The sequence below is a fragment of the Hylobates moloch genome, unplaced genomic scaffold, assembly GCF_009828535.3.
Source record: "Hylobates moloch isolate HMO894 unplaced genomic scaffold, HMol_V3 SCAFFOLD_24, whole genome shotgun sequence".
In the NCBI taxonomy this organism is placed as follows: Eukaryota; Metazoa; Chordata; class Mammalia; order Primates; family Hylobatidae; genus Hylobates; species Hylobates moloch.
The window spans coordinates 17,167,344-17,693,260 of NW_026652299.1; the positions used below are offsets into that span (position 1 = coordinate 17,167,344).

A 525,917-nucleotide genomic window follows, 5' to 3' on the forward strand; every position below is an offset into this window, starting at 1 on the left:
AGCAAAGCAGACAAACTCCTGCTCTCAAGGAACTTGCTTTACAATGGGAGCAACACTAGAATTGCTTAGGTAACACTTTCAATTGTGAGGTTCTTGATGACTCTAGATGTGTGTAGGGTGTGTGTGTGTATATGTGTGTGTAAGTAAACACATCTACACACAGAAATTGTCTTAGCCAGTGCTATTAGGACCAAGTGTTTTTGGTTAATGAAAAAGTAGAATAGGATGGGTGGGTGTGGTGGCTTATGCCTGTAATCTCAACACTCTGGGAGGCCAAGGCAGGTGGATTGCTTGAGCCCAGGAGTTCGAGACCAGCCCAGGCAACATGGCAAAAATCCTGTCTCTCTTAAAAAAAAAAAAAAAGATAAAGTTGGAAACATAGCTATCTTCAGTGTTTGTTTTAAGTTTGTGTCTCGGGTCTTGGTCAGCTGGGCTGCTGTAAAACATTACCATAGACTGGGTGGCTTATAAACAATAGAACTTTGTTTCTTATAGTCCTGGAGACTGGAAGTCCTAGATGAGGGTGTACCATCAGGTTCTGCTGAGGGCCCTCCTTCGGGTGCAGACTGCCATCTTCGCATTGTATCCTCCCATGGTGGAAAGTGAGCATGAGAGACCCCTGGGCACTAATCCCATTCATGAGGGCCCCACCCTTATGACCTAATCACCTCCCAAAGTCCCCACCTCCTAACACTATAGCCTTGGGGGTCAGGATTTCCACATATGAATTTTGGAGAGGCATAAACATTTAGTCCCTACTCTTTACATGTTTAAAGTTTACATGGCTACACCTAAAACATGTAAACCCTTTCCTGGGATTCCATGGCAGGAGCTATGAATTGAACTTCTTGTCACGAACCATATGCAGAGTGTGTAGCCTCCAATTCCAGTTTGCTTGGGGTTACAGTCCTTTCATAATTATCTTGCCCACAGCTGGTGTGAAGTCCATTTTTTTTTTAACAGAATGGCTTTAGTGGGTCCTTTCTTTTTTTTTTTTTTTTTTTTCTGTCACCCAGGCTGGAGTGCAGTGGCACAGTCTCGGCTCACTGCAAGCTCCGCCTCCCGGGTTCACGCCATTCTCCTGCCTCAGCCTCTCCGAGTAGCTGGGACTACAGGCGCCCGCCACCACGCCCAGCTAATTTTTTGTATTTTTAGTGGGTCCTTTCAAAGCATTTAATCCAATCCATAGAAATGGCGACGCGTTCTTTTCTTTCTTTCTTTTTTTTTTTTTTGAGATAGAGTCTCACTGTCACCCAGGCTGGAGTGTAGTGGCACTATCTAGGCTCACTGCAACCCCCACCTCCCAGGTTCAAGCAGTTATCCTGATTCAGCCTCCCAAGTAGCTGGGACTTCAGGCATGAGCCACCACACCTGGCTAATTTTTTTGTATTTTTTAGTAGAGACAGGGTTTTACCATGTTGGCCAGGCTGGTCTCCAACTCCTGAGCTCAAGTGATTCTCCACCCACCTTGGCCTCCCAAAGTGCTGGGATTACAGGCATGAGCCACCACGCCCAGCCTGCAACGTTTTCTTTTTGCCCTCTTGTGTATCAGTTTGTGTCACATTTACACAGCAAAGCCTAGTGGCTAAAAGCACCAGCCATGGAGCAGGCTGCCTAGGTTCTTATCTGAGCTCTGCCAATAGCTGGCTTAAGGGACAGCTGTGGCCTCTATTTTTTCATTGGTAAATTAAGGCTAATGATCATATATACCTCACACGATGGCTGTGATAATTATATCAAATAATACAAATAAAGTTCTTAGAACAATGTCTAGTACATAGTGCTAGCTACTATTATTACCATAAATATTTAGTGTTTGTAAGTGTGTTAACAAATACAACTGACATAAGCAGGTTTGGAAGCAGGTGACACCATTTCTTGGCTAAAAGCTGGTGAAATGAAGGAAGGACCAAGTGAGTACCCGAAGACATAGTCTAGATCAGTTAGGGCATTTTACACAGGGAAGGGACTGTCAGCTACTCTGGCACATGAGTAAGTGGAGGTCAGTTTAAAAATTTATGCATTGTGAGCAGAACTGAAGGAGGTAGAGACACAAAAAAACCCTTCAAAAAATTAATGAATCCAGGAGCTGGTTTTTTGAAAAGATCAACAAAATTGATAGACCACTAGCAAGACTAATAAAGAAGAAAAGAGAGAAGAATCAAATAGACGCAATAAAAAATGATAAAGGAAGTATCACCACCGATCCCACAGAAATACAAACTACCATCAGAGAATACTATAAACACCACTACGCAAATAAACTAGAAAATCTAGAAAAAATGGATAAATCCCTCGACACATACACCCAAGACTAAACCAGGAAGAAATTGAATCTCTGAGTAGACCAAAAACAGGCTCTGAAATTGAGGCAATAATTAATAGCTTACCAACCAAAAAAAGTCCAGGACCAGATGGATTCACAGCTGAATTCTACCAGAGGTACAAGGAGGAGCTGGTACCATTCCTTCTGAAACTATTCCAATCAATAGAAAAAGAGGGAATCCTCCCTAACTCATTTTATGAGGGCAGCATCATCCTGATACCAAAGTCTGGCAGAGACACAACAAAAAAGGAGAATTTTAGACCAATATCCCTGATGAACATGGATGCAAAAATCCTCAATAAAATACTGGCAAATCGAATCCAGCAGCAGATCAAAAAGCTTGTCCACCATGATCAAGTGGGCTTCATCCCTGGGATGCAAGGCTGGTTCAATATACACAAATCGATAAACATAATCCAGCATATAAGTAGAACCAAAGACAAAAACCACATGATTATCTCAATAGATGCAGAAAAGGCCTTTGACAAAATTCAACAGCCCTTCATGCTAAAAACTCTCAATAAATTAGGTATTGATGGGACGTATCTCAAAATAATAAGAGCTGTCTATGACAAACCCATAGCCAATATCATACTGAATGGGCAAAAACTGGAAGCATTCCTCTTGAAAACTGGCACAAGACAGGGATGTCCTCTCTCACCACTCCTATTCAACATAGTGTTGGAAGTTCTGGCCAGGGCAATCAGGCAGGAGAAAGAAATAAGGGATATTCAGTTAGGAAAAGAGGAAGTCAAATTGTCCCTGTTTGCAGATGACATGATTGTATATTTAGAAAACCCCATCGTCTCAGTCCAAAATCTCCTTAAGCTGATTAGCAACTTCAGCAAAGTCTCAGGATACAAAATCAATGTGCAAAAATCACAAGCATTCTTATATACCAATCACAGACAAACAGAGAGCCAAATCATGAGTGAACTCCCATTCACAATTGCTTCAAAGAGAATAAAATACCTAGGAATCCAACTTAAAGGGATGTGAAGGACCTCTTCAAGGAGAACTACAAACCACTGCTCAACAAAATAAAAGAGATACAAACAAATGGAAGAACATTCCATGCTCATGGATAGGAAGAATCAATATCGTGAAAATGGCCATACTGCCCAAGGTAATTTATAGATTCAGTGCCATCCCCATCAAGCTACCAATGACTTTCTTCACAGAATTGGAAAAAACTACTCTAAAGTTCATATGGTACCAAAAAAGAGCCCGCATTGCCAAGTCAATCCTAAGCCAAAAGAACAAAGCTGGAGGCATCATGCTACCTGACTTCAAACTATACTACAAGGCTACAGTAACGAAAACAGCATGGTACTGGTACCAAAACAGAGATACAGACCAATGGAACAGAACAGAGCCCTCAGAAATAATACCACACAGCTACAACTATCTGATGTTTGACAAACCTGGAAAAAACAAGAAATGGGGAAAGGATTCCCTATTTAACAAATGGTCCTGGGAAAACTGGCTAGCCATATGTAGAAAGCTGAAACTGGATCCCTTCCTTACACCTTATAAAACACTAATTCAAGATGGATTAAAGATTTAAATGTTAGGCCTAAAACCATAAAAACCCTAGAAGAAAACCTAGGCAATACCATTCAAGACATAGGCATGGGCAAAGACTTCATGTCTAAAACACCAAAAGCAATGGCAACAAAAGCCAAAATTGACAAATGGGATGTAATTAAACTAAAGAGCTTCTGCGCAGCAAAAGAAACTACCATCAGAGTGAACAGGCAACCTACAGAATGGGAGAAAATTTTTGCAATCCATTCATCTGACAAAGGGCTAATATCCACAATCTACAATGAAGTTAAACAAATTTACAAGAAAAAAACAACCCCATCAAAAAGTGGGTGAAGGATATGAACAGACACTTCTCAAAAGAAGACATTTATGCAGCCAAAAAACACATGCAAAAATGCTCATCATCACTGGCCATCAGAGAAGTGCAAATCAAAACCACAATGAGATACCATCTCACACCAGTTAGAACGGCGATCATTTAAAAAGTCAGGAAACAACAGGTGCTAGAGAGGATGTGGAGACACTCCCATCCTCTCTGTTGGTGGGACTGTAAAGTAATTCAACCATTGTGGAAGTCGGTGTGGCGATTCCTCAGGGATCTAGAACTAGAAATGCCATTTGACCCAGCCATCCCATTACTGGGTATATACCCAAACGATTATAAATCATACTGCTATAAAGACACATGCACACATATGTTTATTGCGGCACTATTCACAATAGCAAAGACTTGGAACCAACCCACATGTCCAACAATGATAGACTGGATTAAGAAAATGTGGCACATATACACCATGGAATACTATGTAGCCATAAAAAATGATGAGCTCATGTCCTTTGTAGGGACATGGGTGAGGCTGGAAACCAGCATTGTCAGCAAACTATCGCAAGGACAAAAAACCAAACATTGCATCTTCTCTCTCATAGGTGGGAATTGAACAGTGAGAACACTTGGACACAGGAAGGGGAACATCACACACAGGGGCCTGTTGTGGGGTGGGGGGAGCGGGGAGGGATAGTATTAGGAGATATACCTAATGTTAAATGACGAGTTAATGGGTGCAGCACACCAACATGGCACATGTATACATATGTAACCTGCACGTTGTGCACACGTATCCTAGAACTTAAAGTATAATAAAAATATATATATACAAAAATGAATAAAAATAAAAATTTATGCTTTGCATATAATTGATCATACACTTGCACATAATCTCGTTCAGAATATGCACCAAGCTGCCTGGAAATAGATTTTCCATCTTTTTTTGTTGTTGTTTTTCAGTAATCTGTTATCTTGCTATATTGCTTCTGTGCCAAAACCTTTACTTGTCATTCTTTTTTCTTCTGAGAGAGAGGAGAGAGAGAGAGAAGTAGAGAGAGAGAAAGAGAGAGAGAGATTCAAGGTCTCTTGCGTCCATGTAGCATATTGTTGTACCTTGAAGTTTATATTCTGCAGATTCTATGGGATTCAGAGAATTGGGCACCAAGCTTCCTTTTGAAGTTGGCACATTTGCGTGTTTGATGAAATGATATTTATTTGCTGATCATCTAAAGCAGTAGATCGAAATGGACCTAAAGGAACAAACTAAGCAAGCAGGCTTTCTGCCAATGGGCGTGCCTCCCTGATCTACAGTTCTGCTGCATCCTGGGCTCTCAGGGAACTGGAGAGTCACTTTTTGTGCCACATATGTCTTTGTTTTTATCCTGCTGTGTGTGTGAGAGGGCACAGTGACAGGCGGCATATAAATAGCTAGCTCCTGTTTTTATTTTTAGTGGTAATGACTTTTTTTTTGAAATGGGATTTCTTATTTAATAAGTTATGGGATGTAATTACCACCTAGCAGAAGGCAGACTGCATCACACTCATTGGAAACTAACAGTAAAGTACACATAGAATGGAATAAAATAAGTCTGGTGATGACATAGTGAACCTTTAGATTGCATTAATGTTCAACATTTCCCTCCCCCTCTCTCTGTCCCCGCTTCTATCTTTCTCCCCCTTTCTCTCCCCCGTCTCTCCCTCCCTCTTTCCAGGCCCATCCTCCTTTCTGTCTTATAGCGCATCTTCTTCGGCCATCTCTTTCAAATCAAACTGCAGACAGCAACGGGGCCATGTGCCTTTTTAAGTGTTGTCATGACAAGTCCTGCTTCCTTCCTGGTGCATGTTAGTGACAGAGGGAGAGGGGACTGTCTGTTTGGCCTGCTCTTTTCTGCAGTCTCCTCAGGGGATGGTGTGGTGTTTTGTCTGGGGTCCCTGTAGCTGTCAGGCTGTGCTCTACAGAAAGGGGCTTCCTAATGCAATCTTAAGTGAATGCAGTTAGAATCACAGTAGAACTTTTAGGAAACTTGCATATTTTCCAAGAAGCTGAAAGTGCCGTCTCCCCCTTCCCACCCTGTCTAAATTCTGCCCTCTCCTTTCCAGGCCAGCTCAAGTTCTGGTCCACCTCTGAAGCTAGGTCTTATCAGTTCACATGGATTTCTCTCATCTCAGAGCTCTTAATCAGCACCACATAACCCAGGTATTGATCACTTACTATCCTGTCTTTTTAAAAATGCCTTATCTTGTATTCCGAATAAAACAGAAGCTCCTGGAGCTTGAGGCTGCTTAGGAAACTTTGGAAAAAAGCTGAGTAGAGCACTGTATGAGAATAGATGGTACTCGTGACATTGCTTTTCTAACTCTCTCATTTCCAAGGATATATGGTCTATCTATCTATCTATCGATCTATCTATCTATATCTATATTAATATCTGTATCTTTATATACACGTGTATATATGCATACAGGGAGAGATAGTTATCTGTTCTAAACCAAAACCAAAATAAAATCCTGAGCCCTCACAACCAACTGAACAACCCCCTCCCCAACCCCTTGGGCTAAGGGGACCCCAGAGAAATCTGAAAACAGACTTCCTGCCCATGATGAGAAGGGAGGACACGCCTTGTTATACCCCCTCCCTTTTGGAGCTTAGGCATAGCTGACCAGCATTAGCATTAAAATAGAGATGCTAACACTGACAAAACAGATTCTTTGTGGCCATAAGATACTAAATTCCAACCTGACTCTGGTATAGCATCGCTTGACAGATAGCAGGCCCTGAAGGAAATAAAAATATTTTAACCCAAAATATATTTCCTTGACATATTTTGAAATGGCCTTGCAAAGCTATCTTTTGTGGGGAAATTTGCATCTGTAAAGGATCTTTATTAATGCAGCCAGGCTTTTCATGGATCTAGGAGAGATTCACTAAGAGTCTGACATCCTTAAAGGTCCAAAAGGAGACTTTTACCATCCATTCTCTCTGAAGGCTGCTACGAAGGGACATCATCTATATAAGAAGAACCTTGGCTTCCACAACCCTCCCACCCCCTTATCTTAACTCAAGTTTTAATTTTTACTGACTTCAAGTCTTAAGACAAACTTAACTTTTTAAACCAGTTGCCAATCCAAAAATCTTTGAATCCACTTATGGCCTATAACACTCTCCTTCTCCCTCCCTGCCTGTTTCAAAATATCCTGCCTTTCCAGGCCGAACCAATTCTCGGGACTTCTTGAGACTGTTCCCTGGGCCATGTCACTCATAGTAGCTCAGAGTAAACCTCTTTACATATTTTACAGGTTTGTTTTCTTTTTTTAATCAACACTGTCTGTGTGTCTGAATGTCTTACATGTGCGCATTCATGGGCTGTGATTGCTACAGGAAAACATAAGATTGTGTTGCTTCTGAGAGCTAAATGGGAGGTAGTAGCATATTTAAGTGACGGCATTTGACAGGTGGTTGGAGTCCCTGAATGTTAGTCTTGGAATGTCAGCTTTATTTGGCAGACATTGGGGAGCCAGGAACATTTGTAAATGGAACAGTGTTGTGATGCAAACCTGGCTTTGGGCAGATTTATCTGGAAGCATTGAGTGAGAACTGGGAGAAACAGATTTGGAGGTGTGACTGTCAGAGGCATTTGAACCAGAGCACCTCCATCTTTAATAGGGACTGGGTAAAATGAGGCTGAAACCTACGGGGCTGCATTCCGAGATGGTTAGGTGTTCTAAGTCACAGGATGAGATAGGAGATCGGCACAAGATACAGGTCATAAAGACCTGGCTATTGAAACAGGTTGCAGTAAAGAAGCCAGCCAAATCTCACCCAACCGAGATGGTGACAAGAGTGACCTCTGGTTGTCCTCACTGCTACACTCCCACTAGCATCACTGTTACAGTCTTCCCAATGCACCACAATGCAGCAGTCTCTCATTGTGAGAGACTCATAACTGAGAGAATTAAGGAACATGGACACAAAGGGTGAGGTTGGAATGAAAGTTTAATAAGTGAAAGAAGAAAGCTCTCCACTGCGGAGAGGGGAACTGGAAGAGGGCTGTCACTTTTACAGTTGAATGCAAAGGCTTTTATAAGAAATTGATGAGGGGTGGGTGTCTGATTTGCATAAGGCACGGATTTCTGGTAGCTCGACCCCATCCTTCTAATGAACATGTAGGCCCTTAGCTTGAGTTACTCCATATTGCTTTGTTCCCCTTACTGCACATGTGTCAGGGAATGGATCTTTCCATTGCAGGCACGTCTGGGCAAGTCACCTGTGTAGGCTTTCTTATCTTTGCAGCTGTGGGCATGTCTTAGGCAAGGCCCTCTTTATAAGTTCCCCCATCTGTGCCTACAGGCTGTTCTTTTTTTGTTTGAAAGAATTCATCTGAGGACCTATCCTAGCTGCCTGCCTGACAGGTTTCTTCCTTTCTCGTCTCTCACCATGACAGCTTACAAATGCCATGGAAATGTCAGGAGTTACCCTATATGGTCTAAAAAAGGGAGGCATGAATAATTCACCCCTTGTTTAGCATATAATTAAGAAATAACCATAAAAAGGGACTACCAGCAGCCCTCAGGGCTGTTCTGCCTATGTCATACATAGGCAGATGGCTCTGTCATAGCCATTCTTTTATTCCTTTACTTTCTTAATAAACTTGCTTTCACTTTACTATATGGACTTATCCTGAATTCTTTCTTGCACAAGATCCAAGAACCCTCTCTTGAGGTCTGGATCTGGACCCCCTTTCCAGTAACATCTTTCTAGTGACTACGGAAGGAATAATACTGACCCAAAGGGTAACTTTGAGTAAGTGGTGGGGTCCAGTAACATGACTGGGGCAGCCACAGTAGCTCAGATGCTGAGTGACAGTGGTCAGGCTGAGCTGGGGTCTCTGAGAGTGGGAAGAGGGGTTGCGTAGAAGATTTCATGGAGGGGAGGCCAGGAGGAACACAGGGCTAGAGACAGACAAGCTAACTTGCCCTAGATCACCGACTAGCTTCATGATCTAGGGCAAGTTACTTAACCTTTCTGTTTCTCTACTAGATCCTTGTCTGAAATTGGGGACCCCAACCTTAAATTTCATAGAATTAGCTTGGGTATACTTGTCAATGACTCTTATAGAAAAAAAAAAAAAAGAATCAGTTGGGCTTGGGCCTGGAGGGTGGGAGAAGGCATGAAGGATGATGGAAATTTTATGAGTGACTGATGAATAAGAGCAAGTCTATTTATTAAAACTCAGATCATATAGCTGTTGTCATTAGTACTGTGGCTGTTGATTCCCTGTCTCACCCAGGTTTCTTGAGGACTGGATGGGAGGAGTCTTATTCATGTTTGTATTACCAGTGTGCCGTTCACAATAGGCACTCAACGAGTGCTGAATGGGTCATTCTGTTACGGGAAAGGAGTCCTAATCCAGACCCCAAGAGAGGGTTCTTGGATCTCATGCAAGAAAGAATTCAGGGCGAGTCCATGAAATGAAAGCAAGTTTATTTGGAAAGTAAAGGAATAAAGAATGGCTACTCCATTGGCAGAACAGCCCTGAGGGCTGCTGGTTGGCTATTTTTACGGTTATTTCTTGATTATATGCTAAACAATGGGTAGACTCTTCATGAGTTTTCCAGGCAAAGGGAGAGCAATTCCCAGAACTGAGGGTTCCTTCTCTTTTTAGACCTTATAGGGTAACTTCCTGACATTGCCATGGCATTTGTAAACTGTCATGGTGCTGGTGGGAGTGTCTTTTAGCATACCAAAGCATTATAATTAGTGTATAATGAGCAGTGAGGATGACCAGAGGTCAATTTCATCGCCTTCTTGGTTTTGGTAGGTTCTGGCTGGCTTCTTTACTGCATCCTGTTTTATCAGCAAGGTCTTTGTGACCTGTATCTTGTGCCGACCTCCCATCTCATCCTATGACTAAGAATGCCTAACCTCCTGGGGATGCAGCCCAGTGGGTCTCAGCCTTATTTTACCCAGCCCCTATTCAAGATGGAGTCACTCTGGTTCAAATGCCTCTAACAATTCTTCTTTGAATTTTGGCCTCTTTCTTGATCACTGCCTTCTCTCATGCCCTTTTCAGTGCCTGGGTCCTGTGTATTCTACCTGTACTTCAGAGCTTACCTCGGTCTCTTCTTTCTGCTGCCTCTCACTTCTGGATGTCATGACCTTGTGCATGGACTATTGCAGTAGCCTCATAGTTATACTCTCTGCCTTTGACCTTTGTCTCTTCCAATTTATCTTTGGCATTGCTGGATAATAAACTTCTTGAGAGGTATCTCATATTCCCTCTAACATGAAATGTCCCCCATTTCCTACTAAAGAAAGCCCCTACTCCTTTGTTTGCTGCACTTCATGAACTCTACACTTTGGTCTAACTGGTCCTCTTCCTCCCCACCAAATGGCCTCTTCCCCTCCCAATGTTTTGCCTGTTTACTTGCCATCCTTCCATGTAGCCCTTCTTGATTCTGACATCATCAAAGAATAAATCCTATGGCCCTTGTACTCCTGTGAGAGGCAAACCTTTCATTGTGTACATTGCCTTACTGGAATGAGTTTGTAGGGGTCAGGGTCCATGTATACCTCCTGTTAGTTTCCTCTTACCCCATCTAGCATATGATTTTTGTATACAGCAGGCATCTAATAAAAGTGTGAATGCAAGGCTGTCCCTCTGGAGAGAGTCTCAAGGCACATGAGAGAGCATGTGCCTTGGTTAATGGCACATACTGGTTCAGTGCCCTCTCCTTGTCCCCAGGGATGACCTTGTCTTCTCTCTCACTGCCCATGCCACTCTAGTTTAGAGCGGCTTAGGGGTTAGGAACTGCTGATTGGACCCCAAGGTGATAATTGTCTTTTCTATTTGACTTTACTTCTCTGTCATGAATGATGATGTGACAAGCTGTGATTGGCATAGCTTAGCAGTGGTGGACGATGCCTTTATTGCAGAATCATTCATCTCTTTCCCCTTTCCCTCCTTTCTTATTGTCTGACTCACTGTTTTCTTTTGGAGCTGCAAGAGAATGGTTAATTCCATTAACAACTTAGCAGCTTTCCAGGACCGTGGCCTGGCTGATTCTCCAGGATCTGCTCACAGCTCTACCAGGAGTGGGATTTTTGGAACGATACCAATAGTTCCCACATTCACGTGGTGAATTCTCTTGGTTCCAAAAATGACAATTGTAGGACCACAGGGTAAGTAGACTTTGGCTTATGGAGATGTTACAAGTTGGGTAGGAACTTGGCTGATGTTGAAAGGACTCGCGTTTACATTTTTTCTGGACTTCTGTAACATTTTCCTTCCCTTTGGATGTGGTGATTTATAGAGAGGTTGTAACTGCCTGGATTATTTTTCATACTACACAACAGGGAGCACTGTGAAGTTGCTTTCCTCCTAAAAGTAAATTAAATATAAACACTCTGCAGTAATTGGATTTGAAGTGCATCCCTTCTTGTTATTTGTTTGAATACCTTCTTGTCAGTGCCTAGGAGGATATCTCTGGAGCCTTCCAGGTTTTTGACGCTGTGTAGATAAACTGCATTTTTGTCACCTACAAAAGGAATCCCATCAGCCAGAAGCCTTTGGGCCTCTTTGGTTAAGGAACTGCTTTCTTATTGAGAGTCTTAGAGTCTTAGTTTTAGAACAGTTAGGAGACAGAGTTTCTTGATGCCCTGACTGTGTGATTGAATCACATGTCTGGGTTCTCTTGTGTCTTCTTTGGCCTTTGACCTGGACGTGCAGGAAGACAGGCACAAAGGCTGGCCTCGGGGACTGAGGCCTGCTGTGTTCAGGTTTTCTGTGGATGGTGTTCTCAGCCTAGCTTCTCACATGGGGTTGATACTTTGTTTTTTTTTTCTTTGTTTGTTTTGACAGAGTCTTGCTCTGTCACCCAGGCTGGAGTGCAGTGGCGTCATTTCGGCTCACTGCAACCTCTGCCTCCCAGGTTCAAGCAATTCTCCTGCCTCAGCCTCCCAAGTAGCCAGGATTACAGGCGTGTGCCACAATGCCTAGCTAATTTTTTATATTTTTAGTAGAGGCAGGGCTTCACCATGTTGGCCAGGTTGGTCTCGAACTCCTGACCTCAGGTGATCCTCCTGCCTCGGCCTCCCAAATTGCTGGGATTACAGGCGTCAGCCACCACGCCCTGCCAGGGGGTGGTACTTTGGTTCAAAGTTGAGGGTAGACCTTTTATTTAAGCCATTTTTTTTTCAGGACTTTAAAGGCCATGGCTTCTCAGGACTCATAGATGAGATCTTAAGTCCAAGATTTACCCTAATTAGACCCCTGTTTCCCCACCTTCTCATTTTGCATGGGTTTCATGGGAAAGGAAGTGTACTCTGTCTACAGCTTACTGGTGTGGAAAGGATAATAGGAGCCTTTGAGGTTTTTCTGGTGGATTGAATTACCAAATATAGGTGATGCTTGACTTAAGATGGCTTGCTCTAATAACCTCTGCCACTTGCTACATTTCTGTGGTTAATTACAGATGTCAATAACAGCCCACACTGGTGCTTCCTGCCATCTCCTGACTGGGCCAGGAGTTCTGCTGCTGCTGCACCAATCCCACTGCAGCCCTGGCTGACCAGGCCTGGATTCTGTCAACAGCTCTGTCATGGGTTGAGTTGTGTCCCTCCAAAATTCACATGTTGAAGTCCTAACTCCCGGTATCTCAGAATGTGACTTCCTTTGGAAATAAGATTGTCGCAGATGTAATTAATGAGTTAAGATGAGGTCATGCTGGAGTATGGTGGGATCTAATGCAACATGACTAGCGTCCTTATGAGAAGGGGAAATGTGGACACAGATATGCACGCAAAGAGAATGCCATGTGAAAATGGAGGCGGTGGTCAGAGTGATGCATCAGAAGCCAAGGAACGCCAAAGTTTGCCAGCAAACCACCAGCAGCTAGAGAGAGGCCTGGGGCCAATTCCCTCTGCAGCCTGTAGAAGGAACCAGTGGTGCTCACACCTTGATTTTAGACTTCTAGCCTCTAGAACTCAGACAATAAAGTTCTCCTGGTTAAGCCACCTAGTTTGTGTTACTTTGTTTTGGCAGCCCTTGCCAACTAATACAAGCTTGGCCTGAGATTAAGGGATCACTAAAGAAAAGGAAGTTGCCCTGGAAACAGCCATTTCTCCAACAGGTGCCATCTGAAGAATTTCAGTGTCATATGTGTATCTTGACTCAACTGTAAAACATCTTAGAATTGATGACCCAAACTTTGAACACTGTTTTGTGGTCCTTAGAGCCTTGCTTGCTCTTCATTCCAGACTTTGTTGAGCTCTTCTTTCAAAAAGTCTTAAGTCCATGCACAAAAACCTTCCCTGGGAGGAACATTTACTAAAAGGCATTTATACTAAAATGTTGGCTTTTATATTTAATAAATATCTGAAGAAGCAACTAGTTCTTCACATGACTATTTGTTAATTAAATATTCCAATTTTGCTTTATGTTTATAAGAAATATTGATAATAACAGTTGACATTCATTGAGCATGGACTCTGTGCCGGGCACTGTTCCAGGTTTTTTTTTTTTTTTTTTTTTTTTGAGACGGAGTCGCGTTCTGTCTCCCAGGCTGGAGTGCAGTGGCGGGATCTCGACTCACTGCAAGCTCCGCCCCCCAGGTTCACGTCATTCTCCTGCTTCAGCCTCCCTAGTAGCTGGGACTAAAGGCGCCCGCCACTGCGCCCGGCTAATTTTTCGTATTTTTAGTAGAGACGGGGTTTCACCGTGGTAGCCAGGATTGTCTCGATCTCCTGACCTTGTGATCCACCCGCCTCGACCTCCCAAAGTGCTGGATTACAGGCGTGAGCCACTGCGCCCAGCCATTCCAGGTATTTTTTAATGTATTAACTCATTTGATTCTCACAACAACCCTCTAAGAGGAAATGGAGCAACAGAGAGATTAAATAACTTGCCTAAAGGTTTTACTAGATGGTTCTATTTGTAGCCATCACTTGAGAATCTATTAGGTCCAGAGTGTGAGGTAGCCAGACTCTGTGCCTGTACTCTCATAGTCCCAGCTACTCAGGAGGCTGAGGTGGGAGGATCACTTGAGCCCAGGAGTTTGAATCTGGCTTGGACAACACAGTGAGACCCTGTCTCTAAAAAAGAAAAAAGAGGATGAGGTTGCCATCTCTTTCTGTCCCTGTTTCCAGGTGGGGTTGAAATGTGGTGGTTAGATTTAATAAAGATCTCTACATGTGATGTAGTTATAAGAGAATGAAATGTCTGCAGGCAGAGCTTACAGTTTAGGGGCCTCTCAAGTTCTATATGAAGAATACCCAGGCATCCATGAAGTGTCCTGTCCCTGAAGTGTCTGTGGAGTAGTTGGCAGGTCACTGGTGCTGGGTCTGGAGCTGGGCATTGGACTCTGCTGCTTACCAGCTCTTTGATTCTGGACAAGTCGTTGCCTTTGGTGAGCCTCATGTTCCTTAGCTAGAAATGGAAATACTACTCTAAGTTTACATGCTAAGCTTAGTACCTGGCACATTGTGGGTACTTTCACATTATAGATAATTCGAATGAACATTTGTGTCTGAATCCAGTAAAAGTTGCCACCCAGACTCTCTTATTTCTTTAGCAAGAGTCTCGAGCCTTTACCACATGCCATTGTCCTTTTTTTTTTTTTTTTTTAACTAGAAATTTCAGAGATGTCTTCCAAAATGCAATGGTCAAGAAACTCACGTTTCTGGGTACTTTATCTTCCAAACAAACATTGAGGATTGTGCCTTGCCTGGAACTTAGTTAATGGGGAGGGGTTTTTCACCTGTGATTTTTCACGTGGGTGACCATAGAGCAGGCATATAGGCCACCTGGCTATCCTACATAATGATCTCTGGACATTCATCCCATGATCTCTGCCTTGTAGGATCTTAATGCACACATGCTTTTGTGGATGTTGCTTCAGACACCATGGCTGGGCAGTGAGTCTGTGGTTTTTGCTAGAGGCTGATGCCCTTCCCTAATGCAGCCTTCTCTTGGCAGCGTGCTCTGTTTATGTTCTTCATTTCAAGGTTTTTCATTGTTCCTTAGTTCTGCTGCTGGCAGCAGTTGAGAAATTATACTTGGATATCAATTAGGGTATCCAAAATATGACTTTATCCTGGAGCAGGGCAAGGAGAGTTTAATGATGTGCTTGCTTTATCATTTAACCTTTACATTTGCTAAGCAATAGTCTGCATTTCCTGTGCAGAGATTTTGTAGCCCATCTATTCAGCACTACTATGAGCCAGGTGCTGCTCTAGGCCCTGGAGATGGAGCAGTGAACAAATGGTCAGAAATTCCTGCCTCAGGGAGTGAGAAATAAAATACATATTAGATTGTGAGGGATGCTATGGAGAAAAATGAAGCCAGAAAGGGGATGGGGGAGGACAGGAATAGCAGTTACGTGTTCAGTAATGTGGTCGGAAAAAGCCTCCCTGAGAAAGCTACAAAGATGGGAGGGATTGAGGGAGTGGAGAGCAAGCCATGGGCCTGAGAGCAGGTGGCATCTCATAGGGGGCAGGAGGACAGTGTGGCTGGAGCAGATGTAGGGGATGGGAGGGGACCATGAGGTCACTGGGAGTGATGGTGCATGAGTGCTAGGCTATGAAAGATCTGTTAGTGGTTTTACAGCATGGCTGACAGTAGCTGCATGGATGTGGTGAACCCCTTTTCTGAGAACTCCATTGCCTTCAGTTTCGTTATTGGCCCTTGAGTTCTTTCTCGATTGCAGATCAAACGGCCTCCCATTTCTAGGGGTCGTGGGCTTCTCCATGGGGTTTGAGTGAGAAGTGTCATGGTGCTGAACTTGGTTTTATTGCTTTTGTTTCTTCAAACTCTAGGAGCTTCTTCTTAGATTGTTGTCTGAAATTTTTATCACTCTAAGTGACAAATACAAAGCGTCCAGAAGGTAATAATGATGAGAACTATTTATTAGAAACTTACATGCCAGTAAGCACTTGCTGTGGGTCTAAATGTGTCCATGTGTCAGCTCTCTTGATACAGAGCAACTCCATTAGCCAGAACTCCCATTTTGTGGGGAAGGAAACCAAGGTACAAAGACATTAAATAAATTGTCCAATTTTATGTGGCTTGCCAGTGTGGGATGAGGATTCGAATCTGGGTAGCTGGATTCCAAAGTTGGTGCTGTGACTGCTGTGCTGAGAGGAGCTTTCTGGTGAAGCTCCACAGTTCTCTGTCCACAGGACTAAGCAGAAATGAAGTTATTCTCATATTTTTTAAAATCCAAATTATCATTGCACAGAGATGCCTGTTAAAATAGAGAAATATGTTTTAGTGCCATTTTTATAGGAAGAATGGTCCCAGAGTAGAGATCTCTTAGCAGATGGGTGGAGTGTGTTCAAGCCAGTGGATTCTTCTCTGCTTTTGCAGGTAGGAGGGAATTTAGGCCCTTTGGACCCAGAAGCCATTTTTCTGCCCCCTACCTTTCCTCCTCTCAGGGTAGAGGCTACCCCCCACCCCCACATGAGACATCACCACTTCCCCTTCCTCACCTGCCAGTGACTCATTGTTGCCAAAAATAAAGCATCGACTTGAGACATGATTATTTTTTTCTTCGTTGTTTCAGAGACAGCATTTATGATGACTGAGTGGTTGTATGCAAATCATGAGAATCACATGGCAGGACCTAGCACCACCATGTACCAGCTTGGGCTTGGGTTTCTGATTAGTCTGAGTGAAGCTTTGACATGAATTTTTGTCTTGTCAGACTCCTGTTAACTTCAACAGGGACGGCACTAGGTTCAAGAGTCCAAAGAAGAGACCCAGAGCCAGCAAAGGAGATATGGGGTTTAATTCGTGAGAACTGACATGCAGGAACAGTCCAGTGGTGGCAGGCTGGACAGGAGAACTGCAACCTCTTGCAAAAAGCATGCAGTTTATAGAGCACTTTCACTTAGCAGCAGCCCCCACATGGCAGCTCTCATTTCTTAAGTTATTGCTATTAGGTGCATCTACCATACTGACCTTCCCCCACCTACAGGAGCTGGGAACATTCTTTATGCTCTCTGGGGGATGGGGGGTTGCCTTTTTTGAAGTTGATGAGAGAACAATTTTGCAAAACTTACTCCTCTTCCCAGCCTTTGTCCTCTCTTTAGTTCCTTTCTAATTAGGCATCTTCTTATAGCACATGGCGATCTTCTTGTCTTCCCTTTTTGACATGACTGTGGTTTCTAGGAAACTCTGAAAGTTTTAAGCTCTTGCGTACCTTGTGCTCTCTCATGGTTTCCTGCCGTGTGTGTGAACCCAAGCAGTTCTGGTTGCAGTGCTGTTGATACTTCTACCTACACTCATGGTGACAAGGAAACCCTTCAGCTTCATGACACCGTTAGGAAGGACAAAGTCTTCAATATATGTAGCCATATTTTGAACGATGGAATATTTAGCATGGAGAATCAGTGGTTCAAGGGCAGGAGGGAGATGGAAGGGTAGTTGCCTTTTTGGTTCTGCTGCTTCTTGTAAAGTTGTGTTCTTTGGTCACTCTGGTATAATTATTGTACATGTGTATATGCATACACTGACATGGGCAAGGGGAAAGTTTGGGGAAGCTAAAGGTAGGAGATCCTCCCCTCAGAATGAGCTGACTTGACTCTTGAACTTGTTTTCTCATCAACTTCATAAAAGGCATCTCCCCCGCCCCCCACAAAGAGCATGAAGAATGTTCCCAGATCCTGTAAGTTGGGGAATTCCTGGTTGTTTGGTTGGGGGGAGGTCAGTGCAGCAATGCAGCCAGAGTGGGATGGCAGCTGCTATTTTACATTTGGAAGGAAGTGGACCCAGTTCTGGAATGAACATAAATGTTGACATTCAATTTCTCTCACCAAAGTAAAGTGGAGAATTTTAGATATATTCTGAAAGAGATAAGCATGATGTGTTGCTAAGGCTATTTGCATGTAGACACTTATGAAGAAGGTGTGAAAATTGTTTCTGTGGTATGTATATTCTAGTTAATTTAAAAAAAATTAATTGGCCTTTTAAGGGAAAGGAGCTTGTTGAGTTATTCATCAAATAGCTACTTTGGGTGATAGAAGCTTGGTTTAAAAAAGAAAAAAAGGAAAATCAGGGTCAACCAGAAATGGTGCCTCAGGATGCAAATGTACATACTGGACTACAAATCCTTTTCCATCGGATTTGCCCCATGTGTCTCTGACTCTCCCTTCAGTGCCCTCCCGCCCTGATTCTGTTGTTCTTAGCACCTGCGTCTGCGATGGTCAGGAAGTTTAGGTCTTCATTAGAGGGTCCAGGGACTGAATTGAGCCCCAGAGGTTATCTCATGAAGCCCCTGCCTGGAGAGATTGGTTAGTCAAACCCAGAACCACCATCCACATCTTGCTCCTGTCCTAGGATTGTTTTTTTTTTTGAGGCAGAGTCTCGCTCTGTCACCCAGGCTGGAGTGCAGTGGAGCCATCTTGGCTCACTGCAACCTCCACCTCTGGGGTTCAAGCAATTCTCCTGCTTCAGCCTCCTGAGTAGCTGGGATTACAGGCATGTACCACTACGCTTAGCTAATTTTTGTATTTTTTGGTAGAGATGGGGTTTCACCATGTTGGCCAGGCTGATCTTGAACTGCTGACCTCAAGTGATCCACCTGGCTCGGCCTCCCAAAGTGCTAGGATTACAGGTGGGACCCACTGCACCCAGCCTCTAGGGTTGTTTGACTAATTAATTTCTTGTTGTCTCAAAGACTGACATCCTTTGCACAATAAATGAAGGAATTTTATTCCATATGTACTTACTACAGTGTATAGTATGTGGGGAAGCCAGTGAGCTCTTGAACAAGGATTTTATTTTATGCTTCTTTTGCAAAAGGAACACTTTATAGCACCACATAGTATGTTCCATCAGCCTGCTTAATTGGGCTTGACAATTGGGTTTTGGTTCTTAAATGGTTTTGTAACCCTCCTAATTAAAATCCAGTGTATGCTGTTATGTCTCTTAAATTGATGGCTGTGACTCATGGGGTCGAGTTGCCTAATTAATTTTCAGCCCTTAATGAATTCTAACTCTCTTCACCTTTGTTTCCCTCAGTACAAAAGTCATTGAGGTGCAGACAGCTAGCATTTAATGTGCTGTGAAAATACATCGTCTCAATTTAAGAAAATTCCTTTATTACTATGTAATTGGACAGGTAAAATACTTCTGCTTTGTTTATTGAAGTGCTTGATGAAAGCCTGGGATTGAGATTTTTTCTTAAGTCTCAAATCTTACTGAGTACTGTGGTTTGATAATTGATCTTTGGTACATAAGGTACTTTTTGTTTCTTGTCATCATTTTATTTTTTTTAAGACTAGATCTCTCAATTTGGTATCATGTGAGGTCTTTCATGCCCTGTATAAGAGAACAAATCATTACCATTACGCAGGGGCCAAGTTGTCAGAAATACCCATGCAGTAAATTGTTTACTACGTGACTGATATTTTACATAGATTTCTTTTAATTTTCACAACTTTGTGAGTATCTCACTTTTCAGATGAAATAACTGAGGTTTGGAAACATTAAACAATCTGCCCTGTCTTTATGGCTGGTGTAGAGCAGGACTGGATTCCAATCCAGGTGTATCTCTTCCGAAGCCCTGTGGAACCAATTTAGTTCCCTACCCCTAGGAGAGCATTCACCCTGTTCATTAGCTCCTTTGTTAAGGGAGAAAACAGGAAAAAAAAAAAAAGATGGGTTTGTTTAGGTGATGACAGCAAGAACATTCAGAACGTAGGTGAATCCAGAACTTTTAAATTCAGTGAGTGTGTTCATTTGGACAGTGAGTCTGTCCAAAAAGCTTCTTAGTGTTAGAAACTTCATATTTGTTTTAAAAAAATCATGGAAGAATCGTCCTAAAACATTATGTCACTTACAGCTTTAGAGTTATACTTGTAGATGGATAGATTATGGTGATGTGATTTTAAATCCATTTTATTTTGTAGTGTGAGAAAAACAAATGAACTTTGTGACAGAATTCTGTGCCCCACACTATAAATGCTTTGATAAACTGGAAAGTTTACCAGTAATCCTTGCGTCAAAAGTTCTAATGGGAATAGTTGCCCCTTTGTAGATATAAAAGTGTCTTCTTGGATTGAATTGGGGATTTGGGGGAAGCCATTCACAGGACAGCCTTTTGTAAAAAATCAGGTGGGACATGATAGGTCCAATGCATCCTCCCACCCTGGAGGGCCTGACGCCATCCAGCCTGGGGTGCTGGAAACTTCACCTTTGAAGTTTCTCTCTCTCATGCAGGAATAACTGAACCATCTATTTTCTTTTGTGATTGCTCCCTCCATTCAAATACTGGATGCACCCAGGATGGAAGTTTGTATCTCTGTGGTAGGGAATTTGGGGTGGAGGGAATCTAGTGAAATTGTTGGTGAATAGAGCAGTCTCTTTTTACCTCCCTTCTGAAAATGCAGTTAGGCTCCACTTGGAAAATTGTTGCTTTGTATGCACAAACATGCACACACACACACTCAAACCAGTTATTTATCACTTAGGCCATGAGATTTTACATGATCTGAATTACTGAGTCTAGGCCCTGTGTCAGATTACTGGACACGCAGAGAAGGGAATAATCACAGCTGCTTGTTAGTATTACTTTGATTGTGCATAGTATTTTTCATACTAATTGTACCGTGGGGGAAGCGTTGTCCAATGCCTTTTGCTCTTCGTTATCAAGTCGATCTTTCCAAATGGCTGCATGCAACATTACACATACAGATGCTAACCGCGATGGGAAATGCTTCCCTGTTCATGGGCATGACAAGCTGCAAATACAACTGGCTGACAGGAACGTCATGCATTACATTTCTGGTTCTAGAAAGGCGAGACCAGTGCAGTGGAGGCATTGGCATATGCAAAATATCCTGCTCTTCCCTTAGTTGGGTATGTCTGGGTGCTTCTGTTTGGCTTTGGTGAGAGTAATCCTTTTGAAATGGGGCACACCCAGAACAGGAAATAGTATGAGCAGAATCTGTAAGTGGACTTTTCTTTTTTGAGCAAAATCTTGTGATTAAGACTTTCATTGAAAGCCTGCCAGAATATTGCACAGCTCCTCTAAAACTACCCTTTCTCTTCCTCTTATTTTTAAATTATGGAACTAATATAACTGTATTATCAAAAATAGGAAAATTGGAGTATTAAAAGATTTCAAAATTTCTTTTTTTATGATAGAAGTAGAGTCATTCCTCCACACCTGAGAGAGGTTGGTTCCAGGACCTCCCCATACAAAAATTCCTGGATGTCCAAGAGCCTGATGTGAAATGGGATAGTATTTTGCATGTAACCTACACACATCCTCCCATATACTTTAAATCATCTCTAGATGTACTTACAATACCAAATACAATGTGAATGCTATGTAAATAGTTGTTATGCTGTGTTTTTATTTGTATTATTGATTGTTTTATTTTTTTCCTCCCACATGTTTTCGATCTATGGTTGATTGAATCCACAGATAAAGAACCCACAGAGAAGGGCTGACTGTAAATATCTGGTGGGCACGGAGGCTCCCAAGGGTGGGTGGGGAGGGCTGGGGAAATGCCTCCCAGCTGAGATAGATGTGTCTGGAGTACCTGGGAACACCTGCGGAGACCTGCAGTGTGAAAAGGAGAGAGGCTGGTCCCTTCCCTGCCCTCCCTCTTCTGGCCCTGCGCCTCTGGCTGTAGCCCCTCTGGACTAGCTTCTTTCTCGGTCAGCGCCTCGTGCAGGGCTATAGCTTGCTCTGGGGACGCGGCCTCCTCCTCTCACTGCAGCCCTCAGTGAGGAACTGGCTTCTGACCCTTGTGCATTTCTGGTGCCTCAGCGTCCCAGCTCTGCCTCCTCTAACCCTGAGAGTAAGTTACAATCTCTTCATTTTCGCCATCTAAGGTGACTTCTGGTCCCTGCCGGGACCTTGGCTGATATAGGTGATTCTTGAGGGAAGGAACAAGACCATATGAAGAGCCACGATGTGTGCTACAGAGAAAGAACACAGATTTGGCCTTTCAAAAGGTATCAAATTAGAGTTGACGCCATCCTTATCTTTATGCGTGTGCATGTATACGTGTGTGTATATGACATGTAAATGTCTATCAAAAAAGGCTCAAAACATGGCAGGTACCCTAATTAAGTTCAGGAAAAGTCTGTTGGGTGTCGTTTTGTGCTGGTCTCAGCCTCATACTGGGGTAAGGTTGGAGCAGGAATTCACAGATAGGAATAAGATAGTTGCAGCTCCTGGAGCTTGCAGAGGAATCGGAACGTGGCAAACAATAGTTGGGATGGAATGTGATCATGCATAAAGGCGTTTATGAGGTTTAGAAAGAGTTGGCTCTGCAGCATATCAGCAGTGAGTAAATATTAGTGTCTGTGTTTAAATAGTTCAGTTTAGGAGGTAAAAGGGTTATTCCCCACCTCCCATCCTGAGATAGTGTTTTCCTTCTGGGAAAGGAAGGAACTCCTGTGCATCAGAGGAACTTAGGTAGACCTGTCTACAAGGTGCCAAGTTTGTCCTTTCTTTTCAGGACTTGTAAATACTTCAGATGCCTTAGATTTTAAGAAAGGTATGACCCCTGCTGGCCCCAAAACCTTCAGCTTTGTAACAGAGACTCGGGAGAGGCCAGGCCATTATCTGTCTCTCCTCCTGGTTCCTTTTTGTGTGGGAGACCTTTCTCTCCTAAAAAGAAAATCGTGGCGTCTGAGAGGCATTCTGTGTGATTGGGGAGGAGTCCTGCTGGGCCATTTGTTCAAGGTTAAAGTTGTTATTGCCACTTAATGAGTGGCCCTTTTATGTTAGGGGAGCTTAATTCTGTCAGCTAAAATTAGGCCTATATGGGATTAAACCGTCAGCATTGGGGATGCAGTTTTCCCTTAGGTGTGGCCTCACCAGGCTCTTGTGGCGTTTTTTTCTGGTTTCGGGTTTGGTGAGAAATGCAACAGTCACAGGCTTGTCTCACAACTGAAACCACTTTATAGAATTTCACAGGCAAGTCACAGTCCATAACCTAATTCTTAGCTCTTTCCCCCTAAGATCTCCAGGACTTTTCAGAATCCTCACGTCCCCTCAATTCTTCCTCTGTATCCCCTGGTCTCACCCCACCCCGCTCCAGCTGACCGGTCAAATGCCTTTTCCTCAGGGGTTATTCTTGGACACATCTGTGGCCACCACCCTGAAAACCCTTCCTTGACCGCACAGCCCTAGCACCTTCAAATCCACATCTTACTGCGCCCATGGGTGTCATTTGTTTCTTTCACTGGCTCTCCCATCTTTGCCCAGTTTCTTAAGCACAGGTGTTCCCTGAGGTCCTTCTGCATCCTGAGCTCACCTCTGTGTGGTTGGGTCCCCAGGAGTCTCACTCTTCCTGGGGTCTGTCCTTTTTGGAGACCTGCCTCCCCCAGCCATGCCTTGTTTTGACTTAGGATGTTCTCTCACAAATGCCACCTGCTCCCATGCACCTGCTGAAATCTGCCTAACTTAAATCAAACTAGGCTCATCTGTGCAGTCTTTTGTGTTCTCTCTCCACCAAACCAGATCCTCTTTAGGGATTGCACTCTCTTATGGTCCGATTTGGTAGGGAGCTAAAGCTAAGGACCCTCATAGCTGCTTAGCTTTCTTCTACCTTCCCAGGGCGCTGGGCATTCACTCCGTGTGGCGAGTGACATATCTCATGAAAGCGTGATCCAGAGGGATGGCATGGAGCTAGGAAAAGCATGAGAACCCTGTGTGTGTGACTCTCTGCCCTACCAAACTGAACTAAGAGGCAGAGATTTTGAGCCACATCTATACACACTGCAGGCCCCCAGCATTGAAGGCAAGTGTGAGTATGACATCAGGGTGTCTGACAGCTGAGGGGGTGATTCTCGGCCTGGCTCTTGGCTGACAGCAGCAGGAATGGTGGGCACTGGGGGTGGGGTAGGGGCCTGACCGTGGTTCAGATGGCAAGTGGATTTGCTTCCAGAATGGCTTAATCAGGGTCCATTCTGTAGATGAAAAATCAAGGCCAACCATCTTTATAAGGTTATTCCCAGCTCTCAGTACCTGTGGTTTGTGGTCACTTACTTCCTCTCGATTCTTCTCACTCAAGCTGTGCGGAAGAAGAACCCTACAGTGCCAAGAAGGTCATTGCGTTCCCCTTCCTCCCTCTGGCCTCCCATTTTGCGTGCTCAGGACCGCCACATGCTCCCCTTCCCCCACCCCCCCACAGAGCCCCACATGTCTGGGCTGGCCTTGCTTGGCAAATGGACCATGGCTTCTCTACCATACAGTCACAGCCCTGCTACACCACGGGGACCTTAGTGCATATTAGAAAAAGCCCTCTTCTAATGTAGATGCAGCCCCATGCCAAGGTGCTCAGTCCAGCAAGCCTAACAGCCTGGGTTTCAGCATCCACTCCATCCCTCACCTGGGAGCCCTTGGGCAGCAAATCTCCTGCACAGCTGCATCAAATCGAGCCATCCGGCAATCTGCTCCTTACTTGCAGCTGGGAAACCTGAAAGCATGCTGGATCCTGTTAATGAGCTAACCTTCCCATTTGGTCTTCAGATGGACGTTTTCTTGGTGCAAATTTGAGGAACACTGAAAGACCCCGACAAGTACTAAATAATTTTGGAAAAGATGACATTTGAACACATCTTCCTAGAATTTTTTTTGTTTTGAGACAGGGTTTCTCTCTTGTTGCCCAGACTGGAGTGCAGTGGCATGATCTTGGCTCACTGCAACCTGCACCTCCTGGGCTCAAGCGATTCTCCTGCCTTAGCCTTCTGAGTAGCTGGGACTACAGGCACATGCTACCGTACCTGGCTAATTTTTGTGTTTTTTGTAGAGATGGGATTTTGCCATGTTGCCCAGGCTGGTCTCGAACTACTGGACTCAGGCGTTCTGCCTGGCTCGGCCTCCCAAAGTGCTGGGATTAGAGGCATGGGCCACTGTACCTAGCCATGTCTTCCTAGATTTTGAATGGAGCCTATGTCCTAGCTCTTTTAATGCTTGGCTATCTTTTTTCTATAAACACAATTTGCAAATCTTATTTTTATAGTATGCACCTGCTCTGTCGACTAGATTATAAGGATGTGCTACTACGGTGTTTGGTAGTATGAGTTTTCTTATTCCTAATTGCTGTCTTGATTTCCCAGTGTTTTCACATGGTTTCTAAAATTTGGCTGTAAATGCTTAGAAACATAATTAAAAACAAACTTCTGGGCAGTAGCCAGAGGCTCTGGAACACAGGCCACGTAATAGCTGATGGCTGTCTGGGCAAGCTCTGTTCTGTGGGTCCCTCTGGAAGTTCACCCTGAGAGTTCTTTACTCCCTGGGTTCCTGGGCTCTAGAAATGGAGGCAGCATTGCTACTGCATCCCAAGCAGAATGGCCCAATTGGAAACAAAAGGCATTTGAAGTGTTGCAGAATGCAGGGACACAAAGCCCAAAACAGTGAAATAAACTAAAATTCAGTCTAAAATTTATGGGACCTGGAATCCTGGTTAACTGTTTTTAAATTCTGTTTTCTCATTTTTATTATACGTCACTGCACTTAACACTGAAACAGCACAGAACTGTCAGCATCACATCTGTCTCCACCCTCTCAAGAACTGTGAATTGGCCTGTATCTGTTTAGAAGCGAGTTTCTCAGCCTGGGTGCTATTGGTATTTGGGGCCCTGATTCTTTGCTGTGGGGTTGTCCTGTACCTTGTAGGCTGTTCAGCAGCATCCCTGGCCTCTACCCGTTAGAAGCCAGTGGTGATGACCTCTCTTCCAGCTGTGACAACCAACAATGTCTCACTGCCAAATATCCACTGGTGGCTAAAAGTGCCCCCATTTGAGAAACACTGGCTTATACCTTTCTGATACATTTAAATACTGCTTTCTAGACTGAGCCCCTTCTATCCGTCAGCTTTTATGATTTGACAGATAGTTCAGGTTAGAATAGGCAAGCATTCTCAGCACTTGGGTTCTTCTAGTTGCTGGATGATGCACAATGAGAATCTGTTCTGGAGAGAAATGACTGCTCTTCTGTGTTCATGCCTTTGTGGCTCCTTTGTGCAGTGTGATAATAACATGTGGGGAAGACTGAATCTCTGTTTCCTTGGGCATGTAAATAAGCCCCTTAATTTTCTTTCAGGCCAGTTGAGCCTGAAAGAATCACAGATTGCTCAGGAACTAGACAGGGTGTGGGAGATCCCTTGGTAGCCAGTAAAGCAGCTTTGGTTGTAGGGCAAGATGTCCCAGGCATGTTGATTCTTTCCAGATTCAACAGTGTGTTGTACTTCTGGGTAACTGCATATATTTAAGAGGATGCATATAAATAGCATCTAAATGTCATGTGAGATCGTTGCCACTGCAGCAATCATTTTTATTCTCTAATTTCAGGAATATTGGCTCTTTGCAGGGCTGTACAGGCCTCCTTGCAGAGGTCATGAAGCGGAGCTCATTTCAGATCATTAAGCGCTGAAGGGTCTATAATAAGCACACTGTCTTCCGAATTCTGAGAGTCTGGCTTGGTAGGAGAGCAAGAGGCAGCAGGAAGGGCACGTGACATCAAGCCAAGCGGGGAGGACTCTGGTCCTGGCATTTAGACCTGTTGATGATGGAGGCCCAGTCAAATTGTTTCCTCTCTGAACCACAGTACTGCTTCTGTGAAATAAAGACGTTGGAATAGACCATCTCTAAGGACTCTTCCAGCTTTAAATGAAAATGTATGATTTTAATTAAGGTGGTAATGAACTGGATATTTTCAGATACGATTAAATAGGATTGGAGAGGTATCTTTGTCTAAGAGGAGGGATAGTGGTAGAATATTAAAAATTCCATCAGTGAAACTTTCAAGTGAGGGATGTAATTAATGTTGCCATGGCGAATTTGTGGACTGAGAACAGAGCTATCTTCACATCAATTTGCAGTCTCTGCTCTGAAGTGGACAGACACAGACAAAGAGACACAGGCATCTTTGGAAGATGTTGGGGGTGTGGCTGATGACATCTTCTCTCTGCAATCCTGGAGACCTGGGTGCTGGTTCTAGCTTTGCTGTGTGATTTTGTGCAAGGTGCTCCATGTCTCAGGGCTCAGTTCTCTTTTTCATGTGTGGAATTCAACTTTGGTCTTGTGTAGAGAAGGTTAATAGAGCTGTTTTGGGATTGCCTATCCTTAGAAAAGCCTGCTTGCAAAGTTGGCCCTTGGGTACTGTTTGGCAATATAGCTAGTAAGTAGTTCCCTATGTGAATATTAAACTTTCCATAAAGAAGTATGGCTCAGTGTGCCCAAACCATTTGTACAAACCATGTGGTTTATGCTGAATACCTGCTTTCCTTCCAGAAGTCTGGAATTCTGGTACATGCCAGGCAGTATACGACCTATGCAACAAGCCCTCAGTAAAATCCCTGGGCACCAAGTCTCTAACAGGCTTCCCTGGACACAACACTTTGCACCTGTTGTCCCAACTTGATGCTAGAGGAATTAAATATGTCCTCTGTGACTCCACTGGGACAGGACTCTGGGAAGCTTATGCCTAGTTTCCTCCAGACTTTGTTCCATGCACCTTTTCCTTCTGCCGATTTAGCTTTATATCCTTTTGCTGTCATAAATCTTAGCCATGGGTGTGACTATATGCTGAGTCCTGTGAGTCCCTCTTGTGAGTCACCAAAGCTAGGATTAGTCTTGGGGGAACCCCTAATATAGGTACTCTAAAGCCCTCTGAAAACGTATTTCATAAGTAGAATTCTTTGGATTTTTTTTTTTTCGGAGTAAAAATTATTTCTGTATTTCAGGTGTTTGTTCCCCTTAAATTGGTTGTGAGAAAAATGTCACGGCAGAGGCAAGTGGGGATGAGCCAGCAGAAGCTCCCCTGTTCTGTGGTCAAACCATAGCCTTGTTGGCCGTTAGATAAATGCCTTTGATTGTGGGAAAATACACACAAGCAAGAAAGGGTCAATGCAAAGCGAGACAGTATATGGGCAATGCCATTTCAGCCATTATTCTGTTCACTGTATTTACCATACTGGTGTGTCCTTCTGTGTTTTTGAATTAGATATAATTGGATTCTTAAGACTGAGGCTATCTATAATTTGAAGGGAACTTGTTGAAGAAATCCCTTGTGTGAATCGGTTCCTAATTTGTCTTTGAGGTGATGCCAAGATGAGTGGGGGAGTACTATGAGCTTTAGCATCAAGCATTTTGATTAAAAGAGACATATGTATGTGGTAGCAGCTGAGAGCATCACAGTTACAAGCAATGGAAATCCTCATGTTAGTTTAAGCAAAATAAATGAGAATGCTTTTCAGAATGTAACTGGCCAGATTTATGGGGTCGAATGATGTCAGAATCCTGTTTCACTCCCTCCATTCTCCTTTCTCTCTCCTCTCCTCTCTTCCATGTCAGCTTCATTCTTGGGCTGCTTCTCTACACAAGAGGCCTTGAATTGACCCCAAAGGGTCCTAGCCCTTACAGTATCAGGGGAGGAAGACCTTTTCTGTCCCACCATTTATCTCAGTCCCTGAGAAAGGATTCCGATTGTCCTATCACTGTGTCCAGGGAATGGGACACTCTGCAGTCTGGTCACTTGCTTTCCTCTGACGCAGGATAGGATCATATTACTGTCAACGGCTCCACTAAAAAGGAACAGCCCCTCCTTAGAAAAAAAGAGGCTTTCTTTTATTATAAGAAGTAAGGAGGGCAGAATGAGCAAAAATGACTATGTTGTATATGTATATGTATATGTATATGTATATGTATATGTATATGTATATGTATATGTATATGTATATGTATATGTATATGTATATGTATATGTATATGTATATGTATATGTAGTAGTACCCCCTTATCTGTGGGGACTATGTTCCAAGGCCGGCAGTGGATGCCTGTAAGCTTGGATAGTGCTGAACCTGATTGTCATCTAATGGAATACGTTTCTGTTCTGCCTTGTACCCACAAATTAATGCCTTTTCCATCTTAACTAAGCGCTTATCATGCACTGTGACACTTTTGCATTTTGAGGTGCAACAACAAATCTAGCACAAGTTTCTTTTTTCCTTCTTCACAACTCCACAGATAGAAGATTCATTCTTACCATAGATCTTAGCAACATCAGCATGTGATTTTTTTTTTTCTTTCCTTATTAACAACTTTCACCTTTTCACTTAAAGGAAGCACTTTACAGCATACCTTTGACATACCTGGATTGCCAGCATCAACTACTCTTGTCTTTGGGGCCATTATGAAGTAAATTAAGGATTCCTTGAACACAAGCACTGAGATTCCATGATGGTTGACCTGATTACCCAGGGGCTAATAAGTGACCAGTGGGCAGGGAGTGTCTATGGTGTGGATTTGTTGGACAAAAGGATAATTTGTGTCTAGAGAATAATGGAGTGGAGTAGTATGAGATTTTATCACACTACTCAGAACAGCTTGCAATTTAAAACCTATGGAACGTTTACTTCTTGAATTTTCTATTTAATATTTTCATACTATAGTTGACTGTGAGTAACAAACTGCAGACAGTGGAATCATGGACAAAGGGGACTACTGTATGTGGATCCCAGGAAAAGGTTACATGGCTTCCATGAAGTTGAGTATTGGTTGGAGGTAGTGGATGAATGTCTCCGAGAACCATCTCTGAGGACTGAAACAGAATACGACCTTATTTTCCTGGTGGGTAATAATTATATTAAAGTTTTGATCTGGGCCAGGGACTGGGGATGTGACTATGGCTAGAATTCCAGTCCTAACTACAAGGATGAATGTGGCTAGGGGGTCTTCATTTCATATGTGTTTCATTTATATGTGTTTTCCAAGTGTTCTTTTTAGCTAAATCTTTGCAGGTAAATCTTTGCTATAACTCTCACTCCTAATGGAGATTATAAAGAAGTCATTCTGATTGAAATGATATGGGGGTGGGATGACGGGCCCACTGTGGTCCCTTAAGGCTTAAACCTACAGGGTCTAAGGAACTTGTTTTGAAAAACTCTAAGGGTGGTGATCCAACCGTGGCAGTGTTCAGTTCACTGCCCTGATACCTGGTTATGAGTTATTTATTAGCACTGAGTAGAAGTAAAGCTGATGCTGTCAGGGAAGAATTACTGTCATTGGATCAAGAAAAACTATGACCCCTATTTTTATTTTCTTTTGAAGCATCAACACTGATTCATTTTTGATTTATAGCTCAATATCACTGGGAAATTGTTCTGGTTCGTGTAAAATGTCAAAAACACATCTCTCCATCTATAAAATCCTATCAGAGCTCAGTCCAGGCTATTTGTAACTGGTAACCAGTGTCACTGTGGGTCTTTGGCATAGTGATTTCATGGAGTGTCTGAATCTCACTTTTGAGAGTTGTATCTTTCATGTTTGTTCTTGAGAAACCCTATCTCTAATGAAATTGTGTTGATTGGTTGATGGATCTGATGATGTCTTTGTGGTTGTACTCCTTACTTTAGAATGCTCACAGGGCTCATGGATAGCTAATACATTTGTTAATTCAGAAGCCAGACCTAAGATTTCTTTCCTTCAATCTTTTCTCTTTTTTTCTTTTTCTTTCCTTTTTTCTTTCTTTTTTCTTTCCTTCTTTCTTTCCTCTTTTCTTTCCTCTTTTTTCTTTCCTTTCCTTTCTTATTTCTTTCCTTCTTTCTTTCCTTCCTTCTTTTTTCTCCTTTTCTTTTTCTTTTCCTTTTTTCCTTTTCTTTTCTTTTTCTTTTCCTTTTTTCTTTTCTTTCTTTTCTCTTTCTTTTGGTTCAAGCGATCCTCCTGCCTCAGCCTCCCAAGTAGCTGGGATTACAGGCACCTGCCACCATGTCTGGGTAATTTTTTTGTATTTTTATTAGAGATAGGGTTTCACCATGTTGGCCAGGCTTGTTTCAAACTCCTAACCTCAAGTGACCCGCCTGCCTCTGCCTCCCTAAGTGCTGGGATCATAGGCGTGAGCCACCATGCGCTGCTTTCTTTCCTTTATTCTTGTTTCTCTATGTAGCCTGTACACTTACACTCAAAGTTAATGAAAGCTGGTGATGCCCTACTGGAACATAATAGATCTGGGGCACCCCAAAATATATCAGTTACCACACACTTTCAAATAAAGGGAGTCATATTTGTTGAGTAAATTACCTTATTCTATTACAAATCTTACTTGAGTCTAGTTTTAAGTTAGAAGAATGCTAAGACTATGCAGTTGCCTGGGATATGATGGCAACCTTTAAAAAGGAGAACACGTAGGTTTTCAGCCTCTAACAGAGGAGACGATGTAGCCAAGTGGACCTTTTTTAGCCACTGCAGAATGTGTTCTCTGACCTTTGTATCTGCCCAGGGCTTGTCCAGGAGAGTTACATCATTGCAAAGACTTGCATCTATTCCTCGTCCTGTTGATTCCCCATTAACATCATCCACAACTAGGAAGGAAAGGTTTTGTTGCAAATGGAGAAAGGTGCTATCTTGGGGACTTAAATTTTGGGAAGTCCCTGACTCTTTATTATTATTATTATTATTATTTGAGATGGAGTTTTGCTCTTTTTGCTTAGGTGGAGTTTGGCAATGGTATGATCTAGGCTCACTGCAACCTCTGCCTCCCGGGTTCAAGCAATTCTCCTGCCTCAGCCTCCTGAGTAGCTGGGATTACAGGCTTGTGCCACCACACTCAGCTAATTTTGTATTTTTAGTAGAGACGGGGTTTCACCATGTTGGTCAGGCTGGTCTAGAACTCCTGACCTCAGGTGATCCTCCCGCCTCGGCCTCCCAAAGTGCTGGAATTACTGGTGTGAGTCACCACGCCCAGCCCCTGACTCTTTATTTTATTTTGTGAATATTGGCAAATCAGGATCTATTTGCTTTGTAACTATGTAAGTGGTGAGTACACCTAGGTAGTTTAAAATATCAGTAACTTAAATCTCTCACTGCACAAGCTCTTTTTGGCCAAATCCCATTTAAGTCAGTGATGGCAAGGAACCACATAATGACTGATTCTCAGTGGCTATGTGGAAAGTGGTTTGGCTGCTTTCTTTGGTTGTGGAGCATGAACCCCTATCTCCCGCCTCGGAAATACGTGCAGATATTATACATACACAGAGTAAGAAAACCGAAGTATATGGAGGGATGTACGGTGAAATGAGAGCTGCCTTTCAACTTTGTGCTCCCAGTGCCGTTCTAATGAGGTAATCTTCTGGAATTTCTTGTGTAGCTTCTCTGAAATTGTATCTGCATATATAAAAAAAATTCTGTACACACCCACGCACACACACAAGCTTTGATAATCTATTAATTACCTCACTTTATTCTTTCACTACATTTTGCAGCATTACACATCTATCTTTTTCAAGAGCTTAATGATGTGGTATGCATGTGTGATGATTTATTAAACAACTCTTATTAATGGATGCCTAAGTAGTTAATATTTTGTTGTTATACATCTGTAATAAACACTCTTGTGTGTATTCTTTCTGCATGTGTGCCAGTATAAATGTAGAATATATTTCTCAAAGTAGAACTGGTTGGATGCAAATAATGAGTATCTTACATTTTGATAAACATCTCCAAGCTGCACCTCTAAGAGGTTTCCCCATGGACACCGAATGAGACATTTGTCCTCATGCCCTCACCAGCACTCAGAATTTGCAAAAAAAATTTTTTTTTTTTTTTGTGATGGAGTCTCACCCTGCTGCCCAGGCTGGAGTACAGTGGTGTGATCTCAGCTTACTACAAGCTCTGCCTCCCTGGTTCAAGCGATTCTCCTGCCTCAGCCTCCCAAGTAGCTGGGACTACAGGCACATGCTACTACACCTGGCTAATTTTTGTGTTTTTTAGTAGAGATGGGGTTTCACCATATTGGCTGGGCTGGTCTCGAACTCCTGACCTCGTGATCCGCCCACCTCGGGCTCCCAAAATGCTGAGATTACAGGCGTGAGCAAAATCCTTTTATATCTGCCATTGTAAAAGGTAGAAATGGGACTGATCTTCATTTTCTTATTTATTCAGTTTTGCTGCCTTATGTTTATCGGTTATTTTAAATTCCTTTTCTCAAATTGCATGTTCATGGTGCTTTCTTGCCTTATCTTTTAGGCTCTTGAGCTTTTAAAAAATTTACTGATTTGCAAGTATTCTTTTAAAAATTGAAGTATAATAGACATACAGAAGCATCATTGATGAAAATCCCATAGCCTAATGAAGTTTCAGAAAATGAACATAGCTGTGTAGCCACCACTCACGCTCATCTTCCCACCTGAGAAGACCTGTTCATGCCCCCTCTTCGTCACCGTTCCCTGCCTGGGAGGTGACCACCAGCCTGAATTCTACCACTGTGGATTTGCTTTGTTTTTGAACTTTATATAAACCAAATCATACATAGATTATTCAGTGAGTGCTTTTGTGTTTGCCTTTGCTGAGATGCATACGTGTAGTTGTGATTAGCTGTAATTCATGTATTGTCATCATTGTATAGTATTTCATTGGGTGAATATACCACCAGTTTATCCATTTCTACTGTTGACCAATGTTTGTGCTGTTTCCAGTTTTGGCAATTAGGAATAACGCTGCTGTAAACATTTTGTAAGCATCTTCAAGTATCCATATGTATGTATGGTTTTTTTTTTCTTTGTGGAGGCAGAGTCTTGCCCTCAGTCACTCAGGCTGGAGTGCAGTGGTGCAGTCTTGGCTCACTGCAACCTCTGCCTCCCAGGTTGAAGTGATTCTCCTGCCTCAGCCTCCCTAGTAGCTGGGATTACAGGTTCCTGCCACCATGCCTGGCTAATTTTTGTATTTTCAGTAGAGATGAGGTTTCACCATGTTGGCCAGGCTGGTCTCGAACTCCTGACCTCAGGTGATCCACCTGCCTCCGCCTCCCAAAGTTCTGGGATTACAGGTGTGAGCCACTGCACCCAGCCATATGTATGTATTTCTGTTGAGTTTACATCTAGGGATGGAATGGCTGAGTCGTGGAGTAAGATCGCTTTTGTTTTTGTTTTTGAGACAGTCTTGCTCTGTCACCCAGGCTGGAGTGCAGTGTCCTGATCTCAGATCACTATAGCCTCTGCCTCCTGGGTTCAGTCGATTCGTGTGCCTCAGCCACCTGACTAGCTGGGATTACAAGCACGTGCCACCACACCTGGCTAAATTTTGTACTTTTAGTAGAGATCGGGTTTCACTGTGTTGCCCAGGCTGGTCGGTCTCGAACTCCTGGCCTCATGTGATCTGCCTGCCTCAGCCTCCCAAAGTGCTAGGATTACAGACATGAACCACCGCATCTGACCTGATCAGCTTTTATAGAGACGGGCAGCCAGTTTTTAAAAGTATTTGTACCGTTTTACACTTCCACCAACAGTTCAAGGGTTCAGTTGTATTGCATCCTTACCAATGTTTGAAACTGTCAGCTTTTTTACTTTTTAGCCATACTTTGAGTATGTAGTGGCATCTGTGGTTTTAGTTTTATTGTCCCTGGTTACTGATAAGTAGAGTATATTTTCATGTGTTTATTGGCCATTTGTGTATCATCTTTCATGAAGCTTGTTAAGTCTTTCACCCATTTTCCTATTGGGTTGTTTTCTCTTTCTTAGTGATTTATAAGTCTATATATTCTGGATACAAGTCCCCTGGTAGTTAGGTTTTATAAATATCTTCTCAATAAACTCGATGGCTTGCTGTTTTGCTCTTTGAAGGAGGTCTTTAATGTAGTTCAGTTTACGAGTCCTTTCCCTTATGATGAATGCATTTATGTCTTGTTTAAAAAACCTTTACCTTTTCCCAAGATTATGAAAGTCCCCAATATTCTATTTCAGACCTGTCCTATGTTAACCTTACACTTTTATATCTACAGCTCATCCACAGGTTTCTCTATATGGAGTAAGGTAGGGTCATAATTCAGTCATTTCATATGGATGTCCAACTGGCTCAGCACCATTTATTGAAAAGAACTTTCTTTCCACTGTGTATTTTAGGGGTACTTTTGAAATATATAAATCAAGTAACCATATATGTGTGGGTCTTCTTTTGTTCTGTGGTCTCTTTGTTTATCCTTGTGCCAATATCATTTTATTTACTGTAGCTTTGAAGTCTTCATATCTGGTAGTGACTGTCTTCCAGGTTTTTTTGGTTGTGGTTGTTAACGATTGTCTTGGCTATTCTCCCTGTCCACCCCACCCACCCCACTGCCAAAGTGGAGTCTCGCTTTGTCACCCAGTCTGGAGTGTAGTGGCGTGATCTCGGCTCACTGCAACCTCCGCCTCCGGGTTCAAGCGATTCTCCTGCCTCAGCCTCCCGAGTAGCTGGGACTACAGACACCCGCCACCACGCATGACTAAGTTTTTTGTATTTTTAGTAGAGACAGGCTTTCTCCATGTTGGTCAGGCTGGTCTCAAACTCCTGACCTCAGGTGATCCACCTGCCTTGGCCTCCCAAAGTGCTGGGACTATAGGCGTGAGCCACCGTGCCTGGCCTGTCTTGGCTATTCCTGGTTCTTTTCACTTTCCACATGAACTCTGGCTTCATCTTATCAATTCTCTCACCACCTGCTATGATTTTGATTGGCCATAGTGAGGCTTCCAATCCACAAACATGGTATGTTTCTTCATATATTTAGTAGTTGTCTTTAATTTCTCCTAAAATAGTTCATTGCTTTTCTAGGTAGAAGTCTTCCATATTTTTTTAGTTTCATTAGTTTTTTTCCTAGGTATTTGATAATTTTGTTGTTTCGAATAGAGCCTTTTAAAAATTACATTTCCTTCCTGTTTGTGGCTAATATAGAAATAACTGGAATTTGTGTATTCACTTAATGTGTGGTGGCCTTTCTGAATTCACTTCTTAATTCTTTCTAGTTCCCCTGTTCTGTCTGCCAGTTTGCCAGTGCCTCACTGCTCTAATAATTATGACTTTGCGGAGAACCAGGCGTGAAGGGAGCAGCAGGCAGCTTTAATTTGAGTACTTATTCTCAGGGCACCTGATCTCAGTGATCTACGTTGGGGAACATCTTCCTGCCTTGAATGTAAGAGAAGACTGCCTGGCTGGCAGTGGAGCCTTGGCTCCCCTCGTTGATGGAATGGTGGTGTCTGATTCTTGTATCAGTGTCTGTCTGAGCAAGCACACCTTTGGTTCACGCCTTTGCTCTCTAGTGTGTAGAATATCAGGAAAGGGTCCAGGGGTGGATGCTGGAGCTCAGCGCCAAGCTTGCCATTGCATATAAGGGACAATTGTTTTGGTTACTGATGACTGTGCCATCTAATTGTGGAAAAGTCTAAGCTATGCCCAAGATTTGATTGAGATATATTATCAGCTGTCAGCATCTTCTCCTAGCATGGTCTAAATTTTGATGTATTTTGTAGATTCCCTTTATAACTTAGGTTATTGGGGGTTGGCCATTTTCTGGGTCTTTGATCATTTTATTCTTTTTCTAGTTTTTTCATGTTTCTTGTTGCTTTGGGTTTTATGGAGCAGGGTGGTGAGGAGAGAGGACATAAGGGTTGTGTTCCACCATGTTTAACTTGTATTCTCTGAGTGATGACGTTAATCTTCAAATGACTTTGATTCAGATCAAATGAGTTGGTGTTTGTTCAGCATAGTTTCTTTAAGCCAAATCTCTGGACCCTTATTCAGTGTATTTTTCTTCTTCATAGTATGTTCCATTCTTTAAAATGTTTCTTAAGCGACGTTTCAAACCAAAGAGGTTCAATGTGTTTGGAATCAGCAGTGCAGACCAAGGGCCATCTCAGTGGCCTGGAAAGGATGACCTTGGGTGACAATATCCATGCCCTTGCTAACTCTTCTTTCCCGTAGTGTTAGCTTTTGGTTCTGGTCTGAATTAACTCACACATTAAATAAAAACCAGAAATTGTAATTGGGGGTTAGAGATTCTTCCAGTCTTGTTCAGTTTAACAAGGATTTTTTGAGCACCGACAATGCACTTGTGTTTGAGCACACAGGCCCTGAGGATAGAGACAAATATGATACAACCCTTGACTTCAGGCTTTTATATGCTGCTTGGGAGAAGGCAAGGAGCATTTCTGTGTTTTATAAAAGAAAGGCAGCTAGGGGCAGGGAGCTTTGGGGCCCCAAAAGACACCAAGCCAAAGTAAAAAGAATGGACTGAAAATGAGTTTACCTAGAAACAAGCTTCAGACTCCCAGCAACCTCACAGGTATTTAACATAGAAGACAAGAGAAGATAAAATGCGAAAGTTCTGTTCTATAAATTTTATCCCCATCTCTGTTTATCTAATGAATGCTTTACTTACTGGGCTAAAGGAGCTGCATTCTATGATTAAGGGAAACATAGGGCTTTAAAATGTGTTTTATCAAATTGTTGGGCAAGCAACTGCTGTATCCCCAGCTCAGCAGAATAGTGTTGGACACATAGTAGGTGCTCAATAAGCACTTGTTGAATGAATGAAAGAGTGATTGGTTTAGCATGGCTACTCATGTTAATCTGGCAGTGTGGGTTGCAGGACATGCATTGAGTGTGGTCTGAGGATACCTGACCAGGCCTGCCTCCCACAGGCTTACTTGATAGCTCTGCTGGCATTGTGGGCAACCTTGGCACAAGGAGGTGTAAGAGCAAGTGTTAGGAAAGTGTGAGTGACATTCAGCAAGAACCTTGCTGCTCACTTTGGGAGGCCAAGGTGGACGGATCACGAGGTCAGGAGATCGAGACCATCCTGGCTAACATGGTGAAACCCCGTCTCCACTAAAAAATACAAAAAAATTAGCCGGGCATGGTGGTGGGTTCCTGTAGTCCCAGCTACTCAGGAGGCTGAGGCTGGAGAATGGCGTGAACCCAGAAAGCAGAGCTTGCAATGAGCCAAGATCGCGTCACTGCACTCCAGCCTGGGCGACACAGTGAGACTCTGTCTCAACAACAACAACAACAAAAATAATAATAAAAGAACTTTGCTGCTACTCTTAGCTCTGGCGCATGAGGTCTGTGGAGCAAATGTGCTAACAAGTTGAGGGGCTGTGTACTCCATCAGAGACGGCCCATAAATGCTCATAAAAGTTAGGTAACTGTGGCTTCAAGGGATCTTCCTCCTCCTTATTCCCAGACTGAAGAAGAAGCAAAGTGAAAGTGTGCTGTGGTGTTGAGGAAGTTTTGCCACTAAAAGCTGGGGTCTTGTCTTTTTATCTCTGAGCTGGTGACTCCTGTGTGTGAGACCTCTGAGAGCTTCTTGAAACCCAGGTCTCTCCCTGTTGAGTGGCAGGCATCCTGCCCATGTCCCAGGAATGCCAATCCCTGCTTCGGAATGGGGGTCATGTGCATTTCATGTTATGCTAACTGGAGCAGAGCTAGCCTGGTGGTGTGTGGTAGCGGGAACGAGGGTGCCCTGGTCCATGCTAGAGCTTTTCCTTGGGTTGTTTTTATTTGGATTTTTTTTCCTGTTGTACTATTCTGTGTTGGCTCTTGGCTTTCTGGGTCGGGGGCTATCTTTACTCTTTCCTTAGTCCTAGATCTTTGCCATTTGCGAATGCTTCAAGCTCTCCCTAAAGGAGTGGTCCATTTAGAAGCTGGTTTCTCCATTATGCCCCAGAAAGTGCCGGCTGCGGCTTCATTTGCTCAGGGAAGGGCTTCCGGGTAGCATGGCTGGGCCTCCCGGTGTTTTGAGCCCTTGGTTCTGTCTGCCTTCTTCCTGAGGGCTCTGTTTGCTGCATGCTGGAGCTAAGGGGAAGGTGTTGATGAATCCATCTGAAAGTTTTCTATGTGTTCAGGCACTGATCTTGGCATTTGGGATACATCAGGGAACAAACATTCAAAGCTTTTGCCTTTGTGGTGTTTATATTCTAATAGGTGGGAGTAGGGTGGGGCAGATGAGACATACATAAGTACATAAGATAATGTGGTAGATGTGCTTCAGATAAAGAAAGTGTAGAGGTGGGTGACAGAGAGCTCAGATTGGGAGTGAGGGCAGGTTTCATCATTAAATGTGGTGGCCAGGACAGCCCTAACCTGAAGGAGGGGAGGGAGCAGGCCATGCAGATCCCTGGAGTAAGCTTGTTCCTGGCAGAATGAAGAGCTGTGGCCTGGCTGTGGGGAGGTCACCGAGGAGCCCCATGTGGCCGGAGTGCAGTGACCAAGTGTGGCCCACAGAAGAAAAGATCGGAGAACAGAGGCTTCCTCCATCCTAAGGACCATGGCCTTTCCACGGAGGCGGATGTGTACAAGCACCAGGGGCATGGAGGGATGAATGATAGTGGCTGCTTCCTGTTAGAAATTGGAGTGCAAGTGACCTTTCATTGCAAAGTGGCCCAGAACACTAGCAAATGGCACTCCCTACCCCCATAGCAGCAGCTCGAGGGCAATGTTTTCTAACCTCTTCAAGCCCGTTCTTGTGGGTTTTATAGGTTGTTGTGGGTGTGGGATTAGGGGAGGGGTTGTATAGTCCCTTTTGGTATATAGCCACCCCTTGGTCATGTGAGAGAGAGAGAGACCCATGATCATCCCTGAGGTCTTGGCAAGGGTTTGCCTGAGACAAACACTTGCTTTCCTAACAAACACTTGTTCTCCAGACAGGCAGAGCCCCGGAGGGTGGCAGCGCAGTGCCCATGGCCTACCTAAGGCTAATAATCGTTCTCAGGGTTGTCTGTAGAAGTCAAAGAGCTCTCAAAGAATGGTTTGGGCTTTGAGAACCTGGCCATAGTACAGCTTTTTGTAATTTGCTGAGTGCCAGACCTTCCAGTAGAAAACATTGGAAACCACAGTCCATACAGCAAAATGAATATTTAGCAGGCACTTTGCTGGACATTGCTGGACATAGCAGGTTGCTCATGCCCTACATGTGAGGTCCCATACTCAAGACTTATGGGACCAACCAGATGCCACAGGGGCCAGGCAGGTGGAAGAGGTGAGTGAGGCAGGCTGGCTGTGATGTTGCAGGAGAGGTGCGTACCCCAGAGCATATGCCTCATCCGAATGCAGCATTGGCACCACTGGGAGAAAGGGACAGCCCAGGGTGGGCAGATCTCAGTGTTTTGAGAGAATCCAAAGATCCAGATTGGTGTTTTCATTATTATGTTTTCTTGTTAGGCAGCAGAAGAGGTGAAACTAAGAGGGGTCCAAATTTATGTATGTGTGTATATATTTATGGTGAATGATGGAAAGATGGTTCTCCATTTGAGTTAATTACATGGCTGGAGGTGAGGTTTTTGCCAGGCCTCTATGTAATAGAGGCTGTCCAATTAAAGTAGGATTGATTTATTAACGAAACTTACAGTCACATAATTTTGCAACTTGGAGGTGTTATGGGGCCTGGGGGCATTGCTAAAGAGTGCTAAGACTCAGGATAATTATTGCGTGACTTTGGAGAGATTGGCAGATGGGTCCTCATTTTTGCTACAAATCTAGCCAGCGATTGAAACGGCATTCTTTGTTTAAGGTTGTGGAGGGGCTGTCTGCACTGATCCTCTGTTGCCTTGCTGGCATCCTTACCTCTTTGTGCATTTCCGAGGTATTTTGTCTCTACTATCCAGTACCGTCCCTCAAAGCCTGCTGCTGATTCAGCTGCACGATTTAGCTTTGCCCTAACAATGGGTTGCCTGGGTCCTGTCCATTTTCCAGCTGTCTTTCTATTTGAATTTGAATTTCCAGCTGATACGCTTTCTGGCCTGGTGTGTGACTTAGTTAAAGAAGGTCTGGTCTTTTAACCAGACTTGTATAAATATTTATTTAAGACTTCTGGTGTGTGTGTGCTTCTGGGAGAGTAGCTGTTATTACCCCTTTGACACGTAAATGAAAGTAGTGTGTGTGACATGCAGCATCCCGGGAGGCAGGAGGTCCCTCAGACTGCGAGTGACATTGTGCTCGTGCTCCACATGCTGGCTTTCTTGGTCCACCACTGCACTTCCATGAACTTTTTGCAAACCACTCATGTAGGTGATTTGACCTAGAAAGGTGGATTCAGAAACTTAGATGTAATAAAGACACATACAGTCATGTGCTGCCCTGTTAGAGCATTTGTGAACTCACAGTGCAGCCTCGTCCCAGATGGGTATCACAGATCTGGTTTCTCTTGACTCCATTTTAGACCTTTGCTGATATTTTTGTGAGTTGGATATCTTTTTCCCCACATAGATTTCTTTTTCTGATTTAAGTGATATCGTGGTTGTAGAAGATGTAGAAAATAAATCTCAGGACCCCAAATCCCTAATCTAAAGGGAAAAGTCAAGCTGGCAACAGTCTGGCAAACCTGCCTCGCATTTTATTCCTAAATAAGATAGCTACAAAGATGGAGAAGCTACATACCTCCCTCACAATTTGCCCACAAGGAAATTCTTTGTGCACAAAAGACAGACCTCAAGTCCTCCCTCAGGATGTTCACCTGAGACAGATGTATGTAAAATTGCTTCCTCTGCCCTGTTGTTTCACCAAGCTGGGCAAAGGTGTGACTGTTCCTGTACCCTCCGCTCACATAGAAATTGTGTATTCTGTGAAAGGCTAATCAAAGGCTTAAAAAAAATACAACAATTTGTCTGTTATCTACCTGTGACCTGGAAGCCCCCTCCCCACCTCGAGTTGTCCTGCTTTCCGGACAGAACCAATGTGTATCTTACACATGTTGATTGATGCCTCATGTCTCCCTAAAATGTATAAAACCAAGCTGTGCCTGGACCACCTTGGGCACATGCGGTCAGGACCTCCTGAGGCTGTGTCACGGACATGTCCTTAACAGTGGTAAAATAAACTTTCTAAATTGATTGATCTCTGTCTCAGATACTTTTGGATTCACAGTAGAAAGGAAAGAAACCCACTCAAATATTCCCACCCTTCAAAGATTAACCACTGTTATCATTTGAGGGAATTTTTTTCTGGTTGTTTTCAATGCAGCCTGTAAAGCTAGTTGTTGTAGCACATACTTCATCTTGTATCTTGCCCGAATTATCTCTCGTAACTCTCCTCCTGCTTCCTTTGGCTTTAGCCAGAATGGCCTCAGACATGCCAAGTGTTCCACCTCAGAGTGTTTTACTGACTCTTCTTCTGTGGAAGGTTCTTCCCCAGTTAACAGCATGGTTTACTCCCCCATCTCCTTAAGTCTTTGCTTAAATGTCCCCTTGTCAATGAAGCCTCTTCTGATCTTCCCATTCAGTTTGTACCCCTGCTGGCTAGAACTCCCCCTGTTCCAGACCCATCCTTTCCTGTGGCACCCAATGCAGAACCCAACATACAACCTATCTGTTTATTATCAATGCCATTGTTCTTTCTAATATGCTAATAGAAACATTAAACAGTAGTAATTTTTCTAAAAAATATTTTGAGACAGGATCTCCCTCTGTTGCCTAGGCTGGCTTATGGTGGTGTGATCTTGGCTCATTGCAACCTCTACCTCCTGGGCTCAAGCAATCCTCCCACCTCAGCCTCCTGAGTAGCTGGGGCTACAGGTGTCTGCTACCACACTCAGCTAATTTTAAAATTTTTTGTAGAGGCCGGGCGCGGTGGCTCACGCCTGTAATCCCAGCACTTTGGGAGGCCAAGGCAGGTGGATCACAAGGTTAGGAGATTGAGACCATCCTGGCCAACATGGTGAAACCCCGTCTCTACTAAAAATACAAAAAAAATTAGCCGGGCATGGTGGCGGGCGTCTGTAGTCCCAGCTACGCGGGAGTCTGAGGCAGGAGAATGGCGTGAACCCGGGAGGCGGAGCTTGCAGTGAGCCGAGATTGCGCCACTGCACTCCAGCCTGGGAGACAGAGCGAGACTCTGTCTCAAAAAAAAAAAAAAAAAAAAATTTTTTTGTAGAGATGAGGTCTCACTATATTGCCCAGTCTGGTCTCAAACTCCTGGCCTCAAGTGATCCTCCTGCCTTGGCCTTGCAAAGTGCTGGGATTATAGGTGTGAGCCACCACTCCGAGCCAGCAACAGTACTCTTTGCAAAGGCTTTAAAATATCTACCTATAGCCTATTCTTTAAATAAATCATACCTCAATCATCACCCTACCATGGAACATTTAGTCACATCTAATGTTTTGCTGTTATAAATCACATGAACCTATTATGAACCTTTTGTGCTTAAAGTGTTTTTCCATTTCTTAGGCATTAAAATTCTTGGGCATGGGATTACTGGGTCAACATATCTTGTATTAAGACTCGTGGCTGAAAGTGATAGAAACTCAACTCCAACTGGCTTAAGCAAATCAAAGGAAATTGTTGGCTAATGTATTTGAGGAGTAGAGGGATAGATCAGGCAGGACTGATTTAAGAGGTTCAGTCTGTCTTCAGGAGTCCGATCTGTGTTTAATATCTACTGTCTTCTTGTGTTGGCTTCATTCTCAGGCAGTCTCCTCCCACTTATGTCAAAATCACTACCTGTAGCTCCTGTATTCATCCTCCTATCTCTAAAATCCCCTCTAAGGAAGACATTCCCTTTCCAATATTTTCAGCAAAAAACTTGGCACAGGTTCTCATCAGCTCAAATTGAATTGTGCCATTTTCCAATCATTAACTCTGGACATGGGACAAGTTAATGGGACGTACTAGCATGGGAATAGCATCATCCCACCCAAATCACTTAGTCTGAGGGTAGGGCAGGTGCCATTCCCAGAGGAGAATCAGGATGCTCTTATGGGATGGGGACTGCATGCTGGGCTGGCCCCAAATGACACATCTTCATTTTACCTGTGAACATCTTAGGGACTCTGTGTCTTAAAATAAATTAATAAAAAAGCCAACAGAGAAAGAGATAGGAGCCCAGCTGCAACCTAAGCATGCATTTTTTTGGATGTGTAACTGCTGCCTAATCAGATAGCAATGTGTGTCTACTCTGACCACACGGGGCCAAGAGCAGCCTTCATAGGAGAGCTCTGCCCCATGGCTGCCTGGTCGCCCATCTTTTTGTGGATGTGTTGCCAGTTTGCAACATAATTGTCCGAGTTCAGAAGGGCCCTTGTTTCTTGTCCACTGTTGAATAAGCACCTGCCTTGACGGCCCTGAGGCCTTTGTTGGCCCTGTGGTGGCTTTCCACTACACTCATCCACATGTGCATGGAGCTCCAGGTGCGCATACCACGTAATCTCTCCCTTGTAATCATCCTGGCTCAGGCCTGCCATTCTCCAAGCCAACCTCATTCTTAGCATGAGGGAAGTTGGAAACGTCCTGGTGAAAACCCCATGGAAGTTGGGGGGTGGGTGCTGTGTAAACCATTCTGACCCTTCCATTGAGTTTGTTCTTTTCTCAAAATTGGGATGTGTCATGGTGAGTTATGAGACAAAGTGAAATTATTACTTGACACTCTTCAGAAATTCCTGAAAGGCCACCTGAACTCTTTCATTGGGATCCTGTGCTAATGACTATTTGCTGTTATTTAGTAGCAAAAGCTGGGGAGTTGGCCACAAAAGGAAGCTGTCAGAGCTAAGGCTGTGTGGAGGGCCCTTCAGAGTAGTCTCAATTCCCCGTGCAATTTTTGGCATTTCTCCCTTTCTGTCTCATCAAGGAAATTAGATGGAGCCAATTTATAAGTAAATGATACATCTCTGTGAAGGACTGTGGGTTAACTTGGAGCCATCTTGCTCATATTTTCCTTGGTGCAGGTGGGATAGAGAGTATTAATATTCCACTTGTGCTCTAGGTCATCCATTCTCTGGGAAGGCTTAATTCTCACAAGTGGATCTTTCCTGCATAATTTTGAGGGTGTTGGAAATCATGGACACAACACTCCAATTGAGTCGGGGACACCCCACCCACCATTTAGTGGCCATCTCCTTTGTTTGATTCCAGATTCCTGAGACAGTTTTCCTTGTCTTTCTCAATATAATCACGTGAATGTCCACTTGAAATCTGTTTTGAAGCCATGGTTCACTGCTGGAGAGTCAGGTGCTCTTCTGCCATGGCGAGTCTGGGGGGAGTGATTTTCTAGCTGTGCCTTTTCCATGGTGCTCAGCCCTAGGAGCACAGGTGGAGACTGATTAGGAGCCCGGCGGCAGCTCTTCTGTTTTTTTTGTTTGTTTGTTTTGCTTTTTTTTTTTTGAGATGAGGTCTCACTCTGTCGCCAAGCTGTAGTGCAGCGGCATGATCTAGGTTCACTGCAACCTCCACCTCCTGGGTTCAAGTGATTCTCCTGCCTCAGCCTCCCAAGTAGCTGGGACTGCAGGCACGCACCACCACGCCCGGCTCATTTTTTTATGTTTTTAGTAGAGATGGGATTTCTTCATGTTGGCCAGGATGGTCTCGATCTCTTGACCTTGTGATCCCCCCCCCCCACCCGCCTTGGCCTCCAAAAGTACTGAGATTACAGGAGTGGGCCACTGTGCCTGGCTCTTCTTTTATCTGTTGTAGATCTGGAGCATCTGTGCAAGATGTTAGTTGGAATTAAAAGGTTTCCACTGCTGATACAGAAGCAACCCACAAAAAGCACACAGCTAAGATATTCTAAAAACAGGTTGTAAAGGGAAAGAAAAGATATCCTCCTTGACTTATTTCTGTGAAATTTTGTTACGCTTAGTTAACAGTTATGGAGCACGTGCTGCGAGCCAAGCTGTGTTTTCTAGGCTGCCTCGGTGCTTGCAGCAGTCCCGCCAGGGATCAGCTGCCTTTTTTGCACATGTCAGCATGGCTGGCAAGTTGTTCTCTGGGAAGGGCCAGTGCCCCTTTACAGCACCATACCTGTGTGTCCCATGAAAGCTCCAGCTGGTCACCATGCACAGCTGGCTCTGCCCTTCTCCCTGTGCCAGTAAGAGCAATAGCAGGGACTGCTGGAACAGCAGCTCATGTCAAAAACAAAGATGGTTGGGGATTTAATGGGTTGTATTCTGCCTCACACAGTTTGAGGACCTGAATATGGCAGAGTTTCAGGAAGGGCCTGGAAACGCTCGGACACGACCAGTGGTTCACTCTCCCCAGTGCTGTGGCTTTCCCATGTTTGCCTTCCTGCTCCTCAGTCTTTATGGCAAACGGTGGCCGATGGCAACTCCAGCATTTACAAGTTGCTGTTCTAACCACATAGATTGACCAACTAGACTCTCTCAGTCTCAAGTCCTAAATCACAGAAAATGAACTCTGTTTGGTTCACAGTGGATCAGGTGCCCTCCTTATAGCTGGAGGGCATAAGGCACAACACAGTTGTGCGGGAACTGTCCCTGGACCTTGTGGAGAGGACAAGGAGCAGGTCCTAGAGAAGGGACATTGTGATGAGCTGATGGAAGTCCATGTAGGCGCTGGCCTCTGTGCCTCCCACCCATGCTTCTCCTACTGCGCCATTGACTACTTGTAGAACGTAGGCCTGGGAACAAGCCACTGCTGGCTTTGCTGACCCTTAGTGTAGGGCTTTAGTCATGGTTGGAGGTGCATTTATTCTTGTTAAATATGGCTTTCTTCTGGAGATCTGCCTTTGTTATGTCAAATCGAGAAGTCTTTGAAGCTGTCATTGCTTTAGCACAAAACAATTAGGAAAAAGTGCTACCCAATTGACGTTCTCCAATTTAAAAATATGGATCAAGGCTGGGTGTGGTGGCTCACACCTGTAATCCCAGCACTTTGGGAGGCTGAGGCAGGTAGGTCACCTGAGGTCAGGAGTAGGAAACTAGCCTGGCCAACATGGCAAAACCCTGTCTCTACTAAAAACACAAAAATTAGCTGGGCATGGTGGTACATGCCTGTAGTCTCAACTACTTGGGAGGCTGAGGCAGGAGAATCACTTGAACCCGGGAGATAGAGGTTGCAGTGAGCCGAGATAGCACCATTGTACTCCAGCCTGAGTGACAGAGCAAGACTCTGTCTCAAAAAAAAAAAAAAGATCAAAATGTGTCGTAATTAGAATTGTGGCATTGACATTTGTAGACATCTCTATTTGTAGACATCTGTTGTTTAAGATCATTTGTCACTCTTTTCTAAACAACTCTTACTGGTGTCTACATTGGATTTTAAACTCTGGTGCCCACAGATTTTTTTCATCTATCTTAGCAATGGTGTATGCCTTACTTAGACACACCACCTTATTATGGGAACAGTTTGGGTGGTTGGAGTTTTACTTTGAAAGTTTGATATAGTTCCCAGTTGCTAAATTCCCAAAGTATCAGAAGTCATTTGATTGACAGCTGTTGAAGCAATTTTATTTGGAAATTGGCCCTCAGGTGCTTCAGAACACTGTGAGGGGAAGTTGTTGCAGGTGGAGTCTGGGAATCTTTTCAGTTCACTCTTCATTTTTAAAAATTCTTAGATTTTACAAGTACAGTTAATTTTTAGTTTTATTCTCTTGGAACTTCCCCAGTGATGTTTAAATGGCCATGTAATGTATTAATATACTCAAAAATGAGAGAGGTTTTAAAATATTCTGAATAATATTTTCTTTCTTTTTAGCTGTCTCCGTTATGAGGTACAGCGCCTCTGCTTTTGGGTTTGCAGTAAGTAACCTGAAATGTACTTTCATCAAGTTTTGCACGTTTTTTCATAAGCCCATAAACCTCACCCTGAGCCCTCAAATGAGGGTGGTTAGTGTATGAGAGCTTAGCATGAGAAACATATTTTATGGAAACTCACTTCTATTAAAAAATGAGAATTTAACAGAATTAAGCTGCAACGAGGACTGTGTAATTCTCAAGCACAGATTCGGGGGAACCACATTTCCCACAGTGTGGTTGGGTGAGAGGATGTTTTGGGCATTTTAGCCCTTTTTTGCCTTCCAGGTTGTATGTGGACCTGGCATGCACTGGAGCAAAGCATTTTCTGGTGTAGGCAGAGTTGTTGCGAGTGAAGGAAGATTGGGGCTACTTGTGCTAGGATTAGTCAGTGTAGCCAGCTAGGGGTAACCTGGCTTCCCAGCCGGCCTCCTGATCGAAGGTAGTTGGAGAAAGCGGGTCTCTGCTTCACAGGCTAGGTCTGTTGAGAAATTGGGTGAAGCTTCCCCAGGCCCCTCGGAGAGGATGCTAGTGCTTGTGATTTTCCAGCTGAGAAGTGTGGTGTGGTGTAGTGACCCATAAAGAGAGCTCTTCTCAACACCCCCGCCGTGTAGCTTTAGGGTTTCCTGTACCCAAGGGTCGGTATGCCTGTTCCCAAACCCACTTCTGCCTTTTGTTGTGAGAAGTTGATATTGTAGGGACATTGCAGATTCTTTTCAGAACCTTATGAAAGATGTGGACCATCCAGGAAAAAGGCACACCACCACACACACACACCCAGACATACACATATACATACATGTACACACACACATGCATACACACACCCAGAAACACACAAACACGCACATACATTTTTCTCTGTCATTCTCTCTAGCTTGCTTGTGCATTCACACTTTCTCATTCAAACAAAAGCATTGAATTTTGTATGCAACTTTAATGTGCTGGCAGACTTATCGCAGGTCCTGGTGACCCCCACCCTCACCCCTGGACCCCAGGTAGAATAGTCCCATTGAGAGTCAAAAATAAGAGATTCGGGTGAGAATTCTATCTGGGATGTGCAGGAAACTACTGCAATTATCTTGACTGTCATGGAGAAACCAATTCCATGTGTTTCAGAACAGTAAACTCTCCCACCTTCTGCCCTATGTCTTCAGAGTGCTGGGAGCCAGGGGCCCTGGGAGCAGAGCCCCCCACATGTCACGCTGGGTGTCTGAGCTCCAGCCGCCCCAGGCATGAGGGCAGTAAGTGGCTGCGTCGTAATGATGGGAGGCCTCTTTGCTGAGTTTACTCGTGCAGATGTTCTGAGTCACAGCACAGTTGTCCTGTGTCTTCACATTTGTGTGCTGTTAACTCTGGAAAGCCTCTAATGCCATGTCTGCTTCTCCTAGTTTGATGCCATCCTGGACGTCCTGTCATCGGCGATTGTCCTGTGGCGTTACAGCAATGCGGCCGCTGTGCACTCTGCCCATAGGGAGTACATGTAAGTAGATTCTTGTCTTTCTTCAGGCTGCAGAACCCGTGCAGATGAAGGCCACGGAATGAGGCCCTCAACACAGCTTGCCCTGCAGCTTTTGTCGCAGTGATGAGAAGAAGGTCCCCAGGTTGCTTCTGAGAGTGACCAGTGCAATGCCAGCCATGTGACAGGGTCCTCTTGGGATGGTCAGAGAGAGAGGATGTACCTTTATAATATTCTGTATTCTCAGATTTTGAGAATATTTGTTTGCTGGTCTATCCATCTACTCATCCATCCATCCTTTCACTTTTTCTTATTGAAATCTTTGTTCTGTTGGATTTTTATGCTGTTTTTCTTCTAAGTAAGATGAATTCTCCACTGTTATTTACAGAAGACACCTTAAGGGCATTCTAAATTATTCTATTTGCCATCCACCCCTCTCTGTATTAGGGGATGTTGCTCGCCCCAGTCTTCACATCCCATGGGTGAAGATTTTGACTTTGAAGGACTTATATTTATGACTCTAAAACGTATGTCTTTTCCAACTTCCATCTCTTTCTGTCATTTGTAAACCCCAGGGTAATAAGAACACAGGTTCCGTAATCAGATTTGCTAACTCTGTGATTATGGAAGCCAGTAACTGCTCTGTGCCTCATTCCCTCATCTAGAAAAGCAAGAAAAAGACAATTCCTCCTTCGTAGGATGATTGCAATGAGTACGCACACACACACAGACACACACATACAGACAATTTTTGTGCATATACCTATACACTAATATGTGTATATATATATATATATGTGTGCATGTAGTTATATGTATATATGTGCGTGTATACGTGTATGTGTGGGTATCAGGGCAACAGTTTTCTCTGTCTCTGCAGCTTTTGGACAGTTGAACACAAATGAGTAGATGCCCCTTTCTGTGGATTGTGGTGGTACTCAGAGGGAAAGTACTCTTGAGGCTGGGTGTGGTGGCTCACACTTGTAGTTCCAGCACTTTGGGAGGCTGAGGCAGGTGGATCACTTGAGGCCAGGAGTTCAAGACCAGCCTGGCCAACATGGTGAAACCCCATCTCTACGAAAGCAAAAATTAGCTGCGTGTGGTGCTGTGTGCCTGTAGCTCACCTACTCGGGAGGCTGAGGTGGGATAATTGCTTGAACCCAGGAGATGGAGGCTGTAGTGAGCCGAGATTGTGCCACTGCAATGCAGCCTGGGTGAGAGAGCGAGACTTTGTCTCAAACAAGAAAGTACTCTTGAACGGGATGTTAGGCCATATTCCAACATACAAGTGTTGCAATACCTCTTTGAGGCCAAGTGATTCAGACAGTAACATATCTGAGATTGAATATGCCAGATGGAAAACTTTTAAAAGATGACACCATAACTGACTCACTAATGACAGCAAATTTTAGCTCATGTCATTATTCGCTTTAGTGTACAAACTTATTTTAAATGTTAAATGTCTATTTTAATGGGCATTAGTTTTTTTTTTTTTAACAAATTAAGTATCAAACTTGTGATATTACAGATGATATCATTTAGGATAAAGTTAATTTTTAAAAGTGAATTTGTGGTTGAAAAAAACTAGAAAATAGTAGTAAACTGACTTTTAAAAACTTCAAATGATGATCGAGCATCTCTAATCTAAAAATCCAAAACTTGAAATACTCCCTAATTCAAAGATTTTTAAGCACCAACCTGATGTCGCAAGTGGAAAATTCCACACCTGACCTCATGTGACTGGTCACAGTCAAAACTTCATGCACAAAATTACTTAAAATATTGTATAAGATTACCTTCAGGCTATGTGTACAAGGTATATATGAAACAAATGAATTTCATGTTTAGATTTGGGTTCCATCCCCAATATATCTCATTATGTATATGCAGCCATCCCAAAATCCAAAAAAATCTGAAACCTGAAACCCTTCTGGTCCTAAGCATTCTGGATAAAGGATACTTAACCTGCACCGTGATGATCAACCTTGACTTAACGCTGATCTAGCCAAAGGAGCAACTAATGCACCCAACCCAAGCTGTTCTGGGTATTTGAGGAATTCAATAAGAAGTCTAGAGAGTGTAATGTAGAGATATACTTGGATTTCAGGAGCTAGCCACTGTCGTGTTAGAAGAACATGTCATCTTTGGTTCTATAGCTGCGCTGTCCAATATGGTTGCCACTAATGCAATATTTTAGCACTTGATATGTGGCTTGTCTGAACTGAGATGTGTTGTAAGTATAAAATACACACTAAATTCTAAAGACTTAATGAGAAAAAATATTAATAGTTAAAAATGTTCATTACATGTTGATATTAGAATATTTTGGATATATTGGTTAAACTTAAATTTTTTTTTTTTGCTTTAGCTTTTAAAATGTCTTTTAGAAATTTTAAATTACATATGTGGCTTATATTGGCCAGTGCCCTCAAAGGAGAAAGTTTTTCCCTCTGCTTTGTCTTTCTTATTTTAGAGCTAATAATACATAATTTGATTTGCAATTCCAGAAGGAATTGAATTCAGAGTTTTCCAATTTCATTATTCTAATTTGCTTTTTAATCTGATTTCCTTTCTGCTGAAATGAGTTTCGTACATGTTAGTCAGAAAGCCATGAATAATTGTGGCTTTTCTATAGTGTTGAGATCTGTGTGAACATTTGTTAGGTCTGGAGGTTTTCCAAGATCAAAATTGATGATGAGAAATGTCTTTGGTTTCACTGTTTTTAATAATCTCCCAAACAGGTACTGTTTTTAAAAAGTATATATCATTGCCCAAAAGGCAAAAACTCAAAGAGGAGTTGCTTTGATTAGTTCCCAGGTAATTGTTCACGTGACAATGCCAATGAATTCACTTGGAGATTCCTAATCTAGGGATTTCAGTGATACTCACAATCCTCTATATTGTTGGCTTTGGTTTAAAGTTTTAATCCCTGGCTTACCCCATGTAAGTTTAAAATTAATGAAATCACTGCCAGCTGAGAAGCTGATATTTGCCTATTAATAAGCATAAATGAGTTATGAGGGGCACAGCTAGAAAAGCCATTGGTTTTCAGCTAGTTGCTGGAGAGTAATATTAGAGGAAATTGGAAAATATGCAACTGGCCCTTAGCTAATTCCCTTTATTTTTTTTGAACTGGACCCAAAACCTTGGGATGAATCTTGAGCTTGAATTAGTCATGCAAAGCAACTGGAAACCTTCCTTAGCCTTGCCACCTGGTGACTGTGTATCCCTACTGTGGATATGATGGGGTATTTCATACTCAGGGAAAGAGTTTGGTTTCAGCACCACCAGAGCATACCTAGCCCTGATAGTTTTTGTTTTGCATTTTAAAAATTTTTATTGTAAATTTTTATTTTATTTTATTTTGTTAAAACACATAACATAAAATGCATTAGCCTAAGCGTTTTTAAGTATATGGTTCAGTAGTGTTAAGCTTATTTCACGTTGTTGTGAAACAGATCTCCAGAACTTTTTGCATTCTGCAAAATTGAAACGCTACCCATTAAACAACTCCTCATTTTCCCCTGTCCCCTAGTCCCTAGCAATCACCATTGTACTTTCTGTTTCTATGAATTTGACTACTTTAGATACCTCATATAAATGAAATTATACAGTATTTGTCTTTTTTGTGACGGGTTTATTTCAGTTAGCATAATGTCCTCAAGGATCCTCCATCTTTTGTAGCATGTGACACAATTTTCTTCCTTTTAAAGGCGAATAATCTTTTTTATTTATTTTATTTATTTTTTTGAGATGGAGCCTTGCTCTGTTGCCCAGGCTGGAGTGTGGTGGCACGATCTTGGCTCACTGCAGTCTCAGCCTCCCAGGTTCAGGCAATTCTCACCTCCCAAGTAGCTGGGACTACAGGCATGCACCATCACACCTGGCTAATTTTTTTTTTTTTTTTTTGAGACGGAGTCTCGCTCTGTCGCCCAGGCTGGAGTACAGTGGCGCAATCTCAGCTCACTGCAAGCTCTGCCTCCCGGGTTTACGCCATTCTCCTGCCTCAGCCTCCTGAGTAGCTGGGACTACAAGCGCCCGCCATGGCACCCGGCTAAGTTTTTTTATTTCTAGTAGAGATGGAGTTTTGCCATGTCGGCCAGGCTGGTCTTGAACTCCTGGCCTCAGAGATCTTGCCTGCCTTGACCTCCCAAAGTGCTGGTATTACAGGTGTGAGCCACCATGCCCTGCCTAAAGGCTGAATAATATTCTATTGTAAATATATGCCACATTTTGTTTATCCATTCATCCATTGGTGGACATTTGGCTATTGTGAATAATGCTGCTATGAACATGAGTGTGCAAATATCTCTTTGAGACCCTGCTTCCAATTCTTTAGGATAAATGCCCAGAAGTGGGATTGCTGGATCCTATGGCAGTTCTCTCTTAAAATTTTTGAGGAACCTCTATACTGTTTTACATAGGTGTTATATCATTTTATAATTCTACCAACTAGTTTTTTTAAGTTCCAAATTTGGTTACTTTCCTGTGGTAGGAAATAAAGGTATGGAGAAGGTGGACTGTCAGATTTAGTCATGGCCAGGATTTTCATCAGGTAAGACAGAAGGAGGGGCAAGGGAATGTTATGTTTATAAGCAAGGGATTCTAAGAGGAAGAGAATAAACTAGCCAAGGAGAGGTGGAAGGATAATGGCAAAGTTAATGAATAGTCACCATGGATTAGAAGTCTTGATTAGAAGACTAGAAGTCTTGATAGGTCAGTAATTGTTGGCGTGGGGTACTAATCTCGGAGTAAGCTGCTAAAAACCAAGATTCCATAGGCGTTTCATTTATTGGCACAGACTTAGGGTAGAGGGAGTGGCTGAGGCAGGGTGGGGACAAAAAGTCAGGGACATGGGTGAGGCCAGGTGTTGGCCATATGATCCATTTGAGATTGAAGTTACCAGGAATGTGTGTAGAATTTGGGGAGGAGGTGAAGGCCATGAAGCAGGTCATCATCAGTGAGTCGTCAGTGAGTGTAGGGAAGGGGCCAGGAGGTGAAGGGGCAGCGCCAGGAAGGAGGTGCGGTGGGTGCTTTAGTCTGATGGCAACTGGCAGTGTTGAGGGAGGAAGCTGGGGGCAGCCACCAGGAAGAAAGAGGCTTGGAGAATGTGGGATCGGAGAGGAAAAGTGGCCTCTACTGCAAAGGCAGGGAAAGCAGCTTCGTCAGAGAACAGCTACATTTTTATTAGGGCAAGAAAGGTAAAGGGAAGAGTCAGAAAAGAGTTTGAGGATGTGGAGACTGGGAGGGTAGGATGAGAGTGTTTGGGAGAGAAGGGAGCCAGCCTCACAGTGGGTGACAGAGGAGCCTGGGGGTGCGGGGGGGGTTGGTGACACTGGCCTGGTGACAGTGGATTGCTATGTAGCCACTCTAAAGAATGAAGCACTATCTGTTTACTTAACTTCGTGACCTCCAAGCTGCATTAAGTGAAGAAAGCGTGACACAAAATAGCGTGTGTGGTCTTTTCTCATTTGTTTTAACAAAAGAGGTTTGCATCCACACACACTTGTGCAGGCATATAAAGCATACAAAGGAGACTGGCAGCAGGGTCGCCTCCCCTCCAGGAGGGGGCTGGGGACAGAGGAAGGAGGGGACACATTTTATGACAACCAGAGCTGTCCAATAGATGCTTGGCGGCGATGGCTGTGTTCTGTATCTGTGCTGTGCGATATGGTAGTCACTAGCCACATGTGGTCATTGGGTACTTGGTATGTGGATAGAGTCACTGAGGAACTGGATATTTATTTATTTATTTATTTATTGAGACAGTCTTATTCTGTGGCCCAGGCTGGAGTGCAGTGGCATGATCTCGGCTCACTGCAACCTCTGCCTCCCCGGTTCAAGCATTTCTCCTGCCTCAGCCTCCCAAGTAGCTGAGATCACAGGCATGTGCCACTACACGCGCCTAATTTTTTGTATTTTTAGTAGAGATGGGGTTTCACCACGTTGGCCAGGCTGGTCTCAAACTCCTGACCCCAGGTGATCCGCCCGCCTTGGCCTCCCAGAATGTTGGGATTATAGGCACGAGCCACCGCTGTGCCCAGCCAGAACTGGATTTTTAACTTGATTTAAAGAATTTAAATAGGCCCATGCAGCTAGTGGCTACTATATTGGACAATGTCTCTTCAGTTGGGTCATTTTTAACCTGTTTTCAAAAAACAGGTGAAAGTTCTTTAAAAATGAAGATTGAGATTTGGAAATGAGAAGAGTGATACTGAGGAAAGGAAGGAGGTGCTGGAGATGGAGGACGTGGGGAAATGAGTGCAGGAGGAACTTGGCAGGGCCGAATGACATGGAATTTGGTGTCTGTCCTGCCATTCTCTGCCCTGTGTACTGTGTAAGGCCCCAGGAAGAACAGCCTCCTGCCATCATCAGCTGCAAGGGCCGTGGGATGCTTGCCACAGAAGGTCCATGCTTGACGCTCACTGGGGGTCTCTGACATTTTGCATATGATTGCAGCACAGGCGGGGCTGTGTGGAGGGGCCCCAGGCCCAGCTGTCTCCTGGGCTGTCAGTCAGATTGCTGAGATGGAAGTGAAGGCAGATGGGAGATGCTGTTCACCTGGACAGCCTTCTAATTCTACAACACAGCGTCACAATGCAGCCGGAGAGGTGGTTCTCCTGTTCCAATGTACCTCCCAATGGTGTTCTGCTCAGCAGCACATTGGGGTGGGAATTGGAGGGCCCCGCAGTGGATGTCCTGAGAGAGGCGTAAGTCCTTTATGTGTCTTCTCATGTGAAATAGACAGGTCCACCGGTTCTCACCCAGGCTGCTTGCTGTGCGTTCTTTTCCAATTTGCTGAGCCAAATGCGTCGGCCTGAAAACCACCAGTCGACAGGATAGCTTGATAGCCTTTTGAAGACTGACTCCACCAGCACCCTCGCTGCTTTTGGAAACAACTCTAGAAATTTAAAAAGAAAATTGAGTCAAGAAGTGATGGATTGGTAATTTGCTTTTGGTGCCTGAGCTGGACTGTGAAGGCAATGAGTTATACCAAGAACATATTGAAATAGTATCATGTCTCCCCCTGCTTCTTCCCGTAGGGTGTTTGATCTGGCCCTAAATCAGGCTCTGAGAAAGTGAATCCTATTTATTCCACATTTGTCTAGTGCTCTTAACTTGACAAAGCTCTTGAATGTGTTTTAACTCAAGAGCAGAACCTGAACTAGAAGAATAAATAACTTCAGAGATGCCCTCCATGGCTGATGAGAGTCAAGGCAGAAGGTGGAGCCATTTCAGCAGGACGGGAGCTCCTCTGCCTTGAGTAGTGTGAATTCAGACTCACCTGGAGGCAGAAGGGAGTGGCCCTCCACTGTCCTGAACAGGACAGATGAAACCAGGCATGACACAGACATGACACTACTGGGTTATGGTGCTGCAAGTAAGATGCACCAGAGGAAGGAGTGTAGACTTGTTCCCTGTTATGGGCTAAATTGTGTCCCCGTAAAAGATATGTTGAAGTCCTTGCCCCCCAGTACGGAAGAATGTGACCTTATTTGGAAACAGGGTCTTTGCAGATGTAAACAAGTGAAGATCAGGTTGTTTGATTAGGGTGGGACCTAATCCGATATTACTAGTGTCCTTATAAGAAGAGAAAGCAGAGACACAATCAGACATGGGGAGTAGACTCCCATGGGACAAGGAGGCAGAGATTGTAGTAATGCATCTACAGGCCAAAGAATGCCAAAGATTGCAGCAAAGACCAGAGGCTAGAAGAGGGAGCTTCCCTGTAAGTTTAACAGGGAGTGTGGCCCTGCAGACACCTTGATTTCAGACTTGTAGCCTCCAGAACTGTGGGACAATACATTTCTGTTGCTTAAGCCAGTGGTCCCCAACCCTTTTGTCACCAGCGACTGATTTCATGGAAGAAAATTTTTCCACGGACTGGGATTGGGTGGGGGATGGTTTGGGGATGATTCAAGCACATTACATTTATTGTACACTTTTAGGGTTTGTGCTCCTATGAGAATCTAATGCCATTGCCGATCTGACAGGAGGTAGAGCTCAGGCGGTAATGCGAGTGATGGGGAGTGGCTGTAAATACAGATAAAGCAGGTGACAGTCTGTGGCCTGGGGATTGTGGACCCCTGGTTTAAGGCGCTTGGTTTGAAGTGCTGTATTGTGGCAGCCGTACGAAGCTAATGTAGTCCGGAGAAGAGTCCTCCATCATAGCTCCACTCTGCTGCTTACCTGCTCTGTGACTCCACGTGATGTATTCATCTTTCAGAACCCCAGTTTTCTCATCCATGAAAGGGAGGGAGGGTCACGACAGCTGCCAAGTGGCGTCATGGTGAAGATCAAACATGGCATTGAATAACTTACTTTCCATCCCTAAAATTTTGAATATTTTTATTTGTCATCCTGGAAGAGTTTGAAATTGTCTACCCTCGCATTTTGTTTTGCTTTTCAAGAACATGGAACAAAAGAATTTGTAAGTAAAATTGTAAGAAAACCCAGACATACACTTTAGCATATTTAGAAAGTTGCTTTTGACTTAGCAACAAGGGATAGTCATGTAGTGAGGGGATAAAAAGATCGTTTCTTGATGCCTCAATTTCATTCCCACCCCCGCCCATGGTCTGCAGTAAGAAAGGTGTGTGGCAAGGCAAAGTAATATATGTTTATTGTAAAGAGTTGAGTTAATTCATAAAGGTGCAGAGAATACAGTGAAATTCGCTTATTATGGGGCCTTCCAGGGATAACCGGAACTAACATTTTAATGTATGCTCCGTGTGTGTGTGTGTGCGTGCACGTGCATGCACACACGTATATCCATTTAGCTTTTTTAAAACATAGAGATGATCTACATATAGTTTTTTTGAAAACTGTTTTTTCTGTATTTAACACCATAGTTTAAACATCTTTCCATCCATGGATAAATAGAGGTTTGTTATTTTTTGATAGCTATGCAGTATTCTATGTATGGGTTTAGCCTATTTTAGCAATTTTATGCTGAAGACATGGGTTATTTCCAATGTCTTGAGGTTAGAAAAAATCCAGAATAACTGTCCTTAAACGTGTGTTTTAATGCGTGTCTTCTTATTTCTTTAGGATAAATTACTAGAAGTCTGGGAAAAAGAAAACGCTCACATAATTTTGACGACCAGTGTCAAGCCGTGCTCCAGAAAGGCCATATTAATTTACCACTAGCAGGGGGTGAAAATGTTTATTCTCCTTTGCCAGCACTAAGTGTTATAATTCTTTTTATCAGCAATGCTAATCTCCATGTTAACGTGCATTTCTTTAGTTAGCAGCCTAGCTGAACATAATCTCATATGCTTTGGGAGCATTTGCATTTCTTTTGGGAAATGGGTTGCCAGAATTTCAGATGGGAGTGAAAAGCCTTTTATTTCCATCTTGGGACAGTTCCCAGACTGTGCAACCTAGGCAACTAAGGAAGCACAACTTACTAATTGACCAGGTAGTTCCTGCTTTGCCTTCACCACTCATATTCTTTTTCTGCAATGCCATGGGTGTTTTTTGTTTAAAGATCTAATTACCTGCATTTAATTAATGTATTGGTCTATTGACTTGTCCATCTCCCTCACAAGCCTTTAAGCTCACCGAGGCAACAGTATTCCTTAACTGTCTTCTTTTTATCCCTAACCCCTAGACTCATGCCTGGCATTTAGTAGGTGCTCATTAAGAATTGCAGAAGGAAAGACTTAACTATGGAATTTCTTCATCTTATGTAAGGTTTGGATGACCCTTATTAAGATGATAGTAATAACCATGTACTGAGCACCTGATTTGTGTGATGTATTATGCTGGACTCTGTTATTTAACACCTGGTGGAGAAGGTAAATCTTGTTCCTGAAGGCTCCTGGTTAGTGATGGATAGAACTGGAGTTTAAACAGGGGCCTTGCTTCCTCTGAAATTTGCTCATAACCACTATGCAATGCTATCTCTCCAAATGGTCATCTGCATGATTCAGTTTCACCAGTCTGACATTCCACCTTCTCTCTCCTTCCTGCTGGAAATGCATCTTCCTAGCAATTAGCTACAACCCAAAATTAACTAGAGGGAGAGAGAAAGTGGTTATGGATCCAGAAAAATGAAGAACTATAAAATTCTCCAACTTGAAATGCAGTCCTGGGCTTTGGTTCTAACTGCAAGGTGGGGAAATGGCTGGCTGTTGGCCAGACACAGATAAACTGCCTGGGCCACTGCAGGGCAGTCTAGGGGCCAGGTTGGTGTTCCCAAGAGCTAGTGTTCATTTCCTGGGTCCCCTGGCAGATGGCAGCCAGTGACAAGGAACTGGGCTGGAGCCCTGTGGCTTTGCCATCAAGGAGTCATAACTGGCCTTCATCTGCAGCTGTAGCCTGTCCTCTGGCACCTGCTGCCAGGAAGCATTTGCCAAAAGGAGAGTGTTCTATCCCTGGAGCGCCAGGGCCTAGCGCTGTGGATGGGGCCCCTGTTTCACCCTGAGGATGGTTACCCTTTGGACACTTGCACCTGGAAGTCATAGTGTTTGGCATCCTTCCATCTTCTGCTCCCTGCTGCCCTTGGTCAGCTGCTGCCTGTGCATGGAGGTGAGCGGGCTGAGTTCAGGAGCCCTCCTTGATGGTGAGATTTCAGGACGACAGGCATGAGGGTGAGGTCCTTCTCCCTTTGTGACCACCTTTGTCAGTGGGGATTTGGGCAAGCTCCTTCCCTTCTGAGATGTCCTGTGTTCAGAAGAAATCTCTGTGGGCTTGTTTTCCCCACAGCTGTCTCTGAAGTTTTAGGCTCAGAGCATGACATGTTTTTTCTCATTTCTGTCTCCACATTTTGTCCAGTGTGTTTGCTACTGGACATTTAAAATTCGATTTGATTTTGCGTAGGTCCTGCCATTGACTACAAATCAATACCAAAATGTTGATGTTAGGTTATAGCTGATGCTTACTTTCTCCTTAGACTTTTTAAATTTTCTGAAAAGAATTTTATAAGATACACATACAGTTTTTGTAATCATATCAAGCACACTTTTTCCCTTTAGTGGGGTACAGGGGGAAGCAAGCCAATGTGAGAACAAAGACTAAAGCTCTCATTTCCTCTATGCTGGCATTGCTTTCCTGTGATTAGCCCACTGGGTGCTATTGTGCATACGCCGTCAGCACTGCTGGGTGCATTTACCTCCCTTATGAAGGGCCCCACCACAGTGCATGTCGCCTTCCTTGGGTGTCCATGAAATTGCATCAAATGGAATTCTGGTGATTTTTTTTTTTTCTCCCTATCTCTTGCCTTTCTCTAAGTAGTTGCACCCTTTGAGCTCTCAGTCAGCGTGTGTTTTACCAGCATCTTTCTGTAGCATGATTCAGCTTGTTCCTATCGCTAAATAGGAGGCATTTAAATAAATCCTTAAGTGGTTTTTCATCGTTCCTACCCAGTTTGTAAGATCGTTATGAGAAACACATGAGATAATAAAGGAAAGTTGCTTGGTACAGTGTTTGACCTAAAGTAGGTACTCAATACATGGGGGTTATTTTTAGCAGGCTTTCCAGGCAAAATAGAGATAGGTGGTTTTAATAAAGTAGCTTTATTAAGACACAATTCACATAGCATACTATCACCCCATTAAAGAGTGCAGTTCAATGGCTTTTAGTATAGTCAGTCGTGCCTCCATCACCACAATCTATTTCAGAACATTTTCATTACCACAAAAAGTCCCACTCCCTGTAGCCTTCACCACCCAGCCCCTCCCAGCTCTCCTTCCCCACCCCCAGCCCCACGCAGCCACTGTCTATTTCCTGTCCTTAGAGATTTGCCTGTGTTGGACATTTCATATACGTGGAATCAGGTACTCTTGGTCCTTTGTGGCCTAGCATATCTTTTCTTTCTTCCAGGAGTGGAATTGCTTTGTGTCATTGTTTGGGCTGCTGTAATGAAATACCATAGACTGGGTGGCTTATAAACAACAGACATTTATATCTCACAGTACTGGAGCCTGGGAAGTCTGAGATGAAGGCGGATTCAGTGTCTGGAGAGGGCCTGGTTTCATAGATGGCATTTTCTTGAGGTGTCCTCATATGGCCCAAGAGGCAAGGCAGCTCTCTGGGGCCTCTTTTATGAGGACACTAATCCCGTTCATGAGGGCTCTGGCCCCGTGACCTAGTCACCTCCCAAAGGTTCCAGCTCCTAACACCATAGCCCTGGAGGTAATGATTTTAACATATAAATTTTGGAAACATGTAGCCCCTGGTACTGGGTTATATGCTTAACATTTGAGGAATTGCCAAAATGTTTTCCAAAGTGGCAATGTCATTTTACATTCCCACCAGCAGGGTATGAAGGCTCCACCTTCTCATCCTTGCCAACTCTTGTTATCATCTGTCTTTTTGGTTCCAGCCGTTCTAGCGGGTGTCAGTGGTATCTCAGTGTGGTTTTGAATTGTACTTGAGTGTTATTAAAGTCCTATTGAAGTAGTGGGTTATTGTTCTGGAGGAAACTTCCAGGAGGCCCTGCACCTCACTGACGTTTGTTCTACTGGCCTCTTTACCACTCTGCACAGTCTGGCTTGTGGGCGCTGAAGCTTGATTTAATGGCACAAAGTCAGGGGACTCAGATGAATCAAGCTCAAAGAACTGACATGCAAACGTGGATAGGACTGCAGTTTATTAGTGGATGCAAAGTATCTCCGTTAGAAGACCTTGTCTGGGTGTCTACTATGGACTGGGTGTTTATGTCTTCCCCGAAATTGATGTATTGAAGCCCTAATTCCCAGTGTGATGGTTTTAGGAGGTATGCGTGCTTTGGGAAGTAACTAGGGTTAGATGAGGTCATGAGGTTGGGGCCCCCATGGTGGGATTAGTGCCATGATGAGAAGAGGGAGAGAGGCCAGCACTTGCTCCCTCTGTCTTGTAAGGACACAGTCTGTGAGCCAGGAGGAGGGCCCTCACCAGAATCTGACCGTGCTGGCACCCTGATCTCAGAACTTCAGCCTCTAGAACTGTGAGAAAGTCACTGTTGCTTAAGCTGCCCAGTCAGTCTGTGGTATTTTGCTGTAGCAGCCTGAGATCTGACAGTGTCCATGTGGTTTCTTCCCCTTTCCTCCCTGCAGGTAGACCCACGTAGGGATCCTGGGCCTTGGGACAAGCAGGAAGTAGGTGAATACAATATTTAGGGCCATCATCCTCTGATTGCCTGATCTGTCAGTCTGTGTATTAGAGATGTGGTTTGGGTCTAAATGAGACTACCTTTGAGACCAGAACAGTGGTGAAGGTCTTTCCCTGTGGGCAACATACTTTGCAGTGATCTGCCCTATTTTCCCTTATAACTATCTTTTTTGTGTTTTCCTAGCAGACCAACCCCCTTCCTGATTAATAAGCCTTTTCTTTGGTTATGTTGATACTGTGATCATCTGCTGATAATTGAGGCTTTCTGTTCTTTCTTAATTGCACATTTTCTAAGTGCCTGTAGGCCCTAGACCTAGAGCTATGGATCTTACAGCCTGGCAGGGAACCATGGCCTGGGAGCCAAGGGGTTTTTGTATAGTTCCTTTTCTAATCTGACAGGTTTTTGACCTAAAAGTTTAACTCTGAAGATAGTTTTTTGTTTCTTTTTTTTGAGACGGAGTCTTGCTCTGTTGCCCAGGCTGGAGTGCAGTGGCGCAATTTCGGCTCACTGCAAGCTCCGCCTCCCGGGTTCACGCCATTCTCCTGCCTCAGCCTCTCCGAGTAGCTGGGACTATAGGTGCCCGCCACCACGCCCGGCTAATTTTTTTTGTATTTTTAGTAGGGACGGGGTTTCACCGTGGTCTCGATCTCCTGACCTCGTGATCCGCCCGCCTCGGCCTCCCAAAGTGCTGGGATTACAAGTGTGAGCCACCGCGCCCGGCCTGAAGATAGTTTTATTACTGACTTTCTTAGTATGCTTCGGGCACTGTACTAAGTATATTCTGTATTCTGTCTCATTTAATCCTTAGAAAAATCCTATGAGATACAATTTTCGCTCTTCCAGTTTTATAGGTGGCAGATGGAGGTTTAGAGGCTCTCAGTGGTGGACAGAGGCCCAGAGCTGGGATCCAGCTGGAGGGGTGAGGATTCATGCCCTGCGCTGCTGGCCTCCAGAGCCCGTGGCTGCCTTCACTTCAAGGCAGCAGCGCATGTCCTGCTCAGGTGGGAGGCCCCAGGGAGTTATCGCGTGCTGTGGACTCAGGAGGAAAAAGGAGGAAGAGAACCGCTGTGAACAGCCCCAACCTCAGTCACTGCCACCGGGCACAGATTTCCAGCAAGCTGGACAGGGGAGCCCACAAGGGGTTTTTGGGCAGAGTCTCCTTTCATTTTCCCTGCAGCCCAGAAGGAAGTTGTTTTCCCAATTTGAGAGGCAAAAAAATGGTGGTGTAGGTTTGTTTGTGCTATACATAATGCAGTACACTTTGCTTCCATTTCCTCATCTGTTAGGTTAAGGTTGAAACTTATCTTACCTGCCTTAAGAAAAGGATTAAAAGACATTGCTGTGAGACTTGAAAAGTGCATGTATGCACATGGGCGCCCTCCGTCTAAATATATATACACACACAATGTAAAATATACAAACAAGGCTGGGCGCGGTGGCTCATGCCTGTAATCCCAGCACTTTGGGAGGCCGAGGCAGGCAGATCACTGGAGGTCAAGAGTTCGAGATCAGCCTGGCCAACAGGGCGAAACCCTGTCTCTACTAAAAATACAAAAGTAAGCCAGGCGTCGTGGTGCACATCTGTAGTCCCAGCTACTCAGGCAGCTGAGGCAAGAGAAGTGCTTGAACTGGGAGGTGGGGGTTGTGGTGAGCCTAGATCTAGCCTGGGCAATAGAGTGAGACTCGGCCTCAAAAAAAAAAAATAAAATCGTACAAATAAGTAAATGTATAAAATATTTATACATATAAAAGTAATATATATTAACATGAAATCTATCTTTTAAATTAAGTGTGCAATACTGTATTGTTAACTATAGGCAGGTCTCCAGAACTTATTCGTCTCATATAATTGAAACTTTATGCCCTTTGATCGGTAATTCCCATTTGCTACTCTCCCCTTAGATTCTTAAATACAAACCACTAGAGGGGGAAATCTCTGAAAGGACTTTAGTATTTGGACAGGAAGATTGCTCCAGGCTTACATGGAAGAGTTAATAAAAACCCTCTTTCCATAGCTTTCTTAGGGCGACAGAACAAGCAAATTGCTGTGTCTCTATTTGCTTTTGTGTTTGTTGCTACATGGGTGTTAGCACCCACCAAAATTTGTTCCTTGGCATTTTCAGCCAAGACAGTGCTTGCTCTTTGTGTGTGTGTGTGTTTTTAGTGAGAAAAGCAATGTGCATGATACGTCAGTGGCCTGGAAGTCACCTGTGAACAATTAGGACATGAATCTTGCCTGCTTTTAAAATCCAAGTTCAAATTCTCCTCCTCTTGCAAGGTGACTGAGGCTAAGATTATGGAAAAACCAGGTTTCTATAGATGTAATTCTTCCAGAATATGAGGACATGTGTTAGAATCTGAAATTGAGTACTTTTCCAAAATAGTAGTGGTGTGAGGTGTCTGTTGACAAGTCTTGTCTGGGAAAGCAGATGGAAGTTTGGGAAATGAGACATTCAGGCCCCTGTATCTCAGTGCTCCCCTTACCCCGACTTTGAGCAAGGTACTTTGTTGGCTTCATCAAGACCAATCTGGCTCAATATCTGTTCTTCCTCAAGGATTCACTCGGTTGTGTGGGTTGACAACTCAGGAAAGGTGGTCACAGAGAGACTTTTTATGGCCTTTTCTAAGTAGAATAAAGATTAATTTTTTTTTTTTTTTTTTTTTTTTTTTTGTGATGGAGTCTTGCTCTGTTGCCCAGGCTGGAGTGCAGTGGTGCGATCTCGGCTCACTGCAACCTCCACCTCCTGGGTTCAAGCGATTTTCCTGCCTCAGCCTCTCAAGCAGCTGGGATTGCAGGGGTGCGCCACCACACTTGGCTAATTTTTTTGTATTTTTAGTAGAGACAGGGTTTCACCATGTTGGCCAGGCTGGTTTCAAAATCCTGACCTCAAGTGATCCACCCACCTTGGCCTCCCAAAGTATTAGAATTACAGGCGTGAGCCACTACACCTGGCCAATGTTAATTTATAAATCAATCTTGAGGAACTTCCATGACAGGTTAGTGAATGTAACCTCTATTCTTGTTTGAAATTTCAGGTCATCGTCTGCATCTGTGGAATGGTGGGGTGGTGGTTTGGTTTGTGGTTGGATAGCTGTTCTGTCGGTGTAGCCTGCATTTTCTTTCCTATGTGAGAAGGTAACTTTTTTTTTTTTTTTAAAGTCCAGTTTTATTAGAGTCCTATCAGCTGCACTTTCTAAAAACTGACCCTGATATTTACTCATTTAATGAGTAAAATATTCAGTTCAATTCAGCCCACCCTGTGCTGCCTGCTTTTTGAGGCACCAAACCAGCTCTGCTCTCCTGGACCTAAAGAAGGAGATGGGCAGGGAAGTGACTGCAGAGAGTAGGCAGAGCTGTGAAGGAAACAGAGCAGGGTGATGTGACAGCATGTGAGGAGAACCACTGTGAAGTTGGGGCCAAGGAAGGTCACTGAGTAGGTGACACTTCAACCTTTGGTGACACTTCAACAAAGGAGACTTGAGAAAAAGCATCCCTGGACAGAGGGATTGCTGCAAACAAAGGGCCTGAGGTGAGACCAGCGTGGTGTGTTTAAAAGTCAGAAAAAGAGGCTCCTGTGGCGGGACCCAATTAGTGGAGGGCAAAGGTGAGATGCAGCTGAGCCTCAGGAGCCTGGGGAGGAAGTTTTGATTATAGGAGCAGTAGGAGGCCACGGGTGCATTATTAAGCCTTGGGGTGATGTGATCTGCTTATGTAATTAACCTTGGAGAGCTCAGATGGTTTATTACAAGAGAACCCTGACATTCTTGTGAATATGGAAGGCCCTGTGTTTCTTTAAAAATGAACATATTTTCATTCATCTCACTGATTTGTAACAGTGGCGCGTATTTGTGGAACCAATATGTTTCAATTAATAGGAATTTTAAAGTGAGTGTTTTCCTGTCCTCCATTCCCCGTAAAAGATCATCACGGTGAACAGTTTGGTGCATGTGCTTCCAGAATACTTACTTTGCAAATAAAGTGTGATGCACGCCCATATGCTTTACATGCGCGCGCGCGCACACACACATACACACACACACACACACAACTAGGTGTAATGAAAATAGGATCTCTCTGTTCATATTGTTTTGGAGCCTGGTGCTTTCTCCTAACATAAAACCAAGGACATTAAAAAACTCCCTATATATGTAACCCATTCTTTTTAATGACCTCATGGAGTTCTTCTGTTGGCTATACCATAATTTATTTAACAGTCTATTAGGAAATCTGAGTTGTTTCAGTTCTTGATCTTTTATGTTGCGATGACATTTATGGCTGGTGCATGAATCTGTGCACGCCTCTTTATTTCTTTAGGCCCGCCCTGTGCTTGAGATGTGGGTACTTTTTAATAAGAAACAACTAAACTGAGTTTAAACGTCCATAGTGTGTCCTAGCCCAACGCTTATTCTGAATGAGAATGAAGCCTGGTTTGTTGGTAAGGGTGTGCATTATACTCTCGAGACCTGTCACTCCCAAAGTATGGTGGGCTTGCAGTTTGCCACTGATCTGTAATTTTGATTGTTCGTGGAGTGGCTGCTGTGATTGGAAACACTGCCAGCCACAAATGCACAGAACAATGAGGAACATATGTGGGGAATGCTAAGCTCACCTATTTGATATGCACATGAAGCCAGCAGTATTCCCCAAGCGGCCTTCACTGTGTGGGCACAGCTGCAGGTCTGTATTAGGTTGCTTTTCCCAATATCATGAGTAACTAAAGCCAGGGACAGGCTTATAAACAATAGACTACAGAAAGCTGGGTCTGCCCTTTGCATAATTAACCTGCAGTTCTGCATTTCAAGAAATGTGATTGTTTGAGGCAGTAGCAAGCATGTTCGGGATAAAATACATGTTTCCTTATTATTGGATCCACATTCTGCAAATATCATATCCTATCAAAAGCAAAGGAGCTTAGAGAGCAGGATTTGGCTGATGAAAGGTCTTGGGAGAAAGAAATGATTCCAGAGTAATTTTTCCGCATCTGTTGTTATATCCAATCCCTAAGACAGTCCAAGAAGATACGCTTTACTGAGATGTTTGGGAGGAATTGCACAGCACTTGGGGCTTGTTGTGTTATCTCAACAGGAGGCCTTGTGTGCAGATTTTGGAGAACAATTTCTTTACTCGTGGTGCATCCAGCTTTAATAGCTGGGCCAGGATTTAGGCACAGATTGGTATCTCTGCCGAGATGGCTGACTCCCAGACACAGATGTGCTAGACCTTTCACTTCTGGCGTGTCAAGGATACAAGATTGTGGTCTCGTGCTGAATGCACATACCTGAACTTTGTTTTGAAACCAGCTGAGTCCATCCTACCTGTGATATTATGAAATACATATTTGGTCGTCTTCCTGGTTTCCTGGCATAACAACTCCTAAAATTCGTAGAATCTTCAAAATTGTGTCCTAGTGAATGCTAATGAGTTCACTGATGGCTGGCAGCTCCTGGGTAGCTTCAGGATGGGGTTGGTCACCTGAAAGACCAAGGCAGAATTTAGAGGGTTGGGACTTCAGCCCTACCCCCCAGCCTCTGGCAAGGAGAGAGGGACTGAAAGTTAAGTTGATGTGCCCAGTGGTTGAATCAATTATGCCTACACAAGGAAGCCTCCATAAAAACCCATAATGACAGGGTTCAAAAAGCTCCAGATACCTGAACATGTGGAGGGTGGTGCACCCCTTCCATACAGGGCATGGAAGCACTGTACCCCCTTCTCCTGTGCCTTGCTGCATGCATCCCTTCTTCCGTATCCTCTGTAATCCTTTATAATAAACCAGTCAATGTAAGTTAAGTGTGTCCCTGAGTTCTTTGAACCCAAACAGAATGGGTCATGGGAACCCTAATTCCTAGCCAGTGGGTCAGAAACACAGGTTAAAACACCCTGGGGCTTGGGGTTGGCCTTCGAAGTGGGGCAGTCTGGTGGGACTGATGCCTCACCTTGTGGGATCTGACACCATCACCGAGTGGGTAGAGTCAGAATTGAACTGGAGGACACCCAGCTGCTGTCTGCTGCAGAATTGCTTGCTTAGTGTGTGGGGAAAATCTCAATATGTTTTGGTGTTCAGCAGTCACGGAAGTCTGTCACGGTTGCTGTTGAGTGAGAGAATAGGAAAATAACTTGAGTTTGGTTTTCTCATACCCACACACCACCTCGCCTTAGTCGGCCTCTGTCCACTGCCTCTTTCTGCCCATTGCTAGCAAGGGAGGTGGGTACTGGCATGAAAAAATCCTTGGGGACACGTTTAGGATGTTAGTCACAGTACATATGTCAGTGGCCTTTTAAAAGGGGGCAAAGTAAAACAAAACTGTTAGCCCCCTTACTCCCTACTCTGCATCAAAACCAGATTGATATAAGCTGATAGAAGTTGGAGCTCAGGCCAGAAAGAATCAAACCACAGTTGAGGAAATGTAGAAAAGGATATGTCAGTTTCTTCTTGGATCCTAAGCTTGATAATGTTAGACTGGCTCGTTTCAAAGGAAGGGCGTGTGTTGTGTGTGCGTGCGCTTGTCTGTGCACATGGGTATGTGTTGAGGAATTTTACTGTGGGCGAAAATATATTTGCACATTAGCTACTTTCCAGAAATAATTACTTTGATTTATTCCTCATCCAACCCCAGAGGGAAGCCCAGGTTATTAAATTTAGTTCCAAAGAAGGCATATGTTACTGAGTTAAAGAAAAAGCCTTAACCTAGTCATTAGTTTTGTTTTTTCTTCTATAAAATAAAAATGGTTTGGGTAGATTTGTTGAGGAAGCCTTCTTTGAATTTCTCTGGGGCCCATTTTATATTGGGAAGTAGGCCTGGCAAGGTAACTTACGCCTGTAACCCCAGCACTTTGGGAGGGCAAGGTGGGAGTATCACTTGAGCCTAGCAGTTTGAGATCAGTCTGGGCAACATAGTGAGACCCTGTCCCTATAAAAAATGAAATAAATTAGCTGGGCATGGTGTTGCACCCCTGTAGTCCCAGGTACTCAGGAGGCTGAGGTAGAAGGATCTATTGAGGCTAGGAGGTTGATTGAGGTTACGGTGAGCCTTAATCACACCACTGAACTCCAGCCTGGGCAACAGAGTGAGACCGTGTCTCAATGTATATATTAAACACACACATCAATCAAGGGGGCATTTTTTTTTCTCTAACTGCCTTCTCGATAGTAGAATCAGAGGGAATCCACAGTGAAAGATGGGTTGTTTCTGGGGCATTTCTAGCATGAACTTTTAGGGAGAAGGGCTTGAAGGAAGAGCAGATGTGTCCCCTTCCCTGGCCTCTACATATCTCTTGCTTCTGGTTTGAGACTCAGATGGGGACATGGGCTTCCTACCTGTGTGTCTAATCTTCCTGTGAAGGCCTGGACTGGCTGCGAGGTGGGAAGTGGCCTTGTCGGGCACTGATGCCAGCCCTTTCCTTCCAGCATAAGAATCCTCCTGACTGCATTCCTACCACAGCCCTGATGGTAGACTTTCACGCCTCCAGCTTCTGCTTCGTTACTCGAAACTTTCCTTTCATGGTTTTTGAAAACCAATTGTAAAAATACATAGTCTAACATTTCATGATTTTAAAATGAGTATGTACTCATTATTTAAAAACTGGACAATTTTTTTTTTTTTTTTTTGAGGGAGGGTCTTGCTCTGTCACCTAGGCTAGAGTACAATAGTGTGATCGCCGGCGCGATCTTGGCTCACTGCAGCCTCTGCCTCCCAGGTTCAAGTGATTCTCTTGCCTCAGCCTCCCAAGTAGCTGGGACTATAGGCGCGTACCACCATGCCTGGACAATTTTTGTACTTTTTTTTATAGAGATAGGGGTTTCGCCATGTTGGCCAGGCTGGTCTTGAACTCCTGACCTCAAGTCATCCACCTGCCTTGGCCCCCCAAAGTGCAGGATTACAGGTGTGAGCCACCACGCCTGACCAAAAACTGGACAATTTAATGTATGAAGAGTCACCCCTCATCCTACCACCCAGAGAATGGTTAGCTTTTGGAGATTTTTTTCTTTCCGTTTCTTTTATGCATGTGCACAGGTTTATATACATTTTGTTTTTGTTTTTGAGACAGTCTCGCTCTGTCACCCAGGCTGGAGTACAGTGGTGTGATCTCAGCTCACTGCAACCTCTGCCTCACGGGCGCAAGTGATCCTCCTGCTTCAGCCTCCTGAGTAGCTGGGATTACAGACATGCACCACCAGGCCCAGCTAATTTTTGTATTTTTAGTAGAGACGGAGTTTCACCATGTTGGCCAGGCTGGTCTTGAACTCCTGGCCTTGGCTTCTCAAGTGCTGGGATTACAGGTGTGAGCCATAGCAACCGGCTGGGTTGATATACATTTTTATAAAGCTGAGTTAATGGTATGTGTTCTGTTGTGCATCCTGCTTTCTCCGCCACTTTCTAAAGTGAGCGTTTCTTTGTTATTGAAAATCTTGGTGTACTTCCCTTTAAGTGTCAATGTTGCATCTTATTGATGCACCGTTATTAACCATTCCCCTTCAATACCCAAGTATGGTTTTTCTTCTCCTATTATAACATAGCAGTGAAGGGCTTTGTACAATCTTGTGTCTGATTATTTCCTTAGGAAGAATATTTCCTAAAATGGAATTTCTAATCAGAAGTGTGAGACATATTACTAAATTGTCCTCTGAGATTGACACTTTGTATTCCAACCAGCACTGGCCGTTTTCATTTTTAAAAATGGACAATTGAAGAGGCAAAGTTGTATCATTACAACTTTTTTTCACTTTTCAAATGGCTTAAGAATTGACCCTAGAGATGTTACTCCAAATTGATTGTTTGGCTGATCAAGATTTTCCAGAATGTTTGTCTAACCAGAGTTTAGTTCACCTCACCATACCCTAACTTTTCTATCTCATTCATAACAACGTTATAAGAAACTCCTATCAAATGGCTTGTTAAAATCAAAGTGTATCATCTGAGGCATTCTCCTGGTTTATTAGGTTAGGGAAGCCATCTCTAAAGGAAATGCAGTTAGGCCAGTTAGATTTATTCCTGGTGAGCCTAGGTGAGCTGGTGAGCTGAACAAAGCTGAAAAAAAAAATAACCTAGGTGAGCTGAACAAAATCTTTTTCGTCTTAGAATTGTTAGAATAAATCTGTTGAGTAAGCCATCTAATAATTGAAGTAAGCCTTTCATCAGTCTTGAATTTCTAAGATCTGCTTACAAACACCAAGACCCGTTTCCCAACTTCTAGAATAGTTTCCTGTTTGCCCTGATTCTTTTTAAAGACTAGTGGCAGTTTTTCCATAACAACATATAATGATCTTTCACCATTTGGGATAATGTGGTTTAGGATCTGGATGGTGTTAGAAGGACCAGGTGTTTCTTTTTGGGTCTGTCTTGTTGGACTTCTGTGTCCTCTTAATGAGTTTTATTTTCTGTTCCTTGCCCAGTTGAAAGGACAGACGTGGCGCTATTCTGTCTTTTGTCTCATGTAAACATTGACCATTCTTCTTGGGTTGTAGTTAACCTGAGGATTTTGTTCTGAATGGCACTTGGAAATATTTTTTCCAAGACTTAGCCCATTTTGGAACTATATCTAATATACATGTTGACGCTACTCTTTTGATTGTGTCTTTGGCTAATTATTTTCCTATGTTCCTCTTAAATATCACCTCATCAGAGGGCTTTCCATGCCATATAGTGATTTATTTATGGGCATCCCATCTCAATCCTGTTATTTTCCCAGTCAGTGTTTGTGATTTCAGCCAGGACCGGAATGATTCCCAAGGCTAGGACAGGTCATTCCTATAGCCTTGCTCAGGATCCTGGGAGAGCGGGAAGTGGAGAGCCCTGTGGTGTTGGGCTCACTGTCACATACTTTTCTGGAAACCGTAAAGCCCCTTAGACCTTCAACTTCCTACCACAGCTGCTCCTCCCCTTCACTCCTCAACCCTCAGCGATAGTAGCGGGATTTGGGGATCTGGGACTGTTTTTTTGGCAAGTGTCTTTTGCACATGTTAAGGATTTGTTGTATTTTTTTTCTGAAGGTTTTTCTTTTTCTTGACATTCTAAAATTTCTTTATAATATACTTTCTAAGGTTTCCTCCCCTTCCTCCCTTCCTTCCTCTCTCTCTCTATAGTAAGTGTATATACACACAAGCATGCACATAAACACATATGCATGTATGTATAGATGCATACATGTATGTAAGCATGTACACTGTATAGATTTGCAGAGGAGTCAGGGCAAGTGAAAGGAGATGGAAGAGACATATCATAATCACCAAGAAGATGAGATTTGATCCTAGTTATAGCTAATAGCCATGACTGACCAATAGTCTGTTATCATGGGAAAGAAAATGAGAAATATGGGAGATTTTATTACCAGAATTAATTGATAACTCTAGAAAACTATTTGTGGTGAGGCATTTTTATAGGGACTTATAGTTCAGCGGTTACAGCTTAGACTGGATGATGGGAGACTTCATCTGTTTATCTGAACCTTGCTGTTTTTTAGACATACTTAAGTTTTCATTATTAGGTTTTGTTAGTGAACACTTATAGGGGGTTGGTAAAAGACACAAGGCTTGGAGGATGAGCATTTACCATGTTCTTCTTAAAATATAATGGCCCAGTTAGGGCAAAAGCTGACATAAAACTTTTATGATGCTTTGCCAGTGGTTCTGTAAGAGGACCGTCAGCCCACTGCATTGCCGGGCTGTTTTCCCTGCTGGGTGTAAAGTAGCTTTCACTCTGATTTTAGAAGTTGCTAATCTAGTTGGAGAGACTTTATTAATTACATAAAAGCTCATTTCACATAGTCGATTTGTCTAGCATAATTGTGGAGGAGATTTTAATTCAGCCCCTTCCTGAGAGACTTCTGATGTGGAAGTCTCATAAAGTATATGCATAATGGCATATGCTTTATTGTTAAGTGTTCTTTTGGTTATAGGGTTTGTAGGTTTTTCTTCGAAACCTTCTCCGATTTATGGGGGTCTAGGGATAATTATTAGTGGTGCTGTAGGATGTGGAATTGGGTTGAATTTTGGTGGGGCTTTTGTGGGGTGTTAATAGTCTGAGAGACTTCTGATGTGGAACACTAGTTTACTTAAAATATTTTACTTACCTTGGGTGGTTGTATAACATTGTGTTGTCCTGCTAAATGTGTCCTGAAGTGTACGCTCCCTTTTCTTTTATTAAAAAGAGGGAAAAACTCCTTTTCTTCTCCCATCGGCTTCCCAAGAGCAAGTGTGAAATGCGAAGGTAAAAGTAGCCATGTGTTTGGACCTACTGTGTGCTGAGCAAATCTAGCTTTGCACCAGCTCTGAAAGGTCTAGTGCCCAGCACCATGGTTGGCACTAGAAGCAGCAACACCTGGGGCATACCCGAGGCCTGGCCTGAGCCAGTTCTCCAGCCGTGTTCTCTGCACCCTCTGCTGAAATCCCTTCCAACAGCCTGATGAACAAATTTGCTGTGTGAATGCCCGCAGCATCCCTGCCTTCTCCTTTGCAAACAGTTCTCCTTGTTGCCTTCCATCTACTTATCTTAATCCAACTGCCCAGAAACATTCTGGAAAGCTTTTCTGGACTACTGGACACCCAAGGTCTGGGAGACTGATGCAGGAGAGATGCCCTCAGGTTCAGCCAGGTGTCAGAGGCAGGCTTCTGAGGCTGTCTGCAGGGGGTGCCTGCCTTGGTCTTGGGAGTGTTAGACAGGGAAGGAGGCAGATTCTGTTTTTAGTGGGTTCTTCCCTAAACACAAACTTGGAGGTCAAAGTTCCAATGAGTGGTTCCAAACTATAGTAAACTTGTCACCTTAGCCCAGATGGTAGTCTCAAAAGCAAAATGTCTACTTCATTAGGCTCTATCTTCACCCAACACTTATAATGTCACAACAAAGGGGGCAAGTGCCCTTCCAGTGCTCCCCAGCGATTGATTTTGTAGTTGAATTCCTGCAAAATGGGGGCTTCTTTAATCTAGAGGCGATTGTGATACCCATCTGATGGAGAACACAATAATCTAATTGCAAATGATCAGAAATTCCAAGGAAGCTAAGGCTTATTTAATGCGGTGCTGCTCAGACTCCAGGGGCCTCAGAATCTGCTGAGGGCTTGTTAAAGGGCATGCTGCCAGGCCCACCCCAGAGCCTCTGATCAGGAGGGATGGGGTGAAGCCGAGAATTTGCATTGCTGACAGGCTCCCAGGTGATGCAGATGTTGCAAGTCTGGGGAACCACACTCTGAGTAGCGCTAATTTATCCTTTTGAAGATGGTGCTTCTTATACTTCACTACACACAGGAATCACCTGGGGAGCTTTTCAAACTCTTGCATTAAATTAAAACCACAATGAAATACCACCTGACGCCAATCAGAATGGCGATTATTAAAAAGTCAAGAAACAACAGATGTTGGCGAGGCTGTGGAGAAATAGGAACGCTATTACGCTGTTGGTAGGAACGTAGATTAGTTGAACCATTATGGAAGGCAATGTGGTGATTCCTCAAAGACCTAGAACCAGAAATACCATTTGACACAGCAATCCCATTACTGGGTATATACCCAAAGAAATAGAAATCATTCTATTATAAAGATACATGCATGAGTATGTTCATTCCAGCACTATTCACAATAGCAAAGACATGGAATCAACCCAAATGCCCATCAGTGATAGACTGGATAAAGAAAATGTGGTACATATACACCATGGAATACTATGCAGCCATAAAAAGGAATGAGATCATGTCCTTTGCAGGGACATGGATGGAACTGGAAGCCATTATCCTCAGCAAACTGACATAGGAACAAAACCAAACACCACATGTTCTCACTTATAAGTGGGAGCTGAACAGTGAGAACACACACTGGGGCCTATGGGTAGGGGGTGAAAGGGGGAGGGCATCAGGATAAATAGCTAATGCATGTGGGGCTTAATACCTAGGTGATGTGTTGATGGGTGCAGCAAACCACCATGGCACCTGTTACCTATGTAACAAACTTGCACGTCCTGTGCATGTATCCCAGAACTTAAAATTTAAGAAACCCAAGCTCTCAATTACAGCATTAAATATTATCAATATTAAAAAACAAAAACTCTTGCATTTCCCCTAGGCTGCTTCCCAGACCGATTACACGTGTATGGCTGAGTGTGGGACCCAAGCGTTAAGCCACCTAGGTAATTCTCATGTGTAACCAACTTTGACAACCATCGTCCTAAGACTGCAGCTGATTTTAATGCAATTACAAATCAATCTGGGATATTCAAATGCAGGCTGTAGTTCGGGAAGTCTGGGGAAGGTCCTGGGATTCTGAGATCCTGGGTTATGTCGCTGCTGCTGGTCCAAGAACCACACTTGGGGTTGCAAGGCTCTAAAATATTGGAGTAGAACAGGGTTTCCTCAGTCTCAGCTCTGTGGACACTTTGGGCTGGATAATTATTTGTTGTGTATTGTAGAATGTTTAGCAGCATCCCTGGTCTCTACCCACTAGATGCTGTCAACACTCCACCCACTTGGTTTTGACAACCAAAAATGTCTACAGAAAGTGCCAAGTATCCCCTGTGGGAGGGAGTTGGGGGCGACACGGGGTGGAGGTGGGGGGCAAAAATTTCCCCAGGTGAGAACCACTGGAGTAGTGTTACTTACCAAGGCTGGGTTTCAGGACCCCTCCCCACTTCACGTTTCTCTGTTTAATGGAAGCTTTATTTCTTTGACCAGGAGACAAACCATTTATCCACCTCTAGACTGATCCTAAATGCCTGAAAGAGGCCTCATCATGATCAGAGTAATTCCTACCAAGATGAATTAAATATCAGCTCCTTTGCTGAGAAAGGTGGTGTAATGGTGTCAGTGAGCAGTTGAGGGGGGATTGGGGGAGAGGCACGAGTGCTTTTCTAGGTTTTCTCAGTAATGGATTTTGAAAGACATCAGTAATAGCTTTTTAGGCATTTTTTCTAAATGAAATTTGGCTTGTCCTCATTTCCAATCATCTCTGAGTTTTAAAAGCAACAAAACAACTGAGTACCATACCTCAGTTCTTTCCTATTACATGAAGTTTTTGGCATGTGACCTTTTAACAAGCTCATGAATAATTCCCTTAATTGACTGGCTGGTGATGTTTTTATTCTGTGGTGTTGTCGCAGTTCAGTGATAGCACATAGACGCTCCGACCCCCACCTGCAGACCCACCCCCAGGCTATTAAATCAGTGAAGGTTGCAAATTGCATGTCTCTTTCACTGTTTTGAACTGGAAGCCCTTTTTACCCAAAGCATGTTCATGGTTAGTAAAATTACTGTGTACACACGTATCAGTCTTATCTGCAAGACCCTAATTCTCTAATTTGGTTGAACCACCTCTGGCATTAATGGGGCAGATTGAATGTGGAGTCGTGATTACCAGCGCCTCATTATATAAGTGCTGTATGGGGCGGTGTGGTTCTATCCCATCTGTCAGAAAGCCAGCAGGCTGGTAATTAGGAAGGGAAAGGGCATTACAACGTCTGCTCAAAGCCACACGGCATTTTTCTTTGAACATGCAAGGGATTCGATCTTTTTTTTCCCCCTTGTTTAAAATCAGCATGTGATTTTAATTCAAGATCATTGGGCAGACAAATGAGAGAAAAACGGGGTTCTTGTAACAGTAGGGAAAATTGGGATGAGCCTTAGATATGCCAGTAGAGTAATCATGGCAGGAATAATAAATGACTTTTCTCTTTACTGTTCCCACACTCATTCGCCCTGTGTGGCTGGCTACCTGGCCTTACAAGGCTGCTTCTGTTGGCAAAATAAAGGCCATGGTTGGTGAAGCCACTGTGGGATCTGTGGCCTCTAACACAAGCACTGTGGGTTATTTACAAATGTGCCCTCTAATTTCTGGTTGTGGGACTTTGGGGAGCAAATTATCCAGTCCACGAATCCGCAGGCCTTAAAGTGCTGGGACTTCGGATGCCATCAGTGCCAAGATGGTTTAGTTTCTGGGACTAACCTGCTTAGTTCCCTTTTAGGTGCTTTCTTAGCAGCTGGCTTCTCTCAAATAAAGGGAAGCAAATTCAGATGCATTCCTTCTCTGTGATGAATTCAGCTAGTGTGTTTTGTGCTGTTTTCTTTCCTCTTGAGGGAAATCAGATAGTGGGCAGTGCCAGTCTCTCCCTCTGGTGGAAAACAAGCCCCTAGTTGGCCTGGCAGTAATTGTGCCTGGGCAGACAAAGGCTGTCACAGTGACTGTCTTGTTCTTAGACTTCTGGGTGCTCTAGAGCCATCAGTGGAGCTTATAAAGACTCCTGAGTCTAAGCCCACCCCCTCTAGAAATTCTCCATGGATCTAGGATGGGGCAGTATAACAGGTGCCTCAGGGCATGCTTGGGAGAAACAGAGACAGAAGGAGATGAGAAACAGGATGGTGAGTGTCTGGAGTGGAAGCTTTGAGCCTTATGCGCAGACAAGTCCACAGCTCAGCTTGGCAACCTTACATGTTTCTTATACCCTTGGAACTTGGGCTTCCTCGACTGCTTAAATATCTGTCTTCTCAGGTGTAAGGAGTGATGGGAGATAGTGTAGGCAGAGTGTCTCCCCAGTGCCTGCCTCCTAGGAGGGGTTATGCAGGTGCAGCTCTGCATCTGACATGTCTCTGATCCTGGGATTATAGGATGCTCTTCAGCGAAGTTGATGTTCACCCTGTGTGCACAGAGGCTGTGGTAGCCTTTCTGTGAATTCACCATTGCTCCTTCAAAATGCTTCCCGTTAGCTGGCAGTCCGCATGTTACCCAGTTTGGTTCTGTTGGATTTGTGGGTTGGCCCCAGTTGATGGCCTTGGGAATCTTATCCCTGGTACCACCAAGTCAAAGGCATACCCTAAAATGACTTAGAGCAGGGTTTCCCAAAATTAGCATGGTTGACATTTTGGACCAGATAATTCTTTGTTGTCAGAAGGCTCTCCTGTGTGTCGCAACATCCCTGAGCTCTACTCACCAGAGGCCAGTAGCACCCTTGCCCAAATTATGACAATGGAAAATGCCTCCAGACATTGCTAAATGACCCCTTGTTCTCTAGGGTGCAAAATTGCCCCTGATTGAGAGCCACTGACATAGAGCCATGCCTAAGCCTTAGAAAAAAAGTTCCTGGCTGGGCGCGGTGGCTCATGCCTGTAATCACAGCACTTTGGGAGGCCGAGGCAGGTGGATCACGAGGTCAGGAGATCAAGACCATCCTGGCTAACTCGGTGAAACCCCATCTCTACTAAAGATACAAAAATTAACTGGGCATGGTGGCATGCACCTGTAGTCCCAGCTACTCAGGAGGCTGAGGCAGGAGAATTGCTTGAACTTGGGAGGTGGAGGTTGTAGTGAGCCGAGATTGTGCCACTGCACTCTAGCCTGGGTGACAGAGTTGAGACTGCCTCTCAAAAAAAAAAAAACAGTTCCCAAGGCCCTTGCTTCATAAGGAACACCTGGAGAGCTTTGTAAATACAAAAACTAACACCTTCCCGGACCCTAATGCAAAACTATGGAAGAAGAAACTTCGAGGGGGAGTCCAGGAATCAGAATTCTTTACGAGCCTCACAGAAGCCTCTGCTCAGCAGCCAGTTTGGGGATCAAGAGACTTACCCTGTCATGATCCCCCTTCCAGTAGCTTTGGGTGAACTTGGCTGCTACAGTCTCATTCTAAAGATGAGTTTAATATCTGCCCATGCTGTGTCAGAGGTTAGTAATGGGGAAGTCAGTTTGTAGACAAGAACACATTTGGACCTTATGGGGTGAGCTATAGACCCTGTCATAGGAAGATGGGAGTGTAAACAAGAAGTGTTGGTGTGTTTGAATCAGTTACATTTATGCATCATCTAAAAAGGTCACATGCACAAAACTGTGCCAGACACTGTGCTAATAAGACCTGCATGTAAATTAACTCACAACAGTAGTACTACAATCATACAGACAATGAAATCGTGGCATAGAGAAGTGACATAGCTTACCTGAGGTCATACCCTGCTAGGTTGCTGGTGCTGTAAGTAGCCAGACACAGGTTCCGGGGACTGTGCTTTGTGGAGTACTCTACTGCCTTTTCTCATAGCAAGCATGAAGGGACAGCCAGAACTTCCACTCTTATTGCCAGACATTAGGGCATTGCGGTGGACTTCATGGAAATGTTCATGCATGATACTTCCTTATTAGAGGTGTCTATATCATTAATGAATGGACACATCAGTCATTTTTAGGACATTGATTGGATTCTGTCTTTGGGGGAATGTGTGGACCTATCAAATGCACAATGACAGGTTGTCTTACTATAAGGGCCTCTCCCTCCCTTGCTTCTCTAAGGTGGTGGTATGTAGAGTTATGTAAATGAGAAGGAGGTTTTCTTCTTCCACGCCCCTTCATCTTTATATTGGCATGAGAGCTCAGGTGGTGCTAACTGTCTTTGTCTTTTTTTACATCTGGCCCATAATCATCCACATTTGCCTCCCTCCCCCACATTCACCTGCTCAGTCTTCAGAGGATGTTTGTGTGTGGGATTTTTTTTTTTTGAGGTGGGGTCTTGCTCTGTCACCCAGGCTAGAGTGCAGTGGCGCAATCTCGGCTCACTGCAGCCTTCACCTCCCAGGTTCAGGCGATTCTCCTGCCTCAGCGTCTTGAGTAGTCGGACTACAGGCCTATACCACCACGCCTGGTGGATTTTTGTATTTTTTTTTTTTTTTTTTAAATTTTTGACACGGAGTCTCGCTCTGTTGCCCAGGCTGGAGCGCAGTGGCATGATCTTGGCTCACTGCAAACTCTGTCTCCCGGGTTCTGGCCATTCTCCTGCCTCAGCCTCCCGAGTAACTGCCACTACAGGCACCCTCCACCATGCCTGGCTAATTTTTTTTTTTTTTTTTTGAGACGGAGTCTCGCTCTGTCACCCAGGCTGGAGTGGAGTGGCACGATCTCGGCTCACTGCAAGCTCCGCCTCCTGGGTTCACGCCATTCTCCTGCCTCAGCCTCTCCAAGTAGCTGGGACTACAGGCGCCTGCCACCGCGCCCGGCTAATTTTTTGTATTTTTAGTAGAGATGGGGTTTCACCGTGGTCTCGATCTCCTGACCTCGTGATCTGCCCGCCCCGGCCTCCCAAAGTGCTGGGATTACAAGCGTGAGCCACTGCACCCGGCCTAATTTTTTTTGTATTTTTAATAGAGATGGCGTTTCACCGTGTTAGCCAGGATGGTCTCGATCTCCTGACCTCGTGATCTGCCTGCCTCGGCCTCCCAAAGTGCTGGGATTACAGGCGTGAGCCATTGCTCTGGCCTCATTTGTGTTTTAAAGCTTGCTCACATCCCTGATGCCACCTTTGTCCACTGTGCTCATTTGAGGCCGACACAAACCTCAGGACAGACTTATCAAGGCTGCCTCGTATGGAGCCGTAGAAGGTTTTAAAGACTGCCCCAAGAGAGGGGAACATCAACAGAGTTCATGGCAAAATATGTAGTGATTTGAAGGAGGGAAGTCTTGCTTTTTGAGGCTCTCTAATCTGATTTATTTGGCTTGGTCTAGTGATAGCCTTGCCTTTAAGTCTGTGAGTATCTTAAATGGTAACACGGAATTGTGGGCTCTACTACAACACTTGTGCCAAGGACTGTCACTTTTGGTTGGACGTTTGAGTCCAGGAGAATGTCCTGATCCTGGGGTCCTGAATAGATTTAATTTGCAAAGCCAGGAGAATGTTGAAGTTCTAGATCTGCACTTGGTTTGTTCACATGGATGTTTGTGGTTAGACTCTGAGTTTGTCTGTGTTATCTCCCAATTGTTTTGCTTTCTTTTTATTGTGACAATATGATATACTATAACTCTCCCGGCTCTAAGTTCTTCCTGGAACACCCCCTGCCTGGGATTGGGGCCTGAGACAAGGAAGGCAGCAGATTGGACAGTGATTCCAGGTGTGATCTAGGAAGTGGGAGTGAAGTAGGGGGCGAGTTAGACAGGAAAAGAGGAAAAGTCAATTGAGGTGATATCGTGGTCACTTCTGTAGGCAGAGGCGGCTGCATTCTGCCTCTGAGAAGTCTATACTGTGCTGAATTGGGACCGTCCTAGAAAGTACAGGGTGTTGAAAGGAAATCTGAGCTGGCCAAGAAGACGTGATGTGGCACCAAAAGTCTTTTTATGCGACCCCCAGTGGTTAAAGGACCATCCTCCCTACCTGTCTTGACTCTGGGATGGCCTTGTATTTAGTCAGCACTGTGGCGCATTACATTTAGATTCCTTAATTTCCCATTCCTAGGACAGGCAGGATGATAATGGGTGTGGAAACACAAGCACTTATCTCTTGAGATGGTGTGATCGTGATCTTTCTACTTGTACTAGTGATTGAGGGACAAACCAATAGCCTATTTATGGGCAGATCTGTATTTTGTAGGGAAGCCAGCATTTTGTGAATCTGATAATCTGATAACACATTTCAATGTAACTTGATATTCCAGAATTTTCAGAAACTCGCCCTTCTAGGTGAAAGCTCTAAGATGAATCATTAGTGTGCTTTTCCCAATATAGTGGGGCTCTGGTGTATTGGTATTCTTCACATAATTAAATACCATTGTTCTGTTTAGAAGACCAGCTTCCCAACGCAAAGGATGAATAACATTTTCTCTTACTCTGGGAAATGTCAGCCTTTCAAAATAGTAGAGTGTATAGGTCACAGAGAAGTTGCAGAAATAAGTAAGATCAGCCAAAAACATGGTGCATTTTTTTTTTCCATCTGACAACTCTGTAGTGATATATGAAAGGAAGCCCACAATTTGCAGATCACTCAGTGGGAAACTCATACTTTTTCTCCTAACTAGCCAGTGGGTAAATAATACCAATGGTTCAGTTCTTACATTTTGGTTATGCAAATAAATCTGAGCCTTAAACCTATTGATTTAAAATAAAAATCTTTAATGAGCCAGAATTCCCATTGCTCCATCTAGATTGGAGTTTTAGTATGTCAGGATCTTGGCAGTTAAGTCAAAGTGGCTAACTTGCAACGTGAGGAAACTGAGGTCTAGAGATATTTTCCTATTTTGTTTCCAAGTTAATGACAAGAACTCCTGGGCTCTGCTTCCAGCTTAGTGAATCCAGCAATGTTGCTGTTCCAGTTAGAAAAAATTAAACACAAAGCTGTGTGCGAAAATTTTGTGTATGTATTTAGGTTGACAAACACCCAGATAAAGAAAATTCCGGCTTGTCTACGTTGCAAGCCTCAAATTTGGCTTTGAGTCCCAGCTCAGTTGACTAGCTTCATAACACCGGGTAGCTCATAGACTTCTCCCAGACTGTCTCCAGCTCTCTATTTCTCCCTAATTCCCCATCTCCCCATCAACCTCTGACTTGTCAGAGGGGAGAGGTAATGTATACTCCATTTGGCAGTGTCAGGGAAAAGCATGCGAGAAGTCCACGAGAGTTCGCTGTAAGCCTCACTTACCCCCGTGCCATGGGGTGTTTGCCTCAGGGAATTCATGTCCACAGGACTTGGCCAGCTTGATCAGCTTCCCAAAGGGCACGGTATAGTGAGTTTTACCAGAGGTCCCAATGATGGAAGATGATGCCACAGGATTAGATTAGAAATGTTATTTTTTGGGGGGAGGGGGTGGGTGGGGGTAAAGCAAGTCAGCATGATAAGCAGTTGTGAAGTTACAAACTAATGACAGAAAAATCCATGTAAACAAATCCACTAAACACATAATCATTAATTACAGCTCACAACCTCCTTTCATGTTTGCCCCTGTTCTCTAATTTGGGGTGCTTGGTAAATCTCTAGTCTAGAGTAGCATTTTGGTTTTGCAGTCCTTGGCTGTAGGAAAAGTTTGGCCTCTTCTCCACTTACCTGGGAGCCTTACCTTTCTAATATATATATAATATATATCTATATAATATAAATATATATTATATATATTTATTTTTATTTTTTATTTTTTTGAGACAGGGTCTTGCTCTGTTGCCCAGGCTGGAGTGCAGTGGCGCAATCTCAGCTCATTGCAACCTCCGCCTCCTGAGTTCAAGTGATTCTGCTGTCTCAGCTTCCCGAGTAGCTGGGATTACAGGCACCCACCACCACGCCTGACTAATCTTTGTACTTTTAGTAGAGGTGGGGTTTCACCATGTTGGCCAGGCTGGTCTCGAACTGCTGACCTCAAGTGATCTGCCTGTCTCAGCCTCCCAAAGTGCTGGGGTTACAGGTGTGAGCCACTGTGCCTGGCCTGAGCCTCCGCACATGGCCCATATTTTATATATGCTTAATATCATCTTGGATGACCTGTGCCTACCCATGTCATTTATGTTTGCTACAGTTTTGGGAGGGAAGTGGTCTTTTTATCGTTCCCATTTTTCTTCTGAGGAAACTGAGCCTTGGAGAAGGAGCTATGAACAGTTGAGCTTGGGTAGCAGCTTTCTATGTTGCCCCAGAAGCAGTGCAGAAACTCGCCAAAACCGCACCTTGCACACCTGAGCCCCAGCGCCCCGCAGGACACGCAGTACACGCTCATGAAAACATGGTTGATTTACGTGTCAAGTCTGAGACTTGATAGAGACCAGCATTTCATGTCTTGTGAAGATACAAATACAGGTCAATGTTAGAAGTGATGTAGCTGAAGAAGACATTTCTAGAAATTTTGTTTTTGTTACAAAAGTACAGCACAGAAAAGTAGAAGGGAACAAAGTCTGTCTTCTTACTATTATTACTTTACTGTGTGTTTCCTTCCAAAAATTTCCCGCTGGGTTTAGATTTATTTTTATGTATTTCTAATCTGTGTATGTATATTTTTATATCTGTTTTTCATTTATCTTTTGGATACTTTTTTGTTGATCCACAAAAAAAATTTTAAAGGCATCTGATAGTCAACTGAATTGATGTATCACAGTTACTTAAACACTGCCTTTGTGGCACATTTAAATTTCCCAGTTTTAAATATAAATAACACTGCTGTGAACATTCTTCTGCGAAAAGCCTTTTCTTTTAGGGATTGATTCCTAGAAGTGGATCAAAGTGAATGAATAATTTAAGTCAATTACTTGAAACACTGTAATCAAGGTTAGAAACCTTGGAAAATAGGTTACTAAGGAAATGATGGGGTATTTTTATAGGAATCAAAATAAATAAAAGATTTAGTTAACCATGTTACGCTGAGAAGCCTGTGTTCAGAAGGTGCTGAGCTTGTCATTTCCCACAGAGACAGAGCAGAAGAGTGGCTGGATGCTTCACACCCCGTGTGAGAGTTCAGAGACCACGGGGGGCTTCCATTCTCATCTTTTTGATTCAGTAAGATTATTCACTCAGGTGGTTTTCTGTACATCCCGTGTCAGTGGGATTGCCTGGTTTTCAGGATGGACTAAGGCTTGAGATAACTCATCTGTTATCATCGGACAGGCAACTTCTTCCCCTGGTTCCAAGTATCGCGTTGCTGAGACAGCCTTTTGCTGCCACTGCCATGAGATGCATCCCTTTGAAGAATCTTCTATCTGTCAGCTTTGCTGCAATAGCAGCACGCAAAGTCTCAGTAACTTATGCTGCAAACATGCATTTCTTAATCATTTCCATGTAAGCCAAGGTTTGGTGGTGGCCTTTTCCACATGAGTTCTCATTCCAGGTTTTAGGCAGAAGGAATAGCTCCTCTCCTAGGACCACTGGGCAGAAATGAGGCCAAACCAACTGTGCACGTGGAAAGTTTCTGCGCAGGTACAGTGATGTCATCTCCACTCACTGTTGACCAGAGCAAGTCACACGGCCAAGCCCCATAGTGGGGAGGATGTATATGTCCCCTACACAAAGGTGCTGTCAATCGCACAGCAAAGGTAGGGGTGTGAGGTTGAGAGCAATTGATGTGAGCAATGATACACACTTCTGCAGGCCTACTAGGAATTGGCCTCCTTGTTTTCTTTTGACAACCACCCATCCCCTTCTTTATCATAGCACAGAAGCCTCAGAATCTGGCTCTGTGCTTGAATTGCATTGACCATGTAGCCCAGGATGGCTTTCAGTGCATGGGCCATGGGTTGGTCAAGCTTGGTTAAAGTAGTTTATGCACAGAGCCCAACACAAATTTGTAAACTTTCTTAAAATAATGTAAGATTGATGCACAGACCTCTTTTTGTAAAAAAAAAAAAAAAAAAAAAAAAAAAGCTCATCAGTATCCTTAGTGTATTTTATCTGTGGCCCAAGACAATTCTTTTTATTCCAGTGTAGCCCAGGGAAGCCAAAAGATGGGACACCCCTGACTTTGAACCCAGCACGAGAGAATTTCTGGAAACAAAGGGTTATGCTAACACAGTACATGATCAACCTGGTCTTGGGCCTCTTCATTCTTGTGACAGGTGGTATTTCCTGAAGATAACCACAACCATAGCCCCCCTCCACATGTTGTTCTACCATGCTACCTTGTCACTCCTCCATCAAGAGGTGGCGTCTTGTCCCCTTCTTCTTTAACCTCAGCAAGCCTATGGCTTACTTAAGGACTGCAGAATGCCCAGGAAGGACTTGGCATGCTTCCAAGGCCTTGTAGCTTCTGCCTGGCTTCAGTGGAGTACTGGCTTGGGGGAAGACAGCCCCCCTGCTACAGGAAGCCTGGCTACACCCGGGGGTGTTGGTTCAGCACTCTGGTTGACGGTCTCAGCTGAGCATGGCCTTCCAGCCATCCCTGCTCGGGGACGAATCACTTTGGCTTTCAGTCCTTGTTATCATTCCTCTTGGATTGAAAGTCCAGGGAGAGTGTCTGATGGGCCCAGCTTGGGTCAGGGGCCTGGGTTCCAGGTGGGGTGCAGTGACTGTCAGTCCTCCCCTCGCGGAGAATGGAGCCTGGAAGGAGCATTGAGGCCCATTACCCATGAAGAGGGGATGAATGCAGGTCAGGCCCTGCAAGTGTGCAGCACAGACAGTGCCTGAGTCAGCGTTGAAAAATGCGGATCTAATCATCTTCATCTTTTTCAAAGCTGTCAGGGGCTCTGCATGGTTTTTCACAAGAACATTTATGCAGCTTACCTTATAGCACGTGAGTCTCCACAGGGTTGGGTCTCACTCTCCCTGCTACTCAGCTTCCCAGCTGGATCCCTCGTGGAACCTTCACTCCAGCTTTTCTAGGGCATTTGTAATATCTCGAGGGGGAAAAGAATCTCCTTCACTTTGAAAGATTTTAGTGTAATCCATGTGCTGATGATTCCTGAGTCAGGTTTGAATCTAAACTCCTATTCCAGCTCCCTTCTCAACACCACCACTTGGATGTCTAACGCACACATCCCACACTTACTGCATCCACAGCTGCACTCCTGATCTTTTCTGCTCCCAGACCTGCTTCTCCTACTGTCTTCCCTGTCTCCGGAAATGGCAACTCTATCTTTTGCTTTTCTCAGGTTCAAAGCTTCAAATCTTTCTTGGCTCCTTTGTTTCCTACTATACATTAATAAGACTTGGCAGCTGTGCCTTCAGAATATATCCCTGAACAGACCAAAACTCAGAATCAGAAAATGTCCAGAGACTCATGCTTCAGTGCTACATCCTGATCCATGACATCATTTGCCACATCCTCACCTGCCTGGATATCCATGACATCATTTGCCACACCCTCACCTGCCTGGATATCCATGACATCATTTGCCACACCCTCACCTGCCTGGAGAGTCATGACATCATTTGCCACATCCTCACCTGCCTGGATATCCATGACATCATTTGCCACACCCTCACCTGCCTGGATATCCATGACATCATTTGCCACACCCTCACCTGCCTGGAGAGTCATGACATCATTTGCCACACCCTCACCTGCCTGGATATCCATGACATCATTTGCTACGCCCTCACCTGCCTGGATATCCATGACATCATTTGCCACGCCCTCACCTGCCTGGATATCCATGACATCATTTGCCACACCCTCACCTGCCTGGATATCCATGACATCATTTGCTACGCCCTCACCTGCCTGGATATCCATGACATCATTTGCTACGCCCTCACCTGCCTGGATATCCATGACATCATTTGCCACACCCTCACCTGCCTGGATATCCATGACATCATTTGCCACACCCTCACCTGCCTGGATATCCATGACATCATTTGCCACACCCTCACCTGCCTGGAGAGTCATGACATCATTTGCCACACCCTCACCTGCCTGGATATCCATGACATCATTTGCTACGCCCTCACCTGCCTGGATATCCATGACATCATTTGCCACGCCCTCACCTGCCTGGATATCCATGACATCATTTGCCATGCCCTCACCTGCCTGGATATCCATGACATCATTTGCCACACCCTCACCTGCCTGGAGATCCATGACATCATTTGCCACACCCTCACCTGCCTGGATATCCATGACATCATTTGCCATGCCCTCACCTGGCCTGGAGAGTCATGATATTGTTTGTCACACCCTCATCTGGCCTGGATATCACCACAGCCTGCACACTGCTCTCCCTGTTTCTGCCCTTGGTGAACAATGGTCCTGTTAAAACATGCCACATCGTGTCGTTTCCAAGTTCGTGCGCCCTGTGGCTTCCCATCTTTGTAAATGCCTAAATCCTGACAACAGCTCTAAGACCTTATATGATCTGCCTTCACCATTCTCCCTCTTTCTCACTCCCCTTTGGAGTTAGGAGGGTTCCACCTCAGAGCCTGAAGCTTCTTCTCCCTATACCTGCATGGCTTGCCCCCTAAAACAGTGCCTGGCACAAGGTGCAGTGGAAATGTGCAGGATGAATGAATTCTGGCATGCCTTTGAACTTGCCTTCCTTTTCCCCGGAACATACTTTTCACTCCTCTTTATCAAGTTAATTTCTTTGGTTTGTTCAAAGTCAGCTCAATTCTCAGCTTCTCTAGGAATATATATTTTTTTGAGACAGAGCCTTGCTCTGTTGCCCAGGCTAGAGTGCAGGGGTACAGTCTCAGCTCACAGCAACCTCCACCTCCCAGGCTCGAGTGATTCTCCTGCCTCAGCTTCCTGAGTAGCTGGGACCACAGATGTGCACCACCATATCTGGCTAATTATTGTATTTTTATTAGAGATGGGGTTTCACCATGTTGGCCAGGCTAGTCTCGACCTCCTGACCTCAGGTGATCTGCCCACCTTTGCCTCCCAAAGTGCTGGGATTACAGGCATGAGACGCTGCGCTTGGGCCTCTAGGAATATTTGTGTGTGATTTAAATGCCCCCTTTCTCTACTTGGAGGAAGAGGGCCATGTTTTGTCCTTGTAGCTAATGCACAGCAGGTTTCTTCGCAAATAGTAGACATTCAGTGTTTCTTCATGTTTCATAGGTCGTATCTGCACACACACAACTACAAAAACCATGATCAGCTTCTCTAGGAATATTTTTTCCTAAAGCAGGCCTCTATTCCCCATCCGTATTCAGCAAAACTGTTGTCACTCTCTTTGGGTATCTGCCTGGATATATTCCATGCATAGACAAGCAGTTGTACCTTCAGCAGATATTTAAGAAAAAATTGGAATTGGTGCAGCTAATTGCCCTGACATTGAAATACTCGCATGGTTTACTTGAAATAACCAGTTGGCTAAAGTACCAAGGTTTTTAGATGTCCATATTCTCCTGAGAAGCAGGTTTACCCTGAGAGTACCTTTAAAATCTTTCAAAAAAGCCACTGCTTCCTTTATTCCCTCAGCAGCTGGAATGCACTGAATTCCGGCCAGTCTGCCTTGTATCTCATGGGAGCCTGTAGGACCCATGTTCCCTGCACTGCCGCTTCTCCTGCCTTGCTCTAGCATCACCTCTTCCAGCATCCCTGCAGGTGCCTTCTCCTGGTCTCCCCACCTCCACCCACGTCCCTCTTTGGTCTTTTCTCAAAAGAGCAGCCCGAGTGATCCTTTTTGAATGTGAGTCAGGTTGCGTCATTTCTTTGCGGAGTCCTTCCGTGGTGCCCTGCCATCCTTAGTGGAAAAACACAAGTCCTTATGGTAATGGCAAGGCCCCTGGGTTCCAGCCATGCCGGCCTCGTTGCCGTAGGTTGAGCATGCTGGGTTCCCTCCTGCCAGGAGCCTTTGCACTCACTGTCCCTCTGCCTGGAGTGCTCGTCCCCAGGTGGCTGTAGAGCTGACTCTCCCATCTGGTAGGTCTTTGTTCAGATGTACCCTCATTAGAAAGAAGTGTGAGTACTGGATATAAAGTAACAGCGCCCCCCCACCCCGCCTTGTTCTCCCCTTTTTTCTGCTTTGTCTCTGTATATAATGTACTTACTTGTTCATGTGTTCATTGCCTATCCCCATGTGAGCTCCACAAGAGCAGGCAATTGCTGTCCTGTTCATGCCAAATCCTTGCCCTAGAACACAAGAATCACTGTTTTACTAATTAATTGGAAGACCTTGGGCCACGAGTCTCCGCGTGCATTCCCTGTGCAGTGTATACTGGAAGCAGAGATCTTGGGTAGGGTTTGGCAACCTTTAGACGGGCTGTTCCCTGTTCCTTTCTTTCTGTCCATTCCCCTCCACCCTGGAAATGTGAGACCTGGAAGCCCCAGGAAAATGGCCCTGGGAGCCTAGGCTGGGAAGAGGCCTCTCAGGCTCAGGTCAGTGTATCTCACTGTCCAGACCTTCCTTAAGCTTGGCAAGCCCCAAACAGACTCACTACTGGCTCCTCACTTCCTGTTCTTGGATGCGCCACCACCTCTTCCTTTGTGACCAGTCTCAAAATTGGGGTTGTCCTTGCACCCTTCTCCTCCTCTGCCTGTGTCCAGTCAGTCACCGAGTTCTGCCATTTCCATCTTCTTGGTGTCTTTCCATCTTGATTCTTTTCAGCTGTCATGGCCGGTGTGTAGAGTCATCAGTTTGCTTTCGTGCCCACTGACATTGTCTTCCAGTCTATTCCCCTCCCTCTAGTTCCTTTCCCTTCAACCCTCCCAACCCCAGCTGCAGTCAGGAGGGTCTTTGCAAAGCCCAGATCACATTATGGGTCTCCTTTGCTTAAAATGCTGCAGCAACTTCCTGTCGCCGCAAAGGTTTCCCCAACCTCAGACCTGTGTGTTCCAACTTGGTGATCCTGACCTATCTATGTACTATCTATCCTATCCTTTTATGAACTTAATATTTATCTAAATATAATCGTATTCATTTTTTCCCTAAGCAACAATATCTTTGTAGTCATGGAGCAATGATCATTTTTTTCTAAGGTACATTAAAATATGTAACTATTAAATACAAGAGGTGTTGGTCCATATGCCATCTAAGATCTGTTGTGTGTACCATGGGTGATGCACCCACCATCTTGAGGGAGCTTCCAGGATACACAGGGCCTCTTTGTGGCTATTGCTTTGCTGTTCCCCTGGGGCCAAATGCTCCAGGAACAGCATCTCCATTTTGAACTCCCACTGAAATAGGGCCCCACAGTGCTGTGTCTTTATGCTTCTGTCCATAAAGTTTCCTCTGTCTGGAGTAACTTCCAAAGCCTTCTAGTTTTTCCGCTTCATGATTCCTGTCCATTGTACACCCAGCTTAGATGTCACACTACAGAGCCATCTCTTCTTCCTGTTCCATCCCCCTAGGTTGTGTTTTATCACTCTGAGTTCTTTCTTCATTTTATTCCTCGTCCATTGCCTATTTTCACATTCACAAGTGATGGACTGTCTTGTAGTGATTTCCAGGTTTCCTATCCTAGATTCATGCTCTCTGGAGGCTGGGTATAGATTTTGTTTGCCTTAGCCTCAGGGCTTGACGCGTAGAACTTAAAATGTGAGTGACTGAATTTTCAAGTCCCTTTCTAAAATGCAGATAACTTGGTGAAGCAGTCACTGTGGCTGGAGATAGGTTGACGTTAGATGAAAACGAGAGAGACTGGCACGCAGACCTGGGGCTTGGGTGGAGGTATCAAAGGACTGATGTGCCTTCTCATAGTTTCCTAGAGCAGTCCCTGTTAGCCCACATAAATTGACCCCATCTTGAGGAGTGGCTTGGGGGATGGCCCCTTTGGTGAACCTGTGTATTTTCAGCCCAACCTTCAGAGCTGTACTGTCTAGTATGGTTGTCACCAACTACATGTGGCTATTTGATTTTTAATGAAAAGAAATTAAAATTTCATTTCTTCAGTTGCAGTAACCACATTTGCAATACTCAATAGATACCCGTGGCGAGTGGCTACCGTATAGAATAGCATCCATCATCGCAGAAAATGCCCTGGGTCTGCTCTGCTCTAGAGACTAATCGTTCAACAAGTTCCTCATGTTGACTTTTGTCCCTAAAGTAGATGCCAGAAATAAAGTCCTATCTAAGTGGGATTTCAGTTGGTCAGGTTCTCTTCAGCTTGTGTATTATTACAGATGTAAACCAAAGGTCATTTGTTGAGGAAGGAGAGGTTTTAATGGTTGCAACTTGAGGAAGTGGAGGCTCTTACCATGGAGAGGGTAGGGAACGCTTGCATGGAAAGCTGTGGTCTGAGTGACTGTCCCTGGTCCAAGTCAGTCTCACCTGCTCCACAAACACAGCAGGTAGAGGAAGATAGAGGAGAGAGATGGGAAATGGATGGAGAGAGAGGATGAGGGGCTGGAGCTCAGGAGAGTTGAGGGAAGAAACGAGGTGAAGATGAGTACAAACATGAAGGGAAGTGGGGGAGTTCCAGAAGGAGTAGAGGAGGGAGGCATTGATAGTGAGGGATCGAGGGAGGGGTGGAGTCTTAACCAGATGGTGCCGGTTTGGCTTCTCCATGATCGAGAGGAGAGAATGGCTTACAGCCATTCCTTGCTCACTTTCTCCTTTTATCCTGCCTCCAAGATGAGCTTCCTCTGTGGCTTTGTTTGAAATGTCAGAACACACGGAGAGAAAGAGGGCTTAGCTCGAGAAAACCAGCATTAGGAATCGTGCAGCCATAAATACCGTGTTATATGCTCACACCACTTAACTTCATTATTTGCTTCACATTTGAGCACTGTCTCAGATTACAAATGCTTTGGAGACCAGAGTGACAGATGATACGTGAAACAATTACAGGTTAAACTGTGGGATGAATTGGTTAATCACCAGGGCTACTTTGTGTTTAGATCTGTCGTAAACTAGAGGGTGATTGGAGAAGCTTCCCTTGTTTGGCTCTTTTGATCTGATAGGAAGTAACCTAGAATTGGTAGGCTAGGACTCAGGCGATTTTAATGTGAGCCACAGGCCTTTAAACCTACAATTGACAAGGGGCCAAACTTTCGATCCAACAACATTTTGTGTATGAGTGTCTGTCAGTAGGTTTTGCCCTTATAATTTCAGAATCAAACACTGATGCTTCTGGAGATTTACAGTACTGTGCACAGTTAGCAATTTGGAGCCCTTAGCAGAATAGAAAAAAAAAAAAAAAGGGGGCTTTAACTACCTTTAATCATTTCTTTGAAGTGGCTTGTTAACCGTTGCTTCCTTTCAGACATTAAGTGTGTCTTTGTGTGTGTGTGTGTGTGAGACAGGGTCTTTCTCCATCACCCAGACTGGAGTGCAGTGGCACGATCATGGCTCACTATAGCTATAACCTCCTGGGCTTAAGCAATCCTCCTGCCTCAGCCTCCTGAATAGCTGGGACTACAGGCACACACCACCATGCCCAGCTAATTTATTTTTTGTGGAGGTGCAGTCTCTGTATTGCCCAGGCTGGTCTCAAACTCCTGGCCTCAAGCAGATCTGCCTGGGCCTCTCAAAGTGCTGGGATTACAGGTGTGAGCCACCACACCCGGCCTATTCAGTGGTTCTTAAACTTGAGCGTACATCAGAATCACCTGAAGGGCTTGTTAAAACACAGATTGAGGGGCCACATCCCCAGAGTTTCTGATTCGGTAGGTCTGGGGTGGACTCACTCAGAATTTGCTTTTCCACCAAGTTCTTATGTGACGCGGGTGCTGCTGATTCGTGGACCACACTGTGACAACCATTGATCCGGTGGGTATTTATTTATTTAGAGGTGGAGTTTCGCTCTTGTTGCCCAGGCTGGAGTGCAGTGGTGTGATCTCAGTTTACTGCAACCACCTCCTCCCAGGTTCAAGTGATTCTCCTGCCTCTGCCTCCCAAGTAGCTGGGATTACAGGCATGCACCACCATGCCCAGCTAATTTTGGATTTTTAGTAGAGACGGGGTTTTTCCATGTTGGGCAGGCTGCTCTTGACCTCCTGACCTCAGGTGAGCCACCCACCTCGGCCTCCCAAAGTGCTGGGATTACAGGCGCACCTACGCTGCGCCCGGCCGGGAATTTAAATTTGGTTTCAGTCTGGGTTGACTGGGGGATTATGCTGAAGGGGTACAGCTCATTTGCCTCTTTCTGATCCATGAAGTTCTCCCCCAGAGTTGGGGCGGGAGGGAGGAGTCTGTGTTCTTTTTAGTGACCTGGTTCCTCAATGCCCTTGTTACTGGCCAGGCCAGCCTTTCTGGGTTGAGGCCAGGGATTGCGGATGGAGCAATTACCCTTTGCCCCCCACCCGTCTCTGGTCCCCCAAGCCTGGAAGCAGCTCATACTTGCAGATGCAGAAGCAGTCGTATTTGCGCTGTTTGCTCCTGACTCAATCTTCACAGCATCCTGGAGACCACTAGTCCCAGGGCAGTGGTGGTGTGAGCACGTGATGTGGCTGCCCAGAGCTTTCGTGTGGCTGGATGGTTGACCAGGGCTGGCTGCTAGGAGGGAGGCAGTTGAATGGGATTCTATTTCTGGGTGGACTTCACAAACTCCTTGAGTGACCTTAGGCAAGCCGGCTAATCCTTGACTCCTCCATTTTTAAACACTAGTGTTTATAAAACACCTCTCTCCCCACCCCTCATCCATAAAATAGCAGAAAAACAAAACCCTGGGTCTGGTGAGTGGCCTCCAGGGGACTGATGAGCTGATGTGTGGAGCTCTGAGTGCTAGAGGAGAAAGCTGCTGTGTAAACACAATAAATATTAATAAATGGTTAAAAAAATAGCACCGTGCCCTCTGCTAATAATAGCTGCTTTGGGCTGTTGGAGACACTCTGACACACAGGCTCCCAGCAGTGTGGAAGGAGGGGTGACTGTGGGTTTTGAATCTGTAACACATTTAAAAGATGCAAATGAGTTTTTGAAACATTTTGGAGTATATTCATGAGTATATTGGTGAAGAAAATAGGATTACAATTCTGTGAAATTCAACTTTAATAAACCAAATCACAAATTTCTTTTGATTTTCATTATATTTCAGGGTTGCCTTTACCATGTGGGCCATTCCACAGGCATTTGGCTGACGTGTTGGGAGCCTCTTTCCTCCTCCCATCCCCAGTGGTAAATGGTTGATGCTTCCTTAGACTCCATGGGGGGAGCTTATGATCAGTCAGGGATGAATCCATTGATGTTTGATCCACTCTACTGCATGAGGAGCACCTGCTACATGCTATGTAGTTCTTGCCCTTACAGAATGTCTAGTGTAATTTTGAGTAAAGATAAGCAATAAATTATGTATGAGGCCCTTCCTTGCATCCTTCACACTCATCTCCTTAGGTAAATGTAAACAGAATCCATATCCGCCTTTTGTGCGATGGGGGCGTGGCTGCAGTGAGCTGGTGAGAGGCAGTTCCTGCATTATCACCACTGTTCCCTGTCAGAAAGAAGCAGGCATTTGTTCCTTCCTTCCCCCGGAGGAGTATGGAGATGGAAGCTCCCTTGGGGATATGGTGACAAATTACGTGTAGAGTATAGCACACGAGTTATGGCTGCCCTACTTGATTTTCAGGGAGTGAAAGCTGGTTGACAAACAAATGCACTACAAGGCCTATTAGGTCCCACGAGACCCCCTTCCTTCCTCCCCAGCTTGGATGTCGCTTCTATCTCAGCCTCTGTTCCAGGGAGTCCTGTGTTGTCACCTCACAGTGGAAGCTTCCTAGGGACAGGGCCCCACCTGACTCTAGGCTGCACATTCTCAGTCCTGTGTACACAAGAATTGCCTGGGGAGCTTTTAAACAAATGCAGAGGCTTAGGCTTACACCTGGAAATTCTGATAAAATTGAACTGGAGTGGTGTCCAGGAAACTTTAAAAAAAAAAAAAAAAAAGAATTCCCTCGGTGAGTACAATGTGCTCTCAGTGCTGGGAAGTGCTGAGTTGATGACTGAAGTTACCTGAAAGGGTTAATTAAAGAGCGAGTCTGTGAGTCACTCAGGAGTTTTGTGAATGGAGGGAAGAACCACATTGTGAAACTTTCCTTGGAGGCCTTTCCTGATTTTAGGCTCTTCTCCTGTAATGGGACCTCTGATGCACATGTGCTCACAGGGAGGAATGGTTACTCCAGGTCTCTAGCACAGCTGGTCCAGAACTGTCTTCCAAACAGGAGGCAAGTGCTTTGGGAGTGATGGTCCCCAAGCCCTAGGAATCCCTGCTCTTGCTACAGTACATAGTCATTAAAGGGCCCTCCAGTAGGTTCATTCACCTCATTCCTCCAGGACTCTATCATGGCTCCCTTTGTCCCTGATTCCAGTGTTAGGACTGTGGTTCCCAGCCCCAGGTGCACTGTCACACACAGGAAGCACATTAGCACCTACTTAATGCCTGAATTGTCGCTTCTGCCCCTGGTGGATCATGGGGCCACGTTGCTCACAGCATTCATGTAGGGTCTGTAGGATGGCAACTTCTTTCCCCTGTTGACTTTGGTGATCAAACCCTGAACTGTATTCTCCTAGAGGTGACTTACTGTCAGTCCTTGGTCTAGGGGTGGTCACCCTGGGGGTGTGGCAAGTTACAGTCGAGTCCATTCCCAGGTTGTGTCCTTGTCACTATCAATTGTGCAGACTCTTCAGCAGCGTGGAGTTCTCCCAGTTAAGATCCTCAATGTTTTTTTTTTTTTTTTTTTTTTTTTTGCAGAGCCTGTGTCCCTTGGGGGGTGATGTTCCTTCCATCATCCGTGTGTATATTCATTTGCTCAAGTCTGTGCTGATTCCTAACCCACTCATTCCTTTTCCTTCCATCTCTGTTCTTTTCTGTGTTTTGCTCCAACCTGTGATGACTCCGTCTTTGCTTTTGAAGGAATAAAACCTACACCACAGTGTGACTTAGAAGCCGACTGAGTGGACTCCAAACAGCCTCGCTTACCTGCTTTTATTCCTCACTCCTAAATGTGGAGGATGGAGTCTGTTCACAGGTTTACTGGGATTATAAGTAGGTGCCACCTCAAAATTAGGTGAGCAATTTGGGGCCATGCTGTTAGTCTAGAGAAGGGACTCCAAGGTGGATAATAAAACATGATTTTGTTTGATAGTTGGGGCAAGATTGCTCAGGAGGCTGCCAAATGGTGGAGACATCAAGCTGGGACAGGAATGATCTCAACCTCACTGTAGTCACTCTTGTATTTTTTATCTTTTCTCTCCCTCTTCATGTTCATTTGATCTTTTAACCCTTGTAATGGTATCATTTCCTCGTGCCTACCTTCATCTTCCGTCACTCTTCATTTTTCCATCCTGAGATTTGTTGTGTCTGGGTTGTCAGAGACTTTTCCTATGTCCTGAGTCCCATAGCCTTCTTTGCCAGTCCCCACGTTACACCCCCAGCTGTGTGTCCTCTGGCTTCACCCTTGGCCTCACTGCGCACCTGCTCCTGCCTCCGCCTGTACTGAGTGTCTTGGTTGACCGTCTCCTTTCTTACCCCTCATTTCTGCCTTTTAGAGTTTCTATCTTACCACAAACTCCTGTCTTGTCATTACCAAATCATTTCTCCTTTTCATCATTAGGAAAATGCAAAGGTGTCTATCACGTCATATCCAAAAGTGACAGAGTAGACTTTCCTTTGCTTAAGCTAACAGTAATGGCTTCCCATTTTATGTTTGGTACATTGTCTCATTTCCTCTTTAGGTAGGGAATATATTCTCATTTGAAAGATGAGGAAATCAAGGCTAAGAGAGACAATAATCAAGATCACACAAGTTAAGTAAATGGTAGAGCTTGGCATGTCTCATGCCAGAGCCTCCATTCTGCTGTTAAACCATGTGCCTTCCTGTTTGAGCAGGAATGAAACATCACATTTGCCAGGCAAGGGAGAAAGATTTCATGGCCTTGAAGACCCTTCCATGCCAGCATTCATGGGATGCTGTGAGCTTCTGTAGGATGGTGACCGCTTTTCCCTGCGGTTGACTTTGGTGATCAAACTGAACTGTATTCTCCTAGAGGTGACTTAGTGTTGATGCGTGGACTGTGGGTGGTCACCCTGGGGGTGTGGCAAGTTACAAGTGAGTTCATTCCCAGATTGTGTCTTTGTCACTGTCAATTGTGTGGACTCTTCAGCAGCGTGAGTTCTCCCAGTTAAGATTCTCAATGTTTTGTTTTTTTGCAGAGCCTGTGTCATCTTGGGGGTGATATTCCTTCTGTCATCCATATGTATAGTGGTCAAAGCCATCCATGACCTCTCAACTAGGCTGCTCCCAGAAGTGGTAAGGTCCTTCTTCTTCCTTAACAATCCTTCCTGCCAGTGCTGGCCCCCTGGGCTGCCTCTCATCGCAGGGTTCCTGGGTGGAGTCGGGCATGTTGAGAGGGAACAGACAACATTCTGGGGGATTAGAAGAACTTGTTGCAGGGATGCAAATAACCTGGTGGAGAGAAACACTGGGCAAGGTGAAGAGACTCCAGATAGGTGAGCTAGGACTGGGTTCTGTGTGCCTTTCCTTAGCTATTTTCACTATTTTTAAAGCAAGATTTTTGTGTGTGTGTAAAGAGAAATTGGGTTATTTTTGTGAAGCAGAGTGATTCAATCTGTGTTGTTTGCATCTGTTGTTCTGTGTTCATTCAATGATCGTTGTATTAAGAATTATTTTTTTCCTTTGCACCTCAATTCAATACATAAAGCTACCCATGTTAGGTTTTCTGGCACAATTGACACTGGGATATTGAAACTGGAGGACACAAATTCATATTAAAATGGGTCTTTGACTGCTTTGTCCTCTGGGTGAGAGTCATTACCGGCACTCTGATTCTTTTTCCCTCCCTCCCCTTATGAGTGCTGAGAAAAGAAATATTTTTACAGCCTCCTGTCATGCAGTCTTCATGGCAGGCAGCTGATTTGGTTACCAGGAGATGAGGATGCTGCCATTACAATGATTCCCTGTGTACAAGTTGCAATGGAAATTTGAATGCAAAATCTGGTCTCCTCTTAGGATGTGATTTGATGTGAGCTTGGCTACATGCACCATCTGATGTAAGACCAAAATGATTAGACCTTTAATTTTTCTTTCGAAAAAAGATATTAATCCTTGTTGGGGTGATGTATTGCACATATGTGTGTTTGTGTGTGTATGTGTGTTTTTATAGGGAAGATGAAAATGAGGTGAGACATTCTCCTGCATTTAGCAGAGGCATGGAAGTGGCTGCTTTAAGTTGTTTTCCTCACTCCCTCGTAAATGATTAGCGCCATCCCTTTAATGATCTACCAGGATTTTAACTGTTATTATCACCGCAATTGGCCAGCGCTTACTCTCTAACATCTCAGTGACAGGGAGGAAGAATGGATACGGGGATAGGAATGTACCTGTTTGTGGTATTTAGTCTTTTTCAGAAGCAGAGATAGCCCAAACAAATATTATGATTTATTACAGTCCTGTGCTCTTCATCTCCTACTTACCAATCTCCCTGGTTGCCTGGCATATGGGACTCTCGCGTCCTCCTCCTCCATCAGACTTGCTAGCCTGCATTTCATTCAGTCAGAATCTGAACCTTAGGTAAGATATGAGGGCGCCAAGTGTGATTATACATGTTAGATGTCAGTCAGGTAACATCTACATTTTATAGGCGTTGCAAATATGCCTCAACTCTGAGAAATGTTTATTGGTGGGAATTTTCTGCACTATGCCAGTTGACACATTCATTTATTTAGGCATTAAAAATTAATTTCCAGCAGGGCTCACGTGATAGGGGATGGATGGCTGTGCTCACAGTCCTTGCAGTGGCTCTCCTTGTTATTCTCCCGATAGCTGAACCACTTTTAACTGGGAGCAATCTCTTATTATCCCACAGTGCAAATACTCTTAAGAGAAGCAGCTGACTGACTTACATTCCCCCTCAAGGTGTACGTGTCCAACACCCAGCCTCACCTGGGGTTCAGAGAAGCTGAAGATTCCATGGTTGCGCCTGTCCTTACAGAACCCATACCATCTGCACCTTTGATGAATTGTGCTATGGGATTGTAAACATTTAATTTACTTACTTTTTTAAATTGACAATAATGATATATATTTATGGGGTACATAGTGATGTTTTGATACATATCATGTATAGTGACCAGATTAGGGTAATTAGTGAATTAGCATATCCATTATCTCAAATATTTATTATTTCTGTGTTGGGAACATTCAATACCTAGCTATATAATATGTTATATATTATACAATTATAACCTATATAATATATGATTGTTCACTCTAGTCATCCTATAATTGTTGAGAACACTAGAACTTATTCCTCCTATCTAGCTGTAATTTTGTATCCTTTAACAAGTCCCTCCCTTCCCCCTCCCCTCGTCAGTCTCTAGTATCCTCTGTTTTACTTTTTACTTTCACACCATCACCTTTTTCTAGCTCGCTCATGAGTGAGAACATATGATGCTTGTCTTTGTGTGTCTGGCTTATCTCACCTAATGTAATGACCTCCAGTTCCATCCGTGTTGTAGCGAATGACAGGATTTCACTTTTTTTTTTTTTTAATGGCAGAATCGTATTCCATTGTGTATATAGGACACATTTTCTTTATCCTTTCATCCATTGTTGGTGTGGGATTTAAAAATCACACCCATTTATGGTCGTCTCATCAGAACTCTGAAGAAGCGATGCCAGATGGTTTTGCTGGTGGTTTTGTTTAAGCTTCAGAGTTGTTAACTAAGGAGCTTTCAAGCTGTGTGAGCTCCCGTCTCCAGAGGGGAAGGCCTCCTCCTCGGCTGAGGGCTGAGTGGCCCACGGGGCCAGGTAAATGCTGCCGGGTGGCAGCTGACCGTGTCTCCATCCTGGGTCTTCTGGTTCCCTTGGCTAGAGGTTTATAGAAGCCAACAGGTGACAGCCAGGCCCCTGACCTCTGGCCTGCAGTAATCCAAAATGTGCATTTATTCACAATACTTCATCTCAATTAGGAGTCACAAACTCGAATGCTCGTAGAAGCCAGTTCTGAAGCAAAAATAGGAGAAATGACCAGGTCTGTGGCAACTGGGGTGTGCACGCCTGGATGAAGGGCCTGGCCGCTTCTGGAGATGTCATACTGGAATGTGGGCTGTACAGAAGACTCATCATCATCATCACCGTCTTCTGAGTGTTAAAAAGGAAGTGGAAATCTATGTTTAATGTGAGATAAATTGGCAACTAATTAAACATTTTTGAAAACTGTGGTTGAGAGTAGGTGGATAATTTCATGCAGGTTAAATAAAGCATGCCTCCTGGCTGCACACAGAGAGTTTGCTGCTTCTGCAGAAACCAGGCTGTGAGGGTAGGATCTGGGCAAAACCAGGGAGACCAGTGTTTAGGGCCTCTGTGTCACAGACTTAGCTCTGTGTGACACTTCCCCCTTAGTCTCAGTTGCAGAACTGCGTTTTACATGGGATTTCTGTCCAGCTGTGACTGTAGGTTCTGTCAGAAACAGCGTCTTCCCTTCCCCAGCCCTGTCGCTTGGCAGCCTTCTTTTTAGTTTCGCCGCACAGTTCTCAGAGTGGGAATAATTGCAGGAATGGGTAAGTCTGAGTAAGAGAGCTGTGCAACTGGAATTTCCCAGCTGTAAAGTTGGTTGACTCTGAGCCTCGGTGGTGTTGCCTGCCCCTCAGGGTTTTGCTGGAGCAGTCAGGCCAGCCGGCTCTCTGGGGACCTGGAACAGGACCTGGGGACTCTGCTCCAGGGCTCTGTGGGCAAATGGCTACAGGCTGCTGCCTCCCAACTTGCAGGTGGTTCATGAAACAGGTTCCACAGAGCCGTCTCTGAAACTGCAGTTCTGGAAGCCGGGACGTGTGTGGCCTGTGCCACAATGGTAGTAATAGTGCTTTCCTTTTACCAATAGGCTGCTTTATTTTTGTTTTATTTTAGCATGAAGGGATAGTTTTAATCAAAATAAGCAGGTTCCAGAAACCCATGACACTACTGACCCTCTGCCTCCCCGACTGCATCTTTTTAATTTAGTTATTGTTATATTTTTTTAATTAACAAGTAAAAATAGTATATCTTTATGATGTCTTAACCATTCCACAGTGATGCGTTTATTAATATGGGTTGTTTTAAAAGAATTATCTCGCGCTCCCCGTTTTTACCCCACCAGCCACGCCTGGCTTTGGTAAGAAGGGGCAGGTGGCGAGTTTCTTCTTTCTTCGGACCCAGGGGCTCTGAAAGCTGAAGTGATCTTCCTGAGGTTGTCAGCTGGGTGGTGGCAGAGCCTGGATTTGAACCTGGTCTCCTCGTCCAGGACTATCTTGGCCCTGGCACATGGGGCCTTTAGGATCCTGCTGCCCATTGGCTTTTTGGCTCCGGCCTCCTGTCTATCTTCTCCCCACGCTCCTGAGGGCAGTGCTGCCGAGGGCTGTCCCAAAGCAGGAGGATGTGCAGACCCTCAGCTGGCCCTGCCTGTCCCTGGCCTTTCTGGCTACTCCTGCCACCTACGCCCCTTTCCACATGGGCCCCTTCACTCTGTGCTGCTGACCAGGGTGTGCCTCCACTGCCTTGTCTCTTGAAAGCCCACATGCCGGCCGGGCGCGGTGGCTCACGCCTATAATTCCAGCACTTTGGGAGGCCGAGGCAGGCGGATCACCTAAGGCCAGGAGTTTGAGACCAGCCTGGCTAACATGGTGAAACCCCATCTCTACTAAAAATACCAAAAAAAAAAAAAAAAAATTAGCCAGGTGTGGTGGTGAATGCCTGTAATCCCAGCTACTCTGGAGGCTGAGGTGGAAGAATCGCTTGAACCAGATTGCACTCCAGCCTGGGCGACAGTGCAAGACTCTGTCTCAAAAAAAAAAAAAAAAAAAAGCCCACATGCAAGTACACCAAGCATCGGTGGAGACTGCATCAGGACAGTGTGGGATGAGGGGGGAGGGTGGGATGCGTGGAGCACGTGGAGGGTGGCGCTGGAGTGAAGCTGCCGAGCGTGGTGGAAGGGTTGGGCGTGGGTGCATCTGTCCAAGGTGTGGCGCTCTCTACCTTTTCTTACCTGTGTGACCGCAGGCAAGTCACGCGGTCGCCCTGACCCTGGGTCCCCTCTTAGGTAAAATGGACATGGCACCTCCATCCGAGGCTTATGATAAGGATCAAATGAACAGTTAGGAGAATCGGCAGTAGAGGACAGCCCTGCTGTGGTGGCTGCAGCTCTTCTGCCTTTTGAAGCTTCTGAATTGCTAATCAAGGTTGCCCCAAATAGTGGCCGGAGGTGATTTCAGACTCGGCTCGTGAGCACCATCTAAACATGTCCAGTTGTGGCTTCTCTGATGCTTGGCCTTGTGGGGTCCCTGGATGGAGCTTGTATTGCTGTCTTGGGCTTCAGTCAGATGTAGCTGTCTTTGGGCCAGTGTCCTGGGGAACGCTGAACATGCCATTGGAAGACCTGACCTCTAGGCCTAACCCACCCCTAACTGGCTGAGTAACTTTTAGCAAATCACGCTTCCTCTCTGAGCAAGTTTCTTCATGACAAAAATGGATGCAGTACCTACTACTCGACAACAGAATTGTGAGAAGTAAATGATGTAATAATGAATGTAGAAATGCTTTATAAGGACTCGCACGCTTTACAAAGGAAGATGATGATATTGTTTCTGAAGTTAAAGTTCTAGAAGTCCCGTCCTTGCCCTTGAGCTTTCTCTGTGTCCTGATCAATGACCAGCTCATTAGTGGCCTCTGCCTTGCATGGACCATGAGCTCTTCACCTTGCGCTCTTGGCCAGTGTCTGGGCCCAGGCTCCTTAAGTGGTCATGCGGCAATAATGCTGATTATCATTATAATTAGAGTAATAAACAGTCACATGTTGGCAATAAATAACACATGAACATATATGAACATATGCTGATACTAATAGTAATGGCTACCATTTGATTGCTCATGTCCAGACCAACCCTCTGTCTAGGCACTTGGGATTCAGAGTCAAATAGCAATAATGGCTAGAGTTTTTGCATTGCACTGCAAAGCCTTTTACTTAGAGGACTTGGCTTTTGCTCCCAAGGAGCACAGTTGGGGAGAGACTCATTAGCTGCTACATTAAATATGTAGTGATAACAGCTATAATAGACACGATCACATGAGAACACAGGAGCTTTTTTTGTCAAGCCTGGAGTAGGGGGAGGTATGTGGGGACCTTCCCCAGTAAGCAGACACTCCATGCGACATCTGAAGGAGGGATGGTTGTGGGCAAGGCAGGCGATGAGTGGGAGGAGGCGTGGGAAGAGGAGGTACTTCCAGGCGGAGCTGCAGAGGGGGCCACAGGTTCTGTGTGCACCTGTGGTCTCTGTCATACTTTTGTGTCCTGTTTACAGGAGAGTCTCTGGGTAGAAGGAGGAAGGAATAGGGAGAGCAAAGGAGGAGGGAAAAGGAAGAAAGGGAAAATGACTTTGTGTTGTAAGTCAGAAATGATGCTTGGCAAAATTTTGTTTTCTCTGTCTTAATTAGTAAGGTTCCCCTTCCAAGCTCTCCTTGTCTGTCTCCTCCCTGAGTTTTTGCCTAAAATTCCTTCCCATTCACTAGAACCAAGCAGTTTCCCTCCAGCGATAAAAGGGAGCCCCTCTCAGTTATTCATTTCCCTGCAGTCATTAGCGTCATTTGGTCTCCAGACCCCGTGGATTGTGGCTCTGGCGAGGTGGCCATCTCTCTTCCCTGGTGCATCCGCCTGCTCTTGAGGCCAGGCTGGCTCTGCAGGCCCTGTAGAGGCCGGTGGTGCTCCTGCAGGAGCCTCAGATGGGACTCCATGCTCCTGAGCAAAACTGGAAACAGAATTCTCGTCAAAGATACGTTAGGTTTGGGGCCGGGCGCGGTGGCTCACACCTGTAATCCCAGCAATTTGGGAGGCCGAGGCGGGCGGATCAGTTGAGGTCAGGAGTTCGAGACCAGCCTGGCCAATATGGTGAAACCCCGTCTCTCCTAAAAATACAAAAATTAGCTGGGCGTGGTCGCGGGCACCTGTAATCCCAGCTGCTTGAGAGGCTGAGGCAGGAGAATTGGTTGAACCCCGGAGGTGGAGGTTGCAGTGAGCCAAGATTGTGCCACTGCACTCCAGCTTGACTGACAGAGCGGGACTCTGTCTCAAAGAAAAAGAAAAAATTAAGCCTTGGATTTTGTGAAATTACAACAAATTTTGTTATAGATCTAACTGACTTCTGTTCATGGTGGATGAATTGGAGCATCCTCCATTCTGTAACATAGGAGGGGAGCTTCCAGGGGGCAATGGCAGAATAGTGGGCTTCATGAGGTGGGAACAAGGAAACAGAAATAGAAGAAAAGCAGAATGGTTAACATTGGGTTACTTTAAATTACTTTTTTTGTATGGATTAAAGCAGAGGGGACTTCTTGTGACACTGACTTAGACTGGAATCTTCTGTTTTCAGGAAAAAATAGCCTGTTTTGGGATCTGTCTGCTTCTTGAAAGTTTCAGTTTGGTTATGTGGCATTTAGCATGAATGACTCCATTCTTGTTTGGTCTGGTCTGTTGGGGCCTAGTGCAGGAGCTCAGGCCAAAGCAATGGCCTCTCAGAGTTTTGTGTAATGATTTGGAAGCCCCCAGCCAAGAACTTTTCCCAGAGATGTCCCACCTGCGGAGGTGACTGTGATTCTTCCATCATAGGCTTCTGTGTATGCACCATGCTCAGTATTCAACCTGTAGCTTGGGGTGTCAGGAGTGATTGATATGTTCTTCAGCCATTTATTATCTCGCTCTCAGTGAGTTTTGCCTTGAGGAGGATCGAGACAGCCTCGCCTGCCTTCTCCCCACACCCTTGTCTTCAGTACAACTTGGCATTTGTCCTCTCACTCATCCTTCCCTCCCACTAAGGGCCTCTCCCCTCCACCCAGGCTGGAGTGCCAACCTGAACTCTGTGAGCTCCCCTCCTGCTTTCCTCCTTGGAAATGTGGCTTCTACACACATGCCTTCTTTTTTGGGTGTCTCCTAGCCACTTGTGGCCAAGCCACCTTCCCAGGCATTGACTTCCAGCCCCTTCCCTGACTTTGCCACTCGTGAAAGTGCTGTCTGAAGACACTCATCCTTTCCTTTGCCTCCCTTTTGACACATCCAAGTTCAATCCCCGCCTCCCCTCAGCCTGTCCTGGCAGTAGATTCTTCATGGCATCCCTTTGGAGGCAGGAAACATTTGACAGAGGGAGGGAGAACCTGAGAGGCAGCAGTAAAGGGTGAATGGTTTCCCAGGATTGCTGCCCATGCAGTCAGTATGTCTGCCGGGGGTCTTCTGAAGCAAGTGCCTCACCCATGGGAATGAGTTCCTGAGGGTTCTCTTGGCACCAGTGAGTGCCTGGGGGACCCGGAGCATAGGGGTTAAGGATGCCCAGGAGACAGCCCAACCCTGCCACGCCCTAACTGGCTGTTTAATCTCTCTCTGCTTCAGTTTCCTTGTAACATGGAAATAATAATGGTAAATTCTTTATAGGATTGTTAAGAAAATAAAAAGATGTAGGGGATGTGCTTAGCATATAACTATGAAAGGAATGTTGGCTTACATGATGGCCGTTGGAGTGGAGGAGAGGCTTCCAAGCAAGTTGGTGGGCCTTTTGGCGCCTCTAGTTCTAGAAGATTAAGCCGTATTGGACAGTCCATGAAATGCTTTCAGGGACGCTCTTCTCAGCTCAGGATGGGTAATGCCGTAGGTTCCTTCTTGAGCGTAACCTATAATTCCAAGATCTGCCATCAGCAATAGAAAGATTCATCCTCTAGTATGACATGCTGTCAAGTGTAACTCTGAATTTAATTGGGGAGTTTTATTAATTAATAGTTTTAAAAACAATTATATGTGGTCAAAGTCCTCAACATCTGCCCATCACCATCTTCTCAGCACTGCACAGAGAAGCAGAAATCATTGTGTCAGACTGTCAGTGCCATCTTACTCTTGTTACTCAGGACAAAATAGTTTCATTTCCTCAGCAAGATTGACCTCTTCATTCATCCTAGAGCAAGAACCTACCAACTTCTAAACAGAATAGAACTGGGCGCTGATGAAAGTGGATTATTAACAGATGGAAGGGAGAGAGAATGTGTGTGTGTGGAGGGCGGCACTCTCCCTCCCTTCTGTCTGTTAACAACCCTCTTTCATCAGTGCCCAGTTCCGGTGGGGGGATATGTGTAGGTCTATTTCTGGACTTGATACTTTCTTTGTACTCCTAAGGAGGTACTCATACAAGGAGAATATCAGATCCAGAAATAGACCTGCACATATCTAGTCAAGTGGTTTTTGACAGAGGTTCCAAGGTAATTCAACGGGGGAAAGGAAAGTCTCCTCAACAAATGGTACTGGATCACCCAGGGGTGCCATAGGGACAGAAAGGGCCATCAACCCTTATTCAAGAGCTAACTCAAAATGGATCATAAGCCTCAATGTAAAACCTGAAACTATACAACTTCTAGGAGAAAACAAAAGAGAAAATTGTTGCAACCTTGGGATAGGCAAAATTTTCTTAGATATGGCACCAAAAGGCCGGGCGCAGTGGCTCACGCCTGTAATCCCAGCACTTTGGGAGGCCGAGGCGGGCAGATCGCCTGAGGTCAGGCGTTCAAGACTCCTGGCCAACGTGGTGAAACCCTGCCTCTACTAAAAGTGAAAAAATTAGCTGGGCATGGTGGCAGATGCCTGCAATCTCAGCTACTTGGGAGGCTGAGGTAGGAGAATTGCTTGAACCACGGAGACAGAGGTTGCAGTGAGCTGAGATCACGCCACTGTACTCCAGACTGGGCAACAGAGTGAGACTCCATCTCAAAAAAAAAAAAAAAAAAAAGACACCAAAAGCTTGAACCATAAGTCAAAAAATTGAAAATTGGACTTCATCAAAATAAAAAAACTTTTGCTCTTCCAAGACACCATTAAGAAAATGACAAGATAGCACAGACAGCATGCATATATATATATCAGACAAAGGCTTAGTATCCAGAAGGTGTAAAGAATAGCTTAAGAAGGCAAACAACTCAATAAGAAAATGGACTTACATGATTTATATAGATAATTTGCAAGAGAAGATAAAAATGGCCAAGAAGCACATGAAAAGATACTCAACATTACCCTAGTCATTGAGGGATAACAAATTAAACCACTACATATCCATTACAATATCTAAAATTAGAAAACAAATGAAAACCCCCCAAAACCAAAATTTGTGTGAAGCATCTGGAACTCTTATGCTCTGATGGTGAGAAAGTAAAATGTTACAACCGCTTTGGAAAACAATCCAGAGTTTCCTTAAAAAGTCAAATATCCATTTACTGTAGGACCTAGCCATCCATCCTTAGGTATTTACCCAAGGGAAATGAAAATACATGTCTGCACAAAGACTCTTACTCCAATGTTTATTGCAGTTTCATTTCTAATGTCAAAAACTAGAAACAACCTATATGTGTGTTAACAGGTGAATGGATAAAGAAATCATGGTGCATTCACACAATGGAAGACTGCTCGGTGGTAGAAAGACACTATTGACCCATGCAATGATGTGGGTGGGTCTCAAAATAGTGAAGGTGGGTACCAGAACCAAGGCAAAAAGGAGTATGTATTTAATACTATATGACTCTATTTACTTAAATTTTTACGTACAAACTAGTGAGAGAAAGCACACAGTGGTTGCCTGAGGCTAGAGGTGGAGGGAGGGAGGAATTATTAAAGAATCATGGGAAAACTTTTGGGGGTGACGGAAATAGTCTCTGGCTTTTGGTAACAGTTAGAGATATGTTAGTCTGTTAATTATATTAATCATAATTAAGATATGTTAATGCTGATCAAGGTGTATACTTTAAGTATTTGCAGTTCAGGTGCACCCAGGGACTGTGTTTGGCCACAGACCATCTCCCGTTGCTAAGCCAAATAGGAATTCTGCTCAGATCCATGTAGGATAAATATTGTAAGGTGCTGTGAAGTGAGGTTTTATTTTCCTGATTGTGATACATACACTCAGTATCTGAGATATTGACCTCACTGCTAAAATTAATGCTGTAAATAGACAATAAGAAGAAGACAAAGTGTATGATAAGAGGGGAAAGTGTAAATAGTAGGCTAAATATAACAGCTGTTGCCAGAGGCAGATAGCAAGAGGAGCCTTTGCTGAACCACGGCCGATCTAATGCAGTTGCCAGAAACATCCATGAAGTGCCAGCAGGTGGCACGGGCTGGAGGGTGCTAACCACGTAACCCTCTGGAAGCACGGGCAGCTTATCCTTTCCATCTCCTGCTTACAGTAGGATTTGTTTGTCAGTTCAAGTGTTACCTAGGAAATGACTGTACAAGAGTCTCTGATTGGTCCTCTTTTCCTCACTCTGGAAACCTGGGATTTTAAGCAGGATGTGATATGTCTGTGAGCCGTCTGCCATGTGACTCTATTTTGTCTATTAAGCCTCTTTGTGTAAAAAGCAAAACAGAGCTTTTTAGCTTGATATCTCATTAGACCTTCCAGGTGTTTCTGAAGTAGGCAGAGGCGTTAGACACATTGCCATTTAATAACAAGGAAACAGATCCTCAGATAAATAAAACCACTCCTTCCAGACTACATCATGTCAGTGTCAGAGACACAGGGCGAGTGGAACCGGGTCTTTTAAAGGGTGGAGGGCGCTTTCTGGTCCACGGAGTATCTCCTGAAGTACCATAGAATTTGGGATCTGAAAGCCTCCATGAAAAGCTAATACAACTGGCCAAGTTCCCTGATAGAGGAAATACGGCCCTGAGACTCAGTCTCTCAGAAGATTCTGAGAAAACTCCAAGTCTAGGACTTTTCCACACTCTCCTGAATGGGGTGAACTCCCCACCCCCATCTTCCCAGTGGCCTTGGAGACTTATCCTAGGGGGTGCTGGGTTAGGGAAAGAAAAATAGAGAAGAGAGCGAGGCGAGGGAGACATGCTCATCTCTCCAGCCCCCAGCCTGCTCTAGAGGCATCTGTGTATTTCAGGACACTGGTGTTCGTCAGAGATGGGTATGGGAGTATCAAGGCTGAGTGCTTTGCTCTTCACATGCCTCTCCACTTGACCTTGGGACACTGAGTGAATCTTTTGCTTTTCATTTTTCCATCTGGAATGTGAGAACAAACTAACTTAGCTCTTCTTTCTTTCTGTAAGGTTTTGAGAACACCTTCCTATCTTTTGAAGAAAGAAGATGTTTTAAAAGGTGTTTAACAGTTTAAGGAAAGTCTTTTTTTTCATCGAGTTTCCTAAGTATAATATGAACAACCTGATCCTCGGAACATTTCTGGCTGTTTTGTTGATTGTCTAGCTAATGGAGAGATTCATACTGAATGCTTTTTTTATTTCCCAAGCTCTGAAATATCCCTGATTATGTGGTGTACACAATACACCCTAGCACAGCAAAGCGGCGTCTATGAGCTCTGGCAGTGATGAGGGCCCCCTCTACATGACATGTGTTCCAGCCTCCATCTATCCTAGGAGCCATGCGGTCACTTGGGAGTTTTCTGCCTGTGACCAGCATGTGAGTATTTGTTACCAAAGTTGTTAGGGAAACACTTGATGCTTTTTTGGGAAGTAATTTTGGAAAACTGAGTAAAAATTCTTAACCCTTCAGTAATCTTATTAAAATGGGCTATCTGATCATCCCAGGCGCTTGTGGGAGTTGAGAGATTCTGAGACCAAGATGAGCTAAACACAGGACCTTTTCTCTAAAGAACTTTCCAGGGAGAGTCAGAACATGGAAGCCAGGCTGACTGTGGGTGCTTGTGAAGGTCAGTTGTGTTCAGGAGGGATCCCTGGATCTGCTCCTTGAGTATCTGTAATGTCGGCTGTTCGGAAGAGAGAGGCTGTATTCAGACAGGGTTGTTAAGAGGTAACAGCCATGAAGTGCTGTGGTCCTTGACACTTCCCCACTACCGCTGGTGAGAGATAGTGTTGCCACTGGCTTCTGCCTGCTAGCCATCAAGTTTAGCTAACCCTGCCCCCCACCCCATTTTGAATGCCCCAAACATCACTCAGCTGGTGGCGCTCCAATGACACCTCATGCAGATTGTTGGAGTAGCTCAGCACACCGCATTCTAATTCTTTGTCTACTTGTCTCTCAAAGGAGACTGTAAACTCTTGGAGGACTAGACTTGCTGTTCAGCAAAGCACCTAATGTAGGACCTGGCATGGGGTAGGAACTCAATAAATGTTGGCTGAATGAGTGAATTCATGTGTGCACATGGCCATTGACTGTAGCAGGCGGTAAGCTAGTACCGCACTTAGGAAAGGGGTATAACCAGGAGGAGTTCATCTTTTGGGGAATCCCCATCAGAGGCTGCCTGGGACCTTGCTGTGGACATTTTTATACCACTTTGGAAGAGAAAGACAGCAAAAGGGGCTTGTCCCAAATTATTTGCCCTGGTTCATGGTCTGAACTTCATATCCTCTCTGTGCTGTGGGGGTGATGAATGTGAACAGATGATGTGTAGGTGAGGCAGCCCATGTGCATAAATATGGCCCCTTTCACTATCACCCCCAATTATTGTATGATACATAATCATATCATAGGAACTATAACATTGTTGTGGGTTATTCCACGGGTGGATATTGCACATAACACACTGCAACTTTTTTTTTTTTTTTGAGAGGGAGTCTTGCTCTGTCGCCAGGCTGGAGTGCAGTGGTGTGATCTCGGCTCACTGCAACCTCTGCCTCCCGGGTTCAAATGATTCTCCTGCCTCAGCCTCCCGAGTAGCTGGGACTACAGTGCCCGCCACCATGCCCTGCTAATTTTGGTATTTTTAGTAGAGACGGGGTTTCACCATGTGGCCAGGATGGTCTTGATTTCTTAACCTCGTGATCCACCCGCCTTGGCCTCCCAAAGTGCTGGGATTACAGGTGTGAGCCATCGCACCTGGCCCACACTGCAACTTTTTTACTCAACGTAGTCTTAATATCTAGAATATTTATAATGTGAATTGTTCATCATATAAATGTATGTGCTTTAGGCATTCCCCGGTTGATGGACATTTGGGTAGTTTCTAGTTTTTTATTATTACAGTGTTGTTTGAACATTGTCATACTCTCATGGTAGTGTGTACCATGTGTGGATGGTGTTTCTCTAGGGTAAACATGGATTTTGGATCGTAGAGTAGGCCCATGTTTCATTTTATAGATCTTCCCAAGTGCCCTTTAGTGTGGCTGCCCTAGTTCATGTTCTCAGAATGTTACCACACTTTATATTTTCAAACTTATCACAATTTTCCAGACTAATGGGTGGAAAATGGTATCTCATTTTAATTTGCTCTCCCCTGGTTATTGGTGAAGTTGATTATATTTTTATGCGTCTGCTGACTTTTTATGTTTCCTCTTTTATAAATTGCCGCTTTATGTTTTTTGCCCATTTATCTATTGTTATCTTTTTCTCACAGGTTTTTAGGAGTTATTTATCTATGTTCCAGGTACCAGTCTTGTTCTGTGTTGTATTAGTCAGGGTTCTCTAGAGGGACAGAACTAATAGGATATGTGTGTATATGAAAATGAGTTTATTAAGGAGTATTGACTCACATGATCACAAGCTAAAGCCCCACAATAGGCCATCTGCAAGCTGAGGAGCAAGGAAGCCAGTCTGAGTCCCAAAACCTCAAAAGTAGGGAAGCCGATGGTGCAGCCTTCAGTCTGTGGCCAAAGGCCCGAGACCTCCTGGCAGTTCACTGGTGTAAGTCCAGGAGTCCAAAAGCTGAAGAACTTGGAGTCTGATGTTTGAGGGCAGGAAGCACCCAGCATGGGAGAAAGATGAAGGCTGGAAGACTCAGCAAGTTCTCTCCTTCCACATTCTTCTGCCTGCTTTATTCCAGCCATGCTGGCAGCTGATTAGGTCTGCTGCTCCCAGTCCACTGACTCAAATGTTCATCTCTTTGTACTTTGGGAGGCCGAGGCAAGGGGATCATCTGAGATCAGGAGTTCAAGATAAAATGTTAATCTCCTTTGTGAACACCCTCACAGACACACCCAGGAATAATACTTTGCATCCTTCAGTCTAATCAAGTTGGCACTCAATATTAACCATCACATATGTGCTTTGCAAATAATTTCTCCTAATATTTAGTTTTTCTTTTAATATTGTCTATCTGTTGCTATTAGAAATCTTCCCACCCTTTCCATTTTGGTGTGATCAAATTTATCAGTTTTTTTTTTTTAATGGAGATTGTGGTGGTTTGTTTTTGTTTGGCAAGGGAGGACATAGAGGTTTAAGAAGATCTATTGCCCTGATGCCATGAAGATATATACTTATATTATCTTTTAAAAGATATTAAAGGTTAGACTTTAAAATTAGATCTTTAATTCATCTAGAATTTGTATTTGGTATGAGGTAGGGATCCAATTCGGTTTTTCTTTTTCTCAGATGAATATACAACTTACCCAAGATGATTTCAAAGGCCACCTCCATCATGTGCCATGTTCTCATAGGTGCACAGTTGTCCCTGGACTTGCCGTTCCATTCTGTGGATGCGTGGGTCCATTTTGTTCTAGAGTCATACTCTAAAATTCCTGTAATTACAATGAGTCTTAATGTTTGCTCACCATCTTTTCTTGGATTTTCAAAGTGGTTTTGACTAACATTGCATTTGTAATATTCCATACCAATTTCAAAACTGGTTTGCCAAGTTTAATGAAAAATCCTGTCGGGGTGTTGTGTGAAGTTGCATTGAATTTATTAATTCTGAGAGAATTGGCTTGTTTTAGCAATGGAATCGTCCCTTCCATTTCATCCTTCTCTGTTAAGGTTTTCTTTTATGTCCTTTGGTGAAATTTTTATGAGGGCAATTCCTTTATATTTTGTGAGTTTTATTGCTGTTAAGTGTTTGTATTTAATTTTCTCAATTATTACTGCATAAGAAAGCTAATGACATTTGAATATTGTTCTCATTAACCTGCAACCTTGCTGACTTTTTAAAAATTAGTTTTATTTTTATCAATGGATTATTTTGGATATGTTTTATAATGCCACTTTGTTTCTCTTTTCAAATTCTATATTTTTTCCTTTTTTGTTTCTTATTAGCCAAGATTTTCAATATAGTGTTGGTGGTAAGGGTGCTATCCTATACCCTTCTGTTGGTTCTTACTGTAACAGAAGGGCTTCTCAATTTCATTACCAAAAGTGGTTTGTTGCTGTTTGCTAAGAGGTTTGCTTGTTTGGTTAGTTTTATATATATAGGTATTGAATTTTCAATACTTTTTCTGTTTATACTGAGATTTTCTTTTCCTTTAAGATGTGAATATTTCAAATTAGTTGATATTCTAATAAGGCATCTTTGAATTCTTGGGATAAACCCTCTTTGGTCAAAGAGTATTATTCTTTCAGTCTATTGCTGGACTCAACCTGCTATTTTTTTTTTTTAGAGTTTTGCATCTGTGCTTTTAAGTAACATTGGTCTAAAGTTCTTGTTCTTTGTACCACATGTCATGAACTAGGCAGCTTTTCTACTTTTCTGTGCTCTGGTATACTGATTTTAATGTAAGAACTATCTGTTCCTTTGAGTTTTAGTAGAATTTATCTGTAAAACTGGGCCTGTTACTTTTTGAAGATCCAATATATTTTATAGTTCATGTTTTTGTAAGAATTTTCAAATTTTGTTTTGGTAGCAATACCCATTTTATTTAGTTTTTCAAATTTTATTGCATTAAAGTTGCTCATATTACTTGTGATTTGTAAAATCTCGAATCCATCTGTATTTAGATGCCCTGTTTTGTTGCTAATGATGTTTACTTGTGCTCTTGCTTTCTCTCTCAAGCAACCTTGCCCAAAGTTTGTATGTCCTCATCTTTTTGAAGAAGTTTTTGAAGTGTTTGATTCTGTGGATCAGACCTGTTGATTTGCTTTCTGGATCTAAGCTGTCATCTTTAGTAGTGCCTTCCTTGTATTTTGTTCACATTCGGTTTTGGGGGCGTGTAAATGAGCTTTATGTTTGTTTATCTTTTTGGTTTTAGCTGTTGGCACTGAATTCTTTTTTCTGTTTTATTTTTAAATGAAAGGAGATGAAATATTCAATTATGTCAGGAGCTGGCAGAGGTATTTTGCATGAAGGGTGTTATGCATAGAGCTTCTCCATATTGTATTTTTAGGTGTTAGGCGTGGTTTTCAGATTCTGGCCTAACTTACACCCTGCCACGTGAATACCTCTGGTGGAGCCTTGATAGTTACAAATTTGAGAGTTCAGATGATTCTTCAGGCCTGATGGCCAATGAGTGCTTTCAAGGGGACTTTCTCATGGAGCAGGCCACAGGTGTGCTACCCAGTGTGAGGGGCATGTATCCCTGGTTATTCACTCCAACACTCAGCTGGATGTTGCTTTGAAGGTTTACTTGTTTACTTGTGCTCTTGCTTTCTCTCTCAAGCAATCCTTGCCCAAAGTTTGTATGTCCTAGTCTTTTTGAAGAAGTGTTTGAAGTGTTTGATTCTGTGGATCAGACCTGTTGATTTGCTTTCAAATCAACCTTCAATATATAGGTATTCAATATATAGGTGTTTTGTAGGTGTGACAAACATCTATAATCAGTTGCCTTTAAGTAAAGGAGATTATCCTTGATAATCTGGGTGAGCCTGATGCAGTCAGTTGAAAGCCCTAAGAACAGAACGAGGTTTCCTGGAGGAAGAAGAAATTGTGCCTTGGGCAGCAGCTTCAGCTTGTACCTGAGAACCCCTGCCTGCCCTTCTTGCTGGTTGGGCCTGTGGACTTCAGACTCACCTACCCAGTTCCTTAATCACACAAGCCGACTCCTTTTAATATGTTTCTAAATCTACTAATGGTCCCCAACTTATGATGGTTCCGCTTAGGATTTTTCAGCTTTACAAGGATGTGGAAGTGATATACATTCAGCAGAAACATACTTCAAGGACCCATGTAACCATTCTGTTTTTCACATTCAGTACAGTATTCAATGCATTACATGAGATATTCTATATTTGATTATAAAACAGGCTTTGTGTTAGATGATTTTGACCAACTGTTGGCTAATGTAAGTGTTCTGGATACGTTTAGGCTAGGCTAAGCCAGGATGTTCAGTAGATTAGGTGTATTAAGTGCATTTTTAATGTGCAGTATTTTCAAATTATGATGGGTTTATCAGGACATCACCCCACTGTAAGTCAAGGAGCACCTGTGTATCTCTCACTGGTTCTCTTTCTCTGATTGAACTGATTGATACAGCTGGAAATTACTGTCCTAAAATATTTTCCAAGTTTTTGTTTTTATCCAAGTTAGTCATATATATAATTTGAATAGCCATTTGTTCTACAAGGCTTATTATAAAAAGTAACTCCCTCCCTAGAGCAACCATTTATAACTCCATTCAACCTCCACACCTCTAAGTAACATGTGCAGGTTGCTGCTGCTTGATTTTTTGTTATCAGCATGATTTATGAACTTCCTACTCTGGTTGGCCCTTTAACCATTCCCGCATTGTCCAGTTACCCCTCTTCCCAGCATAGTTACATGTTATTTTGGTTATATCAAGATTTAACATTGTTGTTATTGTTGTAAATGTTATTCATAGCTGAGCTCTGTAGTCTCGAGTGATTTGTCTTTTCCTTTCTTGCATTAGGTTTTTTGTTCCCTGTTCCTAATACATGAATATATACGTCAGTTACACACACAGGGGCTTCAGCCTCCTGAGTAGCTGGGACTACAGGCACATGCCACCATGCCTGGCTAATTTTCTAAAAATTTTTCCTAGAGATGGGGTCTTGCAGTGTTGCTCAGGCTGGTTTTGAGCTCAAGTAATCCTCCCTCTTCAACCTCCCAAAGTGCTGGAATTATGGGTGTAAGCCACCGTGCTCAGCCTGTCTTCTCGTTTCTAATGTTTTTGAGATGACTAATGCCATTCTAATGATCCTTTGTTTAAAAGAGAAAAAAAAAAAAACTTGTATTTTCTCTCTGGAGCTTGTAAGATCTTCTGTTTGTCTTCAGTGTTCTGAGAATTTCGTTATTCGCCTTGGTTAGGGTGTTTTTTTTTCCTCCATGCGTCATGCTAGGCACTCAGACCCTGAGTGGAACTCATGTCCTTCAGTCCTGGTTTTGCCAAAAAAACAAATTTTTCTTTTGAGATGGAGTCTCACCCTGTCACCCAGGCTGGAGTGCAGTGGCTTGATCTCACTCACTGCAACCTTTGTTTTCCGGGTTCAAGTGATTCTCCTGCCTCAAGCTCTCCTGAGTAGCTGGGATTACAGGCGCCCGCCACCATGCCCGGCTAATTTTTTTGTATTGTAGAGATGAGGTTTTGCCATGTTGGCCAGGCTGGTCTCGAACTCCTGACCTCAGATGATCCACTCACCTTGGCCTCCCAAAGTGCTGGGATTGCAGGTATGAGCCACTGTGCCTGGCCAAAAATTGTTAATACTCTCAGAAATTGTGTTTTCTCTGATCTACCATTTTGGGCTTCCTGTTGTTCAAATGCAGGGCCATCAGAAAACGTTTTAAAAAAAGAGCATCATACATGTCTTTTTGGGTGTAAAGGGCAGTGGACTTTAGGTCAGACAGATGGGGGCTTGAATGCCTCCAGCATCTCTGACTAGCTGGGTGACCTTAAGGCCGGGGGCGGGAGTGTTATTTAAGTTTTCTAGGGTTGGAATTTCCACCTCGCAGGGATCTTGTGACAGTTATGTTTCAAATAAAATTGAATCATTTATTAAGCATTTGGAAAAGAGCCTCCTCTAATGGGCATTAAATAAATAGTATAGGCTTGTGTTGTTATTACTGTTACTTAAGGAACTCTAGTTTGATACTGGGGTGTGGGTGTGGTGTTATACCAATGCAGGGAGCAAAAGCAGGCAGCCAGAGGTCCTGCTTCTGTCACTGAGCAGAGCTCCTCAGGAATGGCAGTGCCTCTGTGTTGCGAGGGGCTCCATGAGGGGATGTTGTGCTTGGTCCTTTAAATGCCCAACGGCCACCAGGGGAGGGAGGTGTGTGAGCCCAGCCAGGGTGGCTCATCTCAGATTCCATGGCAACCTTCAGGGGTTGGAGGGCTTGTCCCCAAGACTCTGATTCCTTCTCTTGTATCAGAAAACAGCAAACTGACGGTGCTTCCTTGACTGGAAGCTGGGCTGTGTCTTGGAGAGGCAGCCAAGTGCCTCAGAGTGCGCTCATTGTCATGGCGGTGGTCGTAGCCCTCGGCTGCTGCTGCCTTACCTTTTGCTGTGGCTTCCTGTGATGCCGCCAGCCTCAGCTTCGTGGTGCCCCTGGAGCTAGGCGTCTGCTCCCTTCTTGGTTCTTGCTCTGCAGTGCCTCACTTGGCAGGTTGGCCAGCCAGCCAGAAAATGCCGGGGACCAGGGCACCCCAGTCTGCTGGGAAGCCCACTGACAACCCTGATGTCTCTTGGCTGGGGAACTTTCTGGCTGCTCACCTGCTTGTCTAAACATCAACTCTTGACCCTCCAGACATCAAAATGGTCTGATGCTAATTTAAAAATTGTGAAGCCATTGAATGTGAATCCACGGTAATTTGTCAATATAATTTAATAACCAGGGGAAATGGAGGGCTCAGGCTTGGTGCAATTTCTTCTACATCTGCCAGCTTTTCTCATCTGCTGGTTGGGGGCGGGGAAAGTGGTGATGAAAAGTTCTCAAGACAAGAGTGACTGTTTCAATTTCACCTGGGGCCATAAATCAATACTCATTTACTATTCAGCCAGCATTAGCATTTCCCTGGGTCATACTCTTAACACATGTAGTGTCAGGATGGCTTGAATTTGTCCTCATTAGGAAGGCAGAGGACACCTTTTTGCAGGCGTAAGCAAGTGAGCCTCCTATTCCGCTTGCTGGCTCACATCTCATGAAAAAGGAAAGTGTTGGTCTTTGGGGGAAGGGGTGGGTTGGGATTTCAGACATGGTCTCTGCTCAGTGTCAGTGGCCACAGTTCATTGTGACCTGGGTTTATGACTGCTGGTGTCACCCTTGATGAGGAATAAGCTTAAAGTGGGAGGTGACAACTGACCCTGCAGAGAAACATTTTATTTCTACACGAGGTTTTTCTGTGAGCAACACCATTAATAAAAACTCATCCTTGTCTTGTCTTTGTGATGAGACTGTATGGGAAAATGGGGGTGGTGGCGAGGACAGAGAAACTTGGTGTCACAGTGTTGGAAACTGCTGTTGGCTGATGACCAGCTAGAAACATTTTCTTTGAAGATGAGAATTAATCAGGAGGTGGAATTTTATTTACGGATGCTCACTCTCACCACCACCTCCATTTTGGTGTATGGAGTATCAGGTGGGAGTGACGGGGAGAGACGGTGGGGTTCATTCCTGCTGAGCACGTTGGAGGAGGTGGAAGGTTGCCTTGAGACATCCTGACCCCCGAGGTCTTGCTTTGTGAGTGGACCAGCCATCTTCAAGGCTGCTTGTAGACTTTGACGGGAGAAATGGTTGTCACAGCACTTTCATCTCAGCTCGTGTCACTCTGATATTTTGACCTGAATGTGCAGATGTCATGAAGGGAGATGGTCTCCTACATAATGGGGGAGCATTAGACCCCATCAGCTTCCCTCCTATTCCTTCCCCCGTCCTTGCATCAACAACTGCCCAACTCCATTGGGAACTGAAATAAAAAAGCCTAGTATATTAGTCCATTTTCATGCTGCTGATAAAGACATACCTGAGACTGGGTAATTTACAAGGAAAAAGAGGTTTAATGGACTCACAGTTCCACGTGGCTGGGGAGGCCTCACAATCATGGTGGAAGGTGAAAGGCACGTCTCACATTGCAGCAGATAAGAGAGCTTGTGCAGGAAAACTCCCTTTTATAAAACCATCAGATCTCTTGAGACTTGTTCACTATCGGGAGAATAGCACAGGAAAGGCTCTCCCCCATGATTCAGTTACCTTCCACTAGGTCTGTCCCACAACACATGGGAATTGTGGTAGTTACAGTTCACGATGAGATGTGGGTGGAAATACAGCCAAACCATACCACCTGGTGTCGATGGGAAGCATTTAGATGGAATTATAATAAACCTGTCAGGGGGAGGGCGATGAAACAAATAGCTAGAGTAAGACTCCAGGATGATACACGATCAACAGCTGATAACTGCAACAAGATGGATGAATCTCAAAAACATTATGTTGACGAAGGAAGTCTAAGTCGCCCCCTTCCCCCTGACCAAATTCATACTGTGTGATTCCACTTATATAAAATCCAAGAGTAGAAGAAATTAATCCATGGTGATTGTAGTCAGAATGTGGTTGCAGGGGGCTGAGAAAGGGACGTGAAGGAACTTCGGGGATCATGGAAATATTCTGTTTTGTTTTGGGGATGGTTAAGTGGGTATTACCATTGACAGAATTTATCAAATTCAGCATTTAAAATCTGTACCTTTATTGTATGCTAATTACACCTCAATAAAAAAATATATAATAATTAAAAAACTCTTAATCCCTAGGTACATTTTGGAGGTAGGGTGTTAGTCGAGCACAATGAGTTTTATTCCCATGACTTGCCAAATCCCAGGTCCCCTCTCTTTGCCTAACTCCTTTTTGACTATTTGCCAGGTCACTATCTCCCACAGCACTCACTCAATTGTCTGCACCACTTTCTAGCCACTGACTGCTTTATCCCAAGGTCAGAGGGAAAAACCAACTTGTTCGTAAATCGGTGTCATCTAATAAAACTTTCTGTGGTCATGGGAATGTTCTATGTCTACACTCTTGAGTGTGATAGCCTGTAGCCATATTGAGCACTTAACTGTGGCTAATCAAATGAGGAACTGAGTGCTCAATTTTATTAATTTTAAATTTAAGCACATGTGTATAAATGTGAAAAGTGCTATTAAAAAAAAGAAAAAAGATTGGGGGTGAGGAGTGATTACAGTCAGGGACCACCTCACTGAGAAGCTGACATTTGAGCAGAGAGATGACGCAGTGAGCCCTGTGGCTGTGTGGAACCTCCGGGCAGAGAGAGTGGCATGTGCAAAGGCCCTGGGATAGGAGCCTGCCAATCATGCTTGAGGAACAGAGAGGAGGCAGGGCAGTTGGAACAGAGTGAGAAAAGGGGGGAGTGTTAGGAGGTGAGGGCAGAGAAGTCCCCTTTATCTAGCTGGTTTGGTTGGGGTTGGCTTTTCTGCAAGGAGCTGGAAAAGACTGTGTCTCATAATGTACACCAGGTCATGGGGACACTTACCCACCAACTTGCAAGACGGCGTATGGGGCAGTGCAGGGGCTGTGTGTGTCTTCCAGGTGAAAAGCTGACCTGGTCTGGCTGACCAAGGTCTCCTGAGCTAGTGTACGATAACCCACATCACAGGTCAGCACGAGAATCCTCACCCAGATCAGATTTTGTCAGCTCTCCCCTAATTGCCTTTGAATCCCAAAATTAGGCCTGTGGCTTTCACCACATTCCAGCCTGGCTGAGAGAAGTGGAAGTGGCGGGGTGGGTAGCATCAGGCCTCCTAGGCAGAGCTGGAGGATGGTTGGGAGCCCTGAGCTTGGGACACAGCTCTGTCAGTATCTCTCTGCTGTCTCTGGGGGAGTTACCCCATTTTTACGAGCCTGAATGTGCCTCAGTTTCATCACCTGTGGCATGAATTAGGTGCCCCCTAAGCCCTTTTATCCTTTCAATACTGTATGATTTTAAGATCACCTCATGTTTGTACAGAAGGGATGCTCACCCTTGTCTGTGGGGTCAGATTTGGGGCCCTAGGGATGTGTGTTTCCACAACTTGTTCTCTGAGATGACAGGATTAGTATTAGTATAAACCAAAACATTTGGGATGTAATGCTTTTTATACCCCAAGGGTCTGTCAGGTTCTTGGAATCTCTGTATAAGCATTTTGTTCAATAGGGTAAAGGTGTTGTTTTTCACACTTTGGTGCAATGAAATTGGAAAATTCAAATCTGAGTATTACTAGCTTTTGGAAAAGACATTCCACTCTGATGGACTGGCCATTGGCTTTTGTGTCACACAGTCTGGAATGCAGGGGGCATGTTGGGAGAAGGGTGAGGTGGCATTTTCTATGCTTCCCTGAAGTTTGGGCTGCAGGACTGCCTTAGTTCATTCAGGCTGCTATCACCGAATGCCATAGACTGGGCAGCTTGCAAACAACAGAAAAGGATCTTTCATGGTTCTGGAGGTCGGGAGGTTCAAGATCCAGTCACCAGCAGATTTGGTGTCTTGTGAGGGCCTGCCTCCTGGTTCATCGATGGCTGTCTTCTCACTGTGTTCTCACATGGGGAAGAAGCAAGGAAGTCCTTTGGGGTCTCTCTTATGAGGAAGGGCACTAATCCCCAGGATGAGGGGAGCAGTATCCCAAGGTTGCATAAGGCAGCAAGAGCCCCGGGCCTGGATCCTGAAATGATTCCTTCCTCTGAGGCCTCTGGGGCTGTGATGAGAAGGGCTGACTTGAAGATTTCTCAAGTGCCTTCAAGGCCTTTTTCCCCATTGTCTTGCGTATTAACACCTGGTTCCCTTTCAGTCCTGCTAATCTCTCTAGCAAGTAGTTGCTCCACAGGCTACTTGGATTCCTTCTCTACCATGGGGCCAGGCTGCAAATTTTCCAAATTTTTAACATTGTGCTTCCCTTTTAATTTTAAGTTCAACTGTAACTATTTTGCTTTCACATCTGATGGTAGGTTGTTAGATGCAGCCACACCACCTCTTGAATGCTTTGCTGCTTAGAAGTTTCTTCAACCACATACCCTGAGTCATCACTCTTAAGTTCAAACTTCCACAGATTCCTAGGGCACAAACACAAAGCAGCTAAGTTCTCTGCTAAGGCATACGTAGGCGATCTTCACTCCAGTTCCCAATGACTTCCTTGTTTCCATCTGAGACCTCTTCAGCCTGGCCTCACTGTCCATATTTTTATCAGCATTTTGGTCACAATTATTTAACAGTCTCTAAGAAATTCAAAACTTTCCCTTATCTTCAGTCTTCTCCTGAGCCCTCCAAATTCTTCCAACCTCTGCCCATTACCCAATTCCAAAGCTGCTTCCACATTTTCAGGTATCTTTAAAGAAATACCTGATGCTAGGTAATTTATAAAGAAAACAGGTTTAATTGACTCATGGTTCTGCAGGCTGTATAATCATGGCACCAACATCTGCTGGACTTCTAGTGAGGGCCTAAAGATGCTTACAATCATGGTAGAAGGTAAAGGGCAAAGCCAAGGAATCACGGTGAGAGCAGTAGCAAGAGTGGGAACAAGGAGGTTCCAGACTTTTAAACAATCAGATCTCGCATGAAATAACTTGGTAATAATCCCATTATCAAGAGGATGGTGCCAAACCATTCATTAGGGATCTGCCCCCATGATCAAGTCACCTCCCACCAGGCCCCACCTCCAACATTTGGAATCATATTTCAACACGAGATTTGGAGAGGACAAACATCCAAACCATATCAACAAACCTGTCCATTCCACATCTTGTACAGCTTCACCACTCTGTGGGATGGGATGGACAGAAAAGTGCTATGAGGTCCATGTTCTTCCATTTCAATAGGTATGACCTTGGGTTGATAATTCATCACAGACTTCCTTATTGGTGCTTATCCAATATTTTCTTTCTTGCTCTCTTTGAAAAAAATCTTACTTTCTAGGCCTTCGTGGTATATTTTCTTATCTGAAGGTTACTATCTTAAAAGCAAAAGCTGTGCTTACTCTTTGCTTCTTGTAAAACACTTCAGCCTATACACTGGTGCTCAGTGAGTCTTTATTGATGTCATTGATTGAAGTATTTGGATTGTCCAGAAATTTGCCATTCCCCATGGCTATGATAGATACTACACACTCTCATGAAGTCCAGGTTAGCAAACTGACGGTTCCTGAAAGGTGGGACTTACCAAATTCCACCCTGCACATCATGTATATACCATGCACTTATTCACTCCAACATGGCACATTTCTCTGCCACAGCTTTTAAACAAACAGATCGCACTATGTTAGTTAGTGGCTTGTGTGTCTATCTCCCTAACTAGGTTGTAAGTTCCTTGAGAGTAAAATGGCATCGCATTTATGGCGATCTCCCTAGAAATTCACCCAGTGCCTCCTGCATAGTGGTTCCCAAGTGCTCTGTCAGAGCCAGCAGTGCGACTGACACTGGACACGCGCTGGACAACAAATGAGCAACACAACGTTCTCCCTGACATAGAGCTCACAGGCAGATAAGAAAGAGGGGCGGGTGAGCCAAAGACTACGAGATGCTGCAGCAAGTGCTAAACGTAGGTGTGGTGTACAGTCTTCAGTGGGCAGAGGGTTCCTACTCAGCCTGGAGGAGTCAGACAAGGTTTTCCACAGAAATTGATGATAAAGAGGAAACTTGTTGAAGGAGTAAACAGAAGGCACTCAACTGGGGTTCACTAAGTTGAATTGAACATGAGGCATGGCAGTGATGATAATCATGTAGAACCCAGGCTTCTGCAGGCCACACTACAGGGTCAGTAAGTACACTGATGGGCTGTCAGGAAAAGCTTAATAGAGGATAAAACACTTGAGATGTCTGGAAAAAGGAGTGTTTACCCACATCCATAGGAAGCTCCTGAGACTTAAAGCCAGCCCTCCAGGTCCATGTTCCACCACTGACCTCTAAGCCTCTGATTTAATCTTTACAACGACTGTAGTTTGATCTGTGTCCTTTACTGTACATTCCAATAATGGACATTAGGAACATTATGAACATTAGGATGCACATGATCATATCAGCTTATGTGTATAAGCTGAATTATGTAAATGTCAGTAATTATCACCAAAGAATCCCTGAGATAAATAGTATTTTTTAAAACAATAAGTTTTATTGAGATATAATGTACATACAATAAAATTCACCCCTTAAGTATACAACTTGATGAGTTTTGACAGATGTGTGTTGTCACAGAACTACCACCACAATGAAGATATAGAATATTTCCATCATCCTCAAAACGATCCCTCCTGCCCCTTTGCTGTCATTAATCGCCTCCTCTCCCCAGCTAATCTGCTTTCTGTTACTGTAAGTTCCCTTTTCTGCAGTCATATAAATGAAATAATTCAGTATTTAGTCTCTTGTGTCTATCTTCTTTTAGTTAGCATAATGCTTTTGAAATGCAGCCCTATTCTTGCTGAACATATCTGTGGTTCATTCTTATTTATTGCTGAGTAATATTCTGTTGTCTGGACAGATGACAGTTTGTTATTCCATTCACCAGTGGTTGGACTTTTAGGTTATTTCCAGTTTTTGACTACTATGAAATTAGCAGCTCAGAACATTGGTGTGCAAGTCTTCGTGTGGACATATGCCTTCATTTCTCTTGGAGTAGAATTGCTGAATCCTGTGGTAAATCTATATTTAATTTTATAAGGAATGGCCAATCTCTTTTACAAAATGACTGTACCATTTTATATTCTCACCAGCAACATATGAGAGTTCCAGTTGCTGTACATCCTCATGTACTTGGTATTATGTGTTTTTTTTTTTAATTTTGGTGATTCTAATGAGTATGCAGTGGTCACTTACAGTGGTTTTCATGTACTTTTCCTTGTTGACCAATAATGTTGATTATCTTTACTTGTGCTTATTTGCTGTTCTTACATCTTATTTGGTAAAGTGTTCACATTTTTGCCTTCTGTTTTAATTGAGTCATCTGTTTTCTTCTTATTGAGTGTAGAAGTTATTAAATATTCTGGATACCAGTTCTGTATCAGATATGTTTTATAATTTTGTTCTCTGTATCATGGCTTGCCTTCATTTTCTTAATAGTCTTTCCAGGAGCAAAAGTTTTAATTTTGATAAAGTCTAATTAATCACACTTTTCTTAATGGTTAGTGCTTGTTTTTTGTCATAGGAAACACTTTGCCTAACCCAAGGTCATACATAATGCAGTTTTACAGTTTTAGCTTCACTTTGAGATCTGCAGTCCATCTCAAATTAAAGTTTATATATAGTGTGAAATAAGGATCAGGATTTATTTCTTTCCGTACACGTATCCAATTGTTCTAGTGCCGTTAGTTATAAAGAGTTTACATTTCCCACTGGATTGCTTTTGTGCTTTTGTCTAAAACTAAATGACTATATCTGAGAGTGGGCTGATTTCTAGGCTTTCTGTTTTGTTCTGTTGATCTGTATGTTTGGCTTTATGACAGTATCACTTCTTGATTACAGTAGCTTTATAGTAAATCAGTTTGGAAATGACTTATTTCATAAATAAGGAAAGGCCTTGTGTAAACCTTTGAAACTTGTTCTTTTTCAAAATCACTTTGCTTATTGTAAGCCCTTTCATTTACACATAAATTTTAAAGTCAACTTGTCCATTTTTATTTCTTTAAAAAAGCCTGCTGGGATTTGGCTTAGGGTGGCTTTTGCATCCAGATCAGTTTGGGGAGAACTAACGTTTTAATAATAATTGAACACAGTGTATCTTTCCATGTACTAAAATCTTTTAATTTATCTCCATCATATCTTATAGTTTTCAGTGCACAGGTCTTACATGTAAAATTTATCACTGAGTTTTTAGTATTTTTATGCTACTTTAGTGTTTCCAAAAACTCCATATTTCTAGCTAGTGTACAGAAATACAATTGAGTTTTACTTATTAACTTGGTATGTGGTCTTATTAAACCCACTTACAGTTCTAATAAGTATGTTTTGTGTGTGGGAGGGGTGGTAAATTAGTGAGGGTTTTCAAAATAGAAAATTATGTAGTCTGTAAATAAAAATGGTTTTACTTCTTTCTTTTCTATCTGTATACTGGCTAGTCCCTCCTCATCAGTGTCAAATAGAAGTAATGAAGGTAGATGTGCTTGCCTTTTTCCTGATCGTAGGAGTAACATTCATTTTTTTCACCATTGGTTGGTATTAGTTGTAGGTTTTTCCTAGATACCATTTATCAGGTTGAGGAAATTCCTTTCTATTCCTGGAGTGCTGAGAAGTCTTTGGCTTCCTCCCTTTCTCCTTCCCTTCTCCATGAGTGGGTAGTGACACATTTGACACATCAAATGCTTTTTCTGCATCTATTGAGATGATTATATGGGCTTTCTTTTTGTTCTGTCAATATGGGAAATTGCTTTGATTGATATTTGAATGTTTAATCGATATTGTTTCCCCAGGATAAACCCTGTTTGGTCATGTTGTATTATCCTTTTTATATATTGCTGAATTTGTGTTGCTGATACTTTGTTGAGGACTTTTAAGTCTGATTCATGAGAGCTATTGGTCTGTAGTTTTCTTGTGATGCTTTTGCTTTTAGTGTCATGATAATGCTGGCCTCAGAAATAAATTGGGAAGGGTTTCTTTATCTTTTTTTCTGAAATATGTTTTAGAATTGGTTATTTCTCCTTTAAATGATTAAATGTTTGGCAGAATTTGCCAGTAAAAGCATTGGGGCCTAAAGTTTTGTGAGAAGGATTTTCACTACAATTTCAAGGTCTTCGGTCGATGCAGGGTTCTTCAGGTTATCTACTTCTTGGATGACCTTTGATTTGTCTATTTCTTCTAAGTTGTCAAATTTATTGGCATCAAGTTGGTTATGTTTCCTTGTTATCTTCTTAATAGATCCTGTTGGATCTGTAGTGATGTACCTTCTCTCATTCCTGGTATTGGTAACATGTGTCCTCTTTTTTCTAGATGAGTCCTGGAGGTTTATCCTATGTTACTGATCTTTATCAAGGTCTTTGGTTTTATTGATTCTTCTCTACTGTTTATCCATTTTCTGTCTCATTGGTTTCTTTTTCTTTTATTTTGAGGTGGAGTTTCACTCTTGTTGCCCAGGCTAGAGTGCAATGGTGTGATCTTGGGTCACTGCAAACTCTGCCTCCCTGGTTCAAGCGATTCTCCTGCCTCAGCCTCTCACGTAGCTGGGATTACAGGCGTGTGCCACCACACCCAGCTAATTTTGTATTTTTAGTAGAGACAGGGTTTCACCATGTTGGTCAGGCTGGTCTCGAACTCCTGACCTCAATTGATCCACCTGCCTCGGACTCCCAAAGTGCTGGGATTACAGGTGTGAGCCCACCACGCCTGGTCTGTCTCATTGATTTCTGCTCATAAGTTTATTATTTCTTTCCTTCTTACTTTGGGATTAATTTGATTTTCTTTTAATTTTTTCTTAAAGGCAAAGCTCAGATCATTGATATTAGGCCTTTTGAACATTTTTAAGTACATTATTTACTATAAATTTTCCTCTGAGCACTGCTTTTGCTGCATGCCACTAATTTCAGTATACTGTTGTTCTACTTCATTTCACTTCAAAATATATTGTAATTTCCCTGGCGACTTATTCTTTGATTCATGAGTTTTTGAAGAAGTTGGGTTGTTTTATTGTTTAGTTTCCAAGTACTAGAATATTCTAGATATCATCCTGTTACTGATTTCTAGTTTAATCCCATTGTTAGAGAATATGCCTTGTATGATTTCAGTTTTTTAATTGGTTGACATCTTTTTAATGGCATTGAATGTGATCTACATTAATATTACATTTAAAAAGAATGTGTGTCCTGCCTTTGTAGGGTAGATGTTCCATAAATGTCAGGCAAAGCTGGTTGATCGTGTTGTTGAAGTCTTCTGTTTACTGACTTTCTGTTAGTTTGTTCTGTCAGTTATGTAAAAGTGTTATGATCTTCATCTTTAATTTTGGATTTGTCTGTTTTCATTGCTGTAATGAATGGTCCATATGTGCCGTCATTTGCTTACACGTACAGGTATAGCAGTAAGATAAATTCACATAAGTGGGTAGCTTGCTCAAAGGGTAGATTTGTACTTTTCAGAGAAATTGTCAAACTGTTCTCTGTACAGGTTGGACCATTTTGCACTGCCACCAGAATTGTATGAGAGACTGTTTCTCATAGCCTTGTAATATTTTTGGTTAGATAAAAAGGATCTTACTATAGTTTTGGCTTTCATTTCTTTTATGAGCATTTGAGCCTTTTTCATATGTTTAAAATTTGTTATTTTTAACTGTCTCTCACATATATCTTTGTCCATTTTCTCTTTGTTGGTCTTTTTCTTCTAGATTTCCATGAGCCCTTTCTATAGTAAGGAGATTAACCCTTTGTGATAACCCTTTTCCTGGTTTGTATTTGATCTTTCCCCTGAATATATTTTAACTTCTGTCTTGTCAAGTATATCAATCTTTTATGGCTTTGCTACTACAAGATGTTGAAGGAGCTTGCCAGCGTGGACAAAATTTATGTGGAGTTTACCTTTAATGTACATTTATACTTGGCTTTGAATGCCGTGGCTAATTTCCTTAAACCTTTTTGTCATAATCTTCCATCATTCAGTGAAGATTCAGCTGTGAGAAATTATAGAGACACAGTGCTGGCAACAGCAGGAACTGAATGCCTAGCAAGGAAATCGCTGTCGCTGTTTTCACGGAGTCCACTGTTTAGGGACTTGAGAGATGATGGTGAGGCCTTAGATGAGGCAACCTGGTAGAGTTTACAGCTGGGAACAATTCCAGGTCCTGCCACTGCAGAGTGACCCTGGGGAAGTCATTTAGCCTCTCTCCAACTGTTTATGCATCTGTCAGACGCCCACTCTGACAGTGCTGAGAGTTCAGTAGCATGGTAGGTGTGGCTGCACCTTGAGAGGAGTCAGTGGTGGAACAGCCTACGCGTGTTATGGTTTCTCATCATCAGCCATGTCTCCATGTCTGCCGTGGCTTCCTGACTCTCTGAAAGGAATCTTCTCAGAAACTTTCTTTTATTAAACTTAGAGACTGTCTTAGCTTGGGGTGCCAAAGACAAATGTCGTAGACTAGGTGGCTTAAAGAACAGGAATTTCTTCTTCACAGTTCTGGAGACTGAAGTCCATAATGAATGTGCCAGCAGAGTCAGCATCTGGTGAGGGATCCTTCCTTGGGTTACAGATGCTGCCTTCTCACTGTGTCCTCACGTGTCCTCATGTGGCCTTTCCTTGGTGCACGTGGGTGGTGGGGAAAAAGATCTTCTGTTTTCTTATAAGGGTACTAGTCTCATTATGAGGTACCCCCACATGACCTAATCTAACCCTAATTATCTTTCAAAGGCCCCCTCTCCAAATACTATCACACTGGGGTTAGGGCTTCAACATATGAATTTTGTAGGAATACAGACATCTAGTCCATAACAGGGACTGATGTCTTTTTAAACATAGTTTTATAGGCAGAGTCTCACTCTGTTGCCCAGGCTAGAGTGCGGTGGCACTACTATAGCTCACTGCAGTCTCAACCTCCTGGCCTCAAGTGATCCACTTGCTTCAGCCTCCTGAGTAGCTGGGGCTACAAGCATGTGCCACCGTGCCTGGCTAATATTTATATTTTTTGTAGAGACCAGGTCTCGCTATGTTGCCCAGGCTGGTCTTGAACTCCTGGCTTCAAGTGATCTTCCTGTCTCGGCCTCCCAAAGCACTGGGATTCCAGGCATGAGCCACCACACCCAGCCAGGTACTGTTGTCTCGAGCAGGCTGCTGACTGCATCTCTGTGACATTCTGTTCATGCCAATAGTCAACATGGCAGCCGTGTGGAGAGAGGAGTACGTGCACCGCAGGAGAGCCATCTGGGCCTGGGTAGGGTAATCACAGAGCTTTTAGGACATTGAAAGCTGGTTTTGGGAGAGGGGCTTTGGCAGGCCTGTGCCAGCCTGGATCCTCCTTGGGTTCCTCTGCAGGGTTCATCTGTTTCTGAGGCAGATCCACTCAGCAGTGGTGAGCTACAGGCCGCAGCTTTGGGTGACACTCAAGAGATGGCTCCAGACTCTGTTCTCCTAGAGGGAAAGGTAGTTGCTCTCTCAGAGCCAGTCCTAGGAGCAAAGGGTGGCTGGTAGAAATAACCCATGCTCAGGAAAAGACTGCCTTTTGCATCTCGGCTTCTCTACATTAAAAAACTTAGCTTCCCAATACTAATACAGCATTCACTCTGTGCTGGGCCCTGTTTGACCCCATGACACATCCGTATGAAGTTTTTTTTTTTTTTTTTTTGAGACGGAGTCTCACTGTGTCACCCAGGCTGGAGTGCAGTGGGGCTATCTCAGCTCACTGCAAGCTCTGCCTCCCGGGTTCACGCCATTCTCCTGCCTCAGCCTCCCAAGTAGCTGGGACTACAGGCGCCCGCCACCACGCCCGGCTAATTTTTTGTATTTTTAGTAGAGACGGGATTTCACTGTGTTAGCCAGGATGGTCTCGATCTCCTGACCTTGTGATCCACCCGCCTCGGCCTCCCAAAGTGCTGGGATTACAGGCGTGAGCCACCGCGCCCGGCCCCGTATAAAGTTTTATGGTAGGGTTCAGGCAGGGAAGCAAACCCCTCTAAGTGATGCAGAATAGGGGTTTGTGGCAGGGGTGAGACTTGCCACATGGTGGTTGCTGGTGCTGACGTCCTGGTAAGGCGGTTGCCTCTGAGTGTGGTGTTGGTCTGAAGTCAGCCGCCATGCAGTCAGGAAAGAAGGCTGGGCAAGGAGGAAGGGGCAAGGACAAACTGGCGCCCTTGAAGATGGCCTGGACCTGTATGTGACTCTTACTGTCTCAGCCTCCATGACATTGGGCATCCACTCAGCGAAGCTGGAGCGGGGGGATGCAGCAGGAGCGGAGAATCCATGGGCTCGGTGCTGCCCCCCTCTCCCCTGGGCGAGCCCGTGGAGCCACAGAACGTGCCTGGCTGAGCTGCGGCAGCACCGGAACCACTTCACCTCCACCTTTCAGGGCTCATGCAGATGTCTCTGGGAGTCAACTTCAACTGGGAACCACGTAGGAAGGAAATTCTGGGCAATGTAGTTCCAGGTGAGCTGTGCATGCAGTATATGCAGCCACCGTGAGGGGGTCTGTGATTTTTTTCCACTTTATAGGTAGGACAGTGGAGGGAGGGAGAGGTTAAGTGACCTGCCCAGAGTCACACAGCTAGTAAGTGGGGCTCCTGCTTCGATGCCTTTGAAGCTACCACCCAGTGCTTCTACTTTTTCGCCCCAGGAAGCCCACCCCAGTCCTCCAGGAGCTGGACCTCGGGGCCCTGCGGTCCATCGAGAGCGCCCCCGAGATGAAGCCTCCCAGGTACAGGAAGCTTCCCGCACAGCCCCTGGGTAGGCCGAGGTGGAGCTCAGTCCTGGTCTCTTGGAAGTTGAAGTTTCTTTATGTTTCACCACGCATACTTATTTCTCGGTGACAAGCTTCCTGTGTCTCTCTCACAAGAATGCTGACCAGGCTTGGCTGCGGCTCACCGTGAGCCCCCGATGCGGCTGGCAGGTGGGGGATGTTTGTGTGTGGATCATGTGTTTGGGCCCCTTAACAACAACTCCTACCTTTTATTGCCAGCTGCTGCCAGGGGCTGTAGGCATCCCACTGCCGCTTACAGAGGAGGAACTGAGATCCAAGTGTTTGTTTCCCAGTAAGCCATGGAGTTTAGAGTTGAGCAAAGGCCTGCCTGGCAATAGCACTGCCACCGGGTCGGCTGAGCCCTGGGTCTGCAGCTCCCTTTAGGAGTTGGAGGAAGGGCCACCAAAGCCATGGGTGGCGTTTCTCGAGCTGCATCTCAGGGTGGGGCAGCACATCCCAGCCCCTGTGCCCCAGGGGCCTAGATGGGGTAAGCACAGACTTTCTCTGCCTCTGGAAAGTTAGGGAGGGAGGGCTTCGCAAACAGACTGAATGGAGCCAGAGGGGATTCAGGCATGGGGTAAGCAAAGTGAGTATTCAGTCTCCAAATCTGAGGCCTCAAAGTTCTTGACTTTCCTGACTGCCTCAGTCTCCCGGCCTGTGCTTCCTGAGTCCTGTTAGCACCTGGGGCTGTTGACATGCAATTTTTTGGTCAGTTCTAGCTGTTATAACAAAACACCACAGACTGGGTGGCTCATAAACCACAGACACTTCCATCTCATAGTTCTGGAGGCTGGGAGTCCAAGACAAGATGCCAGCAGATTCAGTGCCTGGTGGGGGCCCTTTTCCTGGTTCATAAGATGGTGGCTTCTTCTGTGTCCTCACATGTGGAGGGGCAAGCTGGCGCTCTGGCCTCTTTTATAAGGGCACTCATTCCATTCGTGAGGGCTCTGTCCTTGCAGCCTAATCGCCTCCCAGAGGCCCCACGTCCTCATACCATCACCCTGGCAATTAGGTTTCCATGTGTGAATTTTGGGGGGACACATACTCAGATTGTAGCATCATGTTCACCTTATTTTCTGTGGGTGCTGTCTCCTGGACTTATTCTGAGTCCCTGCACAAAGAGAGCTTCCATCTGGGGCTTCTGACCGCCTGCTGTGTCCCCTGCTGTGTGACCTCTGCATAGGAGGGACTGAAGAGTTGTCAAGAGGCCTGGTTTGGGGCGGTCCTTACTGGTTATTTGAGGAGGTGAAACTTCAGTGAGGTGATTACTTTAAATAAGCTTTTAAATGTGAAACAATTTGAGATGAATAGAAGAGTTTTACAGATAGTACAGAGTGTTCCCATATCCCCTCCATCCAGCCTGCCCTACTGTTAACGTCGCACACGGCCGCGGCAAATTCATCTCTACCATGAGATGACGGTGCTGTTCACAGAACTCTAGACTCTCTTCTCATATCCCCAGTTTTCCCACCGATGACCTTTTTCTGTTCCAGGATCCAGTCTGGATGCCATGTTGCATTTAGTTGTCACATCTCCCTAAGTCTCCAGCGTCTGACAGTCTCTCAGTCGTTCCTCGTGTTTCATGACCTTGACACCTGAGGAGTAGTGGTCGGGTATTTTGTAGACGGTCCTTCCGTTTGGGTTTGTTTGATGTTGTTTTGCAGTTAAAATGAGGTTATGGATTTGGGGATGGAACACCGTGGAGGTAAAGTGCCCTTCTTGTCACATCGTATCAGGGGCCACATGTTACCAACACAACTTAATAACGGTGATGTGAACCTTGATCACTTGGCTAAGGTGGTGTCTGCTTGGTTTCTCCATTGGTAAGCTACTGTTTTTCCCTTTCTGTACTCTGTGTTAGATTTGAGTCTCTAAGTCCAGCCCAAACTCAAGGGCAGGGGATGGGGTGGGGAGAGGAATCTCTAACTCTTGGAGGATGGAGTAGCAAAGAATTTGTGAACATAGGTTGCCAAAACCACCACCACCATTGACCCATGTTTTTGGGGACCCATGCTTTGACCCTATACAGATACCCTGTTTCCATCGAAGTGGTTTTTCAAATAGCTTTGTTCAGTTTTGAACATGAAGCAGGCTGTCTCCCTCTTCCCAGGTTCTGACATGAAGTTTTTGAATAGTGGTGCGTACTTATTGCATACGGGACTCACTTGTTTGCTTGCGAAGGTAAGGTAACAGCTTAGAGGAAGTGTTAAGATAACGTCAGTAGCAGACAGTATTTTTAGATGCTATTTTCTATACCTATGTCTGTGAACTCTCAATTGCCCTGTGTGAATTTAAGGGGAAAAAATACGGTTTTAAGTAGCTCTGGCCGTAACTGACCCTGTGGCAAATTCAGTTGGCTCTGATGAAGGATTGTTAGGCCGGTGGTGTGTTTACGTGTTCCAGAATTCTCAGTCAACTGCTTGGTGAGTTATCTGTGGAAAATTCTATTTAGAAGATGCTGTTCTTAGCGTTCTGACCAACTCTGTTATTGATCTATGACTGCTACTCATTTTAGCAGAATAGTGGGAAGGTGAATCTCCTACAGGAAAATAAATACATAATGGTTTTCTAAGTAAATATAAATTGGGATTATCTGTTTTTCAGCATCTTTTCCAATTCCTGGTGACACTTAACTGAGATATGAAAGCATGCAGTATACCCCCCACCTGGTGGCAGCACACATGACCGACTATTTGTACTTTGAACAAAGCTGATCTGTAAGGCAAGTGGGTTGCAGATGATCTGCTCCAGTAGGAGGTGAACTGTTGAAATCTGGAACTTTCTCTTGCAGGACGATTTCCTGTTCAGTGTCTCCATTTTAAGTGGGATTCTTTGCAGCATCCTGGCCGTGTTGAAGTTCATGCTGGGGAAGGTTCTGACCAGTAGAGCACTCATCACAGATGGTGAGTAAGGCCAGGGTGCCTAATCTCTGGGCGCTGGGCTCACAGTGGAGGAAGATGCTGTTTGGGTCTCTTTAGTTGTTGCCCTTGCTGGAGAACTCAATAATTTGGAATCCATTTCTCACTCTCCTACCTGCCTCAAGTTGTTTAATGATTCTCAGAGCTCCCATATCCGGGCAGATATCTTGTGCCCTGGGAATTTAGTAAACCCTTCATAAATCACCTCCACTCTGACCTCCTAGCAGGGAGGCTTGGGGTTCCCCAGCCTCTTAATCATGAAGCACAAAGGGCTTCCTGGAGTCTTGGGTTTTATGTGCATTGCTCCCTATAAAAAGTAAATGCCTTTTCTGGGTTCTGTAGATGTTTGCTTTGTGAATTCTCCATGCTTGCTTTTCCTTCCAGCTAGTGGGGCGCTCACGTGGGAGTTCGGGCTGCAGTTACCAGGTGCCTGCTCTGGGGAAATGACCTGTGTGTTCTCTGCTTAGAATCTCAACCAGCTAGAAAAGTCTGTGTGTGTCCCTGTGGGACAGGAGGAACTCGCTTTGTGACCTTTGGGATGAGAGAGAGAGGAGTGTGTGAGTGCAGGAAAAATACGTTTCAGGCCCCAGACTCGCTGATATCACTGATGTATAGATGAGAAACTTGACAAGCAGTGCCTCCTGGACCTGTTGCTTTTATTTATTCCTGGGCATGTGCGGAGCCCAGGGGTCAGGTCAAAGGGCAAAAGTCTTGTGGGTTGGTGGGGGCGTGTGCACAAAATAGAGCAGAAATATGTGGATTCTGTTTTAAAAAGTTTATATATGTGTGTCTGTGTATGTATATATGTACACACAAACATAAAAATGTTTTATATGTTATACACGTGTGTGTGTGTGTGTGTGTGTGTGTGTGTGTGTATATATATATATATTTTTTTTTTAATTTAAAGATGGGGACTCGCCATGTTGTTGCCCAGGCTGGTCTCAAACTCCTGAGCTCAGGCAGTCCTCCCACCTCGGCCTCCCAAAGTGCTGGGATTATAGGTGTGAGCCACCGTGCCCGGGTAGTTTATTTTTTTTAAGAAACAATTCCTTGTCCCAAACTCTCAAGGCTCTTTTGTGTGTGAAGTGTGGAGTGCAGACGTGCATGGTGACAGTGACAGTTGTGGGGCCCTTCTCACCCGCAGGATGGAGCATGGTGACATGGCGTGGACTCCTTGTCTTAGCCGAGGTTGAGGACCTGCTGGGTGCAGAGCTGGGCTTTGCACAGTGGGCAGGGGCACGGGAAGCCAAAGTGATATTTCCACCCTGGGACGGAGCTCTGGCCCAAGAATCCATCTGCAGAGGTGGCGGGACTGTTGGCAGATGTGTCGGCAGTTCTGGGGGCTGAGGGTGGGGGTGTGGGCTGATTGTCCTTGTTGGGGAGCCAGGAGTCCCTGTGCCCACCGCCTGCCCCCACTCCTCCTGCGTCTGCAACACGGTCTCTTGGGAAGGCAAGAGGAGGCCCCCAGCTTTTCACTCATGGCTACCCTCGGAAGAGCATCACCCGTATGCATGGATGTGCATGGGGTTCCTTTGAACAGGCCTGAAGATGCTGGGGGTTACAGGACCTGACATCCTGACTGCAAAATCCCAGACCCCCGATACTCATCAGTTGACCACTACCAGCCTGGCAGCACTGAAATTTCTTGGGGTGTTTGCTGAAAACACAGATTCCTGGGTCCACCCCGAAGATTCTGATTCCAGGGGATTGAGTTGGGGCCCGGGAACTGGTGTTTTATGCCAGCGCCCCAGTCTATGTGGTGCACACCAGGGTTTGGTGCTGCCCCTGTGCCTGCCCCAGGGGCCAAGTACAGCATCTCCCCAGGGAAGGTGGCCCCTGCTGTGTCCAGCACTCCTGCATGCCATGTGACCAGCAGCTCAGTCCTTCCTCAAGTCGCCCTGCCCAGCAGGGCCTGTCGTTGGTTTCTGCCCTTGTGAGATGCCACCTTGCTCCTTGGGCTGAGGAAGCCTTTAGTCCATATGAAACGAAAGCTGTTTAGATGGTAAAAGCGGTTTAAAATGGTGAGAGGATTGACTACCTTGACTGCCTGGGTTAAGACTGCCTCTTTCCTGTGCAGCTTTAAGCAGCGCTAAGGCGCCTCATGTGCAACAGGCAGGCAGGACCCCTTCCCCAAGCTCCAGATGAAGCCCTGGGTTGCTGCCTCCTCCCAGGCTGGGGGAAGTTGGGATCCTGCTGCCATAAGGTCCCAGGTTTCATGCTGTTGGAGCGTGAAGTTGCAGTAACACCGGATCAGCAGGGTTTTACACTCTGTTAGGTGGCGCGCTGGCTGGGGAAACCAGCTCCAAAGCAGAGCCTCCCTTTCCAGTTTCTGCCTTATTGCTGTGTGGCATCCTGCCCTGATCCCCAAAACGTGGTTGCAGCTCAGCCAAGCAACCCCTCTGCTATAAATAGGTCTTTCTAGCACAGCCGGATCTAAAGAACTTGGAGTTCAGCCTCCTGAGAATGACACAGCATACTGAGGCCACAGCCTGGGCTTCTGGGGTCTCTGTCACCCACTGAGACATCGTAGAATTATAGGCAGCTTGCATCAAGTTGACCCTAACATATTGTCCTGCAAGACCCGGGTTCATCTGCATGGCCTTCCCTGTCTGGGGCAGACCTGGGATTTGGGGTAGGGAGTTCACCCACCGTGATTTTTGTAGTCTGCAAAATCAAATGCCTTCCTTGGCCCATGGAGCCCTTCTTTCCTTAGGGATGACTGTAGCCAGGACACCGGGTGGGTTCTGTGCTGAGAGCCGAGGCATGAGTGGGCCGTGGCCAGGGGTTTGGGTTGGGATCTCCAGCTGCCTTAGAGGTCCCTTTATGTGGTTCTGAGGGCCACACTCTGGCCCAGCCCTGTAGGGATGCAGAGTGGACGCCTGGCTGGCCTTGGCTTCCCTCAGCTGTGTGTGCTGCCCACCTGCCCCCCAGTGTCTCCTCACCTGGAACAGGAGGGAAGGGCAGGAACACCTGGGGTAGGCAGTGTGGGTCTGAACAGCTTTCTGGGCTCCCAGTGGTGAGTCCACAGCAGGAAGCACCTTGGCTGGTTCCCAGGCAGGCTGTCAAGTCCCTCTGGCTTGCAGATCTGTGGGATCTTTATTCACCTCACTGACCGCAGTTGGGGTACAGGGAACCTCACTTGCCGGACACCTGGCTGTGGATCCAGCAGTCAGAGCCCCAGCAGGAGTCCCTGGCCCCACCCTGCCCATGACCATGGGGCTTGACCCCCCTCCTCGGAACACTGGCCCTGTGACTTGGTTGGTGCTGTTTCCTAACATTATAGATATTCCAGATACACGATCTCGGTCCAGGCTTCACTCTTCTGGCTTCCACCATGTTATATGGTGTACAGAGGAGAACAACAATAAGGCTGCTTTTCTAATGAAACAACTTCTGCCTCTGGTTTGCGCACATGAATCCATCACACACAAAAGCAGTATTTCCATCATACTTGTGAACCAGGGAGGAGGTCATTACAAAGAAAAGTGGGGGGTTTGGGTGAAAACAGTCTCAATCAGGTGAAGAGTGGGGAAGAACCGTCCTCCAGGCAGAGGGAGTCCGAGTGAGGAAGGGGCATGGGGTAGTCCCTTCCTTACTCGGAAGTAGGGGGACAGAGCATGGCAGGGCTTGAGGTCTAGGGTGGGATTTGGAATATTTTGCCAAATGTTGAAACAGGTAGCGTGACATGAGTGCTGTTTTCTACAGAGCCCTCTGGTCATTGGTGGTGGGGAGCAGAGTCGAGGGAGCTGGGAGCTGAGCAGAGGGAGGCCTGGGGAGAGGAGGGGGAGGGGATGGCAGCTCGGATGGGGTGAAGGAGAGGGTATGGGAAGTGGTGGGGTAGGTATAGAACATTCACCGTGGGGATGAATCGGCTGAATGGGTTTAATGAGAGAGAGACAGAGAGCAGAGGCAATGCCCCCCGCCCCTGAGCCTGTTCCCAGGGGGCCCCGTGCTCTGTGGCCCTGCGATCCCCTGCTAGGTGGGTGCGTTGCCGGCAAAACATGCAGCAGTAATTACAGCCTCCTGCTAATTGTACTATCTGGGATCTGGGCTTCTTCCATTCATTGATTAGCAGAACTAGGGAGTGATCTGTAATTATCTTCTCTCTGTTCTTTCCTCACTTTGGAAGGTGGGCGGGCAGGACGGGGTCAGGGAGCCATGGCTGTCATGAATGTTGGGGGTTCCCTGAGGCTGCCAGCCAGGCTGCGGCAGAGCCAAGCATCCCCTCTGTGGGAGAGGGCCGGCTTCCCCTTGTCACCTGGCGGCGGCTGGGTCCCAAGCCGGAACCAGGCTGAAGTGGGCCAGGCTGACGCTGCCAGCTCCCTTGTCGCTGGGGTGTCCTTACAGCTGGGAGGCAGATCTTCAGGGAAAGGGACAGCAGTGTGTGGCCGATGGAGATGATGGGGAAATTCCAGACTTCCCCACTTCACCCTGTGCGGTGCAGTGAATCTGGTCTGATCTGGTTTGTGGCTTTGGACGTGTTGTCATCATGGGTTTGTTGCTATTGGGACTGGGCTGAAGCTTGCTTTGTACTAGGGTAATGTCATTTTGTACAACAAACACACACTACAAATCAGAGAAAGAGCATGAGAGGGCCCCGAGGGAGCGCTCTGGACGAGGGGCACAGCTTCAGTCCTAAGGGAACAGCTGGGGCAAATCTGGAAGCCCCCTGACACAGGGGCCTGCTCTCTTCTGCTCACATCCAATTCTCAAATACTCCATCTATGACGATCTTTCAAGCACACGAGAAACTTTTAAATTAGAATGTTCTGCATACAATGAATGTGTTTAACTACACAGATCCTGATCCAGTTGGCAAAGCCAGACTGGTGGAGCCCTAATCAGGATGGCCTCAGCCATCATTTTGTGCCATTGTTTGCTCCTAAACTGATAACATTTCTGTGTTAGAGCAGATCTGTGGTTGCAAATGTGGGGACAGGGCCAAGCTCGTGGGGCTGGCACTGCAGAGGGGAGAGATGGCAGGGCCTGCCTGCTGCGATGGTGGGGGCTAGGGGCTCGGGGCTTTTCATGTGGAATGATGGATTGGGAAGGCCCTGACATTTGGAGCAAAGTGGCAGGTGGCCACAGACTCGGTCCCTAGTCCCTGTGTGCTTGATCCAGCATCCTCAGGCAGACTCTCGAGAAGTGGAGCTGAAATGAGTCAGGCTCTGTCATCACAAAAGGTGAGCCGAGCCGAGCAAGGCAGAGCCGGCTCCTAGAAGAAGCAGCGAACAGGTGACCCTGGCACCAGCCTCTCAGCTGTGGGGCGTCGGGGAGCACCTGGCGGACCTGTTGTCAGGAATGGCAAGCTGGGCCGGCATTGGTGCTGGCTGGCAGAGTGGGTGACTTGGTGGAGCTAAGTGGACATCTAGTGGCTGTCTGGGGAACCTCATGCTTTTGCCTCTTTTCTGAGCAGCACCTGGCTTGGGCTTCCTTCTCCTGGGGTGACTGACTGCGGGAGCCAGGCAGGGGTGGCGCTCAGGCTGGGCCCGTGCCTGCCTGCCTACTTCCTCCTTCGTGTGGTCACTCGTTAATGCAGCGGTCATTTGCACCCCTGATGAATGCCGGGCCCTGTCCTGAGACTTCGAATACTGCAAGGAGAGACAAAGTTCCTGTCCTTAAGCTTCGGTTTCCAGTGAAAGGAGGGGGGCGGTTAAAATGGTAAAGCTCGCCTGTTAGCTGGAGGCAGGAGGGAATGGTGGGTGGAGGGGAGGAAGTTTAGGGGCTGAGGGCTGAGGGCTGAGGACAGGGCTGGGAGGGAGGCCCTGGGTGACGGTGACAAGCCCACTGGCCCTGAGGGGAGGGGCCGGGTGGCTGTTGCAGGGTTGTGTGGCTGGATGTGAGGGGTCTGGTGGGATTTGAGCCCGTGACGGGGGCTTTCCTGCGGGAGAGTCTGGCTGCTGCTGTCAGAGGGTCCCTCTGGCTGTGGCGGGGTACAGGGAGGGCCACAGGTGGCTGGGACAGAGCAGGGATCAGCGGGGAGAGTGAGAATGAGTCGGGGGGGATAACATCTGGCAAGGGGCTCGAGGGGCAGGTCGGTGGTGTATAGGAAGACGGGCTCCTAGAATCTTGGCCTCTGCAGCTGGTGGCCCCATCCACAGAGCATGCAGCGGAGGGCAAGGCGGCGCCCAGGGCTTTGTCATGGCTGTGGTCAGTCTGAGATGCTTCCATGAGGAGCCTGTGCCTGAGGTCAAAGTTCAGGACAAAAGCTGGGAATTGAGGGGAGCAGGGCTTATGGATTGGCAGAGGGCCAGCTCAGAGGACAGAGCCTGGGACACTCAGGTGGGGATGCAGGGGAGGACCCAGCAAAGGGGACAGGAGGAGCCTCAGGGGGGTGTGAGGCTGGGGATGTGACCCCTACCGAAAAGGGGCCTGTCACCACTGCAGGTAGCAGGATGAGGATGACTTTGACTTTGGGAAGGGCTGGGGGAGGAGGGAACCTGGGCAGAAGGGAGGTGTGAGTGTGGAGGCAGCAGGCAGACTCTTCTGCGGGTTTGGTGAAGGCCAGTAGGAGATGGAGGCGTGGGGTCCAAGAAGAGTTCATTGGGGATGGGAAGGTGGGTTAATCCCAGTAGGAACGATCCGATCCAATCTGGGAAGGAGGGAGGGAGGAGCATCTCAAGAACCAGCCCTTGTTCCTGTTACAGGAACAGTTACAGGTGGGTGGTGGATGTGGTGTGGGGAATATGAGGTATCCTCGACCAAACCTAGTGTCCTGAGCACAGGGGAGAAGAGGGCGTGCTGCCAAGTGCATTGCAGGGCACAGGCCGGTCCCTGGGGTGCCCTTGCAGGCCCGCGGTTCATCTTCTATTCCTGTGAGCCGCCACTGCATCCCTGCCTTGGATCCTGAGTAGGTTTGCTTAGGTCACCCCTGCCTGGCAAACTTCCTCTGCCCCAGGGGAAGCCGGGCCTGGTGTGGGAGGTTACGGGCCTACACAAACCTACTGGCAGGGCCTCCCTGGGCAGCATGGACCTGGAGCTTCTCTTGGGGCCACCAGTGTGTTGGGGCAGGGGAGGAGCTGGTGTCCTTCACAGGGAGACCCCAGAAGCTACCTTAAGCCATTCCCTTCCCATGTGGCCTTTGACAGCTCTGGTAAAGTAGAAGTATCACATGTAAGCTGGGAGCCCCAGTGGGCTGCTGTGTGAAAGGAGATGGCAGTCACTATCTAGTAGCTCCAGTTCTGTTTTTATGGCCATTTCTCCAACCATGTAGCCAATACTTTGCAAAAAACTTAGCATAATAGACTTTACATTTCTCTTCTGGAGGGAAAGGAAAAAACCTCAGGTTACTCAGAGGAGACTCGGGGTGGGGGGGGGGGGAGGGGAAGGATGCAGGTTCGGGTAGAATCCCAGCCCTTTCAATGTGGATAACCTCCATCAATGTATTTAACCTCATTCTTAGTTTTCTCATCGGAAAATAGGGATGATGATAATGTGACGTCACAGGATTGAGAAGGTTTATAGGTAACCGCACATCCTGAACACCCAACTCGGAATCTGGCCCAGCAGACACTCAGATATGAGTCCCCAAGTATTTGAATGTCTACTGTGAGCCTGAAACTATCCTGGGGACTGTGGACTCAACAGAAAACCACACCCCTGCCTCTAGAAGGTTTGCATTCTAGCGGGCACGGGCGAGACCAGCTATAAACCACACATGGCATCAGTTCCCAGAAGAGAAATAAAGCAGGTACACGATGATGGTGGGGATGACGGCTCTATTCTGGGAGGTATCTGGTGACATTTGAGCAGAGACTTGATGGGCCCAGGTGGTGGCTATCACTCGTGAGAGCTTTGGGCACCGTTCCTTCCAGCACATGCTCCAGTTAGGTGGAGGCAGGACTGGCATTTGGGTGATTTTCTTGGATTGTTTGGCACTGCCATCTAGCCTCTTTCCACTTCCTTTGCAGGGTTTAACTCCCTCGTGGGTGGCGTGATGGGCTTCTCCATTCTTCTGAGTGCGGAAGTGTTCAAGCATGACTCGGCGGTCTGGTACCTGGACGGCAGCATAGGCGTTCTGATCGGCCTCACCATATTTGCCTATGGGGTCAAGTAGGTTCTTGTGCTTTCCTGTTTGCTTTCCTGGCAGCTAGGAGTGTCCCTTTTCCACCGCCTTCCCCAGTCAGGAAATGACAGGCTTCTGAAGGTCGCATTTTGTACCTGTGCCCCTCCTGAGCCTGACCAGTGTCAGGTGACTGGAAAAGCAACCAGCAGGGGTCAGATATCCTTGGGGCTGGCACAGAAGTGAGGCAGGGACAAGAGGTATCAGGCCTTTAAGCCACAAAGGCACTCCTTAACTTCTGTCTGATGCCTTTAGGACCCTTCGTGTCCTGACATCTATGCTCCTTCCTCTCTGACAGTCTTCATGATGCCCCAGGGAAGCGCCTTTGTGTGGTTTCCTCACAAGTGGAGCCCCTCCTGCCACAAACGGGGGATGCAACAGTGTCCTGGCCAGAGGCCGCCTCCCTAGCCTTAGGGGACTTCTTGCAAAACGGGACTAGCCAGTGCAGAAAGGCCGTGCTGGCATCACTGACGCGGACTTCAGCACCCAGGCTGGAGCTGGCCTTTCAGAGAACCATTTCTAAAGGGTGCTGTGCTTTTAAATGATAAAATGCTTCCGTTGCTCAAGGAAAGGTAGGATGGCTATCATCAAAAAGAGGGACAACCGCCAGCGTCGGTGAGGACGCAGCGGAAGTGGAACCCTCATCCATGGCTGTGGGAATGGACGATGGTGCTGCCATGGACGCAGAGTTACCATTTGCCCCGGCACTTCCAATCCTTGGTATACGCTGCAGGAGGATGGAAACAAACCTCCACACCAAAAGTTGTCCATGAAATTCACAGCAGAGTTATTCACAATAGGCAAAATGCAGAAACAACCCAACTGTCCATTAACAGATGAATGGATAAATGCGGTAGATCTGTGCAGTGGACTCTTATTCAGCCCCCCAAAGGGAATGAAGTGCTAATACTCCCTCCAACATAGATGGACCTCAAATATTATGAAGGAAGTCACAGAAGGCCACTTGTTATGTGATTTTGTTTATATAAAATATCAATAGGCAAATCCATAGAGGCCAGAAGGAGGGTACTTCTCGTCAGGCGTGGGGAGGATGGGGAGTGAATGGTACAGTAGACATGGGGTTTCTGAGATAACACAAATGGATGAATATACTAAAAGCCACCGAGTCACATAGGGTGAATTTTATATGGTATGTGAATTATCTCAGAAAAAAAAAATGAAAATATGCTTCCCCAAGCTCTCCAGCCCCATGCCGTGGAGGTGACCTTGTCTGTCTTCGTCTTTGCAGACTCCTCATCGACATGGTGCCGAGGGTGAGGCAGACGCGTCACTACGAGATGTTTGAGTGAAGGGGGCCAGCGTCCGCATGAGACCATCGAGATGAGGAGTTTCCACATAGGCAAAGGGTGCCAATATTTAACTGAACATCTGGTTTCTTTTTGGAAGTTTTCTTTCACATGGTTTGTCATTACAAGACAAGGTCTGCCCAGCCAGGTGGATCTACCTTGCCCCCATCACCTGCTGCCCCCATCAAACATGTTAGGACAGTGCCCATAGGAATGGACCTGCTTCCCCGTCTCCAGCTGGGACTGGCGTTTTCCATTCTCTGGAGTATGATGGTTCTCAGGGGTAGGATGAGATCTTGGGCAGAAAGGTCTTCGGTGGTGCTCTAAGCCTGCGCTGCGTAGGACTGAGCAGACCCCCCTCCTCCAGCTAGGGTGGCCCTGCCACTCCTGGTTCCAAGTCTCTCTTCTCCCTGCAGGTCTTAAGGGAAGATTGTACCCCTCACCCTTTACATGCCCAGAATCAGTATGTCACTTCCTAATTTCTATCGGTGTATCTCATTAGTTTCATACTGTTTTACTAATCCTAAATCTAAACAGATTTGCTCAAAAGGAGACCATTCTATTTTTTAAAGTACTTAGTGATATACGTATAAGCTTTGCATGGACGAATTAAATAAGCACATGACCTTTTCTTGTACATTCAGAACCTGAACATCCATGTGAAAACTGGGTCCATTTTGAGAGATGTGAAACTACAGTTTATTTGTAATAAATAATCTATCCGTATATGCATATATCTATATGCTGTGTTAAGTGGTAATGGTACATTACAGTCTGTGAGAGATGGTTCGCTCCCTCTGTAAGGAACATGACGTTCTCAGCTGATGTCACGGTAGGTTTAGATTCTGTAGAGTGTTCCCCAACCCGCACCGTTCTGTACCTCTCACACCACTGCTTGCCCGGGCAGTAGGGGCTGACCAATAAAGACCTTTACCTGTTTTGTATGGCATGGGAAGGCAATATCTTTGGGAGTCGTCACCGTGCGGCACCAACACATGGGGGAGACCCGTCACGGGCAGGTTTTCTGCTGTGGCTGAAGGACGACCTGGGAGGGGAAGCTTGTGCCTAGGGGTACCGAGCGTGGAGACCCTGAAGGACTGTGGCGCAGGCTGCCCTCTCTGACCGCTCAGGTAGGGGCCGCACACTCACCTGGCACCTGAGCTGAGGGACAGCTGCGCCCAGGCCTTGCTCCAGCTTTGGGGCCGTCTCCCCTCCACGCTGGTGAAGGGAGTTTGTCCTGTGAGGTCATGGAACCTTGGTTCAGTACCATGCTTTCAGGTTGCTTCCCCAGCAGTACTGAGGAATACGTCAGGGGATGTTAATAAATATGTAACAAACAAACATGAACTAAAGATTGGGAAGTGTAGGATCCTGTAGGTTTCTCTTCTGGTTTTCTCATTGTGTCTAATATACATCATGGAAGCTCAGGGATGGGAAGCGACAGTGGTAGCGTTGCCCAAGACGCAGGCCCTTGGCTTTCCCTTGTGTTCTAACACACACGCTTTGTGAACTGCGTGGGGTCTCCATTTTGGGCAGTAGTCAGGAGGCCTGCCAGCTTCAGAGAGGCCATGCAGATGAGGGCCAGTGTCACCTGCAGACAAACTGTTGGGTGTGGCATGGACTAGACCTTCCCTGTCTCCAGGGCATTTGCCTAACCAGCTGCTCCTGGCTCAACAGCTGCTCTGGAGAGGGAGAAATCTATTATTCTAGGTCCAATGGTCACTGGTGCTCAGCCCCTTATAGGGCTATTTTTATTAGCTCATTCTTAAAGATTTTTCTCAAAATCTAGCAGTTCACTTTCTAATTGAATTTCCTTCTAGGGGAAGGCAGCACAAGGAGAGTGCTCTAACATGAGTAGTGGTGGATGTGATATAAGGGAAAGAATACACAGTAGTAAAACCTTCCCCTCTCCACTCCTTAAATACACCTTCCTGTCTTCCTACCAGCAGTTTCAACAGTGTGCTGCAAACCGTGAAATGCAGCTGGGGGAAGTTGTGTGCTGGGGCTGCGCCTAGGCAGCAGCTCAGCTTTGTTCTGGAGGTGACCCTGCATGCACCCGCCCCCCAAAAATCACTTCCACCTGTCACACAAGAAAAGTTTATTGAAAAATAAAGTTCTCCCTAGTTTTCTCTACAACAGTGGAAAACAAAGCAGTGCTCTCTATGCCAGGACAGTACATTTGGACAGCGACACCTTGTTTGCAAAATCCTGCATTACTTAACCCCAGAAGTGAACCACAGAAAATGGCTGTAACCAGGATCTGTTTGAAGACACAGATGCAAACGGCCATTAGCTTAAAGACGTCAAGGTTGTGACAGCAACTACAGTGGAAGGGACATCACCATCTCCTTTGGCATCAACTATTATGCTATTAATACTTGGGTAGGACAGTGAGCAAAATGCTTCCCAAGTTCGCTCCCTCTCAGCTTTGGCAGACGTGAAGCTGCTCTGAGGTTCCTGACATGCTGTCCTGAGAGGCGTTTAGACCTCCAGCACCACAGATCCTTTGAGCACCACCCCGCCCCCGCCATCCTCCATCAACAATGGCCCTGCCCACCATATAAGCACAGGGTTCTCCAGCTGTGGGGTCAGGGTGGCAGTGAGGGAGTGTCTTAAGGCTCCACAAAATCTGGGCTAGAGAGAGATGCTTTGCAGATGGGAAATTCCAATCACTGCATCCACAGGACGAGACTGCCGATTTGGCGGAACAGAATCCAAAGGAATTTGAAAAAGACACCAAACTCCAGCCAATTCCACACCTGCAATCTATCTAGAGTTGTGCCAAGACAGGGCAGGAGATAAGGAGATAAAACTTTGAATCCACCAGGGAAGTAAGAGGCTAAATCCTCTCCCCCAGAACAAAAAGCAAACTGATATTTAGGTGATTTGGGAAAACAATCATGAGCAGCCTCTAGGAGCTGTTCTGAGAGGCCAAAATCCCTGCCCTATTGCCCCCAGCTGGCCGGGTGGGGTTGGTTTTCTCTGGGATCAGGCCAGGGAATAACCTTTAATTTGATGGAAACATGCAGAGCTAACCAGCCTGGGACTCCCATCCCTGAGGACAGGAGGGGCCACCCCAGCCTGTAGGGGGCGGCAAAGGGAGCTGCCTGGGGAATGTAAGTTCAGTTGGTCATTCCTTCCCCCTTAACGCAGAAAAGCCTCTATTATTGCATTCAAAGGAATACTGTTAACTTTGACTCAAGGGGTGCAGTCTGCCAGAGAACCCATTTTAATTTCTAGCTCAAAAATATTCCTTGAGGAAAACCCTTGGAATGTTCTGAAAGACATCAGTGGGGTAAGGTCCAGTATGTGGCTAGCCAAAGGTCACCTTTACCCTTTCCAGCTGGAGTTCATAAATTCTTGCAGCCTTGTTTCCTTGGGGGCTGAAGTCTGGCATATTTTCAAACCAGTGCATTCAAGAATACAGTAAGATCCCAACCAGCAGGGTAGGCCGAGAACTGGGCTACTCTAAACCAGTAATTCCTACAACATTCAATCAACTTGCAATCATGTTTTCATGTAGGTATTATTTTTGAATCAACAGGAAGGGAATGAGCTCAGCTCTTTATTTCTCAAGTTTTACGAAACACTAATAACAATATTTAACATTTACTAGGGCTTACTATGTGCCAAGCACTGTGCTAAACATTGAATCCTCACAAAACCCTAAGTGCTAAGAAAGCTAGGGTAATTTTTTTCTGCATTCGAGACTCTACAGCTAATTTGGTCTTTTGCTATAAAAACTTGGTCTCCCACTTTTTGTTGAAGCCAACAAGAATCACAGGAACTCACCCTCAGCTTCACGAAACTCCCAGCTTCCTAAATGAGCATGAATCTATTTATGTCTCTCCGTCTACTCACATGAAGATGCTCTGCAGCCCCACAGGGATGGATGGGATTAGAATAAAGCCAATATGGAAATTAAAATACTTTTAAATAAATAAAATAATCCAGGCTTGGGATAGTAACACATACAACAGAGCCTGTCGTTAACAAAATAGACTTTTTTTTTTTTTTTAAATCAAGAATTTTTGGCCAGAGGTGAGGGTGGCAATGTCTAATTATATACACAAGCTAGGTAAACCACCTTGGAGAAATGGGGTGGCCACCATGGTCTGCCCTAAAAGGCACACACCTACCTACAGACATACAGTTTCAGTCCAACACGTCATACCGATGTCAACCCTGCCAGTGAGCTGAACTGGGCTCCACTCCCAAAAGGGAAGCTCATTATTCACTTTCATTAAATCTTGCATTCACTAAAGAAACAAAAAAGGGGTGCACGTTCTTTCCCTTTCATGATGCTAAAGTATTTCTTCTCCAAGCAGGGCCCTGAACTCCTTGGATGCACCCGCTCACATGATTCTGCCTCAGCCACACCTCAGCAAGTGCATGGGTGGCAGGGAACACAGGCCGGTTGACACACTGGCAACCAGCAGTCCCAAGGTAGACCCAAAGGTATGGCAGAATCCAGCCCTTTCTTGAGGTTCTCAAGGCTTCACACCCTCCTCTGCGGGTGGAAGTGCACATGCATACACGCTATGGCCTGGCGCGGGGGTTGTAGGGAGCTTCTGGTGTCCAGCCTGAACAGCTACAGTGGCTCAAGAACATGTCCTGTCTCTTAGCTGGAGGAGTCTGCTATTGCCCTTCAACAGCATCCGGATTCCAAAAACCCCAAAGAAAAGCGAAAAGGCACATCAAGGAAACGAATCTCACCAAAGAAACTGACTAATATCTCCAAACGCACAGCAAACACACAAAAAAGCAAACTGTAATGAGCAATGACACAAACCCAGTCCAAGCAAAAATGAAAAGCATCTCCATTTATACATGTGCAAATCAAACTGCATACACAAAACAAATGAGGTGTTTACCAGCATTCAAAGAAGTCTTTTTACTCCTCAAAGTATTTACCTTTCAATGGAAAGCTTTCTCTTTTAGTAAATTAGATAAATGTTTTCCCTCAAGTTTTTTAAGAGCTTAGGATCACAATGGGGAAAATAATCCAAAAAAACAGGCAAGATATTATAGCGGGGAAAAACATTAATCATAACTTAGGATTTCTCTCCCCATGGAACTGTTATCAGCTATAAATTGGTTTAGGATTCTATCAGGATCAGCAATGGCAAAACCTCCGCAGGCTCCCAGCCCACACAGGGGCACCCTCCTCTCCTCTTCCATGCAGGGCAGTTGGAAGCCCCCTCCCCCGTTTCCTCTCCAGATCACTGACTAGACCTGGGCCAAGCCTGAGGAGGCCTGGGAGCCAGTATACATTCAGGGGTCACTGACTCTTCAGATAATGCCCTAAACAACTGGAGTGTGAGCCTGTTTGCTCCAAGAGCAGCTGCCCTGCCAGTGTAACTCCGGCGCACTTCCAGCCAATACTGCACTAGGAGGGGACCGAAGAGGGATTTTTAAATGGCAGAAAAGTGCTCTTCTGGGCTGTCTGGCCCGGGGGGGGGCGGGTCGTAACTTGGAAAAGAAGGGGAAGGTAGGGAGGCCCTGAACTTAGGGACAGACAGCAAATGACCCTTGCAGCTTTTGGAACACAAGGCAGGGCTAAGGTTACTTTTCAGCTTCCTTGCTTAAGTAGCAGTGGCTAAGTGGGTTAAACTTTGCTCGGCCTGCAGGCTCCCCCTGCTGGTCAGATGCTTGAATTGACAACCTCAGTGTTCAATGCTCCTGGAAGAGCCCAGGAGAGGGCGGCACTGGCCCAGGGATTGCAGGTCAGGGAACTCCAGCAAATTCCCACACCCTAGGGTACAGCCAAGAGGCCCATTCACAAGGAAAAAGCTCTTCCTTACAGCAAGGATGCCAGTCATCTGCCCTCCTACTGCAGGAAACTGCCCTTGCTTTAAGCTTAAAGAAATGCACAGGCTCCTACACACACACACTCTCTCTCTCTCTCTCACCAAGGTTTCCTTTGGACTTCTGCCCTTCTTCCTAGGCCCAAGCAGAGGCTATTCTCAGCCAGGTCTGGAGGCACCCCTGTGATGATTCTCAGGGCAGAGGCCTCCTCATGGTACTCTCCCTGGCAGATGTGCTCAGGGGCCACCTAAGGAGTGGAGGAGGCCCCGGGTGCCCCCCACCCTCCTCTTAGACTGGAGGTACAATTGAGACCCACTGAGCAGGGATCTCAGTGGACCTAAGTAAAAAGGCTGGCTGCACATTTGTGTAGCAACTGAGAAAGAAACAGAATGTAACTTCCCAGACTTGAAGGCCCCACACTAACTCTAGTCCCCATGAAGCAGAATTCTTCCTTTCCCTCACATTCTGAAAGCTACCAGCCATTAAGCCTTGCCCATCAGTTCTGCCTAGCAGAGGCTCCACTGGGCAGCCCTCTGGTAGCAGGAAGGGTACTTGGAAGCCCCGGCGCAGAGCACATCATTAAGCGACTGAGGCGCCCAGCAGGGGCCAAGTGGATGACGCCAACCGCTCACATTAGGCAGAAGGGGGCTCACTCGCATCAGCATGGAGATGTCAGGGGCTTTCCAGAAACTTACAAACTTGTACAGAGCATGGCAGCTATGATTCGGTGGGGTGGGAACTTATACAAAGGCAGAGCATGGGGGGTCCAGGGTTTGGAAGGTGGGATCCAGTGTTTCTGACCAGGCCAACCTGATGACTCATTAAACAAATCAGAGTGATCCTGCCTGAAGGAAAAGCCAGCACCAGATTCCCACCTTTGCGAGCTACACCCTCAGGTGAGCAGCTAGGACAGGGCACTGCATTCATCCTGAGCTGCCCCCACTCGCCCAGCAGACATCAAGAGCCCCCCACCCCCGCTTCCCTGGACCTTGGTGCCATCAGAAGGGACACAACACAAACCCACCTGTCAGGAGCCCAGCTCCGGTCGTGCCACAAGTTCTTAAGGACCGACTTCACTCCTGTCCAAATCTTGGCTCAAAGACAATCCTCTCCAAGTCCATGAGCAGCGTGAGTCCTTCATCTCTACTTTCCTCCTCATAGCAGGGCTGGAGGGAGGGTGAGTTTACCAGAAACTCCAAAATCCCTCAATTCTGTATTTCTTCTAAAAGAAATTATGGCCAAGCTATGTGTCTGGGCATGGGGACATGGAGGAAAGGGGCCTCATCTCCTTTTTCGTCCCTGGCTGGGCTCTCTGGACAACACAGGCACGTCCCCCCGACTGAGGCAGCCCATGCTCTAGGTGCCATCTATGACAATGCCCTGGGGAGTTTGGCTGTGCTTCCAAAGAAAAAGTTTCTTTTGCTCTGCTGCCATCCGTTTTGAGCTGCCAGGTCCCCATGGCTGTCCCTGAGCAGGCCACCAGCCCCACGGCACATGGTATCTCTCCTGCACCCTGCCCAAAGCAGACAGAATAACAGTATAGTGAAGGTGGATGATTAACAGTGGAAATAAAAGAAGCCTGTGATCAATCCCTCCTCTCCCTCCCACCTTCCCCTCCCTCCCACCCGAATAAATAAGTTAATGGGTTTAGGAATGTTCCCATTCAAAGTTCTTTCCCATCAGCTCAATTCCTCCTGTTTTGTTTTAAAGGACTCTTGAGACTTTCTTTTGCCCTGGAGCAGCTGCAGTGACAGTCTTCCCACAGTTGCTCCTTGAGAAACAGAAATGATGTTGTGCTAGGGACAAGCCAGGCTCCCAGCCTGATATACGCTCTTGTTTTGTTTTGGTGAAGACTCCACTGGGTTGCTCGGAGTGCAGCAAGGGCAATGCCAAATCAGAACCTTCTACCAAAAAGTTCAGCTCTTGCCACAGTCCCTGCATGACTTCTGTCCCTGGCCCTGCCTGATGGGCTGGGGCCACTGTCTTCCCCAGCAGCATGGTGCAGGGCTAAGCAGGTAGCTGCTATAGGCAGTCTTTGCAGAGAGCCACCTGGCCCTTGATGAAGTCCCGGCAGGGGCAGACCCTCTGGTGCCTGGGGTGGGCGCCTGCACAGCTGAAGAGCAGAAGGTCACCTTGAAACACACAGTGCTTATTCTTGGGGTCAAAGGAGGGCACCAGGATGTCTTTGGCCAGCTCTGAGCTTTGGCAGGTCACCTTGTACCTGAAGAGGAAGAGAAAGGCACAAGGGTTGGTGATGAAGAGACAGAGCCTGTCCTCGTCATTGGCCCTGTGAGCCCCCATCCTGAAGCATGGGGGGATGTTGAGTTGTCTTGTCCTACCCTCTGCATCTGCAATCCTCCACCTCTAGGCATCTAGACTCAGGAAGGCACGTGTGCACCAGGGAGTGTGTTTAGGGGTGTGTGTTTGAGGCTGCCCAGTGAAGCTTTGCCTGCAATGGAGAAAAACTGGAAACAACCCAAATACTCACCAAGCAGGGAATGGCCAAATAAATCATCGCCCTTCTGTGCTTTTAGAGTTCTCTGCAGCCGTTGAAAAAGAATGAGGGAGAAGAGAGGAGCCGGAGAGTCATCGTGGGGAAGGGTGAGTCCCAGAATGGGAAGCACAGAGCAATCAGCCCGCAGTGTGCACACGGGAGGTGAAGGCTGCAAGTCGAGATGGCTACATGCTAATGCCTTAGCAATGGCTGCTTCCAAGAAGTGAGAGTGGGGCAAAGCTAAGCATTATTTACATGTTTTTTTTTTTTTTAAGTATGTTTAACTTTTTAATTAAAGGCTTTAAAAAAATTCCTGTTATATGGCCTTAGCCTCTTGCTGGAAAGCAATCAGACAGAAGGTGCTGTCCCAGGGCATCGCCTCCCTGGGTCTTTGCAGCCACCCTTCAGCCACAGCAATGGTAATCTCAGTTAGAGGCAGGTGAACTGAGGCTTCAGGATGTGCAGAGAAGGCCTGAATCCAGGCCCTCTCTCCCCAGCCCTGCGCTCTTCCTCCTCTGCCATCTTCTCCCAACAGCTGAGTGGTCTCAGGCTGTGGAGCCTGGTGGCTTTGCTTCCTTTGGCTGGGACCACTGCTTGGGGGGCCAAGGATATTCTGATGTTTCCATTCCCAACAGTTTTGGCCTCTTATCTCGTATCTTTCCCTCCCACTTGGGATGACTGCTCCCATCCACCTTGGTTCCCAAAGGAGGCAGCGGCCTCCCCTGGTGTCCTGCATGAATGCTAGGTGGGAACCCATGCTGTACCTGATATCAGAGAAGGTGGTGTCAGGGGGCCAGGCAGACCTGGGTTTGAGTCCTGGCTTCGTCTTTTAGGAGCTGTGTGGCCCTGGACAAATGAGTGAGCCACTTTGTGGCTCAGATTCCCTTCCATAGAATGGGGATAAATAATCCTTTACTGCAGGAATTAAGTTAGTGCTTCTACAGCATGTGACAGAGTCAAGCTCTAAGTAAGTGGATAAATGGCAACCATCATTGTTGTCAAGATCGTGGTCACTGTCGTCATCACGCTGCCTTGGCAGACACCGGATGGGCTATACCACCTCCCCCCTTGCTTGTCCAGCGGTATGAATTTACACACCAACCATTTCTGTTTCACTTGGTTCATGGAAGTCTCATTTTTCTGCTGACACGGAGGGGATGAGGATGGGGAGCTTGAGGTTTCTCGTTGCCTCTGGGAAGCTTCCAAATGGGCTTGTACGTGTATGTATGCATAAGTGTGTGTACATGAGCATGTGTGTAGAGCATGTTTATGTACCTGCATTTGTGTGCGTGCATGCGTATGCATATGTGTATGTGTTTGTAAAGCATCATTTTCTCTCCTACTCCTGCCCTGTCTTTCTCTAGCTAATCAACTGCCGGGGGGCCTTCCTCCCCTTGCCAACATTAATCCTGTGATTCCCCGCACATCTGCTGGGGCTTCTGGTGAGATCTCCCAGGCTGTCAGCCTGGCTTCTGCTCAGTTGCAGCTGAAGCCCCAACTGCTGCTGGAACTCAGCATGTCACTGGTGTTCGGGCCTCCCTCCCCAAGAGCGTGCGGTGCCTCCTGCACGTGTGAACTGCACCAGGAGCCCAGGCCTGCTCAGGAGAGTGGGACTCTCTCCTCTTGCTCCCATAGTCACCAGGAGAGCGCTGCAACCACCCTCAATACCCCACCACCCCTGCTCTTGATGCCAGCTGGGAGATGGGGATGCCCAGGGAGTTAAGGTCATGAATCATGAAGGGAGAGGGCAGGAAGCCGATTTTTATGGATTTCCTAAAAGGAAAAATGAGTCAGAGACTTGCAGACCAGGTCCTTCACAGAATACCTCAACTGGACAACAAAGAGAAAAATATCCGAAACTCAATTCTGAATGACAAGTTTACATATGGAACATGGCCTTGGGATACAGGTTTATACTTATGACCTTTTTTTTTTTAGGTGAATTACAGCAGCTGCTGTGGCTTTACTTAAACCATCTGCTGGCACACTGCTAACCAGAGCATAGAAATCTCTACGGTGACTCTCAGACCCCATGGCGAGGAGTGTCATTGTCAGGAGCCATGAAAAACCCTCCTGCCCGCTCCCTGGGTCACCTGGACTCAGGCTCTAGGCCACCATCTCCCAGGGTAGAAGCACACATGAGTGTGTGTCTGGGAGCAGGATTCAGCTAAGGCTGCAGCAGCAGAAGCCTGCCTGGGGTGATGCACAGAGACCACCGCAGAGTACGCAAGCAGCAGATGCTTCACCAGGCCACAGGTAAGACCTGACACCAGGCAGCTCCTCGAGGGTTTAACGGATGGATCTGGCTGTGGAATGCAGGGCTCTAACCAACTCCCTGGCGCCAGTGTCTTCTAAGCCCCCAGGGAGCTCTCCCTTTTACTGGCGTGCATATGCCCATCCCGCAGCCTGAGCAGTCAGGAAGGTGACTCCATTATCCTTGTGAGCAAAGGTCATCAGTGAGGCAACGCAGCTTTCCCCAGTCGCTAGAGCACATGGAGACCAGAGAGCCTCTGCAGCCCAGCATCCTCAATCCCTGGGCGGTCCCTGCCTTTCCAGGGGGTGCACGGTGCTGTGTCTGCCTCTCTGTCCCTGCCTTGTCTGTCTCACAAACACCCACATCCTCCTGCTCAGAGACCCCACCGCAGTGTGCCATCTTCCTTTCTTCCTAGTTTCTTACAAGACGGGAGTTAAAGTTTCTGGGCCCATCAGGTCTCAGTTTACAATTTATAGCTCTTGAAGAATAAATAAAAAGAGGCAAAGCCCCCTCCAATGGGGCTGGCCACACTTCCTCACCTGAAGTCACAGGCACTGGGCTGAGAAGCCACCAGTCCCTTCCTGACACAGACCTATAATGCACAGGACAGGATGCGCTGGACAGGAGGTGAGTGCTGCTGTCTCACCTGCTGCTCCTGCCCCTCCCTCCTGCCCCTTCCCTGGAGTGCCTTCCCTCCCTCAGCCCCTTCTCTTGAGGGCTCTGTTCATTCCAGCTCTGCCTCACCAGGTCCCACCTGGCGAAGACTCCACTGGGCTGCTCTGAGTGCAGCAGGAGTATTACCAAATCAGAACCTTCTACCAAAAAGTTCAGGGTCTTGCCAGAGTCCCTGGATGACTTCTGCCCTTGGCCCTGCCTGATGGGGCTGGGGCCACTGTCTTCCCCAGCAACATGGTGTGGGGCTGAGCAGGTGGCCTACTAAGGGTCACCTTCCCTCTCTCAGGTACCAAAGCACTCACAGTCTAGACTGTACTGCTTAGAATTCTTCGCACAGAGCAACCCCAGTTGCCAATAATTTAACATTTTAGAAGAAAGAATTTTAAGAGGTAGCAAAATTACAAACTGGGCAGGAACACATGCTCCTGTGTATGGAACTGAGCTCCTCTCCACTGGGCCCCACTGGAATGGACCCTGGCACTTCCCGGAGCCTCCATCTTCCAGTCTCCACCCCAGTCTGGGAGAAGACTTGTCCGGACGATGTGAGTCGCACCTGCATCATGCGTGCTCTGTGGTGGCCTCCTCAGTGCTTAACTGCACCCTTGCACCCTGCATGCACAAGAACTCGAGGCTGGTTTCCTGAATGGCCCTGATTCAAGACAACACAGGACACTCCAAAGGGTTCCCCTGATGTGATATACTAAAGTCATACTATAGAGTGAGGACAGCTGGTTCTTAAACGCTATGGATACCCAAAGACTGAAAAAGGAACTTAAACTTAGCTCAAAGCAGGCTCCAAGTTGGAGATGCAAAGGCAGCACTGGCTTACAGGAACTGCTAATTGCTAACTGGCTATGAATATGGATGGGCCAGGATCACCTCCACACTGAGGAGGCACTCAATAGACTGCCAGATAGCTGGGGTTTTACAACATTATCAGTATTTACAAATGCATGAACAAGTTATTCAGCAGGGTTCTTATGTTCAGAGAATTAATTGCAGACGGCTTTATTGCAAAATCAGCATTATTCCAGCCTCCTGCTAAGAAAGCTCGCATCTCTACAGTGGGGTAGGGGGTGGGGGTGGGGTCAAGCGATCCCATGGCACAGGGCCTGGCCTCAGGACAACCCCATGTTAAATCCTTTTGCTCTCGTGAACTCTGCATGGATACGGACGTGGGGAGGGGCCAGGGCTGGGGCTGGCTTATCCGTTTTGGCTCAGTGGCCTCAGGCCTACTCCACTGCCCAAAGCTCTCTGGAAGAAAGGAGTGTTCTACTCTGTCTTTGGCAAGGGCTGTTCATTATCTTACCCATCACCTAGGATATCCCCATTTTACAGATGAGAAAACTGGCAGAACCGAGGCAAGTGGCCATTTGCTCTTTCTCCTTCCTGCCTTCCTTGACCTGGACCCTGGCCTGGAGGTGGCCTGCCTTTGTAGGGCCCCATGCTAGCTCTGAGCCAGACCCTGATCACAGTCCCTGGGCCAACAGCCCTGACTCCTGCCTGGCCAGGAAGGAAGCCGTGCTGTGCAGGAGTCCCATTTGGTCCCATTCCCAGGATACGGCTTCTGGTATCTCTTATTCCATAAGTGGGCTTATGCAGACAGTCCCTAGTCTGTAACTAGTGAATTCTGACTTCCGAGGCAGACTCAGGGTTCTCAAGAAGCCACCTTACTCCAAGAGCTATATGCAAAAGGAGCGCGTGGAAAGCCCCTCACAGAACCCTACAATTCAGGATTTGCGCTGTGGAACTGGAAGCTTCTGGTACCATCACAGGCTTTCCAGACATCCCGGACCACCATCCCCTCCTAAAGCTTGTCTGGTGGCAGAGCAGGGTGCCGGCCCAGGCCCCCACTTTTGGCCTGTGCTTTTGTTTTCATGATGGAATCAGGGCAGCTTCTGTGCCTGGGTCTTCTCATAAAAAGAACAGGAAAAAAATAGCATCACCAGGGCCGGGCATGGTGGCTCATGCCTGTAATCCCAGCACTTTGGGAGGCCTAGGTGGGCAGATCACCTGAGGCCAGGAGTGTGAGACCAGCCTGGCCAACAAGGTAAAACCCTGTCTCTACTAAAAATATAAAAGTTAGCTGGGCATGGTGGCATGCAGTTATAGTCCCAGCTATTTGTCCCAGGCTGAGGCATGAGAATCGCTTGAACCTAGGAGGTGGAGGTTACAGTAAGCCAAGATTGTGCCACTGCACTCCAGCCTAGGCAAAAGAGCGAGACCCTGTCTCAAAAAAAAAAAAAAAAAAGAAAAAAAAAAAAGGCATAGCTCACACCCCTATTCATGAGAGCTTCCCTGCATCAGGCAGGACACAAGAGGCCACACACTCTCCCTACAAAGGGTTTTACACCACACTTAAGGATAAGACGACTCACAGGAAACAGGCCAACTCAGACCACAGTGCACGCAAATAACAACAGTGGCCAACAGCACTAACAGGGCGTGAAGCCAGAACAGGGACAGGTGAGCCCTGAGCCCCAGGTCCACTCCACTTCCTAAACATCCTCTTCAAGCCTGGAATGGTACACCTGCTACATCGAATATCTGGAGTTGGGACAGCAGGGTCTTATTATTTGTAGGCTAGTCTCTTGGAGAAAACACCTATCAGAGCTAAGGTGGTGGGTGGGTGGGGAGGCTAGATAATTATGCAATATGTGGACCATGGTGGGGTGTGATACATATTGAGAGAATGGATTCAGGCCTGTCAAAGGTCATAGGTGAGAGGCCAGAAGAAACCTCACATGGAAATTTGGGAACTGCAAATGCCCAACTCAAAATGCCAATGCAAAGGTAAAGGACAGGTGCCACCAAGTAATGCAAGCACAAGGTAAGAAATTCAAGGAAGGTGCCTCCCCCGTGCAGCCCTGGGCCAGCATTCCCAGTGCCACACTTACCTCACTACCAAGGGACCCCGCAGACTCAGGTCTGCTGGGGCCTGAGATGCACCATGTGTCAGTGACCTAGAAGAAAGTGCAAAGGGAATAGGCCACAGGAGAAGGCTGCTCTTGGAAATTGCTGTGGGCAGTTTTGTGCCAGCTCCTTCTCCATGTTTCTCATTCCTTTCTGACTCCAGGGTTGAACACTGTCACTCGCCACCAGCCCCTTGCACTGCTCAGACTCTGCTGGGGGCCTGGCTGCCAGCAGTGGTCTGAGGAGCTGGTCCATCTATACCTGTGGCTCTGTGCCCACCTCTACTCCCACTGTTCTTGGAGTCAACATTAGCAAGCTGAACACCTCCCACAATCTTCAAACCCAGATACAGCTTTATTTATGCAAATACAACGGCCCCATTCAAATTCTAAACACATCATCATGCCAGGTGGCTTCATCTCACGCAACAGAAACAGTAACAACACTGGGCTAACTCTCTGGGGGGATCCTGCTGCAACCTACTCCCCTCCCACACCTTATCCCCAGTGCCCAGCAGCTTGCAAGCGGAAACCTGTACCTCTCACCTGACTACCCCACAAGGCCAGCTGGAGTCTAGGGGCTGAGTCCCCACCTCCACCCCAGGGCACTTACTTCAGCATGTCCTTGTCCTTGTTGAGGTGCTGGAAGAAAGAAGGCTCGCAGATGAGCTGGCTCTCCTGGCACACCTGCTTGCAGGACTGCCCGGGCTCAGCGAGCTTGACCTGCAGGGCACTGAGGGGTGGCCACATCACTTGCCCATGGCAGAAGTCCTAGAACGACAATGAGGCCATCAGCCACAGGTCCAAGGATACAGCTGGGGATCCCCAGCCCTGCCAACCACCCTGGCAATGGAGGCGGCACATTGGGAGAGCACAGGGACGGGGAAAGAGTGGGGAGCCACACAGACGGGCTGGATTGGGGCTCAGCTGGATTATGCCTTCAGGCCAGGTCTTGACCTCCCTAACCACCAGCTTACTCAACCTCAAGACGGGGACCAACAGCAGTGCCTTCCACAAAGGGCTCCAGGATGAGAGGTCATACTTGTGATGAGCTTGGCACCATGCCTGCCTGTGAAGGGTGGCTATTCTCAATCATCACCATCAACACTTATGCAGCCAGGCTATTTAGAGCTTCTGCTCTTCAAGGCCCTTCTTCAGACCAGCCTCCACCAGCTGGTCTGTTCTCTTCTCTGATTCCAAAGGCACTGTGTCTACCCTATCTTGGCAGTTACCTAATAAGACACTGTTTCACGAGTGCTACTTTTATCTCAATGGCAAGGTTCTGACGCTGTGAGGTGAAGATCATGCCAAGGAGACTGCAGACACTTCTGATACCACCTCATATGGTGCTGTGTCCTTGGTAGGGACTCAGTGCTGGTTGGTTGAAAACAAATACAGTAAGTCCTCACTTAGTGTTGTCAATAGTCTCTCAGAAACTGCAACGTTAAGTGAAATGACAATATAAAGAAACCAGTTTTACAACAGGCTAATTGATATTAACAAAAGTTAAGTTCCTATGGCACATTTCTTGTCAAAAACATCACCAAACTTCTAAATAAAGACCCCAAACACTTCTAATATTAAACACTGAAACAAATGTGAGCTATACACACATTTAAGAAAGATGAACAAATACAAGTAACATAAATTATTTACGCAGGGAACATCACACACCAGGGACTGTTGTGGGGAGGGGGGAGGGGGGAGGGACAGCATTAGGAGATATACCTAATGCTAAATGATGAGTTAATGGGTGCAGCACACCAACACGACACATGTATACATATGTAACAAACCTGCACATTGTGCACATGTACCCTAAAACTTAAAGTATAATAATAATAAAATAAAAAAATAAAAGGGGGGAAAATTGTGAATGTAATTAATGTCATTGAACTGTACAATTAAAATGGGTTAGAGTGTCCAATTATAGGTTCCGTATGCTATGCTAATTTTTAAAAAGTAACATACACTAAGATCACTGAATTTTAAGTGTTAGATTTTCTAGTGTGCAAATTATATTTTAGGAAAGCTGTTTTTTTTTTTTTTTTTTTTTTTTTAGCAAAAGTGATCTGTATGGGCTATTCAGTTTTAGTAGAAGAGTAAAGGTAAATAAGATATGTAAAATTGCATCAACATTAAACTCAACTTTATCAAAGCCCAGGAAACAAGTGCCTGGACTGATCTACCCACAGGAGTAACTGCTTCAAGCTGCCACCATGGGAATGGACTGCTGCTCCTCTGCCTTTCTTGGCCTAAACCCTGAACCAGGAAACATCCAGCAACAAAACATGGATTTGCTTTATTACAATGTGGCACCCAAAACTGAACTGAGTCTTTTCGAAATGGTGATGTAACCAGTCCAAAGTCTGACTCATTCCCACTCTCATTCATTGATCCAACCAGTGGGTATTTATTGGGCATCAACTGGCACAGTCCTCTGCTTCATGCCACGGGAAGCAAAGGACATAGCAGCTGAGATACCACCTTCCAGGAGTCTTTGCTGGAGATGTCTAAGTAGCAAATGAATGGGAAACATCTGTTTTAATAAATCTTGACAATCACACACACACACACACACACACACACACAAAATTATTTACTCAATTTTTGGTGAATCAGTGAGTGATCGCAGTTGTAGTCGTGGTGGGTTCAATCAAGGAATACACGTTTGTGAAGTGAAAATCGTAAGGAGTGCCTCCTCCCACCTCGTAATTCATTATCAATCAATCACTAACATGGCACTGCAATCAGGCCTGCCTCCACCAGCTGGTCTGTTCCCTTCTCTCTTGATTTCTTGCATGTGTATGATTATCGTAGACTTTATGAAGTTTTATTGTATAATAATTTGTATTGATTCACTTGTTTTCGAACCCTCTTATTCCAGCTCAGGGTTGAGGGTGGCTGGAGCCTATCCTAGCAGCTCAGGGTGCCAGGCGGGAAGCAGCCCTGGATAGGACACGGTTCCATCGTGGGGTGCATTCACACACACACCCACTCACTCATGGTGGGACCATGTAGACACGCCAATTCACCTCAGGTGCCCAGCTTTGGAATGTGGGAGAAAACCAGAGTCCCTGGAGAAAACCCATGAAGACACAGGGAGAATGGGCTGACTCCATACAGACAGTGGGCCCGGCCAGGAATCGACTTTCTTCATTCTCAACATTATAGCAAAATGACATTATTTGAGGATCTTCTGTACAACATTTCGTATATTCAAGAACTGGAGAAATAGAAGTCTACGTAGCATGTGATAGGATGAGCAGGAATATGGCACCCCCTACCAAGAATGTGTGTTAAGTGCTCCGAGTGGGGCAGAGCCAGTTGACCCTGGGATCTAGAGGGAAGAGAGGAAACCAGCAGGTCTAAGGAGGACTCGGGGGTGTAGAGAGGGTTGGAGGACTGCCCCTGAGAAGTAACATGGAGTACCAGCACGAGGAGTGGTAAGGAGATGTACTTTTCAATGTGTGTCCTTCTAGAGTATCCTACTTTTCCTCACATTTCCTTTCCAGATCTGTGTGGAGGAGGAGTTGATCAGCAATCTCAGAGCCCAAGGCTCCTAGCACTGACGCAGGCCGAGGAAATGTTTCTATCCTTCCCTTGTCTGTCATGTGGAATGCCACCACAGGGATATGAGGGTCTCATGCTGCCCGGTGGGTCCCTTGGCATGGAGGTGGGTGTAGCACCAGAACAGAGGCTGGCCCTGAGCTGCATCCATGGGGCATACTGTTGCCATTTTTCTTTTCTTTTTTTTTTTTTTAACCTTGTGCTTGTATATATATATTTTTGAGATGAAGTCTTGTTCTGTTGCCCAGGCTGGAGTACAGTGGTGCAATCTCAGTCCCCTGCCTCCTGGATTCACACAATTCTCCTGCCTCAGCTTCCTGAGTAGCTGGAACTACAGGTGTGCATCCCCACACCCAGCTAATTTTTGTATTTTTAGTAGAGACGAGGTTTCGCCATGTTGGCCAGGCTGGTCTCGAACTCCTGACCTCAGATGATCTGCCCACCTCAACCTCCCAAAGTGCCGGGATTACAGGTGTGAGCCACCGCACCTGGCCCTGTGTTACTTTTAATGAGCCAAAAGACAGTAAGAAAGAGCAAAGCAAAACCCACCGAAGGCTCTGTGGGCAGCTGGCCCTGAGAGCACATCCTGCCTCTTGCTTTTACCAGCTATGTGAGCCTTTGGGCAAAATACCTAACAGTCTGAAGCCTTAGTTTCCTCATCAGAAAAATGAGGATGATGATACTGATGATTTCTTAGGGTTATTGCTTCTTCCCATCTCCTTGGAGGAAATGCTGAGAAAGGCATTGCCTGTTGAGAAAGGCAACTGTAGGTTACTACCAGGTTACTTGGTGCTAGCTTCTCTTAGAGTCTCCTTAAATCAAGGATCCTGATTCCAACAAGGCAGGCAAACCCACTGCTGCCCTCCACTCATGTGTTCCTATGATGAGGGGATTCGACTACTCTAGCCCGAGTGAGTTTTGGTGGTTAATAAGCAAAATGCTTCACCGAAGAGTCAGCAGGAAACCTAGAACTTGGATTCCTATCAGCTGCAAACAGAATTCCAAGAAGGTCTAATAATTCAGAGATGAAAAGAAACACATTGGATTATTGAGGGATATTAGGATGCAGCTTACTCTTCTGAAAATGATGCACGGTGGGTGAGTGGGTAAGCAGAGTGTCCCAGGACCCATACAGCCCTGGGCACCACCAGAGACAGACAACTAGACAGAAGACCCCTCAAATGACTGCTTATATTCATGGTGATTTTCATCACAATCCAGGCCCCTGTTAAGCCATGGGTGGCAAGGTAACTTGAGTCTGAATGCTGCTACTAAGGCTGAGAGCATGACTGTACAGACCTGTGAGACCCTGAATGGGGGCACAGTGATCACTGGTGGCCGCTGCTTTCTTAGGTGACAGGAAACCTGCTGGCTGGCCTTTGACACTCTGCCCATCCCATTGGGACAGTTGTCATCAGACAGGAAGGATGAAAGCACACAGTGATCAGTGGAGTTACTGATGATCAGAGCTGAGCAGGGGCATGGGCACTGGAAAAGGCAAAGTGTTTTTGGGTTGTTTTTCTGGTTGGCTAATGCAAGCAACTTTGTTTATATAGGTTGAATATCCCTTATCTGAAATGCTTAAGATGAGAAGTGTTTGGATTTTTTCAGATTTTGGAATATTTACATATATAATAAGCTATCTTTGGGATGAGACCCAAATCTCAACATAAAATTCATTTATGTTTCATATATATCTTAAACATGGAGGCTAAAGGTTTTTTTTACAATATTTTAAATACATTTGAACACACAAAGTTAAAGTACTTTTATGTGTGAAATTTTCCATGGTACTGTCATGGTGGTGCTCAAAAAGTTTCAGATTTTGGAGCATTTTGCATTTTCAGATTAGGGATACTTAACCTACAATTTTTTATTTTTATTTTTATTTTTTTTTGAGATGGAGTTTCGCTGTGTCACCCAGGCAAGGGTGCAGTGGCATGATCTTGGCTCACTGCAACCTCCCTCTCCCAGGTTCAAGTGATTCTCCAGCCTCAGTCTCCTGAGTACCTGGGATTACAGGTACATGCCATCACACGCAGCTAATTTTTGTGTTTTTAGTAAAGACAGGGTTTCGCCATGTTGGCCAGGCTGACCTTGAACTCCTAGCCTCAGGGGATTCGCTTGCCTCGGCCGGCCTCCCAAAGTGTGGGATTACAGGTGTAAGCCACCATGCCAGCCTGCTCAATCTATAATTCTTTAGGAGCCACTGGGTCACTTTTGCAGCCTTTAAATTTTATAATAAAGAGATTTTAAAATCCACATACAACAAATCATGTGACTGAACAGAAACGATAAGACAATTGGGAAATCTAGACCAGATCACATCATTTACATCAGAAGAAGCCAAGTGGAAATGTTTCTCTCACCATCTTGGATTTGGCTTGACCCAGTCCTGGGTTAGGCTGGGGAAATGAAGACCCACGAAGGCTGAAAGCTCCTGTTTAGGCTTTCATGCAAGAAAACTGTGGAACATCTCTACTTACATGACACCTACAAACAGAGCTGAGGGCAGTATCTCTGTACCTATTGAGTTTGGAGACTCTTTAGAAACTTGGCTTCTTACTCATGCTCAGCCTCATGGGGTACAGGAAGCAGCACAAAGGTTAACACTGAAGAGAGGCCGGGCAGGGTGGCTCATGCCTGTAATGCCAGCACTTTGGGAGGCCAAGGTGGGCGGATCACCTGAGCTGAGGAGTTTGAGACCAGCCTGGCCAACCTGGTAAAACCCTATCACTACTAAAAATACAAAAAAATTGGCTAGGCGTGGTGGCATGCGCCTGTAATCCCAGCTACCTGGGAGGCTAAGACAAGAGAATTGCTTGAACCCGGGAGGCGGAGGTTGCAGTGAGCCGAGATGGCGACACTGCACTCCAGCCTGGGCGACAGAGTGAGACTCCGTGTCAAAAAACAAAACAAAACCCTGAAGCTAGGACAGAGTCTTGCTTTGTTTGACAAGGAGGAAGTGATGAGTGATGTGGCGAAGGAATGTGCTTCATGTCAGAAAGAGCAGATTGGGAGCCTTGCCCCACCACTGTGGTGCTTTGGGCGTGTTACTCAGTCTGGTCTCATCTCCTGCTTGTCGGCAGACAGTGAGGCTAACAGATAGTAAGACATGGAGCTGAGCAGAATGCTGGCACATGGCTCCATAAATGCTCCTTTTCCACCTGTTAGCCCTTCTTGGAAGACATGCCTGTGCCCCATAGAGGTTCCAAGGTACTGCATCGGAGACATCTGCAGAATCTGGGGCAGCCCTAGATGAATGGACATCTTGCACCTCAGCCCCAGCAGGGCAGGATGGCACCGCAAGGCCCAAACCATGGGAGATGTCCTTAAAGCTGAACTGCAGGGCTGATATGCCCTATTTGTTCATTTCTTTGTAAACTACAGCAGCCGCCCCTCTCAAGGTCCCCCTCAACGGGTGTGCTTAGTTCAATCCTGCACATGAACACTGGAGCTCCAGGAACCCTTTCTGGTGCTCCCCAGGAGCATGGTCTAGCATCCTCTCAGCAGTCTGTTTTGGGGGTCAACAGAATCAGGAATAGTAAAAATAGCAGCGGGACCTTCTCAAAGCTTGCTGCCACCTGGAGAGTCTAAAGGTGATCACACTGAACAGAGGGAGGCCTGAAGGTGGCAGGAGAAAGCTGGGGATCTGGGTTAGGATTCTGGCTCCCAGCTGTGGGACTTCATAGATGTCTCTTCAGCTCTGCCTGCTCTCACACATAAAATGAGGATGATGCCATCTGTCCTTCACTCCTTATCTAATTCCTGTGAGAAGAAAATAAGGTGACTGATAAGAAAGAGATGTTAAAGATAATGTTCCAAGGTTGACTGTTCTTTGCTACAAGGGTCTGGAGGTAAAAGTTGAGTTGGTTGATTACATATGATAATTCACCTACATCCACAAGATCCACCTTTTGGCCCAGCTGCTTTTAGGGCACAACTGAAATGGAAGCCCCTGTCATAGCCTCTTCTCTCCCGTAAGTGCCAGTCCCATTGGGTGCTCAGAGAAGGATGGGCTCTCTGAGCCCAGTCCCATTGGGTGCTCTGTTTCATTCAACTGCAGCACAGGCTAATAAGGCAGTGCCAACTTGCCTTATCTCCTGACCATAAGTACTCATTCCTTCATTCACTGAACAAACAACTTGCTACTAGGCAGAAAAGCATAAGGGCTCAGAGATCAGACTGCCTGGTGGACTCTTACCTCCTCCGCTTATTAATCATAATGTGTAACGTGCTCAGAAAAGCGCCTGACACAAAAACACCATCTGCATGTTGGCTGTCACCATGACTACGTGCAATCTGGTCCCTGGAGTGTGGGGGAAGGGATGATGAAGCAGAGGAAGCACAAACGCCTGCCTTCATAGGGCTTGCATTCAGTGAGGGAGACAAAAAAACAATGGATAAGTCAATATATATAGTACATTAAAAGGCGGTAAGTACTCTAGAAAAGAACGAAGTGAGACTGTCGGCAGAGATGATGTCCTGATAAGGCATCACTGAAATGGTGGCAGCTGGGAAAAGACATGAGGAAGTAAAGAAGTGAGCCATAAGAGCATCTGGGAGGAATATTCTAGGCAGAGGAACATCTAGATCAGAAGATTTGACAAGGGAGTACATTCCAGGGGGAGCAGGCGCTTCCGGGTAGCTTGGCAGAGTGTGTATATTATAGGTCAGAAGTGATGGGGTTCAGGAGGGCCCTGGGAGTCAGATCTTCGGGGTCTAATTGAATGCTCTAGCTTTTCCTTGAAGTAAGATGGAAGACACTGGAAATTTCTGGGAAGAGGGGTGATGGGATCTGCATGCTGGGAACAGACTGCAGGAGCAAAGCAGCAGCAGAGAGACAGGAAGCTGCCGCAACAGCACAGGAGAGAGATACGGGACTGAGACCCTGAGACAGGGCATCTCTGTTCAACAAACCCCCATGAAACACTCATGTAAGCTGGCTTTGAAGGTTTCCTCATTCATTCAGTACTTTACAAATGACTATTAAAGTCTCCCACTGGGTGCTGGAATTACAAACATGAAGGAGACACAGTCCCTGGACTCAGAGGTTCAGCGCGCAGTCTAATAAGAGAGGCCAATGCTAAAAAATTACCGAACAGTACAAAACAAATGCCCAAATAGGATGCGCAAGCCACTTGCAGAAAGGAAAGGATTAACTCTAGGATAGGGAAAAGTGGTGGTAGCCGTCAGAGAAGGCTTCCAGGAGACAGGGAAGGCCATCTGGGTTTTGTAGGCTGCATAGAATTTAGCAGCTTACCTCTAACATGGCGCTTTGCAGATAGTTGGTGCTGGGAACAGACTGCAGGAGCTGCCCAACTAAACTGAATGTTTTTTGCATCTTGAGGCTTTGACAGTAGCAGAAGTAGAAAAGGAAACTATTCTAACTCAACGAGCTCCTATGCAGCCAGAATGAGATATAAACAGTAATTTCCAATCTGGTTAACAAGCCCGCTTAGAACACAGAACATCTGCATCCTTCCCTAACAATTATTTCAACCAGACACCAAATTTCTCTAAATGTGCTTGACTATCCTGAAATTTCCATGCAGTAGCCATAAACCAACAAAAAGTCTAATAACCAGCCAATTTATGCGATGGAACAATGTTCTAAACAAATGAACACAGCCAACCCTGAAGAAGAGGTAAGAGCACCGCCTTTGTAAAGAAGGCTAATTAGCAGCCTGGGGAAAACACCATAAAAATACAGAAGGGGCCAGAGAAGGGGAGGAGAATGCTCCCCGGGAGAAGCGTTAGGTAGCAGGGCTGGCTTGTTCACGCCCTCTTGGTTTGCTGGGCCAGGGGAAGGGACACTTGTTCAGAGCAAAGCAGAGGAGTGGTAACAGAAGGGCCAGTCAGGGAGGGCTGAGTGGTTGTATGAAGGGGGTCCAGAAACCCCTCACCCCACCCACTGCAGCCAACTCTTTCACAGAGTTACTAATAAGCCCATGGAAGTTCGGTGCAAGTGGGTTTTGGTGGGAACCTACATTGTCTAGAACCAAGAACACAGGTTCAAATATAAATGTCTGCAGGCAGGACCTAGAGGAGGAAAAACCAGAAATTGGCAAAAAAAAAAAAAATAAAAAATAAAAGTTGGTAGGACAGGTAGGACCATGAAAATGGGATTTGGGCCCTGTTCGGTCAGCTATTTGAGGGATAAGGCACATATTGGTTATCTGTGTTACACCCGAGAAATCCAGGGCCTGGCACAGGAAGTGTTCTATAAATATTGAGTAACTGACTGGATTAGCACACCTCAGGTGCCAGGCTGAAACCGACCATTGTCGGTGTCTGCTTTCCCTTAAAACACAGTGAACTGTGTCCACACACAGCCCCATAGGTTGTTTCCCAGAAGTGAGTGTGAATTTTTGTTTCCACAAAAGAAACAGTGACGGTGCCTGTAAAACTGAGCAGTAGGCAGCAATCTCCATGGATTATCTCTACACATGCAAAATTCCACTGAGCAAAAAACTCACCTTTGAAGAGCCAAAACAGAAATCTACCTTATTCACACACTTCTAGGAGTCTACCCAGGAGAAACGAAAACAGGTCCATACACAGATTGCATGTGAATGTTCACAGCAGCACCTACCACATTAGTCAAAACGTAGATATAACCCAAAAGCCTATCAACTGGTGAATAGATAAACACATTGTGATATTAGTCTGCACATACATGGAATACTATTCAGCAATAAAATCAGTTCTGACACATTTAACAACATGGGTGAACCCCCAAAACATCATGCTAAGTGAAAGAAGCTAGAAACCTCCAGAAAAGGCTCATCTAAAAAGGCAGGAAACAGATCAGTGGTTTCCTAGGGGTGGGGTGGAAGTAAGGATTGATGGCTAACAGGGACAAATGAGTTTTTTGGGGTGATGGAAATGCTGCAAAACTAGTGTGTGGTGGTAGTTGTGTAACACTACCAATTTGCTAAAAAAAAATCATTGAATTGCGTCCTTATATGCAGTGAACTTTATGGTCTGTAAACTAAACCTCAATGAGCCAGTTTGAAAAACACACCTTGGTTGGTTTCTGGGCTCCTGCAGCAACTCGTAGCGAAGGCTTTGAGAGCACCCACATGGGCCAGGCATTGTTCTTAGTGCTAAACATTATCAAACTACCTTTTCCTTCACCAGCCTGATGGGTAGATTGCGTTATCCCTATTTCTCAGAAGAGGAAAGAGCATAGAGATGTTAGGTAACTTGCCCAAGGTCAGAAACACAGTGGCAAGCAGAGCTAGGATGTGAACCCAGGCAGTCAGCTGCTAGGGTTCAGTGCTTAATCATTACCTGCCTAGTCTCTCTGGGTACAGGAAAGGCTGGGTAAACAAAAGCTATTGATTTCTCAAGAGTAAACATTCCTCAAGCTAGTACCAACCTTCTCCCCTTTTCAATTTCTCCCTCTTTCCTTGCAATCTGTCACCTCTACCATTGCTCCCACCTTTGGACTATCCAGATCCATAACAGGCTTGTCCTTGCATCTAGAACACTCCATAGTGGGCTTATCCTGGGCTCTGATGAACAGACATTCTAGGACCTTCAGCTGATTCCACAGCCATTGTTGGAGTTAACTCTTTTTTTACCCTCCATCTCTCCAGAATGCTTCTCAGATGAATCACACAGCTCTTTACAAAATTAAAATGACTGTGACCATGCTATATATTTACAGTGTCTTTACGGGAAATAGAAAATATAATTCAAGAGCATATGTACGGTTTTAATAAATCAATCTGAAATTGCCATTCCTTCAAAAAAGTCCTGCTATGCTCTCTGACCTGAGGCTAATACAAAAGACCTTCCCAAGAAATGCATAATGAAAACCTTAACAAGCCCAGACATACTGAGGATAGGGAACAACGGTGCTTGATCTTAGATTACAAAGAAGTTCCCCCTGCTGGAGACAGCATCTCTTTGAGAAAGCTGATTTAAAAGAGCATGCACTCTGAATCAACATTTTCAGTACAGTAAAGGAAGTGGGAACATTAAGAGAAAAGAGCAAGTGGTTTTCCTAGATCCAGGAGTCTTTCTCACTGGGTGCCTGTACCCAGGGAGGGCTGGGTATGAGGTGGGTTTCCTGCTGGTGACTGCTCAACTGCACACTGAAGCCTGGGTGCCCTCAATTGCCGTCTGTTGGCTCCCTCTGGCTCCCACTGCCTTGGCTGAGCGTAACGGACAACCCTGAAAGGTTTCTGGGGTAAAAGCTTCTGTGTTCTCCTTGCAGATCACATGGAGAACTCTGAAGGCAGATATCGGCCTAATTAGGGCTGCAGTGCTCCTGCCATTCAAGGGGTGGGAAGGGCCTCCTCATAGCTGCAGGCTTTCTCGTTCATACCAGGAACACCTCCTCTCCATCCTCGCTGCCCTTTGAAGATACTCGTCTAGTTGCAAAAAATAATGAATACTTCAACCTCTAAAACACTGGGGTCTGGAGCTAAAAGAGGTAGAAGACCCCATCTGTGAACCAACGGGATCTTGGCTTCCTATCTTCCTTCTGGCATCAGGGGAACATTCTGGGTTCAATAGAATCTTTGAGATAAACTCAAAATAGGCCCCCTTTATTGCTCATTTAGGAGTATTTGGAGAATGTCTAATAAGAAATGCCCCTAACACAAGATTCCTGGAATGATTTTTCTAAGCACCAACCTGATAGTTCCACTGCCCCTTAGCCTACGACAAAGCCCTTCTTTAGCTTCCTATTACCCCAGAATCAAACTGGAATTCTTCAGCCGAGCTTCAGCATCTTTTCACATTCTGCAATCTCCTCCTCCAGCCTGGTCTCTTACCTCATCCCTCTCTTCAGTCAAGTGCCTATCATTCCCCATGACATTTCCGCCCCCCGCTCCAGGCCTTTACATCTGGACTTGTCCAGCCTTCCGTCTGTGCTACCAGTTTGCCTTCAGGACTCACCTCCTGCAAGATGCCTTCAGATACACTCTACCATTTCTCCCCCGTCCTCCCTCGGCAGGCTGGGCCATGTGATCCCAAAGCATCCTGTTGCTTCACTATTACCAGGCTGAACCTACAGTAGTGGCACTTACTGCCTGTGGACTTGGCTGCCTTCTCTATGAAACTTGCAGCTACTTGAGGGCAGGGATGGGGACTTGGAGATATTGTCCTCCCCAACTGACCGCACAGCCCATGGCATGCTCCAGCTGACAAATATTTAGAGTAAAGGAATGAATCAACAACAGCAGGCAAAAAAGAAACCTCTGGATTTCTGTGAACTGCAGATCTCTGCAGAAAGGCCTATATGGTGGTGGGGAGGGGGGAGGGTGCAGTTTTATTAGTATGCTTTCCAGCAGACAATTTTGGTAACATGTATTCCAAATCATAAAGTCCAAGATGAGCTTCCTGGTTCCTGACACACAGGAATAAAAAGCACATTCACCCTCCCTTCCTCCCTTCCTTCCTTCATTGTTTCTGTTCACCTGGAAGTTACTGTGCACTGACCATATGTCCAGCAGGTTACTAGGGATACAGAGGTGAAGCCAGATGGAGCCTCTGCATTATGGAGCATTTAGCAAGGTCTATTTGGGGAACAGGACCTTCCTGTTTGAAAGGAAACCCAGCAAGACTTACAGAGGACCTGATAACTTTTAAAGACCAGCTGGAATTACTGAGCCTCAGGGGAGAAATAAAAGCCTTCAAACAAACCTGATCAAGAGTCATTTATGCCTGGCAGTTGGGTAACTATTTTCCCTAAGAGGACGTGGAGACAGGTAAAGAGGGTTTCAGCAGCAGCTGCAGGAATCTTAGTATGTTCTCGAGAGCCGCCAAGATGGCGGCAAGAGCTGTGATGTCTTAAGACCCACAATTGAAGGAGGCCCTGCAACTCCTCTCTGCAGCTGCAGGAAGGGTGAGCAGCCCTTGATGATACAAGAAGACGGGAAGCAAAGCTCTGGACACCTTCCATCTCCTGAGGCCCTGGTAAGCATGGGTGGTGTAGACTTGGCCTCACATCAAACCAGTATCAAATCTTGATTCCACAATCTGTGAGCCTCATAACTGTGAGTCTTGGTTTCCACATCCAGATAATGGGGTTATTACTACCACCTCCTGGAATTACTGTGAGAATTAAATGAGATATTACATTATGATGTGTCTGGCACATGCTGGCACAAAATCTCTATGGATGTGGTTGCTAGAGTTGTGATGATACTGTCATTCTGGTGTCATATAAAGGCTGAATGAGATAAAGATTCAAATGGTTTCCCGTGAAACCAAATTAGTGTATTACAATACAATATAGCATAATGTATTAAATAATCAACAGTACCAGTATGCATTTATTGAGCACTGTGTATGTGCCAGGCTCTGTTCTAAGCACTTTGTATGTATTAGCTCATTAAATCCTCAAATCAGCCCTATGAAGTAGGTCCTATTAGCATCATCCTTATTTTACAGACAAGGAAACTAAGGCATAGAGAGGCCAATAACATGCCCAAGTCATATAACTAGAAACACATGGTGCCAGGAGTAAAACCCACATGGCCTGGCTGCAGAGCATGCCCTCTTGCTGCTGACAAAAGCTCAGCGTATCAGACACACCACCCCAAAGTATATGACCACGGCTCCCAGCTCCAACAGCAGCACCCAGGGCTGCTGGCTGCTTGCCACAGTTTCAGTCTCCTCAAACCATCAACTCTTCCTTTGAAGCCCACCTTGGGCCTACTTAGATTTTCAATATACCATTTCTATTTTCAGCTTGCACCATCCTCATCCCCTATTGTGTGAAGATCCCTTGATTGCCTTAAAAATGCTTTATCCTTTAAGAAGAGCACCTTATTTCTGGAATCTAGTCAAAGAGTTCATATTCTCCTACCCACAGGGGTTCTGAGTCTGTCTATTTCTAGCTCTGTGTTGCTTTTGAAGTCCAAGGAATTAAAATGCCATAAAATGATAGCAACAGGCTCCTGGCCTTTACTTCTAGGAGCACATGCTGCAGTTTCCAAACCTTGTTGGGGAAGATGGGACTCTTGGCACCCTCCTTGGCTTTGTCCTGCTTTTTATCTGTTTTATATACTTATAAGGTTTCATTTGACAAAGGGTCCTGCTTTTAGAAGATGTCTGAAAACCTCTAAAAAGTCCTAACATTTAGAATTGCTGAACATGTATTATTAAAATAATGCTTAGAAACAGCTGGTTTCAATTCTTGCCTTTCTTAAGGTGAGAATGGGCCTCAGAACCCATTCAGGGCACAGACCCTGATGGTCAGGGGCATCTTCACAGTAATCATCCCATCTCTCTTGTAAGTTTCCATTTCACCTTACACTGTCATCAAGAACATACCTACTCCAAGGGAATACTGGTTCTCTTGGATGACCATGACAGTGCTACTATTATCCAGCTTCTAGAGTGTCCCAAAGCAGGAAAATAGCCACAGAAACACAGTGAGCTCTTAACTGTTCTTGAGAGCCCTATGGGGTCACAGGAAGCAGTACACAGCAAAGACAGACTGACTTCTGATAAGCCTTACCTGTTTTTCGATGAAAGCATTGATTCTCTGTAGCATCCCCTCGCACGTAAATTCGTATGGCATGTATGGCTCAATCTGTGGAAACAGAGCATGATACCATGAAGGAGAAGGACAGAGAACATGTAGCAACTCCTAAGTCCTCTGACTCACTCAATACACGGGTGCTAACACCAGGAGGTGGCCTCATGAGGGTTGACTACGGACTTGCAAGTCATGATCTCATGCTGATCCTTACTAGGTGTGGGACTCTGAGCAAACGACTTGCCATCTCTAAGTCTCAGGTTCCTCATATGTAAAAGGGTGATAAGAAAACCTCACCTCTTTTAAGCTGCAAAGATTATCTGGGAGAAAAAAGGTGCTTAGTTTAGTGACTAGCACATAGTGGGCATTCAACCAAAGATGGAAGTTATCACTTGCTAGCAGGTAAGTTCCACAGGGCAGAGTCCACGCTGTTGGGTCATCTTTACATTCTAGTGATGAGCATAGTGTGGCACATATAGGAAATTAGCAAACATCTGTTGAATGAATGCATGGTCACTGCTCTAAGGCAACAATAAGCAGTTGAAGGATCCATGACAGTGACCTGTATTTGGTCTCTATTTGTAGGTGAGGTTAGCCTGTACCCAAAGAACTTAGGGTGCAAAAATAAAGTGATAAAGTGTCACAAGAAGTCAGCTAGGGGGTCCTGGGAGGTTAGAGGGTCAAAGCAGACTTCTACTCATGCTGGGCTTTTAAGGCAGGCTGTGAGTCTAGCAAGCCCAAACTGGGGAGGGCCAAGATGCTGAAGACATCCTTGGTGAACAAGTAGTGTGGTCTCTAACATGAAAGGACAGCAGGTAACTGCAGCTCAGTATTATGGGAACTGGTGAGATGAGGTGGAAAATTCACTAAATTTCCAAAAAAGCCTTGAGGTTTCTATACTAAAGAGCCCAATTTTATTTGAGGGAAGTAGGAAACTCTAGAGGATGCTTCATTAGGGTAGAGGAGGCAACTTATCAATATTGTGACACCTTGGAGAAGAGGAAGAAATGTGGGTTTGATCTCTGCTGCACAGTGTCTGCCAACACTATGAGGCCTGTGTTTTCAGGGGTATTACCGATCTAAAATGGAAATTTCATTTGAGAGAAAATCACCAGCAATATAGTCTATTACTGCTTCAGCGAGCCCAACAGCTCCTCTCAGCAATAGGGTAGACGGGGGTGGGGGGGCACCTTCACCAGCACCAGCTACCTCTAAAATGTTTGCTGGAATCTACAGGGTGGAGAACTAGGCAAAACATCTATAATTGAAGCTTGCTGAAAATGGGACAATGAACAGAAATAAAATTCTTTAGTTGGCAGCCAAGCAGTTGGTCTCAGGGCATCGTCTCCCCCTTTCTTGTGTGCCAAATCACACATTACATTGAAATCTTCAACCATGATTTTCAGAAATTTTAATTGTCTTCAAATGCTGAACAAATGCACAAATGTGGGCCACAGTGGCCTACAGCTGTCTGAATAGAGCTCAAAGAGGCTGAGCCGTAAATACTATAATATCATGGCAGACTATTCTACAAGAACAGAGAGGTCACTCTATTCCTAGACAGCTCATTTCTGAAAAGCTCAAAATACTCTGAAGAACTGACTTTCATGTTCTCAGTTTGTTCCTTGTCAACTCAAGCTTTTGAACTTACTGTTCCCTCTCTAACCCAGACACAGCCCTTCACACGAAATGTAAAATTTTTTCTTTTCTTTTAAGGGATGTCTACTCAACCCATGGGTGACTCCAGAAGCTTTCTATTGCTGGCCTAGAGATAAGTTTCCTCTCAAAGATTCATAGAAGGAACGATCTAAAACAAAGAACATGGCGTATCTGGGTTCATTTATCAGTGTTAAAGTAGGATTTGTACAGTGAAATAAACATCCACGATCATCTTTCATGAGATGAACAGATTTAGTTATGTTAGGAAGCATACCGAGTACCCAAGTGCCATTCGAACAACATTTCCAAAGGGAATCCATTAGAAAATGAAAGAAAGTTAATTCAAAGGGTTCAAAGCCAAAAATACAGAAAAATGGCTCTTCCTCTGTTCTCCTACCAATACAGCCCACTTTAACCAAAGGGATGTTGACTTATTCACTGCTTTGGGGCAGTTCACTGTTTTAAAGGATATGAAGCAAACAATTTTCCTATAAAAGAAAAGCAAAAAGGAGGGAGAAATGGAGGGACAGAAGGACGGAAGGAAGGAAGGAAGTCAGGAAGTCGGTGAGTCGGAAGGTAGGTCTATATTTCTGGACCCTGTGGGTGAGGGCAGGCAGGGGCTTCTGCATTGGAAAGCTCTTCAGAGTCCTGGCAAGCCTCTGAAGTGATAGCTGTTAATGTGGAGTGGGGGCTGGGAGAGCTGGCAGTTTTCTGCATAAAAGTTCTTTAGGAACAAGTGAAGTCCTCTTTGGGGGACAGAATGAAGGAGAATGCTAAATCACATCCAGTCATTGAGAAACCCAAGCTAGGCCAGCTGTGGAGAAGCAAGGAAGTATTCTTGGGCATCCTGTTTTTTTTTTTTTTTTAAAAAAAATAGGACTGTTACTCATATGGCGAGGGCCACAGGAAGGATGCCTACAGATTGCACTGTGAAGTTCCTGCTGACCTTGGAAATTTTCCCCTATCTTCCCCTCCATTTTCTCTTCTTGACCTCTCTTCTTGTGAGATTTCCTGTCTTCACTAGTACCAACTCACCTTTCCAAGTCAGGGACAACTTCTACAGGCAATTGCTTTTAGAGATCAGCCTCCATGAGAAGCCCTCCATGGTCTGACCTGACAGATGTGGCCTGGCATCATTCAATAAGAAATGGTCTTAGAAAGTACCAGGAGGCCAGGCTTTGAGTCATGGCTCCTCCACTTACTAACCATAGGATTCTGAGTAAGCAGAATCTGTAATTTCTCTTCGTAATTTCAAATGTAAACTAGGTCATCCCATCCCCCTGTTCAAAACTTCCCATCATACTTATAAAATCCTCAACACTTAAAAAGAAAGAAACAAACAAAAAAGCCAACCATATACACAAAAAAACCAACCACAAAAACAAAACAAAACAAAAACAAAAAACACAAACAAGAAAAAATCCCCTGAACGTTTACCACGGCCCATTGAAAGGCCCCACACATGTTCTGGCTCCTGAGGACCCTTTTGCGGTCTCCATTATTTCTGATGAGAAGTTGGCTGTGTTAATACCATTATTCCTCTAAATGTAATACACATTTTTCTCTGGCTGCTTTCAAGGTTTTCTTCCTTATTTTTGCTTTTCAGCAGTTTGATTATAATATATCTTGGTGTGTTTTTCTTTTCTGCTTCTACCTCAGCTTTTAAATTACTGTCCTCAAGAATACAAGCATTAACTAAGTGTTGCGGATTGAATTGTACCCCTTTACAAGATATGCTGTCCTAACCCCCAGCACCCGTCAATGTGATCTTATTTGGAAATAGGGTCTTTGCAGATGTAAACAAGTTAGATGAGGTCACACTGAATTAGGGTGGGCCCTAATCTTGTATAAAACGGAAAGACAGAGATACACACAGGGAGAAGCCATAGGATAAGGGAGGCAGAGATCAAACCTTTGAGGCTGCAAGCCAAGAAATGCCTACGCCTACCAGAAGCTGAAGGGAGGATATCCAGCTAGAGACTTCGCGGGCGGGCCGTGACCCTGCTGACATTTTGACTTCAGACTTCTTGCCTCCAGAACAGAGAGAATAAATTTCTGCTGTTTTAAGCCACTCAGTTGTTTGCACTACTGTGTTACGGCAGCCCTAGGAAGCTCATATACTAAGGGACTGGGAGAATCAAGAAAGAAGAACCTTCACCCTTCCATAGGAGTGACTCCAGTGGTGAAGCTTTTGGTGTGTGGCAGATATTTTAAGGCAGCCTAGAGGAACCACACTCCATTTGGCACTTCTTTTATCAGCTCAGTCTCCTGATGTTGGGGATTGCTGAAACTGGGAATGGGAATGTATGTATCGTCAGTGGGAAGCTGACACCAAAGCCCCATAGCCAGACCACCTTGAAGCGGGCAGAGCACAGATAATGCATCAGAGTGCCCTCACTCCCCTGGAGATGTTCTGAATTAACTGAAATCAGCAGTTCAGTGGGCCACAAACTGATTATCCTGTTCTGTTTCCCAGAGGGGTAAGATGGCCTCCACATGGGCACACTGGCTATCCCTCCCAGGATATACGCCTTTCCAGCCTCTTCCCTTTCAGTCACGCTGTGCTTTGAACCCATGCCTTTCTGCATCCACTTCTGAGTCTTATTTTGCAAATTACTCCTCATCCTATAAGACTTAACTAAAAGGCTGCATTCTCCAGAAAGGCTTCCTCAACTTCCACTCCTGGAGCGTTTGCATGTTGCTTTGGCACTGAACATATTCAGCCTTGTATTATGCTTACTTGCAGACATCTATTCCTCTCTCCCATCTATCCATTGGGTAAATCCCTATGTGGGCACTGGTAATACAGAAATGAGACAGATATATATCATGACTTCATGTTGCTAATGGTGTAGTAGAAATTTAGACTATCAACAAAAATCGTAATACTTAATATTGATTAAACACTATGTAGTAGACATTGAACTTAAGCACTTTATATAATTATCTCATTTACTCCTCACAAGTGACCAATCAAATGGCAATATTAGCCCTACATTATACATGAAGGGAAGCTGCTAGTAAGTGGTAGAGCTAGAACTGAACCCACACTGTGTGAGTCCAGCCTGCCCTCCCACATGCCTACACTGGCTTCTCTTAAAGCATCGTAACTAAGTGTAAAAAGCGCTCCCATCAAAGTATAGCAGCAGAGTGCAGCTGTGAGAGTCCATGGTGGGCTCCGAGTTGGGAGAAAGGGTAACTGAACTCATCTTTACTGGATGGTAAACTTCTGATAGGTGGGAAGCCAGCCTCCTCTATGATTATGGAAGTAAACACCCCACCCTCCACAACCCCAGGTAACTCAGAGAGCACTCTGTGTATGGTAGGTACCTGACAAATATCTGTTGAATTGATCAGAAGAGGCCAGAAATGTAGTTACTGTTACAAAATTCTACTCAATGTTTAGGTAGAAAAAAACAAACAAACAGATGTTCTATAAAAACATTCCTCAGTATTTCCTTGCACTTCTCTCTCTTTCGTAGAGGAAGCAGGGCTATCTTTTCAGATCTTTGTGAGAGCAACATAATCAGGTCACTGAACCAAGTATGACTCCAGTTCCTGCTCCTGTGCCTGGGATCCAGAGTCATGTCTAAACGGTCTATAGAATCCATGCCCACATCAGGATACCAGCTCTGTTTCCATTTCACACAACATTCATGAAATCCCCAGGCCAAATCCTGGAGCTTGGTTATTTTCTAACTCCAGAGTTAAGCTGATGTGGTAAAGATCTGTTTACTAAAACCAAGGACCTATCATGTGCTTTGTACACATTTCAGGTCACATTAGAAACGAGGGAAAGTGGAATAAAAGAGACCGACCTTCTGATTTAAAATTGCTTTCACTGCATCCTCTACTTCCTCCTGATTGTTGAGGTCAACAGTCCACACATGTGGCCGCCCGATGAAAACTTCAGCGTAAGGATGCTGGGATGTCAGCTGGAAAAGAACCAAACTACTCAGTCTCACAAGCAATTTTTAAAATAACCTGTGCTAGATGGAGTGCTATGCTTTTCATGGTACTGAGTTATAATTGTGTAGGTAACAAGACATTGTGTCCTTCCCCTTGATGATCGAAACCATCCATAAGCAGATAACACAACAGTGATGGTTCTGTATCTTGAATCCCACTTGGAAATAAGATAATGTCACAAGCAGGTGACAAGGAAGCTGCTACAGGAGGCTTTAACCCCCAACATCACACCAAGAAATGATGAACAGTTTCTCCTACCCAGAACCCAGCCCCGAAAATCACCTGTTAATAGATCAAACCAGTATCTATTATCCTGGCTAAGACAGAAAGGTCAGCATAGACAATTACAAGAAAAATCAAGGCTTTTAAAGTCCCAGGAGGCTAAGTCATGGTGCATACAAAAGGTGATAGAAAAAAAATGACACCATCAGAAATACACAGAATTTTTGGGATGGTTTCAGGAATAATCATTAGCATAATATTCAGAGAAACAAGGAATGGCAGTTTTTGTCCTAAAGGGGGTTTTATTTTAAAAACAACGTGTGGTCAAAGAAACCAAGTGTGAACCATGACAACTCTGAATTCACGAAGTGTCCACTCTTCTTTTGTTTTTTTCCAAAGGGTCTTGCTCTGTTGCCCAGTCATAGTTCACTGCAGCCTCAAACTCCCGGGCTCAAGAGATAATCTTGCCTCAGCATTCTGAGTAGTTGGGACTACAGATGCGCACATCATGCCTGGCTAATTAAAAACAATTTTTTTTTTTTTTTTATACACAGGGTCTCTGTATGTTGCCTAGGTGGGTCTCAAACTCCTGGCCTCAAATGATTCTCTTGTGTCAGCCTCCCAAATTGCCGGGATTACAGGCACAAGCCACTGTGCTCAGCTGAGTCCATTATTTAATACAGCTAAATTTATCCCCTGATTTTGTTTCCACCTCTATCCTCATATCCCTTTAAAGTCATGTTGTAAAGGGAGCATTCTAGACACATGTGAGAGCATTTTCAGCTACCATAATAACTGGAGAGTGTTACCCTTAGTCTGTGGGTGGGAACCAGGGATGTAAGCTGCTTCACAATGTCCAAGGACAGTCCTGCACAGGAAGAACTGTCCACTGCCCACGAAACTTTCAAATGCCCTGCAGGGCTTTCACGTGGGCTTAGAGAATCTAGTTTTTTATTTTTTATTTTTTTCAAACAGAGTCTTGCTTTGTCACCCCGGCTGGAATGCAGTAGTACGATCTCAGCTCACTGCAACCTCTGCCTCCTGGGTTCAAGTGATTCTCCTGCTTCAGCCTCCTGAGTAGCTGGAACTATAGGTGCGCACCACCACGCCTGGCTAAGTTTTTGTATTTTTAGTAGAGATGGGTTTTCACCATGTTGGCCAGGTTGGTCTCGAACTCCTAGCCTCAAGTGATCCACCTGTCTCAGCCCCCCAAAGTGCTGGGATTACAGGCATGAACCACCATGCCCAGTCAGAATCTAACTTTTTGACAGTTCGAACATACATTGAATTATCCAGAGACATAATTACCATGTAAATGAAGCAATGTCTCTGCTCTGTTTTATCTGAAATGTCACCAATGGGCTGTCACCATTTCAGAAAGATCAAAGCAGCAAAGTCAATGCCACTGAGGATGTCAGAGTCTCCAGTAAAACATACCCACATTAGTCTGTATTTGGAGCTATCACATTACTGGCAATTCTGTTTATATGTGGGTATATGTAAACACACTCAGGCTTCACTCCTCCTTCATAATGTCAATTGTAAGTAAAAAGGCTGACCATATTCAGCTGAATGTTTCACTCCTTTTAAATAAAAACACTCACTGTGAGGAGGAACAAGGCATCATAGTGCCTGGTACAGCTCTTGGGTATGGGACAGTACAGTTCTTGACTCCATAATAATGAAATATGTATTGCTTTATTAGAAATTATTTTCCTTTTATTTCTCCTTTATATTTGAGTTAGAGAATTATTCCCTTTTGAAATTACACATGTAGGCAAGGTTATATAATTTACAAATTTCATCTCATATTTATAACAATAGGAAATATTGGGTCTGGCAATGCTGAGGCATTTGCTTTGGAGGTTAAGCTGGCTCTTCTCTTCTCCTCAGGCCTTTGCTTTGGAGGTCAAGCTGGCTCTCCTCTCTTCCTCAGGATACTCAGAGGGCTGGAGGAATTAACTGGCACCCCTCCATCTTTCCCTTAGCCACTGTTCTTTGTATCCTACCACACCAAGAGCATGCACGTGTTATTCCAGACAGGAAGCCCGACAAGTTGCTGGGCCCAGCACTGAGCCTCTGCTGGCTGCTGGTTATCTGGGCCTCTACCCAGCAGCAGCCCGTCATCAGTCTCTTCAGTTTCCCGCCCTTCTGACAGGTGCCCTCTTCCTCGGCTCAGCTCTATGGTCAGTGATGAAAGCTACAGACTCTCTGCAGGCCTCATGGAACTCAGGAAACTTCCATTTTTTTTTTCTCTGCACACGTTTTGAATTCAACACTTACCAAGGAAGCCCTAGGCTGGGCCAGGAGTCCTGCTAATCGCCTGCACAAACATTATTTCTCAGGTTTATTATGCATCAATGATGATTCTGAGACTGACAGGCGATTACATTTCCCCCAAGACCCCACAGCCGGAAAGGGGAAGAGCCAACTTCAAATCTAGGTCCTTCAACAACTTCCTAGCTTTGAATAAAAAGGAAGGTGACAATTTTAAAGGATGTCTTTGAGTTCTTAAGACAAAGGCCCGCACTTTGGGAGGCCGAGGCGGGCGGATCACGAGGTCAGGAGATGGAGACCACGGTGAAACCCCGTCTCTACTAAAAATACAAAAAATTAGCCGGGCGTGGTGGCGGGCGCCTGTAGTCCCAGCTACTCGGAGAGGCTGAGGCAGGAGAATGGCGTGAACCCGGGAGGCGGAGCTTGCAGTGAGCCGAGATTGCGCCACTGCACTCCAGCCTGGGCAACAGAGCGAGACTGCGTCTCAAAAAAAAAAAAAAAAAAAAAAAAAAGACAAAGGCCCAATGTAAACACCAGCCTTTTAATCCAGCTCTTAAAACTTGCCAACCTAAATTCAGGACTGAATTTATGCCTGTATTTTCTGAAGATGAGCAAAATATCACATCATTTTCATTTTGTGGCCTGGAGAACTAATTCGTTTTTCTGACGGAATCAGAGTAAGTTAAAGTTGCCATCAATGTCACTATTTAGTAATTTACATGTCAGCAGTCTCCCTCCTCTCCTGCCTTTTAAGGTCTCTGCTTATTTACAAGGTTGCTCCAAGCACTTGGAAAATACAAAATACTGAGCTATTATCCTTTTATTCCTTTTATTATCCTTTTATTCCTTTACATTTACTGAAGGTTACTTAACTTTATGAGTGAGGCATTTTGTGATTCATTAGTTCCCCTCTGAATGTTACGTTCCTTCTTGTTAATTTATTGAGAACCGTCTGATCTAAGATACTTCATTGTATATCAATCAGTAAATTTACTGGAGTATAATTTGTAAAAATAATGAAAATTTTATTAAATATGAGACATTACTTCAGAGTGGCTATTAAATCTCCAAGGAGAACATGAGTTCTCTTTATGGAAAACACACACGCACACACACACACAACCCTGAAGCCAGAGTATTTCTAATGGCTTAAAAAATGTCAGAAAAATGATCAAGAACCTACTCATATGTTTCCCAATATAAAGATAAAAATCCAATTTATATTAAAATGTAACCTGAACCAGCCACATTACTTAAGGCCTTGCGGAACTATTCCCCCTCTGAGTAGACATCATGGTTTGAAAAATGGTCCAGTGCAAAAATAAAAACAAAGCTAAACCCACATTTAGATATCCAGACCTTTTCTTCTCTTCAATTGAAGGCAAAGAGACATGTATGCAGTTGATATGATCAATTTAGGTGGATCAATTATTACTTAATATGAAAGATTTGTATGGGCAAATACTTTTGTAATGCCTGTCAGTCTCAGAATCATCACTGATGCATAATAAACCTGAGAAATAATGTTTGTGCAGGCGATTAGCAGGACTCCTGGCCCAGCCTAGGGCTTCCTTGGTAAGTGTTGAATTCAAAAGTTTTGTAATTATGTATGCTCTGGTTGCAATGTTTCCATTTGCTAAGGAAAAAAGATAATTTCTAGGGATTTTTGATTCTTAGAAATGAACCTGTTTACAGCTCTTTTCTCATTAAAAGCTTCTTTGGTTACAGGGATTTTGCGGACTTTTGTGAGCTGGCAGAGCAGGACAGGGTAACCCACCTGGCCATGAGATCAAGCTCACTGGTCCCTCTCAGTGCTGTCTGATGTTGCTGGAGGGAGCTAGATTTCAGATGGAACCTGCCCTCTTGCATAAAGCAAACTGACCTTCTTGGGGTATCCCTGACTTGTCAGTATTCATGCTTCTCAGGCTTGAGATCCGCTCGCCTCCTTTTCCTTTAAAGCACAGCTCCTCCAATATCCCCTTGGCAGCTAACCCTGCACATCCTCCACCCAGCACAACTCCAAGTTCACTCCCCTCCTGAATTCACTTAGCTATTTCTTCACGCACTTCCATGATTATGCATTTGTCTTGTAACTCTTTTGTATCAGATTTGGAGCTCCTGGAAAAGAGGAAATGTACATTGATGAATTCTCCCAGTGCAGCAACTGGTACCACCCTGCGGGGATGCATTAAACACCTGTCAACTCCCCTCTGCATCCTGCTCTCCTGGGGGAGCCTAGGACTGATGGAGTCATCTGTGTGAGGTCACTTGCTGAGCGACTGTTGAAAGGATCCCACAGTTTCTCTAATAGAGTCACATTTAAGGGCTGGTGGAATCATCTGAAGGGATGAAGGGACAGGAGGAACCAAATGGCCGTGTGACAGCTCCAGTGCCTATTCTCTTCTTACAGCATGAAGAATGAAAACCTTCCATGACCTCAGCAAAAAGTAAATTACAAAATGATGGCAACTGATAGAAAACAATGAAATGCTTTTCTTGGTAACTTCACGCTGGCTGATCTGATCCATGTTACATTACATCATTCACTGGGCAATATTCAGATTGTGTTTAAGAGTGTCCTAATTTTTTTTTTCCAGGAAAAAAATACTCAGTGGCCACAGTGTCATTAAAACCTTTAGAGTCAGTTTTAACAACGTGTGTCAGTTGCCAACTTAATCTCAGCTACTTTTGATTCATTTCCCAAAGGCTTGTATATAGAAACTGCAGTAAGAAAAGAGATGGACTTCTTTGCTTTCCGTGTATTTAAAAAATCATGAAGGAATCAGAAAATCACCATCAGAATACCACAGCAATAATTGTTGTAGACATGATCCAGTTCTATATGATACAATAAATACTGTATTTATTTGTATAGTATGTGATACTATACAAATCCACTGCTATATGATACAAAAGTTTGAGGATAAACAGGATATTCTAACATAGCCCCAAAGTATTACCCCTACCATAAAGAAAAGAGTAAAAGAGTAACTTCATAGTGGAGAAACCTGGGATCAATCAGTACAACATATTGACATCATATGCCCACTAACGTGATGTGCTGAGAAAGGTGCATCACTTCTCGGATATTCTTGCCAAAAATGCATAACTTCAGCTTTGACTGATAGGAAAATATCAGTCAAATCTAAATTGAGAAACAGTGTACAAAAAGCTAACCTGTGCTCCTTAAAAGTGGTAAGGTCATGGGTGATAGTGAAAGACTGAATTGGCACAGATCAGAGGAGACTAAGGAGACACGACTATTAAATGCAATGTGGGTGCCGAATTGGATCCAGGAACAGAAAAAGGATCTCAGTGGAAAAACTGGTGAAGTCCAAATAAAGTCTGTAGTTTAGATAATACTATGGTACCAATGTTAATTTCTTGGTTTTGACCACTGTACTGTAGTTTTGTAGAAGCTGCCATAAGAAGAAGCTAGATGAAGGGTATGCCTGAACTCCGTATTATTTTTGCAACTTTTCTGTACCAGTAAAATTATTTAAAAGTAAAAAGTAAATTCTAGCAAGTCTACTTGTAGGTACATTCCTCAAAGTATTGAAAGCAGAGACTCAAAATACTTGTATACCAATGTTCATAGTAGCATTACAATGGGCAAAAGGTGAAAACAACCCGAATGTCCATCAACAAATGAATAAACAAAATGATGTATATATATATTCAATGGAATATTCAGCCTTAAAAAAGTAGTGTGTATATATTCATAAAAAGGAATAAAATATATATATTTTCATAGAAAGGAGCGACATAGGCCAGGCATGGTGACTCATGCCTGTAATCCCAGCACTTTGGGAGGTTTAGGTGGGGGGATCACTTGAGCCCAGGAGTTGGAGACCAGACTGAGCAACATAGTAAGACCTTTGTCTCTGAAAAAAAAAAAAAAAAAAAAAAAAAATTAATTTGCTGGGTTGTGGTGGGGTGTGTCTGTAATCCCAAGCTACCTGGAAGGGTCGCTTTAGTCCAGGAGTTCAAGACCAGCCCAGTTAATACAGTGAGATCCCATCTCTACCAAATATAAAAAGAGTAGCCAGGTGTCGTGGCACACACCTGTAGTCCCAGCTACTCAGGAGGCTGAGGAAGAAGGATCACTTGAGCCCAGGAGTTTGAGACTGCAGTGAGCCATGATCACACCATTGTACTCCTCCAGCCTGGGTGACAGAGCAAGACCCTGTCTCCAAAAAAATAAAAAGGAAGGAATGAGATTCTGAAACACGCTACAACATGAACAAACCTTGAAAACATGCTAAGTTAGTGAGCCAGACACAAAAGGACAGACACTATATGGTTCCACTTATATGGGGTACCTAGAATAGGCAAATTCACAGAGACACAAAGTAGAAGAGAGGTTTACCAGGGATTGAGGAGTGGGGAGAATGGGGAGTTAGTGTTTAACGGGTGCAGAATTTCCGTTTAGAATGATGAACAAGTTCTGGAAATGGATAGTGGTGATGGTTGCAAAATACTGCAAATATGCTTAATGCCAGTGAATTGTACACTTAAAAATGGTTAACAATTTTAACCATAAATGGTAAGTTTTATGTTGTATATACTTTATCTCAAAATGTTAAACAAACATGGAAAATTACAAATAATATCTACAATTTGGGCAGAAGTAGAACTTTAGAGATTTCCTAGACCTAATTTCAAATGTACAGGTGATTTCGGCATAAAAACAGACATACAGACCAATGGAACAGAACAGAGAAACCAGAAAAGAACTGATTCCCAACAAGGCTGACAAGAATACACAATGGAGAAGGAGAGTGTCATCAACAAATAATATTTGGAAAACTTGATTTCCACATGCATAAGAATGAAATCAAATCTTTATCTCACACTGTCTACAAAAATGAATTCAAAATTGATTAGACTTCAATATAAGACCTGCAACAGCACAACTACGAGGAAAAAAAACAGTGCAAAAGCTTCTTGACACTAGTCTGGGCAATGATGTTTGGGTATGATATAAAAAGCACAGGCAACAAAAGCAAAAACAGGCAACTGAGATTGCATCAAACTAAAGACCTTCTGCACAGTAAAGGAAACAATCAATAGAGTGAAAGGGCAACCTATGGAACAGGAGAGAATATTTGCAAACCACATATTTAAGAAGCGGTTAATTCCCAAGTATATAAGGAACTCCTACAACTCAACTGCGAAAAAACCCAACCAATCAAATTAAAATATAGGCAAATAACCTGAAGACAGTTCTCAAAAGAAGACATACACAAGGCAAACAAACATACGAAAAAGTGCTCAACATCATTCATCATCAGGGAGATGCACATCGAAACCACAAGGACATAGCACCTCATGCTTGTTAAAATGGCTTTTATCAAAAAGACAAAAGGTAACAAGTGTCTGGCAAGAATGTGGTAAAAAGGGAACCCTGGTACCCTGCTGGTGAAAATGTAATGTGCTACAGCCATAAATGAAAAAGAAAATGGAGGTTCCTCAAAAAATAAGAAATAGAACTCCACATAATCCAGCAATCCCACTGCTGGGTATATATCCAAAGCAACTAAAATCAGTATGTTAAAGCAGTATCTGCACTCCCATGTACACTGCAGCATTATTCATAATAGCCAAGATATGGAAACAAACTAAGTGGCCTTCAGTGGATGAATAGATAAACAAATTATGTGTATATGAAATATTTAGCCTGCAAAAGAAGGAAATCCCATCACTGGTGGCAACATGGATGAATGTGGAAAATATTATGCTAAGTAAAATAAGCCAGGTACAGAAGGAAAATTCTGCATGATCTCATATGCAGACCAGCCTAGTTGAACTCACAGTTCAACTCACAGTAAAATGGTTGAACTCACAGAGCAGAGAATACATTCGTGATTCCCAGAGTCTGGTGCATGGGGATATGGGGAGATGTTGGTCAAAGTCTCAGTTATACAAGCTGATTAAGTTCTGGAGAGCTAGTGTGCAGCATTATGGCCATAGTTAACAATACTGTATTGCATACTTGAAATTTGCCAAAAAAGGAGATCTTAAGTGTTTTTACCATGAAAAAAATATCTATTTAGTATGTAAGGTGATGGATTAGCTTGATTGTAATGACTATTTCACAATGTGTATATTTATCAAAACATCAAGGTGTACACCTTAAGTATATTTTTTGTCAAAAATAAACAAAAAACCCGAGGGATGATTTACTAGTTTCTTTTCCACCCCAAATGCCAAAGTTTCAAAGAAGTCAGTCACATGCTAAAGCAGAGATTCCTAAATTGAGATATTTTCACTGCTGGGCAGCATCTTTTTAAACTTTTCAAAAGAATAGGTTCATGGCAGACTGAATGTCCCTGGTCTCTGTGTCCTAGCACTTCCTACAGCACCTAGCACACAGATGTACATTAAGTATTGCTGAGTTATAAATGAACAAACTGATCTCTTAATACAAAACCACTCCCCAAATGAAGAATTCAAATTTATTATTCTAGCAGAAGGAAAAAAAAAAAAAACCCACACACACACACACACACGTGTGTGCATAACCCTTGTCAAAGGTTATCTGGGCCACAGATTAACCTTTTATAGATAAACAGAGATCTCATTGATCTTCTATCTCCTTTGGCCATTTCACCAATGACAGGAAGGGTCAGAGAAAAATAACTCTCCAAATAATCAGTTCTATAAATTGTCAAGGTTTCTGACTGATCAATAAAAAATAACCATTGAAAATGCATCTTATATACTATTTGGGAGAGAAAATGACTCAGAAGGGTTTAAAAGTAGAACTGAAAAATGTATGTTTTATAAACTGTCCTTCTACATTGATATGCCATGGGAGGGATGCTAATCAATGTAATCCCCCAGTCAAAGGCCCTGAATGACAAGGATGCTGCTATGACTTCCCTTCATAAGCTGCCTGCAGAGCCACTTACTACTAACTACATAGAAATAATCAGAAAATCAATCTTATGGTTTCTTGCACACACCTCTTTTTGACCAGATGCAGAAACACCCAGCTTGATCACTCACACGTAGCTGTAAAAGACTTTTGTTTATTGCCCTAAACCAAATCCAACTACCCTCAATGGTGATTCATCACACACTGCAGATTTTCAACAGGATCTCTGAAGGCAATTCAAATGAGGCTTCTGTAAATGGTTCTAGCAATGGCAGGATTACTTCTTGGGATGGTGGGTGAAAAAAATCAGTCACATTATTTCAATTATCCAAGATACATATGGTATCCTGACGCTGATGGCTCTTTGAAAACTCCCACAGCCCACTTTTTATTCTCCAAAGCCCATCATGGGCAGCAGATTCTTCACAAATATCTGCTAACCAGTTGATCTCACTCCCTAAACTTCAAACATTCAGGAAGCCAGAGTTCATCTACAATCAGAGGCTAGAATGTCTGAGTTTACAATAAGCTGAAGTGGGGGTAGAGTGTCAAGATCCCTTACTTGGTGAAGGCAGAAGCAGATTCAAACCCTGCCCCTAACTCGCAAAGTGATGTGATCAGGTCATTTGTCTCTCTGAGCCTCTACACCCTCACCCTCCCACCCAACCATGTTAAATGAAGTTAATACCTACATTAGCACTCACTAAATAGCTATTATTCATATTATTCAAAGTGGAATAATTTTGATAGATGCTTACCTCTCTCAGAGTTGGCTTGCCAATGAAAAAGTCTGTGTTTTTGCTGCTTTTGGGTGGGTTGAACTTGGGATTCAGAAAAGCACATCCATTTGCGATAGCCTCCAGGGGAGCTGGGCCCTCGTAAGGGAACCCAAGTCCAACAAACAACTGTAAGACAGAAAACCACACAGCATATGAACACATCAGGCAGGACCATCAGGCAGGATGGGCATTCCTGGCTTGCAGGCGGCGATTCTGTGGCCCATTCCCGTGTGGACACCTCACTTTGGAAGGCTCCCAGGCCCTGGGGGGTGGGGCAGAGAGAATTCAGCTTACACCAGGATCTGAAAAACTATGAACTTTTAAAGTCTCCACAAAGCTACTCAACTCACTATGCTCTCCTCCACCAAGGAAGTAAAAAATTAAGTGTCTAGTGGTATCCACGGGGTAGGGAGGATGGAGTATTAAAAGAAAAACAACCACCACCACCAAGACCCAACAATAATCCTTCTGTAACTCACCAGGAGACATGACTGGAAAAACACTTGCTTAACTACACAGAAGGTTTCTTCATTGAACCAAAGAAACAACAGGCCCTTTCAGGAATGCTGGGCGGAGGGACAGAAAGGTCACTTGGAGGTTTGACTGCAGTTCAAACGGAACTGCTTTAAAATGATGGTAGGTCAGTAAACACAGGTTTTCATAATGGGGTTTACACTGGGGACACCAACATCTTGGTGTTGATTTTCCCCTCAGAGGGGAGAGAGGGTGCCGTGTTGCTGAATCCGCAAGGCAGCTGCTTCCCCCTCCAGCAGGCAAACCATGTGCTTCCCCCAAGACAGACCATAGATGGCAGCAACAACTTGCTCTCAGTCCTCAGAGCAACCACAGCAGCTGGAAGCCACGATGACAAAGGGGACAAGCTGCAGCTCAGTGGTGCTGATTTCCTGGGTCCAAAAATGAAATAACTGCTCCCAGAAGTGCCTTGGCACATACTGTCGCAGTAGGTGTACTTCACACTGCTGGAGCACTGCAGGTTGTTGATGGGCAGGGTCCAGGTCTGGGCTTGATGAAGCTGTGTCCTCTCTGCCCACATCAAAGAGCCTGTTCTGTTCCAGCCCCCAGGGGCACATTAAGTGAGAAAAGATAACTGGGCCCCAGGGCATCCTTTCCTTCTGCCATCACACAGAGCATCACCCAACCACAAGGCCAGGCATTGAGAATGAAGGAGATGGCTCAACTAGATTTAGCTGCAAGCTTGGTTCTCTTTTTCCCTCGGTCTTTTCACAGCAATCCCCTCCTTCTCACCAGCTTTCCTCTCTTAGCAGCTGCTCTAATTGAACGATCGTTTAGAAAGGTTCAGCTGGAGGGTGCCAGGCCCAAGCTGCCGGGCTGCATGTGTCAGGCCAACCCTGAGCACAGCCCATGGGTGACATACTGGAGAACCAGGCAGCTCCTGAATGAATTCTGGGGCAAAGCACTAACATCTCAGGTTTTCTGGACCTATTTACTTTTGTTTTGTACAGAATAGGGTACTCAATCTTTTTGGTTTTTTGAAAGAATAAATTTTCGTTTCCTGGAAACTGCGTGATCACAATGCCAGAGATGTCCACAGGGCAGGGAGCTGGGAAGAAAAGAAGCTTTGCGAGGCCAGCAGAGCCCCTAATGCTGGCTGGGTCATTTCCCCCTTGGGCAGCAGAACCACCAGAGATCATGGGTGGAGGGGGGTGGTGGTGGTGGTGAGGAAAACATGGTAGGCAGGAGCCTGGAAGCTGTAGGATGAACGGAAAGCTCTACTACCATTAGGAAGCTCCTGCTCTGCATCCTACTGTTATTATACAGCTAACAGAAACGAGATTGTCAGAGAGAACTTCTAACTATAGGGTGTGGCCTGGGCGTGTGGCTCAGGGGTGGGGGAGATCTGACTGCTACAGATGAAATGGAAGGAAACAGTGGGATGTACTAGTCCCACGACATCCCAGCTTTATGGAATATGAAGAATCCAGGGTTGTTATCTACCAGACTTGTGATCTCTGATTTGCCCTCTCCTATCAGACTTTGGAGAGGATGTGGCGGCTCTCCAGTGGAAAACAAATGATCTCTGTTAGGCCGTGGTTGGGCATAAGATAGCACAGGGAGTCCAGATCCTTCTGACTGAGGAGAAAAGTGCCAGAAGACGCAGATCAGGACCTCTGCAGGTTTAGTCAGAGAACCCATAGTGCCTCCTGACCTCTGAAAATCAAGGCCTGCCATGAAGTGTGGATACCTTCATCAACTCTAAATTTCAAAGAACAACTTTGGAGGAAATGCAAGCAGCACAATGTTTGTCTATTTAAATAGAAAATCTTGGGAAAAATTTAATTAGCTTCTTTAGATCAATCTGACCCCATTAATTAAAAGGATTTGAGGCTGTTGCTTAATGGACTTGAATGTGACCTAGGTTTAATTATATCTGAATAAAAATATGAACCATCTCTTCTGCCCTGTGGGCACCAGAATATCTCAGTATACATAAAATAAAAACTTTATTAACTTTCCCAAAGCCTCATATGTTTAGAATGAAGCCTAAGCAAATACGATAATTTCCTGGCAATGAGTTTTTTTGTCACACAATTAGGATTGTAGGAAATACATTACTTGAAAACACCAAAATAACAGTTTTTTTTTGTCACTTCAGTCAATAAGCAATTTTTTTTCTTGCTTCCTGTGTGCTTATTACCTGTGACATTACAGTGGAGATGTATTAAGGTCAAATAGCACATATGAGGTTTGAATGAAAACACAACAGGCAGAGAGAGTTCATCACCACCAAACAGCACTCTGTAAACTTCCTTGCACTTATGGTCTTGCCACACATTGGCATCTTAACCACATTGAATTGCTTTTCCCCTAATCTCCTGCTATTCTGCCTACTTACCGATTTCCTTAGCAAGGAGGCAAGAGACACACTGCAAGAATGTACGTTAAGTGCCAAGGCTTAACTCTGCTGGAGAAAACTGGCCATATTTTATTTATACTTCGCCTGGCCTTCAGAAGCCCAGAATCTAATGAGGATATTCCAGATGACAAAATATCTCCATGGCTGCAACTCCAGCTCCATCAGTGAGTATTTCTACACAGAGGGATTGTGGGATCTAGGATTAAATTTTTGAACTAATGCTAAGCAGAGAGAACAGATGAAGCACCATACGTTTTCTTCACAGTATAGGATTGGGATGTTCCAGTAAAACCACTCAGATTTTTCCCACTCTGTGAAAGAAGAAACAATTGTTTTAAACTGCTAAGTGGAGTACTTAAAGAATCTTTTAAACATGGATAAAGGGGGTTCTTATCCATGGGCTTGGTCAGTTTCACTCTTGATGGGGAACGCTGAGGATAATCATAAATAGGAAACACACAACACATACTTTCCTGGCCAGTTTTAATTAGCGAAGTTGGCATGGTGACTCTAGAAGGAAACTGAGCAATGAATCACCCCTGGTTCACCAAATGAATTGATGAATCCATTATTTGCACAAAGTGCCCAAAACAATGTGGTAATTAACAGCGCAGGTTCAGATTAGGCTTCAAGGTCTGGCTCCATCATTTCCCAGGTCAGTAACTGTGACACACTTCTAGATGCTTCTGTCTACGGATTATTTAAGGCCCATTTATAATCTATTCTATTTATAGGACCTTAGTCCAGGTAACAAGCTTGCTAAACCTCAGTCTTTTCATGTGTAAAATGGGTAAAACAATAGTACTTTATTTCATGGGGTTGCTGTGAGGATTACACGAGGTAGTACATGGAAAGGATTCATTCCAAGTCTTGGCACTTAGTAAGTGCTGGATAATCAGTCACTCAAGTTCAAATCCATATGTAACTTCACACAGCTGCATATCATGGCCTTGTATCGTTTAGACGGAGTTTAGGTGTGCAGGAGTTATGTTTGTGGGTTTTTACAAGATGTTCAGCACCTGCATGTATATTTGTGAGTTCTCATTGTTTCATAAAGTATCTGTACTAAAAAAGGGGCAGGGATATTCATCAGAAGAGAAAGATAAGAGATGATATGGTTTACAGTGACTGCCACTTAAGCCAGTCCCACGAGTCACATGCAATTATTGCTAAGCTTTGCTTGTTTATTTTTATACAATGACTGGGAATCATTCTATTAATGTTTCTGGTAATAGGCATCCCTTTTATATCTTAAAAATAACCCAGACAAGGGATGGGTATGAAGAAAACAATTTTTCCAAAATGTGATGCTTTCATGTAGCCCAAAGGGTCCCTCTCTGGCCATCTGCCTTCTTTCAGGTACCTGATGCTTAAGGAAGGGATAAACAGTGGCCAGACTCTCTTCCATCCAGGCTGGCTCTATCCTCCCAAGGGCTCCACAAGCCCCTGACTCACGTGACCTGAAGACTCTCTAGGGAAGAGCTGGAAGGGCCATGGAGGCCAAGAAAAGAAGACTCACCAAGCATGTTTATATGCCCAAAGCAGACTTTTGTCAGAGTCTGCTGCTAAACCAAAGACTACTTCCTGAAGACCAGCTGGCTGATTATGCCCAGCTACCTAAATACCGTTTCAGAAACAAAGACCCAAACCACAAACAATAGCATCAGGATAAAAAGTTCCCGAGTTTTGGTCATTTGAAAGCCCCAATATAAAATCAAATGCATTACAATTCACATTGTAAATTTATTAACTTGGAGATGGGGGAGTAGAAGAGTATTTGCATAAATTTAAACCTGTAGATGCTGAACATGTTCAGTTGGGCCAGCCTCAAGTGCTCCCCATTAAAAGTCCACTCAGGCTTCATCTCCTGGGAGGACCCTTTCCTGACCACGCCTCTCTCACCCAAATTCCACACCAGGACAACCCCTCAGCCACCAACACGGGAGGCAGCAAAACAGGCTTATTCACGACTGGAGCCTCAGTGGCTGCTTCATTAAAATGGTACCGTTTATAACAGTACCAAGATCGTTGGATTTTTGTGATGCAAAGAGAAAATACACAGAAAGGGCTTAGAACAGGGCCTAGTACACGGTAGAGGGGAGAGATAATGGCTGTTACTATTATGGTAAATCCCATAGGCAGGTGCATTGCAATAGCATGGAGGTGTTCAACTGTGACTGACAGTGGCTCCTGTCCTCTGAATGGGACTGCCCCATCCACTACATTGACTTCACAAGTCACAGAACCACATTTTACACAACTGAACTGTTGGCCCCACTCAGCGTGACAGTGAAGTTTTATGCTGGTATCATTATTTCATATTATGACTAGTTCTACCTGTGTACTTTCCACATTGTTACAGTTACCTGCTTTCCTCCTCCAGCATACCTGTATGCTCCTTGTGGGCAAAACTGCTTGAATCATCACTGTCTCTAGAATGGCTAGACTAAGGCCTAGAATATAGCTAGTACTTAATATTATACTTACTTGCGGAATAAAAGAATAAATACTGTGAGACTGGATCTTTCACGCAATCCAGTGTCTCTGTGCACAGACGTTGAACGTGTTGTATTTATTTGAGTGTAGGGATGCACTTTTGCTCTGAAAGTCAGACAGGTTACTGACTCATACCTCTGTACACTCTTCAGTCTACATACATGTGTAGATAAGGGGGAGGGAAGGAGGCATGGATGTGTTCCTACAATTTTTTCCCCATCTAGATGGCATGGGAATGACTTGAAGTATGCTCACTAGGATGAAACCTGCTTCAATTGGCTGCCTGAGGGCAAATGGGACCCAGTCCAGAAGAAGGACTGCTCCTCCTAAGGAAGCAAGCTCTTGGGCTATCACTCACAGGGCCTGGAGGTGGAGGCAACATCACAGACAGGCAGGCATGGGGTATCAGAAGGGTAGTGTCCCTAGCTGGGGAGATCTAAGAGATCTAGGTGCAGGGTATATGAGAACAGGAAGAAATCTCAGAGATCCCAGATGGTCAGTGTGTTTCATTTTGACTCCTTCTTTCATTCTTTATACAATCATCTAAATGCCTTTGATAAGCCAGGCACTGTGAATGCACCTGTGGATAGAACAAGAAAAGTCCCTCTGCCCTCATGCAGCTGCATGAGAGTCTGCTGCCTCAAGCCCTGGGTTTTTCAGACAGCCTTTTTTAAAGACAGGGTCTCCCTCTGTCACTCAGGTTGGAGTGCAGGTGTCCTCGGCTCACCACAACCTCAGCCTTCTGGACTCAAGTGATCCTCCCATTTCAGCTTCCTGAAAATCTAGAACTACAGGTAAATGCCACCACGCACAGCTATTTTTTTTTTTTTTTTTTTTTTTTTGGTATTTGTTGTAGAAATGGGGTTTTGCCATGTTGCCCAGGCTGGTCTTGAACTCCTCGGCTCAAGCAATTTGCCCGCCTCAGCCTCTCCCAAAGTGCTAAGATTACAGGTGTGAGCTACTGCACCGCACCTGCCTCAGACAGGTTTTGTGAGCACATCCAAGCTCAGTAAGAAGAGACATAGTTGGTGGGGGCAGGGTGGCACAGTCAGTCAAGAGGATGAGTCAGAGGGAGCACTGCATATTTGCCAGGCCTGCCCAGGTTCCTAGGCGAGTCCCACAGGTAAGCTGATAAGCTGACATGATGGGGAAACAGTACCGTCATGACTCAGCCAAGTCTTGGAGAGGTGAATGAGTGGAGGTCTGGGTACAGAAGGGGTACAGCGACAGTATGTGCAGAAGCCGTAGCTTTGCCTGTTTTCTTCCCCACAGCCAGAATCTGTTTTCAACTGTGGAAAGGACGGTACTGGTCCAGCTCACAAAGCACTCAGTGAGTTGCAGATGCAAATGCACTATTCAGTATCATATATGAAACAGGGAAGACTGGGGGAGGTGGACATGAAGAGGTTAAAACCAGGAAGATGAAGAAATAAGCCAGTTTAAAAGAGATGGAGATTTAAACCAAAAATAAAAGCATGCCACCCTAGTGAGTCCTGGCTTAAACTGCACTCCTGGGGTTTGCTGGACTGAATGACTTGGCTGTGGTCCTGTGATAAATAATTCATTTATCCAAACTTATACCACAGTTAGAAGGGTCTGCTAGATTCCAAAAACTTCCTGGCTCTTTTAGTCCCAGTATTAGTGTTATATTGATTTCCTTCCATCTTCATAGGTTCCCTGAAGCAAGAGGCTACTAATGACGCCTGCACCCCTAATGGCATGCCTGGACAAAATTCTGCTGAGCAGAGGGTTTCCTAAGCTTGGTGCAGAGATTCAAAGATGCCTTGTAATGAAAAATAATGAGTCAGAAGCTGATCAAGCATCAATCATCTCTCTATGTCCCTAACTCTCTTGAGGAGATCAGCCCTGCTTCTTTCGCCAGTAAGGGGTCCAAGAAGTGTGTGAATCCCATTCATGATGCAGACATTTGCTTCTCGGCAGCTCCAGTTCCCCATTTCCAATGTGGATTAGAATAAATCGCTTTTAAATTCCTCACAGACAGACAGAAAGGAGTCAGAGACAGAAAGGGTTATAGATGGAAAGCCTGACTGGTCTTTCATGTCATTATTTCAAAGCCAAAGGTTCATTCATTTTGGAGCCTGTGGCTGTGTGCCGCGTGAGAGGGGAGTCTCAGCAATATGCTGCCCCATCCTTGTCATATTTGCCAAATGTCTGAGCCATGATTCCACTCAGAGTATTTTAATATACTCCACTCAAGGGGCAGGCAATAGATAATGGGATCAGTGACATCCTCTACACGGGTCCCAGTTTTTCAAGGATGAACATACACCCCTGGTGCTCTTTAACTCAGGCTGCAATCCTTGCTCATTAGACAAGCTTGGACATCTTGGCCTGGGCCTTCCCTGCCTCTTTTCTTGTCCTCCCCTGGACATCAGTGATCTCCGTTTTGGCCTATTTCCTAGTCTCTGACAGGGTAATGGATGGTAGGTAAGTAAGGGTTCTTTTAAAATTTGCGAAGCTGAGAGAGACATTCATGAGGTTGGGTTAATAAAATTGTGTGAGACGGTAATGACATGCTGCTGAAAACCAGCTCTGCCAAGTGTTTTTTAAAGGAGCTTGAGCTCTTTCCACAATCTGATGTGGAGAAAAGTAAAATGAGGCAAATGGCAAAAATAGCATTGCCATTAAAGGGCCCAGACATTCTGATGATTCTAAAATGTCGGCCTAAGACAGAAGGTGATGGAAAGCAACTAGTGAGAACTAGACAACACACTTCACTCCTGGATAACCAAGAACAGTCATCAGACTACAGATGACCTTGGAAGGAAATAAAATCTTAAAACAAACGAGGTCTTTGGCCAATAAGCTAAAGAATTTGTCAAATTATTTTATTTGTGGCATCATACAAATGCCTTGGACATAGAAAGGATCAAATGCACTTACAGATGGAGAAACTGAGGCAAAGAGGAGATACACATTCTTTTGGCTAGTGGATGTCCACTAAGCATTCTTAAGTTTGAGTGTTTATAAGGACAGTACATCAAGGGGCTAGCCGAGCTTTAATTTGCAATTTAAAAAATCATGAGTTAGGGCCACCTCCAAGACTTGACCCCGGTTTACTGTGGGCAAGCCAAAACTCTCTAGCCTATTTCCTCATGTTCAAAATAAAGTTAACAGTAATATCTGCTCTATCTACCTCTTAAGGCTGTTGTGAGAATCAAAGAGGGTAGCATATGTGAATACACTTTTTATAAATGAAGTATCACATAATGATTGGACAATCGAGATTATGCCAAGAAGTCCACCTGCTCAACCTCTCTCCCCTACCTTGAACATGAAAACAAAGCGAGCCAGAGACGAGAGCTGAGAAATCCACTACTGACAATAAGCTTCCTTGTGCTTAGGACATACCACGAGAGAGATCCATGTGCCTTCTTCACACTTGCAGCCCTTGTACAACACCTAGCACATTGCGGCTACTCAATAAATATTTGTGAAATTCATAAATAAAAACTTATTAATAAACCTGAGGGAGTTTATCTAATACATTGAAATGCCAGCCAACCCTTCAAGGCCAAACTCTGGTTTCTTCACAAGTTCCTGAACTTCATTTGGTACTTCCATGGCAGCATTGCAGAAAAAACAGACCACTGGGTGGACTTCCCTACAGTGTCAAAGCAACAGGTCATCACGCTACTGCTGAGCAAAATGATCCTCAGGGGCTTGCCCAGCTACCTCCACCACATGGTCTGAACTCTGCCTCCATCTGTGCCAATCAGACCCTCACATCCCCTCATCCAATTTTACCTCCACTATTTTTCAACACTTAGACTAGCTGGGTTGGCTTCTAGCTCTTTTCTGAATACGCCACCTCCACCTCCACCACCTGACTTTAACTCCTGTCTCGCCCACATGCCAGGTGTGTCTACACGCCATCCATCTTTCATCTCCTGCATCTCTCCTGATGCTTGCTCTGCTTCCTGAGCCCACAGGGACTTTGCCCTCATCTGAACTTCTTCACTGTCCAATGTGTACTTGGTGAACAAGGAAGTATGAGGAAAAGCTGGTTGGGAAACCCACTCCTTGAACAGTGATGATTGGGTTGGGGGCAGAGTTCAGCACCCCTGGCTTACTATGAAAGCTGCTGCTCTATTAGAAGATCTGTCCTTCCAGGCAGGGTGTTACCTTTTCCATTTGCAGCCTTATCCTTAGCCCCTTGCTTGACACCTAACACTGAGTAGGTCCTTAGTAAACACGATTTTTGAATAAATCAATGAACAAAACTGTAGCAATCTCATTCCGCAATTCACTAACTTTTCAGCTGCCATTGGTCTAGCAAACTGCTGCCCCAAAATAGCCACAAGAGTTTATTGCAGCACTGAAAAACAAGCATGAAATATTCTGATCCCATTTTCACAGCCAAAGGCAATAACCTGAACACCACATCCCTGGTGAATTTTTACCTTGGTTTCTCGAAGAAGAAACTGCAGATCCCGTCCACTGAGGATACCATGGTTTTTCACGTAACTGGGAATATTCTTTGTGCTGGAGCCATAAACAGTTGCATGCACTTCCATGTATGTGTGAATAATGTCCAAGTAGATCTTCTTATTCTAAAGAAGAGAACAAGCAGACGACATTTGTCTTTGTCTTTCATTTGCATAACAACTTGTGTCATGGACTAGAACTTCTAAGACTAGAGGCCACAGACAGAGTTCTTAATATGGAGATCACAGGAATGTGGCGATCAAACTGCTGAAATTTCTTTGAAAAGTTATCTGGCTGGACTTTGAGGACATAAACAGTCATATGGCCATTGTATAATTTTTTTAAGAAGAAATACATTATATGGCAACGTATTACTGAATACCAACTGTATAATTTTGCAAGAAGAAATACATTATATAGCCAACTGTTTTGAAATATCATCCTTGCTTTGGAAATTACCACAGACCTAACAGTTGCTTTTGGCTCTTCCTACCTCTAGGAGAGGAAGTTTGGGGAAGGACAGCCGGGGAAGGCAGTCAGTTGGACTGGAATATTTACCCAGGGATGCTAAGCTGTCCCAGAGGAATACAAACATCCCCAGTTCTTGCCAATGTCTCTAGTGATGATTAACTCATGTTGTCAGAACCGGATCCCACCTAATTCGGGATCATGGGAAGATGAGAGTTTCTCACAGCTGGAGAGATAATGAGAATACTCAGGTAGATAAAGATAGAAAAAGAGAATAAATGTAAATTTTTATGAGCCCTGAAACATTCCAGAGTAATTTTACTTATACTATTAGAAGTACAACCAAACCCCTTTTCTTGCATTTGCAGGCACTGAATTTTGAGGCACATTTTCTAAATCAAAACCACCTGTGAAGCTGAAGCAAGTTCACCTTTTTTACCTCTGTGTTTCCCTGTGACTAAACTGTACAAGCTGGGGTTTGTGGGTTTTTCTTTTCCTTTTTTTGGGAAATTTTCAAAAAGTCAAGTTCTGTAATGTTTTCCAGTTGTATAAAAGTGGGACAAGGTTTCCTCATTCTAAGCCTGTTTTCAGACACTCCAGGCAAATCTAATAATAGCTGGTTTTGTGACTTAAGACCACAAAGGACACAGGGGTGTGGTATCCGCAGCCACAGAGTGCAGGGAAGCCTGGAGGCAGGCTCTAAATGAAGCGATTCATGATCTGGTCTCTGCCATTCATTGCCCTGGTGATATTGCAAAAGACCCTTAACTTCAGGGGAAACATTTCAAGGGATGTATCAAAAGTCTTCACGACTGGGAAAACTGCACAGTCCACATTCTTCATTTCATGAACCAGGATGACTTTGTTTGCAATGAGCAAGACCACCCTTGCCACCCTGATGTATGAATAAAATGAACAGTGGGACTGAAAGTTTAATTCCATGCCATGTCTGGTATGGCCGTAAGATGCTGAATTCATTACCTTAGAAATGTATACTTTTAAATTAGTACAGAAGCTTACACCTACCTGGCATATGTTAGTTTGAAGGGTTCTAGGATATGGTTCTTGTGCTAGATGTATCTGGTAACTCCTGCCCCCACCCACAGCTCCTGTTAAGTAGGCAGGGGGGCTCTGTTACCCTGTGCCCACCGCTGGCTGCTAACCTGCCCATGGTGTGTCTGACCTGAGGGGACCCAATCCTAGGCTGGCCAGCAGCCCAGGAATGACGTAGCAGGCTCAGTAAAGCAAGAGGAGCCAACCAGATGCTCTCTTGGGAACTCAGAATCCTGTATACAGGGAGATTACTGCCAGATGGCCACTGGCTTTAGAGCAAAAAGGTCATTTGAGCATTGGAGTCTGGGCAATTATGAGCCAGATAACAAGTTCTGAGGAAGCTGGTTGCCAGTTTTGGCAGATGGGGTGGGAAAAGAACCAAGTAAGGGCTAAAGGAGAGGGGAAGACACAGACAGTCGGTAATAAGAGGGACCCAAGAGCGTGACTACACCAAAACATCGCTACTGCAAGCATGACACAGAGAGAGAAAGAAAAAAAAAAGAGGAGTAGAAGGAGAATAAGAAGGAAGGAGAGAGAAGAGAGTGGGAAAAGAAAGCAGAGAGACAGAGGAGAAAAAAACTAGGGCCTGGAGCCGCTCTGGTTCTGATCCCACCCACGGTGGTTGCCTATCCGCAATTCCCCAGGTCCCTCTGGATCCTTACAATAAACGCAGCTCTTCCCAGACCCCACCCCATATTTTTAATCGAGTTTCCCTGTGTGGATTTCACTCATCTACAAGGAGGCCTCTCGGGACATCTTGCTGGCCTTAAAGCAGGAGTTGGGCGGTAGAGGTGGGGACAGGCATCTCTCTTTTGTGTAAAAGGAGGCATTTCGCCTAAAAAGCCAGCTGCCAACTAGTGAAGATGGGCCAAAGGCCCCTAGGCTATGTCTGTGGTGAGCTACGGGGCAGACCAGTAACTGGCCCATTTGGTTCCTGTCCTGGAGAAAAATATCCACTGTAGACACACTCAAGATTAGGGTTCCCAGACTAAATGCCTGGGAAAGTAACAAGGTACTAGATTACATATGTATTGCCATTAAATCCCAGAAAATGCTGGGGTTTCTTGAAGTATAACGGGGGCAAGTTCGGGCAAATATAAAGAGGTATATGTAAAGACTAATAAAGTGTATGAACTTACTAACTTTTAGGCATGGTAAAATCCAAAACTAGAGATTACCTTCAGAAAGGATTTACCAATTTCACAAACGTGAAAATCCCAACAGCTGATTAGAGGGAAAAATATGTTTTAAGCCTAACTTTAGCCTTTGACACTCATGTAACAGGTACTTCTACCTCAGGTCTCTTGTTACCACTTGTAAGAGTTCTGAGTAGAATCCTGGTGAAGATGAACCACGCTGCCTATTCCAGGTAAAGGTGCCCCAGAAGCCTCTCATACCAAACTCCCAGCCAAGTACCTACACCAGATTTGCACCTGTGGTTCTGTCCCCTTCAGGCTCCATGGACACACATGTCGAATTAGTCACACAGTCCTGTATATTCTGCCTCCATAACATCAAATTGGTCTCCTCTTCTCCAGGGTGGAAGGGTCAGTTCTTGCCATCAAGGGGCTCAAAGGATCCCCTTCTGTCTTCATGGACACTCTTATCTTTTGTGTTTAAGATGCAGGATATTCAGGATTTTTAAAATTAAAGGTGTCCTTGTCTGCCTTTCCCCTACGCATGGGAAGCCTCAAAGTGGGGAGGGGGTTAGAGGTAAGAGACATTTTCCAGCATACACTCCCCCTTCCCTTCCTTACTTTGGTCATCCAGGCCCAGGGTGAAGGTGACCATGGGTGACCACCATAGACCTGGATGTCCCACTGATCTAAGAACTGGGTCAAGATCACTTCTTAGAAAGCTTTCCTTCTCCAACTTAAGAGACTAAGGTCAAAGAAAATTATCTGCTCTAAAAACTTGATCACCAACAGATCTCTGGAGATGCAGTCAAAAAGGGCCTGCACCGAGTATCACATCACAGCATGCAACCACCTCTGTCGCCCAAAGGTTCCAGCTGAGCAACCAGCAGCCCCACTAATGCTTTTATTCTCTAGTTCAATTTAAATTCTCATTAAGAACAACTGATCTAACTGATTAAAATTTAAATCTACCTAAGCTCATCTGAGGGGAGGAGATGCAAAGGGAAAGGAGAGCGCGTGCTGGAGTCAATGAGCAGTGTTGTCAGTGTCTCGTCAGCTGTTTATGGTTGTAGCTGGAGGCAGGTGCATGTTCAGAACCAGTCTTAAGATATTTGGAGCTTGGAGAGAAAGCTTTAGAAAAACAATTCAATCTATGCAACACTCCTGTAAGTCCACAGCAGGGGGAAGTGGTAGAATGCAGAACCAGAGAATCAGAAGCTTTCCCCAACTTATTTTAAAACATTTTTAAATTGATAATAATTGTACATGTTTATGGGGTATATGTGATATTTCAATACATGCATACTACATGTGATGATCAAATCAGGGTATTTAGGGTACCCATCACCTCAAACATTTATCATTTCTTTGTATTGGGAACATTTCAAATCCTTTCTTCTAGCTAATCTGAAATAGACAATATACTGTTGGTAACTATAGTCACCTTTGTCTACTATTGAACACTAGAACTTATTCCTTCTATCCACCTGTATGTTGGTACATTAACTCACTACTCTTTATTCCCACCTACCCCTTTTCCCAGCCTCTGGTATCTATCATTCTACTTTCATTTAGCTCCTGCATAGGAGTGAGAACATTCGACATCTGTGCCTTGCTTATTTATTTCACTTAACATAATGATCTCCAGCTCCATCCATATTGCTGCAAACTACAGACTGCCATTTTTTTAAATGGCTGAATCGTATTCCATTATGTACACTTTTTCTTTATCCATTCATCCGCCGATGGACACTCAGGCTAATTCTGTATCTTGGCTATTGTAAATAGTGCTGCAATAAACATGGGGATGCAGATATCTCTTTGATCTCCAACTTCCTTTTTAGCTGGTGAATTAGGGTATAGGAATGTTCTTTGGTGAATGGCAGTGTCCTCCCCAGTAACACCCCTGCTCCCCACTGCAGACACACATATTTCTCCTGGACATCATTTCCCCTCATTCACGCAGCACCTTATGACTTGTCATTAAAAAATTCTGCCGCTCAGCCCAAAGTTGGCTCCTCCAGGGTGAACATCTGTGAGTCTTAGGTAGCAGCAGTCCTCCCTGGGAAGTGCTGTCGATCCCTCTCCAGGGTGACAAAACCAGGCTGCAGAGGCAAGCGTGTGTCCCACTCCATGGAGGGCAGAGAAAAATTTAAGTCCTACAGAGAGGGCCTAACAGGACAGAGTGGCAGGGTCTCGGTCCACAGCTCAGGTCATCCAAAATGCTGAGCACTGGAGCATTTTCAACTTCAGATTTTCAGGAATAGGGATGTTCAACCAGTTAAGTATTTGCTAATATCTCCAAATCTGAAAAAATCCAAAATCAAAAACACTTCTGGTCCCAAGAATTTTGGATACGGGATACTCAGCCTGTAGCAGCTTCTCCTCTTTCCCCACAAATATGGAAACTGGCCTGTTACATGGTTTTACAAACATACAATAATGAATCCTATTTTTTATTTAAGAAACACAAGGCCATACAGTCTGCATTGACCAGAACCAGCCATGAGAGTCCTTTACTGTTACTGTAACGTAACTCCTAGAAAGGTTGAGGTTGGGGCTGTCAACTGCACAGAATGAAGATCTTGTAAACCTCCCTCCACTACAGGTCGCCTCCATGTGCTCTGCCAGCCCCCTCCTGCATGAACTGCCATCGTAATGTCTGGGCTGGGCTCGTTGTCTCAACAGTGGCACGCTCCTTAGGAGCCCTTTCAGGTTGCCCCTGCTCCTCTCTTTTTCAGTCAGTGCTCACACAAGCCAGGCTGCCCTCTGCTGCCAGATGGGGAATAAGCTTACCATGGGATGGGGTGATGGGGTCCTCCTTCTCAAATAAAATCGCAGAACTATAGGGGCCTTAGAAATCTGTGAGGTGAACCAAGGTTGATGGCAAACAGGACACAGGAAGGAGCAGGGCAAATAAAACCCACCTCCTTTCTCTCCTCCAGACTATTCCACTATTCCAAGGTAGAGCTCCTCCTTGCAGGCCTTTGGGGAGAGTCCAGGTAGCCCAATGTGCTGCTGTGTCTCTGTGACCCCTGGTGAGGCAGGAGCCAGCATGGTCAGACACACCTTCTGTTACCCTGCACTTCCCTTTTCCTTCATCCTTGCTGCCCTGGATTTGCAACTCCCTCTGCAGCAAAGTATTGGTACTTTAGTCTTTGTCTCAGGCCCTGCTTCCTAGAGGCTGTGGGCTGAGACATTGTCTGTAGGCTCTCACCCCTTCAACCCATCCTCCTTATTGTCACTAGTTTCCAAAACTCAAAGTTTTGTTCCCCTATATAAAGAGCTTCCCAGCACTGCACACAAGGCCTTTCACAATCTGGGCTTCCGCAAGCTCTCCAGCTTTAACTTCAACTATTCCCTCTGCCACCTGCTTAAGGTCTCTGCCTACACTTAACTTATCCCTCATTCCCAAACCTCTCCTGCTCTCTCACACCTGGCCTGCCACTGCTAATGCCCAAAAGACCCTTCTCTCCTCCCTCCTTTTCTTCTGGATGGACTCCTGCCTCCTCCTCTTTTACAAGCAGGCAGTCCTGGATCCACCCAGGTGAAGGTCATTGCTGTCTCCTCTGTGCCTTAACCATCTTCCTGCTTGGGCTGCACTGTCACTGGATGTTCCCAGATGGCTGAAACTGTGAACTTCTCCAGGGCAGAACCAGTAGGCTCGGCAGAGGCCTGGCACAGGGCGAGCACTCAGTAAATACACACTGGCTGAGTGAAAAACACAAGAAGGGCAGGCACACAAACCACAAAGCACTTATGGACTTGTGGGAAACATGGATCTCAGGCACGGCACATTCCTTCACTTTCCACCTGCTTCCAGCAAATGAGCTTAAAGTCCCCACAACCACCTAAGTGTGTATTCTAATCAAAAACAAAATAAAAAGAGTTGTAAAACTTAAAAGGTATATTTTATAGTTGATTCATCCTCCTCTTTATGTTGCTCCTAAGTACCACATTCACTTAGGAACTGCAAGGCAAACAAAAAAGAAAAACAGAGGAGAGAGAGACAAAAAGAAACTACCTCATCTGCTTGCTCCTGAAGTCTAAAATTCAAAAAAGATGAGAAACTCTTTTATTCCAAGATTGGAGGTAAGTTCTAAAATGCAAATCTTGTGAATTTCAGCAGTGTAGCAGAAAAAATTTACATTTCAGAACAATTTAAAGTCTCTGCAGTCCTTGGCTCATTTATCTCAAGTGACCAACCAAGGTCAAAGTATATATGTATGGGGTGGTCCTTGCTGTGTCCCACTCAAACCTTGTGGGGCTCTGAAAAACCCTTGGAAGCTAAGAATCTCAAAGCCTGTTCACCTCTGCCTCTTCCTTCCCAAACCCTTACCTCTCTAGAAGAAGAGATGGTGCTCAATGATTGCAGTGGCACAATAAGGGGAACCTTGCTGTCTTGTTTCCAGCCCAGTCTGTGGTCCACCTATTGGCCCACGGGCACTAAAAAGAGGGGAGTCTGCTTCCTTTCATGTACTGGCCTCCACATTTAGTCTTGGCTTGAGCTCATCTGGTATAAATTAGGATTCATCTTGGGCAATGGGTCTCAAGTATGATACTGAGCGGCTCTAGAATTTGCCTATCTGGGGGAACGAGCGGGAGGAAAGAACAGCCACAAGCACTTATTATTCTCTACTGTCCAATTAGGTGAGAATTTTGGTTTCTGGTCCGAAGACAGACACAGGGAGATTTCTGAGGCTAAATGGGTGGTACGGAAAGAGCAATCGGTCTTGTATTTGCAACTTGATGGCAAATGTCTCATCTATAAACAGGAGGTAATACCACTTCATGGTTCTTTTAGACAACTATTACATGTGCAGTGCTGAACCAGCACTGGGAATAAAATGCATTTAAAATATGTTTAAGTATGTACCCCTGCTTTTAAAAACAAGGTGCTAATACTACTCCAAAGCCATAAAATGGGACAAGCTAGACATGAGAGTCCTGAGCTGACTAGCACCTTCACATCACGGCCCATGTGGAACCAATGCTTATGCCCACTCTACATCTCTCAGTCTGAACTGGTCAGTGTGGGTCTCTATTTTCCAGCACTTTTGTTTTTCAGTATTTTCTCTGCCTTAGCACAGAGCTTTCTGCCATTTAACGAATGGCTCTTAAAGGACCCTGGGGAACCACCAGCCAGTTTGTGAAAACAAGAAACTCTTTGACATGGCCTCCTTTCTGCTTTAAGAAGGGCAGGAGGCCTTCAAATTGCAGAGCTGGTTTCTCTTTTCCTCAATGCAAATGCAGTCACTTATGGATAATGATGTTCCTTCATCTACTCTGATTGGTGTGGTCCTAAAGCAACAAAGCCCACCAGCTACACTACCATGCAGAAAACAGGCTGGTAGGTTGAAAACACACCACCACAGCCCAAATGCGTCGGCAGACTCCTCCATGAGCTTTCTGTTTTCTACCTATCTGGGCAGTAACCACAGAAAACAGACTGTTTAGTGACAAAAAGCGCTGTCACAGTGGAAGGTTTTGCCTTGGTAAACTGAAATTGCATGTTTTATAGAATCCCTAAAGGGTCAGGAAATCATGGACTGAATATCCTTTCCTGAAAGGGAGGAGGAGATACCTTGATGAGCTTTGGCCAGATACTGTTTAAAGGCAAGAGAGAAGTGTCTCCTATTATTACAGGACCATCCTGTGAGAGTTGTCAGGGAAGAATTTTGGAAAACTGCATGGTCACACTGGCAGTGGGTGTGATGGGGCTTCCTTTGACAATTAAACTGAGGCCCCAAAGGCCAGGAACCAAACCACAGAAGCCAAGTACCACCCAATCACATCAGTAAAGAATAAATTAAAAATAATGTGAAAAATATAAAATAATACATTAATACTTTTAAATCATTTTAGTGTATTTCTTGGTAACAAGAAGGGGGAAGAATTCTATCTATATATTGGTCTCTCTTAGTAAGGAATAACATTACATTTTGTGTTTTCCAGTATTAACTGTTGTAAATCTGCGAGGGATTCCATCAAAATAATACTCTTCATATATTCATGTTAAACGACAGTATTAGATGTCAATCGATCTTTACTCAGTTGATCAAGAAACATTTTAAAAATTAATTTCAAAAAGTTTTCATATGAAGCAAAATATAAAAATAAGAACACACACGAACACACACAGTGACTGGCAGAACACTATTTCTGCAGGCCAGGATGAAAAGTAATTGCTTTCTTGTAATTTCCAACTTTCCTACTTGTAATTATCTTACAACCAAGGGAGAAAGGTAAGACCTGTCTGCAAAATCACATTTGGCACCTCCAATGGGCACGTCTCATATATAGTAATTATGTAGAAATCTGGGAGGTGGGATGAGTGGAGAAGGCCCAGTTTCACTGGGAAACCAGAAAGGGAAAATGGCATGTGAGGCAGGACCCACTTCTATGGGATGGTACACACCTTTACCTTTCATCCCAAGGGCCTTACCTTCCTGCCAGTCTCTCAATGTTAGGAATAAAAAGGGCAGCCTGAATTCAATGCACCACACACAAGGAAGGAGTTTATATGCCACTCAATATGCATGTGCTTCTCCCTGGATCCTTCCAAAACAGCAGGTGGTGGGGGTGGGGGTGGGGGCGGGGTGCAACCAGGACCGCTTCATCAGTTTGCTTCTGAATTAGATAAAACACGAGACCAGGTCACCACGTTGTGGAGAAGCATGGCGGCACAGAGTCAAGGGCTGAAACAATTTCATTCAGTGCTTAATTTACTGTAAAATAATCAATCATATGATTCCAGAGTAGTATTTGGAGATGTTCCTCTCTTTGAAGCCCCAATAGATAATAAAAGGCACCTCTCTGGGGACACCAGGACAGCCAGATTCAGGCAGGTTGCAATGCCCCTTCTGGTGCCATCCCAGCTCTTGACTTCATTGTCTGCACGGGGGATGACAGACTCCAAATAAGACATAATTTAATGTGCCAGGAAGCTCTCATTGTTATAATAATTATACGCAGGGTAAACAGCACTGCTTCAAAAAGACAAGACTTTTTGAAGATCCTTATGCTTGGCAGCTCTTACCAGCAGTCTCACAGAAGGGGTGGCATTAATTACTCAGAGTGGAGACAGGGGAGAATTGGTCTCTGTCTGTAAATAGCCTTTACACAGGCAGGCCAGCCCTCCCACACTGATCTGAGGTAATCTGGCCTTTTCTGGGGCCCTATCCATATTTGTGTAAAATTTAGCCGGCAGTTTGGGGTCAAGAATGAAGTAATCTGTGTTTTTATTCCAGTTCTCTGACTAACTTCTTATGGGACTTCGGCAACTTCCCAAGGTTCAGTTTTCTTATCTGTAAAATGAAGGAATATTAAACCTGCCCTATTATCTCACATGGGTGTTCACGGAAACAAATGAGATTTTTAAATTATTATGTGAGGGCACATTCTTTCTCTCACATACTCGCTCTCCCCAAGGCTCATGCATCTGAAAGAGCTCTACCCAGCACTTAGTTATGACTGAGATTGGGCACACCATGGACCTCAGAGGATGCAATGCCTTCGTGTGGTGTGGGGCAGACCCATCCCTCACCAAAGGGCTTTCTGTCCTCGATGCTGGGCCCACTGACCCAGGGGTGCCCCCTTCTGGGTGGGATGGCACAGGCTGGTTTCCACTATGCCACATCACTAAAGTGCATTTCTAGTTTTAAGCTCTAGTTGTAGGGCTGTGCTTGCTAAATTTCCTTGCTGAGGCACTCAGCCCCGTGCCATATGCATTAATACCCATGGCTTCATGATGATGGATGTGTCCATTGGTAATAATGTACATAATCTCTCCCCTCAGAATACCAAGTGTCAACACACTGTTGTTGTAGGCAGGAACTTGACATGTGACAAACCAGGCCACTTAAAACACAAGACTCTCTTGGGCTCCTTCCTTCCCCTGCTCCCACCAAGCTAAGAACAAACTTCTAAATTCCAGGCATGATCTCTTTGTGTTTGAGGTGTACAGATTGAGATTCTGATTCAGGTATAGCAGTGTAAGGTCCCTTTAAAGGACAGCTGACCACCAGGCTTTAAATGAAGAGCTGATTTTTAAGACAGAAGCTAAAAATATCCTCTCCATCCCTCTCCTCAAAATAAATCACATGCCTCTTGAAATTTATTCACATCATTCCTGATTTCTTAAAAACATGAAGATAGCAAAATAAAAGGGATCAGCCTAATTAGAGTGCCTTCGAATCTAAAATGCTGCAAATAAACATATTTGAAAGGAAAAGCAGCTGAAGTGTCTAATTTGCAAGCAGCAGTTTGAAAACAGAAACAATTAAAATACACTGGTAAAGCAAAGCTGAGGTCTCATACTCATCAATGGTTTCGGAAAATCTCTCACTTTCTACGTCCTCCCCCACTCCCCATTTCTCAGGCAGCTTGTGAGTGCTGAAGCTCTGCCCTGTTAGAGAGGTGTGTCTATAAGAAAAAGGGATAAGGACCCAGAGCCAGGAAATCAGGATTTCGAACTTTGGCATTGCGCTTTGCTGGCTATGTGCCCTTGGGAAGTGATTTCACCAACCTGCACTCAGACTTTTCAGGTAATAACCATCCTCCCTCCTGGAGAGGTCCAAAGGATCACATTAGATAATGTGGTTAAGTGACTCAAACTACAAAGGATTCTTCTCATGACTTCTCAACCTTGTGGTTCTATTCTAGCCAAGTCTTTCTTCTCCATCCCATGTCCAGGATTGTTACAGACTAATTGTCTGTGTCCCCCAAAATTCATGTCCCGGCTGTTGAAATCCTTATCTCCCCTGTGATGGTACTAGGAGGTGGGGCCTGTGGGAGGTAAAGAGGTCACAAGGGTGAAGTCCTCATGGATAGGAATAGTGCCCTTTTAAGAACAGACCAGAGATCTAGCTCACTCTTTCCACCAGGTAAGGATAAGACATTGGCTGTCTGTAACCCAGAAGAGGGCCCTCATCAGAACCCAACCATAGTGGCACCCTGATCTCAGACTTTCCGCCTCCAGAACTGTGAGAAATAAATTTCTGCTATTTATAAGTCACCTAGTCTATGGTAATTTATCACAGCAGCCCAAACACTCAGCCAAGGCTAACTAACTGTAGTTTCCAGTCTTTGTTCAAGACACTCTCTCCTGCTTGGAAATGCCATCCTGCCATTTACCACCCCAGGTAAGACCCCTTTTGAAGAGCTCCAAGTGGTAGCCTCTTTTGGATGGTTTCCTCAAGCAGATCACTAATGGCACCACCTACTTCCTCAACTCTCTCAGCACTCAATCCCCATCCCCAGCCAGTGGACCCCTAATCTTCTGCTTATTACCGTCTCCTACCTGGTTAAACACTGCTTGAGAGTTCAATATGTCCCCTCCTCTTACTTGATTCCAAGCTTCAGTGGGGCAAGGACCTGATCAGATAGTCTAGATCAACAGCATCTGAAGTTGCTCAATTGACACATGCTAAAAGAAATAGGAGTCCAAGAAACAAAGACCTTTAGGGTCTGAAACAAGACAAAGAGAGGCAAAAGACTGAGAGTTGGCATAAAAGATGCTAAAGAAGAGACGTTTATCCAGTAAAAGAAACCACATAGAGAGGTTGGAAATGGCCCACTTCAGTGGAGACCTGGGCCCAAATAACTTGCTATTTTAAAGGAACTCTGCAGCAACTACTTTTACCAAAAATCAGTGACCATTATATTTCACTTAGATTTGGGGGCAGGAGGGTTAGGGGGAAGTGTTTTCAGACAGAATACATATCATGTGACATAAATCTGTGTTTATTAAGACAGACTCCTCCATGAAAATAACAGTAGACATAGGACAAGGTTAGTCTTAGGATTAGTCCTACATTTAAAATAGTTACGGTGTTCTGCCATGTGATTTGAATACAATTTAATTGCTGAAAACAAAAGAAATATACATTGAAATAAAAATTCCTTTCTATATTTTCTGACTTAAAAAAGATAGCATTAGGAGATACACCTAATGTAAATGATGAGTTAATGAGTGCAGCACACCAGCATGGCACATGTATACATATGTAACAAACCTGCACGTTGTGCACATGTACCCTAGAAAAAGTACAATAAAAAAACAAACAAAAAAAGTAACTGAAGTTGGATTTTGCTTTTGGTGTTTGGTTTGATTGGAGGGTAGCTGTTTTGCTGGCACCTCAAGCAGTGCCTGATTGAAAAAGTGAACCTCAAAGGGGGATGCACAAGATGATCCACGGGGATGCACAAAAAACTAGGAACGTGTTTCTTTACAGTGTAATATTTGTATACCATACATACCATTATTCTACTCTCCATTTTTATCAATAAATTAGTATCCACATATTGAGAGGTCAAACTCAGCATTTTTTCATTGACATGGCTCCAACAATCAAAAACAAACTGAAGACCCAGTGGCAGTCTGAAGCGTGGAATGGAAGGCTTGCAAAAAACTGCAGGAAGGATTGGGAAAAAGTGATGAAACCACACCAGCGCCCTGCCTGTCCTAGTTATTCGCGTTCTCAGTTTAGAAAGAATAATTGTAAAAGGAGAATGATGATATTTTCTGAATTCCAGTTGAATGTGAGAAAGGGAAAATGAACACATTCAATACAAGGTTCACAAGAGGAGGTATTTGGTCTCCTGTGTCCTTAACAGAATTTCTGAACTCAGGACCACATAGCTTCTCTCCAAAGGAGTCACCTAACACTTACTTAGGCAAGAATACAAGTACTCCAAATTTATGATAGGACCAGCTTGCCATAACCTGTAAGAGTTTTGATTCCAAACTTATTCAGGTCACCTTCACACACCATTAACTCAGTTATCCACCAAGCCATTAGACACCATATGTGCATGACTACAGGCCTCAGGGACTCCAAGAAAAAATTAATCACCAGGGAACCTATCTAGCTGGTTGGTCTGATAGTTCAGCTGGGAAAGCATATGGAGAAGCACAGAGGCTGAGGCTAAACACCACTTAGAAAAATTAAAGTGAGAAACAGCCTTCCTTTAAAAAAGGAGCAAATCTGGAAAAGACAGAGGGTGCGAGCTTAGTGCAGATGTTGTCTAGGTCTGTTTCCTGAGATGACTTTTCAGAGCTTCCCAAGCTTAGTCTTTACAAGCTCTATTTACTAGTCAATAGAGCATCACTCGTCGACATAGAATGCAATGGACTGGGAAACAAATATATTTAAATTAAGTGAGTTCATAAAGACACTTAATTAGACTATCACTAGCAAGTACTAATGAACTAATGGGTCTAGGCAGTTATTCTTAATGGCTGCTAACATGAAGAAAAAAGCAAGATAACCGGACATTATGTGCCTCCTGATGCCAATACCTCAAAACCCCTTATAAAGTAGTCCCACAAAAATCAATCCTGGGCTGGGGGCAGTGGCTGATGCACTTGGGGAGGACAATCCCAGCACTTTGGGAGGCCGAGGTGGGCCGATCACTGGAGATCAGGAGTTTGAGACCAGCCTGGCCAACATGGTGAAACCCCATCTCTACTAAAAATACAAAAATTGGCCAGACGTGCTGGTATGCACCTGTAATAACAGCTACCAGGGAGGCTGAGGAAGGAGAATTGCTTGAACCGGGAGGTGGAGGTTGCAGTGAGCCGAGATTGCACCACTGCACTCCAGTTTGGGCAATACACAGAGTGAGACTCTGACCCAAAAAAAAAAAAAAAAAAAAAAAATCAAACCTGAATTTCATCAGGCTGCTGTATCTTATCTACCAACTTCAGAAAATATACTGGAGAAAGACCACAGGTATGCAATTAGTAAAATTTAGACTGTGGGCAACTCTACAGGATAAATAGCCTGGTTTAACAAATAAGCTCCCGTTAAAGGAGACTTAAAGAATCTACCCCATCACAATGTATGGATCTTATTTGCATCTTTATTTAAATAAAATGAAAAAATTGAGACAATCTAAGAAATCTGAACCTTGTATATTTCAATATTAAAAAATTTACTGTTAATTATTTTCAGGTATAATAGCAGTGGTTTTTTTTTTTTTTTTTAAAGCTTTTAAAGATTTTCGTATCTTACAGATACATACTATACTGAAATACTTTAATAATGAAAGAATAAGATGTCTTGAATTTGCTTCCCAATATTCTGGGGGCAGAAGGCAGATAAAGAGGAAACATGACTGGCTGTGAGTGGATCATTGGTGAAGCTGGGTGAGAGGTACATGGGAGCTCATTATACAATTCTTTTATTAGAATAATCTCTCATGGCAAAATTTAAAGAAAAAGTCACCATAGTTTATTCTGAGAAAAGATTTCAAATACTTAAAGTGGAGAGAAAGAACACTTTCTTTTGCATTGTCTTTGACTTTTTGGGAAGAGGTGGCAATTTTGAGCTTTAGGGACCTTCCATGTTAGTTCCGTGCTTCCCTTCTACTCATCTTTTGTGCATCCTTCTAAAATCCAAGGCTCTGATCCCCATGAATTTTAGCTGGATATTTTGGAGTCTCCTGACTTCTCATTATTGGAAGAGCTATCATCAAAGAATTACATGTGGAAAGTACCCTGATTCTTTAACAATCACCTTATAAGTCACCTTCCATTGGAGGTCTCCATTCTTAGACTTCTGTTCAGAGGCAAATTCCTATCACTGGACTTTGGAGCTCTTGGGTACACATTTGAATACTCAACCATCTGGGGCTATAAATGGGCAGCTTTCTCCCAATATTCTTGTCTTTTTTTGTTCCCCTTCACCAAACTCTTTTGTGCTGTTCAGAACCAAGTCATTAGGATGATGATTCTTCTCGTTCCCTCCAACGTGAAGTAGCATGCAGCAAGAGCTTGCTAGGTGTTTTGTTACCAGCTGCAGGAACTTCTAGTAGAAAATGGCTCAGCCATGTTAGTGGGCATGTTGCCTCCTGTGTGCTCAGCTCTGTAAGAAGACTTCACTTGCCTCATTCCAGCTAATCCTTACAATGATCTTAGGTAGAATAGACTGCTGTTTCCGCTTTACAGACAGACAAACTCAGGCCCAGAAACTTGCCTAAGGTCCTCTAGTCCTCTAATAAGTTAGCCGATAGAACCAGGATTACAACACAGTTCTTAACCAATACTCTATGAAATCTAGTTTCTGCGCTGGTTTGGTGAAAAAAAAAAAAAAAAGTATCATACATATCTTTTTATTTTTATTTTTGAGATGGAGTTTCGCTCTTGTTGCCCAGGCTGGAGTGCAATGGCGCAATCTCGGCTCACTGCAACCTCTGCCTCCCGGGTTCAAGCAATTCTCCTGCCTCGGCCTCCCAAGTAGCTGGGATTACAGGCATGTGCCACCATGCCCAGCTAATTTTGTATTTTTAGTAGAGATAGGGTTTCTCCATGTTGGTCAGGCTGGTCTCAAACTCCCGACCTCAGGTGATCTGCTCGCCTTGGCCTCCCAAAGTGCTGGGATTACATGCGTGAGCCACCGTGCCCGGCTCATACATATCTTTTATCTGGCCAAATCGTCTCTTGTGTATTCTTAGTGAGTTAACATTTTGTTATTTTCTATTTTAATCTTCACTCCAACTTTTCCTTATTTTGAGATATCCCATATATACATATTTCCTAAGCATATAGTACTACCTCTCTACCCCTTTATCTAATGCAAAGATATCCCCTCTTCCTTATGAACAGAATCTCACTTTTACTTGGGGCAGCAATAGTAGTTGAAATTTACCTACTCCTAGTTACTAGGGAGATTAGGAAAGACTAGACACAGCTTCAGAGAAAGCTCTTTAGAGGGGGCTGCCTCAGCAGAGAAACATACACTCTTTCATCCTTCTCTTCTTGCTTTTGCCTCCTAAGTGAATTGAGGCCCTAATGGCTAGAGCTTCAGCAGTCATCTTAGACCAAGAGTGCCTCTGAGGGCAGATGCCATTACTAAGGTGGCAGTTGAAAGACAGAAACAGCTGGAGTCCCTCATAACAGACCACTAAAGCAGTCCGATTTACTTATCTTTTTCAAGAGAAAAAGGAAATCCTTTAAGAGATTTTTTATGGTTTAATCCAATATTCACATTTGAATGCAATTCTTAATTTGATACATCAACCCATCTGCATGTTCTGACTACAGGAAATTTTAATGCCAACATTTGATTTTTTTCTATGTAGTCCCTTGTTTAAATGACATTTCTTCTAACTTCTCTGAGGTCATTCCTGTTTTTTGCTTTTCCTATCAATGGTTTTGTTCAAATATGTCGTATTTTGCCTCTGACAGCTTCTCATCCTGATGCTTAAGTGATTTTTCCATGGTCCAACTGCAAGCTAATTTTGCACACCTTAAAATAACACATTATTTTACTTTGCGTCAAAATTTTTACTCTGACATCTTTTTGAGAATTTGTCACCGGATCAAAACGTTCCCAGTGCTTACTGTGCTGTGATTCCGCCGATAACAAGGTGCTTCTTACATCTTATCTCACCTTCTGAGATTTTGCTGTTGATTAGCACAGCTTTTTAGTTGTTCCATATTTCCCCACTCTATTAGAACCAATATGACCTTATTTTATATGCCCGAAGTAAAAACAAAAAAACCCTGCTAAATCGATCTTCCTTTCAATAAGCCTAATCATCTGCATTTCTTCCTCCTCCCCAAAATACTCAGTATTATCTTCGCTGGCTTTATGTTTCCGTAGTGTCATACTGTCAAAACTTTTCATTTTTTAATTGTCATGCCCTATATATGTTTCATATGTATTTATAAATATCCACCCTTACGTGTGTACCTTTTAAAAACCATACAGATGTCTAGAACCTGATCTTTGAGGCTTACCTTACTACTTCAAAATTTGGTGGCATTAAAAACTATGTTATCCTCTGCCCTCCATTTGTGATTGAACACCCCAGGTCTACTCAATCAGCAGCTGAGGGCTTCTCAAGTCAGGAGCCAATAGCGAGGGAGTGAGGGGCTTTTGATGGCACAGGAAGGATTAAGTGACTAAGGACATTCAGTCACACTTTTACTCTTCCTTCTCTTTGGATTTAATATATGTTGTGGTATATACATGCTGTCTCGACATAAATGCTGACCTGAAATTTTTAATGCTTATTTGATATCTGCCTGATTTTTTGCTGGTTATTATGAGGCATGTTTTGCTGCTATTGCTGTTAAATGCATAACAGTATTTGGAGAGATAGACTCGGAGAATGAAGAAAGAAGTACAGTGGGTTCTGCTAAAATGTGTGTTTCTCTAATGTCAATTATCTCATAGACGAAGGATAAGTAGGAAATGATGTAAACAGAGCATGTAAGTCACTTTGGTTCATACACCATTTTTCTCTAGCACATTATTATTTTGTAGAATCAATAACAGCAGCTTAATATAAGATACATTTACTCAGCTACATGTAGTCATCTGCAGAGGGTACAGTACTGTATAACATGACTAGTTTTCAGCCCAGTATGTGTACCCATGGCTCTTCCATGGACATGCTTCTGTGGAGTTCTCTTCCACCAGGGAAGGTCAGGTGCATCTTACCCTTCTTTCTATAAACTAAAAGTAGCCTCAAACCATTCCCACCCCCAGCATGCTAATTTGACCTTTTTAAAGGTAAAGTTGTATATTTACTATAGTATTTGCTTTTGAGCTTTTAAATGTTTTCACTCTACCATTTTTATTTGGATTGTTATTTTTATAACTGTTGTTGTTCAAAAATGTGTAGATTTGATTTGCAGCGGTTTGGACCTTACTTTTATCATAAATTCTATCACTTTTAATCTGCAGTTTTCAAGATTTTTCAGAAATGCAGATATCATGATATAGCATAAATGCTTGTACACCAAACATCCGAAAGGTAAGTGTACTTCTGGTGCCATCAAATGTAAACTTGAGAAATTTAAGTTAAATGTGTAATTGTAAAAATCAAATAGTTAAAAAGAATCAATATGTTTTTTTAACTGAGATTTTGTTTTACTAATATGTGGTTCACAGTTCTAGTAAGAACTAGGAATTAGCAAGAACTAGGAGTTTGGTTCTTATGCACAAAGGGGACTGGCTCCAATGAAGCTGGTGAAGAAAGAACCTTGAAAAACTGAACCAGTTACATTCAACACATTTACTTTCAAAGGCAGGTTCCAAACAAACCCTCAATCAAGAAGGATAGTGGACAGGAAGGAACTTGTAGGGGCAAGAGCATTGTATGCCCGGACAGGGAGAGAGAAAAGGCCTAGGACTTGGGCACAGCGTACATCTGGCTGAGAGGATGATGACTCTTTTTTTTTTCAAGGGCCAGATAATAAATATTTCGGTCTTTGTGTACCATGAGGTCCCTGTTGTTCTCAACTCTACCACTGAGGCTCAAAAGCAGCCACAGACAGTAGTAAACAAATGACCTTAGGTGTGTCCCACTGAAACTTTATGGGACATCGAAATGTGAATTACATAAAATTTTTATGTCCAACATACCCTTCTTTTGATTCTTTTCTCAATCGTTTAAAAACATAAAAACCACTCTTAGCGGCCAGGCACGGTGGCTCATGCCTGTAATCCCAGCACTTTGGGAGGCCAAGGCAGGCGGTGATGAGGTCAGGATATACAGACCATCTGGCTAACACAGTGAAACCCCGTCTCTACTAAAAAATACAAAAAATTAGCCGGGCGTGGTGGTGGGTGCCTGAGGCAGGAGAATGGCGTGAACCCAGGAGGCGGAGGTTGCAGTGAGCCGAGATCGCGCCACTGCACTCCAGCCTGGGCGACAGAGTGAGAATCCGTCTCAAAAAAAAAAAAAAAAAAAAAAAAAAAATGCTTAGCTCATAGGCTATACAAAAACAGGTGACAGGTATGTGGGCTGGAGTTTGTGAACTACTGATTTAGAGCTTTGAGATTAATCCCTGTATTATTAATACAAAAACAACTGGATACCAGCTGCAGAAGTGGACAACAGCAGTATTTAAAACAGCCTGGGGCAGCCAGCAGGAACAAAACAATTTCAAAAGCAAATCTTTTAATGAAGTGCAGTTCAATAGCTAGATTAGTAAGGAAGTACTTGACTAATACTCTCCTTTCAGTGCTTGATTTAAATTGGAGGCATTTGGTGTTTTATAAGAAAAATACAAAGTTCATTAAATTGTGTATTGTTTAAATAATAAGCAGAAAATTAAATGCTCAGGTGAGTATGTTAATGGCTAATCACAGCAGTCTGACCTAACCACAGCAGACATCATTGCTCATTGTTTTTTATTCAGAAGAGGGAGAAATAGGTGATGAACTAATAGAAAAAATCCTCTGATGCAGGCAAAGTAAAAAGTGATACCCATATATCATGAACGTTTTACCGTAAAACTATAACGCTGTCTCTGAAATCTCTTTAAAATGTCAGGTAAGTGTAAAAATACTTGCAGAGGAAGTTAAATGCAGACTCCACATTTTTGTGAATTTCCCCATTATTTTACTGATACCTTGACTACCCCAAATTTCACAGCAATATTTTAAAACGACTCGCCTCTATCAAATCTTTCCCAAGCTACCAACTAAGTTTATATAGAAGTGAGTGCTCTTACTTTTCACATTTACATTTCATCAGTTTATGTGTTAATGATACTACACAATTACAACACAAGTATATGGCATAAACAGGTTTGGTAGTAAACTCGCTCAACATATGATGTGCACACAGCTCAACCTGTGGGTGCAGGAATTCATGGTGTCTGTTAGGAGCAGTCTGGCCGCCCCAACGTTCAGTGGGCTGTTGGCCTCAGCAGGTCTGACAAAGGAAATGGTAGAAGTAGGTAACCAGGACTTCGAGAAGTGGAAGTCCACCAAGAGATCTTCTGGTCTACTCCCAAACCTTCACAGCAGTGTTCAATCCTGGAACGCCCAAGAATTAGCTGGGGAGGTACAGGCTTAAAAGCCCTACCTAAGTTTGATTCCCCCACTACCTGTATCAAATCATCTAGAATACTCGTGATCCTAAGGCCCTATATTTAGCTTTACTGTAGCCAAATCCCTAAGGGTGGTACTGCTTTTGATCATTTCCACCCATGATTTTCAGGCACACGACATTTGAAAAACACTCTTTAAAGAAGCATTCCTGGCAGCCTCAATCTTCCTATTTAGACACAATAGAAGTCTCCAGAACAGTAGTTTTCAACCTTTGTTGCACATTGTAATCACCTGGGGAGCTTCTATCACAATGTCAGAGATTCTGATCTACTGATCTGGGGCTGGGCCTGGGCACTGGGACTTTATTTTTTTTTTTAGACAAGGTATTGCTGTTGCCCAGGCTGGAGTATAGCGGCATGATCACAGCTCACTACAGCCTCAAACTCCTGGCATCAAGTGACCCTCCTGCCTTGGCCTCCCAACATGCTGGCATTACAGATGTGAGCCACTGTCCCTGGCCATCACTGGGGTCTCAATGGCTCTCTGGGTGATTCCAAAGAGCAACAGCTTGGCTGAGAACCATAGCAAAACTCCAGGGGTAGCATTAAGAATAGGGTCAGACACTCCTCGATTCCTGAAAACCCAAACTTGTTTCATATAACCAGGGTGTATTAGAAAAATAATTTTTGTTTTTATTAAGAATATACATTTCAAATGTATTTTACCATAAAAAACCTATGTTCATGCTTAAGCAGGGTCCAGGAAGCAGCTAAAAATCAACTTCTAAAGAATTACAAATTGAAATGATTTAGAGAACAAACCTAAAGACCAAGTCCACAAAAGCCAATGACAAAATTTGAAGAAACTAAGACTAAGACTTGCATTTAAGAGCCTGGGCAGGATTTTGGAAAACTGTTTGCATTTCCATGGAAAGTAGGAACCAACCACCCTTTCCTGGAACTATAATGATTCTATCTAATCTCTTTCTGTCTAATCTCTCCTGTCTGTCTGTCTGTCTATCCATCTTAGAGACAGGTCTTCCTATGTTGCCCAGGCTGGAGTGCTATCTATCTCATCTATCTATCTATCTATCTATCTATCTATCTATCTATCTATCTATCTACTATCTATCTATCTATCTATCTATCTATCTATCTATCTATCTATCTAATCTCTCTCTCTCTCTCTATCTCTCTATCTATCTATCTTCCTACCTATCTATCTATCTATCTTAGAGACAGGTCTTACTATGTTGCCCAGGCTGGAGTGCTATCTATCTAATCTAATCCCTATCTATCTATCTATCTATCTATCTATCTATCTATCTATCTATCTATCTATCTATCTATCTATCTATCTATCTATCTATCTATCTATCTATCTATCTATCTGACAGGTCTTGCTATGCTGCCCAGGCTGGAGTGCAGTGGAGTGCATTCACAAACATAATGATGGCTAACTACAATACAAGCAATCGTCCTAGCTTCAAGCAATCCTCTTACCTCATCTTCTCAAGTAGCTGTGACTAAAGGAACACACCACCATACCCAGCTATAATAGTCATTATAATCAGGCTATTCTAAATAGTCATTATAATCAGGCAAAATTCAATCTTCCCATGATTCAAAGAGTTCAGAATTCATTTCCACAAATGATTGCACAGGCTCTTCTATCTGCAAGGACTTCATCAGAATTTGGGATGGGGGAAGGTAGGTGGATTTTAAAAAGAGCAAAAAAAGGGGGGCAACTTCTGTCATTCTATTTCTCTATGTTTATTTTTCATAGAACATATCACTGCACTATGTATGAATTTAACGGTGTATTACCTCCTTTTTCCTCTTTAGAGTATCAGATCCATAAAGGCAAGCATACAACATGTTTACTCTTTCATTACCAAACCTTAGAACAGTGTCTGCTCTACAGCTGTATTTACTGTCAATGAATGAAACCAGGTTCTTGCCCTCTGTTAAGTTACAAATTGAATATAACCAAGTTGGCTTGGGTGGGCAGAAATAAGAGAGCTAAACAAGACAATATCTGACCATATGCAGGATAGTGAAAGTAATACGAAATTAAGATATAATCAGAAAAATGAGGGCTACCATTCCAACATGGTATCAGTATTTATACTCTTCTCTCATGAGAGCTTCACAGTGAACCCGCCAGGTAATAGATGAAGAAATGGAAGCTCACAGAGACAAGTGGCTTGCCCAAGGCTGCAAGGCTGGGTGGCAAGGGGAGAGGGAGAGGGTCTGCCTATAATCCATGTCCCTTAACCACTCCACTTGCATCATAACAAGGCCAGAAGGGGTGCACTTGCATTCTAACAACAGCATAAAGCCGGGCCAGACTGACACTACTGTTTTCTGTTAAAAGGCTAACTTCAGCGCAATCATAAATGATGAGTACATGATGCAAATAAAGGATAGTAGCTACCATTTGAATATTTACTATGCTCCAGAAGAAACTGTGCCAAGTGCATATTTCTAGCTTATTTCTTTCCACAATCCCATGAGGTAAGTATTATGCCTGTTTAACAGATGAAATTCAGGATGGGGAGAGTCTGGACCAGAAAATGATCTCTTAATCCCTTAGTGCTAAAAATCTCTAAGTCTGAACGACACGCTCCTTGTCTTAGGGAAAGGAATCTCCAAGCAAATCTTTCTTGGGAACTTACTACATGCCAGACACTATATTATGCACTTCTTGACATGCGTCATCTCATCTCTACAGCCCTATGACCCAAGTACTGTTCGTGTCATTCTTGTTTTACAGGTGAGAAAACTGGGTTGACAGAAGTTAAAATATGCCCAAGGCCACAGGCCAAGTGACGGAATCAGAACAAGTGCAGAGCCACGGCCTAATCCTTTCGCCACAAGAACACAGCTCTCACATGCAAACCACTTGATTTGTCCCTGTCCATGAGAAGTGCCAGAGTTCTTATCAAGAGGGGATGAAACAGACTTCATGGTCCTAGGACTGGCTGACTTCCATCCAAACATTCACATTTTATTCTCTTGAAATATGTATTTTGTACCTCCTGAGGCTAGGGCCTAGCTAGTCACCAGGGATACAAATGTAAGACCACTGGGTGCCTGCCCTCATAATGCCCGCAGTCCAGCCATGATCGCTCGCTGGTAAAAAACCTCTGTCCCATCAGGGGCAGCACTCGTCCACAGAACCACTTTCTCTGGGCTTGCAGGTGCTGGTGTACCTGCCTAAAACTTAATTCTTTGAACTCCTTATCCAGCTGGCAAAGGGAAGCTGTTGAAAGTTACAGATGTTTCCTAGCAAGGACAAGAAACCGCTTACACTAAGACCTCTGTGTCTATTCCTAAGCTGTGACTCACCTATCTTTTGGGTACTGGCCACAATAACACTTCTTTATTTTATTCCTAAAAGAACAAAGCTGGAAAGGAATACTTGATGTTGGAGACGGGAATACTTGATCCTGGAGACAGGAAGACTAGCAAGTCATCACAAGATGATAAAATATGCAGAACAAAAGTACACGCGTTTCTGCAAGGGACTAAGAAAATATTTAGAAACGGTTTCATCAGACCATTGTTAATTCATTACAGCAAAAGTCTAGACATAGGGAGAAAGAACTGATGTAAGAAAAAGGTGGGAAAGAACATGGGAGAAGACAAAGTTGGAGAAAAAACCAGAAGGCCTGAGGCATCCATGTTATTGTGAGGATTTAGAGTAGAAAGGACTCAAATTATCCAGTTCCATCACCCCCTGAAAGCTGAGGGCCTCAACCACAGCCACAACATAATCATTACTATGTGCCAGGCACTGCACTGAATGCTCTCACATATCAGCATCTCAAGTAATCCACACCAGGCGCCATGGCTCATGCCTATGATCCCAGCACTTTGGGAAACTGAGGCAGGTGGATCACCTGAGGTCAGGAGTTCGAGGCCAGCCTGGTCAACAGGGCAAAACCCCATCTCTATTAAAAATACAAAAATTAGCTGGGTATGGTGGCACGCGCCTGTAATCCCAGCTACTAGGGAGGCTGAGGCAGGAGAATTGCTTGAACCCGGGAGTCACAGGTGGCAGTCAGCCGAGAGCATGCCACTGTACACAAGCCTGGGCAACAGAGTGAGATTCTGTCTCAAAAACAAACAAACAAACAAAAAGTAATCCAGATAACCCTGTGAGTTGTATATGATTAGTGTTCTGATTTAATGGTCGAGAATACTGAGACTTAGATTAGTTAAGGGTCCAGTAAAAGAGCACACAGAGAGTAAATGGCACAGCTTGGAAACAAATCCCGGTCTGTCTCTAAAGCCCATGCACTTAACTGTATTCTGCCTCTAGGGTTTGACAGACACTTCTATGCCTGAGTGCCTTGTCAAGTAGATCTGACCCTGGGGAAGGTAAAGCTCAGACAGAGAAGAATTACAAAAGCTGAGAACCTTGCTGCCGGCTCTGCCTCCCAGTCCCAAAGTCCTGAGCTCACACATTCTGCTCTCCCATACAGTCTCCACCTCCCCACTTCCACTGCTGGGGTGGCAGGATGCTGATGCTGTAGAAGCTTCCTGGGAACCAGATGTAAAACACTTTTCCTCCTGTAGCATCTTTCCACACCCTCTACTGACAAGGCTTGTGCCAACTGCAAAGAAAGAATACTTCCAGGGGCCAGATCCATTTTCACTGGGCAATTAGAAACGATGAATTTGGAGCTGAATATCAATCCAATGAAAACTGGTACACTGGCTGACCCTCCACGCCACGGCCAGGAAACAATGTATTTGAAGGCCTTCTAAGCAGGGCTGGCAGAAGAGGCTAGGTATGCTGGGTATAGCACATGCCACGTGGACTCGGTCAAGAACTGCTGGAATTAAGCCCAAAGTATCTCCTTGGACATGTCTGGTATCTGCTAGTATGAGCATTAGTCATTTCTCTCTAAAAGAGGAGTTGGAGGCCTTTTCGCTCCAGCTAACAGGAATGGAAAAACAGGTGAGGAAAAAGTACTCAACATGAAAAGAGTTAATAGTTTTGATGGTGGGAGTCCTTTGAAAGACCAAGTCACATCAGCTGGGGAAGGCAGGGCCCTGGGAAAACATAAACTATCTCCTGTATTTCTTTTTTTTTTTTTTTTTTTTTTTTTTTTTGAGACAGAGTCTCGCTCTGTCGCCCAGGCTGGAGTACAGTGGCGCAATCTCGGCTCACTGCAAGCTCCGCCTCCCGGGTTCATGCCATTCTCCTGCCTCAGCCTCTCTGAGTAGCTGGGACTACAGGCGCCCGCCAACACGCCCGGCTAATTTTTTGTATTTTTTAGTAGAGACGGGGTTTCACCGTGGTCTCGATCTCCTGACCTCGTGATCCGCCCGCCTCGGCCTCCCAAAGTGCTGGGATTACAAGCGTGAGCCACCGCACCCGGCTATCTCCTGTATTTCTATGACCACTACCTACATTGCTTTTTTCCACGTAAGTGTTGTGTGACTTTGATAGAAACCGGAAGGTAAAGGAGCCGTGGTCATAAAACTTATTTTTCTTCCTTTCTACCTCGTTACTGGAATCCTATACTCTTGAGGACACAGCTAGTGAATCCTGATTGATAAGCCAATCTCAATTGGCGCATCCCAACTTTCCCGGCCTCCCCTGCAGCCAAAGAATGGTCATGTGACCTAGGTCAAATAATGGGGGAAAAAAATCAGAGGAAGGGAAGCTTTAGGAGAAGCTTCTGTTTCTTGAGAAAAAGACTCCAGCCCCTTCACCTTTCTTTCTGCTTAGACCACAGCTATGAGGCCTGTAGGCCTTGTGACACTATGGTGGCAAGCCAATGCATGAGGGATGCCAAAGGAGAGACCAAAGTGGCCTGGGTCTTTGCCGACATCCAGTGAAGAAACCAGCCCCGTACCCCACACCGTGTTATATGAGAAAAGTTAACCCTTGCTTCATGGTGGTGAGGTATTTTGCTAATTACAGCTGAGCACACTTCTAATTTATCCAAACAGGTTCCCAGACATAGCTGACTAGCTTGTGACAGTTTGCAAATAATTTTCAAAGCTGTCTCTTATCTGATCCCTGTGTCACCAATGTGAGCTAGGAAGAACACGTGCTGTGAGCCTGTTTTAAGGATAAAAACATGGTTTAGGTAGGTGAAAGGATCTGGGCAGAGCATGGAGATGGTTAGTGGCAGAGTAGGATTTGTCTGGGCCTACTGAGTTACCACCTTGGATGGTGCTGGTAGGAAGACCTACCTTGGCTGCTAAATGAGTACCATTTTCAGGGGGGCCTATCCTTGGATCATGGTCCTACAGAAGCCAGCACACTGTCACAACATATAAACAAGGGTAATTCAGTATTTTGGACTCTGGCCTCAGCTGAGAAATAAAGATTGGCCTGCTAGTTTCAGCTGCTTCCACTGAGCCACTGCATGAGGATGAGGGATAATTTCTTTCCTTCCCTAGGCCCAACAGCAAGGAAGGTTCTTCCAGACAGGAGGCATGCTGGGGTTAGAGGTCACAGAGGAGGAATGAATATCTGGTCCAAATAGTGAGGGATCGGGCCACGAAAGTGGTTAAACCTCTGCTTCTCCTTCAAGTTGTTACTTATATTGTCACTGGCTTAAATGATTCATTTGCCAACTCCTTCCAAGTAAACATTATCATTAAGAATAAGAAAATAAAAAGACACTGTCTTTAGGACAATTTAGCACAAATTGTGTCTATCTCCAGTAAATGATATCCATTTTAAAAATGGTAAAGAAAAGGAGGGAAGAGGAAGGAGGAGAAATGAGGGAAGGGGAAGAGAAAAGGAGAAAGGGAAAGAAAGAAAGAATGAAGAGGGAGCATTTGAATTGAGTATTTCAGTGAAGACTCTCTTAGGCAGTAGGTTAAAATTCCACGTCTCCCAGAGCCTGGTTTCCTCCTGGAAAAACAGACAGTGCTGCTGCCTTATAGGGTTGTTGGGAAGCTCCTCGTTATTCATTGTCGGTGTGCTGGCACCATCTGGAGGCCTGGCCAAACCTTAGCATGCCTTGAGAACCTGGAAGATCACTAACTGGTCTGGATCAACAGGGCTGTACATTGCTCTAATTCCTTACAGTGGCAATGTTACTCTCTCGAGTGCCTGGGGACAACCTGCAGGACCCTCTGGGGCAGCCCTGCACTGACTCCCCACCTCTGTGGTCATGAAACACCCCAGCAGCCTGGAAGAGGATGAAAATACTTGGTGAAAGCCAGCACTACTGACTTTCTGGGCCCTCTCCAGTTAACGAGATGCACTCTGACATAATTAGGGAAGTGAGATGAAATCCCCCCAACCCACATGTGGACTATCACTCCTGCCTTTTCCCTTAAAGCCCATCTGGGCTGATGAGATGTGCTCTACCACCCAATTTTTAACTTCATTTTAAAATTTCCCTCATTTTTCACTTGACCAAGTCAGTATTTCTGCTCTTCAAGCTCTCTAAAGGCAGACATATCTTTTGAAGTCCTGATAGGCAAGTAACTTCCTAATAATTGGTTCTGGATGACAAGAATCACATCTAGTGAAAACTGAAAACTGACACATTTCATCTTTGGAATAAAGCTTTGTTTCACTTGTTTTGCAACAAAGGCAAACAGTTGTAGCCCATTTCGGTTTCACTACTCTGCATAATGGATTTCAGGTTTCCACACAGAACCCTACAGAACCTTTCCTTGAAATCAGTACCATGCCAACATAAATGTATTTAGGCTTTTGGGATTTGAGAGGATGGGTTGGAGACAGAGGAGGAAGTTATCAAAGAGAGAATCCATTCCTTGTAGCCCAGTGTGTTGGCTACAGTACATGCTGTAATTCAAATCCTGACCACCTGAGGAACCTTTACCTCTATCTGCCTCAGTTCTTTCACTCAAAAATGGGGTTGATAATAGTATTTACTTCATAGAGTCATTGTGAAACCCATGCCTGGAACATAGGAAGCACTAAAATGTCAGCCATTATCATCTCCTCAAGGAGCTCAATCTATCAAAAACAGAATCAAGAGGGAGAGAATCAAAGGCTGGCCAGCAGTACAAATTACAACTAAGCAGGGATAACTCCAGCGTTCCCTGGAGCTCTGCTGTCCCTCGAGGCTAGAGCAAGAGGCTCAATTTATCCAGTGCAGTGGCACAATCTCAGCTCACTGCAGCCATGACGTCCCGGACTGAAGCGACCCTCCCACCTCAGCTTCTTGAGTAGCTAGAACCACAGAAGCATATCACCACGCCCAGTTAATTTATGTATTTTTAGAAGAGATAGGGTTTCGTCAGGTTGCCCAGGCTGGTCTCAGACTCCTAGGCTCAAGTGATCTGCCCACCTCGGCCTTGCAAAGCACTGGGATTACAGGCATGAGCCACTGTGCCCGGGCTAGTCCTGATTATGTCGACTGCAGATGGACTCGTTCAGTACTGAGGGCTGCACAGCCACCACCAGATTTTGAGCATACGCTGCATACATGATTTTTATTTAAGTAAAAAATTGTGTATAAGATGTTAAATATGACCTTAGAAGCACATATACTAAAAATATTTTTTAAGTTGGTTTATCACTGATTCTCAATGCCATAATACCCTTTCTTGCAATTGAAGGTTGAAATCTGCTTCCAACAAATATTCCGCATTGTAAAGTCTGCTCCCAATCTGTATTTTTTATATAAAACTCTATCAACAAGCTCTGTTCTTGCAGGGCCTATGTTTCAAGGTGTTTATGACATGGATCTGCACTGACGTAGAAGGTTCCACAGGTTAAATCTCATGATTTTCATTTCTATCAAAAATTTAAGTATTCCAAATGGCATGGTAAGCCCCCAGGTGCCAATCCATACTAACACTTCACATACTTGTGTATGTGTAAACAGCCACCGGAAAGAGGTCAGACTTCCTTCAACTGGCCCAATACATTCCACTGGCTTATATGAATCCCCCACGCTTCCCAGATTTAAGAATTACTTCTCCACCTCCATTTTAAAATCATACAACTAACTTTGCTTTTCTCTCCAAGTAACAGGCAGAAATCTACACACACTTCTGTTTCCTTCTACTGCTGTGATTTTGCTTCACTGGCTGATGTTTTAAACAATGGTTGATAAGGATCATAGAGAACTCGTTCCAAGGCATCCTATTTTTGGTGTGTCTGAACCTCTAGCAGTGCTGACGAGGAATGAACATTATTCTCCCAAGATGAAGCTGGAGCAGCCTCAGGGATTTTCACCCTTGAACCAAATGAAGCCCCCAGTTCTCCTTCCCCAGCTGGGAAGCCTTCATCGAGTTGGGAGGGTGGCAGTGCCCTTGACTGTTTCTCCATGCCTGGACTGCACCACCTCAGGAGGGCTGAGATGCCACAAGGAGCTCTGTGGGAACACTGGAAGGAGCACCCCAGTATCTCAGTACTGAACAGCGAGGCAATCTCCTGCCAGCCCAGCAACCTGCTGTCGGGGACGGACTAATATATAGGCCTATCTCCTCACTTTGTCACCATATTCTTAGAATATGGACTATGCCTAGAAATCTAATCCAAACCCTGTTTTCCTACAAGCTATACTTTAATAATGTTCTATTTAGGTGGAAAATCACATATTCAACACAATTACCTCATTCTTATAAATCTGTGCCCAATCACATTCAGAAGACCATGCCTTTCAGACTGTTTTAAATTCAGAGGCATTACAGTCCTGTCTCCCTTCAAGAACGCGCTGTCAACCCTTTCTTCACTTGAGGGGAACAATCTCGCAATGCTTTTCTAACAACCTCTCACACGGGTCCTCTGGCTTCTCTCCCTGTACTGCTCATCGTCTGGGCACCTAAGGCCCCTGGGTCCCTATGTGAGACGCTGCCTCCTCCTTGTCCATGGAGAACAGCTTCCACACACTTGCACTGGCTCGGTGGCTTCTGTCCATGGGCAGCTGCCACCCATCTCTCTTTGCTCTCAGATAGCAACTTCTTTTCCCATCCCTCAACACCACGGCTCCCATATCGGCTGCCAAACTGTTAGGGTTGGAGTAATAGTAAAAAGCCTCCAGGCAAATTACAACCACAACAGCTGTGTTTACTAAGAGCTACAAATGAACTCATCCCAGCACTATTGGAGCAGGAAGGCAGTGATTCGGAACCTTCCAGAAGCGCCCCACCCTCAGGATGTTCACCGGCTGCCTGGGCCTCCAGCTTCCCAAGCCAGCCCTGGCTTTCACAGGAGACCCTCTGCTGAGCACCAAGGGCCTCTTTTCATGGACAGCAGTCTTGTATGTTTTCTTCTCACAGCTGCAGTGATTTGCACTTAGCTGTTTATGCTGCTGGGAGGGCTGCCAGCCACCCACGCAATAAGCAACTGGCTAGTGGTTTTCATGCGGGGGCACCAAGAAAACTACTCTCCATTTCCAGGCTTCTGGAACACCTCCCTAACCACCTGCGACAAAGGCCTAAGATTCTATCATCCATCATTCAAACCTTTGTACCATGAGTGGCCTGCTCTAGCTCTACAGTGTAAAGGTCACAGGAAAGGAAGGACATTGAGAAGAGTATGACTTATCCTAAAGGTGGACAGTTTCTTCTAAATGTCTCTGAGGCTTTATCACCTGTAAAACAGACACATGCTTCAAAAGGCTATAAGACAGTGCTTTAAAAGATCTAAAATTCATACAAATTTTTATTTGCATTCCTGGGTTAAAAGATAAGCATTCTTGAGAGATATATCGCTGAAACCCATATTCATGTTTTGCACCCCACGTGGATTTATGCGATTGGCTGTTATCATGGAAACAAGGGGGCCAGTCCTTGGAGGCCGTGTGGTTGGTCAGCTGTACTGGGAAGCAAAGGCCTGGAGCGCTGGATGTGACCGAGGTAAAACAAAGGAATAGCAAGTGTCTTTTACAGCCTGATGTGGTTGCTGGCTACATGGCAGCCATATACCACACATGGACAGGAAGAGATTAAGGTTTTTCTGAACTAGGAAAATGGGTGGCTACCTAGTGTAGCATTTCCCAAGCCTGCCTGTTTGGAGCACCTGTTGGAACACACAGATTTCCTGGTCCCTCCCCTGGAAATTCTAACTAAATGAGGGTGACAAGGGGCCCTGGCATGTGGATGCTGAACAAGTTCCCAGCTGGCACTTACGATCAGGCAAGTTTTTTTGTTTGTGTTTTTTTTAAACAAAACAAAACAACAAACACAGACCTAGGTTCTAAGAATGAACTTCAGCTTTCCTGAATCTCCCTGGAACACAAACTGGAAATCATCTTAGCAAAGAACCCAATACATCAATGCTATTCCAGAGGGCCATGCCAGAGTCCTGCCTGGACCTACAACCAAGCTATTGCTTGGAACTGTAAGCTATGAGAAGTTCTACCAGTTGAGTTCTAAGGGGGAGTTTTCTCTCACAAGTGGGAAGAAGTCCACGGACTATTCCATTATCAGAGCAAGGAGCTGATAGGCTCCAAGTCCCAGATGCAGGGCTGGTTGGCATGCATTCTTCCCAACCACCTCAAGCCCCAACCCAAAGAAGAAAACTGTGGCAATCCCAAGCATGATTCGGTAGAAGCCACAGTGGCCCATATCTGGGCTGGGCTGTCAACTGGAAGGTGTCAGTGGGCTGGGCTCTGACAAGGAGAAAAAATCTGCAGTCTACTATACAGATTTCAAGAATTTGGGGTATCTACTGACGCTGTATGCTGACAAAGGGGACTTGGTTTTATTTTTCTCCCACCCCTATGCCCCAAAACTTGATAGACTTTTAAACAGGAGACTGGAAGCATGACTTGGCCTGGAACATGGAACTTGTTATTCAACTCAAAGCTTCTTCTGAAACCTCACAGATTTCAGAATGCTGCTGGGAGGCCTGCCAGATAAGGAAAGTGAGACCCAGAGGGCAAATGACTTCAGAGGACAAGTAGCCAATAATTGGCTCAATAGAAATGAGAATCCGGGCATCTCCTTTGCCACCCAAGCCTCCTCCAACTCCTCTACACCGTGTCCAATCAGTGTCTCCGGGCTGAAACGGGTACAAGAAGAAGAATGTGTGACAAGGAAACCTCATAGATCTAAGACGATCGCATAAAGCTTGCTGAAACAGGGAATGGACCAGTAGGGTGATCACAACGGGTGAGGCTACGCCCCGGGTCCCATGGGCTCCTAGTTCCACACTGATTCCTACTCACATACACTTATCAAACACTGACACGCTTACACAGGGGATGCCACATGGCATTATGTTATAGTCAGCATGCAGCCAACAACCATTAAAATAAATCCTTAAGGCTCCTGGATCATGGCTCTTGGAATCTTAAAAGCTAATGATTCATTTCTGGTGTTTCCCTTTGCATTTTATTTCTCCTCTGTTCCTCCCTTGCCTATTCCAATCTTATCCTTGAATTTAGAGAACAGGTTCTGCGATGTAAGTGCATTTTATCACGTGCTAGGCACAAAACAGGCACAGGTAACCATGGCTTGGTGAGTGGCTGCCCCTGGGGGCTCACCGTCTCCACTGATGCCTACATTCCTCCCTGCCTCTGGCAAGCACCATCTCCAAGGGATCATGAAAAGATCTTTTCTGACTTTTCCCCCAGGGGAAATAAGCAGGAGACACATTATTTTCTAATTTTTAATGTTATTCTGGTTGGAACCAGAACAAATAGCTATGATCACATCAGACTTTCCAGTAAATCCAACAAAACTGATTCTAACTTTGTTATTTCAAAATATATGCCAATTTGACTTAGGGTGGGTTTAAATTTATCTGGTTTATTTATCTCTACATTATCTGGGCAGAGAAGCCTGGCTAAGTAGCCTGAAGAACAAAACAGAATGACAAGGTTTAATCTACTTACAAAAATGTGTTCTTTACAAGGGTTTCAGTACATTCTTTAATTACAAAGGTCTTGGGTGGTTCATTAAAATAATGAGCTAAGAGCAGTTAATTCCTACTATGAAATAAAATGGCATTTCTCCAAATGACTCCCATTCCCAATTTTGCATTAATTTAAACTAAGCCCAAGTCAACCAAATTAGCAAGCTAGATAATTATACAGTTTTCAGAATGGGATTCTATCTCAGATGCAGCAGTCACCTAGTCCGAGACTTTAACCACCCTTTTCCCCAGTTAAATCTTACTGGAAAGCCAAAAGCCAAATCTATGCCACAGATACATTAGAACTGCTCTGTTGAGGCAGGACAGTTCCTGTGTGGCTGCTCCTTGACCTCCTATAATAGCAGACCCTAGGGCTCCAAAAACACACAGGTGAATAATGATTGATCTCATCCAGTTGTCATCAAATTTTTTTCTGTAAAGGATAAGATAGCAAATTTCTAGACTTTATGGGAACACATAAAAGTCTGTCATTCATACACACACACACACACACACACACCGTAAAAACCATAAAGCTATCACCACACCCAAGACAGCAAACATATCCATCTCTCCTCCTCTCCCCTCCCTAAGCAATCAATGACCTCTTTTTGGTCACTATGGAGTGGTTTGCATTTTCTAGAGTTTTATATGTATAATATATACAGAATCAAACTGTATAAATGCTTCTCTTATTTTGAAGTCATCCATGTTGTTGTGTATAATAATTCATTTATTTAAACCAATACCTTCATTTATGCGAGTGAGGAAACTGAGGCTGGAGTGGCCTGTCCCAATCATATGACAGCAGAGCTGACCCAGAGCCAGGTTCCCATTTCCCTGTGCAGCATCCTGTTCCCATGCCATCTCCCTGCTAATCTCACAAGAGGTTTAGAAAAACTCTTGAAGCCTCTATGAGGCTTGTGGAATTTGCATGTGCAGCTCTGTTCCTTTTCCACCAGACTCCTTCTCCTGGTCTCCCTGGGGTCAGCAAAGTACACAGGGAAATGTTCTAGGCAGAAGGCATTCCAAGTTGTATGCCAAGTTCCACAGATAAATCAGTAACTTAAGCTAAACCTAGGGGAGAGTCATCAAGTAGTTTCCGAGTGCCTACCACGTGCCAGGCAGCTGGGTAAGCAAAGCAGGTGCAATTCCTACTCTCACAGAGTGTATAGTCCAGTAAGGAAGAGAGATTGACAAAAAAAGATGAATCAAATGATATAAAGGGAATAAACAGGGTGCTGTACTAAGGAGGGGGAGGAGTGACATCTGGTTGAGGGCGCAAGTGTGGAACAGGGTGGTCTTGGCAGCTCCAGTTGGGGTGAGCCAGGTCAGGCAGCAGCCATTAAGGAGGATGGTGGCCCCTGGTGGAATGGGTGACACACAGGACCCCTGTGGCTACAGCCCAGGAGCCAGAGAGGAGTAGGTACAAGTGGCTGGCTTGCAGAGAACCTCACTAAAACACACTACCCAGACTAGATTTCACTGTAAACGTAAGGTGTTCTAAGTGTGAAATGAAATCATTGGAGAGTCTGAGCAAAGGAGTAGCACGATTCAGTTTGCATTTTAGAAAAGATCACTCTGGCTGCTGCTGTATGGACAATGAAGTAGAAAAGGGCAGGGGCAGGGGAAGTGGGGTCACATTTCTGAAAGTTCTGCTGCCTGATTTCTCAGGCATATAGGAAAGGGATCATGTGTCATTTCAGGGGATGCTTTAAAACCACAAAGTCTTTAAAGTCTAGATAAAAAGGAACTTTTCAAATTCAATTAAGACTGGTTGACTTTGGTTGCTGCCAAGGCAGGCGAGGGCTGGACCACACCAGGCCCTGGGGTCTGGAGCTGGTAACTATTTGAAACGCTCATATCGGCTTGTTTACTCTACAGAACTGGCTGCAAGGCTGTCGCTGACTTGGCGATCCTGTGGTGGGCAGCCAGGAGCAACATTTTACCTGTGTTGCCAGCATTTGCTCAGGGCTTCTCCTGTACACTTAGCTCACCCAGAGAGACCTTCCTTCCTAGCTTTAGAATCCTGCTGTAACCAGAGATCCACTCCCTCCGGGGTAGTGGCGGTGGAGCAGCTCCATGGAACAACTGGCAGCAGGGAGGCAAGTCTCCAAGAGGAGAGGTCAGAGCCTGACCCTGGTTCTGGCTTTGCCAGTCATGTACTATAGGACTTGGCCATGTCACTCCCCCTCCTTGAGCCAGCTCCTCATCTACACACCGGGACGGTTAAGGAAGATAACAGCTGCCCTTGCTTCCTTAAAAGGCATCAGCCTGTACCACCTTAAATGATGGCTGTGAAGGGCTCCAAGAAGCAGAAACGCCATGCAGATTCAAGGATCTTTTATTATCAATGCATTAGTTACTAAATAAGCGCTAGCTTTTGCTGAATGCCTACAAAGAGGTACCAGGCTCAATGCCTGGAGCTCCATCTCTAGAATGATCAGGATTTCAGTTATGTTACACCTCACTTTTCCACATATTGGCCATCCACCAGCCTCAATCATACAGAAGAATACAATCAAGAACCCTGAAGAAGACCTCTGATGAGATCAATGCCAGGGACTGTTGGCCAATGTGTTCTGAGAGAGACCTGGTTTACTTGGGACGTGGCATAATTCAGGGATCAGAAAACTTTTCCCAGAAAAAGCCAGAGAGTAAGTATTTTAAGGCTTTGTGGGCCATACGGTCTGCCACAATTATCCAACTCTACAATTTTAGTGCAAAAGCAGCCATGGACAAGGCATGGCCATGGCCATGTTAATTGACAAAAACAGATGTTGGGCTAGATTTGGTCCACAGGCTTGAGTTTGCCAACCACTTACATAGATTAAGAATTAGAATTTGAGTATCTCTGGGCAGGCTTATATTTTCCATTTCCTCATAGGATAGAACTCCCTGGCTCACATCCCCACCAATTCCCACTGCAGCATTTCCTATCTGGCCCCGATAATGACATTAATAAGAGCAGCAAACATGTATTTAGACTTACTGTGCACCAGCTAAGTAATGTACCCAACCTTAGGCAGCTGGTGGCCCAGTCAGGATTTAAACCCAGCCATCCAACTCCAAGTCTGTGCTCCTGATCACACTGCCCAGGGGCACCCGAATGTACAAACCAGGACAGCAGGACACGGGGAAGACACTGTGCCTCTCACCTCCTCTCAGAGCCCACTGCTCACCACAGCTTTACCTGGCTCTTGGGGCTAAGTGGCAGACATTAGAAGCAGCAAGGTCTGCAAATATGAAAGTAAAAATGAGGGTGACTGAACTAGGCACCTACAGTAGCAAAAAGTAACAGGCAGCAGTCTGACAAGAGCAGCAGGAAGACAAAGGTAAGTAGAAAAAGGGAGTTACTTATTTGCGAATTGGTCAGCTACTTTCTGCCACACACTGTACAAATCCCAACTATCCTAAGACCTTGCTGCTCAAAGCATGCTCTTCCAACAGCCCATCGGTATCACCTGGATGCTTGTGAGAAAGAGAGTCTCGGTCTCATCTCAGGTATGAACCAGAATCTGCGTTTTAACAAGATCCTCGGGTGATGTGTGCATTAGTAAGGCTGAGAAGCCAGCAGCTATTACTGCCCCAACTTTACAGGCTAGGAACCTGAGGCTCAGGACAGTCAACCACCTTACATGTGGTTAAGCTGTGAGTCTGAACCCCAATGTGTGATTCAGAGGCAACTCTTGTTCTCCTGATGTGGTCAAAGGCCTCCAGGACATTTACCTTAGCGGCAATCATGTATTCACTTCTAATAAGATCACAGTAGGACCATGAATACATAAGATACTAACCCTGCACCATCACTTGAAGATTCAGTTATGCTCAGTATACTATTTTTAAAGAAACATAGAAATTAAAGTAATATAGTTAACTCTTCAATTCCCATATTTCAAAAATCTCTTTTTACAAAGTTGACTAATTTTGCATTCTCTGATGACTTTATTTAAAAGAATGTAGAAGGATTTTGAATTTGACCATACTGGACAGATTGCTGTTCTTCCGGGCACATCTCTAGTGTTAGCAGGAGTGAACGATTAGACGGCGTCAGGGACCCAGAACTGCAGGTTCCTGAGTTAAGAAGAGAGACTTGTATTTGGCATTAGGCTGTTAGCAGTCTCATTTGATATTAAGGGGCTTGGGCAGAGGTGGTTCCTAAGTTGATGCCCTTGGGATTCTAGAGTCTGATGGCAAGATTCCCCTCCCCACCATGTACTATAACATCAGGACAAGACCACTGAGTACCTTGGTCATGAATCTGGGGACAGGAGATTAAAGGACAAGCTCGCTCCTCCTTAGCCTGTATATTTAACAGACTTGTTTTTCTTGATAGGCATTTAGTATCTAGTATTTTAGTAAGTACATTGATATGACTATAGGAACAGAGCACTCATACTGCAAGACCAGAGTGTGAGAAAGGATACATGATCTGGGAAAAGAAAGCTGCCAGAAACTCCAGCAGCTACTTTCTCTTTCTCTCCAGGCTGCAGGAGTTCTAACTGGGTCTTCCACTCTATCAGGCCCTCCACTGCACCCTAATTCTGTCAGGGTGGTGCCTCGCCTCGTGGAGGAATGCATCATCCTCTCAACAGCGCCCTCTCCCTGTCAACATTGGTCCTGCTTCATCTTGTGGACTCCTGGAAGGCTTCTGCCTTGCCCTCCTGCCACGGACGCAATTTTTTTATTTCTGTTAACATGGCTCACTCTCAGTGACTCTGTTTTCCATCACCAGCTGAAGAATCTCATTGATGCAGCTCAGCTTTCTGAGCCAGAAATATGGTGCCAGTCACCAAAAAGCTGGACTGCGTTGGGTCAGAGGACAACTCCAGGGTCCAATCAGCCAATATTGGAGGGAGTAACATAGTTGCATTTCCCACTTAAGTGCCGAGGTGAGTAGGGAGATTCCCTCAAGGAGGGTGGTGGGAAGAGTGAAGCAGGATTTATGGCACAGCAGGAATCTTCAGAATTTAAAGTCCTAGAATCTGAGGTGAAGGAAGACCTTCCAAAGTCATCTGGTCCAAATTGTGCCCTCCCACATCCTCCAGTTGCAATCCTAAACCTCCCAGGACACAAAGGTGCCACTTCCCTTCCTGAAGCTATCTGAGGCGAACTGGGATTGGTTAGGGGAGAGGGGAATGGGACACAAGATGGGGAAGACCACTGATAAAACATCCTGCTAGCTAAAGCCTATGTTGAATGTAACTTTAGAAATATGGTTGGAATAACATCTCACTTAAAAGGCACATTGGTTTTTTGTGTGCATTCACTAAATACTCTGGGATGCACACACTTTGGAAAAAGAAACGAAATTCTCACATACTGTGTCGTGTTCTAGAGTTGGAGAAGATGTCCTGAATTCATGTGAAAACTTTATAGGATTTTTCTCTTCTTGGGCTTTTTCCAGCACAGAATGCTGGATGTAATAAAATTGAAATAACACCCAGGATTTTTGGGTGTTATTACTCAGGTAAAGATGAATGTGGACACACTGCAACCCAACCTTTTATAATCTTTAGGTGACGCATAGCACAGGTACACAGAAGCTTGGGCACCCATGGAGTTTTAACACCTCAAAACATGGAAGGATTTCTAAATCTCACTCCAGATCACTTGAGCAACATGGTTAATGCTTTTGGGATTCCTTTTTTTTTTTTTTTTTTTTGAGACAGAGTTTCGCTCTTGTTGCCCAGGCTGGAGTGCAATGGCTTGATCTCAGCTCACTGCAACATCCGCCTCCCAGGTACAAGCGGTTCTCCTGTCTCAGCCTCCCAAGTAGCTTAGATTACAGGCGCCCACGACCACGCCTAGCTAATTGTTTTGTATTTAGTACAGACAGGTTTCACCATGTTAGGCTGGTCGCAAACTCCTGACCTCAGGTGATCCACCCGCCTCAGCCTCCCAAAGGGCTGGGATTACAGGCGTGCACCACTGCGCCTGGCCTCGGGATTCTTACTGGCATGGAAAAGTCACCCTTTTAGTGGCAATATTAATTTATCCAAAACAGGTGACCAAAATCTTTCAGAATGAATTTATTGTTTTGTTTTTCTAGGGAAAGGGAAAAAGTTGCCAGAGAGTGCTAGGAGGTGGTTGCACTTGGCCCCAAAACAAAGTGATATAATTTCAATATCAAACCCACACGGACATGCAAGCTATCTTCTTCAAGCAGAGGCAGAGGATTTTCTTTAAAAGCCACAGTCCTCCTAAAACCAATGCTGTAAACCATTAATTTCACAAACAAGCTGAGCATGAGAACACCCAATATGCCTGTTTTAACCCAACTTTGGCTGAAAGTCAGCTGGAAAATGCACTATCAACACAGGACATATTTTTATACAAGGAAAGCAACACAAATTTACGGGACCATCTTCGATAGCCATTTACAATCTAGACTGACTTTCATTTTACTTGAGACAACAAAGTATGGCATAACATACATAGGAAACATTCTTACCAGCCAAGGGTTTTCCATCCTTGGAATTACTGGTATTTTGTGCCGGGGCCATCCCATTCATTGTAGGACATGTAGGACATCCCTGGCCTCTACCCACTACATGCTTGTAGCACCACTGACCAGACATCACAACCAAAATTGTCTCCAGACACTGTCAGATGTTCCCTGGGCATAGGGGAATCGGTAAATAAAATCGTCTGCAGTTGAGAACGACTGTACTAAACAAAGACAAAGGTCTAGCTGTTTAAGACAAAGAGTTGTCTGGAATTAAATCTGCCTCCCTGGAGATGGGCTGATCTGATCATCCCTTTGGTGTATTTAGTACCTTAGAGCTGAGGGGTAGGGCACTGCTTTTCCTTTTCTGAACTCAGGGTCAGAAAAGCAGTACCAAGGAATTCTTTATCCTGTACATCACCTGTACTCCCTCAGTTGTAGGATTCCTAACTTCCTTGGCTAGGAAGAAACATGAGACCACCGTCTGTGATCATTCATGAAAGCAATGAATTCTTACATTTAGGAAGAGGCATGTTGTGAGCTCCTGAAGACTTCTATCTTATAAAAACATTTCCTCAAAAAAAATTATGACATTTGCCCATTGAGGCAGACTTCCCACATAAAAAGATCTGCATTACCTGTCAACAGGTCACATCCAATCTGGTTCCTCTCCTGTTACACTTTCCCCAGATGTACTCAGGAAATCAACTCAGGAGGGCCAAGGGGCCCAATGCTTTTGGAAAAATTGGTTTGGTCTATGGCCAAGAGTGCTGTTTCAGCCAAGACCTCCCTGAACAAACTGCCTACAGTCAGCCCCAGTAAGAATTTACTTTCTAGGTCAAGTGAGTAGTGACTATAGCCAAGAGGATGTGAAGGCCACTGCATTTCCCAGGAAAGGGAGCTGCCTACCTCCACAGACTACCTCCCAGAAGCAGAGGTACTCCCTGTGCAGTACCTTGCTCCAGAAAGATATTCAACCCCTGGAGGGCCCTGGCTCTCAGAAGCAAGTACAAGGTGTGAAAGCAGCTAGAATGTGTCCCTTCTGACATGCAGAGAGTGAAGGTGGCTGTTGTACAGCCACTACCGTAAGAGCAGGTACATACAGCCTTGGTTAGAAACCCAAACGCTGAGCAACTGAATCCTTGCACATTCTTGTTTATGTCTAAGTAGATCCCATTAGGCCCTGGGCACTTGGCTTGATTATTCCCTGGATCAAAGTTAAATTAAATTACCCAACAAGCTTCTTTTCAGAGAGAGAGACATGCACAGACTGACTCACCTTCCAGAAGCTATCCACTTTGCCATACACAAGGGACTGGTTCTGCCTTTTGATTTCATTAATGTGGTGGATATCACTGGAGTTCAGGTGCTGCTCGACCACAAACCCCAGAAAGCTGTTGTCTGGGGTATGAGCTGGTATGCAAAGAAATGGAGAGGACAGTTAGTGTCCAATCAGCAAGACGAAATAACAATGACATATTTAACACAGGCCATCTTACCTGTAAGAAAATGTTTGTTTTCATCTTACCCTGTTCTTTCTTACCTGAGGGAGGTGAGGGATTGTTCTCTCTCCCACACGTTCCCAGTAAAACCGTCATGAGAATACTTCTCTCTAGGATGGATTAACCTGAACCAAAACCTGTTCTTTTTTAGGGGAAAATACATCTGTCTGAAAATTATTAAGCTGTGTACTCTCTTCCTTGTTGCCTCAGAATAAGGCTACTGTCCGTTTCCCGCAGAAAGGCTCTCACCCAGGTTTTACCACCTACTGGCCAGAAATCTGTAGGGGGCAGGGCTGATCGGGAGTTCTGAATAGGCACAGAGTCCCCACATAAATGAATCTAACTCCAGCTGTGTTTTTCACCCAGCTACATAACAAGAGGTTTAGGGACAAAGTGATGAATAATCCTCAGAACCTTTTATCTCCTCTAAGAATTACTCACTCATAAAAGATGTAATTATGGGGCTATATTGAACAGGTGCATGGAATGAAGACAGAATAAAAGGTAAAGACCGCTGGGGCACAAACCACTCCAAAAAAACAACCACTGCAAAGGAATACTGTCTACAGAGTAGGCTATTCTGGAAGAGAAAATTTTGGATTTCTCTCGTTTGGGTTCTGTAACTTCTCTAACACTTGACCTAGGGGGACAGCAACCCCACACCCTCTCCAAACATCTGCATCTTGTGCCTATAATTTTAAAAGGCATTTCACCAGCAAGTGACAATCAGAAAATAATTCTCTCTAGATTAAATAGAGACACTCCTCTCCTCTACCTTCATTCTGTCAAGAGAAATCTCAGTTTTTCAGGAGATGAGCCTGCAGAGCCCATGTGTGGCTGATATTAAATGAAGCAACTGCTCTGCTTGGCTCTGACCTGAACAGAACAGCTATAAATAACATGAAACCAAATTCCTCCTGGTAATTGAGATATACACAAGATTCCGAAAAGTCCACACACGGCAGACTCAACCACATCCATTCACAGATAGGTGGTCAACAAACAGAGGAAGCTGGTCCCTTCATCTTGTTCTGGTTGTCCTAGGACTGAGGAGCCATTTCCCAGGCTTGTAGCAGCACAGAAATCCTTTCAGACAGACCGATAGGCAAAGGCGAGCCTGCAGCACAGGCCTAGGACTCCAATGCCCAGACTCCAGTGTCACCCACCATGCACACAGGGGAACAGAATGAAGAAGGGACAGTGGCAGGAAGCCCTGAGCTGTGGATATGCACGAGCCATGTAAATACTGTGTTGCCACCCTCCGTTTCCCAGGCTTTTGCCTAATGGGGGTGACAGAATGAGGAGATAATAGGGTTGTGACTAGGGAGTTGTGTTCAGTCTGGCCAATCTGTTATTTCATTTCTGCGTTTTTGAACAAGTGCCCAGAGGCAATGGTAATGGCTGCAGTTGGCTGGAAACTAAATTACTGAATAAATTCTACTGCCAACAAGAGGCAATGGTTGCTCTTCTCCCCCCTTTTGAGGGGCTGAGGGCACAGGGAATTTTCAAGGATTAGTGGGGAGAAAAACACAACCTGTATGCATTCTCGGTGTTATTGTGCAGCTTAAAATATTTCTAACATTTTTTGTTAATTCTAAAAGTTTTGAACTCAAACCTGACACTATACTTCAGGATCAGGTGTTTCTAAATTTTTTTTACTTTCAGAAAATTTACATGGTGATTAAAGCACGATGCTTGAAATACTTGTTTCTGAAATGTAGTTATTTAGTCCCTAGGTAGGCACTTAAAAAATAATCCAGCAAGTAAAACAATGGGTTTTATTTCATGTTATAATATACTAATTTATAGTAAAAAATTAGATGATTAAGCCCCCCAAATGAAAAAACACATATATGTAACATATTTTTGTGTGAAAGATTCTCCTAGCTTCTAGCTTGACTGGTGAAAGGGAGAAGTAAATATCAGAAAAACTTGTGAGGAATGGTGGGCTTCTGCTGCTATAATTTGGTATTCAATTAACTCTGACACTATGAATTTCACATCTAAGCTCTCTTCTATGTTTTCATCCAAACACTAACTCCTGTCTCACCTTGTGAAATGTTAACTTAGGGATCAACAACCTGCAAGTGTGGTTTCAAGGACCTCAGGTGAGACTAAGATTTACAAACAGTATCAAATCACCACATTTAATGAGCCACGGCCTGAGCACTGGTCTGATCGCTACATGCCTTCTCCTCCCAGGTGACTCTAAACTTGCCACAGGACACTAAACCTTGACCACATAAGGGTTTGCTCAGCTGTGACTCACCCCAGCAGGTGATTCTGAAGTAACTACCAGCCCAGTGTGGCTTGCTTCCAAGGATCTGAACACCAGCTGGAGCCCGCCCGGTAACATCTGCCGAGAGCGCCCTGGTCTTATCACAAGTGTTCTTAATGGTGCTTATAATAAATCAAAAGCCACAAGTCCAGGAGGATGTTATCTGAAATGTTCATTTCATTGAGTTCAAATTTCAGGCCAACCTTTCTTTTTTGCTCTGCCTTAGGAAGGGAACAGAGACTTTCATTGTGTTGGGAGGGTTTCAAAGAGAAGGTATTTACATTTTAAGGTAAATCAAACAAATCTCATCATAAACAGGATGCAGGAAATTCCTGTGCTTTTAGTAATCCCTCCATCCCAGAGGATAAACAAATGTGATATTTAAAAAAGATGGCTGACATTCTGAGTTCTGACTACATGCCAAGTTCTGTGCTAAGCGCATTATAGTGACTCTTCCATTTTAACCTCATAACAGTGTAACATGATTGTACAGATGAGAAAACAGAGATATGGTTTAACTACCCAAGTCTACACGCTAGGAAATGGCAACACTGGGATTCAGAGCCAGAATGGCTGCTTTCAGGGCATCAACTCCTTAAGTCACTCTAATATACAGCCTCATAGTCCAAATAATTTTCTGGACCCTGTGTACGGCAGTGGTAAACCATGCTTCAGAGGAAAATAATGTTCTAAGGTACAGCAGAATACACAGGAGGGATCTAGAATACATATGCAGTGTCACCTCAGTTTCTTGAGTATCTTGTGCCATATGTATGTGGGACCACAGATTTTTTTACATGCTACAAAACTGCAGATTTGCCAAACATTAGCAATGATTTTAAGACAATTTAGAACAAAATATCTCTTATTAAGAGAAACACTATTTTAAGCACTTTGGAAGCACCTATTTACAAATGATTACAAATCAGCTTGATGTGTTCCCTGAGCAGAGTATGATGATAACTACTGCTAAGAAATACTATTAGCTTAGCTTGAATAATTCATTCAACGACAAATGTTTTGGAGCATTTCTACAAACCAGCTTATACGATAAGTATTGACAAACTACAATATAAAGATGAGTTTCTGCCTTCAAGGAGCTTACCAACTACTTAATAAATGAAGCATACGCTATATCTATCAAGCAGCCATAATATCATCTTTTAAACTGTAATTCAAAATGCATACTAAGTCGAGTTGACCTTTCTTTCAATTGCATAAATCTCTGAGGTCTGTTTTTTCTATCAGTAAGTCCCAAACATCTCTAAGAATGTAATGTATCTTCACATCCCCTGGTCACCAAGAGAAGAAACCCCAGCACCAGCCTGGGCCCATTCCCTAGCCCTCACAGTCGGTCTGGTCCCAGGGATATTAGTTTCTCAAAAACCCATCAACTCATCCTTTCCTTTTCATATTTGTCAGTCCAGGCCTTCTCACTTTTTGCTAAGACTTCTGCAATAAACAAGCTTTTCTTTTTCCTAAATACAAATGGATTTATTGGTTTTCCTGATTATAACGGAAATATATCCTCAGATTAAAACTTTTTTCAGATAATAAAGATATGAGGAAAAATAAGTTACATTTTCATCACCTAGAAATAACCACTATTACTGGACCTTTTTTCTAAGTTTGTGGATCATTTTTCCCCTCAAAATATTGAATTATAGTTAATGATGTGAAGCTGAAGCATCAGAGAGTTCTTTTATGCATCCAAAAAAAAAAAAAAAAGGTGGATTGATGGAGAGAGAGAGGACTGGCATATGGATTGATACAGTAAATGGTTAATTATAGAATCTAGATTTGTGGGTTTCTAGTAACATTTCTTCTATTTTTTTTGTATGGCTGAAAACATCATTTAAAATACTGAAGAAGAATACTGATTGTCATCATATTCATGCCGTCTTTGCTGATCCTGATAAAATCGACGGTAGAAAAAAATTCATTGAAAAATAGTTATGTCACACAAGAAATCTGGATTAAAAAAACTATACATGGTAACGCTATGCTTCAAATTTTACAAAAACTGATTTTTTTTTTCTTTTTTTTCCAAATGGTGGTGATAGTAGTTTCTTCAAGAGAGAAGGCTGGGATGCAGGCTAGGGAAACTGTAATATAAGTTGAGCTGAGAAGATGAGTGCCTAAATTGTTGACAAAAGGCACTTCAGGGTAAAATTTTCAAGTGTCAAAAAGCAATTTAGGAGGGAATGGACTCCTTGGAAGAGTAACACTCCTGAAAGCTGAGACTCAGACTGAAGGAACCACGAGGCTGATCCTAACCCTCACTGGTCTGCACAGAACTTAAAGGCAAGAGCCCTCCTGATTCAAGTTAAAGGCCAAAATGGCAGTTTCAATCACAAATAGCTCTTCTGGTTATCATGCCCTAAAAATAAAATTGTACATGGAAGTTAACTGATCCTTAGCTACAGCCAACAGGCTTATTATTTGCATGAATGGGAATCGATTTGGTTCTAAAATTCCTGTTTTGTCAGGCAAAATTTTTGATCCACAAGCCATCATTCAATTTGATCATGCAAATAAAAATGGCTGTGAGCCCCAAATCCTGGCAGAAATTCAGGGTTGGAATGTCAATGATACTGACAATCATTATGGTCTGAATGCCACTTGAAAGCCCAAAAATGTGAGTAAGTTCCCTGGAAAGACACAAGAAAGTAAGATGAGGCCACTGGCCTAAAGAAGTTTCTACAATCTTAAATTCGTACAACAGTCTCCTTCCCTACATTGTTGCATGGATTAAAAACAGAATAGGCAATATTGCTCATTCTAGTTTAATTCCATCAATAAAAGACTTTCTGAATGCCTACCTATGTGACAGCCACTCTTCAGGATGTTAGAGTTCCAGCAATAAACAAAGCAGCTAAAATTCCTGCCATTATATATCTCAGATTCCAGGGGAGGAAAAAGAAAATAAAAGTAAGTGAAACATAAATATTGGGTAGCAATACAGTTATGGAGGAAAATAAAGCAAGGAAGGGGAGTAGAAAGTTGGGGAAGGAAGGAGTTGCATTTTAAAAGAGGAGGTCACAGTCAGTCTCACTGAAATGACATTTGAATTAAAAAACTGAAGGAGGAGATGGGGAAGTCTAAAAGAAGAATGTTCCAGGAGATGGGACAACCAATGCAAAGGTCCTGAGGGGGAGTGTGCCTATTCTACTCAATAAACAGCAAGGAAGTAGAAAGAAATGAGCAAAAAGCCGCGTAGTAAGCGACAGGGTCTTGAGGACCCTGGGAAAACGTGCCTCTAGTTGCCACAACTAGGATGTTCCTTACCTCTGCATTCAAATTTTCGCTGCTCCATTCACCTGGGCCTGTAATTTCTAAAGTGGAAGTATGAGAAAGTCTTATTTTTGCGTACCTCCTGACTCCACTGAAAGTAAGCTTCTGGAGAACAGAGGCTTAGACATCCCACAGATGGTCAGGGGACACACAATGAACAAGAGGATAAAATTGACAACCAAATAAAGATTCCAATCTAACTCCTAAACTGACGCTCATAAGGAACAAGAAAATACTTAGGCTTAGTCAGCCCTGCAGCCTTTACTAAGGAGCACCTTACAAGGATTTGGGAAAGAGGAGGAGGGGGTAAAAAGAAAAAAAAAACAACAGAGGTGGAAAGTGAAATGGGAAAGTTCTAAACACCTCCAGAATCCCCAATCTGCTCTTCTCTCCACTTCATTATAGCTCCCTGTCTTTTCTGCTCCAAATTTCCACAAGTACCAAGACATGCTGAATATTCTCCAGCCTTGACTATACAGAACGTGAGCACCCAGAAGGCAAAGTCTTCTGTGTCTTCACATTGTGAATGATAGTCAAAATGTTGCAGGTACCTAACACATACACACATAAATAAAATAAAATAAATAAAACTATACGGACATAGTTTGCTCAGGCAATGTAGTAAATGCTCTATGGTAATATGAAAAGTGAGGCTGTTAAGCAGAACTGATTTCAAAGGTTATTGAAATTTTTGTAGGATATAAAAATAAGGTCTGAGATCTGAAACCAGGGATGGGGTATCTTGTAATGCCTGCTACTGCTACTTTCGGCCATCAACTCTAGGGAAAGAGAGGAAAAAACTCAATTAGATAAAGATGATTTACCACTGCCAATGTTTTTATACAAGCCATATGAAGTTGTAAATATGGGTGTGGTGCAGATAATTAGAGCTATCCAAATACTGGAAAATTTACAGTGCAAGTCATCAATTTTAGAGCTTTCTCTTCTAAATGGGAAAGGCAAATGTCTTTGCTCTTATTTTTCTGTGAGGGCACACTTCTTGCATTTATTTACTGAGATATAATGCACCTTGTTTGAGACTGTGAAAAATAAAAGATTTCCTTCAGGAATTTAAAACAAGCCGTATGCATAGTTAAATAATACCTAAATATAAGCCAAGCCAGGTACCTGGCAACCATAAAAAAAGCATCAGTTAAGTCCCAACAAGAAATAACAAAAGCATCCCCAAATAACTATGACTTAGGAACTAGCCACTTGAGTGTAGAAGAGTCTTGGAAACAATGGTTTTCAAATCTGAGTAGAGTCTTGAAGGAAAAAAAAAGATGATATATTAAGTGGAAAAAAAGGAGATACAAAATTTTAGTACGTATGTGACAAGTATGTAAAAATATACTTGTGAAAAAGATAAAAGTTACACCAGGGTTAGGGGAGTCTTTTTCAGTAGGAGGAAGTCCTTCCCTGATTTTGTAATTACATTTCTTTATAAATTTGATTGGAAAATTGGAGGAAGTCACTTAAGGAGAGTTTTAAAGAAAAAATTAAATTTTGCTTCTTAGGGACCAGCAGGCTGTTGGGTGAGACTGGAGAGCAATATGATCAGGAGCTGAGGCCAGAGAGCCTAAGGTCTTGAATACTTTGCTGTGGAGTTTGAAAATGATCCCATGGACAAAAGAAAGGCACTGCACTCTCTGAGGAGAAACAGCCCAATCCAAGCTGAGCTTTCAAGAGCTGGTTTTTGTGGCTGGAAAGCCTTAGTGCCTTAGTTGAGAGGTCATGTTAGCATGTGGACAGGAGGAGCGAGCAGGAATGGGGGCCTAGAAGGAGGAACAACCAGACTTACCAGATTCCTGGGGAAAAAAATCATCACTTAATGATCTAATCAAATGGCCTTAGTATTGTCTGGCCACCAGTCCCTCCAGAAGCTGCTTACGAAGGTGTCAGGAATAGTCTATGTGGACGCCACCTAAAATGCCTGACTGCAAAGAGAACACATGACGACGATGGCGCCAGTGAACTTCTGAGACTGGGGGCAAAATAATACAGAAATGCAAGGTTTTTCAACTTGTAGAAACCCCACCAACTTAGGAAACGAGTTAGAGGAGAAACAGAAGGAGCCTTAAAATGAGACGTGTACCATGAATATTTAAGAACGCAAACACATTCTGGTCCAGCGTATTACATTTCACTGCTCCTCAAGATGCATCCCAGTGGTGTATTTTTCTTTATCTTCCCACGGGGTTCTTTTAGACTGGCCTTCCCCACGCTCTCTGTCTGCACGTGAACCACAATACTGCTACATCTTACGATAAGGCAGCTAGTCCTGAAGACTTGATTCCTCAAGTATAGCACTCTGTTTCTGCAGTCTCCAAACTTTTCATTGTGCCTTCCATCAGTAGAACACAATCTAAGCACACAGGAACCTGAGTACATCCTCAGTATATGTACATATTTATACAGAAATTATATAATGATTACTATCCAGCTCATATATTAAGCACTAGTAAATTTGTTTCACTTTTGAAAAATTAACAAGAAATAAATATAACTTTTGATATTCAAAGGAATGGTATTTCTCTTCAGACCACTAAAATAGCCACATTGACCCAAAAGGTAAAGGAATGGAGGGCTCTATGGGAAGGACCTAGCTGGACTGGACCCCAGGCCTTTGTCACATGGGAAGAAAGGGACCCTCTTGCAAGCATGCGTCCAAGTTCACTGTGGGCAGGCTCTGGAAAACAGCGTGCAGGAGCTATTTTTTTGTTGTTGTTGCAAATTTTCCAGCTCAGACACATCTCAATAGGATAAAGGTCTCAAACTGCTTTATTTCTCTATTCATTTCTGTATTTCCTCCATTCAAGTGAGCCTCATCCACGAGAAAGTTTTCCATCAGCCTGTTACTTGATGAATGATTTAGCGACCACTGATGATGACTGTTTTGCTCTACTATCTCATCAGGAGTTTTATAACGCTCATTTTCTAATTCATTCCTTTTGCATTTATTAGTTGTGATTTCTCCATAATTAATGACTTTCTCTAATCAACTATTTGATTATCTTTAAATACAATTTGTGCTAGAAAGGCATGATCAAAGCTGAATTCTTTCACTTTATTTTTTACAGTAATGAGGTAGTATCCTAGCAATTTGTGAAGGTGACCCACTACACTTTGTGGAGTTTTCTTGGTTGGTGTATCATTCCAGAATCTAGAATCTTTAGGTACTCCTCTCTTTTTGTATACTAAAGATCGTGGTTCCTACAACATACCTATAACAGTTTCAAGTAACAATATAAATATTTCCACTACAACTGTATAGTCAAAAGATTGTCTTTTAAAGCCACTTAAGTAATAATCTTCTCTGTATGAGAGGTTAACACCAACCTCACGCATACAGCTAGGTTTGTCTCTATCTGTTTTCAATTTTTAGTGAATGCTTTTCTATTTGAATTTTTATTGTGGTAAAAAAAAAGTAACACTAAATTTACCATCTTAACCTTTTTTAAGTATTCAGAAGTGTTAAGTATATTCACACTGGTATGCAAGAGATCTTCAGAACTTTTTCATCTTGTAATACTGAAACCCCATAGCCATTAAACACTAATTCCTCCTCCCAACTTGGTAACCACCTTTCTGCTTTCTGCTTCCATGATTTTGACTACCTTAGATACTTTACAAGTGGAATCATATGGTATTCATCCTTTTGTGACTAGCTTATTTCGCTTAGCATAATATCCTTGAGGTTCATCCATGTTGTAGCATATGACAGGATTTCCTTCCTTTTTAAGGCTAAATAATATTCCATATATATGTATACTACGTTTTCTTTATCCACTTGTGTGGATGGACATTTGGGTTACTTCTACCTCATGGCTATGAGGAATACTACTGCAGTGAACATGAATGTGCAAACACTTCTTCGAGATCCTACTTTGAATTCCTTGGAGTATTTCTCTTTTTAAATTAGGTAAAACATTTACATGGTCCTAAAGTCAAAATAAGGAACATTAAGAGACATCAGCCTTCTAGCCCCATCCCTGGATACCTTTATCCAATGGGAATCACTTTATCCAATGGCAATCACTTTTATTAGTTTATTTATCCTTTCAGTGTTTCTTTTGGAAATGTAAGTTCATTCATATATACTAACATGACCACACAACACTCTTCCTCTATATCTGACATATATAAAAGGGAGTAGCTCTACATTGTCCTGCACGTTGGCTCTTATCACTTAAAATATCCTAGACATGCCCCTCCTAGAATGAAAGCCTTCCTCATTTCTTTTTATAGGTACATAGTACTTCACTCTATTAATGGAACATATTATTCACTCAGTCCCCTATGATGATTACTTGGGTTGTTTCTTGTTGCTTCCTATTACAAATAGTGCTGCACTAAATGTCCTTGAGCACATGCCACATCTTGATTTTGCTCATTATCTTTGGGATAGATTCCTATATACGAGGTGCTGAGTTGAAGAAAGAAAATGCAGAGGTGGTTTTGCGAGATCCTGACAAACACCACCCCCACTGGGGTAGTACCATACTGCATTCTAACCACTAGGGTTGAAGAGGGCTGGTTTTGCTCACTGCACCATCAGAATAGCTATGCTGTTTAACTTTTGCATTTCTGCCAATCTGTACGTGAGACATGGTATCTTGGTGCAGTTTACAAATGCATTTCTCTTACTGTGAGTGACGTTAACATCTTTCCATATGTTCAGAGCAGTAAATTTCTCTTTTCTCTAAACTGTTAATAGCCTTTTCCCATTTTTCTGTTGGAACATGGAACTTTTTCTTCTCAATTTTTATATGTATGTATGTATACATAAGGGTCTATGTTAGTAATTTAACCCTCTGTGATATGATTTGCTTATGATGTTACTGGTTGTTGTTTTGCCATACACGTTCCTCTTTTTTTAAAATATAGTCAAGCATATCAATTTTCCCTGATTTCTGCTGAATTCTGAGTCATGGTTAGGAAACTTATTCCCTTCCCAGGTTAACAGAAATTAATCCATGTTTTTGTCTTCAGTTACATTTTAAGCAGTGAATTTCTTTCAACTTAATCAACCAGTACTGCTGAAATTCTCCATCCATGGAGAACAAAATAGGTTTGCAGGACTCTGAATTCCAATATTCTAAAATAGAACTTTATGTTTCCCAGGAAAAAAAAACCTCTCTTCTCTACTCCCTGGAAACTCCATTTCTTGTAGGGCACACGCCTGCATATCACCCAGCGGTTTTAGTCATTTTGAACACAGTTAATGTTTTATTTCACTTGGTTTAAACACAGAGGTCACTTCTTAGGCTATTCTGTGCCACCTTATCCCATCCCTCAAAGTTACACGGCAAAGTCACACCAGAGGCAAACTCTGAGCATCTTCACCACACTGAAAGCCATCTGTTATCTAATGTGCCAAAAATCAACTGTGCCCCAGGGACGGTGTGTAACAGCAGGATGATACAGCTCCATGAACAATAATGTTTATGAAGCATACAAAACACTCTCACATATCTGAGCTTAATAGAACACTTAAGGAAGAGTTGATTTTTAAAATTACTCTCCATTCTTTATTCTCCCTTCTTAATTCTCCCTTTTCATGCCTAACACCCAAAGATTAGTCCAATGCATGTGCTGTTACATTTAGTGAGTGTGAGACAGGGCTCACCTTCAGGAAGCTGTGTACAAGGGGGAGGGGCAACCACATGGGAAGAAGATCAGGAAGGGGTCTTTTGGGTCTTACTTCCACAAAGCAAACAGATTCATCTCAGAAGTTATAAAGTGGAAACCTCTGGATTAAAATTATCCTGATAATTTTAGAAAATAGGAATTCTCTCATCAACCAAATTATCTCATTTGGCCTTTCACATCTGGAATAGGACTTCATCTCATTACTAAGGACTATTGACTTATAAAATAAATTCATTTTTGGCACAAACACTATCAAATGTGGTTTTTTGAGTTCACAGTCCTCAGCTAATTAGAAATGAGGCTAGTGCCAGGTAAACAGAAAGCAGCAGGAAGAAATGGTAAAAGTGGGAAAATAACCCTATAAAAACAGAAAATGTCTAAGAGCCTAGAATCTGTGGTCAGTTAATTCATCATCATTTAGTGTGCTGTTCTTACTATATCGGCTCATGAAATAATCACTGCTGCTGAAAACAATGACACCAAGTCAGCAAGAGAAGGTAAAATTTCATTCTGAGCCTAGGATTGAAAAAAATCAGTAAAATACAAAACTGAGTTTAAAACAGTTCCATTTTTAAAAAGCTATTTTTTTCTTTAAAAAGTTTGATGCTTAAATAATTAAGGTTTAATTATGTGGAAAATAGATCTACATGAAAGACTTCACCCCTCATTAGTGACAAAGTGTACCCTAAATAGCATCCATGTGGCATAAAATGCGTTTAATGCCTGCCAATCTAAAGTCACTGCAAAGTCCTTTCCCAAATAGTTTCTAATGATACTTTGTATTGAACATTTTTTCTCCAAAACATTTTCAAGGTTTTTCAAAAAATGTTCATGTGGCCTTTCGATTTCAACTAAAAAACAAACAAAAAAACCAAAAAAACAAATTTAGCAATTCCCAAGGAAAAGGTTCAACGGCACACACTTCTACAGCTAATGGTCCTGAGAATCAAAACACAAAATAGATGGCGGCTAATTTTCCCATCTATCTTTGGTGGCATTCTGGAAAGCATACATGAAACAGGAATACTCACGGAACATGGTATAAAATTGCTGAGGGTTCAGATTCCATTTTCCCCAAGGGGTCTTGTGGCCTTTCGATTGGGCATAATTTGCATGATTGAATTCGGGTTCAGTACCAAATGAATCAAGGACTCGGAGCATGCACCTGAAAGAAAAAAGCAATGTGTTTAACACTACATACTTGTCCCCAAAGTTGAAAAGATAAAAGCTCTAACCCTTCCTTCAAGACTACTAAAAATAGGTAAATCTTTTTAAATAGAAGCAGGACCAGACAAGAATTATGATGTTTTAGAATAGCTTGTGTACCAAACATCTACTTGTGTCACTTTAGAGTCTGAGACATCACACAGCAGATATGATTTGCTTCAGATCAGGTAACTAACTACAGAGGATCATTCAACTACCAGCAAAATAAAAAGTTCTATGAAAGCTTGAACTGGGGACTGCCATGTTCAATGCTGTACCCTCAGCACCTAGCCAGAGCTGAGCACATAGTAGGTGTCTAATCAACTGATGCCGAAGAAACAGAGCTACCATCTATAGAGGTCTTATTCTGCTTAAAGCACATGACACGTGTTATCTCTAGGAGCAATCATTCAACGTTTTCATCAATTGGAGTATTCGACTTTACATTAAGCTTAGAATCTCATTCAGTAGGCAATGGTATTTTTTAATATATCTAATAGTAATAGAACTTTATTTGCTTTCTCCTAGAACTTGAAGAAATACAAGTGAAAATGTTTTGTTTACTATTCCACCAAAGCCATAAAACAGGGCCAAATCTGGTTTACCACCTATTTTTTATGGTCTGTGAGCTTAGAATAATCTTTACATTCTTAAATGGTTTTTAAAAAATATTTTGTGACATGTACAAATTATATAAAATTCCAATTTCCATGTTCAAAAATAAAAATTGTATTTGAACGTGGCTGCACCCTGTTGTTGGCCTATTGTCTATGGCTGCTTTCATCCTGTAACAGCACAGCTAAGCAGCTGCAGCGATGCATATATGGCTCAAAAAGCTTACAATGTTTGCTAGCTGGCTTACAAAGTTTTCTGACCACTGCTCTAGAGTGCACGAAGAATAACCAGTTGGAAGAAAGGAATCAATCCCAAAACAAAATTTATTGATTTTGGTAATATTTCATCAGTGACTTTCAAAATATTTGATGTAAATTAAACTTGAGGATGGCCAATAAAAGCAGCTCTATTTTCTATTATGTATCAATAATAACTTCTGAATAACTTTTAGAAGACTAAGAAGCATAAAAGTAAAGACTGAAACCCACATTTTAGAATCAGATGATGGCAATGACTTTTAAAAATCTGGCTCAGTTTTTTCCTACTATCAGAAAAGCATTCTTTCACCTTTTATTTTCACTTCAATGTATGATTCAGGGGAAAATCCAAACATGAGAATGGACTTTTTAGGAAGTATACTTATACATTTTCATTCTGTGTGCTAGTTTTCTCATTAGAGATCACTACCATTTGTCAGGGCCAGGAAGTGAAGAAAAGAAAGGCAGGCAGGCCACCACCACAAGTCAAATACAAGCTAACCACAGGAGGAATTTCCCTGTCTGAGATTCTTGTGTGGCTCTCACGGAATATGCTCTTATCATAGCAGCAGTTTTCACAGTATCAAAGATATGTCATTGGCCTGGTGGCCAATAGGTGGGCAGAAATAAAGCCCACAGTCCTGAAAAAAGAAAGCTAGGGACCCAAGGAACTGATCAGTGTCTGTTTTCTTTGCTCTCTGAATAGCTCAGGGCATCCCTTTCCACTTCTTAATAAAACATACCCATTTCTTAACTTATATTTTTCCATTTAAAAAAAAGATGTACAAGGAACTGGTTTCAGCCAGTAGTATATTCTTCTGCAAAAGCTGGCAGTGTTAATGGTGGCATCTCTACAGGTCACTGCAAAAAGGGAGAGGAGAGGACAGGACCCACGCTGATTTGTGGGGCTGGGGAATGCTCCACTCCTACCAGAGAAACAGAGCTGGGATTCGCCAGCACTACTTTGTGAGTCAAAGATTACAGCACTCTGTGCAGGCGAAGCAGGGAGAAATGGGCCACTCTGGTCATGTGGAGCCTTGGTTTGAAGGCTCACCTTCTTCCATATATTGGCAATTGACTCTAACAGTCTACAGCTATCTTTGGTATCTGGTGGATTGGTTCCAGGACCCCTGTGGACACCAAAATCCAAGGATACTCAAGTCCCTTATATAAAGTGGTATAGCACTTTCATATAACCTATGCACATCCTCTCATATTTAAATCATCTCTGGATTACTTATAATGCCTAATATCATATTTGTATTTTTATTATTGTATTACTATCTTTTTCCTTCAGATATTTTTGGTCTGCGGTTCAATCTGTGGATGTGGAACTCATGAATATAAAATGCTAATGATACACTCTTCTCTAGCTTTGGCTGATGACCATATTTTTAACTTGAAGTTTTATTACTGTTATTTTTGATTTGGGCAATTAAAACAAATACTGATGAGTAAAGTTGTCTGCCAAGGGCCTAACTCCTGAAAGCCCCGACTTTGCACAGTGCCTAGATGTAAGCTATGCGGCACTGGGCTCTTCCTGAAAGAGGAATGGAATGATCGGATGTCTCTCAGAAATTTGTAATTCGACATCCTTTTCCTTGAGGCTTTGGCTTGGGAATTGCTTTTCTAGCTTACCTAGGTTTAATTTATAAAGCACAGACAGGACACTGGACTTGGTCTATGACATGGAAGGTTTGACATTATAGTTTTCCTTCTTCAATCACATCCTGCATCTGTCTGTTTTGCAACTATTTTTATAATGTGTTGCTAATATTTATGTCTTCCCTCTAATGTCTCTGTGTCTGGAGCATCATAGGCAGACTAATGACTTAAAAAGATATTTGTTTTGATGCCCAAGGCACCTCGCCTTCCTGTAACAGGGATCGCAGCAGCCATGCCAAATAACTCCCGGAACCTTCTCTGTGCTCTTAGCCACACTACTATGAAATGGATGTTCAGCAGCTCCTTGCCATGCCATAATTTCTAATCTGGTGTTTGACATAAAACATGGCCTATCTTGGACTACTTGCAGTTTACTTTCTTGTATGTCCTTTAACAAAGGCCTTGTAGAAAGTAAAACGCATATGAGTTTTGCAGTACCTAGCAGAATACTAGTTGTGTGTAGGCATTTAATTTATGTTTAATTGAATTTCCTAGATCCCTACGTAAATAGGACAAAATTTACAATTATTTTTCCAAGACCAACTGGCCTCAAGGGTTTGCTCCTAACTGAAAGATCAGATAACAATATATTTAATGGAATACATTCCATTAAATTTCTGATTTTTAAAAGGGAAAATTTTAAATTTTCCCTGACAATTTCTAATTTTTAAAAGGGAAAGAAATCAGCCAGAAACTTCCAAGAGGATCTGAGTAGGCTCTTAATGGAATCTTTGCTTCATCACACCACAAAGACTGCAGAGCTAAAGCAGTAACAGACCTCCTGCCAGATAGTATCACTAACATAGATGATTTATTAAAGAAAGGCAGATAAACATTACACTCATCCATAAAACCCCCTCTGAGATGGTGCCTTTTCATCCAACAAGAATCAAATATCAATCAACGGTGACCATTTTAATAACAAAATCATCCTTTTTTAATTCACCTAAACACTACCGCTGAGAACATTTTTCCATCCAAAGAACTCTTCTTAATTGCGAGGATATGTGAGTCGAGGGAAGCCTGTACTGTGTAGATTCCTTTGCACATTTATCAGCTGTCTGCCGTTTACAAAATGGTGGAAAGTAACAGCTCTACCTTGGTCAAGATTTCAAGAAACAAGCCAAAAACCAGAAAAACACCTAATGCAAAAGGTAGAGCACTATCTTGGCCCACAGCAAGTTTTTAGTTTTGCTTTTTTTATATTTATGTGCCATTTACATTGTTAAATATATTTAAGTTTATTCACCTTCTAAAACTGATTTTTTAAAGGAAACTTTTACAGACCATAAATAAAACCCAGTATTGACTGCCATAAATGCAAGATAACAACAACAAAAAGTATATAACCTTTAGGAAGTATTTTACAATTCAGAATAGACACTTTTGCCTACTGAATGCTGAGACTCACAGCTATTCTCACATTGTGAAAAATGCATGTGTTAAAAGTAGTGTCGGAGATACAGTAGCATCAAACTATACCTTTTCTCAAAAAGGCTGAAAGAAAATTGAAAAATTAATAAATTTCGTTATATAATTCATTGTGATTTAGTGCCATGTTTGTATGCCAGGTAAAAGCCTTTCAAATACTAAATCGTGGTCCCAAACCCACACTCGGGCAAACACTGAGCTACTCTACTAAATAATAAAGACTGCACAGAGTACACATGTACCACAGTCATACTAACCTTAACGGGCTTATCTTAAAAAGTGCAAGACCCCAGCATTCAGATAACGTATTCCTAGATTTCCCTTCCAGGAATGACAAAATACTGATGAGGTAAAGGGTAAGAAAAGCGAATCATGGGCCGGATGCGGTGGCTCAAGCCTGTAATCCTAGCATTTTGGGAGGCCGAGGTGGGCGGATCATGAGGTCAGGAGTTCGAGACCACCCTGGCCAACATGGTGAAACCCCGTCTCTACTAAAAATACAAAAATTTTAGCCGGGCGTGGTGGCGGACGCCTGTAGTCCCAGCTACGTGGGAGGCTGAGGCAGGAGAATGGCGTGAACCCGGGAAGCGGAGCTTGCAGTGAGCCCAGATGGCGCCACTGCACTCCAGCCTGGGGGACAGAGCCAGACTCCGTCTCAAAAAAAAAAAAAAAGAAAAGAAAAGAAAAGCGAATCATGATCTAAAACCTATGGAACACGAGAAATGACACTGTACCTATTTTATCAAAATTGTTATTTGATTAAATAGATGACACTGGCATACGCATACTGAGAGGAAGGCTAAGTATTAATATTAGTCAAGATAGAAAGGAGGTTGACACTTGTTTTCTAAGAAACTAATGAAAATAATGAATAACCATAGAAAGTACAAAGTCACTGAGAATCTGAATTTCAATTATGAATGAGCAACACTCCATACAGCTGAAAAGATACTATTTGATAAGCTTTTTCTACCCACAACCATGCAACCTTTGTTAAGGAGGGGGAAAAAAACCCTTAAGTCAGAACACCATGCAGCACTTACTGGTAATGAACCCAGGATGGTCCAAGAGTTTTCTTGAATTGAGCAAGTCCTACAATATCAATATAAATGAGCTCAACAATTCTGTCTCCTACAGTTGGGCAGCCAGATCGGTTTCCTACAACCTTCTTCATGATTCTAGAGAAACGGCAAATGAGAGGGGAGAAAAAAGAGAAAAATCATTTACTTAAAAGGTAATAAACTTGGCAACTTTAATGGGCAAATGCCACCCCAAAAATCCTTATTAGAGATGACAGCATGGCCCTTTCAAATCTGCTACCTATATAAATTGTTTCCATCCATTAAGGCCAAGCCAGTACCCTGATTCTGACTCTTGCAAAAGCAAATGGTGGCATATAAACACAGTCTTTGAAATCAAGGAAGATATGGGTCTGACTCCATCACCACTATGTAGTAGCTGTGAGACCTTAACCAAGTTATCTAACCTCTCTCAACCTCTTTGCTCATCTTCCAGAAAACAAGGCTCTCTCAGGGGTTCTTCACAATGAGATATTGAAAAGAAAGTACCTAACAAATACTAGATACTGAATAACTTAGTTTTCTCCCCCAGAGCCTGTTCTTACCTCTTAGCACCCTTACTAACCTCCCCCTCCCCTTTTTCTAAATGTCTTCAATATCTGGCCTCTATAGTATTAACTTCTTTCTACCTGTCTCATTCTGTTCCTTAACTTTTTCCCTATGTCAAATTTTTCCTCCTCGCTTGACCGTATTACAGAACTGGCACTATGGTTTATAGTTTTTTTTTTTTTTTTTATCACCCTTTCCTCCACCCATGCATCCATCCACACAAAACCATACTTGCGCTCAGAGCGTGACGATGTACTTGACTGGTAGGCCAACTTCATGTGTAGGAACGAGTAACTGATAACCCTACTGCCATCCACTCACTAATCAGTCACCACTGTTGCTTATCCCTGCCCACACCCCCACAATAATGCTTCACCAAATTATGGATATCCTACTTCAAAGGACAAGAGTCACAAACACGACTCTGCTTGACAGCTCTGTACTACCACCACATCAGCCACCCTCCTTCCTCTCCCCTGTTTATGAAAGAACTAGGTTCTGTGAACCAGTTTTTTCCCAAGAGTCAGAAAACCCTTCCTGTTAAGGGCCAGACAGTGATTATCTTCATCTCTGCAGGCCATACATTCTCAGTCATAACCGGCCCATTCTCCCGTTGTGGAATGAAGACAGCTATCTATGATACGTAACCAATAGGCATGGCTGTGTTCCCATGAAATTGTATTTACAAAAAAAGACAGAGGGCTGATTTGGCCTGCTGAGCTATAGTTTGCTCATCTCTGGTCCACCCCATGTTCAGTGTTTCCCAGACTTGTCTGTATAATGAAATTACCTGGAGACATCACAAAATACTTATGGCTGTGTCCTACCAGCAAGGGTTGTGATTTAATTCGCCCATGGCATGGTCTGTGGGATTTTTAAAAGATCCTCCAAAGTTAAGCAATAAATACAAAGATCTCCAGGTGGTTCTAAAGTACAGATATATTTAAAGACCACTGCTCTATGCTGCTTCCACAATTATCTTCTCAAATAAAACACATCTAGCCCTGACCCCAGTGTGCATAAAGACTACTAGAGTTAAGTCTTCACTTAACATCATCAATAGGTTCCTGAAAACTGGGACTTTAAACAAAACAACAGATAGCAGGCCCTCCAATAAAGTCATTTCCTTCAAATCAATGGTTATAATGTTGATGAAAAAAATTGGTTTCATTTTACATAATTTCATTTATAGTCCTAGTTTCCAAGAACCTATCAATGATGTTAAGTGAGGACATACTGAACAAATTTTCCCTTGACCATCAAAATTCAGTCTCTGACTGATAAATTCCTAACATGCCTTTCCTGACCTCCCCAGGCGATACTTGTGCCTGGTACTACCACAGCACTCCATTTACCTACCCACTCATTCACTCACCTATTTATTCCTTCACTCATTCATTCTATAAATAGTTATGTGGGTACTCATTACTTGCTAGGCACTATCTAGGTGCCCACTACACAGTGACAAACAATACTCAGTTTTCTGCAATCCCAGTGCTTACATTCTAGCATCCACATACACCTCAATTAGCACTGGAATTAGTGTAATTATTTTTTAATATATTAGTTGTAATTATCAAAAGATTGGCAGCAAGGTCCTTGACCACAAGTTGGTCATCTCTGTATGTCCCACACCAAAACTAGCCTACAGAAGACACCAGACGAGTGACTGCTAACTGTATAAATGCAGCCACTTTGTAGGTTGTGTATCCATTTTTTTTTTTTTTGGAGACAGAGACTTGCTCTGTCACCCAGGCTGGAGCGTGCAGTGGCATGATCTCAGCTCACTGCAGCCTCTGCCTCTTGAGTAGATGGGACTACAGGCATGGGCCACCACACCCGGTTAATTCTTGTATTTTTAGTAGAGACAGGATTTCACTATGTTGGCCAGGTTGGTCTTGAACTCCTGGCCTCAAGTGATCTACCTACCTTGGCCTCCCAAAGTGCTGGGAGCCACCATATATTGTTTTAACATCTCTCTCATCTCAATGAGCTCTAGAATGTTCATTCAAGGTATTCCTTCTGGAAATATATGACATACAGCAACATGGCAACTTGACTGTTGGGTGGGAAGTCTCCATGGGCAGTAATCCTAAGTGACTGCAGGGGATGGAAGCGTCCCTGCTCAGCCAGCTATGCCAATATAGAAGGGATTACAGGAGGGCTAGAGCCAGAAGCAAATTTCAGTGAAATAAAAAACTCAAGTAGACTTAACAGACTCAGCTGAAAGTTGGCTAATTGAAAAAGGATCGGCTCAGGGCTTTCCGGAAATTTATTCTATCCAAATTAAATTACAAATAGGAACCTGCCCTGTTTTAAGATTTAGCAAGATTGATGTTGAGTAGGCAGTGGTATGAATTTCAGCAAGAGACAGGGAATTAGGAAAGTCAATAATGTTTTGTGCTACAGATGCTGGAAGCACCTGTAATAGCAAAGAATAAGCTCCTTAGTTTGAATTTTCTGGCATTCATTTATGAAGCCTCTGGAGCCTTCAGCGACATTGAAAACATATTATCCTTTTCACAGTGTACGTATTTAGCTCCCGAAAATAATCTTCTTATCTCCTGTTTAGTGAATTATCACTTTCATTTTCCTTGACAAAAAATTATACACTAATAGAGGTAATACTTTTAAGAGTTTACAATTTCTTTTTTGTATCCTGATTTTAAAATTGAAAAGTAATCTCCTTACTCCTTGAGCTCAGCCAGTGAAGCTGAAATCCTAATGTCATGGCCCAGTAAGTACAGAGATGTAATTAAATCACTCCACTGAACTAATTCACCAAGAGGGCCACCACTGAAAGCTGTCTCTGCAATCTTAAATCCAGATTCCTTGGTCAGGAGTCCCAGGTGAACAAGGACCTGGAAAACAAAGAGGCAAATACTGATTCACACTGAACCACATACAAAATGCACAGTAATGCACCAAGAAGTCATCAACCAATCCCAAAATCATCTTTACATCCTAACAAAATCTCAGTGTGGGGAATGCTGTTTTTCTAGAAGGTACAAAGGAAGCAAATTATTTTTCATTGTGGTTTTAGAGAAATAAAATCACTGCAGCCCTTGGTATGGCTACGAGTACAAGGTATGGACAGATAATTCCACCTTTTAAAAGCACAGTGTATTTGTAAAATCGGGATTGAAGGAAGGTAAGACAGGACAGTATTTTCTAACACTATTGGTCTTTTATCTACAGCTAAAATACTTCTAACCTCTTACCATGGAAAATTTCAAATATGTAGAAAGGCAAACATGACAATACAGTCAATGCTAAAGTAATTACTGTGTAGCTTCAACAATTATTAATGCATATTTAATCTATACCCCCATTTTCTCCCAACCCCTCTAGATTATCTCAAAGCAAATTCTAGACATATCCTTTCATCTGTAAATATTTCGGTATGTATGTCTAAAAGGAACAAACCTTCACTTGAAAAATATAACTTGAACATCACTATGATCCCTAAAAAACCTAGTAATCCTTAACATCATCTGATATCCAGTTAATATTCATACTTCTTCAACTGCCCTTTATTTTTTCTAAGTGCACCTGCGTGATTCAAGAGTCAGAGAGCATACGTAATAATTGCCTCATGTCTCTTAGCCTCATAGGAAACAATGTACAGGTGTCTCTGTCTTGGGATGTTAGCAGTCCTGGATGGTCACTAGCTAGATCCATTAATCCATTAGGGACTGCAAAGTGATGACATTTTATCATTCCTTCTTTGTTTATTAGCTAGAATAATACCTCTCTATAAAGAGAAACTACCCTTCATCAACTATTTGGTCACCCTGAGGTAACTAAGGTTTGTATAGAAGGAGCCTGATAAATACTTGATTCTTTCTCTTCATTTGCCAGTTTTTCAGAATAATAAACTTGTTCTTTAGCCTACTCTAATGATGATCTATGAGGACTTTTAATTAAAAAAATCATTATGACATCAAAGCATATTTGATATGCTTCAAAATATTGTGGATATTCTTCTCACTGACTATCCAATTGTCCCACCTAGGCCTGTGGTAGGCTATCCAAGCTGGCTCCTAAGTTCTTTTGACATGATCCTAGTCTTCTTTGATAGCTGCTCCGCACATGGGTAGACAGATGTGCCTGACAAGACTGTTCTAGGCTCAACAGGTACAACTTCTGTCTTGGACCTTAATAAGCCATTTTTCCAAGAACCTCTTATACCACTTAGTAGAAATAGCATTTAGAGACTAAAGTGTGGGGCTTAAGGGACTCAATTTTATTACTATTTATAGGCCTGATAGTGGCCCTAGCTAGGAAATTTGTTTTTCCTCAAAGATAAAACAAATCATGAGTTTAGACTGGTGCTTGTGATTCAAACTCAGGGTTACAGTGTTTTTACATAACATCACCAATCCTACCATCCATTAATTCTTCTCTTCCACACTGCAAATCCCACTTCTCAAAGACACTAACATAATTACTCATCTGCTTTACTCCAATGTTCACAATGGATTCAGAATGAGAACATCAATGCTACCACATATTACATGATTAATAAAAATGGTTTTAAGACGTTTTTACAGTTTTTTATCCTTTGTGATATCCCATCAGAAGTGTACAGTTTACTGTGTTCTAAAGTCACTAAGAATAGTCTTTTTCTGGGTGCTTCCATCAAAACCGGATGGATATATAGTCAGTTCATTTGTTTTATATTCCTTCTAATTTTTAGTTTTTGGTAATAACATTTCGTTTAACACTTACATAAAATGATTCCAGTGTCAAATCTACAAAGTCAGATATATTCAGAAGTCTAGTTTCTATGGTAGTCTCTGTTGCCTCCATGCTAATCCCAACTCCCCTTAATAATTGGACCATTTTTTTCCTTATTGTAGTAAAATTCACCTAACATAAAATTTACCATTTTAATGCATACGGTTCAGTAGCATGAAGCACATTCACATTATTGTGCAACCATCATCACCATCTCCTTTATTTTTAATTTTAGTTTATCAAAATAAGAAAAACATGTTTTCAAACTAAGAGCAAGAAGCAAATATATGTATCTGTATTTATCTTTAGGTATACATAGATACAAATTCCCCCTCTCTCTTAAAAATAATGTAAACTATTTTCTACTTTTCTTCACCTAACAATATATCCTCGAGGTTACTCCACAGGAGTATACAGAAAAATTCTTTATTTCTTTTTACAGCCCACCTGCACATCTGAACACATGCTCTTCCATACACAACCATTTGGTGACAGAATGTTTAGTCCTGCTGTCTCACAAATTCAAGAGATGTAGGCAAAACTGACCTATCAAACTGTGACTTGGGATCCTGCAAATATATCTTTATTTTCTTTTTCAAACATATCAAATTAGTTGCATTAGAAATACCAAACTCATTTTTAAGTTTTTTAGATGTGGGAGCAAAATATTGACTTTGCTCAGTTCTGAAATCAAAACAGTTAATCTAAAGCCAGACCACCAAATCTATAGCTAACAGGGCATAAAGTCTTCTAAGCCCAGGAGTATTCGAGAGGTTTTCCAAGTCTCTCCTCATAAACTAGAAAGAAACTGGCTCAAATTTTATCAAATTTCTCTCTCTCTCTCTACTAGGGGCATAAGCAGAAGCACCAACCAGACAGAGTAACAATGAAACTCACTGGCTGTCCAAAAGCCAGGGATGAAAAACAACAAAAATACAAAATTTTCATGATGACATAAGAGGAAGCTCTCAAAGGTTGGATTCAGGTAAGGAAATGGGGGAAAGTTTCCTGATACCCTGACAAAGACAGGTTCAAAGGAAAAGTCTTACAGGCAGATATTCTGCTTGGCTTCACCCAAGAAACTTGTGCCAGACCCTGCTAAGTGGGAGCATTGTAAGTGGGGAAAGGACAACCCAAAAACAGCTGTACAAGAGACTGAGCAGATTCACCCTGAGGGAATATCATTTGAGATATGACATTTCTCTTAGTCTTGTTTCCAAGCAAAATCAAATTTTAAAAGAAAACTGGCATCTAACTGCACTGAATTAATAAGAAACTCACTTTCTTCCGCTTTCTCTTTTCAAGGTTCTGCTTTTCTGCCAGGGACTTGATTGCTTGGATCCATGCGTCAGCCATTCGCCGGATCCGTAGTCTCATCCACCGGAATTCTTCATGCTTTTTCATCATACTGTAGAGAATATTAAAATCCGTACGAATTTCCGCCTAGCAACAGAAATTTAATAAAACGCATAGAAGATAAAAAGTCAGAAAGCATAATAGTTTTCATGATGTGACATCTGAAAACTTAAAAGGGCTGGTCAATTAAATTGAGAGCTTCAAAAGTAAGTCTTGTCTGCTGCAGCTTTGACTTTAAGGTCCCAGGATTGCAAATTGAAGCAAAGGCTGCTGACTGCTGATCTGCCGGAAGGGACATCATTAAAAAATTAGAAATTGAGAAAAGCAGCACAGGCATTACAAAGCCCTGAGCTACGTTAAAATGCAGTTTTTATAATGAGTATAGTTGATGTACCTTGAAATTCTCAGCACTCAAATTTACTGTGCCACTTGGATCTCCCATAGGACAGCAGACTTCTAAGAAAACGGAATCAATTCTTAGCAGGCTGTCTGACAATGTGGAAGTTGCCAAAAAGCCTCTTTCTGTCCACAGAGTTAAATAGGGAAATAAATGCTCATCTTCTGGTTTTGTCCCAGTCCAAACAAAAATTCATTGTTTTCTAAGGAATTTGAAGAGCCAGGAATACTACTTTTCTGCCATGAGTGAGAACAATTTAAAATTCCAAACAGAATAACTTAAAAGCCAGGAAGAATATTTTTCCTAATGCTCTGGATAATATAGCTGGATACAACCAGTGACTGGAATAACAGAGAAACATAATAACCAGTATTTATTTCACAGAACATCTCAAACATTCTGAATCCACCTTTTCAGTCGTCACCATAGCTCATTCTGAACAGTCATCTCTTTTCTTTCTTTATCCCCCTTTGAGATAGGGTCTCACGCTCCCACCCAGACTGGAATGCAGTGGCATGATCACAGCTCACTGGAGCCTTGAACTTGGGCTCAAGCGATCCTCAGCCTTCCAAGTAGCTGAAACTATAGGCACACGCCACCACGCTCAGCTAGTTTTTAAATTTTTTATAGTGATGGGGTCTTGCTGTATTGCCCAGGCTGGTCTCAAATGGCTGACCTCAAGCAATCCTCCTGCCTCAGCCTCCTAAAGTGCTGAAATTACAGGCACGAGCCACCACATCCAGTTTCACTTCCCTTCTTGACTAAACAATATCCTACGACTCCTGTGGCTTACAGCATGGATCAGCAAACTACAGCCCTTGGGCTAAATCCTCACTGCTTGTTTTTGTGCATAAAACTTTACTGGAACTCAGCCATGCCCCTTCATTTACATATCATATACGGCTGCTCTCTGTGCTACAATGGCAGAACTGAGGAGCTGCAACGAGACCAATATGGCCCGCAAAGATGAAACTATTTACTATCTGGGTATTTTGTAGAGGTTTGCTGATCTATGGTCTAAAGAGTAAAGACTTAAGCTTTTAATGGGGCAACAAGTACTTTCACAGTCTCCTTCCTACCTTCCCAATTTCATCTTCAGCCTAGCTCATCCAATCACCTATGGCCTTGGCCAACTGAACCATGCATGCATGCTCTACTCCCTGAAACTGCCATGCTCTCATTTTCCCACAGGAGAGATACCCTTTTCTCCTTGACCTTATATCAACTCACTCATCACTTTAAATTCAACTCCAATGTCATCTTCACTATTCAATCTACCCTGAACCTTGCAGACTAAAATGACCTCTTCCTCATTAATTCCCACAAGCCTATTTTACAGAATTTCTGACAGAGATGATCATTATTTGCCATCACCCTTATTAGATCACTAAGGGCCTCCACAGCTGGTACCAGGTCTTACTCATATCAGTAGCCCATCATTCAGGAACCCTCAGAGAATTGCTCAGTAAACAAACATATGCTAATGGTTGACTGATTTGGTCACCTAGACTTCCACAGAGACAAATACAGAAGTTTTTCAGTGTAACACTATTTCAGGTTATAGTTGGCATTTCTAGAAGATTCCACATGTATCACTTGGCATCTGACCTAAATGTATAAGTCTAGAAAGAGTTTTCCAGAATCACTTACCAATGAATTATGATCAGCTTCTTCGTAGGGATTTTTTGCTCTCCAAGGTAAATGAGGACACCAATTTTCAACCTAAAAAGCATCAGTGACACTAAATATGCAGCTTCATCTATAATGAATTTACATACAAAGCACCGAGAATAGCTCCTGGCACAAAATGAGCACTATATTAATATGTGCTATTTTTATTATTAGCCAAATTCCCATGCTTTTAGCTAGTATTCCAGATACAAGTGCCCTCTCAGATGAAACAATCAGCAGCAAAGGTCAGAAGGAAGAGATTATACTTTACATCTGTCCTTCAAAGTACTTTACAGCAATTAATTCCTTAGTCATTTAAGCCTTATATCTCTGTACCAGAAGGAAAGGGAATCTAATGGCAGAAAGTTAAAAGACTGAAACATTGCCACTGGGGAATGAGAATGTAAGGTGTCTCTGTGACCATTTAGCAAATGGACAGGAAGGATCCTTATCTGCTGTGGCATATCTGGAAAGCAAATTGAATGGCATTGGAGCCACAGAACTCAATCCTTTATCCGAGTTAGGAATGCCACTGATAGTTTAGGGCTAACTGGTCAAGGTTTCCCTCATTTTCCAGCTATTCACTTCACACTATCTCAAGAAATAAGGTGGTAAAACCTATCTGAGAAAGAAATGAAAGGAGGAGAGAAAAAAAAAACCTTGATGATCTTGTGAGAGCCATTCTGGAAGATGGATTGTTTCGTCAATGCATAAGGTTTAGAAATTGAGGGGAGGAGGAAAGAGAAAGGAAAAAAGAACTTGATTCTATAGAAATTATTTCAGCAAAGGTTATCAAAGACTATTAGGCAACTTAATTTCTAGCAAAAAAATGAGAAATGCATTAAAGTTATACTGATGTCTGTTCTCTGTCAAAACTAGCCATAAAATTTGAAGACAACATTATCACCCATTTACTAATAAATAATGAAATTATGAAATATGGCTAACAGGCATTGAAAATAATTTTTCTATGGCCAGGTAGATCTATAAAATTTAATGAGCAGTAGAGTGAGAGAATGTCCTTAAAGGGGTCACTAAGATGGCAGAGACATGTGTGGAACTATAGCCTCATGGGTCAGCACAAGACAGTGTGCCCTCTCAGTCTGCGTAAGTTTTCAAAGAAACATGTCAGTTTTACTAATATGGAAGTTACTCATAATGCAAGGTGATCTTTACTATAACCAAAGTAATTGGCCTGATTTGCATAAAGCCATCTGCCACTGCAGATGATCCCAAAGCAATAAGCAGAGAGGAGCAAAGCTTGGGGAGAGGGCGGAATCTCTGAATAGGAAAAGTGGAATATTCTCTTTTCTTCTTACGGGATAAAATTAGACCTTACCATATTTGTGAATGATTCAGAGACTCAAAAGGATTCCCCACAAGGAAAGCTAAAATGGTTTTTACTCATAAAAAGGAAAAGACCAACTTGCCTTGGAGGCCTACAGTCTAATTACTGGGATCTGACCACAACATGACCATGAAAGGCAGTATCTGCAGCTCCACAAATGAGAAAAATGAGGAAAAACAGCAGAGAAAAAGCCTGCAAGTGGATGAAGCCTAAGCTGGTCTCAGCAGCATTATGCACATCTGTACCTTGTATTCTTAGGCCAGACTGAATTATTTAGCTCCAATTAGATTTGTGCAAATGGACTCAATAAAGCATATTTATAACATGAAGGCTTCACATGGATTGTAGACTTGATTGTGAGATCTTTAACCTCACCCCACCCATGCCATCCCTGCAAAAAAAAAAAAAAAAAAAAAAAAAAAAAATAGGATGAGCAAGGAAGGTACAGATTTGAAATAAACCTTACACCAAGTAAATAAGCAAATTTACCAGCCACCTACCAGGATGAAAAGTTTTCCCAGGAATAGCATGATGGGGAAAGATGAAACAAGACTAAAGAAAATCAACTAAGAGGAGAGACATGAGCGAGACCAGATATTGATAAAGTTCTCTCCTCACTCTGCCACTGAAAGAAGAATCTTTGAAGATTCACTGTGATGAAAATACAGTCCCAGGTGATTTTTAAAAAGATGACTTCCCTACAGAAGCCTGAAGACTGTAATGCCTCTTTGAAACTGATCATTTATCTTAGTTCTTCTTATTCTAAATCACTGGATACTACACTTCCTAAGGCTCCAAGGGCACTGCTGAAAATACAGAGTCAGTCCCATTTAGCTTTCAGCAAGAAATTTCGCTGTTATACATGCACTCCTAATGGTGGGAAAATCAATTATGAACATCTTAGCACAGAGCGGGAAGGTGGGTTTTTAAGGTTGTTTTTGTATGCTGTGATAGGATAACTGGTTAACAAAATAATTAAATTATACATAAACCAATTATCCCATGGGGAGAAGGGAAAAACAAAACAAAGCGTTTCTTTCTTTGGGAAATCTCGGAGGATTACCAGGATTGGAAGAAAGCCAGCATTGGCAATAACTCCAAGTAATGAAACAAACAGCTCTCAAATGAGCAACATTTTCCTAAATAAGAACACCATTAATAACATCCAGGGAAAATCTTGCTAAAGGCTAGTAACAATCTCCTAATCCCTAACTTTGTTTTCTTTTGATCTGTCCAGGGTCCTTTAACAAGCTTAACCCACCAGCAGAGGATGCTACCAATAAAGCTGGACCCCAAGGTGAGCCCCACCACCTTCTTGACCTGAAAATGGTTCTATTTCAAGTCATTCTCAATAGCTCTTCTACTCTTGGCTCTCAGAGCCCTAGCATCCTACAGCTGTCTATGACCACCTTCCTTCACACTTTCTCAACTGTGGCTCCTGGTACTCTCTTCCTGGGACATGATTTTATACTTACCCTCAGTATGGAGACACACTGGGTGCCCTGCCTCCCCCCACCACCCCCTGCCATCAACCCCATCTCTACCCAGCTTTTATGGCCTGGGAAAGACCTCCCTCAAGCCCTCTGCCAGGGAAGGGACTGGACAGTCTTAAAAGTAGTCTACAATTCACCACCATAAGTCTAAGAAATTAAAACCGTCTGAGCTCACGGCAACACGCACACAACAATCAATTGAGGAGAAGCATTCCTCCAGTAACCTTCAATTGGAAAGCAAACTCTTTGACATGAACTAATCTTTTTAGTTCACTAGCCTCAGGCCACAAAATGAAGAGGCAACAAAAACAAACAAAGACCAGCCAGGCTAAAACTTTAGAACATCAATGCATATTCCATGGAAAGGACCCTATAAAATCACTTTTCTTGAACAGGGAGATATAAAATATAACAATTTGTTTTTTTGACATTCCTCCTCACAGTGATTTAAACTTCTTTGAACAAAAAGGGTTTTTCAGCTTAAACATGAACATTGTGAATCAAAGCATTCTCTGAATCCCTAGAAGTCTAATCCGGTCAGACTTATTTATAAGGTCTGTAGGATGGACAATTCATTATATTAAGGGGAAAAAAGTTGCTGGCAGATACACAGACAGCTCAAGTTGGAGTTTAAAGACAGAAAGAAAAAGTAATAAAGCTACTGTGAAAACTAATAGATCCAACGTATATATGCATGTTGTTAGATATAATATGGCAAAACTCTTAGTAGTAATGTTCTATTCTTTTGGAAGAATAATGATTAGTCTTTGTTATGGCTTTTTCTTTCATGATTAACGTGAAGTGTTCTGTTCTAATGGGTCACCAACACACAAGATTTCATGCTGTATTTTTCAGATGATTTAAGTATAATCAAAGCTAAATGAGAAAAATGCATACGAGAAGTCTGAGATTCTCTCTGGATGATGGTGTTCTGGGTGCTTTTCATTTTCTTTTTGCTAAACTACATATTATACATTTCACAATGAACATTAAGAGAATAATTTTTAAAGGAGTTATATAAGCATACCATCATGCATGAAGGCTTAGAATATGTTGGGCTCCGTAACACACACACACACACACACACACACACACACACACACACACACTCTACATGATTTAATTCCCCATAGGGCCTTATAACACGGGTACTATCAACATATTACATGGGATGAAGTCAAGGCTCAATGTGAATTTGCCAATATAACTTCTCTAGTGAGTGGCAGGGCTGAGTGACAACTGAAATTTGTTGCCTCCCTGACCAGGATACATTAGAGTTACCTTTAAGCCAAGCTTAGTGAGGGATAAGAGACCTATTTCAGTGGGGAAAGATGACTGAATCTGGGATCAGTCAAAATGGACTCTATGCCGAACTCTGCAAATAAGTAGGCATGTAATTTTAAACCATTTGGCTTTCAAGTTTTCTCTTCTGCTTTAGAGTTGGATCAGGTAACCCTCTTAATTTTATTATCCTATAAGATCTGAAAGACAGAATTTATGTCATCCTGTTAGGCTAGTTGGTCATGTATCAAATGAATACAGTTGACTATATATCTAAATATTCATTTGACACACTGACTACGCTTATATATACATGCATACATAAACATATACACATTTGTTATACTGATTACATCCAATGATGTTACTCATTAAGGGAAACACTAAAAAAAAGTAAGCCCCCTGCACTTCTCTCTACCACATGCCAACTCCCGATTCCTCTACTTTCTAAAGTTTTAATGATAAAATGCGGATGGTAAAGGATGTCTACTCATGTAAGTGGTAAGTGGTTCAGCTTTCTAGACTAGTTCTCTGCACCAACACCTGAGTTGATTAATATTTTGGTCTGACTCCTTATCTGAAGAGCTGTGTAGGGGGAGTGGGCTGGGAGAGACAAAGAATAAAAGTTGCGATGTACTAGGAGCCAAGAATGAGGATAAGCCCTTTACACACGTCATTTCATTTGGTCTTTTCAAATAACCTCTTGAGAAAGGCTAATTATCATGCTAGATGAAGACGCCGAAGCACAGACTAGACACAGCTAAAGATGGAAATGCCACCTGTCTTGCCCCAGAGCTGGTATGCTCAATCACTATTTGAAGCATATTGGCTAAATTTTTGGTTCCTACAGTCCCAAAAATACAGTCCAGTCTTCAATATCGGAGTATCATCGCCTAGGTCTTCTGTACGAAATCCTTTAAAGTGATTATACTCCCACTGCGTGGCAGTACTGTATGGTTAACAAATGTAGCAATAATTCTGCTTCCAACTCTTGTTCCTACCATTTGTTCTATGTAGCAAGAGCAAACGAAACGCCAAAATTGGATCACATTCTACACATACTCAAATGCTGCAACGGCTTCTCCTTGCTCTCAGAATAAAACCCAGAATTTATACCAAGATCTTATAGAATCTGACTTCAACTCTTACACTGTTTGCCTCATTCACTCTGCCCTACATAAGCCAACCTCTTTGCAAGTCCCAAGAACATGCAAGTTCATTCCTATCTCAGTGGGGTTGCCAGATTTAGGGAAAAGAAACAGGGCACTCAATTACATTTTAACCGTAGGCAAACAACAGTTTTTATTTTAGTGTAAGTATGTCCCACACAGCATTTGTCACATACTTACACTTGAAAAAATTCATTGTTTACCTGAAATTCAAACTTCATTGGCTGTAATGTATTTTATCTGGTAACCCTATAGCTCAGGGCATCTGCATTTGCTCTTCTTTCTACTTGAAACCCTCTTCCTTCTACAGTGTTCCATGCCTCACTCCCTTACTTCCTTCCACACTATGTTCAAACTTCTTACAGAAGCCTTCCCTGACCCACTGACCTGGCCACTCTGCTGCATCCTCCCTAGTTTATTTTTCCTCAGAGTATTCATCCCTTGAGGCAATTCTTTTATATACTGATTTTACTGTTTGCTGCCCCATCTGCATGTAAGCTCCTTGAGGACAGAAACCTCATCTGTATGGTTCTCACTCTATCCCCAGTCCTGAAAGCAGTACCTGGCACACAGGCAATGTCCAATTAGTATTTGTTAAGCAGTGAATGAATAAATCAAAAAGCATGACTTGGGCACTAAGGAGACTCATGATAATGATACTCTTTTCCACTTGTGCGGCACTTTACTGTTTTCATTTTATTGGAACCTTTCAACAATATACTGAGGCAGGCAAAGGAGGCTTTATCTTGACCTCAATGAGGAGAAACCAGACTGAAAACTCAAGGGAAAGCTCAAAGCCACATAGGGAAGTGGTGGGATCCAGACAGGGAATCAGGTCTTGTGTGTTTCCTCTAACACTGTACTGCTGCCGCCTGACAAGACAGGCAGGAATATTATTAACACAAAGTACAGAACTGGCTACCTGCAAGAGACAGAGTACAGGGCCAGAGTGATCCACGAGAGTTCTGCTCAGCATATCAGGGGTGAGGGGGGTGCAGAATTTAAAGTGATGCTGTAGTAAGTGTTCAACGTGCCACAAAACCAGTGGGGTTCTAACAAGAGGATGAGACACTTTCAATAATCCATCCCGAATTGCTCTAAGAGGAGAAAGGCCAATTTTCCCTTACACACGAGAAGCAGCAAATAAATTCCTCTGTAGCCAACCAAAGAGATAATGCAGAGATACTTTCTACAGCAACTCTCACTAGGTACAGCTCCCACTGGATGCGGCAAAACTGGTCCCAACTGGTATCTATCCACATGAGGACATTTTGACAACTAAAGTCACTCAATTTTAAGAGGTAGTCACATTTTAGACAACAATGATACAGCTCTTTTTTTGTGTTTAATGTGCAATTATGCTAAGTGACAATGAAAATAAAAAATGGGCAAGAAAGCTGTGCCTTCTAATACAATTGGCTCATTGCATGCTAACAGTCTAATCTGAGCCCTTGTATGCTCTCATAATATTACAGAGCATTACAGCAGTCCCCTCTTATCCATGGTTTCACTTTGATATTTCAGCTACCCACAGTCAATCGCAGTCTGAAAGTATTAAATAGAAAATTCCAGAAATAAACAATTCAAAAGTTTTAAATTGTGCAATGCTCTCAGCAGCATGATGAAACCTTGTGATTTCTGCTCCATCATGCCCAGGGCTGGAACAGCTCCTTTGTCCAGGGTATCCATGATATAGACACAACCCACTCACATTAGTCACTTAGTAGCCTTTATGTTACCAGATCAACTGTCTCAGTATCTCAGTGCCTGTGTTCAATAAACGCTTATTTTGCTTAATAGCAGCCCCAAAGCTCAAGAGTAATGATGCTGGCAATTCAGATATGCCAAAAAGAATCCATAACATTGTGAAGAAGGAAAAAGTATAGTATATAGAGGGTTCAGTACTGCCCTCAGTTTCAGGTACCATTGGGTCTTAAAATATATCCACTATGGATAAGAGAGGACTACTGTATTTTAAATGTGTTAATCAGTGCTCAAAACGCCCCTGCTTCATGTCTCAACTCAAATGTCTTAGCAGATTTTAATGTTACAAAGTTTACGACATTTTTTTTTTTAAGATTGGAAGGTTTAGAGCTAGAAGTTCCCCACTCAAAACAAAAAACTATTGCCAATTTTAAAAAATGCTTCAGATAGAATCATTCATTCAATAAACACATGTGCCAGACATCATTGTACGTGAGAACAAAACAGACAAAACTCTGTGGACATGGCTTTCCTTGTACTTGTTGTTGATGTTAGGTGTTAATGGTCACTCCAGGGCGACTGCACTTCTCTTCCCACTGCCTGCTAAACACCTGTGAGATATCTGCACTTCTTACTCCCTCAGTTTCTTCAAATATGGTCAAACATCATTTTCTCACCTTCTCAATAGGGCCGATCCCGACCACTCTATCCAAAACTGACACCATCACTTCTCATAAGTACTTCTTGCCCTCTCTTTAGTATCTCTCCTCAGGCATGTACTACAGTCTAGGAGATGATACATCTTACTTTTTTGATGTTGCTAGCTATCTCTCCTTACATAACACAACCATAACGAGGAGTGTTTATTCATTGTTAAATCTTCAGCAGCCAGAAAAAAATCAGTAACAATTAATGCTCCTGGCACTCAGGTTGTGGCCCCCAAGCATTATTTCTAAGAGAAACTGGGGTGGTATGCAGGCCAGGGGAGCAAGGTGGTTCTTAGAGATGCTGGTTCCAGACCTAGGGCAGGAACTGTATGAGATGAATCTGGAAGATCTTGGCATACCACAGAACAAGAAAACTATTACAAATTATCATGGTCATGTCAAAAGTTCTGAGAAAGCAGTATGAATAGGTCCTCACTGGCCAAAGCGGGGTAACTTGACAATCAATAAGAAAATAACTGCAATGGATTGTCCAAATGTTTAAATCCATTACTTCATAATGATAAAAAACAAAAAGCAAGCAAGCAAAAATAAGAAAAGCTGGAAATGCTAGGAAATGAACTGGGAAATAAATGGTTTCTTCTATGAACTTCCTCTTACAGTGATCACATACCTGATGAACAGTCACATCTCTGAACAGAAGTATTCCTGATACATTAAGAAGGTACCTTTAATGAATTAATGAACCTGGGCACTGATCAATGATTGCTAACATAAAAAAAGAGAGAGAGAGAGAAAGAGAAATCAGGCATTATGTGCCTCCCAACTCAAGTATATATACCATTATCCATGAAATAACTTGCACAAACAATATTAGGCACTATTCTGATCAAACCTCAGAGCTAGCTATCACTTTACTGGAAATACAAGGGGGCAAAGAGCCAGGTTATGCAACAACATGGGCTATAACCAAAATTCAGAGTAAGACAAACTCTAAGGCAATGAAGCAGCTTCTCTAACAAAAAATTAGAAGGAGGAAAAATCAGAGACGGAAGAGAACCTAAAATGAAGAGAGATTTAGGAGACATCAACAATTGCAATTTAGGGTCCTTACTGGAAACCCAGTTCAAATAAATAAACTTTAATTTATACAATGGCCTGAAAATGTGAATACTAATCTGACGTGAAGGAATTATGTTAATTTTCAGGTGTGAAATAGTATTAGCAGTTATAATGAGAATAGTTGTACAATATGTTTTAAAAGCGTCTCTTTTAGAGATACACATTGAAACAGATGATATGATGCTTGAGATTTGTTCTAAAATAATGAAGCAGAGGAGGTTATAAATGAAATGAGACTGGCTATGAACTGACAATTGTTGAATATGGATCATGGGCACACAGGAGTTTGTAGTATATGCTTGAAATTTTGCATATTAAAAAGTTTAAAACGTAATTTTAAAAGTATTTTTAGGGTCATACAAGAGAAATTACATGACACAATATTTAAATGTGTACAAAAAACAAATTGGGGATGACAGCACTGAAGTTCCATCCTGCCACATGTGTTCCAAGAAGGAGTCAAAGAAGTGTTGGTTTGGGTTTTGGCAAGTCTTGTCCTTTGCCCTTCTGATTTTTGTAGAGCGGAGGCCAGAAGAAGAAGTCTAAATGTAAATGTTGTGGTATATAACATTCATAAACAGGAAGTGTTGCTAAGAACTTTAGTGGGTGAGGGGCTAAAGGGAGAAACTGAGAGATCAGTTAGGCTGACTAACAAATACTGTTCTGTAAACTCAGGATTTTTTTTTTTTTTTTAATTCTTTTAATAAGGATGTCTTAGAACTCAGGTAGTAAGAGCAACAAATATATATAGATGAAAAGGATACCAATAAAGGCTGAACAGAGAAGGTGAAAGAACATGATCATAAATCTCTGCCACCTCCTTTACTGCCCAGAAATATTATCTTGAGGAAAAAGAATTTCCCATTTCAAATGGCTGAACATTTAAAGGGTGTGTGTTGGTATTCTTGGCCAACAATCTGGTGATATTTTTAAAGTACTCCTTGACCCACCCCAAAATGTTAGCTGTTTTTTCATTCAAATTTTGTACTGCAACCTAAACAGTCTGTTCTTTATCAATGCCCACTTTGACAAATTAGTCTGTGCAACACCATTTCCAAGTTATCTTGAGCAGCCAACACAGTTCATAAATCCAAATCATTGTGCTGGTTATTAGGATTTCATTTCATGCTCACATTCACAAACATTTAAGCTTTCAACCTTTCCTGTTGGGCATTAATCTTAGCATTAATCAAGGATTAAGTACGCTGAATTTAAACTCAAGGTTAATTACATGCTCAGCCAATATTAGTTTTACATACTGCCAAGGGAGAACAGAAAGAAGCAAAGACCTTTACGTCTGTTGTTTATGAAATATAAGAACTAGATTGACAAGTAAGGCATGAAACTGCTTCTTTTGCTCCTTTGTGAAAGAGTCATAGACACACTCTCATGCATCCAGTTCAAATTGGCATTTGAAGCAACAGCTTGCACACATCCTAAGATCTAGCAATCAATCACTGGGCAATTTGATTATTTCAGAGCAACTCTACTTGCAATGGCAACAGAAGTGCATACAAGAAAAGCATTAGGAATTCTGGAAAGGTATGATGTTTCCTAGGTTCTGTAACAACTGTTTAAAAAGAAAAAAAAGTGTCAGTGTCAAATATATCAATATCATCTATCAACATAATATCAACAGAGATGAAGAAATTCATTCTAAATTTTGTAAAAGCTGATAGCAGTAAAAGGCTCTGCAGATGCTTAAGTTAATATACCTGAAAAATGACATTCAGAGTAATTACTTTATAGGGCCTTGTCTCTGTAATGGGAATAGTTACATGGCTCACAAAAACAGATACAGAAAATAAACTGCCTGATGTTCTGGAAATACAAGGCTGCCTAATGAATCATTTGCTCATTCCTACCACTTGGAATGGCTGACACCTGGTTTTCATGAGTTATGGCAGCAAGAGAGTTTGTGTTTTTTTTTTTGGAGGCATAGGGTATCGAAATTATGGAGTATTAGAAAACTAGCAATGATGGAGTATTAGAAAACTAGCAGTGAAGATCTATTCATTCTATTCATTGAAGTTAGCTAAATTAGAGCCATTTTCCCATCACAAGTGGATTTAACCATACAACTGAATGCAAAGTCAATGGGTACAAGTCAGCTACCTAAGAACAGTTTTCCTTCATCATAAAGGAGACAGCAGGAATGAAAAGAGCAGGACTTTGGGGATAAGCGACTTGACCTCTCTGAGCTATCTATGACTTGGCTCTCCATCACTCTTTAGAGTTGGCAAGAGGTTTAAATAAGATTGTATATAGCTGACCCATAGTATCTGTTGGGGACTGGTTTCAAGACCCCCATGGATATTAAAATCCTCAGATGCTGAAGTCACTTAAATAAAATGGGGTTGTTCTGTATTTGAGGTGTCTGGTACAGTGGAGCATCAATAGTCTTTCATTCTTCTCTTGTCTGCGCCAAAGTCCCACCTCTAAAGAAAGGCAACCACTCAGCTTTTATCTCTACCATCTCTAGCACAGTGTCAGACATATAACAAACAGCTATGGGGGTATTTTAAGAAAAAATATTGATGGCTTCACTTCCTAGGAGTTAACCAGAAAAGATCCACAGACTACAAGTTGGTGAGGGTGAAAGTACTAACAGAAGTTTCTAATCCCGTAACTCAGTGGAAGCTGGTGCACTGAGACAACCCTAAGAAAGAAAAATGAAGGAAGAGTACCATCGCTTAAGATGGGTCTGAATCTAAATGCTCCAATTCAACTACTAGTGACTAACTATACAAGAGACATTTTACTTCATGTCCTTTTGGCATCTGTCAAAGCTCTGATGTTAAACATAGATCAAAACAAGAATTGGCTCTTTCAATAAGGATTAGGAATGGAATAAAAGTCACTGGTGCATGTGTTGATCACATTAACAACTCAAATGAAGATGTCTCTCTCAATCATCTCCCCAGTTGCAAGAGAAACCTAGCAGATGATACAGGAAATAAAAACGCAGGTTTCAGACTTTACTTAAATAACAATAAGTTAAGTTTCAAGACAGCAAGAGAGAATAAAAGCACACAAGTGAACCAACAGCTCCTACAAAGCCACAGATATTGTCCAGGATTTAAAAAATACTAAGAAGGAATTAATTGGTTTTACAAAACATCTCTACTAATCTCACATTAACAATGGTAGGGTGCACTGGGTCCACACATGCAGCTAATTCCAGTGCAAACCCAAGTATCATGTCCAGAAATGACCAATCTAGGGAAAATACTCTCACCACAAATAAATATGTATGTGAAGTAATGGCCATGTTACTTAGCTTGATGTAGCCATTCCACAATGCAGACCCATATCAAAACACCAAGTTGTATACCATGAATACATACAAACTTTGTCAATTTAAAAATAAGCATTAAGGGAAACACAGCTGAATTTCTATATTACCAGAAGTCAAAGGATCTAAAATTGCACTACACTGGTAAATGAGAACCAGAAATTGATTCTAATTCTAAAATGGAACAATGTTCCCACATATAATGTCCAAGGCTAAGTGACATTCCACAACTATTCTCAAAAAGATCACAACATTTAAAACCACAGAAGTGTCAGTTATGCTTATTGTCTTCTATCTGCCAGGTTGTACTCTAAGTACATTCCTATTATTTTATAAAGGAAGAATCCTAGGCACAAAAGGTTAAGTGACCTCATAGAACTAAGAAAGCAGCAGAAACAGAAGCTCACATCAGGTCTAAGAGTCTAAGATAGTATTCCTATTGAAGGGACCATACTGGTGAAATTCTCCTTTAACTCTCACAGGGTACTTATTACAATGCTATGATAACATAGAAAAGCCCAGAGGTTCAAGGTTATATTCAGATTAAAACTTTTAAGAAGAGGTCTAGTTATCTCCACCCATTCTCCTGGTTCAGTTACCTGCATCCTTTCTTCCTGTTGCTTTTACAATGATTAACACATAACATGGTGTCAAGAAAATGGGTTTTCATTAATTGTTGACAATGAATTCAATAAATGCTCACTGAACAGAATTCAGCCGAGCAACAAAAAGACCACCTGATCATCCACATAAGAAGAGGGTGGAATGGGCTAATGAAGCGTATTTCCCATCTCAGGAAGAGAAAACATAGTTGCTGGTTCCAAAATGAAATACTCAGCCTCAGATAGCAAGTGTTATGTGATCCATCATGTCTCTTCATCCTGTATTCCTCTCTACTTCCCTTCCCCAGAACCTCACTTTTCTTTCTCTCAGCTTAGCCATATACTTCACTGGGAGCAGGGGTGAGGGGTGACAAAAGGAGGGAAAGAAGTCACAAGTAACTGCAGTCTCTTCCATTTGGATCACTCTCCATGCCTTCCAAGGAGATGGAAGTATGGGAATGTAAAATCCTCTGCCTCAGCAGCATACCCCAACATGCAAAGGCTTAAGAAGGCATGAAATTAGCCCAGCTTGTCAGTCATGGAGCCTGGTCAGACTCTGGCTAAATTCTTTCAAGTAGAAAGGGGAATAAAACTTTTGAAAATTTAACTAAATGAGAAACCTTTTCCTCAGGGCAGGAGAGGTACTTCTAATTGACTTTTCAACTAGAGTGAAGGTTTACGCGTGGCCCCAGGCTTTACTCCTCTGGAGAAGGAAATGAGAAGGCAGGCCACAGGCCACCCAAGCCCGAAGCCAGAAACTCAAATAAACGCTACCAAGTCAATTTGCCAGCAGCCTGCTAATGAGGAGCCTCACACACCCAACTCTCAGAGCTGTTCATTTCCAAGAGGTATTTTAACTATCATTAGCTCTGGGGTTTTCATGATGGCAATGGAACAACCTTGTCCCCCTTCCCCCAAAAAATCATGGAGCCCGGTTGGACACCCCAAAGAGTGTAACTTGAATGTACCCAGGCAAAAGAAGTAATAGTCTGAGAGAGCGGCAAACCCCACAGAATCAGGGCCACATGCCCTATTAGCAATACTGTTTGGCCTCTATCCCCATCACCCTATGGCAAAGAAAAGAGAGGCATCTGAATCCCACAAAAGGAAAACTATGACAAGAATATTTTATTTAGCTTCAAAAATGAAGGTATTCTCCTTCCCGCATGGCATCACCAGCTGTTATTATTGGTCAAATAACAACAGCAACAGCAAACAAAAACAGGGGACAGAATAAAAAGAAAGGGCAGCAGAGGGTCTGTGGAGGCATGACCTCGGAATTGGCCAGAACCTGTTTCACAAGACCCCAAAGCTGCCTACACTGCTCCAACCCCTTCCTCCCCCAGTCCATAAAGGGGAAGCCAGCCGGTTTTGATTCCCAAGAGGTTCTAGGTCAAATGGATATCCTTAAAGTCTGTAAAAAATTCAAGTGGCCCATAAAGTTCTCTGCAACCGTTAAAAAAAAAAAAAAATACAAAAGCTGCTATTTAAATTCAAGGGTACAAATGAAAATGAGGCTCAGATTTAGGGGAAAAAAGGAAGGCAAACATAACTAACTTTTAGTTACTTCCCTCCCAGACCTAGCCTTACGCATCTCTTCGCTCTGGCTGTTTCTGAGTTGTTTCTGTCATAATAAACCAGTAAATGCTTCCTGGGCTTTAAAAGGAGGAGAAGGACATAGACTCTGCTGTTCAGATCCACACAATGATCCCTACTACAAGCAGTGACTCAAACGCTGAATCTGAATAGGGTGGCCTTGGTGACTGAGATGGCAACCTCTCTCAAGATCTGGAGCCTGCTCTCAGCCCTGCTTTGATCCTATGCAGGCTGCTTGTACACAGGAAGAACATCTACTGGAGGGAATTCATAAAACATCACTACCCACATCCAAGAGTACAGATGTGATGTCCTCATGAGAGAAAAAGAAGTGCTCTAAAAGATAAGAGCTCTCACATGTTCATCTAAATCTCGGTACCACAGTGAGCATATACGTGCTAATGACAACTGGAATGACTGCTATAGACACGCATATGTATGGGCCCAGAATGCCCCCAATGTACTCAAGTGTCGCTGGGAGAATTCCAAAAATAGCTACACAGAGAGCAGGAGCTTCAGCTACACTGAATTCCACCACAGCGTGGATGAGTATGTTGATGGCATAGAGGACCTGAAGATAAAGCCTATCAGGCAACCAGAAGGTCTACCCACATTCCCAGGTTTTGGTAGAGTATTCCATACTTCCCAAGTGGTAGCCCCTGCCTATGTCCATTGTCCTGCCACTCCCACTGTGCAACTGATACCATAACTTTCCCTATGTTGTTTCTCTGCCTTGAATACACTTTTGTCTTTCATTTACCTAACTTACTTCTAACATTTTTTTTCCTCAAGATTCAGCTCATATGTCATCTCTTCTTGACAAACCCAGGAGATTTCCTGATATTGACTCTCTTTATACCTACCCAAGCTGAATGATCCTCCTTTCTCTAAATAATTTGTATTATTCAAAAAACAAAACCAGAAAACAAGTGTAGGTAAGAATATGAAGATACTAAAACCCTTGTGCACTGTTGGTATAAAATGGGGCAGCTGCTGTACAAAACAGTATGGCAGTTCCTCCCAAAATAAAAAATACAGTTACCATATGATCCATCAATTTCACTTCTGGGTATATTTCCAAAACAACTGAAAGCATGGTCTTAATGGGGAGTTACTGTTTAATGAGTCTAGAGGTTCAGTTTTGCAAGATAAAAGGAATTCTGGAGATGGACAGTGGTGATGGTTGCACAATAATGTGAATATACTTAATGCCACTGAAATATACATTTGAAAATGGTTAAGATGGCAAATCTCATGTCTATTTTACTACTATTTAAAGAAAAACTAGAAAAAAAGGAAATAGCTTACTAACTCCGCTTATTTTTCCCTCAAGGGTGGAAAAAAAAACATCCTTCCTGGGGAGGTAGGGAGAGTAATGAAGAACCATAGGTCCTCCATATAAAAATACCACACGTTTTTAAGCTTTTCAAATTTCAGACTCAGCTACAGAACAGTCCAACCAGTTACATCTACCCAGGAGCCACAGAAAGCTACTCACCTCACTGAGGTAAATAAAAAAAGAGCAGGTGGATCCATCCACTCCATAGTCTGCGTAGCAGGGATCTGAACGCCACATGTCTTTCATCCACTGAAACAAGAAGAACATCTCTGAGCAGCCCATTCACAGGCCCTCCACATCTGCTGACAGGGAAGGAGAGGATAGAGTGCTAAGGAAGGAGTGAATGGCTCAAGCTGTGGCCTAAAGAACTGAGTGATGGAGTCACTGAGCTGAGGTCAAGATAGCCAGATGCGCAGCTCACCTCCTCGGACGATTAACAGGAAGACACTGGCTTACGTTAGGCCTCAGGAGAAGTGCTTAGAGTGGAGAGTAAGGTCGTGGTACAGCAGGCAATAAAGCCCAGGAGAGGCGGTGGCTTAGGGATTTTTATCAAGATCAAGTGCCTAATGGGACTCTGATATCTACACCCCCTCCAGGAACTCCAGTTCCAACAGCCCACAGCACGGTAGCTGAAATACGGTGTTTGAAGGAGGGCATGCACGAGCGTTGACAGATGGCCCACATGGATACTACCCAAATGCTTCTGGGGCTGGTCCCACTGTCCTAACTACATCCCTGAATGGACACTGTTCTCTGAAAACTACCGAGCAGGGAGTGGTCTCCCCAGGGGTAGGCCATACAAATAGGATTTCTGAAAAAAAAAAAGCAGCCAAGTAAAAGAGCAGCCAAGTGTCTCTGGGTACTCAACCACAAATACAAATGTGACACTTAAACCACAATCTGGAGGCTTCACAGGAGGAGCCTGGGGACTGAGAGGGTGGGGAGTTGGGCATTAAATAATGGCAGTTCCTTGTCATTGGTCCTTGAAGGATCACTTGCTGGAGGCTGGGAAACAGAGAGGGGAAATCAGCTTCAAAGACTCAGGAGGTGCCTGAAATGGCCCAGGCTCTTTCATGCTGACCAGTGAGAGCCACTGTTGACCAACCCCACATGGTTGACACAAGCAGAGCAGGGTTGTCATAGCCACAGCCAAAGCCGGCAGGATGGAGGCATCCCATAAATGATACATGTCAAGGGCTCACTCACCCATTTGTGTCACTGAGGAGGAAAAGGAAGGGAAGGGAAAAAGAAGGGGTGTTTGTGCAGATTGGGGATGATGAAAATGACCCTGCTTGCCTCTGCCTTACCTTGATCTTTCCCTCACAGTGGGGGTAGCCGTCCATAGGAGGCAATACACATTTTTCTTGAGCTCCATTAATGATATCTGTGAAGAATGAAAAACAACAAAGGATACAATGAGATCTATAAAACACAAGCCTAACATTCTTGTAAGCCAAGAGGTAGGGAGAGAAACCAAAAAAGAAAGGTCTCTGTTGGCAGCCATGCTCTGATACACGGAGACCCTCCAGCTCCAATACATCTGACTGGTCCACAGTGATGACTGACCTGAGGACAGCCCACCTACAGGCTGGCCAGAGACCTATGACAACATGTGTGGCCCGGCTTAAAAAAGTGAGCCAGGCCAACCAGAGCGCTTGCTTAGAAATCTGCAATAGGGAAACTAAGAAACCAAACAAGTAGGGAGCAGGAAATAAAGCCATGTGATTAGAAGGGTCCTCCAGCACTGGTAGGGACATTCTAGGCTATGTGGGCAAGCTGGGGCCATGAACAGACCTCGTGAAGTCAAATGCACAAGCTGAGAAAGCCAACAGGCCAGAGAGATGTCAATAGAGCTGGTGCACACAGAGCCATAAGGCGTATCTGCACCATCCTAAGGAACTCCTGCCCTGCATCCATGGGATACAGCTTCTTACAGACCCAGTCCTTAGATTTCCACGAAGGTCTCCTTATTGTTTTAAATATTTCCTCACAATAAACTCCTTTTATATTAGCTAGCTTGAATGGGTTCCTACTCCTTGTAACTGTAGGGTCAAAACGAAAAGAAATGCCTTTGAGAAGATAAGGGTCATTTCTTTCTGATAGAAACATTCAATATATTCCTCCTAGCTATTTAAAACCATATATTATTGTGAACTAGAGTCATCCTACAGTGCTATAGAACACCAGAGCTTATTCCTCCTGTCTAGCTATAAAGAAATGAGAAATGTTTGAGATTATGAATATGCTAATTATCCTGATCTGATCACTATACATTTTATGTATCACAACATCATATCACTAAGTACCCTATAAATATGCGTAATTATGCCAATTTAAAAAAAATTAAATGAAGCTTACAGTCTAATGGTGGAGAACGTACAAATAAATGAACAATGAACAATGGAACAATAGTATAACAGGCATTATGGCAGGGCTGCGCAAGGCAAGATACCCAACCTACTCTCCAAAACTCCAAGAAGGCCTCCTGCATCCAGTGACATCTTAGCCGAGATGTGAAGACAAAGTAGGAGTGAGCCAGCCAAAGGGACAATCTAACGATGCCGTTCAAGGAACTGAGGTAGGTGGTCTCAAACAGAAAGAAGTGTGAGGTACTCAGGCCAGACAGGAGATGCAACAGGAAAGGCTTCAAATACCACAATAAGTACCCTGATCTTTACCCTAAGAACATGGTGGAATAATGTTATGGAGGGGAAGATTATGATCACACTGTTATGTAGGAATGACCATTTTAGTCGGAAAACAGGACAACCCTCAACCTATATGCTTCTCTTTTCAGACCTACTGTATTTTCCAGAAATGTCTGGAAAATATCATTACTTACTGATGACAGTTTTCTAAAGAAAGCATTAATCAGAAATTAGATTCCAAACTGCAATATTATTTCACAGGGGTATTGAAATGATAACTCAGTGGCTGCTGGGACTGAGACAGAAGTTAGTGCTAAGGAGGATTTTACCTGCCCCTTGAAAACCAGTTATTTTGACAGTCTGTCACCAAAATTCTTGACCTCTTGATTCAAGTATTTCAACAAGCCCTCTACCTGCTAAGAATAACTAGAGCATAAAAATAAATACCCTCTTTCTCATGGGTCTCTTAGTAGTTAAAATGGAGGTTACTTGGCTTGTCAGAGCCCCTGTTGCATGATCTGTAAAATGGGAATGACTCTGCCTCTATTTCATCCAGCTCTTACTAAGTCAACCCCCATCAAGAGGCTGGCCTGGCACACCCAGTGGCAGATACCACAGACCACAGCAGGTGCTTAAAAGTTGGCATTTGCTATATAATTCCACACAACTTTCACTTGCTATATCTGGGAAAGCAGCATTTCAAATGCACAGACCCTTCTGGAAAAGCATTCTGTGTTTTTGAAATAGATGCAGACTTGAGGTAGGGCTCTCCTTCTAGCTGCCAGCTCCAGAAGCCCTAACAAATGGAATGCCTCACCGAAGAACAGTATTTTCCAACGACCATTATTCCTATCACTATTTTTAATTCTGATTTTGCTTGCCAATGCTTATTTGGCACGATGGGGGGTTTTGGCCAAGCAAATGAACAGCAGCACAGGTTCCATGAAATTAGGCATAGTCTATGAGAGTCTGGGGTTGGTAATCAGACATTTTAGGGAGTACTTGGCGGGGAAATGCCACCCCCTTTATACCACAGACACTACTCTACTCCTGGAATATTCACTGCCAACTAGAGGCTACCGACACGGTGGTGTGGTAGGGTGGGGTGAAGCAGGCTCATTGAATGAGAAAATAAACTAACAGGTCCATGAAGGCCTGCAAGCAAAGGCCCAGTGCTGACAGTGTGGGTCCATTCATTAAGAATTTCAAGGAATAAAGTTAAGGGTCAGCAAACTTTTTTGTAAAGAACCAGGGAGTAAATATTTAAGGCTCTGTGAGCCACAAGGTCCCTGTCTCAACTACTCAACTCTGCTGTTGTCATGAAAAAGCAGCCACAGATAACAGCTGAACGAATGGATGGGCTGTGTTCCAATGAAATGTTACTTACAGAATCAGGCACAGACCCCCGTGTTGCTATGCTAGGAGATTCCCAAAACAAGGCCCCTTGTTTCTGCCAAAGCCTGCTGGACTGACTTCTTTCAAGGCTCTCTGCAGGCCTTCCTCTTCCTGGAATGTCCTTCTCCTCAGTCCTTCCAGGCCACCACTCTTCCTCTGCCCAGTTAAAGCCCCTTCCGCTTTCTTCAGCTAAAGCAACAGTCCTTAATTCTTCCTTCCCAAGCCTAGTCAGGATTTTGTTAGGAATCCTGTCCTCCTCTCGGCTTCCCTGGCCTCCTGCTCATGTCTCTCCTACTGCAGCGAGTCATCACGTTATTCCTTTATGGCAGTCCATCTCCCCTCCCAGCACATGAGGAACCTATAGGAAGGTTATGTCTTCCTGCAGGATCTCCAGACACTATGTGCCATCTGACTGAATAAACAAAGGCATGTTCCCCTCTGCCCAAACGGCCTGACTCCTGGGCTCAGGGAGAACTAGACTGAGCAGAGACTCCCACCAGGCCAGGGCTTTTCCTTTTCCTCAAACTGGTGGTTTGTCAGCTAATTCGACAGTCTCCTCTGCAACAACATGTTCTTATACACGAATTTTCTCTCCTTTATTTAGTTACACAGTGATGGGTCTGAATAGATAAGGGGCTTCCAGAGGCACTGACTTAAGAGTGCTCAAAGTTCTCAGGTAGAGGGAATCTGTGACTGGGAGAAACCGTGAGTCCCAGCCTTCCCAGCGTGGGGCAGAACTGCACCCAAACCTGACCAGGAATAACCTGACCAAGACCTTCCATCACACCACAGCTCATAAGGACTTTCAGCTCCTTTTCAGAGGACGGCTTCTCATTTTGTTTCTATCAAATGACCAAAATTCTATAAACATTTTTATTAGTTTGTGTCCACGGAGGACCTTCCTACCTGTGGAAATGTCTCTCATCTAAGTTTGGTTAAGAAACAAAACTTTGAGCCAAAAAAGGTTAAAGTTACTGCTTTCCAGAGGAAACTGAGCTTACTATACACAAGCCCTCTTCAAAAGAGGGAGGTGGGTACTATGCTTACAGCCTGGGTGACGGTATCCATGGGACCTCAAGCCTCAGCATCACACAGTTTACTCATGTAACAAACTTTCATTATAAAGAGTCCACGTCATACAAGTTGAATTAAGATAAAAAGCGAGGGCATAAAAAGAAAAAAGGAGAAAGATCCTGCCAAGACATGTAACTTGAATGCTCTGCCTGCTGTTTATCCCAAGCTTTCCCCATGCCAGTTTTTTTAAATGTTGAAACGGCAAGGGAAAATAAAAATTTTAAGTGTAAGCAATGAAGCTCAGCTCTGTTTAGGATTCTGTTTAATCCGTTACCCTTACACCAGCCCAGGATGCAACATCTTTCCCCTAAAACTTCACCTCTGTATGATCCTATGGCATTGGCAACCAGGTATCTACACAGAAGGCAGATTATGCAGGTGTAAAAATTCTGTTGCTTTATCAGTCACTTGTGCCCATACGATGTAGTGGGTGTTCGAATATGGGTTTAATCTAAGTGAACAAACACTTTTCCTGCCATCAAAAATGCTTAAGATTCAGGAGGAACATACACACTGCAGGAGCAGAAGCAGCACGAGATGTCACAAATACACGCAGCGGGGGTGTTCCTGTGAGGCGTGGAGCCAGATTCTCCCTGACAGTCCCAACAGACACACACATATCGAGAGAGATGTGTACAGAGGGAAACAATGGCATTTCACATACATATTAAGAAGCGAAAGGGACAAAGAAATATGAAACCAGACAGATATGTGTGTGTGTGTGTGTGTGTATTGCTTGCTGTCTGTGGTCTCAGAGCAAGGAAGGAAAAAGGGGAGAGTCAGGGCCGGAGAAGCAGGTACGGCGGTCTCAAAGGAACGGTGAGAATAGAAATAGCGTAATACAGGACAGGAAAAGAAATGGATGGAGGATAACTTGCCTTGATACATCACATACATTATCCCGTTTTAGAAAAAAGGAAGATGGTTACCTCATCTGACAGTCTGAAAAGTAAAGCCTTTAAAATCCTCAGCACTGACCTCCTAATTCAGCCCACCTTCACTGGGCATCTGCTGCCTGCCACGTGCTGAAATGCCAACACTGCATCCTGGTAAGACTCAGCCCTGCCTTCTGGGGGCTGGCACACGTGGGAGGAAGGGAAACCACACACAACAGTGAATGAGGTCCCCGGCAACGAAGCCTCCTCTACCCGTCGGTACTCCCAGGATATATGTCCAGCACACTGGAGACCCCATCTTGTTTAATAACGGAAGGAACAAATGCAATGAAGAAATGGAGTGCCCAAGTTCCAGAGAACTGAAGAGGAAAGAAAGTGCCACAGATAAAAAGCAGTGGGAGAGCCTTACTCGGAGTCACTGACCCAAGAAGTCCGAGTTCTGGACTGCACATGCCACACAGCTGAGGAAAACAGCAGGAAGCTGCAGCAGTGGGAGAAAAGTCATTCCTGATGCTGGGAGAAGGGACATGGCCTAGCCCCCATGTGAATTATTGACAGTCACATCTTACTGGTATTCAAAAAAGAGAGGTTTATGGTTGTATGAGAGATTTTTTTGTTTTGTTTTGTTTTTTGTTTTGAGACAAAGTCTGGCTCTGTCACCCAGGTTGGAGTGCAGCGGCACAATCTCAGCCTCCCAGGTTCAAGTGATTCTCCTGCATCAGCCTCCCAAGTAGCTGGAACTACAGGTGTGTGTCATTGTGACCGGTTAGTTTTTGCATTTTTAGTAGAAATGTGGTTTTGCCATGTTGGCAAGGCTGGTCTCAAACTCCTGGCCTCAATCGATCCATCCGCCTCAGCCTCCCAAAGTGCTGGGATTACAGGCATAAGCCACTGCACCCGGCCTGGAGATAATCTTAATAAATCATTTGTTAACTGTCCCACTGCTTGTATAAATCAGATGCTAGGTGCCTTGGGTGTCACACAAGGCTACTTGCATCTTCTAATTGCCTAGGATCAATATTTATATGTATATAAAGATGCTATCGTCCTTTTTTTTTTAAGTAACACCAACTATCAACTACGCGGCATCATAAAACATTCACTTACTACAAACTTAAGGTTTTTAATAACCACTCCTCACTGCTGAACAAAGGAAATCTGGAAATATGGCTATAAAAAGAATCTCAAAAACAAAGAGGTTGGAAGTCAGGGGTTAATCTCACTTCTGCCAATGCTTAAAGGTGGTACCATGTGTAAGGATCTCAACTACCTGTTCCTGGGTGAGGATGATCAAGTGAGGAAGTGGAATGGAGGAGAGTGGATGCCAGAGAGAGAGACAGACAGGAGTTTGCATGCAAGCTCACACAGAAGACAGTTCTTTCAGAGCAATGGCTGACCATACTAGGAAGTGAGCCCTTACTAAGGCTCACTTTTCCATACACTAATTCTATATAGCAAAGATGACAGGTATTATTTGAGATGACACTTCTTTTTAACAACCTGTAGAACAGAGGTCCATTAACTTTTTATCTAGTTCTGGACAGGCATCTGATAGATTAAGGGCATCTAAATCCATCGCCATTGCCATTTTAAAGGTTAAAAAAAGGAAAGAAAAAGCAGAAGAGAAAGTAGGTTTATAAAAATTCTCAGAAACCTCAAAGAACATGAGTATCTGTTGACCCCAGGAAGTTACAGGAAACTGATTCAATCTCCTTATCCACTTGTTTTGCTGACCCTAAGATAATCAACTTCACAAGCAAGGGCTCCATTCAGTGCAATGACACTCTAAACATATTTTCTCTCAAAAGGTAAAGGTCTCAGCAATTCTATTTTGTGTCAGACAAGGTAGCATTTCTCTTGGCACACCTGATATGAACATGTGGCCATGCTTATCACATGGCCTCTGCAAAGTGCAGCCAAATGAGCGTGCTACTGGCCTGGCTGCTCAGCCATGGCTGGGAACCGACTCAATCTTCACAATAGGCTTGGAGACACAGCTCTTGCCAGCACCTCCATCAGCTGGCTTGGCCTCAGGAGTGGATGGCAATAAATCAGATTGAAACCAGCCATGATGGAATATAGTCTCCCATTGAAAATGACCTCACCAGTCACTCAGCTTGGCAAATATTCATTTAGGAATGCTTTACTTTTGCGCCATAAAAAAAGTAATTTGATTTCTGTAACTGAGTTATGTACATGAATTCCAGGACCAGGGCTCCACAGCAATAGGAAGTTCCCTCCCCAACAAAGCAATTGAGAAGTCAAGACATGGGAAACACGCAAGACTCACTCATGGACCCCCAGAGGTATATACTGGGATCTTTGAAAATACTTGTTGGTATATAATTTTTGTTTTGTTTTTTAATCTAAGTTGAAAATAGAATTATCATTGCACAAAATAATTTTAGAGCTGCAACAGACTTCTGAAACTACACCATTCAACCCTCTACTTTTCCTGATTCATAACACTAAGGCCTAGGGAGATGAAGTGCCTTCCTCATTCATGGATTAAACAAAATCCACTAGCACCTTCCATATGCAAAGCACTCTGCATGTTCAATGAGGCGTTTGCCTTCTGAGTCAAGATTATTTCCACCACACTGTTGAAATGCACATCATCATCTTCATGTTCTGCATGGGAAATTTCAAGAGTGAACACAATTAACAAATTCTTATTCCCTCTTGAAGAAGCACCTCCAAGGGCCTCATGGACTTGCTGTATAAAAACCAGGAGCTACAGTACTGCCCATGTACAAATACTATGGACATAATGGAACTCAACAAGAAAATCAAATTCAATGTATATATATGGGTTCTCTATGTATAGCTTTTCAAGAATAGAACTAATGTATAAAAAGAATAAAGTTGTGATGACTATGAAAACACACTGCCAAGGTAATGTCATAAAATTTCAAATCACAATTCAGCCAAATAACTCCAGATTCTTCATACCTGTTTTTGTCATACCCTCTGTCGTTTATTTAATTTATTTTATGGCAGGATTGTCTAATTAAGCTGTTAAGCCAGCATTAAGATTTTTCCTTTTTTTGGTAAATTAGTATTAAAAAGGGGACCTAGGACTGAGATTCTCAGTATGAAAAACAGTTATGTAAGAATGCTATACATACACACAGCCACAACATCATATATACACCAACCCTCCATTCTGATAAGCCCCACGGTGCTGCTACTAGAAATGGTCAGCCAGGGAAAAGGTTATCCACACACCCAGGAGCACACACGATAGGAAGAACACAGCTGGGGTTAAATAATTGCTACTGACAAAAGTGGGCAGAGCTTATCATCATTAGTCATCAGGGAAATGGAAATCAAGAGCACAATGAGGTATGACTTCACATCAACTAAAATAATTATAATAAAAATTCAGACAATAACAAGTGTTGACAAGGATGTAAAGAAAGTAGAACTCTCAATTAGTAGAAATATAAAATAGTGTAGCTGCTTTGCAAAACAATCTAGCAGTCCTTAAAAAGTTAGACTTATCATCCGAGTCAACAATTCTACTCCTTGGTTTACACTATGAAAGAATAAAAACATAACTACACAAAAATCTGTAAGTAAACATTCATAAAAGCCTTATTCATAACAGCCAAAATTTGGAAACAATACAAACACCCATCATCCAATTAACAGACCAAATATGGTATATCCATAAAATGGAATATTATTCAGCCATTAAAAGGAATGAGGCGCTAATCCATGCTTCACAAATGAACCTTGAAAACATTATGCTAGACGAAAGCAACCAGTCACACAGGCCACATATGAGATTCCATTTACATGAAATGTTCAGAACCTACAGGCAAATCTAGAGAGAGAGTGAATTTGTGGTTGTTTAGCGTTGAGGAAAGGGAGGAGAGGTGATATGGTGTTTCTTTTTGAGGTGATGAAAATATTCTAACACTGACTATTGTGGTGGTTGCACAGCTAAATATACTAAAAGCCACGTTGAACTAATTATTCTGACTTTTTGTAGAGATGAGGTCTTGCTATGTTGCCCAGGCTGGTCTCAAACTCTTGAGCTCAAGCCACCCTCCCATCTCAGCCTTCCAAAGTGCTGGGATTACAGGCATGAGCCACCACACTCGGCCCTAAATGCCTTAAATCAAACACTTTAAATATGTGAAACGTGTGGTATGTAAATTATCTCAATAAAGCTGTTACAAAAACCAGAAAAATTCTGACATTGACTCATTCAACAAATACTGCACCTAAATTAGAGCATTTGTCATGATTTCAGTAACTTCCTGAGAAGCAAAGAGAAACACAAAACATTATTCACCTTGAGGGAGCCTTAAATATGCTTAGAACCCAAAACTTGCTCACCACAAAAGGCAATTAACAGCCCAATGCCATATACACTTCCCATGGGCTAGTAGATGGGACATGCGATGAGCCAGCAAAATGGGAAGAATGTGGAGCCCTGAATGTCAGTGCAGAGAAGAGCCATTCTATTGGTCTGGACTGCTCCCTACTGGATTATCATGTGACAGAGAAACCACCCTCTGTCTCATTTCAACCCTGAATTTTTGGGTCTCTTTGTTGCAGCAACTTAGTTTAAACCTAAAGTAATCACTGGAAAAATGAGATTTGAGTTGAGCTCTAAAGTAGAAGTAGACAGGAGAGAAAAGGGAAGATGAATACACTGAAGAACAGCAGTAATAATGATGGTAGCCAACAGACTGAGCATCTACTAGGAACACCACTGTATCTATCTTACGTACACCAATTACTTGATTGAGCCTCACAGTAATAAGTACTATTATCCTTCATTCTACTGCAGAAGACACTGAGGCCCAGGCGGATTAAGTAACTTGGCCAAGGTCACAAGTTAGCCATTCCTAGCCCTATCTGCACATTTAAAAATTACTTGGGGACCTTTTAAGAATGTGCCTCACCCTCCAGGCATTCTTATTTGAGTGGTCCCCAGGCAGTGGTTCTGCTACCCCCTTTTTTAATGCTCTGCCAACCTCAGGTGATTCTAAAAGGCAGCCACAGCCGGGAATCAATAGAATAAAAGGCGAAATAACACTGAGGAAAATGAATGGCCAGAGATGGAAAATGGATTTTATGTTATGTTTCAACAATTAGAGTGTTTTACCAGGACAGCAAATCTACCCACAGTGGGCAGGCATAACCAATCAATCATCTCTGTCAGAGGGCACAGGAGAGCAGAGGGGGACAATTTGGTTAAAGCAGGGGACTCAGGGTAGGGTAGTAAGAAATATGGTTGGAAAGGTACACTGACACGGCCTGTCACAGAATCATGAATTCCAGCCTCAGAACATAATTTATCACTGTTATCACAGCAGGAAACGGGAAGGCCACTGAAAACACTTGCGGAGTTTCAGTACAATGGCCAGGGGAAGTAACTAATGGTCTTCGAGTGGAGAAACATTTTGAAAAAAGGTGAAATCCAGAGGAAAAGGGGAATGAAAGTCACATTTTGTGGATAAAAAGGTGACCAGGTGTCATTTAAAAGATACTACTGTATAAAATCTTTACAGTTGAATAGAGTTTATATCTAACATTGTAAATGTCCCCGGAGTTGAAAACTGTCTTTCATTAGTAAGGAAGTCAGGGGTATTTTTCTGACACAAGGTCTTCAAAACAAATTAAGAATGCTCAACCCCCCTTCTTTGATTAACAGCAGCTTCTAATGCTTTTCTTAAATAGTCTCTTTAACATCCATTTTCATTAAATTAATGAAAATTAATTAAATATATTCCAAAATGCTGTCATCCCATCGGCCTCTAAAGTTACAAAGCTGTAAAAATCTGTGTTCTCTACATCTCCAAACAGTAGATCAACCCTCTCATAAGACACTATCTGGCCACCATGCAAGATGCCTCCTCATTAGGAAGAGGACTGCTCCTGGAACTGACACTGAAACGTGTCAGCAGAGAGTAGCACCCGCATGGCCCGGTCTTTTAAAGCCCTTGACCACACTGAACCTCAGCAATGAGAAAGGTAGAAAATGTCATGACTATGCCCCGGAAAAGGCTCCAGGCAGGGCTTTGTCTTGTAGAGATCTCAGCTGGGATTATCTCTCTGCCTTTTATTAATCACATAAGCTGAGCAGGTTACTTAACCTTCAGGAGTTTCTTCACTCAAAAAACAGTCAGCAAAGCCTTCTAACATCTGAGTCACCCTGGCTCCAGGTACTGTACCTGGCACTCATTTATAGCCTCATTCACCCGCAGGACAAATTTCCAAAGTAAAATATGGGATTTTGAAAAAGATAAAGCCCTGAGGAGAGACTGCCTGCACCACACTGAAACATCACACACTAGCTCTCATTAGATCATTTAATCTATTTGTACAATATACTTGTCCTATTGTATATTCTCTGTGACTGTCTTGTCCATCCCTAATTAATTTTGTCACAATGCTTCGTGGGGTATGAGGTACAGTCAATGACAAAAATGCTTTAGATCTATGGAAGGTAAAATTTTAAGTCTTTTTCAATGAATATAATAGCAAAACAGTGTATGCTATATATATTCTAGCAGCTTTGAGATTGGAAGACAAAACTGAGTTTGTAATATGGTTTGGATAATTAGAGTGCTTTTTAATGCAAAACTCTGCATGTATTCATTTCTATGTAAATGCCATTTTCTGTAAGTTTATATTTAATTTTTGCTATCATTTCTTCTGCAACAAAATGTTCCTTAGTATTTTAAGTAATGATGTAAAGGATATGAAATATTCCACATGGGTATCATATATATACTTAGTTACAACAAATGGGCATAACAGGAAATAAACTGGGAGAATGCTAGTTTTATACATCAAAACAAACAAAAAGTTACACAGATATATTCCCAGAAAAAAAAAATGTTTCTATACATACATCTAAAAGAATAAGATATAATGCTAACATACTGAGACATCCTCAGCTGTCAATTTTAAGAAAATATACTGAGAAGTAGGTGGGAGACATTAAAAATTCAAGATACTTGCAAAACTGTATTATATTCTTGAGTTGGGGGCCTAAGGTGATATTTATAACTATTCTCCTTTTCCAGTAAACAAAATAGTGCCAAGCTTTTGCCAAGTCCCCTCTTCTCACATGCAGTTTACTAGAAGAAGGAAAGGGTGTTAGGCAGATAACTTACTTTAACAGTGACATGCCCTTGCAACACAGAGCACCCATATCTCACTTCAACCGCTCAAAGACAGGTTTGACTTTTCTTCTAAAACAGGGTTCCATGTTAAGCACAGTTCATAGATTTCTGCCTGTTCTTATCAAACTGTCAAAGGTGTTTTGAGTTTGGATTTTGTTTAAAAGGAAAAGCAAAGCCATACATGTAGTTTATGTGTGTATATTTGTATTTCCTTTTTGCAACTGAAGAAAAGAAACATGGAATAAATAACTGAGAGAAGGCTAGTTATATCCTTGGACTATTTTATGATAGTATAAATTGCCCAAAATAGGTGTGTGCTCTTCATATCACACAATGCCCACTTTCTGAATCACTTGTCACAAGCGTCTTATAGCTGTTAGTTAAAAACAGGGATTCTATCTGGCCAGCCAGACATCTAGCGGCAAGGTGGAAGTGCTTCGACTATTCTCTTAACAGGAGATCAAAATAAATTTTTGTTTTCACCGTCTCACATAAACTGAGGTTTTCATTTTGTTTTGGTTGCTTGGTTGTGGTCTCTTACCTTACTTTTTAAACAGAAAAATAAATTGCAAGATAATGCAGAATTGAGATGACACCTTGATAGTAAGGTTTTGGTCCTAGAGAAAGTAGAACAGAGAGAATGTATAAAAGAAGCTGAAAGCCAGAATATTTCAAACACCCACAAGCACACCAAATTCTTGGTTACGGTTTGAAGAAAGGCTAAAAGCTATTTAAATTGTAAGTCTCCGGTGACTGATCCAGAGTGATATGAAACCTACAAGCCATTGGCATAAAATATACATGCCAAGCCTGCTAGGTAATGTCCTTGGCTAGGATGCCTCTCAAAAACCAGATTGTGCCAGGCGCAGTAGTGCATGCCTACAGTCCCACTTACTGAGAAGGCTGAGGCAGGAAGATTGCTTGTGCCCAGTAGGTTGAGACCAGCCTGGGCAACATAGCAAGACATGTTAAAAAACAAAAAATCACAAGATGGCCGAATAGGAACAGCTCCGGTCTCCAGCTCCCAGCCCCAGCGACACAGAAGATGGGTGATTTCTGCATTTCTGCTTGAGGTACCGGTTTCATCTCACTAGGGAGTGCCTAACAGTGGGTACAGGACAGACGGTGAAGCGAGCCGAAGCAGGGCGAGGCATTGTCTCACTCGGGAAGCGCAAGGGGTCAGGGAGTTCCCTTTCCTAGTCAAAGAAAGGGGAAACAGACGGCACCTGGAATATCGGGTCAGTCCCATCCTAATACTGTGCTTTTCCAACGGGCCTGGAAAACGGCACACTAGGAGATTGTGTCCCGCACCTGGCTCGGAGGGTCCTATGCCCACGGAGTCTCGCTGATTGCTAGCACAGCAGTCTGAGATCAAGCTGCAAGGCGGCAGCGAGGCTGGGGGAGGGGCGCCCACCATTGCCCAGGCTTGCTTAGGTAAACAAAGCAGCCAGGAAGCTCCAGCTGGGTGGAGCCCAACACAGCTCAAGGAGGCCTGCCTGCCTCTGTAGGCTCCACCTCTGGGGGCAGGGCACAGACAAACAAAAACTCAGCAAGAACCTCCACAGACTTAAATGTCCCTGTCTGACTGACAGCTTTGAAGAGAGTAGTGGTTCTCCCAGCACGCAGCTGGAGATCTGAGAACAGACAGACTGCCTCCTAAAGTGAGTCCCTCACCCCTGAGCAGCCTAACTGGGAGGCACCCCCCCAGTAGGGACAGACTGACACCTCATTCAACCGGGTACTCCTCTGAGACAAAACTTTCAGAGGAACTATCAGACAGCTGAATTTGTGGTCTCACGAAAATCCGCTGTTCTGCAGCCACTGCTGCTCACACCCAGCCAAACAGGGTCTGCAGTGGACCTCTAGTAAACTCCAACAGACCTGCAGCTGAGGGTCCTGTCTGGTAGAAGGAAAACTAACAAACAGAAAGGACATCCACACCAAAAACCCATCTGTACATCACCATCATCAAAGACAAAAAGTAGATAAAACCACAAAGATGGGGAAAAAACAGAGCAAAAAAACTGGAAACTCTAAAAAACAGAGCACCTCTCCTCCTCCAAAGGAACGCAGTTCCTCACCAGCAATGGAACAAAGCTGGATGGAGGATGACTTTGATGAGTTGAGAGAAGAAGGCTTCAGACAATCAAACTACTCTGAGCTACGAGAGGAAATTCAAAACAATAGCAAAGAAGTTAAAAACTTTGAAAAAATATTAGAAGAATGGATAACTAGAATAACCAATGGAGAGAAGGGCTTAAAGGAGCTGATGGAGCTGAAAGCCAAGTTTCGAGAACTACGCGAAGATTGCGGAAGCCTCAGTAGCAGATGCGATCAACTGGAAGAAAGGGTATCGCTGATGGAAGATGAAATGAATGAAATGAAGAGAGAAGGGAAGTTTAGAGAAAAAAGAATAAAAAGAAATGAACAAAGCCTCCAAGAAATTTGGGACTATGTGAAAAGACCAAACCTACGTCTGATTGGTGTACCTGAAAATGATGGGGAGAATGGAACCAAGTTGGAAAACACTCTGCAAGATATTATCCAGGAGAACTTCCCCAATCTAGCAAGGCAGGCCAGCATTCAGATTCAGGAAATACAGAGAACGCCACAAAGATACTCCTCGAGAAGGGCAACTCCAAGACACATAATTGTCAGATTCACCAAAGTTGAAATGAAGGAAAAAATGTTAAGGGCAGCCAGAGAGAAAGGTCGGGTTACCCACAAAGGGAAGCCCATCAGACTAACAGCTGATCTCTCAGCAGAAACTCTACAAGCCAGAAGAGAGTGGGGGCCGATATTCAACATTCTTAAAGAAAAGAATTTTCAACCCAGAATTTCATATCCCGCCAAACTAAGCTTCATAAGTGAAGGAGAAATAAAATACTTTACAGACAAGCAAACGCTGAGTGATTTTGTCACCACCAGGCCTGCCCTAAAAGAGCTCCTGAAGGAAGCACTAAACATGAAAAGGAACAACTGGTACCAGCCACTGCAAAAACATGCCAAATTGTAAAGACCATTGAGGCTAGGAAGAAACTATAGCAACTAACGAGCAAAATAACCAACTAACATCATAATGACAGGATCAGATCCACACATAACAATATTAACATTAAATGTAAATGGGCTAAATGCTCCAATCAAAAGACACAGACTGGCAAACTGGATAAGGAGTCAGGACCCATCAGTGTGCTGTATTCAGGAAACCCATCTCACGTGCAGAGACACACATAGACTCCAAATAAAGGGATGGAGGAAGATCTATCAAGCAACTGGAAAAAAAAGGCAGGGGTTGCAATCCTAGTCTCTGATAAAATAGACTTTAAACCAACAAAGATCATAAGAGACAAAGAAGGCCATTACATAATGGTAAAGGGATCAATTCAACAAGAAGAGCTAACGATCCTAAATATATATGCACCCAACACAGGAGCACCCAGATTCATAAAGCAAGTCCTCAGTGACCTACAAAGGGACTTAAACTCCCACACAATAATAATGGGAGATTTTAACACCCCAATGTCAGCATTAGACAGATCAACGAGAGAGAAAGTTAACAAGGATATCCAGGAATTGAACTCAGCTCTACATAAAGTGGACCTAATAGACATCTACAGAACTCTCCACCCCAAGTCAACAGAATATACATTTTTTTCAGCACCACACACCTATTCCAAAATTGACCACATAGTTGGAAGTAAAGCTCTCCTCAGCAAATGTAAAAGAACAGAAATTATAACAAACTGTCTCTCAGACCACAGTGCAATCAAACTAGAACTCAGGATTAAGAAACTCACTCAAAACCGCTCAACTACATGGAAACTGAACAACCTGCTCCTGAATGACTATTGGGTACATAATGAAATGAAGGCAGAAATAAAGATGTTCTTTGAAACCAACGAGAACAAAGACACAACATACCAGAATCTCTGGGACACATTCAAAGCAGTGTGTAGAGGGAAATTTATAGCACTAAATGCCCACAAGAGAAAGCAGGAAAGATCCAAAATTGACACCCTAACATCACAATTAAAAGAACTAGAAAAGCAAGAGCAAACACATTCAAAAGCTAGCAGAAGGCTAGAAATAACTAAAATCAGAGCAGAACTGAAGGAAATAGAGGCACAAAAAACCCTTCAAAAAATTAATGAATCCAGGAGCTGGTTTTTTGAAAAGATCAACAAAATTGATGGACCGCTAGCAAGACTAATAAAGAAGAAAAGAGAGAAGAATCAAATAGATGCAATAAAAAACGAAAAAGGGGATATCACCACTGATCCCACAGAAATACAATCTACCATCAGAGAATACTACAAACACCTCTATGCAAATAAACTAGAAAATCTAGAAGAAATGGATAAATTCCTCGACAAATACACCCTCCCAAGACTAAACCAGGAAGAAGTTGAATCTCTGAATAGACCAATAACAGGTTCTGAAATTGTGGCAATAATCAATAGCTTACCAACCAAAAAGAGTCCAGGACCTGATGGATTCACAGCTGAATTCTACCAGAGGTACAAGGAGGAACTGGTACCATTCCTTCTGAAACTATTCCAATCGATAGAAAAAGAGGGAATCCTCCCTAACACATTTTATGAAGCCAGCATCGTCTTGATACCAAAACCTGGCAGAGACATAACCAAAAAAGAGAATTTCAGACCAATATCCTTGATGAACATTGATGCAAAAATCCTCAATAAAATACTGGCAAACCGAATCCAGCAGCACATCAAAAAGCTTATCCACCATGATCAAGTGGGCTTCATCCCTGGGATGCAAGGCTGGTTCAACATACGCAAATCAATAAATGTAATCCAGCATATAAACAGAACCAAAGACAAAAACCACATGATTATCTCAATAGATGCAGAAAAGGCCTTTGACAAAATTCAACAACTCTTCATGCTAAAAACTCTCAATAAATTAGGTATTGATGGGACGTATCTCAAAATAATAAGAGCTATATACGACAAACCCACAGCCAATATCATACTGAATGGGCAAAAACTGGAAGCATTCCCTCTGAAAACTGGCACAAGACAGGGATGCCCTCTCTCACCACTCCTATTCAACAGAGTGCTGGAAGTTCTGGCCAGAGCAATCAGGCAGGAGAAGGAAATAAAGGGTATTCAATTAGGAAAAGAGGAATTAAAATTGTCCCTGTTTGCAGATGACATGATTGTATATCTAGAAAACCCCATTGTCTCAGCCCAAAATCTCCTTAAGCTGATTAGCAACTTCAGCAAAGTCTCAGGATACAAAATTAATGTACAAAAATCACAAGCATTCTTGTACTCCAATAACAGACAAACAGAGAGCCAAATCATGAGTGAACTCTCATTCACAATTGCTTCAAAGAGAATAAAATACCTAGGAATCCAACTTACAAGGGATGTGAAGGACCTCTTCAAGGAGAACTACAAACCACTGCTCAATGAAATCAAAGAGGATACAAACAAATGGAAGAACATTCCATGCTCATGGGTTGGAAGAATCAATATCGTGAAAATGGCCATACTGCCCAAGGTAATTTATAGATTCAATGCCATCCCCATCAAGCTACCAATGACTTTCTTCACAGAATTGGAAAAAACTACTTTAAAGTTCATATGGAACCAAAAAAGAGCCCGCATCGCCAAGTCAATCCTAAGCCAAAAGAACAAAGCTGGAGGCATCACGCTACCTGACTTTAAACTATACTACAAGGCTACAGTAACCAAAACAGCATGGTACTGGTACCACAACAGAGACATAGATCAATGGAACAGAACAGAGCCCTCAGAAATGATGCCGCATAGCTACAACTATCTGATCTTTGACAAACCTGACAAAAACAAGAAATGGGGAAAGGATTCCCTATTTAATAAATGGTGCTGGGAAAACTGGCTAGCCATATGTAGAAAGCTGAAACTGGATCCCTTCCTTACACCTTATACAAAAATTAATTCAAGATGGATTAAAGACTTATATGTTAGACCTAAAACCATTAAAATCCTACAAGAAAACCTAGGCAATACCATTCAGGACATAGGCGTGGGCAAGGACTTCATGTCTAAAACACCAAAAGCAATGGCAACAAAAGCCAAAATCGACAAATGGGATCTCATTAAACTAAAGAGCTTCTGCACAGCAAAAGAAACTATCATTAGAGTTAACAGGCAACCTACAGAGTGGGAGAAAATGTTTGCAACCTACTCATCTGACAAAGGGCTAATATCCAGAATCTACAATGAACTCAAACAAATTTACAAGAAAAAAACAAACAACCCCATCAAAAAGTGGGCAAAGGACATGAACAGACACTTCTCAAAAGAAGACATTTATGCAGCCAAAAAACACATGAAGAAATGCTCATCATCACTGGCCATCAGAGAAATGCAAATCAAAACCACAGTGAGATACCATCTCACACCAGTTAGAATGGCCATCATTAAAAAATCAGGAAACAACAGGTGCTGGAGAGGATGTGGAGAAATAGGAACACTTTTACACTGTTGGTGGGACTGTAAACTAGTTCAACCATTGTGGAAGTCAGTGTGGCGATTCCTCAGGGATCTCGAACTAGAAATACCATTTGACCCAACCATCCCATTACTGGGTATATACCCAAAGGACTATAAATCATGCTGCTATAAAGACACATGCACACGTATGTTTATTGCGGCACTATTCACAATAGCAAAGACTTGGAACCAACCCAAATGTCCAACAATGATAGACTGGATTAAGAAAATGTGGCACATATACACCATGGAATACTATGCAGCCATAAAAAATGATGAGTTCGTGTCCTTTGTAGGGACATGGATGAAACTGGAAAACATCATTCTCAGTAAACTATCGCAAGGACAAAAAACCAAACACCGCATGTTCTCACTCATAGGTGGGAATTGAACAATGAGAACTCATGGACACAGGAAGGGGAACATCACACTCCGGGGACTGTTGTGGGGTGGGGGGAGGGGGGAGGGACAGCATTAGGAGATACATCTAATGCTAAATGACGAGTTAATGGGTGCAGGAAATCAACATGGCACATGGATACATATGTAACAAACCTGCACATTGTGCACATGTACCCTAAAACCCTGAAGTATAATATAATTAAAAAAAAAAAAAATCAGGCTATCTTACAACTTAATTCCTTAGAACTTCTCCTGGCCTTTAGCAGGTATTCCTTCATGTAGAAAAGAAACATGCTTTGTGTTAAGACCATGTAAATTTGGATACCAATACTCTGCTTGTAAAGTTAAGAGACTAATGTGCATATTCCAGGATGTTACAAGTATTCTTATAATCCTGGAATGCTATTCATCAACTCCACATAAAAGGCTAATGAATATGTAAACGCAGGTTATTCCTAGTAGGAAACACAAAGGTTTTCAATTGCCTGGGAATTTGTTTGTTTCAGGAAGTAGTCTGTTTCCAAATGAATATTTGGCTTTTGAGTTAGCTCGTAGAAGGCACCGATCCTCAGGTGGTGGGATTACTACCTGAAAACCCATTCAACACCCCAGTATCCAGAATAAAGTACAGTCCCTTGCTTACCCTCCAGCCAAGGCATCCGGGTAGGAGAGCAACTGTTAAATACACACTGTCCTTGCCAACCTAGAAATGGTGGTTATTGTATATTGTACCTAACAGAAAAGAGCTAGCATGCATACCAAAACCAGGGGGAAGGCAGCACTGTGGTAACAGATAATTCAGATAGCTTCCCAGCCCAGAGCACACTGCTAAACTACACTACCTGTGTAAGAACCACGTAACAGTTTAACCTAGGATTCTTTAAAAACAAAGCTGAGAAACTATGCATTGGCAATAGCAGAGAAGCTTATATTGGAATAATCTTCCCACAGGTAACACTTACAATATCACAGTGAAGAGTGGGGGAAAGTGAGCAGAAACTAGAAGGAATTTGATCCTTGAATTCTTTCTGGAAACTACACTGAATAAGACTCACATTTATATGGCTGTGCCCCAGAGGGGACTATCAAGTCTCGAAGGTAGCAAACAAAAGGCTACAGTTTCATCGGCTTGAGGTTTCATAGAATGAAGTTTTGGGTAGTAGTGAAAAATTAAGGTAGCATATTCCCAAAAAGAGGGAGCCCAAAGAGGAGAACCCCAAAGTCTATATATAAACTACCTTAAACTTCTTGAGTGACCTAAAACTAAGCATTTGTGAGGGAGGCTCCAATAAAAGTTCAAAGTATTCACAAGACTTCAGCTGCTGCTCAATGCAGGGCAGCCACAGTTTAAATCCCAAAAAGCCAAAGGGTCAACATTTCAGGCTTTCCAGTGAAACCCCAGAAGGGCCTCACATCAGGCCCAGGACTTCAGATGGTGCAAGACTAGGGAAAAAATGGAAACAGACACCCTAACAAATCATAAAATCAAGTCTTCTTAAGTTCAAGGCAGTAAGTCAGTAATTTAACTGCCTACTAGAAAAAAAATCAGTACTCTTCAGAGGAAGTTCACAGAACCAGACACTCTACAGCGTATCCTTGTCATGTCCAATACATAATAAAGAATTACTAAACATGTGGAGAAACAGGAAAATATGAACAAGGCAAGAAAAACAGTCAACAAAAACAAGATGATGCAACTGTTGGAAAACTAACAAATAATTTAAAGCAGCTATTATAAATAAGATTAAAGACAAAGGAAAAACGGTCAGTGAATAAAAGATCAGTAAATTTGAAAAAAAAATGGAAATTACTTAATCTGAAAAACAGACATTAAAGATTAAGACAAATAAAACACAGAGTCTCCATGACCTGTAGAGAACATCATGTAGGTGAACCTTTGTGTAAATGGATGCCCAGAGGTAGAAAAGAGAAAATGGAGACAAAAAATATTCGAAGAAATAATGGCTGACAACTTCCCAAATATGGTGGGAAACATTAACTTCAGATCCAGCAACTCAGTGAACCACAAGATAAAGACAATAACATTTATTATAATCAAACTGCTAAAAGCAAATGAGAAAGAGAAAATGCTGAAAGCAGAGAAAAACAAGACACATTACATAAAAGGGAACAAAGATAGCAATGTCACCTGACATTTTGTCAGAAAAAGGAGGCTGGAAAACACACACACACACACACACACACACACACACACACACACACACACACCACACACACACACACACACACACACACACACACACACACACACACACACAGCATTTCTTAAATGCTGAGAGAAAACTTACTGTCAGCTCAGAATTCTACATGTCTTTGAAAAATGCCAGCCCCTCCCAAAGAAAAGCCTTTTTAAGATAAATGAATAAAGATTTCACCCCCAGCAGACCTGTATGGCAAGAAATAATAAAAGAAGCTCTAGGTTGAAAGGGAAAGGACATTAGATGGTAACTTGGAACTACAGAAGGGATTAAGAGAATCAGAAATACTAATATGGGGCTAAATATAAAACACTATAGTGTTTTCCTTCTCTTCATTTCTGTATCAGACAATTGACTGCTAAATATAAAAATCATATTAGGATATAGTGAGATTTAAGGCCTTTATAGACGTAAGATATTGAACAATAATAGTATAAAGGATGGTGAATCAATACGAATTAAACATGAAATATATAATATTAACTCTAAGTATACTGTAATAAGAAAATATATTATAATCTCTATAACAAGGGATGGCAAACTAAAGCCCTTAAGCCAAATCTGGCCCACTGCCTGTTTTTGTAAATAAAGTCTTATTGGAATATGCCCAAGCCAATCATTTACATATTGTCCAGGGTTGCTCTTGTAGTACAATGACAGAGTTAAATCACTGCAACAGATCAGAGACCATACAGTTCACAAAGCTAAAATATTTAATATTTGGCTGACATAAAAAGTCTGGCTTTACATAAGAAGTTTGTCAACCCCTACCCTATACAGTTCTTTGGTCTTACTATTTAAGAATTTTTTGGTATCTAGGAAGTGGAATAGTGAAGACTTGCATCCCCCCTGTCTCTTTCATTTTGAGACAAAGGGCCCCAGCTTGTGCAGGAATATCCATACTCCAAGGCTGGAGGCAAAATCAAGCCAAAACCAAAAGCGAACTGACATGAGTGTTACTTTGTCATTATGAGCTCCAGCTCATACTCATGTGTTCCAACACATCCTTATTCTCCTCCAGTTACAGTTTATCTTCCCTTCCTAGCTGCCCGCCCTGTGGATGTCAACTCCGTCATCAGACATAAAGGCAACAGACTTACAGAAAATGTTAAACCAGCTCCCACAGCTGTGTAAGGTCAAACCCCTTTGACAAATCCCTTAATAGACACATGCCTCTCTTGGTGGTTCTGCCTCTCTGATTTAATCGTAATATAGATAGAGAAAAATTAACCAAAAAAAGTTGGTTCTTTAAAAAGATGAATAAAATTTATAAACCGCTAGCAAGAGTGATCAAGAAAAAGAAAACATAAATGAGTAATATTAGGAATGAAAGAGGGATATCACTATAATTCCTATAGATGTTAAAAGAGTAATAAAAGAATGTTATGAGTAACTTTATGGCAATAGAATCTACTACTTAGAAAAAAAGATGGGCTCATTTGTCTCTAGCAGCATTATTCGTAACAGCTCAAAACTGGAAATGACTCACATGCTCATTTTCAGGAAAACAGATAAACTGATTACGGTATGTTCATACAACAAAGTACTGCTCTGCGATTTTTAAAAAAGAATAAACTATTGACATATGCAGCGCCATGGATCAATCTTGAAAACACTATGCTGAGAAAAAGAGGCCAGACTCTGCAAAAATGTTCATACTGTATGATTTCATTTTGATATTGCTCAAGAATAGGCAAAATTAATCTATGGTGATTGAAATCAGAGTAGAGACTGCCTATGGGGGATGCAGACTGAATGGAAGGAGGCATGGGGGAACATTCTGGGGTGATGAATATGTTCCTTATCTTGCCTGTGGTGATTTTATAGATATACACATTTATTAAAACTCATCAAATTGTACACTTAAGATCTGGGCTGTGCAGTGTATGAAAATTAAGCTAAGTTGCTTAAATGTGTGCTTTCTCTGTGACTTAAGCACACAGATGAAGGAGAATTTTCCTTTGCTAATCTTTAACAATTAACCCCTTGCCAACCACCTACGCTGGAACTTACTCTACAAGCTCACATGCGACCTAAAGCACCTCAAGTAACACCTTCAGTGACTTCCAACATTACGTTTCATTGTGGGCTGACAGTGCTAAGGGGGGTCCATCGCTTTAGTTTGGTTATAAAAGTACATAAAACTAAAATTTAATCTTCATCTTGGAAATTATAATCTTGGACTTAAGTACAAACTGTTGGTAAAGTGTTCTTCTCTGTCACTGAGTGCATTTAGGTGTCTCCTATTTGGAGTGAACTAGTTAATTGTGTATAATGCTGGGCCCAAAGCTGAAGAGAGGTTTAAAAAACAGCCTTTACTCCATTAAGGTTAACTGCACACGTGCAGAAAGAGTCACTAGTACTAGGAAATAATTCACCCTAAGACATTCAACAGAAGGCAGGCTGTGATTTCATTCCTAATCCTGTCTGTAGGCTTTGACAGAAATCACCTGACTTCAATTTTACAATATGCAATCTTGATTTTTCAGCCTATCTGCAGGACCCGGCTCTGTCTTACACAGTAAGTGCCAATGTAAGTATTGAAAAGAGAAGATGGTCTAAATGAGGGAAATCTGAAAGGTAATCAGGAATTTATTATTTTCCAGCATCAAGCAGTGCTAATAAACCCAAGGGTCAGAGAATGGTTGCTTTTTGCAAAAGTTATACTGAACAACCAACAGTGTTAGGAATTAATCTTCACTTTACTTCTGTTCTGCTCACTAGAACATAGAAATGAATATAACAGCAACCTCTGCAACAGAGCTGCAGATCAAAGAGTAATCACTAATGCTTTCTATAATGATATGACAAAATTTCATGATATAAGCTTACAGGTATTCAGAGAGTTATATACAAGGTGAGTGCAAGTCAACTGGAAACCCAGGGAGGAATTTCTTAAGCAGCAGCAAGGTTTGTGTGTTCCAGGGAAGATCCAAGGGTGAGTGTTTGCTACAGGAAGAGAGAACTGCAACAAGAGGCCTTTGGACATGAATTATAGGATTAAAGGAAACCAGCTTTGAAATGGGAACTTTTTAAAAATTTTTAAATGGAGTCTGTACACATCCAATCTGAAAAAATTCTTGAGGAATAAAAGAGGGGACAGGGGATAAATATTAGATACTGGGTTTGGCCCTACCGCTATGAAATCAGAAGAGAGGATGTAACTACCTTTACCAACACTTGTAGTTCATCTTGCTGAAATAAAGAAGATCCTGATTCAGACAAACTGCATTTTAAAAAACAAAAAAGCTACAAAACCTTAAATACAAATCTCACTTCAATTTATTCAACTTGATGAAGGTTGCAAATAGCATTCCAAATCCTACCTTACCTGCAGGCCTAGCTCAAACTCTCCTCTATCTGTGAAACTTCACAAGAGTACTTCAGCTCGCACAGGTACTTCCAGGGTGCCTGAGAACACCTATAAAATTTTTAGTATATACTGAACAATCTAAAACTAAAAATCTGGTGTTTGCTGTGACCATCCTCTAATTGGAGTTTGTGCGCAGAAATGCACATACCTACAAAGACTGCAAAGCCAGTGAGACCAACTTCCACAAAGTCAGTGGCCATGTGTCAGTCTGCTTTTGTATGCTCCAGAATAACACTGGCTCACAGAATTGACAGAGATTTTGTGGACTACAGATGGTGATAGTGGTATTGAAGCTTGGAAAGATACAAATTCTAGGGAAGAAAAAATGATGGACAAGTGTTTTTGGGCAAGATGGAAAAGTACAATTGGGAAGATCTAGGTAAGAATATTATTCTCAAATGGGACACTAACTTTCACAGGAAAGCAGAAGAATTCTTATCTTCTAAATGTGACTTCTTTCTCCACTCTTCTTTTGCCTTTTTCATTCAGAGGGAAGGTAGAGCTTTAAACTGCTTTCATGCTTCTTGCTTGGAATCATCTTTCACACAGAACACTTAACCAGCCCCAATCCCAACCCATGGTTCCTACCTACATAAACACACTCAACCATCACCATTATGAACTACCCCTTCTTCAATTCCTATCCTAGACTAAGCTCTCAAGTATACTTCTGATCACATCTAAACACAAGAGACTCCAGGAGACCACCCAAACCATCTGCAGTACCAAATTTATTGAAAACACCTTCCAACACCTGGAAATTCAAAACTATATTTAGTTGATGCTAAACTATGATAGACAAGGATTTGTAACAACAGAATATGATCCGCATGGTGTCTAACAACAGAATATGATCCGCATGGTGTCTAACTGCCCTTATAAACAGCTCCTCTGATTCACCGATCATTCTTAGGAGTGGAAAAAATATCAGTGACATAACTTACTATGAAAAGAAATAGTGTTCTAACTCTACATTTTTTATAAACACCATAATTTCTATTTGATGATAAATAATACAGAGCTAGGCCAGGCATGGTGGCTCATGCTTATAATCCCAGCATTTTGGGAGGCCGAGGCAGGTAGATCACTTGAGGTCGGGACTTCAAGACGAGCCTGGCCAACATGGCGAAACATCATCTCTAGTAAAAATACAAAAAAATGAGCCAGGTATGGTGGCATATGCCTGTAATCTCAGCTACTTAGGAGGCTGAGGTAGGAGAGTTGCTTGAACCCAGGAGGCGGAGGTGGCAGTGAGCCAAGAGTGCGCTATTGCACTCCGGCCTGGGAGACAGAGTGAGATCCTGTTTCAAAAATAATAATACAGAGATAATATTTTTCTCTATTATTTATACAAATAATTCAACATTAACCCAAAGAAATACACATCCATACTCTAAAAGAAAATAACTGGTTTTAGAACCTCAATTTAGCTAAACAGAAAACAGAACAAAACTTAAGGACCTAGTAGACTTATTTTTTTAACCTACATTTGTTTTCCTCAATTTTTATCAGGAAAAAAATTGAAACATACACAAGGATACAGAGAATGATATAACAAATCCCTTCTACCCATCACTTTACTTCAACAGTTAACAAATATATTATTGAATAGAAGTGGCAAGAGTGAACAGCCTTGCCATTTTCCTAATCTTAGGAGAGAAAAAAAAAAAAACAGTTCTTTTCTAGTAAGTATGATGTTAACCTGTACGTTTTTCCTAGTTTGTTGAGAATTGCTTTCATGAATCAGATTTTCTCAAATGCTTTTCTGCTTATATTAAGGTAACATGATTTCTGACCTTTGTTCTATTATGGAGTATTATATTAATAGATTTCTGAATGTTAAACCAACCTTGTGTTTCTAGAATAAATTCCAATTGTTCATTATATATAACCCTTTTCTTATGTTGCCAAATATGGGGTTCTAATATTTTAAGAATTTGTGTCAGTGTTTATAGGAGTTCATGGTCTGTTGTTCACTTGTGATGTCTTTGTCTAGCTTTGGTAACAGGGTATTACTGGCAGAATGAATTGCAAGGTATTCCCTCCTTCTGTATTTCATGGAAGAATTTGTGAAGAATCGGTGTCATTTCCTCTTAACATACCTGAAAGAATTCACCAGTGAAGCCATGTGAGCATGGGTTTTTCTTTGTGGGAAGAGTTCTAATTATTAGTTCAAATTCTTTGTTATTGAGCTATTCAGATGATTTTTTCTTTTTTTTTTTTTTGAGACCAGGTCTCACTCTGTTGCCCAAGCTGGACTGTAGGGGCACAATCAAGGCTCACAGCAATCTTAATCTCCTGGGCTCAAGTGATTCTCCCACCTCAGCCTCCCAAGTAGCTAGGACCACACATGTGTGTCACCACACCCAGCTAATTTTATTTTTTGTACATAATGGGGTCTCACTGTGTTGCCCAGGCTGATCTTAAACTCCTGGTTTCAAGCACTCCTCCCGCCTCTGCCTCCCAAAGTACTAGAATTATAGGTATGAGCCACTCCACCCCGCCTTCAGATGATTCTGAGTCAGTACAGACTGTGTCTAGGAATTTTTCCATGTCATCAAAGTTGTGTCATTTCATAGTATGAACTTATTCATTGTATTACCTTATAATCTTTTACATTTATTTTTAATTTCTGCAATCTTCCCTTTTTTCGATTCTACATCTCTTAACATTTGAATGCAGATTTTTTTTCCTAATCAAATATCAAGTCTATTTTAACAAAGTAAAATAACAGAAGAGAGGTTAACTGGAATAGCTTACACTGTCTGCAGAAAGAAGGTCAGTTGTATAAAAAGATTTTCTATTTTTTACTGTCTCTTATGTACTTTATAAGAATAAGGAAAGTGGCTTTCTTTCAAGTACTATAATTAATTCCTGGGGTGAAAGGGAAAAACAAGGCAAGGGGAAAAAAAGAGGAAGCAAAAGAACCATAGGTTTAGTCATATGCTACAAAGAAAAAAAAGAATATTTAACCTTCCATCAATAAAAACTTGAAGCCAAGGATAAAAAGAACAGGAAATTCACAAAAACTGTTAAGAGCCAGGCAGCCACTCCCTCGATACCAAACCAAGTAATTTAATATTCGGCATTTCTTTAGTGCCCACAAATTCCAGAAACTGACTCCCAGGTCCAGCTAGTTTTATATGGTGGTAATAACTTTTAAAATTGTGTGTTATTTTTTAAATTCCATGTGTCCATCCCCAATTCCCTGACACAGCCACAAAGAAAACATGGTAACTAAACCAGAATCGACTTGGCCTACCCAGCTACATGAAATTCCATGAGTTTAGTCTGTTTCCCATCCTCCTCTCTACCCCACCTCTTGGCCTAAACCACCAAGATCACAGTATTTCAAGAGTCAAAATTCAAATAAGAACAAACATGTTTGCATGAGGCTGCCAAACACTCCTAGATGAAATCCTCTTCCCTTCCAAAGAATTTTACCTCTACTTTCCACCTCCCAAATAAAAATTGTAGTTATTTTTGGGTTGCACTACAAATAATAAAACCGCAGATTCTTAGGGTTCAGAAGGAATGCTGTAAATCCACCAAACCCATCTCCCCACCCTTAAGCAATGTTTAGATTCAGACAGGGGAGTATCTGTTATATTAAACCAAGAGGCTGAACTGAAACAGACTGCAACTTGGTATAATTCAAGCTTCCCAAAACCATTCCTGTCAGGTAGCAAAGCTGCCCAAACAGTATTCCCGATGGTTCCAACAGAAACTCTGAACAGCCCTTTCCTGTTTGGCTGCAGCCAGCAACGGCACAGAAGAGCCACAAGCCAGCCACTACTGGCTGCTCTTGTCATTCTCAAAGAGAATCTGGGTGACAAGTCGAAATGGATTGAATACCCTTAAAGTTTTAACAAAACTCCCTACTAAAATTATGACTAAGTGAGAATAAAAGAGAAGGCTAATCCAGAGGGAAAAATATTTTCAACACCAATGAAGATTTATTTCCAATTATAACTTATTTCGCAGCTCTTATGTTTGGAAATTACTGCAAGAGGATCCTAAGATATCACATTTTTCCTGCCTGAGTGAAGAAAGCCACACAGTTGATTGGGCCTACTAAGCTCCCAATTCCACTGCCAACCTTAGTCACTTCTAGCACGATCCAGCTCTATTATGGCTATATTCAACTTGTAAGTACTTTCACAAACATAGTTTCTAGATTTTTCTTGCCATTCCCATTGTTCTTTTCTGGCATCTTCGAACCACTGAAGAGCCATCAAATGTCAATCAAGATAAGGAACATCTAAACTATATACCCAAACCTACTGTTAGAAATGCTTGTTCCTCGGAGCAGTAAAGAATTAGCACTTGAACATAAATTTAATTTCCTTAGCAAGGCCATTTTTACTTTCTACAGAAAGGGTACACTCGCCAGCAGTTTTGCCACAGGAGTACAACGAACAAAGGAGACAGGGTCATTTATAACTTGACATGTCCACCTTACTGCTGTGTCCAGTTTCCATTGGCTGGAACGGGACCTCACATTCTGTATTTGTCCTGATTGGCTAGCAACTTAGAACATTTTAAAAGAGGCAAAGGCAGAGGAGAACAAAGGAAAGAGGAAGTAACTTGTGAAATGCTGAGAAAGGTAAAAGCACATTTAAATAAGGAAGAGGAACAGACTATGACGTAATGTTTGCTTGGACCAGTATAAACATACTTATAAGCAAATATTTAGGCTAAACTGTGGGAGCTAAGAACATAAAGTACATTGATTTCTTTATTGCGGCGAGCAGATATTTAAGAATGTTAGCACAGGTTTTTGAATCAATTTTGCTTCTAAGAGAAGTTACTGTTTATTCTTAATTAGATGAGGAGGAAAGTATTTGAAGAGGAACCTCTATGTTTTACACCTACCTTCTATAAAACCAAGCCCTTGGCATTCACAACTACAAATCCCCTTATACCGAACTTGACCTGCAGTGGTATATACCTGGGACAAAAATCCTTGGTTAGACTGTATGTATTTCTAAATTTGTCTCAGAAATATGAACATCATACCCCGAATACTTAGTCTTAGTGGTTTCTGAGGCAAAATCATCCAGCAGCTCCAAAAAGTCCCTATGTTAAAACCTTATATTAAGACTTGGAAACATGAAAATAAAAATAAAAACACTGAAAACAAAAAGTTACTTTACTGTCAAGTGCAGAGATCTTCCCATGACTTAAAAGGTCTATGGGGCTAAACCGCAGAGAACAATGGATACCTTATTTACCTGATGATGCCTAAAACAGTGCAGAATAGCCACCCTGGAAGGTAGAATAAAACTTCTCTCTCCTCCATTTGCCTCCTCACTCAGAGGCAAAAGATTTGAGGCTATAAGAAAAGTGACACATATTTATACTGAACATGCAGTGCTCCGTGAGACAATCTTTTCTAGATCCACCTAAAACAACTACGAGGAGTCTGGGAAGCCAACGAACGAAGAGGGCAAGTTACCTGCCTAGGGTGCGGTCCAGCCCTCCTACCTCCCTTCTCTGTTTCACATCCTCCACACATTTCTGTATGAGGAGAGGAGATGGTCTCACTTCATTCCAGCAAAGCCATAGTTGCAGACCTGGGAGCCATCACACATCATGGTGTCAGCCAACTGCAGACTCAAGGGGTTTGGCTGCTATCAAAATCTATAGTTTTCCAGCCTGGCTTTTCTTCAATTTAAAGTAAGGAAGCACTTTCGGAGGCCAAGACGGGTAGATCACTTGAGCTCAGGAGTTTGAGACCAGCCTGGGCAACGTGGTGAAATCTCATCTCTATAAAAAATACAAAAAATTAGCCAGGCATGGTGGTGTATACCTATATCTCCAGCTACTCAGGAGGCTGAAGTGGGAGGATCACTTGACTCTGGTGGGCAGAGGTTACAGTGAACCCAGATCACACCACTACACTCCAGCCTAGGTGACAGAGTTTGACCCTGTCTCAAAAAAAAAATAAAAATAAAAAAATAAAGCAAGGAAGTGGGGGAGCAATAAGAAAAGGAAGGGAGGAAGAATAGAGAGGCACATATGTAAAAGAGGGAAGAAAAGGAAGGGAGCAAAGCACTTACTCTTAAGATCTGTGGGCTTAAATGTTATTTCCCTCACACACGTATACTAAAATCACAGCATAAGTAACCAGCCTAGTGCCTGGAAATAAGTACCCACTGATAATGTATTCATGTCCAATTTAATGAATCCACCATCCATTTTCAATTTTCGTATTTTCTATTTACTGAGTAGTAATGCTGATTATCATATACATGTTATAAAAGCATGCAAGAGAAGCAAGGGTGCACAGTGATACCCAAAATGAATTGTAATGAAATGAGAATAGGCTACCTTTCATGTGTGAAGGTGCCTTTCATATGTTAAGGACCCACACTCCCTGGAGGCATGCTTGCTAGCTATTTTTCCCAGTGACAACAATGGATTTGCCCTATGCCAGACACACATCTGTGAAGGTCCACGACCTCCACCTGGTATCTATTTGGAGACCCCACCTTGAAGCCTGGTCTTCTGAGTACCTGCTTATTCTTATCACAGGTATGTGGCTCAACTGCAGGGGGTTTCAAAGAGCTGCAAGAGCAGCAAGTCACATAACACGCTTTGATAGAGATTCTCTGTATGTCGTTGAGAGTCTACAGCACAGCCACTGGTTACAAGAGCTACCCCTGCTCAGAGTGTTAACACCAGGTGTGGCCCACGGCAAAGAACACAGATGAAGGTAGATCCTAACGGGAAAAACAAACAAGACAGACAAAACACCACCATACCCAGTAATGACCGGCAGAGCAAAGGTGAGGGATAGGAGGAAATAAACCTGAGTTGTATTAAAATCACAGAAGTTAAAGACCTTAAGGAAAATCCAAAGCTCCTCATTTCAAAAATAAAGAAACCAGAACCTGGCTTTATCCCCATGTTCAAACCTTCAGTTAGCAGCAGACCCAGCAATAGAAAGCAGTTCTCCTTTTACCCAATGCACCCTGTCGGATTGAAGAGAGTTGTTCCACCTGTGAACTGAGGGACCTGAATCAAACCACTCCTCTTTGACCTTCACTGACCTCCTCCAGAAGAGAGACTTGTGAGGATTAAATGAGACGCTGTATGTGAAGCAGAGTCAGCACTGAGTAAAAGGCATTGGGTCTCAGAATGTGTTTTCCCGTCTCTCAATTCCAGTTGGTCTCTATTACAGTAAATACCTTCCCTGAGGTACACTCAGTTCTGAGGACCCAGACGCAATCTGAAAGCCACACAGTATTGCTATGATATTCACTAAATTAGGCAACATTTACTTTGCAAGATAAAGAAATGTTTCCTTTTATTTTAAAATTATCAGTGGGCACAACCCTTTTAAAAATTAGAAATGCCCATCTCTAGACAAGAAAAAAAATGGTATAATCATGTATGCCAACCAGGCCTGACAGAACCACTGAGTGAATGAATCTGAGAGGGACACCTTCTAGAGAAACAGTCACGGAAAGTTCCAGAATGAACCAGACTCTATGAGTGCTGATATAAAGGGAGAGACGAAGCACTATACCTAATGCCACTTCAGTGACCACCAAATGTAAAACACCAAAAGAATCTAGCTGGGCCCAAACTTTATAAGCTTCTAGAGAAAACTGACTAAGCAAGTAGTCATAGCAGCTGTTATCACACTTAAATATATTCTCACAGTATCAAATGAGTGACCCTAACTTGCCTTACAGAGCTCTCAACCTCAGTTCATATGCCTCTTGCCCTCATTCACTGCACGCCAGCCACACTGACTTCACTTCGCCCTATGAACATGCTAAGGAACTTCTCATGTCCTGGACTCTCTCCTTGCTGTTCCTTGTCATGAATGCTTTTCCAGGTAGTGGCTCACTTCATTTATATTTTGGTTCGAACATCACTCCTTCAGAGGACTTCCCCATCCTGAAAGTACCTTGTCTTAGTCAGTCTGGGCTGCTGTAACAAATTACCACAGACTTTATTTCTCATCATTCTGGAGACTAAAATTCTAAGATCAACATGTGGGAAGATTCAGTGTCTGGTGAGGACCCTCTTCCTGGTTAGCTAATAGCCATCTTCTCCTTATATCCTCACACAGACAAGAACAGAGAGAAAAAAACAAGCTCTGGTGTCTTCTTCTAAGGGCAATAATCTCATTCATGAGGGCTCTCCCCTCAAGAACTAATCACCTCCCAAAGGCCCCAGACCTTCTAACACCATCGCCCTGAGGGTTAGGATCTCAACATATGTATTTGGAGAGGACACAAACATTCAGTCCACTACACACCTTCAACCTCTTTCCCAGGCAATTTTCTCTTTTAACCTTGCTTTATGTTTTGCGTGCGTGTGTGTGTGTGTGTGTGTGTGTGTGTGTGTGTGTGTGTGTTTTCTAAATAAGATTTCTCACTCCTTGACATTACATGTAAACTGTCTATGGCCAGTCTCCTTTGCTAGAATATAAGCTCTCTGAAGTGAAGTGTTTTTGTGTATTTTGTTTTGCATTACGTTTCTGGCACCTAGAAGACATGCAATAAGCACTTACTGAGTCACATAATTGATCCTCCAACTCCATATAGCCAATCTGATCAAGTGGATTCCCTCTGCATGGCTCATCTGAGAGAAGTATTCTGCCATGTTTTTTCATTTTTTTTAAACCACAACTGTAAAACACTGGATAAACTGGCTTGGCTTTGCAGCTCAATCTCTCCCATGTTTCTCTACTCATAGCAGACACCATATAGAGATAAAGCCACAGGATCAGCAAGCCCCTCTGTCACAGCAATCAACTCTGCATGGCCATCCTGCCAGTGCTGTTTTCAGGGGGAGCACCCCTTGTAAAGTAAAACCATCCATGGAGGCTGCATGTCCAACGCATAAATGAAGGATGATCTGGAGAGGTTTTAGAAGAACAATTTCTATGACCAAAGATAGTACAAACCAAACTATGTGAAATGACTAAAGACAGGAAGCCATGCCTCAAGTTTGCATGTGGAAAAGACACAGGAAGGATGTGTGTAAGAAAGGAAGAGGACGACTAGACCATCAGTCCCCAATTTGCAGCACAGTAAGTGCAACTGGCCTCAACCTATCATCTACTTTAATTCCCCACAAAGACCCCAGAGACTGCTGAGTGGCTCTTACTAGGCAACATCAACGGAGTAATTTTTAAAAGTGACAGCTCTGGCCAGAAATGTTAAAAGTAGAAAAACTAAGAACGCACAACAATGCAACAAGTGGCCAAGATCAAGCTGGTAGAAGCAGCTCTTCTCAAAATCATCTGTTTCAAGTGTGCACTTTTGGAAAGATGGGATGCACATGAGAACACACAAGAAGGACTATCAAATACCTCACAGTCTGCCTTGAATCTGCATGACCTGGAAAGCTCTCCAGCTCTGAGAAGTCCTTGTGTCAGGGGTGGGTCCCCAGGACCACTCCCAAGTTCTGTGATTTGCTAGAAGGACTCATAGCACTCAGCATAATACTCACAGTACATACTCATGAATACGTACTAACAGTTCAGATTATAGCAAAAAGATACAAAGCAAAATCAAGAAAGGAAAAAGGCGCATGGGGCAATGTCCAGAGACCAGGCACAAGCTTCCAAGAGTCCTCTCCCAGCGGAGTCATATAGGCCATGCTTAATTCCTCCAGCAACAAGCTGTGATGACAAATGTGGTCCACCAAGGAAGCTCTTTAGAGACTCTGTGCCTTACTGAGTGTTGGTCACTGTACCTAACATGTGCGAAGATTCCAGACTCCCAGAAGGAATGCAGGTGTTCAGCATAAACCATATTGTTTGTACACATGGTTGAATCATAGTCAGTCACTCTTATCAGGTTATGGTAGGAAAATGGATTTCCAAGATCCAAATTCTCAGATGCTAGTCCACGGTTAGTCTTGCAAGCAGCCCTTTCTAAAGACAGCAATGTCAGGCCTGCTATGCTGACAACTTTCGACAGAGCCCTACAACCACACCAAAGTCCCTCAACATCTATATGCACACAACACACAGTGTTCCGCTGACTCAGGTAGCACATGGGAGACTGGCAGGAAGCGGCTGGCTGATGGGTTTGTGCCCGGGCCACTACCAAGGGGCAGTATTGGCAAGGACTTAGGAAGGGCCACAGAAGAGAGATCGGCACCCAGGAAGAGAAAAGTGTTCCCCAAGAGCATGCAGCCCAGCAATGGTTGCCTTCTCAAAGTCAGAGGGAGCAAGACAGGTCCATGGAGTAGAAGGGCAGTCCTGCCAAGCAAAGGGCATGTGGGAAGAGGAGAGACTGGCACCCTGGGGTGCCCAACCCACAGGGCAAGCAGAGCCCTTGAGGAGTAAGTCTGGGTCTTGAAGAGAATGGAGGTGATGGCCACACAGGGGGACGTAGAGAAGCCACACGAAAAAGAATGGGGCCCTAGAGACAAGGGAGATGAAGGACACCCAAGAATGACTGGCAGTTTAAACATGTGCCAAGTCTTTCACCTTCTAGGTGCTAACCACTGGCTTCCACCAGCTGGTTTGTTTTGTAATGTAATGTGTTTTACAATGCTGTGAAAATAGTGACAATGAGAGGTTTGAGCAAGTAAAGCCCATTTTGTATATGTGATATTTCCAGAAGGTGTGGGAGTAGGGGAGAGGGAGGAGAGTGGGAAGGGGAATGGGTGGCTGTCAGGAGAGAGCATGGCTACAACAGCAATATTTCTGGAAACCAGTTATCTGGGGAATTCACAGGAAGATAGGCTGACAGAGGTATTACACTCACATCATTTGAAGGAAGAGGACTGCCACTGTCATTTATTGGTTTTTGCAGAAGGCATGACACTCATGCTTATTAGATTTTATTCATTTGAAGGAAGAGGACTGCCACTGTCATTTATTGGTTTTTGCAGAAGGCATGACACTCATGCTTATTAGATTTTATTCATAAGAACAATGAACCATCAATTTCCATAAGCCTTTGCGAATACTTACATGGTATCAAGCACCAAACAAACAAACATCTAGTTCAGGGATTGAATTTATTTTATTTTATTTTTTTTAAAGAGCTAGATGGTAAATATTCTAGATTTGCTGCCCACATGGTCTCTATATCAACTACTCAATTTCTGATATTGTGATGTGAAAGCAGCCACAGGCAACACGGCAACACATCAACAAAGGGGCACGGCTGTGCTCCAGTATGACTTTATTTACAGACCGGGCTAGATTTTGGTGCACAGGCCGTCATTTGCCAACTACTGATTTAATTCCTATATGGAACTTGAAAGAGGCAGAAACAGGTCTTGAACGGCCATTTAGGTTTTTTGTGGAACTGATATTGAGCCATTTGATAGGCAATGTCTATCATGTGGCCGATAAAGTGTTTCAGGTGCCTCCACCCTCACAAGAAACTACCAGAGCCATGTCAGGGAGACAAAGTCATGCCAAACCGGCAAAAATAAAGGAGGCCTTTGCTTCCAGACACCAGCAAGAGAATTCAAAATTCAGTAAGCACTTGAGAATAAAAACCAAAGAAAGACATGGACAGAAAATTCACAAAATATACAAATCCCATAAAACGTATGGAAAACAACCTAACAATCAAACAAACATATGTAAAATATCATTTTCCATTTATTATACTGGTGAATTTTTCAAAGGAAAATACCAAGTATTTACACAGAGGATGTAAGACAGGAATATTCATACATTATTGATCAGAGTATAACTTGTAATGCCTATCAAGTCTTAAGATGCTTATACTAGAGCCTCCCAGTTATAAATAGCAAAGGCTTACTCTCTAGAGAGATTTAACAAAAAAGGTTCTAGATTCACAACAGTGGAGAGGGTAGAGAAAAGGAAGTGAGGTCTCTACTACAAATTTTAAGAGGTCCCGGTCTCTAGCTATGAAGCAAAGTTCTGGCAGCCCCTGGGCAGAAGTCTGAAGGATCCATCTATGAGGAAACTAACCAGAGAGAGAAAAGACTGAAATAGACACTTAGGGTTCAACGTCATCTATGGTTCCCTAGGAGTTGGCCCAGCAGCTGCCAGCCCTCACTCACAGCCAGCCTCACCCCTCAAATATGAAACCAGCACTACAGATTACCAGATATGTGAGAAAACATTCTCACACCAAAGAAAGAAAAGTGAACTCAAACTGAAAAAGAAAAAGCTCTCAGACGATACATACAACAGAAAATGATTTAACAATATTTTTAAAATATAATACCTGACAGATGAGCGAAGAATATTGATTCATGAAATCAGAGCAAGAATAGGATTTTTGTTTTTTAAAAGAACTTGAGAGAACAACTACTCTTGGAAAGAAGACTAAAATAGAAGAATTAAATTCAGGAGACGAGCTGGATGTAAAGTTGTGAAAATCTTACAGAAAATACCGTCATAAGATGAACGGGAAGGATAAGGTGAGAGAAAAGTGATATGAGAGAAGGGGTAGGAATAGAGCCCCGATGTGCACAATCCACCCAGTGAGTTCTAGAAGAAAGACTGTGGGGAGATGAGACTACCGAATACACAGTTCACAAAAATTTCCCAGACAAGAAGGATGTCACAGAAGAGTCAGAAAAAGGATGAAATGTGGTCCACACCAGGCACAGGAAACGTCTGAACACAAGGTAGAAGCAAATCCCACCAGCTTCTAGAAGGCCAAAAGTCACATCTAGGTGTGATAATGCCTCTGGACTTTGCAAAAATGACTCTGAAAACCAGAAGTCAAAGGAACAAGATTTTCACATTGTTTAGGGAAGAACGAAAAACATGTTCAAACCTAGAATTTTATATGCAACGAATGTATCATTCAAGTGGGAAGGCAGAATAAAGACATTTTCCAAAATTCAAGAAACCTCAGTTGGGCGCTGTGGCTCACGCCTGTAATCTCAGCACTTCGGGAGACCGAGGCAGGCAGATCACCTGAGGTCAGGAGTTCAAGACTAGCCTGGCCAACACGGCAAAACCCCGTCTCTACTAAAAATACAAAAATTAGCTGGGTGCCTGTAATCTCAGCTACTTGGGAGGCTGAGGCAGGAAAATTGCTTGAACCCTGGAGGCAGAGGTTGCAGTGAGCCGAGACTGCGCCACTGTACTCCAGCCTAGGCAACAGAGCGAGACTCCATCTTAAAAAAAAAAAAAAAAAAAAGAAAGAAATCTCATGATTTCCCCTCCATTTACTTTCTTCTCTCAGAAAACTATTACAGGATGAGGCAAGAAGCTAACAAAGGGGAAAATGTGGAATCTAAGAAATAAAAGACCCAGCACCAAAGGGGGAAAGGGGCTTTGGAAACAGTCCTACGACAACTGTACAGCAGGCCCAGGATGCAGCCAGGCCAGCCTGTCACAGGAGGGCAGAAAGCATCAGGAAGACGACTACTGAATAAAAGCATGGTAAACTATTTGATCTGTGGGCCACAGTAGGAAAGGTTCTCTGATGGAATGTTTAGGGCTGAATTTTGGTAAGAGTAAGAATTTTTTTTGTTTTGTTCACTGATGTGTGGCTTGGCACACCGAAGATAATTAGTAAATATTGTCCTAATTAGTCAAAACAATGCAAACCTAAGAAGTAAATTATTAACTCTGGGAAAAACAGAAAGATGTATCAGAATGGCAATTTACTATCACCCTATTTTATTTTAGTAGGTGGCTAAGCAGTATCCTTATAGAGTAAGTACTGACCACTCAATTTGACCCCAACAAATATTTAGGACATTGTGATTCTGGAAAACAGAGAGCAGCCGTGTAGCGGAGGGGTTGCTGGCAATGGTGGCAGTGTCAGAGAGCTGAATTCCCAGCTTCCATAACAGAAAATCAGTAGATAATCTCAAAAAAATGCCAGATAAGAAAAAGCAACATAAACATGTTATGGAGAAATATGAAAATGTATTACTGGAAGAAACAAGAGTTAGAAGTATTTGTTTTTCCAGAACAAAAGTCATGGGTAAGGAGGAATGAAGTATATAGCAGAAGACAGACTTGTTACAGTCTTATACTATTTGACCTTTAAATTCATACTTTTAAAATTATATACATGTACTAATTTGACAGAAATAAATATTAAACTTAAAAAGGGCTTATGCCCTTTGACCTAGCCATTCTGTTTCTAAGAAACTCTCCCAACAGAATAATGCCAAGATTTATGTTCACCACAATGATCTTTGTAGTAGAAAAAAGGAAAAACAAAAATTGAGAACCTAGTTATTATGTAGTTATTTAAAAATAAAGCTGTTGAAGAATAAAGAGAATGCTCCCTTAAAAATCCAGACTTTAAAACAAAGAGTACGATTATAATCTTTATGCAATATACACACAGGAAAAAAAAAGCTGTCAAGTGCTCTAGAAAACAGGATTACAAGACTTTTTCTTCCTTGTTCTTTTCTGTATTTTCCAAATTTCCTATAATAACTTGGCCTTATCAAGCATTATAAAAAGTGTTTTTAATTTTTAAAGCAGAAAAAGAATTGGAAAACAATTCTAGATATTTCTCTAGAGACAATTACCTCATTTAAAATATATAACGGTAAAGAAGAAAATCAAAGGGCAATCAACACACAATAGCAAAAAGACCAAAACAAAAAATCAAAACTCATAAAATTAAGTATGCTTAACACCCGAAACATTTACAACAATATCGAAATGACCAGAAAGGTGTGGACTCTTAGATTATCTTCCATTCTTGAGCCTTAAACTATTTTCATCTTTAAAAATGCCACATGTGACCTTCTAGTGTGATACACAATAAAATGCGATTATCCCAGCAGTAGCAGATTAAATGGGCACATTAGAGATACACCAGCCAGGATCTGAACCCTGGCTCGGACTGCCACCATTTTGGGTAGATTACACATCATCTCCTACCCTGATACTCTTAAATTGAGATAAATGTTCTGCAGGTTTGCTCTGAGGAAAGAACTAATAAAGTATTTTAAAGTTATTATTTGTGTCTGGGACACAGCGATCTCTCAATAAACCGTGGCTTTGGTTTTTTGCTCTATTTTATGAACACTTTACAAATCTAATACGTTTAGCACACAGGGTTGCATGCAGACTATGTACTGCATTCCAGAGAGCACCATTCATTTAGGCCAGGGGTTGGCAAACTTTTTCTGTAAAAAGCCAGATAGTAAATATTTTCAATTTTGTGGGCCTTATGGTCTCCTTTACAACTACTAAATTCTGCAGCTGCAGCATGAAAGCAGCCACAGACAGTAACAAATGGGCAAGGTTGTGTTCTAATAAAACTTTATTTATAAATTTAGGTAGTGGACTAGATTTGGCCCATGGGCCACCAGTTTGTTGTTGACCCCTGACACAGGCTATGTAAATGTGGCCCACTAAAGTTCAACAGTATGGCAGCTAAAAGTTCCAGCACTAGAATTGTTGAGATAAATCTGTAGAACCATCCACCAAGGATTTTGGAAAGTTGCAATCTCCCATTTGGGGGAAATGTTACAACATCTAAATCTTTTCCACTTACAAAAGCTCATGAATCTCTGGATCTGAAAGAGGAAACAAAGATAAGGTGATTTGCTGAAGGTCTCAGCATCAATTCTGTCAGCAGTGGGCTTAATCCCAGCCTCCTGAGCCCTGACCCTACATTTCTTCACTAGGGCTCACAGTCTCTAGCCTGGAATTTCTCAATCTGTGGCCAGTTTACACTCTCAACTCTAATTGCTAGCCAGTCACAAATTTCTCAGAGAGCCTAGTACAGCGATGTATCCTTGCATCACAGAAAGAAAACCCAGTGGCCAGGGGAAGCTGTATCATTCTCCTGTTAAGAACAGGACCCGGCTTAGGTCAAAGCCTCATAAATAACCATGAAGACCAATGACAACTTTATGGTGGGATTCTGAAGCCTCAAAGCCACACACTCACATTCTCCAAACTGAGAACAGTTTCTGTAAAAAAAAAAGATACTACAGTCCTCAACAATGGCTTTAAATGTGAATAGAGACAAGCACCTACAGACAAGAAGTTGAACCCTATATAAACTGTGCACCCACTTCATGACTGAAACTCCAAACCCTACCTAAAATGTGTGATCCTTCTGTTAAATCTTGATTTTATTTAGCTCCTTCCTTGATGAATGACTAGAACCTGCTCCCCATTTGGTGCCTCTAACGTAATTTTCGAGGCTCCTTAGTTTTGGTTAAAAACTTATGGAACAAAGGCACATACAGACCCTCTTAAAACTATTCGCCAAAACCACATTTTGTTAATTGTAGCAACAGCCAATATTTACTGAGCACTTACCATGTGCCAACCCTCCCTCCAGACACTTTCTCATGTGGCCCCAGGAGCTAGTTTCTGCTGTATAGATGAGAGAACTGAGACTTAACCTCTCTAAATGACTTCACCACAGTTGCACCACTGTGGAACTCAGACTTGAACCCCAGCCGCCTGGGTCTGTACTGCACACACAGGTCTCATCACATGCTGAACCAATGCGTTAACACATCCAGACCTTTCTGTGGTTCCAACACTGCTCTCTCAAAAGTCTAGTTTGAGCCTAGCAGAAACATAAATGACAGATGATACAGTAAAGTGTCTTTTTTTTTTTGGTTTTGGTTTTAATAGGCCACCTTCTGTATTAGAATTAAAAGGGCCCAACAGTGGTTCTTAAACACACCCAGGAAGAATTCGCCCTGGGCTGTTGTAAAGACTGATCCTTCTGGCAGCTAGCTGGAGAGCCCCAGGCCTCCCTCACTCAATAATATGGGTCTCTGCTCAATCTCTCTTCTTCAGAGAGACTTTCTTGACAAGCCCCAAACCTGAAACAGCACCCACTTCCTTTGCTAATTTCTTACCCTACTTTGCTGTTCCTCAAACATTTTTCACCAGATGTATTTATGTATTTGTTTGCTACCTGCCTTCACTGTTGGAATGTAGTCTCCAGAAAGAAGAGACTTGGTTTTGCTCATCACTATCTCCAGTGCCTAGACAGTGCCTGGCACAGAAGAGGCACTTGCCGTATCTGTTAGTAAAGAAACAAATCAATCTCTGGGTGGTAGAATAACAGCTGCTTTGTATTTTCATCTTTTTGCTTAGCTGTAATTTCCAGATTTTCAGCAGAGCATCCCTTCTTGTACTATAGAAGCACTGTTTTTTAAGCCTTTCCTTTCAAAAACACAGCACTATTATTCAGTTATACACATCAACTCAAAGGTAGAGATGATGGCTGTACAGTCACTGGTAGCCTGCGGGCATGAAAACCCATGCTAAATTAATCCCCAGGTGCCTGGTTTGACAGCTCTGTACACCCAAGCCCGGCATGGCACACACTCCTGGCCAACTCAGGAGCTTTCCTGGCCAACTCAGTTGCTAATAATGGCCTTCTGCGCTTGGGGAGCAACTATCCTCCCCATGTGGCATAGCCACAGGATAAAAGCCACCTTCTTAATCCTCATTGCATTCCTGGGCAGTACAGGGAAGGCAGTTTATCTTCATCACCATGTCATTCCTGTCTGACAGAGGCCAGAAGCGAAAGGAGAAAACCTGAACACACAACCATCTCCAGGAGACACCCATCTGCCTCCCCAGAGTTAGGATTCTGTGAACCACTGATGAGAAATGACTGGCACTTCTGCCAAGAGGTTCACTGTGTTTCAACCTCAGATACCATCAGATACAGCTTCTACTAATCTTCTCTTTGCCTCAACCCAACTGCATCCTGAAATAAAGTCTTAAATATTTACTTTGTTCTTCTCCAAATCTTGCTATAACTTGTACTGTTCACATTAACCACACTTAATGAGAGCAATTATCGAGAAGGTTCTATTAACATAGAGTTTAGACAGGTTAATGACTGTCTTTCCTTGAGAGCTGAGCACTCCTGCACAGGAGTTCCCCTCCCTATTTTGGAGTGGGAAAGTACAGTAAAGGGTCAGGCAGTTTCTGGATCTGCTTAAGTTTGCTGTGACAAGTACCACAGGAGCCATACAACTTCTGCCTTGTGACAGGAGAAAATTCCTTCTGTGCCAGTTCCTGTGCAACATTGCTATCCCTATCCTGAGATGGCTATAGCATCTGAAGGTCATTTCTAAGGCCAAAAGGTCATGCAAAGCCAATAGGTTCTCTTGGACTAGGGTGAAAACAGCTACAAGTTGAGGGTCAAAAAAGATATGAGCACAGTCAATATTCTCAGTCATTCTCCTCCAGTAGATGGTGAACTCAACATTCCCAAAAGGAGCCCTAGTTCCCTACCCAGCTGCATTTCCGCTGCCTGACACAGACCTGGCATCATGCTGTCAGCGTAGGTTGGATAAAAAGATACATCAGTGTTTGCCACGTTATATTTGTGACCACTGCTTTGTAACAGGGTATTAATCACAGAGGGCAAGGTCAGTAGGTAGGTCACAGGGAGATGTTGGACCAGGATTTCAATATGCATCATCTCATTGCATCCCCACCATGAGGACAGTCTTGGTGTCACTACCACCATTGCACAGAGCATGAATCGGAGGCTCAGCAATGGTAAGCATAATAAAATGCTAACAGCAAGTATGCAAGTGGACCCAGAGTTCTGCTCAAAAATGTCTGATGCCAAAGACCAGGTCCAGGCTGTGACTGCCAAGTAGCTTCTGGACAGCCCTTTCACAAAGTCTGGTTTTCTGTATAAAATGCAACTTTGGGAATGGGTAGTTTACATGCCCATCAAGCACTGACCATCAGCTACATGCCTGGCCCAGGAGTGAAAACCTGAGTTGGCCACTTAAGAAGCACATGAACCAATAGCCAAAACTTACTGAGCTCTTATTTTGTGCCCAGCACCTTGAGTGTGTTCCATGTGTTAACTCATACTCCTAGCAACAATACCATGGCACAGGTTCTTATCCTCATTTTATCAATGAGGAAACTGACTGGGTTTATCCAGGGTCCCATAATCCTATGGCTGCTGTTTAATCAAGTCCCTCACTGGGGGAAAACATTAGCACAAGTCCTTCACTGGGTGTCCACTTTTCCCTGGTTCAAGAGCCCATCTCTAGGTGCATCAAGATAAAGTTTCCACAGTAAACGTTGACCAGAAAACCTCTCCAACATGAAACTTCAAGACAGCTTAAAACCAGCTAAGTGTGCAGCTGTCCAATGTCTGACAATGCAAATCAAAATGCAGTTTATAATGCTCCGTCAATCCCAGACATGTCGCCCTCGGCTGGCTCTGTCCACGCCATGGGCCCTCTGCTTGACATAAGCGGATTTGGGGTTCGTGATCCCACACGTGAGACTTGCTGAATGTTCAAGGGTAAAAGAAGGACAGAAAAAGGAGGCTGTGAGATGAAGATTATTTCTGCTTTTCTGAACTGTAGGGCAGTTCAGTCACATCCCTAATTGAATCCCTCTGTCATTTCTAAACCCAAAGAATTTCAAACCATCTTCACCCCGCATTGCTTTCTCTCCTTTTTCTGGGATGTAAGTGAGAAGGGAAAAACAAAAACTAGCAACTGATTTTTATTTAGGCTGCCTAATTTTAGAAGCTGTGGATATGCAAAGCCAAAAGCACAGCCTAAAGGAAAATCTCTCAAAACCCCAGAAATCTTCAAACCTGCAAAACCTTTTCAAAAACATGGAGTCAGATACCTCTCTTTCATGTCTCACCAAATCAGCTTTATTCCAAGTATTTTTTTAAATTTTAAAATCTCAGGCTCTACAGTGAGTTTGTTGAAATACTTGTCAGTGAAAACAGGTAAAGGATGAAACAGCACAGACAAGGACTATCTGAGGAAGCATATGCTATGCTGTAGCTGTGGAATGTCTATTGAATCAATACCATATGTAAGCTGATATCACAACTGTATACACATACCTCATTAAGCCAAATTAAGCAAGTGGGATCTGTCGCCTTCTGATTAAAACAAACAAGTCTGATTTCAGTGTGTCCTATCACCAATACAAAGAACAAAGCTGAGCAGAGGCACTTTCAAGGTCCCCAGGACAGCCCTGCAGTGTATGTTACTGAGTTCCCCCATCAAGTGGCTGGGGAGGAACATTATTTCCGACAGGGATATATATAGTCTCACTTTTCGAAATGAAACAAGCCATGTATTCCTTGAAGGGTCAGTAATTAGTCCAACAGAATTAGAAATTCTGGGTCCCTGTTTCTTTTCTGCAAGAACTATTCATTCAAAGCAACCTCTCAGGTAGTGGAGGTGGCCTGAATTTTTTTAATCATACTTACATGTTTATAATTAGCCAACAAGAAACACAAAATAAATTCTTATTATGGAATCTCAGTTGCCAAAAGTGAAGCGAAACAAAGGCTTTTCCGGTCTTAACAATTTAACAGTAAACTTTCCAGGTGCTTCTGGGAATTCCAAAAGGATTCAGGGACCTGTCAAAGCATACAAGTGGCAGAAATGATGATCTGGAAGTGAAAGCATGGCCATCAGTGTCATGGCAAAGGTTCTAGGACACAGTGGCTGACCAGCAGGAGTGTGCTCAAGAGAGGGAGGAGTGTACCCAGCTGGACATTTATTGATAAAACCTGTGATTTGCCAGACTCCAAGCTCAGCACTGAACTGAAAAGAAAAATATAAGATCCCACCCATGCCTTTAAGGAGCTTACAGACTGGCTGTGAAGACAAGCAAAGAGTGGAAAAGTCCAAGGACACACATGGTAGGAACACAAGGCAAGGACACCACAAACCTCTGGGGTGTGAGGAGCATCAAGCAAGTCTTAGGGAGACAGAGCTTCAGATGAGACTTGAAAAAGGCAGTAAAGAAGAGTCAGCCAGAACAACAGAAGCATGCCAGGCTGTGGACAAAAACATGTTAAGTGTGTAAGAGCATGAACAAACTGCAGGCAGGGGTTTGGGCTCGTTCCAAGTAGGGCCGAGGCGCATTCGGCCACAGTAGTGCTTAAAATGGAGGCAGAAAGTTAGCAGTCCTGAGGCTTTCCCTCCAAACACTCAAGGAGAGAAAAGCTTGAGTCAGGTTTAGGATAGCTCCAGAAAGCCAAACCATGACATGACCAGGGTCTCTAGTAGCCATATGCATTTTATCTGCTCGTCTGGAATCTCTTCAGGGACCCTCTCCTAGACCATGAATTCCCAGGGGTGACCCATGTGACCCAGGCCTAGCCAATCAGGATGGAACATGATACTGGTCACTCTGACTGGATCATGAATAGGCATAGAGGCCAAGCCAAGCCAATCATAACCCTGCTCTAGAGAGTTGCCAAAACTTCCTGGAAAGCAGCACAGCCGTCTGGGACTGAAAACTAAAACCTAGAGCCTCCTTGGGACCATCCATCTCTGCCCCGACCATGCAAAGATGGTCTAAGAATGAAAGCAAAAGACAGAACATATTAACACAGCCTTGAAGGACAGCGTCACTTCTGAACTGTATTTTCTTCTTAATGATAAAAGCAAAACCCTCTTGACGACACAAAGTGAAAACTATATCAACAATGAGAAGAATTTCTGGTAAACATACCAAAAGAATGGCTTCTGACAGCATCCAATACCTGAGGACAGAGCTGAGGTTCCTGAAGACAGTTCCCATGTCTGAATCTCTCAACAGCATCCTACAAACTTTCAAATGACATGAGCCCCGAGTTCCCTTTTAGTTTAAGTTAATATAAGCTAGGTGGTTGGCCTCTTGCAACCAAGAGATTATTGACAAAACATGAATCTCGTGATGAGCTAAATATTGATAACAGAGGCACAAAAAGATCAATTTGGGAAACTTCAAATTTAAAATGTTCCAGTGAAAAACTATAAACAAAATTATTTTCTAATCTATAAAGCACTATACAAATATTAATTTCACTACTAGTGGTGATATCCAAATAAGTAGTCACTACAGTGTTCCATTTTTATGTCAATATTCCAAATATGTAACTTTTAAACTGTAATTAACGAATGCTCATACAGTACCGACTTTATGCTAGGCATGTTTCTAAGTACGTTATTGGTCTCACCTAATCCTCCTGACATGGTTTGGCTCTGTGTCCCTACCCAAATCTCATCTCAAATTTTAATCCCATGCCAGGGGAGGGAGCTGGTGGGAGGTGAATGGATTATGGGGGCAGTTTCCCTTATGCCGTTCTCATGGTAGTGAGTTCTCGGGAAAGCAGATGATTTTGAAGTGTGGCACTTACTTGCTCTCTCGCTCACTCTCTCCTGTCGCCATGTGAGACGTGCCTTCCTTCCCCTTCCACTATGATTCAAGTTTCCCGATGCCTGCCCAGCCATGTGGAACTCTGAGTCAGTTAAACCTCCTTTCTTTATAAATTACCCAGTCTCGGGTAGTATCTTTGTAGCACTGTAAAAATGGACTAATATCCCTCCTAACAGTACCGTGAAATGGGCACTACTATTATTTCTCGCATTTTACAAATGGGGAAACTCAGCCAGAGGAAGGTTAAGAAACTTACCCAAAGACACACTGCGATGAAGTGGTGTCGCCAGTATTTGAACCAAGCCAGTCTGGTTCCACAGATGCTGCCTTTCATTGCCCCTCATCCCCTCAACACTAGCACCAAAGTTTCAACTGCTTTTAAACCGATATTCTGAAACAAATGGCTTGCGGCTACAGTCCTCGTGGAACCTTGTCTCTCTGCTGGGTTGTTTCCTCAATAATGAGTCACCCAGTTATCCTTCAAGCTACACCCTTGGAAATAATTACGACAGCTTCTCCCTTGCCCTTTCCCACGGTCTGTCCGTGTCCCCATCACACCAGCTTCACCCTAACATGGGTCTCAAATTCTCCTTCTCCCTGGGCCATAGGAACATCTCTAATCCAGGGCATTCTCCTCCTAACTAAAGATTAACTGCAGTCTCTCTTACCCCTTCATATGCATCTCACTCCACATGGCCAGTAATTATTCTCTGGAAATACAGACCTCACACCTATTCATCCTCCTACTTTAAACCTCTCATCAACTGCCACCGCCCAGGGAACAAAATAGAAACTCCTTCATTTAACATTGAAAATGCTTCACAAATCCCAATTAACTCTCTAGTCTCATTTTCCTCAATATTGCTCCAAGTATGCTGTGAAGGGTATTTTCTGATGTAAAGTAGATCTTTGGGGACCTGTCTTATTTTCTTTAACTTATTTAATTTACTCTCTCATATCTTGATAATTATATACTTTGCTTAAAATAACAAAGAATTTCTTCTAAAACATTCTGCAATTTAAACCCATTCTCTAAGACTACTTTCTACCATTGTTATCCAGAATTAGTGGTCCTTTCATGAGAAGAAATAATTACCTTCTATAGAAGCAGAAGTAAAATGCACATTGCCAAAAGCACACTGTGGGCCAGGAAAGGAGTTCCTTAAGGTCAGGATCCTAAAATAGTCTTCTGGGAGTTTCTAAAATCTCTTTCCTTGGAGGCCTCCAAGAACAGTGGCAAAGCTAAACGAGGTGGAGGTTAGGGGGTGGCAGGGGTGGGGGGGCTTGTGAACAGCCTTGCTAGGAAAAGGGAAAGGAACTTTAGGTCTCAGCTGGCCTATCGGGAAACTTTAGCGTCTCACACATCTTTCTGCACTAACCATAGGTGAAAATATCTGCTGGCACCAGATTCCAACAGTATCTCACAGATCAGAATTTCACAAACCTGCCACAATTGACATTTGGGGCTGGATACTTCTATTGTAGGCAGTGTCTTATATATTGTAGGATGCTTTTTGCAGCATCTCTGGTCTTCATCTATCAGAAGTAAATAGGCCGGTCACGGTGGCTTATGCTTGTAATCCCAGCACTTTGGGAGGCTGAGGTAGGAGGATCGTTTGAGCCTAGGAGCCCAACCAGCCTGGGCAACATAGCAAGACCAATACCAAGTCCTACTTCCAGGCAAATCACCTGGGCAACATAGCAAGACCAATACCAAGTCCTAGTTCCAGGCAAATCACCACAAATGTAAATGGAAAAAAGAATTAGCCGGGCATGATGGCACATTGCCTGTAGTCCCAGCTACTCAGAAGGCTGAGGCAGCAGGGGGTGGGGACGTGGAAGGTCGAGGCTGCAGAGAGCTGTGATCGTGCCACTGCATTCTGGCCTGAGCAACAAAGTGAGACTGTCTCAAAAAAAAAAAAAAGGAAATAGTACCTCTTCATTTGTGACAACCAAAATGTCTCCTGACATTGCCATGTGTCCCCTGGGGGCAAAATCACCCACAGCTGTTAATCACTGCTATAAATACACTTCCTCAAAGATCACCATCACTTCTGAACTATGTTTTTCTTCTTCTAAATAAAAATCAAAATATCCTTGACCACACAAAGTAAAAACCATACCAACGAAGACAAGCATTTTTCTGTAAAGATACCAAAAGAACAGCTTCTGACAAGGGTCCACATATTTATTGTTAACATTGCAAGTAACAAAACAGAAAGTGACAGGTAGACAGACAGAACATATTTGCTTCTTGCTCAACTTAATAGGAAGGCACCTGCAATCTCATCTCTCTTCCATCTCTCAGTAGCATCTGGGATCTCACTGACATGCCAATATCTGACCCTGGGAAAGTCATCTGCTGAGCCACTGCCCAGGGGTGGAGCTGGGACACTTAAGATGCTCCTTCAACACAAACTGATAACACGGGTACACATACAAGGAAAGAGCACAGGTGCAACTAAATTTCAAGGTCCATTAGCAGCACAAAAGGGGGGAAATTGCACTTCCAAATGCAAGCCCTGGAACTCAGCAGGGACATTTTTCATTTTCAACTTTCCAATGGTAAGAAGAATAATAATGGTTGCTGTTTTTAAGAATACATTGCACTTCAACCCCAAATACTGGAAAGTGTTGCATATCGCTCCCCACTTTGGAAAAAATGCAGGGTTGCTGGAAGTTCAATTTGGATTAAATACCAGGAAACAGTTGCTTGAGTTATACCTGTACCTTTGATTTTGTGATTCTGCTTCCCAAGCGACCTTGCAATTGTTAAGTCATCACAACACTAAGTGGATGCTATCATTATGGTTTTGGCTTTTAAGGAACAATCAACACTGGCCAGTTAATCAGCTGACGTTGAATGACAACTCGTTATTGAGAGTATAAATAAATGTGTACACATGCACATACATACACTACCCCGTAGAAAGCTGCACAATGTTCTTGTCCTCTAAAGTATTACAATCTAGGATTGTAACTATCACATCCTATGAAGCCTCCATATCCCATAACCAACGATGGGAAGTTCAGTCCTGACCAACAAAAAAGGCAGTCCCACTTCTTAGGTGGTATCTGCTAAGGTCTGAGAACTAGGGAAATGCAATACCAAGTCCTACTTCCAGGCAAATCACCACAAATGTAAATGGAGAAGAAGAACTATAAGAAGAAACTCCTCCGGGTGGTGAAACTAAATGCTGTTCCCTCCAACAGAAACCACTCCATGTGAGCAATATTTATTGAATTATCTTCAACAGGTAAGGCTACAATCAAGACACTATGGGCAGAACAAAGATGTATCAGACACTCAGTCCTTAGAAGGCAAGCATTTTCATTATCAGATATGTATACTTTTTACCTTTTCCCCATTTCAGGTACATGACAAAGAACCATAGATCCAATCCTATTCACTCTACTTCCTCATTTAAGATCACAAAACCAGAGAAAGACAGAATGGGTCTTTCTAAAATTCAAAGCATCATTCTAAAAGGAGAGAATTTTGACGAAGGCCTTTCAAGCCCTTTCAGAAAGTGAATATGGAGAAATTAATTTACTGTGTGATTGGTGGAAGGGTGGGGATTTTAAAAATCTGCTTTTTCATTCCTTTGAGTCCCCTTTCTCTTCAACAAGACAAACAGAGCTCAAAAATCCGGTTCAATCTGATTTCTTGATTTTAATAAAGTTCATTTCCACCTTAATTTCCCTAGGGGCAAATTTACTTTCACATTAAAAACCCCTCAGTGATAAATTTGTGAAGATAAGCCATACTGGATAAAAGCTACGCAGAACACAGCTAGAGAGAGAAAATAAGGACACACACACACACACACACACACACACACACACACACACACACAGCTATCCCTCTAAAGAAAATAAATTTAGGGAATCCTTTTTCAATTGCTATGGTACCCAATTTAGAGACAGTTTATAGCCAACCAGAAGATATATCAGCAAGCAATAAGACACAACAATAAGCAATCAGAAACATCAGTGAGCAATAAGACACCAGAGTCAGCAGTAAAGACACACCAGGGAGAACATTTCTGAGCAATTACCACATGTCTCCATTCAGGAAGGGAGAGAGAAAAACTTTACTTGGCAAGGATTGGAATCCCATAAAACTGAACTCTCACAGCTCAGGAGCCATTCCTGGGCTGACAGAAGGGTCTGAAGACACCAGCATGGTTGTGGATCAGAGAGAGGGCAGAAAAGCAAGGAAGGGCTGCTCATAAATGAGAACTGTTCACTTAAGTCCTTGTCCTTTTTTCTGGTACTCTGTAGAAATAGCAAATTGTTTTTTAAAAATATGTAGTTGACTGACAGGATATAAAGGACCCCCCACCTTCTGGGGGAAATGAAGAAGGCTGTCCAGCGTATCTATATCCACTCTGGCCAAGACAGTGTCTATCAAAGGGATGCCTCTGCATGCATGCATGCGCACGTGCGTGCACATGCACACACACACACACACACACACACACACATACACACACATACACGGACCAGCTTTTACAAACATTAGCCTGAGAGCAGACACTGAGACAGAGAAATCCTTCATGAGACGGATGATTAAATCTAGGAAACTGGCAAGCTCTCTCCTAGGTAAGAAAATGGTAGCATCTTTTTACAGACACATGCCTTTATGATAATTTACAAATGGAAGGAGAGATGGAGTTAACACTCAGAATCTCTTCTCTACATAGCATTAGCAGATCTTAAGCTGAGCTCAGGGGACTCCAGTACCAACAGTTACCAACTCCCAAGTACTTAAACTCAACAAAACCCGTGAAAACACTTCTCAGAGATGCTAAGAAGATTGAGTAAAATCATGTACATTGGAGGGTCAGGCAGAGGAACTTGTATTTACTGGACAGCTACTAAATGTTAGTTTCGTCTCCTTCCCTGCCTCCCAATTTTTTTCTGAGTCACCCCTACTTTACACAGCAACCATGGTTTGTGTCATTTTATACATGTGTATTCTTTTCCTAATTAGCCAGTAAAAATCATGATGGTATGGAATGTGTCCCACACATACCTGAGAGATGCAAAGACATGCAAATGAGGTTAATCATTAAATGTGTAACTCTAAATTTGCTCCCATTTCCCAAAAAGGAAAGAAAAAAAAAAAAACCACAACACTCTGGTTCTTTAAATATTATTAAAAACATAGCACCAGTGGCACATTTAAAGGAGTCCCGCTCAGAGCCATTGGCTTAGAGAACACGATACTTGTTAAGCGGTAAACTAGCTCAATACATACGGCTGGTATATTTCCATACTTCGTTTGAAAGTAGTCACCAAGTCCTTCCCATTTCCTTCTTGGAGGTGTACCCAAGACCCTGTGCTCTGTGGCTTAAAGCCCACGTAGCAAAGTCCTTGTGAGCCTTGCAACAAACAGGACAGCCAGAGGCAGCAAGATCCCACACTGGGGGAAAGAATGCAGCAGATGTGTTTACAGGGGCCCACAAGCCACAGGACTTCAGAGGCAGTGGGGAACAGCAAAGTTAAAGGCAGAACACTCCATTCCACCTCGAGAAATATGACACAGAACAGTGATGAAACCAGATAGGCCTTTCCAGTAGCATTTTCTACTGGGTACAGGGGTGGCAAGTGGAGACTGAAGAGGCATGGTTCCAGTTATTAAAAAGCAGCTAAACACAGTGGGAGGTTCTCTTGTCTAATTACAGAAGCTGTTGGAAACTGCAAGAAGACAGGATTTATGGCCTAGATGACACTGCCTCTGTGTTGTAATTAAAAGTTATTTTTAATACCTTTGTTTGGTTGAATACTTTGAATTATTAGAAATATATTTTGCAATTTAAAATTTGCTAAAGGGCAAAGAACATTAAAAAAGGTAATAACCAGCTTGCATAATGTAAAACAATTAAATGTTCTGACACTGGGAGGTGGGAAAGGAAAAGAATCTCTCCCACTTACTGTGTGAATTTTTACAAGCAAAAGGGAAAGAAAAATAAATAAGCTTAAAAGTATATGAAACAAGATTTTTTTAAAGCAGGAACTGATGTCAAAAGTAACCTAGTTACTTACTTTATCTATTAACCAGAGTTTGGCTACCACCCACCAAAAGTATAGACAGCTTGTTCACAACCATTCACCCAAAGCACTGAATCCTAATCCTCAGGCTCTTCACTTTGTTCTGGGTCCCCAGAAAATCGTGGTCACCCTAACAGGAGCAGTCCTGGCTCAAGCACAAAGACCCAGAGCAGTGTGACCTCAGAGCAGTGTGATGACCTCAGAGCAGTGTGATGGTGGGGGAGTTGCAGGGGTGGGGGGGGGTTCTAATGTGAGCTGTAGGCAACAACATGCTGTGTATAATCTGGGTATTGTTTTTAGTCAATTTTCCTTGTCTCATCCAATATTCCAGTTTCCAGAAGGAGCCAAACAAAATGCCTCCCAGTGGGAACCGCATGGTGGTGTACATGAGTGGCTAGAGAATCTGCCTAGCATTAGGCAGGGGTTATCTCCTAAAAGCCATTTCCAGAATTTCTATTTCTCCATATATACATAGGAGGCATTTTCTGCAGTGGTGGCTCTTTTTTAACAATAGGGAGGAGAGAACCTATTATACGTAGCAGACTTTCAAAATTGTCTGATGGGAGTACAGAAGAGGAAGGAACTCTAAAAGGCATGAGCTTCTCAAATAACCTCTATATTTCATTTACTCTGTGCTATGAATCTTCTCTTTACAAGTGAATTCCAGGAGCTCATTAAGAGCAAATGTGTCACAGAAACCACCAAATACTATGCATCATAAAACTATAAAAAGCATTTTAACATCTGCTACTAAAAAATAAATTTAGACTTATCTTTACAATGGCCATGACAAGTTTATAGAATTTATATTATGCAGGTCCTAGTAAGAACCACTGCTCTCCTTTACTCTCTTCTTGGTCCAAAGCAGGGTGTGACTCCGTAACAGAGCAGACAATTGCTATTTTTACCTGCCACATTAATTTTCTCAAGTGCAACCAAGCTGGGAACAGCTGTGGTGGAGTTGGTTGAGTTTGTTCCGGTGCCATTGACAACAAGATTGTCCACCTTCGACTCCAACTTGCCAATGCGCTGCAAAATGTTATCTAATAACACAGCAAGGGTTTTCTTCAGATCTGTAAAAGAAAGTGCAGACAATTTTAAAATTCTATGGCCTCTACATACCTGTCTGGCTTGCTCTCTCTTTATCATGGAGAACAAAACTTCTCATATGTTTCTGAAGTGATACAAAAGATCTGTCAAATCACATCTGAAAGATGACAAGGGCCATCTTCAACTGGCCCAGATCCTACTAAATACATCAGTCTGTCACGGAATGTAAGTCTGGCAATAAGTGACATGGTATAACTATTTCCAGCTACTTGGTCAACAGGGAGAACTCCTTGTTATTTAGCATCCTGCTATAGCACTATACTGAATTCCTCCTCCTTACAGCACCACAGTTTCTCACACAAAGCATGACACCCCAAGGGTGCAGCAAGATCCCCAAGTAGCCTCTGGATCAAGTTCGTTATTTTTCGTGTTGCATACTCTAGCATGTCCTAGTTTTTTTTAAAAGTGCTTAATTCTGTTAGTTATATATACTAACACTTCATAAAAGCTACAGCTCCAGATTTTCAGGTCTGCTAGGTAACCCAGAGTTGACTATAATCAGATTTAGGAAATATTTAAAACAAAGATTAGTCTCATTCATTTGCTCACAAATATTTATTAAGCTACTACTATGTGCCAAATATTATTCTGGATGCTGGGGATATACTCTCATGGTTCTTACATTTAAGAGTTGGTTCCCTTTCTCACACATCTGACTACACGTTAAAGAGTACTGCACTTCCCTCTGGAAAAATTACAGGAACTCCTGCTTCACCCCATGGATGCATTTACTATTTGTAGACAAAATATTCAAAGAAAAAAAAAAAGATAAGCTTAGACTCTCTCTTCTAAAAATTCATAATCACAGAGAAAGATATACTGACTTGTATGTGTCAGAAAACCAGATGGGTGACTGCATAACCATCCACAGAAATAGAATCCAGACCCATTTCTGAATTGGGAGTGGGCCAGGGGAAAAGTGCACAGTGTGGGTAGCAGGACTGAGAAAAGCCCTGAGTTAAGACAAACGGGAAGTTGCCACCTTCCATTCTCCTAAAAACAGAGCAAACTTGTCCCTGAGCAGATGCGGTAATCTGGCCATGAAATAAACACACATGGTCACATAAACAGCACAGATCACAGCCAGTGAACCTCAACAAAGGTGCACCTGCCTGTCCCATTATGCCCCGTGAACCAGAAGCAGATGTTGATGCTGTGCTTCTTGTACAGCTGCAGAATCTTGAGCCAAATAAACCTCTTTTCTTTATAAATTACCCAGGCTCAGGTATTTTTTATAGCAATGCAAAATGGACAACTGTTTTATCTTCACATCCTCCCCATGAGGTAAATGTGACTCCATTTTACAGATAAGAAAACTGAGGTTCACAGATATTAAATAATGAGCTGATAAAATGAGGGCTTGCTTCAGGACTGCTTAATTCCCTGACATCTCAATGGGACCAATCAGAAGTCAAGAACCTGGGTAGAAAAAAGAGACCAAGGGTGAAGTTCAGAGCCTTTCATCCATAACACAGTGGTTAAGGGCCTGACTTTGGAGCCAGAGTTCCTAGGTTTGAGTCCTACCTCTGGCATTCCTGTTTCCTTATCTGTAAAGGAGGGACATGAACAACACTTCAGCTTTGAGGCTGTCAAGGAGTTAATGAGTTAATATTTATAAAGTGTTTTGAATACTGGCTGGCACATAATAAGCACTGCATAACTGCCTGTTAAATATATAAGTAAAATAAAACCTTTCACTGGAAAATGTTCTCATCCTTCCCAAAGAACTCTCTCCTCAGGTGATGCAAAGCTTTACTGCTTTATCCAAGGGGTCATGAGAGCACTCTCCTCTGCGGTCTGCAGTCCCACGGTCAGCATGACTCAGTCTGTCACAGGCACATCATTAGTTGGCACAGACAGCGGGAGTCGGTCACCTGTTCTGTCACTAAGTCTAATGCGTCAACTGGCTCTCCTGAGTTCTGAAGAGTGCCAGAGGCCAGCCACACAGAAGGGGGCAGTCATGCCAGCGAGAAGTGGCAATGTTCAGTATAAAGAAATACTCCTCAGATATAAAAGATCAATCTCCCTCATTTCAGCCTCTTTGCCTAGAGCCTGTGTCATCAGCCAGCTAGAATCCGAATACAATCTAGAATAGCATTTAACTATCACCGGTAATTGTAGCTGGTCAAGCACAGAAGCCCTGGCCCTCTAGTGTGACATAACTCAGGATTTCTCAACCTTGGCACTACTGACGCTTTGGGCTAGGTAATTCGTTGTTGTGCTGACTGTCCTTGCATTGTAAGATGTTTAGCAGCATCCCTGGTCTCTACTCCCTGAATGACACCAGCAATTCTCCAGGTGTGGCAATCAAAAACGTCTACAGACACTGCCAAATATCCCTTGGAGGGACAAAACTGCCCTGATTTGACAACCGCTGAATTAGGTGCATTCTCGCAACCCCTCTGTATTCCCCACTGCCCCTCTGTGGAGACACGGAGAGAGAACTGTGATAGAGAGGTTACAGGATAGGAAATGCCTACGGAATGAACCTGCATCATGTGTGACTTCCATTCACTGGAGGGACTGCTACAAATACAACGGAAAGTTGCGGTGAGGAAAGTCTGCCTTCCTCCCTACGGGAGAGCTAACAGAACATGAGCCAATGCTGATGGGCTCTCAACAGACTACTGGACACAGTCCCTCAATCCATTGTTATTGGTGATAGTCATTAGTGGAACATACTCTAGGTAGGAGACGAAGTTGTCATACTTACAATTAAGAAGATATTCTCCCTCAGTTCTCAAATTACAGTGACCAGTAAATACAACTGACCTACTATCTCTTGTTGACCCCATCTGCCAAAGATTGACCTTCTGTGACTGTGTGACATGGAGTGTAAAAGGGGATTCATAATGAGGAGGAGGGATCACCATCACCACAGCCACCCCAATATCACCTCCTCCACTTACTGAACTTTCTATATGCCAGGCAGTGTGCTGAGCACTTTACATGAACTAATTCATTTAATCCTACCAAGACAATCTGAGGAGCATGTGATCATCCCTATGCCCCTCTTACAAATGAATAAATCACAGCACAGAGAGGCTAAATAATTTAGCAGAGGTGATTACAGATCCAGGACTCAAACCCAGTCTGGTTCCAGGGCTGATGGCTCTTACCCACCATACCTCACCACCTCTTAAGAACTACAACAGACCTGTCCACCAGCAAGCATCTCTGACTTGCTCCCCATCAATCTACTTGTTAGGCAATAACCTCTGGGATTTTGCCATGTGTTCGTGGGACAACATATACCAACCACTCTTAAGACTCACTCATGTCCCTGTCCTGTGGCAACTCTGTCCATCTGACCCAGTATCACTAAACATCCACCAGCTGACACTGGAGACTACCAAATACATCAGGTGATCCAAGATTTTTTTTAAAATTAAGACTCTTTCTTTATCTTCTCCCTTAAAATGAAGACAGAATATAAGGCTACTAAAAACCTTGAATTCTCTAAGCACTTTACCTAGGTAGGCATGTTTTCTCTCCCAATATGAAAGAAAAAAGTTCATTTTCAACTCAAGCAGGTACCTGAGTCACCATTTCAAAGCAGCCAACCCAAGATTAAGGATGTTGTTAATAAAAAACACAACGACAGAGATGACGCCAAGCCCGTATCTGTATCATTATATAGTGCTTGGCACATTAAGCATGTGTTATGTAAGTGAACAAATGAATGAGTGAAACAAACTATAGTACTCTCACAAAAAGGCTCAATAAATTATACCTTTCCAGGCAATGAAATCATTTTGCACCTTTGTATTTTACTGTTAAACCTCCAAAAACTGTTAACAGCTTTATCACAACTTTAAAGAAGTAACAGGCTGGTGCGGTGGCTCATGCCTGTAATCCTAGCACTTTGGGAGGCTGAGGCAGGTGGATCACGTGAGGTCAGGAGTTAGAGACCAGCCTGACCAACATGGTGAAACCCCGTCTCTACAAAAAATACAAAAATTAGCTGGGCGTGGTGGCGTGTGCCTCTAGTCCCAGCTACTCGGAAAGCTGAGGCAGGAGAATCTCTTGAACCCGGGAGGTGGAGGTTGCAGTGAGCCAAGATCGCACCGCTGCGCTCCAGCCTGGGTAACAGAGCCAGAGCAATACTCCATCTCAAATTAAAAATAAATAAATAAATAAATAACAGTATTTTTGTGTTTTAATCTTTTTTTTTTTTTTTGAGATGGAGTCTTGCTCTGTGGCCAAGGCTGGAGTGCAGTGGCGCGATCTCAGCTCACTGCAACCTCCGCCTCCTGGGTTCAAGCAATTCTCCTGCCTCAGCCTCCTGAGTAGCTGGGATTACAGGCACCACCACACCCAGCTAATTTTTGTATTTTTAGTAGAGACAGGTTTCACCATCTTGGTCAGGCTGGTCTCAAACTCCTGACCTTGTGATCCACCAGCCTCAGCCTCCCAAAGTGCTCGGATTACAGGCATGAGCCACCGCGCCCAGACCGTTTGTGTTTTAATCCTAATGGTAACACTTTTATTCAATACAACTGTACAAATAACTTCTATAGTTTAATAAAAATGAGAGAAAAATATTACTTCAAATTCTAGTATATTTTAATATTTCATTGTGTCTTATAGTTATTATAGCCGTAAAATGCATCCTCAACAAGATTATCATTTTCAATTACTAATGAGCTTTAAAAATTTTGTTTGTGCTTCAAAGCCTTCACAATAAAAATTTAATCCCAACATTACTACTGTAATTCTGCATTCCTAAAACTTACTGCACATGATGAAGACGAGATCAAAGTAGTTGAAAAACATTTAAAATGTCTCCCTGGGGAAAGCAGGCTTTGGTTTCTATCATGCCAGCATTCTTTGATAAATGGCAAGGTCGATTAAACTGCATTGGAACAGGTTATTTGACAGCTTCTGTTAAGTTTTCATTTCCAGGAAGCCATGGTATTGATGGGTAAGAAGTGATTGGAAGGGCCTGACAGACACATTCTTGAGCAGACAGCCAAGGAGCTGTAACTGCAAGTCACACTTTTCTCCATCTCTGGAATTCAAGGAGATGGGATCTCAGTAAAAGGGAGGGCCCTGCTGGTGGAATAAGGTTTATAGATCTATCAGCTAATGCTGTGAGACTGGGTGGTAAACCTTCATTTCCCAGATCATCAAAATCAATCCATATTTGAGGAATTCTCAAAAATGGCCATGCTTGGGAGCTACGCTGTCCACTACCCCATTTTTTCCTGGAACATGCTTCTAAAGCAGTGGTTCTTAGCCCTGCTGTGCATCAGACTCACTTTGTGCAGTCAGTTACCAGGCTGCATCTTCAACGCACTAAATCCGGATCTGCAGAGTCCGTCAAGGATTGGGGCACAGCCAAGGTTGAGATCTACTGTGAAGGTATGGCTGCCATGATGCTATGGCACAGAACCAACTATGCAATGAGCAAGGTCTTACATCTAAACTGCCAAAAATAATTTACATCTGTGCCTGCTCCTAAATCAAATCCCTTGTCACCATGGCTGCCCGAGAGGCAGAGCATGAACAACAGAGCCACAGAGCAGCTTCACTTGCTGCTCTGGAGAAACCGGCAAAGACAGGGCGTTAATGAGAAAGGAAGGTGCTAATGAAAAAAGAATTAACCTCAACCTCTTATTTCCATTGACTGTCAGGAATGTCAAGTTTCATCAATTATATATTTTAAAATTAATTTTAGAGTGACCTTTCCACAGAAAGATAATAGAGTTACAGTAATGACCCAAATACAGTCCATTTATTATGTACAAGGACATTCAAAGCAGTGTTATTTATAAAATAGTGTTATTACAGATAAGAACTGGAAATTACCCAAACACACAACAAAAAGATTAAATTACATTATGTCAACCATTCATAAGATAGAATAAATCACTAGACTGTAAACTTATGGAGGGCAGAGACCAAGTCTGCTTGTCATCTCTGTTTACGGCCACTAGCTATTAATATCAGGAGTTCAATAAATATTTAAGTGGATGGATAAAAAATGGAAAGTGTACAGTCATCAAAACTACTTAATGGCTGGCCGGGCGTGGTGGCTCATGCCTGTAATCCCAGCACTTTGGGAGGCCAAGGAGGGTGGATCACCTGAGGTCGGGAGTTCGAGACCAGCCTGACCAACATGGAGAAACCCCATCTCTACTAAAAATACAAAATTAACTGGGCATGGTGGCACATGCCTGTAATCCCAGCTATTAAGGAGGCTGAAGCAGGAGAATCGCTTGAACCTGGGAGGCAGAGGTTGTGGTAAGCCGTTATCACGCCACTGCACTCCAGCCTGGGCAACAAGAGTGAAACTCCATCTCAAACAAACAAACAAACAAAAAACCTAATGGCATAAGGAAATGCAGTATCTTAATTTTTAAAAAAGCATATATTTATGTACATATATACACATATACACACATGTATGTATCACTTTTTTTTTAAAGAACTAAAGGGAAATCAATTTTATCTGGTAAGATCTGCACTTAGAGGTAAAGAGTGTATTTATTCTTTATTCTTCTCCATACTTCCTCATATGCTTTAATTTTACATAAAAATTCACATTATTTTCAAAGTCACAAAGGCATTAAGTGTTATTTTAAATATGTATACATAGTACAATGAATTGTACTCTCAAGAATCAAAGATAGTGCCACCAGTACCCTGAAGTCATGTAAGGCAATAACCACCAGAAACATCTTAGTGACCCTTACTGCCTTACCTCATTTGAATTTTAAAGCCACATGTTAGATAATTTGCCTGCTCCTGAACTGACAAAGGTGGCTTCCACCCTGCAGTTGTCCCACCCAGCAGATTCTGGACAGAAAAGGGCATAAAACAATTATCACCAAAGTCAAAGAGCAGCTCAGATGCTCAGCAACACTGACTAGCCTTCTCTTCTGGGTTAGAACTACAGATTTAAGCTTTCACCAGAACTTGTGCCCAGAAGCGAATGTTTTTCCTAAGGTGTTGCAAAGGGTGTCATTACTATCGAAGAAGTTTCCATGCGTCGAAATCTGGTAAAGGATCCTTTCTAGGCCTGTTGATGACATTAAGTGCTTTGTGGAACCTGAATAGAGTTCTTAGGCTATTCTTTGAATTTTCCTAACATGTAGCCAGCGGCACGGAATAGGAACCAAGAATTTTAGCCTTTTTTATAGAAAAGATAAGGAAGCAGAGAAGTGCTGAGAGGTCAAGCCTATTGTCATCCACTGTCCCCCACCTGACGCCAGGGCCCGCACCTTCTTGGAAAGGGTGGCCTTGCACACTACTGCTTCCTGCTCGCTGTACCATGCCAGAAACACCACCACCACCAATGCCCTGGTTAGATACAAAGGTGAACTTGGCCACACCCAGCTTATCTTACAGCCCACAGAAGAAAACTGTATCTTTTGAACAGGGCAATGACAACCACATCTCCTAGTTTAGGAGGGTGGTGGCAAGCCTGACCTCTTCTGAAATAGAGCATATTTCCTCTCATGTCTGGTCAGGCTCTACCCCTGTAAATGCTAAGAACAGCTACATAAACAGGTTGCTGAAGCCCTGTGTTCAAACGAATGAACAATGTCAGATCTACATGAACAGTTATGCCTGGGTGGTAACAGATGCAGGTACATTCAAGCCAGAGTTAGTGATTACTAATAGGAACGAATGCATTTTAATTAATCGATGGTTGGGCACAGTGGCTCACACCTGTAATCTCAGCACTTTGGGAGGCTGAGGTGGGAGGATCACTTGAGGCCAGGAGTTTGAGATCAGCCTGGGGAATACAGTGAGATTCCATCTTTAGAAAAAAAACTTTTGTTTTAAATTAGCCTAGTGTAGTGGCATATGCCTATAGTCCCAGCTACTCTGGAGGCTGAGGTGGGAGGATCACTTGAGGCCAGGAGTTTGAGACCAGCCTGGGCAATACAGTGAGATTCCATCTTCAGAAAAAAAACTTTTCTTTTAAATTAGCCTAGTGTGGTGGCACATGCCCATAGCCCCAGCTACTCTGTAGGCTGAGGTAGGCATAAGGCTTGAGTCTGGGAGGCGGAGGTTGCTAGAGCCTGATCACACTACTGTACTTCAGCCTTGGTGACAGAGCAAGACTCTATCTCCAAAACAAAACAAAACAAAACAAAAATAAAACAAAAACAACACCAAAAAAAAAAGAACAAGAATAATCTAAATTAATCTAAGTGCCTTAATAAACTTTGTCATTTGTAATCCTTACAACAAGCCTATGAGGTGAAATGATATTATACTGTCTGTTTTACAAAAGAGGTTTAAGATGATCGCTGACTTGTTCAAGGTCACACATCAGTAAGGAACACAATGTGTTCCATCTGCCCAACAGAAACACTAACTACCTTCCAGAATAAACAATGGTTCCCATGTTAGGATCATGCATAAGAGCTACTTGGAGCCGCTTAGATGCAGAGCCCATAGGGAATTTCTTCTCATTTCCTGCTTCACTAAAAACATTACTGTGATTTTCAAATGAGTCCCAGCTGTAACTGTACCACACAGAGCATCACAGAGTTCCACCAGGGGCTGCTGCTATTCATTCATGGCTCTTACTATGTGCCAGGCAAAAGGTACTAAGCTCTGGGGCACAGCGGGGAACAAAACAGACCAAAGTCCCTGCTCTTTCAGAACTTACATTGTAAGTGGGAGAGACACATGATCAGCTCATACAACAAATACTTGATGCTAAGTAGCTTGAGTGTTATAAAGAATGAGAGTAACAGTGGGCTTGGGCCTTCCTGTGAAGGAGGGAAGGCTAACTTCTCTGAAACAGAATGGAATGGGCATGGCTGTGTTCTAACAAACTTTATTTACAAACAAAGAAGGAAGAGAGGAAGGGGTGGGGGAGAGCAAATGCAGAGGCTCAAAGACAGGTGAATGCTCAGCCACCACCCAACAGTCTTGTCCTAGAAGACAGCCGCTGTGCCTTAGTAGACTTGAGAGGGTGCGGAGCTTTTTAGGGTGTCTGCAGCAGCATGAGGTCTGCCCAAGCACTTCTGACAGAAAAAGAGCACCAGGACACAGTTGGGAAGAAGCAGAGGGTCATCTATGGCCACCAGGTAAGACAAGGGACCTTCTAAGCCTCATCGTTTGAACATGGCAATGACAATCACATTGAGATTGAGACTCCAACCTCACACATGTGCATGCAATCCCTCCTCAATCCAGACTTGAAGTAGTGGTGCTGCATGAAAGAAAGGGTCTTAATGACTGAGGGGTAGAAGAATGAGCCCCTTATTCTGAGTTTACTCCTCCTGTCTAAAACATTCCTGAGGTCTTCCTCAGACCTTTTGACTGGCCTGGGTGTACTTGTGAACTTGGCCTGGCTTTGATGAGGATACTGGGCAGGCTGGGCTCTACCACAGGATGGCTGGAAAAGTCCCAAGCCACAGAGAGACCCATTTTTAGGTTCCAAGCTTTTTAAAGCAGAAAGCCCTTTCTTTAATCACACCAGCCACGTCACCACAGAGTAACTAAAGCCTTCTCAGACACATCAAACAGCCCAGCTATTTTTTTCCCTACCATTTTCACTTCAAGAACAGTGTATTTCCCTCAAGGGCAGGGGATTTCTACTTTGGCAACACTGGTTTTCCACATTATCCCACAACAGTCCTAGCCCTCAAAAAAAAAAAAAAGAAAAAGAAAAAAGAAACCATTCCTATTCCTTGACCATATTTCCCTATTTGTAGGAAGAGAGACACAAAAGAAAAGTGGAAAAAAAACCAAACTAAAAAACCCTTTACATGCTTGCATCTTTAATGAAATCCAACCTGTTTTTATTCCTTTTTCACAAGAGAGGTGGAAGGAAACACTTGCAAAAGCTCTCATCCAAATCTCAGAACGTTATCTGGATCTGCAACACAGGGCAGCTGCTAACCTTTCAGAACAATCTTCGGCAGCCCTAAATGGTGTTAACATCTTAGACATAGCATCCCAAGCCAATGAGAGCCAATCAGAAGTCCAAAGCAGTTACCTCTCCACTGCCCCCAACCAGCAACCAAAAGCCCTATGCTGGTTCTCCAACCGGGGTGTGTGCCTCCTTAAGGAAAAAACTTCCTTCCTCCCATAGAGAAAGCAGTGAACTATAGGGTGAGGTCGGCATCTGGTTTCTGCATAAGAACATCCATATTGATACCAGAAGCCATAGCCTATAGGGCTCTGCATAAGCTGCCGGCTTCTCACTGCCTCAACACCTTCCATGCCACTGCTTGCTCACTTCGTTCTAGCTACAGTGGCCTCCCTTCTACCCTGGAGTGCATATGCTGGCCTTAGGGCCTAGCACACACCGTGCCTTCTCCCTGGCATGCTCTGCCTCTGCCTCTCTCTTTCCACTGTACCTGGCTGCTCCGTGTGTCATTCTGGTTAAAAGATACCTCCAGAGAGGTGACCTTCTAGTGCAAAGTAGCCCCTCAGATATTTTAAATGATGTCACCGTATTTCTTCCTGGAATGTACTGCTATCTGACTTTCTCTTGTTTATTATTTCTCCCCTCCAAATATAACAAAGCATCTATGACAGCAGGGCCTTTGTCCATCTGTTTCTCACTGTATGCACAAAATGTGGGGGATATTCCAGCCAATGACAGACATTTCCTGAAGGACCAGGCTTGAAAGACAAAAGCCAAAGGGCCAGTCCAGGACTAAAAAGCTCAGGGAACCAGGAGACAGGCAGAAAGTAGGGAAGAGCAGGCAAACAGAACCTGGAGGTCAAGGAGGAAACAGGCAGCAGGCGAAGTGGGATGGGGGTCAGCAGAGAGAAGCTGGGAGCCCACAGCTGCTTAAGACTGAGCTGGCAGCTTTTCTAGGACAGTACCCCAGCCCAGAGAAGCCAGGGTTAACAACGTGTGGATGGACCATAAGGGGAAATGTCACCTCGCCTCAGGTTTCCATTACTGTTCATTAGAGAATACAAGTGGACCGGGTTTGTCCTGTTAGATAAGAGGTGATCACTAGGGATCCGAATTTGGGTCAGGCTGCTGGAGACAGAGATCAATTCACCTCAGAAACAAGAATAGCATTGACTCGGGTGAGTGGCACCATCCATGACACAATTCCCGAGACGTCACTGGCAGGCATGGCCCCTGCCACACTGGCTGGGAGATGCAGATGGGGCTGACCTGCAGAGGGCTCTGGCTCTACACTTGCCTGGGAGGCAAAAGCCAACACACTCCTCTCTGGACTCACAGAGTTAACACACAGAAAAGCCCTCCACACTCCAAGAACAAACGCACTGAATGTTCCACACGGGCTGCCCAGGAGATCTTCTGGGTATCACTTTGGAGTTGCCAAATCCCAAAGAAGTTCAGAAGTCTCTTTTCAAATCACCAAAACAAGGATGGGTTGGGACAGGGAAGATACTCTTCAAGTTCTATTATTGTTTGAGTACTAGTCACAAGTCACACTAACAGCCAACAACAAGCACACAATGTCAGGCATCTGACAAACAGCACCTTGCTCATGTCTCACAGTCCTTGGTGAGAGGCACTGACACCTCACTTTAAAGCAGTTTGGGCTTCTAGGGCCTAAGCCATGCAGACAGGATGTGGCAAACACAAACCAGTTGGCCTCAAAACCCATGCTCCTAACCACTGCAACTCTCGACCTGCCACTTAGAAGAAGCATTTTCAGAGGCCAGAGAAATGCTGCATTTATATGTGCACCTTATGAAAATGTCGTGAGCAAATCCAAACACAGGCGTGAAAGAGACTTGGGACACACACATACAAACAAAATCCAGTAGAGAAAGAGACTCACCCGGAGACTATCTAGGTCAGAGACTGATAAACATTTTTGGTAGAGAACCAGACAGTAAATATTTAGGCTTTGCAGTCTGTATGACAACTACTCAACTCTGCCACTATAGTGCAAAAGCAGCCACAGACAGCATATAATCAAATGGGCATGGCTTTCTGTACAAACACAGATACTAAGGAAGACTTGGCCCGTAGGCCATGGTTTGCTGACTCTGCCTTAGACCATGGGAGTCCTGGGAAGTAGCTGAATCAGTAAGGAACTTGATCAGATGAGTACTTAGAATAACTATGGTGACTGCTGATCGATGGGATTCAGAATGTGTCAGATGTTTTATGAAATAAATACTGGAATTATCGTGTTTATCTGTTACTGCATTTGTTACAAACAAATGGGAGTGGAGGTGTTCCAATAAAACCATTTACACAATCAGACAAAGGTCCTGAATTTGGCGCATAGGTCATAGCTCACCGAACCCTGCTGCCCTGGAATCTCTAACCAGAAATTCTAATAAATCAGCAATCATCTAAAATCAGCTACAGCAATCCCTCAAATACCTACTGTAGACCCATTTATCCTGAAAGCCTCTGATTATACCAATATGGGGAGGAGAGAAAGAAGGAATTTTTTTCTTCTTTTTGCTGATTCATTTAAACCAGACACAAATCCTAGCCATACAGGATCAACTCTTCACTCTTTCAAAGCAGATGTGTAGGCAGTGCACTGCACATAGGCTGCATTTATGGCCAAAAAAAAAAAAAAAAAAAAAAAAAAGAGACTGCAAACTAATGGCCCATGCATCCACATCACCGTTCTGCCAGCCCAGCTACACCAATGAAAATCCTACAGTCTCTGCACCACCATGTGACATTAACTGCCAGAGCTGCCTGCATGTCACACAATGTTACTGATACTGACAGATTCCAAGGGAAGTATATGTCATCAGAATGGCTCTCCAGCTTCTAGGACTGGCCCTGCACTATACTAATCCCTAGTACAATCCTCTCGTTCAATCCAAATTGTTGGTGTCAGAACTGGAAACCAGGGGGATGACTAGGCTTTCAAGTTTGAAGTAACTAAAACCAGGCTAGGCACAGTGGCTCACACCTGTAATCCCAGCACTTTGGGAGGCCAAGGTGGGCGGATCATCTGAGGTCAGGTGTTCCAGACCAGCCTGGCCAACATGGTGAAACCCTGTATCTACTAAAAACACAAAAATTAGGCGGGCGTGGTGGTGTGCGCCTGTAATCCCAGCTACTCTGGAGGCTGAGGCTTGAACCCGGGAGGGGGGTGTTGCAGTGAGCCAAGATTGCACCACTGCACTCCAGCCTGGGCAACAAAGCAAGACTCCATCTCAGAAACAAACAAACAAAAAAGCTAAAACCGGTTATCTGCTTGATAACATCCTCAAAAAGATGATGTCAGATAGCGTTTGTGGTTTCCACTCTTAGTACAGTTCTCCAAGGTGGCAGGAAGGGGATAATTATCACATGTCTAAAGACATTTTGATTGTCACAACTAGGGAGCTGTTACTGGCATCTAGTGGGTAGAGACCCCTGAGATGCTGCTGAAATCCTACCACAATCAAGACCTATTTAGACCAAAAGTCAATAGCACCAAATGAGACACCCTGTCTTAGTAGGATCTCACCATGTGATAACCCCCCAATACCTCAAGCACATATATCCAAGTCCAATTAAATTCCAGAAACTCAGCTCCCAAAACCACTTTGATATGTTAAAGTTGATTAGATGAAAGAGAAAACTAGCAGTGTGAGTTAGAGTTGCTGATGTGACCTGTTTGATTGTTTCTTTGTTGTTTTTGAGAAAAAGAAATTATTTTGCTAAGGTTCATCTACGAAAGTAAGTTGGAATAAATAATTTCTATAGTTTCTTTGAGATGCAAAGTCTTATGCTTACAGGCATATAAGGTGGCTGAAATTCTAACAGTCTATTCTGGGATTTTTTTGTAACTTAAAAAATAATATCTCTGTGAGGCTGAAAAGCTAAGATCAAATTATTGTCCTTTAAAATGTGGGGAAGCCTTCCCTATGAGATTTTTAGCAATACACAAGAAATACAAACAGCCAAAACAACTGGACAAATTTAAAGGCTATAAATTTGTTATTTGTGAGGCTTCTTCTTGCCCATGGAAAAGGTTTGACAGAGTGAGAGAAACAAGAGAAAATTACTGAGCTGTAACTCTTTCCCTTCAAAGCTGTAACATGAAATGCATACAACCAGAAACTTTAAAACTGTACCTGTGTTACCTGCTATGTCATATACATTGGTAACACTAATGGTGACAATCAGCTTTATTTTTTGTTGGTTTATCTAAACTACTCCGGAAACGTTACAGAAGTGTGAGTCAATGAGCGATTTTAAAATGCAACTCTAGGAAAAACTACCTAGTTGTTTTTCAGTGTAAGCTCCCACAGTGGAATCCCATTTTTTAAATCCATCAGTTCAAAAAAGGTACCATTTTACTTAGATACATTAAAAGCTAATGCCTACAGACACTTTTAATAGATTAAATGCAGAGAGTGTGATTATTTACATAGTAAGAACTAAGAGAATTTCTACAATGTTCCTCAGAAGTAAGCATCTTCTAATAAATATATATACACACACACACATACATACACATACGTGTGTATAAAATTTTACATACTTTTTTAAAAACAATTTTTTCCCCTTTTGGAAAGAAAAAAGCACATGTATAACTGAGTATGATTTCCTGTGTCTGAACTCAACCTGCACTGAACTGAACTGTTGCTGCACATTTTTGGGAATCATGATTTGAACTCTGCATACTTCAGGGCACCTTCCTTGAGTGGGTCACAAAACAGAACTCCACTTTCTCCACCTCACCTAACCCCATTCTTGTATCTCATCTATACTATCAGAGAGACCACTTCAGTGAGACCACTGAAATCTCAATTCAATGATCAGACTCTGTCACTCCACAACAGGTCATCTTCTACAGACCAAGTCTGCTCTGCAAAACACAGCATGATCTAAATTCCATTTGCAATTTTTTTTCTAAGTATTTGTGTGTGTGTGTGTGTGTGTGTGTGTATATATATATATGTATACATATATATGTATATATATGTATACATATATATATATATTTGTGTGTGTACGCAAAATATCAGAACAATACACACTGAAATGTTAATTGTGGTTATTGCCTGGAGTAGTAGACTTATGTGTAATTTTTTTCTTTTTTTGCTTGTCTACAGCTTCCAACTTTTTCTATATTAAACATAAAAGAAAAATAAGTCACATTCCATATGTGTATTTTTTTTTTTTTACTATTTCTGATTTTAAAAAGAATTCTGAAAAAAATTGTTTAAAGAAAAAGCAACAAGTACACAAAGATTCCTTTCAAAGTGAGGGCAATTAGAGACAAGGGCAAGAAGAGCAACATAACCTCAAGAAGCCAAAGGTTAAAACTAACCAGCATGCAAGTGCCAGTGTCCTATTTATCAGCTGGAGGGAGGCACACAATTGGCTCTAAGTTTACTGGCTTCCATAGAACATTCCTCCCCATCCCCTTCACCTCACCCCCACCAGCCTTAATTAAGTTTTGTTTAGGGAAAGATGAGAATATTTTTCAGCATTCCCTGAACTCACTCCCACATGAGATCACATGGTTCCTGAAATGTGTTCAGGGAGAAGGAGCTAGCTGCAAATACAACCAATAGAGCCCTAACTATACTAACCCACTGATTCCAGGGGAAAGTGTGTCTGCATACACTAGCTCAGAACCCCCCAAATGGCATTGCTTTAATTTCCTAAAGATGCCTCTCTGTGTGCAATTCACTGCTTATGAAGACAGTGGCAAAGGACATTCAGTCCATGACAAGACCATGTCTGGGAGCTTCTAGGGCCATTTCAAGGCCAAGGCGCACTTTAATGGAGAGGTCCCAGAAACGCAGTGCTTACCATAAGCTGTCATGACTCCGGCGTATGGCCCATCCACCACATTCCTGTTTTCTTCTGCCAGTGCCTTGATGTACCTTTTGCTGAGGTCCAGGATCTGCTCACGCAGCATGGAGCTGCTTTCAGGCTGAGTTCGCTGCTGGATGGTAAAGTGCAGAAGCATCATACCCCAAATGAAGCCAAAAGTCACCAGGAAAAAGCCCAGCTTCTGAGAGGACAACTTCCACGGAGTAAAGACAGCCATTGCTCTCCGGCAACTTCACCTGTCCTTGGCTCTTAACGCATAGAAGATAGACACAAATTCATGGTGTAGGTAGAGTGTGAGAGTCTGCTGGTCTCACTCTGGCTCCTGTGTCAGCTGGTTGCCTTTCCTCACTTCCATTCTGCTGTGAAGGAGGAGAAGAATTAGCCAAGTGGTCATGGCACAATACAGCAAAATAAACCAGAAGCCACGTTTTCACTTGAATACTTTTAAGTAAAATGTCAACTCTTAAATTTGCTGGTTCAATATCTTATGATTCAGGAACTGTAAGCTGAGGGGAAATCTGGCTAGGCAACAAGAAGCTAAGCAATTATGAAGGGGGAAGCGTGCGTCTATGTGTGTTAACAGGTGTAGTGGGGCTGTTCCAGCCTGGACCAAATTCAAAACAGGAAGTTTGTTTTGCAAGGTAGGGAGGAGACGGAAAGATATTTCACTGAATGTCAGCAAAAACCCAAGCAGAGGGTGGAGTCATACCACCATCAGGCACTTTTGTGTGCCTGTAACTTAAGCTTTCAAAGTCATTATTATGTGCTTCTAGCAAGGACTAGAACATGCAACTGGTGAGGGGAGCAAGAAAGTGGATGCCCCCTTGGGGGTAACTAGACAAAGAAGAGGCAGATTGCTACATCTTATTTGAGCATGGCCAGCTTTCACCATCAGTGTTTAGCGATGAGATGGCTCTCTCAGGGCCACCAGGCAACCTCTCTAAGTACACCAGCACAGACAAGATATGCCAGAGGTACAAGCAGGGGTATTGCTTTCCCAGCTACATGAGGTAAAGCTACACCTCACTGCTCACTTGCATGCCGTAGCACAAGAAATGTGAAACACCTGGCAGGCAGATTTTCTGTGGTTCTCACTTTCACTCCCACCATGAGGCAAAATGAGACATTAAAAGGCAGAGTAGTTTCAATATTAACGCAGCCAGATCCTATCTAATGCCAGCAAAGACCAGGCCACTCTTCTCAATCAGGGCTTTCCAACAAGTAGGACCTGAGCATAGGTTGCAAATGGTTACCAGTATGCCCACCCCTTCGGCTAGAGTCCTGGGCCCAATACCAGTCAGCTTACGAATAGCACCATTTTCTAAGTGCCACTCAAGGGAGAGGCTGAGCAATGATCCCGATCCCTTATAAGGGACTAACCCAGGATGTACTTCAGAGTGTACATATATGCTTCAGTCAAAGGATTCTTCTTTGCAAGCAACCCAAAAGAAAATGGTAGCAGGATCTTGAAACAATTAGCTTTCAGAGCCCTGGATCACTGTTGGTCTGCCTCTTACCGTTTTCCCCTTGCCTATCAACAGAGTAAAAATAAATGATAAATTCTAGCTATGTCCCAGACACTGTGACATACAATCTTTTGTGGCTTTGCTCACTGAATCCTCAGAAGTTCTATATGGTAGGAAGTATGAATATTATCACCTCTGTTATATGAGAAAATAAAGGCAAAAGGTGATTAACTTGGCAAAGGTCAGTCAGCTATGTGGCAGAGAACTGATCATCTAGGCATGGCCCAGGGGTTATTAAACCATGCCCTACCTTCCCTACATCCTCCTCACTTCCCCAACAGCCTGTTTGTATATGGCAGAGAATGATATGTATATGCTTAATGGGTCATGAAAAGCAACAAAGAATATGTAACAGATACTCTTTGTAGCCCAAAAGGCCTAAAATATTTACTATCTACCTCTTAACAGAAAAGGTTTGCCAACCTCTCAATTCTAGACCAGTGGTTCTCCAAATGTGGTCCCAAACTCAGTAATGGCAGCATCACCAGTGAGAAATGTGAATTCTCAGGCCCCACCCACACCCACTGAATCAGCAGCTGAGGAGATGTGGTCCGCAGCCTATAATTTAACAAGCCTCAAGGTGATTCTGATGCACACTCAAGTTTCAGAGCCCTTGATCAGGCAGCCTGATTCCAGACCCATAAATTCCATCACTATTCAACACCCACCACAATGCCCATTAAAATGAGGCTCAACCTCTGTCTTGTACTATCATAACGTAAGTAAGTTCCTCTGCCCTATCACACCCCTCTCCCACTACGTACCTGCTGGTCTGCTCATCACCATAAACCCTGCACATGCTTCCTGAGAGGCTTCCCAGTCTTCGCTTGGCTGCTTCTCCCACCCAGCTGGCACATGAGTGCTCTCTATTATGCTGACGATCAAACCCAGCCTGTTTGGCAGACCCCAGCTCCAGTCCCACCTGCCTCAGACCACTTTCCCCAGGGCTCTAGCCTGCAGTGTTCCTTACCTAGTCTTACAACACTTCTCTGACAATGGAATACTATTCAACTAGAAAAAGAGAGAGAAATCCTGTCTTTTGCAGCGACAGGGATAAACCTGAAGGATATTATGCTAAATGAAATAATCCAGGCACAGAAAGGCAAATACCGTAAAATCTCACATGCAGAAGCTAAAAAGTTGCTATCATAGGAGATAACAGAACAGTGGTTACCAGGGGTGGGGAGGAGAGAGGGGGATGAGGAGGGAGTGGTCAATGGGTTAAAATGTTACAGTTAGGAGGAGTAAGTTCTGGTGTTCCATTGCACACAGCAAGGTGACTATGGTTAATAATAATGTATATTTCTAAAAGAGACAATTTTAAGTGTTCTCACCACAAAAGTAATGATAATTATTTGAGGGTGATGTGCATGCTAACCACCCTAATTTGATAATTTCACAATGTATATGTGGATTGAATCTCACATGGTACTCCATTATTATGTATAATTATTGAATCAAATTTAAAAAAATTTTTAGAACAGGGAATAAAGGAGTATTATCAGTTAAAAACACCTGTCTACCTTGGATTGTTTAAAGTTTCTATGTGGGACTCTATGACATCCTTTAGGGAGCCCCTCCCCAAACACACACCTTCTCAGAGAAAGGCACTGACCACAGTGGCATAATAAAGTATCTGCTAAGTGAATATGTCGCCTAGGGCACTACAGCACTTTATTCAGCCCTTCTAACTGCAGGCCAGCGAACAAGCACCTGCTCTCTTTCCTTCCTCCACTCTGCTCTGCGCCAAGTCTATATTGAGCATGAGTTGCCATCAGGCCCTGGTGACTGAACAGTGAACAAGATGGAGTTTCTACCCCATGGGGCCGACACTCTCAAAGCCACATTACGAACTAGGTGCTGTACCTAGCTCCTAGGGAATTGGCTTTTTTTTTTTTTTTGGATAACCCATACTCATTACTCATTACTTAATTTTACCCCAGGGCTGAAGGAATTTTCCTAGGGCAACCCAATGAGGTGCTATATCAAAAAAGGTGATTTTCTTTCACTATTTTAGTAAAGAGCCCGAATCACTGGCAGGAATTAGCTGTCCACTTTTAGACAGGAAACCCCACTCTACTTCCTCAGTTAACCCTACTGAATAGGCTGCTCAAGCTGTGGAGTTAAAACAAAGGAAAGACCAAGAGCTAGGAACTGAACAATGGCTTCCTTAGAAGGTAGAAGGCTTCTTCTCCACCCTTGCCTTGGAGACGGTCAGACACATCCAGATGCTGTATCAGAGGGGCAAAGAGATGGCCAAAAAATCTCAGCCTAGGTAAAATTATCCCAGTTCAGAGACATGCAAATTTGAAGTGAAAATCCCTAGCTATGAGGAGTTCAGAGTACAGTTCTGATTAGTGAGGGCCCAGATTTTAAGTGACTATAGAAGTGCCAGGAAACTTCTTTTCTCCAGTGGTACTTAGAGCTTGAAATAATAGAAACGATATCAGCACACACACAGCACACACACAAAATCACAGAATGCATCTCTACGATTCCTATTAAGATGACAGAACTTAAGACTTTTCAAAAGCATTATTCAGGAGACACCCCTATCTCTCACAGTAACAGGTAGACAATGAGGAGGATAATGAACACCCATCCTCACAGTCTTGGTGCCACAAAATGACAATGAAGATCATCAGGAATGACCAGACAATTAACGAGGAAGCCCTAGACTAACAGTGATCAAGAAGTTGTTGCTGGAGCTAAGAAGATGCCTACCTCCAGACCTTCTAATGCCTGGGTCCTCTAGCTGAGTCATAGAATGGGCACAGTGGGACTATACAGTGGATCTCAGAAGACCTTGTTGCCAACCAGAGTAATGTCAGCTCACGGCCGTGATTTCATCAATTCACTTCCAGAAAAAAGTTTGCACTAAGTCTGTTTGCAGAATTAGCCACCTCAATATGCATCCCCTCTATCCTCCTACTTCCTAAAAGAATAGCAGTCACCTCGTTCCATCCCACTCACGCCTCAACACAACAAAATCATCTTCAACCTTTCTAAAGATGATCAGAGATCTCTGGCAAAGAAATGTGTCAATTCTCCTGAAAGGAAAAAAAAAAAGGCACATGAAAAGATGCTCAACATCATTAGTCACTAGAGGAGATGCAAATCAAAACCACAATGAGATACCAACTTCACACTCATAAGGACATGCAGATAAGAACAAGTGTTGGTGAAGATGTGGAGAAATTGGAACCCTCATCTACCACTGGTGGGAATGTCAAATGGCGCAGCCAGCGTGGGAAATAATCTGGCAGTACCTCAAATAGTTAGGAGTTACCATATGATACAAACAATTCTGCTTCTAGGAATTCTCCCAAGAGAAATGAAAATACGTGTCTACACAAAAACTTGTACACAGAAGTACTCAGCAGCAGTATCCATACTCAGCAGCATTATCCATAATAAACAAAAGTAAAACCAGCCCAATGTGCATCAACTCAGGAAATGGAAACAAAACTGCCATATCTATGCAATTAAATATTATTTGGCTATAAAAAGGAATGAACTGATTATGCTACACATAGATGACTCTTAAGAACATTATACTAAGCAAAAAAAGTAACAAAAAACACATATTGCATGATTCCATTGACAGTAAATGTCTAGAATAGGCAAATCTGTAAAGGCAGAAAATACATTAGTACTTGCTTAGGGCTGGGGTATGGAGAATGGAGGAAATGAGAGGTGATAGGTAAGGTGTATAGGGTTTTCTAGGGGGTAACAAAAAGGCTCTAAAATTGTGGTGATGGGAGCATAATTCTGTGGACATACCAAAAGCCATGGAGTTGTATACTTTTAAATAGGAGGATGGTATGATATGTGTATCTCAAAAAAAAAAAAAACTGTTAAAAAAAAAAAAAGCAAGTCCACCTCTAAAGCTATGGGGAAAAGGAGGAGTTTGGCTTAGAGCAGGCAGATGAGTGTCATGGGCCTAGCACAGCCAAGACCAGGGCAGGAACTAAGGGCTGGCCACGGGCCTAGCAACAGAAGGAAATCACAGTGATCTACTTCCAGTTCACCACATATGACCGCTCTTATAACCTCTGGATCAACCTTATAGGCCTCCCTTCAGAAGGCTCCCGGCCCACCTTGTCTGGCAAATGCCAATTTCTCAACCCACCTGAGAACACTGAGCAGCAGCCCAGTTCCAATGGAGTGAGAACCAGACCAATGAAGCTGTTCCTCCAGGTGGCCATCCAACATCCCTGGAGGCCCTATTTCTGACACAAGGGCCTGCCTCCTCAGAGGATAAACAAAGGCAGAAATGCCCATCCCTTCAGACGCAATGCCAGCCCCAAGCAGAGATGTGGTCTCTTCCAGTAGCCCTGCAGGACAATACCATCCCATGCACCACATTCACATAGGACAGCACTGCTCTAACTTAGTGGTTCCCAGATCTCTCTGTCCTCACTGTGTACCACCTGAGCTACTTCATAGTCATCATTAAATGGTGGCTAATGAGCCTACATTTAGCTTCATCCTGTACAGTAATCTTCAAGAAATCCTAAGTCACTGTGTCCACCCAATTTCCTTGGAAAATCCCACCCACATCTCCAGCCTCCAATCTCACCCCACCTCCTGCATAAAGCCTCCAGGGGCTCCCTAGACTGAGGAGAACTCCCCTTCCATAGAGTACTCGTAACTCATAGCAGTTCGTGCTCCTTCCTTGCTCTACAGGACAATCCCGTGTCATCTCGCCTACGGGGTCTGTGAGGCCCCCAAAGACAAGAAATGCTGGCAATGGCCATGCCTTGCACACAGAGGGTGGTCATTAAGTATTTGCTAGATGAGAGGACAGGATGGTGGAAATGAGGTGAAGAAATGCAAATTAGCAAAGACCTCCAAGACCTCCTTCTGGTATGAGCCACAGAACCTGGGCATTCTGACACTACATTTGCACCTTACCTTTTGCAAGATTTTACCCTTAGTAGTGAAACCCTTGAGGAGGCAGGGTTAAACTAAAGTGGATATGATGGTAGTCAGTCAGGTATTAAACAGAGAAGAAAACTGCAAAAAAACACTCCAGAAGAAAATTCTAGGGGGGCAGGGCAGTGAGATTACAGAAACAAAATATGTCTAAGACAAGGGATGGAGGGGAAAGTACCAGGGAACCTTTCTCGGAGGGTCGTGTCACTGTTATGCTGAGAAGATCACAGGAAATAACACCTGAAAGGGTGACAAGGAAGAACTGAGAGAACCTTGCATCAAAAACCTGAAAATCTCTGATCTGCAGCTTGTTCTACCATTGGCACTGTGTGATCCTAAGTGTGTCCATCTCAGTTTCCGCATGTATAACATGGAGAAAGTTCTAGAAACACAGAACACTGTTAGAGCCGGAGGAGTAGAGGTGAGCAACTGAGTTATTGGTTCTCAAACTGTGCTCCAAAGAACATCAAAGATTAATTCACAGAGATGTTCCAGAGGTTCCACAAACGTTTCATTTGACTTTTGGTTTTATTTAAAATGTTTTTAAACATTTTTCAAAAAAAAGTTTGACATGCCAAATCCTAAGATACTAGAGACAAGCAATATACGTATCAATTTATACTGCAGAGACTCAGCAAAACTGCCCTGGCTACCTCCGTACAGTGGAGTTTGAACTTCAAATTTCCACCTTATTGGTCACAAAACTAATGCTCAGTAGTGGTCTAGTTTACATATTTTTAAAAATTCAGGCCCAGATATCTATTCACATGAAATTTTATGAGAAAAAAGCACTACCCTAATTAAATGCCAGGTGAGAGTTGGTCACACATCTTGAAGTTTCAAGGCTGCTTGCCTGACTCCCATATTTTAAGTGACAACTGTCTTTAGATGTTAATAATTCAACTTTGAAACAATTTCTACCACTTCTCTTTTCAGCCTCCATCTCAATTTACATTAAAAGCAACTTAGAGTGCTTGGTAAATTATTTTTTAAAATGATAGCCACTCCCATTCATAATTGGATGAATATGGACTGCTTCTACTCTGAACCAAAACACAGTGCAGGAATCAACTGGGTGCTAACCTTGCACTGACTGCACAACCTCTTACCAAACTCCTGGTTTTGTGCTTACCACAGAACCACATCTCGCTGGTCTAACAATCAACTTTAACAGGAAATATGATAAATTAAAATGTATAAAATACCTTTTTACAGACTGGAAGACAACCTCTGGTTTTGCTTAGGAAAATATAAAATGCAAACCCTCAATTTACAGAGGAAAACCCTGAGGCCAGAAAATGTTATGTTTTCCAGTTAGAATCAGAATCAAACCAGCACCCCATTCCTGCCTCCTAATACTACATGGCCTCCACCAAACCAAACTGAGTCTACCAGCTGCATGCAGAAACTCAGAAAGGAAGAGACCTCTCCGTACGAAACACAAGACAGAAACCAAAGTCCAGTACTATTAAGAAGCCGTGAGTCTAATGCAATGTCCCACCAACCTCAAGGGTTGAATCAACACATGAAAGGGAGAAAAATACACATTTACAGGATTACTGGTGTAAGAAAGACAGATGGAACGGGGACGGTGGGGGCGGGGGGCAGTCTTCATCTAAATACAGTTGGTGTTAAAAGGAGAAGCAGAGGAGGAGGAAGGGACAGGCAAAGCAGCTTTCTCTTCTAAAATAAATCCAAATTCCTGGGAAGAAGCTCTGAGGTCATTCACTCCCCCAGATGGCCCAGTGCCACCAACCTGATAGAGCCCACTCAGCAGGTGCCCAAAGCTCAGCTGTGAATCCCTGACAGCTGTGATGCCAACGACTCTCTTCTAGCTCTAGGAAGCAAAGGAGCTCAGGAGCAGGCAGGGGTGCTGCCCAAGAAATAGGTATGAACAGAGACCTTTCACTTCCAGGACATGGTTTTTTTTTTTTTTTTTTTTTTTTTTATAAACAGGAAAAACACATTCTAAATGAAAACAGTCTGTTCCCTTTGGAACTGGCTAAACTAGTCTTATTTTAATTAACTAGCTGAAAGACACCAGCTAAAAACAACACACCTTTAATATCTTGGGAAGACTCTTTGAATATCTGGGTTTTAAACAGCCCATCCCCTCTTACATTTGAAGTGATCAAAGCAAGACAGTCCTGTACCCAGAGTTTTAATTTATTATGCTACACTTGCATTTTTCCTGTGGGCAGAGAAAGGAAAACCTCCAACGCCAACCACCTGAAGTGCATATTTGTCTTGCAGTTACACCATCCACTCAGTGGAGTTCAGGGCTCCATATCTGGCATCAATAGCAAAATAAATTTCCAAACACTGTAACAGGTCTGGCGAATCTGGGTCCGGAACATGCACTCTTCTTCCTGCCCTCTCTATTCCCAGGTTCCGCCACACCTACCCCAGCTGTTCTCTGCCATTCACAGGTATAAAGAAGACAGATGGAAAGGGGATGCGGACAGTGTTCATCTAAATACAGTTGGTGTTAAAAGGTGAAGCAGAGGAGGAGGAAGGGACAGGCAAAGCAGCTTTAGAGGCAAAGCAGGCCACTAGAGGGCGTGGATGGGGGAAGAGAAAACCAACATTTGATGATTTTATCCTGACTTAGTCTCTTGGATGTGCATATTACTGGCAGGTGGACAAAAGGGAAAGAGGACAAGAGTGAGAAGGAAGCTGTGGTTGCTGGAGCAGATAAGATCTTCACATGTTCTATGAGTTTCATTCACCAGGCCCATACGATATTCACAGTTGACGGAATTTCCTTAACAACAAAAAAAGGCAACAGTGGTAACTCCAAGAATTCTGAGGGGCTGGGCGCGGTGGCTCATACCTGTAATCCCAGCACTTTGGGAGGCCGAGCGGGGCGGATCACGAGGTTGAGAGGTCGAGACCATCCTGGCTAACACGGTGAAACCCCGTCTGCACTAAAAATACAAAAAATTAGCTGGGCGTGGTGGCGGGCGCCCATAGTCCCAGCTACTCGGGAGGCTGAGGCAGGAGAATAGCATGAACCCGGGAGGCGGAGCTGGCAGTGAGCCGAGATCGTGCCCCTGTACTCCAGCCTAGGCGACAGAGCAAGATGCTGCCTCAAAAAAAAAAAATAATAATAATTCTGAAAACAACTACTAAACCAAAACAACGCACGGGTCCCTGAAAAATGAAATAAATCACTTTAATCCAGTGTTTCTCAATCTTTGCACAATTGATATATGGGTCTGAAGAATTTTTTTGTTGTGGGAAGCTATTAAAGGTTTAGCAGCATTGCTGGCCTCTAGCCACTAGATGCCATTAGAGGCCTCCAATAACCCTCTATAACTAGAGGGTTGTGACAGTCGAAAAATGTCTCTCAACACTGCCAAAACTGCCTCGGTTGAGAGGGACTGCCTCGGTTGAGAGGGACTGCCTCGGTTGAGAGGGACTGCCTCGGTTGAGAGGGACTGCCTCGGTTGAGAGGGACTGCCTTACCAATCAACAGGATCTTAATTCACCCACTGGAAGATGCTCAGACAGGTTCTGCCCATGTAACTAGAGAGAAGCAGACCAAGGTGAACCTGGGAGTCTATCACCATCCCTGAAGACCAGCAGGCTCAGAAGCCCGTGCTGAGGCTGTGGAAGGCCTCAGAGTGAGGGAAGGTGGCCGACTGCTGACGCTGTCTCAAGGTGACTGATAAATGAGTCTCGTTTTCTCCACATCTCTCAGTGCTGTCTGGGCACTAACTGAGAATCTCATTCCTAGGCTAGCTGTGCCCAATTTACTAATGAGTATTAAGGCACTGGGCCTCTGCTCCAAAGACCTAGTCCATAAATCAATGAGGGTAGGGAAGAAGGCTTTGAGCAAGACCAAATCTGGATGATGCTTCATCAGACAGCCATTAAAAAAAAAACAAAACCAAAAAAAAAACCGCTAGGATTGTCACCTGGCATCTGGCCCAGGAAACCATGAACAGGCTTTAAGATAGTTCAATAATGACTCCCTAAGAAGAAAGAAAGAACCATCTGTGAAAAGATCGCACAGCATGTCAATTTGTCACGTAGGTCTCCTTAATGTTCAATGATAATACTCGAAACATTTGCTTCCACTCTCAAAGGACAGTAAAGCCGCAAAGAAATTTTATAGTAAGTGTAAAATGCACCTTTTCTCTGAGGATCAGACTTCTGGCAACACTCTACATCTAGAAAAAAACCAAGAATGACAACAGGCCAAAATGGCCCCGGTAATAAAGAAAATCACAGTCACAAAAATCACCACACTTATTTCAAAAATATGGGTAATGCCGCCAAGATAAAGCTCATTATTTCCAAACGCTTCCCAAGCCCTCTAGCCCAATCACCCAGACCCCTAGTACCCCTCTCCTCTACCTTGGGAGGAGCACAGGCTGGGTGCTGGCCTACCTCAGGAATGTTCTAGCTGCCCTATTTGCAGAAAAGGGACAGTCCTCCCTAAATCTAATTTGGTTAAAAAAATGAACTAGCTAAGCAGTGAAGAAATACATATGTGTGCACACACATGCACAATCTGAAGTGACCACTCAGGCTTATCCAACTTAACCTTATAAAGAATTTCTCATCCCTTCTAAAATAAGGCTACAGTAGTCAAGCCACTCGATCACACAGCCCTAAGCTTTAACAGACCCAGAGTCAAAAAAGTCAAGGTCTGAATTTTCTTAGGGAAGAACTCATTGGTTAGATGCTGGCTGATAAGTTCAATCGTTCCTTAATGTATATACCAAGGTCAACTCTCCCAAACACTGCAAATAACTTGGGTCAGCCTGACTGGTTTCTGGTCACAAACCCTCAGTTTGCACAAATGATAAACCAGCTCAAGTTAAAAATGGAGCTTCTCAGGAGAGTTTCTTGCCCTCACAGTTTAGGACTGACTAAACCAGGACCTCTCAACTATGATGTACATATAATCACCTGGACTGCTCTTTGAAAAATAGAGATGGCCAGCTCTCACACCCAAAGATTTTGATTTACTTTGTCTGAGGTGTGGCCCAAGCAGAGGTATTTTTATTTTAAGCTGCTTAGATGATTTTAATACACAGCCAGGCATGAGAACATTTAAAAGACATTCTATAACAACTATATCGGCCCTATCTAGTGAAACCCAAAATGTGATCCATTCTAGAATTTTAAGAGGTAAGTTCTCTGCTCTTCTCCCACCCCACAAATGTAGAGTCACTGGCTTACTAGATAATTCATCTGCCAAGGTAGGCTTGTTTTCTCCTTAAAGGAATCACAAACTGGTCTCAGGCCTGCCCTGCCTGAACAGCCAGACTTTCAATAGCTAGTCTAGCACAGAGCCTTGTTAGATCATCCCACGCTATGGAAGGACTTGCAGAGAATAATGCTAAATTAATACAGCTTTTATTAACCTCTCCTGGGCATTTGGCTCCAAAGATGAGAAATGATATGAGGCTAGCCTAACGGCCTCAATGTCTACAATGCTTTTAGCAACTAGCACCTCTATAACATTGCTACTCGAATTCTCATCTATGGAAAGGTAGCACTGAAATGATCTGGCAGGTTGTTAAAAATGCAGAATCTTAGGCCCAATCTCAAAACAATAGAATCAATTGGTGTTTATAACCAGACTGCAAGGTTACTTGTTTTCACATGAGAAGCACTGCTTTTTACCTTATCTAGAATAGTAAGAGCAGGGGCAGATCAGATCCTAACTTCCAGTGGAGGATGACAGAGAACACGGCACAATTCTCCTTTTCATAACACGTACGGAACTTATGTTACTTTTGAATAAGCTGGATGTACATCCTACTGACACATATCCAGCTGAGATGAGCATTATATACATAAATGGCATAGTTTAATCACTGTGAACTACGAGTGCTTATAGAACAACTAGTCCTACTTTCTAGTTGCTGACAAAAAGCAAACGTTTTGATCCGTTAGGTTAAAATTGAAGACACAGTTTGGATACATGTTTTCCAAACATCTAACTCTGATAAAGCAGTAATTCCACACAGCAAAGCGCCTTATGCAGCTACCCAACACACACCTTGCACTGCTCAAAGTTCAACATCATGGGGGTTTGAGTTTTTGTTGTTTTATAATCCAAAATGCTCTCTTTAGAACAAGCTCTTTGCAATCACAAGTACTTTCCCAGTTGACTTCAAAGTGAAATAGCCTTCAACTGAGATAAGCATGCTCATTCAAAACAGAGAGCATATTCAAAACAGAGAGCAATCTACTTACCACCCCCAACTAGACAAAATGTCCTATGTTTGCGTTTCTTACATCTGGACTTCAAAACAAATCAAAGAGTTTATAAGAGAACTCATTGCTTCCTTTGAACATGTTTTCCGGCAGAATGTTCACCCCATTTCCCAGGAAGAAACCATAGTGGGGAACTATGCCTGCTCCTTCTTTGGGGTACTCACACTTCTCCCAGAGGGGGAAGAACAGCATTTCAGCTTGAACGGGCTGCTGGACACACTCTCTGTTCCTGCTCCCACGGGTTAAATGGGCAGAGCCCACCCACAGATGCTCAGCCACCACCTGGGTGGCTATGAAGATTACATTTAGGGTGGATAAGGAAGTCTTACATCCAAAACACATCTCCCAACTTTGCTTTACACTAATAAAACTGGTACTATATTTTAATTTTTGTCTAGCTTCTTCTGTTTCTTCTAGTTCAGCATCCAGAAGGGAGGAAGGATGTGATTAATCGCCATCTCCAATACCTCAAAAGTTTATTTTTATATATTTTTTCCAGTTGTGTTTCTAAATATCAGGCTAAGACAGGTGGTTTTCTAGCACCTATTTGAAAGCATTTCTCCACAAATAACACACTGCAGGTGTATGAATCTTTAGTCCTAATAAATTAAAAGACAAAATGACTACAAGTCATAATATTTTCTATTTCTAAATATTGATTTTTTTAAAAAATACTATCAGATATGCCAAAAGATTTCAGATGAATGCAACTTTTGACTACAGGGAAAATAACATGAGGAAAAATCAACAGAATTCTCATATACTCCTCAATAATTTATACTTCAATCTAACTTTTCCTAATGCATCCTGTCTTTGAACAACACTCCATTAAGAACATAAATTTTTTTTATTGTAATGTAACATATAATGGTCCAAACCTCACAGACCGCTAGTGCAGATCACTCTTCCGACTGCAACTAACCACCATATCCAAGCTCTTAGTAAATACTAGTAGGCTTTCTCTCTTCCATCTTAAGAGGAGATCAGGGATTATATATGTAAACACATACTTTATGTCCTTCAAACATACAAATGGTAAAAAAAATATCACTTTCATTTTAGAATGAAAGCTCAGGGCACCCTCAAAAATCCCTAGGGGGTGAGAGCCACCAGATGGGAATCACTGCTCCAGCTGTTCCAAATTCCTGCATTTGGCCTGACGCTGGACCACATGTCTTATAAGAGATCTTCAAAGCAATGCATATTTGACCTTAAATATAAAGCAGTAAAAGAAAGAAGAGAAAGGCCAGGTGAAACACATCACTGGGTTTACTGTAAACATGTCAAAGGTTTTGCTCATTATACAATTTATGTACCCATGAAGACTTCGGAAGAAAGTTTTTTTCATCTTCATATCAAGAATATTCATCTAGGTATCTGAACAACCAGTTAGATTGACACACTACAACATAACTGACAGTGCTTCCCTCTTCAAGAAGGCTGGCAAGAAAAGCTCACCATCCACTTCCAGGAAGTAAAGTGGACTCACTAATTTTTTGTATAAATCCCACTCCTGACTCCTTTTCCTACTCTCTTCCCCTGGTCTTTTTTCTTACTTAATGGTAAATGTATTTTTATCTTCTTGTATTACATGTTTTACTCCTTTTTGGAACATATCATAATTAAACAAAAAGAGCAAGATAGCTATGGTAGGCAGAGTACCAGCCCACCCCCCAAGATCCATCCACATCCTCATCCCCAGGACATACATGGCAAAGGGAAATCAAGGTATTAGATGGAATTAAGGTTAATCTGCTGACCTTAAAAGGGGAAAAAAAAGAGTCTAGACTACCCAGGTGGGCTCAATGTCATCACAGGGTCATTAGAAGTGGAAAAGGGAGTCAGAGGGTAGGTAAGAAGGATGTCAACAGTCTTTCCTCAAGAAGGCTCAGACTATTAAGTGATTTGCATAAATCAAGGTTATTGATTCAAGAAGTCTGGTTAACTTGGTTTCTCTGGTAATCTTTGGTTCTATTCTAGTAGTAATCAGATTACGAATTTAAGAAGAATGAGGGAGCTCCCTAACAGAGGTGACAGCCCCAAAAAGTAATTGATAATACTGAGGGGGAAACCCCAAGATATATAGAGCAGAAAAGAACAGGGCCGGGCGTGGTGGCTCATGCTTGTAATCCCAGCACTTTGGGAGGCTGAGGCGGGTGGATCACAAGGTCAGGAGATCCAGACCATCTTGGCTAACACGGGGAAACCCCGCCTCTACTAAAAATACAAAAAATTAGCCAAGTGTGGTGGCATGTGCCTGTAGTCCCAGCTACTGGGGAGGCTGAGGCAGGAGAATCGCTTGAACCTGAGAGGCAGAAGTTGCAGTGAGCCGAGATGGCGCCACTGCATTCCAGCCTGGGTGACAGAGCAAGACTCTGCCTCAAAGCAAATTAAATAAATAAATAAATAAACAAATAAATAAATAAATAAAATAAATAAAACATGTTTAGGGCAATATTTCTTTCTTTGTTGTTTTTGAGAAAGAGTTTCACTCTTGTCGCCCAGGTTGGAGTACAGTAGTGGAATGATCTTGGCTCACCGCAACCTCCACCTCCTGGGTTCGAGTGATTCTCCCACCTCAGCCTCCCCAGTAGCTGGGATTACAGGCATGCACCACCATGCCTGGCTAATTTTGTGTTTTTAGTAGAGACAGGGTTTCACCATGTTGGCCAGGCTGGTCTTGAACTCCTGACCTCAGCTGATCTGCCTGTCTCAGCCTCCCAAAGTGCTGGGATTATAGGCATGAGCCACCACACCTGGCCTAGGGTCATATTTCATCAGGGCAACAGCCTTGTATGTCTCAGAACTGCCTGGAAGCATCGCATAATGACACCACATCTTTCCTAAACAGGATGTAATACAGATTTGCGGGATGATCCCAGAAAAGTCTTATAGCTGAACTCCTGACAACGATACATAAATAAGACATGACGAGGGTGGGGAAAGCACAGATAAGGTCAAAGGCCACATGTGTCATTTGCTATCACATTGCTTCTCCTCTGAACCTCTCCTTTATGTTTCCACCTAACTTTATGCTCTATGAAGGTAAGATAATCTTAATTATCACTATAAGAAAAGCTAACAATTACGGACCATGATCTTTAACAGACTTTTTCTCTCTTCTAATGCTTACTTTAAGCCTGTGAAGTAGGTGCTGACTGTCTCCACTCGGAGTAGGGAAAATTGAGGCACAAAGAACTAAGCAATCTGTTCAATGTCACATAGCTACCAGGTAGTACAGCTGTTGTAGACTGGGCATCAGGCTCTTTAATCAGTGTTCTCTAGTGCCTCAGTACCTCTCAGAGAGCTTCACACTTAGAAGGTCTCCAAACTTATGAAATGAATAAATGGAACAAGTCTAGAAAAAAAATGAGAGGAGGCCGGGCGTGGTGGCTCACGCCTGTAATCCCAGCACTTTGGGAGGTCAAGGTGGGCGGATCACAAAGTCAGGAGTTGGAGATCAGACTGGCCAACATGGTGAAACCCCATCTCTACTAAAAATACAAAAATTAGCTGAGCGTGGTGGCACACGTCTGTAATCCCAGCTACTCGGGAAGCTGAGGCAGGAGAATCACTTGAACCCAGGAGGCAAAGGCTGCAGTGAGCCGAGATCGCACTACTGCACTCCAACCTGGGTAAGTTGCTCCAACAGAGCAACAGAGCAAGACTCCATCTCAAAAAAAAAACAAAAACAAGAACAAAAAAAAACAAACTGCACTTCAACCTGGGCGACAGAGCAAGACTCCATCTCAAAAAAAAAAAAAGAGAATTAAATCATTTATATAAGTTGAGTTCCTTTGAGTGACAGGCTTTCCCCCCCATTTCATCTAGGAAACTCTGTTCAAATGAGCCAGGTAGGTATTATGAATTCCCACCTGGGGGAATGTTTCAAAAAGCAGTTTCTCCTTTATCCTCCTCCCCCAGTACTGCTTTCGTCATTGCAGGTTTGGTTTATATCTGGAAATTTAAAAAGAAAACTTCCCAGATTATTCTGCAAACATTTACTTGTATCCTTCCCCCAGCCAGTGGAGCATGTCTGCTAGGAGGTGTCTTGCCTCCCATGACAGAGTAGAATCCAGAATGGCCGAGTGGGAAGTCTCACATGAGGGACTTAATTTCAAAGACATTAGGAGGCACAAGTAAAATTTAGGCAGTGAGCAAAACAATTCTTTTAGGGCTCAGCAGCCAAGTACAGACCAAGAGGGTAAAAATTCACACACGCGCGCACGCACACACACATACACAAACACTCCTTCTACATAACCTACCTATCTACCTACCTTAAACTTGCACAGGCTATCCTGAGGAAAAGGAGAGATTACTAGCACATTTGTTAGTTTAGAAAGATATCAAATCTTACCATTTCTCTCTTGCAATTATATCAAAGTAACATTAGAGTATCTTCCACAAGATGAAAACTATATAAAAGGGTGGTAAGAGGCCAACTAGAGAGTTGCAACCTCATCGGACAAATATTCATGGAAGGGGCTTGCTGGGTGCTCCCAATGATGCTAAAGTATTGAGAAGAAAACACCGAGGGTCCAAGACAGAGTCCCTGCACTTAGAAACATCCTCCAACCATGCACACACCCACCACCACTCCCACAGAGCAGCCAGAACATGCTGAAATCAGGGGCCCTATTGGCGTGTCCCTGTATTAGTCTGTTCTCACACTGCTAATAAAGACATACCCGAGACTGGGTAATTTATAAAGGAAAGAGGTTTGACTCAACAGTTCAGCATGGCTGCCAAGGCCTCAGGGAAGGGAAAGCAAACACGTCCTTCTTCACATGGTGGCAGCAAGAAGTGCCAAGCAAAAGGGAGGAAAAGGTCCTTATAAAACCATTAGATCTCAAAGAACTCACTATCACGAGAACAGCATGAGGGTAACCGCCTCTGTGATTAAATTACCTCCCATGACACGTGTGGATTATGGGAACTAAGATGAGATTTAGGTGGGGACACAGCCAAACCATATCAGAGACTCTTTTGGGCTGCAGAGAAGCCTCAAGAGGTTTCATGGAGATCCTGTGGCCTAAACTGGGTCTCATCCCTTCATATCCCTCCAACTAATCTCAAGGTCCAGGCTAAACACCAGGAACAAAAGGTGAAGAAAACGAAGTTCCTGGAACCACTGCCTTCAAGCTCCAAGCTTTCTCTGCAGTCATGGGACCGGTGAAGAACTCTGAACACTGCACAGAGTTCCAGGGCTAGAGGCAGAGCTTTGAACAAGTCACATCTCAAAACCTTGGTTTTGTCTGCCCATAAAATTAAGCAGCAGAAATAGGTGGTGTCTGAGGCTCTTCCATTTTCAACTTAACTGAGAAAAACACGTCTGTATTTTCCAGCTACTTGGATGTTTTCACTACTTCAGAATGATGACACTCACAGCCTAGAATGTGATCGTGGTAGGAAGGGGAGGGAGAGCAACAGACAGAAACTGAGTTACAGTGAGAATTATAGATGAATGAAGTTATTATGCAAAACAGAAAACCAAAGCTAATTTGACTGTGCCCCCTCCCCTTTTATCCCTTGCCTCAAATACACTAAATCTATGTCACTTGCCTCTCATGACCACTAGATTTATAAGCCCATTAAAAATACTTTTATAATCACTCCCTGCAAAAAAAAAAAAAAAACCCTATTATCATAATGATTTAAATCCCTACAGCAGTACAGCAGGATCTGGGGTGGGGAGAGTTTATTAATACCTTAGCAAAACGTGCCATGAATACATCATTTGGATATTCATTTTTTTTAAAGTGCCCTGATTTTTCCCAGGGTGTTCAGTTAACATTTAGCTCATGGTGTTACTGGCCCTGTCAATTGGATTAGGTTATTTTCCTCAATTCCTCTGCTCTGTGGCTCTTCTCTCTCTCCATCAAAACACACGCGAGGATCAAGCTGAGGTATTAGTTTCTCAACCCTCACTGGGTATCACGATCATGTTGGAAGACTTTTTAAATACAAATGGTAGCCCTCCCCAAGATCATAATTCAATTGGTCTACACAGGGCCAGGAAAGCAGTATAATTTAAAGCAATTCCAAGAGACTCTAAGGTGTAGCCAGAGTTGAGAACTATTGATCTAAGATAGCCACCTTCCCAGGCAGGTAAGTGGGTAGAAGGGTACTGAGGGAAGAGAAACAGGTACGAGGTGGGGGAGCATGGCAGGGGAGACGGGGGCTGTGTTGAACCAAAGACCAGGCACCCCTCCGATAGGGCAGCCACTTCTCAGCTCTAACCACCAGACAACTTGAGCTAAGACATCCTGGGTTAGCCAGATCTTCCAATTTTCCAAAGAAGCCAGAAACCCAGAGTTTTGGTCAAATCTGTGTATTTTTAAATGCTGGTGCTAATTTAGATTAAAAAAAATTCTGGGTGGTCCAAATAAAACACATCTGCAACCTTCCTTACAACCACCACCCTAAGCACTTGAAGCTGGGGAGTCTTATAAAAAGACTGAGGCAAATATACAAGACCTTGAATTGAAAGCAGTTTACAATCTCACTCACCTGCTCAGTCCACCTCATGATAGGTGTCTGTTACTTTATCCTAATTGCTCAACTATTCTGGACTTTCTAAACAGCAGCTGGTATTTTTCTCAAATACTGACTTCTGCTCATCACTTTCAAAGGATTCTGAGCACTGGCTTCCAGCCCTCATTCACCACCCAACACAAGCTTGTGACTTAGTCACACCTTATTGCCAATCCCAAGAAACGAAGGGAATTTAAAAGCACCTGGTGAGAGAGAAGGAGGCCTCAGAATCCAGAAAGCCTAAGTGACTTACCGAGGGCCACAAAGACTGTCAAGGTAAGGTGAACAAACTTGTCCCCATTGCTCACCCTAGTTGAAGGGCAGAGCCATATTGCTGTGTCTTATGTATGGACCCCCATAGTCTTATAATTCTTGATACATACATACATTTGACTTTTAGCTTTATGATCTGCTCCCTGTTGAGATTCAAACTTCTTGAAGGAAGAGATTCCAATCTTTCTGTGAACTGACTACTTAATATTTGTTGGGAAAAGTCCCTGTAGCCCCCTTGGTTGATAGAGATGGCTGCTGGTGGTGCCCTTGCAAACTATAGGCATCACTGCTCCATGAGTCTCTTGGAAGAACCTGTAAGTCTTGACTCCCACCAACCCCTGCCCCCAGTCCCCAGCTTCCTTCTCAGCCAACTACTTCATCACATCAATAACAAAGTATGAGAAACACAGAAAAATGAAACACATGAGCAACTTTCAACTGACTGTTTCCTTCTCTCTTTGGACCACAAAGTCTCCCTGCTCTACTGAGATTATTACCCATCATGAAAGGACATAGCATCTAGTGTTCTGATTTCTCCACTCAGAGATACACCTCAGAAGGCAGCTTCTCAGCTGTGAAAGAAGTTGGCCTTTGCAATCCTTTCTTAGAAGCCTGCTTCGGAATTATTCAAGAGAGCCAGAGCCAAACCTAGAGTGTTGTGCATGGATAGAGAGGCAATCTGGTGTGGCAGAGAGGCTTGGGAATTAGATTCAGATTAAAATCTCTGCACTGACATAAGTCAGCCCTGTGTCCTCTTGAAGTTACAGAAATGAAGACCCAGTTTCCTCATCTGTAAAATGTCTACCTGCAGGGTTTACATTTGCAAAGGGCCTAGTCTAGTGATCGATCCTTGATGAGAGTTACTGGAGAAGTCTCATGACTCCTACGATGAGCCCCAGAGGCCTCTGTGAGTAAGGTGGAAGGAGCTGGTCTTCTGCCTGATCTAAATACATCAAGATCTGCCTTTGCTGACCTAGTTTCATTCTAAAGCAGTTGTGGTTTTCTTTCTCCCCTTCCGTTCCATTTCTCAAAGGATGTAAGCATATCTGTGTGAAACACATAAAAAAAATGCACCAAGTGTCAGCAAAATATTACTGCAACTGAGAAAAAGGAATTTTCTATCTTGTCCATCAGTTTTGATGAGGAAGCAAAGCAGACTAGCCCAATTCCTAGCATTGGTAAAGACTGCTACTTCAAAGAATTTTCTGGGTCAGCACCTAAAAGTCTGAAATCCATTCCACTGAATTCATTATGACCCATAGTAATACCCTATCTCTCAAGGCAAAACTACAATCTGATTCATTGCATAGAGCCATTCCCTGGTAGACACTATATTTTAGACTAATGAATAAAACAAGTCCAGAAAACAAAACAAAACACAAAACCAGCCCTGTGCCCTTATATTTTACAATCTACATAAAACAAAGTCAGATTTACACATACCTGGAAAACAATTCACAATGACATCATTTCAAGCTAACTGAATCTTGGATTCAAGAAGAATCAATGTCTATACTATTCTTCTAGCATAAAACCTGTTGTGGCAGTTTTAACTTTTTAACTTTTTAACTTAAAGTTATGACCTCAGGTCACTAGATAGAATTACGTTACTCGAATGTATTCTTGGCAAGCTCTTTGGGGATATAATTCACTCTACAAGGAAAAATGGTAATTGCCACCAATATCTCTCACACATGTACATACAAGACACACCATAACCACCACCACCCACAGAATCAAGAAGACCCATGCCATTCTTAAATGAAAATGTGTCCCAGTTAAGAAATAATCTAACATCTCAGGTTAGCAGGAAGTGCCACACTACAACCTAGCAAGAAAAATGGGCATAAAAAAACATTACATAGGTCTGTGGTCTATAAACAGTAACCTATTAGTATCAATTTCCTGGTTTGGTATTGAAATTTGGGGGAAGATGGGTCCATGGGTCTCTTTGTACTATTTTTACAACTTCCTGTGAAATTATTTCAAAATAAATTGTTTTCTAAGCATTACTTATTGGGTATTGTCCTGTTTGGGGAGATTTTTCAAGATGTAGAAGCCCTTTCCCAAGGCCCCTCTTCAGTTAATGGGTCCAGAATAGGATCTACACCTAAATACTTTGAAAAGGGTTCTGGTTCTTAGATGATCTGAAACTCCTCCCCTGTTCAATAAGAACCACCACCAAATGGGAGGTAAATCACCGAAGACATTTAACAGTGCTGAGGCCGCCATATTTGATATTGGCTGCTGTGTAGAAGATGGGTTTGAAGGTTGGAGCCCAGTGGGGTGGCTCATGAAAATCTGGGTGAGAAATGAGTCCAATAAAGGCCTGAACAGGGTAGCGGCAGTCCAGTCATAATAAGTAAAGAAACCAAACACTAGAAATATGTAAGAGGTCAAATCAGCAGGACAGTGGGCAATGACTAACTGGAAGGAATAAGGGAAGAGGAGGAGGAGGAGTAGTATAGAATGACCACTAGGCTTCCAGCTTGGGCAGCTGAGGAAAAGATGACATGTCATTCACCAAGACAGGAAAATGGAGGAGCTGGTCTGTGAGGGAAGATGGCTGCCTGAAGCTTCCACAGAGCAACAGTGCTGTATCATATATTTCACATAGAACCGTCTTTGTCTAGGGAGGTAATTCCTTCTTCCTCAACTCACTGGGTAGGAAGTACCAGGGGACAGACAACTTGGCACAGCAGGCAAGAAGGACCAGCCACTACTCAGCCATGTCAGCCACTTGGCCCTGCCCTGGTCAGATCATTTTCACAGCCAGTCACAAACCCAGTCATCTGACCCCAAATACCTCCAGTGGGTAGAGAGCTACTCAACCAAGCTGCTCTCCACAGGTTCTAGAGGGTCTGGGCTTCTAACATATCTATTAGAAGAACTCCAGAGGGTGGACGAGGGGAACCATCCATCAAGAAATCAAGCAACTAATCATTTCACTTTGCCATGATCTCTTTAAGAAATGGTGTTCCAAAGTGAAAGGAAGAATTTCATATGAAAGGACATCAAGACAGCCTACTGAAGATCTTGACATGGGAATTTGTACATTGCAACACAGAAAGCATTTACCACCCACCACAGAGGAATGCAGTTTATTTGATAATTATTTGTCTAGGTTATAAACCTTTTTTGTAACAGTTTACTGAGATATAATTCACATACCATACAATTAACCAATTTAGAATGTACAATATAATGGTTTTTACTGTGCTCAGAGTTGTACAAGCATTACAACAATCAGCTTTATAACTTTTCTCCCATGTAAGAGCTAACAAGGCTCAACTCTGCTTAGCTTCCAATATCAGAACAGGCTAGACACATACAAGGTAGTGTGTCTGTAGAGAATTTCATATAACATTTTATCATACCCAAAAGAAACCCATACCCTTTAGCTACCACCTCCTAACCCCTCCTCCTCCCCACTCCAGCTCTAAGCAAGCACTCATCTACTTTAGTGTCTCTACAGATATGCCTATTCTGGACACTTGATATAAACAGAATCATAATATGCAGTGTTCTTTGACAGCTTTCTTTCACAAGGTCCAATGTTGTAGCACATATCAGTACTTCATTTTGTTTATAGCCAAACAATATTCCATTGAATAGATGTATCACATTTTGTTGATCTATTCATCAGTTGATGCTATTATGAATAAAACTGCTATGAGCATTTCTGTATGACTTGATGGGTGTGTGTGTGTGTGTGTGTGTGTGCGCGTGTGTGTGTTTTCATTCCCCTTGAGTATATACCTAGGAGTAGAATTACTGGGTCATATGATAACTCTGTATTTAACATTTTCAGGAACTGCTAAAATGTTTTCCACAGTAGCTACACCATTTTACATTCCCACCACCAGTGTATGAAGGTTCCAATTTCACCATATTCTTGCCAACACTTATTTGTCTCTTCAACAATTTTTTAAATTGACAAATAATTGTACATAGTCAAGGGGTACATAGTAATGTTTTAATACATAGAATGTATAAAGAGCAGATTAGGGTAATTGCATAGCCATCATCTCAAACATTTATGATTTGTGTTGGCAAGGTTTAATATCCTATTTGAAACTATATATTATGGCTAACTGTAGTCATCCTACAGTGGTACGGAACACTAGAACTTATTTCACCTATCTAGCTGTAATTTGGTATCCTTTAACACAAGGGTCCCCAACCCCCAGGCCGTGGACCAGTACCAGTCCTTGGCCTGTTAGGAACTGGGACACACAGCAGGAGGCGAGCAGCCAGCAAGTGAGTATTACCACCTGAGCTCCACCTCCTATCATATCAGTAGTTGCATTAGATTCTCATAGGAGCACGAACCCTGTTGTGAACTGCGCATGTGAGGGATACAGGTTACACATTCCTTATGAGAATCTAATGCCTGATGATCTGAGGTGGAACTGTTTCATCCCCAAACAACCCCCTTCATCCATGGAAAAATTATCCGCCATGAAACCAGTCCCCGGTGCCAAAAAGTTTGAGGGCTGCTGTTTTAGTAAATCTCTCCCTATCTTTCCCTTCTCCCGTCTTTCCTATTCGTCTTTTTGATGACAGTCATCCTAACAGACGTAAAGTGCTATTTCATTGTGGTTTTGATTTCCATTTTCCTGCTGACTAAAGAGAGTGAGCATCTTATCTTTTCATGTACTTATTGATTATTTGTATTTCTTTTTTTTTTTTTTTTTTGAGACGGAGTCTCGCTCTGTTGCCCAGGCTGGGGTGCAGTGGCACAATCTCGGCTCACTGCAAGCTCCGCCTCCCGGGTTCACACCATTCTCCTGCCTCAGCCTCTCCGAGTAGCTGGGACTACAGGCGCCCGCCACCACGCCCAGCTAATTTTTTGTATTTTTTTTAGTAGAGACGGGGTTTCACCGTGGTCTCGATCTCCTGACCTCATGATCCGCCCGCCTCGGCCTCCCAAAGTGCTGGGATTACAAGCGTGAGCCACCGCGCCCGGCCGATTATTTGTATTTCTTTTGGGGGAAATATCTGTTCAGATCCTCTGCTCATTTATTAATTGGTTCATCTGTCTTTGTCACTGAGTTGTAGGAATTATTTACATATTCTAAATACGGGTCTCTTACCAGATATTACTTGCAAATATTTTCTCCCATTCTGTGGGTATGTTATGAATGTTCTATTTTCAATACATAATAGTGATACTTTTTCTTTTTAGTTCATAAGATGATTTCATCCATGTCTGTCCAGTTATAAAGTATTAAAATGCATTTAAATCATTTTTCTAACAATTCACATCTCCATTTTCTGTGGCATTTTTAACATATATGGGCATATCCTGTAAGCTCCTTAATATATCAGTTATAGAATATTTTAAAAGATAAAACCATGACTTTTACAAATATAAAATAAATACATCAAAGATCTTATTTAGCTGATTAATTAATTCAGGAACCAGAAAGATGTTACAACAGGTCCAAAGAATATGAAACACACATGTGTGTAGGCAATCAGGAATGCCGATCTGTTAATATATAAAAATGCTTTTTGGGAGGGATCAATAATACCTCTAACTGGGCAAAATTCATGTGCAATTCTATGAACAAGAACCATTTCCATTACTATCACTTTCCTATAACTTGCCAAAATGTAAATCAGTTCAAAGAAAATGAAAGACACAGATAACCTAGAAGGTTGCATTAGATTTTAATCTGTTTTGCCCATTTCTGAGTCTTCCACAATTTTTCTTTTTTTTTTTTTTTTTTTTTTGATAAGGTTTGTTCTATCAGTTAGGGTCCAAAGAGCAGATAGAAAACATACTAATTTGAACAGGGAAAGCTTAATATAAACAATTATTAATTACAACCTGGGATTCTGCTAACAAGATGTTGACTAGTAAGAAGTAATGCAAGGAACTCTAGATCACACAGAAAGGTCAGATATAAGGAGTAACCACTATCCCTCAGACTGAGAAAACATCCATGAAGAAGATGAAATATCCATGAAAATACCCAGCTGGGGGACTGAGACCCTGACTTTGTTGGAGAAGACACAACTACAACTCATTAGACGGCAGAAAAGTCACTGAGGTGCCCTCTATGGTGCCAGAGAGCTGATCACAGGGAGGTAGCACACTGGCAGCACTCTTCTACAAGACACCCCAAGGGGGTGTCAGAGAAAGCTGCTGGCCACCACACATCATAAAAGAAGGTCACCAGAGAGGACACACTCTGGAAGAGCCTTCCCAGAAACCACTGGAAAGCAGGAAGCAAAACTCTCTGCCTCCTGCAATGTTTCTCCAGCGCCCTCTACTGGCAAAGCTTAACATTGTATCAGCTTGAAAGGAAAAATATTCAAGAGGCCCAGATCCATTTTCACAGAGCAAGGAAAAGGGGTGAAGTTGAGAGGCCGTAAGTCAATAAATGGCATTTGTACTAAACTCAAAAACATCTGGGAAATGTCAGATATTTATCCGGGGGAAAAACACTTGTTTATTCTCTGGCTAGAGGACCTTTTAGGCAACTAGGGCACCAAAAGTAAAAATAAGGATTCTTAACAGGGCTTTTCTTACCCTATAATTTGCCAAGGGCAGACTCTAAGCATTTAAACATCCACAATGCTAAGAACAACTCTCAACTTTCCTGTGAAATCTGTCACTTTCCCCTTCCAACAAACACCTTACTTTCCACTGCACACATTCTCTTCTACCTTCCTAAACACACACACACACACACACACACACACACACTCATCACTAACACACATTGTTCCCATGACTTGTCTCACACAAATGCTGTGACCTTCTGAAACTATGCCTTAAAACGACGACAAGAGGATCCCCACCTTTCCTCTTTTATCAAAAAGATTGCTCCTTCTGTAAAAATTTATCCCATTTTGTGCTAAAATTCTCATATGGAAATCATCTCTTTGAGTCTGATATTTTCTGGGTCCAATTCTTCACTGTCTCGAGTATTTAAACCAGGCTGCATTCTGTCTACCTAATGTCTGGCAGGTGAGTGAAAAGCCTGCCAACCAGCCCTGTCTAGGTAAAATAATGTGGCTCATTCCCACCTGTTCTGCCCCAGAGCCATTGCCAAGGCCATCTCATTACCACCACCAGCTGCCACTCCAAAGCTCATGGATGGTCTGAAGAACACAGTGGTCCCTACCTGCCACGAACCAGAACTCTTCTGAGACCATACAAGATGCTAAGAAAATCACAGCTGAAGAGGATCCTAGAGTAAACCAAGAGCCTTCCGTTCTCGAGAAAGCTTTCCCTCCCAAGGTCACACCCAGGAATGGGCAATGCAATTCAAAGGTAAGTAGATATGTGTTCGTGTTTATCTTTTCCAGAATACAGCCTATACCCACACTAACAAAGAGGTTTGAGAGGTATTATTTTTTATTTGTTTTAGGCAATAATTTGTAGCTCAGTATTTGAGTGCTCATACATGCTGAACTCTGCAGTGAATGAGTAAAAAGTCAAGTCCTACCTGCCGGGAATAGCTAGTCTCTGAAGCTTACCACTGTAGGTTCTCATCTTTGGCCTCAAGAGGAAGGAGCAACTAAAATAGAATAGTAAGACCATACCCAGAGCTCAATCCAGTATGGGCTTTTTTAACTATCTGTTTCCCCAAAGACAAGGAGCCACCCCAGGGTCAAGTTTCTCACTGTTGCAGTCCATAATTCACAAGGAGAGAAGAGGCAAAGCCCTGAAATACAAAGCCCAAGGATGTCTCTTATCAGAGACATGGGATGGCAGATGGGAGCCATTCTTTGTGTTATCATTGATGGGCCAGAGAGAACACAACACCAAAGTTACACTCATTATAAGGACATACCCTTGGTATTTGATGCTAAACTAGAAGTCAGAGGTTAGGAAGTTTATTAGTTACCAACATTTGAAAAATGGAGATTTCACATAAAAATCTGAGTTTCTGGCCTCTCCAAAAAAAAAAAAAAAATAGGACTATCTGGTACCACAGAACCATTTTCCTGTGAGAAGACTTTGGCAGGAATGAAGAATTGGGGCATGGCTTTCCAATTTGCCACAGAACCCATGCAGGCTGCTTTACATGCCTGTGTGACCTGCCCAGCCCCTGCTGGTGTTTTAGTCATGTACTAAAGAACCATAAACCCCATAAGGGCAGGTCATGTCCATTTTTATCTGTAAGCATATTTCAACACATTGCCTAGCATACAGTTCCCAGGAACTGTGCCTGCTAGGCGCTAGGGGCTCAAATCAAATAAATGACTGCATGCACTCTACCAGACCCTCTGTCTACACTAGCTCATTTCATTCTTAACATCATGAAATATTTGCTTCCCATTTTACATGTGTGGTTCAGAGAATGGACTTCCAAAACCCACCTAGCTAGTAAATAACTATACAATTTCATCCCAAGTATATGTGACACCAAAGCAAAGGAGTATGTAAAAGCAAGTAGAAACATAGAAAAAGAATATGGGAAAAGCAAGTAGAGAGAAATACAGAAAAAGAACTTCCAGTTTTTAAGAAAAGGCAATAGGCTGATTGCAAACACTCTGGTTTCCCCCATAGTCTCTGTTCCATACTTATGGACAAAAAGTAGATTTGTTATATGGTTATTGCATCTCTCTTCTGTAAAATTCTTAAGAAATCTTGCATTAAGAGAGCCAAAATCCACCTGCTAAATCTTCAATTAGGGTTAATTCTACTACAAGGATTAGTGACCATGCATCAACTAGGCAACTGGGAAGGAAAAGCTTTAAAGATGTAAAGATAACATGCCTTCCATTTGAGTTCAAAGACAAAAAGAGAGGGTAGTCATTCCATTTAAAGGAAAGCAGGAATCCTTAGCCAAGTGGCAGAGCAGAACAACCACTCAACAGTAAACACTCTTCTCATAAGGCTACACACCAGCAGGTGGTAACTAAACAAATGACTGTTTAGGCTACTTAACACACAAAACGTGCTATCATTTGCTTTGAAGAGGAATCAGGACAGCTCCCAGAAAAGGTCAAAAGTCTGGTAAAGCTCTAAAACTCTTTATCATATAAAGTTGTCCACCTATCCTGGAACACTGTTAGTGACACCCCAGCAGTGGGATAAAGAACTACAGGCTATTCTCTCTGGCCCCTTATGCTATCACGAGATACAGTTTATTGAGATAAAGTTTTCCCTTTACATATTTATCTCCCTGGACCAGACTTATTAAATGTAGAAGCGGTGTCTTACTGCTTCTATCTCCAGCACCTCCTATAATGACTGTATACAACAGGCACTGTTATCTTCCCATCCTGAGACCTCATGGAAGGTAATAAAGAATTCTTTTCGTGATCTATACACTTGCTCATGAATACCCACAGAAAGGTACAAAACCAAATCACATACTGACATATGGATATATAACTAGATCACTTTGTATTAGAATTTATCAAAAAAAATGATAGGAAATCAGAACTTAAACTAAAACACGGCAAGTTCATGCCCACAACACAATCCCTCTGAGATGTGGCCACCACTGCTGCCCATGAAACAGGCTGAGCCTGTAACTGCTCCTTGAACATCACTGCTGTGCGACTCGCGTGGGGATCTGGTCATTCAGATTCTGAATCAGCAGGCCTAAGGAGACTGCATTTCTAACAAGCTTCCAGGTGTTGCTGGAACTGCCAGTTTGTGGCCCACCCTTGAGAACAAAGGATCTAGGAGCACCAGTGGGAACCCATAACCACCTTTGTTCCTTGCAGCGGACACCACATTCCTTGAGTTAGCAGAGCTCTTGTCACAGAGGACAGAGCCTGATGCTGTGCCTTGAAACTGGAAATTCCCCCACCTGGCCCCGCCTTCTTTTTTTTTTTGAGACAGGGTCTCACTGTGTCACCCAGGCTGGCATGCAGTAAGATCATCACTCACTGAAGCCTCCGCCTCGCAGGCTCAAGCAATCTTCCACCTCAGCCTCCCAAGTAGCTGGAACTACAGGTGCACACCACCACACCTGGTTAATTTTTGTATTTTTTGTAGAGATGGGGTTTCCCCATGTTGCCCTGGCTGGTCTTGAACTCCTGGGCTTAAGTGATCCTCCCACTTTGGCCTCCCAAAGTGCTGAGATTACAGGTATGAGCCGCCATGCCTGGCCTAGATTGGAAATTCCTAAGGCACCCAACAATCATTGTCCTTTATTCCATTAAGCATCTAACGGTCTATTAGCAATCAACCCTAAGAGGTAAAAATTGGTACAGGTAGAAAACTCTCTACCATAGCTTTTTTTGGATGTCATAGTTTTGGAGACCTAGACTGGTGTAACTCCAAGTGCCTAGGGGCTTTATTCTTAAAAGAAACAGGTGTGTGTTCCTATCCTTTTCTTTCAGATCACTCATTATCATTTCAAATCTCTCAAGGGCTTTCTAAATAACCCCGGCTGGAGGTCCTAATATTTGGGGGCCACAGTATTTAAGTAAAAGCTATAAACACTCTTCACCCTCAAAATTCACGGATACTAATGGTTTAACATTTTAGGTGTTTCACTGACTATATCCCAATCTCATTTATAAAAGGAGGCTGCCTCCCTGTCTTCCAGAAGACATACTTTAAAGACACAGGTTATCACTCATTCGTAGCATTTTATACAAATCCATTCTGACTAATACTTATGGGAGATACCCAGTACCGCTCTGGAAACTTCCCACAGATCATGAAATGCCTGCTATTAGGACCCGTATTTTATCTATCATTGAGCAAGATGACAGATGAATAAAACCCCAAATTTCAGGACAAAGCCACAACCTTGGGAACAATAAATAAATGCCATGATGAGCATTGCTCAAACCCATGTTCGGTTTGTAAATGGCATTTCCAAGGTAAACATCTTGTTTTAAAAGCTGCTGCTCTGGTTAAAGAAGGGTCAAGAAAATCTTTTTCTTTTAACTTATTTGGGTAAAGTATGTTTTTGTAAGCAACTTTACCTGAGTTCTCCAAAATTCAGATTGTAATTTTATGACAATATAGTTGTCTGTATAAGTTCAATAATAGTTTTTTAAACAATTGGAGACAATGGTTATTTTACCAAGACTGAAACTAAAATAGCCTATTTTTAGGTAAAGTTTCAGCAAAACCAACTTTAAAAGGAGTCTATATGGCCAGTCAAAAAAATTTCTTGCTGCATTTTATGTAAATAATCAGGCAAGCATAATAAGCCTAAAACTAACCTTGCACATAAATTGTCCTTACTATAATATTCTCTTTAATAAAAAAAAAAAAAGGTAGCCTAAAAACTGTTTCAAGGGTAAAACGTAACACTTATTACTAGATTTCAGCCCTAACTTTCTGAGTGCAGATTAAAGCATTATTTTTTGGCTACAATAATCCTCTAGAAAGTAGCAGATTATAATTTTTCTTCACATTTTTAGTTGGTGCCTAATGGAAGAGGTTCCTTTTTCTGTCCTAACATACGAATTACTCTTAAAAATGTCAAAATATAAATGTTTTACTTCCAAGAAAACAAAAATCATGGTATTCTGAAGACCAGAGATAAGGATCTCCCTCATTTGGCATCCCACCGGCCCCGGATCTGTTTCACTGCTAAAACTATAGGAGCTACCCTGCTCTAGGCCCAGGGACAAACGCAGAAAAGGTGGGCACGTAAGATTGCAAGGTCCCGTTTGAGGAATAAAATTAGGACAAGATCAAACTCTCCAAATTAAGAAGGGGGTACAAAAAATGCCTAAACAGGTGGTAAAACAAGTTCAGTTGCCTTCTAAACTATTATGTGTCACTTCTGCATCCACCCCAGCCATAAAATTTTCTGCTTACTATAAAATTAGGAGAAAATATTTACTAACAGGATAAAATACTTTGTAACAAAGCCTCTTGGTTATAATACTCCCAATTGTAAGTTGTGAAGATAAATATAGATATATACATATACATATTTTTAATTATTTTTCAGAACAATGCTTATGTTTTGTATAGCTAATTGCTGTAAGTCTAACAGAAACCAAGCTTACAGTAGCTTAACAAAAAAAGTTAAAAATAAGTCAGTCTTTTAACTTTGCCTTTTGGTTTTATTGTCAGTTTTTACTTAATTTTAAGAAGTAATGCATGCCTGTCCACATCCATTCCTATATGGCCTAGAACAATTAATTGGCTATAAGTCTTTTGACTCTTAAAGCCCTCAGCCATGGGGAGTCCTGCTGAAGAAAAAATAACACTGCAGAATTATATGACTTCTCCTGTGACAAAACCTTTTCTCTCCCAAATACTAGTATATGGTGCAATACAAAAGTGATGGGAAAAATAGATTTGTCTACTGTTAACAAGTATATAACAGTTTAAACACCAAGGACCAGGCACTTTTTGCATTTAATTTATACCCTCCTCAGGATACTATACCTATGGAGATAAATTGGCTGGAAAAGAAATTAAATTGATTAAATTCTAATTAAATGTTGGTCCCACAATTTTCAAGTAAGATAAATCATAGAGTTCAAATAACCCTTAACAAGGAGGGTAAACACATTGTAAGTCTAATGAAAGAATATAATGATGCACGCAGGGTTTTTTTTCTGGCTGATTGGGTTGTTTACTTCCCTCAGATTGTACCTATAGCCCTGGACGCCCACATCTTCACCATCTTTATGATATTTGTTACTATATTAACATTAGACATTCCTTGCAAATGTTATGCCAGATACAGAAGGAAAGGCACAATTAAAGACCCGGATCATGATAGCTCAGAAAACAGATCTGATCCAGGATTGTTTTAGACTAAACCCTAGGCCTGACTCCATCTCACCTCTTACAGAATTGGCTACTATATCAGGTCAGAGCATGTCTTCTCCCCATCATCCAAATCGCTAATATTTAAAACTATTACCATCGAATCAGAGGAACAAGCCTTTCTAGCACCGTGGGACCTGGACAAATGAGCAGATCAGTCAACTCTAGGAATGAGTGTTCCTAGAGCCGTGGGGCCTGCTGCTGTTGGCCTGCATACGCCTTCTGTGGAATGATTTTTGGCTAAGAGTGGGGGACTGAGGACTAAGCTCTGATTTTTTATCTTGTCCAAATTCCTATCTGAAAGGTCTGAGGAGACAGGCCCTACAAACCATAAATTCTCATCAGATGGGTTTTATTTGATGCTGTATATAGTGACTTACTTTCCACTCTGACTCTGGCATAACAAGTAAGAAAATAAAAAACTTTTACCCCAAAATACATTTCCTTGCCATACCTTGAAATTGTCCTGCAACATCTCTTGTGGGAAAAATCCACATTCTATAGAGAATCCCCTTTCCGCTTTGTTTTCCTTCCTTCCTTCCTTCCTTCCCTCCCAGGGGATAATCAACTAAGAGCCAGGCATCCTTTTAGGTCAGATAAGCAACATTTTACAACCTGCTCTCTCTCTCTCCCTGAAGTCTGCTGAGAGATTCTTCGGCACAAGAAAACTTGGTCTCCACAATCCTTTACCTTAACCTGAATATTTCTTTCCATTAATCCCAGGTCTTTAGATAAACTCAACCAATTGTCAACCAGAAAATGTTTAAATTTACCTATAGCCTGGAAGTCCCCACTTTGAGTTGTCCTGCCTTTCTGAACCAAGCCAATGCATTTCTTAAATGTATTTGATTGAGGTCTCCTGCCTTCCTAAAATACATAAAACTGAGCTGTACCCCAACCACCTTGGGCACACGTTCTCAGGACCTCCTGAGGGCTGTGTCAGGGGCCATAGTCACTCATATTTGGCTCCGAATAAATCTCTTCCAATATTTTATAGTTTGTCTCTTTTTGTCAACACCCACATTTTCTTAAAAAATCACAAGAAAGAGTGGGGCTCTTAACTGTTATCCACAAAAAAACTGCAGGACAGGGGGGTGGAGAAGCAGGAGAAGAAAACTAATTAAAAAGTAAATGGGGAAAAATTAGCTTGGAAAGGGCTTGCTGAACTGCCGACAGCGTGGAGTGCTGAGGTGAAAAACAAATGCAAAAGAGATCTGGCAGAATCCAAAAAGAACACCATCAGAATGAGCAATGAGGCCACAGCTAACTCCCTGCTACAAGTTAGAGTGAGAAGGAGTCAGTAACACATGTGAAGATGAAAAAGGAAGTTCCCTGGACAAGAGCGAGCACACAAACTAGAGCAAAGGAAAGAGGAGGGTGAGGAGGGGAGAAGGCCAATCCCTGCTACAGAAAGCAAAAAACAGCAGCAGCGTGCACACACATACACATACGCACTAAGGACAGAAAATCTAACCCAGTGTAATCTGAGGCCCTCTTAAGGAAAAAAGAGAGGAGACCAAATGGAGATGGGGCACAATGGGCTGGCTAAGCCATCACAAACCAGCTCTTAATTACAGACTGAAGCCTTCCTGGTGTGTGGAGCAGATTTCCTGGCACTGGCAGGAGATATCCCCCCACCAACCCCAACAACTATTACTGGGCCATCCTGCTCCTTTCCATTAGTGCAGTAAACAAGGCAGAGACACCATCTTATGTGCTTTTTATCTGAGCCATTTATGGCAGAGACAGGTCATTTCACTTGGTCGGGGTGGGGGATACATGGGAAAGAAAAACGGAATGAATGTGCCCAAGGACACTACTCTGAAACTAGAGCTGCATTTGGAAATGCAGTCTCCTGAAATGAGAGGCTGGGCAAGAACTGGTTTTCCATCGAAGAGCATACAGCTATGCAACACTATTACACTGTAATTTCATGCAGAATAGAAAGTCCTACTTACCATTCTGAGCCTCCTCAACTACTCTGCTGGTCCTCCTTCCAAGAAAAGGGGTACCTGTGCCATGCATTTGCTGCCTTCACAAGATAATGACCTTGCAACAGCCCAGGTACTGTGGCATTACTTAATAATGCTAATATTAGTGTTTATGCTGTGCCAAGATCCATTTAAATTCCTTTACTCCTATGAATTCAGTTGTTCCTCTCAATAACTCAACCAAGTAAGGGAGTAGTGCCATCTCCACTTTACAGAGGAAACAGGTCAAGAGAGTTCAAGAAAGTAACTCTCTTGCCCAAGGGACAGGAGGCAGGAACAAGATTTGAAACCAATACTCCTAACAACTTCACCAGAAGTTCCCAAATTCAAACACTCCCACTTTACTGTGTTTTAGTGATTCCATAATTTTTTCAGGATCTCCTAAAAGAACTCATAAAAGCTCCATTTACTGAGTAGTTAGGTCCCAACAACTTAGTAGTGATGGGTAAGTGGTGCCTGACAGATGTCTCTCTGTGTTTCCTCAAAGTTTTAAAATATCCCATGCCAGCCTTGTGACTTTGCTGTGGCACTCCGGGCCACCTCAGGACAGTTTGGAATTCACAGAACTATACTATCCTGGCTTCCTCATTCTGGTGAGGAAAAAGCATTAGGGTGCAATAATTGAACTGTCTGTTCGTTAAAGTAGATGAGTCACCGGCATGGGAGCGAGAAGAATCCTGTTAACTTCCTTCTTAGCCATCAAAAACATCTGAGCCCCTTAGCTCTCACAGCAGGCTTTTCCACCTGGCCCAGGTGGGCTTTTCCAGCCTTGTCTCCTGCCACTCCCACCCCTACAGTAAACTGTGCACTGCAGAAACAGCTACGCAAGCCTTGTTGCCCACCTTGGGCCCCTCTGCACCTGCCACATGTGCTCTCTTCTTGCTTTCTCACTCAGCCATTTCCTGCTCCTGGGTGACTGAGCTCCTCCTCTACAAAGCCACTCCACCCCCACAGGTGGCTCGCTGCTCCTTCCTCTGGGTTCCCAGCCCACTCCACCACACTCACACCTCCTTGGGCTTCCTCAAATTCTCTAATTACTGGCCACTGACATGTCCATCTCCCCCGGCCCTTTGCTTATCAACTTCTGCAAAGCAGGACTGGTATCTTACTCATCTCTGTGGCTTTCCCAGAGACTATAGACAGTGAATGATACACAGCCTTTAAGAAGTTTTAATTAGTAAAGAATGGAACAACAGAATGAAGCATTGCTTAAGGAACCACATGAAGTATAACAGAATCAATGAATAAAAGAAAGGATGTGGCAGGCTAATTGAATGAACAGTCCCAATTAAGAGTCTCCCTGTATCCCATTCCCCTTGCAGTAAGACTCAACAGCAACTCCCATCAACAAGTCTATATCCTTACCCTATGAATCTGGGCTAGTCTCGCACCTTGCTTTGGCTGATAAAATGCAGAAGTCACAGTACACCAGGTCCCAGCCTGGACCTCCAAAGGTACTGTATGCTTCTACTTCCTTCTTAGAACCAAGCAGATGGCCTGGGCTAGCCTGCCACAGGATGGCAGACCATGTGGAAGGGAGCCCCATGGAAGCCATCCTAGACCAGATCCAGTCAGCCTACCCCTCAAATACATGAGAAAGCCCAGCTGAGACCAGCAACCTGACCCCCCACCCCACCACCCCCCACATCACTAGTGAACCCAGCTAAGACTAAAAGAACCACCCAACTCACCCACAGACTAGTGAACACCAAGGAAGGCTTACTGTTTTAAGCCATTAAGTTTTGGGACAGGGTGTCATGTGGTAACAGTCCAATTTATGATAATGAACAGTCCAATTTATGATAGTGAAGTTCCTAGGAGGCTGGGGTTATGAGTCTTTATTCTGTGTCAGACTGAGAACCACAGTTCTTAAACATGGTGTTGCAACAAGTCGAGATACATCAAGATCTGCTGTGGGGGCATTTGCACAAAGTATTTCTGAATTTTTCCAAGTGATTAAGTTAGTGTAGATTCATCATCACCCTCATCTATACCACCGTGACTCACTTAAGCTTTCTTGAAAAGGAAAGTGGAAGAGTAGGACCAAGAACCTGCTTCTCATTTCCACTGACACCTTCTGCCAGCCAGTAATAGTAACAGCAGTGTTTATTAGTCACCTGTCTTATTCTCCCCATATGTACATCATCTGTCACATGAACCAGCTCTCAAAGAATCTCAATTTTTGGTGAGGATGTCAAATCCTTTAAGGAACGGGCAAGGCATAAGAACATCTTTAAATATCTAGTACTGTACTCACATCTAGCATACAAAAGACATGGTCTTCTGCCCGCAGGGACTCATCTGGTGGAACTAAACGGTCCTTTTCTCTCAGAAGAGGACCAAATAAGAGCCCAGTCTTATTTTTTCAAACTGTAAGTCAGAAATCCACAGCACGAGGTGAGCCCCAGGGCTAGTCTTCTAAAATGAAAAAGCCCAGGTAACAAAACCAACCTTATTTACAGCCATCTATTTGGGAAATCACCCAAAGTCAACCATACTTCTTAAATGAAGGACTTTAATGAACGTTCTTACTGAGGTTAATTGCTGCATTGGCAGCCAAGGCAGTGTCTTTCCATGACATATTTCCTCTTGACGGTGGCTTTCAAGTTCAGTTCTCAGCTACCCACACCTACTTTCTCAGGTAACTCTGGTCTAGCAGATTAAGCCCCATGAGCCTCAGTTTCACAAACATACAATGAAAACTCACATAAGATTGAATGAGATAATTTAACATGAAAGTCCAAAGGTTTGGCACAGCCCAGACCCTTGTAAGTGCTCAAAAAAGATGTATTTCCTTCCTTTCAGCTACAAAAACACATTTGGTATATTTTACACACTCACACACACACACACACACACACACACACACACACACACACACACACAAACCACTCTCTCCCTCAGACCCCACTCATCCCTTCTGCTTAAGTCACATTTGCAATACCAGTAATAGCATAAGTTATGAAAATCACACCCCAAAACCACATTTCATTTAACAAACTTTTACCCAACACCATGCTAGGTATGGTCAACATGGGGCCCCTAAGGATCCTGCCAGCCTCCTAGAACAACCTCTATCTACAATCCACAGAGATAGATTACGAGAAACTGGCCACCGCAGCCCTAGGAAACGGCACACAGTTATCTTACTAAAGATAGTCTTCTGCCAAGCCCATCATGGCTTTATTTTCTGACAAAAGGGTCCCTATGCTAAGCAAGATTCCTGTCATGTGCAGACTAGAGTGCCAATCTATTCCTAAGGCTCTTAACTCTCAAGCACAGCAATGGTCACATCTCCCCAGCCCTCTCAGGATCCCACTCCCACCTCCTTCATTCACTGGGCACCTGAGAAACCACAAGGATCACCCCTAGACGGAGAGCAGAAATGGCAAAAGTAGCAGCATAAAAATTGATACCAAATTCATCTTCATTAATCACCTTCCTATATCAGGTGTGAACGGTCTCAGGAACACAGCTCGAGGATGAATCACATTTCGCCATCACACAGGGCAACCTGGGTCTTTTTAGCATGCTTCCCGTGCCAGCCCTATTTCCTAATCAAGCTTTCATTTTCCTTCAAGATTTTCACAGTAAATTCTGTAGATCCTGAAATTGCCTTGACGAACAGAAAAACCTGGACTCCATGGTAAGGAAGAAACACAATGGCTGTGCTTTCAGCTGTCAAGTGGTTTTAAACTACTTTACCTTCATTCTTCTTCGTTCTCTATCCTGGAAGTGTATTGGATCGCAACATGGGAATTTCCCACTCAAAACCTGAAAATCAAGTTCGGTCTCATAGGACCACAACATGAACAAGCTTCACACTCAGCCATCTTTCACCCATCGGCTGGCCCTGTATAGAACAATAAATGTCCCAGTTTAGTACTAATAAATTCTGCTAGCTCAAATTAAGCTTGCCTCACTTGGACTTGTTTCCTTATTTCTGCTCATCTCACTGCAACAAATCAAACATATGGTGAGAGCAGAATATAATTCAGTACAAGACACCGACTTTACCAGCTTCTTACCAGCTTCTTACAGAACCACTGAGAGATAATGGAATCTACTGGAACACATCAGCCTTTCTGAAAAGTTAATAATAATGCCTTTCTAAGGTCACTGTCTAAAAACAGTGGAGATTAGAGTCCATTAAAAGCACCAAGCAGATAACCAAGTCCTTCAGAATCAAAAATAAGGGACAGGATTAAAACCACAACCTAATTCCACTACATACTCACCAGAATGGCTAAAGTGAAAAAGACAAATACCAACCATGGTGAGGATGTGAGGGAGGGAAGCTCTCATGCACTGCTGGTACAATTATATATTGATACAAACGCTTAGGAAAACTGGCAGTATCTCATATTGCTAAACATGTGTACCCCCATGATCCCAAAATCCCACTTCTAAGTATATACTTACTATTGTTTGGATATGGATTTACTAGCCGAAACTTATACAGAAGTTTAGCTGACTTCAGTTGGGATGTGTTTGGGTCATGGAGCCGGATCCCTCATGAATAGGATTAATGCAGTATCAAGAGAGTGACTGAGTTCTCAATCTCTTAAGAATGGATAAGCTTGAGAGCAGCTTGTTAATAAAGCCAAATCCCTTCTTATGTTTGGTCCCTCTCCACACATGCCTGTTCCTCTTCCACTTTTCCACCATGTCTTGATGCAGCATGAGGCCCTCACCAGAAGCCGAGCAGATGTAGCCACACAGTCTTGAACTTCCCAGCCTCCAGAACTGTGAGCTAAAAAACAAACAAACCTCTTTTCTTTATAAGCTATCCAGTCCCAGGTGTTGTATTATAGCAACACCTAACAGCCTAAGACAATAGTCAACTGTAATGTGTACCTATGTTCACCATTCAATGGCAATGTATATATCATATACTAGAATGTTTCCAGAAGCACTAATCCTAGTAGCTGAAAACTGGAAATTATCTAAATGTCCATCTACGGTAGAATGGGTGGATCAATAAATTTTGGTATATGCACACAATGGAATACTATACAGCAATGAGAATGATTACATGCAACAATATACATGAATTTCACAAACGTAATACTGAGCAAAAGAAAGCAAACATAAAATAGTTTACATTTTATGAGTTCATTTATACAGAGTGCAAAAACAGTCAGGATTGAGGCGTGGGGATTATAGAGGTAGCAGCTGGAAGAGAGAACATGAGGAGGCTTCTGAAGGGCTGAGAATGCTTTGTTTATCTGGTGGTTAGGTGGGTGTCCATTTGAAACTCATCAAGCTCTACACGTGTGATGTGTATTTTTCTGCATATAGTATATTTCAGAAAGTTAAAACTAAAATCAAGGGTACTGGTTTGCTTACTAAGTTACCTCAATGACTTAAAATGTTGGTTGGCTGTTAGGTTGCGACCTAAGAAATATTTGTTCCTCCCCACCCCACCCTGTATTCCTAATACAGAGCTCCCCTAAGACCTTCGTAACTTCCTAAGTGATAGGATGAGAAGAGTATCTTTTGTTTTAATATTTGGTCTTACTCCCTAGTTCCCTTCAAAAGAGCTTCCAAGACCCTTGAAAGCTCTATAGCTAGCTTGTCCAACCCATGGCCCAAGGGCTGCATGCAGCCCAGAACAGCTTTGAATGCGGCCCAAAACAAATTCATAAACTTTCTTAAAACATAGATTGGTTTTGCAATTTTTTTTAGCTCATCAACTATCGTTAGTGTATTTTATGTGTGGCCCAAGACAAATCTTCTTCCAATGTGGCCCAGGGAAGCCAAAAGATTGAACACTCCTGCTCTAAAGTGAGAAATGTCTTTTTGTATGCTATTGACTGGTGGCTAAGGTCCCTACATAGCTTCGGGATGGGACTGGCTACCACAAAGACCACTGTATGACTAGAGGGTTGGAACTTTCAGTCCCATCCCTAAAATCTCTGGGGAGGGAAGAAAGGGTGGACATTGATTTAATCGATCATCCCTACATAATGAGGCTTCCATGAAGTCTCACATGACAGGGTTCAGGGAACTTCCAGGTTGTTGAACACAACCATGCACCAAGAAGGTGGCATACCCCAACTCCACAAGGACAGAGGCTCCTGTGTTTAGGACCCTTCTGGATCTCATCAAATGTGCTTCTTCACCTGAACATTTGTATCCTTGGTAATATCCTTTACAACAAACCAGCAAATATAAGTAAATGTTTCTGAGTTTTGTGAGCCATTGTAGAAAATTATCAAATTGAAGAGGGGGTTGTAGGAACCCCCCAATGTACAGCCAATTGGTCAGAAGTACAGGTAACAACATGGGACTTGTGACTGGTGTCTGAAGAGGAGGCAGTTTTGTGGGATTGAGCCCTAAAACTTGCAGGGTATGTGATAACCCCTGGTAGTGTCAGAATTGAATTGTAGGACACCCAGTTATTACCTGAAGAGTTGGATAATTCATTGTTGTGAGGGGAAAAAAACACCCACTTTTGGTGTCACAAGTATTTTGAGAAACAGAATTTTTGACAATGACCCTCTTCATTTTAGAACATGAGATTTAAAAGGAGGCAGTGGGAGTTGTGGGGGGCTCCCAAGTCTCCCTCACCTGGCTGTGTTTAATACGTTTGCAAAGCCAGTCCAGTATCTGATTGAACACAACTTCACTTCATTTCACCACCTGGGCCACCTATTTATCAACCTGCAAATTCAGCCCAATAGCCCAATTTGTTACCAGCCTGTCATCTGGCTGCCTTTCTTTCCTCTAAGAAAATGAAGTGAGGGGTATGCAAAGTGATGCTTTTACCCAAGTCAGCAGCAAAGACTTCCTGAAAATAAAATGCAAATTTCCAAAAGGCCTATGCAGACCTGACTCTTCCAAAGAGCAAAACAGTATTTCAATGTCAAGGAGAAGATGAGACAAACATTTTCCCACACGCATCAACTTCAGCAAATCAGCATTCTATGCCCAGTGAAGCTCGGCATTCAAGCTGGCTCACTTACGCCATCACTCAGGAGACAAGCAAGTCTCAAGGTCTTACTGATATCTCCCCTCTCTCTGGAAGATAATAGTTGGATACACTGGAACTGAATAATAGAGGAGTATCTCTGGAGAAGTGCAAGAATGGAATGAAGCAGAGGGAACCAGACTGAAAGCATGGGGAAATCCAACCTCTTCCCACCATTTTCTATGGAAAACTCGATTCTTGATTTTTCAGGAAGTTGGAGCTGTCCCAAATTTCCAGAGAGCTCTGATTTAACATTCTCCCACGGCTGGGCAAGAGGCAACCCAAAGATCAAGCTGATCATTTTACGAGGTTTTATGTTGTTATGTTAAAAATAAGCCAGTTCTATATACAATCCCTCTGCCCACTCACCTCCTCATCCCCAGTAAATACACAAAAACAAAAGAAGACGACAAGTGACTGCAAGTGACACAGGGGAAGTGAGGTCTGGGTCTTCCCATGCACAAGGCCTCCTTCATGCTGATGTAACAGAACACCAGGAAACCTGCTCCCAGAACACTAGGGAAAAACAGACACTGACCACAACATTGGGGCGTCTCCTTATTGATTCTCTTGGTTATTTAATTTATTTTCCCCAGAGGCTGGGAGTAAGATAACGCTTTCCTAAAACAGAGAATATGGTATAAAAACAAAATTTTTTAGAAGTCCAGCCAAGAAAGTTCACATAGGTGGGTAAGGTAATGTTTTATTAAATGTTTACATTCCCTAGATACTAAGTTTCAGAACTTGTCTAGACTCTGTTCCCTTGGGCATTTCATACATAAGTAATACAAGTTCTTCCTTAGCTTTTATCCACAAATGGGATAAAGACCATGCTTCTGGTATACATATGCATCTTTGTTATTTATATTATAACTATAGTAAATAAATGCATGTTTTTGCCTGCTGGGAATAAAGGCATATCCTAACCTCATTTCTCACATATTCTACTTAAAATGTTCCTAAGTAGCTTACCAGCTACTCTCTTACCTGCTGAAACTAACCAAATTCTGGCTGATGGTCAAAGACTATTTCCCTTGGGCACCAAGCTTCCAAAACTATCAGGATGGTCTAATACAGGTTTTTTCTGAGTGTGGTACATTTACACTGTAGCATACATACTAACAGTTAAGTATTTGTTGCAACATGCATAAGCACTTCATAAGCCGCTATATGCTGTCAATTAGAATGAGACCAAATTAAAATAAATGAGTTGATGCAGGACAAACTGAAGAAAATATGTTAAGTAACTAGCATAGGTGGTAACGTGAATATGGTGGAAATTAAGTCCAAAGTTTGGAAAATACTGGTCTGCTTAAAAAAAAAAAAAAAAAAAAAGTTCAGCCAAGAGTCAGAAAGCTCTCGTTCTATGTGCTGTCTTGATGTGCCCTTGGGGATCCTTCATGTATCATCCCTAGGCAGGCCTCACTACAATGACAGCAACAAAGCTGATAGGGTTAGGACAGTGTGACAAATGTGAAAACTTTTGGAAGTAGAACAGTCTTTTCACCTTCCAATCAGCTGTGACCACTGGTCAGCTGAGAAGCACGGACCTTTGAGTTATGACACACAAACCAACAAGGCATCAGAGTCAATGCTAATCCCTCTCCTTAAAACCTCCCTGAGCTGTGGAAAGTCATCTTGCCAAGCCTCTGGGCAAAGACCTCCTGAGGTTGGCTTGGTGGCAGGCAGGGGGTGGTAGGTGGCAAGAACACAAATGATACATATCACTGTAACTTACTGTCTGATCTCAATAACATCTGTGCACAAGACTCCCGGTAAGGCAGGACTTTCCAAGGTCAGGATTTGCCCCTAAGCTCTTAAAATCTCTTCTGATCCTAGCAGAAGTAAATGATCAGTATCTCTGGTAAGCAACTGTCTTTTTCTTTTTTTTTTTTCTTAAACCTTTCAGTGTCATCGTGAGGTTTGCCACATGCCTTGAGAAATAAAGCCCAATCTGAATGCTCAAACATGAAAGTCTGGCTGGCTCAGGTAATTGGAAGATACCCATGCATGGTAACCTCTGAATGACAAGTTAGGTTTCCTGGAGAGAAAGACCTATCTCTTCACCTTATATACTTAAATAATTGCCTCCTTTTTTAAGGCAAAATAACAGCTCCTAAAGATGTCTCTGTCACAGCCCCAGAATCTGAGTATGTTACACCTTACACGGCAAAGGGTAATTAAGGATGCAGATGGAGTTAAGGTAGCTAATCAGCTGACCTTAAGATAATTATCAAGGTGGGTTGAATGCAATCACAGGGTCCTTAAATGCAGAAGAGGGAAGCAGAAGAATCACTATCTAAAAAGTGTCAAAGACTGGCTTGAAGACATAAGAAGCCATGAGTGAAGGAACGTGAACAGGTTCTAGAAGCTGGAAGAGTCAAGAAAACAGATTCTAAGAGCCTCCTAAAGGGAACACAGTCCTGCTGACACTGGATTAGCCCAGTGAGACTCTGTATTGGTTCCCTATTGCTGCTAGAACAAATTGTCATTAATAATTACATATACTTAGTGGCTTAAAACAACAGAAAACTCTTCTCTCACAGTTCCAGACTCCAGAGGTCTGAAATGGGTATCACTGGGTAGAAGCGAAGGGGTAGGCAGGACAGGGCCGTGCTCCCTCCAGAGGCTCTAGGGACAGTCTGTTCCTTGCCTCTTCCAGCTTCTGGTGGCTGCAGCACGTATTTTTTGGCTTGTGGCCACGGCATGCTAATTCCTACTTCTGTGGTCACACTGCCTTCTCTTCTGAGTAATCCTCCTCTGCATCTCTGTGAGGAGAAATTTGAGGTGGCATTTAGGGCCCATCTTGACAATCCATGATAATTGCCCTATCTCAAGGTGCTTAATCGCATCTGCAAAGACCCTTTTTCCACATAAGGCTACATCCACATGTTCCATGAGTTAGAGTCTAACACCTGCAGGGTGTTAGCCTACTACAGAGCTGCTTCAGATTTCTTACCTCCAGAACCATAAAATAAACATGTTTTTTTAAGCCACTAAGTGTAATAATTTGTTACAGCAGCAATAGGCAATTAATACAGCTCCTGTCTCCCAAATGTGTGCTACAGATCAGGACAAGGTCTGGGCATGAGGACAGAGCTAGCTCACCCCTACTATTCACATCAGCATCCTGGGGATCCTTTGTATCCAGAGATGCTGCTCCTTCTCCCATTAGCATACTTGACATGATAGAATGCTAAGACTCAGCAGGAAGTGGCCATTAGAAGCTTCAGAAATCACTTCTCTTTCCTCTCACTGATCACAGGTTTCTTAAGTAAACTGTATAGTAATTCAAAGCAAACCTTAGGGGGAAAAAAGGAACTGACATTCATTTCAGAGAATTCCTCTCAATAATGAGTACACTCCATCCACAAATGTCAAAGAGCTTTGCTCACAAAGCCAATAATCCCTATCACAAATATAAGGCAATGTAAACATTTAAGAACCATATTCCTCAATTAGGAACAGCCTTTTTGGGTAGCTTTCCTAGCATTCCAGTGGCAGAACATACACTTTTAAGCACTTATTAATCCCTATTCTATCTCTTGGCATGCTGTAATGCTGGTTTTCTAACATCTCTGCAGGGATTTCTATTTATAGAACTGCTGCTTCTCATTGATCTGCCTTCAGGACACTGCAGCAATTCCCCAGCTGACTTCTCTCCCAGAACTCACCTTGTTGGGACACCCCTGGGCTCTGTCCTCAAATCTCTTCTCTATCCGTATTCTCTCCCTCAGCAAGTGCACCTCGTCCCACGATTGCAAATGCCAACTGTAAGTGGAGGCTCTCAAATTCACATACCTATCCTTGACCCCTCACCTGAACAGGGTCCAGATCCAAACATCCACGTGCCACTCATGAGCTCCACTTCAGTGTTTAGTATGCATCCCCAGCTTAGCAGGCCCTAAACAGAGCCGCTGCTTTCAGACAGATGCACAAAGCAGCTCAGCAAACAGCATCTCCCACTCCAGCTGCTCCAATAAGAAAGACCCTTAAGCCCTCATGTGTATGTTCTCTTCACTCCTTCCCACCCCTCATATTTAATCCATCAGTATCTACCAGCTCTGCCTCCAAAATGTACCCCAAATCTATTTTCACTATCTCCACTATTTCAATCTCATTCCAAGCTACCCTCACCTCCCACCCACATTATAGCAATAGGCTTCTAGCTCATCTTCCCGCCTGCTCTAGCCCCACCCTCCACAGGGCTAAAAGGCATCTTTCTGAAGTGTAAATGTCAGAGGATGTCACTCACAGGTATAAAATTATCAGGGGCTTCTGGCTACAAGCAAACTCCAAACTGGACCATTACCTACATGGTCTGGCCACTGCCTACCCCTTGACCTCTCTCCCACTCTCTTTCTTACTCACATGCCACACACACAACTCTGGCCTTCTGTCCTCTCCTGGAACACGCCGAGGCTTGTTCCTGACACATGGCCTTTGCACTTGCTGCTCCTTCTGCGGTCTATGTATGATCATCCTTTCCTTCCCTGAAACCTCACCTGCAACTTTTCAGTTATCACCCTAGCCTACCAAAAGCAACCACTCACCACCCTTTCTTCCTGCCTGCCTTTGTCTTTTCAGAACACTTTGGAAGACCTGAAGCAGTCTTAATTGTTTGTCGATGGAGTGTGACTCCCCTCCAGCAAACTACATGCTCACTGAGGGCAGGGCTTTTCCCATAGTATCCCCAGAGAGATACCCCGTTCACAAGCTGACAGAATGGTTTTACAATTGAAGAGCAATATCAAGTCCTCTTAAAAAGGTACAGGGTTAGTCAATCTCCTTGGTTTTAAGGAATAGTGATTTCCTGGGTTCCTACAGGAATGAGACCAAAATCTCCTTCCTGGGGTAATGCCCTTCATTCTCACTCCCTCTCCTAGCATCTGTTTTTTCCTTTTATGTGCCTAATTCTCCCCTCTACCAACTGGTCAGCTCTCTTACCTTCCATGATGTCTTGTTTCTGCTCCATCATAGTTCTGGCTAGCCAACGCCCTCACTTAACCCCAGGACATCACACCACTTGCTAACTACCAAGTTTTCTTTTGAGTCTCTCGATTCAACTTGAGACTTAATCTCATTAGCCAAAGAAGAAAGGGGCACAGTATAGAACAGGGACTTAGGCAGAAATTAGAATTTCTTGTACTGAGATTAAAAAATCCAACAGCAGTAAGGCCCAGTGAATCTCCATTCATTCTCCTTTAATAGATGAATACGTGACTGCACCATCCTCCCAAAGGGTGGGAGAGTTGTCAAACCCTACAGATGGTGGGAATCACCAAGATGCATGAAATGAGCGCTAGCATGAATAATAATGAAGATTAGGAGGGAAAAGAATCTCCATGTAAACAGCATGGTTAATTAAGAAAAATTACACAGTGATTAGACAAATCTGATGCTTTTATAAGTACCTGTACAAAGGGTCACTGTTAAATGGAATGCTTTCTCTTGGCCCATGTATGATAACTCCTAGCTTGTGCCAGGTAGTAAGTACTCAGAGGGAATTACTTCCATCAGATCAAATCCCTACAATATACCTGCAAAGCAGCTACCATCACATTTTTCAGGTGAAGAAATGAATGTCCAGAGACGTGTGACGCCAACTTAAACAAGTGCCTAAAGGCCCACCAAACTTTCAGGGGCCCATGAGAATTTTATTTCTTTTAAAGTCAGAAGGAAAAAATGAATACAATTCACCCTGGACACAGTCATAAAAATATAATTTTTTATTTTAAATGGAGGAAGGGGTCTACTAAACCCAGTCTTGGGCCCCCAAGAGTCACAACATGGCTCTGGTGGAGTGACTTGCCCAAGGTCACAAGCAGCAAGGAGTCGTGTATAGAGTCCATTTCAGCCCTGTCCTCTCTTCCATTCAGCCTCCACATACCCTCATGCCTTAGAAAACCCTATAGAGCGCTGGGATTTCAGAATGTCCCATCACCTGAGCTTTTGGGAAAGAAAACATTTAATATAAAAATCAATGGCACTAGAAATGTTCCTTACAAGGCTCACCAAAAATCTGATTAGTCATCCTGTGACTGATCCTTAGCTTAAGTGAAAAACCACTTATCCTTGGACCCACTAACTGCACTGGGATAACCTGGGGTACTCGTTAAAAATGCAGATTCCAGAGCCCTGCCTCACACTTGCCAAATCTCAACGATGGGACTAAAATCTGCATTATAAATGAGCACCCAGGGGTTTCTGACCTTCTGTGCACACTAAGACCCACTGGTCAGGAACACCTACGGGGATAACCTAATTTTTGAATAGTTTTAACACATTTAAAATTGTCCCAGAATACAACTACCATGTACAATGAGCTAAGAACATACTTTCTGTTCTGAACTTTACAAGTTATTAACCATAAAAAAAGTTATATTCTTGATGATAGAGCCACTCCTACACTCCTGTAATATGAGTCACCAAATCAATCCTGTATTTGGAGATGCTGCATTTATAGGTGATTTTACCAACAGGTGCAAGGATCTGGCTATTTCATTTTGTCTTAGAACAGGTGGGCCCATGCATTTACATGATGAAATGCCTGTTTGACTCTGCATGACTTTCCTTTTTTTTTTCCTTTTACATTACAGTTAGGAAATTGCATTGATTTTGAGGGGGGAGAATTGTGTTTGTTGTTGGGTTACATTGTCTGTGACTTGCATTCTGCATGGTAAAGATAGCATTACCAAATAGTTGCTAAAAGGAGACAATTGGCCCTACAGGATTAAAGAATGTCTTTAAAAAGATCCTGGCTAAAACATGCTCTTAAGACATTGCTTATCTCACAAGTCCCTAAGGACATTCCTACCCCACCCACCCCCACAAAGTCAGCTGGGCCTGTACAGGCTGGCAGCCAGAGGCTGATGCCTAGGGCAACACTTCTGAATGCTAAACCCTGGAACAGTGCCTTAGTCTGTTCGGCCTACTAAAACAGAACACTTTAGACTGGGCAATTCATGAACAACAGAAATTTACTGCTCACAGCTCTGGAGGCTGGAACATCCAAGATCAAGGCGCCAACAAATTTGGCATCTGGTAAGGGCCTACTGTCTGCTTCATAGATGCCACTTCTAGCTGTGCACTCAAATGGCAGAAGGAGCAAACAAACTCCCTGCAGCTTCTTTTATAAGGGCATGAACCCCATTCACAAGGGCTCCTCCATCTGATTTGATCACCACCTGAAAGGCCCCACACCTCTTAATACTATCAGGTTAGGGATTAGATTTCAACATATGAATTTTGGAGGGACACAAACATTCAGACCATAGCAGTCAGCAACAAGACAGAGAAGCTGAACAAGAAAATGAAGTTTTGAATAGTGGCTGCTGGGTCAGGAGGCAGAGGATGGAAGAAGAGAGGATGTCATAGATAGATGTGAGTTACTGATAAGTCCAAGTTCTTGGGGTGGGTGGTTTCAAGGGTATTCAATAATAATGTAATGAAAATAGTTGCATCTCTTCATTAGTATCAACCAGCCAATTATCAGAGAAGGGAAAATAATTTAGTGACCATACCAAACCCTGGCATCTTTGTAGCAAACTACATATTAGCACACAGCCTTTTAAGCCTGAGTGCTAATCAGCAGCTTTTGGAGGGATAGTCACTCCTCTCAATTAAAAAAAAAAAAAAAAAAAGCAGCGCTTGGCCCAGAGAGCTGGCCTTCTGAGCAGCATGTCAGAGCTGATAAAGATGCTGGCGCCTGGCGGCCACCAAGGCCACCCTGGACAACCATTCTGCCTTCTCATTAGCATTGTACCACTGTTACCTCACTTGACACTAACAACTGCTGTGGAGGATCTGACAAGCACAGGTCACCCCGAAGGTGAAAGGAGAAAAGGATCTGAAGACAAATCATAAAAACTGTTTCACCCTGTCTGGAGCCATCACAAGCTGACCTGGTGCTATGGAAGATGCTGACTTCTTTTCTGAGACTGCTGAAGGGCAATCTAACTACTCACTCCCCACACCCCCATTATCCCATCTTTCCTCCTATCTACTGGTTCCCTAATGTAAAACAGTATGAAAAGAAAAAGGCTTTTTAAATAGAAAAGATAGAGAAAAATAATTTATTATGGCCAAAGCATAAGAGGATTACAATATCCCAACCCCACACTCCAGTCCACCAGCTCAAAGAGAACAAATGATAGTTCTTCCTACTCCTACAAACCCCTGGACCTACTTTTGCCTTATTTAACACTTGACTATAGCTATTTGTTCACAGCCCAACCTGTCTCAACTAAACCAAGGCGGCCCTCCAGAGGGCAAAGACCACAGCCTCTCCAGATTATATTTTTAGGAAATAGTCCCCGGAGTAAGATCAAGCACAGGGGGCACCCTTAATAAGGGTATTTGAATGATTAAACACAAGACAAGCAGGGAGTAGTGGCACACACCTGTAGTCCCAGCTACTCAGGGGGCTGAGGCAGGAAGATGGCTTGAGCCCAGGAGTTCAAGGCTGCAGTGAGCTATGATCGTGCCACAGAGCCATCAGGAGACAGAGCAAGACCAAGCAATCCTCCTGCCTCAGACTTCTGAATAGCTCGGACTACAGGTGCATACCACAACACTGGGCTAATTATTTTTATTTTTATTTTTGTAGAGACAGAGTGTCACCATGTTGCCCTGGGTGGTCTTGAATGCCTGGCCTCAAGCGATCCTTCCATCTTGGCCTCCCAAGACTCTAGGATCACAGGCGTGAGCCACCACGCCCAGCAAATCCTGTTTATTTTGTTTACCAGAACACAGGCTCCACAGAAGCACAGAACTGATCTGTTTTGCTCACTCCATACTTCGTGATTACAACAGAGTTTAGGGCACACTAAGTGCTCAACTATTCCTTGAATGAGTGAATAAATGGAGAGAGGCTAATGCTAATAGAGGTTATATAGAAAGACGCTCAGTCTACACCAAATAGGGTTTCTCTGATTACATTTAGGGAGTGAAGGACAAAGAGAGGCTCAACAGAGAAAAGAAGAAAAAGAGACCTGTAACACCATTAATTGGCAACAACTGCCATCAGCCAGGAAGAATAGCTGTGCCCCTGTGAAGGTAGCATCACTGCAGACATGAAAGAAATTTCCAGAAGAATCTACAAAGGAAGGAAGATGTCAGGGGACTTGCAGACATCCCTGTCTGAAGTATTCAGGCTAGAGGCTATATTCCCTTGGCAGAAAATCTGTTTAAACCCCTCAAGCATGACCACTATGGTGTCCTTACCAAGGTCAGTCAGTCAGATATTTCTGGAATACTTCCCAAAAGCTGTGACTTTCTCAGCTTCGCGGGGGACGGGGGGGGGGGGGGGGGGGGGGTAGGGAGGCAGGGACAGCAGCTAAAATAGTCCTCATTGCCAAATAGAAGACTTACTATCTGCACATAATTAATTCCTCATTTCAACATGACATCCTTTACCTGAGACAGACAGAGAAAAATCCTCAGGTGTTTACCAAAATTGTACCTCTAATTAATGATTTTAAGACTTTGGTCTTATTTTTTCACTGGACCACTGAAGCTTCTTGCAGGCAAGAAGCATGTTCATTCCTGCCATTTGCACAACCTCCACATACAGAGCACCAATCAGTATCTGCTTTCCTCAAACTCCAACAGAACTCATGAGCAACAATGAATAGTAGCCATATGCTGGGGGAGCATTTCCCAAGCAAAACACTTTTTGGTAAGCTTCCCACAATTGAAGTTTCAAATAATAAAGGAGACAAAGGAAAAGCAAATGATTCTAAACAACTAGGAGAATGAACCCACAAAATGAGTATTCAAGTCATCCAAAAGTCAGAGAAAAAAATCATGGAATAGTGACAGAGAGCTGTTGGACCAGCTGATAGAACAGGGCAAAAATCACTGTTCTCTAACCAGGGATTTAATGCTCCATCCTCACAGAACAAATAGTGGAAGGAGGTTCAGGCCACTGTTTTTAGAAGAAAAAAAAAAAAAGGAGCAGGCAAGCAAAATACAGTCGCAGCCAGCAGCCAGCCCTAAAATTTCAGCCTCCATCAGAGAACTGAGAGTCCACAGGTGACACAAAGCACAGCTTTCAGTCCACAGCTGGTCCCAAAGCTTGCACCCTCTGCCAGGACTCCCTCCGAGACTTCAGCTCCATCCCAGGAGGCTGTCTTCTGGGATATATGTACATGTATCTGAGTCACATCACGGAACAGGAAAACATACTGCCCTCTTATCAGAGGAGTAGGAGAGGCAAAGATGTGCAATTAAGAAAGGAAAGGAAGACAGTTACTCCAAGAATTTAGTCAAATTATATACATGAGATTTCCCCCAAAAAATAGCAGCTTAACATACCAAGTCCAGAATGCAGTTTAATGTTTACTTTCAAATCTATCATCAACTCTGGAAAATATGGAAGCATTTAGTTTTTCTGAAATGGAAATTCAGCATTTCCTGGTGTGCTAATTTTTACCTTCTGTTAACCAAAATGTTTTAAGACAATGTGCCACAAGAACACATTTCAAGGGAGCTACGGAACAACACACAAATACCATTCATTCAAAAAATAAACTTTGGCCTCTTTTATACTTGCTGAGTGTCAGAAACAACTCAGTACCTAAGATTTACAAGTTAAGCTGTAATATAAACCCCTCAAAGGAAGAGAAACGTGATGCAGTTACCAAGTTATAAGTAGTAAGATGAACAATGCAAAGCAGTGGTTCCCAAAGTGGGCCCATGATCAGACCTACCTGGAGAAGGTGTTTGCTTAAAAGTCCACTCCTGGGCACCTCCCTGAGTACGTGCACTACTTGATCCGCTACAATATATCACAGGAACCCATTAGTCTTCTCCAGGTAGTTTTGACCACTAGGCAGGTTTGGGGGCAGCTGCCATAAGGAACATGGACAGAGTGAGTTGACTGTGCTCCCCTACACCAATGGAATTCCAGCTTGACAAGCTGCTTTGTAGCGCAATGCCCAAAAGATCTTAACTCAGCCACCTTGGATGGAGACCAGATGGGCCAAAACAGCCAAGCCTCACACACCCAGCTAGGCTCAAGGGTAAAAGGCATCTCCCAGCCAACTTCCTGCGCCTTGCTTGGTAGTTCTGAAGCTGCTTTGTAGTCTGAAGAACACTGGGTCAGAATGCTGGTGATCTTCAGAGCTACACAGAGCTTGACAGCAAGGAAACTGCACCTTCCACAGTCCACATGGGTTGCCTATGATGGCAAAGTTCAGGGAGGGCAACTGAGGACTGGCGAACAGGCTCACTGAGCTAGCAGAGGCAGATACAGCTGACAAAAATTTTTCAGTATGAAGAACCAGCAGGACAAGGACTATTGCTACCCTTCTTGGCTATACAGGCTTAAAAAATCACTTCTAGTTACCAATAGCTTCTGGTACAGATGACAAGGCCCAAATGGGATATATTGGATCCTTATTGTTCCCCCAAAGCTATTCTCCCTTTCTTCCATAGGAGCAGGAATTCTGCAGAGTATCTCACTACAGAGTATAATTATCTCTTGCAGCTGAGTGGCAGAGTGATTATATTTTGCCAAGTGGAACAGGAGTAGAAAAAAATCTACCCAACCTCTGGGTTATCATTCCTCCTTGCCCTTCCTCCCACCCTTTTTTTCTCCTTTATTTCAGGGCATACAAAGGAGAACAACACCGGGGGTGGCAAGGCAACCAGAAGGAAGAAGCCCAGCCCCCTATAACTTCAGCAGGCAGAAATGCCATTCTAGCTGACTTTAAAGTAAAAGGAAACTAAACTGTCTTGTTTAAATCAGTATCGTTTGAGGTTTCTGTTAGAGCAGCTGAACATGTTCCTTAATACAAGGATTTTCCGTCCTACATGGAATATGAGAAGAACTACTGATCAAGAAGCAAATCCCTCATACTTTCCTTTTCCTCCTTAGCCTAACAAGATGGCGGACACCATCGTCTTTGACTCCAAACGATAGCAAGTTATACCAGGAAGTTCAAGAAATCTCTTTAATCTCAAATCCTAATCTTTAAGTGCTAGATCCACCTGAAAATACAAGCTTTGCTTTTCTGGTCACTCAATGTCTCAACCGACCTTTTGAATTGAATTTTCTACCAGCCTCTCTCACATAAATTACTCAATTTCTGGAACAGGTCTAGCATCACCTCATAATGCTAATGCTGTTTCCCCTGCCTAGAAGACCCTTCCTGAGCTAGAAAATTCCCCAACATCACGGTCAAGTTCAAACGTAAAAATGTTCCAACTCCTAAGGGCTTGGAAGACTTTGAAATATTGACTGAAGTATATTGGGGCATACATACTTGCTAACCCACCAATCTGCAGAGTTCCTGAAGGCAGAAGTAGCTTTTCATCTTTGTATCTCTGACCACCCCCCATACCATCCACCACATACATCCCAGTACCTGGCACAGTAAAAACTCAAGAAATATTTGATGAACTAATTAAGAGACCATTGAACTGTGTTAAGGTTGTCCTAAGAGTATTTTTTAAAGTAGTTGAAAATTCAAAGGCAGAGGCCACAACTTTAGGAAGTCCCCTTGTAAATCAAACATACATATTCCTGTTAAACCAGTACAACTTAGCCTATAAAAATATGAGATGGGAGACACAGCCTTTAAACCAGGGGCGGCCAATGTTTTGGCTTCACTAAAGGGCCACACTAGAGGAACTGTCTTGGACCACACATAAAATAAACTAACAGTAAGGAAACCTGATGAGCTAAAAAAAATTCCATTTTTTAAGAAACTTTACGAATTTGTGTTGGGCCGCATTCAAAGCCGTCCTGGGCCACAGGTGGCCTGCAGGCTGGACAAGCTTGCTTTAAACTATAAAAGCAGAGCTAAAGATCCATGTCACTTACAAGCATCAACTATCATTAGGAGTTGAACCTTATGGGAAAACAATTTTGCACTTAACAGCAACAATTTGCTAGCTCATTAACAAACCTGGGCTGTCATATTTTTAAATGATCATTTTGCTTTGAAAATGAATCCTACATTCAATAGAAAACAAAACACGTATTTTAAAGTGTTTTAAAAAGCTCCCTTGGATCCATAGTTTTTTTTTTTTTAAGCCTTAAGATCTGAAAATAAAAGGCTATATACCACACATTCACACCCTCCATACTGGTACTTGAGTACCAGAGGCAACGGCCTAAAATCGTTTCTAAGAAAGGGGAAAAATATACTTTCAAACACCAACAATAGGTAAATTCCCAAGGACAGGAATATCTAAACCAATTAATTCTATGCTCCACAAAAATTTCCACTTCTGCTAACTTGCTTACAGCTTGGCATAGAGACTAAATGTCTAACTAATGGGTAAGAAACAACAGAGGCAATGAGCAAAGTCAACTTCCAAAGAGCACCACATTCAGAGCACTACAGAGGAGGCTCCAGGGAACTACACCTTGAATAATATGTTGGGGAAAAAGTTGCTTTTAGTTTCATGAGGATCATCCTGAGTTTTTACCCTGGAATTTTTGGAATGGGGTTTTCTAGACCATTTGTTCTAGACACTCAGATATATTAAGTGACTTGCTGGAGATCACAAGCCAGTTATAGGCACAGCAAAGCCCAGACCCCCCTGGTCTTCCAGTACATTCTCCAGCACAGCACACAGAATAAAGTCCATTTCTTAATACAATTGTCACAAATAAAATCCACTATGGAAAATGAGATTACCCAGCCATTAAGTTTTTCCAAGTTCTTCCTAAAACACAGGCTCATGCACACCAGACATCAAACACAGAAAAGATTATAGACGTTAAAAAGGCTCTAGGTGAACTTTACAATGAGATTCACTTAATGCAGTAGGTACTAGGAATTAAAAAATGAGTAAGGCCAAAGGACACTCATCCACAAGCAGCTCAGTGAAACAAACGGAAACCTACGCACATAAATTATGAAACCACATGCTACAGCCGATATGGGAGATAAGAACAGGGTACTACGGGATATTTCAGACTTCAGAATTTAAAGCTTTAGATCTTTCTTGTCATTTCTCGGGTAATTCTAGGAAAGTATACTCTAACTTAAGCAGATAAAAACATAAGAATTGTTGAACAGAATGCCTAGACTAAAACTGAAAGGCGATTTCAGAACTTTTGAAAAGATAAATCCTTGTCTAGAAACAGAAAATTCACACTTGAATCTTTTTTCTGAGTTAAAAATGTAAAGGGGTATTAAATTTGTTTATGACTAATAAGGTTTGAAGTCTAACACAGTACCTGCTAATTCAGATTCAAGTCACCCTCTTAGGTGGGTAAGAAATGAGCCATTGGTTTAGGAACCTGAAGGAATCCAAACTGTTCACAAGAATATTCCAAAGGGTGTTTCGGTCCTGGAGGTTAACAACCTCCACTATGCATTATATGGATACCAACTGTGTTCTGGGAGATATTTGAGATTACAGGCCATAAAAATAAAATAGATCTGTGACTTTCACAGCCAGTCACAAATAAAATGCTGCTGGACCTTTTAAGTCTGAACAATCCACTCAGACTACAGATAAAAGACTAGATATTAGTAAAAGAGCACCCAACTTCAACTGCATTATCAGCTTCCGGAAGTGAGGTTCTTATAGCAACATGAACCACCTGAACCACAAAATACCAAATAATATCAAGAAGGGGGTGCAAATGCTCATGGAAGATATTCCACCAGGGCCTTGAACAGTACACAAAGTGAGGGCAGATTTGGAGAACACTCCTGTCTCTCCAAAGTCCTGGTGAAGCGGGCAAGATTTCACAATCTGCTTCAATGACAGAAGCAAGACAGTACTCTCTATATCTACCTTGAAGTATCTAGACCTCCCGGGGGAGGGGGAGAATGTATGCTAGCAGGACCAAAACTCAAGGACTCTAAACACCCCCTATCATCTGTTTCCTAGAGTGTGAGCAAAAGATTAGATTGATTCAAACACTTATTATTACTGAAAAGCACACAGACATAGCTCATCTTCAAGACACTGACTAATAAGTAGACTTAGAGGTAATATCCCACCCTCCGCCCCCTTGTAATTGTCCAAGGTTGTAGTAGGAATAAAAGATCAAGAATACGTGTGGAAAACTGTAACAGCAGTAGTATTAAAGTCACAAGGACCATTTTTTCTACCCCCACCCCCACAAACTAATATATAAGCATCCTGCACCACCTAATGCAGAAGTTGAAGTGTATTTTAAAGCCATCATTGCAGACAGCTCCGAGAAGAAATTTACTCTGTGCCCCCAAGTTGGCACAACATAGTTATTTAGGGATACAGATTTATAACAATACTAGCAATAAAACTGATTCAATTCATTCATAGGAAATTATTCCAGAAAGTGTCACCTCGTTCTCCTTCCTAAAATAGAAAGAAGGAGAGAAAAAGAAACAAATGCAAATTGCCACTGGCAGAGTTTTGTATTGAAAGTGCATGGAATGATTCAAGAGCAACTCAAGGTTTTCGGCAAATGCCTGTTCATTAACCCAGTAGGAGGTGCAATACCATCTGGCACCAGTGTCCAGCGTAAGATATATTGCTCAGGGTCAATTCTGAGCAGCAGTTTATTTTTACTCGTTTTAAGATTTTATGCACAAAAGTACAAGGACATAAATGTCTTGAGTTAGGTGTGCCAGGAAGATTTAACAGCCCTGGAAAATGGGATCCAAAAATGGGATCTAGCAGAAGCCAACTTTCATCACGATTGATTAAAACACTCTCCCAGCAAACCCCACAAGGCCTGGGCTAGAAACTTGTCAAAAACACACACACACACACACACACACACACACAATTTGGGGTATGTAAGAGAGGGGAGAATGCCCTGTATCCTCTTATGTCAAAAAACTCAGAGGGGCTCACTCACATTCAGGCTGGGACTCCCAAGAGGGCTAGGAAGGTGGGCTTAGGGGGCATGTCCACCACCGCCTGGGCACAAGGGCAGCTGCTGTGTGAGGAGCCAGCTAGCCACTGGGTGCTGGGGACCCCTATAAACAGGCCCATTTTGCCAGGTTCTCCCCCTGGGGATCGTTCTCTTTTAACCTCATGTAACAGCTGGATGTGGTACATGTCTATAATCCCAGATATTCAGGAGGCTGAAGTGGGAGGACTGCTTGAGTCCAAGAGTTCAACATGAGCCTGTGCAACACAGGGAGACCCCATCTCTACAAAATAAAGTAGCTGGGCATGTTGGCATGTCCCTGTAGTCCCAGCTGCTTGGGAGGCTGAGATAGGAGAATTGCTTGAATCTGAGAATTCAAGGCTGCAGCGAGTCATGACCGCATCACTGTACTCTAGCCTGGGTAACACAGCGAGACCTTGTCTCAAGAAAAAAAAACAAAAACAAACATAAAAATAAAAATAACCTCACAGAGCCAATCGAAATATCACTTTTCCAAGTGAAATTACTGTTTTTTTTCTAATAGACCAAAATACTTGATCACAAAAAATTTATTAAATACTGGAAAACCACAAAGAAAATTTGTTTTAAACATCAGTCATCATTCCACTCCCTACAGATGGTAAAATTTTAGTATGTTCCATATATATTCTCATATATGGTATATCATCCATACACATATATCACAAAAATACACTTATATTTATGCTTGCTTTCTTACAGCCTTTTATATCACAACAGATTTTAAACATTTTCCCATGATAAATATTTTACCACAATTTAAAAGCTAAGTAGTAACTGCATGTTTTACTTAAATAATCCCACAGTACTAGACATTTAATTTGTTCAATTTTTCCATTTAAAAAATAAAAATAAAAAATTCAAAAATTCAAAAAAGTAATGCAATAGTCTTTCACTCCTAACATTTGTATATCATACCTCTGTATATTTCCTTAGAGCAAAGGAATTATCTGATACAATAATACGAGGATTTTTAGGCTTGTGTAACAGTGATATCCCATGTTTCTTTCAGTAAAATTGTACTGATTTATATCCCCAAAACTAGCAAGATATAAGGATGCCTGCATACCTGTTTCATTCCAATTTGTGCTGCTATGACACAATATTTGAGACAAGTAAAGAACACAGATTTATTTCCTGCAGGTCTGGAGGCTGCAAAAGCCCAAGTTCAAGGGGCCGGCATTTGAGGGCATTCTCGCCAAGTCACCCCACGATGCAAGAGCACAGGCATGGGAGGAGGAAGAGAAGAGGAGAAAGAAGAGAAAAGGAGGAAGAAGAGAAAAGGAGGAGGAAGAGAAAAGGAGGAGGAAGAGAAAAGGAGAGGGCCAAACCCACCCTTTCATCAGCAACCCGCTCGCGCAAGCAGAAGAAAAAATGCGCGAACCCACCTTTTCATCAGGAACTCATTCGCGCGAGGAGCGCGCGAACCCACCCTTCCATCGGGAACCCGCTCACGCGAGGAGGAGGGCGCAAACCCACCCCACCATCAGGAACCCGCTGGCGCGAGCAGGAGGAGGAGGGCGTGAACCCACCCTTCCATCAGGAAGCCGCTGGCGTGAGCAGGAGGAGGGCGTGAACTCACCCACCCATCGGGAACCCGCTCGCGCGAGGAGGAGGAGGGCACGAAACCACCCTACCATCAGGAACCTGCTAGCGCAAGCAGGGGGAGGGGGAGGGGGAGGGGGAGGACCCACCCTCCCATCAGGAACCCGCTCACGCCAAGAGAAAGAGAAGGAGGAGGAGGAGGAGGAGGAGGGCGAGAACCCACCCTCCCATCAAGAACTCGCTCCCGCCAGAAGGAGGAGGGCGCGAACCCACCCTCCCATCAGGAACCCGCTCCCGCGAGGAGGAGGAGGAGGAGGCGAAAGAGGGAGCGAACCCACCCTTCCATCTGGAACCTGCTGGTGGGAGGGGGGGAGTGGGGGAGGGGGCGAACCCACTCTTTTATCAGGAACGCGCTCCCGCAATAACCCCCGCGCTCCCGCGATAACCCCATTCATCCATTCAGGAGGGTTGAGTCTGCATGACTTAATCACCTCTTAAAGTTCTCACCTGTAAACAGTACTGCATTGGGATGTTTCCAACACATGAACTTTGGAGGACACATTCAAACATGACAATACCCCATGCTCTCAAAGTTTGTCGTGTACGTTTTATTGTCACTTTAAAACAGCACATGCCAATTAGGTACGGCCAACTATTACTAATAAAAATCACAATCACAACAGGTACTGGGTGCGTACTATGTGCCAGGCACATAATACAGAAAAAGAACAGACGGTGCCAGGGACTGGTGGGGAGGGACACAGTTTCGGCTTGGGAACATGAAACGTTCCAAAGCAGGAGGATGGGCTGAGCCCAAGAATTGGACACCAGCCTGGGCAACTTAGCAAGATTCTGTCTCTAAAAAAATTTTTTTAAATAGCTGACTGGATGCACTGGCTCATACTTGTAATCCCAGCACTCTGGGAGGCTGAGGCGGGCAGATCACTTGAGCACAGGAATTCAAGACCAGCCTGGGCAACATGGCAAAACCCCATCTCTCTAAAAAAAAAAAAAAAAATACATAAATTAGCCAGCCATGGTGGCATGCACCTGTAGTCCCAGCTACTCGGGAGGCTGAGGTGGATCACCTGAGCCTGGGGAGGTTGAGGCTGTAGTGTTCCTGGATCATGCCACTGCACTCCAGCCTGTGCAAAGAGAGCCTGTCTCAAAAAAACAAAAACAAAGGAGAGGAGATTTGAAAACAAAGGGCCTCCCTTGAGCTTTGTAACTAGTTAGGGTGCTCCAGCCACTTGGGCTCCAATCAAATCCTCATCAAGTCCTTTGGAGTAATGCTAATCTACAGAATTTTTGTTGTTGTGGAGTTGGGTGGTGGGGAAGAGAGCTGGGACTACAAACTCTTCAGATAAAATGAAAATACCCCCGGGAACATTCAATCTTTAATTGCAGGTACTGTGAAATTCATGAAAGTGAGAAGTCTGCAGTAGCAAGAGAAAAATAGCAAATCAAAGAAATGAACTACAGAAACCACACTTGCTACAAAAATCAAACATGGGAAAATCAGGTGAGTGTTCACTAATAATTGAGATAGCAAGGAAGACCACAAAAAAGATCTTACCACAAGCCTGCCCATCACCAGATTACAAGTCTTCAGTGGCCAAGAACTTCAGATGCTTAAAGCAGAAAGACAGCCTGCCCATCCACAAGCCACCACCCCATGTCCATCCAAAGTTGGGGTGCACTTATTCAGAAGGGCATATCTGAAAGCCAGAAAGATAGCTTATAACTAGCAACTCAGTGGATTCCCAAAGTGTCACAGAAAGTTTTAAAACCACATTCTCCAAAGACTCAAACTCAGAAAAGCAGTATTCGTGGTATATTTAGTAAAAGGTCACCATAAAATTCCAGAAGACAACTTAATTGCCATGAGACTAAATAAAGTTATTCTAAAGAAAAGGAAAGAGGCCAGGCACGGTGGGTGGCTCACGCCTGTAATCCCAGCACTTTGGGAGGCCGAGGTGGGCAGATGATGAGGTCAGGAGATGGAGACCATCCTGGCCAAGACGGTGAAAACCTGTTTCTAACAAAAATGGGAGATTTTGTCTCAAAAAAAAAAAAAAAAAAAAAAAAAAAAAAAACTAGAGCCATGAGTTAGTCGTATTTTGATAACCAGAAGCCAACCTGACTAACATGATAAAAGAGCTGGGCCCACTTCTCCTAAGCAGCCCTTCCCAGGCCACCATCTTGTATTTTGCTATCTCACATATAATCTCCCTATTGTACAGTAAATAATCTCACTCGCCTTTGCCCCTGGTTGGGAAGAGGGAGGGTTCAAAATCCTTGGACTACCTGCATAGCAGGAGTGTATTTATTTTTGATAAACCCCTTGGATCACACCTAAGTTTACACGAAGATGAGATGACTCAGGCTGGAGTTTGGCCACCAGAAAAACCAACCATGCAATTAGAGGATCAGGGTTCTAAGCCAGCCCAATCCAGACAGGGGAAAAGGAGGGGACTGGAAATTGAATCATTGGCCACGTGGTTGTACTCAATCAATCCTACCTACGTAACGAAACCCCAATAGAAACTCCGGACACCAGGCTCACTGGAGCTTTTTGGTTGGTGAACACATCAATTTGCCAGGCAGGTGACACACCCTAGTTCCAAGGGACAATACACAGGAGCTCTGCATTCGGGACCCTCCCATGCATCAGCCTATGTGTCTCTTCATTTGACTGGCCTTAAGACCCTTTATAACAAAACCATCGTTGAAAATATAGTGCTTTCCTGAGTTCTGAGATTCATTCTAGTAAATTATCAAACCTGAGAAGGCCATGGGAATCCCTTGGATTGTAACCAGTCAGTCAAACGGGTAAATGGCCTGGAAGTCCTACTTACAGTGGGCATCTGAAGTGGGAACAGCCTTGTTGGGAACCATACCCTTTAACTGATGGAGTCTGCACTAACTCTGGGTGGTTACAATAGAATCGTATTGTAGTATACTAGGAGGTATCAGAACACACCCACCACCACCTCCTTTTTCCAGTCAATTCAAGTGCTACACACCAGTTCAACACTCAGGTCCAAATAACACAACTTTTATCTGCCAATATTTATGCCAACTGTTAATGACCAACAATCTTCTTCCATTTAGTAACAGCTAAGATGTTTTAAGTACTTGCTACCCCAGACATAGTTCTAAGACCTTCCACATGTATTAACTCAATCATCACAGCAACCTCATAGGGTAGGTACTGTATCATTCCCACTTTACAGATGAGAGCACTGAGGCATAGAGTGGTTAAGGGACTCGTGCAAGACCACATGGCAGAGGTGCCAGGATTCAAAGAAAAAGCTCCTCCAGCCCTAGAGGCTGTCCCTTAGCCAGAAGTCTACAGGAAAAGCTGTGCCTTATGGCTGCCTACCCTTGAGGGCCCTTGGACAGCCACTACTCTCTATCCCCACTTGCTCCCATTCTCTGTCCTTAGAATGGCCTCATGCCGATTTCCTTAGGGAAGAATGTGTGCTTTTTTGATGGCAAAATTATCCAGCTTTGACTGCAGCTCAGGAAAACTAATTTTGAGAACACAGCACTGAGGGAGGTTAACTGTTTCCCTGAAAGTCTTTTCCAACAAAAACACAAATTAGCAGCTAGATGGTACTGGATGTGAATAAAAGTGACAAATTTCACTGCAATAAATGAAGAGGTTCAAAGTTTTTCCTTTTCAGCACTGTCTCCTTCACCACAGGCAGAATCTCTCCACGGCTGACACAAACCTTCTCTCCCTTATTTTTCCCTATTACTAAAAGTGTTCAATACTTCTTCATTTTTATTAAATTGATAATACAGTTTGAAGTTTTCAGTGTGTTTAGTGTAGCAATTAAAACCTCAGGCAGTCACGGTGGAAATTTTTCAAATAAAAATTATATAATAAGGAGATCAGTGGGTGGCCTTTCAATTTCATTCACTTATCCGATCAATATTTTGAACATTTGCTGCATGCAGAGCAACATTCTAGACACTCGAGACATAGCAACAAAGTTGACAAAGTCCCTGCCTGCCCTCATGACACTTACATGCCAGAAGGAGAGACAAAGAAGGAATGGGCAAACATACATGTGTGTGCATGTACATGCACGTGTGTATTAACTTCAAGAAATGGTAAGAATTCAAAGAAACAGAGCAAGTAAAGATCTGGGGGAACTAAAAGAGAACGTGTGTGGCTGGAGTGAAATAAATCATAGGAAAGGTAGCAGTAGATAAAGTCAGAGAGGGGCCAATTCATTCTCAACAAATGCATCCAACCCCTTATCACTATCTCCCTCCCCTCACCTGAGTCCATGTCACTATCACTTCTACTGGAAGATTGTCATACCTTCCTAGCTGATATCTGCTTCTATTCTTGCCCCTTACAGTCAATTCTCCATGCAAATGGAATGATCCTTGTAAAAACAAATCCAATCAATTCAGGGCATCCTCCTGCTCAAAATCCTTCACACACGTCCATCATAATCATGACGGAACCCAAGTTCTGAGCCCTGCCCAGCAAGGCTCTCCATATACGGGCACTACTTGCCCTCCACACTCAGCCCCTGGCTCCCTTTACTCCACTCACATGGCCCTCAAGCTAGGTCAAGTTTGTTCCTGCCTCAAGGCCCCTGCAGGTACCCTCTCTTCCTCATGGAACTTTCTTCACCTTGGATACTGCCTTGGCACTCTGCTCAAACATCACTCCCTCAAGCAGCCTCCTGGACCACCCAACCTAGAATAGCTCTCCACGCGGCACTATCTCCTGCCCTACTTGGTTTTTCTTCACAGACTGAATCTCCACCTGACATCAGATTTACCTGTTTCTTCCTCTGTCTTTATTCACCACTGTACCTCCAGTGCCTAGAACAATTCTGAGTGCAGAGTAGGACCTCAAACAATGCATGTCAAATGAAGAAATGAATGACTTTCATGATGCCATCACTGACTGGGTAATACAGAGTAAAGGTACGATCCACAATCTTGGGCATCCATGCTATCCACACCAGCTGGCAGGGACAAGGCACACCCGGTTCACATCCTGTCACCTGCTAAGCCCAGAAGGCAACATCATCCATCAGACTCAGCCAACTGCTCCAATTAATGTGCTCCGATTCTAACCCTAAGAAGACATGGACTCCCTACAAAATCATTTGACAACCCAACATGTATGCAAAAAGGCCAACAAGTGCTCCTTAATTGATGAATTTCTCTGAATCTGAGGTAAGTGGCACTGACATCTCAAATCCTCTCTGCCAGTAAATGGGTGGGCAGAAATTCCAAGTAAAAAAAAAAAAAGAAACGACTCCAGGGCTCTTTTTTCCTTGACTATCCCCTCTGGCTGCTCAGTCTTTACACACCTCCTCTCTGCCCATTAGATTGGGCAATATCTCCCCCATCACTAGGACAGCACAGTGTGTTCCATCCGGAGTAACTCTCACTACACAAAAGGCCAACACATTCCAGGCTAAAATCATAACTGGGCTTTAACTGGACCCTTCCATGTTGACCTGCTCTTTCCCATTTGGGGAGACAAGCAGGATTGAGGAATCTGTCTTCTGACAATTTGGGATCAGTCTTCTCTCTTGCTTTCTTTCCCTCAAGTTGCAAACAGTAAGTCATGCTATGTGAGCCCCAAGCCCCAAGCCCCACACAGGTGCCTCTATTCATAATCTACAGGTCCTCAGCCTCATGAGGACAGCAGAACCCAAACATCACAGGCTCTCAGCAGAACACCAGGCGATCCTGCAACATGGATTCTCTTCTTCTGAACCAGGAGCAATCAGACTCAGGGAAACAGAACCATGCTGTGGACAGCAGCCTCTGCATCTCCAAAGAACGCAGAAAATATTCTATCTCTCCACTTCCCTAGAAGGTCTGGATTTTTCCTTGCTTATTCATTTTGCCACTCGTTGGTACTCACTGGCAGATAAGCAATTGCCCCAAAATTGAGCAGGTTAGGGAAAGATGGTCTTAAAATTGGGAAAGCTCTATTCTGTTGTTTAATTTCTTTTTCTTTTTCTGGGAACTGAAAAAAATATCACTGATATGAATCTAGGGGCCCAGTACCTGAGTCAGTTAAGCACTTATATCAAAATTACTGCAGAAATGAAACAAGATATGCAACATACAGGGCCCTTGTTGGCTGCACAGTAATCACGTAAAAATGGCAATTAGTTCCTTTAAAGGATGATAATTAACACTGCCTTTACATAACCCACTTTTAAGTTTCTTTTTTACTGATGTTTTCCTGCATCAGCAATCAGCAAAGTAATCAGCATCAACGTCAAGCATTTTCTCTGAGACACGAACACTTTCATCAGCACCTTCACATACACAAAGCCATTCCCATTTGGAAAACAAGAGGGGTAAAGATAGGGGATTGAAAGGCATAGTTCTTATCCTTCAGCATTCTGGAATTCCCTCGATGACCACAGGGCTGCAGGATGAGGTTCTGCCCATAAGGACTCAAGACTTAATATAAATGACTACAGAGTACACTGTACCCAATATGTAGTCTTTTGTCCCTGACCCACTCCCATCCTTCCCCCAGAGTCCCCAAAGTCCATCATATCATTCTTATGCCTTTGCATCCTCATAGCTTAGTTCCCACTTATAAGTGAGAACATATAATATTTGGTTTTCCATCCCTGAGTTACTTCACTTGGCATATACTGCTCGAGGGACAGGTGCACCAAGATCTCAGAAATCACCATTAAAAAATATATTCATGTAGCCAAAAACTGTTTCCCCAAACTATTGAAATAAAATAAATGACTGCAGAGCAAAGAAAAGTCTCCCTTGCCTCTGAAATGTCCCCCCTCTGGCCAGCCTTGCATGGAGATGCAGACACTTCTGAGCACCTCTGTCAGGCACTGAATATGTAAACAGTCATGCTCTCTGCTCAGTCATGTTCTCTGCTCTCAAAATGTAGTCAGGTACAGACACATCAGTAATTATGTTTTATAATTATCTACTGATGTGTCTGTACCCTACTACAAGAAGTATTTGTTGAGGCTCTACTATGTGCCAGGCACCATTGTGGATCCTGGGTTCACAGCAGTGTGCAAATGCAGCAGTGTATGATATGCACACAGTATTCCAAGAACACAGAAGAAACATCTCCCACATGATCCAAGAGGATGAAGGAAGACTTCTCGGAAAAGGAACGAGTTCTAGCTTCTGGAAGGAGCCTTGAAGGACAAAGAGAAGACGGTGGGGAAGGCATCCCCAGCAGAGAGAAGAGCACATGCCCAGAGCAGAACTAGCACCAGTCACACTCAAGGGTACCCTTCCCTGCAGGCTGGAATGTAAAGGCAGGCAGGGAGAGGCCAAGGAGAGTCTAGAGAGGCCAAAGTGGGCAGGGGCCTGAAATGCCACAGTAGGACTCAGGACTCCCCTGTCCTCAAAGGTTGACTTTGAAGAGCCCTGAAACTCACAAGCAACATGATCTATTTCCCGTCTCAGATACAGTTTCCTCCTGAACTGGTTTTTATTTGCAACCATTGCTTCTCCATCATCAGAGGGGGGAAAATACAAAAAATAAAGGCAGATTTAGAAAGTGGGTACAAATAAGTTTCAAAAAATAAAGCTAAGATTCTTTATTTTAATTAGAGAAGATGGCTAGAAACCACTGAAGGGGAGAATTAAAAAAGAGAAAGGCTTTCACAGACAAAAAAAAATTAAGTGAACTAAAAAAGCAACTTTACAGAGACAAACATCCCTGACTTAGCAATTTTGCTAGAACTGTTCATTTTTCGTCTCTGCTGGGACCAACAGAAACTGCATGGCAAACGTTTTTCATGTCCCGCATGGCCTGCTGCCCACGTAACACCTCAGTGGAAGCCACATCAAGCTCCAAACTTGGCCGCCTTGCTCAACATGAGCGAGCCAGCCCGTGACAGATCCAAGAAGCAGAATACAAATCCTCACCATGGATGATGGCTGCAGACAGCCTATTTTTAAAAAATAATAGTTTAAAGTGAATTTAACAGTTCCACGTTACTAAGGGCCTTCAAACTGAGTGCTCCATTTCCCCATGGCATGAAAGGCAATTTCAGCTCCTCCTGGCCCAAACTTCAACTATTAAACAGGCTATCCATTCAGTTTCTATAGACAAGACTACTACCACTCAGAAAATGGTATTCAGAATGTAATACACTGATGTAGTAAGATTGCACTGCAATGCTATTATTTCCAACTCAAATCCAATGATAAGTTTCTATACAGTGTACCCAGCTTATTGGTCAAATCTTAAGCTCGTAAGTTACTCTAGCTTCAAATGAACTTGATTGCTTCAATCCATACATGAACACAAACCTAATTTCTATATTACCTTCCTTCCAAATAAAGTTCTAAAGCCCAACGAGTGATGTAATTATGTTGTTTTCTTCATTATGAAAGCAACCGTATTAATTTTACTACCTTGAAGAACAATATTATGATTAGTGAACCCATGCATGGAACAAGGAATTTTTGTGAATCTACCACTGAAAATTGCCCAGTTTGTTTAACTGCCACATTTGGGAATATTTCAAATATCAACAGTTAGAATCAAAACCAAGAAATTGGTTAAAAATTAATCTTATGGCCGGGCACGGTGGCTCACTCCTGTAATCCCAGCACTTTGGGAGGCCGAGGCGGGTGGATCACGAGGTCAGGAGATCAAGACCATCCTGGCTAACATGGTGAAACCCTGTCTCTACTAAAAATACAAAAACAAAATTAGCCAGGTGTGGTGGTGGGCGCCTGTAGTCACAGCTACTCGGGAGGCTGAGGCAAGAGAATGGCGTGAAGCCGGGAGGCGGAGCTTGCAGTGAGCCGAGATCAGGCCACTGCACTCTAGCCTGGGCAACAAAGGGAGACTCTGTTTCAAAAAAAAAAAAAAAAAAAAATTAATCGTACAATCTGTAATGTATAATTCCATTTATGTAACAAAGAAAAACAGGTAAAACTGATCTGTGCTGTTAGAAGTCAATGCAGTGATTAAGAACTCTTGTGATGGGGTGGTGGTGACAGTGACCAGAAACGGGAACACGAGGAGCTTCCAGGGCTGTGCATGTTTTGTTTCTCCACCTAGGTACTCCTAACACAGGTGTGTTTGGTTGTAAATCATGCTGCATACCAATGATGTGTGCAGTGTTCTTTGTATAAATGTATCAATCAACACAAAGTCTTAAAATACTGAGGATGAAGGGCAGAGTTTGGTCTACTCTCACAAAGACCATCATGGGTCAGAATTTCAGTTCTATGTAGCATTTAAAAGAGCACCAGTTTCCTGTGGGCAGATGCCACAGATCAACAGAAATAACATTGTTTTATTGGGCCTGCTTTCATTCTGTCACTCATTTCTCTTGAAGATCTCAACCATCCTATATATGGCATATAGCTCTCACTCGTTTCTCTTGAAGATCTCAACCATTCTGTATATGGCGTGTAGCTATGATAGATGACAATAGGTCAGATCACTAATTGAAATTCCCTCCTCCATACAAAATTATTTCTAATAATCATGTAACAATCAATAATCATAACATCCTTTTGAATCATTCTTTAGTTTTGAAAACAACTATTTAGAAAGAGTGTCAATTTTAAAGTTATTTCTGAGCCTCAATATTATATTTCTTCTATGAACTACCAAAGCACACCATATGCACTTAACCAGATGTTATACTCAGTTCACTTCTTCACCATTTTATATTTTAAATCACACATAAAATCTCCTAGTGATCACACACAATGAGGGAAGTGAAGAAACTCAAGTTCTGTTTCTTCACCTTAAACTGTGCTATCATTTTTTATTACAAATCTCTAAACACAAGAGCATATTGTACCATAAGGGTTAGAGATGTGAACTGCACCTACAGGAAGCTCCAACAATTCCAAACAGGAAATTACTCAAGGCAAAGTGTGGAGCTGAGTCCATGTGCATTGGGACCAACTGTGTAATAGGGAGTTCTCCAAATTAACTTTCATGTGGCATGCAATAATTAAGGTGTAAGAAGTGCACTAATCTGAGGTGTATATATAAATATATATGTGTTTATCTATACATATGTCATTAGTGACAGTAGCAATTATTTAGAATTTAGACAAACCAAAGATTTTTCAGGAAGTATTTTATCACCAGCTTAGAACTGCTCATGCATTGTGATAAAAAAGAAAAGAAAAGAAAAGAAAAAAAAAAACAGACTGGCTGAGGTCAGATTGTTTTCAGCCTCTACAGACAATGTGCCCCCTCACAACAGCTGCACCTGGAGAGGACCTTTTCCGTTGCCCCACCCTCAGGAGACAAAAGGAACCACACCAACAAAAACCTCCCAACCACACAAGAAAAACAAGTTTAGGCACAAAAGCTCTTGTGGACACACGTAAGCCCTTCCGGTTTACATGAGTGTAGAGCAGCGTTTCTCAACCTCAACACTACTATTTGGGCTGGATAATTCTTGGCTATGGGGACCGTCCTGTGCATTGTAGGATGTTTAGCAGCATCCCTGGACTCTACCTACTGGAAGCTGCCAGTAACACTCTCCCAACCTCCACCAAGACGTAAAAATGACCATGGAGACCAAAACTGTCCCTGGTTGAGAGTCACTGTTAGAACATCTTTGGAAGAGTACACAAGAAATCAGGTACATTGCTTACTTCTGGGGAGGAAGGCTTCAAAGTACCTTTTGAATTCTTAACATGTATATCTATTATTCAAATAAATACACTTAAATACACAAAGTAAACTAGAGAAAGAAATGAGAACAAATGTTTAGGCGAGACAGGGTATCGCTGAGAAAGTATCCGCAGCTCTTTCAAATTATCTTCCCTTTGTTTTCTCTCAAAAATGTGCCCCTTGAACAGAAAAACAAATTAACATCTTTCCAAGAAGGTTATTCCACCCTATAAAAGATTTTCTGTAAACATGGAAATGGGCATTTTACAGAAAAAAATTCCTGGCCCCTAAAGAAAACATTCCTGGTCCCCTTCTTGGAATCTCTTATTTTACACACAGTTCCAACATTATGTGCTTTCCCCAGGTTAGGTCAAAGCAGAACAGAAGCGGCAGATGAGAACCGCGGTAAGGGCAGGAGCACGGTCCCCACAGAGCCTAGTCCTGAGCCAATCTTGGTATGGTAACAAGAGTGAGGCATTTGGAGGCACATTCTGCCGCCTTCTAACCATGGAACCCTAAGCAAATCACGGCCTTCCAAGACCTCAGTTTTTATTTCTGAAATGAAGGGTAATGCATGCTTCATAGCGTTGCTGTGCGAACTGATCCTATGAAATACATGGTTTTACACCAGGATTACAAACATCCTGGTAAACCAGTGGTACCTGTTGACTTTACCAAGAGGAATTTGAGTATTAAAAATAGCCCTAGGGTTGGTTCCAGCAGCATCCGCAGCAGATTTGTTACTGGAAAGAGGTCCCAATACAGACCCCCAAGAGAGGGTTCTTGGGTTTCCCACAAGAAAGAATTCAGAGTGAGTCCATAAAGTGAAAACACGTTCATTAGAGAAGAAACAAAAGAATGGCTACTCCACAGGCAGAGCGGCAGCGTGGGCTGCTGGACTGAGTATACTTACAGTTATTTCTTGATTATATACTAAACAAGTAGTGAAATATTTTCTGGGAAAGGGGTGGGGAGCTCCTGGAACTGAGGGTTCCTCTCCCTTTTAGACCATATAGGATAACTTCTGGGTGTTGCCATGGCATTTGTAAATTGTCACGGTGCTGCTGGGAGTCTTTCAGCATGCAATGCGTTATTATTAGCCTGTAGTGAGTAGTGAGGATGACCAGAGGTCCCTTTCATCACCATTTTGGTTTTGGTGGGATTTGGCCAGCTTCTTTATTGCATCCTGCCTTACCAGCAAGGTCTTTGTGACCTGTATCTTGTGCCAACCTCCTACCTCATCCTGTGAACTAAGAATGCCTTACCTCCTGAGAATGCAGCCCAGCAGGTCTCACTCTCATATTTAGCCCCTATTTAAGATGGAGTCACTCTCATTCAAACGCCTCTGACAGATTCAGAAGTGTAAAAGAGCATGAAGCAGATATGAAGGGCAAGAAAGCAGAACAGGGAAGAATAAAAGGTTGGGGACCAGACTGCCTGGGTTCCGATCCTACGGGTGACCCTGGACCACTTCTAGACTTCTACTTGCCTCAGTCTCTTTATAAGCTGAGAAGAGGACAGCCAACTTGCAGTGCCCACAATGGTCTTGTTCTATAAAGTCTCTGCAGACACTGAATGAGTGAATCCTGAAACATTGCTCCTAGAGAAGATACAGGGTTGGGTACCTGCAAGCCTCTGGTCACAACATTTTCACCAACTGATCAATGCATAGTTGATGTGTGTGTTTGACGACACCTTATGTTACTGATTCTTTAACACTGAAATCACAGCCAACACTACTACTACTACAACTTACGCCTGCATGAAGCTTATCTAGCAACCGTATTTTCTCCCTAAGCTACGTCGCAGCCTTCTCCAGCCTTCTTGTACGTAAGAACACTAGACAACCCCTCAGCACTATGCTTGGAGGCCATTTTAAGCAGCAAAATCACTTTTTTAAAAAAAGGCACAAAAAAAGGATAAACACGGTACTAACCAGATGGAAGAAGAACACTTATTTGCAATATGAGAGCTTAAGCAAGAAGGCCTTATTCATCCTCAGCTGGGAACATGGACACCAGGCAACTCAAATCTTCTACTCTGCATGTCCGTGAATGACCAGGAAAGTGCAGAGTATTGATTTCAGGGTTACAAATAAGTATTAATGAGGACGCAAATTCACAAACACAGAAATCTTGAGAATAATGAAGATCAACTATATCTGCCTTCAAAGATGGCTTTGATGAGTCAATGGATTAATGCAGATAAAGCACACAGGAAACATTCAGTAAATGTTAGTTATTAACAGGGAGTCAAATATGTAAATATCATGCAGTGTAAACAGCATGACAGAAACATGAAGAGAGGACACAGGTGTTAACAAAGCCACAGAGGAAGGAATGTGGCATGGGGGAAGGGAATCAAGAATTCAAGTTCTTTCCCTAGAGCAATCTCTTACTCCTCGACTTATCTTCCTTTGCACCAACGTTATAATCCCCGTGCCACAGCCATCTGCCTTTTTGCTCTCAAATCCATTCTCTGCATACTTTGTCCTTTTACAAATATCACAGGAAACTACATTTCCCAAGCTCCCTTGCCATCGGGTTTCTAGTAGTGCTGGCCTATGGGAGGCACCATCAGAAGCTGGGAGGGGAAGGTGCCTGGGTCTCTCTCCCAAGTCCATTTGCTGGGTAGGATAACCTTCTCTAGGGAGACAGCTCTCTCCAAAGAACCCTATTGCCCTTTCCATCAGCTGCCACCCCCACCACCCTGCCTCCACAGTCCTGGGGGTGGACATCTTTCTGAGGTTACAAATCTCTAGGTTGCTGTAACAGTCTGGTAACTCTCCTCTTCCATCACCTAAATATGCAATTATCTGTATTAGAATCTGTTAGAAATGCCTAGTCCAGTTTTCCTGATTCATGCCCTATAAAACACTGGCTCTAGAAGGAATTTTTAGAAGTTTTACTTTTAGATGTTTTTACAGCTTAACAGTTTTCTGCCTAGAATCTCTCCCAAAATCTCACCTCTGTGTTCTGACTCTGGCCTCTCTGATTTGAAAGCAAAACAAAACAAAGCAAAACAAAAAACCTGGTTTTGTCTTTAATTCACCAATGCAGGAACAAAAAAAGCACACTTATGCAAATATTATAGCTATTTAAGTTTTTTAAAATCACATTACATTACCTCTGCCACATTTCATCATGGGCTACCAATTGCCCTCACACCGATACACCTATGCAGTTGCCCTCTGCTTAAGCGCTGTTTACTTTTTGAGAACCAAGCACTACTCTCAACTCATAAATATCTTGACTTTTTAAACAAAATCCAAATGCAGCCTATGGCACATCACCAATTCACTCTCATTGTCAGCATCGGCCATTCCACGCTGCTGACTGCGAGCCTGCATGAGCACTGGCCATTAATTCTGAGGCCACTTCCATTCTCTGCTTTCCACTGTTTCTTACCCCAGTGCATAAAAATTTTATGCCTGACCATCATCATGCCCAGGCGTAACAGATTAATAAATGAGTTCATTTGGACAGAAGAATGCAATAGTGAGTAAGATTCTGATCAGTGAATCAGAAGAATGGGAAAGGGCAGGCGAGGGGAATGCCAGCTACTCACTGAAATCCGCACTCTCGTCATCTTCCTGGGCACACAGCTGGACCTCGCTTCCCTGCCAGGGGTGGCCAGGTGACCGTGTTCTTGGCAATGGAATGCGAGTAGAAAGTGACGCTAACCGCGGCCAGGCCCGGCCCTAAAAACTTCCATGCTGGCTCCTCCATCAGATCCCCCCAGGCCTGTGGGCTGGAATGACAGTTACAGCAGGATGACCTAGAGAACCTGTTTTCAAACAGTCAGGGCCTAAAGCCTGGGTTGCTACAGGACTTCTTTAAAGAGGTCATTCCCTCCCATCCCACGGAACTGTTTATCAACCTAAAACTATGAACAAGAAAAAACTTTCACCAGGTGCAAGATTACTATAGAGATACACACACACACACGGGTTCGTTTGTTACAGGAGGTCCCTTTCACAGGACACGTGCCTTTCAAACGAGTGGGTCAGGTATCTGGTCATGGTGGCTGAGGGCATATATGAGATAACCCCAGCACGTCCCTTCCAAAAGGAGCCCTAAGGAGAACCCACTTGGGCAGAGGCTCAGAAACAAGCACCTGTTCCCAGTCCCACATGTCCTGTTACGAGACCAGTGACCTGTTAAACCATCACTTTCATCCTACAGCCTAAAAACCAAGACCTTCGGAGGTCAAGGTGGGCCTCTGGGCATCCAAAGACAGAAACAGAGCTGAGACCCACCTCTCCAAGGTCAGTTCCACTCCAAGGGGAGCCCACAGCACACTGCCAGTGCACCAAGTATTTGTTTCTGCTCTATGATCAATGTCTTTGAATCTAATAAAATTAGAGGCTTGTATTATAGACTTTCTAAATTTCATTTTTCCAGTCATTTATTCTTATTTTATCAGTTCACGATGGTTTCGAATTTTTTTTTCTTTTCTTTTTTTTTTTTTTAAGACGGAGTCTCACGCTGTCACCCAGGCTGGAGTGCAGTGGTGCGATCTTGGCTGACTGCAAGCTCCGCCTCCTGGGTTCAAGCGATTTTCCTGCCGCAGCCTCCCCAAGGAGCTAGAATTACAGGCGTGCGTCACCAAACCTGGCTAATTTTTGTATTTTTAATAGAGAAGGGGTTTCACCATGTTGGCCAGGCTGGTCTCGAACTCCTGACCTCGTGATCCGCCTACCCCGGCCTCCCAAAGTGCTGGGATTACAGGCGTGAACCACTGTGTCCAGCCTCGAATTTTTAAGAACTATTTTTCCTCCTTCCCAGAGTCCCAAAACTCTTCAGCCAGTTCCCAAGGCCTCCACACCCCCTTCCCAATCCTTCCTGCTTTACTCTCAGGGAGCTCTCCTCCATGTTCTGGCCCAGCAACCCCCTTCAGCCTTCCTCTCAAGGTGGTACCTCTCTCCGTAAACAGTAGTCTTAACCTTCCCCAGCCCCTCCAACGTGCTGGCCATGGGCACCAATTCCTATAAGCCATCCTGAGGCTCCGGCCAAAACAAACAGTTAAATGGATGACTAGTCATAAAACAACATGATTGTAAGCTATCATAAAATAATCCAGGACCCTGCTCCCAGTAAATAGCCAGTTAAAAGAAAGAGGGAGAAAACTGTCCATAGGTCCTACCCACATTAATTAACCTGAGGAAGCACCTCCACCTGCCTGACAGATGCCATCTATGCATCACTCTCAACCTCAATGACAAAGTAAAGCGGCCTCCACCCCTTTCTTCCAGGGAGGTGGACACACATGGAGAAGTCCCAAACCTGGCTTGGAGAGAAACGAGAAATTATTCACAAAGTGGCATCAACTATGATGAAGTATTATGGGAAGGGAACAGGATGTGGAGACAGCATCAGCTCTGCCAGGTGGGACCCACTGAATTACCCCATCACAGGGGAGTCCTGAACTAGCTGGAGGAGGAGGGAGGAAAGAGGAAGGGGATTCTCTCTCACACACTCACGGTTCCTTGAAACTGAATTAAGAGGGGAAACGGATGGCAGTGACCTAACAACAAAGGAACCCGTAGCTAAGGGTGGATCCAGGTAGTGCCAACCTTCCTCAGAGAGAAGGTACACTAGAGTTCCTGATAGGTCTGAGTCCCAGGCCAACCACACAGTTCAGAACTTCCAGGGACAAAATAACAGTAATTTTAATACAGGCCAAAGCAAATATCTTCCAAAGTTAATAAGACATATTAGCAGCAAGATCAGAAAGGCAGGGAATATGGAGGGGTAGGTACATAAGAGCCTGCCCTATTTATTCTCTGTACTTGTGTGGATATTTGAAATATTTAAAATATTTAGAACTTTTCTAGGGAAAGACAAAGAAACATGAAAACCTCTTGCCATGAACCAGAATCCTGATTAGATGCAGCAGACCTGGACACTGTAGGTGAAGGAACACTGCTCTGCTGCTCCACATACCCGGACACATACTCCCTGGTAGGGAGATATGGGCTGGCCCACAGCCCCACCCTGCCCATGAGCCAGGAGGGAAGCAAGGTCTCACCTACCTCGCCACTCTGTCAGTGGGCAGTGGTGTCTAGAGTGCAACCGTGGGGATTCTGAGCTACTTCCCAGGCTCTGAGAATGAGGACTGAGATGAGATACTGACATGCACCACAGGCAAAGCGCCCAGAAGAGGTGACAACATTCCTCAGCTAACAATCTTGCCAAAGCCCATGGTCACCATCAAGCAGGCTCAAGAGGCCTATTTCTGCCCAATGCTAGGCAAGCTATGCACCCCAGCCAAGATCAGGCATTGGCCTTTTATAAGATATGACTGACCAACATCCTGGGAAGCACAGGAAGAAATCTGAGCAGAGACAAGGAAGGTGCTTTATTTTAATCACGTTTAAGACTTGCCATCTAGTTCCCATGACTTGTCTCAAATTATTCGTCTTTGATGCCAACAGGAAAATGTCTTTCGTTTTTAATCTCATACTCTGCATTTGTTGATTAACACATTTCAATGTCTGTGCTACCCAGGTAAAAATAAAATGAAACAAAACTTTTACTTCCTAAAAATTAGAGTGGTTTATACTCATTCAGCTCATATGCTGCTATGTGCCAGCCACTGGCACTAGCCACACATGGCATAGAGGGGAGTGAAGGCAGCGCTAGCCCTCAAAGAATGTCTAGACAGACCCACAGTAATGAAAATCCATTCCAATTCTGCCCTTTCTCTACTTTCTTTGGCAGTATATGTTTCTCAGATCCACTGGGGTGGCTTTCGTTTTTACTTGTACCAGGAACATGGCATCTTTCTCTTCCAGTTATGTCTTAAGAAATGAGATGTAAAAACAGGCTCTCTTAGAAACTAGGGCATAACTGACCACACACAAGATCCACTGGCCATGTGAGAAATGTTTCCTGACATCCAATTCCCAGGGATACCCTCTTATCACAGGCTCTGTGGCTGCTAGAGTTAGAGGCTCATTTGGGCTTAGAAGCTAATACTCTTCCCCAATCTAAACTGACTTCGTATGATCTCACATAAATCTAAGCATAGAGCCAGGACAACTTCTTCCTATCTAAGTCAGAAGAGAGATGATGATTTATAACCTGGGTGGGGGAGAACAGTGAGCCACTTCACCACCTTCAGGATGACCCAACTATTTCCTCACTCTCTAAGGTGGAGAAAGCGTGTAGAGGCCATGTGCTTTATATGCTGAAGGCTATTTAAAGGATTACAAGGAATGTAAAGTCATCTGTGATATGGCTTTCGAGTTATAAATGTCAATGGCAGTTAAGTCTGCTGCTTTGGGAACTCCTCCAACAACAGGTTGACAACAGCCCAAGCCGATGGCTCTGGAGGAGGCTGACAGACAGCTGCTCTTTCGGTAGTTATTCCTGAAAGAGCCAAGAGGCCTCTCCAAAGGCAGCTAGGTATATGACATGCTGGAGGGGGAAAGCGACAACATATTTAGTGGCAGAAAGACACAGCCGAGGAGTCCCACATGACGCCAACACGTCTGCCTGCCTCATGAAGGCTGTCAAACCCACATGGTGCAGAGCTGAGAACAAGGGGGCGCAGATACTGGTGTGAGAATCGCAGCACAGTAAATGCAGGAAGACGATCATCTTTCCCAGAGCATAAACCACAGCACTGGGTGGCAGGGCTGACAGACCCAGCTCCAGCCTCCCCAGTGCCAGCCTACTATCCCCAGCTGCCCCGCCTGGCAACCCTCGAAGAGCAGACTTCCCTACCTGGCAGCACTAAACCAGTTTCAGGGGAAACAGACCCTGAAAGACAGATTGTTCAGTTGTCCAGTCCCTAAAACGAAGTCACATTCCTATTAAGCAGGGTGTGGGATGTATATATGGGAGACATGAAAGGATGGATTAAATATGCTTGTATTTGAGACAAAAAATCTCATGTTTTTAGAGATTAAAAATCCCTTTGAGTTTCCAAAGGACACATTTTCTGTTTCTCTGGTTTCTGCCAGTGGGACAAACTCTCAAGGTGACAGCCAGAGAGAAGCCTTACATAGAAGTCACATGGTCACACGATTTCCTAGCTCTAACGTTAATGCTTTTATTCACATCAAGACATTCATCTAGTTTTCGGATGCTGGGGTGTTTTTTCTCCTGTGATGTTGTCAGAGACAAAGTGTGTTCAAAGACCCATATACATAAAAGAAATAAGAATTAGGAATGTTTAATGTTTCATTCTGTTAACCCCATAACCTTGACACCCAATTCCTATCAGCCTGTGAAATATAAATGTTCTGCTCCAAGGTGAACATCTGATTTACCAAGGTAACTTCTCAAGGGTCTGCCCCTTAGGCAGTGGGTTTAAGTGCTACAAACAATTCAGACGGTTAAAATAAGGAAGTACTGGCCAGGCATGGTGGCTCACGCCTGTAATCCCAGCACTTTGGGAGGTTGAGGTGGGAGGATCACGAGGTCAGGAGATCAAGGCCATCCTGGCTAACATGGTGAAACCCTCTCTCTACTAAAAATACAAAAAATTAGCCAGGCATGGTGGTGAGCACCTGTAGTCCCATCTACTTGGAAGGCTGATGCAGGAGAATGGCATGAACCAAAGAGGCGGAGCTTGTAGTGAGCTGAGATCGTGCCACCGCACTCCAGCCTGGGAGACAGAGCGAGACTCCATCTCAAAAATAGTTAATTTTTTAAAAAAGAAAGTACTTAGCAAATTCCTTCGTCCATAAAATATGCTCAGAATTGAGGACTTAAGAAAATACACCTCTTGGAGCAATGGTTCCTCAATACAGACACAGTTCAGAGACTATACTGTCCTTAGGAGTCACACGCTCCAGTTCAGTGGGCTTCCTTCCACTGACACCATGATGATGTGTGTGTTGGGCCCAGGTTGGGCTGCTCTAAAGGGCCAGCCTTTCTACATAAGAATTAAGTGGCCATGGTCAAGCTCATTAAATGTGTACTGATAATGACTGAATGAAGTAAAAAATAGCCTTCTGCTCCAGTCACTTCACTAATTCTATACACATAAAATAATCTTGTCCAATTACTCTGAAAAAATTCTACCAGGCCTTCACCAGATAGCCAGAGATGTCCCCTCAGGATTATGGGTGGTGCCAAGAGAGCCACCCCCTTGATCTTTGGGACCAGAGTGCCAAAGTGTATTTTGATGGCCCCAAATCATAACATGGGACTATTCTATATAACTTGGCCCTCTCCCCAACAAGGGCAAATACCCCAGCTCTCTGCTTAGCCCAGGTGAGTATCTGCTTACTATAGTACTTACATGGCTTAACGGAGCCTCCTCCAATGTCCACTGTAGAATAGGAATCACTTCTGAAATCACAAGGACAAGGACAGTTTTAAGTTCCTCCTCTTGAAGGACTTGATCCATTGCAAACAGGCTGACAAAGAGCTTGTATGAACTTTGGTTCTCCATTTTTTTGGAGCCCAACTGCCTTTAAGATTGTCTCCCAAAAAAAGATACTTAAAAATAGCTAGGTGGGCGGCCCTATCACTTCAACACCCTGAGGCATTTGTCTAAAAATTATTATCTCACTTGTTAGGATCCAAATCCAACCATTATTACTTCAGCGGGAGTAAGGTGACACTTGGGAAAGACAGAGCCTCTGCACAAAACTGCTTCCTGTCCCAGGTCTCAGGAGGCATTAAACCAAAGCTCTTACCAATCCTAATGCTTTCCGGACTAGCCTACGTTAATATATACACACAGTCCCAAGTATGTGTGTGTGTGTGTGTGTGCGTGTGTGTGTGTATATATGCACAATTTTAAAAATAGAGCCATTACAAAAAAAAAAAAAAAAACTAAGGAGTCTATAGTATGAAATAAACCCAATCGAATTACAAGCCTGTTTGTTCAAATAGATTCCTTGTACCTGTTTCTCCCTGAAGAATAAAACCAAAAGAAGCAATGAAAAGCCACTTTAGAAATATATCTCGGCTGGGCACAGTGGCTCATGCATGGAATCCCAGCGCTTTGGGAAGCTAAGGCACGCAGATCACCTGAGGTCAGGAGTTTAAAATCAGCCTGGCCAACATGGTGAAACCCCATCTCTACTAAAAATACAAAAATTAGCTGGGAGTGGTGGCATGTGCCTATGATCCCAGCTACTCAGGGAGGCTGAGGCATGAGAAATCACTTGGACCCAGGAGGCAGAGGTTACAGTGAGCCGAAATTGTACCATTGCACGCCAGCCTGGGTGACAGAGCAATATTCCGTCTCAAAAAAAAAAAAAAAAAAATAGTAGAGATCTATATCTACTATGTGCTTCTGATTTGGCTATTTTCCCTCTAAAAAACGCCTTTATAAAAAAGAAACCAGGGAAATATATGTCCATTAAAAGACATGTATAGTATGTTTCTGATGTTCATGGACTGTATGAGCAGAAAATTGTAAAACTGAGAAGGACCTCAGTAAGGGAGGGAGGGACAGATCCACCTTCAAGCTGACTGTTGTCTTAAGACTACCTTATTCTTAAGGACTTCATGGAAGAGCATACTGTATAATCATCTGAAAAGTTTCTGGAAGAGTTTCATTATTTTTAATCCAAACGAAGCCAATTCCTGCAAACCGCATAAAGTATTAACATTTTTGTCTGTGTCAACAAGTTCTGAGCAGTAACAGAGGTTTGTACACTTGGGCAACTTAGGAGAACAGGCTCAACCCACAGTCATTACAAATCCACCATCTCTATGAAACAGTCTGGGCTCAATAAATGTTTACTAAAGGACGGACGGTTGGAAAGAACTGATTCCATGCCAGTGACCCTTTTTAAACTAGCATCTGTCTGAGATAGCCTTGAGGTGAAGGAATGGGTTTTGAAAATGGATTATCGTGACACAGAAAAAGCTGTAACTCTAGTAAGTCCAGTCAAGATTTGTTTCTAGAAAACAATCCTCAGCATTTTGGTCATATCAAGAGCACTTCATTCATGAGTAGTGGTGTAGGCTAATGGAATATATACCCACATGCCTCGGGCCTAAATGATACCAACTTAGTTTCAGTGCTTTTAATCTTTTATGTTTTCATAAACACCTACTTGGTGCATCATATGGCAATTTTCCTTATGAGTACTGTCCATGGGTGGCAGGTGACTTATGAATCATACGGGTAATAAAACTGTAAGATTCAAAAAAAAGTTCATGATATAAAGAAGTAGTTTATTATCCTTTACTTCACCAGTGCTTTCAAATCTCGATTTTACCTTAAGAATCAGACCAGCTACTTCCTGAGTCACCTGAAAACTACTGCCTCACCCTTGGCTCTCTGTTCATTTGCAGAACACCTGGTCACCAAGAAACCAAAGGGCCCTTTAATTCTACCGTCAGCAAAAGCTTTAGTGTTCAACTAATCTTAAATATCATTTCCTGCAGAGCCAAGTACATAACATTAATGGAACTTTATAGCCATTTCTAGCTGTGTCTATAGATAAAGAAAATATTGAAGAAGTCCTTTCTCCTTCCCGATTTTCAAAACAGTATACCACCACAGCATTCATCAAGATTTCACCCAAAGTAATTTTTGGAGATTAATTGGCTCCCTCAATTTCTTCTTGGGATTATGCTGTAATTTTCTTCCCTTTCATAATTATAACTAAGCTGTAAAAGCATTTGTAGAAGGATATCATGGAAGTACAATTCAATCTTATATATATATGTGTGTGTGTGTGTGTGTGTGTGTGTGTGTGTATGTGTGTGTGTATTTTTTTTTTTAATTATGGAGATGAGGTCTCACTATATTGCCCAGGCTGGTATCAAACCCCTAAGCTCAAGTGAGCCTCCTGCCTTGGCCTCCCAAAGTGCTGGGATTACAGGCATGAGCCACTGCACCCGGCCTTGAAATCCCATTTTTCAACCAACATTTATTCCTTTCATTTTATTTTTTGGATGAAAGTTATAAATGCCCTACAAACAAAATAACCTACTTGATACACCATTACTCTACCACAGCATTCTATCAGAAACCTGCATTGTGTCTTTGCCCTCCCCCAAAGTATCTCTAAAGGTGAGCCATGACAAGCCAATACAGGTGCAGGGCCCAGCTGTGTGGTGCCCACCCAGGATCCAATGGCACAGGACAAAGGTGGCCAATTCCAGACCTCCAGGTCTCACATCTCCCCATCCACTTATGCCCCTCAGCACTGGAACCTGTAAGGTTGATCCCTTCTCAAGGGGTCAACCTCAAGCATTTCTTTCTCTTATTCCCTATGGACGACGTCTCTCCCAATAGAAGAATCTCAGAATCTTGAATGCCAAAAACAACCACGGATTTCCCTATCTTTGTCCACATCTAAGACAAAGGTGGCTGAGAACATCAAAGTAAAGACTGTCTATGGTTCTGCCTAAAACCCCTTTATGCCTAGAGAAAATATTTCAAATAAGACCAACTGATATGCACTAGAAACAAATCAGGACCACATTTATAAACTTTAAGTCTTTCAATCTTCCTTGTCAAGCATCAGATAATCACATAGAAAAGAGCCCCACAATTACAGTACTAGCTTCACATGGCTTTCATCCACATTGGGCAGAGCAGCTAAATTCACCATACTGTGAAGCCCAGTTTCACAGATCTAGGTTGGTCTTTGACGCCAGAACATATTAAATGGTAACCTTAAGTAGGTTTAGATTCACTCAACTCAAAACTTTCTCTCATCTTTCCATTTCAATGAGGCCTCTCATCAAGTCTCCATGAAAAGTGTCCCCCAAATACAATAAAATCAAAACCTGTCCGAACTCACTAATACTGCCTGGGCTCAAATACAAAGCTCCAGCTCTCAAACTGTGTGACAGCAACCAAGTGACTCTCCAACCACCCCCCCCCCACGGCCCCCCCCACCCCGGTCTTTTTGTGTCTAAAACAGAGGTCATCAGGGGGCCTCATTATGAAAATGGGGATTCACAGCCAAGGCAAGAGAGACACAGTCTGTGTGTGGCACCAGGGTCAGTGAGCCTTCCACAAATGTTAGCAATTATTATTACTCTGGTTGCTGTTGCTTTAATGCGACAATAAATTAATAGGATAATAAACAGGCAGTTCTAGAACCACTGCAAAGACTGGAACCATAGGAGCAGGTGGTGCCTGATGCTACCTGACAGTTATTTTGCTGATAGCTACTTTGTCAGGCAGGTGTGACAAGGATGATTTAATGGCTTGCAACTTGGAATGCCCTTAGTTAAAATGACTGCTCGCCTACAAATGGTCCCCAGGTGCAGCGTGTTTGATTTACAATTGAGAAAAAAATAGCCAAACTTCTGAATCCATCACTAACTTGGATTACAGAGACAATACTTGTAGCCAAAGCTTATCCAAAATTTTAACCAAGACATGATGAAACCATGCTGGGAGACCACTTATCTAGGTTTGCAACCATTTTTAATGTTCATTTGCAGTATCACAAAGAACAGATTCCCTTTACAAGACTTGCACACCATTCCAAACGAAATTTGGTATTGTCATCAGAATTTTAACAAGCACCAGGGTATTAATCTTAAAATTCTGTCTTCTAAATCATCCCCAAGCTACTTGTGTTTCTTTCCTTCAGCGCAGTGGTTCTCAAAGTGTAGACCCCGAACCGGCAACATCATCATCCGGGAAGGTGGGAATGCAAAAATCTTAAGACTCTGGCCACAGGCCCACTCAATCAGAAACTCTGGGGTGGGGCGAGCGCTCCAGGTGATTCTTGGGTGCATGCTCAAGTTGGAGAACCACTGCCAACACGCCATAAACACGTGGGCTGGGCCATTACTTCAGACAGCTCTTTTCCTTAAACTATCTGGCATTTTTCTGTCCCTTAGAAACCTGCTATAGGATGATGTCAACTGTTCTATTTTTAATTCCTCATGATGAGGCTGAGGATGATTCATTCAGCACCTTATGTGATCACTTAAATAGTAAGGATCCTTCCCTCCCACCCCTAATGGAAGGTGACTGCTGCCTGTTATTTCTGATGTAACTACAGGAACAATTCAGTAACAAAAGCTTGTCCTTTATCAACCTCATCTAATGTTGTAATAGAGACTTATAACTCTGTTAGTTTCCATAATGTGTTCCTCATAACGTATCCTTTGAAACCCATCTTACCATATGTCATAACAAAGAAACACAGAACCCAGGATCAAATTTGTAGTTAATAGAGATCAAAACTGCAAGTCTTTGGGCAAACCTTTTTCAATTGACAAGAAACAAGTCTGTATCAACCATCTGGTTTTATCTCATTTATCTAAGTGAAATCCCTATAAAGAAAAAAAACAGTTGATTTAAAGCTTTCGATGGGTCCTGAGGTGACCTCATCTATTGTGCATGATCCCATCACCACCCAACATCTAACTTAACTAATTACCAAAGTAGGAAGCATTCAGAGACATTTCCTAAATATTAAATAAAACCTTTTCTATACCTTTAATTTGTTGGGTGTGTATTAATTCAGAGAAGTTAATTTCATACCTGCTATGAGGTCTCCTGATGAATTGTGAATACCAACATGTTATTAATTTCCCTTGTTTTTGATTAATCTCGCACTTAATGCCAGACAAGAAAGGCAACATTAACGTCTGAAAGACAAAGTTCAATTCTTGTAATACACTAAATCAACCTCACATGTTCAAGTAAACAAAGCCCAGATAAGGAAATAGTGTCCAAGGTGTGAGTAAATAAATGCCCAGAAACCCAGCATGTTTAAGCTGTAAACTCCAGTTTTAATACTCCTCGGGGAGAGGAAGAGAATGAAAGTGAGAATTCTGAAGACTGCACTATGCACGAATAAACTTGTGCCCTTACTGTTGACCAGAGACATGATTTATCACACTCTAATTCTTACATTTCCAAGGGTCCCTCTGGGTATTACTCAGGCTCTTCACACCTTTCTCCTTGTCTTCTCTGAACTGTCTCTGCGATCATCTCAGCACTCCTGGCTCAATACGTGTGAAAAGACAGTCTCCCTCATCAGAGGGTATGAATGAAAGGAGCAAGAACTCAGTCTTATGCAGTTTTAGATCTTCAGGGACCTTTGTGTCTACATGCCAATCCTATTCCCCTTAATAATGCCTATAGTGAGAACCTGCTATGTGCCGAGACACTAGGAGCCTAAGGCAAGTTATCAAACATAGCTGTACCTCTTTGAGGTACTATTTTTCATACCTTACAGGAGAAGAAACTGAGATTCAGAAAGCTAAATCTCTTGCATAGTTGATCACCATCTTAACATAGATCTGCCAGGCTCCCAAGCCTGGAGTCTTCCATATCACACTGCTTCCCTAGGAACATGAGTTACAGGACATTTCTGGCTTCCGAGTTTTTTTTTTTTTTTTTTTGAGACAGAGTTTCGCTCTGTCGCCCAGGCTGTGGTGCAGCGGCGCCATCTCGGCCAACTGCAAGCTCCGCCTCCTGGGTTCACGCCATTCTCCTGCCTCAGCCTCCCGAGTAGCTGGGACTACAGGCGCCCACCACCACGCCCGGCTAATTTTTTTTGTATTTTTAGTAGAGATGGGGTTTCACCGTCTTAGCCAGGATGGTCTTGATCTCCTGACCTCATGATCCACCTGCCTCGGCCTCCCAAAGTGCTGGGATTACAGGCATGAGCCACCGCGCCCGGCCCTAGGTAATTTTTTTAGAAGACCTGAATGCTATGAGCATGCCATCTTCCTCTAAAAAATCTTCCCTTCCCACTTCCAGCTCCAACTCACCGAAGTCTTCTTTGAATTCCAACATGAAACAACCTCACAATCCCATGCAATATATTAAATTTTCTAATGTGCATTACAGTATCCATGTCTTAAATCTCCACTCACAAATAAGCCAGCCCCACTAGGACTTACATCCCAGCTCTGTGGCTAAATAGAGCAATCAGTCATCTCTGGCCATCAGCTAGAGCAGTATTGCCCAACATGGAAGCCACTTACGACGTGTGGTTATTTCAACCTAAAGAAAATTTTAAGATTTCATTCCTCAGATGCTCTACCCACATTTTAAGGGCTCAAAAGCCAGTTGTGACTAATGGCTACCATACAGGATAGCACAGATACAGAACACTTCCATCATCACAGAAAGTTCTACCACACAGCCCTGGTGGAGAGCTATCTCAGGGCAGCATCTTTTCATCTTATACCCTACCAACACCGTGCTGGAGGACAGAGCCTCCTTACCACAGAATTAAGGGACTGTCAGGTTAAGTGTGGCCATACTCACGTGTTTTGTTTTTGTTGTTTGCTTTTTTTTTTTTTTTTTTGAGACAGGTGTCACTATGTTGCCCAGGCTAGAACAGAGTGGCTATTCACAGGCACAATTATAGCACACAACAGCCTCACCCTTCCAGACTCAAGCGATCCTCTTGTCTCAGCAGATCTCATCTTTTAACAAATAACATTTCTGGAGGAGTTAAGTCATTTGGCATACTTATTAATATAGAATATTAACTAGTAAGTGGACTGACCTCATAGGACAGAAAGCATCAGAAGTGAGAGGCGCTAAGAGAAAATCATAGTAAGCCCTTGCATGCAGGAATAACCACCCTGTGCAACCGCACCTCAGGACGCACCCAGATGCAAGCCCCACAGACAAGCAGAACCACCCACACGGGCCCACCTCTGAGATGCATCCTAATCAAGGCTCTCTCCATGTGAGAGACTAACCTCTATAATTCTTCCATGGCAAGATGAGGTCCCCAAATTTGGTCTGGTTTCTATTTACTAAAGAGGACAATGCTAGGAAACCAACTCTCAAGGCTTATTTCCTACTGATCACTCACTGAATTGCTTCACTGAAAGTTGGAATAATTAGCAAATAGACAAGCTTTTGTTGACAATGACAGTAGGCTAGAAAAGAGCCTCAGTTCCCTCAGGGACAACTGACCTAGGAGTTTTAGTTTAAAAGATTTTCAGGAATTAAAAGCCTGAGAAATTCTGGGGGTAGCTCCAACTTGGGGCAGGACCCTAGAATACAATACTGGTTTGGTTACTGCTGGATTAGAACAGCCAGAATGAGGCACATGGAGTGCTAAACAGGCAAGATCATTGATATGAATTTCAACTGTTACCACCTGCAGGTTCCCTACACATTGCATTTCTTCTCTCTGTTGTTCATTGTCCCCTATCCTCTCTTCCTGCTGTCTGTGCATTCAGCCACTAAAACTGAATTCCACACCCAGGACAAGCCAGCCTTCATGGCTGCCAATTGTGGTCAATAAAGAAGTGGATCCAAGTCATAATGCTACTTCGGTTGCCAACTCCTTTAGATGATTTTGGCAACCCCTTTCACAGCCCCCTGACTCCAACTGCTATACAGGTCAGACCTGGGTCTCTCTCAGTACAATGTTAAGGTAATGAATGGGAACTGTGTACAGCTAAGACAAGAAACCAAAGCGGAGAATTTTCTAATAACAATGCAAATCAATTCATCCTTCTGGGGGAAAAACAAACTCACATGTTCCTCTTAGAACCTCTGACAATCACCCAGTCCTGGACAAATGTGCCTCTCTCCTCTCAGCATCCAACTCCATCACATCAGTAAGATGGCTGCCTTTTTTCTCAGCATTCCTCACCTTTGCTTAAGAACCACAGCCAGCTGAAGTGCTAACTCTGACAAGAGTCCGTGTCTTAACTGGCTCCTACTCAGCAGCTTACACCAGCTTTCTAACCCGGTGGGCCTTTCTCCATCCCCATGCCTCTCCCCTGATTTCATCCTGCACACCTGCCAGGTGAACCGTCTGGAACACCCTTACCCCAGCCCCCACTCACTAAAGCAGGGCCTTCAATAAGGCGTCTTAGCTACCAACATCTCTAAGATCAAACCCTGGCCTCCAAGGCCCTCCAGAATCAGGAAGGGCTGCTCTAACTAAGAAATCTACCTTTTCTCCATATTGTAGTCAGGTTATTTTCCCTGTCCCCAGTACATCCCCCTTCCAAGCCCACCTTACCCTTGCATAACTCAAACATCCCCTCTGGGAAACTTTCCCTCCTGGGTGTAGTAACTCTCCTAAGCAGACTGTCAACTCCTCAAGAGCAGGGCACGTCTTACACTTCTCGGTGTCTCTGCAGAGTATTTCAGACACAGAATCTTCAGCAACACCGACACTCCACAAATATTTGACAATCCACTGAAAATACAGTTTCTATTCATGCTCCTAAGTTCATTATTCCAACAGCAGATTCTCAGACCACTAAGGTCATCTCACTTCAATACACAGTTTGCAAGGCACTTAACATCTCTAAACCTCGGTTTCATCTTCTGTGAAATTGCAGTAATAACAGCACCTACCCCACACGGGCATTGGTGTTAAAGAGATAATGGTGAAGCACTTAGCATCGTGTCTGGTGCACAGTAGGCATCCCATACATGTTATTTCTACCCCTTCTCCTAATATCAGTAAGTCTCCTTAAGAGGACAATGTAACACAGTAGAAATAACATGGTTGGGAGGACAGAACGAACCTGGGTTGAAATCCCAACTCTGTTCAGATCCTAACTGTGGGACCTTAGGGAAGTCACTCATCACTTAGCTGTATTACCTTCAATGGTAAAAGGAGATCAATAACCTCAAAGGATTGGTCTAAGGACTAAATGAGAGAATATACCTAAAGTTCCCAGTACATAGCAGCTCAATTAGTAGCATTTACTAAATATGGCTTTAATTCCATTAAAGCCCTAACAACTAGAAAAGAAAGACACACCCTTGCACTCCTCGCTTATCTGCCATCTCCTTCTGGTCACATTCTTTAAGGGAAGTCCCTAAATGAGGCCCAGAGTTTCAGCTGACAATCCGCCAGTCTTCAGCAAAAGGTCCTAACACCACAAGTACAAGAAAATTACATGGTGAGCTGCAAGGAGACCCATTTCTTCAAGGGGAGCATGTGTTTTTTTGTTTTTGTTTTTTTTGACATGGAGTCCTGCTCTGTCACCCAGGCTGCAGTGCAGTGGCGTGATCTCGAGTCACTGTAACCTCCGCATCCTGGGTTCAAGCAGTTCTCCTGCCTCAGCTTCCCAAGCAGTTAAGAGTTACAGGCGTGCGCCGCCATGCCCAGCTAACATTTTTTTTTTTTAAAGGACAGCCAGGGTTTCACAATGTTGGCCAGGCCTCAAACTCCTATAACCTCATGTGATCTGCCCGCCTCAGCCTCCCCAAGTGCTGGGATTACAGTCATGAGCCACCACGCCCGGCCAAACATGTGTATTCTCATTCTTATCACTTCACCAATCTCCAAATATTCATATCTACTCCTATTTTACACGTTTAGCAAGGTCCTTCTAGAAAGAAAAATACACTGGTACTATTACTCATTTAAAAAAAAATAAATCTATGAAACTATTCTAACAAAAGGAGAGCCGGAAGTGCTGAGAGAAAAATTCACAGATTGAACTCGATATGCAAATAAGTAGATAAACTATGACAAGCCCATGAAAAGCCCCCAGCCAAGATCACACCCTTACTAGAAAGAAAAATAAACTCTACTCTTCCAGACCACACTGGGAGTTTTTGAAAACCGAGGGGAAGTCAGAGCAGAAGACAATCCTGAGGCTCCTACTCCCCTCTTCCTAGCGGCCCAGGCTTCCGCCTCCTGCCAGCCAGAGTCCAGGGCCCTGGGAGATCCTGCAGGAGGGGAGACAAGATGAGGGCAAGAGGCCAGCATTCAGAAGTTAAATGAGTTACCAGGTAACAAGGCTCCCACCAGAAATATGTCTTCTAGGCAATGGTCTGATTACACAAAGCTGAAAAATGACTTCACTTCCTTCCCGTTGCTCCCAAGCCCAACCCAGCCCCCAAGGCTAGCCCCATGGCCTTGGCAACGCACTGGCCTGGCTCCAGCTCAACAGGATCTTCCCCCAGTCCTGCTCAGTCATCAATGCAAGGACAGTCATTCCTTCCTGAGGCAGGCTAAGAAAGCCTTATTGGAATCCACGGTGAGAGAGTCTGTCCTTCACAAGGGCTTATATATCCTGTAAAGAGCTGCAAACGCACGACCACTAGCAAATACTGCAGGTGGCCTCCCTGCCTCCCAGCTTCTTCACCTCCTTCCACCACTTCCAGCTGTCCTCATTTCTTCAAGCCGGAGCCTGCCACGGGGCTTACAGATGTTCTTTGCTAAAACTATTAAGTCTGCTCAGATCCTCCTGGCAGATCCTAGCCTGAAGTTCACCAGAAGTGTCAGATAACACTAATGATCATGGCAGAGCAGCTGGACCATTACCCAATGCTCACTAGCCGGCCAGATGCTTCCGAAGAACTGCATGCAACTTTCCCCACAACCCCTTTTAGGGGCTACCCTTATTACCTCCACTTGCAGATGAACGAACTAAGCAGAGAGGGTTAAAGCAACCCGTACAAAGTCACAGCTGACAAGGGAAGCCAGGATGTAAACCCTACACAGCACCTACACCTGTAGCCACTCTCCACCCTTTGTCCTTTTGCTAACCCCTAGAAGAAAGAATGACCCCTTACACACAACAAACAAGCATCAGGTGCTGGCGGGGGAAGTGGAGGACCAGTTGTGTTCATACAATACCGGCACCCAATCCTTAACCTACACCAACAGCTGCACCCAGCCTTCACATCCCCCACGAGCAGTTTGGGTGAGCCAGGCTGCATTTTGCAAAAGTGGAAACCAGGCCGGGCGCAGTGGCCTGTAATCCCTGCACTTTGGGAGGCCAATGTGGGCGGATCACGAGGTTAGGAGGTCGAGACCATCCTGGCTAACAAGGAGAAACCCCATCTCTACTAAAAATACAAAAATTAGCCGGGCGTGGTGGTGGGCACCTGTAGTCCCAGCTGCTCGGGAGGCTGATGCAGGAGAGTGGCGTGAACCTGGGAAGTGGAGCTTGCAGTGAGCCAAGATTGCACCATTGCACTCCAGCCAGGGTGACAAAGCGAGACTCTGTCTCAAAAAAATAATAATAAAAAAATTAAACATTGGAAACCATATTACCACTTACCCCAGGCTCCACCACACCAGTCAGGCAAATATGCTGATTGACTTGTCTGATATAAACCCATCCCCCTTCCTAGGAAAGCACAGCAGCAGCCAGCTGAGGAATCTACATTTTCTCTCCCCAAAGGACTCTGATGCAGTTTAGGATACATGGCATCACCACCCTTCTCCAGAGAGCTCATTTTCAGGGCAGAGTTGGGAAAAGGATGTTAGAATCCCGTAAGGAACTTTCAAAGAGATACACCACGCCAGCAACTGAATCTTCTAGGGAGTAAGGAGAGAAGAGGAGCTACAGTAGTGCTTCACTTCCAGGAGTCCTTATCATGCCCCCACTATTGAGGCAATGCCTTTCCAGCACGGTCTTCACTCACTGCAACCTCCGCCTCCGGGGCGGGAGTGGAGGGGGGCAGTGGCTGGGACTATAGGCTGTGCCACCATGCCCGACTAATTTTTAGTAGATACAGGGTTTCCCCATGTTGGCCCTGCTGGTCTCAAACTCCTGGCCTCAAGTAATCCACCTGCCTCAGCCTCCCAAAAGCCTCCCAAAGTACTGGGATTGCAGGCGTTAGCCACCATGCCCAGCTCATACTACTTATGAAGATAGTAAAATTAGATCATGTGAAAGTACAAATACCCTGTAAAAACTCTTCTACAGATGTTTGCTGTTCACTTGTAATCAGAGAAAACACAACTGTCTTAACTCTTTGGGCTAGTATAAAGCACTAGAAACCTTCTGTCTGAGCAATCTTGTCACCGTTCAAATGCTTTAACATTCTCTCCTCGAGATTCACTTAGCAGACACGTTGCAAGCAAAGAGGAGGGAAGAAAAAAAGTAGGAAGGGAAGCGAGAAGGGAAGGAATGGATGAATCCTGGGGCCTTTTACAGGACACTGTGTTGGGAATACAGGGACCCTTCACACACACACACACACACACACACACACACACACACACACACAGAGTAGAATTTAGACCAGTGTTCTCCAGAAGAAATGTAATGCAAGCCACAGATATAATTTTAAATGTTCTGGTAGCCACATAAAAGGTAAATAGAAACAGGTAAACTTAATTTTTAAAATGTATTTATGTAACATAATATATACAAAATATCACCATGTAAAACGTGTAATCACCATTGAAACATGTATGAAATAGTTTACATTCTTTTCTTCATATTTAGAATTTGGTGTGTATTTTACATTCATAGTCTACCTCAATTCAGATTTGCAGCATTTCAAGAGCTCAATAGCCACATGTGCCTAGTGGTTATCATGTGAGACAGCCCAGATTCAGACAGTGAAGGGCAGATAAAGGGGAAGAGAAGGGGTAAGAATAAAACCCTAAAGGCTCTTGGGGGGGTCCATTTGGGGAGACAGTAGTAGTGATGGCAGTGAGGGCCCATATGGAGCAGCTGCTGCTGTAGCAGGGGAGGCACAGGTGGGACAGGGCACTCCACAGAGCCAGCAGGAGCAGGGAACAGGCAAGAGCCCTGCCCCCTTCCGAATTGGTGGGGCAGGAGCCCTGACCTCCTGGATGCAGCTGCAGCCACCCAACCATGGCTGCAGACCCAGGCATCCCTGCACTCTTGGGGGCCCAGTTAGCACCCCCAGCCCCCACAGGCTTGGAAGGGCCTGCTCTTGCTGCCTAGCCACTCTCGGCTCCTGGCACCAGCTCTGATTTCAGAGCAAAGTCGAGGCAAAGTCCTGCGCACTGTTGCAACCTGGCCACGTATGAGCACACTTGGGGCAGCGCTGACATGCCAGCCCTCTGCCACCCCTCCAGACTTTGGGTACCAATGAACACAGGAGGGAAACCAAGGGGGCACTTAGAGGGGGTGAAGGTGACTCGGTATGGGCCTGCAGGTGCCCCTTGGCACAATTTAGGTGCCATGGACAGTGGGAGGAGGCAGACATGCTCCCAGGCAAAAAGGGGCAGGTCGCTGGTAAAACCCCACCTTCACTCCAGGGATGGCCTGAGGCCTGGGGGCCAGGCTGCCAGTTCCACCTACCAGAGTGATAACTTATGGTGCTTTTTCTGGCCTGCCCATGGCCACCCATGGACCAATCAGCACACACTTCCTTCCTTCTGAAGCCCATAAAAACCCTGGACTCAGCTAGACTCGGCCAGATATCAGAACAACCTGCCTGCAGAGACAAGCTACCCACTGCAGGTCTCCCCTCAGCTGAGAGCTGAACAGACTTGTCAGGACACCCTGCCTGTGGATAGAAGCTACCCACTTCAAGTATTCTGAGAACTGTACTGCTGCTCAATGAAGCCCCTCTCTGCCTTGCTCACCCTCTGGTTGTCTGCATACCTGGCAGGATCTAGGCTGTGTGCCCCTTATGATAATCTAATGCCTGATGATCTGTCACTGTCTCCCATCACCCCCAGATGAGACCATCTAGTTGCAGGAAAACAAGCTCAGGGCTCCCACTGATTCTACATTATGGTGAGTTGTATAATTATTTCATTATATATTACAATGTAATAATAGAAAAAAGTACACAATAGACGTAACGTACTTGAATCATCCCAAAACCACCATCCCCCACAACCACCAGTCCATGGAAGAACTGTCTTCCATGAAACCAGTCCCTGGTGCCAAAAAGGTTGGGGACCACTGAGCTAGACAACACATTGGTTATAATGACCCTTCAAAATATCAATAGTAGTAACCATGGTTTTGTTAGTAACACTAGTAATGGTCACCATTTACTAAGGGCTTACTAAACCCCCAAGCACCTTGCAAATGTTTCACAAGCTTTTTTAAAAAATAAGCTTTCATTTTAGAATCATTTTAAATTTGCAGAAAAGTTGCAAAGATAGTACAGAGTCCCTGTATGCTCTTTGGCCAGCTTTCCCTAAAGTTAACGTCTTACAAAACCATGATATATCCGTCAAAACAAAAAAAATTAACACTGGTATGATACTATTAACTACAGATTTGATTTGGATTTTAGCAGTTTTATAAGTATTTTATCTTCCCACGAACCCTACGAAGTAAGTACCATTCTAATCCTGATATGATGGAGGATGCTGAGGCTTAGTAAGAATCAATCACTTGCTTATATTAACAGTAAAAATGCCAAAGACTAGCAAGACTTAGATTATGATTTTGGTTCCTCCATATCTGGAGGCTCTGCTTAGTCCCTATACTATAAGCTTACCCAGATATCATAATTCCCAATTTATAGAACAAGAAACCCTGACAAGAAGCGAGCTACCTGAAGGCATGCTGCATCAAACCTGGATGTATCTGAGTCCAACGTCCCAGTTGCACTCTGGCTACACCACCATCTCCCTCCATGACACAAGAGAGATAAGGAGTTGCTCAGGGCCCATGCAAAGCCCCTGAAACTCAAGAGGAATGTCGTGAAGGCTGTGATGTGGAGGGAGGGGATCACAGCCCTCGAAACTGACTACTTGTTCCAGGGCCACCAGTAAACCTGAGAGCTCTCTTGTGGCTCTCGTCAGGTAAAAGGGACACAGGGAGCCAACTCAAGAGTGCCTTACAAGGAGCATGTCTAGGCCGGGCGCGGTGGCTCACGCTTGTAATCCCAGCACTTTGGGAGGCCGAGGCGGGCGGATCACGAGGTCAGGAGATCGAGACCACAGTGAAACCCCGTCTCTACTAAAAATACAAAAAATTAGCCGGGCGTTGTGGCGGGCGCCTGTAGTCCCAGCTACTCAGAGAGGCTGAGGCAGGAGAATGGCGTGAACCCGGGAGGCGGAGCTTGCAGTGAGCCGAGACTGAGCCACTGCACTCCAGCCTGGGCGACAGAGCAAGACTCCGTCTCAAAAAATAAAATAAATAAAAAACAAGGAGCATGTCTAGAGGAATGAGTGGCAGAAGGAGAACCCACCAACCACTCTAAATTTAGCTACAACCAAACCACTGGGATCCTTGCTTTGGGCCTCTATTTAAAACTCTTTTAAAACATTCTTCTCCTGGGGGATCCTGTAGCTCAGTCCTTTCTAGCCCCTAGATTTTACTACCTGGGCAACAAAAGAGGCAAGAGTCGTTAACAACCTCACACAGACCTAAGAAGAATGACACAGGGCAAGCAGACAGAGACCTGGACAAACTTATCTGGACAGGCCATAACAAGCCATGTTTTGCACTTTTTTTCCAGCCTTAATTTCCTTTTTGGCACTCCACGATCCCCTCCAGGTGTTTCTGATGCACACTACAGTTTGAGAACGTGTGACCTAGAAATGTATTCGGAAGGGTCTCTGTACGCAAATAAACAAGATCTCACGTATAGACTGGGGGCCCGTGGTGAAGCGCACAAGCTGAGCTGGGGGAGCAGCATTCATTCATCTCACAGTTACGGAGCAGTAGAGGCCAGGCCTGCACTGTGTGCTGCTGGACGTCCTAGGCTTCCTGGAGCATAAAGTTTAGGAGAGCTTGAAGATATCAATCAAGCAAGCCTATGGATGAATACAGAATTACAAACTGTGGCAACTACTATGAAAGAAAAGAACGGTGGGGTGAGCAGCAGAGAATAATGGGGATCTGCTCTCAGCTGAGGGGTCCAGGGAGGCCTCCCTGCGGAAGGAAAGGACATTTAAGTGGAGATGGGAAGAGGCAGGAGTCGGCCAGGAAAAGAGGGAAGGAAGTAAGCTTTCTCAGAAAAAGAAAACCATGTGCAAAGGCCTTGGAGCTGGGGCGAGCATGGTACTTTGGAGATCCTGAAAGAGCCAGTGTGGCTAGAAACAGAGGGAGGCAGGAGGATAAGTGAAAATGAAGCTGGAGATGTCACCTGAGCCAGAGGTAGGACCAAGAGTCTGTGTTGGCATCTAAGCTTAAAAAGGATGGCCCTGAATTTTAGTAGAATATTGACGATAAAAATAACAACCAACATTTTTTTCCAGTACTTACTATGTGCCAGGCCCTGTCCTAAGTGCTCCATATAAAAAGGTAATCCTTAAAACATTCCAACAAGTAGGTTCCACTCCTATCAGCATGCCACTTTACAGATGAGGACACAATTCAATTCAGCTGCTCCAAGTCAGACCTAGTTAAGGACTGGAACACAATCAGACCAACTTCAGAAACCAAGCTCTCAACCACTTCGTCATTCTGCAGGAGAATGGAGAAGCAGATGGACCTCAGTGATCTGCTTTGCATTTTCAGAAGCTCAATGTGGATGCCATGCAGACAGGGAAGTGAGAATGCAAGCAGAGGCCGCGGCATCTTCCAGGCCACAAATGGCAGGAGCCTGGGCCAGGGTGGTGGCAGCAGAGATGTCCAAGAACAAGAATTGTGGGCGGCGGGGAAAGAGGGCACTCTCCTAGGGACTGCTTCACGTGTTCCAAACTCCTGACCATGAACAAAGTTTGCGCATCCTAACCCACCTCCTCCACCTGCCATCAGACAATGCGAATAAGCGCCGAGGAGAGCTCTCCCTTTTCTGCAGGACTGACCCAAAACACAGGGCGGTCACTGAGCCTCTGCTATTCCTAAGAGTTAGCACTGAGGAAAAAGTCTGTTCTTTGTTTAGAAGGGATGTCATTATCCTCCAGGAAAGGTCACAGATGACCAAGACACCTCACGGTGGTGCCCTCATGAACACTGACCAGATTCAAACTTAGATATAAAAAGATGCTTCTAGCTTGAATTTTAACAAGCAGAGTTTCTCTTTAATTAACTTGATCGCCTCACAGCTCATTAGAGACAGTCGGACAGCACAGTTGTCAGGATGACTCGCGTTTCTAGAAAACTCCCACCTATGGCTTGGTAAAATGGTATGGATCTTGGAGAGGCCATTTCCTTGGATGAGATTTAGAGTCTCAGGGGTGTGGTCAGTGTCCCCTGACTTCAAATAAAAAGGGTGTTGTGGGGTAGGTAATGGAGGCTTACCGCCAGCTTACACAGCCCGAGAATCAAAGCCACTGACAGCTCCGTGCCGGCAATGGGGACACCTGGACTGGCGGAACCACTGAGTTTCCTGTCTCCCGTGACAGGTCTAATCAGGACTTCCCCAAAACGGGGCTTGCCTGTGCCCTCTGACCTGCATGTCTGAACACAGCATGGATAGGCCTGGCAGGATCTGGAGAAGGACACAGAAGGGGAGGAGTGGGTGGGAGCAGGGCCACCTCCTTGTATAAATAAGTCACAGCCTCTCGTATTGCAACAGTTGTGAAAAAGTCCACACCCATTTCAGAGTTTTGAAAGACTTCATCTGAGATGGGTGGAGAGGGTCAAGTGCCCCTCTGAAGCTCTCTCCTGCGTGCCATCCATTCCCCGACCCATATTCGTTTCTCCCATATTCCTCCTCATTACCTGCTGCCTTAATTGGCCACAAAGTCTATGTATTATAAGTGGAAACTATTAATAACACCTGGTGGGTGAAAAATGCTATGGCTCTTATTTACAAAAGTATTAAATTAAGTACCTCTTGTTTCGCGGGACTCTGGGTATTTTTTTTCCATAGGATAAAAAATAAAATAGGGCATAAGAACAAAGAGCTACAGCCCTGCCCTTGCCCCTGTGGAAGGGGCCGAGAAGCTTCTAATGATGAGGGAAGGGAGGGAGAGAGTGGAGTGGAGAAGCCCATGTCTCTGGGCCTCAACCCCCATAGCATTAGGGCCTTCTCTTCCCAAGGAACCATAAGCAAGAGTTAATATGTCACTCAGCGAACACTGCTTGAGAAGAATAGTCAGTCAGTCGTCTGCTATAAGGAAATCGTCCTCGAGTGGCCTGTAAGACTCTGAGTGAGTGGCTTAATCACCCAGCAGGGCCTAGCAGGCAATACAGAAAACTCCTCCGAGACAGCAAGCCTGTAAAGGCAAAGCATTATCATTTGTAACAGGATTAATAACAACATGGGCTGGAAACAGACACCACTGGATTACGTTTCCAGCCTCTTCAGGGAGACCATCGAGTTCAATGAAGGGTTTTATTTCTTTGTTTTTAAACAAGACAGCATCTCCCACCATGTGACACCAAGAACCCTCTCCAGGGAAATCAGTTCTTGTGCGTTCGTCCTGCCAATGACAGGCAGCCTGAGGCACAGGGGTTAAAACAGTCAGGAGAAAGTCCAGGAGGAATTTTACAATTCCAATTTAATAATAAAAAGAAAGAAGACCAACGGTCTCCTGGTTAAGCCTCAGCACTTTAAAAAGGGCTTAAGGGGATCAATATTCCCATGTCACAGTGCTCCCTAAGTTAATTTTTTAACCACTTGGGGTCTTGATTAAAAATGTGGACTCTGGCCCGGTGTGGTGGCTCACTCCAGTAATCTCAACACTCTGGGAGGCTGAGGCAGGCAGATCATTTGAGGTCAGGAGTTCGAGACCAGCCTGACCAATATGGTGAAAGCCCATCTCTACTAACCCATCTCTACTAAAAATACAAAAAAATTAGCCGGGCGTGGTGGCACATGCCTATAGTCCCAGCTACTTGGGAGGCTGAGACAGGAGAACTGCTTGAACTCAGGAGGCGGAGGTTGCAGTGAGCCAAGATCACACCACTGCACTACGGCCTGGGTGACAGAGCAAGATTCCATCTCAAACAACAACAACAAAAAAAAGTGGACTCCATGCCTGGAAAGGGGATGCTTAGAGATCTCCCCTTTTGACAAGTTCCTTTGGACTTTCTTATGCAACTGAGGTTGCCAAAGCACTGCCCTATTTCATTAATGCACTGCTGATATACAACTAAAGTCAGAGAACGATTCATACTTTTCTTTTAAAACTAAGAAGATAAACTCAGTCACATTTGCGTATAACTTGGAGACAAACATAGTTACCACGGTCATCAGTGAAGTCTCTGGCTTCCCAATTTTTTCAACAGATAGTTCATTATTTTTAAAAAAGTTAAAAAGACATTGATTTTACATTTACTTCCTTTATTTCCTTTGGGGAAGATTGGCAGTGCAACATTTGGCAACAGAAGAAGAGCTGTGAGTGACTGAGGTCCCATGTCAGTGAGTGGGTCCCATGGCAGTGGGCGGGTCCCATAGGGCGTGACTGAGGTCCCATGGAAGTGGTGGGTTCCCACAGGGAGTGACTGAGGTCCCATGGCAGTGGACGGATCCCATAGGGAGTGACTGAGGTCCCCTGGCAGTGGACGGATCCCATAGGGCGTGACTGAGGTCCCATGGCAGTGGGGGGGTCCCATAGGGCGTGACTGAGGTCCCATGGCAGTGGGGGGGTCCCATAGGGCGTGACTGAGGTCCCATAGTGGTAAGCGGGTCCCACAGGGCGTGAGTGAGGTCCCATGGCGGTGAGTGGGTCCCCTGGCGGTGAGTGGGTCCCATAGGGCATGAGTGAGTGAGGTCCCATGGTGGTGGGCGGGTCCATAGAGCGTGAGTGAGGTCCCATGGCTGTGAGTGGGTCTCACATGGCGTGAGTGAGTGAGGTCCCATGGCAGTGGGCGGGTCCCGTAGGGCGTGAGTGAGGTCCCATGGCGGTAAGCGGGTCCCACAGGGCGTGAGTGAGTAAGGTCCCATGGTGGTGAGTGGGACCTCACTCACTCACCTCTATGGGCCGCATAATCATGCAAAATGCAGGCATGCCCCAACCTTGAATCTTTCCAAGCCTGGGACTGAGAAGGCCTAGAGGCAAGGGGAATCCAAGTGTACAGAACATGCAGGGGTGGGGTGCAGATTTGGCACCAGCCCAACTCACAACAGCCTCAGATTCAGACTTCTGATCCTCTTCCCCAGTGGAGTTCTGGAGCCTCACAGAGATCCAAACAATGGGATTGAAAGCAGAAGACATTCGTCACATAACTTTGAACATATATTCATTACCAGGCCACACCTATAATGTGCTATGTCTCCATATTTTTGTAACTCCTATTATTATCTTGTGAAAAGCATAACTATATTCTGTTTCCTTGTATTAAAAAGCATCCAGGTCTTCAATGTAAATATTTTAAACTGTCTATGGTGTTTCTAACCCTATGTACTTTTTCACTTTTTAAATACACTGAAAGGCTCAAATTATGGAGGTAGCCACTCTTCTCTTAATCTCTGAGAGGCCCAACCTGCAGAGTGGCTGATGGAGCAAACCCAGCACAAGCGTGGTCCTCTATCTACCACAGGGGATGAGAGGAACTCTCCAGGCACGGGTGTCAGAAGAAGCAAGGGAGGGGGCCTCCCAATTATTAATAATATCTCCTTGCTTGGTGTCACGGCTGTTTTGCCTGCCCGGGGCACCTATGGGCTGTGAATTAGACCGCTTCTGGACATGGGGAGCAGAAACCAGGCGACAATTTACATGGAGAACTTCTCTGCTGGACACCAGGAGGGCCAGAGCTCGGTAAAATATAGCATCATGATCCGGAGGGTTTGCTTTTTAGCATTCCTCCTTCTGTCTCAATGGCCTTGCTGATAGGGGTAAACACACTACCATCAAGATGCTAGGAGGCCAGGGAAAGGGAACATTTACATCTAGCACCTAAGTGCTCAGCATTCTGCCAGGAGCCTCACAGTGCTGACATCTGACAGCCTCCCTGCCTGTTATCTGGTGATTCTCTTGGCCTCACCCCCACCCATTCTCACCCTCCAACCAGCTGACCCCTGAACACACCTGGCTTCCCTGCCTGCTGGCTTCCCATTGGTTCAGCCAACCAGGCACCCAGTGGGGAATCGGAGGAAGGAAGAGAGAGGTCTGGGTATTTGTCTCTGGCTCCCTCTCTCGCTGGGTGCCACATCTTTGGGTAACATTCTTTCTTGACTATAGCTCCTTCTGGGCAGCTCCTCCTCCACAGTTCCAGGTCTCACTGCACTCCAGTAACTCTACTTCCTCCCCAGGCCCGTCAGCCCTAGAGGTGACAGGGCTTTTCCACTGTTGTTAGTGCCTTGGTGGATCCCTCAACCTCTATAATTATTCCTTTCATTAGGCTTCATTCAAACCATCTGAGGTGAATTGTTTCCTGCCAGGAGCTCTGACACCGACTTTCATTTTCAATGTAATTGCTTTTGCAATTGAGATGAAATACACAGATGTGGGTCTATAAGCATGTGGGGGCATTTCCAAGAGTTTATTAACCTTGTATAAGTACTAGGTTAATAAAGAAGAGCTGACAAGGCTCATTCAACATCTGTGTGGCCTTGAACCCAACTCCAAATCCAACCAGATAACCATGGCAATCCCAAGGCATGGGTGTAGAGCCTCTAAATTCTGTCTGTAGTAGGTGCACAGGGATTTTTTTTTACTCACCCTTGCTTTCTACCACATGCTTGCTAGTAGAAAAATCTCCAAGGGCCTATAAAACATTTCAGCTTCTCTGGGGAGTAGAATCCACAAGGAGGATAATGGTAATAGCTGCCTGTCACTGATCTTGTACATTGCACAACAGCCCTGTAAGGAAGCTTTCTTTATCTCCACCTAACAGATGAGCAAAAAGATTCACAGATGGATAAGCAACTTGCCTGGGCCTGACCTCATGGCTGTTCTTTCCTTCCCATTGCACTATTTCTTAAAAGAGGGAAATAGGATCCATGGTCTCCAAGTTACTCCTGAATTAAGCCTGCAGGGATAAGCTCCCCAGGCAAATCACAAACACCAGGCTGGGCATGGTGGCTCACGGCTGTAATCCCAGCACTTTGGGAGGCCGAGGTGGGCAGATCACCCGAAGTCAGGAGTTCCAGACCAGCATGGCCAACATGGCGAAACCAAGCCTCTACTAAAAGTACAAAAACAAAAATTAGCTAGGCGTGGTGGCAGGCTCCTGTAATTCCAGCTACTCGGGAGGCTGAGGCAGGAGAATCACTTGAACCAGGGAGGCGGAGGTTGCGGTGAGCCGAGATCACACTACTGCCCTCCAGCCTGGGTGACAGAGACTCTGTCTCAAAAAAAAAAAAAAATACCGAAGAAAGAGAACTTAATTTCAAGGAACAACAGCTAGCTCAGAAAGCTCTCTATGATAGAAGTGAAAAACCGCATACAGTGTGTCCATGTGTATAACATGTATAGTATAATCTCATCGTGGATAATGTATGGATGTGTGTATGTCTACAATGATTGTTTATGCACAAAACTTGTCAGCAGTAGTTTTTTCTGGAAAGGTGAGAGAGCCATGCTCTCCTGCACAGTTTGAATTTTCTATCATAAGCATGAAACTTAATTTCTTATTTAAAGAATCAGAAAGGAAGAAGAGAGGGAAGAAGGTTGGTTTGTATGAACACTTAGACCAATGGTTCTCAACTTTCACTGCACACTGGAATCCCCTGGAACCAAGGGCAATCACCGGGGGAATCCTGAGATCTGCAGTTAATGAGTCTGGGGTATGGCCGGAGTGCTAGAATGCTTAAAACTTCCCCCAGGTGCTTCCAATCGGCAGCAAGGGTTGAGGACCACTGCATTATCAGTCAGGATAAAATTTAGACCAGAGGAGACAGAGCAGGTGTCTTAACTTTTGTATGCTCTGGACTCCCCCAGCAATCTGATGAAGCCCGTGGATGTTTCCTCAAAATAACATTTTTAAATGCATGAAATAAAACTTGAAAGATTACAATGCAAACAAATTGGATTTAGTTATCACAATATTTTTCCATTGTGATATGGTATGAGTGCTTCTTTATTAATACACCAAGTAACAAGATTTAAAAACGGCTTTATTATCTACCATCACTTTTAAGTAGTGATGAGTGTAAAAAATATTTAGAGATCTCTGCAACAACTGTAGTGCGATATGGATTTATTAATGACAAAGGTCAAGGTATTTCTAATATTTGGTTTGTTGCCTATATTCACAATGGAAGAAAATGCCAAATTTCAGTTAGAACTCAGCGTCTATTTTTTTTCCCATCCAAGCTTACAGACTGCCAGGCATGGAGGTGGAAGGAGGAGGACAGGGTGCCATCAGTGAACAGTCATAGGACTTGCTTATCCCAATGCTGACTCTATTACCGGGTGTAAGACCTCAGACAAAAGGAAAGAAGACAACAAAACAAAAACAAATTCAATCACATGCTAATTTCCATTAGACGCTGTTCCTTTTTTTTTTTAAATTAACTCTGTAAAGCTCCTTCAAGATACAAAAAAAATGTACATTTCCTGATGACTACACTGTATATTTTAATTATGGCAGTATTTTTCAAGTACCACTTCATGTGAAAAGATCTGTGTTTCTACCACTAAAAAGACTCAACTGTGCTATCTGCCTCAAGACATCCATCACATGAATGCCAATATCTTAGGATTTAAAAGGGGGCTTTTTGAAACTTTCTAAGTATTTAATCAATAGGTTCCTTTTCATATAGAGCTACACTACCTGCATAGACCGTGAACATGTTTTTTCTTTAATCTAAATTTGAAATAACATTTACTATGTATTGAGCAGCTATTAGACTTCCATTACAGCACTGGGTTCTTTTCCCAAATCACAGTATTCTAATGCTCACATCCATGCTGTACCATTCTCCCATTTAACTAATAAAGAAACAAAATGACTAAGAACTTCAAAACAGCCTGATGGTACAAAATCACTCTCTCAGGAAAAAAGAAAGAGAGCGAGAGAGAGCAGGAACCCAAACTACATTAACATTCGTGTTGAAATTCCAGTTATAAATTAAAAGGGCTTTTTTTAACTAAACAATAAAATATTTTCTTCGGGTGGAAAGGGACCACCACACCCACTTATCCTAGCAATAGACTAAGCTAAGAAACTCAGAGACCTACTTTTCTTCATAGCCATACTTTTCTAATGACTCCAGAGTGACTTTTTAAATTCCTTCCATTCATGAAGTAATACAACAGTCCAATGAAACGCAAAAGAGAATGGCATCCTCAGACCCAGTATGCAGGCACGTGGTTGTGGAAGAGCCGTGGCCAGTCCCCAGGGCTGAAAGAAACCCAGCTGCCAATGCTGGTACCCAGCGATCCAGGAAGCCCTGGTCTACGTAAAGCAGCAAACAGGTTAGGGAGGTTCCCCAGGCCCTCCCTCTCACATCCATTAGAGACAACAGCAGCATTATCTTCAAATGGTAAGGTTCTCATTCCATAACTACCAGAGAGCTTTTCAAATGAGCCTAATCAATTTTTTTTTTTTTTAAAATAGGGTCCTGCTCTGTTGCACAGGCTGGAGTGCAGTGGTGCTATCATAGCTCACTGCAGCCTCAACCTCCTGGGCTCAAAAGACACTATCACCTCAGCCTCCCAAGTAACTAGCACTATAGGCTCATGCCACCACACCCGGCTAATTTTTGTCTTTTTTTTTTGTAGAGACGAGGTCTCACTGTTGCCCAGGCTGGTCTGGAACTCCTGGGCTGAAGCAATCCTCCCACCTGGGCCTCCCAATGTGATGGGATTACAGACGTGAGCCACCGCACCTGGCCTACTCAAACGTTTTCATTCTCAATGTTCTCAAGACTCATTTCCTTTTACTTAATATATGCAATGGGGTAGGAGGTATACGATGGCATTATTTTTTAAATTTTTTGTCTCCTATGAAATTAAGGCATTTAATGGGGATGGGGAGGCTCATAATGAATGAGTTATTTCAACATCAGCCAAACACCACACTTAACTAAGAATGCCCAAAACTCTCCTGAAAGCAGAATAAAGACTGGGGTGAAGAACTCACAAGAGAGAGATCACAGGGAAAAGACCAGGCTAACCAAAATCAAGGACATCTTAAAAAACAGTCTAACAGTAAGTCTCAGCAATGCACATTTTCTTCTCAACTTTGTTTTCCAGCGGGGTGGCAATGTACAAGAGTGAGTGTGAAGAGACTGGGGTTTGGGGGGAAGGTGTTAGGAAGGAGACAGAACTGGCATTTAGTAAGTCCTAGCAAGTTTAAGGGACTTTCACGTGTTTCATTAATTTTTCCCACAAGCTCACCAGATAGATTAGCACCTCTTCAACTTTAAAATAAAACTGGAAATCAGAGAGGTTAAGCAACTTGCCCAGGGGCACACAGCTATAAAGAGCAGAGTCAGAATTAGAAGGCAGGACAACCTGTCTCAGGGCCTCGTTCTTTTTCCTGCCCCTCACTCCTTGGATCTTGTTAGTTATTTTCAGTTCAAATGTCAAGGCTCAGGAAAATTGCATCCCAGGTTCTCTTTTTTGAGACGGAGTCTCGCTCTGTCACCTAGGCTGGAGTGCAGTGGCACGATCTCGGCTCACTACAGGATCCACCTCCTGAATTCAAGCGATTCTCCTGCCTCAGCCTCCCAAGTAGCTAGGACTACAGGTGCCTGCCACCATGCCCAGCTAATTTTTTGTATTTTTAGTAGAGATGGGGTTTCACTGTGTTAGCCACGATGGTCTCGATCTCCTGACCTCATGATCTGCCCGCCTCAGCCTCCCAAAGTGCTGGGATTACAGGCGTGAGCCATCGCACCCGGCCCACATTCCAGGTTCTTTAAACAAACACGCACACACACACACACCCCCACCCCTTACTTCGGTTATAATTCCTTGGAAGGAAGGCGAAAACATCAATGCGTATCCAAGAAGTCAGAGAGGAGGGGGAAAAAAGAGCAAATAGCCCAATTTTCCAAAAGACCAAGGTGGGGGTTGGGATGGATTCCAGAAAATAGTGACATTGGTGAGGATTCAAGTTCCACAAGTGAGTATTCAGCAAATCGTTTGAGATCACTTTTAAAAGGTGGTCTGTACAGCAGAATGAATTTAGAAAGAACCAAGCAGGCCAGCGTGACCTCATGCCTGTCCATATTGGAAGAGACCCCTTGTTTGGTCAGAACACAGGGCATCTGTTTCTACAAGCCATAAGACCCGTTTCCCACATCATGACATCATCACTCCAAAGGACTCACCCAGGAGCCGTCCAAGCCAGTACCTTCCAAAATGATTTCGGTCCCATAGCTCATCAGTCAAAAATGAGCATGCATCCCTAATATATATGACTTATTTTAAAATTAAAAACATGTACTACTGCCAACTTATAAATATGAGTACAATTTAAGACCTTACTTTTTAGAGAAGAAACTATATATAAATTAAAGCTTTTACATTTTCTTCCCATTCCCCAAAGGATTATCCTGAGCACCAAATGTTGGAACTTAGTGCGTGATATGGTTTGGATCTGTGTTCCTGCCCGAATCTCATGCAGAATTGTAATCCCCAGTGTTGGAGGTAGGGCCTGGTGGGAGCTAATTGGATCAGGGGGGTGGAGTTCTCATGAATGGGTTAGCACCATCCCCTAGGTGCTGTTCTCCTGATAGTGAGTGAGTTATTGTGAGATATTGTTGTTTAAAAGCATGTAGCACCTCCCGCCTCTCTCTGCCTCCTGCTCTGGCCATGGGAAGTGCTGGCTTGCCTTCACCTTCTGCCATGATTGTGAGTTTCCTTGTACCTCCCCAGAAGCCGAGCAGATGGCCAGCATCATGCTTCCTTACAGCCTGTGAAACTGTAAGCCAATTAAACCTCTTTTCTTTATAAATTACCCAGTCTCAAGTATTTCTTTAGAGCAGTGCAAGAACAGACTAATCCAGTGACCTAGACGCCACATAGTGGTTGCTTGGAGCCCAGTGAGCTTCATCTTCACCCCGCAACCCTGACACACCTTGTCCTGGCCTCTACTCCCAAGGCTGATGGCCTGCTCTTCCTCCCTGAGCATTCTAGAATCACTTCCTTCCATTTCCTCCTCCAGCATAGCCTTTCCTTCCTAAATTCCCTCACCTCCCTGAACTTGTTACAATGTCTTCTTCTCCCCCACATCCCTGTCACTGTAATAATTACCCAGCAAAATCCTTACGTTGTAACAGCAAATTTTGTCTTCATTTCATAGTCTACCTTCTCTTCTGCATTCAGGCAGTTCAATAGTACCAGAAAGATTAAATGAATACACAGTAACCACATAAACATTGTTACCAGGTTACTGCACACCCTCCTCTTCTACAGGTCTTCTAACACAGTAACTAGGATTTTTCTTGTCTTCAGCCAGCTCCATTTCCCTTTATCCTCAGCCAACCAGTCCAGCACCACCCTTCCACCCCTCTATTTCCAGGCGCCTGCCTGATGTTCCTCATCCATCCACTCAATCATTCCTTCATTCATTCCAACGCTTCCCAGGCATCCAGGATGCACCAAGTGCGGTTTCAGCTCACAGTGAATTCTACATCCTAGGAAACAAGAACATACCAGGAGTTGGGAAGATGATGAAAACAAAGCTCCCTGTTACAAAATAGGGAGCAAGCAGGGGCCAGAGATACAACCCACTTCACTCCCTGCCCACTTCTGCCCTCTCCAGTGCTTTTTCAAATTGAGATATTAATAAAATCCACATAACACGGAATCAGTCTTTAACAGTACACAAACTTAGCGGCATTGAGTATTACGTTCACCATGTTGTGTGACCATCACCTCTATCTAGTTCCAAAACATTTATATCACCACCACCCCCACCAAATAAAATCCGGATCCATCAAGCATTCTCCCCATGCCCCTGCCCCCAGCAACACTAATCTGCTTCCTGTCTCTGCGGGTTCACCTATTCTGTGTATTCCATGTGAGTGAGTTATCCCATTACCATTCCAATTCAGAAACAGCCCTGCCTCCCTTTGGTGCTCTCCCAGCCTCCTCGAGGAGGGCCTGTCTCACATTTGTCCTCACACCCCCATGCCCCCTCCGGCCTGTATCTCTAAAATCTCGGAACAGGCTCTCTAAGCCTTTGAGCAATTCTATCACTCTTGAAAAAAACCAAAACAGGGCCAGGTGCAGTGGTTCACACATGTAATCCTAACACTTTGGGAGGTCAAGGCAGGAGGATCAATTGAGGCCAGGAGTTTGAAACCAGTCTGGGCAACACAGTGAGACCTGGTCTTTATCCCACCCCTTCTCCGCAAAAAAAAAGAGTTAAAAAACAACAAACAAACAAAACAAACACTTCCCTGACATTTCTTCCTCTTTCAAGACAGCCCCAACACCTTCCTTCCCTTCTCAGCTTCTGATTCATTCCACGGGATTTGCAACTTGCCAAAACCAATAAAAACGCAGAAGGCCTTGGCTCCCCAGTGCCCTTTGGTCATGTGAAGCATGTGACCTCAGATAATTATTGGTTTTGCCCCTCTGCACCTCAGTTCACTCATCTGCAAAATGGAGATCTGAGTAACACTTAACTCACTAGATTTGTATTATGAATCAGAACTACCTGAGTGCTCACAAATGTCCCCAGCACACTGTAAGGGCTCCAATGTTGTCACTAGGGTCAAGATGATCTGTCCCATAAAACCCATGGGCCTGCTCTGCTCAGGCGGGGCCGGGCCTTTCTAGCCATTGGTTCTCTTTGGCTCAGCCTGTAAATGCAGAAATTTTCCAAGAATTGGCTCTTCCAGGTTAACACTCTTTCTGGGGTGGTATCATCTGGTCTCCTGACTTTAACCACTATCAATGCCAACAACACCTAAACCACAGGGCCCCGCCCTTCCCCTCTCAGGCTCAGCACAGCTTTGCACTCACATGGGAACACCTGGGCAACACGTCAGTAACCTCAGGAGGCCCTGAACTCTGCAAGACCAGACTTAAGCGTCATCCTCCCCTTGCACTCCTCAGCCACCTCTCCTCACTCCCTCCACTTCAAGTTCCCCTGCTCTCCCATGGGGACCACTGCAGTACCCTGCCCCCGCCACCCCACCTCCTGAGCCAGGCTTGCTCCTGTTCCCTCCTTTTCACACTGCAAGCAGAACAGACCATCTGAAAACAAAATCTGCCCACGCCGAGCACCTCTCAGGTGCTCTCCACTGCTCTCAGGAGCAAGTCCAAATGCATTCCCAAGGAAGGCTTTTCCTGACCTCGCCCCATCCCCAGCAGCTCCTGCTCTGTCCTCTAGGCTCTGGGAATGCTGACTGCTGCCAGCAATGCTGGAGTTAGCCCACACGGCCCCTGCTGGCAATGTCTTTCCCATCCCATTCTCCCAAATTCCGCATATCTTTCAAGGCTCAGTTCAGCCACCACCACCTCAAGGAAGCCTTTTCTGATGCCCTAGATTGGACTAAGCCCCCTCCCTGCGTGCAACTCACTGACATTAGTGTGAATCTGTTTTCCTCATTAGGCTGTGAGCTCCCCGAAGACCTTGTTTATTTCCTCCATCTACCCATTCATCTGCCCATCCATCCACCCACCCACCCACCCATCCATCTACCCACCCATCTATCCATCCACTTACCCATCCAACTATCCATCTATCTATTCAACAGAAATGTGCCAAGAGCCTACATTAGGCTAAGCAATAGGAATATAATAGCTAATAAGACAGACAAGGTTGCTGCCCATCAATGGAGGCAGACAAATACATGTGACCACCACATCTCCCCATATTAGTCCATTTTTCTGCTACAACAATACCACAGACTAGGTTATTTATACAAATAGAAGTTTATTTGGCTTATAGTTCTGGAGGCTGAGAAGTCTAAGAGTGTGGTGCTTGGCATCCGGTGAGGGTCTTCTTGCTGTGTCAGAACGTGGTAGAAAAGCATGTGAGACCAAGAGGGAAGTGGGCTGAACACATCCTTTCTATCAGGAACCCTCGATAACTCTCTCAATAACTAACCCATTCACTGGATAACAGCATTAATCTCTTCATCAGGGCAGTGCCCTCATGATCTACCAGTTTTTAAAGGCCTCACTTCTTCATTCTGCTACAATGGCAACTAAATCACAACATTTGTTTAGGAGGGAATATTCAAACCATAGCACCTCCACAGCAGCCACACAGTGTGGGTTCTGGAGCCAGGTTCCCTAGGTTGAAATTCTGGCTCCTTCACTTGTTAGCTATGAAACCTGGGGCAAATTGCTTAGTTTCTCCGTGCCTTAGTTTCCTCCTCTCTCTAATCAGAACAGTAGTGCCCAGCTAGCACCTTTTTTTCCTGCTAATTCATTTTGCTAACGTATTTCATGAATAGATAAATCAATGGAAAATATCCAGAACACTGCCTGGTACAAGTTAGCTATTCTCCGATTATTGGAGCAATGGGACTGCTTATGACATGGCCCCACCCTGGATATGGGCACAGGTGTTATATTAACCTTTGTGCCCTGTTTCTGATATAAAGTACTCATCAAATGTTTACTGAGTCATACTGGTAAGCCCTACAAGAATGGCTCATTGGCTCAGCATTAAAGACTTTCAGAGCTGGCAGTCACGCTGGATAACATCTGACCCAACTCGCCCACTTTTGTGGAAGAGACAGAGGCTCACAAAGTGGCAGGGAAAGCGTCAGTCCCCAGATCTCCTGACTTGCCAGCCAGTGCCTTGTCCCCCATTCTAAGCAGACTCATGGCGCCCACAGCAGCACAGCTGCTCCATATCGTCCCATCTCCCCTTTCCCACGGTGCAATGGCCACAGCTCCCACACCCAGGCCGCCTCCTTCTCCGTTGGCTTTGCCTTCTCATGCCTCTCTTTTTTCTTTTTCTCCCTGTTTTGTAGCCAGTGGTTCTCCTATTTCCAGGGAGAGAGCTGACCATTCATAAAGACAGCCAGAGATCATTGTCTTCTTCAGGGAGTGGTTCGCACAACCCAGTGGGGCAGGAGCAGGCCGTGAGCCCCCAAGTGCCTCTCCAGGTCCTGCTGGTCACTCCTGATGGAGGAAGGACTTTTTCTTCATCACCAGCAAGTTTCACTTTACCTACTTTAGGATTCATGCTTTTACAGGTGTTCCAAGGGTCAGAAGGCGGGTCCTCCCTAAACCTGGGTGTAGAAGGAAGGCCACATAACAGCTCTCAACTAAAAGCTGTTCCCAAATGGCCAGCAAGTACATAACCAGCACCCCTCCCTCTGCTTGTTCTGGGTTGCCAGCAGTGGCCTGGCCTGTGGATGGCATGTCATCCTCTGGCACTGCTGACCTGATGACAAGTGGTAATCTAGCAGGGCTGTTTTATAGTCTTCGGTATTTACAGAACCACTCTGTTACGAAACTTTTGCTTTTGCACCTCAGCTGGCTTAGAAGGCTGCAAGAGAACATGACACTGCAAACAAATAATTCCTGGGATGCTGTGCGAGATTTTTCATTCCTTTTCATGGCTGGGCTGTAATATCATTTATAAGAACCCCGCACTTCATCCGTCTTCATGTCTGAGCCTCCGCTGGGTGTGTTCGCACGCCTGTGTCTGAAGCTCACAGAGGCACAAAGGCTTGTCCCAAGCCCCAGTGTGGCAAAGCAGTGTATTTGAGGGCTGGGATTTTTACCTTAACATCTCAGAGTAATGATTATACCATACACAAAATTGCCTCATTGACAGCAGCCACGGCCAGAGTGCTAAAAACAAGAGTAGTAAATTTGTATCTACACACCTTACTATTAAAGAATTCATCTACCATTCTGGATCTTAACAGCCACAGGCTATGAAGATGTCTGCCCTGGATATGAGATTCTGTGACTCTTACTCCGTCTTTCTTATAAATGCTAAAGCAGACCCATTCTTTTAAACAAACAATGGAAAACCATTTTTATGAAGGAAGAAACTGTCTTTCCAACAAAACCCTTTCCATGTTTTTACATGAAAGAAGATCTCTAGTAGACATTTCTCTGGCCAAAAAAACCTTTCGCCTAGCCTTAGATAATTTCTCTTTGGCTGTATCCTTAGAGCAGAACTCATCTTCAGAAGGTTCTTCCATCTGTGCCTTACCAATTCATTTGCAGACAGAGTGGCCTGATCTAACAGCATGTAATGGAAAGTCGGCACGATTTAAGATCAGAGACCTGCATTTAACCCCCAATCTGTACCTTATCAGTAGGGGGACCATATATATCCCCTTTTATGCCTGTTATCCCAGCATAATCATCAACAGCACCCCTCTTCACTCTCAAAAGCATCCTGATTTGGATGATAAATTATATGACCACCTAGCTTATTACGTGAGTCACCCCAGACAACATACTTCACTTTCCCACATGAGTTCCACATGTGTCCAGTGAAAATAAGGGAAGCTAATATACATGGTTATCCCAAGCATCACATTAGACAGTGTGCACGAGACATGGTCACAGGAGGACCCAGTATTCCCCGTACACCAACTACCATGCTCAAAAGGTCTGTTCTCAGAGAGAAAGTATTCATCTGTATGTGTGAGGTCCTCACCTTTTGGTTGTCAAGTTGAAGACAGGACCTATATTTTCCACTTTCTACTGTGATATGGTCTATAAAATGGTAATGGGATCTATCCGTGTCCAGCAGCTGCACAATTAATTCTGTCATCCATCTGACCAGAAGATGGATCACACATGGGTACTTTAACTCTTACACTTTAGACCTTCTGGACTTTATTTATGCTCTCCACAAAGTAGGATTAAAATAAAAAATTCACCCCGAGCCAAACCTCTATGAAACAGTCCAAGTGAATGTGGTTCAGAGTGGGGGGGGAGTGGTTAGAGATCCTACGGGCTGAATCACTACCTCTTAGCGCGTAAATTTGGTGAATTTCTTGCTTTCTCAAGCCAAAAAAAAAAAAAAAAAAAAAAGGCAATGATAGCAGAATAGCTTCTTAATAAAATTACGTTAGGTATCTCACTTTAAAAATTAGGCCTAGGTCAGACTCACCTCTATAATCCCAGGACTTTGGGAGGCTGAGGTGGGAAGATCACTTGATCCCACGAGTTTGAGACCAGTGACCAGTGACCAGTGCCACTGCCCTCTACCCTGGGCAACAGAGCAAGACTCTGTCTCAAAACAAAAAACACAGGCCTAATTGTGCCAACAATCTTGAACACAAATCTGTAATATCAATCAGTGACTCAGAATGCAACAGAACTTTGCTATTTCCATTTGAAAAAAAAAAGAAAAGAAAGAAAGACGAGATGCTATCCCTTCATTGATAAACTTGTTAAATACAACTACATTCTCTTTAAACAGTAAGAATATAATGTAATGGAACTGCCTCAGTGATAAAACTGACCAATAACAAAACCCATAGAAAAATGAAGCAGAAAAAAAAATAGAGACTATTCTAGTCCAAGCTTCAGCGTTAATATTTTTTTAAACAAAGAACGAAAAATTATTATTCCCATTATCTTTTAATACGGTTATCCGAGGGATTTGTGTTGAATACGAGAAATCCCTCCCCGCTCTAACTTCTAAAGAAACAGGAGGGAAATGTTCAGCATTTTCATGCTCTAAATATAGCTACGAGAGGAAAGAGATGCCCATGGCAGTACAGCAATGACTTCAAGTCTGGAGCCCGACGAGGCGCAGTACAATAAGCTCTTCTGTGGACAGAGTCATTTCCTATCAAGAGAAGTTTCCAGAAACAGAAAAGGGCTGACTCCACTCTCAGAAATCCAGGTATAGCAGCGGCAGAGCACCCTCTGGGCTGGACTCACTGAGTGGCAAGCGGGAAGCCAAGAGGAAGTGCATTCCTATGGCGCTGACTACCTCCAAGCCAAGCCCCAATTCCTAGGGGATGCCCCTCTCTCCAAAGCCATACGTCAACAGGAAAACACCCCTGGCAACCCATGTGCACAACATATTTCTTGGGCAGAGGAGTATTTCTTAGAGTGCTGTTGATGATGATATAACCTTAAAGCATACCAAGAGGAAAACAGGGGGTTAACATGTATTTAGGGCATTTTCCTGCAGAATGTTTGTGGGGTTTCTCCACTTGAAAAACCAAAACTGAAGCTGAAAGCAGACTTCTGTTTAGGATTCAGATAATTAGGACATTTGGCTTTAAATGAATCACGTACCTCGTAGCGACAGATACGGCCTCGCTGGAGGAACGTTCTGACAAACTTGCCTCCTTGCATATGATAAAAGAGTGAGCCAAGAATAGAGCTCAATTCTTTGACCAGCTCTAAGATAAAAAGTTGGAGATAAGCCCACATCCACTCTACAAACGCAACTGACAGCCTTGGAGAAAGCCCAAGTCAGGAGGAGGTCAACTCTCGATGAAGAGGAGGGAAAGGGGAGCAGCGGGTGTGCAGGGTCTAGAACACACCACATTTCTACTGTACCCCTTGGCAAACTAGGGGCAGCCTATGGACTCCTTCTCAGAAAGATTTTTTTAATGCATAAAATAAAATAAACAGGACTGCAGAGGAAATCAATTATATTGAAATACAGTTACCAAAATATTTTTTATATTTATTTATTTTATTTATTCATGTATTTTGAGACAGAGTCTCAACCTGTTGCCCAGGCTGGAGTGCAGTGGCGCGATCTCAGCTCACTGCAACCTTTGCCTCTGGGGTTCAAGTGATTCTCCTGTCTCAGCCACCCTAGTAGGTGGGATTACAGGCACCCACCACCACATTGGGCTAATTTTTTATTTTTGGTAGAGACAGGATTTTGCCACGTTGGCCATGCTGGTCTCAAACTCCTGGCCTCAAGTGGTCCGCCCGCCTCGGCCTCCCAAAGTGCTGGGATTACAGGCATGAGCCACCACGTCCGGCCCCCAACATTTTTTTTTTAATTGTGATATGGCAATACCTGCAGCTTGTATCTTAACACATTAAATAACACTATCTAGCAACAGGTGCAACAACCACCATAATTTCAAAGTGGTGATGAATACTGATATTTCAACACACCTGTTAATCATCTCTAACGTGACACGAAAATATTAGATTTCTATTGGTGACAAAGTCACAAACAGCACTAATACTACTGTGACTTATGTCCAACCTTCCAAAGTGAAAGAATTGCCAAATTTTGGCTAGAAGTTAGTGAAAATGAAAGTGTAATATTTTCCCATGCAAGTTCACAGGTCTCCCTGAAACCTTGTGCAGTTATGAAACTCATGCGACAACCTAATTTTACCTTCTATTCCTGCAGTTTTTCCAGAATAATGCAGAGACCTACATGGGAGCCATGGCCCAGCAAGAGCCAAAAACTACCTGTATGCATGGGAGGGTGGAGGTTGTACAACAAGGACAGTCCACCACCCATGGGTGTGGCTCGGGAGGAGCACTATGGGACCAACATCTCTATTTCTGCTATACCCCATACATGGGCCAAGGTTTCTTTCTTTTTTTTTTTTTTTTTTGAGACGGAGTCTCACTCTGTTGCCAGGCTGGAATGCAGTCACACGATCTCGGCTCACTGCAACCTCCACCTCCCAGGTTCAAGCAATTCTCCTGCCTCTGCCTCCCAAGTAGCTGGGACTACAGGCACGTACCCTCACGCCCAGCTAATTTTTGTATTTTTAGTAGAGACGGGGTTTCACCATGTTGGCCAGGATGGTCTCGATCTCTTGACCTCGTGATCCGCCCGCCTCTGCCTCCCAAAGTGCCGGGATTACAGGCGTGAGCCACCACACCAGGCTGGTTTGCTTTTTTTAAAAATGCTTCACATTAAAAGTATTAATTCAGCTGAATCATTGGGCTAGAGAAAAAACATTACTTTACAATTCATTTCCCCTGGTGCAGTGTTCTAAACCCTATCAGCCCCAAAGCCCCTGGGGCTTACAGTGAGCTTATAACACTCTCTTTACTATCTGAACCAAATGCTCAGATAACCTACCTAAACACAATTTCAAACATATACATTTAATGTCCTAAGATTGACAGAAAAGACAATAAAGGAAAGTAATTTATGACAAAACTAATGTATTTCAATATGCAATTAGCTGGGCCAGACCACTCTAAAAGACATAAAGGAGCCATTAGATGCCTTCATTTTAATGTGAAATTTTTTAAATGTGTCATGTCAGCTACAAAGATGGACTGATACAGGTGATGTGCTAATTCTACAGATAACGTGAGTTTCCAAAATGGTAAATTTCCTAACAAAAGAAAGCACAATGTTTCTTAATTAACTGGAAACGTTAATGTTTACTTAAAATGTGCAACAATTATTTGCTTATACCTAAGTTAGGTCTAGGTTCAGATTTTGCTTGTCCATGATTGTCTGGTGGGTAACAGGAAACATTTTGTGATACACAACTGCGCTACCCATTACAGATGTTTAGCATCCCTGGTCCCCATCCAATAAATGCTAGTAGCTCTCCTCAATCACTGACAATCAAAATTGCCCCCCCCCCAAATTGCTGACATGCCCCCAAAAACATTGTAGGGCCTGGGACTAGACCAGAGTCCTCTCTCCAGGTGCCACGCCCTGCCCACCTCTGGGTGATCTCAAGCTGGGCACTGAGGGAAAACCAGAACTGGCATTACAAAAGAAAGATTGGCCTTATTGTGTAGCTTACACCCTGTAACAAATCCCCTTACCCAGAGTTCTGCCCTTGGGACAAGAAAAGCAGAATAAGGCAGGGAGGAGAATTAAGCAGCCAGACACATGGAAGCAGAAAGGAGAGCAACAATGATTTCTGGGGTTCCTACAGCCTCGATCCCAGGCTGCAGGGGGCTCCTGGACCCTATCCCTGTGTTCCTAATGTGAGTTCTCTCCTTCCACTGAAGCAAGGTCCAGCAGGTTTCTGTTGCCAGCACCCAGAAGAATCCTTATTAATTAAAGGCATCATCCAACCACCTGGAAGGACAGCCATCCATCTGAACAAAGGGCAGCAGCTAACATCAAAAACGCTTAGGAGTGAAACCATCCCCACAGGGTTGATAAGAATTGCATGCCAGGTTCTGGACTGAAATATGGTTACAATGAAGCACTAGTCAGGCTGCACTTTGGCTGGCTTCCCTGTTGCTAAAGGTCACATAGCACTAGATAGTGGCCATTTGCATCCCCATTGTTCCTATGAGTAGAATTTCTGGTATTGGGGTCATAAGACAGTTTAGGAAATGATTTGCATCACCATCGTTCCCACAGACAGGATCTCCGACAGTAGTATCATAAGGCCTTTTTTTAAAGGATGGCTTAAAATTCTTTTCAGACCCTGAATGCCAACAACCAGTTTGAAGACCCCCACAGAGGAACAGATCAGCATGAGAATGCAGGTGGTTCACCTCCCCGTCCCATGTTCACCCTGCACTTTTCGACCAATCAACAACCTCCAAGCTTGCCCCTCTCCAAAACCCTTAAAAACTCTAACCCAAACTCCTCAGAGAGATGGATTTGAGGTTTCCTCCCCTCTCCTCATTCGGTGGCCCTTTGATTAAACCTTTCTCTGCTGCAACCCAGTTTCTCTACATATTGACTTGCTGTGTGCAATCAATCTATTAAGATTACAGGATAACCTATTCTGATGTCAATGAATGGACCTTATTTGGGGGATGTTTCTCAGATTTTACCTAAGCTCTTCATGCCGCAGTTTAAGCTCATTTATTTTGATTCCATTCTCACTGACAATAAATAAATGGGCCAGGGACCATCCTTCACCTGGCATTTCAGATTCTACAAAGACATATCCAGATCCCTCTGAAGTTTTTCTGCCTCAGCTCTTTCTCATCAATCCCATGAGCCACACAACATAAATAACAATGTTGTCCTTTCTTGACAGGCTTGGAAAAATGAAGGTATTGGAGAAATTTGGCCTTTAAGGAGCCAATCAAATCTGAGTTTTAAAAAAATTCCAAAGTCTTTTCAACCACAGAAGTCCATGATTTAATGTCTCTAAATTTTATTCTGCTCAGATATAATACCACCCTAATTCAGAAATGTGGCAATAAGGCCCAGCTGCCAGAAAGGTGTTGTAAGAGAAGCTAGGACCACTGTTTCTTTGCCTTTCCCACTAATGGACTCCATTATATCACCAAAAAAGGCATTGCTGGGATGTAATGAATAAATAACTAGCACTTGAATGGAATTTGTGTCCATTTTAATTCCAGTTAGTTTCCACTAGAAAGCCTTATTTAAAAATAAATTAAGAAGGGGGGGCATAACACTACTTATAATGAAACAATTTAGAAATGCTTGAAAAGTTTCCTGTATAAGCCAATCGGGTGTAATGTTAGACGGCAAGGACTTAATTGTTGATTCCAAGCAAACAGAGAAGGGTGAGTTTTCACATCTGCCAGATGTGTTCACTGTCATTTCTACAACGGTATGAGGAGACCGAAGGGTCACTTGAACAGGGTCTTCCAAATAGAAGGCCACAACGAACTGATGGGTTATGAAATCCATTCAGTGCAAAGGTCAGAAAACTTTTTCTTCTTGGGCCAGAGAGTAAATACTTGAGGCTTTGCAGGCCAGATCATCTCTATCAGTCACAACCACTGGACTCTGCCATTGTAGTGTGAAAGTAGCCATAAGCAACAGAAGAACAAATGGGATTGGGTATGTGCCAATAAAACTTTATTTACAAAATGGGCAGCCAGTCACCTGTCGCCTGACCTCTGACCAGAATTTTTTAAGACAATGAAATAGAACAAAATAGAAAACACCAGAGGCCACTATAAAGGTTAAGTACTTTTTATGAAACTATTCTTGCTGTTATCTACATGTGAGTTCTGAGTCAGCATGTATTTCTTACTCCAGGGTGGGTTCAAAAGCCACCATATTAGAAGATAAACAGTTTCAAAAAGGAAAACTAGTTTGTTTCTGAGTGCAACTGGTAAAAATATAAAGGATTTTAATGGTTTTCTAAAAAGGGAAAAAGGGGCAGATATAATGGACAAGTTCTTGAACCTAAGTACAATCTTAAAAGAATATTAATTAGTTACAAGTAACTAACAAAAGGATTTTTAAAAGGACACTAAAATCACTTTCTACACTATTCAAACATCTGATACGAGCTGTGCATCAGTTAACCACTGCTCTGTAGCAAACTTCCCCCAAACTCAGTGGCTTACGACAACCATGGATGATTTACACATCTCTACAGGTCAGCCAGTGGGTGATTCAGATGACCCTGGCTGACCTAGACCTGCTCAGGAGACAGCACACAGCTGACAGGTCAGACGGCATTGGCCGGTCTAGGATGGAATCCACAAGCACAAACCTGGCCCCCTCCACTGGGCTAGCCTGGGCACGATCTCATGGAGGTGGCGGGGTCTGAAAGCGCAAGCCCAGTCGTGTAAAAGGCAATCAGAAACAGCCGCTTTTTACAACTCTGTTTATACACAGCATGTGCTAACATCCCACTGGCCAAAGCAAGTCACATAGCCAAATGGGGGCGGGGGACCAGGGTGGGGGAGGAAGGAAGGAGAAAGAGAACCTGCAAAGTTATAGGGCAAAGAGTGTGGATAGTGGATACAGGGAGTTCAGGGAGCCCATTAACAGATGCCATTAGAAAAAAAAAAAAAAAAAAAAAAATCAATCTACCACAGGCAAATATTTATCGTTTATCATCATCACCCTGGCAGAAGCAGAGAGGTTTTACATTATTTTAATGTTTTCCATTACTATTTCTCACTGTGTTTTTGCCTTATCGCTTGTAAGGCAGAAAAGCAGAGTGAAAAGAATGCCAATTTTGGGAATGCAGCCTTTTGTACCCTGGCTCTGCCACTTCTGGCTGTGTGACCCTGGGCAAGTTTCCTTTGCACCTCAGTTTCCCCACTGTAATAGTAGTGTGTCCGGAATTGGTGGGTCCTTGGTCTCACTGACTTCAAGAATGAAGCCGCGGACCCTCGCAGTGAGTGTTATGGTTCTTAAAGGCGGCGTGTCCGGAGTTTGTTCCTTCTGATGTTCCGACGCGTTTGGTGTTTCTTCCTTCTGGTGGGTTCGTGATCTCCCTGGCCTGGGGAGTGAAGCTGCAGATCTTCACCGTGAGTGTTACAGCTCATAAAGGCAGTGTGGACCCAAGAGTGACCAACAGCAAAATTTATTGCAAAGAGCAAAAGAACAAAGCTTCCAGAGTATGGAAGGTGACCCCAGCGAGTTGCCACTGACAGCTTAGGCAGCCTACTTTTATTCCCTTATCTGGCCCCACCCACATCCTGCTGATTGGCCCATTTTACAGAGAGCTGATTGGTCCATTTTGACAGTGTGCTGATTGGTGCATTTACAATCCTTTAGCTAGACACAAATGTTCTCCAAGTCCCCTCTAGATTAGCTAGACACAGAGCACTGATTGGTGTGTTTACAAACCTTGAGTTAGACACAGAGTGCTGATTGGTGCATTTTTACAATCCTTTAGCTAGACATAAAAGTTCTCCAAGTCCCCACTAGATTAGCTAAACACAGAGCACTCATTGGTGCATTTACAAACCTTGAGCTAGACACAGGGTGCTGATTGGTGCATTTACAAACCTTTAGCTAGACATAAAAATTCTCCAAGTCCCCACTAGATTAGCTAGACACAGAGCATTGATTGGTGCATTTACAAACCTTTAGCTAGACACAGAGTGCTGATTGGTGCATTTACAATCCTCCAGCTAGACATAAAAGTTCTCCAAGTCCCCACCACATCAGCTAGATACAAAGTGCTGATTGGTGCATCCACAAACCCCGAGCTAGACACAGAGTGCTGATTGGTAAATACACAATCCTCCAGCTAGACATAAAAGTTCTCCAAGTCCCCACTTGACTCAGGAGCCCAGCTGGCTTTGCCTAGTGGATCCATGCCAGGGCTGCAGGCGGAGCTGCCTGCCAGTCCCGTGCCGCGCACCTGCACTCCTCAGCCCTTGGGGCGGTTGATGGGACAGGGCACAGCAGAGCAGGGGGTGGTGCCTGTGGCGGAGGCTCGGGCTACTGGGGAGCCTCAGGCCACTTGGGAGCCCACCGCGGGGTGGGCAGGGGGGCTCGGGCATGGCGGGCTGCAGGTCCCAGCCCTGCCCCGCGGGAAGATGGCTGAGGCCAGGCGAGAATTCCAGCGCGGTGCGGATGGGCCAGCAGTGCTGGGGGACCTGCACTCCTCCGCAGCTGCTGGCACGGGTGCTAAGCCCCTCACTGTGCCGGCCGGCAGCTCGGAATGCGGGCCCGCGGAGCCCACGCCTACCTGGAACTTGCGCTGGCCTGCCAGAGCTGCAGCCCTGGTTCCTGCCCGCGCCTCTTCCTCCACACCTCCCCGCAAGCAGAGGCAGCCGGCTGCGGCCTCAGCCAGCCCAGAGAGGGGCTCCCACAGTGCAGCGGCGGGCTGAAGGGCTCCTCAAGCGTGGCCAGAGCGGACACTGAGGCCGAGGTGCTGAGAGCGAGGGAGGGCTGCTAGCACGTTGTCACCTCTCAGTAGGACGGCTCACAATTACATAAGCCAGAACAAGTAAAAGTACTCAGCTCAACATCTGGCCTTAGCAGACCTCAAACCTTATTTAAATACCAATGTTTTGGCAAATAGTTGATTTGAATATGTTCAAAAGGGAGAAGAACAGATCCTGTAACAGTAAACCTTCTTTGCAAAGAAAAATAGTTCCTTTACATAAAGAGCAAAGAACCAGTTCCTTATATGGAGTTTTGAGGACTGTGGTAGGCAGAAAAAGGGCCCCCAAAGATGTTCGTCATATACTAATCCCCGGAACCTGTGCTTATGTTGCCTTACAGGGAGATGGCATTATATCAAGGACCTGTAGATGGGAGATTACACTGCATTACCCTGCTTGGTCTAATCTAATCACATCAATCCTGAAAAGCAGAGAATCTTTCCCAGCTTTGGTGAGAGTATCAGTGTGACTGCAGAGAGACAAGGACTCGGCTGGACATTGGTGGCATTGCAACTGGAGAAGGGGGCATGAGCCTAGGAACACGGGCAGCCTCTAGAAGCTAGAAAAGGCAAGGAAACTGATTCTCCCTTCAAGCCTCCAGAAAGGAATAGACACCTTGATCTCGGCCAGTGAGACCCATAAGGGACCACTCACCTACAGAATTCAAAGAGAATAAATGTGTGTGGCTTTAGCTGCTAAGTTTGTGGCTGTTACAGCAGCAATAGAAGTAATCTTGTAGTATTTCTATTAGAGACTGACAATGAGGAAATAGAACAGTCACACTTGAAACCACTGAACTAGGAGGAAGAAACTCGGAAACTTAAGAGAGTATTAACCAGACACGGCCTCAAAAAACGGAAAGCTGTCCGGACACGGTGGCTCACAACTGTAATCAGAGCATTTTGAGAGACTGAGGCAGTAGGGTCGCTTGAGGCCAGGGCTTCAAGACCAGCCTGGGCAACATAGTAAGACTCGTGTCTCTCCAAAAAAATAAAATTTTAAAAAAAAATTTAGCCAGGCGTGGTGGCACATGCCTGTAGCCCTAGCTACTCAAGAAGCTGAGGCAAGAGAATCACTTCAGTCCAGGAGTTGGAGGTTACAGTGAGCTATGATTGCACCACTGCACTCTAGCCTGGGTGACACAGCAAGACCCTGTCTCTAAAAAAAAAAAAGAACAAATAAAACTTGAAAGTTGTGTTTGATTCTGCTTACAGAAGTAGAGGAAAGGCACTATTATAGAATAAGCAACTCATTATCATGAAAAACACTTTACAGGAAGAACAATAAAATCTGAACACACAGTATTACCAAGGATCCCCTACCTATACTTCTTAACAAGCTGGTACTAGGGGAAAGGCCATAGTAACAAAATCCTTTCACAGAAACTTTTTGCAGACTTCCTTTAACTGATGGCTACTCCAAACCTGCAGCTCTCTGATCACTCCCTTTCTTTCTTTCTTTTTTCTTTCTCTCTTTCTTTTTCTTTTCTTTCTTTCTCTCCTTCTCTTTCTCTCTCTCTCTTTCTTTTTTTTTTTCTTTGTAGAGGCAGGAGTCTTGCTTTGTTGCTCAGGCTGGTCTCAAACTCCTGGGCTCAAGCAATCCTCCCATCTCAGCCTCTGAGAGTGCTGGGATTACAGGCATGAGCCACTACACCCGACCTCCACTTCTTCTTAAGATAACATTGACAATAAGGTAATAAGCTCTAGTGGTGTGTGGACACACACACATCCAGAGTCCCAATTTGTTGACCTGCATGAGACCGTAAACTGTGCTAAGAGGAAAAAAAAAGTGTCCACAGAAAGACTGATTTTAAAAGATGAACTCTAAAAGAGCATAATGACCAAACGGAACCTCAAAATCAGGCACACACCTAGGAATCTTTTTAAGGATAGACTAACGAAACTAAAGTAGCTGAGTGCGCAGAACCCAGCCACGCAGGCACACTAGTAGAACCCTCCAAGTGTAGGAGAGGCTAAGTGATGCATCGCTTTTCAGATGAGAAATCAGAATCACTAAGCACAGAATCAGTCCACATGAAGACAGCCAGCTAAGTGCAGAAGCCTCACCTGCCACAGTTGGAGTTCACTCACGATACCATGCTGCGTGGACAGCTCATCTCGTGACTCCAGCACGCCAGGCCTGGAGCTTCCATCCTGCACCCATGAGAGCTCCATGACACTCCTTTCTTTATTGGAGCTACATGTTTCTTTTTTTATTTTGGGGGGGTTGATTTGGAACAAGCCTGGGGGGAGGGAAAAACCTTTCCCTTGAAGGAGCTCACTGGACATAAGAATTGCGAAGGAGGAATGGTGAACCTGTAAAAGTTGATCGTACTTACCCAGGAGAATTACATTTGTGTGTAATGTACAGTGAAGACTGCCCAATAACAATGTCATCTTTAAACCTGCCAAGCGTAATAGCTAAAAATCAAATAAAGGAAGAAGGTAACATTCTTAGTCACAGAGACTAGAACTTTTTTACAGAGGGAAGGCAATCAAGATGAACAGAGGGGCTTGAAGCCGTGTTTGCAAAGGTCTTACACAGGACTGGGGACACCACATGATGAAGATTACTGGGGGAAGGGAATAGAGGGAAACTCCTCTTCCCTGCCATATCCTCACCGGGTGGGGCCTCTAACCCTAGGTGCTCTAAAAAATTACAGGAAAGGGGAGGAAGGAAGTATACCAAACAGAAATACTAAGAAAGGTGCCAAAGGAAAACAGAGAAATCACACACAGCATGAGGCAGAGACGGTGCTTTCTCTTTGCATCCAAGAAAGAATCGGTCATTTAGAAAACTCCTCACCGGCATGGATGCTTGTAAATAACAAACTGGAGGTGAAAATAACAGATGGTTTAAAAAAAAAAAAAAAAAGCAGCTGCAAGAAGACTAGAAGACTAATACCAAACTCCCTTATGCTGAAAGGCAGTAGTTACACACTGAACGTGTAGACAGAATTTGGCCCTGCTTGTGGCAGTGTGTAAACACCTAGCCGCGTCCCCGGGGCACTGTGCGAGGAACCACAGAAGGCTGTGAGCCTGGTCATCTTCTCTACTCTTTGAATCTCAATGAATCTCAATTTCGCAAGGGAAAAAATAGCTTCACTAAAGGAAAGCAGGTTATTTCAGGGCTGACAGTAAGGACCAAGGCTTTTTATTTCTAAACATACAAAGATAAACATCCCCAAAGAGAGTAACAATAAAGGGCTGATTCTTCTTAGTTAAGCTTTTCAGCTGTCTGCTAAAGAGAGTCTACCGGCAAGGGCAAAAACAACCTGAATGTGTTCTCAACCTTCTTTTTAATTTAATAAGGGAATTTCATTTAATTTATGTTACACCTCTTTTGCCACATGTATAGGATTAAGCAACATTAGGAACGGAACAGATCTTTGGAGTGCATTCAATCCCCTCTTACTTCTCAACCTAACAACTGAGGCCCAAAGTGGTCACCAAACTACAACATTAAAGCGTGAAGTTCAAACAGGAGTGGGTGGGTGGCACATGTTCCCTCAAGGGCCAGCCACAAAAATCACAAAGGGATGCAAATAAGTGAGGCTGTTATTATTCTAGCGATAACCTTGAAGTGCTGGCATTTTAAAAAGTAAACCTATTGCAAGCACCAGTAGTTTAACTCTTACTAGTAACAGAAGTATTTGGGTGTAACTCACTCCTGAGTTCACTTTGTCAGGAAATAGAGTGGAGACATATTCCTTAGCCATTGCAGGGAGCTGCCCGAGCAAGGGTCAAGGTCCAGCAGGCATTAATGCCAGCCTGGCAGTGAAGTTGACAAAGAGACAGTGCTAGTTTACAAGACAAACTGCTCCCACCAAACCCAGCCACAATAGCTTATAACCCTTGCCTGTCCTGATTTTTAAGACTGGGCAGAGTCCCGAGAGGAAAGCCCTGTTCCCATTCCAGAAGATTGTGTGTTTAGACAAAAGAACTGTGGGATTTTGAACAAATAAAGTGATTCCTCCAACCCCTCCCATGCACACACACAGCCCTGCAGATATGACAAAGTCAGGGAAGGATGCACTTAATTGCGGCCATGAAAAAAATAAATACAACAGTCCAAATGGGCAAACACACAGCACGAGTTCAAACTCCTCTAGCTGAGAACATGGTTACAGAGCTAAGGCTCCTGGGACCCACCTTGGCAGCTTTCCAAGAGCTATTAGTTTGTATTAACACACAGTAAGAGAAGGTCTGATAAATTAAAAGTGAGATAATTTAGGAGGACATCTTTATACCCAGCACCAGCCCAGTGCACGGCACATGGCAGATGCTGGATAAATGCTCATCAGCAGCTAGCATCAGTCACAACTGTGGATGTCGACATAGGATGTAAACTGTAAAACAGTATAGGGATATGGCTTAGATTAGAGACTTTAAGGGTTGGAGAGGTCGTTACTTAATTTCAAAGAGAAATTTGAAAGTGTAGCCATCTTCTGGCTACTAACAGTGATTCCATACTTCAAAGCAATTATTAACTTTACAGGCAGCCTGGTAAAACCTGCACTGACAAGTCCCAAATGCTTATTTATTTCTCACCCTATCTTCTCAATTGTCACCCAGATAGCAATCCCCCCATATAAAATTAGTTCCTCCCTTTTCTCAAGTATCATCTGAATTATAGCAGTCAAAACTACCCATCAACCTGTTCACCTGACACCAGGACCCTTCCCCAAACTTTGAAACACACCATAGGAAACCCCCAGAGACAAAGCTAACAGCACACACTTTCCTGAGGCCTATTATAACAGCATCAACACAGAATGCCACCCCCAACCACTCCTCCTCCATGCCTCCTAGGGCCAGGAGCCCATGACACACAAGGAGGAAGGAAGACAATGAGTCCCTACTGCACTTAAAGCCTCTTGAGAAAGAGCAGAGCAGTCACCTGTCTGTATGACCCAGGGAAGGAGAGGACATAAACTTTCCAACCCAGATCTTACAGATGACTGCTCTTTGCAGTTTTCTACACATCTCTGCAGGGTACACTAGTCGCTGCCTGTCCCCTGCCAAAATTAATCCAGGGATGTCTCTGTAGTGACTTAGATCCTGAGACACATGGAGCATTAGGGAAAAGTTGTGTCAAATGTCAGAGTTACAACTAGAATGGTTTCTGGGAACTCATACTTCCAAAGGCCTCCCTGTCAGCTAGGGTAATAGGGGAGTCTAGCATTTCAATGCTTTTGGAGGACAGCTGGGCAGAAGGTGGGTTGGTTATTTTAAAACAAAAAAAAAAATTGAATGCAATGAGAGATATGTGAATTCCTGTGATCTCTTGAGGTCCCTTCCAGCTTCCAGATTCTACCAAAGAACATGGCATATGCATGTACATATGCACATACCTCTTTATAAGAATGTATACACATGTGGGAATATATATAAATGAGTACTATATTCACACTTCCAAACACAAAGCACTTGAAATGCACACTGCTGAGGAGATCCAAAAGCCCATGAGCTGCTCTGCAGCAGCAGCTGGAGCATACGGTTGCCACCAGCAGATCTGGGCAGAGCCCTCCACCCCTCCTGCCATTGCAGTTCACCTTAAAACCAACTGGTGGCTGCTTGTGCAGGTGCAAACCCTGCAAAGCTCCATACCAGGACTGCAGATTCCTTTCTCCTAATGACTCCAGTCACGAGTGTCCCAGAGTGAGGAAGGCAGGCTGAAACAAAGGAGGAGATGAAAGAAACAGCCCAAACCCTACACCCAGGCAGAGCCACCCCAGCAGAAGCAGATGCCAGACAGAGCAACTTCCTTCTCCTCTTCTCCCAGCCCTACAAAGGGTGAAACAGTCACCCTCTTGCCCCTCCTCCATCACCTTGCTTTTCAGGGCCTCTCCACGTAAGGCTGACAACATGGGCATTTAAATGAGCATTTAAAAGCAGGGTGATGGAGGAGGGCAAGAGGAAAAAACTAAATTGGAAAAATCTAAAAAGCTCTCTAGAAAGGAGAGCTTTGCGCTAGGCCGGGAACGGTGGGTCACGCCTGTAATACCAGCACTTTGGGAGGCCGAGGCGGGTGGATCACCGGAGGTCAGGAGTACGCGACCAGCCTGGCCAATATGGTGAAACCTCGTCTCTACTAAAAATGAAAAATTAGCCGGGTGTGGTGACGGGCGCCTGTAATCCCAGCTACTTGAGAGGCTGAGGCAGGAGAATCTCTTGAACCCGGGAAGCTGAGTTTGCAGTGAGCCGAGATCGCGCCATTGCACTCCAGCCTGGGCAACAAGAGCAAAACTCCATCTTTAAAAAAAAAAAAAAAAAAAAGACAGGAGAGCTTTGCTCTAATCTTTACTGCCAAATAAATCTGAGGATGCCCATCTCAGCCCTGAACAATAGCAATAAAAATAATTTATAGGAAAGCAGTGGGGACGGGGGGAGTGGGGTGAAAATTCATTCACCACAGATCTCAGATGCTTTACACTTCATGAAAAACGGTTCAGTGATTTTCTCGGAACAGACTAGGGAGTTCTGATGCAGCCACAAGGCTTAGGATGTGCATGACACAGAGATTAACACTGGGGAGTCTCTTGGACTAAAACCAAGTTAATCAGGTCCTGACAATAAACTGGGGGTGGGGGTCAGTTCAACGACCTAGCTTCCCACGCGCATCTCCTTAGAATGAGATGCTACCTCTAACACTTTGGTCTGGGTGTGTTTACAAGGGCGATGTTGCCATCCACCCGAACCCCACACAAAACTGAGTTTGCCCCTCCCCAACTTCACAGACCCAGAAGTACTCAATCTCCCCTAACTGGGCCGCCAGAGCCAGGTGCGGATAGCGGCGGCCGCCCGGGGCCGGGCCTGGCAGTCGGTCCCGGGAGGGCCAGGCCTTAGACCGAATCCATCTACATCGCGCGGTTCCCGCAGCCCTGAGGAGCCAAGCACCCGCTCTGCGCTCCAAACGCCTCTGGACAATGCAAGCGCCACCCCCTTCCCTCTTCGGCTCTTCCGCGCGGCGGCTACAAAACCGCGGCTTTGTGTGTGACAGCAAGTGTATGCGCGAGCGTCCCTGGGCTCACACACCCCCTTGCACCCCACCTGCTCGCCGCGCCAGGTCCGGGCACCAAGCGGGCGCACCGCGCGCGGTTCCACCAAGCTGAGAGCCGCGCTCCAGGCCTCTGGCCACCCCGCCACGGGGAGCAGGGGCTAACACCCACGCCCCCAATCCCGGCTGCGGGGGCAGCCGGGGAGAGCAGTGCGCGTAGCTCAACTGAGGCGAGGCAGGGGCCAGGGGCGCGAAAGAGCCACAGGCGAGAACGGCGCCTACGACTCTTTAGCCCCGCCGCCCCCAACTTTGCGAGCCGAGGGCCAGGAGTGGGCCGGGAGGGGGCCGGGGCGGCTCACGACTCGGCAGGAAGTTCCCAGGGCTGCACTGAGCATGCTCTCGGGGAGTGTGTGCGCGGGTGTGGGCTCTGCGCTCCCTGCAGCCTCCCAGACCCGGCAGCAGCGCTGAGCGCGCCGGCGGGATCGCGGACCCGCGGGCCGTCCCCTAACAGCCGGGGCGCCCCCGGGCCTCCTGGATCCTCTGGCCCGGAGCGCCGGCCCGCCGCATCCCTCCTCCCTAGGGGCTCGGGGCCAGCCTCCCTCCTTCTTCCTTCCTCCCTACTGGCCCCTGGCCGAGCCCGCCCAGTGCGTCTGGGTCCCGAGGACCCCGGCCCGGCCCACGCCTGCGGCGTGACCCCCACCCGGCCCCTCCGCGGTCCGAGCGCCCATCTGCCATCCCTGGCCGCTCGCCTCCAGCCCGCGCAACCAGAGCTTCCTTTGGACTGTTCCTAGGAATGCCTAGAAGTCCCCTCGTCACGGGGCCTGGGGGGGGTTCAGCCTCCCCCGGGAGGGGCTGCCCGGGGCAGGTGGGCTCCTCAAGGCTGCACTCCGGCGTCCTGCAGAGCGGCCGGGGCCGGGGCATCCACTCAGGCGGCAGAGAAGCGACGGAAGGAAGCCCCCGACCGCGCCGACCCCTGTGCGGGCTCTCCTCGCCCGCGCCTGGTTCCCCGTGCCCCCCGCGGTACTCTCTGCGTGCATCACCCCGCGGGGATGACGAGCTCCCTCCGACGCGATCACCCCGATCCGGCAGCTCTTACCTCCTTGTTGGGCAGCAGCAGCAGCCGGGAGCACCCGCTGGCCGCCGTGCCCACGCGGCCCGAGGCGCGAGGTCGCGACGCCCCGAGCCTGCGGTGCGGCTACCTGGGCTGGATCGCGCCCGGGGCCGCCGCCGCCGCGGGAGCCGCAGGGCCGCCGCCGCCGAGCGGGCCGCGGCAGGGACGGTCTGCAAACTACCAGCCCTGGCGGAGCCGCGCGCGGCGCGTCCACTCAGCCCCGAGACGCAGCAGAGACGCTCCTGTGGGAGCTCAGTCGACCAGGGCGGGAGTCTGTCCTCAATTTCTGGCAACCCTCCCCTAGCTGACCTCACCAACTTCTCCCCGCTTCTGGGCTCGCGGATCTAGGAGGCAGAAATTCCGGCCGGGGACGTTTGGCAAACTCCCCGCCCCCGGCCGCGCGCTCAGCCAATTCGGAACGCCCCAGCTTCTCAGGGGCCGTCGGCAAACTCTCAACCCTGTTTAGGAGGACTTCTCCCAGCCACTCTGCTCCGCAGCCCAAGGGGAGAGAAAGGAGCGAGCAGGACCTTCTGATCGCGGCCATAAATAATATTCTAACAAGGTCAGGGGCAGTGTGCAAATATTGATATGACAATGCATCCTCCGGAATGGTGCAGTCCAAGCCCCAAAGGACAAGGGGCCTTCCAGCAGCGAAGCCCACTGATGGGGAGACTGTGGTCTCGACCATCTTAGGGGTGCAGGCAACTTTAACAAAACGCCCTGAGGCTCAGTTTCCTCTTTCGTAAAATGCATTACACAGAGCAGTATGTATCCTGCCATTTGGTTTTTGTGACCTTGGGCAAGCCACTTAACCATTTGAATTCATCTTTATGAGCATAATAAATGCTGCTTCATGAGGTTATTGTGAAGATGATATGAAATATATGTGAAATACTTAGGGATATCTGGCACTTATAAATGAAATCCATTCTTCCTTCTCTGCCCTGCTCCCACTCCCGGATTTTAGGAACACTCTGGACGAGCTAGCTGAAAACTGCACTGTTGTAAATTCACAAATAAAACACATCCCGTGCCCTGAAGGCACCACAAAGAACATTGACTGACATGAGAGATTAAATCCAACCAAGCCCCGGGAGAGAGAATGCCATACATTTACATCGATAAGCATTATAGTTTCTTGTTAAGTAGTATCTGGAATGGAGGAAGAGTAGGCTATTGAGCTAGTGGTAGAATCCACAAGATCATAACCCCAGCAAGTTCCAGACCCCATAACCAGTCACTACATCCAGACCTCATAAGGATTCATGTTCGGTTTCCCCTGATCTGCCCTGCAGGACTTCACCCCTGCTTCGTTGTTCTCTCTGGGGTCTTATTTCTTGGACTTAGATCACCCCCACCCTAGTATGCACCCTCCCCACCAGAGGCATTTACAAACGAGGATCATGGAATTTTTAGACCCTAGAAATGATTCAGTCCCTTTCCTTCATTTTGTAAGTGAGCTCATAGCTGGTTGAGGTCTCCTGACCCCAGGACCTTAATAGGGCATATCCATAGCCTCTCCTGCACTGAGCAAGCTCGGGGCTTTGGGCACCTTATATCAATCCTGTCTTCAAGTTTAGCTGGAGGAAATGGCTCTAACACTTCCTGACCAGATGAGCCCCAAATTATCAGCCACTTGGCTCCCCAGCTGTTAGAAACTGTCGAGTCAAGATACTCAAAAATCACAGGGAAATCTGTAAGGCCAGGATGACTAAGAAAAGACCTTTTGGTGAAATCCCAGTAATGTTCTGAGGCACGTATTTCCCTCAGTCCCTTGAGAGAAAATAGTATCTTTAGCTCTCCCCAAGCACCAGGAGGGAAATAGAATGGTGACATCTGGTGGCCGGGACTTGCTGTACTGGATACAGATCATGCAGATTCTAATCATAATAGATTGGATATGAAGTCAAGCTCCCATGGGTGGTTAATAATGGTACCACCTGGTTGCCTAGAGATTTCTGAAAGGCATCAATCATTTCAACTTTATGAACCCACTGCTATAGAGAATATTACAGATGGTTTTTGTTTCAGGATATTTTTTATAAAAAGTATATGTGTATATAGAGAAATTAAATAAATTCGTTTGTATACACAAATATGCATTTTCCATATTTGTATTACATAGTCTATTTATTTATATAAATCATATACTTGCAATGCCTTTAAGAAAAAGTAATACGATCTAAATTGTTTTCCCCACAGTTAAGATTACAATTTTTATTATTAATTGCTAAAGGATACTGTTCATGGACATAAGGATGCTTATTAGGATGCAGCTGTATATTTCATCACATCCTGTCAAGAGACAGTTCATTACAAGCTTAGGAAGAAAATAACATAGCAGGATTTCAATAGTGAAAGCCCTGGCAGCTGATGGCCAAGGTCGTGCATTCCTGGTGAACAGAGATTCATTTTTAGCATTTCCACCACTTGCAAACAATGGGTGTCAGGTTAGAAAAAGAAAGATATTTAGGACTATTTCACAACAATGCAACAGTGTCTGTTGGTATTGCTAAGTCTACTCTAACTGTATTGCTTCATTTCTTTTCATTTGTCTGTCACATGTATAGTACTTTAAATAATTGCTCAGTTATAAGCATAGTAAACACAGCTTTTTACATATAATCAAGTATAGCCAGCCCTCCGTATCTGCGGATTTTGATCTGTGATTGATTGAATCTGAGGATTTAGGATCCTCCAAATCCATGCTTACAGAGGGCCAACTATATATTGTTTCTCAGCATCTCTTACTAAGCTGTATGTGAATTATATTTTAACAATTCATGGAGCAGATTTTACTATGCCTATTTCATAGAAAAAGAAGCCAAGACTTAGTAAAGGTAAGTAATATGCTTACAGATAGGCACTGTTGATAAGGATCAGAGCCAGGTTTGAATCCAAAGTTTGCCTGACTCTAAAGCCCAGAACCTTTCTATTACACCATGCTTCTCACCCCAGACAACCAGGAAGAAAGGAAGATCCATGCAGAAAGTACTGTGAATAATACAATAAATATTAAAGGGAATATTTAAGGTACCCTACACAGACCAGGTTTCTTGACCTATTCAAATTGCATGAAAATTATAGCAACAAAATAATAATTATGTAGTGAAACTTATAAAGCTGGGACCCATGTGGTTCAGTCTTGGAACTGGTGTCTGTGAAATAAACAAATAAAATTGTTTTTCTGCCCAGGACCTGAACTCTAATGGCTTGAGGAATTATCCACTATATAATCTTGGTACGAGGTAAAACCTCTGATGGTAAAGGTGCTGACCAAATTTTTAGGGCAGCATTGCTAGTGGTAGTGCCCAGTGGCTGATGCCATAATGTTGATGATGTAAGCTGTGATGCCTGGCAGATAGTGAGCCAGGTGACAGTGTCTTCACCTTGCCAGATTTTGGGAGTTCTTTCTATATGCATTCCTCTGGCCTCCACCTTCTTCTTCTTTCTTCTTTCCTCTTTTTTTGAGACAGATTCTCACTCTTTTGCCCAGGCTGGAGTGCAGCGGCATGATCACAGCTCACTGGCAGCCTCGACCTTCTAGGCTCAAGTGATCCTCCCACCTCAGCCTCCCGAGTAGCTGGGACTACAGGTCCAAGCCATTATACCCAGCTAACTTTTTAATTATTTTACAGAGATGAGGGACTCTCTCTTTTGCCCAGGCTGGTCTTGAACCCCTGGGCTCAAGTGATCTTCCTTAATTAGTCACAGTAAGTTTCTGTTGCTTGTGGTTAAGTAGCCTGACTGATACAGACATTTGAATTAACAGGCATAGACCCTAAGGGAAATAGATGAAATCAGGGATAGGTTATCTAGTCTGATTAAGGTTGACGGTTGAGACAGGAGAATGGCATGAACCTGGGAGGCAGAGCTTGCAGTGAGCCGAGATTGGGCCACTGCATTCCAGAGCGAGACTCTGCCTCAAAAAAAAAAAAAAAAAAACTTAGGAAAAAGACTCTCACAATAAGACTGTGAGAGTAAGGTGATTGTTTTTTATGGAGCTGAATAGCTTTTTTTTTTTTTTGAGACAGAGTCTTGCTCTGTCACCCAGATTGGAGTGCAGTGGCATGCTCTCGGCTCACTGCAACCTCTGCCTCCCAGGTTTAAGCAATTCTCCTGCCTCAGCCTCCTGAGTAGCTGGGACTACAGGTGCATGCCACCACACCTGGCTAATTTTTTGTGTTTTTAATAGAGACGGGTTTTTACCATGTTAGCCAGGATGGTCTCCATCTCCTGACCTCGTGATCCACCCACCTTGGCCTCCCAAAGTGCTGGGATTACAGGCATGAGCCACTGCACCCAGCCTGAACAGCTTTAAAAAAGAGAATTATGAGCTGAAACTCTTACATTCTCAGCTTGAGGTACCTATAAACCAGGGCTTTTCTATGACTTCTGAAACAGACAAGCAGAAAACCTTTTGATTTTTAGCAGGTGGAGGCCAAAATAAGTGAAAAAAAAACTCAACTATTAATCTTTTGGATTGCTGAATTACAAAGTCACTTCCATTCATAGCCTAACCACTCTCTTATTTGAAACTAAAAGCATTGATTAGAACTCATTAGGACCCTGAGGATTACATGGAGTTACATAGGACAATTCAGATGACTTAATTTGATGTACTCCACACCCCTCAGGCCTTATGTTGGCTTCCTTTGCCAAATAAAGGCAGTCATGAGGTTTTTACTGCTTTGATTGAGATCCTCTAATGACCTGGCTTGAGGGTGTTGCCTTGAAACTTTATGCCCTGTGCCAAATACTCCTCATTTTCTTTCACTACAAAGCCCAGCACACCTCAAAAGGCCAATTAGAAAGGCAAACTCTGAAGGAAAAGACTTACCCATCACAGAATGTGTGAGATTCTGCTAATTTATAAAAGCAAAAATCCAGGGAATACATGTGGAGGGAAATTCTGAGACTGCTAGACCAAGGAGGGAAGAATATAGCCTTAGATGAGGCTGAATGTATTGATACGGAGGCATTAGCAAAGTTCTAGACTCAGTGTGTTCACTTGGGCAGTTGGGAGTAGTATGAATCATCTGCTTAGTTGCCTGCTGAAATCTAGACTCATGAGGACTGGTGTAAACAATAATGCTAGCTGGCATACATGTAACCCCTACTAGGTGCCAAGCACTTTTCAAAGTGCTGTCATACATCAAATTATCTAATCATAATAATAAACCTATGAGACAGGTAGTATCATCCTCATTTATAAAAGGGAAAACTGAGGCATATATAGGTTAAACAACCATGCAGCTTGTAAGTGGTACAGCTGGGATTCAAATCAGATACGTGGTTCCAGAGTCTGAACTTTTTAGGTCTATGCTAAGTTATATTTACGAAAGTGAGATGCCAGGGATACCTTGCTATGTGGAGGGAGAATCCAAGAATTTAAGAACATGCTCTAATAGATGTATCAAGTGTTACCTACTTATCTACCTCAATGCTATGTTCTCTAAAATGCCCCAGAAGAAACATATTCACCTCAGCGCTGAGGAATCCACTGGTGAAGGGGAATGCCAGCATTTTTGGAGAGCTCTGTAGTGGCTTTTCTCTGGAGGACAGACCTCTTAACAAAAAGTGTGGCCCTTGCTCAGTTTCCAAACCCATTAGCCTCAAGCCCTTCCAATAAAAGAAAGAGTGGATATACTTGTGGCAGACACCATTGGACGGTCAACCTAAAGCCATTGCAAGTCCAATTTCCTTTGCTAAATCCTACTTTGGAGGCTGCAAAACCAGATATTTGCTTCCTCAGGCTCTACTCTAGTAGTGTGAGGGGATGAGGCAGCATGTGACCCAGTTCTGGCCAAAGGGAAGTCCACTGAGGGATTCTGTGAAAGATATTTTGTTTCCTTTAAAAACAAATGCAGGAGGAGCTAAGTGCTTAGCCTGGACACCCCTGGACTTCCTGCCTTTGAATGAGGTCATGAAGTCTGGAACTATAACAGCTGTCATTCAAACACAAGGTATAAGCCTAAACTGAAAGGCCACTTGGATAATGCGGTACGGAAAGATGAAAGGAGCCTGGATCTTTGAAGAACCATTCCTCTACAACTCTGTAGCTCCAGGCTTGTTGTTAAATGAGGGGAACAAATTCCTACTTGTTATGGTATTATTGTTCCACTTTTCTAACACCTATAGCCTAAACACATTTCTAAATGATCAAGTAACCTTTGAGGAAGGACCCCAGATAATACCACTGTTATATACTATGTATCTTCCTTCCAACAATCAGAAGAAATTTCCAAACAGTATGTATTCTTACCCTGTATTTCTTGCAAACTTGGAGGAGAATCCAAATACATGTGCATAACTTACAGGAATACATTTTTTAAGTCGCTTTTCCCTTTCTTTATAAGCTGCACTGATCACATGGTACAGTTGCTCCAGAGCATCTAGTTCCATACGTCTCCAGCTCCTTCCTTTCTCCTCTCTCCTTCCCCACTGTTTCTATGTTTATGATGTGGACTCCCCAGCTTCTCTCCAGCAAAACTGAGGAGGGAGGAGGGGGCACCTGTAACTACAAAATCCCTTTCGGTGACTTCCAATACTCTCGTATTAATAGTTGTTATTCCATCACACATAACCTTTCAACTAACTGTTGTTACTGTTGCTTATAATAAACGTTTCTGCACTTCCGATCCAATTACTCACTGACTTTTATTTTTAAAGTAAAGATGCTTTCTTTTGGAAGACAGATTGGTCCAGTACAAGGTCAACTCACATTTGAGAATGTCAAATGTTCACAAACTGCCTATTTTAAAAATAATAATAATGCTTAAGACAATTTTTATATGTAAAAACAGGGAGCAAGGTTTGTTTCTACGGAAGATTGTATTAATGACCCTATATTACTTTTCAATTGCTGCTGTAGCAAATTACTTCAAACATAACAACTAAAAATAAGACAAATTTATTATTTCACAGTTCTGGAGGTCAGAAGTCTAGAATAAGTCTTAAGGAATAAAAATTGTCAGCAGACCTAAGTCTCTTCTGGACACCATAAGGGAGAATCTATTCCTTGCTTCTTCTAATTTCTAGAGCTGTGGTACTCACTGGATCCAGGCAGCATCTCTCCAATCTCTGCCTCTTTTTTTGGGGGGGATGGAGTTTTTCTCTGTCGCCCAGGCTAGAGTGCCGTGGTGCAATCTCAGCTCACTGCAACCTCTGCCTGCCAGGTTCAAGCAATTCTGCCTTAGCCTTCTGAGTAGCTGAGATTACAGGCACCCACCATCATGCCCGGCTAATTTCTGTATTTTTGTAGAGATGGGGTTTTACCATGTTGGCCAGGCTGGTCTTGAACTCCTGACTTTAGGTGATCTGCCGCTTCCACCTCCCAAAGTGCTGGGATTACAGGCATGAGCCACTGTGCCTGGCCAAATCTCTGCTTTTGTCATCACATTTTGGCCCTCTTCCTGCATTTTTTTTTTTTTTTTAAGTCAGAGTCTCACAGAGTCCAGCCCAGGCTGGAATGCAATGGAGCAATCTCGGCTCACTGCAATCTCTCCGCCTTCCAAGTTCAAGAAATTTTCCTGTCTCAGCCTCCTGAGTAGCTGGGATTACAGCTGTGCTCTGCCACACCCGGCTAATTTTTTGTAATTTTAGTAGAGATGGGGTTTCACTATGTTGGCCAGGCTGGTCTCAAACTCCTGACTTCGTGATCCACCTGCCTCAGCCTCCCAAAGTGCTGGGATTACAGGCATGAGCCATTGCACCCGGCCCTTCTTGCCCTCTTATAAGGATTCTTGTGATATATTTAGGGTCTGCCTAGATAATCCAGGATAATCTCCCCATTTTAAGACCCTTGGCAACCATGTGCAAAGTCCTTTTTTTGCCATATAAAGTAATGTTCACAAGTTCCAGGGATTATGTCGGGAACATCTTTGGGGGATCATTATTTAGCTTACCACCATCTGCCCTCTGAATCCAAAAGATTCACATCCATTCCATGTCAAGCTACATTTGCCCCTTCTCAATATCCCCAAAAGTCTCAACCTATCATAACATCAATTCAAAGTTCAAATTCTCTTTGAATATTACCATTTCAAATGCCCCAAATTTATTCATCTAAATTATCTAAATAAAAAATGGGTAAGACTCTGAGTACGATCCATCTTGGGGAAAAATTCCTCTGTCAGTGGACCCATAAAACTAGAAAATAAGTTATCTACTCCTAAAATACACTAGTGAGACAGGCACAGGATAACAGTTATAGACATTCCTATTCAAGAAGGCGAATATGGAAGGAAGAAAGGAGTCTTCAGTCCCAAGCAATTTTGAAATCCAACTGTGAAAACTCCATTTCAAAAACTGAGATTAATCCTCTGTGGCTCTTGGCTCGACACTTTGAGCCTGAAGCTCTATCCTCTGAATCATACTTCCTTTTTCATGAAGAGTGCACATGTTGTCATCTAAGTAGGTTTTTTTCTTGTTTGTTTGTTTTTGTTTTTGAGATGGAGTCTTGCTCTGTCATGCAGGCTGGAGTGCAGTGGCATGATCTCAGTGCACTGAACCTCTGCCTCCTGGGTTCAAGCGATTCTCCTGCCTCAGCCTCCTGAGTAGCTGGGACTACAGGCATGCGCCACCATGGCCAGCTAATTTTTGTATTTTTAGTGCAGGTGGGTTTTTACCATGTTATCCAGGCTGGTCTTGAACTCCTGACCTCAAGCAATCCACCCACCACGGCCTCCCACAGTGCCGGGATTACAGGCATGAGCCATTGCGCCTGGCCCATCTAAGTAGTTTTATCAGCCTGTTTCCTCTCTGTATAATTTTGGGAGTCCAACAACCTTTTAAAATTTTTGTCTTCTTTTTGTCCCTTTCTGGCTAAGCTGGCAGTGTTGCTGCAAGTATAACATCATCAAGAATCTTGTGGGTCTCCTATGTATGTCACAGGGATTCACTCCATTAGATAAGAGGCTATTCCACAGATCTTTCCTGGATAGTCCCATTAGACGGCTGAAAGAATCCATGAGTCATGTATTTAATCTCTTCAAAGAGCTCTCTGTGTGACAGAATACTGTGACATTTTGTTTCTTCTCAGACACTAGCAAAATGTTGTCCAGGCCAGGTGTGGTGGCTTACGCCTATAATTCAAGCACTTTGAGAAGCTGAGGCAGGAAGATCACTTGAGATCAGGAGTTCAAGATCAGCCTGGGCAACATAGTGAGACATCATCTCTACGAAAAAAAATTTTAAAGTAACTGGGCATGGTGGCATGTGCCTGTAGTCCCAGCTACTTGGGTGGCTGAGGCAGGAGTATCGCTTCAGCCCAGGTGCCTGAGAATGCAGTGAGCCGTGATTGCACCATGGCAACCCAGCCTGGGCCACAGAGTAAGATACCGTCTCAGAAAAAAAAAAAAAAAAAAAAAGCCATACTTGTGGCTTTCTCTCTAGAACACACTTTCCTGGCAGTAAATCTCCTAATTTTATCCTTTTTTGTAATCTGGATAGGCTGAAAATTTACAAAATCATTAAATCCTGGTTCCTTTAGCTTAACAGTCCTTTCCTCAGTTTATCTCCTTCTTCTGACATTTGCCGTAAGTTATAAAGAATAGGCCAGGTTGTACCTTCAATACTTGCTTGGAGCTATCCTCAGCTAAATACCCAAGTACATGGTTGACAAGTTCCTCATTCCACATAAATATATAACATGGTTCTGCTAACCTTTCCTGCCACTATTGAGAGGTGACAGTGTGTTGGCAGTCCTCACAGCCCTCGTTCGCTCTCAGCGCCTCCTCTGCCTGGGCTCCCACTTTGGCGGCACTTGAGGAGCCCTTCAGCCTGCCACTGCACTGTGGGAGCCCCTTCGTGGGCTGGCCGAGGCTGGAGCCGGCTCCCTCAGCTTGCGGGGAGGTGTGGAAGGAGAGGCGCAAGCCGGAACCAGGGCTGCGCACGACGCTTGTGGGCCAGCTGGAGTTCCGGGTGGGCGTGGACTTGGCAGGCCCTGTACTCGGAGAGGCCCACCGGCCCTGGGCAATGAGGGGCTCAGCACCTGGGCCAGCAGCTGCAGAGGGTGTGCTGGGTCCCCCAGCAGTGCCGGCCCACTGGCGCTGCACTCGATTTCTCGCTGGGCCTTAGCTGCCTCCCCGCGGGGCAGGGCTCGGGACCTGCAGCCCGCCATGCCTGAGCCTCCCCCTCTGTGGGCTCCTGTGCAGCCGGAGCCTCCACGACGAGCGCCGCCCCGTGCTCCACGGCGCCCCGTCCCGTCAACCACCCAAGGGCTGAGGAGTGCCGGCCACGGCTGGCAGGCAGCTTCACCTGCAGCCCCCATGGGGTATCCACTGGGTGAAGCCAGCTGGGCTTCTGACTCTGGTGGGGACTTGGAGAACCTTTATGTCTAGCTAAGGGATTGTAAATACACCAATCGGCACTCTGTATCTAGCTCAAGTTTTGTAAACACACCAATCAGCACCCTGTGTCTAGCTCAGGGTTTGTGAATGCACCAATCGACACTCTGTATCTAGCTACTGTGGTGGGGGCTTGGAGAACGTTTGTGTCCACACTCTGTATCTAGCTAATCTAGTGGGGAGGTGGAGAACTTTTGGGTGTAGCTCAGGGATTGTAAACGCACCAATCAGTGCCCTGTCAAAACAGACCACTCTGCTCTCTGTAAAACGGACCAATCAGCAGGATGTGGTTGGGGCCAGATAAGAGAATAAAAGCAGGCTACCGAGCCAGCAGTGGCAACCCACTCGGGTCCCCTTCCACACTGTGCAAGCTTTGTTCTTTCTCTCTTTGCAATAAACCTTGCTGCTCCTCACTCTTTGGGTCCACGCTACCTTTACGAGCTGTAACACTCACCGCGAAGGTCTGCAGCTTCACTCCTGAAGCCAGAGAGACCACGAACCCACCGGGAGGAACGAACAACTCCAGACCTGCCGCCTTAAGAGCTGTAACACTCACTGCAAAGGTCTGCAGCTTCACTCCTGAGCCAGCGAGACCATGAACCCGCCAGAAGGAAGAAACTCCGAATGCATCCGAACATCAGAAGGAACAAACTCCGGACACACCGCCTTTAAGAAGTGTAACACTCATCGCGAGGGTCCGCGGCTTCATTCTTGAAGTCAGTGAGACCAAGAACCCACCAATTCCGGACACACTATGTTACAGGATCCCCTTTCCTCTACTTTCCAATAATGTTCCTCATTTCCTCCTGAGTCCTCACCAGCAGAGTCTTTAACATCCATTTTTCTACCAACAGTCTGTTCAGTGCAAACTAGGCCTTTCTACCCAATTCCAGTGCCACTTCCACATTTGCAGGCATTTGTTGCATCAGCACCCCACTTCCTGATACCACAATCTGTACTAGTTTTCTATTGCTACGGTAACAAAGTTACCACAAACCTAGTGGATACTATTTGGTTTACATTTAAGGCAATAAAAACTTATTCTTTTATATTTCTGGATATCAGAAGCCTGAAATCAAGGTGTTGGCAGGGCTGCATTCATTCTTGAAGCTTCAGAGAAAATTCTTCTTCCTTGCCTTTTCCAGCTTCTGCAGGCTGTTCTCATTCCTTGGCTCATGACCTCAAATCATGTTGCCTTTTCTTCCTGCTTCTGTTGCCCCACATACTTCTTCTAACTCTGATCTCCTATCTCCCTCTTAGAAGGACCCTTGCGATTACATTGGGCCCATCCAGAAAATCCAGGATAATCTCCCCATCCTTAATTTAATCACATTTGCAAAGCTCTTTTGCAAACCTAAAGTAAATTCACAGGTTCCAGAGATTAGGTTTTAGAGATTTTTGGAGTGCATTATTCAGCCTTCCACAAGCCCCATTTCTTCCCTCCTCCTTGGAACCATTACCTTTGGCATATAATTTTGCACTGCCCTCTCACTGTGGTGGGAGAGAAAGAGGGAGTGACTTGCTTTGGCTAAGAGAAAGAGGCAAAAGTGATGCCCTCCACGGATCTTTACAATTTCCTCCTGCTCCCTTGAACATTTCCATTGTTATAAGAAGGCATGGTTTCTTCAGTCTAGCCCTGTGGTCCCAAGAGATGGATTTGGGGTATCTGAAACAAAGCTGCCCAAACCAAACCCAGCTCAGAGCAGAGCTCCCAACTGCTCCACAGACAAAAGAGTAGGCAGATAGTCCCTGCAGCTAACCCTCAATTGTGTGAGAAATAAATGCTTATTGTTGAATGCCTTTGACTTTTAGGGTGGTTTGTTATGTAGCAATATGATTCTTTTATTTCCGAAATAATTTTAAGGCTTAAGGGGAAACTACTAATGATCATTCAAGTGTTTAGAATAACTGGAGTCATGTGAATTTACACACACACACACACACACTCACACACACCCTTCACCTTTCATTTTATAGTGTATTGGACTTAATTTTTAGTGTTTTATAAAAACTGCTTCCAAAGAAAATAACATCTGGCTGAAGCACAATGTTTCTGAACCACAGAAGAATCAAAGAAGGCAGAGATTAAAATAGAGGAGGCTGGGCGTGGTGGCTCACGCCTGTAATCCCAGCACTTTGGGAGGCCGAGGTGGGTGGATCATGAGGTCAGGAGTTAGAGACCAGCCTGACAAACATGGTGAAACCCCGTCTCTACTAAAAATACAAAAATTAGCTGGGCCTGGTGGCGTGCTCCCTTAATCCCAGCTACTCAGGAGGCTGAGAGACAGGAGAATTGTTTGAACCCGGGAGGTGGAAGTTGCACAAGCCAAGATCACACCATTGCACTCCAGCCTGGGCAACAGACTGAGACTCCGTCTCAAAAAAAATAAATAAATAAAATCAATAAATAAATAAAATAGAGGAACCACCTTTCTTAGAACATTACCAACAGAAGATTAACTTACAAGAGAGGATGGTTTGCTGAAACAGGCTTCCAACAGACTTCTGCAAAGAAAACCTTCAGGTATTATACATAGACTCTTCCCCCTGATTTACAAGCTCTGCAATTTAGATAGTTTCCCAAAATATGTTATTTGCAACACATTCTGTTCAGCAGTTTCTTAATCATTGTTGTTATTGTGTGTGTGTGTGTGTGTGTGTGTGCAGCAGTTGTGTGCTGACAGCTGATTGTACACACCTCTACCCAACTCAGGTTCAGTGGTTCCGTGACATGAGGTTGATAGCTAGTAATGAGCCAAGGTGGGAGTACTTATACCATGGAAGTTTTGCTTCAGTTATGGATGTGTGCATTGGGTCATAATAAAAGCGTATTTCTTACACTGCGTCATGGTCAGAAGCTCTGAAAGCCATGGCTCTTGCAGTGATTGAGTAAACTTCAACTCCCTACAGTACTAACAATCTATTTGTGTAAAACCTTTCTGCCCTTGGAAGCAAGGCTTGACATAATAGCAAAGCAAATGGTAACACTACCCAAATTAATTTGGAAACAGAGGCATTTTTCTATGGATGTTTCTGCCATGAGTGTTCAGGTTTGTGTATTCTCTTTGTCCTCTATCCAGCTGAAGGGGTGGGGTGGGGGTAATATTTCATTCTAATGTTTTAAGCTATGACTTCAAACTTATGGAAAAAAAATAGATATTCAATAATGGAAAAACAATGGGTATTTTGCTTGCACGACATGAAAAGATGATAGTGGTCCCTGCTGCCCTGTTCTCAGGCCATGACGAATGCCCCCACGGTGCCATTCTTGAGTGAGGTCGGGGACAGAAATTGGCTTTGAACCACTCTGGGGGCCTCTGTCTGCAGCCAGCAGACACTTGCACAGCAATATGAGAGACCTTATGCTCTAAAAATATTCCCCAGCTCAGCTGGGCTGGGAACTAGTAGCAAATCAAGTTGGCATTCCTAATGAAGTTTAGAACAATCCCTGAGACAAACAAGAATCTTAAAATCTACTCCTGTGTGTGCAAACTTATGAGGAGGCTGAGATGCTGTTCTTTTAATTTCTCATATTTTGATGAAACATATCATATACATATGTATTTTATTTTACTTTAAGTTCTGGAATACATGTGAACAATGGGCAGGTTTGTTACACAGATATACATGTGCCATGGTGGTTTGCTGCAGCTATCAACCCATCATCTAGGTTTTAAGCCACACAAACACTAGGTATTTGTCCTAATGCTTTCCCTCCCCTTTCCCCGCTCCTCCCAACAGGCCCCAGTGTGTGATGTTCCCCTCCCTGTATCCATGCGTTCTCATTGTTAACTCCCATTTATGAGTGAAAACAGGCTGTGTTTGGTTTTCTGTTCCTGTGTTAGTTTGCTGAGAATGATGGCTTCCAGCTTCATCCATGTCCCTGCAAAGGACATGAACTCATTCTTTTTTATGGCTGCATAGTATTCCATCGTGTATATGTGCCACGTTTTCTTAATCTAGTCTATCATTGATTGGCATTTGGGTTGGTTCCAAGTCTTTGCTATTGTAAATAGTGCTGCAATAAATATACGTGTGCAGAAACACATCATATGTTTTAACAAACAAACTCAACCTTTGCCATGGCTTTGTAACTTCCTCTGCATTTCAAGTCTCAGACATATTTAGACCATTGGTGCTTCTCCCCATCCATCTTACTTGAGTTCCCTGCTTTCATTGTAGAGCAGAGATTTAAGCAGGAGCACTAAGTAGATACTGATGTAAAAGGAACTTTCCTAGAGCTGTATAGTGTTAGCCATTGCCATAGATCTTAGTCAATCTCATTTCCTGCCCTCCCCCACACACAATACATGTAGCATTAGCAAGACTTTAACCACAGCCTAACCTCCAGAACCTCATTATTTTATTTGATCAGTTAACGTTAGTCACTCTTGCCTGAATAGCTATGCAGATATGGTATCAAGTGGAACCTTTACCTACCTCCACAACGTCCAACCAGATTGATGTTACTCAGTCACTCCCATAAGGGAATATTGGAGGCCCACTGGTGTCAGAACTCCCAGGCAGCAACACTTAGCCAGGAAAGCACAAAAAGGTAACAACGACTGAAGTTCTAGTAGTAGTCATGGCTAATTCTACATACCAGGTATAATTCTGCTCATTTTAATTACAGTGTTACAACACTCCTCTGAAATAGATGCTATTAACATCATTTTAAAATGGAAGAAAACTCAGGTTAAGTAACTTGTTCAAGATTACAGAGCCATGGTGGCAAAGTCTAGATCCAAACCCAGAGAGCTTGGCCCTGCTGCTCAGGCTCCTAGCAAAATGGCATCACACTCCTAACTCCAAGCCCTTTCCACCTCCCTGCAGACTGGATTCTAATTTGTGTGAGAGGCCCAGATATCCCTCCCCACCCTGCCCTTGACTACCTCTCCAGCCTCCCCTTTCCTTGAAGCCACCTCAATGTACACTGTCTGGAACTCTTGGTGCCCCGAAGTTGCAACACTGTTTGTGGATGCTTTTGCACAACTTCTTCCTTTCCACATGACCCCTCCAGGGAATAGGAATGTCACTGACTCTGTCTGAAGTAATATTTTAAAAGATAATCATTTGTAAACTTTAGTATTTGACTTTTATGGTAAAAAAAAAAATTTTGACACCGGGCATGGTGGCTCACACCTATAATTCTAGCACTTTGGGAGGCTGAGGCGGGCAGATTGCCTGAGCTCAGGAGTTCAAGACCAACCTGGGCAACATGGCAAAACTCTGTCTCTGTGAAAATACAAAGAATTAGCCAGGTGTGGTGGCAGGAGCCTGTAGTCCCAGCTACTCAGGAGGCTGAGGCAGGAGAATTGCTTGAACCCTGGAGGCAGAGGTTGCAGTGAGCTGAGATCATGCCAATGCACTCCAGCCTGGGTGACAGAGTAAGACACCGTCTCATAAAAAATAAAGTTTCTTACTATGATTTTACAGTAGATTACAATATTCACTGTGGAATGATGCCAACTTGAAAGTCACTAAAATAACCATAATAGTCATGGTTTACATTTAGTTGCTTGATAAGCTCTCAACAATACTAAACTTTTCCTGACCCCTGTACTCCAGGAAAACAGCAACAGGTAAGAAATCCTCCTATTGTTTTGTTTTCTGAAATCCCTTACCCCTTTGTGTTCCACAAAACTGCTAGCTGCAAACAACCCTCCCCTCTACCAATAGATAAGACTTACCTCCATTCGTCCTGACAATTCCTTTATTTGCCTGATTTTATGAAATCCCAGATCCACTTCCTTTTCTTTGAGATTCCTCCCTAAAGCATATTTTCCCTATTGCAATAGACTGAATTCAGTCGTCTCCTTTATTGTTCAGTTCATTTTGTCTTTGACAGTTTGGGGCCACGACTCAGGTCTGAGCCTTTCCCTGGGTCCTCTGGTCCTCGGGTTTGCTCCCCTGACCACTGGCTGGAGGACTTGGTGGTGAGTCTGCCTCTCAAGTTTGGATTTGAGACTCTTGTCCATTGATGGCATGGTAAAAGTTGGATTTTGATTCTTTTTGAGTACTTGCATGATTTCTACTGTCAGCTTCTTTTGGTTTTATGGTCCGACCATTTGTAACCTCTGTAAATGGGTCGATAGCTCATGGAGATCCTGTCTCTGCTGGGGGAGGCACAACAATCTGCTTTGTTACTCTTTTCTGTTTGTGTATTTGTCTTTTTGAGATTAAATGAATTCAGAAAACAATGAGTTTTACATCTATATTTATACTTGACCCATGGCTAAAATTTCATTTTATTTTTTGAGACAGGGTCTGTGTCACCCAGGTGGGAGTGCAGTGGAGTGATCACAGCTCACTGCAGCTTCAACCTCTTGGGTTCAAGTGATCTTTCCACCTCAGCCTCCTAAGTACCTGGGACTACAGGCATGCACCACCATGCCCAGCTGTTTTTTGTAGCGACGAGGTCTTGCCGTGTTGCCCAGGCTCGTCTTGAACTCCCGAGCTCAAGTGATCTGCCCGCCTTGGCCTCCCAAAGTACTGGGATTACAGGCGTGAGTCCCTGTGCCCGATCCCATGGCTAAAATTTTAAAATTGAAGCTATAAGCTCTCTATCTGTATCTGCGATAGGTAAGACCTGCCTCCACGCATCCTCATGATTTTCTTGTTTACCTACCTCTATAAAACCCCAGACTCCCTGCTTGCTCTTTAGCATTCCTCACTCATGAGCGTTCTCTCTGTTGCAATAGCCTGAATAAAATAATCTCTTTAGTTGTTTGGTGCATTTTGTGTTTCACATCCCATAGAGTACATTCCAGCTGCCCAGAAGGATAGGATAGGGCAGCATTGCCTGGGATGTGAAGTAAAAGACCATGAAGAAGAGGAGAATGCTGTGAGCATGATGGACAGAGTCCCAACCATTAATATCTCCCTTATAGCTAGCAACAGTGTCAACAGAGCCAGCAGTAAATTGCTGGGTATCTTCCATTTGTCTCTCCAGACCGTGCTCTTTATGGACAATGTCAATAGGCTCCAGTTTCTTGTTGGGTTGAAACTACTAAGAGATTTGGCAGAATATTGGAGGGACAGGAGGATGGAGGTTGGGGAATTTATTTTCCTGATCTCTCCCTGGCTGTGCCCCTACACAACTCTCTTCTATACTACTTTCCCCTTTAGAGTTCCCATAATGATTCCTCCCTCCCCTCGTCCCTTCAGCCTTCAGAGTGGTGGTACCTCCTCTGCCTCTGGCGCTAACCTCTGCACTTTTCCTTGTGGTTTTCTTATGCCTCTATTCATAGTCCCTTTGTAAATAAACACATCCTTGAAATATGCTAATGCATATGTGCTGTTTCCTGTTGAGACTTGGCTGACACAGTTAAAATTCATTTTAGGACCTCAGGAGATACTTTGTCATTCCAAAATCCAATCTCCAACCACCCTTGAGAAGAACCATTGCTTAAATTATTTTCAGAGAACAAGGTCCTCCGTGATCTAGCTCCCTTCTCACCTCTGCACCTTTTATTCATTCCACGCTCAACCAACTGAAATTATTTGAAGTTCTCTAAGCATGGAATGTTATTTTATTTTATTGTGCTTTGGCCTAGGCTAAGGCTGGGACACCCTCGTTCCCACACCCTTCCCCAGAATCTGCCTCTGGCAAACTTTTATTGATTTTTCAGGCCTCAGGTTAGGGACTCTTTCCCAGAAATCTCCCTGTAAGCCCCTCAAGCAGTGATGCGCACCTGCACCTCCCCACCCTGTTGTGTGTACGTCCAGTCCTGCACCTGCCACACTCCTGGACTTTCCTAGCCCCGTGCACACAGGGACTGGGGTCTTCTCAGTTCACAATAGCATATGGTTTCCATATTACTATTATTCAAGAAATATTGGTGGCCTGAATTACATCAAGAATACAATTCATGGCCAGGCGCGGTGGCTCACGCCTGTAATACCAGCACTTTGGGAGGCCGAGGCAGGCAGATCACAAGGTCTGGAGTTCGAGACCTGCCTGACCAACATGGTGAACCCGCAGGTCTACTAAAAATACAAAAATTAGCTGGGCGTGGTGGCACGCGCCTGTAATCCCAGCTACTTGGGAGGCTGAGGGAGGAGAATTGCTTGAATCCGGGAGGCGGAGGTTGCAGTGAGCCTAAATCACACCATTGCACTCCAGCCTGGGCAACAGAATGAGACTCCATCTCAGAAAAACAAACAAACAAAAAAGAATACAATTCATGTAGGGATAGTGAAGGAGGAAAGAGACATTGGTAAGGGGAGGAGTGAGGTGTTCAATCTTGACCTTTTGCTAGCATGGCCCCAAATACCTTTTACAGCATAATAAGGAAAGAGAAAGAAAAAGCTTCAGAGTTAATATCTCAGCTCAAACTGGGTCACCCTAAAGCAGGGAGTTTTCAAATTTGTCTTCTGTCTAGGGAGGCAAACTACATAAACTAATACGCTGAACCCTGGCCTGAAGAGCCCCAAGGCTTTAATAAATAAAGAGTTGCACTGGGCCAAATAAGAACATAACACTACTAAATGTCCCTGCATCTCAGTTACAACTGTGTTTCCTGGGCTCAGGCCCAAGAGCAGCTCAGACAACATGAAAGAATTTTTTTGCTTCTTTTAAAATCTTCTTTGATCGAAGAGACAACTTTGGTATTTCCCAAAACAAAAGTGGACATCTCCAGTGTGCTTAAGGCTCCTTCTTGACTCTGGCTTGAAATGAAAGGCTATTTCTGGATCCTTTCTGTCTAAGCTATTCTCTCCTCTGTGGCTTCTCCATTTATTTGGACAAAAACACAGCTTGTGTTAAAAACACAATTCTGCTGAGTATGGTGAGTCCTTTGTTAACAGGACCTCTCTTATGGAGAAAGAGAGAGTAATTCTTGGGATGAATGGCCCCTACCCCACCATAGAATATTAGAATATTTGGATTAGAAGGTACCTTAGAAATTATATAATCAATCTCTAATTTTTAGAGGTGAGAGAACTAAGGTCTAGCATCGTGATCAAATTTGCCAGTGTCATAGATTAGGGACAAAATTGGTTTAGAATTCTGATATTGTGCTCTATTCATTTAACACTTTCTGTTACTTTAAATATCTCTAACTTTCAATCCATTCATCAATAAAAAGTTATTTCAAGCATTTGTTAAGTTCTCAATGCCTATCATACCACTATTAAAAAGAAAGCTTAATTTTTACAAACCCATTGTATGGTAGAGACTTCTGTGGTTCACCCACATCCAATTTTCCTTTCCTTCTGGCCACATGAGATAATTAGACTTCTCTGCCCCACTACAGTTGGGAAGGACCACATAACTAGTTCTAACCAATGGGCTGTGAGCAGAAGTGGCTTGTGTTACTTCTGGGCCAAGGCATGATACATTCAGTGTGAGATCTCTAGTACTCTTTTCTCTAGCTGCAGCAACTAAGGAGGCCATTGGTCAAGCCACCATGATGAGCCTGGGTCCTGAGTGACTGTGTGGAGCAGAGCCCTCTGCTGACTCATTATGAGATATGTAACATGTATGAGAAACTTTTATTGGGTTAAATCACAGAAATTTGGGGGCTGTTTGTTACTGCAGCATAAACCTAATTCGTCCGGGCTAATACAGCATGAGAAACAACTCATTAATTTACAGTAAAGTTTAAATGATTATGGTAGCTCTTTTCCTGGGACATATTTTTGAAAATCAACTTATGAGACTGAATAGGACATAGACCATTTCTTCTATTATTTTCTAATTTAGTGCTGGAAAGAGAATGTGTATAAATAATTATAAGAAAGATTATGAAAATTACCATTGAATAGTGCAGATAATGTGTGATGGGAATGTGGGGGAGAGAGGTGATTCCCTGCTGATAGGAGAAATATGGCAGAATCAAGGCTCAACAAGCATTGTTTAAGCTCTTCTCATATACTAGGTATTGAAAGCAGGGGACTTGAAGGATAGTTTGAACTGAGAATATCAGAGAAGGGAGGAGATCATTCAATATCTAAATGGAAAGACAATGAAATCTACTTTTATCTATTTTCTTCACAATTTTACTTTGAATTTTCTTGAGATTCTGGTATTCATAGCTGAAAACCACTTGGAAACTAAGTCAGAAGCCTCAGGCCTCTGTTTTCTGAGAGTATGGAAAAGAATGGAATTAGTGTGGTTGTTTGGAAAAAGCCCTAGACTAATAATCAGACTTCTATCAACTGGGTCATTTGGAGGAAGTCGTTTAGTTTATCTGGATCTCACTTTCAAGGCCTGTAGGTAAGGAAGATGGCCCAAAACAGTGTTTTCTATTGTGCATGTCTAAACTGTATACTATGGAACACTTGTTTCTCAAGACATTTAATGGAAAAAGATTCTAAAGTCAATAACTTTAGAAAATTCTGCACCCTGCCTACATCTGAGGTCTCCCTCTTGGAGATTCATGGTGTACATTAGCTTATTAAAGACTCTGAGAAGTCCTACCACAAAGACATTGGTTTAGATTTGTTTAACCCAGTATTTCCCAAATTTACTCAGCTATAGGTAACTCCCTTCCCCATCCCAGTACTTGTTACCGTCACCTGGAATAAGTGTTGTTTGAAACACACCTTGGAAACTGCTGATTGCTGACTGCATGATTCTGTACAATGAAGCTATTTCCTTAGCTTTCTCACTTCTCACAGCCTCAGCACATTTGTTTCTCACTTAACATCTTCTCCAACTCATCTGTGAAGAGCAGTATGCAAATAATCATCGGTTGGACCAATGCCTTTGTTCCAGAGTCATTAAAAAGAAATAAGGTGGGTTCAGAAAATAAATATTTTTACATTTGATGATTGTCCTATACTTTCTATAAATTCATTATCTCATGATAGCGTCACAACATTATGGAGACAGAGGAGGGTGAAAGACACTACTATCCTTATCTAATGTGTAAGGCCTCTAAGGGGTGGCCAGAACCCAAGTTTTTTTCAACTCTTTTTTTTTTCTTTGAGACAGAGGCTTGCTCTGTCACCCAGGCTGGAGTGCAGTGGTGTGATCTCGGTTGACTGCAACGTCTGCCTCTAGGTTCAAGTGATTCTCATGCCTCAGCCTCCCAAGTAGCTGGGACTACATGTGTGTGCCACCACACCCAGCTACTTTTTTGTATTTTTGGTAGAGCTGGGTTTTCACCATTTTGGCCAGTCTGGTCTCAAACTCCTGACGTCAGGTGATCCACCTGCCTTGGCCTCCCGAAGTGCTAGGATTACAAGTATGAGCCACCGTGGCTGGCCCATTTTTTTCAAGTCTTAATTCAGTGCCCCATGCACTGTATTATGTTCCCGGAAACCAAGGACGTGGACAATAATGACTCATATATAAAGTGCTCAGTAAACATTTGTTTAATGAACAAATGGTGTCAGGCAGACAGCAAGAAAAGGAAAGAAGGGAAGGAGATTTACAGATCTAACTTATATTTATTAAATGCTTACTGTGGACGAGTGGATAGAGAAATCAAAGAAATCAAAAACATACTGCTATCTTCACAGAGCTTACAACCCGGTGAGGTAAACAGACAAGTCAGTAATAATAATAACAATGACCAACTCTATTAAACTGCTTATTAATTGCCAAGCTTTGTTCTAAGTGCTTTCTGTGTATATTAACTCATTCGGTCTTCACAATCTAATAAGGTAGGCACTCATCAACCCCATTTTACAGATAAAGAAACTGAGGCACAGACCATTAAGTGCATTATCCAAAGTCACACAGCTAGTAAACATCAGAGCTGGGATTCAAACACTGAAATTGCAGCTCAGAGTCTGTGTGTTTACCACTGGGCTCTCTTGCACCTCCAGGGTGATAAGTGTTAGGATAGATGAGCACAGATATCAGCAAGCGGCTCTGTGAGACCCACAGTTGGAGCAGCTAAGTTAGCAGACGAGGAGGGTCAGGGAAGGTTCTTTGGAGGAGGTGGCACTTGAGTTGAGTCTTAAAGGTTGGGAAAAGAATTCGCCTGGCAGAGACAAAGAAAGGGCTTTCTAGGTGGAGGAGAACACAGTATGTTATCTGGAGACACAGAGCAGCAATTATAAGCAGCTTCGGAAGGCTGAAGTGTGCTACGTGGGGAGGGCAGTGGGGCAGGCCAGACAAGTGAGGCCAGCAAGAGGCAGCTCTCAGAAGCTTGTGAGTCCCAAGGGTCCAGGATCTCATGCAGGCACTGGGTGAGGAGGGGAAGCATTGATGGCTTTTAACTGGGGAAGCCACATGCTCAGAGAGTTTATGTTGACTTAGGAGGGATGACCTTGTCATCCAAAAGTTCATTTAAGAAGCTATTGTAGGCCAGGCACGGTGGCTCAAGCTATAATCCTAGCACTTTGGGAGGCAGAGGCAGGAGGATCCCTTGATACAAAGAGTTCAAAACAAGCCTGGACAACACCGTGAGACCCCATCTCTACAGAAAAAAATAATAAATAAATAAATTAGCCAGATGTGGTGGCATGCACCTGTAGTACCAGCCATTTGGGAGGCTGAGGTGGGAGGATCACTCGAGCCCGGGAGTGCAAGTTTACAGTGAGCTTTGACGGTGCCTCTGCACTCTGGCATGGGTGACAGACAGAGACCCTGTCTCAAAAAAAAAGGAAAAATAATGAAACATAAGCACTAAAAAGTAAATAAATAAAAAGAAGCTATTGTAGTAAGTAATCCATATGGGAGGTTATGAAGTTGGAACCAAGGAGGGACAGTGGAAATAAACAAGTGAGGACAGGTGGGACTGTAAGGCCATGGGGATGACAGACGGACAAGGAGAAGATATCAGAGACTAGCCAGCCAAGGAAAAAATCTTTGAGGCAGGGTTTCTCACCCTCAGCACCATTGGTATTTTGGGTCAGATAATTCTTTGTTGGCTGGGGGGGATGGGGCTGTCCCCTGCTTCCTACTTATCAGATTTCAGTAGCATCTCGCCCCTCCCTTGCCTCTCCCTCCAGCTGTGAGAACCAAGAAGGTCGTGAGACATTGCCAAATGTTCAAAGGGGAGTGGCGCAAAATCCCCCCCAGCAATGTTTGTGAGTGTGTGGTCTGCAGACTAGCAGCATGGGCATCGCCAGGGAACTCATCAGCAGTGCACACTCCAGCATCCCAAACCAGACCTCTCAGTTGGAAACTCCAGGGTGGAGCCTGGCACACTTTGTCTGAATAAGCCCTTCCAGGTGACTTTGATGCTCACTAAAGTTCACAAAATCACCGGTGATTTTGATGCTCACAGGTTCCAGGGAGGAGGGAGGAATCCTTGAGGTCAGATGCTAAGGACAGGGCCAGACATGTCAGGCCTGGAGATAGGGACATTCTAGGTGGATATTAGGAGAATCCTGGTAACACTGGTAAAGGCAGGGTCAGGAGTGTGCAGGGGTAGAAGCCCGCCTGTCTCAGGTTAGAGGTGGGAGGTGGAGGAAGTGGGAACTCTGAGTATAGACCACTTCTTCCTTAATCTTGGGTATAAAGGCTGGAGTGACAGCTAGGAGATCACGCAGGGTCCAAGGAAGGGGATTTATTTTTTATTTATTTATTTTTTTTCAGACGGAGTCTCGCTCTGTCACCCAGGCTGGAGTGCAGTGGCGCAATCTCGGCTCACTGCAAGCTCCGCCTCCCGGGTTCACGCCATTCTCCTGCCTCAGCCTCTCCGAGTAGCTGGGACTACAGGCTCCCGCCACCACGCCCGGCTAATTTTTTGTATTTTTAGTAGAGACGGGGTTTCACCGTGGTCTCGATCTCCTGACCTCATGATCTGCCCGCCTCGGCCTCCCAAAGTGCTGGGATTACAAGCGTGAGCCACCGCGCCCGGCCTAGGGGATTTATTTTTTTTGACGAGGCTTGAATATGTGTATAAGTTTAGGCAAAAAAGCCAGTTGGAACAGGGCTTAAATGCTGCGAAAGAAGGTCTAGGAGAGAGAAGCAGTTCAGATGAAAGTGACATTTGTGAATAAATGGTTCAAGACATCAAACAACTCAGTGGTGGAGGCCATGGTGTGGTTGACACCACAGATTCATGGGAGAAGTTGGGAAAAATCCATCTTTGGGGTTGAAAGTCAGCCTTGGGAATGAGCCTGGACTCAGGGAGGGTTTCACTGGAGATTCAGGGCTGGCCTACACATATGCAAAATAGCTACTGATGTAGGCCGAGGACCAAGTCCTCAATTATTTGGACATACCAATTAAAACAGTTTTCCTTTATTTAATGGGTTTCATTGCTCAACTTATGAAGCTCTCTTTTTCTACCTCATTGATTCATTTATCTTGCACATAGATCCTGATTCAGTGGTCTGGAAACTCTAAGTTCATAAATCACTATAGAATTCTAGATTCTGGGTATGAGACAGTACCTTAAGAGGTGAACTAGTCCCTCCCCTCTCTTTGGGCAAATAAAGAATTTTTGTGCTCACATTCATAGGCAATTCAACTAAGCTCCCAAGAGAGAAAGAGACTTGCTCAAGGAAACAGAGAGTGTCATTTTGCTGTTAATACATTAAATAATGAGCTTGATACTGATAGCTCTATAACCGGATGTCTGAACATTATCAGAGCATAAACTGTAACTGACAATTTCAGGATGACAAATAAGGATCCTGTAATAGAACAAGCACTGTTGCTGAGAAAACAGCTAGTTAATGCTACACAGCAGTAAAGAGCGTGGGGGACCAGAGAGGAAAGTCCTCAGTGTATTTGCTGCACTCCCATTCCCAGTGAGGACTTTCTTCCGGTGAGTCATCACGCTGGTGCCTCTGAGCCTCTTTTCTGGGCCTCAGCTCACTGGGTGAGAAGCAGACACCTGACTTAAGCACAGCCAGGTGGAAGCCAGGTGGAAATCTCTTAGTCTGTGCTAACAGACTTCACTGATCACCTGGGCCAATCAGATTCCTTCTGTTTGGACTTTGAACTAGGGCTAAGGTGAGAATGTGGTCAATTGGTAATGGGAGCACCTTAGAGAGAGGAGGGAAAAACTTGTCACACTGACTATGGAGCCTTGGGGTGAAGTTCACTGTGACCTGGGCAGCAGTATTGCCTTGGATTCAGAGCAAGCTCTGAGCTCCTGATCGGAGTCCCAGGCTCTGTGAAGCCCAGTTGCTGAGGGATCCTGGTATGGATGCCGTTTCTGGCATATGCTTGCTCCTGAAGAAGCATAACGTTGGGTTTCCAACCAACCTACCAAAACGCAACACAACACAACAATCTTCCTTGCTTCCTTTAGGAGTTTCTGTTTCTTGAAACCACAAGTGTCTGGCCTGGCACCCTGCTCTGGAATGCTTCCTGAAGTGAGGCCAGAGCATCCCAAGCAAAATCTCCAGGTCCCAGTCCATAGGCAACTTCCTGTCAAAGGAATAATTTCAGGAGGAAGGAAGACCACGTGCTCCATGGTTGGTCTCTGTACTGTCAGTACCACTGATGCAATGGCAGTTGGACAGAATAGGAGTGTCTGTGGAAGAGAAGGTAAGAGGCAGTACACAACCAGCAGAATTCTAGACAGCTTCTGGTAACACACATAGCGCTTTTTCTGCAATTCTGGATATGTACACTGAAGTAAATCGGATCTGTTCCTTATTCTCAAGAAGCTCACAGTCTAGTGAGAAAACAAATCTCCAACCACGTCAATACAATTCAAGGTGAAGGGTGCATTTACGGGCATTACAAGTGATTGAGTGTACATGGAGGAGAAAGAAGACCATTCCCAATGGAGTCAAGAGCGCATGTGAAGTCCTAGGGCTGAGGAGGCACAGCAAGCCTGGTGTAGCACCTAGTGCCCCATGGAAAGGCATAGAATGGGGGAGCAGGGGAGCGCTAGAGACGGATTGGGTGGGGACAGGTCACAAGGGGCCACAACAGAGGTCCCCAAACTTCCTCAGTTCACTGCTCTCTTAGTGCAGCAGACATTTTTTTAATAGTGTCCTGAGGCCAAAAGAAATACCTAGCACTTCCATTTATTGAGTAGTTGGGTCTAAACCACTTAAGGGATATATATGTCCTAATAATTCTAGCCTTTTGTAAACAAAGTATATAAATTGAAACAAAAACTAATATTATTATTATTATTATTATTATTATTATTATGATTTGAGACAGAGTCTTGCTCGTCGCCCAGCCTGGAGTACACTGGGGTGATCTCAGCTCAGTGCAACCTCCACCTCCCGGGTTCAAGCAATTCTCCTATCTCAGCCTCCCAAGTAGCTGGGATTACAGATGTGTGCCACTATGGCCAGCTATTTTTTTTTGTATTTTTAGTAGAGACAGGGTTTCACCATGTTGGCCAGCCTGGTCTCGAAATCCTGACCTCAGGTGATCCACCTGCCTCGGCCTCCCAAAGTGCTGGGATTACAGGCATGAGCAACCATACCCAGCCAAAAACTAATATTATTATTCCATTCTTAAATACTCACCATTACTTACCAAGAGGATATGTGTACCTGTTGCACACTGCACAGTTTCTCAAACTTTGAAATTAGATTGGACACTGCCACCCTCATTTCTGCTCCATGTTGAATGTGGGGTGGCACTTCCTTTTTACCACAATAACCACCAAAAATTCAGCTTTGAAAACAGAGGATGTTATTGTAAAGAATATAGTTGGGTCTAATGCTGAACTCTGAACTACCTCAGTTCATGAGGTATCTGTCAATGTCAAGTATTGCTGCATTTCCCTCAAAAATTTAAAATATCCCCACTGCCATTGTGAGTTCCCTACAGTGCTCTGAGGCACCCCCGCCCAGTTTGGGAATTCCTGGGCCAATAGTAGCTCATGGGATCTAAAAGAGAGACAGCAGTGAAACCACAAAATGCAAAACTTGAAGTACCTGGGGATCCCAAGCAATTGTTTACATTGATAGTGAAAGACAAAGAAAATTCTCAAACATACTCAAAGCAGATGGAGAAATGAAATACTCAAAGGTAATGATTATAGCAAAAGAGATACTGTGTGCTTGAGAGATTACTATTAATCCTTTGTAAATGATTTTGGTGTTGGTTACCTGTTAATAGCCCCCAGTCTGGGTGGGAGGAGTCACCTCTGTGTGGAGGAAGGTGTAGAGTCAAAGCCTGACGTCTCGCCCAGGCTTGTGGCTGGGGAGGCAGACCCTGGGTAGCCATTACACTCACCTTTTTGTTGTTTTGTGGCTGGTGTGCTGTGTGTGTGCACTTCTTTACTTGTTTCACACAAGCATAAAGACACTCCGAAGTCCCTGCTGTGAACTCTAGCACTTTTGCATGCCAATCCCTAGTTTTCAGTACATTCTTAGTAGAATTCCAGGCTTTCCAGAGGGCTGTAGCAGCAACAAATGTCAAAGAAGACAGAAGACATGACAAAAAGAGAAAAAGTCAGCAGGCAGCAAAGGCATAACTTACCCAGAATGGAAAGACCCGTGAGTGAAGGACATAAAGGGCAGAGTGGCTGACCTTGGCTTGTGGGAGACCAGATAGTCAAAGGAGGTGGTGCCATGAAAAGAAAGGGGAATGGGAACCCCAGAGAGAAAGGAGCATTTTCCTGCCGCTTAGAGGCTGGTAACATTATCGAGTCCCTGCCCGTGTTGCCTCTGACAGGAATTGTCTCTCTGGGCCACCTGAGGAATGAGTGCAGACACATTCGTAGGAAGAACAGGCAGCTGGCTGCATGGTGTAATTAGAAAGTCACAGAAACTCCCCAGCCCTAGATCAAAAATAACCTCCCTACAGGCCTACCAACAAGTTGGAAATATTCGCCACTGTCACAGTGCTTTAGAATTGGGGCACTGCGGCTCTAGGTAGGTTACGCTGTTAAAATAGAAAGGCATTATTTTGGAAGGATAAAGCATCACCCACCAGTGTTTGTCCAAACTTTACCACAGATTAGCTCATTGTTACCAATACAATCTAACAGATTGTTATCTAGTCATGTATTCTACTGTATCTTATGTTAACTAATGCTGCCTAACAGATTATCCCAAAATTTAGTGGTATAAGACAATAAGCATGTATGATCTTACAGTTTCTGCAGCTTAGGAATTTGGGAGCAAATTAGCTGGTGGTTCTAGCTGAGGGTCTCTCATAAAGATGCAGTGAAGATCCTGGCCGAGGCTGCGGTCAGTGGAGGCTTGACTGTGGTTGGAGGATCTGCTTCTAAGATGGGTCATTCAGGTGGCTTTTGGTAGAGGCCTCAGTTCCTCACCACATGTGCTCTCCACGGGGCTGTCTGAATGTCCTCACAACATGGCTGCTGGGTTCCTTCAAGGATGAGTGATCCAAGGAAGAGAAGCAAGGGGGAAGCTGTATTGCCTGCTATTGGGAGTTATACTTTCTTACTACTAGCAAATGCTATTATTATTATTTATTTTTTATTTATTTATTTTTTGAGACAGAGTCTCACTCTGTCACCCAGGCTGGAGTGCAGTGGCGCGATCTCTGCTCACTGCAAGCTCCGCCTCCCGGGTTCACGCCATTCTCCTGCCTCAGCCTCCTGGGACTACAGGTGTCTGCCACCTCATCCTGGCTAATTTTTTGTATTTTGTTTCACTGTGTTAGCCAGGATGGTCTCGATCTCCTGACCTTGTGATCCGCCCGCCTCAGCCTCCCAAAGTGCTGGGATTACAGGCCTGAGCCACCGTGCCCGGCCAGCAAATGCTATTATTATTATTATTTGGACTATCACCCATGCCAGGGTGCAGTGGCGTAATTATAGCTCACAGTAGCCTTGATATCCTGGGCACTAGTGATCCTCCTACCTCAGCCTCCTCAGTAGCTAAGACTACACAGCTAATTTTTGTGGGTTTTGTAGATACAGGGTCTTCCTATGTTGGCCAGTCTGGTGTTGAACTCCTGGGCTCAAGTGGTCCTTCTGCCTTGGCCACCCAAAGTGTTGGGATTACAGGTATAAGCCACCACACCTAGCCTGGCACATGCGATTGTTAGGACAAAAGTTACTAAGTCCAGACCATACTCAAGGGGAGCGTTACTAAGTTCTGTCTCTTCAGTGGAAAAGAACCAAAGTATTTATAGACATATTTAAAACCCACCATATCTAATCACTTAATAGCCATGAAAAGATGGGAAATGAAACAAGTAATGTTCTGTTAACAGCTTTTTTGAGGTGTAACTGACACACCACACGGTTCACCAGTATAAGGTGTACATTTCAGTGGTTTTTAATATATCCACAGTGCTGTACAACAATCACTACTATCTAATTCCAAAATATTTTCAGCAACCCAAAAGAAACCTTGTACCCATCAGTGGTCACTCCTCCTTCTTCCCCATTCCCTCAGCCCTAGGCAACCGCTAACCTATCTTTGGGATAGGTAATTTTTGTTATTGTTGTTGTTGAGACGGATTCTTGCTCTGTTGCCCAGACTAGAGTGCTGGACTGCAGTGGCGAGATCTTGGCTTATTGCAACCTCCGCCTCCCGAGTTCAAGCGATTCTCCTGTCTCAGCCTCCCAAGTAGCTGGGATTACAGGCATGTGCCTCCATGCCCAGCTAACTTTTGTATTTTTGAGTAGAAATGGGGTTTTGCCATGTTGGCCAGGCTGGTCTCGAACTCCTGACTTCAGGTGATCCGCTGGCCTTGGCCTCCCAAAGTGCTGGGATTACAGGTGTGAGTTATCGCACCTGGCCTGGAGTAGGTAAATTTTGATAGAAGGTTAGTGAGAAAGAATAAATCAGAATAGATTTCTATCCTGGTCTCCAATCTTGCTAAAACTGATCAGTGGAAGGTAGACAGAAGGCAGGAACAATAGACATGGCTCCAGGCCTCTCTGCATGCTGCAAAGCACAGTCAGAGGTTACCCGGGAACTTCTCACCATCATCGTTAGGTTACAGACTCTGCTTAGGAAACTGGATCTGCCTGGTGATCTTTAGTGGGATCCCCGAGCAGCCTCTCAGGGGTCCCTAACACCAGCAACCTGAGGATTCTGGTGACTTGTGGGTGGAAATGGTGGCCCGAATGCACTGCTATGGGTTGAGAGAGCCTGTATCTAGAACCAGGTACAACTGTGTTGGGATCCCAGCCAGGCTACTGACTAGCTTGTGTCCTTAGCTCGGTCACAAAACTTTATTTGATTCAAGACTTTCTCAAGATGGTACAGGTTTTCCTTTTGGTTTCTACCCCTTGCCTACCAGTCCCTGAGACCCACCTGTGGAGCACCAACCTGGGTGTGTTGTGAGAATTAGAGATGCACAGAACATACTTAACCTGTGTACTCTGCACATAGTGTTTCTTTAGTGGAGGATGACTATTACCTCTATTATTCACAAGGTGGCCTGGGATAAACTTGGGTTTAGGCTAGGAGCCTTTCAGTTACCTCTGGGGCATTTGTGATAGGAGCTCAAATGAGTCCCTCTTGGTTTCTCTTCCTGCAGCTTGAGACATCCCAGGCCCATTCTTGCCTCCCCTGGGTGGCTTCAGGCTTTCTTTTGAATGAAGGGTGAATCTGAGAAGCTGTTTTGCTCTCACTGCACTTAGAAGTACAGTGAAAGCTTAGAAATACAGTTCTGTAATTTGTACATTTATAAAAAAGTTTGTTTCATTTTGAATGCATACCATTTCACACGTAAACACACACAAATGTGCTGCTTTGCGGTGTTAGCAGAAAATAAAAAATCACTCTACGATCCAAACAAACAGCTTGGCCCAGCTGCAGAGGCAGTGTGGCAGGAAGGCACGTAGCTGATTGGGCTCCCTGCTACCTCTGACCTCCTTCGGGCTCCTGTTCTGGATCTGTGCATGGATGACAGTCGTGTTACCTCGGCCACAGCCTCCACTGCCTTGCTTGGTGCCACCAGCCCCAGACAAGCCTCAGGGAAGAGAAAAGGCTGGGGGGAGGAACTTCAGTTGGAAAAAGGAGAAAACAACCCAGCTGTCTGCCAACTTTCCTCTCAAGGCTGCCATAGGCACAGATAATTTATATCTGGCCTCGACACCCTTCCTTCATTGGCTTGGGTGGCGACCAGCTCTATGGGAACCCCTTGAGCAGGCCACACTTCTGACCTCCCTATCTCACTTGCGCACCCATCTGACCACTTACTCACCTCTCTGTGTGTTATTTCCTTCTTAGCACTACCTTTCAAACTCTCTTTTATGCTTACTCGTTTATCCCGCCCACATCCTGAGAATATAAGCTCCATAGGGCATGGGGTCGTGTCAGCTTTCCACCCAGCGTCCAGGGCCTGGAACTCTGTGGTTCACAGCAGGCACACGGCAATATTGCCAAGAGAGTGAATATATACATCTAGCACTTAATGTTTTCCAAAGACTTCTGTCTCGTGCATTATCTCATTGGATTCTTCCAAAAACTAGTGAAATAGGCATTTTTATTGGTGCTGTTTTATAGGTGAGAAAACTGAGGATCCAGGTCCAAGACTGCCTTGTCTATGGCTGCATAGCAAGAGAAGGAGCCAGAGTTCGAACCAGCTTCTGACTCTAGATCCTTTGTTCCTTTTGTCACATAGTGTGCTTGTCCCCTGTGTGCCATGATGATGTTCCTGCTTCCAGTATGTTTCCCTCCCCAACTCCCGCATTTAAATGTAATGAACTATTTATACCATAGGTTTTCCTCAACAGGGTTTTTTTTTCCAGTGGGTTTTTTCACCTTTCATGACCATGTCTCATAAAATGGCTATCAAAGAAAAAAGTGTTCTTGTTGTCATGAGTTTAGATGCATAATCCTTCCCATGACTTTTTTTTTACTGACATAAATAGTTCATTGGAGATAATATGGAATGATCTCTAAAATATAACAAAAAAAGCAAGATGCAGAACATTGTATATGGATAAAAGGGGGTGAGGGAGACAACATGATTCAGCAATCACACTCCTTGATATTGACCCAAACAAGTTGAAAACCTATGTCTACACAAAAACCTGCACGTGGATATTGATAGCAGCTTTATTCATAATTGCCAAAACTTAGGTGCAACCATGATACCATTCAGTAATTGAATGGATAAACTCTGGTACATCTAGACAATGGAGTATTATTCAGCACCAAAAAGAAATGAGCTGTCAAGTCAAAAAAAGACACAGAGAAAACTTAAAATGCATATTACTAAATGAAAGAAGCCAATCTGAAAAGGCTACATACTGTAGAAGTCCAGCTATGTGACATTTGGGAAAAGGCGAAACTATGGAGACAGTAGAAAGATGAGTGATTGCCAGGGGTTGGGGTACGGAGAGATGAATAGGCACAGCACAGGGACTTCTAGGGCAGTGATACTACTGCAAGGCTGGATACATGTCATTATATGTTTTCCCAAGTCTCCACAGCGCACAACAGTAAGAGTGTCCCTAATGTAAACCATGGATTTTGGGTGGTAATGTTGCATCAGTGTAGGTTCACTGATTGTAACAGCATGTACCACTCTGGTGAGGGATGTTGATAAGTGGGGAGGCTGTGGGTGTATGGGGCAGAGAGTGTATGGGAAGTCTCTGTGCCTGCTGCTCAATTTTGCCATGAATCTAAAAGTGACCTAAAGAATAAAGTCCATTTAATATAATACAATTAAATTTTAAAAGAAGGGGAGAGGATACTTATGTATGTTTTCTTATATATGCATTAAATACTTCTGGCAGGGTGTGCAAGAAATTAATTACATTAGTTGTTTCCAGTGAAGGAATTAGGTGTCTGGAGTCAAGGGTGGAAGGAAGCCTTTTCACTGTGTACTCTTTCATTGCTTTGCAATTTTACACTATGTGACTATGTTATCTATTCAAAAATAAAATGACTCACTCATAGAAGCCATGACCACTCCTAGCAGCTCTTGTGCTAAGGTCTATTGATACAGATGAGCTCTGACTACTCAGTTTGGGTCTCTCCTGCCTTTTCACCAAAAAGTGGCAGGGCAGCAGGACCCAGGAGGGAACTAGGGTCAGTCCCTACATCAGCTGTCCCACCAAGACATGTACAGATCAGGTGCTGCCTGAAGTGTGGCTCCCACACTGCCAGAGAACGTCCCTCTTGGAGACCACCAGGCCACATGCTGTGACTCCCTCTCTCCCTCCAGATGCAGAGATGGGACTGGGGCAAGTCCTTGGGGGAACAGTTGCTTTCTGTGAGCATATTCTCTAAAAGGAAAGCTTTTTCATTATTTTTTTTCCTACCAGTTAATTTGTTGACAGGACCATGATGAAAACATCTTGACAAGACCATGTAACACCAGACAAGGCAGGTAAAAGTAGTTGCTGCTCTTTTTTTTAATCTAAATTTTAAACCTGTTCATTCTCCCATCAACTATTCTCTTACCAACTATTTTCCCACGCTGCTACATCCTCAACCCCTCTCTTCTCCTGCCCTTAATGTTAGAACCTGTTTATTCCTCTACTTGGCACCCGCCACCAGCACTTTTTTCTCTTTGAGGACAAAATGGTGAGAATGACTCACACTCGGGATCCCATTTTACCCTTCTGGTCCCCATCTCCTGCTCTGGACAACCAGCAGGCCTTCCACAGTCTCCTGAATTACAAAGCCAAGCAGCTTGCACGAGGCTTTCACAATTGATGGCAAGATGTTTCCCTGTTGATTGTGACTGCGTCTTCCCAGGAGTTAAGAGTAAGATTGCAGTCTGACTGCTGCTCAAGGATTCAGAACATCCCCCAGAGGTTCCCTCACCATCAGATGCCCTCTCTCAGGCACTGAAAACATGCACCATTCTCTGAGGGAGTCTTGATTCAAGTAAGGGACGCGCACATCATACTTTTAAAAACCCGAACATAATAACATAGTGCAATAGCAGTAGAAACACAAGTGTGCAACTAATTACAGACAGGGAAGCAGATGGCCTCATCCTCATGGAATACATGAAGAAAACCTTCGCAAAGCGAGGTGAAATGATGGCTCCGATAGGCCTGTGGCAGATGGAAGAAAGGCAAGCTGTCTCTTTGGTCCTCCCCACTCTTTCAAGGCTAGCAAAGTCCCCTGTCATTAACGTGTCAAAGTCACTGCCATAAACAAAGGAAAGGCTCCCACCTTTTTGGCAACTTCGAATCCTGGGAGGATAAAGGAAGTTAAGTGGAGGAAATGAAATGTTTCTATAACAGTAAATCCTTGTCCCTTCCTGTTTGGGAGCTTTCCACCTAGTGGGGGCTCTCTCTGGTTGTGTCTGTCCCACTAAACAAGCTGGGGAAATGGGTTTTTGTTGTTTGTTTTTGCATATCAGCTTCACCTTGATTACTGTGGTAAGCATAATCATGGCCCACACATGCATCCCCGTCCTGGTCCCAGGAGCCTGTGAATATGTTACGTTACATGGAAGGAGGAATGCAGGGAGCAGATGGAATGAGATTGTTAATGAGCTAACCTGAAGAAAACAAGGTGGTCCTGGATTATCCTGGCAGTCTCAGTGTGATTGCAGGGTTGTTAAATGTGGCAGAGGAAGGAGGAAGCATCGGTACCAGAGTGCTCCCTTGTGAGAAAGCCTCAACCACCCACTGCCGGCTTGAAGATGGAAGAGGCTGAGGCCATCACATGCAGGAAGCCTCTAGAAGCTGGAAAAAGCAAGAAGAAGGGTTCTCCCTTACAGCCTCCGAAGAAATGCAACCTACTGACACCTTGGTATTAGCCCAGTGAGACCTGTGTCAGCCTTCCAACCTTCAGAAGGGTGAGATAATCAATCCATGCATGGTTTTCAGCCACCACATTTGTGATATGTTGTTACAGCTGCAACAGGAAATGAATAGAAATAGAAAACGGGGTCCTGCTTGACCCATGACAGGGCAGAGCCTGCCTACAGAACCCTCCCGCTGGAGGCTGGCTCAAAAATCATCTTTATCAAGTGAAGGTGGATCCCACCCACTGGCTCTGAGCTAGGGCAACAGGAAGGTCTGATAAGGCTTCTCTGACCTTTGGCTTCTAATATCTTGGAGAAAGATGAGGTGGCACCCGATGCTCATAAGAGGAACTGAGAGGAGCACTTGCTTAGAGGTCCAGGCATTCAGCATTGGAGTCTATCATGGTATGAAAGGACTGGGTGACCTCAGATAGAAGCGGAGCAGGCTGGGGCCTGAAAGTTGGAAGCATCTGGAGGGGTAGCATCCAGGTGAAGGATGCTGCCCCACAAGGGGTCCCCATGAAGCTGGAGCACCCTAGAAAGGGGGCTGCTTATCCACTTGTTAGAAAGAACGACCTTGGCCTTAGGGGCTCTCTAACTTAAAGAGTCTCTCCTGAAACTCTGAATTTCTTGTGAATCATAAAACTAAACTTGTGGATTCATTAAAAAGGGATAATGACCACTGAATGGTGTGACAAGTACAACTTTAAAACATGTAGTAAAACTCATTACTAATTAATGCCTAGAATCAGCTTTTTAAAATCCCTTTCTTCAGTGCCTGTGAGATACAGAATTGGGCATCACAAGCTGTTTAATTGTTCCCCTGCAGGAAAGGCAAGGCACAATGAGTCCAAGCCTCCCTTCACTCTCAACCCTCCACCCTCCCCTGCTGACCCTGTCTTCTTTCCTCAAGAAAACCATGGGGATGAAGCAGGAGAGGGAGGACCAGCATTGAGTAGCACCCAGAAAAGCCTGTCCTGCTCAGTGGAGGTGAGCCCTTTTTACTGTCCAGGAAATATAACCTGAAAGAGGGCATGGTCTGAGATGGGCATGGTCTGAGATGGGACAGGCTGAGGGGTGAAGGCAGGGCACATGTCACAGATACAGCACTTTTATGAGACATGCTTTGCCTTTTGCTGGAACCCAATCCTTATGTTGGAACTTCTAGGAGCAGAGGTCGCGTCTGTTCACACTTTTCACTGCACTCCAACCCTCTATCCCAAGTGCCAAATACTTGTGCTGGACACAGAAAGAGGTTCCATTAAACATTTGCTGAATTGCATGAGATTGAAAGTGCAGCCAAGGTTCCTGTTTTTCTCTTAGCAGCTGTGACTGAAGATCTCATTTCCAATACACTCCAGACCTCTCTGTGTCACAGGAGTTTAAATGAGACTGTGTAGCATTAATGTAGTTTGGAGATGATGCAATTAAATGACTGATTCCAATTTGAACAGTATTAGTTGGCTAATGGCCTTTGGGATATAATCCAACTCCTTAGCAAAAAATAATTATGATAACTAAACTTGTCCCCTAGCCCCTCTCACTCTTCCAGCTTATCTTCCTCTCCACTATGTACCCACGGAATGCCTCCTCTGAGCACACCAGATTCTTTTTGGCTGTTCCTCTGGCTGAAACTCCCTCCCTGCCTCTCCCAGTGTCTGGCAAATTCCCCACCTCTCTGGAAAATTCACATTCATTTTCTAAGACTCTGTCTATATCATCTCTATTAGGGGCTTTTCCTGACGCTCCGGCCTTGTTGGGTGCCTCCTGCCCATGCACACCTAGTTATCTATTTTGGGGACTGTACTAGTTATCTTTATATCATCATAGCTTAGAAAAATTCCTGGCATTTTCAAACAAATGTAGAAAGTTTCCAACAAATGGCTGTTGAATAGCTGTTATTAACAGCTACTATTTATTGAGCCCATTTTCTATTCACAACACCCTATGCTAAGCTCTCTATACTGTCTCATTTAATCATCCCAGCAGTCATGTAAAGCAGGCTTATTTCTCTCCTTTTACACACTCAGGGACTGAGGCCTGAGAAACATAAATAATCTGCCCAAAGTTACCTAGCCACCTAGTGAAGGAGCCAACATTGAAATCCAGAAGCTTTTTTTTTTTTTGAGATGGAGTTTTGCTCTTTCACCCAGGCTGGAGTGAAGTGGCGTGATCTTGGCTCACTGCAACCTCCACTCCCCTGGATTCAAACGATTCTCCTGCCTCAGCCTCCCTAGTAGCCAGGATTACAGGCATCTGCCACCACGCCCAGCTAATTTTTGTATTTTTAGTAGAGACGGGGTTTCGCCACGTTGGCCAGGCTGGTCTCGAACACCAGACCTCGGGTGATCCACCCGCCTTGGTCTCCCAAAGTGTTAGGCGTGAGCCACCACACTGGGCCAGAAGCTTTTTTTTTTTAATAATAATAATTTCAACTTTTGTTTCAGATTCATAGGGTGAACATGCAAGTTTCTTACATGAATATATTGCCTGATGCTGAGGTTTGGGGTACGAATGGTCCCACCACCAGAGAGTGAGCATAGTACCTACCCAATAGGTGTTTTTCAGCCCTTGCCCCCTTCCCTCTCTCCCCCTTCGAGTAGTCTCCAGTGTTTATTGTTCCCATCTTTATGTCCATGAGCACTCAATGTTTAGTTCCCATTTATGAGTGAGAATATATAGTGTTTGGTTTTCTGTTTCTGCATTAATTCACTTAGGATAATGGCCTCCAGCTGCACCCATGTTGCTGCAAAGGGTATGATTTCATTCTTTTTATGGCTGCATAGTATTCCATGGTGTATATGTGTATTAGCCCGTTCTTGCACTGCCATAAAGAAATACCTGAGACTGGGGAATTTGTAAAGAAAAGAGGTTTAATTGACTCACAGTTCCACAGGCTGTACAGGAAGCATGGATGAAGAGGTCTCAGGAAACTCACAATCATGGTGAAAGATGAAGGGGAAGCAGGCCCACCTTACATGGCCAGAGTAGGAGGCGGGCAGGGAGGTGCCTCACACTTTTAAGCAACCAGATCTCATGAGAACTCTATCACAAGATAGCACTAGGGGGACGGTGCTAAACCATTAGACACTGTCCCCATGATCTAATTGATGGCAGCAGTGGCCTACCTGGAGTGACCACTGCCATGATGCTGGCTGCAGTGGGGGAGGTAGGGCTGGGGCTGCATGCTCCATGGAGCCTGTGGGAGCTGGGAACAGGTGGAAGCCCTGCCCCCTCCTGAGTTGACAGGGCAGGAGCCTTGTGCACCCCAGGTACAGCTGCAAATGCAGACTTGGGTATCTCTGCATTATTGGGGGTCTTGGAAGCCCCCTTACCCCCACAGGCTCAGAAGTGCTTGCTCCTGCTGCCTGGCCTCTCCCCAATCCCGGCACCTGCTCTGATCTCAGAGCAAATTGAGGATGAGTCTGGATGCTGTTGCAACCTGGCTGGGTGTGCCCATGCTTGGGGCAGTGCTGACACACCAGCCCCCTGCTGCCTCAGCCCCCTCCAGACTTTGGGCACTGACAAGCATGGGAGGGAGGCTGACAGGGTGCTGAAGGAGGCTCCACATGGGCCTGCAGGTGCCCCTCAACACAAACAGCCTGAGCAACAGCAGAAAGCGACAGACTTCTGGGTGGAAAGGGGTGGGTCCTGGGTGAAGCCTCACCTTCAAGCCAGAGACAACCTGAAGCCCGGGGGGTGGACTGATGGACCAGAATGTGAACTTATGATGCCTTTTCTGAGCCTACCCTTGGCCGTCCATGAACGAATCAGCACACACTTCCTCTTGTCTGAAGCCCATAAAAGCCCAGACTCAGCCAGACTTGAAGAGATGATGGGATGACCTGCCTGTGGAGAGGAGCTACCCACTGCAGGGTCTCCTCTCTGCTGAGAGCTGAACATTCGTCAGGATGACCTGCCTGTGGGTCTCCTTTGAGCTGTTCGTCTCTCAGTAAAACTCCTTTTAGCGTTGCTCATCCTATCCTTGTCTGTGCACCTCATTCTTCCTGGACACAGGACAAGAATTTGAGACCTGCTGAATGGCAGGGCTTAAAGATCTGTGACACAAACAGGGCTGAAACATACCCCTTGCTTGCCATGTTGTGGGTGACAAGGAGAGAAGAGAGAAAGAGAGAAGAGCTGTGGCCCTTTGGGGAGCCCAGATCTAGGAGCTCCCCGAGCCAGGACTGTGACAACCTTTTTGAGGCTCTGCAGTTCCTGGTGTCTCCAAGCCTCCAGGCGCCACCACATTCCCTGGTGCCAGCAGTGGAAGCTGCTTGTGGTATGCCTGGTCCAGCTGCAGCTTTGCAGATAGCCAGTGTCAGTGCTGGCACTTGGAGCTGCCCACCCCACTGCAGCCTGCGTGCCTGGCTGTGTTTAGTGGCCAGACCCCATGCTTGCTTGCTCACACACCCCTTGCTCACTCGCTCACACACCCCTTGCTGTTCCATGCCTGGCTTGCCCTTGGCAGGCATGAGATTTGGGCCAGTAGCGCTAGCTGAGTGCAGCCTGCCAGGCCAAGGGGGTGGAATGAGCCCAGTGGCCCTGAGTAAAAACTTGGGCAAAGGCGACACTGGCCACAGAGGTTTCTGGCTGGCAAAGCGACACTCCAAGCATCCTGTGATACAATTACCTCCCATCAGGCCCTACCTCCAACACTGGGGATTACAATCCAATATGAGATTTGGATGGGGACACAGAGCCAAACCATATCAATATGTACCACATTTTCTTTATCAAATCCACCACTGATGGGTACCTAGGTTGATTCCATGTCTTTGCTATTGTGAATGATGCTGTGATGAACATATATGTGCATGTATCTTTTTGCTAGAATAACTTTTTTTCCTTTGGGTATGTACCCAGTAATGGGGAAATTCAGAAGCTTATCTGATTCTCTGTGGGGTCTTCTAAGGTTCCAAACATGGTTATAAACTATAGCTTTAGTTTAAAATAGAAAATATTTGGGTGGTAGATTACATTATTTTTCCCACTTGCCCTTCAGCACACACTCTTGTCATGTGAGTTTGTGGTTCTACCATGGAAAGTAGGGTTTGTTGTTTGGCTCCACTGACGTTAGGTTTGGCCGTGTGATTTGCTTTGGCCAAAGGAATGTTAGTGGGTGTGAAGCAGACATAGGCTTTACATCTACCAGTGGGGTTGGGCTTGTTCATTTGTGCTTCTGCTTTTCCCCACACAGGAAGACCAGACCTCTGGAAGCTGCTGATCTGAGGAGAATGAGAGACAAGTAGAGTAGACCTGGTCTCAACCCACAGCTTAAATGCCAAACTAGCTGAGGTCAACCCAGGTTCATCAAATCTCTAACGACACACAAATATCTGAGCAAGAACAAATACACTTGTTATACCATTGAGTTTTCAGATTGCTGCTTATGCAGTATATTTTTGGTAATAGCTGATAAATATGGTTAAGAAAGTAACATTAGGGACATAAATAATAATACGAGAACAATATTTCCTTCCCAGTGAGGACTGAAATAAGGCTTCTATCTTTTAGATCCATAGAAGACAGAATGTGTTGACGGTATCTGTGTTGTCCTAGATTGGTTAATTGGGGGAACACTGGAAAATTTTGTTTCTGGATAGCTTAATGAAGAGTCATCTTTCTGGGATAATTTCTTGCAGAGACTCAGATGTGCTAAGAGAATAAGCTAGAGGTCTTTGAAAAATCCCTTAAAGCCCAGCACATTTTGCTGGCTTGTGATGATTTAGAAAAGGAGTTTAAAAGATTTTGATGTCACAAATACACAATTAGAAAGAAAATTTAGCTTGAGCCTGGGAGGCCGAGGCTGCAGTGAGCTGTGATTATGCCACCACACTCCAGGGTGGGCGACAGAGTGAGACCCTGCCTCACCAAAAAAAATAAAATAAAATAAAATAAAATACACTGGCAACATTTTGATTCTGTGACTATATTGTTTACTTCCTGGCAAGGTTGCTCTTAGATGCACCTGTATCACTTTGTGGTTAAGGAAGACGTATAAGAGGGGCCAAAAAAAAAAAAGGGGGGGATTTGGATTCAGAAACAATATGCCCCCGGGGACTCAGAATATGCAAGCTTCCAGGATATTTGTGTCACCCACACACACCTCCATCAAAATCTGCTTCTAGTAAGTTTCTCCTGAATTCTGGGTTTAAAAAACACCATCCCTGGACACCCCTGGAGACGGATGTCAACCTGAGAGAGGTCGGGTTCATTCCAGTTTTCTCTTCTTGCAGCTTGGTCTTGGCCTCTCCTGAAGCTGCGTCAGCTCAGACACCAGGAGGGAGAATGAATGTCCGCAGTCAACCATGGCAGGCCACGGAAGCATCCATTGTATAATAATTGCATCACTACCAGTGATTCTTTTGATAATAATTTTAATGTTGATGAACTCACCGGGGTTAGAGATAGAGATCCTTGGCACTTCTGGAGCCTTTCCTTCACTACTGTAATTTTTCTTTAATTAACTGAAGGAATTATTCTCCCTCCAAGCCCTCAGATGTAACCAGTGAAAGTATTAAAAAGAATTGTTAAGATTTGTAGCAATACAGTCTGACCTACTTTGGAGCAAGCACATTCTGGGAAGGCAAGGTGCCCAGATTTCAACTATCTGTTTTCTTTGTGTCTAAATCCTTCACTCTTTTGGTTAAGAAAGGCCAAAGGCAGACATTATTTCATTGAGATTTAGAGAATTTCATTTTCCGTGGCTGGTGACAGACTCATAAGCTCCCTTCCCAGATGGGTGAAAGTCATTATGTAAAGGAAGAGTTTTTGTACCTGGGTCAAGAGAGCAGTGTTAATTTCAGCTTTGTTTAAAAAAAAAAAACAAAAAAAAACAACTCAGGGCAAAAATTTTGGTACTTGCTAAAGCAGGCCAAAATTGGAGGGATAAACATTAAGCTTTTTCAGAGGATCTTAAAAACAGAAAGAGAGGATAAAACTTCAAATGAATAAATGTTACTTGATGGTGTTGTTTGAATTCTTCAAGAATATTCTCTTAAAAAATAGCTATTAAAAAACTTGAGGCAATGATAAAAAAATTGTTCCAATTCAAGCAGTTAGTCAAATGTTTCAGAAGAACTTTAGCATCTATAGCATTTTTCATTTAACGATCAAAAAGACAAAGAAAGAGTTAGACTTAACCTTTTTTCAATCAATAAATGTCTGAGTATATGACCTTCTATCTCCTACAGGCCTCAGAGCTCCTCCAGGAAAGGAGTTTGGGAATTGATCACAGGGTGGAGTTGGGAGCACAATTTCTCCTGGAATTTTTTTTCCCTCTTCTATTTTTCAGCAGGGGTTTTCCTACATGTATTTCCACCTGCCAAGTTGTTCTGGGTCCAACTCATTCATTCCACTACTGCTGTTTCCTTTCCACCCTCTCCAGGATGGCATAACACAAATTTAGTAACTGCAGAACTGTAACCAGAATCTATGCTTATCTGGGTAATAGCTCACGATCACAGGCTACTTAGCTTAGTGAGCTCAGCCCGGGAAAAATTAGGTACAATATTCTTGTGCAAGAATATTCATTGCTGTGCCTCTGTGGTGGTAAAACATGTCCTAAATGTTCACAAACCTGAGAATAGGTAAATATATTGTGACGCATTCATAGTCTGGAATATTCTTGATGTTAAAACGTAGGTAAATCTTTAAAAGCATTGAGTGAAACAAAAAAAGTCGCAAAAGGGTCCCAAAGTATGATAACAAGTATATGTAGTTTAAAATGTGAAAAAATATAATTTCAGCCAGGCATGGTGGCTCATGCCTGTAATCCCAGCACTTCAGGAGGCTGAGGCGGGCGAATCACCTGAGGTCAGGAGTTCGAGACCAGCCTGGCCAACATGGTGACACCCCATCTCTACCAAAAATACAAAAATTAGCCAGATGTGGTGGTGCACACTTGCAATTCCAGCTGCTCGGGAGGCTGAGGCAGGAGAATCGCTTGAACTTGGGAGGTGGTGGTTGCAGTGAGCTGAGATTGTGCCATTGCACTCCAGCCTGGGTGACAGCCTGGGTGACAAGAGTGAAACTCCATCTCAATTTTAAAAAAAATATGATTTTTTTGTATGCATATGCAGTAAAGATACGAAAATCTCTGTGGCATGAAGACCAAAAACTCGGGACTGTGGTCACTATTTAGGGGGAGGTGAGGAGGAAGGGTGAGAAATGGGAAGGGGAACTGAGGAAGTTCAAAGATATTTTTATTTCTGAAGTTGAGTGGAGGAAACAAAGTATTTCTCTTCTTGGATTACACTCTTTCGTATGCCTGAAAAAAAACTTTATTATAATAAAAGGAAGAGAAAGGAGCAAGCATGAGGGCCTAGGCCTGTGTTCCTGTCTCAGGGCTGCCCTTCACAAGCCCCTGCCTCCACTCTCTAGGTCTCTGTGTTCTCCCCTAGGGGGTGGAAAGAGGTGGACCTGAAAGTCTAGGATTTTAGGCACTGGCCTGCAGGTAAGAGACAAGCGCGGCCGGGTACGGTGGCTCAAGCCTGTAATCCCAGCACTTTGGGAGGCCGAGGCGGGCGGATCACAAGGTCAGGAGATCGAGACCATCCTGGCTAACACGGTGAAACCCCGTCTCTACTAAAAATACAAAAAATTAGCCGGGCGTGTTGGCGGGCGCCTATAGTCCCAGCTACTCGGGAGGCTGAGGCAGGAGAATGGCGTGAACCCGGGAGGCGGAGCTTGCAGTGAGCCGAGATCGCGCCACTGCACTCCAGCCTGGGGGACAGAGAAAGACTCCTTCTCAAAAAAAAAAAAAAAAAAAAAGAGACAAGCGCACCTGTTTGTCAGCATCCTCCTCCCAGGGCTGTGACTTGATGGCAGGGTGAGGGAAGGAGTAAAAACCTAAGGTGACTGGTTATGACCCCAGATGACTGGCATGCCTGAGAAACTTTTTAAAAAGCTGCACCCCCCACTGAAGGGGACTTTTTTGTTCTCAAATTCTTCTAGAGAAAAAAAAGGTCCCACCATTTCTCTGGGTAGCCCACCTTGGTAAATGGCAATCACTGCTAAGGAGTTCAGAGCACTAGGAAGTCAAGCTACTATCAGCCCCTTTCCCTTTGGCATTTTTACATGAATAGATTCATGCACTTAGGTAAAGGTCATACACAGAAAATGCCACTAAAACAGTATTTTTCTTTTGAAGAATACCTAATGACTTGACAATACATCCATGATAAATGATGTTAAATGACAAAGGAGGATATATATATACATATATATGGTATGATCCCAATTCTGTACACACACACACATACACACACAGGACTGGAAGGAAGTGCATCGAAGCAGTGGGATTATGGGCAATTTAAATATTCTTCTTCATATTTAAATTTTTTTTTCAATTTTTCTATAATAAGCATCCATTGTTGTTATAACCAGGCTATCTATGTATGTATCTGCAAGACTATATATTTTTCAATGTGGTTTGTTTTGCTGGAAGCCACATTCCTCTGCCCACTCTCCTGGCCCCAGCAGAGTGGAGGAGCCTATGCAGGCTGAACCAGTTGGCAGGGATGGAGAGTGACCTTCACTGATGGTCATTCATACGCTAAGCCACATTTTCAAAAGCTTGATCTCAAGAAGGCTTTCGAAGCTCCAGTTGGCACATTGCAAAGGAATAAACACATTGCCAGAGTGGATTCAAACATTTCCAGAGAGTTATAGAGTGGAACAAAGCTGATTTTGATTGCCAGCATTAAGTCTCTGTCCAGAGGATGATAATGTTTCCTTAGGCAGCTCAACAGCCCAAAACCGCATGTGAGACATCCCTTAAAACCAAAGATCTCTATGCTGGTCTGCTCAGGCAACATAACAAAATACCACAGAGTGCATGGTTTAAACAACAGACATTTGTTTTCTCACAGTTCTGGAGGCTGGGAAGTCCAAGATCGAGGGGCCAGCAGGGCTTGGTTTCATGTGAGGGCTCTCTTCTTGGCTTGCAGGTGGCTGCCTTCTTGTTGCATCCTCACATGGCCTTTCCTTGGTACGTGTGTGGGAAGGAAGAGGGCCAGCTCTCTGGTGTCTCTTCTTATGAGGGCACTAATCCTGTCAGTTCAGGCCCCCACCCTTATGATCTCATTTAATCTTAATTACCTTCTGAAGGCCTCATTTCCAAATACAGCCATGTGCCTCATAACAATGGTTTGGTCAATAATGAACAACATATGCAGTGGTAGTCCCACATTATAATGCCATATTTTAGTAGGCTATGCCATCTAGGTTTGTGTAAGCACACTCTACGATGTCACTACGATACAACTGCCTGGTGATGCATTTCTCAGAATGTATCCCCATTGCTAAGCAGTGCATGATTGTACAGTCACATGAGGGGTTAGGGCTTCAACATATGAATTTTGGGGAGGATACAATTTAGTCCATAGAACTAGAATGAATTTCAGAGAGAGCCCAATCTGCCTGTTCTCTGTGGGGTCAGACTGCCAAAGCCCGCACCATGGCTGCCCCTGTAGAGGTGAATTCTTTGAAGAACAGCAGTGAAAAGGGCACAGGCCTATGTGGAGGTAGATGAAGAGTAGACAACAGTTGTGGGAAGACACAGGGTGACATCTGGTGGCGAGGGCATCTGTAAGGGAATGCCACTGGCATTCTTTTTTTTTTTTTTTTAAGACGGAGTCTTACTCTGTTGCTCAGGCTGGAGCGCAGTGGCACTCTCAGCTCACTGCAACATCTGCCTCCCAGGATCAAGTGATTCTCCTGCCTCAGGCTTCTGAGCATCTGGGGCTATACGTGTGCACCACCATGCCTGGCTGATTTTTGTATTTTAGTAGAGACAAGGTTTCACTGTGTTGGCCAGGCTGGTCTCAAACTCCTGACCTCAGGTGATACGCCTGCCTCGGCCTCTCAAAGTGCTAGGGTTGCAGGTGTGAGCCACTGCGCCTGGCCGCCACTGGCATTCTTAATAAACCACCACTCAATCCTATGAGATTGGAAGTAAAGGCAGAAACTCCAAGTGTGTGGGACTGGTTGGAAATTGAGACCCAAAGATTTATTCTTGTCTCTAAAAATCTCTCCCGGCTTGCTACTGACAATCATCCTGATGGCCTAGGGGATTTCTGTTGCCTCTTAACAATCCCATTACCAGAGGTATCCCTGACTTTCTTTTCTCTGTTCCCTGATATATATAAGAGCTCTTTTCTTTTCCTTTCCCTTTCTCTTTCCCTTTCTTTCTCTCTTTTTCTTTCTTTCTTTCTTTCTTTTTCTTTCTTTCTTTCTTTCTTTCTTTCTTTCTTTCTTTCTTTC

General features: G+C 43.7%; 2 protein-coding genes and 1 pseudogene across 9 annotated transcripts in view; 2 read left to right on the forward strand and 1 right to left on the reverse strand.

Moving 5' to 3' along the window:
- Positions 1-144,142, forward strand: part of TMEM163 (transmembrane protein 163) — a 259,455-nt gene extending 115,313 nt beyond the window's left edge. The window contains exons 3-8 of the mRNA XM_032145642.2: positions 47,381-47,424; positions 48,810-48,901; positions 97,134-97,230; positions 133,695-133,806; positions 141,735-141,876; positions 143,136-144,142. Coding sequence (XP_032001533.1) covers positions 47,381-47,424; positions 48,810-48,901; positions 97,134-97,230; positions 133,695-133,806; positions 141,735-141,876; positions 143,136-143,196 — 548 coding nt within the window. The 3' untranslated portion in view covers positions 143,197-144,142. The remainder of the gene's footprint in view (positions 1-47,380; positions 47,425-48,809; positions 48,902-97,133; positions 97,231-133,694; positions 133,807-141,734; positions 141,877-143,135) is intronic.
- Positions 144,143-150,650: 6,508 nt separating this feature from the next.
- On the reverse strand, positions 150,651-479,930 carry MGAT5 (alpha-1,6-mannosylglycoprotein 6-beta-N-acetylglucosaminyltransferase). 8 transcript variants are annotated; one of them, XM_032145644.2, is made up of 19 exons: positions 479,808-479,930; positions 430,222-430,271; positions 424,534-424,716; positions 351,674-352,056; positions 335,778-335,942; positions 282,369-282,445; positions 281,221-281,310; positions 265,427-265,498; positions 263,305-263,466; positions 259,975-260,144; positions 256,699-256,833; positions 251,513-251,646; positions 239,035-239,168; positions 198,012-198,161; positions 188,175-188,321; positions 177,887-178,003; positions 172,389-172,463; positions 157,950-158,107; positions 150,651-151,222 (listed from the first exon to the last, which is right to left on the reverse strand). In XM_032145644.2, exons 4-19 carry the CDS (start codon positions 351,912-351,914, stop codon positions 151,024-151,026), a joined length of 2,226 nt encoding a protein of 741 aa, XP_032001535.1. In that variant the 5' UTR covers positions 351,915-352,056; positions 424,534-424,716; positions 430,222-430,271; positions 479,808-479,930; the 3' UTR covers positions 150,651-151,023. The 8 variants fall into 8 exon arrangements, with proteins under 8 accessions (XP_032001535.1, XP_058290316.1, XP_058290314.1 ...); XM_058434333.1 differs by lacking the exon at positions 424,534-424,716 and having other exon boundaries at positions 351,674-352,053; XM_058434331.1 differs by lacking the exon at positions 424,534-424,716.
- On the forward strand, positions 279,895-280,431 carry LOC116462887 (epididymal secretory protein E3-beta-like; annotated as a pseudogene).
- Positions 479,931-525,917: the final 45,987 nt, after the last annotated feature.

Bases quoted from the DNA above. Each gene is read 5' to 3' on its own strand.
- MGAT5 (XM_058434333.1), bottom strand. From the start codon at position 351,914: ATGGCTGTCTTTACTCCGTGGAAGTTGTCCTCTCAGAAGCTGGGCTTT. The intron at 260,145-263,304 runs GTGAGTTTCTTA...TTTGTTTTCCAG, and splicing joins AAAAGAGAAAGCGGAAGAAA to GTCCTTGTTCACCTGGGACT. The intron at 251,647-256,698 runs GTAAGTGCTGCA...TTTTTCTTTCAG, and splicing joins CCATCCTGGGTTCATTACCA to GTGCATGCTCCGAGTCCTTG.